Raw genomic sequence first — 512,509 nt, 5'->3', positions numbered from 1 at the left:
AGAAGCAAGAATTTCATTTTGAGAAACATGGGAAATATGATTAGGTATCGGTTATGTATCATTAGGAATCAATATCAGTGTCAGATCAGAAGACAATACCACATCCCAACACTGGAAAACACTTAAGTGTAAATACATCCTCTACATTTTTATTACCCATTATCTACCAGAGGGCCAAACACATAATGCCTGATCCAGACACTAAGATTTGAGATAGACCCTTTAGGGGGATACCTTGAAAGATCTGGTAATAATGTATCCAGATTATTTATATAATCCAATGGAGATGAATAATGGAAAATAAGAAAATTGGATTAGTCCAACAATAAAAGGAAAAGGATAATGTACGCTAGCTTGGTGACTGAGATGTCAGCATTATTCTTAGCAATATTCTGGCATGAACAAAAAAGAATTAAGGAAGACAGGGCAAACAAAGATTAAACAGCAAGATCCAAGGTTAGGAGAAGTTGCTGAGAAAAATATTTCAGAATGTCATGTTCCTATAAAGCAGGCAACAGTATCTCTTATAGTAATAAAGATTGTTTTGTGGTAGAGAAAAATAGAAATGTTGATAACAAGCCCTGGAAACACACTATGACCTGAGGGACTAATAAGGAAATGTTACTTAATAGGTAACCCAAAACGTGGGGGGTTGAGCACTGATGGAAAATCCGATGGGGAGGAGCATTGGAGAGCAATGGAGAACATACTACTATTACATTGCATGAGGTTTTGGAGTCAGAACTGGGTCCCCATCCTGTCTGGATTAAAAAACCAGCTCTACCTTTATTAAGGTAAGTTACTGGCAAGTTTCTTAACCTCTCTCTACAGCATGGTCTCCCCATCTCTAATATGGAGGCAATAATAGTTTCCCTTCTTAGAGTTGTGAGGATTAAGTAAGTTTATACTTGTAAAGCAGAGCAATGCCTGGCATACAGTAATGGCTGTATTGTTTGACGAAATATTGGTTTCAGTTTCTCCATCTGTGTCCTGGGATTATAATGCTGGATTTACTATAAGGATTCAAATGATGTGTATAAAATGTTGAAGAGGAGATGCCCAATAGATATTATTTCTCTTCCCCTCCACTACCCCCAACCCCCAGCCTATTACCTTCGAATCCCTTTCTGATTACCAATAGCTGCTGCCATCAAGGGGCTATTGCTCAACCCGGTCTATGCAAGGATAAAATATGTTTTCTTGATTTCCCTTGGCTCAGATGAGAAGCTCAAAGTGCGTTTACCAGAAGGCAGGAGAAAATAAAAGGGAAACAACTCCAGAGAACAAGCTGAGGTGAAGCCTACCCCCATGGTACATCTCTTGGTACTTCAGGCAGAAAAAAATGATGTCAGGAGATTCTGGCTTCCTAATACTTCAGTTCTCCCCCTTCTCACTCCTTCTAGGAACCTACAGAACACCAACTGGCCAAGTTCTTCATTGTCTTCAGAAGATGGGAGAGGGAGGCAGGAGTATTTACTGACAAGAGACAGTAAGTAATCAGAAACAAGAAAACTCAACAGTACAATCTCTATGGGAGCCAAGACTTACTCATTTTACTAAGGTCTAGGTCAGAGGTCAGCAAACTATGGTCCTTGGACCAAATCAACCAACTGCCCATTTTTTGTGAATAGTTTTATTTGAACACAGCTATACTCAACAGTCACACTCACTTGTTTGTGTATTGTCCCTGGTTGCTGTTGTACTACAATGGCAGGGTTGAGTGGTGGTAACAGAGACTGTTTGGCCCTCAAAGCTAAAACTATTTATTACCTAGCTCTGTACAGGAAAATAAAAATTGCTAACCTCTGATTTAGAAAATTTTGTTAGAAGCATCTTTTCAGTATCCTCAGTGTAAAAATTTTCACTTTCATCAAATCCTCTAACCCATTGTTTCTTAGACCTTAATATACATACAGATCACCTGGGGATTTTGTTAAAAGGCAGATTCTGATTCAGTAGATCCACAGTGAGTCCTGAGATTCTGCATTTCTAACAAACTCTAGGGGATACCAGTTGTCTCTAGATCAATTTGATTTCATCAGGTTTTTTCTTTTTTTTTCATTATTGAAACTTAATTGACAAATAATATTGTATTACTTTCAGGTGTACAACATAATGCTTCAAAATTATGTATTCAATATGTATATATTGTGAAATGATCACCACAATAAGTCTAGTTAACATCCGTCAACACACATCGTTACAAATTTTTTTTCTTGTGATGAGACTTTTTAATTTCTTAAGATTTACTCTCTAGCAGTGCACCTGGGTGCGTCAGTTAAGCATCCGACGCTTGATTTCTACTTAGGGTCATAGGATGGAGCTCCACACTCAGTGAGAAGTCTGCTTGAGACTCTCTCTCTCCCCCTCTACCTGCCCATCTCGCCCCCACCTTCACTCTCAAGTGAGTGCACATGCGTTCTCTCTTGTATGCACCATTCTCTCTTAAATAAATAAATCTTTAAAAAAAAAAGATTTACTCTCTAAGCAACTTTCAAAAATGTAATACAGTATTTTTTAACAATAGCCATCATACTATACATCCCTAGGATTTGTTTATTTGATAACTGGAAGTTTGTACCTTTTGACGACCTTCACCTATTTCACCCACTCCACACCCCTGAATCTGGTAACCACCAATCTGTTCTATGTGTTTGTTTTTGTTTTTATTTTTATAGATTCGACATATATGTGAGATCACGTGGTATTTGTCTTTCTCTGACTTATTTCACTTTGCATCTTACCTTCAAGATTCATCCACACTGTTGCAAATGGCAGGATTTTTTTTTTTTAAAGATTTTATTTATTCACTTGAGAGAGAAAGAGAGCATGAGCAGAGTGAGTGAAGACACAGACACCCCGCTCATCCCCACTGAGCAGGGAGCCTGATATGGGGCTCAACCCCAGGACTCCAGAATCATGACTTGAGCTGAAGGCAGATGCTTAACTGACCGAGCCACCCAGGTGCCCCTGGATTTTCTTATTTTTATAGCTAAATAATATTCCATTGCATATAGATACCACAACTTCTTCATCCATTCATCCATCAATAGATACTTATGTTGTTTCCGTGTCTTAGTTATTTTAAGTAATGCTTCAGAGAATATGAAGATGCAGGTAGCTTTACAAGTTAGTGTTTTCATTCCTTGAGATAAATACCCAGTAGCGGAATTGCTAGATTGAATGGTAGTTCTATTTTTAATCTTTTAAGGAACTTCCCTATTATTTCCTCCATATTATTGGTGGATGCACCAATTTACATTCCTACCAACAGTGCACAAGGGAAAAGAGTTCCCTTTTCTCTAAATCCTCTCCTTTTGTTATCTGTCTTTTTGATAATAGCTATTTTTTTTTGATAATAGCTATTTTAACAGGTGTATCAATGAAGTATTCTCTCATTGTGGTTTTGATTTGCATTTCTCTGATGACTAGTAATATTGAGCATTATTTCATGTGTCTGCTGCCCATGTGAATATCTTTTTCAGAAAAATGTCTATTCAGGTCTTTTGCCCATTTTTAAATTGGGTGTTTTTAAAGTAATCTCTGTACCCAGCATGGGACTTGAAGTTATGAGCCTAAGATCAAGAGTTACATGCTCTACCGACTGAGCCAGCCAGGTGCACCTTTTTCTTTTGCTACTGAGGTGTATGAGTTATTTATATATTTGGTTATTAACTCCTTATCAGATATACGATTTGCAAATACTTTCTCTCATTCCATAGATTGCCTTTTCATTTTGTTGATGGGTTTCTTTTGCTGTGCAGAAACTTTTTAGTTTGATGCAGTCTCATTTGTTTATTTTTGTGTTTCTTGCCTTTGTTTTTGGTGTCAATTCCAAAAAGGCATCACTAAGACTGATGTTAAGGAGCTTACGACCTATGTGGAGGTTCTTCTAGGAGTTTTATGTCAGGTTTACATTCATGTTTTAACCTATTTTGAATTGATTTTTGTTTATAAGATAGTGGTCCAGTTTTTCTTTTGCTTGTTGCTGTCCAGTTTTTCCAACACCATTTATTGAAGAATCTGTCCTTTCCTATTGTGCATTCTTGGCCCCTTTGTTGTAAATTAATTATTGGCCATATATGCATGGGCTTATTTCTAAGTCTTCTGCTCCCTTGAGCCATTATGTCTGTTTTAATGCTAATACCATACTGTTTTGATTACTATAGCTTTGTGATATTGTTTGAAATCAGGAAGTGTGAAGCCTCTGGCTTTGTTATTTTTTTTCAAGATTGCCTTGGCTATTTGGGGTCTTTTATGGTTACATATAAATTTTAGGAAAAAAATTTTAGGATTATTTTTTCTATTTCTGTAAAAAAAAAAAAAGCTACTTGAATTTGCATTGAATATGTCAATTGCTTTGGGTTATATGGACATTTTAATAATATTTGTTTTTCCAATCCAGGAGCATGGCATATATTTTAATTTATTTGTGTCTTCTTCAATTTCTTCAATTGATGTCTAAGTTTTCAGTATATAGGCATTTCACCTCCTTGGTTAAATTTATTTTCTGGTATTTTATTATTTTTGGAATGGAATTGTAAATGGTACTGTTTTCTTAATTTTTCTTTCCCATTGGTTTTTATTATCAGTTCTTTCTTGTTATCTCTTTCCTCATTATCTAGCTTAATTTCTCTGGTTCATCAGTAAAATAAGTCCTAGGTAAACATCAACTTCTTTGTCTTTCTTTCCCTGTATTGCTCTCGCCTAAACAAAACAAAACAAAACAAAACAAACAAAAAAACCAAACAAGCAAAAAAAAAAAAAAAAAAAAACAGCCCTGGACAAAACCAAAATATTCCTTTGTCTTATCTCTACCAATGTACTTCTATGTTGCTGGACAAATATCATTAGACCTCTGTCTCTAAATTCATGGTCACCAACCTCAGACAGACCCTAACCACTGCCTAGCAATCCTCCAATATTTCTCTAACATATTCTCTCTTGCACACTTTCGAAGGCCATTCCATACTCCTTGCTCTTTAGACCTTCCATTCTTCCTTCCCTCTTATTTTTACCTGACCCTCATTCAGCTTTGTTGAGAACCACCTTGTACAAGTTAAGGAAATCTTGTTTTAAAGCAGGGTTTCTCAACAGCAGCACTGTTGATACTTTGGGTCAAATATGTTTTGTTGTGGGGGATTATCCAGTGCATTAGAGATGTTACCAAAATCCCCGGTATCTACTACACTCTAGATGCCAAAAATACCCACCCTCAGTTGTGTCAACCAAAAATATCTCCAGACATTGGTAGATATTCTTCAAGGGGCAAAATTTCCCTAGATGAGAACCATTGGTTTATAGCAACAGAAACTAATTCTAGCTAACTTTAAGAAAAGGGGGACTTATTGAGAGGATAAGTGAATAACTTGTAGATAGACTAAGCAGGGAAGCAATCCCAGAGGCAAGAGATCTTGGGCCTTTTTCTAGAAGGGATAATAGATTATCTCCTTTTGCCTTTGGATATTCCTAATTAAGTTGAAAAGTTTCAGCAGAGGGCAGCCCCAGTGGCTCAGTGGTTTAGCGCCACCTTCAGTCCAGGGCGTGATCCTGGAGACCAGGGATCAAGTCCCATGTCAGGCTTCCCGCATGGAGCCTGCTTCGCCCTCTGCCTGTGTCTCTGCCTCTCTCTCTCTCTCTCTCTCTCTCTCTGTCTCTCATGAATAAATAAATAAAATATTTTTTTTTAAAAAAGAAAAGTTTCAGCAGAAAGAATCTAAGTTCTGTTTAAATCAGGTATTTATTCCTGTGACCTGGGAATAGAGTATGTAAACAAGATCAAAGCAGGAAGAGGTGTTCAGGAGAAAAAAGGAGTAGCCACCATACCTCCCTCATATGCTGTATCTATATTCACCTAAAGTGACATAAAACCTGACTACAGGGGCTTCAAAGAATTGGAGTTTATTTTTCTGTGATAAAAATAACTCTGGAGGTAGATAGTTGTTGGCATTGGTTCAGCTGCTAAACAATATCATCATAGCTTCTTGCCTTCTCTCAGCTCTGGCTTTTCATCTTCAATTTTATTGAAGGTTGAAAGATGGCTATCATACCTACTGCATCATGAACTTGACTATGTTCAAAAGCAGGAAAAACATACGAGTTGGGTGAAGGTAGCAAAAGGGCCTTTTATAAGAGAAGTTATCTCTTTCCTCTTTTCTCAGCAAAGGGAAAGCTTCCACTAAAGCCACCTAAGCAAACAACCTTTAAGTTTCATTGACCAGGGGCACCTGGGTGGCTCAGTGGTTGAGCATCTGCCTTTGGCTCAGGTCATGATCCCAGAGTCCTGGAATCAAGTACCACAACAGGCTCCCTGCAGGGAGCCTGCTTCTCCCTCTGCCTGTGTCTCTGCCTCTCTCTGTGTCTCTCATGAATAAAATAAAAATTATTAGAGAGAGAGAGAGAGAGAGAGAGGCAGAGGGAGAAGCAGGCTCCATGCAGGGAGTCCGATGTGGGACTCGATCCCGGGTCTCCAGGACCACGCTCCGGGCTGAAGGCAACCGCAAACCACTAAGCCACTGGGGCTGCCCAAATAAAATCTTAAAAAAAAAAAAAAAAAAAAGTTTCACTGATCAGAAATAGGATCAATGGTCATGCTCTTAGCTGCAAGATATGATGGGAAAGGGGAATGCAATAGTCGTGACTGGCTGAGACCAATCACTATTAATTCCCTGGGTCTGGGCCATTGGTGCCAAATTTTAGGTTCTATTAGCACGAGAAGAGGAGCTAAGCTGTTAGGCAACAGTGTAGTGTCTGCGACATTTTCCTACTGTCAAATCTGCAAACCTACATGATTCTGTAACCATTTCCTCTTTCTTTCCTTCTGTAACAATAAAAATCCATTTACCTGTATTCTGAATCCATTCGTCTCAGTTCTCAAGGACTTCATTTTTCTCACTTGGGTATCCCCCTGTCTTTCCTGTATCATTAATCCCCCCTAGCTATTGAATCACACTACAGGCATACAAAAATGCTTTTCCATCTTTAAAAATCCCTTCCTTATGGATAAATAAAAAGATGTGTGGGGCATTTGGGTGGCTCAGCAGTTTGGCACCTGCCTTCAGCCCAGGGCATGATCCTGGAGACCTGGAATCAAGTTCTGCGTCAGGCTCCCTGCATGGAGCCTGCTTCTCTTGCTCTGCCTCCTTCTCTCTGCCTGTGTCCCTGCCTCTCTATATATATCTTTCATGAATAAATAAATAAATAAATCTATCTTTAAAAAAAAGATGTGATAAACATTTTTATTATAGAATTCAGTGATATTTACCATGAAATTCATTCAGTTTTTCTATATGTTTAAAACTTTCATAATAAAATATTTGAAATAAAATTCTTACCTTGATTCCAAATCACATCTAACTTGTTTCTCTGGTTATTATTTGTGCAAATTCCTTTTAAAATTCCTTTCTTTACTTGCTTCCCTCCCTTTTACTCTCAGTTTATGTCAATCTGACTTCCATCTTCTCCACTTCTCTGAGATTGCTCTTTAAAAAAATAAAAAAAGATTTCATTTATTTTTTTCATGAGAGATACAGAGAGACAGAGACAGAGACACAGGCAGAGGGAGAAGCAGGTTCCTAGGGGGAGCCCAACGTAGGATTTGACCCTGGGCCCCTAGATCAGGCCCTGAGCCAAAGGCAGATGCTCAACCGCTGAGCCAGCCAGGCGTCCCTGAGATTGCTCTTATTAAGCTCACCTTTGAATGGACAATTTTCTATCCTCATCTTATTCAGTAATTAGCAGGATTCTTTGCTGCTAACTTCTCTCTTTGAAACACTTTGTACTCTTGGCATCTGACACCATTCTCTCCTAGTTTTCCATCTTTTTACATACTCCTTTTCAGTCTCCCTTGAGAGATTTTTCTCCATTACACAGCTTCTAAAAGTTGGAATATCCCAATGGTTGGTTCTGGAACCACTTCTCTGTCTACAGTCAATTTTTCCACAGGGGCATTATTGGCATTTTCTGTTAGGCACTTCTTCACTGAGCAGGATTTCCCACGCATTTCAGGATGTTTTACATTCCTGGACCCTACCCCCTTATCCTTCTAGTCAATGTGACAACCCAAATTGCTTTTAAGCAATCTCTAGAAAAATGTTATCTCTCAGGATTAAAAACCATTTTGTCTTTTATTGGGTGATTCCATCCAGTCCATAACCTGAAATATCATACATATGCTAATTCTCAAGTATCTCTAGCCCAAACATCTCTTTTGAAATCTAGACTGCCTGCAACTATGTGCATGGTATTTCTATCAGAATGGCCTATTACAGAAGCCCAGTAAGTATTTGATGAATCAATGATATAATTAACTGACTTTATCCCCCTCTTATCTAAACTAAATTCTTGATCTTTTCCTACCTGTTGTTCCCTGTGGGAGACACAGGGATGTGCTGCTAACGTACCCCAAGCATCCCCCTTCAAGAAAGACCTGGCTGCCCAGCTGTGAGGAGTGTGGTTAACTGACAGCATCTAGCTTTTACTTGCTTTACCTCAGTTTTACAGCCAAAGTTACATTCTTCATAGGGTATAACTGAAAGTATACTCTTCTTGGGGAGGGTGATAGTACAAGGGCCTAGTCCAGTGTAGAACTCCACTAACTCATCTGCTTTGCCCCAGGGCTCCCCATTGGGCCCATAGAGACTGTCATTTTTGCATTACTGCCAGTGACCTCCCCCTTCACAATTCTGCTTCTGCCTTTTACTTTCAGAAGTGTAACTCCCTGATAAGTCTTTATACACCAGCTCTGTCTTGACATCTCCTTCCCAGAGTTATGCATCCAGTTGCTCAAGCCAAAATCCTGTGAGTCATCCCTGATTCTTAATTTTCCTCGACACACTACCTACCTAATCTGTCAACACCTTCTGTTGATTCTACCTGTAAGATACATGACCACTTGTCTCTCTCTCTCGTCCAAGTCATGATCGTTTCTCACTAGAATACCACAAGTAGTCTCAAACTAGTGTCCTAATCCCACTCTGATCCCCTACAATCCATTCTCAACGCAGCAGTTGGGGATGATTTTTAAAATAGCACTGCTCAGGGCACCTGGGTGGTACAGTTGGTTAAGCATCTGACTCTTGATTTTGGCTCAGGTTGTGAAATTGAGCCTCATGTTGGGCTCTGCACTCATGGCAGAGTCTGCTTGGGATTTCTCTCCCTCCCTACCCCCTGCCCCTCTCTCAAATTAATAAATCTTTAAAAAAAATAATAAAACCTAGCACTTCTCTATTTGAAAACAATGGCTTCTCATCCAAACTCCTTTGTCTATCAAGGCTCTTCCTGATACCTCCTGTCTTTCTGTGCAGCCTAATTTCTTACTACCTTCTTCTCAGTCACTATGGCCTCACCATGTTGGTTTCTTTGTTCTTAGAAACCATTTCCAGTTAAGGCTTTTGTCCAAGCTGAACCCACTTCAGTAGACCACTATTTCCCCTGCATTTTTGCATGGATGGATCTTTCTTGTTAAAACTCAAGAGCCACTGCCTCAGAAAAGTGTACTCCAACCATTCAATCTAACGTAACTTCTTCCTTTCCATTATTCTCCCTGATAATATGTGTATGTTATATGTATGCACAAGTTCATTTATATATACAGATATTCACATATATATGCTTCTTTCCTTAATCATGTTTGTCTATCTCTCTCACTAGACCATAAGATCCATGAAGGGATAGACAATATTTGGTTTATCACTGTTTACCCAGAGCTTAACACAGTGTCTGATGCATTTAGTAGGAAATCAATACTTATTTGTTAAATGAATGAAAGGAAAATCACTTAATTATGTTAGGTCATTATGTTGTTAGGGATTTTTTTTCCTCAGTGTTTTGGCAAAGGGATTTTATTTTTATCTTTTTTTCTTTAGAAATAGAATGGAAATTGTATTCTCTGCCCACTGATATGATAGTGACTAACATATAGGAGACAAATACTAATAACAGTAAATCATAATTATCTAGATCCATGTTACAATGACCATAATTTCAAGAGTCTCTTAGTTTAAAAAAATTTTATTTATTTATTTATTCATGAGAGACAGAGAGAGAGAAAGAGAGAGAGAGAGAGGGGCAGAGGGAGAAGCAGCCCACCTATGAGTTGATCCCAGGACCCCAGGATCATGACCTGAGCTAAAGGCAGACACTCAACCACTGAGCCACCTGGGCACTCCAAAAGTCTCTTATTTTAAAAATTAGTCTATCCCTACCCAGAAAGTTTTATAATATCCTTAAAACAATAACCCTCCTCCTACTTAACCATCTTTCAAAAAAAAGAAAGGGTCCCACATTGGGCTCCCCTTGGGGAGTATGCTTTTCCCTCTGCCTATGTCTCTGCCTCTCTGTGTGTGTCTCTCATGAATAAATAAATAAAATCTTTTAAAAATATAAATAAATAAATAAAATCTTTTTAAAAAATAGAAAGAATAAACTATTTCATACAAAGTAGTATGAAGAATCCTGAGGTATATATTCCATGAATTGTAAAAATTCAGTGAGAATAAAATTCAGTCATGCTGCAGTAAGAAACAGTACCAAATAAATATTATATGCTACATTCATAATTGCTTTTCCTTCAGCAAAAAGCCTTAAAATGTGCAATGACCGCAGTTATAGAAATCTTATTCCTAATCTCTGGATTTTCATTCCATGAAGTTAAAAAAAAAGATAAACTTTTCACTCTCCCTAAGTAGTAGACAGTATTTTCTGAGAGCAGAATCTTTTCAAAGATCTCCTATAAAACTTCACTATGATAAAAGTTAACCTGAAATACTTGGAAAACTAACTTTATACTTTTTATTCACTCTAAAGAGATCTAAATCACAGTTTTTAAGCATCCTTCCCTAACTTTTATGATTCTTTTAAAAATCTTTGTTAATGCAGGCATTTTCTTATAACATCATGAACTTTTCCAAACAACTTCATCCTTCTGTGACGCCATAAAGATTGTTATCTTCCCACTCCCTATCCCAAGTTGCAGTCCTGAGATGATATTACTCATCACGACACAGGGGGATGACACAAAGAATATGCAAAGGATTGCAATGGTATGCAGGAGTGAGTTATCATTCCAAGATGGTAGGGCCATTCATTTGTCATAAATGGCATGACCAGGTAAAAGTGGAGGGGAAGACTATTGGCACAGTTCATGATATCACAAGGAGAGGGGTAAAAATTGATGCATGAAGTGATGGGCAAACTCTGAAGTCACTAGAGGGTGGTGCAAAATAGTACTTCACAAGCAGGGGAGAGATGAATCCATATTTGGGAAGTCAGAAGGAGATGGAACAGTCCTTCATTCCTTCAAGTATGATATCACAGAAAACTAGGAAAGTTTCAGACAAAGTCTCACAAACTAGTGCCCAGGAGTAGAATCCGGCCCACAGACATGTTTTGTTGGCCTGCTTAGAGAGTTAGGTTGGGTTTTTTTCCCAATTAGTTGCCAAGTTGAGAGTTTCTATAATAAAACTCAGAATTTCTGGCTTCTCTTGAAAATGTTGGAGTTCTGACAACCCTTAGCCTGCATTCCTACATGGCAGCACTGGCTGGAGCAAAATAACAGCTTCCTTCTTTGGGCGAAGCAGATACTCTTAGTTTACTAGTCCCTACTTAGCCAGCTTTACCCGTATTATCCACCCAGCACTTGTAGGCATTTAAGTTTGTGACACTGGTTTGGAGAAGTCCGTATGACAAAAAGGTGAGTCAATGTTGAAGAAATATATGATAGGAGAGAAAGGTAATCTATGATATAAGAAAGTACAGAGAGCTTGGAAAATTCATTATGACAAGGATAGTAGCAGTAGAATAATTATATCTGACCCTTTTAATCCCAAGAAGATTTTTTCTGATCCTGCCACTCTCAACTCAAGGCATTTTGCCCCCATTATGTATTTGAGAGCCTTGCAATCTATTCGTTAACCAAGAAATTGAACTGGATCAGTAGAATTTAGTTCATAAGATACTTTCTCGAAAAATTCATTAATATTGGCATAATTCTTATGATATGTTTGCTGGCAGATATCCTTAGTGTCAAACATCCTTGGGGGCAGGTTTAGAGGAAATCCCATTATCCTGAAGTGGTATTAACCATTATATCTTCAAAGATTAAGATATTCTATAACAGGGATCCCTGGGTGGCGCAGCGGTTTAGCGCCTGCCTTTGGCCCAGGGTGCGATCCTGGAGACCTGGGATCGAATCCCACGTCGGGCTCCCGGAGCATGGAGCCTGCTTCTCCCTCTGCCTATGTCTCTGCCTCTCTCTCTCTGTCTCTGTGTGTGACTATCGTAAATAAATAAATTAATTAATTAATTAAAGAAAAAAAGATATTCTATAACATCACCAATTATTTGTCCTTAGAGCATCTTATTCTCCTTATTGCCTACATGCCATGGTTCAGATGGAATATCTTTCTTTCTCACTAAACTTGTAGACATTCTTCAAGGAACAGTGGAGAAATCACTTCCCATAACTATGCTCTCCTATCACCAGGAAATAGCTCCTCTATTAGGCTCTTATTGAATTTTAAAGGTACCTTTATTAAAGAAGTTATACCTTTGTTATAGAACTGTAGTAGACTTTTTTTTTTAAATGTATTAATCTCCTTTGGTAGAAATAAAGACAGTTACTTAAAGGCAATATTTTTGTGTCTCCAGGCCTTATTAATATAAAGACATTTATAAATATTTGTTGAATGAATGGTCCCACGAAGATATAAAAATCTACTAGGTCAAAGGTTAGGGTGGGGTCATGATGGGACTTGCTATTACATAAAAAATTGCCATAAGGGGATGAAGCAGTATATGATGTCATGAGAAAATTCTATGAGAACTTATCTGATGACACCAGTAAGGAGGTGTTGACTACAACAGGAAGAAGAGCTAGTCTATGCATTTGGGTGACGAGGGTGATGCAGGCCTCTCAGGAGTCCTCCCATGCCCAGATAAGCACTAATACCTACCACAGTGCCTGGAATCTAGTAAACCTATAATAAACACTTGTTGAGTAAATTAATGAGGGAATGACCCTGCGAATGAGCTAGCATATACGGGGCTCTGGACCATCCTTAAACCAGGCTTTGGTTCTAATCCAGGTTAGTCAAGAGTGGTTTGGTTTCTGTGTCAAGCTGAACTGGCACATAACTATGTTCTGAGTTGGGCTGTTCTCTTAGCTGAGGGCAACGTGGCTGTTTATCTATGTCAATATAAATCTGGGTACCACATTATATTGAGATGGTACTGGCTGGGATTCTGACTGAATTGTAAACAGATTTTTGAACTGGTATGCTTGGACTGGTCTGCAGGTTTGATCTTAGATATGGTTTCCAGTTTGGGTTATAGATTGGTTTGAGATTTTCCTTGGCTATGCAATTAGCCCATAACTGAAATCATGAACTAGGTCAAACCAAAGAATGTGGTCAAAATTCAAAGATAAAAGAAATTAGTAACTTTGGAACACAGTGTTTTGGCATATATACACTTAGGCTAAAGACCAAAAGAACTATAAACAAACATTTTTTCCACTTTTTTGTGCTATTCTATTGAGCCATGATTGACGTATAAAAAACTATACATATTTAACACATTAGGCTAGGTGATTTTGAAGATATGTATACATATGTGAAACCATCACCACCATCAAGGCCACACATATCCATGATTTCCCAGTTTCCTCCCATTCTCTTTACCGTTGTCATTGTTAGTGTGTATGTGTATGTGTGGTAACAACACTTCATGTAAGATCTACTCTGTTAGGAGATTTTAAATATATGATATGGAATTGTTAGCTATAGGCACTATGCTGTATAATAGATCTCCAGTGCTAATTTTCTCACATAACTGGAATTTGACCCTTTGATCATCACCTCCCCTATTTCCCCTCTCTCCGGCCCCTGGTAAACATCACTCTACTCTGCTTCTATGAATTTGATTACCTTAAATTCCATATATTAGTAAGATCATTCAGTGTTTGTATTTTTATATCTGGCTTATTTCACTTTGTGTAATGTCCTCTGGGTCTATCCCATGCTATTGAAAATGGTAGGATTTTTTCTTGTTTAAAGTCAAATAATATTCTATGTTTGTATGTACCATATTTTCTTTAACCATTCATCTACTGGTGAAAATTTTTATTGCTTCTGTACTTTGGCAATTGTAAATAACGCTCCAAAGAACATGGGAATGTAGTTATCCCTTCAAGATCCTTCAATCTCTTTAGATAAATATCCAAAAGTGGGATTGCTGATCATATGATAGCTCTACTTTTAATTTTTTGAGGAATTCCCATGGTATTGTCTATAATGGCTGTACCATTACATTTCCACCAACAGTGCACCAGCGTTTTCCCTTTTCCACACCCTCACCAACACTCATTATCTTCTGTTTTTTAATAATAGCCATCTTAACAATTTGAGAATCCATATGTTGCCTTTTCTTTTTGTTGATAGTTTCTTTTGCTATGCAGCCCAAATGGACACAGGGCAGATAAAATTAACTTTATATGCACTTTAATATTCTGTAATAAACTGATACTTTATAATTTAGGTCACTGGTTCTTTTTCAGATCCATGAAGTCAAAGCTATTTCATAATAATGCTAAGATGTTATTTGTCATATGTTAACATGCAATGGAATCATCATTGCTAACTTTAAATAAATAAATAAAAAAGTCTTTAAATTTTTCTGGTTTGATATCCAATATGATAAGTATGAATAAAAAGGAATCTGAAGACTAAAAAATTTGAGAATTTCTGTTTTAGAACAAAACATATTCTTTTTCCTTGAAAAACAAAAAGACATATGCAATTATATTTCTCTGTCAGTATTGCTCCTAGAATAATCTTAACCATTCATATTGACTAACACTTACCCAAAGTAACTAAATTCTATTGCACAAAGAAAACTGACGAAATGGATATATGAGAACTTTGTACAGGAGTTTGTACAGGAGTTTTCTAACAGACTAGCAAAGCTCATGAATACATGTAATACAACTTTACATATCTTTTCAATTTCTTAAAGTAGCAAAAACAGACATGTTTGTTAATATGCTTATTACAACTTCTCTATAGCATATGAAAATAAGCAAAACTACATACACCTTAAATTATGTGTAGTAATAATCAATGATGCAGTATTCAACATTACTTAGAACCTATCTAGGTATATGATGATTGTCCATTTGTTAACCTAATATCAGTCTCATGTTTTAAGTTTAAAAACTTGGAAATTCACTTTAGGTTACTGCAAATCATGCATATGGCAAAACATAATTATTATTAAAATAAAACATTTGTCAGTTTAATGATTTGATTTAGTCAAACATGATTTTATATTTCATGATCTTAAACATTATTAATGCCCACTAGCCAGAGAACAACAGCAACACTCCTGCAGTTGAACAAGTTTGGTTTATAACTCATTGCAGCAGGAAAAAGCATATATGATAGGCAACCATGGCGTAGCTCAGTAGAAGAGTATTAGAAAGGACTGATAGGACTTGAGATTTGGTTGGGTGATTTTGGAGAAGGTACCAGAAAAGAGGGTTTACTTTAGGTTGGGTGTTGTCAGAAGGTGGGGACAATTCTATGAGTAGCTCAATAAATCTTATTCCTGGAGGACAAAATAAAGCAAGCCTAGAGCGATAATTGGTAAGGCAGCATCAGTCACTCATACCAGCTGGTATAGGAAGATATTTAGTATTTTATGGTTTGGACAATGTTCTTGTTTTATCTGTGTTCAGACATGATTATTGGAATGGACTTATTTTTGTTCTAATCCATCATGGTCACAGGGGCACTTTGATGGCTCAGTGGTTGAGCATCTGCCTTTGGCTCAGGTCTTGATCCCGGGGTTCTGGGATCAAGTCTCACATCAGGCTCCCCACAGGGAGCCTGCTTCTCCCTCTGCCTTCTCTCTTGGCCTCTGTGTGTGTGTCTCTCATGAATAAATAAATAAAATCTTTTTTAAAAATCCATCATGGTCACAGAGTGGCCTTATCTGATGTTGATGTTCTGTGAAATAGCTCATGTTCAGCAGAAGACCATCAAGACCTACCCTGTGAGTGCCAAGCCAGCTCATAGCAACACTGAGGCTCAGCAGCTGATAGCATCAGGCCAGTTCTTGGATGTCAAAGGCTGCTTTCTACATTAACATGATGTAGAAGTAGTGTTAGCTTATTTGGTCAGTAAACCTCCTTATGTTTAGGGAAAACAAATCCAAGTAGAACAAAATATACACTTATATTTTACTTAACACTGATAAATCAGAGAAAAGGGAAAGCAATTTTTTAATCCCAAAATTGTTAAATGAGTCTAGAAGGGATTCAGAAGATGCCACCTCAAAATATGCTGATTTGGCCTACTGATTATTTTGAGCTGAGGGCACTTGAAAAATAATAGATATAAGAAGAGCACTCTGATTTCCCCTTTTCTTCTTGCAAGCAGGAGATAAAAGTCCATGTGAAAGATGCCTTCTCTGTACCTGGAGGAAAAGAATATTCCTATCACCAGAGATAGGAAATTGAGATCAAACAAAATCTGTACAAACTTATTAAAATAACCCTACCTTCCTTGAGCCTCCCATATATTTTTAGTTATTTCTTCACAATTCCTTTTTTTTTCTTTTTTTTTTTTTAAATTTTTTTTAAATTTTTATTTATTTATGATAGTCTCACAGAGAGAGAGAGAGAGGCAGAGACACAGGCAGAGGGAGAAGCAGGCTCCATGCAGGGAGCCCGATGTGGGATTCGATCCCGGGTCTCCAGGATCGCGCCCTGGGCCAAAGGCAGGCGCCAAACCGCTGCGCCACCCAGGGATCCCTCTTCACAATTCCTACTCTTTGTTCAACCTAGTATAAAAGCACTTAGGCCTAATGACTTTTTGGGTCCTTATTTTCCTGTGAAGATTCTCATGCACGTGTAAAAATAAAATTTGTATGCTTTTCTTTCCTTAATCTATATCAACTTAATTCTCAAGCCATCCAGATACCCTAAGAGGGTAGAGGAAAAGTTTTGCTTTATCTACAGTCTCATCTGTCCAAGATTTACCTTAATATGAGAACTTGAGTTCTTTTTTTTTTTTTTTTTTAAAGATTTTATTTATTCATGAGAGACACAGAGAGAGGTAGAGACATAGGCAGAGGGAGAAGCAGGCTCCATGCAGGGAACCTGCCTTGGGATCCAGGATCACGCCCTGGGCTGAAGGCGGCGCTAAACCGCTGAGCCACCCAGGCTACCTGGGAACTTGCATTAAATTGTTTATGAGTTCATTTCTTTTAGAATGTTTTTAGTCTGGCACATTTAAAGTAATAAATGTTTGATTTCCTTATTAAAGGGAATTTTAGGAATAGTTGATTTATATGAATGCTTATTTATCTCTATAAGCCAACTAGAACAGAGCTCTTTTAATTTAGAAGACTTTATAATCTAATTTATGAATATCTTCCAGAGATAGGAAGACATTTCACACTTCTACAAGGAGAAGTAAAGGGCTTTGTAATTACATACAAATGAATATACAGAGATCTAGATTTATGGCTCTAAACCTATAATTTCAACCACAAGTAAAGAGTAAACACAGAAACACAAAAACCTACTACTTTAAATATCAAAGAATTGTTACCCCGCCTGGTGAGAAACTTTTGTCGTCTGTGGTATGCGTGGTCTTAAAGTAGACAGACAAACAAGTAAGACTAACAAGCCAGATCTCTGTTTTCTCTTACCCAACAGAGAAATAGATATGTATCATCCATCTGCCTATTTCACCAAATAGTCAGACCTTAAAACCACATTCCCAGTCATTGCTCTCTAGTTTGGAGAATAACTTATCAGCCATACCAATACAGAAACAAAAAATAAATCACAATATTAGTAGAGGAGATAAGAAAGTAGAGAAACAGAGAGTCAGCCAAGTTAAAGTTCTATTGCCAATTAACATTCAGCTCTACACGCCAAAAAAATAAGTATCTGGGCTTAAACTATCATGAGGTAGACTTCTCTAGTGGTGTAATTTACCTGGCCCTTTCATGTGGATCCATTGAACATCCTGGTAGATAATCTCCAAAATAGTTAAAAGTATGCATTTTTTGAAAAGGTAAAATTATGACTGATACAAATATAAGCATGTATAAAAATTTTTTTGACTTATTAATAAAGGAACCAGTAAGATGTTATAATGGGGTTGAAAGAAGAATAAACAATGCTGAAATAAATTTCACAATTAGATACAAAATTGGTCTATCAACAGAGCAATAATCAGTTGCACTCCACCAGACATAACTTATCTACATTTTTCTGGACAAAAACATCTGCATTATTCTCTTTTTTCTAAAATTTACACAGTTATAAACTAGCTCAAAGACTAGGTTGGGGTAACTGAGAAGGATGTACTAAACAGGCATGAGTAATCTATTTTTTAGTCCATTTAAAATTTTTTCACAATTTTTCCTGACAAACAGATCCCTTTTTAAAAAACATGTATATACATGTATGGATAGATATAAGTAAATAGATTTTTGTAAGATTATACAAATAATAAAATACTTTAAAAGACTAACTTGCTAATGTGGCTTGGCAGGTTTAATATGGGTAGAGGAAGGAAAGGGAAGATAAATAATGGAGGAGTCAAGAAAAAGGAAGGGGCATCTGAGTATCTCAGTTGGTTAAATGTCTGCCTTCAGCTCAGGGTGTGATCCTGGCTGCAGGATGGAGTCCCGCATTGGGCTTCCTGTGAGGAGCCTGCTTCTCCTTCTATGTCTCTACCCCTTTCTGTGTCTCTCATGAATAAATAAATAAAATATTTAAAATAAATAAATAAAATCATTTTTAAAAAGTCAAAGTATGATATTATCATATTTATACATTCCAGTTTTTTCTTCTAGGTGATAACACGTTTGTTACATTTTTTTTCAGAACCGTTCTGTTGGGGGTTTTTCCCCCTAAATAATTTTCTTTTTAAGATTTTATTTATTCTTTTTTTTTTTTGATTTTATTTATTCTTGAGAGACAGAGAGAGGCAGAGACATAGGCAGAGGGAGAAGTAGGCTCCCTGTAAGGAGGGGACTCCATCCCAGATCCCCAGATCCTGCCCTGAGCCAAAGGCTGACACTGAACTGCTGAGCCACCCAGGCGTCCCTCTCCTAAATAAAATTTAAAAGGAAAAAAGAAAGGATCAGACATCAACTCTTAGAGGAACTGGAATGCGGTCTTTGACCAGACTAGCCTGGTCTGGCCTTCGCATCTTGTTCTTAGTTCTCAATGATCCCCCTCTAAAGTGTTTCTAGTGTGTGTTAAATCTGACTTTATCTGGCTTCTTGATTCAGAAACTGAACCCCTCCCAAACTCTTCCCTCTCCCTGTAGTCCCTTCCCTAGGGCAAGGAGAGATACTAGTTTCTGATTTTGGAGGTCAAATAAATTTAGATTCAGTAATCACTTACTGGGCCAGAGAACTGAGTGTGTTTGGCTTCAAGAAGCCAGTCCACCCATGTGAGGAAGATTATGTCCAAATACCCTGAGAAATGTTTACCAAATATAATTTAACCTGTTCACACTGAATAGATTTATCTGCCCACCACAGACTTACCTATTCATTATAATCCAGCCTTACATATCTGTAGCAAGAGCAAAACTACCCTATTCTATTTAACTTTTCATATTTCAAATCACTTGGATTCTATTACCTATTAAGGGATGAATTTTTGAAAATCACGACTCTCATACAAATGAACACATACCAAAGACTTTATTTAGTTCATTTATTATTAATGGAGAAACCAATAAGATTACAACTATGAAACCTAAAGCAGCTCCCTGGCAGCCTTCATACTCAGCTGAACACTGAGAAATCAAGGAACCATATCTTACTTTAATATGACCATATACTATTCCTGTCTTTATTAGCATGAGTTTGTTATTCTCCTGTCTTCACTTAGCATTACTTAATTTCTCTTAGAATCTCTTTGCCAGACAGATGGTTTGATTGTTGACAGGAACTTCCTGAAAGAACCATCAATACTTTAATGGAGAACATAAATAGTTTGCCTCTTAGGATTCTTTGAATCTCTTCCCTCAAATCCCCTTCTTGGCTGTTTCTACCAATCCTTGAACTATTGTATCATGATCCTTAACCTGTTCATAATTAAGTCCTTATTTTGAAAGACTCACCCTAAATCAAACTTCCACTTCTCTGTAAATTCTGTGTTTCCCTTCTTCTTCCAAAATACTGCCAAAGCTTGGTGAAGTGGTATTCTTCATTACCATAGAAAGCAATAAACTCTGTCTGCTTCATCTTATAACAGATTGTGCTGGTGAAATTTGGCAGCTGGTTCAGAGAGACTCCAAGGAGTAGACCCATACAAAACCATCAGGAATACTGAGAAGAGTTTGCTAAATAAATACAAAACTAATTTTTTCCACAGTGGGGGAGGGAAATCAAATGAACCTCTGCCAAATAAAAATCATTTGCACATCTTTAGACAAGAGTCATTGTACTGGTAAAAGCTATCTACAATTTATAGTGTTATAAATAACTCAAGGACAACAAAAGCCTCAGAGACCCCCTAGAATCAAATAACTTGGAGCGTGTGGCAGATAAGACCTATTTTTCATTGAAGACACCAATAATCTTTTTTGGTCTGTTTCAGTCTCTTAAAATTTTTCCTTATATGTTACAGAATTAAACCACACTGATTAAGTATCAGAAAACATTCTCTTCTTGGTATAACTAGTTTGATTCTCATGCCTACATGCTTCAATTTTGCCGTGTCAGTAGTTATTTTCATCTCTGGAATTAGAAACCCAAAATGGTTCTATAGTGATTTCAAAATAGCTATACCCCAAAGCAAATTCTTTTTGAGAGCCTTGAAGATTTTCTAATGACTGCTGTCTCCCTTCTCAATCTTGCCAGTTCCATTGTTTTTCCTATTGTTTCAAGCACATTCCTCTGCTATAAAATCTTTTTTTTTTTTTTTAAAGATTTAGTTTATTTATTCATGAGACATACAGAGAGAGAGAGGTAGAGACATAGGCAGGGGGAGAAGGAAGCTCCATGCAGGGAGCCCGATGTGGGACTCAATCCCGGGACCCCAGGATCATGCCCTGAGCTGAAGGCCGGCACTCAACCACTGAGCCACCCAAGTGTCCCCTCTGCTATGAAATGTACTTATGTGACATTAAAAAGAAACAACAGGTCTCAAAATGAAGTCACTTGTGCTAAGCCCACACCACCAAACCAAGGCTTAGTATCTAACCTAATTATACTTTCAACCGTCTCCAGTAATGTAGTCTTAACCAATCAGTCTGAAATTTTCTAGTCAGCACCAGTGACATAATTTACCTTCCAACCCCCAAAGGAACATGAGGTAATCTGTTCTTTCCTTAACCCTTGCTCCTTCTGTCTATGAAAGCCTTCCATTTTGTACTGCTCCTTGGAGCTCCTTTCTGCTTACTAGATGAGATGCTGCCCAATTCATGAATTGTTGAATAAAGCCAATTAGATCTTCAAGTTTACTCAGTTGAAATTTTGTTATTTGACAATGCCAATCTTGCTTATTCTCCCTTCTGTTTCCTAAAACTTACCTATTTCCCTGAGTTCTCTCTACTCTTCTATTAATTCGTATTCTTTACATTTGTCAAGGTTGAATTAAAAATTAGTCTTGCAGGAAGTTTTCCTTGAATGACTTATCCCAAAACCTTCCTCTTGGTAACCTTTCACTTTGTCAAATCCAGCCTTTGTGCAATTGTTATCCTTCTTGGCCTCTTGGCAGCATTTGATGCTGTTGGGCAGCCTCCTCTTGACACTCTCCTCCTTGACTTCCTTTTTTTTTATTTTTTTTATTTTATTTATTCATCAGAGGCACAGAGAGAGAGGCAGAGACACAGAGACACAGGCAGAGGGAGAAGCAGGCCCCATGCAGGGAGCCCGACGTGGGACTTAATCCTGGGTCTCCAGAGTCACACCCTGGGCGGAAGGGGGTGCCTTCCAGCCGCTGGGCCACCAGGGCTGCCCCTCCTTGACTTCCTTAATAGGGTATTCTTCTGAACGTCTTCCTCTTCCCTGACCTTTTCTCCTGTCCCCTAACCTACCTCCTGTCCCCTAAACATAGGGATTTTCCAGTGATCTCTTTGGGTTGAGCAGACTTATTTATCTGCAGTGCCTCGCACCTGCCTCACTTCCCTTGCAGTATTGGCACTATTTCTGGTGCCACACTTCTCTGGCAAGGAAAGAGGCAGACTAAGGATAAACATGGACTTCCATGTGGGCTCTGAGGCCCACAGGTGTTGAGACCTGCTGCAGTGTGGTGTATGTTGGTCAGTGGGAAAAACACAGCATCTGTAGGGGAGGAAAAAGTTTCCCAGGATCCCTGACTGGGAAAGTTAAACAAAGGCAGATTAATAAGAGAAAAACATACCAATTTATTTAATATAAGGACATCAAGCAGTAGTTTTTAGTCAGAGCTTCTGTCCTGGATTTCAAAGCTCTTACGCGATCCCCAGACAGGTTAGGTAAATAAGTATGTCAAAGATTTTTAAAAGATATGAGCATATATAGGATGCCTGGGTGGCTCAGTGGTTGAGCATCTGCCTTCAGCTCAGGGTGTGATACCAGGGTCCTGGGATCGAGTCCTGCATCAGGCTCCCTGCATAGAGTCTGCTTCTCCCTCTGCCTATGTCTCTGCCTCTCTGTGTGTATCTCTCATGAATAAATAAATAAAATCTTAAAAAGAAGATATGATTACAAAAAAAAAGATATGAGTACATACTATGTTAGATACTATACTAGACACTTGGATATCTGTGAGAGAAAAGTAAGCTAAGACATTACCAATGAATTTTGTTCACTAGTGGGGCTTCGTGTCCTCTTAGGGATGAGCACACCTATATACTCTGCAGACAATAGAAAGTATAAAGCAGTCTGATATGCATAATCTCCAATGCGTATTATCCAAAGAAAAAAGAAAGAATAGGGAACCTGGGTGGCTCAGTCAGTTAAGCAACTGACTCTTGGTTTTGGCTCAGGTCATGACCCCAGGGTCTTGGGATTGAGCCCTATGTGGAGCCCTGTGTGGGCTTCACATGCTGGAGGGGAGTCGGCTGGAGATTCCCTCCCTCTTCTTCTTCCTCTGCCCCTCCCCCCACCCAAGTGTGCATTCTCTCTCTCTCTCTCTCTCTCAAATCTTAAAAAATAAATAGAAAAAAGCAGAAAAGTATATACTGCATGTTCCTATTTGTGAATACACAAACACAGATGATCTATCCAATACCTTAGTTTCTCAGTTTCTTAATTCCTTAAATTATAATTCTCTTGTATGAACATGGCTGGAGAAAAATATCAACTATGGTAATTTTAAAACTTTTCAAAATTTCTGACCACAATCCTCAAGTACCCAGCAAACCTGCTAATTTTCCTAGACAATTTACTGTCCCACTCCCCTAACATATCACTTAATTCTTACTCCTCCTCAGACCTCTACTACTCTTTCCCATTCCCACTCTCAAATGATGACTTGCTTTTAATTTTACTGAGAAAACTGAAGGAACCAAAGAGAATTTCCACATCCTCTCACCAATAAAATCTACTAACTGACCTACCTCTCTGTATGTTTTACTTCCCTATTAACTGTGGATACTTTATCCAAGCTCCCATCTAAGGCCAACTCTTCCATTTGTGTGATGGCTGTCACCTCCTTTTACCTAACTGGTTAGATTTCCGATTCATTAAATGGAATTTGAGATCCAGTAAACTCTAAAAACTGAGAACTATAATAAAATGCATACTACAAATTAAGGAAACTCTGAATTGATTTCCAAGTATAAGGCAAGAGTACAGCCCTCCCCCCCCCCAAAATTTTCGCAAGTATATCAACTGGGCTAAGAATCAGCAGGTCTGTTAAAAGGGTGGTGGAGGTTTTAGTAATGGTCATGCTACCAGCAAGTTACTTAGATTCGTGGACTTGGGAGGAGTGTGGGGAGGCTACAGACAAGGCCAACAAAGCTGCCTTTTGACCTTTGGATCCCTTCTATAACAAGCAGCAAAAATCAACTGAGCAAAGTAGAAAAGAACTTTATTAAAACGGTATTGGTGATTCACAGAATCTCTTGGAGTGCTGGGAAACCAGGATGGGAGGTTCTACAGCCAGGACCCAAGCCCAAAACATACCCTCAAGCTAATCTGGCGGACACTGTAAAAATCTCTTTCCATAGTTTGCTTGGTTCTCCTGAGCATATCCTCCCTTTTAGATCCCCTCTCCCTAGTGCTGCAGATCCACTCCTTTGCCCCAGAGCCCTGCACTGGGGGGAGAATCTCCTAGCTGCAGAGTGCCTGCCTTGCTAACCACAGAGATAGGCCAGGCATGGCCTCTGCCCTCAGGTCACGGAACAAGAGGACCAGTACTGTGTAATCTTGAAATTAGCCATTCTGACTACATATGAGAACTTGATCTGCTCTTAGGTGGTTATCTAGCATAATTTACATTCATACTTCTAACCATAAATAGTTATAACTCATATTAAGCCACCCAGAAAACTAACCCTTTCCACGGAGGAAATAGTATTAAACCAATGTCTTCTGTGGTTTATTCTGGTGCATTTTCATTTTGATAGTGGGAATGATCAACCGTGGAAAGAATTTCAAGTTGCATAATACTGTGGAAAGGGTCCCTAGCTAGAAGTCACACAGCTTGAGGTTTAACCTGACTCTGCCCCATAACACTTTTTCATCTCTCTGGATCCCCACTTACTAAGTGGGAAATGGCAAACATTCTTTGATGCTCACAGTCAAAAGTAGGCTTCTATTAAATCAACGGAACATTAGAACTGAATACCAACTAGTCTAATTCCTCATTTTACAGAGGAGAAATGAGGCTAAGAGTGATCAAAAGGTTGCCAAGGTCAGACATCTAGCTGAGATCAAAGTCAAGATTATGTGATTAAGAATTGTGCGCTTTGTTGTTTGCTAGACCCCAAGCATTGTGTGCCCATTAGTTTTTTTCTGTAGCAGTAAACAATGTTATGCTTAGCTTAATACACAATTTTCTTCCTTTATTTAGAAGTTCCCTTTGAAGGAAATAAAGTCCTTCTATTTATTATGATTTACTTTGAGGGATTACAAGCTTTTATCTTATGTTGTTGGTCATAATAATTAAATTTTGAACAGCTTTAAACACTGTGTAATACAAAAAAAGGTAAGTAAAACTTTCTGATAGATGAAAAATTTCCAGTTTTAAAACTTAATAAGACATTTAGCATGCAGGGAAAAAGGAATATTAAAATGCCTTCAGGGATCCCTGGGTGGCGCAGTGGTTTAGCGCCTGCCTTTGGCCCAGGGTGCGATTCTGGAGACCGGGGATCGAATCCCACATCGGGCTCCCGGTGCATGGAGCCTGCTTCTCCCTCTGCCTATGTCTCTGTCTCTCTCTCTCTCTCACTGTGTGCCTATCATAAATAAATAAAATAAAAATTAAAAATAAAATAAATAAAATAAAATAAAATGCCTTCATTCAGACTCTACAATTATAAAAAGATTTTCCTCATTAGAGAAAAAACACATGGACAAGTTTTTAAGACTTGAAAGTTTTCTGATAATTAACATAGTGGAGTTAATTTTCCTCTGACATGTTGCACTTTATTTTTGTATAATATCATTCATATAAAGATTATAGATGAGTTTTAATTTTGCTTCTAGTTAAGTTTTATATAATCCATTTGTTTCTGTTTCCATGAGCAAATCAACCTTTTTAGAAATAAGATACCCTCACAAGCTCCACATTGTCAGTCCCTTATTTCAGCAAACTCAAGTCTGAATATGGCTTGTAAATGTCCTTTGGTTCAAATTTAGCTTTACCTGTGGCAGGAGTAGTGATACCATCATGCTAGCCACCAGTTCATGCTCTACTAGATACACTGAGGTTCTAGCTCCAAAGCAGTTGCCTGCTACCATCTCTTCACTACCTTCTTGCCTTTTCTTCCCATTTAGCCAACCTGTTCTGCTTCAGTTTTCCCTGTTTTACCTTGGGCTTCCCCAGGACCTGTGATCAAGCATCCTTTTCCCTCTCTCCTAGCTGCAGACTACCTCAGACAGGATACCTAGACTAGAGAGGAGATTTGTCCTATCTCCTTCCCCATCCCTATTTGGGACCCATGATTGTCCCATCCTGCCCTCTGTCTAGGTACAAAGGAAGCAAGTCCAAGGCTTGTTCTAGTCTTCAGGTGAGAGTTCTTGGATAGCTAGCATTAGGTGCTGAATTAGAAACTTGTGACCCCCAAAAGAAGGAGAGGATAATAAATATTGCTGATGAATCCCTGTTGAAAGTAGATGTGTAACTGGAAGTGGTGGTGTGTTATCTGTAGCTTTGTTCCTCAAAGTGTGGTCTGACGGCCAGCAGAATCAGCATCACCTGGGAGCATCTCAGGCCCTACCTGAGACCTTAACAAATCTGAATCTCCATTTTAATAAGACCACTAAGTGATTTTGTGCATACTGTCTAAGGTCATTCTGGCTTGATCTGTCCTTTCCCATGAAAGACCTCAGAGTGACTAGGGCCTGCAAGATAGGCTTGGGCTACCCAAAATGCAAAGGAGCCAAATGCTAATTCAGTAATCCACAGAAAGACATCACTACCACTGGACTTAAATACTTGCCTGTTCATTTCTCCCTGTTAGCAAACTTAACCCAGGCAGCTAGAGCCTCATTAGGCTACAGGTGAACCTGAGATATTTATTCTTTTTCGTTAATGATCCAGTCTATCTCTAGATACATTATTGCCAACCTGAGAACACTTAATTTCCTTTCTCTTCTTCAGAAAGGCAGTCTTACTTTCTTCATTTTCTCTAGTTTGGAGGAAATTTCCTGGTAACTCTCAAATATTTTTTATGATTGTAACTCAGTCACATGATCTCACTTAAGCCTCATAACAACACTATGCAATAGGTACTATTATTCTCATTTTACAAATGCAGAAATCAAGGCTCAGAGGTGTCAAGTAATGTGTTCAAGGTCACACATCTAATAGTAGGGGGTCAGAATTCTTGCTGGCTCCAAAGCCTATGATTTTAGATGCTGCTGTATATATACCACCTCTTTTGGCCTTTTCCTCAGACAAACTCCAAAGCTGCTTTGCAAGCTACTATTTAGACATGTGACTTGTTTACCTGCTCCTTTGTGTGGTTTATATGTCATATGTCAGCCACATCCTTATGATTAATATTATTTCTATCATCATCAGTCAACATTTGTTGAAAACTGTCACAGTGCAGGCACTGTAATCTTAATTCCCTCTGTTTCTGGCTGCATACTCTTCCTTTTTAAATAATCACATTGTTAGGAATATAGTATTTCCTTTTGAAAGTATGATGAACTACAAACAGGTGCAGAGGCATTTCTTTTAGTGCTGGAAGCTGGAGAAAAAACATTAGCTCAATCATTCACCATGCACAAAGTCTGAACGATTGATGCCCTATTTTCACATTTCATGCTTGATGACTTCAAAGACCTTGATGACTTCAAAGATAAGGGGAACCTGTGTGGCTCAGTCAGTTAAATGTCTGCTCAAGTCATGGTCCCAGGGTCCTGGGATCAAGTCCCACATCAGGCTTCCTGCTCCTCGGGGAACCTGCCTCTCCCTCTGCTTCTGCCTCCCTCTCTCCTGCTCTCTGTCTCTCATGCATAAATAAATGAATAAAAAGAGCAAGACAAATCCTTTCAACCAGAGGAAAAAATAAATCTAAAGGAACTTAATCTGTGCTCTAATCCTTCTCAATGTTGAATACCTTTGCTTTTATTCTGTCCTTGATTTTTCCTTCTCAATTTTAAAATGCTAAGATTATTTAAATTTAGAATTTTGATGCTTAACCTTTGTATCATAGATATCTATATCAGTCAGCAAATGGCAATGTAAAAGAAGTCAATCTTATATTTGAATTTTGGTTAATACACTTACCGGTTGGATCACTTTAAGAATGTTACTTAACCTCACTGAGCCTCAGTTAATCTACCTATTAAAAGAGGTAAATAAACTCTTAAGAGAGTTCTTATCTTTTAGAAATACATTCTGAATGAAATGATATTAAGGCTGGGATTTACTTCAAAATAATCCAAGTGTGGGGTAAAGTGGATGAGTTTTGAAAAAGACTGGCCATGTATTGATAATTATTGAAGGTGGGTGCTAGGTATCTAGGGATTCATTATAATGTTCTGTCTACTTTTGTTTATGTTTGGAAATTTTTACACTTGATCTTAGCCAAAAGGCCGAGAAGCGATGTTTGGAAATTTTTAATTAGAATAATGAAAAAAAACTCTACTTCATAGATCTTTGTGTTAGAAAACATATGAAAGCGCTTCAACCTGGAATAATACTGACCTTTCTTCAAGCATTTATTATATGCCAGATGCCATTCAGAACATTTTACATATATTATCTCATGTAATATCACAACAGTTGCATGAATTAGGTATTATTATTATCCTCATTTAGAGATAAGGAAAATGAGGCACAAAGAATCTGAGCAACATTCCCAAGGTCACACAGCTCAATACCAAAACCAGGATTCAAACCTCAGTTGGCGTCCAGAGCTACATCGTCTCTCACCTGATAAGCAGTTTAGCAAGAGCCAATAGTAGCTATCATCTCTTGTGTTCCAAACATATGAGGCATCAACTTAAATCCTCTCCATTATCTCTCATGTGTTCATTTTTTTCCTTTTATTTCTTCTGCCCACCATTTAAAAGTATCAGTCTTAAAAGTTGAAGAAACAAAAGAATCCCCTTAAAGCCATTAGTTCACAATTTGGGGGTATTCATACAAAGCTAGATCCAGAATATGTTTATTTTTAGGGCGCCTGGGTATCCCAGTCAGTTAAGCATGTGCCTTTGGCTCAGGTCATGATCCCAGGGTTCTGAGTAGGCTCCCTGCTGAGGACTCCCTGCTGAGCAGGGAGCCTGCTTCTCCCTCTCCCTCTGCCCCTCTGCTCCACTCCTGCTCTCTCTCGCTATCTCTCTCCCTCAAATAAATAAATAAATAAATAAATAAATAATTAGAGTATGTATATTTGCCAGAGAGTGAAATATCAGTAAGGCTTGAAGGGGTAAGAAAAGCCCTTTTATTATTTTTATTTTATTTTATTATATATATATATATTTTTTTTTTTCAAAGATTTTATTGGGACTCCTGGGTGGCTCAGTGATTGAGCATCTGCCTTTGGCTCAGGGCCTGATCCTGGGATCCGGGATCAAGTTCTGCATCAGGTTCTTTGCAGGGAGCCTGCTTCTCCCTCTGCCTATATCTCTGACTCTCATGAATAAATAAATAAAATCTTTAAAAAAAAATAAAGATTTTATTTATTTATTTCAGAAAGAGAGACAGCACAAGCAGGGGGAGGAGCAGAGGGAGAGGGAGAAGCAGACTCCTGGCTGAGCAGGAAGCCTGACCCAGGGCTGAATCCCAGGACCCTGAGATCATGACCTGAGCTGAAGGCAGTGCTGCTTAACCAACTGAGTCACCCAGCCGTCCCACCCCTGGGAATTTACCTTAAAGAAAAATTCATATAATCATTATTTACAACACTAAAATATTTACATAAAATAATAATAAAATGTCATATACTATAGTAAATAAGAAAATGGAAACAACTTAAAGTTCAATAGAAAAATATTAAACATTAGGGTATTTCAAATTGCTAGATAGTATACAGCCATTAAACATTATAAAGCCTCCTCATAAATATGTGTCTAAAAAAATTGGCCAAGATTTGTAAATAGGCAAAAGAGATTACTGCTGTCCTTTCAGTGGAATGCTAGGCATTGTCTAGCAGACCATCTGGGGATAATTTGATTCTATATGGATGTGCCCCTTGGACTGTCTTTCTTCTAACTGGCTACTTTATAGTTCTTTGGAAAGTTAAATTATAGAAAATTAATGGTAATACAAAAGATTCTTGTTCACAGAAATACACATGAATTTTTTTCTGATAGAAATATAATTAATTTCCAGTTTGAAAAAAAAGATGATCCAAAACATTACCTTTCATTGTCTGATAAGATATTAATAAAAAAAAAGATATTAATCAGATTTACATCTCTTAGCAAATTTCAATGTTGTTAATTGCCTCTCTCTATTCTCAAAATTCTCATTCTAATGGGTCTCAGTATCTTACCAATTCCCCTATTAATTAACTAGTTGAATAAAATCCTTAGCACCTGTATTAGTAATCTATGGCTTCATAACAATCCCAAAACTGGTGACTAAAACAGCAATATTTATTATGTTAAAGTTCTGTGAGCCAGGCATCTGCAAGGTGCAGATGCCTTAGTTAGGTGGTTCTAGGTCAGGGTTTCTCTTGAGGCTGAAGTCTTCCCAAGACTTGGCTGAGGCCAGATGTACTTCCAGGCTCACTCATGTAACTCTTGACAGGCCGCAGAAGATCTGCTCATACACAGACTCATGTGGGCCTCTTCACAAGGCTGTCTGATTACAGAGCAGCTGGCTTCTCCTGGAAGTGAGCAACCTAAGAGAGAGGGAGAAAGAAAGAACACACTGCGTGAAAACCACAATCTTTTTGTAACCTAATACTAGATAAGACATCATCATTTCTGCCATACTCTATTCCACACGAAGGGGTCCGCCATAAAAATTACTCTGAGCTGAAGGTATTTAAAAATGATAGAGGCTCTCCTTCCCCCACCCTCAATCTCCTGTTATCTGCCTAAAAGCAGAGCCTCCTCAAAGAATTCAACTGTCTTAAAGCATCTTCCAAGGAATTTCTTAACCAGGGAAATTTGACCCTTAATACCAGAGACAGAGGTCAGCACCAGGATATGAGATCACCTAAACAGGCATTGTCACAAAACTATTCTGTGTCCCATCTATTTTCCTAAGGACCCATTTATCTTTCCTAAAAGCCATTTGTCTTCCCATAAGTGCCCTTTCTCCATCTTCCCTTTCCCTATTAAAATGATATATAGGCCCCAAATTCTAACTGACTCCATCACATGTTTCTCTGTGCCCCCTGCATATGTACCTGAATTACAACTTTGTCTTTTCTCCTGTTGATCTCTTTTGTCAGTTTAATTCATAGGCTCCCAATTACTATATCTAAGAGTGGAGGAAAAATTTCCCCCTCCTACACTTAGAAGTCAGTCAATAAGGGTAGCCCTGCTCAAGGGAAGGGGATTGCAGGAGGGCAAGGGTGAGAGGAGTAGAAAGCAGGAATCATTGGGGACCTCTTAGAGCCTGCACTGTGATACATTTGCACAAATGCCATGCATGCTTTTAAGTCATTGAAAATTACATTTAACATAAAGAAAAGATTTATGATATTAAACTACACTAAAAGAACAGACTGTAAAAGTGAATATATACCATCATTTCAAATATATAAATAATATTATGTGGACAAATACTACCAGAGAGGAAAAGAAAAAAAGAAATGTCCAAGAATATAATAGCTGTATAGGGATAGAATTTAAAATCTGGGATGGTTCCTTTTCACTCATTCATTTTTTTTATGTTAAAATCATCTCAAATATTGTCTTGTCTTCTTTTTCTTTTCAACAAGAAAGAGAAAAGAAAGAGAGGGCTTGAACTTCGTGGCATACAAAATATGAAGTCCTAAAGTAATCAAATGGAAGCTAATGAGGATGAAAGCTGTTCTGTTTTTTTTTTTTTTTTTTTTTAAGTGGTTAAAAAAAAAGAAATTTTGTATTTCAGGAAAGCAAGCAAAGGGAGTCACTTGAGATTTGCTTTGAATTTGAAAGCAAACTTACTTTAGTCAGAACTCTAAGCAGACTGGCTCAGTTGAGAGTCAGGAGATTCCCTAAAATTTCCTGAAGTGCTGAAGCTGTCAGACCCAGCACCTAACTCTGTGAGTCTCCAACACATTCTCCCACCCAAGCTGCAAGAGAAATCTGAGTGGTAGGGCCAGAAGATGGTGGCAGGGTGCGAGGACCCTAGGCTCGCCTTATCCCAAGAACACAACTAGATAACTAGCAAATCAATCTAAATGCCCCAGAAATTGACCTGAACAAACTTCACAACTAAAGGTAGAGAAGAGACCACAACAAAGAAGGAAGAGCAGAGACACTGGGTGGGAACCAGGCATGGCCAGGGCGGTGGGGAGGGAGCCTTGGTCTCAGAGAAGGGTGAGGGACAGACACACAGGGGACTGCAGGGGGAAGATGAATCGCCTAAAAGTCTGGAGTTTTAAAGATCAGCATGCTTGGCTCTGGTTGAACTTAGAGGACATTGGGTTGCTCTATTTTTTTTTTTAAGATTTTATTTATTTATTCATGAGAGACAGAGAGAGAGAGAGGCAGAGACACAGGCAGAGGGAGAAGCAGGCTCCTTGCAGGGAGCCTGACATCAGACTCTATCCCCCAACTGGACTGTGGGATCACACCCCAGGCCAAAGGCAGGTGCTTAACCACCAAGCCACCCAGGCACATTGGGGTTGCTCTTAAAGAGAAGGGAGGCAAACAGCCCGCAGACAAACAGCAATGAAAAAGCGATCTGAAAAGTGCCTGGGGTGCTCAGTGGAGAGGTTATTTGCTCATCTTGGAGCAAGTGACAGCCTTTGTGGAGAGACTTCTCCAGGAACAAAGGAACTGACAGGTGCCATTTCCCTCCTCAACCTGACACTAGCTACTTCACTTGCTTATACCAGGCTCCGCTTACTCTGGTGCAACCGACCCTCCCCCTCTGGCTAGCCCTGAAGGCCCCCTTCCCCAGAAGACCCACCCAAACCCCTGCCCACACCGAGTCTCCTTCTTCCAATGGTGACAGTGGCCACAGGTCTCAATTCACAAGCAGATCAGAACACATCTAGTTAAAACGTACCACATTCAGGCCAGGGACCAAACACTGCTCTCAAGGGGCAGAGGGCCCCTGTGTACAAATGGCCTGCAGGATAAAGTAGCCAGGATAAAACAGCAGAGTGTATGCAGCACACACTGGAGACACTCCTGGAAGTGCCAGGCCCTGGGGAGCACTTCACTGCAGGGCACTATGGGCACTTCACTGCAGGGCACTACGGGATCTCTTCTTCATAAAACCATCACCCTCAAGAACGGGAGATGTGGCTGACTTTCCTAACATACAGAATCAGGCACAGAGACACAAAATGAGAAGACAGAGGAATTTGTCCCAAATGAAAGAACCGAACAAGGCCATGGCCAAAGATCTAGCAAAAACAGACATAAGTAACATGCCTGATGGAGAATTTAAAGCAATGATCATAAGGATACTCACTGGACTTGAGAAAAGAGTGGAGGACATCAATAAGACCATTAACATACAACATTATATTAGTTTCAGGTGTATAACATTATGATTTAATATTTGTATATTCCAAAGTCCTTTGTGGTTTGTTTGTTTTTAATTGAGGTGTAGTTGACACACTCCAAAGTCAGTTTTGGAGAAAGTAATTAGCTTCAGTCTCAGTTCCATTTTCTCTAAATTAACAAACTGAGGCAAATTTGGAACTAGGCTGACTGAACTCTCTGAATGACTTTGGAAAAAGTGACATGCTCCCTAGCCAACACATCAGCAACAAAAGCAGTGCTAGTTCATGGTTAACAAGTGGCTTTCTGTGAGTGGAAGTGAGAAAAACCCTGATTAGTAGCATTTAATATGCTACTAATATACTTCTAACATGGCCAACTTTGCAGAGATAAATGCTTCTAACATGGCCAATTTTGCAGTGTCACTGAGTGCAGAACGGGAAAAAAATGTGGTTACTACATCTGATTATATAGGATTGCTATCATATAGATACATTAACTGTAAGTGATCTCAAGAACATATATAATAGTAAAGTGTAGCAAAATAGGGAAGTGATAAGTAATGACTTTTTTGCCTTTGTTCTTTTTTTTTAAAGATTTTATTTATTTATTCATGAGAGACACACAGAGAAGTAGAGACACCGGCAGAGGGAGAAGCAGGCTCACTGTGGGGAGCCTGACGTGGGATTCGATCCCAGATCCCGGGATCACACCCCGAGCCTATGCTAGACAATGAAACGACTTTTTATTTTTTTTATTTTTTTAGACTTACTTTTTTTAATAAGTCTTTTTTTTAAAATTTTATTTATTTATGATAGTCACAGAGAGAGAGAGAGAGAGAGGCAGAGACATAGGCAGAGGGAGAAGCAGGCTCCATTGCAGGAAGCCTGACGTGGGATTCGATCCCAGGTCTCCAGGATCGCGCCCTGGGCCAAAGGCAGGTGCTAAACCGCTGCGCCACCCAGGGATCCCTGAAACGACTTTTTAATTCAAGAGCCAATCTCGGGAAAAGAAAGGAGTTAAGTCGGGAGGAGTAGGGTCTGAGTGCCTACAGGGTACCAAGCACCATACCAGCTGTATATATATTACCTCCACTAAGCTGCCCAACATGATGTGTTTTTCATCAGAGGTTAAACTGTAAGCCAATTACTTTATGAAGTAACCATCCTGAATTCCTATGTCAACCCAGAATGGATTTGCCTAATATTAAAGAATATATAGCTAAGTATGCCCCATCTTTCAAACCATGCTTAACTCTTACCTTTCTTGTTGCCCCATCTTTCAAACCATGCTTAACTCTTACCTTTCTTGTTGATACATTCTGCTTCAATAACTTTTCTTTGCAATCCCTGCTCCCAGTTCCTCTGGAGCTCCCGTGTCCCATTGTTCACATGTTTGTTTGTTTGAAGATTTTATTTATATATTCATGAGAGACACAAAGAGAGAGAGAGAGAGGCAGAGACACAGGCAGAGGAAGAAGCAGGCTCCATGCAGGGAGCCTGACATGGGACTCCATCCTGGAACTCCAGGATTAGGCCTGCGTGTAAACTTTTTCAGAAATTGCAGTGCACTGCCTGTGCATCAAGTCTAGTGAGGGCAGCAGTCTCCTGAAAGGCCTGCCCAGTCAAGGCCTTTGCAGTTGCCCACAGTTGGGCCTGGAAAATCACACATAGGAGCTGGAATATATGTATATATAAAGCTCAACAACCCAACAGAAAAATAGACAAAGGTTGTGATCAAACAGTCTACAAAGAAAGAAGTGTTAAATGATTCTTGAACACATAGAATAATGTTCTATCTCACTTATAATAAGGGAAATGCAAATTAAAGCTACACTGAGATAACAGTTTTTCACTTAACACCCTCTGTTGGTGAAGAAATGGGGGGACAAAGGCACTCATATTGCAGGAGAGTGTTTATACCCATACTGCCCCTACAGAGACCAATTTGACAACTTCTGTCAAAATTATAGATTCGGGGGACACCTGGGTGGCTCAGTGGTTGAGCATCTGCCTTTGGCTCAGGATGTGGTCCTAGAGTCCTGGGATCAAGTCCCACATTGAGCTCCCCTCGAGAAGCTTGCTTCTCCCTTTGCCTATGTCTCTGCCTCTCTGTGTGTCTCTCATGAATAAATAAGTAAAATCTTTAAAAAAAAAAGGAAATTAAAAAAATTATAGATTTGGGTATTAAAAAAAACCATTTTATTTATTTATTTGACAGAGAGCGCATAAGCACACAAGCAGGGTGAGTGGCAGGCAGAGGGAGAGGGAGAAGCATGCTCCAGAAAGCCCAATGTGAGAGATGTGGGGATCCATCCCAGAACCCTGGGATCATGACCCAAGCCAAAGGCAGATGCTCAACCGACTGAACCACCCAGGCGTCCCTAGGATCAACCATCAAATACATTCTTTGGAATCTATCCTGCAGCTAGGCTCACACCTGTAGGAAATGACATTTATTCATTGGCCTTCATTTACTGCCATTCATTGTTTCTAACAGCAAAAGACTGTAAACCACCTAACAGACTGGTTAAGCAAGATATAGTACATCCGTACACAGAAATACTGTACAGGCTTTCCAAAGATATTATCACTAGGTTTTAAAGATTTATTTACTTGAGAGAGAGAGAGCAATGGGAGGGGTGGAGGGAGGAAGTAGACTCCTCACTGAGCACAGAGCCCCACGTGGGACTTGAAGGGGGTTCAGTCCTGACTCCAAGACCATGATCTCATCATAAAATCAAGAGTCAGACGCTTAACCCGCTGAACCACCCAGGCGCCCCTATCATTAGGTTTTATTTATTTATTTATTTATTTATTTATTTATTTATTATCATTAGGTTTTAAATGCAAATGCAGAACAGCTTGTGTGATAGGACAGGGGAAATAACATTTTTTTGTGCAGAGAAGGGCATAACGATAGCAAATAGCAAATGGGCATAATGATAGCACAGTGACTTCAGAAAGCTGCTCTTGAGAATTAAAGGAGAGAATGCAGATCCATTATTTAAATCAGGTGCAAACTCTGAAGCTAGGCTGCCAGGGCTCCAAGGCTGGCTCCACCTCTTTCAAGTTGTGTGACCTTGGACAAGTTGTTCAACCTCATTTTCCCTCAGGTTCTTCTTTTGGAAATGATGATAATAAACAGATTGTGTGAGGATTAAATTAGTTAATACTTGTAAAGTGCTTACAACTGCATTTGGAACAGCAAGTAAGTATGGAATATTAGATACCTATTTAACATGAATATTAGTTATTACTAATATTAGCTATTATTACTATTATTGGCTTTTATCCAACATTGTTGAAATAAACCCCACTTAGATTACTTTTCCAGAATTATCTTACCTACCCTTAACCATGCTCCTCCTGTACTATCTGTAATTCTACAAATACACTGCATCTGTTATTTGCTGATATTGCTCCCAGAGTCTGGAGTGCCAATCCAACCATGACAGGCTAAGGAATGCTGACTGTGCTCTAAGATCCAATTCAACGATCTCTTCCTCCCTGAAGGTAGCTGCTCTCTCCTACTTGCTGCCATCACCAGTCACTAGTCTGACCCTTTCCTGCTCTGGCTGTCTCCTCTCCTGCTCCAGACCAGCAGGCAGAGTAAGCAACACTACCTAAATTGGTAAATTTAGTGCCTTGAAAAGAACTCAAAAAAGTGAAAGTTTTTGTTTGTGACATGTTTCAACTTTATTTTTATGCCCTAAGTTCTCAAAGAGGAAAGAAAGAACTGTTTAGAGACACTAAATGAAGGTGGAAATAGAATACTTCGGAAATTAGAAGGTATTTTCTAAGGAATTTTTTTTGGGGGGGGGGGGGGGTGTTTTTAATCAACAAGGATCTGGCTCCCCCTGCTGGATCTAAAGTAAAATGCTGCTTAAAAATCATTTCCTTTATGTAATCAAAACAGTGATACTGGCACAAAAATAGATTCATCAATGGAACAGAGTAGAGGGTCCAGAAATAAAGCCACACTTATATGGTCAATTAATCTAAGACAAAAGATACATGAATACTTACAATGGGAAAAAGACAGTATCTTCATATGCTGGGAAAACTAGACAGCTATATGCAAATAAATGAAACTGGACCATTTTCACCAGACACATAATAAATACAATCTAAAAAAATTTTTAAATATTTTATATATATATATGTATATATATATATATATATATTAAAATGGGCAGAGGACCTGAATAGACATTTTTCTAAAGAAGACATACAGATGGTCAACAGACACATGAAAAGATGCTCAACATCACTCACCATCAAGAACATGAAATTAAAACCACAGTGACATATTTCTTTACACAATGGCTAAAATCAAAACATAAAAAATAATAAGGGTTGGTGAGGATGTGGAGAAAAAGGAACCTTGATCCACTACTGGTGGGAACACAAGCTGGTGCAGCCACTGTGAAAAACAGTGGAAGTTTCCTCAAAAAATTAAAAATAGAACTGCCATATGATCCAGTAATCCCCCTAGGAGATATTTACCCAAAGTAAATGAAAACACAAATTCAAAAAGATATATGCAGCCCTATGTATACTGCAGCATTATTTATAATACCCAAGATATGGAAGCAACCCAAGCATTCATCGACAGATAAATGGATAAAGAATACGTGGTATGTATATATAGATGCAGTATATATATCATAAAATATTACTCAGGTATAAAAAATAATGAAATCTCCCATTTGCAACAACATAGATAGACCTATAGGTTATAATGCTAAGTGAAATAAATCAGTCAGAGAAAGACAAATACTATATGATTTCACTCATATGTGAAATTTATGAGACAAAACAAATGAACAAAGGGAAAAAAGAAACAAAACAAAACAAAAAAAAGATCTTAAATGCAGGAACAAACTGGTGGTTACCAGAGGGGAGGTGAAGGGAGGGGATGAGTAAAATAGAACAAGGGGATTAAAAGTACACTTACTTATCTTGATGAGCACTGAGTGATATATAGAATTGTATAATCATATTGTACACCCAAAACTAATATAACACTGTACATTAATTATCCTTCAATAGGGATGCCTGGGTGGCTCAGTGGGTGAGCCTCTGCCTTTGGCTCAGGGTGTGATCCCAGGGTCCCTGGGAGTCCCACATCGGGCTCCCAGCATGGAACCTGCTTCTCCCTCTGCCTGTGTCTCTGCCTCTCTCTCTCTCTCTCTCTCGCTCTCTCTCTCTCTCTGTATCTCATGAATAAATAAATAAAATCTTTAAAAAGATTATCCTTCAATAAAAAATAATAGAAATAATAGAAAACACTTGTGGAAAAAGGCTTTGAATATGATTTAAAGCAAACTTTAGTAAAAAAGTAAATAAATAAAAATAAAGCAGACTTTATTAGGGGTACCTATTCTATCCCAGGCAAAGTATCCTATTGTATTTATTCACTATTCCTTTGACTTAAAATCAAATGTAGAAGATTTGAAAACACTGATATCCTACCATGTAAAAATAGCCACTATCAATCATAGGATATTTTCCTTCCAGTTTATCCTCCTTATGCAATATGTGTGTGTCCACTGAGTCATTGGTGTCCATACGAGCATGAACCATCTAACAAGTGGAAGTTCATGACAAAGAATGGGCGTGAACATGGACACCCTCTAACCCAACTGTGCAGATTTGCAACAAAGGGATGGACACCATGTTAACATCTGGTTTTACTTTGAATTCCTCTTTACCACTGTTCCTTGGATGTGTGCCTACAGGAGTTGAGCTTTTCTAAGGCTTATGGTAGTATTATCAAATGCAATAAAATATCTCCTTGTTTCTTAAAAAAATTCATTTATGTAAAGGTAGGGGAAACAAAACTTGTGGCATATTTAAAATAGTGTCTAGAGTTTCCATCAAGGTTCTTATTACAGGTGGCATAGTTGTAGCTATAACATTTTAGCATCCCTATAATGACTGGCTTTGTAGCAATTACAGTTACCTCACATATTTGGAAGAAGAGGTATCGCTTTGAAATCTAAGCCAAGGACTAGAGGTTAAGAAGCCCCAAGTATAAATCCAGCTTTGATGACAACTGTAAAAAGTGGCCTCTGGCAAATAATTTAGCTTGTTTTCTTGTGTTATTCTTTTTTTTTTTTTTAAGATTTTATTTTTAAATAATCTCTATAGCCAACATGGGGCTCAAATTTATAATTCCAAGATCAAGAGTCACACGCTCTATTGACTGAGCCAGCCAGAGGCCCCATTTTTTGTATTATTCTTAATTTTTATTTTACCATCTGTGTAATGAGCACAAGAATGCTACTAGCATCTCATTACCACTGAAGAACTTGGATGATATAATAATCAATTGAGTACCAAATGTCTCCTATGTGCACAGCAACACTTGGTGCCCCAGGGAACCCAAGAGCACTACAGTGTTCCTCCCCTCAAGGATCTACAGGTCTTAAGGGACCATGGAGGCTGTGTATGGTGCTTTGAATGGTGCCTGACAAACAGTAAGCCCTCAACAAATGTTCACTCATTTCTGGGGAGCCTGGGTAGCTCTGTTGGTTAAGTGTTTGCCTACAGCTCAGGTCATGATTCCAGGGACCTGGGATCAAGCCCTGCATGGGGCTCCCTGCTTCTGCCTCCCTCTGCTACTCCCCCTGTTTGTGCTGTCTCTGTCAAATAAATCAATTAAATCTTTTTTTAAAAAATGTTCACTCATTTCCTTCTCATACCTCCTGAATCTAGCTTCTGCCCAGGGCCAGAATCCCTGATTCCAGGCCTGATAGAACATTTTCTGAAATAGATTCCTCCCAGCCTCCACTAGACTGTCAATACTGTGAGAACAGGGACCAGGTCTTATTCACACTCCATCTCTAGTGCCCAAGACTATGCCTACCATGTGAAATGTGCTCAATACATTTTGTTAAATGAATCACTCTTCCAAGGAAACTCATTTTTTTTTCCTTTTTTAAAAGATTTATTTGAGAGAGAGTGAGAAAGAGAGAGCCCATGAGCAATGAGGAGGGGCAGAGGGAGAGAGAGAAGCAGGCTCCCCAAAGAGCAGGGAGCCTGATTCCAGGACCCTGGGATCATGACCTCAGCCAGAGGCAGCCCCTTGACCAACTGAGCCACCCAGGTGCCCCAAGGAAACTCATTCTATTCTTGACTTACCTTTATTGTTAAAGAAGTGAGCTGAAATCTGCCTTCCAACCACTTACATTCACTTGTTGTCTTGCCTAATCTAAGCAGTTCTTAATCAATGTAAGCTCCCTTTCTACCTCCCCTTCTTGCCTTTCTGACACCATTGACCTCAGGAATATCATAAGAAACTATTTAAATCCTTTACTGAAATCCATTTACTACTGGCTATATCTTCAGTGTTCCTCTAATCCATTAGTCAAATTATTAAAAACTCACAATGTAATTGAGGAAATACATACTGAAACAGGAAACAAAGAGGAATCAAAGCCTTGAAATGTGATGAGTAATTGCGGTCAGACAGGAGTAAATTCAGTAGTTCAGAAAAAGGAACTATCTTTAGGGTGTAGAAGAGTCAGAAGAGAGTTTCTGCAGTTCTTGGGCTGGATCACTTATTCATTCATTCATCTTAAGACCTAGATGAAGCAAACAACAGTACTTTCTCTCATGAGTTCACAATCTAGTGGAGGAGACAGATAACTAGGAAGTGAATTAATAAAATGAAGACAATGTGATGCTATGAAGAAAAACACAAACACAAGGTACTATGAAGAAGAGCAATGATGTGGGATAGGTAGGGGATAAACCAGCTTTAGAGAGAAGGGGGTTAGGAAGCCTCTCTGAGGAGACATGATGAAGGAGCCCATAACAGAAGAACATTCCAGGGGCACCTGGATGGCTCAGCAGCTGAGCATCTGCCTTTAACTCAGGTCATGATCCTAGGCTCCTAGGATGGAGTCCCACATCAGGCTTCTTGCAGGGAGCCTGCTTCTCTCTTTGCCTATGTCTCTGCCTCTCTCTGTGTGTCTCTCATGAATAAATAAATAAATAAATAAAATCTTAAAAAAACAAAAAAACAGAAGAACATTCCAGACTGAGAGAGCAGCAAGGTCTGAGGCCTCAGAGGAAGATTTGGCAAGGAGGAGCAGAAGAGGTAGGGAAGAGCTTAAGAAAAAGCAAGGGTGGGAGGGTATTGTGGCATGGTTTGGGGGACAAATGTTAGAAACAGTAGAGTTGGGGATCCCTGAGTGGCTCAGTGGTTTAGCGCCTGCCTTTGGCCCAGGGCGCAATACTGGAGTCCCGGGATCGAGTCCTGGAGTCCCGGGATCAAGTCCCGCATCGGGCTCCCGGCGTGGAGCCTGCTTCTCCCTCCGCCTGTGTCTCTGCCTCTCTCTCTCTCTCTATGTCTATCATAAAATAAATAAATAAATAAACAAACAAATAATCTTAAAAAAAAAAAAAGAAAAAAACAGTAGAGTGTTGAGAAAGGAACAAAAATCCTAATCCAAAACTTGTTTTTATGAAAACTATTCGATAATAGTATTTTTTTTTTAATTTTTATTTATTTGTGATAGTCACACACACAGAGAGAGAGAGGGGCAGAGACACAGGCAGAGGGAGAAGCAGGCTCCATGGACCGGGAGCCCGATGTGGGATTCGATCCTGGGTCTCCAGGATTGCGCCCTGGGCCAAAGGCAGGCGCCAAACCGCTGCGCCACCCAGGGATCCCTTGATAATAGTATTTAAGCAAACATTTAGCTCAACATCTTTTGTGTGCTATTCCAAATACTTGAGCATTACTTTATAGACATACACATGTAAATACATTCTCAAATATGTAAATATTTTGTATGTTCCCGAGAGGATTCAAAGCAACTTACAGAAATACAACAGGAAATAAATGAGTTAAATAACTGGAGAGGAGGTGAGGAGTTAAAGGCAAACAGGAGAAGGAAAATATACTGAAGTCAACCTTTACGATTTGATATACAAAAGGTGCAGGTTATACAGTTCTAAACAATAGCTAGATCTGGGCTGAATCTTTGATTCTGAGCTTCCAGGAACAAAGCAATAAGAAAATGTGAACTAGTAAGAAATTCAGTATCCCTATGATAGAAAATGAAGTAGTTCTTTTAGGAAAATATGTAGGTGTAGCTTCCTTGTATTAAGCTCTGAGAAAAATGTTCTTTCATTATGAGTCACTCTATGACATAATGGTCAAAGTCCTCAACAATATACCCACAATAAATACCACAGCAAGAATTCTAGGGTCATCGCTTATAACCAACTTTTGAGTGTGTAAAGCCAAAGTGCAACTCTGTGAAAAGCAATTCTATAAGGGACCAGAGGCAGTTTAGCTATAAACTATTTTGGCAGCTATAAATCAGGGATAACATTTAGAATGTCTGGAGAAATGGATGGATTACTTATCCTTCAATCCTGAATGAGTATTACTTCTTTCACTTGAGTCTTTGATGAATAATGAATAATATACAGTAGAGTTTGAAGTTAGTTCTCTAACTAGAATGGAAATGGTCTTTGCAGCTAATTAATAATTGTTTCAACAATTAATAAAGCTGAAGGCAGGACTGACATTCTTCCAGAGAAATAAGAAGTCTAACAGTATGATAGAGTGAAAGGGAAACTATCCTACTGCCATTTGGAAATAGGTCTAAGACTGTTCTCAAAAGATAGATCTGGACCCACTTAAACACACAAACAGATAATGACTCCGGCCCTAAAGTTCTTTCACATATGTGTGGTCAAGGTCATTCTAGTTTCTATTAGTTAAGAGAATACCTTAGTTAATAAGTTAACTTCCAGATAACTGCATAGTTTATGTATTGTACAATTTTTTTGGCAATAGATCAGTTAAATGTTGGAAGATAGCTACCGAAAACAATATTTGAACGTAAGAGGAGCTGATCTCAAGCCTAATTATACAGAAAGATTCAGAGCCTGCTGAGCGGTAATAACACCATGTCGTCAGTATAGAGGCAGATAATTACCTTTCCCTTAAGAAAAAAACATGCACATATCTCATTTTTAAAAAAGATTTTATTTATTTCCTCATGAGAGACACACACAAAGAGAGAAGCAGAGACATAAGCAGAGGGAGAAGCAGGCTTCCTGCAAGGAGCCCAATGCAGGACTCGATCCCGGATCTCAGGATTAGGACCTGAGCTGAAGGCAGATGCTCAACCACTGGGCCATCCAGGCGTCCCACAAATCTCATTTAAAGTGGTTTTAGTTCATTAATGAGCACATTTTGAAAAATAAAAGGGGAACTTTCTGCTTGAACCAAGAGAGTTATCTGGTTTGTTGGCATGACAGAGACCATATAGCTGGTTACTAAATCGGTTTCCCAATGTATCTCTAGACCCACAGTTCACTACATTTCCTAGCCTCCCTTGCAGTTAAGTGTGGGTAAGTGAATTCTAGCCCATGGGATTGGATATACTTCACTTTAATGTAGTGCAAGAAACCTTGGGTGTGATGTATTGAAGATGGTAGATGTTTCCATCAGTCTAGGTTCCTCAACACCCCACTCAAATTGGACCTATGCAGGGGAAAAATAACTGTCTATTGTGTTAAGCCACCCAGATTTCAAAGTTTATTGTTAGAGCAGCTAGTGTATAGTTAATATGGCATTTAATTAGACTCAAGAATATACTTCTACCTCTCTGTATGTCCATCTCCTCAACTTTAAATGAAGATAATAGCATTTAGCTCATAAGTTTGCTCTAAGAATTTAGCATGTAAGTGTGTATGAAGTGCGTGAAACTGTCCCTGATACATAGTAACCATTGAATTCATTCAGAAATTATTACAAAGCTTCCTAGTAGTGGGAAGTTTCAATATAAGTATAATTTGTATTTCTTCTGACTATTCAAATTATAGTAACAAATGATGTCACATTTATGTTACTGTCCACATTGTGCTGATCATCACTGTAGGTCTTCAGGATACTCCTGGTAACCTTAGGTTGTCCCACACATACTCTGAAATTGTTCTTCTCTGCCCTCCATATTATTGTTTGCTAACCACTTTTGAAGTTCCTGGGGAACTGGGAGAGGCAGAATGAGGAAGGCTTGCTGTCATAGCGCACTGATCAGCCCAAGGCACTCATTTATACCAAAGCTATAGATCCGCAAGATCCCAAAGAAGAGACTCCTATTTGTATCTGATTTTTTTCCCCAAATTTGCTTTAATTTAAAAAATTCAGATAATAATTAACTATATCTCAGGAAATGTTAGAAACGTAATTAAGGAATTATTCTCAGATATCACAGAACAAGTTTTAATTCATTTAATTTTGCATTGTCAATCAACAGGGTTATAGGAAGCGGTGATTAGTCTACATTGCTAAATCCAGAAATTCCTGGTCAGTTGCCCGCCTTCTTCTTTACCCACTTCTTGTCCATACACTGGATTACCACAGCTCCTAATTTTGGCTGACAGTGATTCCTAACCTGAGATCCAGAGACCTCCTCTCCCTTAAGTAACCCCCAAGAAATCCATGGACAGAACTTGGAAAGTCTGTGATCTTGGATGGGGTAAAAATCCAAATCCATCCTGGAGCATCCAGTGAAGACCCTCCTGTGCCTAGCCCATCAGGGTTCACAGACAGCATGGGGTGGTAGCGGCCTGGGTGGTGTCCTTGCACCCACGGAAGCCCAGAGCTCATGGAGGCTACCATTCCGGTCCCCTGCCCCACATCGCACTTGGCAGCAGCGCCCACCCACTCTCCATTGGCCCTCTGACTCCACCTTTGGCTCTGAAGAGCACTGAGTGTTCATACACTGGACCATCCTAGGAAACCTGCCTATGGGCTAGGAAGGGCTGGTTCATGTGCATTTTGTTTAATTACCACACCTCCTGCCTTGTCTTTCTACCACATCTAGTCCCTACCAGCAGCCCCAGTGAGCCCTTAAGAGTCCAAACCTTGGGACCAATCCAAGGGAACCTGCCTGTGGTTTCAGACTTAACAGGAAGAGACTCACCTTGCACATGAATATTATTATTTTACTACCCCAGCAGAAGGAAGAAAACAGCCCAGCAGAACAACCCAGCCAATGAGAGATGGTCACATCCCAGACAATGAAAAGCCACAACACTTAAAACACCCAATTTACACCAGCAGACCTATTGTTTATGACAGCCCTCCCTATTCCTCCCTTTCCTCTATGAAAGAGCAGTCCTCTTTGCCTTTCCAGTCATGCCGATGGTTTTGCTGTAGCTTATCTAGATTTCAAATCTCTATTCCTGAAAAAAAAATTTTACTTATAACACTGTTTTATTTTTAAGCTTGGTATGACGTGGTGATCAAAAGGGATTCAGAGAAGACCCCCAACAACCCTGAAGCTAGTGAGCAAATAGGTGCCAGTACCCACAAAGCAAATTGGGCTCACTGCTCTCTCACCAACCTTGGAGTTTGAGGGTAACTCTTCTCCTGGCTTTCAAGATCCACTCTTTTTGTGCCTTTTTTTTTTTTTCTTTTTGTATTTGAGCTCTCCAGGTTTTATTTGGGATCTGTTTTAAGGCCTTCCTTTCTTTCTTCTTTCTTTCTTCTTTCTTTCCTCCTTTCTTTCTTTCTTTCTTTCTTTCTTTCTTTCTTTCTTTCTTTCTTTCTTTCCTTTCTATCTTCTTTTTCTTTCTTTCTTTCTTCTTTTCTTTCTTTTCTTTCTTCTTTTATTTCTTTCTTTCTTCTTTTTTTCCTGAGAGTACTCATTTGGCATTTATTCTGACTCCTTTACCCAATCTGGCTGTTGCTGTTGGAACTGTGATGGGTTTCTTCACTTCTTATTTGGAGCCAGACCCTTTCTATTTAAACTATGCTACCCTTTGGTCTGATTCTTTCATAGATGGGCTGTTTCTACTGAAACTGTGCTGGCCTTTGGTCTGGTTCCTTCTGGATCCAGACTTTTTGTTGAAACTGTGCTCTTCTGGAATTTTTCTCTTTGCTCTAGAGAAAAACTTCTAGGAATTGGAGTGTTAGCTATCAAAATGCTTTGAGGGTAGCATCTACTTACCAACTGGGACTCTGGCCACTTTTATCTTTAAAAACTATGATCCCTGGGGCATCTGGGTGGCTCAGTTGGCTGAGTGTCCAACTCTTGTTTTCAGCTCAGGTCATGATCTCAGGGTCCTAGGATTGAGTCCCTCATTGGGCTCTTAGCTTGGTGTCTGCTGGAGATTCTCCCTCTCTCTCCCTACTCATGCACTCTCTCTCTAAAATAAATAAGGGATGCCTGGGTGGCTCAGCGGTTGAGCGTCTGCCTTGGGCTCAGGGTGTGATTCTGGGGTCCTGGGATCAAGTCCCACATTGGGCTCCCTGCAGAGAGCCTGCCTCTCTCTCTGTGTCTCTCATGAGTAAATAAATGAAATCTTTAAAAATAAATAAAATAAGTAGATCTTAAAAAAAAAAAAAAAACGATCCCTTAGCATAATACTGGCTAGATTCATCCATGTCATTACAAATGGCAAGATTCCATTCCTTTTTTGGCTGAGTAATATTCCTATATATATATATATATATATATATATATATATATATGTATGTATTTGGACTAATGTTTTTTACATGCAAAGCTAAAGTACTTGGGAACCAAGTACTGGGAGAGGCAGGTTTTATATATATATATAGGCATATATATATGGCATATATATATGCCACATCTTTATCTGTCAGTTGATGGACATTTGGGCTGTTTCCATAGTTTTACTATTGTAGATAATGCTAGTATAAACATTGGAGCTAGAGAGTATTATGCTAAGCAAAATAAGTTAGAGAAAGACATACACCATATAATTTCACTAATATGTGAACTTTAAGAAACAAAACAAATGAGCAAACGGAAAAACAAGAGGGAGATAAACCAAGAAACAGACTCTTAAATATAGAGAACAAACTGATGGTTCCAGGGGTGGGGGTATGCAGGAGGAGGTAGGGAGGATGGGTTAAATAGGTGACTGAGATTAAGGAGTGTGCTTGTTGTGATGAGCCCCCCCCGGGTTGTATGAAAACATGGAATGGAATCACTATATTACACACCTGAAACTAATGTTATACTGTATGTTAACTAACTAGAATTTAAATGAAAACTTAAGAAAAAAATAACATCTTTATTTTTATAAATCTCTAACAGAAATTTATCAATTCCTTCCATCACTAATGTAGGCAACAAGTCACAGTAGTTAATAGTATCTGTGACTTTGTCACCAATAGATATCCCAAGAAATATTTCTATGTCACACTATAGCAGTTAAAAGTATCTTGAAATATCATTTATTCTCATACTACTATGAAATTATGGTAGTCACTAGACCTGGTATTAGATCTTACTTAGTACCTTAATAAGGAAGCATGTATATTATTATAGCTGACTATATATGCTGACTTAATATTTTGAGAACTATATTTCAAAGTACTTGGTTCCCAATTGTACTTTAGCTTTGCAAGTAAAAACATTAGTCCAAAAAAGAGTCTATAGACTTCATCTGACTGCCAAAGGATCCATGGTTCAAAAAAGAAAAGCCTATGGATTATTTGGTTTGACACTTCCCTCCATACTCTCATGTATTTTTCCTTGCCATCCTCCATAATCTTTTTTTTTTTCATCCTCCATAATCTTAAAGAGGATGACAGTGGTGACAGACATTCATGTACATTGAAATGCCATCCCTTAGAAGAGCATGGTAGATGATTAAGAGCTTGGGCACTGGGGTCAGCTTGCCCTGCTCTACCACTTACAGTATGACCCAGGCAAGTTACTTTACTTCTCTGTGCCTCAAATCTGTAAAATGGAATTTTTCCCTCCTCATAGGGTTGTTGTGAAGAATAAATGAGTTAATCCACTAATCCATTAGACTTTGAGAGTCTACCACCCAGTGAGCTCTCAGAAAATGTTAGCTGCTCTCTCAAGTGCCTGTCATAGCTGTTTCTTTATGATATTTATAGGGAGAAGAGAGGAGGAGAGAAAAGAGTAGGTTGTCTATTCCTCTTGTGAGTCATTGCCTACACATATAACTTTTATGATGCACAAAATTGATATTCTTTTTGAAGCACATGAAGGAAACAGTTGATAGTTCTTCCTTGAAAAGTTTCCAACTTAATTTTATGTTTTATATAGTAACTCTCAACTGAATCTTTTTTAAAGCTTCAGTGGCAGTATAAATGTTCTCCTCCCTTGGTTTATAAAGTAAGACTTTCATTTAAATGATATTTTCTTTCATAATTCACATTCACTTCTAGGTCCTTTAAGACATTGGTCTTTTTTTTTTTTTTTTTTTTAAGACATTGGTCTTAACTGTCATTTTAACTGGGAGGGGGGAGATATTAAACATAAATAGAAGTAGATTCATTCATCCATTCAATAATTATTAAATTCCTACTCTGTGCCAGGCACTACTCTAAATGTATAGGAATTTGTGGTGAACAAATCAGTCTCCACTGCCACGGAGCTTACCTTCTAGTGTAGAAGACAAACAGTGAACTAAAATAAAAATTTTAAAGTATCAGGAAGTGGGCAGCCCCGGGGCTCTCTGCATGGAGCCTGCTCCTCCCTCAGCCTGTGTCTCTGCCTCTCTCTCTCTCTCTCTCTCTCTCTCTGTATCTCTCATGAATAAATAAAATCTTTTAAAAAACTGAATTTCTAAAAAAAAAAAAAAAAGTATCAGGAAGTGATTGATGCTTCACAGAGCATTAAAGTAAAGGGATGTTATGTACCTGAGGACCAGGTGACTATTTTAGATTGGACAGTCAGGTTAGTTATCTCTAAGCAGGTGACTTTTTAAAAAAAAGATTTTTAAGAATTTATTTATAAGAGACATACAGAGAGAGACAGAGACATAGGCAGAGGCAGAAGCACACTCCCTGTGGGGAAGGGGATGCAGGACTTGGTCCCAGGACCCTGGGATCACGACCTGATCCAAAGGCAGACACTAAACCACTGAGCCCCTATTTAAAATATATTTACTTATCTTAGAGGGAGAGTGTGTGCAGAAGAAGGGGGAGCGGCTGAGGGAGAGAGAGAGAATCTCAAGCGGATTCCACCCTGGGCATAGGGCCCTATGCAGGGCTGACCCTGAGATCGTGACCTGTGCTGAATGCTTGCTTAACCAATTGAACCATCATGCTGCCCTTAAGCAGGTAACATTTAAGCAGAGATCTGAAAGCAGGTAACATTTAAGCAGAGATCTGAATGACACAAAGGAGCCAGCCAAACCCAAAGGACAGCATTCCAGGCAAAGGGAATAGCTAGTGTAAAGTCATTAGAGCAGGACTGAACTTACCTGTGCTTATCTATGTAGGAATAGAAAGGCCAGTATTGCTGAAACATAGTGAGCAAGGTGCAGAGCCACTCAGGAGAGGTAAACAGGGATCAGATAGTGCAAGGCTTTGTAAGTCAAGGCAAGGTTCATTCTCAGTAAGCTTCTCAATCAGAAGCTACTACAGCTTTAGTCAGGAGTAAGGTGATCTGATTTACCTTTTTTTTTTTTTTTAAATAAATACATCTTTTTGTTTGTTTTTAAAGAATGAGAGACACACACAGAGAGAGGCAGAAACACAGGCGGAGGGAGAAGCAGGCTCCATGCAGGGAGTCTGACGTGGGACTCCATCCTGGGATTCCAGAATCACACTCTGGGCCGAACGCAGGCGCCAAACCACTGAGCCACCCGGGCTGCCCTGATTTACCATTTAAAATCACTCCAATTACTGCTTGGAGAACAAACTTAACAGAGCAAGACTGGATAAGAGAAGGCCCATTAAGACTGGTAGCTTGCAACAAATTGCAGCAGTGAGACAGCAAGGAGGGTCAGTTTAGGCAGTAGGGTATATTTTGGAGGTAGAGCAAGTAGAACTCATTGACTGAAATGTGAGGAAATGAGAGGCATCAAGGATAACTCTTAACTTTTTGGCCTACGTTCCTGGGCTGATGGTGCCAATTATGGAGATGGATGTGGGGGATGAGAGGATGGGGAAGTGGGGAACAGATGTGGAGTAATAATTGAGAGTTCTTAATCTGTGCTTATCTTAATTTTGAATTGTCCATCCAACATCCAAATGGAGATATCGAGTAGATGGCTACACAAATCTACTTCAGGGGAGAAGTCAGGGACTGGATATATTAAGAATCATTGGCCTAAAAAAAAAAAAAAGAATCATTGGCCTAGGGATGCTGGGGTGGCTCAGCGGTTTAGCATCTGCCCTCAGCCCAGGACCGTGATCCTGAGGTCCCGGGATCGAGTCCTGCATTGGGCTCCTTGAGATCACCTCGTTAGTATAAGTGAAGAAAAAAAAAAAGACTTGTAGACTAAGTCTTGGTGCACTGCTACCTTTGGAAATCTGATGAAAAGGAAGGAGCTGATAAGAGACTGAGAAGCAGGCAGGAAGTTTGAAGGAAAACAAAGAGGACCTGGCATCATGAAAGTCTAAAGTGCAAAGTGCTTCTAGGAAGTAGTGATCACTAGGATCAAAAACTTTTGCTGAGTGGTCCAGAAGGATGAGAGTTGACCTGAATTTGGCAAGGTGCAGGAAAACAGTGATTTGATCAGAGACATTTCAGTATATGGAGGGGATTAAAGCCCCGTGGGGTGAGAAAGCCAGCAAGTATAGACAGTTCTGAGTTTTGTTATAGTGGGAAGCAAAGAAATTAGGCAGAAGCTGGAGGGGGTGTAAAGGAAGTTATACATGCAGGGAGTTAAGTGGGAGAGAGGCTGAGTAGGGAAACTATGAGAAGGGAAAACTTTGCTTTCTGCACTCAGGGAGTTTATGATCTTGTCTGGGAGACACTGAGGATGGTAGTGGTAAAAAGTTTAAGCTTTGGACTAAATACAACAGTTTTGGTAATACTGAACACAATGCCTAACAGTAAGAACTCAATAGGTAGAAGGAAGCCATAATTATAAAACAATTTGAAAATACTCTAATACAGGAGATAATTGAGGACTAAACTGAGTAAGTAGTTAGATGTTAGGATTTCAGAAGACAAGGAGATTACTGTCAGCTCAGTGACCATAATTAAAAATCAGGACCCATCATATGGGACAATGGGTTAAAAAAATCTGTTAATATATCCATGTGAAAAATTTATAAAGCTCTACAGATTTAAAAAAATCTTTCAAAAAAAATAAATAAAAAATAAAAATAAAAATCTTTCAGCCACTGACTTGAACAGTTGCCTTTATTGGAAATATTTAAATTCCATGTAATCCCAAATACCCTGAGCCATTTTGAGGTCTCTGTACCAGTGCTCATGCTTCTCCCTCAGCCTCAAGAATCATTTCATACCCTTACCTAATGATGCCTACTCATTCTTGGGAGCACTTCCTCTTCTCTGGTGGGGCTGGGTGCTCCGCCTTTGTCACCAGTGTGCAATTTTACCATAACTTTTACCACAGTGTATTGACAGTTTCTATTTGTGTACCTTTTGTGTGTTTTTTCTTTTCTGCTTTTGGGCCTACTAGACCGTAGGCTTTACAAGGGCAGGGTCATATTGTATTCATCATTGTTTCCCTTGTACACTGCTTGGCTTCCGACTGATCTCAGTTAACATTTATTGAACCCAACTGAGCCAATATTAGGAGTATGCTAGAAAATCCTGGACTAGAAAAATCTTTTTAAGACTGATAACTTAAAAAAAAAAAACCCACAACCTTAAAACAGGTTTATAACATAAGAACTTAAACCGCTGAGACACCCAGGCATCCCTAGTCCATCTTTTTAATGGCTACATAGTATTCCACTTTCCATTTTATGACATACCATAGCCTATTTAACCCATTCCCTATTGTTGGAAATTTAGGTTGCTTTTACTCTTTTCCTGCTATGTAATTATCATGGGTTGAATTGTGTTATCTTCTCCAAAATTCGTATGTTGATATCCGAACCCTTAATATCTCCTAATACAACCTTATTTAGAGATTGGTTCCTTATGATCAAGTTCAAATGAAGTCCTTTAGGTTGGGACTTTTTTTTTTTTTTTTAAGATTTTATTTATTCAAGAGAGACACACAGAGAGATTGGGCAGAGACACAGGCAGAGGGAGAAGTACGCTTCATGCAGGGAGCCTGATGTGGGACTCGATCCCGGGACTCCAGGATCACGCCCTGGGCTGAAGGCAGGCACTAAACCGCTGAGACACCTAGGGATCCCATAGGGTGGGACTTAATACAATCTGACTGGCATCCTTGTGAGAAGAGTAAAATTGGACAGGGATATTTTTAAGAGGAAAGACAAGAAGACACAGGGAGAAAACAGCCACCTATAAGCTGAGGAGAGGGCCTAGAACAGATACTTCCCTTATGCCAACATGTTGATCTCAGACTTCTAGCCTCCAGTACTGTGAGACAATAAATTTATTGTTTAAGCTGCTCAGTTTGTGGTACTTTGTTACGGCAGCCCTAGCAAACTAATATGATAACACTTCAATGAATATCCCTGTATATCTTTTTTTCCACAAAGATGCAAGCATATTGGTAGCAATCATCGAAGTAAATTTATAGAAAGATACCACTGTATATTTCACATACCCTTTTCTTAATGTCCTTTCTCCTGAGATGCCCCTGGGAAACTCCAATATAACCACTTCAAGTGTTACCTCTTCTGGGAAACCTGCTGTAGTAGTCAGCTCCTAGGATGGCTCCCAGTAACCCCCGACCTCCTAGTATTCAAGTCTTTGTATATGCCTCACTTTTGCATATTCCCCGCTTCATGAAGACTGATTGACTCTTTTCTAATGAATAGAGAATGGCAGAAGTGATGGGACCTCACTTTGAAGATTAGGTTAGAGACCATAGCTTCTGTTCAGGGATGTTTTCTCTCACACAATCTTGTACTCTCTTGCTCTTTCTTGGTTATTCATGTTGGAGAAGCCAGCTGCCATGTTGTGAGGTAGCCCTGTGAAGAGACCTATGTTTCAAGAGATTAAGACCTTCTAATAACTACGTAAGTAAAAATGGAAGTGGATCTCTCTTCATTCAAGCCTTTAAATGAGACTGGCAGCTAATAGCTTGACTGTAACTTGATCAGAAACTTTGAGGAAGAATCACTCACCTAAGCCATACCTGGATTCCTGACCAAAGAAACTGTGAGTTAATTTTTGTTGCTTTAAGCTACTGAGTTTTGGGGTAACTTGATATGCAGCAATAGATAACTAATTACTTTCCATCCTCCCCTCTTCTTTCCCGAGCTTTCAAACTTCCAAAATTACTTACATATATCTCTAATAATGCTCACTACATCATACTTGCTTCTAAATCTCTCTCCTCTACTTGACTGTCTCCAAGGACAAAAGCCCTGGCTCAGCTTTATATTTACTGTCTTACGCAAAGTTCAAGCCACCATCATCACTTCCCTAGATTGTTGCAATAACCTCCAAACTGGGCTGTCTAAATCCTCTGTAGCCTCACTCAGATATATGCTCTATCCAACCTTAAGAAATCTTTTTAAGATGCAACTTGGATCATTTGAGAACTGAAACCCCTTCTCCTCATTTTTAAGATAAAGATGTAAATTTTAATATAGTCTCCCAGACATGGCATGATCTGCTTGCCACACTACCAAATCTAAAGCCACTTCCCTCTTATTCCCAGTATAACAGCAACACTGGCCTCTCAGTTCCTTAGCTGAACTATGCTCCTTCCTCCTTCAGTGTCTCTGCACACACTGTCCCTCTGCCTTGGATGCTTTTTACTGCATCCTCACTCATTTCTACTGCATCGTCACTCATTTCTATTCATCCTTTAGGTCTCAGCTCAATGCCACTTCCCAGGGAAGGTCTTTCTGCCTTCCATTATAAAGCAAAGAAGCCTGTGATTTTCCTTCACACTTACCACAATTTAGATAAATAATTAATTAGGGGTTTAATGTTTGTGTCCCCTGTTGGATTTGGACTCTAAGCTCTGTGAGGGCAGGGACACCTCATCTTGTTCTCTACTATATCCCTAGCACAGAGAATAGTGCCTGATATATTGAAAACAAGGACTCAGTACTTTTTTTTTTTGGCTGAATCACAAGGCAAACATTTCCTATTCCTTCTACAAACTTCACATCCTTTCATTATCTACACATTTAATGTTTCTTTTTTTAAAAAATTTAAATTCTAGTTAAACAACACAGTTCTATATTGGTTTCAGATGAAGGGTTCAGTGGTTCCTCATTTACATGTAACACCCAGTGCTCATCATCGCAAGTGCCCTTCTTAATACCCATCCCCCATCTCGCCCATCCCCCACCTACCTCCTTCCATCAACCCTCAGTTTGTTCTGTTAGGCCTCATGATTTGTTTTCCTCTCTCTTTTCCCCACCCCCCAATCCTGTATATTCATCTTTTTTTTTTTAATTTAAATTCAATTTGCCAACATATATTGTTTTTTAAATTCCACACATGAGTAAAGTCATATGGTATTTGTCTTTTTCTCTGACTTATTTCACTTAGCATTATACACTCTAGCTCTATCCATGTCCTTGCAAATGGCAAGATTTCAGTTGTTTTGTTGGCTGAGTAGTATTCCATTATCTATCTATCAACCACATCTTTGTCCATTCATCAATTGATGGACATTTAGACTCTTTATACAGTTTGGCTATTAAACATTTAATGTTCTTAATGTCATTTATGACAGTGTTATCTGCCTTAGATAGTCATCTCTAAGAAGTAGAAACTATAGGTTTTACGTTGTGTGGTATAGGACCCAGCAGAGTTGGGGATTCAGCACTGGAAAAGGAAAGTGAAGACTAGGTTTACTGATAAATGGCCTTTAGTTGCTATTTTTTTGCTGTTAAACTCTGCATGGGCTTTTGGGGAGCAGTGTGAAGGTAAAAAAGTATGGGCCTTATAGTTAGACCTGAGTTTGAATCCCAGTTATACCATTTAGTATCTGTGCGACTATGGGCAAATTTGTTATTCTCTCTGTTCTTCAATTTCTTAGCTACAAAATGAGGATAGAATAATGGCACTTGTTTGAGGTTGTTAGAGGAACTCAATGACTTGTAAAGCACTAAGAGGGCCTGACCTTAGCAAATGCTCTAAATATCACTCTTTTTTTAACCTGTGGTAAAACAAGGTTGCCCAATTCTCATTTGGTACTAGAAGTTTGGGAATATTTGTGGTGCTGTTCTCTGTGGGAGCTTAGGATTGGAACACTTAAAAATATAATGCCTCCTCCTCAATTCTTTTCTCTACCTTCAAATCTTAATATTGAAGCTAGTAGGAGAGTGAGAAATGGCTGCCAGCTATGTTCTCTTTTGGTTCCAAATGAGAGCAGCACCAGTTTGTCCTGGAAATTTGTGTTTCTATTGCTGACACATCCATCTTCATACACCCGTTGCCAGAGAGATGAGCTGCTAAGGGAGGGCTACTCTGATTCTTGACACCTGGCAATTTGTGAATGCTGGTTTTTTAGTATCTGGAAAACTATCAAACTCCCTTTCTTTCTCTTCTTATTGGAACCCTTCTGGTCAATCAGAGCCTACTAAATATAGGCCATTTAGAGGCATAATAAAATAATGAAGTTAGAATTACAACAAGAAATTTACCCAAGCAAGGGCTCTCTGCTGCTGGGACCGAGAAAGAATATTTCTCATAAGAAAAAATACAAAAAAGATTGAAAAAAAGTCAAATAGTTAATCTTCCCTCAAGACACAGTGTTCTCTCAAGGCCTCTTCCTTCTTTCTGAAGGCACACTCAGTTCTGGAGCAGAAGCAAGGAAACCAGCTGAGATAAAATGTTTTCCCCTCCCCCTTTAATCTTGGGTAAGAGCTGCCAATTCTACAAATTCCTCCTTTGATGAGAAGATAAAGCAGAACAATGCTGTGGAACTAAACAGATTCCTAAGGGACATTCTTCTAGGGTGTGTAAAGTCTGCCTGGAAGTGGGGGTGGGGAGGGGAGGAAGGGATGGAAAGCTTGGAGTAGGAAAGGTGGGTGGACAAGAGTCAGTAGCCACCTCAAGGAGTGCAGTTGCTTCCTTGAGCAGTTCCTTCCATAGACTCAGAACTCCATCCAGTCTCATCTCCCGGGAGTTGCAGGCATGTTTATTAGAGTAATTAGAGGGGCTTCATCCACTTCACATCCACTCTACCAAAAAAAAAAAAAAAAAAAAGGGGGGGGGTGGGGGAGAGAGAAGAGAGAAAAAAGATTTCTTTCCCATTATTTGTTGAAAGGAAGTTTCTACTTAGTCTTCTCACAACTTAAAAAAAAAGGTGTTGTTGTTGTTGTGGTTGTTGTTTTACTGAGAATTGCGGCCCAAGTCAGTCTACCACATTAGATTGTAAGCCTTTGGAAGGAGCGTGTCCCCTTCTCTCACTGTTTAAGGGACATATTAACGTGATTTTTTCCTTGTTTGCTTTGGTCTGCGTCCAACATGGAAAGCTTCCAAGAGTTCCCTAACTCCTAAATATGTAAATCGTCATTGTTTGGGGGGAAGAAACCTGTTTTTGTTAGCTTACAATATTATGAAATGTCACTCCAGAAAAATCTGTTGGGCTTCTGTTGCTTTGTTTTCCTCTTTTTTCCTTGTGTTAAGTTGATTTTTTCTTCTTTTACTTGAAAAATAAAAAAAGTGTTTTACTTGAAAAAAAAAGTTTTATTTTGAATCTGGTCCATATTTACAATCGAGTTCAGAGCCAAGCCTTAAATTGTACAGAATTTCCACTGTAATTAAACTATTTAGTGTTCAGCCTTCAAAAAGATATATTCTCCATTACACTGTCAACTGCATCACACAGAGCAGGGTAAATGTATGTTTCTGCATAGCGAAATAAAAATGGTAAATGCAAAAAAATAAAGATTTAAAAAGCTGGAAAATGCTACAGATTGTGGAGTCAGAATTGGAGTTTGAATCCTGCTCCCGGCGTCACCATCTGTGAAATGGGGAGAATTTTCCTATCTGCTCGACATGGTTATGTAATTCTTAAATCGGATACTTAAGGGCTAACCTCTACAAGCATAATCTCAGTCACTGGTCGGGAGGCAGGTATTTTGGAGATTGCCTTGTGAAGACCCTCTGAGGTGCAGACAAGAGCCGTCTCCGCCTAGCCGGGGGCTGTCACCGGGCTATCTTCCTTACCTGACCGCTGAGGACTACGTGAGACACCCGAGTGAAGGAGCTTCACGCAGTCCACGTGACGGGCTGCTAATTAGACTCTCCGCAGCACCTGATCCACCGTGAGCCGCCGCTAAATGCAGCTTGGCCTGCAGGACTCCGTATCTTGCCTGTGCCTTTCAAGTTTTCCAGCCGCAAACTAACCTCACCGCGGCCTGGGGCCCAAACCAGCAATCTGGGAACCACGGCCAGGCTGGAGCAGACTTGCTGAGGTCCCTGGAGAGGGCACGGGAACAAGAGCACTTCGCTGGTTGGCGGACGCCCGGCCGCACAGTGGCCGGCTGGGGTCCCAGGAGGTACATCCCCCGCCCCCCGTCCCTTCCTCACCATCCCCCATCCCCGCCGCGGGCTGGTGCTGCCGGGAGCGACGTCCCGAGCCGACTCGGCATTTCCCAGGGGAAGCCGCAGCCCGGCCCCCACCGCCCGAGCTCCAGCCTCGCGGGACGCGCCCAGGCCCCGCCCACCACCTCAGGTAGGCCGTCGGCGCCAGCCAATCCCGCCGAAGCCTGGGCGCGGAAGGCGGGGCTTCCCTGGCCGGAAGTGACGTGCTGTGCTTGGCTGGCCGCGGAGTCCGCCGAGGCTCTTGGCGGCGGCTGAGGCGGCCGGGAGGGAAATGGCTCGCACCGCGGCTGCTGCGGCGGCTCGGGTTGTGGTGGAGGCAGAGGCTCGGGCGCCGTGAGGTGAGGAGCGGTAGGTGCGGCGGGGGCCGGTGCCGGGGGCCCCGCTGTGCAGGGGCCGCGAGGGGCCCGGGGGCGCCCAGGATGGGAGGGTCCCCTGCCGCGGCCCCCGGTCCCGGGCGCCCGCCTTGACCCTCTCTCTGGTACTCTTGGCGTCGCCTCAGCCCGACTCACCTCCCCCGGGCCCTGCTTCCACCCAGGCCGTGTCCGGCCGCCCCGCCTGAGGGGCGAGGGGCCCGCGCCCCCCGTAGGCCCCTCTTGGCGGGGCGCCTGGGAGTTAGTTTCGCCCGCGGGCGGAGGGCAGAGCCCCCCCTTGTCCTTCGGTACCGGGTCGGAGTCCCTGAGGCCGGTCCTGCCCTCTTGTTGAATCGTTCGCTTCTGGCGAAGTGTGTGGCACGTCTGGGTCGTCTCCCCGCACCCCCTCCGCCTCCTTGTCCCATCTCCAGCTTTGGGGATAATGTCTTTTTGTTTTTGTTTGTTTGTTTTTGTTTTTCTTCTTCACACTTTTTCCCATTTGCTGCCTTTTTTTTTTTTTTTTTTTTTTTTTTTTTTTTTGCCGCGAATCCACTTGCTTCGGGAGAACAGTATTATTTAAGTGTGTGTTTAGTGCATCATCTTTCCGGGAGTGCGGTCAGATGAAAAATATTTGCTTCACTCTTCCTGAGTGACGGAGGAACAATACAGAATCGAAGAAGGGGAGGAAAAAAAAAAAACGCATACTTCTTTTTCCTCACTAAATGGTTTGGCTTTAAAAAGGAGATTGCTCTAGTTGTGGAAATTTCTTCGGGGGGGTGGGGCGGGAGCAGGGCTTCACGAGGGAAATGAGGAAGAAAACTGAGGGAGGAAGAAAGTGTGGGGATAAAGCATGTGGAAGAGAGCGCCTGTGGTAGTTCCTTCCCTTCTGTTAATTAGCCGGATAGAAGTTGAGGTTGTGGTTTTATTTTTAATCTGGACAGTGGGTGCTGTAGGGAAGGAGATCTTCATCTTTGAACAACATTACTTATTATTATTTTTTTGAAGATTTTGTTTATTTATTCATGAGAGACGCACAGAGAGGGAGAGGCAGGCTCCATGCAGGGAGCCCGACGTGGGACTACATCCCGGGTCTCCAGGGTCAGGCCCTGGGCTGAAGGCGGCGCTAAACCGCTGAGCCACCCTGGCTGCCCAACAACATTACCTATTAAAGAGGTACCCTGAAATTGTTCCAGGTGGGTGTCGGACCACCCAAAAGCTCTGCTGGGAAAATTGTTTAATATGTTGTGTCAAAGCCACAGATTATAAGAGAGGCAGAAAAAAGAAAGGTATCAGAAGAGCCGCAGACATTAGTATAGAGGGGGGAAGCCTGTTTGGAGGTCCAGAACACTGATTCCAGAAGAGACTTTGTACCTTTGCCTCCTTGGCTTGTGATTAAGTCTCCACAGGAGACTCCTTTGAGCGTTGTGCCACACTCGGTGTTAGTACCTACTCTTACTCACCATGGCAAATTAGACTGAAGTGCTCTAACTGAGGTCTATGCAGTTGAAGATAGTTGCTTGTTTCATATTAAGACCATTTTTTGAATACCGAAAAGCATTATGACTGAGAATAGAGAGATTTTGTTATTTAGCTCAAATTAATTCAAAAGTAGATATGTAGATATCAAGCATATATATATATATATAACTACTACAAGTAATTTTGCCTGAATTTATTTTTTTTATTTATTTTTTTATTGGTGTTCAATTTGCCAACATACAGAATAACACCCAGTGCTCATCCCATCAAGTGCCCCCCTCAGTGCCCGTCACCCAGTCACTCCCACCCCACCCCCACCCAATATTGCCTGAATTTAAAGATTCTGAAGCATTTTTTTTTCTTACAAAAATCTGTTTTGTATGCATGTTGCTTGCATCGTTCGTTTCTTGGCAAGCAATGTATTTTAATGTTTTCATCCATAGGTTTCACAACCTTTCCTGTTTCATGGAACATAAAAGTTTTCGCGACTGCACTTACAGGAGTTAGTAACTAGAAGTTTAGATAATTAGCTGTGTATTAACCATTTGATTCTGTTTCTCCCTTCTGCCATGAACGGTTCTAAAATTTTCAGTTGAAGATTGTTGCATCAGTTCCATGTCCAGGAATCTTTCTTTAATCTAGCACAATGTTTTTGCACTTGTAAGCACATTGAATAAGTGAACTTACACCTAACGAGGGTGTTGAATTTCTCAAGAGTTCAGAGTTCTTATCAGAGCATCAGACCAAACTATTCAGAGCAGCAGTGCAAAGGACTTTTTTTCTTTTTTTTTTTCAATGCTTTGTAACTTGTTACTTACTTTGAAAATGTAAATTATCCATTTTATTATATTTGCCATGTTAATGCAGGTAAATGATAAAGGTGAATGTTTCAGTACATTTGATTTGTTGTAGGAGGGCTAAGCATTAACCTTCTGAAAGATTTTGTTTTCAGAGGGCCTGCAAGGATGCCTGGCACTGCAGTGGTTTGAGGGATAGAAAAAAATGAGACACACAGATTATGACAGTATGTTTATAAGGGCAGCAGTAGGTCCAAAGTACTGAAAAGAATGTGATCACATGGGCTGGAGAAGGGGAATGAGTGGATCTGAGGAAGGGTGATGCTCAAGTTGAGTCTTAACGGATTAATTTCTTCCTTAATGAGAGTGGAATAAAGGTGATCAGGTTCTGGGGCACCTGGGTGGCTCAGTCAGTTCTGCATCTGCCTTTGGCTTAAGGCAGGATCCTGGGGTAGAACCCTGTGTCAGGCTCCCCACGCAGGGGGGAGTCTGTTTCCCTGTCTACCCCTCCCCTTCACTGGTACTCCCTCTCACTTTCTCTCAAATGAATAAATAGAATCTTAAAAAAAAAAAAAAAAAAAAAGATGACAGAAGTTCCAGACCTTGCTGTGATACTACCAAGCAGTGAGACGCTAACTAAGAGGCTTACTCTGGTATCCATTTTTTTTATTTGAGAGTTTATATCTAAATGCTGTCCAGTAGAAATACTAAATGAGAACCACATATGTTAAGATATTTTACTTTTTTTTTTTTTGATAAGTCTTTGAAATCTGATGTCCATCTTACACTTAAAACATCACACTTTGGACTAGCCACATTTCAAGCACTCAGTAGCTGCTTGTGGTTAGTAGCTAACATATGGAATAATGCAGATAGGCAGTATAAAAGCTCTGCTTTCCTATGGTGGATTCCTGCTTAAAAAGGAAAAGCAACTCCTGTAAGAAATATATTACCAGTAATTTGTAATTTCTCATCATTTTGATAATATTCATACTGAATCTTTTATTGGAATTATTGTCATACTTGGGAATGATATTGTTATGGGATATCTTTCAGGTTGTTCACAGGGTTAAGTTTGAGACTAGAAGAAAATTTGTTTTTCCTGTTCTGCTGGAGTCACAGTTTTGGTAACTCGGTGCATTTATATATGTGTTGTATCCTTTTGTCTACAATCTGTTATTTATAACTGATGGAGCGTGCACATTGATAATTTAGGCAGTTAACAAGGAGGTTTATACAATTTTAAACTACATTTTGGGTTTCTTAAAATTTTTAATTTAGCTATTTGGGTACAAAAGCGAGTGGGATTTTTTTTTTTCCTTCGTCTTTTAAATAAGTTTATGGTCCTCACTTTCCAGATGAAGAATTCTAGTCTCAGGAAGAATAAGTAGCTGGATCATGACTACAGTTAGTGAATGGCAGAACCAGGTTTTGAGCCCTGATATGGTGGGGTTCAAGCCCCTTGTTTTGCTTCCCTGTTCCATCCACACTGGCTGACTGCAAATGGGATTTTTAAACACTCTTGATTTTAATAGATTCAAAAGCAATTATTATTGGCTTAACAATATTTATCTTTTTTTTTTTTTTTCTTCAATTCTTTACACCCAATGTAAGATAATCAAGAGTTGCATGCTTTTCCCCACTGTGCCAACCGGGTGCCCCTTCAGTAAAGAGTTTAGATCTTAAGCTGTTAGTGTAGGAAGAAGGGGATGAGGTTTCAGGGACAGTTATTTCAATGCATAGGGAACAACTTGGGGGAAAAACTTAGAGAAAATAAGATAGAGGTTTATGGAAGGATTTGCAGGTTTGTTTGAAAAGATAAGGACAGACAGGTGAAGTAAGAGATGAGAATAAGTTGACCTCTGCAATAAAGAACTTACAGGCCAGTGGACAGAACTTTTATATTATTTGAGTAATTTAGGAAATCTTAGCACAGACTGTGAACTTGTTGCTTACGTAGTGTGATTAAATTGGCTAATTTGAATTTCTCTACATCCTTATCAACACTTATTTTCCATTTTAAAAATTTTAGCCATTCTAGTAGATATGAAGCGGTATCTCATTGTGGTTTTGGTTTGCATTTCCTTAATGCGTAATGGTATTGAACATCTTTTCATGTGATTATTGGTGATAAGCTGCCTTTTAAAAAAAAAGATTTATTTAGAGAGTAAGTGAGCGTAAGTGGGAGAGTAAAGAGGACTGAAGGAGAAGTTCGTGACTGTAAACGAGCAGCAGAGTAATGCTAGTGAAATGAGTATAGATTTGATAAGGAGTTTGAGTATGAGAAAGGAATAGACAATGATAAGAAAATTGGTTAAAAAATTTGCAGTATGGGAAACTTAGTTGAAACAGGCTATTTAAAAACAGGCTATTTAAAAAAAATTTTTCCTATAAAAACTTTTGAAAATATATCAGTGGAGCCAGGAAGGCATTAAGTATTAAGGTTCTGTTATGGGGGCATAAGACGACAGAGTGTATGACTCTTGATTTTGGGGTTGTGAGTTGCATCCCCATGTTGGATGTGGAACCTACTTTAAAAAAAAAACACTAATAAAGTTCTGTGGCTGTGGAGAGAGAGGGGAAAAGCAAAGACAATAGCCTCTTTCAAGATAAAAGGGTAGGGACAATGAGAGAAGACAATGGAGGGAAATGAGTGCAGATACTTTGCCTTCTGGTGAGGTGGGAAAAGAATGTGGATGTTGGAGTGATAGACACAGAAAAAATACCTGTCTAATTAGGAAACAGGAAAACATTTTTTCAAATATTTTATTTGTAGTTAGGGAATTATGGGAAGCATGTATTTTCCCCCAAGATAAGCTCTGAAGGAGACCTAATTATTATCTATAAACAAAACCATAGTGCTGTGAGTATCCATAACCAGGTTGATTTATGAAGTCACTGTATATGTGTTCATAACATAATTTATAACTGTTCTAACCTTTCTTTTTAGTTCAGGCTAAATACGTTAGACTACAGTGCTGAGTTGGGAAAAGGTGGTCTTTGGCTTCCAGCATGTAGCCTGGATCTCATGACATTTATCAGATAGGAATTCTACTTGTATTGAAATATATAACATGACCCTGTAACTATTTAGAGATTTAAAAAAAAAATCAGATTTATTGAGGTATAATTTACTTATAGTAAAATTCATTTGTTTTAGGTAGCAACCTTCGAAATTAAGAGATAGTGACAGCATTTAACTGCCACCACCACAATTAAGAAACAGAATATTTCCTTTTTTTTTTTTTTTTTGAAACAGAATATTTCTATTGCTCCAAAAAGTATCCTTTCTCCTTTGTAATCAGTCCCTTTCACTTACCTTCTAGACAACTGATATTTTTTTTTAACTTTTTTTTAAAGATTTTATTTATTTATTCATGAGAAACACACACAGAGAGAGAGGGGCAGAGACACAGGCAGAGGGAGAAGCAGGCTCCATGTGGGGAGCCAGACGTGGGACTTGATCCCAGGCCTCCAGGATCATGCCCTGGGCTGAAGGCGGCGCTAAACCCCTGAGCCACCCAGGCTGCCCAACAACTGATATTTTTTATTCCTGTTTATTTTTTGCTTTTGCTGAATGTCCTGTATATATTCAGCCTTTTTAAAAAATGGTCATCTGCAACTCAGAGGAAGTCATCCCTCCCCAAAAATTTCTTTTTAGTTTTAGTTTAGTTTATTTATTTAGTAATCTAAATACCTTGAACTCACGACCCCAAGATCAAGAGTCACACACTTTTCTGACGGAGCCAGCCAGGCACCCCAGCCTTTTGAGTCTGACTTCTTTTACTTGGCATAAAGCTTTTGAGATTCAGTGAAACACCACATTTTGTGTATCCATTTTTGATAGACATTTGCATTGTTGCTAACTTAGCTATTGTGAATACTGCTATGAGCATTAGTGTACACGCTAATAGACACTTTTGGATGTATATTTCTAGGAGTGGAATTGCTGGATCATATGGAAATTCTATGTTTAATTTATTGGGGAAACACTAAAGTGTTTCCAAAGTGGCTGCACCAATTTACATTCCCATCAACAAAGTATGAGGGTTTCAAGTTCTTTGCATCCTTATCAACACTTATTTTCCATTTTTAAAATTTTAGCCATTCTGGTAGATAATGAAGTGGTATCTCATTGTGGTTTTGGTGTGTATTTCCTTAATGAGTGAACATCTTTTCATGTGATTATTGGTGACAAGCTGCCACATTTTTTTTTTTTTAAGATTTATTTATTTTAGAGAGAGAGTGAGCATAAGCAGGAGGGGCACAGGGAGAGGGAGAGAGAATTTTAAGCAGACTCCATGCTCAACATAGGGCTCAATCTTAGGACCCTGAGATCACAGCGTGAGCTGAAACCAGGAATCAGACATTCATTTTTTTTCTTTTATTTTTTTTAATTTTTATTTATTTATGATAGTCACACACACAGAGAGAGAGGCAGAGACACAGGCAGAGGGAGAAGCAGGCTCCATGCACCGGGAGCCCGACGTGGGATTCGATCCCGGATTTCCAGAATCGCACCCTGGGCCAAAGGCAGGCGCTAAACCGCTGCGCCACCCAGGGATCCCAGGAATCAGACATTCAACTACCTGTGCCACTCAAGTGCCCCAATAAGCTGTCTTTTTTTTTTTTTTTTTTAAAGATTTTATTTATTTATTCATGAGAGACACACAGAGAGAGAGGCAGGGACACAGGGAGAGGGAGAAGCAGGCTCCATGCAGGGAGCCCGATGCAGGACTTGACCCCAGGTCTCCAGGATCACGCCCTGGACTGAAGGCGGCGCTAAACCACTGAGCCACTGGGGCTGCCCATAAGCTGCCTTTTTTTTTTAATGGTATGAGTATACTGATTTCCAATAATTGGAAAGATATAATACATATATGTATTATTAGCTGCCTGTTATAAACTAGGCATAAATATATTATTTGGTTTATTATTATTTTTTTAAGATTTATTTATGATTGAGAGAGAGAGAGAGGGGCAGAGACACAGGCAGAGGGAGAAGCAGGCTCCATACCTGGAGCCTGATGTGGGACTTGATCCCGGGACTCCAGGATCTCACCCTGCGCCAAAGGCAGGCGCCAAGCTGCTGAGCCACCCAGGGATCCCCCTATTATTTGGCTTAATCCTGACAACACAAATACGATCTTTTAAGATAAGAAAACTAAGACAAAAAAAAAAAAAAAAACCTAAGACAAAGGGAGATTAAGTAGTTTGCCTAAGATTACACAGTTAAAGAGTTCTGATATTTGAGCCTCAAGTCTTGTTGCTGCATCATTTTCTTTTCCTTATTATCACTGTTCTGTAAAACTACCAGTTTAATGCAGTTAGTGTCATTTGAAAACAAGATTTTCTTAGCCATAGAAATTATGGAATTTTGGAGGGAAATTCTAGAATAATGTCAGTTTTTCATTATTATTACCTGTTTGGGGGTTCTCTGTTGTAATTCAGTTTTATGTTTTCCTGTCTTAAGCTATGTTGGAAATGGAGGCATATACCATAACATTTAGCACAAAAGCTTACTGTTATTTGTCATGTTGGAATTGGGGTAATGTCAGAGTATATTTAATGATTCATGTTAAATGAATGGACAATAAAGTAGTTCAAAGTTCAGTAAATATCTTGACAAAGCAGTACTACTGTTGGGATTTTGAGTTAGATTGAAAACTGCTTTGTCAGTAAAATATCTTTTAACAGGAATCTCATGCTGTAACTGTATTTCCCATTCCATGCCCCCTCCCAAACAATGATACAGATATGCAGATATAGAATGCATTCTTGATGAATGCCCTGTTGAGAATCTTTTATATGAAGATTCTATTTGTAGAATGTTCCTCCTAAGAGCTGAGGGTAATATAATGACTGTCAGGGAGAATCAAGCCCTTTATTAATTGCTTGTAGTACTTGGGCAAAGCATAATTATAAAGTGTGTTATGGAGGTTAAAGGATGTGGGAGCTGGCTAGGCTTATCCATCTTTAAATTTGGGAAGCTTAAGAAGGCTCTTGGCTTTTCCCATGACTCACCCTTTATGTACAGGTTATTCCAATTTCATCTTTTCCTTGACTACACCATTAAAAATAGTATCCCCTCCCCCCAATTAAATCATTCTTTATGACATCACTGTTATTTCCCTCATTTCTTTTACTGTCTAAGCTTAACATCTTTGCTTGTTTAAAGGAAACCATTCTTCATATCTCCATTGCTGCCAACCTCATTCAAGTAATTTCTAGTTGTTTTCTAGATTATTTCAGTTATTTATTAATTGGTCTCCTGGTTTCTGTTTGTGTTTTCCATATGTCTTTTTTCTGCAAAGCAAATGGAAATCTTTGAATGTTGTAAAGCTCACATGAATGTCTCTTACACACCTTTTTTTTTTTTTCCTATCACACCTAATAATTGAGTGTACAGTGTTTTTCCTTCTTGGAAATACAGTGCTTAATTAAAATTCATATCGATAAATGTAGATTTTAGAATATTTTTTGAGAGAATATTTTTTATTTTTGCTAATTGAGTTTGGTGATTTAGCTTATTATTTTTATCATTCCAACCGAAAAGAAAAAAGTTTCACTAAAAATCCAGAGTAGGGATCCCTGGGTGGCGCAGCGGTTTGGCGCCTGCCTTTGGCCCAGGGCGTGATCCTGGAGACCCGGGATCGAATCCCACGTTGGGCTCCCGGTGCATGGAGTCTGCTTCTCCCTCTGCCTGTGTCTCTGCTCCTCTCTCTCTCTCTGTGACTATCATAAATAAATAAAAAAATTAAAAAAAAATAAAATAAAAAAATAAAAATCCAGAGTAAAATTAGGTTTAAATAAAAAAGCTTGATTGTGTCATACCCTAAACTAGAAATACAGGTGTATATCTAACATATCTAAATTTGGAGTAAAGATTTAAATTCTCCTAGTCATTATAGAAACTTACCTGTTTTTTTTTTTTAGAAAAAAATTTTTTTCTGTATATTAGATTGTATTTTTCTGTATATTAGATTGATTTGACCCTAACTCCACAATTACCAGTAAGAACTGAAGCCACTTCTTTCCAAGTAGTCACTTAATCTACATTACTCTGTGATCATTCACTAATATATTTTTATCCTGCTTGGGCTTCACTAAACTTCTTAGATTTGTTTGGTTGATGTCTTTCTTCACTTGCAGAAAGTTCTTCAAATATTCTTCAAATATTTTTTCTGTTTCATTCTTTTTTTTCTCTCCTGGGACTCCAGTTATGTTAGACCATTTGAAATTGTCCCATAGACATGCTGTTTTCTCTCCCCTCTTTTTTTCCTCATAGTTTGGATGTTTCCTCTTGATTCGTCTTCAGGTTTGCCAATCTTTTCTAATGCTGTTCAGTCTAATTCTTCATTTCTGATTTATTTTTCTAGTATTTCTATTTGATTCTTTTTTTTTTTTTTTTGTAATTTGTGTCATTCTGCTGAAACTGCCACCCCCTCCCTTTGTGCATCTTCATTTTTTCTACTACATTTAGTATTTTCATCCTAATTATTTTAAAGTTCCTCTTTGATAATTCCAACATTTGGGCCATCTCTGTATCTGCTTATTTTGACTGTTTCTTTGACCATGGGTCGCATTTTCTTAGTCTCATAATCTTTGATTATATATTAGCACAACTTAAGTTTCTTTTATTCTGGCAGGCCACTAAGTTGAGAAAGTCTGATTTGCAAGTAAGATGGGTCTGTACTTTGTTGTGACTTTGATTCAGTTTACCGCTGGGTTGAAGTACTTTGGATGACACTGATGAATTTCTCTTCAGGAGTATTTGGGATCTGAACACTGATTTGATTCTAGAGATTTGTTTTACAGCCTAGCTGCTAGTTTTTTGTTTGTTTTTAGGTTGCTGGAAAGTCTCTTTGTTCTCTATTTTGTTCTTGGTTTTCTGTGTCTCAGAGATCTCTATCTTGCTGCCCTTAGCGCAGCCTCTGGAGGGCATCTATCTTTCATAAAGAGCTAGAATACTTTGGAGCGCTTTTTTCTCAGCTCTCCTGCCCCATCCCCAGCTATTGGTAGCCAAAAGTTTGGAGTGCCTCTGGTGGATCTTTCCCTCCTTACCTGCCAGTCCTCCTCTGGAGGGTGACTGCCTTATACTTCAGGTAGGCTCACATGCTTCAGGGGGAGCTCTTTCAGCTCTTTTGCCCTGTCTCCATCTTTCAGGGAGGTGCCTGAAAGTTATTGTCATGACTTCAGGTCTTTAGTTTTACATAGGTAACGCCTCAAGATTCATCTTTAGTGAAATTGCTCTGTCGAGCCCAGGGCCCATATTTCTAAGCAATAAGCAGACATGAATTATATTGTCCACAAGTACTTCAAAATAGTAATGTGTTTTGGTCTGACGGAGAGGACCATGTGGCTCTGAAAAACAATTCTGAGAGTAATACATAATTTTATTCCCTCAAAGAAAGAAGTTAATGGTTTATAATTTGGCACATTTAAGATGACTTCCAAATACTTTAAATGAAAATAATGCAGTAAGAGTAGCTTAAAGGGCAGCCCAGGTGGCTCAGCGGTTTAGCGCTGCCTTCGGCCCGGGGCATGATCCTGGAGACCCGGGATCAAGTCCTGAGTTGGGCTCCCTGCATGGAGCCTGCTTCTCCCTCTGCCTGGTCTCTGTGCCTTTCTCTCTCTCTCTCTCTCTCTCTCTCTCTCTCTCTCTCTCATGAATAAATAAATAAATAATTTTTTCTCTCTTTTTTTTTTTCTTAAAAAAAAAGAGTAGCTTAAAAATCTATGGTATTTCTTAGTTTAGAAATACTCATTTTTGGTAAGATATTTTTATGTACTTTTAAGTATCTTACAGAATACTTGAGGCACTCTACAATAAAAAATTGCTTCCTAATCTGGTGCATATTAGATTAAATTTCATTTATTTGTTTAACTAACATTTGAATGAAAGCTTGCTTGTTCTAGGGTTGTTCTAGGTGCTGGGGGGATATAGGATGAGCCTAACAGATAAATCCTACCTTCATAAAATTTATAGCCTAGAGGGGGAAAGCTAGACAATAAAATATATATGTAAAATCTATAGTACATTGGATTGTACTAAATGCTAAGGAGATGGTGAGTAAAGTGCATAGGCAGTGGAGTTAGAAAAAGTTGCAGTTTTAACTTGATTATCAAGGAGGACTTTACTCCAAAGTCACCTTCTCAATGAAGATGTGAAGGTGAGAGTATGCCATTCAGCTATCCAGGGGAAGAAGAGCAGTCCAGAGGGAACAGAAGAGCAAAGGCTCTGAGTGAGAAGTATGTACTTGAGGAACAAGGAGGCTAGTTGGACAGTAGCAGAGAAGAGAGTTATAGGAGAGAAGTAATAGGGGACCAGGTATTAGAGTGCCTGGTGGACTGTTGTAAAGATTTTGCCTTTCCTTTGAGTAAGATAGGGAACTGTTGAAAGTTCTGAGTGGAGGGGTAAGAAGATCTAAGATTTTCAATATCACTCTGGCTGCAGTGTTAAGAGTGGTCTGAGGGTGGAGGGTGGAAGTTTGGCAGAAACAGATTGGATAGCTATTCAGTAATCCAAGCAACAGATAATGGCTGGTCTAGGATAGTAGCAGGAATATAAAGAAAAAATGCTCAGATTCAAGAAATATTTGAAGGTGGAGCCTATAAAATTTTATGTACATATCAATAACTATTTGATAGTTACCATCAAACATTGGCTGCCTTCCTGACAAGCTATAATCGGATTAAGATTTTCTAATCCAATTCAAATAAGATAAATTTGCTGGATATACCATACATTGGTGATAGTGTGCAGTCATCTCTTGCCGATAGAAGTATGTATTTTTAAATGTTGTATTTTATTTTTTTAAAGATTTGTTTATTCATGAGAGACACAGAAAGAGAAGCAGAGACATAGGCAGAGAGAGAGGGAGCTTCAATCCCGGGTCTCTAGGATCGCGCCCTGGGCCAAAGGCAGGTGCTAAACCGCTGCGCCACCCAGGGATCCCAAAGTTGAGCTTTTTATGTTCATATAATTTGCCACATGTGAATTAAAAAAAAAAAACCCCACAGATCTATTAATTGTAGGTGTTGTTAATTTTCACATCCCATGTATAATATAGTTATGAAAATATGTAAAATATTTAAATTTAAAACATAGGGAGTGGATTTTTTTTTTATTGTGAAATAACCCACAGAAAAGTGCATAAAGCATATATGATTATTTAACAAGTAATTGTAAAATAAAGACTTGTGTAGGGATACCTGGGTGGCTCAGCAGTTGAGCATCTGCCTTCGGCCCAGGGCGTGATCCTGGAGTCCCAAGATGAAGTCCCACATCAGGCTCCCTGCATGGAGCCTGCTTCTCCCTCTGCCTGTGTCTGTGTCTCCCTCTCTCTCTCTCTCTCTCTGCCTCTCATGAATAAATAAAAAAAATATTTTTTAAAAAATAGACTTGTAAACAATCAATAGGTTATGAACCAGAACATTGGATTTCATAAGTCCCAATGTACTTATCCTTGATCAGGAATCTCTCTCTCCCTCCATGAATAACCACCATGCTAACTTTTGAGAATCCTTTCCTTTTCTTCACAGTTTTACCATTATGTAAATATTCTTTTTTTCTTTTTTTAAGATTTTATTTATTTATTCATGAGAGACACAGAAAGAGAGGCAGAGACACAGGCAGAGGGAGAAGCAGGCTCCATGCAGGGAGCCTGACGTGGGACTGGATCCTGGGTCTCCAGGATCACACCCTGGGCAGAAGGCAGGCGCTCAACCGCTGAGCCATACAGGCGTCCCTGCTGTTTTTTCCTTAGAGTTCTAGTTTGTTCATTGGCATTACTATATAGAATTCCACTGAATGAACTGTGATGTAAGAAAAAATAAATATTTGGTCTTTGTGCCTGGTTCCTGTCGTGCAACTCCTAAAGCCCTTGGAATTTCCAGAGTTTCTTTTGTATGCTAATGAAATTAATAGTGTTTGGGATCCCTAGATAGCAGGATGTAGCTAGTCGCCAGAAAGACTGAGGCATGTTTAGAGAATTGGAACTTTCAGTTTCATCGTCTGACCTCTGGAGATGAGAGAGGAAGTGGAGCTTGAGCTAATGACCACTTCCAGGTTAGTTCCTATATGGGACTGTTGTGGGCAATGTTATTTGAAGGTTCTTATGATTATCTTTCTTTTTAATTTGTAAAAGTTATTTATCTAGGATTTGAGTCCTTTGGTTATGTGTTAAAGATATCTTTCTGTGGCTTGTTTTTATCTTTGGTGTCTTTTGATAAATAAAAGTTCTTGATTATAGTCAAATTTATTTTTCTCTTATGGTTAGTGCTTTCCATCTTGTTTTAGAAATTTTACCCTTTTCTGATTCTGGGTTTTCTTTTTACAGTTAGACATTTGGTTTGCCTTGAGTTGATTTTTGCTTATGGGGAGAAGTAGGAATCCATTTTGTTTTCCCTCCATTTGTTCTAGCTTCATTTATTGAAAAGGCAGTTCTTTCTCTGTGTTCTGATATGCCACTTGTCTTAAATCAGGTGTCTCTGTACGTGTGTTTCTGTTTTTGACCTCAGCCTGTTACTAGATTTCTCTTCCTGCATAAATATCATATTATCTTAAATAAAATTAGTTTTATAAGTCTCTATTGGGTAGAGCAAATCTTCCTTTGTTCTTTTTTTTTTTTTTTTTAAGATTTTATTTATTTACTCATGAGAGACAGAGAGGCAGAGGCAGAGGGAGAAGCAGGCTCCATATAAGAAGCCCCATGTGGGACCTGATCCCAGGACCACGGTGTCACGCTCTGAGCTGAAGGCAAATGCTCAACTGCTAAGCCACCCAGGCATCCCTACCTTGTTCTTTTTCAAGAGGGTTTAGTTATTTTGGCCCTTTTGGTTACTGAATAAACTTTATTTTTTTTTTTTTTTTTTTTTTTTTTTTTTTCTGAATAAACTTTAGAATCACCTTGTCAATTTCTATTTCAAAAGCCATTGAATTTTGCTTGGGATTTCATTGAGCCTATAGATTTCAGGAGAGGTGACATCTGTATAAAATTAAGTTTTCAAGTTTGTAAACATGGAAAAATATCACTTACATTCAGATACTCCTAGTATTTGTCAGTAAAGTTTTATAATTTCCCCCACAACTTGTTGTTACATGTATTGCTAGTTGGGGGGTTTTATGTGTGTTACTGTAAATACTGTGTTTTTGAACATTGCCTTTTTTTTTTTTTTTATTTTTATTTTTTTTTTTTAATTTATGATAGTCACACACAGAGAGAGAGAGAGAGGCAGAGACACAGGCAGAGGGAGAAGCAGGCTCCATGCACCGGGAGCCCAACGTGGGATTCGATCCCGGGTCTCCAGGATCGCGCCCAGCGCCAAACCGCTGCACCACCCAGGGATCCCCCGAACATTGCCTTTTTTAACCATTTGTTGTAGGTTTATAGAAATACAATTGATTTTTGTATATTGGCATCATTTCCAGTAATTTGCTAAAATCTAGCATTGCTATTATCTATATATTCTTTTGAGTTTTTATCTGCACACAATACTTTATTTCGTCCTATTTAACCCTAAATTTTCTTTTTCTTTTCTGTGCTGTCTAGGAGTCTATAAAAGTGTTGAATAGAAGTGGTGGTGGGCATCCTGGTTTTTGTTCATGGTTAAACAGGGAAGTTTTCAGGATTTTATTATTAGATAAGATTTTTTTGTTGCTACTCATGGTCAAATAAGGAACTTCTGTTCATAATTGGCTAAGCCTATGTATTGAGATCACCATATGCTTTTTCTATTTTAATTCTTTAATTATTTATGTGGTAATTTGCATTTTTAAAAAATATTTTATTCATGAGAGACGCAGAGAGAGAGGCAGAGACATAGGCAGAGGGAGAAGCAGCCTTTTTTTTTTTTTCTGAGAAGCAGCCTTTTAACTAAGGTCTGTCCTAGTATTCTTGGTACATATTTTTAAAGTATGTAATTTCTAATTGTTCTACAATTGGAAAACAATATTTCATAGATAAGTGTGTTTATAATCGGCCAAATAGGATTACAAAATTGCAAAAAGATTAACTATTTAAGTGTAAAAAAAAAAAAGAATCATAAAGCCAAAATAACCCATGGAATTTCTAGTTAACCTCAGCATAAAGGCTATGATTCAAAGCCTTGAAAGAATATTTAAATACATATTCATTAAAAAAAAACCTTTTTGGTAAACAAGCACCACATAATTCCTTCATTTCTTCAATAAATATTTATTATTGGGTGTATACTAGATGCTGAAAAACAAAATAAAAATAACCATTAGGGGTGCCTAGTTGGCTAAGTCAGAGGAGCATATATCTCTTGATCTCATGGTCCTGAGCTTGAACAACAGACTGGGTGTAGAGATTACTTAAATAAACAAACTTAAAAAAAAAATTAACCACTAAAAATGCCAGTGGAAGCACAGTTGGGTTAAGGATATGCCTTCAGCTCAGGTCAGGACTCCCAGGATTGAGTCCACCATCGGGCTCCCCACTCAGTGAAGAGTCAGCTTCTCCCTCTGACCTTCCCCCTCTTGTGCATTCTCTCTAATAAATAAATAAATAAAATCGTTTAAAAAAAATGAATGAAAAAACAATAAACCTACAGGCACATGGGTGGCTCACTTAAGTGTCTAGCTCTTGATCTCAGCTTAGGTCTTGACCTCAGGGTTGTGAGTTTAAGCCCTGAGTTGAGCTCCATGCTGAGAATGGAGCCTATTAAAGGAAAACAATAAATCTAGAAAAAAATGTTTGCTGTGCATTTAACAGATAATTTTACTAATACATAATGATTCATAAAGAAAAATCCTATGAGAAAATGGACAGAGCCCCAGTAGCTCAGTGGTTTAGCGCCACCTTTAGCCCGGGGCCTGATCCTGGGGACCCGGGATCCAGTCCCGCATCAGGCTCCCCGCATCAGGCTCCCTGCATGGAGCCTGCTTCTCCCTCTGCCTGTGTCTCTGCCTCTCTCTGTGTGTGTCTCTCATGAATAAATAAATAAAATCTTAAAAAAAAAAGAAAGCTGTATGTTACCTATGGGACTTAAATTTTTTCTTCCCCATGAGACTCCTGGGTGGCTCAGTGGTTGAGCGGCTGCCTTTGGCATCGGGTGTGATCCTCGGGTCTGGCATCAAATCCCACTTTGGGCTCCCTCCAAGCCAGCTTTTCCCTCTACCTATGTCTGCCTCTCTCTCTGTATGTCTCTTACGAATAAATAAAATCTTAAAGAATTCTTTTTCTTCCCCTACAAATTAACTAATAGACATTGGAAATGTTTTATTTTATTGACTTGAGGGAAAGGATGATTTTCTGGAAGATACATTTTTCTTTATCATCCAGAAATTAATGCTTGTTCACCATGCTTTTTGTTCCTTTCCTTATTAATTCTAGCTGTAAGTTGTCCAATAGCCACCATTGGCTTTTGAACACTTGAAATATGGCTACTCTAAGTTGAAATGTTTAAGTGTGAAATATATACCATGTTTTGAAGACTTAATATAAAAAAAAGAAGGTAAAGTGTCCCATTCATATATTTATATTGGTTACCTAGGCAGCCCGGGTGGCTCAGCGGTTTAGCGCCACCTTCGGCCCAGGGTGTGATCCTGGAGACCCAGGATCAAGTCCTACGTTGGGCTCTCTGCATGGAGCCTGCTTCTCCCTCTGCCTGTGTCTCTGCCTCTCTCTCTCTCTCTCTCTCTCTCACTCTGTGTGTGTGTGTCTTTCATGAATAAGTAAATAAAATCTTTAAAATATATGTGTATATATACATATATATAAATATATATATAGGTTACCTATTGAAGCAACAGTCTTTTGAATATATTGGATTAAAGTATATTGAAGTACATCATTAATGATTTCATCTGTTTCTTTTAATGTAGTTGTAAAAGATTTTAAATTTGGTATGTGACTTACATTCCGTTCCTATTGAATAGTGTTACTTTAACCTATCGTCACTCAACAAACACCTGAACATTCTTTAATTTTTTTCTTTTTGACACAGTTATATAGTGCTTAATATCAAAGTACTTGGTTACTTTTGGCAGATGAATTCTTTCGTTCCATGAATCAGAGATAGGAGAATGTTGTCTACTGGAGTTTTTCCTTTTAGAACAGATGAAGCTACTCTCTCCTATTTTTATTTAAGATTTTTACTTTTTATTTATTTATTTTTTAATCCTTTTTTTTTTTTTAAGTTTTTATTTATTTATTCATGAGAGACTCAGAGAGACACAGGCAGAGGGAGAAGCAGGCTCCATGCAGGGAGTCCCACGTGGGACTTGATCCCAGGACTCCAGGATCACACCCTGGGCCAAAGGCAGGTGCCAAACCACTGAGCCACCCAGGCGTCCCAGATTTTTACTTTTTAAAGTACTCTATACACCCAGTGTGAGGCTCAAACTCACAATCCTGAGATAAAGAGTTGCAAGCTCCACTGGTTGAGCCAGCCAGGCATCCCACCTCTCCTGTTTTTAGTTTTATTTTGCCATCTCCCTCCTAGTTTCCAAGATAATTTTTTCTGCTGCCACTTGTTTATTCTAAACGCAACCACACTGACACCTGGCTGGCTCAGTGGTTGAGCATCTGCCTTCGGCTCAGGGTGTGATCCCAGGGTCCTTGGATGGAGTCCCACATTGGGGTCGCTGTGAGGAGCCTGCATCTCCCTCTGCCTATGTCTCTGCCACTCCTTCTGTGTCTCTCATTAATAAATAAATAAAATCTTTTATTTTTTTTTTTTTTATTTTTTATTTTTTTAAATTTTTTTTTTTTAATTTTTATTTATTTATGATAGTCACAGAGAGAGAGAGAGGCGCAGAGACACAGGCAGAGGGAGAAGCAGGCTCCAGGCACCGGGAGCCCGATGTGGGATTCGATCCCGGGTCTCCAGGATCACGCCCTGGGCCAAAGGCAGGCGCCAAACCTCTGCGCCACCCAGGGATCCCTAAAATCTTTTAAAACATAAACTCAAACGTGATTTTTCTGTTTTAGTTGACTTATTAATAAATAAGCTCCTTTTTTTTTTTTTAAAGATTTTATTAATGTATTCCTGAGAGACACAGAGAGAGGCAGGGACAGGCAGAGGGAGAAGCAGGCTTCATGCAGGGAGCCCAATGTGGGACTCGATCCCGGGACAACAGGATCACACCCTGGGCCGAAGGCAGGGGACAAACCATTGAGCCACCCAGGAATCCCCTAAATAAGCTCTCTTAGTGTGTTTTTTTGTGTTGCAGAATTTGAACTTCTCTTTGGTTTAAAAAAAAAAAAATGTTTTAGGTTCCCTAATTGTTGAGGTATTCAACAACTATAGTAGAAGTTTGAGAGTAGAAGATAAATAAGAATTCATGCCCTTGGGCAGCCCCTGTCGCTCAGCGGTTTAGTGCCGCCTTCAGTCCAGGGTGTAATCTTGGAGACTCTGGGATCGAGCCCCACATTGAGCTCCCTGCGTGGAGCCTGCTTCTCCCTCTGCCTGTGTCTCTGACTCTCTCTCTCTCTGTATCTCTCATGAATAAATAAATAAAATCTTAAAAAAAAAAAAAAAGAATTCATGCCCTTGATGAAACAAATTTGCTAGTCATGTGGTGATAATAAATCAATAAGTTGGCACATGTTATAACCAAATAGCATTAATTGCTTGGATTTAAGTTCTGATCTTGCCACTTGCTAGCTACTGTGAACTTGGGCAGATTATATAATTGTATGAAGTCTTTTTATTTGTATACTAGAGATAATAGTAGCTACTTCATGTAAGTTATAAGGATTAAATTAATACATTGCTTTAAGTTGTGTTTGGCATTTAGTGTCTATATATCTCTACATAAAGTTTATATAGGTGAATGCCTATACGTGTATGTACAAATAAAGATATATAGGTTCTTGCCATAGTTTTACGAGTATTTTCTATGGTTACTACATTGTTAATTTTTTTCTTTTTAAAAATTTTATTTATTTATTCATGAGAAACAGAGAAAGAGAGGTAGAGACACAGGCAGAGGGAGAAGCAGGCTCCATGCAGGGAGCCCAGCGTGAGACTTGATCCTGGGTCTCCAAGATCATGCCCTGGGCCGAAGGCGGCACTAAACTGCTGAGCCACCCCGGCTCCCCCTGTTAATTTATTTTTAATGGTGGCATAGTATTCAGTTCCATGGGGTGCCATTATTTATTTTTCTGAGTTTCATTTTCATTTTAGAGGAGAAATATTTGCATTGTGGAACTCAAGTCATTATTTCTCTATTTTCTTATTTTTAATTTTAATATCTGAAAGTATTTAGATGGGTGGCAGGACTGGCTTGGTTTTTTTCTTTTTTCCCTGAGATTTAAATTTAAATTATAAATGAATGTCTACCACAGAAGGAGCCAAGAGCTTTTAAATTAATTCTTTTGGGTCTGCAAATGGTATCCCAAAGTTTAACTGAATAGTTTAATTGCCCTCTTTTGAAGAATTTAAAGTAGCTACAGCCTTGTGATCATCACTGGGTAGCTCTATGTTGGGAAATTTTGGCAGATGGTATACAGTCATCATTCAAAAACTAGTTATATTGTCTTTTCCAGCTGAATTAGGAGAACATTAGCACTGAAGTTTTGCATTTTGAATGAGCATGTGTGAAATTGTTTCCTGCTAAATGTTTGTCATCAAATGATGTTTTATTTTAAAAAATTAATGGAGCATGTCAGTCAGTGTAGCAGTCTCAGAAAAATAGTTTAAGCACTGGGTTACTTTTGGACAGTCTTTTAAGTCCTTTATTACCATTTGAGTATGCATAATACACTTTTTGGAAAGCTAAAATATGGTAATTCAACTGTTAACCAAGAGCTCACTTTTTACTATATAGAGTTGAATTTTCTTTAGCATATACTGCTTTGGGTTGCTACTAGGGATAGAGCAAACAAACGAATTGATGATGTGAAAAAATGCCACATTCACTGTTAAAATATTTTTCAAACTATTTTATACCTTTGTCAGTGAATAAGAGATAACATTAATTTGAAATATTTGGCGGGGCACCTGGGTGACTCAGTTGGGTCAGCATCTGCCTTTGGTTTGGGTCATGATGCGAATCCCCAGCATCAGGCTTCTTGCTCAGTGAGGAGTCTACCTCTCCCTTTGACCCTCGCTCCTCATGCTCTTTCTCATTCTCTTTCTCTCTCAAATAAATAAATAAAATCTTTTTTTTTTTTAATTCGGAATGTGTTCTCTATTGAATAAACTATCTCAAACTCACTTAAAAAAATCCAGACTTGCCTCTTTTTTTTTTTTTTTTTTTAAGATATTTATTTATTCATGAGAGGCAGAGAGAGAGAGAGAGAATCACAGGCAGAAGGAGAAGCAGGCTCCACGTAGGGAGCCCGACATGGGATTCAATCCCGGGTCTCCAGGATCACTCCCTGGGCTGAAGGCAGGCACTAAACCGCTGAGCTACCCAGGCATCCCCAGATTCCCCTCTTTAAAAACAATGTCGTATCATTACCAAATATGGTAGCCAGGAAAATAAATAAATTGGCATTATGCTTACGGGAAGATGAATTGCAGTTCAGTATCTTCTCTTTGCAAAATGTTTTGTTCTAATCCTTCTGATTTTCTGAAAAATAGACTGTGTTGTGGTGTTCATTAACAGGCAGTTAAACTTAATTTCTCCCATCATATATTCCAGTCATGTGCCATGTGAAATCTCTTCTTCAGAACTGTCCAGTAGCTCTTATTCCCTTTTTGAAAACACATGTTCATTAAATTAAGCTCCATATATATTAAGCAGAGTGCTTTTAAATGTTGTAGGGAAGAAAGAAAGTAGGTGTCTGTACCTAAGAAGTTTATTCTAGTCTGTTGGGTAGACATACAGGTTACAGATTTTGTGTTCAGAGGTTTTTAGTTATTATAGGAGAAAGTAACTTTAAACCAGTTTAAGCAAAGAGAGGAGTTTTTTGGCTTACATAAATGAAAAGACTGTCCTTGGACATGGGTTGGATCCAGACACTTAATGTAATACCCAGAATTGATTTCATTTTATCATAGCTCTGCTCTCTTCTGGCTTGGATCCATTCTCAGCATTTCCTTCAGTGGTGGCAAATCGGCCACAGCAATGCCAGGCTTATATCCCGTCAGTTTTATCACCTTAAGTGATAGGCTTCCTTTCCAAATCGTTTCAGAAGTCTTGGGATTAACTTTTAATTGGCCAGACTTGGATCCTTTGGTGTGGTTGAGGGTGGGAGGATAGAGAGTAAGGATGTTCCAGCCCTATTTGAACTAGATGGAACAAAAGGGAGATGACAGGGATCCAAAAAGGAAGTTACAGATTCTACTACCAGAAAAAAGGATATTGATGAGGCAAAAACAGCATAGTCTATGAAAGTTAAAAGTTTTATTTGAGCTAAAAAGGTAGTTTCTAATAGGAGTTGTTTAAGAAAAGCTTCAGACAGGTGGCTATTTTTGAATTGGGCCCTGAAGGACAATTATAATTTTTCTAAGGCGGAGTGAGTAAAGAAAGGACTTTCTAGGTCACTCATTTGAGAAGTTTGGCAGTGAGCGGAGAATATTAAAATGGAAGCTACTGGAGTCTGAAGAGGAATGCTACGATTTTTTTTTTTTCCACCTCAGTATGGAGAAAATTTGAGCATTTTTATGATAGAGGAGCAGAAGCAAGTTAAGAGAAAATAATGCAGAGGAGGTAGTCACTAAGAAAGAAGTAAGGGAATTCAGTGGGATTAAGGATGTAAGTGGAAGGGGGCAGAATAAGGAAGGAAAAGGGAACTGTTTATTCTCTGAGGACACTTGAAGGAACGTGGTAGTGGTGGCTGTGGAAGTTAAAACAGAAATTTGCTGTTAAATTGGTAAGAGGCTTCAGTTTTGCTTTCTAAAAGTAAGAAGAAAAGATTGATCAGTTATCTACTACTGTGTAACTATTCCTAAATGATTTTGTTGGTTAGCAATTTGGTTTGAACTCAGGCTAAGTGGTTTCTTCTGCTGGTCTTTCTTTGGGTCACTAATGTAGGTGTGGTCATTTGGACTATGGATGAATGAATGGTCTAAGGTGGTGACTTTGCTTGTATTTGGTGGTTGGTGATGACTCTTGGCTGGGCCTTTTTCTTCTTGTGTTCTTTCTTCTTCTATGAGAATTCACATGGCAGTGGCTCTACTCAAAAGAGGAAAAGCTAAAGCAGTCAGGCTCTTAAGAACTTAGAACTCCCCACAGTGTCACTTCTTCCATATTGTATTGGTCAGTGCAAGTCACAAAGCCAGCTCAGATCAAGTGGAGAAATAGACCCCACCTCTTTATGGGAGAAGAAATAAAGTAACTATAAAGAGGAAGTGTGTACTGGAATAGGAGGAATTTGTACCTCTTCTTCCTCATTCAACATTTTGTGAAAATATTCAGTCATGCAGCCAAATTGAAAGGATTTCTTTCTTCTTTCTTTCTTTCTTTCTTTCTTTCTTTCTTTCTTTCTTTCTTTCTTTCTTTCTTTCTTTCTTCTTTAAAGATTTATTTATTCATAATGGATATATATATATATATATATATATAGAGAGAGAGAGAGAGAGAGAGAGAGAGGGGCAGAGACATAGGAGGAGGGAGAAGCAGGCTCCATGCCGGGAGCCTGATGCAGGACTCGATCCCGGGACTCCAGGATCGCGCCCTGGGCCAAAGGCGGGCGCCAAACCGCTGAGCTACCCAGGGATCCCCTGAAAGGATTTATTTCAAAGTGAAAACCACATACCTACCAATTAGATTAGATTGTTTTATTAATATTTTCTTGTACTTTATCATGTTTTATCCATCTATCCCTCTATCAAATAATCAACTTATATTTTTTTTTTATGCATTTCAGAGTAAATTATAGACATCAGTACTTTCCTCTAGGTACTTTGTATATATTTAGTAATAGTCAATATTTGCTTATAGTTTTTTTCTTGAGATGAAATGTTTACATACAATGAAGTATACATATTTTAAGTGTACATTGTGTCTGGTTTTGCAGTCTAGCACAGAAAGGAAAAATTTGGAAAAGCTTTTCATTGAAATGCCTCAGGAGTTCAGCTGTAGTTGTATAAAAGATTTGCAAAGGATGTCTTCCTTGAATATCTCTTCATGTCCTCATCACTAATAATTTTTTTCATTTAGTATTACCTCAACACTTAGGATTTTCATTTGTATTACATTAATTTGAATTCACGTTGGGGTTTCCCTACCTCCTGTCATTAAATTTTTTATTTCACATATACTATAGAAGCTCTCTTGATTTCTAGGTGTTCAAAATAGGTGAATCTCAAATCAGTTTAGGTTAATAATAGATGTCATTTATTTAATGCTTATGCTCAAGGCCAATGTAAGCACTTTTTAGTTGCATTGTTCCACCTAATCCTTGTAATTTAGGAGATAGAGACTTTTTCATTTTAAAAGTTAGGAAACTAAGGCACGTGGAAAAGTTTTCACTTGCCCAAGCTCTTACAGCTTCATAAATCAAGCTGATGTGACTCCAGAACCCAAAATTAATCCCTGTGTCCTATTGATTAGAAGCAAGAAATGTGCCTTGTTACACAGTAGCTAACTAGTCCTTTAATTGGTCATCTCGCTTCATAGGGTAATTTTGATCTGAATTGTGTTTATCTTAAATAAGATTATAAATTTTTATCAACTGATCAATGAGAAAGTTTAATAAACTATTTCTTCTAGTTTACAAATATTTTAGCAATTTAAAAAGGAGAAATTTTAGTATTAGTTCTATTTTCTTAAACTCTGTGCCTAATATGAGCTTCGAACTCATAACCCCAAGATCAAGAGTCAGCTCCACCAACTGAGCCAGTCAGGTACCCCTGACTGGGGGTAGTTAACTAATGATTTAAGTACAAATAATCCAATAGAAGCATGATCAAAACTATATGACAAATTAAGCTGTAGTTTAACTTTTAAGTGGAGTATTGCAGCTTCTTATAGCTTTAACATTCTTATTATTCTAATCTGTTACATTGTACATAAATAGTTGTAGACTATAATAAACCCTTAATCAGTTTTTCATATGATGTTTTGTTAATAGTTTCTTGGTTTTATTAATTAGATATTGAATACTTTTATTGCTAAATTGGCTTAGGAGTAATTTAACAAATAGCAAAAGACTGAAACCATTTTGACTTGCATTTACATAATGGTAAACCCTGTTCAAACTTTTGAAAATATGTGACTAGCCCTTAAGTTGTTCTGTGCCAGGAATCCTGCCAAAAGTGCCATTGGTTAACAGCAGTCATTGTTATATCTACGATGAAAGGTTCTTGAGTTCATTTACAGTGCTAGCTTTCCTCTTAGGGAGTGAAGTAAAGTCATGTATGTCTAAACATATCTCTTAACCCAGCAGTGTGTAAGATTTTTAAAAATAAGCTTCACCCAGATTTCCCCCAACTGTTTATTTGGTTGTTTATTTGTAAGTGGCTTTAAATCCTAAATCATATTAGGTGTGTTACAAACAAAATAAATGTATTTGAGTTTTAAAAATCTAATTGAGTGTTATGTTTATTTTTATGTGTAGGTCTTGCTATTTTGGAAGCTACAAGATTAGGGAAGGTTTGGTCTTGTAAGTGGACATGGCTCAGATATCCAGCAATAATGGATTTAAGCAATGTTCATCACATCTGGAACCAACAAGAACAAAAGAAGTAGACAAAGAAGAAGCATTACAGATGGAAGCAGAGGCTTTAGCAAAACTACAAAAGGATAGACGAGTGACTGATAATCAGAGAGGCTTTGAGTTGTCAAGCAACACCAGACAAAAAGCACAGGTTTATAACAAACAGGATTATGATCTCATGGTGTTTCCTGAATCTGATACCCAAAAAAGAACAGTAGATATTGATGTAGAAAAGCTCACCCAAGCTGAACTTGAGAAACTATTGCTGGATGACAGTTTCGAGACTAAGAAAACACCTGTCTTGCCAGTTACTCCTGTTCTGAGCCCTTCATTTTCAGCACAGGTCTATCTTAGACCTACTATTCAGAGAGGACAGTGGCCACCTGGATTACCTGGGCCTTCCACTTATACTTTACCTTCTATTTATCAGTCAACTTACAGCAGTAAACAGACTGCATTCCAAAATGGCTTCAATCCAAGAATGCCTGCTTTTCCATCCACAGAACCTATATATTTAAGTTTTCCAGGACAGTCTCCATATTTTTCATATCCTTTGACACCTGCCACACCCTTTCTTCCACAAGGAAGCTTACCTATCTATCGTCCAGTAGTCAGTCCTGACATGGCAAAGCTGTTTGACAAAATAGCTAGTACATCAGAATTTTTAAAAAATGGAAAAGCGAGGACTGATTTGGAGATCACAAATTCAAAAGCAACAGTCAGCAATGTACAGGTATCTCCAAAGTCTGAAGATATAAGTAAATTTGACTGGTTAGACTTGGATCCCCTAAGTAAACCTAAAGTGGACAATGTGGAGGTATTAAACCACGAAGAAGAGAAAAATATTCCAGGTTTACTAGCAGAAGATCCTTGGGATGCCGTTCTTCTTGAAGAACGATCACCAGCAAGTTGTCATCTTGAAAGAAAGGTGAATGGAAAATCTCCTTCTGGGGCAACGGTAACAAGAAGCCAGTCTTTAAATATTCGAACAACGCAGTTTACAAAAGCCCAGGGCCAAATATCTCAGGTATAGTCTTTTCTTACCAACTTCTTAATCCTATAATGAAGAATATATGTTTGAGTACATAATTTATTAGGTAAAACAACTAGTTTTCATTTTGAATCTTGTTTTCTTTATTCTTAAATGTGCTGTGAATCTTAGATTGTGTGGTAGGGCATTAAATGTTTAGGTTAAATGAACAATTAGCTGCTGTTAATATTTTTTTTTCTAGGATTATAAATTTGAAAAACTTCTAAGCAAGGATATGCCTGGAGCTGATAGGCATTTAAATAATTTTTTTAAGATAATTTTTATGTGTTTCTCCATGTCTTCTTATTGTATATGGTCCTACTTTCTCTTCATTAGCTCTTTAATTTTTCAGAGTAAACAAGGAATTTTATTTTTTAATTAACCCCATTATGGAAATTTTCCCATATATTGTTTTCTTGTTTTTAACCATGAATGAATGGAAGAAAGGGAAACCCCATAAAAAGCCATTAAAGGACACTCTTTTTAAGACTGGCTGGGAGAGGATGTCTTTCCTTAGAAGAGAGGCAATAGGATTTAGACTTTTCCTTTCCAACTACAGTATATCAATGCAGATTTCCATTTTGCTCTTGTAATAACTGGATCTTGGAAATGTTTAAGCCTCATTCTCCCCTAAATGTGAATTATAGCATTCAGCACTTAGCCACTCTTTAGGCACTGGGAATCAACTAGCCTTTAGGGAATAGAAGCGAATTTTGCCTGATTTTGGATGGGTGTGTCTTGAATTGTGACTTTGAAAAGCCATTTTGGAGAAGAAAGCTGGTAGTAAGAAGGTTTAGAAAAAAAGATGAGGCTTTTTTTGCATGACATCAGAAAAGTGGAAAATCTTAATAGTGTCTTATGTGCATTTTGACTATAGCTTACACTAAGAATGTGTTATTTTAAACTTTTCAATATTTAAAAATTTAGTCACATAATCTCTTAATACATTCAATTTAAAAGTCACAAGTTAAGTATACATTTTAAATTGGAATCCTAAATGTCAAATTATTTTCTCTTAATATCTCTGTCAAAAAAAAAATCTGTCATCTTGTTGTGGTTTTTGTTTTTTTACAAAATAACAATCATTTCCTAAAGTATTTAAAAGGAGAAGGGGAAACTTTAAGCCATGAGTCCTCAAAATACCCCCAAAAAACAAAAAATAAAACCAGGGGTGAGGGAATATACCTAGAAGAGGAATTGCTGGTAATTCTATGGTTAGCTTTTTGAGGCACTACCAAACTGCTTTCCATAGTGGTTGCACCATTTTACATCCCACCAGCAATGTATAAGAGTCCCAGCTTTTCTACATCCTTGCCAGCACTTGTTACTTACTTTCCATTTTTTATAGCCATCCTGATGGGTATGAAGCAGTATTATTGTGGTTTTGATTTACATTTCCTGATGACTAATGATGTTGAGTATCTTTTCATGTGCTTAATTGGCCATTTGTGTGTCTTTTTTGGAGAAATGTCTATTTAAGTCATTTGCTCGTTCTAAAAATTGGATTGTACATAGCAGTTTTTTTCATAATAGACCCAAAGTATAGTGGAATATTACCTACAAAAAACAGTGAAGTCCTGATATATGTTATAACATGGATAAACCTTAAAGACATAAATGAAAGAAGCCAGATACAAAAGACCATGTGTTGTATGAGTCATTTTATCTCATATGTCCAGAAAAGGCAAATCCATAGACAAAGAAAGCAGATCAGTATTTTCCAAGGGTGGGAGAAGGTAGGAATAGGGATGATTGCTTAACGGGTACAGGTTTTTTTGGGGGGGCGGGTGTAATGAAAATGTTCTAGAATTAGACCATTTCAGTGTTCTTACCATAGTGGTGATGACCACACAACATTGCGAATATACTGAAATCCAGTGAATTATAAAATTTTTAAATGGTTAAAACAGGGATGCCTGGGCGGCTCAGCGGTTGAGCACCTGTTCTGCCCAGGGTGTGATCCTGGAGTCCCCAGATCCACTCCCACATTGGGCTCCCCACAGGGAGCCTGCTTCTCCCTCTGTCTCTGCCTCTCACTCTCTGTCGCTCATGAATAAATAAAATCTTAAAAAAAAAAAAACAGCAAGTTTTATGTTCTGTGAATTGTACCTCAATTTAAAAAAAATTAAAGGTGGGAACCCTGGGTGGTGCAGCGGTTTAGCACCTGCCTTTGGCCTGGGGCGCGATCCTGGAGACCCGGGATCGAATCCCATGTCGGGCTCCCAGTGCATGGAGCCTGCTTCTCCCTCTGCCTGTGTCTCTGCCTCTCTCTCTCTCTCTGTGTGACTATCATAAATAAATAAAAATAAAAATTAAAAAAAATAAAAATAAAAAAAATTAAAGGCACTAGTCCGCCTAACCCTCCTATCCAGTGCAGGTCAGGTCACTGCTGGATTCCTATTTGGGTCACTGTTCCAGTGGAGCAATCCGTCCCCAACTGTGGGTCTCCTCTTCATGGGTGAAGCGTGACAGCATAAAGGCATGGTGCCTGACACCATGTAGTCTGGTTTAGGAATATCAGCTATTTTCAGGAGTTGTTTGGGAAGAGTAGCTGCCTGAAATTTGGAGATTTCAATAATTTTGGAAAGTTGCAGTCTCTGCAATCAGAGAAAAGGAAGTCCTGGTCCTGTAGGGAGCTAAGTGTAGGCTCAGTCCTCCCATTGCCCTGGTTGTTCATGCAACTCAGAATGAGCATCCGGGTCACTTTCAAATAATCCTGTTCCTTGCATCACCTCTTTGTATGTATGTATTCACATCTCTACAATATATGCATTGTGACTGCAATACATAGATTATCTTGAATTTAATAAAATATTTATAAATGGTTATTTCATTATCTGTGTCTCAAATTCTAACTTTCTCAGGATTGGAAAGTCATTTATCTATTCAGGGAGACATTCCAGGTAAGCTGAGTTTACCATTCTAGGTGAATTGTGGTTATCATCTTAAATTAAGGTTTCTGGATCACAGGAATTCTTTACTGTCCAGTGATCCAAGATCAGAACTCAGAATCCAAGAGCTACATTCTTTATGTGTAGATGTTCACGCTACACTTTTTAAATTTTTATTTATTATTTATAATATAAGGATTTTATTTTTTTTAAAGATTTATTTATTTATTTATTCATGAGAGATACACAGAGAGATAGAGAGAGAGAGAGAGGGAGAGAGAATGAGGCAGAGACCTAGGCAGAGGGAGAAGCACGCTCTACACAGGGAGACTAGCCTGATGGTAGGACTTGATCCTGGGACTCCGGGATCACGCTCTGAGCCAAAGGCAGACACTAAACCACTGAGCCACCCAGGTGTCCCTACACTTTTTTTTGTTTCTTTGTTAATAGCTGCAGAGACAGTAGAGAGTTCCTAAGAATCCAATGGGGACAGAGAGCAATTTTTAAAAACCTGTTTTACAATTGAAGAAATGTAAAGACATTGAGGAATTACTAATTTTTTCATGAAATAATGTTATTGTAGTCAAATGAGCTCTTATATTTTAGAGCTGTATATTGAATAATTTGCAAATGAAATGTAATAAATTCCTTTATAGTTTTAATAGAATAAGAAATTAGGAATAGGGTGCTTATAGATGCAACAGGATTGGCTATATGTAGATAATTATTGAAGCTGGTGATGGATATGTGAGTGTTTATTCTCTCTTTTGTATGTCTGAAAATTTCCATAATACATTAGAGATTAAGAAGAAGGCCATAGGACTATTTGTAAGAAGAAAGAAAAGCTGCTTTTCTGACCCATGTAACTCTAAAATCACATCCCCACCCTTTATTGATAGAACATGCTATTTTGGAAGTAATAAGTTCCCTGTTACAGGAGATAGTCAAACATGAGTCAGTTAGCTTCCTAAATTTGTATGTCACAATGCCTTCCAGAGGGGTTTAGGCTTACTTATTCCTGATTTTGTGTTAGTGGGTGAGAGGAGGAGGTGAGATTTTGGAATTTGAGGGGGAAGATCATGATTTTTTCAAAAAGTTCCTTCCCTAAGTGATTCTGTTGCAGCTAACCTATTCCTTTGGACTGGCATTTGGAGCCTGTTGATTAGGTAACTTTAGTTTCTTCATGCCTCAGGAGCCTATGAAATTGGGAAGATGACAAATAGCAAAACATAAAAAACAAAGTACCCTGGAAATGGTTTCTTTGCAACTTAAATTGTTAATGCTTTTGCTACAAAATCTTGCTTCCTTTCCCTTTTTCCCTCTTCAGTCTAGACTGTTCTCTTATAATTCAACTCCTGTTTTCTTTACCCTTTCCTTTGGTGGGGACAAGGCTATGATACCCATGTACCTTTCATTGTCTCCCTGGATACATCTTTTCCTCCTTATTTTTAATATTTGTCATAGTACCATCTTGATATTTTCCACATTTGGGGTGCTTTCAGAAAATATCTTGCAGGAATAATGAGGATAGGTAGTTTCCTAAAGATAGAAGTTTTCCTCGTAAGATCTGGGAAATCTGATCACATGCAAGTTGCAGTGAAGTGCTAGTTGCTCAGACTCTAGGAATTGACTAGGCTTCTAGGCATCAGTTTTAGATGTTAGATTTTGCTTTTTAAGTATGGCGGGGGTGGGGGCACCTGGGCGGCTCAGTCAGTTGAGCTTCTTACCCTTGATCTAAGCTTAGGTCTTGATCTCAGGGCTGTTTGAGTTTGAGCCCTGCATTGAGTTCCATACTGGGTTTGGAGCTAAAAGAAAAAGGGGCAGCCCGGGTAGCTCAGCAATTTAGCGCCACCTTCAGCCCAGGGCGTGATCCTGGAGACCTGGGATTGAGTCCCACGTCAGGCTCCCTGCATGGAGCCTGCTTCTCCCTCTGCCTGTGTCTCTGCCTCTCTCTCTCTCTCTCTCTCTCTGTCTCTCATGAATAAATAAATAAAATCTTTAAAAAAAAAGTTTAAATATGGGGGGGACAAGGATTAAAGAGTAAGCAAATTGTTTATGAGAAACATGAGTATGCAAAGCTAGGTAAGCAAGAATAACATGACTGCGTCAGCTGATTGGACAGATTGGAGCTTGATTACATCAACAGCTGTACTAAATGGCACAATTTCTGAATTTAGGTGGCTTAGGCTACCTGCCCAGTCTTAAAAGAGTCCAACTGCAGCCTGGCTGAGGAATGCAGTGGTTAATCATTCCATTATACTCTGCTCTATTAAAATCCCATCTAATAATTTTGTCTGAGCACCACATTCTTTTTTAAAGGTTTTATTTATTCTTTTGAGGCAGAGATACAGAGAGAGCGAGCCCGGGAACATGAGCAGGGGGAGAGGCAGAGGGATAGGGAGAAGCAGACTCTTCGCTGAGCTGGGAGCGAACATGGGGGCTCGATCCCAGGACCCGGAGATCATGACCTTAGCTGAGGGCAGACACTTAACTATCTGAGCCACCCAGGTGCGTCTGAGCACCACATTCTAAGAGGGGTCACTGGCAAACTAGTGTGTGTCTTGATGAGATGACTACATAGTTTTCAGGATCTAGAAGCTATGTCATTTAAGAAACTGTTGAAAAGATTAGAAATGTTTTGCCTGAAGAGAATTTTTTTTTAAGAGACTATTATTGGAAATAAGTCCCTCCCTGGATCTGAGTTTCTTTATGAAACAAAGATGGTTATGTTGTGGGATCATTGAGTTTAACAGTCAAGAAAGAATTCCTGATGTTTTACAGTGCAACTTTAATTTATTAACTTTATTTAATTAGCACGGGGACAGGACCCACAGGCAAAAAGAGCTTAACTTCTTGTTAATGAAACTGCTGGTTATATGCTTAATGTTCAAGGGGGAGGAGATGTGCAGGGGTATTAGATCATGAATGCCTTTAAATTTCTCATAAAACTACTTTGCAAGATTTCTCTGGTGCTTATCATTCAGTTTTATATTAATTATAGGTGAGATTTATAGGCAGTCATGAGACTTTTAAGAATGTAGCAATTAGCACATATTTGATCCTTATTGAATTTATGCAGACTCCTAGCCTTCTGGGCTAAAGGTGAACATTTTTTGCTTTTATTCATCGTCATTTTCTCTTTACCAATTTTTGGTCTTTAAATCTTCAAGATTGTTGAAGGGCAAAGGGCATATCTTCTGTAACTTCTTCACACTGACAGGGGGCATAGAGATATCCTTACCTGTGGACTGAAACTGGTAACTATGTGTTGGTACAAGTAACTGTTATGGAAGGCCATTGCTGAACATTGAGGTGAATTTGTTTCCAGTAGTAAGGACCATCTGTCTACTTGGTGAAGGAGTCAGGAACTGCTTGTGTGTGTCTTGAAGATAGGAGAGAACAAAGCAAGAGACAACACATTAGGATTATTAGAATAAAAATAAGAGCAATGAGAAGACCCTTTAGGGACACCTGGGTGGCTCAATTGGTTAAGTGTCTGACTCTTGATTTCAGCTCAGGTCATGTTTTTGGGGGTCCTGAGAGCGAACTCCACATTGAACTCTGCAATCAACACAGAGACTACTTGTCCCTCACCCTCCTACCTGCTATCACTCTCTCTCAAATAAGGAAAATCTTAAAAAAAAAAAAAAAAAAAAGGAGACGATGACACTTTAGCACAGACCACAGTCCACCTCCTGACCAGGAATGTAACCAATCATTAAGTGAAGTATAGAGTCTTTAAGAGCACAATTTGATTATTCATATCAGTAAGTAATCCTGTTATATTTTTGTTATGATTTGGGGTGTAGACACAGCATTTTGCCTTAACAATGGTACATGTTCCTTCTTGTGCTAAGACAACTGAAGCTGTTCTGTTTTGTAGGGCTGCTTTAACATTCATGTCATTTCAGTGTTTAATGATGTAATATTTTGAGAGTCACTTAAGGCGTTAATTGTGTATTTATCAAGGGCCTCCATGTGCCATATAACATTTTTTGCCCTACTGATGGAAGAAAAATCAAGTCAGATGGTAATATCCATGGAACATGGATCTTATCCATGGTTGTTTTAAATATGGAAGACTAGCTGGACTTGTGATAGTCTTAGCGCTACAGCTGTGCATCTAGGCATAATCTATAGTACATCTTTCTCTCCAGCCTGGTGGAAGCCATGACCATAAATTGGGCCCACCTAACCATTGTGTTCCATTAGGTGCTAGCCATCTGATATCAGGTCACCTTGTCTAGTCAAAAACAAACCAATTGATTGCCTATAACATAATGGTATGGTCACAGGCTTCTAGGGGGAACCATTCTTTAAAGTTTTATTTATTTAAGTAATCTCTACACTCAGTGTGGGGCTTGAATTCAGAACTCTGAGATCAAGAGTTGCATGCTCTTCCAACTGAGCCAGCCAGGTGCCCTGAAACATTCTTTTTAGTAACAGAAATATCCCTATATGTGCTGGTATTGGGGTGATGTTATCATATCAGCTATGTATTGATGTAAATAATGCCAGTCTGTACCTTGTAATGGAGAAAACCAGCAAGGGAGGCCTTGTGTGCTTGATGTGGGTAGTAAGCCACAAAGCCAACAGAAAGATTGGTTTTGTAGCTCAGTGTAATGTACTCATAAAAAAAAAATTATATCAAAGGTGCCTTGGGTGACTTAGTTAAGTGTCTGCCTTTAGCTCAGGCCATGACATCAGGGTCCTGGGATCAAGCCTAGCGTTGGGCTCCCTGCAGGAAGCCCCACCCTTGACCCCCTCTAGCTTGTGCTCTCTCTCTTAAATAAATAAGATCTTTATAATAAAAAAATATAAAGTTACCATTTAGGTATGGTGGGTAGATGGCAAGTAAAAGTGAAAAAAAAGGGCCTTCATTTTTTCCTATCTCATTGTTTGAAGAGAAATTTGAGATCTTCTGTTGGTTCATTGGAATATGAGGGCATGTTGTACAGTTTGTCGTCATCCTGTGTTAAAGGGGGTGTAGGTTTAATTCTAGAAATATGAGTCTATGTTGAGTGGCCTTCTAATTTTTACCAATTTGGGAGTGCTTAATATAACCCTGTAAGGTCCTTTCTATTTAGGAATTAGTTCTCCAGAGTTGTTTGCTTTCCAGTCTTCTAAATAGACTAGTTTTCCAGGGTTTACTTGCAAAGAATTTTGAGTTTCATTAGGATCTGGTTTTGGCAGTGGAGTTATGGATTAATCCATAAAACTCATTGAGAGTTTTATGGATTAATCCAGCTTCTGATGAAAAGTGTAATACTTTGGGGTACCTGGGTGGTTCACTGGTTGAGCGTCTGTCTCTCTTTGGCTCGGGTCATGATTCCTGGGTCCGGGGATCAAGTCCCACATCAGGCTCCCTGTGGGAAGCCCGCTTCTTCCTCTGCCTGTGTCTCTACCTCTCTCTCTGTGCCTCATGAATAAATCTTTAAATAAAAGAAAAGGAAGGGAAAGAAAAGAAAGAAAAGTAGAACACTTTGTTATAATCTGGGTCCAAGGATAAGTCCATGGTAAGGAAAAATCTATCATATATTAATGCAAAAGGGCTTAACCCCAATTTTCCCATGGGATGGTTCTTATTCTTAAAAGACCTGTTGGTAAAAGAGTTAATCCAGTTTTCTTGCCATTCTATGCTCATCTTAGTGAAGTGTCTTTTTAAATTATAGTTAGCCTTTTCAATTTTGCCTGATGATTAAAGATGCTAGGCGGTATGTAAAACATATTTAATTTTAAGGGCTTGGGCTGATTTCTCTTAAAAACAGTCTTTGTTACTTCAGTAGCCTTTCTGCCTTACATGGGAAGGCTTCCGATTATCCAGTAACAGCATCTATATAGACTAATAACTATTTATATCCCTTACAAAGTGACACTTGTGTGAAATCAGTTTGCCAACCTTCCCTGGGATATATATGCTCCATGTCTTTGGACAGGTGTTAAAGGGTAGCGATGGCTATAGTGCACCTCTGGGTTAACTTGGGCACATACTGCACAAGATTTGTATACCTTTTGTAAGATGTCTCTTAATCCTATTCCCATCAAGCAAGGGTTAGGTGAAATTCCATAGAGCTTCTTTTCCCTTATGAATAGCCTGGTGCAGGCCTGTTGCCAATTTCCATTGTTTTCCTTGATGAAGATTTTTCCTTTATCATTCTTTTTTTTTTTTTTTAAGATTTTATTTATTTATTCATGAGAGACACACAGAGAGAGGGAGGCAGAGATACAGGAAGAGGGAGGAGAGACAGGCTCCCTGCAAGGAGCCCGATGTGGGACTTGATCCCAGGACCCCAGGATCACGACCCGAGTCAAAGGCAGACGCTCAACTACTGAGCCACCCAGGCACCCCTCCTTTATCATTCTTATCCCATCCCTCGGCAGTTTTAGTTTATCCTTCTTCAAATGCTCCATTCTCTTCTATAGTATAAGTGGTAACAACAGTGCTTAAGGGATTAGAGACTGATATAGGACTCATAACTAGTTTAGTTTGAGCTGCCAGTTTGACTGTCTGATTGGCTAAATTATTTCCTTTAGATTCTAAATTTTTTTCCCTTTTGCTGTCCTCTAAATAGTACTACAGCAACTTCTTTAGGATGAACTGCCTTTTATGGAGTTACAATTTTGAGTCCATATTTCATAGGGCAATTATGACTAGTTAATAATCCCCTCTCCTTCCAGCATGGCGTATTTTGAATCTGTATATATATTGACTCTTAGGCCTTTAGCTACCTGAAGAACTCCAGTGAGAGCTATCAATTCTGCCTTTTGAGCTAAGTTTTTTTTTTTTAAGGTTTTATTTAATTTATTGAGAGAGAGTGCGTGAGACAGAGAGCACGAGCAAGGGGGGAGGGGAGGGGTAGAGGGAGAAGCAGACTCCCTGCTGAGCAGAGAGCCCAATGTGGGACTTGATCCCAGGATCCTGGGGTTATGACCTGAGCTGAAGGTAGAGGCTTAACCGACTAAGCCACCCAAGAGTCTTTGAGCTGAAGTATTGATTGGTAATAGCCTCAATAGTTTGTGTTAAACTAACAGTTCCGTTTCCAGCCTTTTTTTGTCTTTGTTCTATAAAACTACTGTATGTAAACCAACTATCACGAGCATTACTACAGCTTGTTGTTTTAGATCTGGATGCCTGGAATAGATTTGTTCTATTTATTACTGTCATTCAGACATAATAGTAGCATGGTCTGGTCCATGCATGAAGGATGCTGGATTTAGGGTTTGACACATTTTGAGAACAATATCAGGAGAGTTTAAAAGTCTAAAAGCTTGGGGATCCCTGGGTGGCTCAGCGGTTTGGCACCTGTCTTCACCCCAGGGCGTGATCCTGGAGTCCCGGGATTGTCGGACCCCCTGCATGGATGGAGCCTGCTTCTCCCTCTGCCTGTGTCTCTGCCCCCCCTTTCTATGTCTCTCAGGAATAAATAAATAAAATCTTTTTAAAAATTAAAGTATAGCTTGATATTTACTTAGTCATCCCCCTGTCATCCATTGATGTCCTTTAGTTTCCAAAACTGCTTGAACCTGATGAGTGTCAGAGTCAATGGCTTTCCCATTGAAAGTTTAAATGCTTCTTCTGCTAGTAGTGCACCAGCTGCTACTGCTCATAGAGGCATGCTGGCCATCTTGGGCTACACTGTCAATGGCTTGGAAAAATATCTTACAGGTTTCAATTAATACCCTAGTTTTTCTGTTAGTACTCCTAAGGCTTGGGCCTGTTTTTCAGCAAGGAACAGTTTTTTTCTAAGTTTCATAGAGCTAGAGCCAGGCAGAAGACAGTTTGTTTTAGTTGTTGAAAGGCCCCCTGTTTTCTTTATCTTATTTTGAAGTCTTTTTATCTGTCCTTCCAGTGGCCTCATATAGAGGTTTGGTAAGATTCTAAACCCTGGAATCCATAGGTATCAAAATCTAGCCATTCCTTAAAAGATTCAGAGTTCATTTTTTTTGTGGCAGGAGGTCCCAATTCTATTAAAGTTCTTTTTCTCTTGTCAGGGAATGATGTCTAATCATTAATTTATATCCTAGTATTGCACCTTCTGTTTAGAAAGTTGACCCTTTTTGTTTGTGGGACTTGTAGCCCAATGCTGGGCTTGAACTCACAATGCTAAGATCAAGAGTCAGACACTCAACTCAACTGACTGAAGTAGTCAGGTGCCCTGAAATTTGAGCCTTTTTAGATGATCTTTGTTATCTCTCTCTCCAAGAAAGTGTAGTACAACAGTAGAATTATACTCTGAGGCCTCTTTTGTGGGACTACCAATCACATATTGTACTATTGTTCACTGAGGCAACGTAAGGTCTGTCTCTAAGTTCTACCCAGTATATTGCCAAACAAATGGAAACTATCTCAATCCCTGTGGTAGGACTGTCCACGTAAACTGGCATGATAGGACTGTTCACATAAGCTGGCGTACTTGATGTTCTCCTCATGAAGTCCATTCAAAGGTAAGTAGAGCCTAGGCCTCTTCATCTACGGGAATACAAAAGAAGGCCTCCTTTAAACCAAGCACTGTAAACCGTTCTGTATTGCCTAGAATTTGAGTTGGTACAGTATAAGGATCTGGCACTGTAGGGTAAATGGGGACAATAGCTTCATTTATTAGTCTAAGATCTTGTACCATTCTGTACTCTCCATTAGGCTTCTTCTTTTTTTAAGATTTTATTTTTAAGTAATCTCTTTACCCAACATGGGGCTCATACTTTAAAACTCCAAGACCAAGAGTCGCACACTCCACTGTCTGAACCAGCCAGATACTCTTCTCCATTAGGCTTGTTAACAGGCAAAATGGGAATGCTATAAGGGGATGGGCAAGGTTATTTATTTATTTATTATTTATTTATTTGAGACACACACACATACACACACACGGGCGGTGGGGAGCAGAGACACAGGCAGAGGGAGAAGCATGCTCCCTGCAGGGAGCCTGACGTGGGACTCCATCCCAGGTCTCCAGGATCACGCCCTGAGCTAAAGGCAGACGCTTAACAAACTGAGCCACCCAGGCACCCCAAGAGGATATTGTTTTTTGTGTGAAATAATAACAAGATCCCTTAGAGCTATTTTGATGGGATAGGCTCATATTACCTTCTCTGGGATAGAAGAGTTCCAAACTTGTGGTTCTACTTATTATACCCAAATGTTCGGGGATAGATTTCTAGTTTTTCTCAACCCTTAGAGAGGAAACCATCCTCTTGTCTGGCTTCCCAACTTAAACATGAGGTCCCTTTCCAGTAGGGGAGTGGAACAGGAAGGGAGAACCAGAAAGCAATGGGTAATTAGTTGGTCTCTATATTTACAGGGTAAAGGAAAAGATAATTTAGGATCTCCTTCTGTTCCAATAATTTTATGTTTAGAAAGACAGGTTGGACAGGAGTGCTAAACAAAGACAGAGTTCATGGTTGTTGTGCTAATAAGAAAATAAATGAACTTTCCTCCCACATCTAGGGTAACTTAGGCTTGGCCATCTTGACATTCAGAAGAGCTGGACCAGCCTGAGGGTCTGTCATGCAACAACTACCCTCTCTTCAAGTTGTTGCTCCACTGGGTTGAAGTTTGAGTGCCTAGGGCCATTTTTGCCAACTTGAGGTGAATGTCTGGTGCTGGCTGCCCCATAAAATTTGTTTTTAAGATAGCCATCCCTCTGATGTGGTTGGGTCTAAATTGTATATTTATAAGTTGTTTCTATTAAACACCCATGAAATAAGGCTGGGTTTTTCTCATTTGCCTGAGTTACTTCCTTAATTTTTCCAAAATTGACAGATTTTGAAAATCTTCTTTTCATTGCCTTCAATAAACACATATGGTCATATGGTCTAATCTTTCTCTGTCAGGTCTGTCCTATTGGTGGTTCCAGTGAGGCGTGGCATTAAGAACAGCGTCTCCTCCTACTGAATAATGATTTCTATCCCTAGTTGCCAACTCATCTGCAAATTCTTGTGCCCTGGCCCAAATTTGAGCCTTTTCTTCTGGAGTACAACAGTATATTAGAATAATACAGGTATCTTGCCCAGTTAAATCACACATCAGAGACACCTGGTGAAATCCATCTACAAACTTGGATGGATCCTCTGAGTATCATCCTAGTTGCTTTATTTGAGCCAGATCTGACATGGAAAATGGGGCAGGGACTTTAATTGTGCCCATTTCCCCATTTGCTACTTCCTGAAGTGGATATAAACCCGCTCTAGTCTAAATGATAGATATGGTATGATAGATATGGTATGATAGGTATGATGTTCCATTTTTAGTATGTCCTTCGAGATCAAGAGCAGAAGGCTCCAAAAATTCATATGGATAGGGTGTTACTAAGGGACCTGGGCTCCCTTGTGCGCTTATTTTGATTTTTTTCTTCTGCTGATTGATTTGTCTGACTCAGCTGGTTTCTTCTATTGGAGTTGTCTATTTAAACAATCATAGGTTGTTTAAACACCTATGGGTTGGCGGGCAGGGTGGGGTTGGGGGGTGGGTGGGTAGTGTGCCTGGAATCTTACCAGACATATGCTACAGGTCTCTCTTAGATTAATATCCTGACTCAGTGCCATAAAGAACTGGATGTAGGGCTCTTTGGTCCATTTTCCATGATGCCCGCAAAAAAGGTCTAATTGATAAATAGTATTGAAGATTAAGGGCCTGTTTATGGGCGATTTTTCATCATCCTCCAGAGAATATTATCCTCCAGAGAATATTGAGGCCAGGTATTATTTCAGAAGAAGATGAGGTGCTTCTTTAAATCCTTTTGTCCATATTGACTCCAGTGTGCTAGGAGACAGCCCAAAGGGGAATCCTTTGGGATTAAAGAAGTTGATCCCATAGTTAATTCCTATGAAATGAAGAAAGTATATTAACTAACTAGAAGTGCATTACCAAAATCTCCCTTGGCTTCCGAATTGCATCCCATCAGGAATATTGCCAAAGGCAGGAAGTGTCCCTCATTCTCAACCACTCTTGACACCTTTGTGTCACTTGAGAAGGGTTGTCGGACCTCCCTTCTCTTCCCTGCTGCATCCTAGGGTACAGTAGGTGATGCTGAATGGACTGAAGTGCTACAGAGATTGGGGCTGCCTCTTTCCATTTTGAGGGAATTGATGTATTTGGCAACCAGTAATAATACCCTTTGTTAGCCTCTAGGTCTAGTATCAACAGATAGGATAGGGGTCCTGGCATTTGTTAAGAAAGAGCAGCTATTTTATATCGCAGTATGTGTCCTATATCTAACCTAGAAGCTTTCAATCTGAAGGCAGCTCCGAGAACACCAAACAGCCCACGAGGAAGGACAAATGTGTGATGTGAGAAAATGAAAGTATGGAACTCCTATTTAATCCAGGAAACTTTCTTGTGAACTTTATCCATGATCCATTCCCAAGGGAGTGGTCCCCATTGGATGGGTAACCAAACTGGGTAAAACCTCTGACTGATCCCTTTCTAGAAGAACAGTCAGACCTATCTTGGATTTTACGCTTATTGGGAGATTGCAGCAAGTTATTTATGAGGATTCTTTACATGGCAGTCTTGAGATGAGCAGCTGTTTTAATGGTATGACTGTCCCATGCCTAAGAAGAATATAAGTATTAAAAGAACAGATAAAACAGAGAGAGCCTGATATTTGAGCCCAATGGCAGCCAATATACTGGTGTCTAGCTGAGTGGCAGGAGTTTGTCCTTTCCCATTAGTGTAGCCACAGGCAAGAGATTCTCCCCTGAACACTTCGGCAAGACACGTTCTGAAGGCTCATACTCTTCAGGACATTTCTGAAAAAGAACAGGTAAGAAATAAAGACTGGAGGTGAAGACTTCCCAGGTCACACTCATGCTCTTGGATTTACTCTGTTGTCCTTGTACAGGCCACCAAAATGTTGGAAGATCCTTGTACATAGCAAAGAATTCATGAGATGTTTCATGATGTAACTTAGTTTATTTAATTGGTGTGAGGACAGGACCCATGGGTAGGAAAAGCTGCACTTTTTGTGGTGTGAACCTGATGATTATATGCTTAGTGCTCAAGGAGGAGGGGATGTGCAGGGAGTGTTAGAATCAGATGTGTGAATTTCTACTCATAAAACTACTTTGACAAGATTTCTCAAGTGCTTATCATTTGGTTTGATACTAGTTATGGGTGAGATTTATGGGCAGTCATGAGACCCTTTAAGAATGTAACAACGAGCACATATTTGATCCTTATCGAAACTGTGCAGGCTATATAGGTCAGCTTTCTGGGCTAAAGGTGAACATTTTTCTGCTTCCATCCCTTATCAGACTGGATAATTTCTGGGATCCCTTTCAGGAGTAATATTTAAAGTTTGGAAAGTTTCCATGTAAGAAGAAGTGAACTTTTTTTTTTGTTTTAAAGTTTCAAATTTTGGACATAGTTTCTCAAACCAATTCCGGGAGTAGAAAACTGAAAATCATGGTATTCTTGTAAAAAATAAAATAGTGATGTGTTGAATTTCACAACATACTAAGTATGTTACCTTTGTGCTACAGTAAGTACCATTTTGTGCTGGATTATAAGAGACAAGTGGTAGAAGGTGCTGATAGTTTTAAAGAAAGGTTTTATAGAGGGACACCTGGGTGGCTTAGTGGTTGAGCTCCTGCCTTCAGCTCAGGGCATTGTCCTGGAGTACCAGTACTGCATTGGGCTCCCCACAGGGAGCCTGCTTCTCCCTCTGCCTATGTCTCCGCCTCTCTATCTCTGCATCTCTCATGAATAAAATCTTTAAAAACAAGAAAAAAGGGATCCCTGGGTGGCGCAGCGGTTTAGCGCCTGCCTTTGGCCCAGGGCGCGATCCTGGAGACCCAGGATCGAATCCCACGTCAGGCTCCCGGTGCATGGAGCCTGCTTCTCCCTCTGCCTGTGTCTCTGCCTCTCTCTCTCACTGTGTGCCTATCATAAAAATAAAATAATTAAAAAAATTAATTAAAAAAAAAAGAAAAAAGAAAAAAAGAAAGGTTTTATAGAAAGGTTAAAATTAGGCAAAACCTGTTTATATTTTTCTTTTTTTTTTTTTTTAAGATTTTATTTATTTATTATTGAGAGAGAGAGAGAGAGAGAGAGGCAGAGACACAGGCAGAGGGGAGGAGCAGGCTCCCTGCATGGAGCCTGACATGGGACTGGATCCCAGGTCTCCAGGATCAGGCCCTGGGCTGAAGGCAGGCGCTAAACCGCTGAGGCACCCAGGCTGCCCCCTGTTTATATTTTTCAATGTGAATTGAGAAATTCAATTTAGTAACTTAATTTTAAAATATGTTCCAGAAAGTAGAACAGGAACCAAAGAGGAAGAAAATTCAAGGAGGCAGATATTATAGATTTAACTTGTCAATATTTAAATTGACAGTGGAACTTACAAATAGTTGTTTAATAATGATGATTCCTGTCAGGTTCTCAATTTAGTGCACTGTTATTTGAAGTCTTTGATCAGAGGTTTGGTGTGCACTTGTTACGAGTAAGGATTTTTTGTTCAAAAGAAAGTTCTAAGCCTATTTATTAATACTAAGATTTCATCATTTTGTTTGTGTACATGAAAATTTGATTTGATTTAGGCCAAAAAGGGGCAGATAAACACAGCACTAATAATAGGCTTACTTTGGTATAAAATGGTCTGTGGTACAAATAGGCATGGAGCTTTTAATTTTTCACACACCATTCATCCTTATTTAAAAACTTTTCCCTGAGAGTCATATTTTTTGTTGGGAAATAAGATTGCAGTGCCTATTTATAATTACATGCTTAAGTATTCATTTCCTGTAGGAATTTTATGCTTTGTGGTAAAATCTCAAAAGAGTGTTTTTCTTCTCACTCAGCAAACTTACTTCCTGTTTCCTAGTGTCTTTTGTTAATAATAATCTAAAAGCTTTAGTTCAAATTTTTGGAACCAATACCAGGAAAAGGAAGCATAGAACTTAAAACTCTCTTAATGGCAACTTAAGTTTAAATCAGACTTTTAATTAATAGCTATAAGTTGAGTTACTTTGAGCAGGTTGCATAGATTTTAGTAATGAATCAAATTATATTCATAGAGTTGGTTTTACAAAGTTCTGTGGGTAATCGTTCTTTCTAAAAGTTAGCTGTATTAACATTATATCCCCCATTGTCAGAATGTCTATCATTAATTTTAAATGAGGGAATTGGGTGGCTTTTTTTTTTTTTTTAAGATTTTATTTATTGAGGGGGGAGGGGCAGAAGAAGAGGAAAATCCCAAAAAGACTCCATGCTGAGCTTGGAGCATGTCTTGGGGCTTGAGATCATGACCTAACCCAAAATCAAGAATCAGATGCTCAACTGACTGAGCCATCCAGGCACCCCTAAACAAGAGGGAATCTTAAACAAAATGATTTTCATTGTCTAGCTAAACATAATACACTATTTGAATAGCTTACTGAAGTCTCTTTGTAAAACTGTTTAAAAAATCAAATAAGGAAGTGATTAACTTTGCTCCAAGTAGTAACTGATATATACGTGTGTGTGTGTGTCCGTGTGTGTATATATCTTAACACTTAAAGTACATTTATTGAAAACTTGGTGTTGTGTTCAGTCTAATTTCTGGGACAATATGGCATGAATCTTGCATTGGTGTAGGTGTAAAGCTGTCCCATATTCTTAAAGCTGCTTTACAACGTATGTACTGATAGAGTTTTGTGCATTATTTCACACTTTCATCACTTTGCTTAATCCACCCTTTCCACCTCCTCTGATAGATGACTTTCCCACCTTTTTTTCATACTGAGATTAAGACCACTTTTTGTATGCACTTGTCCACCTCAGATTTGCTTCTTTCGGGTTTTGATGGAAGAGCTATTCCTTCCTTTTTCTGAAACTTAACTCTGTCACCTCTTTTCTTGTTGCTATCTCCCCAGAGTACTTTCTACCATTATTTTTTTTTAAGATTTTATTTATTTATTTGACAGAGAGAGAGAAAGAGAGCACAAGCAGTGGGAGGGAGCCAATAAAGGGAGAGGGAGAAGCATACTCCCCACTGGGCGGGGAGCCCAATATCAGGCTCAATCCCATGGTCCTGGGACCATGATCTGAGCAAAGGCAGATGTTTAAGCGACTGAGCCCAGGTGCCCCCTACCATTACTCTTTAAAGAATTTATAGTTACTACCTTTCCCAGTCTCTCATCATCCTCTCTTGTTTTCATCGTGTTGCAGAAACTCATTTCTGGTAATATGAATATTAATTGCCAATCTAATGACCATATTCACTGTCCAGCACTTTTGCTTCATTTGCAACAGATGACTACATCCTTTCCTTGAAACTTTTCTTCTCTTGCCCTTGTTAAGTCTACTTCCTAGTTTTCCTCCTATAATCTTTGACTCCTTTTCCTTTGTCTAGCTTATAAACATAGGTAGTTCTCCAAGGTTTTGCTCTAGTTGTCTTTAATATCTCTTACCTATACTCTCTTGGTCGGTGCTTAATTTTATGGCTCCAAGATAGTTTGAAAGCTACTGATCTGTGCTCTTGGATTGTTGGGACTCCTTGATTCTCTGTGGTTGAGATGCTGTGATGGTTAATTTTTTTTTTTAATTTTTATTTATTTATGATAGGCACACAGTGAGAGAGAGAGAGGCAGAGGGAGAAGCAGGCTCCATGCACCGGGAGCCCGACATGGGATTTGATCCTGGGTCTCCAGGATCGTGCCCTGGGCCAAAGGCAGGTGCTAAACCGCTGTGCCACCCGGGGATCCCGATGGTTAATTTTATGTGTCCATTTGATTGGGCCATGGGGTGGCCAGACATTTGGTCAAACATTGATCTATGTTTGTCTATAAGAGTGTTTCTGGATGAGATTAATATTTGAATCAATAGACTGAGTAAAGGCAGATTGCCCACCCTAATGTGGGTGGACCTCATCCAACCAGTTAAAGGCCTGAATAGAACAAAGCAGCTGACCCTACTGCTAATGAGGTGAAATTCCTCCAGCCTGACTGTGTTTGAGCTGGAACATAGGTTTTTTCCTGCCTTTGGACTCCAACTGAAACATCAGCTCTTCCTGGGTCTTGAGCCTCCTGGACTAAGATGGGAACTATACCATTGTCTATGGGGTCTCCAGCTTGCCAATTGTAGATCTTGATACCTGTCAGCCTCTGTAATCACAGAAACCAGTCTTTTTTTTTTTTTTTTTTTTTAAGATTTTTATTAATTTATTCATGAGAGACAGAGAGAGGCAGAGATGTAGGCAGAGGGAGAGACAGGCTCCCTGCAGGGAGCCTCATGTGGGACTTGATCCCCAGGACTCCAGGGATCACTCCTTGAGCCAAAGGCAGATTCTCAACCACTGAGCCACCCAGGCATCCCTACAGTAACCAATGTTTTATAGTAAATTGCTTTACATATGTATATATGGATATTGTTCTCTCATTGATCTGGATGGATGCCTACAGCCGTTAGCAGAGAGAAATTTCCCAGTAGAAAATTGCAGGAATTAAATGATCCTCTAATCTATGCCTTTAGCTCTGGAATAGAATACTTCTAGATGGTAACCAAACAACTATACGAATTTACAAACCTAGCATATTTTACTAGAGAACTCCTTATCTTCCCACACACAGACCTTTTCTTTGTTCTATGTATTAGATAATAGCACTAGCAATGTTTTCTTATATTTGAGAATGCAGTGTTTGGGTTACAGACTAATCATTCACAGACCTAATCCTTAAAGAACTTGGTTTAGAAAGGAGAGACAATGTGTGTGAATATAACTGCAGTACAAAATAAAAATCCTTGAATGCTACATAAAAGTTTGTGCGAGACCCATGGAGAAAAGAGATGATTTGATGGCTAGGTTGTTTGAATGGAGTTTAGGGGAGGGATTAGGGACAAGAGTTGAGGGAATAGGTGTAAAATGTAAGAATAATTTTTGTTCCAGAAAGAATGGAGAAAAACAAAAAAAAAATTTGATGTTGATGTAATAGACAAAGTAAAAACAGAACATTTTGAATTAACTTTTCAGGTGTTGTTTTTATCTTGATGTATGACTAGAGAGTTAATTATAGTCTGTTTCTGTCACTGTCCGTTGAAATTTGTAACCTTCTTGAAAGACCTAATTCAAAAAAAAAAAGAAAGAAAGAAAGAAAGAAAGAAAGAAAGAAAGAAAGACCTAATTCATGAAAGGCACTCTAAATAATACAGGTTTTTTTTTTTTTTTTTTTGGTTAAAAAATTATAAATGCCACTAAGGAGATTTAAAATATGTTAATAAGTAAAACATGAAAAAGAATTAAAGGAGCAAAGATGATTATTGGGTCAAGCAAAATACAGATTTTCTATAGCATTGCTCCTGCAAAAGGTCATAATGTTCCTTTTTTTAATTGTGTTTCTTAAGGGTTTTTTAGGGAGAATTTTTGGAGAGGTAGAATGACAGAGTGATTAAGCATGTGATTCTGAAGCTAGGCTGCCTGGTTTGAAATCATAACTCTGATTATATTAGCTGTATGACCTTGTATTAGTTAATTAACTTTTTTGTGCCTCATTTTTAAATCTGTAAAATGGGGATTATAGTATTGCCCACCTACTAGAGCTTTGTGAGAAATAAATAAAACATACATACTTGTAAATTTTTTATAGAAAGACTTGACATGTAATAAATGCTCAGTAATTGCTAGATTTTTTTTGTGGTAAAATACACATAACCAAATTTATCATCTTAACCATTTTTAAGTGTACAGTTCAGTGGTATTAAATACACTCACATTCTTGTACAACCATCCATCCCCAAAACTCTTTTCATCCTATAAAACTGAAACTAATTAAACAATAGCTCTCTATTTTCCCTTTCCCAAATTGAACCAATGGTTCAGTGCCTTCTGAACTGGATATAAAGTCCTACAAGGTTATAGCATTCAATAAATTTAGATTTTTATCTTCAAAGTGCTTTCACATTATGGGCAAATATAAAATAGGATGTGATGATATGATGTTTGGTTCAGACTAAGTACTTTGAAGTGGTAGGAAGGGAGAATTGTTTCATGTTGAGTAATCATAAAGGGCACTGTAGATGAAGTAGCATTTTGTTGGGCCTTAAAAAGATAATAGATTTTGACTTGGATTGTGAGGGCAGGTTAGGAGGAAGGCATTGAAGACTAAAACAGAAAGATTGAGAGGCAGGATAGTTCCGTTTGTGTTTTATAGGAACAGGATATGATTCAAGCTAATTGGAACATAGAAATCATTTGGGAAGTTCTGGGAAATACGATTGAATTAGATTATGGCAAACTTGATCTATCAGACCAGAAGATTTATGGAAATTTCAAATCCCATTTTCAGGGTTGTATGGTTTATTTGCTACAATGCTTACTTGTCTCATACTAACTTATTGGTAAATATCGGCTTGATGTTAGTAAAGTGGGGAGGTGGCTTTAGTTCAAACCCAATCTTTCCAGCATGTTAACATTTGAAAACATAAGAACAAACTTTCTTATGATTAAGAGAAAGCTTTAGTAATATGAGAAAATATGAAGGGAAACATTGAAACTCCTGTAGAAGTGTTGGCTTCTGAATGGTTCTGTATTCCACCATACTCTGGTGAAGCAGTAAGTACAGAAAAAGAAGCTATGAAGACCTTTCTCTTTGCATAAGAACTTTCATGAGGATGTCTACATCCTAAATTTTATTTTTAACTTCACTGAAATTGGTCTTGACTGAAGCAATGCCCTCAAGAATCCATATCACAAACGAGAAAGCAGGAGTTCAGGGCTTAAGGCTTTAAAGGATCAAAGACCATAAATGCTAGGTGCAAATTCAAGTGGAGATTTAACTGCACACATTTTTATAAGGACTTGTTATTTTAGTTAAGGCTTTGATTACAAAGTTAAACTGATTTTGAATAGTTTGCCTTCATTCTGTTTTTCCCACAAGCTGTGTTATTTTTAGTTGTGATTTTCTAGCACTCAGGGCTTATTTTGTTTGTTTGTTTTTCCCGTTAAATGTGCATACCACATTCTAGGAGAAAGGGCTCTTACACATTTTAAAAGAAAGAAGTTCATTGGGCAGCCTGGGTGGCTCAGCGGTTTAGCGCTGCCTTCTGCCCAGGGTATGATCCTGGAGACCCAGGATCGAGTCCCACGTCGGGCTCCCTGCATGGAGCCTGCTCCTCCCTCAGCCTGTGTCTCTGCCTCTCTCTCTCTCTCTCTCTCTGTGTGTCTCTCATGAATAAATAAATAAAATATATTTTTTTAAAAGAAAGAAGTTCATAAAGGAGTTGGTTGCCCTAAATTTTCAGTAATTTTTCTGACAAGGTCTTTTTGTATGCCATGGTCATTGAACTCCATTACAATTCATAAAATGTATGTACAGTATTCTCATTCACTTAATTTTGGATTGAGGATATTCCAATTTTAACTAATTTCAATTAAAAATTTTTAAAAGATTTTATTTATTCAATCCCAGGACCCCAGGATCATGCCCTGAGTCAAAGGCGCACGCTTAACCACTGAGCCAGCCAGGTCTCCCCCAAATTAAATATTTTTATGTAGTAAGTCAAAACACCTCCAAATGGTGCCTACATGGCTCAGTCCATTAAGCATTTATTTGACTCTTGGTTTTACCTTGAGTCATGGTCTTGGGGTCATGAGACTGAGCCCTGGTTGGACTCTGCTCAGCATGGAGTCTGTTAAACATTCTTTTCCCTCCCTCTCCTCTGCTCCTCCCTCCCATGCGTACTCTCTCAAATAAATAAATAAATAAATAAATAAATAAATAAATAAATAAATAAATAAATAAATAAATAAAATCTTAAACACACACATTTCTAAATGGACTCGATTGTTTGGCTGTGCTTGGGTAGTGAATTTATCTCATTAAAATATTGCACACAAAGTTTGTTCACACATAAACTTAACTTTTGAAGGTCTGTTAGGATGTTTGCATAAGTTTGTCAACATAGGGACGCCTGGGTGGCTCAGCATTTTGAGCATCTGCCTTCAGCCCAGGGCATGATCCTGGAGTCCTGGGATCGAGTCCCACGTCAGGCTCCCTGCATGGAGCCTGCTTCTCCCTCTGCTTGTGTCTCTGCCTCTCTGTGTGTGCCTCTCTAAATAAAATCTTTTTTAAAAAGTTTATTAACATGGAAAATACCTGCTAACTCCTAACACTCATTCTCTTACATGAAGAACCAGCTGCTTCCTTGGAATTTGGGGTCAAAGTTGAAAACGTAATATTCCTGGTTACTAGAGGAGTCCCAAATGGGCTTGATATCCTCACTTTTTTATTTTTATTTATTTTATTTATTTTTAAAGATTTTATTTACTTATTCCTGAGAGACACAGAGAGAGAGGCAGAGACACAGGCAGAGGGAGAAGCAGGCTCCATGCAGGGAACCTGATATGGGACTCAATCCCAGGTCTCCAGGATCACACCCGGGCTGAAGGCGGCGCTAAACCATTGAGCCACCAGGGCTGCCCTCTTCTTCACTTTTTTAAAAACAGAGAGTAGTCCTTTAATTTTATTTGGCTGTTAACTTTCCAAAGTTTTTGTGATTTCTTTTTTCTTCTTTTCCAAAGTTTTTGTGATTTCCAAAATCACAAAGATTTTGAATGGAAATATCTTTAGCATTCTGTTCTTATTGATTGATGCAAATTACAGCCTATTTTTGAGCAAGTAAAACTAATGAACTTCAAGGCTTAGCTTGTATTACTTTCACAGAGATAGAAATCTGTAATTTAGAACTTTGTTACTGATATGATTTATTTTCCCTCCATATCTTTGTACATACTTTTGTAAAAATGTGTTTGTACTGTGCAGCTATTTAACATTTGGAGATCTTTTACTTTTAAAATAAAAACATTTTTTTGATTACAGAAAGACCCAAATGGGACCAGTAGTTTGTCAACTGGAAGTTCTCTTCTACAAGAAATTGAAGTACAGAATGAGGAGGTGGCAGCTTTTTGTCAGTCCATTACAAAGTAAGGAATTTTTCTTTATAAATTAAAGATTATTTTTTATTAAATACTTGCCTTTAAAAAGTTAACTTGAAAACAAGCTTAGTACTAATAATTCTAAAAATTTTTAAATTTTAGTGATTTTTCTCCCTGTGGCTAATATTTCGAGACTTAACTAGTGCATTAACGCCATCTGCAGTTGAACTTGTATTCCTGTTTAGTTTGTGAGTATTTAGAAGAAAAAAATGAAGTCAGACAGTTAATTTCCCTGTTAACCATTAAAAATATGGCTTAAACATATATAAGTTTTGGTTTACTTAGAAAATACCTGTTTTTGTTTTAGGGAGACTTAATATGTTGTAAACTTTCTGGCATTCAAAATACTGTCTTTGTTATTTAAGAGATGCTATTAAAACAAGCAAGATTACAGGGCAAATATATTTTTAGAAATATTAGAAATATTCTTTTAAAATATTTGAAATAGAAATATTTTTTATCTTAAATGTGTCTAATACTCTTTTTTTTTTTTTAAGATTTTATTTATTTATTCATGAGAGAGGCAGAGACATCGGCAGAAAAGCAGATTCCCCGTGGGGAGCCCAGTGCGGGACCCCAGGATCATGACCTGAGCCAAAGGCAGATGCCCAACCGCTGAGCCACCGAAGTGCCCTAATATTTCTTATAGATGAATGAATAGAGGGGATGCCTGAGTGGCTCAATGGTTGAGCGTCTACCTTCAGCTCAGGGTGTGATCCCAGGGTCCTGGGATGGAGTCCCACATTGGGCTCCCCAATGAGCCTGCTTCTCCCTCTACCTATGTGACTCCCTCTCTGTCTCTCATGAATAAGTAAATAAAATCTTTAGTTAGGGGGGAACTGAGAGAAGTTATCTACTAAAATTTACTTAGCCAACAGCAGAGCCAGGTCTCCTTTGCTTCTGATTCAGTGTGTTTTCTCTTCATTATATCACTGTATTCATTCAGGACTTCTGTTGTGAGTGCTAGAAACCCATTTTAAACTAGCTTAAATTAAGAATAGTTATGTTTTGACTCTCAAACCCCTATAGCCAAAAGAGGAAGGATGGAGCAGAACTCAGTGACAGCAAGATCTAGGAATTCACATATTTTAGTTGACCTCTCCTCCCTTTAGACTTCCCTTTCCCATTTTCATCCTTTCCTTCTTCCTGCCCTTTCTCCATGCATGTTGGCTTCATTTTTTATTACTGCAGATGGGGTTTCGAAGGCAGAGAATATAGCCACTGATAGCTTAGACTTCATATTCTAATGGTCTAGGTCAGTTTCTCTACTGTAGTGGTTATCACATTCGCCTCACATATTTTAATCGTCTTGCTATCGGAGAGGAAAGGGAGTCCTCTTGGCCAGCACCAGATAGGAAAATACCACGGAAAGAAAGAGTAGAACAACCATTGTGGCCAAGGGATTGAAGTCTGTTCTCAAAAGAAAGTATATCACCACTGAGGGATTTATTCTGAATTCAGTATTTTCCCCAGTGTTGTCTGCTTTAATCAAAGCAGAGTTTGGAGTTCTCAGATCATTTTTAAAGTATATATGTCATTTTTATATATAAGGGGCTTATTAACTAGGTTTTCTAGACTCTTGGTAATATTTCATTAAAATTCTTTGTTACCTTTTTTAAAAAATATTTTATTTATTCATGAGAGACACAGAGAGAGAGAGAGAGCACAGACAGAGGGAGAGGGAGAGGCAGGCCCCATGCAGGGAGCCTGATGTGGGACTCCATCCCGGGCCTCCAGGATCACACCCTGGGCTGAAGGTGGCGCTAAACCGCTGAGCCACTGGGGCTGCCCTGTTACCGGTTTTTTTTTTTTTTTTATAAGATTTTATTTATTTATTCATGAGACACACACACACACACACACACACACACACACACACACACACACAGAGGCAGAGACACAGGCAGAGGGAGAAGCAGGCTCCATGCAGAGAGCCCCATGTGGGATTCCATCCCGGGTCTCCAGGATCACACCCTGGGCTGAAGGCAGCGCTAAACTGCTGAGCCACCCCGGCTGCCCTCTTTGTTACCTTTTAGCCAGCATTTCTTTTCTTCAGAATGCCTTAGGGGAGAAAAAGGAGAAAAATGTCAGTAGATCACTTTTCTTTCCTGCAAAGGTTACTCTTAATTGTTTTTTTTTTTTAAGATTTTATTTATTTATTTATTTGTACATGACAGATATGGGGGGTGGGGGGGTGCAGAGACACAGGCAGAGGGAGAAGCAGGCTCCATGCAGGGAGCTGGGCTGAAGGTGGGCCAAACCGCTGAGCCACCCAGGCTGCCCTTAACTGGATTTTTAAGATCTGTATTTCAGTAGTCATTTAAGATAGAAGAGACATTTAGATGTCTTAGTATGCAAATTACATGTATTAGAAATTACTGATGCCTTTATGTCATTATACCATATGTGTGTGTGGAAAATAATTTGCCATATGTTTATCTAGTTCCTTCAGTTTTCTCTCTAAACAAGCCCTGTATGCTTTCTCTTAGACTGTGTTGAGTGACTATTGCATTTAAGCTTTGCAAGTTGAGAAATTAAGCTAAGATCTACCTTTTCTCCCCCATTTGAGTCGTAGAGTTATTTACATGGATTCTGCCACTAAGCTAAAATGATTATTTTTAGTTATGTACATTTGTGCATGCACACATACACACAAAATAGTTTATGCAATCTGAAACCCCAGATGAACTAAAGAGAGAAATGACTTCTTTTTATAATTTTATTTCCATTAGTAGAGGGTGATTGCAACAAATATTTCAGAGAAGTGAAAAGCAGAGCTGTTTTTGAAGCCATATATATATATTTTTTTTTTTTTTTGAAGCCATATTTTAGACTCCTCTCCTTTCTCTGTGACTTTGGAGATTGGGGTCAGGAGATGTCCCTTGAAGAAATTAATGGCTCTGTTTTTTCCAGTATGTTCATTTCTGCACTGGAGTTTTTTTTTTTAAAGATTTTATTTATTTATTCATGAGAGACACAGAGAGAGAAGCATACTTCCCGGGGGAACCCAATGTGGGACTCGATCCCAGGACCCTGGGATCATGCCGTGCACTGAAGGCAGATGCTCAACCACTGAGCCACCCAGGCGTCCCTCTGCACTGGAATTTTTATTTTTTTATTTTTTTTTATATATTTTTTTAATTTTTATTTATTTATGATAGTCACAGAGAGAGAGAGAGAGAGGCAGAGACACAGGCAGAGGGAGAAGCAGGCTCCATGCACCGGGAGCCCGACGTGGGATTCGATCCCGGGTCTCCAGGATCGCACCCTGGGCCAAAGGCAGGCGCTAAACCGCTGCGCCACCCAGGGATCCCATTGCACTGGAATTTTTAAACAAGTATTTATGCTCTTAGATAGCCAACTCTTTACTTTTTGAAATCTCCTGAGGTGATTCTTTTAATCATTTTAACTCCGTCTTGAAAGATTTGCCAGGATATTTGTTTACAATTAAAATTACTTGTATAACAGACTGATACATGGCTGATTCTAAGCCTTTTTTGTTTGTGAAATTAGGGAGTTGGACTAGTGATATCAAGAGTCTCTTTTAGTTTAAAGGACTATAATGCTGTGATTCAGGACATTTCTTTATGACTGCATTTTAATTCTTATTTTCTTTCCGTTCCCACTTACCATAATTGACAAAGCTTGCTCTATCTGCTAGTTAATATAGTTCCAGAGGAAGTTCTTAGAAGAATATTAGTTGCCAACATTTTTGCTGGTTTCTTAGGAGGATAGGATGACAAACTATACTTTACCCTAGCTGTTCTAAATAGCCTTCTAGTTTCTTTTTTTCCTATATAGTTCAGTTCTACTATTTATATGCTACAATAGTGTCATTTTTTTTAAGATTTTATTTTTTTATTCATGAGAGACACAGAGAGAGAGGCAAAGACATAGGCAGAGGGAGAAGCAGGCTCCATGTAGGAAGCCTGATGTGGGACTGGATCCCAGGACTCTGGGATCACACCCTGAGCCAAAGGCAGTCAACTGCTGAGCCACCCAGGCGTCCCTACAGTAGTGTCTTGACCCCTAGGACTCTATGTAAGTTTTCAAGGATTTCACCTCTGCATTTAGTTAATTTTGTTCTAAACAATACTGACTTCTCTAATTTTTATTTTTACCTTTTAAAACTCTCATTTTTGTCTCTTTTCCAGTCCTTCTGACTCTATCTGTACCTAACTTTAGCTATATTGAACACACAGGCGGAAAACCAACTGTGAAGGATTTAAATTTCCTGAACTGTAGAGTCACATTAAACAAGCAAACAAAGGGACGTCTGATTAGGTCAGGCATTGACTGTCTGACTCTTGATTTGGCATTAGGTAATGATCTGATGGGTTTTGGGATTTGCCCTGCCTAAGGCTATGTGCTCAGCTGGGAGTCTGCTTGGGATTCTCTCTTCCGCCCTTCCCCTACTCATGTAGTTCTCTAAATAAATAAATAAATAAATAAATAGGAAAAAGAAAAAAACCAAGCAAACAAAGCCTTTCTTTGTGATGACAGGAAAGTGGAAATTTTAAAGAAAATGAATTAGAGTTAAAAAAAATCTTTATAGGTAATTACTTAAGAACATCAAGCTCCACTGTATAACTTGGAGTGTCCATAAAAATACCTCATATGGTCTGTTATGTTTAAAATAAATAATTTAGCAATTTTCAATTTAGTAACTTAATTTACTTTTATATGTTTAAAAGTTTAGTTATGAACAAAACAAAAAAAAAACTTTAAAGAATCTATTACTATCTTAGTTTTTCCCCAATTTTGATAAAGTAAACAAAACCATAAGAATAAAGAGATGTCAGTTTTATAGAAACAAATTACTGGATGTTTTTTTCCTGGATTATCATCTGTTCTGTCAAGCAGAGATAGAACTCATTTAAAAATTTTTTTTATTTGATAAAACATACAAAATGTGAAATTTACTATTTGAACCAGTTTTACATGTATAATCTGTGATACTAAGTACATTCACATTGCTGTATAAAAAAAGGGACTCATTTTCTTAAAGTTTTAATTTAAATTCCAGTTAGTTGGGATCCCTGGGTGGCGCAGCGGTTTGGCGCCTGCCTTTGGCCCAGGGCGCAATCCTGGAGACCCGGGATCGAATCCCACGTCGGGCTCCCGGTGCATGGAGCCTGCTTCTCTCTCTGTCTGTGTCTCTGCCTCTCTCTCTCTCTCTCTCTCTCTCTCTCTGACTATAATAAATAAATAAAAATTTAAAAATATATATATTTAAAAAAATAAAAATAAATTCCAGTTAGTTAACCTACAGTATATTAGTTGCAGGTGTAGAATATAGTGATTCAGTACTTCCATATATCACCCAGTAAGAAGACTCACTTTAAGGAAAGGAAATGAAGGATTCCCCACCTCTCCCCCAAGTCAAGTTCATTGAATACAACTTTTATCACTGGCAATGTTGTCTAATAAATTCCTGTTTTCTGAGCTATTAGGAATTTGATTGTCCTTTCATCATTCTTTTTTTGTTTTGTTTTAAAGATTTTATCTATCTTAGAGAGAGACAAAGAGCATGAGCAGGGAGGAAGGGGAGAAGGAGAGGGAGAAGCAGACTCCACAGTAACCCCAGGATTATAACCTGAGCTGAAGGCAGATGCTTAACTGACTGAACCACCCAGGCGTGCCTCCTTTCATCATGCTTAAGGATTTCTGAAACTCGAAGTCTTGCTTGGTTATAGACAAAATTCTATACTATTTCATGTATTAGTTAATACATGATTTTCTGTGAGCATCTATTTTAGAATACCTAGTAAATAAGTGAGAAGCAAGAATCTTAGGCAAAGTCCTATGAAGGTCTTGGCATTATATTGTGGAGGGGTAAGCTTGACAACAGTCAAATATCTGAAGATATAATGGTGCATTTCTAATATCGATAGAAGTTTAATAATTGTACTAGTTTTTATTGTTTTTATTTTTTAAATATTTTTTAATTTTTTTTTAAATTTTTATTTATTTATGATAGTTACAGAGAGAGAGAGGCAGAGACACAGGCAGAGGGAGAAGCAGGCTCCATGCACCGGGAGCCCGATGTCAGATTCGATCCCGGGTCTCCAGGATCGCGCCCTGGGCCAAAGGCAGGCGCCAAACCGCTGCGCCACCCAGGGATCCTTGTACTAGTTTTTAAAAATTACCTTTCTTCCTTTTTTTTTTTTTAAGATTTTATTTATTTGAGAGAGGGACAGGGGAAGAGAGGCAGAGACATAGGCAGAGGGAGAAGCAGGCTCCATGCAGGGAACCCGATGCAGGTCTCAATCCCAGGACTCCAGGATCATGCCCTGAGCCAAAGTCAGAGGCCCAACCGCTGAGCCACCCAGGTGTCCCTTTCATTTCTTCTTTTTAATATTGGATCTTTTGTGGTACTTAAGACCACAGTACAGAACTCAGGTTTTTTAATTCATTTATTCATTTATTTGACAAGATGCTTATAACACCTCTGTTACTAGGCACTACTCTGAAGGCTTTGTAAAGTTAGTTCACATAATTCTTACAACAACCCTATGAAGTCAGTAGTGGTAGTATCCTCAATTTATAGAAGAGGAAGCTGGAAGCAACAAGGAGATTCAATAACTTGCCTACAGTCACAAGGCTAGTAAGTAGTAAAATTAGGATTTAAATTTAGGTTGTCTGACTCTTTGTGCACAGTTATATTTGCTGCCTCTCCTGAACAACAACCCCCCCCCTTTCTTTCTTTCGTTCTCTTTCTTTCTTTCTCTTTCTTTCTTTCTTTCTTTCTTTCTTTCTTTCTTTCTTTCTTTCTTTCTTTTCTTTTCTTTCTTCTTTCTTTCTTTCTTTTCTCTCTTTCTCTCTTTCTCTCTTTCTCTCTTTCTCTCTCTTTCTCTCTTTCTCTCAAGATTTTGTTTATTTTAGAAAGAGAGCACAAGCAAGCAGGGAGAAGGGTAGAAGGGGAGGGAGAGGAAGAGGGGCAGAATCTCAAGCAGACTCCATGCTGGATGTGGAGTCAGTCAGTTAGGGGGCTCAGTCTTAGGACCCTGAGATCAGGACCTGAGCCAAAACCAATAATTAGACACTTAAGCAGCTGAGTCCTCCAGGGAGCCCTTCTCCCGAATCTTTTCTTTTTGTCAATTCAAACTATTTTATTCTATTCCTATGACTTGATGATTTTAATGTCTACAGAAGCAAATACACAATACTTAAAGTGTTCATTCCATTCATGTTCTTATGAAAATCAGACAGGTGGATTGCGTCTTGTTTTCTAACCTCCAGAAAAACTCAGTTAATGGAAGGCTACAAGTTTAAGGCATCAAATTTTCCTTTGTCTTCTTTTTTTTAAGATTTTATTTATTTATTCATGAGAGACACAGAGGGAAGCAGAAACATGGGCAGAGTGAGAAGCAGGCTCCATGCAGGGAGCCCGATGCAGGACTCGATCTCAGGACCCCAGGATCACGACCTGAGCCAAAGGCAGACACTCAACCACTGAGCCACCCAGGCGTCCTCCCTTTGTCTTCTGATAACAAAAGTGCTGTCTGAAGAAGAGCCATGTATACCATACTCATGTATTTCAGTTTAAACTATGTTATTCAGACTGCCCGGGTGGCTTAATAGGTTGAGCATCTACCTTCAGCTTGGGTCATGCTCCTGGAGTCCTGTGTCAGGTTCCCTGCTCAGTGGGGAGCCTACTTCTCCATCTCTCTGCCCCTCCCCCTACTAATGTTTGCTCTTTCGCTCGCACGGTCTCTTTCTCTCTCTCTCTCAAATACATAAATTTAAAAATAAATAAACTATGTTGTTCTGGGGATTCCTGGGTGGCTCAGTGGTTTTAGTGCCCATCTTCGGCCCAGGGCATGAGCCTGGAGACCCAGGATCGAGTCCCACGTCGGGCTCCCTGCATGGAGCCTGCTTCTCCCTCTGTCTATATCTCTGCCGCCCTCCTCTCTCTCTGTCTCTCATGAATGAATAAATAAAATCTTAAAAAACAAACAAACAAACAAACAAAAAACTATGTTGTTCCTGTGAATACCTTCACAGGGAATTCTTGTCATTCCCTAAGCTTTAGAATCACTGAGAGAATAAAGGCCCATAGCACTGTAAAAATTGATAATGGTTCTTTTTTAAATTGTTGTCTAACAACCCTCCCCCCTAAATATAGGAAAAAGGCTCTAAGAAAAAGATTTTTATTTTTTAATTTTTTATATTTATTTGAAATCAATTTGCCAACATATAGCATAATACCCAGCAGAAAAAGGTCTTTAAAAGACAACAAACTTTTTAGCCCTCTGGCAATTGCGGGTTACTTTCCCTGTATTCTCAGTGGATTTATTAGAAGTGTACATTTTGTATAATTATGTTGTATAGCAAAAAAAAAATCTGATGCAGGAAACCTCATTTAATGCCATGTATTCAGTGTGTGCCTGGCTAATGTTGATAATGTTACCAAAGATATCCTGGCAGTACTTAATCTCTTTTCTTGGATTCCTTTTATCTAAGAGGCAAATGCTGGTGTTTGGAGTTTAACTGGGCTCCATTCATTATGGTTCTCATGAGCTGCTCTAGAATTGAACAAAGACACAGAATTGAATGGTTGTAAGCATGCAAAGCTTTGTTTAGGGCTCTCAAATGCAGCTTTTAAAACAAAAATTTGATTTCTTCTTTCTTGTGAACAGATTGAAGACCAAGTTTCCATATACCAATCACTGCACAAATCCAGGCTATTTGTTAAGTCCAGTTACAGTACAAAGAAACATATGTGGAGAAAATGCTAGCGTGAAGGTCTCCATTGAAATTGAAGGATTTCAACTACCAGTTACTTTTACATGTGATGGTAGGTTTATAGTCCCCCAACCATCTTGTTTTGCTCTGATTAGGGAGAAATGCTTCATATGTTAATTTTAATCATTCTTGACCCTGTTATCATTAGATATTCTTTAAAAATTTTTTTTCTGTGTGTGTAGTAAAATACTTAACATTCATTAGTTATCCTTTTCAAAAAATTGGCATTCATTTGGATAAATTTCTGGTTAGGACTAGTGGGAAAACAGTTTACATTTATTACTACATATTTCTTTGAAAATGCTGAGTAATTTTGGTTAATTGGTGGCTCTTGGCCAAGGTCCCAAAGCATGAGATTGAAAGGCTAATTATAGTCCAATTCTTTTTTTTATTCTTCTTTTCATTTTATGGCAAGAAGAATGCTTATTTATAAAGAGCTGTCAGTGAAACTGAAATTGAAGGTATCTTGCTAATAAGCTCCTCTAAAGAGAAGATAATTCTCCATTGGTTCTAACTCTGTCTTCCAAATTTGATGCGGATATCCTTTCTAGAAATGTATCTTAATGTCTACAGGAAATTTTTTGTCATAGTTCATTGATTCTCTTAATGTATATTGTTTTAATGGGATTCCAAAAGTAGAATAAGAGCCTATATTTCTATAATAGTTTGACCTAAAAATGATGCCCTTTTTTTCCCATAATGGTTATAATTAGGAATATGTCTAGTATTTGGATACTTTTCTTTGTCTGTTTGCACTTTTCAGTTCTCTTTGAAAAAATATAAATCTGAAACAAAACTGTTAGCCAACTATAACAATCATTCTTTTAGTTTCTAAAGGAAGAACTGTTCTTTATTCTTATGAAACATACTTTAAATTTTTATCTGGGGAATTATTTAAAACCCACACACTTTGAGAATTAATATTAAAACTGAAGGACAGAAAGGTCAGTAGGCTCCTTGATAGAACTAGTAAACATCGATATGTGGCAAATGTTTTAATTGGTATTAAATTTTGACTTATTATATCAAGATATGATTACTTTTTGAGAAAATATCTCAAATGCTTATCCTTTGGTTCTTCATAAATGTGCACATTTATAATATACATCTCTGTTAATAAACTTAACCATTTTATGGTAGATATGTGTCCAAATGATGAATGTTACCATATATTTGGGTATTCAGAAATTTACCCATTGCATTAGATATTTTATTGCCTTTTCTACCAAGCTGTTGATTTTTGTGAAGTCTGAACTGAATAATTGTCTTCTGAATGGAACATTGGAGCTCTTAGAAGTAGATTACTTTAAAAGTTTATTTTAATTTTTAATCTGTTATAATCTTAGTATCTAGCTGTTTTCAAGAACAGTAATTGAACAATACTTCCTACTTGTTATATTTTTATTCATCATTGGAAAATATTTTTTTTTAATTTTTTTTTTTGTAAATTTTTATTTATTTATGATAGTCACACAGAGAGAGAGAGAGAGAGAGAGAGAGAGAGAGGCAGAGACACAGGCAGAGGGAGAAGCAGGCTCCATGCACCGGGAGCCCGATGTGGGATTCGATCCCGGGTCTCCAGGACCGCACCCTGGGCCAAAGGCAGGCGCTAAACCGCTGCGCCACCCAGGGATCCCCATCATTGGAAAATATTTACCGGGAACATGTCAAACATTTAAAATGATGATACATATTTTTTTCCTTATGATTTAAGTCATTGTCTGTTAGACACTGCTACATATCATCCTTTTTGGAGAAGTCTGTAATAGGGAAGTGACTTTCTTGGGTTACATCTACCCTATCTAATATAGTAACCCTTAGCCCCATGTGGCTATTGAATACTTGAAATGTGGCTAATACAGAATGAGATGTGCTATAGGTGTAAAATACATTGTGGATTTCAAAGACCCAGTTTGAAAAGAAATAAGATGTCTCATTTGTAATTTTAAAATGCTGGTTATAGGTTACAATGATATTCTGGATTTGTTAGGATAAATAAAACATGTAGAAATTAGCTTCACCTGTTTCTTTTTACTTTTTTCAATCTGACTAGTAGAAAATCATAAATTCTGTATATGACCTACATTATATTTCTATTGTATAGTGCTTTCTTAGATGATAAGAATTACATTCTCAATAACTATATAGAGTGAAATGAGCAAAATTAAATGTTGTCTCTTTACAGTGAGTTCTACTGTAGAAATCATTATAATGCAAGCCCTTTGCTGGGTACATGATGACTTGAATCAAGTAGATGTTGGCAGCTATGTTCTGAAAGTTTGTGGACAAGAGGAAGTGCTGCAAAAGTAAGTATTCATTTAACTATTGGGCAACATCTTTGGAAATTTCATTTTTAAGGGGTTAAATTGGAAAAATCTCAAGTTAAGTTTGTAATCCAAGAATACATTAGGTCCTACTTAATTGATTCATTGGATCAATAAGCTTATATTGAGATATACTCTGTCTTAAGACATGTCTAAGACAGTGGAGGTTTTCAGAGTTAAGCTTGCCCATAAGCTTATAGTCTTAAATGGGAAAATGGTGGGTAATTGGTTGATAAGTGAATTTAATGGGTTTTTCTTTCTGCTAAGAGTCAATAGTCACATCATTATAGACTCCATTTTCCTTTTGTAGCGTGCAGTATTTTCACACAGTGGTCAGCTGTGACTTCCTTTTAATTGTCTGAAATAATCATTATAATGAATTTTTTTTCTGAACCAGGTAATTTTTGTCTAGCTTTTAGTCTAGTTATTTTATAGATTTTTGTTATTTTAGGCTACTTGAAATGCCCTGTCCTTCTTATTCTTATTCTTTTTCTTTTTTCATCTTCATCTTCTTTGCTGTGACTCTTCTCACATAGAATATATTCTTTTATTTAAATGCCCAACTTAGTTAAAAAACCGTCTCTACATTTTACCATTCTCTTCATTTTTGAAGCAGATACAAGTTATATTTTACTCTTACCTCTATAATTTCTTGTTTGAGAATAGCACTGATTGATAATTAATATATTTTAATAGTAATCATTGCCTTGGAAGTCATGAACATATTCAAAACTGCCGAAAATGGGACACGGAGATTAAACTACAACTTTTGACCTTCAGCGCAATGTGCCAAAATTTGGCCCGAACAGTAAGTATGTACCTTATAACTGAATTGCATTTAGTTGAATCTGAGTAATTCTGCTAATTAGCCAATTTGCAGTTTGTACATTCTCCAAGATTTCTGGGTTGGACTGGTGAATGGATTAATGATTAGAATGAACTAATTCTATTCACAAGGGTTTTCAGCAGATGGGAGGAGCTTTTCAATCATGGAATCTTAGGTAGCATACTCCTCAGAGCTGGAAGCATATTTGAAAATCAAAGTGGAGGAAATAAAAATTTGATTTGTAATGGTTTTACACAAGAATGAAAATATTACAGTCAGTCAAAGAGAAATGAAGGAGGAAAGATCTTGAATAATAAGTATGGCTTGGGGGAAAAAAGATCCATACTGACTTTTACATTAAACTGAGAAAAATACATTATTCTGCACCAAATGTATTTTTTGATTCATTAGAAGCACAGAGAGAGAGAGAGGCAGAGACACAGGCAGAGGGAGAAAAGCAGGCTCCATGCAGGGAGCCCATTGTGGGACTCCATCTCAGGACTCCAGGATCACACCCTCGGCCGAAGGCAGGCACTCAACCACTGGGCCACCCAGGCATCCCAAATTTTAATCTTTAAAGAAAATTATTCTTTATTTGATAGAACTTTGGATGGAAAAGTCATTTCTTTCTCTTTATTTTTTTAGGTTTTGCTCTTAGGTTTCATAGAATTTATTTCACTTGGGTGAAAACTATTTCACAAAATTCAGTACATTTTAGCAATCAGTAGTAACTTCTCTTTTCAGTTTCTTAAGAAATGATGTTTTCGAGTATATTTGCATAGTAAAGACTTAAAGTAGAAGAGACCGGTACCTTGTTTTTTGAGGGTAAGGTTGGGGGAAATTTGATTATCATTAGAAAAATAATGCAGACATTGAGATGATCTCTTTGCTATCTGATCCAATCCCACCTTCATTTTTTTTTTAAGATTTTTTATTTATATATTTGAGAGTGAGGAGGAGGGAGAACACAAGTGGGCAGAGTGGCAGAGAGAGAGGGAGAAGCAGGTTCCCTGCTGAGTAAGGAGCCCAATGTGGGGCTCAGTCCTGGGACCATGGGATCGTGATCTGAGCTGAAGGCAGATGCTTAACTGACTGAGCCACCCAGGTGCCTCCCACCTTCATTTTCATATGGTTATCAGCCATCTTTTTTTTTTTTTTTTAAGATTTTATTTATTTATTCATGAGAGTCACAGAGAGAGAGAGAGGCAGAGACACAGGCAGAAGGAGAAGCAGGCTCCACGCAGGGAGCCCGACATGGGACTCAATCCCGGGCTGCCCGGTTATCAGCCATCTTTAAAAGTGTTTTGTAGGCTGCCCAGGTGGCTCAGCAGTTTAGCGCCACCTTCAGCCCAGGGCGTGATCCTCCCTGCATGGAGCCTGCTTCTCCCTCTGCCTCTGTCTCTGCTCCCTCCCTCTCTCCATGTTTCTCATGAATAAATAAATAAAGTCTTTAAAAAAAATAGTGTTTTGTTTTGGGGTGCCTGATGTCTCAGTCAAGCATCTGTGTCTGGCTTAGTCATGATCTTGGGAGTCCTGGGATCAAGCCCTGAGTTGGCTCCCTGCTTAGCAGGGAGTCTGCTTCTCCCTCTCCCTCTGCCTCTCTCCTCATTTGTGCTTGCTCTGTCTCTCTCTTTCTTGCACATTCTCTCTCAAATAAATAAACAAAATCTTAAAATATAAAAAGTTGTTTTGTATTTTAAAGTTCTCTATTCTTTCCTTATAGAACAGAAATAACTACACTTAAAAACATTTATGTTTTGGGGAGCCTGGGTGGCTCAGTTGGTTAAGTGTCTGCATTTGGCTCAGATCATGATCCCAAAATCCTGGGATCAAGCTCTATGTCAGGTTCCCTGCTCAGTGGGGAGCCTGCTTCTTCCTCTCCCTTTGACCTTCTCCCTGCTCCTTCTCTCTCTCTGACTCACTTTCTCTCTCAAATAAAAAAATATTTTAAAAAGGGAAAAAAAGCATTATTTTTTTATTTATAAAACAAAATTTTCAGAATATTGATTTACTTTTTTCTTGACTCAGTTATAAATAGTATTTAATTCCAATAATATATTAGCCTCTATTTTGAAAATCACTTTAGTTTCAAGAATTTATCATACACTTAACTCATATGAAAGACCAAAAAGTGGGGGCACCTGGGTGGCTCAGTTGGTCATCTGCCTTCAGCTCAGGTCATGATCCTAGGGTCCTGGGATCAAGCCCTGAGTCAGGCTTTCTGCTTGGCAGGGAGCCTGCTTCTCCCTCTCCCTCTGCCTGCCGCTCCAATCTGCTTTGCTCACTCCCTCTCTCATTCTCTGTCAAATAAACAAATTTTTTAAGATTTTAAAAAATTTATTCATGAGAGACCCAGAGGCAGAGAGATATAGGCAGAGGGAGAAGGAGACTCCCTGTGGGGAGCTTGATGGGGGACTTTATCCCAGGACCCCGGAATCATGACCTGAGCCAAAGGCAGATGCTCAACCACTGAGCCACCCAAGTGCCCCAATAAATGAAATCTTAAAAAAAAAAAAAAAAAGACTGACCAAAGAATGGATTTTTTTGGTAAATGTGTGTATATATATATATATATTTTTTAGGCAGAAGATGATAAAACAGCTGTGGATTTAAACAAACACCTGCATCAAATGGAAAAACCTTATAAAGAAGTCATAACAAGGTGTGGCATCTAAAGTATTAATTCCAGGTTTTCAAACTTTGCTTTTGGATGTGAATACCTTTATTTTGGTGAACAAAACAGTCATTTTTGTGTAGTATCCTTCAGTCACAGTAACTGCTCTTTATTTCAGATACCCTGTTGAAGAACTTTTAGATTCTTATCACAACCAAGTGGAACTGGCTCTTCAAATTGAAGTAAGTCTTAATTCACATTTTTGCATGATGACTTAAGGCTTCTTGTCTTGTTCTATCTTAAATATTAGTGTGGTGTTGGATGAAATATTTTAGGACAATTTAAACTATATTCTTTTTTTTTTTAACTATATTCTTGATGTTGATGTTTGATGACTTGTTTTCTGACCCATCTTGTTAACAAAAATTCTCAATATTCCATGAATCAGTGCTTCACCTCACTTCTGCTTTATTAGTAAGAGGAGCCTTCAGTTCATTTAAAAAAGCATTAATTGAATGTTAATGATATGCTAGATGTTGGAGTTATGAAATGAATGACCTAGTGCCCACCTACAAGAAACTTAAAACTAGTGATGGATTTAAACAAAATTTCGATATAATGTATAGTAAATGTAGTATAGTGGTATGCATTGGGTTCTTTGGAAGATCAAAGAAGAGTACCTCTTCCAACTTTGGAGTTCATGGAAACCTCTAAGAAGGGAGGTTGCCTGAGCAAAGTCAACAGTATGGGTTAGCTAGAAGATAGTTGGGAAGGGTATGTGGAGAAAAGTACACAGGTGTGATACATATATGGAAATATATGTACTTCTGTAATAGAGTACAGAGTATGACCGGAAGGTTGAAAAAGGGCACTAGAGATACCCAGACATAAGTTACCACCTTTTGTTTTCTTTTTTTTTTTTTTTAAGATTTTATTTATTTATTCATAGAGACAGAGAGGCAGAGACACAGGCAGAGAGAGAACAGGCATCATACAGAGAGCCTGACGTGGGACTCTATCAAGGGTCTCCAGGATCACGCCCTGAGCCGCAGGCAGCGCTAAACCACTGCGCCACCAGGGCTGCCCAAGTTACCACCTTTTAATCCATGTTAAATTTTACCCTGTCCTCCAGATTAGAGGACCAACCAAGAATGAGTAAAAGTAATGTTAGCATGCAGATTTCTGCTGAAACTGGGGAATGTTGAATCTGTATAGTTTTGAGATTTTCTTTAAAGGTATTTAGCTACCTGGTAGAAGAGAGAACAGAAGTCTGTGAGCTCAAAAATTTAGTTTTAGTCAGAATGAATGTGTGAGAGTAAAGGAGATTGTGACCACAGTATGATATTGTAGTTAAGATTCTGATAGGTTATAGTTTTGCGGTTGAAGATGCTTCGAATTTTCCACATGAACATTTGTATAACTGAGGCTTATTATAAGATATAGGGTAGAAAGTCAAGTGAATATCCAGAATAAAAATATGGCATACAGTGGGGGAAATGACCACATGTCAATTGCAAGGCAGATCGGGCCATCAGAGGCCAAGTTAGAAGACAGAAAATATAGTAGTTATTTGGAGAGGGAAATTTAAAGAATCATTAATTAGTAAAAGGTAGTTAATTATTATAAAATATAAAAGAGGATTCTAAAACAAGGTTTGACATATTATGGCTTGCGTGCTAAATCTTAAATCTGGCCTATTGCCTAATAGTTTTATTGGAACACTGCCAAACTCATTTATTCATCTATTATCTGTATCTGTTTTCACACCATAATAGCGGAGTTAAATTGTGACAGAGACTGTATGGTCCACAAAGCCTAACACATGTACTTTCTGGCCTTTAAAAAGTTTGCCAGTCATGCTGTAAGGGATCCAGAAGTAATAAGTGTAAAAAAGCAGCTGTCAACTCTAGGTTGAGGAATAATATATAGAAAGAATTCTAAGGACTTAAGATAGAACCTTCTGTCCAACCTTAGGCTGAAATCCAGCCTCTTCTAAGAAGGTTTGGCTATCACAGGAACACATAGGTAGCTTACAGTGAAGAAACTTGGTAGAATTGTCAGATTGGGAGACCATGCCCTGGGGATATAGGTCAACTGCTCAACTGCTTTTTGAGGACCACTGGGATGCCTTGCTGAAGTAAAAAATGGAGGACTAGAACCCTGAGAAAGGGTCTTCATTCTGCTGTTGTGAGTGTCCCTTTAGTGCCCTCTGTTGACAAAACTTAACATTGTATTGGCTGGCAAAGAAGAAATGTTTATAGGTCCATCTTCAGTATCACAGAGTAGGGCAAAGAAGTGTAGTTTTGGAGCTGATAGACAATAATTTGATAACTGGCACATAAATGATGGGAAATAGTATAGGAGAATGACTCGAGCCTCAAAATTGGAAAATTTTTTGCACGAAGGTGTAGGAGTAAAAGCAGAGATATGAGTTATGTAAGCAGAAATGGGGAGCTGGAAAACAGACTCTCAGGCCCTGAAGACTGGAGGGTCCTGGGGTGTTTGAGAAGATGAGGTGGTTTCATTTAAGCATGAAGGTAGAAAGACCATTTAGTTTATGGTTGCCAGGCCTCAAGGGTGGAAAAATTTAAATTTTTTTTTTTTTTTTTTTTTTTTTTTTTTTTTTTTTTTTTTTTTTTTTTAAAAATTTAAATTTTTAAGGGATGGTACAGTACTAAGTTTCAGCCCATTCTAACGGTAGTTGGCATGTAAATCTGGCATAAATGTTTAATGAGTTAATTCATTATGTAAGAATGTTTCTTAATGAGATATGTACTTTAAAATGATGTTGGAGAGGGAGTTTTAAATAATTCTATCAGGTAAATGATTTTATAATCATTTGTGCATGTATACTTGTGAATCATGATGAAATCAACTGTGGTTGAATACTATGGAGGGATTGTCCTCAAGGAAGTTTTTTCATCAGACAAAACTTAAAAAGTGATGGTCGTACAGATGTAAATGATGCTTAAAAGTTGACTCAGATCTCATAACTATTGCCCAATGGTGTTAATATGTGGCCAACCTCTGAAGAACTTGGTTTTGGATACCAGATTTTTGGCAGGCAGGATTGGTATTTTTAATGTGGAGCTTAATCCCAAATCAGAATAAAAAATAACTCCAGTTTTTTAAATGACTTAGTAATTTGTTAGTAGTTTATTAGTTATTTTAATATGAAATTAATGGCATTTGTATATGAATAATTTTGTCTCAAGCAAAGTGAAAATCAGACCCAATCTTTCCTATTCAAAATAAACTAGAGCAAAGGATATGTGTTCTTTTATTTATTAATTTTTTTTAAAGGTTTTATTTATTTATTCATGAGAGACACAGAGAGAGAGAAAGAGAGACAGAGACACAGGCAGAGAGTGGGATCATACCCTGAGCTGAAGGCAGGCGCTAAACTGCTGAGCCACCCGGGGATCCCCAAGGATATCTGTTCTTAAGCAAATCTAAAATGTCTAAGTTTCTGACTTCATCTCTGAAACAGATCCTTTAGATTCTTCATACTTATGTGTGTTTTACTTTTTATTTTAAAGAACCAGCACCGAGCAGTTGATCAAGTGATTAAAGCTGTAAGAAAAATCTGTAGCGCTTTAGATGGTGTAGAGACTCTTGCTATTACAGAATCCGTAAAGAAGCTAAAGAGAGCAGTTAATCTTCCGAGGAGTAACAGTGCTGATGTGAGTATTTTTTTAGTAGTTAGCATCTTATTAAATATAAATATGTATTTAGATGAGTATCTTATCACTTAAGCTGGGAGATTTTTGCTTCTTCTCAACAAAGTGTTATAATTTTAACCTTGGCTATCACTTTTGAGTTGATTTGATAACTTACTTGGTAAAGTTGGGAATTCTTTTTTTTAAGATTTTATTTATTTATTAATGAGAGACTCAGAGAGAAGCAGAGACAGGCAGAGGGAGAAGCAGGGCTTCTCACAGGGAGCCTGATGTGGGATGTGGGACTCAATCCCCAGACCGGGATCACACCCTGAGCCAAAGGCAGATGCTCAACCGCTAAGCCACCCAGCATCCCTAAAGTTGGGAATTCTTAAGAGGGGCTGCCTTGGAAAAGCTTCATGAGAGTTGATATTGAAAACATGGATGTCAAACTTTTATGTGTGGAAGAGGAATTGTGGCATAAACAAGTTGGTTGGAGGGTTCAGGGTGGATACTGAGCTTCAGAACCTGGGTGGTAGTAGTTACCATTTGTCCTTCTGATGGACATCTCCATGATTGCCCAGAGGGGAAGCTCTACTTTGGTGATACCTCTTCCTATTGAAAATATTCAGAAGCCTCATCATAGTGACTTATTACCTCAGGAACAATCAAGTGACTTATTACCTCAGAAACAATCAAGTTGGGAGTCCTTTCTTGATGTCATACTGTTGCTTTTAGTAAAAGCTCTCTCTGTATTTCCATGGGGATTTTTGTTTTTGTTTGTTTTAAAGATTTTATTCATGGGAGACACAGAAAGAGAGAGAGAGGCAGAGACACAGGCAGAGGGAGAAGCAGACTCCATGCAGGGAGCCCAGTGTGGGACTCCATCCCGGGACTCCAGGATCACGCCTGGGCTGAAGGCAGACGCCAAACTGCCGAGCCACCCAGGGATCCCTCTTTCTTTCTTTTCTTTACTTACTTTACTTACTTATAGGCAGAGGAGGGACAGAGGCAGACAGGATTCCAGCAGACTGCACTGAGTGCAGAGCCCGACTTGGGGTTTGGTCTCACGACCCTAAGATCACAACATGAGCCGAAACCAAGAGTTGGATACTCAACCAGCTGCACCCCCCAGGCACTCCACATTAAGGATATTCTTTATTATACCAATAATAAAGCAACTAAATGGAATATAAAGTATCATAATAGTGTATTTTCAAATCTTAATTACTAGATTGATTTAATGAGGCAGATTTTGTTGAGTTTCTGTATTTTGCACTAATTTTCAGTTATTCTGATCTTCTTGATACTAAAAATCATGTGTTTATTTGGTTTGGGGTTTTCACTTTTTGCATTTTATTTTTTTTTTGGATTTATTAATTCTGCAGAAACTTTTGGGAGGTTTCCTGATACAGCATTTAATTTAGTTTTTACCTTTAATTTCTATACATCATGGGGTTTTTCTGACTAATTTGTATGTATGTATGCAGGTGACTTCACTGTCTGGAGAAGACGACATGAGTAAGAGTTCATCTAGGGGTAGGTCTTTAAGTTCTATAAGTTTTTAGCAATAAATGTTGGATTTTCAGAGTTATATTAACAATTTCTTTAAATCTAGGATCACTGAATTTGGAAAATCCTGTTCAAGTAAGCCTGGACCAATTAACTGCAGCAATTTATGATCTTCTCAGACTCCATGCAAATTCTGGTAGGAGTTTTGCAAACTGTGCCCAAAGTAATAGGAACATCAAGGAAGCGTGGACGACAACAGAACAGCTCCAGTTTACAATTTTTGCTGCACATGGAATTTCAAGTAATTGGGTATCAAAGTAAGTAACTCTTTAAAACAAAACATACAACTTTACCCAGAAGTTGTTATAATCCTATAAGATGCCAGCCAGCCACTGTTCTTTTAATATTTAAATGGGTAATACAAGAATCACCAGATACCTGCGGTTTTCATAAAAATTAGAGATACCTGAAGTTCCAATAAAAAATATCATTCCCACTATATGCAAAAAAAGGCAGGAAAATATATGTTTAAACCTAAAAAGGCAAATATTAATTAATAAATTAGTCAATTTATGACTACTGTTTTTTAGCCTTTCCTTTAGAACCAGAGTAATTTGAAACAGTGTGATGGGAATAGGCTTTAAGCACATTTTTTTCTTCAATAGCAGTTTATAGTTTAGTGATTGCTAGGCTTTGAAGTCTATAAGAATGTATTTCTTCTATTGAATTTTTAATATGGGGTTTTCCTTTTTGATTTTTTTTTGCAAATGTCATAAGTTTGCCCACTTTCATTTACGAAATGACTATGTAAACTGAAAAGTCTGAATTGAATATTTTTAATGAAACAGTTTCATAGTGAAGAGATACCAAACATAAATCATGCTTAAATTGAGTAATTGAGCTTCATATATATATATATATATTTTTTTTTTTTTTTTAAGATTTTATTTATTTATTCATGAGAGACCGAGAGAGAGAGGGGCAGAGACACAGGCAGAGGGAGAAGGAGGCTCCATGCAGGCACCCTGATGTGGGACTCAGTCCCGGGACTTCAGGATCATGCCCTGAGGCAAAGGTGGACGCTTAACCACTGAGCCACCCAGGCATCCCGTTAAATTGAGCTTTAGATTAATGTAATATAATACATAATTACTTAAAAGTGTTACATTAACTCATTCAATAAATATTTACTAAGAACCATCTTTGGGCAATGTTCATCATACTAGGGATTCAGCAGTAAACAAGGCAACAAAAAAATGTCTGCCCTCTTGGAACTTGCCTTTAAAGGGGTACTACTGCTATGTGAAGGTGTTTGATTCTTTTAAATGTCACAGGGTAATACCTTCCACATCTTCCAAACAGATTCATACATACAAATTTGGAGATACTAATGAGGAGAACAAATACTCAGTAGAAGACACAGAAAACTGCAGTGATAATAAGGATGGAAAGAAAGTAAAATGCTGAAGAAAAGAGAAACAAATAGACTGAGGTTGAGAAAAGTAGTCAAGAGTAGTCAAGTTGTTAGATAGAAGTGTTTTGTTAACACATAAGATTAGATTTGAAGTATATTTTGAATGATTAATAGATTGTATATATGAACAGAGTGTTTAATGAATAAGCCTAGCAGTAAGTGAGAATCTAGGAGAGTACAGTTTTATTGAGCCTAAGGTTCCTAGTCTGTAAGATTGCCTGATAGTATCTAAGCAGCTCTGTACTTGCAGCTATTAGGGGCTAAATCATTGCTTTCTAATGAGACTACAACAGCGTGTATTCCGTGGATGGATGGAAGCCTTCTAATAGGTTAGAAAGACTGGTGCAGTGCAAGTCAGGCCCATGTACCATTAATATGCTTAACTGATTCTAGTTCAGTTACTTAGCAAAGCAAAATAGCACCTAGGGAAGGTAATGTTTGTACTTTTTCTTCTAAGAATTTGCCTAGAAATAAATAAATATTCAATGCCATTCAACTAAAATCTAAACCTAGTAACTAACTGAGTATAAAACTGTGATAGAAAAAAAAAAACTAAAAAAAAAAAAAAACTGTGATAGAGTGGCCCCTCAGACTGGCACCTAGGGATATACGTTTCCTTTTGTACTCCCTTTGCTATACTTTTTCTTTATTTTTGTAGAATTTGCAATAGTTTGGTTTCAGATGTTTTCCAAAAATTCAAATGAATAGTGACCAAAAAATTTCAGATAATAGTCCCTTTTAGAGAACAATGGCTAATGATATGTATTTGTATTAGTTAACAAATTCGTATTATCAAATTAAAAATCTTTCTTTTCTCAGTTACGAAAAATACTACTTGATATGTTCCCTGTCTCACAATGGAAAGGATCTTTTTAAACCTATTCAATCAAAGAAGGTTGGCACTTATAAGAATTTCTTCTATCTTATTAAATGGGATGAACTGTAAGTGAAAGTTTTGGCTTTTTATTTTTTCAGTTTGCCCTCTTTACTTTTTTCCATGTATGCATCCTAATTTTCATTTTTACCACAATTTCCATTTAAATCCATTAAATTCTTACATCTTAAGGTCTCTTCTAGATATTATTCTATAGAAGAGACAAATTCTCATTTAAAAATCTGAAATACTGTTCTGAAAAATTCTGTTGAATTACAGAAGTATTCCATTAATTGTTCTTAGACTTTTGTCAAGTTAAAACTAAATTTACATATAATTATACATATAAACCATAAAAATGTGGTTTTCATAGTATTCCTTAGTTTAGTATTTATTCTGTAATACTATATATATGAAGCCTACTTGTTGGTTAACATTAAAAAATTAATTTAAATCCATGTACAAGATATTTTGCACTGTTAATGTTATTAAAATTCTTAAGTAGGCAGTTGCAGAACTTTTCATTCTGCATTTATTAATGGCTTCTTATTTTTCTTTTATTTTAAAATTCTTAAGCAAGTAGGCAGTTGCAGAACTTTTCATTCTGCATTTATTAATGGCTTCTTATTTTTCTTTTATTTTAAAATTCTTAAGCAAGTAGGCAGTTGCAGAACTTTTCATTCTGCATTTATTTATGGCTTCTTATTTTTCTTTTATTTTTTTAAATTACAAAAATAACACATGTTTGAAAACCTTAAACAAAAATATGTATTAGTAAAAAGCATCATTTTATTTCTAACACCATCTTATGGCTCCTCAGAGTGACCATTTTTTTACCTAATGTAGTCTTTCAGACTTAAAAAAATAAATGTAAAAGGGTTAACATATGTCTGCTTGTGTGTATATATGTACACATATATCTGAATCAGAAATACTCATAAATATTCATCTAGTTTTTCCTAAAGGAAATAAAAATGACTACTATTATTTTGCCTAGAAATTGACATTAGCAAGTCTTGAGTAAAGGCATTAAGAAATTTTTAAAGAAATGTTACATATTTGAAATTTTAATGAAATTTATTTAAGATTTTTTTATAGTACATATTGACCAAGCTTGTACTTAAGTAAAAGTTACTCAGGGTTAAAAATTTTTTGATAAGTCAAATAAAATACCTAAAATTGTCATTCTCATTAAATGGTTAAATTTCATATTTGATCTAATTTGTTTTTTCTGTTAATACATTTTTCCCCCCCTTAGAATTATTTTTCCCATCCAGATATCACAATTGCCATTAGAATCACTTCTTCACCTTACTCTTTTTGGAATTTTAAATCAGAGCAGTGGAAGTTCCCCTGATTCTAATAAGCAGAGAAAAGGGCCAGAAGCTTTGGGCAAAGTCTCTTTACCTCTTTTTGACTTTAAACGGTAAGTGTTACTGAGTTATGATGGTGAGTTACTGTGGACACATCTGCAGCATCAGAATTGGCTAGAGAATAGGTTGGGGGAACAATAGTATATATGAGATAATGAGCTACCTCAGTTTTTCCAGTGTGATAAAAGGAGGTTATTTTAGAGACATAGATCAGAAGAAACCATAAAGTTTTTCTGCTATAGTTTGAATGTATCTATCTGGGTATTTAGAGGATTGTTTGCCATTCACTATTCCAGGAGAAAAGCAAGCAGTCATTTCATACTCTGTCATTTATGCAAAGCATCGTGTTATTGATATAATAGCCATGGTCTTAGACGTTTCCTTGATACTGATAAAACAGCTTCCATTTTTCCTCTTCCATACTTTTCCCATTCTCCAGTTTCAGAGAGTCTACAACTGCACATTATTCCCATCTCTTTACCTGTCTGATCTGCCCTTACTGCTGTGAGCCCCTGGCCTTTAAAAAGACCAAAAGTCTCACATATGTCCAAAAACTTATAGGTCCTTAGGGGTAAGGAATTCCTTTTGATCCTTGTGTCTAATAGCCACTGAGGTAGTGTAATCTATCTGGCCTTTTTTTTTTTTTTTTTTAAGATTCTATTTATTTATTTGACAGAGCACAAGCAGAGGGAGCAGCAGGCAGAGGGTGCAGGAGAAGGGAGAAGGACCCTGGGATCATGACCTGAGCCGAAGGCAGATGCACAACCAACTGAGCCACCCAGGGGCCCCTCTATCTGGCCTTTCAACTATTTTAATTATGTTTTAAGTAGTAGTATGAGACTATCAAGTGTCTATCTAAATGGGAAGAAAAAAATTAATTGAATAAGCTCCAGATATGTTTCATATAGTACATGGTAACATTTTGGCAAGTGATAGCACATTAGCATATTAAAATATCTAAAGTTCTGCCTATTGTGTTTATTTTTATTTTTAAAAGATGTTATTTATTTATTCATGAGAGACACAGGAAGAGGGAGAAGCCAGCTCCTGGCAAGGAGCCTGATATGGGTCTCAATCCCAGATCCTGGGATCACACCCTGAGCTGAAGGCGGTAGATGCTTAATCGCTGAGCCACCCAGGCATCCTTGCCTATTGTGTTTAATAACAGTATTACTGTAATTACAAACATTTATCATTTACTATGATAGGTATTAGTATGAGTGCTGTATATATATCCTGAGATTACACCAGCCCTATGAAGGGAGGTGTTACTATTCTTTTTTGCAGAAGGGGGAATCAAAGTACAGTGAGCTTAAGTGACTTGCCCTAGGGCATTTAGCTAAATGGTAGAATTGGGATTTGAATCTAGGCAGCCTGGCCTCTGGGTCTGTGTGCTTAACTATTATCCTTAAATTGCCATTCTCAAATTTATTTGATACCATGGTAATTTTTTTTGTTCTGGAATATATGTTTTGAAACCGTGTATTCTGTGGGACAGTTAGAGAAGTGATTTAATAACTGACCTATTTATGCTACAGTAAAAAAAAAATTAAGAATGAAAAAAATTCTAATCTGTTCTACTTTTTTCCTTTTTTTTTTAAAGATTTTATTTATTTATGATGAGAGACACAGAGAGAGAGAGGCAGAGACACAGGCAGATGGGGAAGCAGGCTCCAAGCAGGGAGCCCAATGTGCGACTTGATCCTAGGACCCCAAGATCACGACCTGAGCCAAAAGCAGATGCTTTAACTGCTGAGCCACCCAGGCATCCCTCTACTTTTTCCCTCTTAAATGGCAAATACACTTTGGTTTTCTAGTAATCATTTATTAAAATCATATTATATTTAAAACACTGGCTTCACAAATTTTGTTCTTGAAATGTTTTTTCTTATGTATTTAAACATAGCATTTATTCCTTTATTTTTCTCTTTTACTTTCCTCACATTTGATGAGGCACTATAAGATTTTTAAATTTTCTACCTTTTGATAGGCTCATTTTATTAGATATCTGAAATAATTCTGAACCACCAAAGGCTAGAGAAAAGCAGTTGAACTTATTGCTATTAAGGATGAGTATTTAGAACCGTTTTTGCTAAACATAATCCATAATTACTCTAAAACAGAATATTGGCCACATGAAGGAAGAAAATTCTGTTCTCAATTGTAATAAGTTAGTGTCCAGGAACAGTTACAAATTAAATGTAATTGCATCATTATCATTATTTTTTATAAATCAGTTCGTGAGCGCCTGGGTGGCTCAGTTAATTGTCTATCTTCAGGGGCGCCTGGGTGGCTCAGTGGTTTAGCACCTGTTTTCAGCTCAGGGCATGATCCTGGAGACCCCAGATCGACTCCCATATCGGACTCCCTGTGTGGAGCCTGCTCTTTCTCCCTGTGTCTCTGCCTCTCTATGTGTGTTTCTCATGAATAAATAAATAGAATCTTTTAAACAAACAAAAAGTCTACCTTCAGCTCAGGTCATGATCCCAGAGTCCTGGGATCAAACCTCACGTCTGGCTCCCTGCTCAACAGGGAGTCTACTTCTCCCTCTCCCTCTGCTCCTCTTCCTGTTCTTTCTCTCTCTCTCTTGCTCACTCTCTCTCAAATAAATAATTAAAATATCTCAAAAAATAAATAAGTCAGTCCTGAAAACCTTGCTCTTGAAAGCACCAGGGATTTTTGCTTCATTAGCAAAGTACCATCACTTTCTGCTGCTTTTATTGAATAGTAATAAGTGATTTGTTTTTTTCTTTAGACGAATGCTATAACATTCTTTAAAAATTCAAGACAGTAAGGTGAAGATCAGTTGACTTTTGTTAGACAATTAAATAATTTGTATCCAGCCCTCTGCTGTTACAACAGTGAGCAGAAGGCATTGAGCTTGAGACTTAGCCAAACAGTGCAGTTGATCCAGGTAGGTAATATTAGGTCTTAGCATTCAAGAAATACTCAAAGAGAAGATGATATATACATTAATACAAAGCGTTAATGAATTTAATTTCAGTTAACTTACAGTACTGTAGTGATCAGAAATCCTAGTCTTGAAATTCTTTTGAAAAATAATTAATGTTTAAGGTACAGCCTACATACAACCTGATGAAGTCAGGGAAGCCAAAAAACATAGAAACATTTCATTCAGCCTCAATAACAAATGAGTTCTTAACTCATTTTTAAATAAACAGAATCAAGCATTTAACCTGCCTTTCCTTTACAGTTGTATTTCAGAGCTATCAGATAATTAATGTGAGAAAGTTAATAGAAAAATTCCAGCTAATAGATGCTCAAGAAATGATAGAATATCATGATTTTGTAATCCCTACTGAAATAATAGACTTAGGCTAGGGTTTCTCAGTCTTAGCACTATTGATATTCTGGGCCAGATCATTTTTTGCTGTGGGAGATTGTCCTGTGCACCGTACGTTTGGCAGCATCCCTGTCTTCTGCCCACTGTTTGTCAATAATACGCCCTAGTTACCAACCAAAAATGTCTCCAGACCTTGCCACGTGTCCACTGGGGGCAAAATCACTCTCACTCTTGTTGGAAACCATTGAGTTAAGTAAGCCATGATTACCAATGCTTGCTAAACCATTAAGTGATTAACTTTTCTGGAACTTTATAATAGGTAGTTTAGACTAACTGGGCCCAAACAAACTGATTAGCTTAAGTTCACAGAAATGAAGAGAGAGAGAGACACACACACACACACACAAACCAAACAGTGCACCTCTTTATTTGATATAATAGGAAGTAGTATTCAATTCTACCCTTATTAAGTATTCCTGCCAGATAACTAGACCTGAATCAGATCAAGCTTCTACATCTAAGTACTACTTTATGAAAATATAGGAGATAAAGGGACATCCTAAATGACACCAGATAAATGCAATCAGTAAAATCCAGAATATAGAAAATTCTCAGAACAAAAGACCTGGTTTCTTCATCAAATGGCGGGGGATAAAAAAAGAGAATGTATAAATAAAAAGAGAACGCAAACTTTTACTCTAAAGAGGACCAGATAGAAGTAGTTTAGGCTTTGCAAGTCATAATACAGTTGGTGCTTGAACAATGTGGGGGTTAGCAGTGCCCTCCCTCTGCCCCCATGTGGTCAAAAGCCTGCATAAAAACTTTGACTCCCCAAAAAGTCAACTAGTAGCCTGCTGTTGACCAGAAGCCTTACTGATAACAAATAGTTGACTAACATATTTTATATAGTATTATGTATTACAAGTATTTTCTTATAATAAAGTGAGATAGAGAAAAGAAAATGAAAATACATTTATAGTACTATATGTATTAGAAAAATCCTTGTATAAGTGGACCTGCCTAGTTCAAGGGTGTTATTCAAGAGTTAACTGTAATCTCTGTTACAAAATTCAAAAGCAAAGGCAGAAAGCAATAGTTCGTATGTAAATGAATGAATGTGGGTTTGTTCTGATAAAAGTTTATAAAACCAGGTGACAGGCCTGGAGTTAGACTTTTAAATTAAAATATACTGGGCAGCCCCAGTGGCGCAGCGGTTTGGCGCCGCCTACAGCCCAGGGCGTGATCCTGGAGACCCTGGATCGAGTCCCACGTCAGGCTCTCTGCGTGGAGCCTGCTTCTCCCTCTGCCTGTGTCTCTGCCTCTCATTCTCTCTGTTTCTATGAATAAATAAAAAATCTTTAAAAAAAATAAAATATACTTACAAAGACATCAACCAAATGCAATGTTGGACCTTGCTTGGATCCTTATTTGAACAACAAACTAAAAACTTGTGAGACAATCAGGGAAATTTGAATACTGACTAGATAGCTGACGATTTTAAGTAAGTGTTGTTCATTCTTTTAGGAGTGATAATGGTGGTGTACTTTTTTTTTTTTAAAGGTTTTATTCATTTATTCATGAGAGACAGAGAGAGAAAGAGGCAGAGGGAGAAGCAGGCTCCATGCAGGGAGCCTGATGTGGGAGTCGATCCCGGGACCCCAGGATCATGCCCTGGGCCGAAAGCAGGCGCTAAAGTGCTGAGCCACCTAGGGATTCCTGTGTTGTACTTATTTTAAAATAAAACAGTGTTTATTGTTTGAAGAGACATAAAAGTATTTACAGGTGAAATAATATGATCAGCATTTGCCTTAATATAATCTAGTTGGGGATGAAGGTGGATCTAAAAAAGAATGTAATGTGTTAAGGATTTAAAGGCTAACATGCAAGAGAAAATGTTAAGACTAGAGTCTAGTTTTGAAAAGGATATTTGTTTTTTGAATAAAATGAATAAAGTTTGAAATTTATAGTTTCCTGCTTTTATATATCTCATGTTATTTTTCAGAAATTCATTCTGTGTAAAGACATATCAATGTCTTATTGATAAATGTTTTTAATTTAAATAGGCCATAAATTGGTAGTCTAGGGTAAGGGTCAGCATACTCCAGTGCACTGCCTGGTTTTTATTTAAAAAATAGAACACAGCACACATCTATTTATATATCATTCATAGCTACTTTTTGTAGTATAACAGCAGAGTTCATGGGACGCCCAGGTGGTGCAGTCTGCTAAATGTCTGACTCTTGTTTCGGCTCAGGTCGTGATCTCAGGCTCATGGGATCAAGCCTCCCATCCAGCTCTGTACTCAGTGTGGAGTCTGCTTTAGATTCTGTCTCCCTCTACCCCTCCCACTCGTGCTCTCTCTCAAATACATAGATAAATCTAAAAAACTAAAAACCAGCAGAGTTAAATTTGCAACAGAGATTATATGACCCAAAAAGCCCAAAATATTTGCCATCTGACCCTTTACAGAAAGGTTTGCTGACTCCTGGTCTAAAGCATAGATCATCTGAAATTATTATTGTTTTTGCTACAAAGTAGATATTGGTTCTCTTGGCATGTGGTTTGTTCTTTTTTTTTTCATGTGGTTTGTTTTTAAGGTGAAAGTGAACAGTTGTGTAATCCAAACTATTACCTTGAGATATATTCCATTATTATTATTTTTTAAGATTTTATGTATTTATTCATGAGAGACACAGGCAGAGGGAGAAGCAGGCTTCCTGCAGGGAGCCCGATGCGGGACTCAATCCCAGGACTCTGGGATCATGCCCTGGGCCAAAGGCAGGCGCTAAACTGCTGAGCCATCCAGGCGTCTCAAAAGATATATTCCATTATAGATGATCTTCAAAGACTGTTCTCCTTTCTGTTTATAAACGTTGCTTTGAGGGGAGTGCCTGGCTGGCTCAGTCAGAAGAGCATTCTTGATCTTGGGATTGTGAGTTCAAGCCCCATGTTGAGTGTAGAGATTTCTTAAATAAATAAATTTTTTTAAAAGTTGCTTTGGAGGGACGCCTGGGTGGCTCAATGGTTGAGTGAGCACTCCAGGGCGTGATCCTGGAGTCCTGGGATCGAGTCCCACCTTGGGCTCCCTGCATGGAGCCTGCTTCTCCCTCTGCCTGTGTCTCTGCCTCTCTCTCTCTGTGTCTCATAAATAAATAAAATCTTTAAAAACAAAAAAAAAAAGGTGCTTTGGGGACAAATGACTGAGTCTTTACCCTTTTGTGTTCTATCCTCAACCCCTTTCCTCCAGGATACATTGTTTTATTCTCCTCTCCTTTTGTTCCAACCCCCCACTCTTCAATACATTTACCTAAAGTATTCATACACTATGGAGAGTGACTCTGGTATGTTCTTAAGGATGATCTTCTTTTTATCTAATGGATGCTTAAATAATGTTTGGATGCTAACATTTCAAATTCATTACCATGTGATGTGAGTTTTTTTGTTGTGTGTATGTGATGTGAGTTTTGAAGCAGTTTTTAAAATGAAAACTACAAAAATAAAGCTACAGTATTCTTCTGTCTCCATTCATAAAGGTTTTTAACATGTGGAACTAAGCTTCTGTATCTTTGGACTTCCTCACATACAAATCCTGTTCCTGGAACAGTACCCAGAAAAGGGTATGTGATGGAAAGAATAGTGTTACAGGTAATGTTACTTCTTGATACATGGAAAGGTTGAAATTTCTTATTAAGATGTATATGCATCCCATGATTTGGATTGTTAACTAAAGAAGCCTAATTGATCTTGTTTGATCATAGGACCTGTCTTCAATTTAAATGTTAATAAACCATGTCCTATGTCTGAGAAACATTAAAAAAAAAAAAAAAACACACTTTTCCCCATTCCAAGCAATGTATACTTTTGAGAATTACCAATGATGATAATCACTTTTTGCTAAAGTTTAGAAGACTTTTGGTAAATCTCAAAAGTACCAATGATGATAATCACTTTTAGCAAAAGGGTAAGAAGCATTAATTCAGTATTCAGTCTAATAATAACCCTGATGGCTAAGAACCAGTTTTCTCAAAGACAAGTTAATGTGACAGATATGTGGACTATTTAGCTGCAATCTGATCAACTTCTGTTACATTTTTAAGGTTGATTTTCCTTCTTCTACATTTGATGTTGTTTATACTACTCCTCAACTTGACAAAAGCATTATACAGCAACACAATTTAGAAACATTGGAGAATGATACAAAAGGAAAACTTCTTGATATTCTTCATAGAGACTCATCACTGGGGTAAGCTACTTTGATTTATGTTTTGCCTGGGTATTTCTTAGATTTGTAAATCTCAAGTTAATGGTTTATTAAATGCTGTTATTTAGTTCCTGATTCAGTATCCTTGGTATAGGAAGTTTTCTATTTGTTTTTAATTCTGTAAAAAGACGATGTGACTACATAAAGCTTTAGAAATTTGTACAAGTCAAACTTTTACATGATCAGAAGGCAAACAACATTGAAAACTAAATTTACAATTAATATCAATAGATTAATTTTTTAAGAATGCCTCAGTCGGTTAAGCATCTGCCTTTGGCTCAGTTATGATCTTGGGGTCCTGCACCGCGTCAGGCTCCCTGCTCGGCAGGGAGTCTGCATCTCCCCCTGTCCCTCCCCGTGCTTGTGTGTGCACGCATGCATGCTCTCTCTCTCTCTCTCTTTCAAATAATACAGTTGTTTAAAAAATAGACTAATTTTTGGGATGCCTGGGTGGCTCAGCGGTTAAGTGCCTGCCTTCGGCTCAGGGCGTGATCCTGGAGTCCCAGGATCGAGTCCCACATCGGGCTCTCTGCATGGAGCCTGCTTCTCCCTCTGCCTATGTCTCTGCCTCTCTCTCTCTCTCTCTCTCTCTGTGTGTCTGTCATGAATAAATAAATAAAATCTTTAAAAAAAATAGACTAATTCTTAGAAATACACAAAGAATCTTGTTATATCAATAGAAAAACCAATAACTTAGTAAATAGATAAAGAATATGACTAGAAAAAAAATATGACTAGATAATTTTTTGGAAAAGAAATACAATGACTTTGAAATATTTGAAAAGATATTTGACCCCTCAGTAATCAAGAAAAGGAAAATTAATACAAGATAACACTGTACATACATGACTTAGTTGAAAATTAAAATGTCTCATCATATAAAGTGTTGATGAGGATATAAAAAATGGGAATTATACTGGTTTTTTTGGGGGAATTATACTGTTAAAGAGATTTTTGGAGAGCAATTTGGCAAAATATATCAAGGTCACGATGTACATAGTCTATAATCTAGTAATATTTCTAGTTAACTATCTTAGAGAAAACTTTATATTTGCTTATGGAGTCAAGAATATTCATTGCAGTATTTGTATTATAAAAGTGACAGAATGTCCATCAATAAAGGTTAAATTATGGTACATTTATCCGATGGAGTATTATATAATGATTATGAATGAACTTATAGCTATTATTTACTAATATTAAGATGTCAAATGAAGAAGGCAAGGAGAGAGTAGTGTATATGGTGTGCTACTATTTACATAAAGAAAAAAAAGAATCTGCTTATATCCATGTCTCTGCTTCTATACAAATACACTATCTCTGAAAGGATATGCCAGCTTACTAGGCAGTTGTCACTGAAAAGGGAACTGAAAGGAGTGACTTCATTGTGCACCTTTTTGCAATATTTGAATTTTTTTCAGTACTTCACATAACACAAATACATTAGTGCACATGTTATATACACAAAAATGGTTGGGTAGTAAAATAGTGAATATTTCATTCACATAAACATTTGTTATTAAGACTAAATTAGAATATCTAAAACAAGTACTTCTTATTTTGAATGTTCCTCATTTGAGCTATATAATCATCTTCTAAAATCATCTTCTAAAATGTAATAGCATTTTTTTTTTCATGACATTTGATTTTGCTTGTATAAAATGGATGAAATCCTGGCTATCTCATAGGGTGGGTTCTGCTTATTCAACTCTGATTTCTAGTGCTTGGCATCTGGTTAGAGCTCAATAAATTTTTATTATACTGAATTATCCTTCATTTTCATAACTAAGACTCTTATCAAGGCAAAATGATTTCTTTCTATCCCTCAAATTAGAGTGAATTAGTAGTGTTTTCTGTACATTGCATTTTTCTATTCCAAATTAGTATTAATGATTGTACCAAGAAGTGGCTGTCCTAAAATGAATAAATTTCTTCTTTGTATTTTTAATCATTGAGATTATAGCTATCATTATATCATTTAGAAGTAATTTAATTCTGTTATATATGCAGACTTTCTAAAGAAGATAAAGCCTTTTTGTGGGAAAAACGTTATTATTGCCTCAAATACCCAAATTGTCTTCCTAAAGTACTAGCAAGTGCCCCAAACTGGAAATGGGTTAATCTTGCCAAAACTTACTCACTGCTTCAGCAGTGGCCTCCATTGCACCCACTGACTGCGCTGGAACTACTTGATTCAAAGTAAGTTAACCATGACTGAGTATACTTGCTCTATTTTATTGTTTGTTTGTTTTTTTTTTCCCCTCTATTTTATTGTTGTCAGTTTTTCCAGTCAGATGTATTATGTTGCAGGAGAACTTCCCTTTGTTTTAACATGAAAGCAATTTAGTGCAATAGAAATGTATAAACATATATTTTTGCAAACATACTTTTTGTGCTAAGTTTATGAAAAAGAGATGTCTATGGCTGAGTCCATAGAACATGGGACTCTTGATCTCGAGGATGTCATGAGTTTAAGCCCCACGTTGGTGTAGAGTTTACTTTTAAAAACAAATTAGAGGGATCCCTGGGTGGCTCAGCGGTTTGGCACCTGCCTTTGGCCCAGGGCGCGATCCTGGAGTCCCAGGATCGAGTTCCGCGTCGGGCTCCTGGCATGGGGCCTGCTTCTCCCTCTGCCTGTGTCTGCCTCTCTCTCTCTCCCTATCATGAATAAATTAATAAATAAATCTTAAAAAATAAATAAGTAAATAAAAACAAATTAGAAAAAGAATAGAGATGTCATACCATCTAAAGCTAACCAGAAGAGAGAATTAAATTCTAAATTTTGAATGATTTGTTATTTTATGATGTGTGTCAAAATTTTCATAAGCTCAAGGTTTCTGAACAGTCCTGAAGTTGAATTTGTATAGTATAGCAAGATTTTCTTCCTGGAAAAAAAAAAAAAAGAAGAAACACATTGCTTTTGAATAAAGAGCTATTTAAATATTCATTGTTAGGTAAAATTAAGATTGTGTTTTCAGGAAATATAACTTCGCTAGTAAGAAATCACCATCAAATCTTGATTTTTGTGGTACTTCTCTAGATTTGCTGATCAAGAAGTGAGGTCCATAGCTGTGACCTGGATTGAGGCTATAAGTGATGATGAGCTAACTGATCTTCTTCCACAGTTTGTACAGGTGAGTTTTTTACTGTTACCCCTTCATCTTACTCTGCACCTATTTCTTATGGGTAGGGAACTTGCTAAAGAAAGGATCCTCTGTTTGTTTTGATTAAAAGTATTTTTATGGAAATGTTGAGGGTACATTATATTTGGATATAGTATAAATTTTTTGCCACTATTGTTAGCTGCCCCACTTGAATATCATATATGTGTACCTGGATTTTTAATTCTCATATTTTTAGATTCTCAGAACAAACCGGACTTGAGCTTTTCTTTGATTTTTCTTTGCTAGCTACATAAACATAACTAATGAATATTATTCCAAAATCTACACTTTTCTGCTTGATTTCATTAATTTAGCCTAAATTAACTCTTCTGTTTCATTTTTATCAGTGTTAACTTACATTTTGCTTTATATAGTTTCTCTATTGATAATTTTATCATAATAATGAAGTATGGGTTTGACCACTGTAATTCTTATTTTCTTTCGTGTGTAGGCTTTGAAATATGAAATTTACTTGAACAGTTCATTAGTGCACTTCCTTCTGTCCAGAGCATTAGGAAATATACACATTGCACACAACTTATATTGGTAAGATTTAAATTTTTTAATTTATTTCCATTCCTAGTATTTATAGAGACGATATGCTCTGGAAGTCTAAATAGTATGCTCAGGCTACTTATTGTCAATACCAGATGTTTTATTAAGGGCATTATTATAAAGAGGCTGGATTTTTATGTCCTTAGAAATAAAACCAAAAATAACAAAACTCTTTATTACAAAGATATTTGCCATGTTAGAGCTCCATAATAATGAATGAGTTTTCACTTGCTTTATATAGCTTCATTAAATTCCTGGATACCAAAAAATGAACCTAAGTTGAAATTCAGGAGACATTCATCCAGTTCTCAGAAGTGGCTGACATAAATATTTTACTGTATTAGGCTCCTCAAGGATGCTCTGCATGATGCACAGTTTGGTGCTCGATATGAACATGTTTTGGGTGCTCTCCTCTCAGTAGGAGGAAAAGGACTCAGAGAAGAACTTTTGAAGCAGACAAAACTTGTACAGCTTTTAGGAGGAGTAGCAGAAAAAGTAAGGCAGGCTAGTGGATCAGCCAGACAGGTATGTATCCAAAAGAAAAAACATAAATATTTTGATGTTAAAGGATCTCTATAGTTCTGATGAGTTATTCTTTATCAATAGACATCCAATATAATCTAACTATACATACTATGCTGTTTTGAGCAGATGGATTCAAAGGTTGTTTCAAACCATAGGAAAAGATTTTACAACCTAACTCTTAAAGGTATTTTTTTTTTTTCTTAAAGGTATTTTAATTCCAGTGCTTATGAATTCCTTTCTGGCCACAATTGTTCTCTTGAGTTTCTTTTTTATTATTTTGTTTTTTAACTTTTTTTGTAACTTTAAAAGTAATGCAAGTATGAGTTGATACTAACGTTTAAAAGGGATCCTGGGTGGCTCAGTGGTTTAACGCCTGCCTTTGGCTCAGTGTGATCCTGGAGACCTGGGATCAAGTCCCACGTCAGGCTCCCTGCATGGAGCCTGCTTCTCCCTCTGCCTGTGTCTCTGCCTTTCTCTCTCTCAGTGTCTCTCATGAATAAATACAATCTTTTAAAAAAAAAAATCTAAATAATAAGGAAATTTATAGAAAAAAATTTTAATTACACTTTTAAAGATTTATTTATTCATGAGAGATACAGCGAAAGAGGCAGAAACATAGGCAGAGGGAGGAGCAGGTTCCCTGTGAGGAGCCTGATGTGGGACTCCAATCCCAGGATCCCCACTGGGGCACCTGGGTGCCTCAGTGCTGAGGGTCTGCCTTTGGCACAGGTCTTGATCCCAGGGTCCTGGGATCGAGCCCTGAGTCGGGCTACCTGCTCAGAGGGGAGCCTGCTTCTCCCTTTCCCTCTACTGCTCCCCCTGCTTGTACTTGCTCTCTCTGTCAAATAAATAAATAAAATCTTGGGGCAGCCTGGGTGGCTCAGCGGTTTACCACTGCCTTCAACCCAGGGCCTGATCCTGGAGTCCCGGGATCGAGTCCCACATCAGGATCCTTGTATGGAGCTTCTCCCTCTGCCTGTGTCTCTGCGCCTCTCTCTCTCTGTCTCTCTCATGAATAAAGAAATAAAATCTTAAATAAATAAATAATCTCTTTAAAAAATAAAATTTTAGATTAATTTAAAAATTAAAAATTTTCCAGTTTTCATTTCTCCCTGTTATGTATCTATTATTCATGGTTTGCTTTATGTCTTTTCTGGTCTTTTATATGACTTTATACATATTTACACTTAAGTATATATACAAATGTTTGGAATTTAAAAAAAATATGTAGAAATGCAGATAGACACACACATACATATATATTGTTGTTGAGATAAAATTCACCTATTTAATTCATTGTCTTTTAGTATATTCACAATATTATGCAGCCACCACCATTAATTCCAGAACATTTTCATCACACCAAAAAGAAAGCCTGTACCCACTAACTTTTCCTTATTCCCTCCTTCTCTCAGGCCCTGGTAAGCATTAATTTGCTTTCTATTCTGTGGATGTATCTCTTCTAGACATTTAAATGGAATTATGCAATATGTGGCCTCCCTATCTGGTTTCTTTCACTTTACCTAACAATTTCAAAGTTCATCCATATTCTAACATGTATGAGTACGTCACTCCTTTTTATGGCTGAATAATGCTCCATTGTGTGGATAATACCACAGTTTGTTTATCCATTCATCCGTTGATGGACCTTTGGCTTGTTTCCACTATTTGGCTATTATGAATGATGCTGCTATAAACATTTGTGTGTAAATTTTTGTTTGAACACCTCTTTTCACTTTACCTAGGAGTGGAATTACTAGGTCATAAAGCAAGCCTAAGTTTAACTTTTTGAGGAACCACCAAATTATTATCTAAAGCAGCTTCATCATTTTATATTCCTACTAGAAATGTATGAGGATTCCAACTTCTCCACATCCTCACCAGCATTTGTTTTTTTCTACCTTAAAAAAAAAATTATAGTCATCTTAGTGGGTATGAAGTAGTATCTCATTGTGGTTTTGACTTGCATTTCCCTAATGAGTAATGATTTTTTTAAAAGATTTTATTTATTCATCAGAGGCACAGAGAGGGAAAACAGGCCCTACACTGGGAGCCTCATGTGGGACTCAATCCCAGGACCCCAGGATCAGTCCCTGAGCCAAAGGCAGACACTCAACCACTGAGCCACCCAGGTGTTGCTGATTAATGATTTTGAACACATTTTTATGTTTTTGTTACTGCCTTTTGTATATTTTCTTTGGAGAAGTTTCTAAGTTTTTTTGGGTTTTTTGTTTGTTTTTTGTTTTTTTGATTGGTTTTTTATTGTTGAATTGTTCTTTATATATTTGGAATATTAGACCCTTATCAAAGATACTATTTGTATTTTCTCCCATTCTTTGAATTATCTTTTTATTTCCTCAAGTGTCCTTTGATGCACAAATTACTAATTTTTTGAAGTTTATTTTTCCTTTTGTTGCTTGTGCATTTGATGTCTAAGAATTTATTGTCAAATCCAAGGTCACAAAGATAAACACCTATGTTTTCTTTTAGGAGTTTTATAGTTTTGCTCTTATATAAGTCTTTGATCCATTTTGAGTATTTTTTTTAATATGCTTTGAGGTAAGGATTCAGCTTCATTCTTTTACATATGATTATAAAGTTGTCTTAGCACCATTTGTTGTTTTGCCAGTTTTTCATACAATTTCCTCCCTTCATAATGATAAAGTAGCCAAAATTTATCTTAACTGGAGGATCTGTAAACACAAGGCTTATCTAGCCCACTTACAGGCAAGGCAAATGCTGCTTCATGAAATGGTCCCACTGTGGAACCTCTGGTCCTCCAACCCAAGTCACCCCCTTGCCTGGCTTTATCTTCACTATAATGTGCAGCCACTGTATTTAATCTCATTCTATACTTTAACTTCTCCATAGCTTCCATGATTTTCCCATATTTTTCATACAGAATGTATCTGCCACCACTTTTGGAACCCTGAGACTTCTTGTCAGAACTGTCACTCCCAGAGGCAACTCCACACTTTCCCCCTCCTTTACCGGAACTGCTTTTTCCTTTGAGCAGCATCTTCAAAACATCTCAGCACTATTTTTTGAAGAGACTATTCTTTCCCATGAATGATCTTGGCACCTTTGATGAAAATCAGTTGATCATAGACATGTAGGTTTATTTTTGGACTTTGAATTCTCTTCCATTGATTTATAAGATTAGGTAAGCCATATTGTTTTCATTATTGTAGTTTTGTATTAAGTTTTGAAATCAAAGTATGAGTTCTCCAACTTTGTTCTTTTTCAAGAGGTTTTTTTGGGCTATTCAAAAGTCCTTTGCAATTTCGTGTGAGTTTTAGGACCATCTTACACATTTCTGCAAAAAGGAAGTTGGAACTTTGATAAGAATTATGTTTAAAAAAAAAAAAAGAATTATGTTGAGTCTGTGGGGTGCCTGGGTGGGATGGCTCAGGGCAGGGATGACTCAGGTACTAGGATCAAGCCCCGAGTTGGGCTCCCTGCTCAGTGGGGATCCTGCTTCTCTCTCTCCCTCTGCCGCTCTCCCTGCTTGTGCGCTCCCACACTCTCTCTCTCTCTCTCTCTCTCTCTCTCTGTCAAACAAACAAACAAATAAATAAATAAGTAAATAAGATCTTAAAAAAAAAAAGAAATTGCATTGAACCTGTAGATAAATTTGGAAAATACTGCAATCTTAATAATATTAAGTCTTCTAATTCATTGGACATGGTGTCTTTTCATCTAGATCTTTAATTTCTTTCAGCAATTTTATTTATATTTATATTTTTTTATATATAAAATTTTTACTTCATCTTAGAGAATTTGTATCAAGACATACAATTACACTCCATATTTCTTTTTTTTTTTTTGGCATTTTAATTTATTTTTTTATTGGTGTTCAATTTACCAGCATACAGAATAACCGCCAGTGTCCATCACCCATTCACTCCCACCCCCCGCCCTCCTCCCCTTCTACCACCCCTAGTTCGTTTCCCAGAGTTAGCAGTCTTTACGTTCTGTCTCCCTTTCTGATATTTCCCACACATTTCTTCTCCCTTCCCTTATATTCCCTTTCACTATTATTTATATTCCCCAAATGAATGAGAACATATAATGTTTGTCCTTCTCCGACTGACTTCCTTCACTCAGCATAAGACCCTCCAGTTCCATCCACGTTGAAGCAAATGGTGGGTATTTGTCATTTCTAATAGCTGAGTAATATTCCATTATATACATAAACCACATCTTCTTTATCCATTCATCTTTCGATGGACACTGAGGCTCCTTCCACAGTTTGGCTATTGTGGACATTGCTGCTATAAACATCGGGGTGCAGGTATCCCAGCATTTCATTGCATCTGTATCTTTGGGGTAAATCCCCAACAGTGCAATTGCTGGGTCGTAGGGCAGGTCTATTTTTAACTCTTTGAGGAACCTCCACACAGTTTTCCAGAGTGGCTGCACCCGTTCACATTCCCACCAACAGTGCAGGAGGGTTCCCTTTTTTCCGCATCCTCTCCAACATTTGTGGTTTCCTGCTTTGTTAATTTTCCCCATTCTCACTGGTGTGAGGTGGTATCTCATTGTGGTTTTGATTTGTATTTCCCTGGTGGCAAGTGATGTGGAGCATTTTCTCATGTGCTTGTTGGCCATGTCTATGTCTTCCTCTGTGAGATTTCTCTTCATGTCTTTTGCCCATTTCATGATTGCATTGTTTATTTCTTTGGTGTTGAGTTTAAGAAGTTCTTTATAGATCTTGGAAACTAGCCCTTTATCTGATAGGTCATTTGCAAATATCTTCTCCCATTCTGTAGGTTGTCTTTTAGTTTTGTTGACTGTATCCTTTGCTGTGCAAAAGCTTCTTATCTTGATGAAGTCCCAATAGTTCATTTTTGCTTTTGTTTCTTTTGCCTTCGTGGATGTATCTTGCAAGAAGTTACTGTGGCCGAGTTCAAAAAGGGTGTTGCCTGTGTTCTTCTCTAGGATTTTGATGGAATCTTGTCTCACAATTAGATCTTTCATCCATTTTGAGTTTATCTTTGTGTATGGTGAAAGAGAGTGGTCTAGTTTCATTCTTCTGCATGTGGATGTCCAATTTTCCCAGCACCATTTATTGAAGAGACTGTCTTTCTTCCAATGGATAGTCTTTCCTCCTTTATCGAGTATTAGTTGACCATAAAGTTCAGGGTCCACTTCTGGGTTCTCTATTCTGTTCCATTGATCTATGTGTCTGTTTTTGTGCCAGTACCACACTGTCTTGATGACCACAGCTTTGTAGTACAACCGGAAATCTGGCATTGTGATACCCCCAGATATGGTTTTCTTTTTTAAAATTCCCCTGGCTATTCGGGGTCTTTTCTGATTCCACACAAATCTTAAAATAATTTGTTCTAACTCTCTGAAGAAAGTCCATGGTATTTCTTAATGGGTACATAATATTACCACGTATTGTAGAATAAATTGTGAACCATTACCTCCGTGTAGGTTGTTTAGACAGTTTTTTTTTTCCAGTCCTACAGTGAACTATAGTGTATAAGTTTTGGCCCCTTTGCTAGTATTTCCTCATAGGATATTCGTATAGGTGAAATAGCTGAGTCAAGAACTGTATGTATTTTTAGTTATATCTTTTTCTCCACCAATAGGTTATGAAAGTATTTTTTCCTGCCCTGTTGCTAGGACTGGGTGTTACCTTTAATTTTTAATCTGTTAGATGAAAAATTGCATCTCCTTTCTGTTTAATTTCTATTTATTTGACTATTAGAGAGTTTTGTTTTTTTATTTGACTATTAGAGAGTTTTAAATATGTTAAGTAGGCCATATGCACTCACCCTCCCATGTGTGTAAGCCTTTGCCCATTCTAATTCTATTTTTATAGTAAAAATTAACTGTTTAGCAACAACTTGTTTTTATTTTATTTAAAAAATTTGTTACATTTTAAAAATTGCGTTGGTCCACATCATAATTTTTTTGTCTTAAAAACAGGTCTTCGTTTTCATTATGTACCCACAGTATCACTCTCTTTTCCTAGGTCGTCCTCCAAAGAAGTATGGAACGAGTACAGTCGTTTTTTCTGAGAAATAAATGCCGTCTTCCTCTCAATCCAAGTCTTGTTGCAAAAGAATTAAATATTAAGGTGACATATAAAATACTAATAAATTCATATTACATTTCAAAATAATTTGTAGGAAAAATTTGTAGGAAGAAAGGAGATGAGCTGATACACCTACGGCAGATGAGGATAACATCTGCATAGGTTGGTTATAAGTATTTATGGATGTCTGTGTAAGATCCATATTTACCTCAGTATATTTTTACTTAATCATAGTTTCTGAAAGAGAAAGCAATATAAAGTTATTTGGTGTCTCAAAATAAATTATTTTTTACCATGGTTATAATAGCTACCTTGGTGGCTTATGTTGTGATTCCAGGCACAGATAGCATTTTCTTTTCTCCTATGCGAACAACTGGAGAGATTCTTTTTTTTTTTTTTTTTTTTTAAGATTTTATTTATTCATGATAGTCACAGAGAGAGAGAGAGGCAGAGACATAGGCAGAGGGAGAAGCAGGCTCCATGCAGGGAGCCCGATGTGGGATTCGATCCCGGGTCTCCAGGATCGCGCCTGGGCCAAAGGCAGGCGCCAAACCGTTGCACCACCCAGGGATCCCGGAGAGATTCTTTATAGGTTTATAACACTTTCTAGAGCATCAAAAAAGAGTTGAATAATCATCAGCACTGAGTAATTATACTTCAAACTGGGCCAGTAGTTATACATAGTGGATTTTCTCTTAATGAATTCAGATAAAGCAACCAATTAATTCATGCATTAGTGTTCGTGGTTTTTAAAGGGTAGGATACAAGTATCCATAAAGGAGTCTCAGGTTTGATCTCTTTTGAAGTTGACATATGGCTACTCTTCACTGAAATTTAACAGTGGGTACCTGAGTTATGGGTCATTGGCAGGGGCCGGGGCCGTCACATTTTCTCCTTGGATTTGTTTGTTGTTTCCCTTTATTGGTCTGTCTGAAATTAGTTTTTTGAACTAGTTTCACTTTAAAATAAGATCTTTGCTAATGAAATTTTAAAATTTAGTGTCACTATGTTATTGCATGGCTAATTATTAATTATAAGAGTATCATAAAGTACTCTTATAAGTAGAGATCTCATCCTAGATCATACTCCTTTAGAGGAAAGGTAAGATTATACGAAGTTTTGTGCTGTGACGAGGAATTATAGTAACACTTTTAAAGCTCAAACTTTTAATAATTTTTGTCTCAAGTTTTTAAGGATTTGCTTCTGTCTAGAGAGTAATAGATGATATTTTACTCATGCTATGTTTAAGTTTCAAAAAGTATTTTTAAATATCTTTTATCTGCTAGATGATCTAAAAAGCAGTTCACACATGTTATTTCATTTGCCATAATTCAGATGAACAAGTGATAGAAGAAATACTTAGGACAGAAAAGTCTTAAAGCCATTTTTATTCCAATATTATCTTTCTAATGCATAACATGTTGTATTTGTAGTCCTGTTCCTTCTTCAGTTCTAATGCTGTGCCCCTAAAAGTAACAATGGTGAATGCTGATCCAATGGGGGAAGAAATTAATGTCATGTTTAAGGTGAGCAAAATAAGGTTACTTTCTTTTTATTTATTTTTTAAGATTTTATTTATTTGAGGAAGAGAAGGTATGGAGAGAGCATGAGTGGGATGTGGAGGTAGAGGGAGAGACAGAGGATGAGGGACAAGTGGACTCTCTGCTGAGCAGGGAGCCCAATGTGGGGCTCGATTCCTGGGATTATGACCTGAGCTGAAGGCAGACACTTCACTGACTGAGCCACCCAGTCATCCCAAGATTACTTTGCTTTTAAAGGGTAATTCAAAAATTCTTTCTTTCGGGACACCTGGGTGTCTCAGGGCGTGATCCCAGGGTCCGGGATTGAGTCCCACATCAGGCTCCTTGCAGGGAGCCTGCTTCTCCTTCTTCCTATGTCTCTGCCCCTCTCTGTGTGTCTCTCATGAATAAATAAATAAAATCTTTTTTAAAAAATTCTTTTCTCAAATTGCAAATATAATTTTATTTAATATTTAATTAAATTCAATAATTATGTGGAAAATTATTGCTGACATAAATTATTGCCAAACAGATATTGGAACAAATGCATTTCTGGGCTAGGGCTACTACATATGGCCATGCTGATTACGCATATCATAACTGCAGGCAGTGTGCCTTTCATATAGATTATGATGTGAATGGTACCCCCTAGAGTTGTGCAGTGTGACATAGCAAAACCATGGGCAATGGCACTGGTTTTTTGGAAACATAGAACTTACCTGTGGGAAGCAGCAGGCATGGAGTACTACAGAGTAATCTATTACCAAAGTTCTGTGTGTGGTGTCATGATTTGTGTATTTTGAAGAAAGAATGGAGAGTTTTAGTTAATTCAATGAGTTCAATTAGTGGAGGTTCACATATATATGTATATAAAAGACGGCTCAAGAGAAGCTATCTTTATGAACATATTTATATGTGTGTGTATATATATATATAAAGTTCTCATAATTCAAATCTGGTTTAGGACTTTATTTTACTAATGTATTTGCCTTTTCCTATAGCAGTACCATCTGCTTGAATACAGAAATTTTATTTTATTTATTTTTTTAAAGGATTTATTCATGAGAGACACAGAAAAAAGGCAGAGGCATAGGCAGTGGGAGAAGCAGGCTCCTCGCAGGATGCCTGATATGAGACTCAATCCCAGAACCCCGGCATCACGCCCTGAGCTGAAGGCAGACGCTCAACTGCTTAGTTACCAAGGCATCCCGAATATAGAAATTTTATATATGTTAAGTTTTAATATTTGTTAAGGCTAATCTCCCCTAATTCTTTGGGTAATTTTCTTGACTAATCTCAAAAAATGTACTCATCATTGTGAGTTTTAAAGTTATTTTATCCAATTTAAAAAAATAAAATGAAAACTACATATGATTCCAGTTAGAATTAATTTATTTTGGGAGGACTAACTTTTTAATTTTTATTTTTTGGGATCCCTGGGTGGCTCAGCGGTTTAGCGCCTGCCTTTGGCCCAGGGCGTGATCCCGGAGTCCCAGGATCAAGTCCCGCATCAGGCTCCTTGCATGGATCCTGCTTCTCCCTCTGCCTTTGTCTGTGCTTCTCTCTCTCTCTCTCTCTCTCTCTCTCTCTGTGTGTGTGTGTGTCATGAATAAATAAATAAAATCTTAAAAAAATTTTTTTTTTAATTTTTTAAGTAAATTTTTAGTTTGATATAATTGTAGATTCATAGTCTGTTGCAAGAAATTAAACAGAGATCCTGGGTATCCTTTACCCAGTTTCCCTCAATGTAACATCTTGCAAAACTAGCAAACAACATCATAATCAGTGTATTGGCATCAATATAGTCAAGGTATGGAATATTTTGATCATGACAAAGATCCTCCATTTTGCCCCTTTGAAAAATAGAATATGATTCACAAACCATTAAATCTAACCTTTTAAAAAGCATATAGTTCAAGAAACTGAGACATGAATAAGTTAAATCATTTCCTCTGGAATGCTACAGAAAAATAAAAGGCACTTGTGTTTCATCTTACTCTTCACTCTTTTCCATTTCCCCCGCCCCCTGCCTTTTACAATATGTAATGTAGTAAATATTTTGGAAAGGTACAGGTTCCATTTTGTTTCCTTAATTTCAAGGTTGGTGAAGATCTTCGGCAAGATATGTTAGCTTTACAGATGATAAAGATTATGGACAAGATCTGGCTTAAAGAAGGACTAGATCTGAGGATGGTAATTTTCAAATGCCTCTCTACTGGCAGAGATCGAGGTAAGTCTGTCAGTTCTGTCTTGGTGTCTTATTATTTCTTTTCTGTGAACTTAGCTCAGAGTATACCTCTCCTGAGTGAGTCCTGATGCTGGTACACTGTCATCTCAGTTGTTTCTTACTTTAATTTAGTGTGACTTTATTGATTTATTCACAATTAAATAACTCATTGAGTAGCCCTAATAAATGCTTTGCAGTAACCAGAGGTGCCCATTAATTGACTGAATGAGGACTTTATGGTCTTTAGCTTTTGATTTAAAATTAAGGCCATGTCTAAGTTAAACCAACTTTGCTTTTATTTCTGCAATATAAAATAATGGTTTAAAATTTTTTTTCTACTTTAGCACAGGCTCATCTTACTGTTTTATCAAATTTTCTTCCTTACCACATATGTTTAGTGTGAATAATAAAAGCAGTACATCCGGAAATATTGTGATAATTAGAGGTAATGAATGTAAAATATCCCAGTATATGGTATGTATTAGGTGCTCAATAAATTGTAACCTTTATCATTACTTTATTCAACAAATGTTTGTAGTTGATCTACCATCTACAAAATGTTAATAACAGTAGTGTTTATATTTAGAGGGAAGCAATTAAAGACATATGAAGTAATTTGAAAATGCTTTAATAAGCTAAAAGCTCTAAGAGAATTAAGAAGACAGTGCTGTATGGTTTTAAAGTTATAGTTGGTGGAAATGAGAAATGCTTTCAGATTCTAATTAGATACTAGAAAGTCATCTGAAAAATTACCTAATTACCTAAAATTACCTAATCAGGGCAGCCCCGGTGGCGCAGCGGTTTGGCACTGCCTGCAGCCCGGGGCGTGATCCTGGAGACCCGGGATCGAGCCCCATGTCGGGCTACCTGCATGGAGCCTGCTTCTCCCTCTGCCTGTGTCTCTGCCTCTCTCTGTCTCTCTCTCTGTGTTGCTCATGAATAAATAAAATATTTAAAAAATGTTTTTTTAAAAAAAATTACCTAATCATCCTTCCAATATTTGGCATTCACTTCATGCCTCAATGCCTGTGCTAAAGGAAAGGTAGTCTGTCCTATCTTACATAGCTCTGATGGTTGTAGAGTTTTTTCTTGTATTCTGGTGAATTGGAACTGACTCCTAGTGTCTTCTACCCATCGGTTCCAGTTCAGTTTATAGACTATCATATAATTAAGTCAAATCTTTCTTTGTGATGATGAATATTGTGGCTTCAGATCCTGAACAGGGATCCCTGTTTAAGATTTTATTTATTGGAGAGGCAGAGGGAGAGAGAATCTGAAGCAGACTCTGCACTGAGCCCAGAGCCCAATGTACTGCGAGATCATGATGTGAGATAAAACCAAGTAAGAGTCAGTTAACTGACTGAGCCACTCAGGCATCCCTTCTCTTGTTTTTTATGTTGTTTCTAACTAATGGTTGAATGCTTGCTTTGTGTCTTGCCCTGGCCTAAGTTTTTCATTTGTGTTATCTCACAAGTATCCTTATTTTTCAAATGAAATCATATCCATATCCTATGTTAAGTTTTTAACTAGCATTTCAGTGTTTCTAGTAATCCCTCACTTTTTCAGACTCAACAATTGTCTTTAAATATTCACCAGACATTTACTGGTATATCATCCCCCGGATTGATTTTAAGTTCCCTCAAGGCACAGACCATATCTTAAATATCTAGTAGGACATTGTATATTTTATGAACTTTGCTCCACTGTTTTAGCAACTAATAATTTGTACATATGTATATTTGATTATAAAATTAGAAATTGGGATCCCTGGGTGGCGCAGCAGTTTGGCGCCTGCCTTTGGCCCAGGGCTCAATCCTGGAGACCCAGGATCTAATCCCACGTCGGGCTCCCGGTGCATGGAGCCTGCTTCTCCCTCTGCCTCTGTCTCTGCCCCCCTCTCTCTCTCTCTGTGTGTGACTATCATAAATAAAATAAAAAAAAACCTAGAAATTTGTATGTATATTAGAAATTTGATTAAATATAGTCATAGAATCAAGGTACCAGTACTCATTGAAGAAGGATATCACTGAGAACTATAAACTAGATGATGCAGCCAAAACAACATAAAAGATCCAAATGAATTCATTGTTCATTGTGTGACCAAACTACTAGAATTACTACCTAGCTCTGTGTACTTTCTTTTGGGGTGGCCCAAAGGCTTTGACCAGCTTTGTTTCTTCTAGTCTTTTGTCTGAAGCAGATCTCTATGTCCATATCTTTTATTTTAACACCAGTGCATCTCCTTGATTTTGAAAGTACATAAAAATATTTTTTTAATTATAGAAATAATATATGTGCATAGTAAATGTAGCATGTAATAGAATAAATTGATAGGTAAAAATCTTAGGGGCACCTGGGTGGCTTAGTTGGTTGATTGTCTCCTTCAGCTCAGGTCATGGTCCTGGGATCCTGGGATTGAGCCCCACATCAGGCTTCCTGCTCAGCGGGGAACCTGCTTCTCCCTCTCCTGCTCTCCTGCATTTGTGCTCTCTCTGTCAAATAAATAAATAAAATCTTTTTTAAAAAAGAAAAAAAGACAAGTATAAATCTTTGTTTCTCCCACACCTTCATTTTTAATCTAAGGCCTCCTACTTCCAAAATATAACTAAATCACATAGCCTTCTGGGAATGTTTTGTGTATATTCTAATATTATATAATAGTCTTTTTTTTAAAAGATTTTATTTATTTGAGTGAGAGAGAGAGCGACTATGAAAGGGGGCTGGGGAGGGTGGGGCAAGGGGTAGAGGGAGAGGGAGAAGCAGACTCCCATTGATCGAGGATCCAGGCTCAGGGCTCGATCCCAGGACCCCAAGATCATGACCTGAGCCAAAGGCAGACACTTAACTTATTGAGCCACCCAGGCACCCTAGTCTTTCTTTTAAACACAAAAGGACAGTTTTCCATATGGATTTCATATTTAAAACATAAATTTGAGCATTAGCACATAAAGATCTAATTCATTATATTCTTTTTTTTTAAAGATTTTATTTATTTGTTTATTCATGAGAGACAGAGAGAGAGAGAGAATGGCAGAGATACAGGCAGAGGGAGAAGCAGGTTCCATGCAGGAAGCCCAATGTGAGACTCGATCCCAGGACTCCAGGATCACGCCCTGGACCAAGGGCAGGCGCTAAACCGCTGAGCCACCCAGGTATCCCTAATTCATTATATTCTTATATAGATGTCCCATAATTTATTTGTTTGATACTTGTTTTAAAAGTAGGGAAAATAGGGTCGCCTGGGTGGCTCAGCAGTTGAGCATCTGCCTTTGACTCAGGGTGTGATCCTGGAGTCCCGGGATGGAGTCCCACATCGGGCTTCCTGCTTGGAGCCTGCTTCTCACTCTGCTTCTCTCTCTGCCTCCCTCTCTCTCTGTGAGTCTCTCATGAATAAATGAATAAAATCTTTAAAAAAAAAATAGGGAAAATAAAAAATGATTTGCACAGCCAGGCGTTTACAAAACACATACTTTCGATATACACATATTACAAGGACAGTCTTAATTCGTTCTTCCGTTTGAAAGAGCTTAGTGTACTTTGAAACACTCCATAATTGCCCAAATACATGATCAGAGTAAGTTTGTTGACTAAGCATCATCTAGTTTGTAATTAAAATTGTTATTCTTTGGGGGTGTATAGCACATGGTTGTACAGACTATGGAACCTCAAAGTCAAATTCAGCTGTTAGATTTTGGGTACTTCTGAAAATAAATAATTTTGATTGCTCAAATTTTCTAGCATGGGCTGCCAGACTTGGTTTTTTAAAAATAATTCCTAAATGGTGTCTTATGTCAAAGGTTGAAAAGTATAAATTTTTTTAAGGGCTTAACTTCTAGGGAGATATTTTCGCATAGCTTAATGTTTTGTTGTTAAAGGTATGGTGGAGCTAGTTCCTGCTTCGGATACCCTCAGGAAAATCCAAGTGGAATATGGTGTGACTGGATCCTTTAAAGATAAACCACTTGCAGAGTGGTTGAGGAAATACAATCCTTCTGAAGAAGAATATGAAAAGGTGATTAGCAAGTCTCCTTATTCTAGATAACTTTGTCAAAAATGTATTACCTAAGTCATAAGTGCTTTCACTTTCCAACTCTGGTGACTAGCCATGTAACCTAAGTTGTGAAAACTGTCTTTCTCTAACTAAAGTAAGTAAATAAAATAAAATAAAAATTCTGTCTGTCTGTCTGTCTATCTATCTATCTATCTATCTATCTATCTATCTATCTAAACAGTGCATTTAATGACAGGAATCTGAGTGAAACCAATGCTAAACTACCCCTCAAATATTCCAAACATGAATTTAGAGGCCAGCAAAACAGGTATTTTTATGACCCAGAATATTTCACAAAGATCTTGGAAAAAGTTATGGAAATGGGTGAGAGTGGTGCATTGTGTGGAGTTGAAAAGATTATGAGCCAGACAGAGCATGAACTTAGGTTCCAAGTCAGCAGCTATTGAGCTTTGGGCAAATTATTAACCTCTTTTGTGCCTCAGTGACCTATAATATAAAATAGTATACATTATGGTATTGTAGTACATAATATCGCTGTAAAACATAATAGTGCCATAAGGTTATCGTGAGAATTAGAGGAGTTCATATTAGAAAACCCGACACAGAGTAAATTCTGTGGTTAGTAGCTGTTACTATTAGAGGTGTCCATTTTTTTGTTTTGGCATACTTTTGAATTCTATGATAGGAAAGGGAAATTTTGGGATACCTGGGTGGCTCAGTTGGTTATGTGTGACTCTTTTTATTTTTTTAAGATTTACTTATTTTAGAGAGAGAGTGCATGTGAGGGAAGGGGCAGAGAGAGAATCTTCAAGCATACTCCCCACTGAGCACGAAGCTCAATGCAGGGCTCCATCCCACCCACCACCCATGAGATCATGACCTATACCACCCATGAGATCATGACCTAAGACAAAAACAAGAGTTAGATGCTTAACCAACTGAGCCAGTCAGGTGCCCCATGACCTTGGGATTGTGAATTTGAGCCCCATGTGAGGGGGAGGAGAGTAGAGCTTACTTAAGGAAAAGAAAATAGGAAGAAAAAGGAAAAGAGAAATCTCTTATGCTATATGTTGGCAAATCGAACTTTAATAAAAAAAATATACAAAAAAAAAAAGAAATCTCTTAGGATGTAAGGCCTCTAATGATCTGAAAGTGGCCTAAGAAATACTTAAGAACAGTTTTTTTTTACAAGAACACTTTTAAAATAGCACTGTAAAGAGATCTCAGTTTTAATATCATTTGCCTGCTCATTTTATGTCAAGTCATTAATGTATCACATTTATAGATACATACAAATGCTATCTGTTGACCTAAAAAGGTAGAAGAATTTTGTCCTTTGTTGATCTTTTAAACTATTTAAGATCACTCCCTTTTCTTCCTTGTGGTGTGGGGGTAAAGCAAGAAGCCAATACTTGTTTAAGGTCATGTTGGCTCTTTTGTGGTTCTGGGAAAGTGGTTTGTCACAAAATAATTGTTGAATATCATAGATTGAGTGCCTTTTGTGCTTTTGACTCTTAATGTCCTTCACTAAGAAAGAGAGTAACATAGAGGAGTCCCATTGCTTGGGGGTGAATCTTGGGTCTGCCACTTAACAATTGTGTGATCCTGGGCAAAGAACTTCTATGTTTCAGTTTCCCTCAAACATAAAATGACAATCATAATAATATCTATGTCATAAAGTGTGTGTGTGTGTGTGTGTGTATAGAAAGAGTAATGTAGTGCCTGGTTTGTGTTAAGTGCTGTGTAAACGTATGCTCTAATCATTAGTAATGATTTCTGGGGAGTTATGAAATAACCACATGGACATGCAGAGCCATATGACTGCTCCATTCAGAAATGTAGTATCTTGAAAATAAACTAAATGCACATGCTTTAGATAAAAATATTCATTATATAAGTCTTGCTGTTTCCGTCTATATGATACTATGTTAGTAATTTAATCCCCAGGGCAGGCAAGACTAAAGTGAAAGAAGATCTCTAGCTTTGAGAAACTTGCAAACGACACATAAAGAGTCAACAAAACACATTAATTATTGTATGTTTAAAGATATAAGCTGACTTTCTTCATACATACCCTCCCTATAAGTAAAAAAAAATCTTTGTCACCATGGGACCACTTGTACTAAAGAGCAGAGTCTGTGAGGAGTAGAGTTCCACCAAGATGATTCTTAAAAGATGTTGAAAAGCAGCAGGTACCCTAAGTAGGGAACAGCAGGATCTCTGCCTGTTAGAAGACAAAAGCTAGCGAGATGGGGCAGGAACCACCCTTAGAAAGATGTTTTTATTTTTTAAATACAAAAGACTGGCTTTTGTTACAATAGTCTAGTTTATAAGCCTTTGAAAACTGGATTACAATAGTGTCTTCAAAGGGTGATGAATTACTTTAATCTTTATAACCTGCCTCCTTTGAAACTAATTTTTTTCCTAAAATAATTTTATATCTTTATTATAGGCGTCTGAAAATTTTATTTATTCTTGTGCTGGATGCTGTGTAGCCACGTATGTTCTAGGCATCTGTGATCGACACAATGATAATATAATGCTTCGAAGCACAGGACACATGTTTCACATTGACTTTGGAAAGTTTTTGGGCCATGCACAGATGTTTGGTAGCTTCAAAAGGTACTAATATTGTTACTGTTGTTGCTAGAGAGGAGAGGCACTTTTTTTTTTTTTTTTTTTTTAACTGAAGTACCCCGGGGGCACCTGGCTAGCTCAATCAGTAGGGCATGCAACTCTTGATCTCAGGATTGTGAGTTCAAGCCCCACTTTGCCATGGAGCTTACTTCTAAAACACAAAAAGAAGTACTTCAAGTAATTCTGAAGCAGATTTCCACACGGAATCACTTTCCAAAAGGTATTAATAAGATTATCTGTATCTATCCATCTATCATGTGTGTGTATATCTGGAAGAGTTTCCACAATAATTTTTACTTGAAAAAGAAATTGACCTCCTTTACCACATAATGGTTAAGTTTTTGACGATTTTAATGTCAGCTTTTTACAAGCTTAGCATCCCTCCTCTGTCCATTTTTTTCTTCCCAAGAAAGCTGAAACTCTGGTTTGCTTAATTCAGATTATTTCAAGAGGTCATTGATTTTGAGTTCAGTCATTTCAAACATGCTAAAAATGTCTTTATTTTGATAGGATCAGAATGTTATGTGTATATTGATGAACCTTTCTTTGACAGATTTAGGCATAACATTGATTTTAATTAGTGTACACAATTTATTTTAAAAGAAAGCCTTTTTTTTTAACAAATTAATGTCCCAGATCTTGTCTCTTTTCCTCTTGTTCATTGCCTTATAGCTCCCATTAAGCATGACTAGGGATAAAAAAAGACCCTAAGAGATGACTACCATTTGGTAGATAAGAACAGGTAATGTGTGTGGGTAGTAACCTCTGTTGAAATGAATTAAGGTATATTTTATCCAGCTAATGGTACCTATTAGAAATTTTCCCATTGGTATAATGGCAATGAGTACAAAATTTTTCTCTGCATAACTACTGTTTGATCTCTACTTGAGTGTATAGATGTATAAATACCATCTTGGAAAAAAATTTGTAAATATATTTTATCTAAATAGTGAGATTGATTAAATGATGGCTTTCCTGAAAATGCAAATTTATAAGTTTTAATGCAGATTCAAGCCTGCCCGATACTAAATTTCCCAGTTGGAAATTGCTATGGCTTAGACAGCTTAGTTCAGTAACCATGTGATAACAGCACTGTTTGAATATCTTCTGTAAATAATACTTTGTGTTGTGTACTTTTTTTTAAAATAGGGATCGGGCTCCTTTTGTGCTGACCTCGGATATGGCATATGTCATTAATGGGGGTGAAAAGCCTACCATTCGTTTCCAGTTGTTTGTGGACCTCTGCTGTCAGGCCTACAACTTAATAAGAAAGCAAACAAACCTCTTTCTTAACCTCCTTTCACTGGTAACTGTGTTTTTACAAGCCTTTAATTAATTTACATTAATGCTCTGTCTTTCAATATCTAAAGAAGGATATTTTGGAATAAAATTTACTGTAGTTTCAAATGTCAGAAATATTACCAAAATATTCAAAAATAGCTGCTATGTAAAATACGCCAGACACCGTTTATCTAAAATACAAAAAATAAGTCACATCTGCCTTGGGGTTGAGAAGTAAAAGTAACTGAAAAGGATCCTGAGAGAGTGATCTGGGATGCTAGAACATATTTTGTTAATATATACACATCCACATAATTTGGATGTGTTCAGGGACGCCTAGATGGCTCAGCAGTTGAGAGTCTGCCTTCAGCTCAGGGCGTGATCCTGGGGTCTAGGGTTCATGTTCTGCCCGCAATCGAGTTCCCTGCAGGGAGCCAGCTTCTCCCTCAGCCTGTGTCTCCTGAATAAATAAATAAAACCTTTAAAAAATAATTATAATAATTTGATTGTGTTCAGGTTTCTGTACTTTTCTGGATGTGGAATAAGTTAAAAGTAAACCTCCACTATGATTATTGTGACTAAACTTGACATAAAAACAGGACTAAAGGTCTGGATTTCACAGCTTTTATTCAATAAACTGGCTTTGAGACTTCTAACAATTGACTTCCTTGACCTCAGTTTTTCTCATTTATAACTGAATCACTTAGGTCCCTAGAACACAAATACAAACTCCTCAAAACTGTGATTATTTTGTTTGCTTTAGTTGTAATTACTTGGCCAGCTTTTAAGGGACAGGTAGGGAACAGACTTTTTAAAAAGTTTAACTCCCAAACTCTTTTTCCCTTTCTATAGATGATTCCTTCAGGGTTACCAGAACTTACAAGTATTCAAGACTTGAAATATGTTAGAGATGCTCTTCAACCCCAAACTACAGATGCAGAAGCTACAATTTTCTTTACTAGGTAAGGTATATTTAAGTATTTTAGAGAAGGCGCTGAGCTTTGGCTTGTTTTCCTTAGTTTAAACTAATGGTATATATCAAAAATCTGATTTTCAGGAAATAATTGACAGTATTAGCAAATAGTAGCTTTATCAAAAGTATATTTTATGTCAGAGTTTATATGTACTGAATAAATGTAAAGGATTTGCAACAACACTTTTAAAAATAAATTTATTTCTCTTGAAATAGCTCAAGTTGTATTCAGTATATAACTTCAATTATAAACATCTTTATGAACTATTTCTGCAAAACACATGTTCTATAGTGCCAAGTATAAGGTGGTGTTTTTTTTTTTTTTTTTCTAAAATAATATCTGTGCTAATAAGTATAGTACTTTTCAGGATTTTGCCATAACAATTTTCATTGATACCATAAATATCTAAAACCTTGAACTCTGGGACACTGCTATAGTAAATTGTTACTATATGAACATAGTACTTAAAACAAATATACTAATTATTAGCATTTGAACTTGTCATACTTGCTTTATAAGCAGATCTTCCTGGCAAATATGTTCTAAAAGTTTAGTGACCAGGTTGATCACTATCTAGAGGTACCACCTTATTATCATGCCACACAACAAGGAGGGACCCATGAGCTCATGTTCTTTTCTCTCTTTTTTCTCTTGCCTTCTTCCTCTTAGTGGGAAAGAGATAGAAAATCGTACTGGACTCCCCTAGTCTCAAGAGTCTGGGCTGAATTGAATTGAAGGAAGCTGACTTTTGTGTAGCCTTCTAAACTAATCCTGATAATTTAGGTATTGATGGATTTTGTATTGTTTTTCAAAAGAGATTCATTGGCTCCTCTGGGCAAAACTATAAAGCAGGCATGTATTAGTCTGCTTGAGCTGCCATAACAAAATACCATAGATGACATGGCCTAAACAATAGACACTTTTAGTTCTAGAGGTGGGGAAGTCCAAGATCAAGGTGCCAGCTGATTCACTTCCTGGTGAGGACTCTAGCTTACAGACATTTGCCTTCTTGTTTCCTCATATGAAGGAAGGAGATAAAGAGCAAGAAAGCTTAGGCTTTCTTCTTCTCATAAGAACACTGATCCTATTGGATCAGAGTTTTACCCTTATGACCTCATCTAATCTTGATTACTGACTCCATAAAGATCCTATGGGGTTCGGGCTCAACGTATGAATTTTGGAGGATACAAATATTCAGTCCATAGCAGGGCAAGAACCTTTGTGTAAGGTTCACAAAGAGCACAAAGGTTCTTGCCTTTTCTTTTGAATCTCTTTCCTCTTTCTGGATTTCTTTATCCTGTTTCTGAGACTTCTTGTTTCCTTTGCATGCCTAAAATGTTTTATCCAAGCCTGCTTTCCAGATTTATCCTCACCAAATTCCCTATCCTTTCAAAACCTCTTTTTTCAACTGAAGGAAATTATGATTATCTGAAGAAGGAATCTGATACCAGAATCTACTATTTGATAGAAGAGATTTTATTTGGACTACTTTCAATACTTCTTTTTATACCTGTTTAGCGTCACCATCCCTGTTTATTAAAAGGAATTAAATAACGATCATCTTTTTTGGCACTTTTGGCATTCTACCAATCATCCTCTATCCCTAATAGTTTTTTGGTTAGTGTTGGATCCCACAGAGCTCAAGAAATACACCATCATTTCTTGGAGACAGAGGAATGGGATGAAATGGAGACTTTCTTGTGGTAAAATGTTTTGTTCTGATGGAATATCTTTTTTTTTTTCCCCTGAAGAATAAAAGAAATCCTTGGCAAAGTGAGAATCTGCTTAATACTTAAAAGGAATCAAAATTGGGGAGGATCCCTGGGTGGCTCAGCGGTTGAGCACCTGTCTTCAGCCCAGGGCGTGATCCTGGAGTCCTGGGATCAAGTCCCACATCGGGCTCCCTCCATGGAGCCTGCTTCTCCCTCTGCCTGTGTCTTTACCTCCCCCCCCCCCCGCCCCCCCATCTCTCATAAACAAATAAATAAATAAAATCTTAAAAAAATTAGGGCACCTGACTGGCCCAGTTAGTAGAGCATGTGACTCTTGATCTTTGGGTTATGAGTTCAAGCTCCATGTTGAGCTCCAAGCCTAGAGCTTTATGTATGTATGTATATATGGATGGATAGATGGATGGATGGATGGATGGATGGATGGATGGATGAGGCAGACGGAGAAGGAGAGAGAGAGAATCTTAAGCAGGCTCCATGCCCAGCTCGGAGCTCAACATGGGGCTTGATCTCACAACCCTGAGATCATAACCTGAATGGAAATCAAGAGTCTTACACTTAACCAACTGAGCCATCCAGGAGCCCCAAGGGCCTAGAGCTTACTTTAAAAGAAGGTGTATATATTTTGATAGGATAGATAGATAGATAGATAGATAGATAGATAGATAGATAGATAGATAGATAGATAGATAAAAAAGAAAAGAGGTGCCTGGCTGGCTCAGTTGATGGAGCATGCAACTCTTGATTTCAGGGTTATAAGTTTGAACCCCACGTTGGGTGTAGAAATTAAAAATAAAATCTTAAAAAATTTTAACAAAAAGAATGAAAATATTTTTCATCCTTTATTATATCCAAAGAACTGAACATGTTTTCTCATGAACATTTACTATTAACATATTTTTCTGATTATTTTGTAGGCTTATTGAATCAAGTTTGGGAAGCATTGCCACAAAGTTTAACTTCTTCATTCACAATCTTGCTCAGTTGCGTTTTTCTGGTCTTCCTTCCAATGATGAGCCCATTCTTTCATTTTCACCCAAAACATACTCGTTTAGACAAGATGGTCGAATCAAGGAAGTCTCTGTTTTCACTTACCATAAGAAATACAATCCAGATAAACATTATGTAAGTTTGGTTTTAGTATTTGTAGAGACTAATGCATGCATTACTGTTGTCTTTTCCTGGTTCCCTCACTGACTTTGCTAAATTTCCAAACATTTGTTGTTTTCAGACTTCTTTCCTCCATGGATGGTCCAAAAATAAATAAATATTTGAGGAATCCCTAATTGTTTTTTGGTATTTACTTCTTGGTAAATTTGCTCCCAAACCATGGGAGACAAATGATAATCTTCCTTTCAGAGACAAGACTTAAAGGGTAGTGCTATTTTGCTTTTTCTCTTTCCTTCAATTTGTTCTTAAAGGTAAAGCTTGCTCATTGTAACATTCAGCCTATGTAAAAGTGCATAAAGTCTTCAGTTCTCATTCCACTTTCTAGGAATGAAATATTATTAAACACACATACATATATAAAGTTCATCTTTGAACAAAAACAAGATGTTTAGTATTTCACACCACCCCTCATAGGGTAGCATTATGTTTTTCATACTTGTGCTAATATTTTTTTGGGGGAAATACTTTGCAGCACAGTCTTTAAATTTTAGACAAATTGATATTTTAGAAAGCAACTTTTTATTATTTTAATTTTCACCTATTCTGTTGTTAGTAAATTTTTGTAAGTTTATTTAGTATTTTATTGAGTATTCCATTCTTTCCCCCAATGATTTATAATAGTATATAACATTATAATATAGGTATTATAATGCTGGTATATTTTAAATATACTAAATTTATATATATCTTTGAATTTATTTTTGGTCTTATGTAGATAAATATGACTTTTTTCTACAACAGTATTTTACTTTGTAAAGTACTGTGACTTTATAATAATTTAAATATGCAGTAAGACAAGTTTTCCCTCATCCTCCTGCTACCATAAATTTTTCCTTTCTCACTTACTCTCTTAAGTGAACTTAGTAATATGTTCATCGGAAATGTACTAAATTTATACATTTATAAATTTATACATTTCAGGATACATTTATTATATTTAAACCTGGAAATAGAAGACTTTCACTTTTTAGTTTTGTATCCATATATAAAGATATAAAGTTTTTATATCTTTACAGTGATTAATATCCTTTTAGATATAGTTAGATGTGCTATAAATACATTGACTTATGTTTGCTGTTTCCTCTCAGTGACATATATATTATGAAGTTAAAAGCACTTGGACTACACATAGAATGGTCAAGCTATAAATTTTCTGTTAGGAAAGGTGATTTTTTTTTTTGTTTTTAAATCTAATGTGTTTGGGATGTGATTTCTTTTCAGATTTATGTAGTCCGAATTTTGAGGGAAGGACAGCTTGAGCCATCATTTGTGTTCCGGACTTTTGATGAATTTCAGGAACTTCACAATAAGCTCAGTATTATTTTTCCACTTTGGAAGTTACCAGGGTATGTTCCCATTTTTTCCCGGGAGATAATTTCTTACCAAGTATAGGTCAAAAGCTTTGTGTAAACATTTACTAAGTTACAATGGGCCATGTGTGACTGATTTTCCTTTGTATCACAAGGGCCTGATACCTAGACAAGGAAGAAGGCTTTGTTGGATGAATAAACAGTGAATAAATGATCAAGATCCTAAACTTAATTAAAATAGGGGATTTTCAGGTAGCCACGGTGGCGCAGCGGTTTAGCGCCGCCCGCAGCCCAGGGTGTGATCCTGGAGACCCGGGATTGAGTCCCACGTCAGGCTCTCTGCATGGAGTCTGCTTCTCCCTCTGCCTGTGTCTCTGTCTCTCTCTTTCTGTCTCTCATGATTAAATAAATAAAATCTTTAAAAAAAAAAAAAAAAAGGAATCCCTGGGTGGTGCAGCGGTTTAGCGCCTGCCTTTGGCCGAGGGCGCGATCCTGGAGACCCGGGATCGAATCCCACGTCGGGCTTCCGGTGCATGGAGCCTGCTTCTCCCTCTGCCTGCGTCTCTGCCTCTCTCTCTCTCTCTCTCTCTGTGTGACTATCATTTAAAAAAAAAAAAAAAAGACTTCAGTATAAAATAAATGAATGAATGAATGAATGAATGAATGAATAAATAAATAAATAAATAAATAAATAATAAATGAATAGAATAGGGGATTTTCTAGCTTTCTATTTCAATTATGCTTTTTTTTTTTTTTAAATCATATCAGGTTAGTCAAATCATTACTTTAACTATCTTTACAATGAGATCAAGAAACTTAGCTGAAGCTTTTAATTTCTTGTCTCTATCATAGTAAGTAACATGAGATAATGGGGATCCCTGGGTGGCTCAGCGGTTTAGCGCCTGCCTTTGGCCCAGGGCACAATCCTGGAGTCCCAGGATCGAGTCCCGCGTCAGGCTCCCAGCATGGAGCCTGCTTCTCCCTCCTCATGTGTCTCTGCCTCTCTCTCTCTATGTCTATCATAAATAAATAAATAAATCTTAAAAAAAAAAACCACAGATAAATAATTTGGGATCTCGGTTTTAGAAAAGTCATATTTTAAATCACTGCAGAAATAATTATGGCCACTCCTCTAAAAAATAATAAGCTGAGGCATTGAGACTGTTGGTCACAATCTTAGGACTTAGTTTTGTATCTGTTACCCTTTCAAAACCCTCCAGTTTTAATGTAGTTAATGACCAATAGATTTCCTATGTCAAGTTGCTCATATATTCAGACTAGATCTCAGGAGTAGAGTCAACAAAGTGGGCATCAGAGTTTATTTGCACATCAGTCTCATTTTTCATTGCCAGCAAAATAAGCAGGTTAAGTTTACCTTGATTTGGGCCCTATGTCATTTGTGGACAGGGTATCGACATGGTGTATAGGACTAATAACAGTAGAGTAATGATTATTTTGGAGGATACACTACGTATAAAATATTTGTGAATGGAGTAATCTTTAGAAAAAATAGTAGAAAATAAGTAATAAGTAGCAAAATAGCAAAACAGTATCTCTTTTGTACCAAGATTTATAAAAGGCTAACAGGTACTTGAACTGTTTTATCTCCAGTACTTTGAGAAGAAATTACAAACATTTACTTTCTGGATTAAAATTCCACTTTGAATTTAAGCACATATTTTTTTAAACATAATGTATTTCTAAATAAATATTGTGCTTAATTCTATAAATATTTTCAGGTGAAATAATTTAAATCCCATTTGTTTGTGTTTTCTTTTGTAGCTTTCCTAATAGGATGGTTCTCGGCAGAACACACATAAAAGATGTAGCAGCCAAAAGGAAAATTGAGTTAAACAGTTATTTACAGAATTTGATGAGTGCTTCAACAGATGTAGCAGAGGTAACTGTCCTAATTGAAAAAAGAACATACTATTTTTTGTGATACATGATATTTTAATTTTTTTTTTCTCTTCTATCTTAGTGTGATCTTGTTTGTACTTTTTTCCACCCTTTACTTCGTGATGAAAAAGCTGAAGGACTAGCTAGGTCCGCAGGTATGATTATCTTTTTTTTTTTTTAATTAATAATTCATGGCTTCCCTATGACTTGCAAGTATATAATTTCTCATTGAATGTGATAGACTGACAGTGGAGTTACTGGCTATATTCCAGTGAGAATGAGAGGAGGGTATTCCTTTTAAGCCCCTCAATTTCTGGATAAATATAATTTTCCTAATAGAATGTGATTTTTAAAGAACCATAAATCAGGGATGCCTGGGTGGCTCAGCGGTTTAGCACCTGCCTTCGGCCAGGGTGTGATCCTGGAGTCCCAAGATCGAGTCCCATGTGGGGCTCCTTGCATGGAGCATGCTTATCCCTCTGCCTGTGTCTCTGCCTCTCTCTCTCTCTCTATGTCTCTCATGAATAAATAAAATATTAAAAAAAAAAAAAAAAACAATAAATCAGTGGCCTACTAGGTTATTTACCTTGTTCTTTCCCCACATATGATCTTGGAATTCAAGCAAAATTTTTTAGAGGGGGCACTTGAATGGCTCAGTTGGTTAATTGTCTGCCTTCAGCTCAAGTCATCATCTCAGGGTCCTGGGATTGAGCCCCACATCAGGCTCCCTGCTCACTGGGGAGTCTGCTTCTCCTTCTTCCTCTGCCCCTCCCCCTGCTTGTGTCTCACACTCTCTCAAATAATATTTTTTTTATTTTTTAAAGATTTATTTATTTATTCATGAGAGACACACAGAGACAGGGAGACAAAGGGAGAGGCAGGCTCTGTGCAAGGAGCCCAATGTGGGACTCGATCCCGGGACTCCAGGATCACACCCTGGGCCGAAGGCAGTTGCTAAACCGCTGAGCCACCCAGGGATCCCCTCAAATATTTAAAAAAAATTTTTTTAATGCCATAGTTTGTACCACTGTAAGCAAGATAAACATATTTATATTTTCAGATGCAGGTCCATTCAGTCCTACTCCAGGCCAAATTGGAGGAGCAGTGAAATTATCTGTCTCTTACCGAAATGGTACTCTTTTTATCATGGTGATGCACATCAAAGATCTTGTGAGTGATTATAAATAATGATGATTGTAGAGAAAACCTATACCTTGGTAGGAAGCATTACTGTTAAGGAAATGCTTTTCTTTATAGGTTACTGAGGATGGAGCTGACCCAAATCCATATGTCAAAACATACCTACTTCCAGATACCCATAAAACATCCAAACGGAAAACCAAAATTTCACGAAAAACTAGGAATCCAACATTCAATGAGATGGTAAGTTAAAATTGTTTCTAAAAATGTCCTAGATTTGTTCTTTTGAGCTTTTAAGTTTTAAACACTTTAACATTTATAGGTACCAGTTGCAGAACTATTTTCTGTAGTAATAGAGCTGATCAGTAGCAGTCTAGTGGTATTTAACAAAATGTTGTAGAATTAAGCCCACCATCTTTGAACCTCCCCCCTAACAATATTTTCAAAAGGTGGATGTCCAGTCTGTGCTGAAATACTTCTAGGCCATCCACTTTGTTTTGGGCCGTTCCACTCTTAGGTTGTTTTTTATACTGTACTATAATCTTCACTCCCTGTAGTTTGCACCTGTAGGTCTGAGTTGTACTGCTTGGAACCACACGGAACTTGCTCTTTCTCCTATGTGGCAGCCCTTCAGATGACTGAAGTTCTCAAATGCCCTTCCTATTTATCCTTTTAACATCTTCACTACCTTTCCTTTTGTTTGATAAGATGTAGTTTCAAAATCATCCTCCTTCTGATTCATTTTAACCTTTCAGTAACCCATGTCAGAGTATTCTAAACTGATAGCAGTAAGCAAAGCATCAACTGAACAGGATAAAGCAAAACTGTTGACTTTGCTGAGCTACTCATGGTCAACTTACAGACTTACTCATCTGTTAAAACCTGCTAACACCTAGCTACTTTTTTAGGATAAACATTATTTGAGTATATCAACATTACATCCACACAAAAAATGTCGGGATAGAGATTTGGAAGAAAATAAATGTGGATTTTCATCAGGGTTATTTGTTAAAACCGGAGAATAGCCTTTCAGCTCTTTAAAAGCATATACAGGGATCCCTGGGTGGCGCAGCGGTTTAGCGCCTGCCTTTGGCCCAGGGCGTGATCGTGGAAACCTGGGATCGAGTCCCAAGTCAGGCTCCCGGTGCATGGAGCCTGCTTCTCCCTCTGCCTGTGTCTCTGCCTCTCTCTCTCTCTCTCTCTCTCTCTGTGACTATCATAAATAAATAAAAATTTAAAAAAATAAAAATAAATAAAAGCATATACACTGTTTGGTGAAGACCAGTTGGTGTTATTCTCAAAAAGTAGTGTTGGCTTTTTTCCTAGTTAATAGTGTTGTACTTTCAAGAAATAAAATGTAGTTGGTTTTTTAATTTTTATTAGTCAAACAGAAGGACTAGATTAGAGAGATTTTTCTCAGAAGTATGATAAGGCTTTGTTAAAAAAAAATCTAAGTGTCGAATGTGGTGTTTCAAAGAGCCTTTTAGAATTCCAGATTTGTTGTAAACTGTATCTGTAGTTGGTAAATTTGCATTGGAGTATGGATAATCATTTCATGATATATAAAATCTAACAAAAAAAGACAACAACAAAAAAACTCTAATCCTTCATTATTTGTAAAATGATAGTTATCCCCACTTGCTTCCTTCCATTCTCCTACCCAGGTCCAAGATCATCTGAAGGCATGCCGCCTCCTAATTGCTTTTCCCTTCCCCATACTTCCATCTCAGAAAATCCATGTTTTTAGTTTTTAGCCAATAATAATTTTCTAGTTTGTGCATTTCTATGTCAGACACTCAGAGGAATGATAAACCAAGACTCTTGAAATACAAAATGCACATCTAAAGTAGGAAACAAATTCCATCAGATGTGTTTGTAATCAATGTCATTAATTGTAGACTTTGACTACTGATCTCCCTTCTCCTTTTACTTGAAATAATCCAAGAAGCCAGCCAAACAAAAAATTTGTAACTTACTGTTTTCTTTTTGCCTTTGCTGTAGCTTGTGTACAGTGGATATAGCAAGGAAACCTTAAGACAGAGACAGCTTCAACTGAGTGTTCTTAGTGCAGAATCTCTGCGGGAGAATTTTTTCCTGGGTGGAGTGACCCTGCCTTTAAAGGATTTCAACTTGAGCAAAGAGACGGTTAAGTGGTATCAGCTGACGGCAGCAACCTATTTGTAAGCTAGTGAATTTCTGAGCTTTGGAAGCAAGAACAGTTATAAACGTGTATACACACATACATACTTGGGGATTTTGTATAGTATTTTTATACTTGGACAGAAATAATAAAGGTAAATGTACTTATTGCATTTCAATACATCTGTTGGACCAGTCACATAATTAACTTTTTTGAACATGTTGAAGCCATTGATGTTTTAGAGTCATTATATAGAATGCTATAAACCCTAAACTTAATATATAATAAGTCCCGACAAAGACTTTGAGTTGGTAAAGGATTTAATCCTCTCTTGATTAATTCAGAGTAATAGCTTTATAGTTTGGTCTGATAGTACTATGTCAGTTCAGCCATCTATTTTGCATTGTTTCTTACACAGACACAGCACATTTGTTTTCCTGTTTTGCACCTTTTACAGCCTTTACCACTGTGTGTGTTCACAAACACCAAAGGAAAGGAAAGGTGCAGGATATTACCAGAAAATGCAGCTGCTATTCACAGGGCCGAAAGCAAAGCACAAATAATAGATAGTTATGTTCAGAACTACTATGTAGTTTATAGAAGTAGGGGAAAATAATACTGCTTTTTTTTATCACCCATGTCTTTAAAACCTTTTTCAGAATAAGTGCCAATCACTGAAGTTGTAAATAGTGGTGCCTTAACTTCATATGCTTCCCTGGCACTTCATTCTGATCTTTTCCTGACTTGATAAATAATGAGTAAGTAGTTTTCACTCATTTTCAATTTCAAGTAACTAAAGAATTATGTACATTTACTAATGTTTTTCCCATTGAAAGATCATTTTTTCTACTTCTCATGTTTTTGTTGCCCCGTAACTGAATGAGAGTCATCGATGTAACTGTATGCTAAATGCCATCATTCCATTATAATCCTCCATTTACTTCCAGGAGTGTGACTTGAACTTTGGTAATCCACCTCCATGTATCTGTACTCCACTTTCTCATTAAGCAAGTGAAAATTGTTCACTCGTGTACCCATTCCTATTTGGTAGAAGAACTCCATGAATAGGGCAGACTCTTCACAGGAGGCCCAGGACAAGAATTCTAGGGTCCAGACTGAATTTTATTGTAGACTTTCATAGCAAAGTTTGTCTTGTAAGCCGTCTTACTTATATTTGTAAACATTATACATTGACATGAATTAATTTCCTTAATATAATGGAATTTAGAATCATAAGAGACATGATTGAAATTATTCTACAGTAACCATTAAGGATAAGATTCATTTTTATTCTTCGTTCCACTGCACACATACATAATTTTGTGTTTAGTTTGAATAAATGTTTATATATTCTCTTGCCTAGAATATAATTTAAGACACTTTTGTAAATGGTAATAGAGATTGTAGTAATCTAGTTGCTATGAGGTAACTGACACAATATGCAATGAAGAATACCAACAGAGAAAGGACAATCTCTAATTCAGTTGACCATAACATAATTTTTATGAACTGTGCAGATATTTAATGTAAATGGTAAAACCTACAGAGCAGAAATAGAATAGTTGAGGATGTATCAGTGGGATAGGTTTAAAACACACACACACACACACACACACACACACACACACACACACACTTGAAATTTTTGGTGCCTAACACTAATGGTCCATTTGTAGGAAACCCCGTTAGTATGATATATGAATGTCTTTTTTTTTTAACGTTAAAATGTGTTGTCTATTTAATAATTTAATTAAAATGCAAATCAAGCACCACCATTTATTTACTTTTTCCACATCCAGTTAACATTTCCTTAAAGTGTATAAGTACTTTTCAGATATAAATAAGTGCTAGATATTACCACTTAAGTTTTTGAGATCTAATTCCATTCCATGAGTTGTCATTTAGCCATTGGGGGAAAAAAAAGAAAAAAGTAAAAAAGGCAAAAAAAAAAAACCTTGTCTTGGCAAAAGGTTATTGTTATTTGGTCACAGTGTGTACTGCCTATTTGCAGTCTGTTAACAGCAGTGTGTCTTTTAGCACATATAATAGAACTAGAAAATGTGATGTCACTTTTTCAATTATAAGAAATCTGGATTTCTTACCTAAAAATGTATATTATGACTAATACTGTACAGTTAATCAGTCAGGACAAGTGGTAATGTTTTTCTTAATTTAACTCATTTTGTGCCTTCTTTGGTCATTAAAAAAATACACACATATTTTACATATATTTTAATATAAGTTATTTCTTTGTAAAACGCTAATATTCTGCCCTTACCAAAAAAAAAAAAAAAAAAAAAAGAAAAGAAAAAGGGACAGAGGCGCCTCTTTGCACTACTACTTTAAGTAGACTTTAAATCAGTTTTTTTTAAACATTTTTTTTAAAGCTTGCATTAGAGTAAATCTGAAGCAAAAGTTTGAACAAACTGGCCAAGACACTAATTTTTATGTATAATCACAATGTTTTATACCTGTCTTTACTGAGAAAAAATAATTATGCTACATACAAGTCCTGCCCTAGAATTCTTTCCTCTTGCAGTGTTTTGGGATTTGAAAATAATGGTTTATTCCGAGAACCTATTATTCTCTCTACTGAGGAACCCAATGTAGAACTTGCACTGACATTTTATTGCTGCCTTTATAAAAATCTATAGGTAGTTAACTGTTAAGGCATGTATGATCTTTGATAAAGTATTCTTTTATCTTTTCAGATTAAAGTTGTATAAAAGTTTCAATATCTTGCCTTAAATTGGTTAACTATTCTTTCTAGGATTCAAGTATTGTGGCATTTTAAAAAATATATCCAATTTTGATACTTAGACTTCAGGTCAAAATGGACTAAAAGCCCCACTACCATAATCCATGGATTTACTTACATACCGTTTGATTAGCAGTGCAAATAGGAATGAATATGGCAAGTAGTCTCATCTATAAGAACCAAATACTTTAATTATATTAAGGTAGTGAGTAAAGATGTATAATATTTTTATTAATACCTTGAATATATTCAGTGGATTGAATGTGACTTCATAACTGTACTACGATTGTATTAAAATATTTCTGGAATAAAGGAATTCTGCTGTCATTTCTTTCTTCATCAACGTATTAACATTTTTATTTCTAAACTTTGATATGAGCTCAGGGAGCCTGCTGGCTCAGTAGAGCATGCAACTCTTGATCTTGGGGTCGTACATTCGAGCCCCTCATTGGGCATAGAGTTTACTTAAATTTTAAAAATTTAAAAAATAAACTTTGGGGATCCCTGTGTGGCGCAGCGGTTTAGCGCCTGCCTTTGGCCCAGGGCGCGATCCTGGAGACCCAGGATCAAATCCCACGTCAGACTCCCGGTGTATGGAGCCTGCTTCTCCCTCTGCCTGTGTCTCTGCCTCTCTCTCTCTCTCACTGTTTGCCTATCATAAATAATAAATAAATAAATAAATAAATAAATAAATAAATAAATAAATAAATAAATAAAAATAAACTTTGATATGAGCTCACTGCGTATCTCACCCAGGAGGTTTTTTTTTTTTTTTTTAATTTTTATTTATTTATGATAGTCACAGAGAGAGAGGCAGAGACACAGGCAGAGGGAGAAGCAGGCTCCATGCACCGGGAGCCCATGTGGGATTCGATCCCGGGTCTCCAGGATCGCGCCCTGGGCCAAAGGCAGGCGCTAAACTGCTGCGCCACCCAGGGATCCCCCAGGAGTTTATTAGGTTCAAAAATCCTGAATTTCAAAACTGGCCTATCAGTTGCTCCTAACAATGATAAATCTGACTTCTATCCTGTGATTCTTTGAAACCAAGCCATAGTTCTGGATTGCCACTTTGCCCCATCACCATTTCATATGGTTGGATGCAATATTTCCAGACTTCTGTAAGTATGGTCCCTCGCCCTGGTGGTTTATTTAAATATTAAATAGGGGATCCCTGGGTGGCGCAGCGGTTTGGCGCCTGCCTTTGGCCCAGGGCGCGATCCTGGAGACCCGGGATCGAATCCCACATGGGCTCCCGGTGCATGGAGCCTGCTTCTCCCTCTGCCTATGTCTCTGCCCCTCTCTCTCTCTCTCTCTCTCTCTCTCTGTGACTATCATAAATAAATAAAAATTAAAAAAAAAAAGACATTTCTTCAAAATGACCATCACATGAGAAGATGCTCAACATTATTAGTCATTAGGGAAATGCAAATCAAGATGAAGTGATACCAGGACACCTGGGTGGCTCAGCGGTTGAGCGTCTGCCTTAGGCTCAGGGCATGATCCTGGAGTCCCAGGATCGAGTCCCACATCGAGCTCTGCGTGGAGCCTGCTTCTCACTCTGCCTATGTCTCTGCCTCTCTCATGAATAAGTGAATAAAATCTTAAAAACTATAAGATACCAATTTATACACACTAGGACAGCTAGAAATTTTAAAAAGTGGAGTGTTCGCTTTGGCAGCACATACACTAAAAAAAAGTGTGGAGAATCTCAAGCCCTCCTCCCTACATTTCTGATGGGAATGTAAAGTGCAGCTGATATACAAAACATCTGGCAGTTGTCAGAAAAGTTACCCTATGACCTGGCAATTCATTATATATATATAGATATAGATATAGATAATTTGCAAGAGAACTGAAAACAGGTACTCTGATACTTGTACCCAAGTGTTCATAGCATTATTCATAATGGCCAAATAGTCGAAATAGGCCAAATGTGCATCAACTGATGAATGAGTAATTAAAATGTGGTATAGCCATACAGTGGAATACTATTTGGCCATATAAAGTTCTGAAGCACTGGGGCATTTGGCTGGCTCAGTCATTGGAGCATGTGACTCTTGATCTCAAGGTTGTGAGTTCAAGCCCCACACTGGGCATGGAGCCTACTTGAAAAACAAAAAACACGGGCAGCCCCGGTGGTGCAGCGGTTTAGCGCCGCCTGCAGCCCAGGGCGTGATCCCGGGTCAGATCCTGGATGGAGTCCCACATCAGGCTCCCTGCATGGTGCCTGCCTCTCTCTCTCTCTCTGTGTCTCTATGAATAAATAAATAAAGTCTTTAAAAAAAAAAAAAAAAAAAAACACTGATAGATGGGCAGCCCCGGTGGCCCAGAGGTTTAGCACCGCCTTTGGCCCAGGGTGTGATCCAGGATGGAGTCCCACATCAGGCTCCCTGTATGGAGCCTGCTTCTTCCTGCCTGTGTCTCTGCCTCTCTGTGTCTGTCATGAATAAATAAGTAAAATCTTTTTTTTTTTTAAGATTTATTTATTTATTCATGAGACACAGGCAGAGACACAGGCAGAGGGAGAAGCAGGCTCCATGCAGGGAGCCCGATATGGGACTTGATCCCAGGACTCCAGGATCATGCCCTGGGTGGAAGGCAGGTGCTAAACCACTGAGCCACCCAGGGATCCCCAATAAATAAAATCTTAAAAAAAAAAAAAAAACACTGGTAAATGCTACAATATGGATGAACCTTGAAAAATACTATGATAGGAAACCACACACAAAAGGCCACATATTGTATGATTCAATTTATATGGAATCTCCAGGACAGGCAAACCCATAGAGACAATACAAAATAGTCCTTGTCAAGGCCTGTGGGGAGACTGGAGAGTAATTGCTTAGAGAGTACAAGGCTTTTGGGGGTGATGAAGACTGGAATTAGTGGTGATGGTTGCAGCATGCTGTGAAAATAAAACCACTTTAAAATGGTGAAAATAACAAACTTTAGGGCATGTGAATTTTACCTCAAAGAAAGATGTCTTAGAATCCTGGGGCAGGGACACATTGGATGGCTCAGCGGTTGAGCGGCAGCCTTTGGCTCAGCTTGTGATCCTGGAGACTAGGGATCGAGTCCCACATCGGGCTCCCTGCAAGGAGCCTGTTTCTCCCTCTGCCTGTGTCTCTGCCTCTCTGTGTGTCTCATGAATAAATAAAGAAAATCTTAAAAAAAAAAAAAAAAAAGAATCCTGGGGCACCTGGGTAGCTTAGTTAAGCATCTGCATTTGGCTCAAGTCATGATTCCAGGGGCCTGGTATGAGCTCCACATTGGACTCCCTGCTTCTCAGGGAGCCTGCTTCTTTCCCTGCTGTTCCTCTTGCGTGTGCTCTCTCTCAAATAAAATCTTTTTCTTTTTTAAAGATGTATTTTTTTTATTTATTTATGATAGACCTAGAGAGAGAGAGAAAGAGGCAGAAGACACAGGCAGAGGGAGAAGCAGGCTCCATGCCGGGAGCCCGACGCGGGACTCGATCCCGGGACTCCAGGATCCCGCTCTGGGCCAAAGGCAGGTGCGAAACCGCTGAGCCACCCAGGGATCCCTAAAATCTTAAAAATAAATAAAGTTTAAACCTGCAGGAGGAGTGCTAGGAAAATGTCACAGATTTGTATATTGTGAAGATAATAGGATGTTATGTCGGAAAGGAGGATAACTTTAGATGGTCTTCAGGGAAGGCTCTTTCTTTTCTTTCATAAGAAAAAGAAGGGGGTGCCTGGGTGGCTCAGCGGTGGAACATCTGTCTTTGGCTCAGATCGTGATCCCCGAGTCCCGGGGTCCGGTCCAGTCCGGCATTGGGCTTCCTGCATGGAGCCTGTTTCTTCCTCTGCTTATGTCTCTGCCTTTTTCTGTATCTCTCATGAATAAATCTAAAAATCTTAAAAAAAAAAAAAAAAAAAGTGCAACCAGGGGGAGAGGGAGAAGCAGGCTCCTCACTGAGCAAGGAGTCCAATGTGGGCCTCAATCCCAGGACCCTGGGGATGCCAGGGTGGCTCAGGGTGTGATCCTGGAGTCCGGGGATTGAGTCCTGCATGGGGCTCCCTGCTTGGAGCCTGCTTCTCCCTCGGCCTGTGTCTTTGCCTGTCTTTCATGAATAAATAAAATATTTTTTTAATTTTTATTTATTTATGATAATCAGAGAGAGAGAGAGAGAGGCAGAGACACAGGCCGAGGGAGAAGGAGGCTCCCTGCGGGGAGCCCGATACGGGGCTCGATCCCAGGACCGGGGGATCACGACCTGAGCCAGAGGCAGACGCTCCACCCCTGAGCCACGCGGGCGCCCCTTGAATGGAATTCCTGATGCTTTAGAAGAAAATCGCTCATCAGTGATTGGCTGAAGGAGTAACAGCAGAGGTGGCTGTTTTGGTCCGTGGGAGTTCTCTACGTCTCCGCGGTTATTTTGAACACTGATACCCTGATTTCCCTGCGTCCCCCTTCCCGGGGCCAGCTGCGCTTTGAGCAAAGCCCTTCACTGCCGCGTCTCCCAGCTCCTCGCACGCACGGGCGCCGAGTCCGCGTGGTAAGGAGTTTCAGCCGCAGCTCAGCCTTGCCGGGCCGGACGCACGTGCTTCTGCGGTCTCCTCCCCCACAGCCCTCCCCCCGCACAGCCGGCCGGGCCCTCGCTGCCCGGCTTTGCGAGCTCCGCGCTGGGGCCCGCGGCTCCCGGAGGAGCCGCCCCATACAGCGCCCGGCGCAGCCCAGCGCCTCCCCGCCCGCTGCAGGGGAAAGGTGAAAGCTTCCCAGGTGGAGGGGGAGGTCCTCCAGGGCCTGGCTCAAAATCCTGGGTTCTTCTCTGGGGCCAAAGAGCTTAAATCAGGAGCGGAAATAAGAGGTGGTCGCGGTGGCCGGCGGTAAGGACCACGACTTCCAGTGCAGCGCCTGTCACCGCGGGATTGCACCTGTGCATCCACGACCTGCAGGCGCGGCCTCTGCGGTGGCCAGTGCCACCACCAGGCCTGGCGCTGCTGCACGAATGAACACCTGTGCATGGCTGAGCTTCAGGCGCTCAAATTCGCTGAGCGGCGGCGGCGCACGCTGGGACCAAATTGCCCACGCTCCCTCCCAGGTCGGGACTCGAACCTGCACGAATATAAGCGCAGGCAGCTCCTCCCGAAAGTGCGCGGGCAGCGGGCTTAACCTCGCGCGCCGGCCCCGAGGCTCCTCGAAGCCCTGATGCATGCCGGGATGTGTAGTCCTGGGCACCGAGGGATCTTGCGGGGCGACGCCGAAATGCATCTCGGGATGTGCGGCCCCCGTTCGCCCGGGGGGCCGCGCGGCGTAGCTCCGCCCCCTGCGCGCGAGGAGCGCGGACGTGTGTGAGGTCACTTCCTGCGTGGCGGGTGGCTTCCGGCGGCGTCCCGACCCTCGCTCTCTTTTCCGCCGCCATCATGGGTCGCATGCACGCTCCCGGGTGAGCTCGGGTTTCTGAGCGGGTTGCAGGGCTGGGCCGCGGGGCGCGGGGTGTGGGGGGAAGGAGGGCGTGTGGGCGGCGAGCGGAGAGGAGGCTGTTCTAGGCCGTGGTGGCACTGAGCAGCGCCTCATCCCGAGACCGTTTCCCTTCCCAGGAAGGGCCTGTCCCAGTCGGCTCTGCCCTACCGCCGCAGCGTCCCCACCGTAAGTAGCGTGCGGGACCCGGGAGGCGGCGGGGCGGGGGGGGCTGCCCTCCGGCCGTCGGGAGGACGGGTGCCGGGCCCCTCACGTGTGCCTGGGGGGCGCCGCTGGGCGCCGGGGCCGTCCGCGCTGTCCCGGCCTAAGGCCAGGTTCTCTTGCGTCCACAGTGGCTGAAGCTGACGTCCGACGACGTGAAGGAGCAGATCTACAAACTGGCCAAGAAGGGTCTGACTCCCTCGCAGATCGGTGGGTGTGTGCGCGCGTCACGCGGCCCCTCGCGCCTGCCCTCGTGTAACCTGCGGGGGAAGCCGCTGGCGGTGAAGGTGCCGCGGCCGTGCTGAGAGAGCCTTTCGGTCGTGTCCCTGGCGTTCCCGCTGCTGGCCCAGGCCTGCCGTTCATTTATGGGACTCTCGAGTTCCTTATTTGGCATTGGGGAAAATTACTAAAAAATGGTCGCAAAGAAATTTTTTTTTAAGCGTCTTCTTTATTCATGAGAAACACAGAGTCAGGCTCCATGCGGGGACCCCGATGTGGGACTCGATCCCGGGTCTCCAGGATCACGCCCTGAGCCAAAGGCAGACACTGAGCCGCTGAGCTACCCGGGCTGCCCTGGACGCCAAAATTAAAGGGGTATTTGCTGTGGGCTAGGCGCTCTCCCTGCTGAATGGTCCTACCCATTTTACCGCTCTCCTTTAGTTCGGACAGCTGCACGTCCAAGTAACTGAAGTTCTGTCCATCTTACAGTTGGGGAGGTTGAGGCACGGTGCAGCTCTACACAACTAGACCCAGAGCACGCAGCTGTTGGGTGGAGGAGTTGGGATTGGCAACTCAGTGCTTGTCACGCCCTCACGTTGCGATTTGAACCTCAGTTGTGGGTAGTTTTGTGCACGTGGTTTCATTCAGCAGACGTTTGCCTGCTGTGTGGTTCTGGACCCTGAGAATACCCTGGTCAGGAGAAGGGCAAAACGTGTGGTCTCTTTGAGCTTATGTAATCTAGCGGAGGCATCACGCGCTGTAGGAAATCCTAGACTGTCAAGTATTCAGAAAGTGCTGTTTCGAGGTTAAAATACCACACTTAAAAAAAGTTTTTACAAGAACGTCTGATAGAATTTCTCCATTCATTCATTCATTCATTCATGGGAGACAGGCAGAGGGAGAGGCAGGCTCCCCACAGGGAGCCCCATGTGGAACTTGATTCTGGACCCCAGGATCACACCTTGAGCCAAAGGCAGATGCTCAACCGCTGAGCCACCCAGGCGTCTCCTGATGGAATTTCTAAATGTTATGGTTTTGAATTATTGAGCAAATATATATAGAGGAATCGCATTGATTTCTTTGGTGGCCTATCATCCAGCAAGTTCGCTATGATGATGTTCTTCCAACATTTGAGGTTTTCTTCGTAAGGGTTTTTCTTTCTTTCTTTTTTTAAGATTTTATTTATTCATGAGAGACCCAGGGGGCGCAGGTGGGGGCAGAGACACAGGCAGAGGGAGAAGCAGGCTCCCTGCAGGGACCCCAGGATCACGCCCTGGGCTGAATGCAGATGCTTAACCGCCAAGCCACCCAGGCATCCCAAGGGTTTTTCTTAGTATTCGGTAAACCAGCCTTGGGTATCTGAGTGAACCTTGCACCCATTTTCATGTTTGTTTCTGTGACATATAAGTAATCCCATTATACGGAGGAAAACTTGGGAGAATGACCTGGTCTCAGAACCTTGACATTGCATGTTTCAGTTGTGTGTTTGGTAGAGGACTTTAAATTACTCCTTTTTCAGGTGTGATCCTGAGAGACTCCCATGGTGTTGCACAAGTACGTTTTGTGACAGGCAATAAAATCTTGAGAATTCTTAAGTCCAAGGGACTTGCACCTGATCTCCCTGAGGATCTGTACCATTTGATTAAGAAAGCTGTTGCTGTTCGAAAGCATCTTGAGAGGAACAGAAAGGTAAGAGACTAGAACCGCTTATATGAACTTATTTCAGTAAGGTGTAATGCATCTAATGTGAACTACTTAAAGAGGCCTTAAAGCACAAACTTGTTACACTTAGGTTGCTTTGAAATAAAAATTATAACAGAAGAAATTGGGGTTGGGGCCTGCTTTGGCTATGCTATGTGCTGTATATTCAGTTGGTTGAAAATGTGTTTATTTGCAGAATTTGTACCTCATTCATGTTGGGGTTTCTGGAAGCCTTAAATTCCCTTAGGGACTCGCTCTAGCCTCATGAACCGTAGTCTGTGATTCTATTACAGGGCATTGGGTATTTTCATTAGAGTGCATGGTATTTGCATTCTTTTGTTAAAATAATATTTGGTAATGTTGTAAGTTTTAATTCCATCAATTTTTATTTTTAGGATAAGGATGCCAAATTCCGACTGATTCTGATTGAGAGCCGTATTCACCGATTGGCTCGATATTATAAGACCAAAAGAGTCCTCCCTCCCAATTGGAAATAGTAAGTATTAACCTTTTTGGTTAATAAGAACAGATGTTAGCCATATAGTAAATACAGTAGCAACTATAGTAAAAGGCCTGTTGGTAAATGTTTTAGCCCCTGCTCTGCAGTTAGCTACTCTTTTAACTCTGCCATTGAAGGAGGAATACATCCGTAAACAATGCATAAACAGGCATGGCTGTGGTCCATTGAAACTTTATTTACAAAGACAAGCAAAGGGTCCTATTTTGCAGAGCCCTGATTTAAAACATGAATAAGCCCTTTGAATCATTCTAGACCGTAAAGTTTCAGTTCATACCTCTGCTCCCTGTGTTATGTTGTCTTCAGTTTTGCATAGATTACTCGCTATAATGATTAATTTCCAAATATTAATTTTTCACCAGTTTTTCCTTAATGTTTGGTCAGTTCTTCCTTAGATGAGTGAGGATCTTCATGTCTTATGCTTCAACACAATAAGCTAATTCAGGAACTTAGTGCATTTTACATATTTGTGGTTTATTTTAGCTGTTTGGAAATAGCTCCATAGGTGTGAGAGTCTTAATGAATATGGAGGACCTATTTTAATCCAGCTCTTCCCCCTTTTTTCCTTTTCAGCGAGTCATCCACAGCCTCTGCCCTGGTCGCATAAATTTGGCTATGTACTCAAGCAATAAAATCATTGTCTACTAGAAGCATATGTTGTATTTCTTTACGGAAAAAAACATGCCGATTCATGTATGTTGATCTTTTTTGATGTGGAAGTGTTTTAGCACAGTAAGTGTGTGATTCTACAGAAAGCAATACCTTTTTTAAGATTTTATTTATTTATTTGGAGAGCATAGCATGAGCAGACAGGGAGAAGCAAGGCTCCTCAGTGAGTGGGGAGCCCAACATTGGGCTCAACCCCATGACCTTGAGATCATGACCTGAACTGAAGGCAGACCCCTAACCAGCTGAGCCACTTGGCTACTCCATTTCTAAGAATTCTTTTTTTTTTTTTTTTTAATTTTTTAAACTTTTTTAAGAGATTTTATTTATTCATGAGAGAGAGGCAGAGACACAGGCAGAGGGAGAAGTAGGCTCCATACAGGGAGCCTGACGTGGGACTCGATCCTGGGTCTCCAGGATCAGGCCCTGGGCTGAAGGCGGTGCTAAACCCCTGAGCCACCGGGGCTGCCCCTTTTCTAAGAATTCTTTCTTTCTTTTGTTTTTTTTTTTTTTTTTTTTTTTAAGATTTTATTTATTTTTTTCATGAGAGACAGAGACACAGGCAGAGGGAGAAGCAAGCTCCACACAGGGAGCCCGATGCAGGACTCGATCCCAGGACTCCAGGATCACACCCTGGGCTGAAGGCTGGCGCCAAACCGCTGAGCCACCCAGGGATCCCCTCTAAGAATTCTTAATACATTTAATGTTAATCCTAAGGTAGGCCTGTGGTCAATGTCGTCCAGGTAGTGTATGCCGTCAGAAAGTTCCTCTGCAGAAGGAGCATCTTTAGTATGGAGGGACCTCAGGAGGAACTGATATTTAACCCCACTCTTGCTGTTGATGCTTAAAGATGAAGAAGGAATTTAGGTAACAGCAAGCACAGTTCCATCTGGAGCAGAGGAAAGCAGAAGAACTGTCAGATGAACTCAGGTCGCTGAGCCTCACAACACAACTCTTGGATGGCTTAAAACAAAATGGATTCACGTGGATTCTTAAAGAATACTTAATTCTTAAAACAACCTAATGAGGTATGTAGGTATCCCTGTTTAAAAGAGGAAGGTGTTGGGACACCTGGGTGGCTCAGCCGTTGAGCGTCTGCCTTTGACTTGGCGTGATCCCAGGGTCTGGGATCGAGTCCCCACATCAGGCGCCTGCGTGGAGCCTGTTTCTCCCTCTGCCTGTGTCTTTGCCTCTCTCTCTCTCTCGGTCTATCTCATGAATAAATAAAATCATTTAAAAAGGGGGGGGGAGGTCTTGAACAATAAGTAAGTTGTTGATGAGTATGAGACCATAAGCTGGAAGGCTAGCTGGTTTACAGAAGCCACACATTTCCTTCAGACTTGAGTAAAAAAACAGGCTATTTTTATGTACTGCCTGTTTTCCAAGTGTATCAGTTGAATAAACACATTTAATAAGCTTTTTACTTAAGCTTTACCCTAAGCAATAATCAAAGTTGTGTTTGAAATCACCATGAGGCAAAGTCCCTTGTTTTAAGAGAACAGGATTAACTAGCATTGATGGCCTTTTGAGTGCTTTTCTCTTGGTGTACAGACACCAAGTGACTTAACCTTATTCCTTAGAGCACTTCATATCTTCACCTGCCCAGCACTGTGGGTATACAAGCTGACTCCGTCCCCTTCCTAATGAGCTCACAAACAGTGGGAAACCATGTTTCCATATTCTACCCCATCCTTACCTGGGGTTAGATTTTTTTAATCCCTGTGTTTTTGTCTTTAAAGATTTCGTTTATTTATTCATGAGAGACATAGGCAGAGGGAGAAGCAGGCCCCATGCAGGATCCCAGCGTGGGACCGATGGCAGCACCCCAGGATCATGCCCTGAGCCAAAGGCCAATGCGTTTAACCACTGAGCCACCCAGGCGTCCCTGTATTCATGTTTTAATCAAAATATTTAATCAAATATCAAAATATTTAATCAAATATCATCAGCTATCATAAACCAAGAAACTGATAATAGGACAAACATCTCTAAGGGTAATGGACAAGTAAGACAAGCTAACTCAGCCTGGTTTTTTGCAATCACTAGGTAGCTAGGTAAATGTTAAGTATTGATGGTTCTGGACCAAAAACTAGTGAATAGTTCGTGGGGTGCAGCCCCGGTGGCACAGCAGTTTAGTGCTGCCCGCAGCCCAGGGTGTGATCCTGGAGACCCAGGGATCGAGTCCCACATCGGGCTTCCTGCATGGAGCCTGCTTCTCCCTCTGCCTGTGTCTCTGCCTCTCGCTCTCTCTGAATGAATAAATAAATAAATCTTAAAAAAAAAAGTTCATGGGGCATTTGTTGTTTCAAAGCGTTATCTAGGGTTTTTTTTTTTTTTTAAGATTTTTATTTGAGAGAGCAGGAGGACGGGCAGAGGGAGAAGCAGACTTCTGGCTGAGCAGGGAGCCCAAAGTGTGGGAGGGGGGGAATCCAATGTGGGGCTCAGTCCCAGGACCTTGAGATCATGACCTGCGCTGAAAGCAGCTGCTTAAACTGATCCAGCCCCTCAGGTTTGATCTCAGGGTTGTGAGTTCAAGCCCCAACATGGGGCTTGCATATTTGTGGTCCTTGCCATCAAGGAAACTTACTGTGAATATTGAATATGACCACATGTAGGAGGTTTTTAATACCTTAAAAAACTAGTATGCTTGATAGTAAATAAAACTTAAAAACATTTCCAATCCTTAAGTAGTGGGGAGAGAGGGGTCAACTTGGTTTTCAGCAACAGTCCTGTCACTTAAAGGCTGTGGGGGTAAAATCTCAAGAATCTAAGTTATTGTGAGGAGTACTTAATGAGGTACTTAATACATGGTGGTAGTTAAATCATTTCAGCGAGCAACTTTGGTGAACCTCCCTCCAGGTAACTACCCGTTGGGATATTTTTGTACGTGGGCATCATACTACATATGTCATTCCGTTGTTCTTTACTGGTTCTGTCCAGGTTTTGGTATTACAGGTGTCACCAACTGTACTTTGCCTTGTAGTTGTCTGGAGATCAACTCACAGGAGTGGGAACTTTGGCACATGTATTTTATATTTTTGTATATATATTGTGAAAAATGGCATTTCAACAGTATAAAGTTAGCAAGAAGTACATGAGAATGTCATTTCTTCACATCCTTTCAAAATTGGTTTTAAGAGAATGATACTGTTTTTATTTTTATTGTTTTACTTATTTGAGTAAAGAGTGTCTTATGTTTCCTTTTTGTGAGCTGCCTGTTCATGGCTTATACCAGTTTTTCTCAGAACATTGTTATTCTTAACCCTTTATCATGTTACAAATATTTTTCCCATTTTTTTCTCTTTTCATCTTTAGAAGTTTTAAGAATTTTATTGATGCTGTCCCTAATGATTTTTCTTATGTTTTTAAAAAATGGATCAGTCTAATTGTTTTTTTTTTCTGCTTCCCCTTCTGTGAATATGGTCTTCATCTGTCTTTTACACTTAGACATTTATTCTTTCTTCATAAACAAAAGTTTCCATATGCTTTTTCTTTGTAACAGTTTTTCTGACACAGTTGGAATCAGCATATGCATGTTATTTGTCCAAATCTACCCATATGTGAACAGCTAGGGTTTGAAGGTTTCCTTCAACAACTGTTCTCTTCATTTAAAACTCATCTTTGTGATGCTTGGCTGGTTCAGTCGGCAAAGCATGCAACCCTTGATATCAGGGTTCTCAGGTTGAGCCCCATAGAGTTTGCTTAAAAAGGAAGGTGAGGGCAGCCCTGGTGGCGCAGCGGTTTGGCGCCGCCTGCAGCCTGGGTTGTGATCCTGGGGACCCGGGATTGAGTCCCACATCGGGCTCCCTGCATGGAGCCTGCTTCTCCCTCTCCCTGTGTCTCTGCCTCTCTCCCTCTGTGTCTATGAATAAATAAATAAAATATATATAAAAAAAAAAGGAAGGTGAACACCTGTCGCTTGAAGGGAAAAGGACTTTTAAGTTTTTTTTTTTAAACGTGCCCCCCCTTAACTATTCTTTAATCAAATTTATGCATATATGTGGTTTTAGAAGTATCATTTTACAAGACAGCTAAAAATAGTCTCTCCCCTTTCACAGTCTGAAGTCTAGGGCAGACTTTTTAAAGATTTTATTTGTGAGAGAGGCAGAGACACAAGGCAGAGGGAGAAGCAGGCTCCCTGTGGGGAGCCCAATGCCTCACTTGATTCCAGGACCCGGGGGTCACCCTGAACCAAAGGCAGCAGCTCAACCACTGAGCCACCCAGGTGCCCCTAGGGCAACCACTTTAAACTCCTAGCTGTTTTTCTGACCTACATTATGCCTTCTTGTTTAACATTCCTTTTTTTGTTTAAATTGAGGTAAAATTCACAATGTAAAATTCATCATTTTATTATTTTTTTTTTTTTATAATTTTTTTTTTTTTTTTTTAATTTATGATAGTCAGAGAGAGAGAGAGAGAGGCAGAGACACAGGCAGAGGGAGAAGCAGGCCCCATGCACCGGGAGCCCGACGTGGGATTCGATCCCGGGTCTCCAGGATCGCGCCCTGGGCCAAAGGCAGGCGCCAAACCGCTGCGCCACCCAGGGATCCCAAAATTCATCATTTTAAAGTGAAAAGTTCAGTGGCAATACATTTTTAAAAATACCGTACAACCACCACCTCGTCTAGTTCCAAAATGTTTATATCACCCCAAAATAAAACCATACTCAAAAAGGCAGTTACTGGGGAGCCTGGGTGGCTCAGTTGCTTAAGCATCAGCCTTTAGCTCAGGTCATGATCCCTGGGTCCTGGGATTGGGCCCCACATCGGGCTCCCTGCTCTGGGGGGAGCCTGTTTCTCTCTCCCTCTGCCTACCTCTGCCCCTACTTGCTTGCTCAGTCTGTCAAATAAGTAAAATCTTAAAAAAAAAAAAAAAAAAAAGGCAGTTCCTTATTCTCCTCCTCACCTTGCCCCTGGCAACCACTAGTCTGCTTTCTGTTCCCATGGATTTACCTATTCTGGATATTTCATATAAATGGAATCATGTAATATGTGACCTTTTATGTCTGGCTTTCACTTAGTATGATGTGAGTAGCATGTCAGTACTTTTTAGCTAAATAATATCCCACTGCATATAAGCATAATTTATGCATTTACTTGTTTGGATTTCTACCTTTTGGTTATTTCAAATGGTGCTGCAATAAACATTTATGGTCATTCACTTGTTTGAATCCCTGTTTTCAGTTCTTTGGGATACACACTTAAAAAGTGGAGTTGTGGGCAGCCCCAGTGGCTCAGCAGTCTAGCACCTGCCTTCGGCCCAGGATGTGATCCTGGAGACCGGGGATTGAGTCCCACGTCAGGCTCCGTGCACAGAGCCTGCTTCTCCCTCTGCCTGTGTCTCTGCCTCTCTTTGTCTTTCATGAATAAATAAATAAAATCTTCAAAAAGTGGAGTTGGTTTATTTTTTATTTATTTTTTATGATAGTCACACAGAGAGAGAGAGAGACAGAGGCAGAGGGAGAAGCTGGCCCCATGCAGGGAGCCCGACGCGGAACTCAATCCCAGGCCTCCAGGATCACACCCTGGGCTGCAGGCGGCGCTAAACCGCTGTGCCACCAGGGCTGCCCCTAGACAGATTATTCTTGAGACTTACAGTTCAGGGATCTAGTGTCAGATTTCTATTTCTACATAATGTTTTCCTCTCTCTTGGTTCCTCCTTCCTTTTGGTGAAACATTCTCTGGTAGCTCCCAAAGAAAAGGCTCAATCCTTGGATTTCTTTGTTTATACCAACCCCTAGGTAATTTCATCTGGTCTGTGGCTTTAAATGCTACCTTAGGGGTTACTACTTTAAAACTCATACCTCCAGTGCAGACCTTCCCTGAACTGCAGCCTTACATGTACATCTGCCTATTAAATATCCCCACCTAGATCTCTAATAAATACCTAGGCTTAAAAAAAAATTTTTTTTAATTTTTTAAAATTCCAAACAGAACTCTTGATTTTGGCAATCCAAACCTGCTCTCTCCCCAGATATCTCCATCTCAGTAAATAGCAACTCATCCTTGGACCAAAATCCTAAGTCCTTGACTTTTTTTTTTCTCTAAATGCCACATACGTACTTGATCACCAAAACCCCTTAGCTCTACCTTTACAACATATGCCCACATTTAAGCACTTATGACCTTTACTACAACCACCCTAGCTGAAGTCACTTTCTACCCTTACTACTGTAAAAGCAACTGTTCTCTTTCCACCTGTGAGCCCCACTGAAATCTTTTCTATATCCAGCATTGAAGAGTGATTTTTAAAATGTGAATCGTTGGGGTGCCTGGGTGGCTCAGTCAGTTAGGGTCTGACTCTTGATTTCCACTCCAGTCATGATCTCAAGGTTGTGAGATTGGAGCCTTACATTGGGCTTCACACTGAGCATGGAGTCTGCTTAAGATTCTTCCCTCTTTCCCACCCCCTTTACAGGTATATACATGCTCCCTCTCTCCAAAAAGAAAAAAGAAGTTGTAAGTCACATGATGTCCCACAGGTTCAAAAACCTCCAGTGGTTTCCCATCTCACTCAGAATAAAATCTAAAATCCTCCTCTTGCCCTCTAAGGCAGTGTTAGGATCTTGGTGGAAAACAGATGGATGTCATACTCACATTGAGGAATTTGGAGAGAATCTTCTAAAGGAATGTTTTATTTTATTATTATTTTTTTAAGATTTTATTTATGAGAGACAGAGAGAGAGGCAGAGACACAGGCAGAGGGAGAAGCAGGCTCCAGGCAGGGAGCCTGATGCAGGACTTGATGCTGGACTCCAGGATCACGCCCTGGGCTGAAGGCAGACGCTTAACTGCTGAGTCTACCCAGGCATCCCTAAAAGAACGTTTAATAAAGATGTGAGTGGGGTTTAGGGAAGCCACAGGGCATACTGCCTATGATTCCCTGGAGCTAGCAACTGTGGGGAGACATTAGGCATTTCCACCCCTAGTCTGAAGAGTGCAAGGGAACTCAGAGCTGGGGAGGGTCACCTGACAGAGCTGTGACCCTCTGTAAAGATTCCGGCCTTCTGATTTATTGCAGGTGCCTTCCATTGGCCAAACCTCACAGGAAGCCAGAGGTCAAGGGAGCCTGTTGATATGGTCCCTGAATATCAGGCTCCCAGGCAGCAGAGAAGGGTGGAGAGTGGGACTGGAGGGACAAGCGGAAAGCATCCAGTACAAAGGGCCCTGTGATCTGGCCTTGTCCAGCTACCTGTGTTCATCTCCTACCACCCTTTCCAGTCCTGGTGGCCTGGTTCCACAGACACTCTTCCCAGAGTCATTGCCCCTCTAATTCCTCTACCCGGAAGGCTCTTGGCCCAGCTATCCACGTGGCTTGTTCCTTCCTTCCTGAAAGGCCCTATCTAAAAGAGGGCCCCCTCCCACCCTTCGGGCCTGCTGTTGTTCAGAGGACGGATCACTACCTGACACGTCATGTTGATATTTTCAGATTATAAGATCCAAACAAGGACCTTGTTTGTTCACTGCTGTATCCCTAGCATTTAGAATAATGTCTGGTACATGGTAGGTTCTCAATACTAATGTATAAAATGTTAAAGGAATGCACATAAGAGTAGAAAAAAAGTTTTGGAGATCTTGGAAAGTCTTTTATCAACCATCACTGATAACTAATAAAGAATTTGACTTGGGGGACGCCTGGGTGGCTCAGCAGTTTAGCACCTGCCTTTGGCTCAGGGCATGATCCCGGGGTCCTGGGATCGAGTCCCATGTTGGGCTCCCTGCATGGAGCCTGCTTCTCCCTCTGCCTGTGCCTCTTGTGAATAAATAAATAAAATCTTTAAAAAACAAAAAACTGTGGTTGTAAAGTCAGGTGTCATTCTGACTTCCATTGCTTTGTTAGTAACCTATGTTTTGTTTTCCTTTTTTTTTTTTTTTCTTTTTTTACTTGCTTTTAGGATCATCTCATCTCTTTATTGGTTAGTTTTCTCAGTTTTGTGATAATACCTTGGGTTTTCCTTTTTTTTTTTTTTTTTTTTCATTTGTTCCATGAGATACTCAGTAAGCTATTTTAGTCTCAAAATTGTCTTGCAGTTTGGGGAGATTTTCTTGAGTTATTTATTCCTTTAATGTTTCACACTATTTTCCGTGTTCTTTTTCTGGAACTAATTATTTGCTTACGCTTTCTGGACTGATGCTTTAATTTTTTTCATCTTTTACTAGCTATTGTCCATCTCTTTTCCTGCTTTCTGGGAGGTTTCAACTTTATCTTCCAATTTTACTTAGAGTTTCATTTCTACCTTCATATTTTAAATTTCCCAGAGTCGGTGATATGTTGGTAACTGTTCTATGTATATTGTTGGATGTGTATTTACATATGTGTGTATATACATGTATGTTGTGGATACACATATGTATATTATACACATGCATGTGTGTTGTGTGTTGGCATGTTGGTGAATGTTTAACTCTTGTGAGGGAAATGACAACACTGATTTGTAGTGTTTACCTATTTCTGTGGTGTAAAAATTCCCACTATGGCCTATTTCAAACTACCAGCAGGATGTCACGATGTGGTGTTAGGAAGAGATGCTCAGTAGTAGCCATTATATAAGATTTCCCCTATACAGAAACAATTAACATAAGTGATTTCAAAACCATGAATAGGGCAGCCCCAGTGGCTCAGGGTTGAGCGCCGCCTTCAGCCCAGGGCATGATCCTGGAGACCTGGATCGAGTCCCATGGCGGGCTTCCTGCATGGAGCCTGCTTCTCCCTCTGCCTGTGTCTCTGCTTCTTTCTCTCTCTCTCTCTCTCTCTCTCTCTGTGCCTCTCATGAATAAATAAATTTAATAAAAAAACCATGAATAATAGTAAAACTATAAAACAATCAGGAAATGGTGAGTTTTGAGTATTTATTACTATTGTTTTGAATACAGTTTATTTACCTTTGAGTTCATTTATTTTATTTTTAAATAATGTCTGTGTTTAACTGGCTTGCAGAATTCCTGAAAATTTAACAGTCAGCTCTTGTGAGCCCTTATGAACCAGATCCAGTTCGCCACTGCTCAGAGCTCATTTTTGTTCCTTTAATTTTTTTAAAGGTTTTTTTATTTATTTGAAGGGGACAGCACATGAGAGAGCGCAAGAGCAGGAGGAGGGGCAAAGAGAGAGGGAACCAGTGGCTCCCACGAAGCAGGGAGAATGTGGGGTTCTATCCCAGGACCTGAGATCATGACCTGAGCTGAGAGTAGATGCTTAACCGACTGAACCACCCAGGCGCTTCTAATTTTTTTTTAAATTTTTATTTATTTATGATAGTCACAGAGAGGGAGAGAGAGAGAGAGGCAGAGACATAGGCAGAGGGAAAAGCAGGCTCCATGCACCGGGAGCCCGATGTGGGATTCGATCCTGCGTCTCCAGGATCGCACCCTGGGCCAAAGGCAGGCGCTAAACCGCTGCACCACCCAGGGATCCCTAATTTTTTTTTTTTTTTAAAGATTTGATTTATTTATTCACAAGAGACACAGAAAGGGGGTTGGGCAGAGACACAGGCAGAGGGAGAAGCAGGCTCCATGCAGGGAGCCCGACGTGGGACTCGATCCCGGGTCTCCAGGATCACGCCCTGGGCCGAAGGCAGGCACTAAATCGCTGAGCCACCCAGGCAGGGATCCCATAATTTTTTTTTTTAATAGAAAACTGTTGTTTCATAGCTGTCTTCTCATCTTAGCTCTTTCTGCCTCCACACTGTCTGGTTTTGCTGAGCTCCTTTGATGCTTGTTTGTCATTTATGTTAGGAGACTTTGCTCAAATACCCAGTCGTCCTTGCAAGAATTTGAATTGTGATGCCCACCGTACTGTATAGTGAATTGTATCCCGATGCAGTTACTCTTCTTCGCTACTAGGTGGCGTATATTGTGCTGTTGCTGGTGTAAATGCTACCATATAACCAGCAGCTTTGTGTAATTTAAATGTACTTTGACATTTATTATTTCTTTGATTTTCACAACTTCCCAAAAGTTAACTCCAGATATCCTTGGAAGGAGACTTGGAATGAATTCAAACATATATGTCCTATTTTAAAGATGGGGAGGGAGGGGCGCCTAGGTGGCTCAGTCTGTTGGTAGCCTGACACTTGGTCTCAGCTCAGGTCTTGATCTCAGGGTTGTGAGTGCAAGCCGCATGGTGGGCTTTGCACTGGGTGTGGAGCTTCTTAAAAAAAGAAAATGATGCAGAAATTGAGGTTTAGAAAAGGTAACTCAAACCAAGATCATTAGGATATCTAGTGTTCCATCAGTATATCTTGGCGATAGACTTTTACAATAGTTTTTTCCAAGTTTTTGTTTTTTTTTAATGAGGAGTACAAATAATAAAGACCCATGTTCAAGGCACCTGGCTGGCTCAGTCAGTAAAGCATGTAGCTCTTCATATGGGGGTCATGAGTTCAAGCCCCACGTTGGACATAGAGATATTTAAATAAACTAACATATATGTAGGTTTAAAAAAAGGACCCGTGAGGCAACCCGGGTGGCTCAGTGGTTTAGCGCCGCCTTCAGCCCAGGGCATGATCCTGGAGACCCGGGATCAAGTCCCATGGTGGGCTCCCTGCATGGAGCCTGTTTCTCCCTCTGCCTGTGTCTCTGCCTCTGCCTCAAAGGCAGGCACCAAACCGCTGAGCCACCCAGGGATCCCCAATTTTGTTTAGTTTTTTATGTTGGCTCCACGCCTAACGTGGAGCCTAATGTGGGGCTTGAACTCACAACCGTGAGATGAAGACCTGAGCTGACATCAAGAGTTGGATGCTTAACTGACTGAGCCACCCAGATGCCCCAAGGAATCAAATTTTAAAATCTCCAGACATCTAAGTGAACTTAGGCACTGCTCTCTTTTATATTGTTTCTCCCTAATTTTGTTACCTATCAGTAAAAACTCAAATTCTCCCAAGCTAAGGATAGGAGTTGCCTTTCAGCTGCAAGCGAGTGCTGTTGCCAGCATCCCAGCCTCACCTGCAGTCATAGTGCTGCTTACACTCCTACGTGTTGTGTGGCTACAAACACAATGATGTATGTACTAGTAGCTGGGGAATGACAGTCCCCATATCAGGGTAGCGGCACCCCTCTAGCGGGAGGAACTGAGCAGGATTGGGCAGGACCACACAGACATCTTCACCTGTGTCTGTAATGCTTTCTTTTTAAACCTAGGTTTAGGTTCAAGGGGCTTTTGTTATAGTTTCTGTGTCTTTTTGTATGTCCAGCATAAAAAGTCTCTGTGAGGTCTACAATTGTAGAAGCAGTTTGCTCACTCAGCAGATATTTACTGAGCACTTCTGGGACAAATCCTCTTCTATACAGTAATGAACAGCAGTCTAGGGTCTGGATTCATTGCTAATTCATTCAACACACATGCACGGAGCTCCTGCTCTGGGTACCGTGCTATGCCAGATGCTCATAAGATGAGGCACTCGTGCTTGGTCCTGCACTCTGACAGGCTTGCCCACTAGTGTGGGGTGGGGCACATTATCCATGAAGTGTGCAGCCCTTGCAAGACAGGACTTAGCTTCAGAAGAGAGATAAAGTGTTAAGGAAAAATCATAGAATTCGGAGGGCTTCACAGAGGAGATGACAGTTAAGCTGGATCAGGAAGGACAAGCAGGGAGGGGGTGCACTGCAGGCAAAGAGCCTCCTAAGAAGAAGGAACAGCATGAGCAGAGTGTGGAGGTGGAGAGTGTGCAGGGTGAAGGTCTAGCGAGCATTTTAGTTTGATTGGTGAACTTAGTAAAGTCCGGGAAAGGAGTTAGGTCAACTGGGGAGGGCCCAGGTCCAGGTAGGTCTCCTACTTAGAGCCACTGGCTGTTAGTCAGGGCCAAGAGGGCCGGGGAACGGCAGCTGGGTGGGCAGAGAGAGGACCTGCCCAGACAGGGGCGGGGGGAGATGGATCTGAGTAGAATCCACAGGACCTGGCAGCTGTTTGAGCTTGGGTTGGGAGTGCTTTTCACAGGAGGTTACTCAGTGTCTCCTTGAACCCCTCCAGGGAGGGAAGGTCACCATGTAAAAGGTTTGGGCTTTTCCTGCTGGATGGTAGTTCCTCATTTGTGTACTGGATCTCACATGGAACTCCCCTGCACAGGAGTGCGCTGAGGGGGAAGGACGTGGAAGAGGAGGAGCTTGGAAAAGTCGGGAGCATGCAATTTCTGCAAGAGTCTGTGCGCTGGGGTCCTGGTAGTCAGGGCGCCTGAGGGCAAGCCCAGCTGGAGGTTATCAAAGGGGAGAGGCTGCCGTGGGGCTGCTGGATTGCCTCCGTGGTGTCCGTGTGGAGATGTGCTGAGACTGGTATGCCCTCCCTACTGGGGGAACTTGGGATGGAGACACCATCTAGGGCTGGAGGTGTGGGGGCAGTCTGTGTCATCCAGGAGATCCTGCTCTGCTGGCATTTCCTCTTCCAGTTTCAACTGATCTGAGGTCCTCTCAGCATGAGCCATCACATTGGCCCTCACACTCCAACAGCATGGCTTTAGGTTCAAAGATGGGGCCAAGACTGGTCTAAGGAAGACTGATAGGTACACTTCGAAGGTCACTAGAACAGAACCCCTCCCCGTTGCCCTAGATCTCTCCAGCTAACCTGTTGCAGTGCCTGAAATCCATCGCTGGAGAAGCACATACATTTCCTGGAGGGCCCGGCACATTATTCGAGAGCTTACTATAATACAGTTATTAACAAGTTCACCAAGATTTCAGAGGGTTTGGTTTTGTAAATTGTCAAACCCTACTCTTTTTTTTTTTTTTTAAGATTTTATTTATTTATTCATGAGAGACGCACAGAGAGAGGCAGAGACACAGGCAGAGGGAGAAGCAGGCTCCTCACAGGGAGCCCAATGCAGGACTCAATCCCTGGACCCAGGATCGCACCCTGAGCCGAAGGCAAAAGCTCAACCGCTGAGCCATCCAGGCGTCCCAACCCTACTCTTAAGTAAAGTGTCATCATTTATACAAATCATCCCTAAGCACTAACTAGTTTGAACTCAGGATCAGGGAATTATGGGTTAGAAACCCTTTGCCTCCATAATCTCACTGGAGCTTTACAGCAACCTCGTGCTGCAGAAATTATTCAAATTCTCTTTGCCTCAGTGTCCTCCTGTAAACTGGATGTAAAATCCCTTGTCCAAGGTCACATGACCCATATGAGGCCACAGAGACCGAGTATTAGATTTAGAAACGGGGCTTATTTCTTCCTACTTTCTCAAAGCAGTCTGGGGTGTGACACTCTCTACGTAGTGGAAGGGCAGTTCTCTGACCTTTGCAAGCGGGGTGAAGAACGGGTGGGGGCTAGAGAGGGAGTCATAGTCCCCATGGGTGGGTGGGTGAAGGCATCCAGAATCTGTGGCAGGAGGTCACTGAGGAAGTCGAACTGGGATTTTGGGTTGTGGTCTATTAGCCATTCAGGTGGTGAGACATTGGTCCTACTACCTCGGGGTGAAGAGCCTGGGATGGAGAATTTGAATTACTCCCTCAGGATGGACCCCCGACCCGTCAGTGCCTAAGCCCTGTTTCTCCAACCCCGCACTGCTTCCCAGTGGTGGCCAAGTCTCACTGCCTGGTTGAGTCTTACCTGGAAAAGGAGGTTGACCAGGCAGGCATGCTAAGTTCTGGAAGCAGCTAAAACTATTCCAGTCTCCAACACCTCCAAAAGCTAGGCCCTGGGGCAGGGAGGATGAGTGTTTCCAGTCCTAATGGAATCACTTTTTCCTACATCCTAGCAGATTTATTTCTGCCCTCGTGCCTCCTTTCCAAGATTGGAAAATCAGGTGTATTGGGAGTCATCTTCTGGGCTCTGCCCAACCTGCCCATTTCTTCATTCAGCAACGTTCTCTAAATGCCTACGATGGTCCTGGCCCCCTCCTCCCCTCTCTTATCTGTCTGTCCATCCATCCATCCATTTATCCATTCATCCATCCAGTCAACAAATATATATTGAACTATGTGTCAGGTGCTGTTTTAGGGCTCGTGATACAAGAGTGAGCAAAACCAGACATGGTCCCTATCCTCATGGAGCCCGCGGGGTTTGGGAAGAGAGAGATATTCAAATAATCACTATACAACTGTAGATGGCATCTGTAACAAGTACTACAAAGGAGACTGCCTGGTGCTACAGGAGCCTCCAAGGTTGGGTGGGTGAATGGCACTAGGTAGGCCATGAAGGCTTCTCTGAGGAGGTGACACTTGAGGCCTTATCTGCAGGAAGGAGGAGCGAAGGAGGAGGGGGTGTGGGCATTGCTGGCGCAGGAATATAAAGGCCTTCTGGCAGAAGGGAGCACAGTAAGCGTTGGGGGAGGCCGAGTGGGGCCAACAGGAGGGAGGGAGGCAGGCCCTTGTAGGCATTTTGAAAGATCTGCCTTTGCTTCAAAGCAACAGGGATAGAGGGTTTTCATCGGAGGGAGTGACGTGATCAGCTTTGCATTTTGAAAATGCTCTGTCAGCTTGCTGTGTGAAGGATGGAAGTGGGTGGATAGAAGGGCCTAGTGAATTTGTAAGAGCAGACCAGTAAGGAGGCCAGAGTCCAAAGGAGAGTTGACTGTAAGCTGGGACTAGGGGTTAGGGTAGAGATGGAGAAGAGTTGAAAAGTAAGAGAAACATCTAGAAAGTAAATTTGACAAGACTTGGGATTGGGTTGGTTATGGAGAAGGAGAGAGAGAGAGAGATAGGAAAGGTGACTGCCAGGTCTGGGACATGGGCAAGAGGAGGGATGGCGGTCCATTCCTGCAGGTGGGGGACACTGAGGACGGGGCAGGCAGGGGCAGCACGTTATGAGTGCAGTGTTGGAGATGCTGGGTTTGAACCGTCTTTAAGATATCCACACAGAAGGGTGCCTGCGTGGCTCAGTCAGTGTGGCTTGGGTCATGATCCTGGAGTCCCAGGATCGCGCCCTGTGAGTCTGCTTCCCCTCTCCCTCTGCTCCTCCCCCTGCTTGTGCTCTCTTGCTTGCTCACTCTCTCAAGTAAATAATAAAATCTTAAAAAAAAAAAAAAAAAAAGATATCCACACAGAGATGCCAAATAATAACCACCACTTACCGGGCACTTACATGTGTTAGGCACGAGGTGGAGAGTATCAGCGCCACCGCTGTCGACAAGGACACGCTAAGGCTCTGAAAGGTAAAGTAGGTGGGAAGGTGACATACAGATCGGAAGCTCGGAAGCAAGCTCTGGGCCTGAGAGTAGGGTCCTCAGGGAGGAGTGGAAATGAAGCCATGGTCAGCCCCCGGAGAGGAGTCCAGCTTCTTCCCCCTCTTACCTCCACCCCACCGCCAGCTGGGCCCCCCTCACGCACTGGGCAGTAAATGGGGTGCCTGGACCTACCCCGCGTGTGGCCAACGGTGTCAAAGGCGGCCGCAGTGAGGCCTCCTGCCCACTTGTCTCCTCGGAACCTTACTTTCTCCAGTCAGGGCATCCCCAGCAATCCGGCAGGCCTGTGGCCTGGTAACTAATAGGGCTCCGAGCCCTGAGGCGCCAGCACCTGTGCGGTGGGCGCGGGGAGGGCCTTGTTGCTGGACACTGCGTGGGCCTGAGCCTGCTGCTGCCTCCCTGGAGCGCTGCGCGGGGGTGAACCAGGCATCGGGCAGTACTAGGCCTGGGGCACCCGGGGGGCTTCCTCGGTGACTGCCCCCAGTCACCCCAGCCACTGATCTCCCCAGCCGAGGCCCAGACATTTAGAGCGGGGCCATTCCTGCCATGCCCTCTGACTTCTTGACCCACAGAATCCCGAGCAAAATAAAATAGTTGTTTTGAGGCACAGAACATTGGGATCCCGTGTTTCACGGCAAAAGGAACCGGACAGCTTCCTGGAGGGGCGCGGGCTGAGCGTCCCCGGCCTCCTGGCTGCGGGGGACAGGGCAGTGGCTTCTCTCCACCTGCCGTGACTTCCCGTTCTCGCCTCCTCTCACCGACGGGAATTACACGTGGACGTGTGTGTCTGTCTGTCCTGTCCACTGGCGGGGAGCCCCTGTGGGGAGAGGAGGGCACGGCTGTCCCCGTCGCCACATAGCCCAGGCTCAGAGCCCGGCAAGAGGAGAACCAGAAAATGCTTGCTGGTCCATGCATGCTGCACGCCTGCACGCTGCCTGACGCTATTCCCCCGGGGGCACCCCCACTTCTTCCGGGCTCACAGGGGCGCTGGGCGGGAGCTCTTGCTGGCTGCCTCACAAAGATGTATGATTGGCCTGAAAGCACTTTTGCTGAAAGCATTCTCATAATACAACAGTTTGACCGAAACACTGGTTTGATTGAAAATAAATATTCCCATTTGCTCAGGTTATTTTTTTTCCCTATAGTGTCAGCTATTTTCATGCTTCACAGGGCAATTTTTAGCCAAGAGTTTTTTAAGCATTTTTGTCCATTTTCAGAATTTTTCAGAGTTTTCCCTCCTAACTATTCGTAATTTGCTTTAGCCTACTTTTCTGCTTTTTAGTATTTGTAGTGATTGAAAGTTGGAACAGCTTAAGAGTCTAATGGATGTGGGGTCCTGCTTGGGACCACTGACTTAGAGTCTCAGAGGAGGAAAACCAGATGGGGCACTTCATTGGGGTACTCATTTTTTTGTGTGTGATACATTGCAGCTTCAAGAAGGAAGGGGCTTCCCAGGGTCACGCAGTGAGGGGACAGTGAGGACCAGCATCCAGTGTCCTGGCTCCTGGCCTAGTACCCCTTCCCCTCTGTTCCTGCTCCAGGTAGGAGAAGAAATGGTCTCGAGGTGAAATTAAATCTTTCTTATGTCTCTATTTTCTGATGTTTCTGAAGGAATATAAATTGCCTTTGGACAAAAAGAAAAAAGAGTAAAAGAAAGAATAAAAAAATTCTATTACAGGGGATCCCTGGGTGGCTCAGTGGTTTAGCACCCGCCTTTGGCCCAGGGTGTGATCCTGGAGTCCCGGGATTGGGTCCCACATTGGGCTCCGTGCATGGAGCCTGCTTCTCCCTCTACCTGTGTCTCTGCCTCTCTCTCGTGTGTGTCTCTCATGAATGAATGGAGAAAATCTTTAAAAAAATTCTATTACAGACATTTCGACCTGAGTACCCTCACCCCCTCCACTGCACTGTGTATAGACAGGGTAGGAAGGCTGCCCGCCCACACAGCTTTGCCTCTTTTAAGACAGTGGCCTTTAGGGACATTCTGGCTTAGACTTATGATCACACAGGTCCCGGCTTTGAGCCACAGGGTCCAGGAAAAGCCAGTATATTCTGGGGGCACATATCCCTGGACCTACCCACCCAAGACGGAGGAGATGCCAAGTGGGGGGCGGTAGGCCCTGCAGAAGGCCACAAGCCCCAGGAAGTGCCACCAGAGGGCAGCAGGAAGCTGGCCCGAATCTCTTAGGAGTGTGGGGGGCCGCGGGCTCCTGGGAGGAGCATTTTGGTCAGGTTCAGAGGGAAGGGAGTGGAAAAGCTAGGTTTGTGTTTGGGGATGGCCCGTGTAAGCTTGGGGAGACAGGAATTAAGAAGTCAAAATTGCCAGAGGTGAGGATGGGAACTAAAAGCTCTGGGCGGGCTGGGAGGGGCTGTGTCTGTTTTCTGGAAGCAGCTATATCCTTTTTTCTTTTTTTTTTTTTTTTAATATTTTATTTATTTATTCATGAGAGACACAGAGAGAAAGGCAGAGACACAGGCAGAGAGAGAAGCAGGCTCCATGCAGGGAGCCCGATGTGGGACTCGATCCCAGGACCCCAGGATCATGCCCTGGGCCAAAGGCAGACGCTCAACCGCTGAGCCACCCAGGCGTCCCTGGAAGCAGCTATATTCTTAGAACAGTGCCTGGAATACAATATATATTAAATTAGTGTTTGGTAATTGAATGTACAAATGGAGATACTGCTGGGCGGGGCAAGGTGGGGAAGAGAGGGATGGCGGGTGTTTGAGTGGAAGACAAAACACAAAGAAATTTTACCTGTTTGTTGGGCAACATGCCAATAATCTCTTTAAATTCATGATCCCTCTTTTCTTTCTTTTTTTAAAATATTTTATTTATTTGTTCATGAGAGACACAGAGAGAGAGAGAGAGAGAGAGAGAGAGAGGCAGAGACACAGGCAGAGGGAGAAGCAGGCTCCATGCAGGGAGCCCCATGTGGGACTTGATCCCAGATCCTGCGATCACGTCCTGGGCCGAAGGCAAGCACTCAACCGCTGAGCCACCCGGGCGTCCCATGGTCCCTTTTTTCAAGTTAGCTTTTAAATTGAAAAATAGTACATTCTTATGATTAAAAAATATGTAACAGGAATGCCTTGGGTGGCTCAGTTGGTTAGGCGTCTGCTTTTGGCTCAGGTCATGATCCTGGCTGGGGGGGTGTCCTGAGATTGAGCCCCATGTGGGGTTCCCTGCTCAGTGGGGAGCCTGCTTATCCCTCTGTCTCCCCTCACCCTGCCCCCCTCACGTGCTTTCTCTCCCTCTTAGATAAATAAATAAATAAATAAAATATATATTTTTAGATTTTATTTATTTATTCATGAGAGACACACAGAGAGAGAGAGAGAGAGACAGAGAGAGAGGCAGAGACACAGGCAGAGGGAGAAGCAGGCTCCATGCAGGGAGCCCGACGTGGGACTCGATGCGGGGTCTCCAGGATCACACCCTGGGCTGAAGGCAGTGCTAAACCTCTGAGCCACCCGGACTGCCCAATAAATAAAATCTTTAAATAAATAAAATAAAAAATAGGAAACAAAAATTTAAAAATAAATCTCCCAGGACACCTGGGTGGCTCAGTGGCTGATCATCTGCCTTTGGTTCAGGGCATGATTCCGAGATCCAGGATCAAGTAGCACATCGGGCTCCTTACAGGGAGCCTGCTTGTCCCTCTGCCTGTGTCTCTGCCTCTCTGTGTCTCTCATGAATAAATAAATAAAATCTCTAAATCAATCAATCAATCAATCAATCAATCAATCAATCCTCCCTCTCAAGCCAGCCCCTCAGGCTTTCTCAGAGGCTGACAATGTTTATTGCATATCTTTGTAGAAATTTCATATGCATGTCCTTTGTGGGTCCCCTGCTCCCTGCCTCATCTCTCTGAACCTCCAGGCTGAGATCAGAGTGGCATTTCTCCAAGTGCATCCTGGAACCACCTACAACAGAATCACCTGGTGGAGATATCACATATTAAAATGCAGATTTTGAGGCTTCACATGGATCACCATAATCAGGGTCAGGAATCCCTGATTTTAACAAACTACTCTGGGCATTCTTTTTTTTTTCTTTTTTCTCAGTATATATATATATATATATATATATATATATATATATATATATATATATATATATTAGTAATCTCTACACCCAACATGGGGCTCAAACTCAAAACCCTGAGATCAAGATCATGAACTGGATGCTCTTCCGACTGAGCCCGCCAGACATCCCCTTGGGCATTTCCGAAACCCGCTAACCTTTGAGAAGCACTGACCTGACTCACACCATCACTACATGGGGGGAGGGTCCAAAGAGTTCTGGGGCAAATCTAGGTTCTACTATGCCCTCACCTTGTGACCTTGATCTTGGAAACAGACCTTGGAAGCAGGCCTGTCTCAGGCTGCTGTGACAAAGTACCTCAGGCTGGGCAGCTTAAATAATAGAAATGTATTCCCTCGCAGTCTGGAGGCTAGAAGCCCAAGATCCAGGTGCCAGCAGGGTAAGGCCTCTCCTCCTGGTTTGCAGATGTCTGTGTTCTCCAAGAGTTTTCACAATCTTTCCTCTGTGCCTGTGAAAAGGTAGAGAGAGGGAGATGACGGGGGAGGAATGGGGAGGGGGTCAGTGCTCTGGTCTCTCTTCTTCTTCTTCTTTTTTTTAATTTTATTTACTTATTTGAGAGAGAAAGAGAGCAGGGGTGGGGGGGGTGACAGAGGAAGAAGCAGACTACTGAGATGCAGGGCTCCATGTGGGGCTGGATTTGGGGGTCTATCCCAGGGGCCCTGGATCATGACCTGAGCCAAAGGCAGACACTTAATAGACTGAGCCACCTCTCTTCCTTTTCTTATAAGGACATCAGTCCTAATAGATTAGGGCTCCACCCTTATGACCTCATATGATCTTAATTACTTTTTTAAAGGCCCTATTTCTAAATAATCACATTAGGGATTATGGTTTCAATGTATGAATTTTGTGGGTACTTAATTCCATAATATCTTTTTCATGTCCTCCCCCCAATTTAATGTCTTCTGCCTCAAGGCATGTCTCTTCCACTTATTCAGGTTTTATAAACTTTGTAGTAACCACTATTTTAATAACCACAACATTTAAATAATAAAACCACCATTTTAATAATATATTTAATTATATGCATATAATTATATATTGAACTTTCACACATTGAATTTTTACATTTCTCATAAACTTATTGCTAGTTTAATATTTAATGTTTTTTTGCTTTTTTACCCCCACATTTTTATTTGTTAAACGTTCTAATCTATAAAACAGTTGTAAGATATGCAATGAATATCGATAGTCCTAGATTCACCAGTTGTTAACCTTTTGCCATATTTCCTTTATCTTTCTCTATGTATCTCTATTTTTTTTGTCCTGAACCGTTCTCTCTCTTCAAGCTCCTGTGATGCTCCCCTAGCTGCTCCAGAGCACCTCTGGGCTTTTGACATTTAAAGGACCTACTTCTTGCATATACTGAGAATGCTTCAGAGGAGGGACCATGGTGTGTGTTCCACTGAAGCTCTAGGATTTTGTAGTATCTATTGCCAATGGATGTTCAATAAATAAGAGAAGTGGGGCACCCAAGGTCACACAGCTTAGTGAGGGCCCACACCTGGATTTACATGCAGGTTCAACAGGCCCAAAGTCCATCCTCTTCCATCATGCCATACTGTCTCCTTGATAGTAAAGCAGACTTTTCACAGGAGAATAATGCATTATTGGTTACCTGGAAGCTGAAAATATGGGGGCACATATTTGATCGACTGAATCGCATTTTGATCTATCCTTTTTTTTTTTAAGATTTTATTTATTTATTTGACGGAGAGAGAGAGCACAAGCAGGGGGAGTGACACACAGAGGGAGAGGGAGATGCAGACTCCCCGCTGAGCAGGGAGCCTGATGTGGGGCTTGATCCCAGGACCCTTGAATCATGACCTGAGCCAAAGGCAGATGCTTAACCACATGAGCCACTCAGGCGCCCCTGATTCATCTTTGAGCATAAACTACTTTGCATTTAAGTTGCTGGCTCAGTGCCATGCACATCAGCAGGAATAGCTACCATGAACTGAAGTCCTTCACTATGGCTGATCAAGGGAAAGCGCCTCCGGATGAAGCTCCTTTTATCATAGGTGGTAGTGATTTGTCCTGAGACAAATTGGTTGGAAAGGGAGGGCCTTGGACAGGTGTGGAAACGTGCGTTCTGGTCTAGGCTGTGTTATGTAACTAGTCACACAATCTGTGGCAGCCCACTTGCCCTCTGTGGCCTTCAGTGTCTTCATCTAAAAAATGAGGATAAAAACTTGCCTTGCCCATCTCCTAGAATTGCTGTGATCAGAGAAGGGAGAAAGCATATAAACCTTTGTGGGTTTTGTTTTGTTAAGATTTTATTTATTTATTCATGAGAGACACACAGAGAGATGAAAAGACACAGGCAGAGGGAGAAGCAGGCTCCCTGCAGTAAACCTGAGGCGGGACTCGATCCAAGGACCCTGGGATCACACCCTGAGCAGAAGCTCAACCACTGAGCCACCCAGGCGTCCCAAACTTTTGTGCTTAAAATCCATTATATAGGGACGCCTGGGTGGCTCAGTGGCTGAGGGTCGGCCTTCGGCTCAGGGCATGATCCTGGTCCCCAAATCGAGTTCCACATTGGGCTCCCTGCGAGGAGCCTGCTTCTCCCTCTGCCTGTCTCTGCCTCTCTCTGTGTCTCTCATGAATAAATAAATACAATCTTTAAAAAAAAAAAAAAAAAGAATCCATCATATACTCCATCCAATCAGAATCAGCTCAAATATTAGTAATTGTGCTCGGAGAATCATGTAAAACTTAAAAAGAAAAGGAATCAGGGATTCCTGGGTGGCGCAGTGGTTTGGCGCCTGCCTTTGGCCCAGGGCGCGATCCTGGAGACCCGGGATCGAATCCCACGTCGGGCTCCCGGTGCATGGAGCCTGCTTCTCCCTCTGCCTGTGTCTCTGCCTCTCTCTCTCTCTCTCTCTCTCTCTCTGTGTTACTATCATAAATAAAGAAAAAAAATATTTAAAAAAAAAGAGAAAAGGAATCAATTATTTTGTTTTTATTAACTGAAAATTTTGCTAGGATCAGGCCATAGGCTGGGAAAAATTCATGTCTTGTTTTCATCAATCACAGGAGATATCTACCCAGAATGGAACTGGCACCACATCTGAGCTCTCAGATTCAAATGCTACTTCTTACCCTGTTGAGTACTTTTCCTTAATTGTACAAAATGATATATGTGAAAAAGAATTCTTTAATGCTTGATAGATTGAGGTCAATAATGGTAGTTATTAACCTCAGGAGCACATTAGAATTACCGAGGGAGATTTAAGATCACACCAATGCATTTCTTGGGGTAGGGCCCAGGCTTTTTTCTTTTCCTTTATTTTCTAGATTGATTGATTGATTGATTGATTGATTGATGAGAGAGAGAGAGAGAGAGAAACCATGAGCAGGAGGGGCAGAGGGAGAGGGGATCTCAGACTACACTGAGCACAGAGCCTGACATGGGGCTCCATCCCAGGACCCTGAGATCATGACCTGTGCTGAAAGCAAGAGTCTGATGCTTAACCAACTGTGCCACCCAGATGCCCTTGGGCTTTTTTCTTTTTAAAGCAACTTGGTAATTTTAATGGGCATAAGGTCTATAGGTACATGAAAGTATGAAATGAAAAAGCTGTAACAGTGCTAATTGATATATAATGTGAACCACAAAGGTGAGCAAATATATGTAACAAAATTTTGTAGTAACCACTATTTTGATAATATATTTGACAAAACTCAATGGCTCAGCAGTTGAGCGTCTGCCTTCAGCTCAGGGCATGATCCTGGAATCTGGGATGGAGTCCCACATCGGGCTCCCTGTGAGAAGCCTGCTTCTCCTTCTGCCTCTCTCTCTGTGTCTCTCAAGAATAAATAAAATCTTAAAAAAACCCCAATACATCCAAAATATTATTTCAACATATAATTAGTACAATTATGAATGAGATATTTTATATGTTTTATAGTAAATCTTCAAAATCTGTTGTATATTTTATACTTAGAACATATATCAATTCAGATAATGCAGTCTAGCCATAGTTCATGGGGCCAATGGCTATTGTTTAGGGTAGTGCAGAGCTGGAATATATAACATAAATATTTTTGCTTATAATTCATTGGATGATGCAGTTGCAAGAATTTCTAAATCTTACCAAGACCCTTAGATGCATGCATTGCTTTCCTTGTTTTTTTTTTTCATTTACAGGCTCAAATTTGAAATAAAGTTGTTATAACATTCACTACCTCTCAGTAAAGCTGTTCAGTTTTTATTATATAGGTTTTATACATACCCATTTTGCATATATTGTTTCATTAAGATTATTCCTTACTTGTTTGTATATTTGCTACTATTATAAGGGAGAAGAGTTCAGTAACTGATTATTGAGCTATTGATTTGTGATATTATCTTGGTCCCAGACTCCCTTATTAATTTTAAGCATTTGGGGTTGTTTTCCACATTTAAAGTATCATGCCATATTATCTGCAAATAAATTAAAATGTTTTATGTCTTTCCCAATACTTAAATGTCTTATTTCTGTTTCAGGTCTTATCGTATTGGCAAAAATTTCTAAAACAGCATTAAATAATAGAATTGCTATAGGTATGCTTGTTTTCCTTTTAATGTTTTCTTATTTTAATGAAAATGTCTTTAAATGTTTCATCGTTAAAGAATGTTTCTTTTTCTTTTTTTCTTAAAGATTTTATTTATTTACTTGAGAAAGAGAATCTGGGAGCACAAGCAGCGGAGAGGGGCAGAGGAGGAGGAGAAGCAAATTCCTCACTGAGGGAGGAGCTCCTGAGATCATGACCTGAGCTGCAGGCAGATGCTTAACAGACTAAGCCACCCAGGGGCGCCCCTGTTGAAGAATGTTTCTATCTGTCTGAGAGAGATGCTCTCAAAAGAAACATTTGGTTACCTGTAATTTTCTACTTCTTTTTAAAAGCTTTTTATTTTGAGATAAATATAGATTCGCAGAATTTTGTAAAGACAGTAGAGAGGTGTCTGTTTACTCTCTACCCAATTCCCCAATGGTTATATCTTATATAATTGCAGGACAATAGCAAAACAGAAAATTGATGTTAGTACAATGTATACTTCTATAGTCATTTTATCCATTTGTGTAGCCACCTCTGCAATCGAGATACAGAACTGTTTGATCACTACAAAGACCTCCCGCATGCCATTCCTTTATGGTCACATCTTTTCTCGCCCCACCACCATCCTTAACCCCTGGCAACCACTAATCAGTTCATCATCCCTATAATTTTTCTTTTAAATTTTGAGAATGTATGGTATCCAAATAATATGTAAATATTTCAAATTGGCTTTTTGAGCATAATGCTTAGAGGTCTATTTAAGTTGTTATAGCAATAGTTTGTTCCTTTTTATTACCAAGAAGTATTCCATGGTACAGATGTACCACAGTTTTATGGATTTTTTTGTTTTGTTTTTTAATACAGAACACTTTAGGAATTTGCATGTCATCCTTGTGCAGGGATCATGCTCATCTCTTTATTGTTGCAATTTTAGTATATGTGCTGTTAAAATGAGCACTGTACCACGGGTTTATTTTTTTTTATTATTTTTTATTTTTATGATACTCACACACACAGAGAGAGAGAGAGAGAGAGAGAGGCAGAGACACAGGCAGAGGGAGAAGCAGGCTCCATGCACCGGGAGCCCGACGTGGGACCCGATCCCGGGTCTCCAGGATCGCGCCCTGGGCCAAAGGCAGGCGCTAAACCGCTGCGCCACCCAGGGATCCCCTGTACCACGGTTTTTTAAACCATTCACCTATTATAGGACATTTTGCTTATTTCCATTTTTTTTTCTATTACAAAAAGCTACTGTGACCAATCATGAGAAAGTATTTATGTGAGCATAGGTTTCATTTCTCTGAGATAAATGTCCAGGAGTAGGATTGCTTGGTCATATGGTAAGTGAATATTTATTTTTTAAATAAACTGCCACAACTATTTCCCAGGATGGCTATAAGATTTCACATCCCCACTAGCAAAGTATGAGAGATATAGTTTCCCTGCATATTCACCAGCATTTGATATTGTCACGATTTTTTATTTTAGATTCATTTTTAAAAAGATTTTATATATTTATTCATGAGAGACAGAGAGAGAGAGAGAGAGAGAGGCAGAGACACAGGCAGAGGGAGAAGCAGGCTCCACACAGGGAGCCTGATGTGGGACTTGATCCCGGGGCTCCAAGATCAGGCCCTGGGCTGAAGGCCACACTAAACCACTGGGCCACTGGGGCTGCCTTTAACTTTGGATTCTAACATAATTTTAAAAATTAGGATGGTTTCATCAAATACATCTTTGGCATTTATTGAGATAATTTCATGGTATCCCTTACTGGCTCTCTTGATGAATTGCATTAATTAATTAATTAATTTAAAAAAGATTTTATTTATTTATTTCAGAGATAGAGCCCAAGCATGAGCAGGGGAAGGGCAGAAGGAGTGGGAGAAGCTGAGCAGGGAGCCCAGTGTGGGGCTGGATCCCAGCACCCCAGGATCACAACCTGATCCAAGGGCTGATGCTTAATCAACTGAGCCATTCAGGGACCCCGATGAATTGCATTATTTTATCCTTAAGTATACATATATTTCGGGATGCCTGGGTGGCTTAGTGATTGAGCATCTGCCTTTGGCTGAGGGAGTGATCCTGGAGTCCCGGGATCGAGTCCCGCATCAGGTTCCCCACAGGGAGCCTGCTTCTCCCTCTGCCTATATCTCTGTCGTTCTCTCTGTGTCTTTCATGAATAAATAAATAAAATCTTTAAAAAAAGTATACATATATATTTTTTTCTTCAATGCTACATTTTACTTTTTGGGGGGAGAGGACAGGAGAGGGGGGAAATGGTCTCACGGGAATCTCCCAGGTGTATGAGATTGGTAATAGAAAGATGGCCAGGCAGATTGGATGGAAGGCCTCCAAGATTCTTTCTTCTGATTTCTATACTCTAATTAAAAATGATATGACATATATGTAAGTGTCTAAAACATGGTATTCAGTAAATGTCTGTTGCCTTTCCTAGCAGGGTTCTCCACAGGTTGTACCTAGGCATCATCGTCCTTCTCCTTTTCAAGAATGAAGCTCACCTGGAAAACTAGAGCATTAAAAGTACAGTAGTTTGGATGATGCATTTGGCTAGCTGGCTCAGTGCAGGGTCTCCCTGTCTCCCTGTCCTCCCCACTCCACTCCGCCAGGAATGGGCTGGAGTAGTTGCCCAAAGCTCCCTAGGCAGCTTTCCCTGGCAGATTCCAAGTGTAGGGCTGTGGGCTGCAATTCTCAGGGCACAATCCTCTCCTTTTGGTGCTGATACTTGTTCAGAGAGACGCAGACATGTGTGCTGATATTGCAGGCTGCCTTCAGGATCTCAACAGCCCTGCTGTGTTCAATCTCTTGGAAACCCACATCATTCACACCTAGGGTTTGGTCTCTATCCTGGAGTCCTGTTCAACGTGAGTCGGAGTTGGGAATCACCTTGGAAATGAAGATACCTTGCTGTTAAATCCCAGCTAAGCTCCACGGGGCTACTTTAGTGTGATGACTGGGGGCAGAAACTGGGTTGACTCATTGGTGTAGTCTTCGTGGCTCCTCTCCTGAGGAGCATCCGTGCCTGGGGATTCTCACAGGCTGGTAGGAAAACTGCCAGGTAGTCATCATAAAGAATCTGGCTGTCCATCTCCAAGGCCATGCAGCAGGCCTCAGACACCTCAGGCTCTGCTCACTGCCAATTCTACATATATGTTTTATTTTTTTATTATTTTTTAAAAATATTGTATTTACTTATTCATTAAATTCACACAGAGGGCAGCCCGGTGGCTCAGCAGTTTAGCGCCGCCTTCAGCCCAGGGTGTGGTCCTGGAGTCCCCGGATCAAGTCCCCTATCAGGCTCCCTGCATGGAGCCTGCTTCTCCCTCTACCTGTGTCTCTGCCTCTCTCTCTCTCTCTCTCTGTGTGTGTGTCTCTCATGAATAAATAAATAAGTAAATAAATCTAAAAAAGAGAGAGAGAGAGAGAGAGAGAGAGAGGCAGAGACATAGGCAGAGGGAGAACCAGGCCCCATGCAAGGAGCCTGATGTGGGACTCGATCCTGGGACTCTGGGATCATGACCTGAGCCAAAGGCAGACGCTCAACCACTGAGCCCCCCAGGTGTCCCAAATTCTACATATATGTTTTAAATAGTAAAAATGTCAAACAGTACAAAAAGGAACACAAGGAAAAGTAAATCACTTCCTATCATTATCATGAAACAATCACTTTACCTGTCTCTTGTGTTCTCATCAAGGGACTATATATATTTATGTTTTTATTTATTTATATATTAGTTTCATTGAGATAAAATCGACATATAGTATTGCATGAGTTTAACAAGTACAGTGTGTTGATTTGATACTTAAATATTGTGAAGTGATTACCACAGTAGCATTAGCTAACACCTTCATCACCTCACATAATTACTTGTGTGTGTGTGTGTGTGTGTGTGTGTGTGTGTGTGTGTGTGTGGTGAGAACATTTAAGATCTAGTCTCTTAGCAATTTTCAAGTATATAATACAGTTTTGTTACCTGTAATCACCATGCTGTATATTAGATCCCCAGAACTTAAAACCAGATGTTTGTACACTTAGAAAACATCTCCCCATATCTGCTACCCTCTGGCATCCACCGTTCTATTCTCTGTTTCTAGGAGTTTAGCTATGAATTTAGATTCTGCATATAAGTGACATCACACAGTATTTATTTTCCTCTGACTTATTTCAGCATAATGCTCTCAAGGTCTATCCATGTTGTCACAAGTGGCAGAATTTCCTTCTTCAGCATAGCTGAATAATATTCCTCTATATATACATTAGAGTATAGATATATATGTATATTCTATATATTGTATTTATTCTATCTATCTATCTAATCTATCATCTATCTAATCTATCAATCTTCTCATATACAAATGCCTATATCTATATCTATCTATCTATCTATCTATCTATATGTCTCACGACTTTTTTACCCAGTCATCTGTTGACAAATACTTAGGTTGTTTCCATATCTACGGTAAATAATGCTGCAGTGAACGTGGGAGTGCAGATAGCTCTTTCCTTTGTTATAATTTCCTTTGGACATATACCCAGAAGTGGGATTGCTGGATAATATGGCAGTTCTATTTTTAATTTTTAAAAAAGTTATTTGAGAGAGAGAGTACAAATGGTGGGGGAGGATGGGCAGAGGGAGAGGAAGAGAGTCCCAAACAGATTCCCCACTGAGCACAGAGCCCAACATGGGGTTCAATCTCACGGTCCCAAGATCAGGACTTGAGTTGAAACCAGGAGTTGGATGCCTAACCGAATGCACCATCTAGGTGTCCCTATTTTTAATTTTTTGTGGAAATACTCTACTACTTTCCATAGAAAGGCTGTAGAAATTTACATTCCCCCCCACAGTGTACAGGGTTTCCCTTTTCTCCACATCCTTGCTAATACTGATTAGTTCTTGTCTTTTTGATGACAGTCATTCTGTGTGTGAGGTGATATTTCATGGTGGGTTTGATTTGCATTTTCCTCATGATTAGTGATGTTGAGCATCTTTTTATGTATCTGTTGGCTATTTGTAGAAAAATATCTATTCAGGTCTTTATATATACACACACATATATAATATTCAGGTCTGCTCATTTTTTATTGGATTGTTTTTGGCTATTGACTTGTATGAGTTCCTTATATAGTTGGGATATTAACTGTTTATCAGATATATGACTTAAAAATATTTTCCTTCCATTCTGTAGATTGCCTTTTCATTTTGTTGATTGCTTCTTTTGCTGTGTAGAAGCTTTTAGGTTGATGTAGTCCCACATACTTATTTTTGCTTCTGATGCTTATCCATTTGGTAGCCTTTCTGAAATATCATTGTCAAGACCAATGTCAAGGAGCTTTTTCTCTATGTTCTTTTATCAGAGTTTAGTGGTTTGGGGATTTAAGTCTTTAATCCATTTTAAGTTAATTTTTGTGAGTGGCGTAAAATAGGCATCCAATTTCCTTTTTTCTGGATGTGATTATCCAGTTTCCCAACATCATTCATTGAATAAACTATCCTTTCCCCATTGAATATTCTTGGCTTGGGACCACTGGGTGGCTCAATGGTTGAGCGTCTGCCTTTGGTTCAGGATGTGATCCCGGGGTCTTGGGATTGAGTCCCCCATCAGGCTCCCTGTGGGGACTCTGCTTCTCCCTCTGCCTATGTCTCTGCCTCTGTGTGTCTCTCATGAATAAATAAAATATTTTTAAAAGATTTATTTATTTATTTATTCATGAGAGAGAGAGAGAGAGAGAGAGAGAGAGAGGCAGAGACACAGGCAGAGGGAGAAGCAGGCTCCATGCAGGGAGCCTGACGTGGGACTCAATCCCGGGACTCCAGGATTGCGCCCTGGGCCAAAGGCAGGCGCTAAACCGCTGAGCCACCCAGGGATCCCCTTTAAAAAATATTCTTGGCTTATTTTGTCAAATATTAGTTGGCCACATATGTGAGGTTGATTTCTGGGCACTCTATTCTGTTGCATTGGTCTATTTTTATGCAAGTACCCTAATGTTTTGATGAATATAGCTTTGTAGTATAGCTTACAATCTGGGACTCTGCCAGCTTTGTTCTTTTTTCTCAAGATTGCTTTGGCTATTCAGAGTCTTTTGTGGTCTTATATGAATTTTAGGATTGTTTTTACAGTTTCTGTGAAAAATGCCATTGGAACTTCAGTAGGGATTGTACTGAATCTCTAGATGGCCTAGGGTTGTATGGACATTTTAATGACATTAATTCTGATCCATAAACATGGGATATCTTTCCATTTATTTGTGTCTTCTTCAACTTATTTCATTGAAGCCTTATAATTTTCAATGCACAGATCTTTCATCTCCTTGGTATTTCATTGCTTTTGATGCTACTGGAAAATGGAGTTGTTTTCTTTGTTTCTTTAGCAGATATTTTGTTGTTATTTTATAGAAATGCAACTGATTTTGTATGTTGATTTTGTATCCTGTAACTGTACTGATTTTATTGATTAGTTCTAATAGGTTTTCTTTGTGGAATCTTTAGGATTTTCTTTTTTTAAAAGGTTTTATTTATTCATTCATGAGAAACACACACACACACACACACACACACACAGAGGCAGAGACACAGGCAGAGGGAGAAGCAGGCTCCATGCAGGGAGTCCAACGTGGGACTCGATCCCGGGTCTCCAGGATCACGCCCTGGGCTGAAGGCGGCACTAAACCACTGAGCCACCAGGGCTGCCCTCTTTAGGATTTTCTATGTATAAGACATGTCATCTGCAAAAAAAGAAAATTTTACTTCTTCTTTCCCAATTTGGATGTCTTTTATTTCTTTTTCTTGCCTAGTTGCTCTGGCTAGGACTTCCAGTATTTTATTGAATAGGAGTGGTGAGAGTGCCTACCACTTGTGGGAACCCTTGTCTTGTTTTTGATCTTAGAGGAAAAGCTTTCAACCTTTCACAGTAAAGTATGGTTGTAGCCATAAGTTTGTTGTATATGGTATTTATTTTTTTTTTAAGATTTTATTTATTCGCAAGAGACACAATGAGAGAGAGGCAGAGACACAGGCAGAGGGAGGAGAAGCAGGCTCCATGCGGAGAGCCCCACACAGGACTCGATTCCAGGACTCCAGGATCACACCCTGAGCCAAAGGCAGACGCTCAACCACTGAGCCACCCAGACATCCCATATATGGTCTTTATAATGTGGAGGTATATTCCTGCCGTTCCCAGTTGTTGAGAGTCTTTAATCATGAAAGATGTACTTTGTCAAATGATTTTTATCTTTTGAGATATGGTGTTTATTGTTTTTTCCGTGTCCATTTTATAATTGAGGGAAAATAAAAGTACGCACACACCACATACACACAGAAAATAAGAATTTTCATGTTACGCAAAGATAAATGCTTTGTCAAGATTTTGGTATAGGACTTTCAGTCTTTCCCCCAATATTTCCAGACCTCACCTAGGATCCAACAACTAAGGTCTCCAGAACCTTACTCTCGGACTATGGGTGACATTCCTTCTGTTTCTTTACTACCTATGTCTTTCTATTTTTTAAAAAGATTTTATTTAAGCCATCTCTACACCCAACATGAGGCTTGGACTCAAAATCCCAAGATCATGAGTCACATGTTCCACTGACTGAGCCAGCCAGGTGACCCTTTTAATTTAAAAACATTTTTTAAAAAAATTTGAGTGTAGTTGACACACAAACTTACATTGGTTTCAAACATATAAAATAGTGATTCAATAAGTGTATACATTATGCTATGCTCACCATAAGTGCTATGCTCACCACATGTGTAGCTATCATTTGTCACCATACAATGCTATTAAAATATCTTTGGGTCACCTTAAATATCTTTAGGTGCCACCTAAAGTATCTTTGGGTGGCACAGTTGGTTAAGTGTCTGACTCTTGGTTTTGGCTCAGGTGGAGATCTCAGGGTTGTGGGATCAAGCCCCATGTCAGGCTCTGCAGAGTCTGCCTGAGACTCTCTTTCCCTTTCCCCTTGTCCCTTCCACTCTGCTCTCTCTTAAATGAACAAACAAACAAACAAACAAACATCTTTGACTGTATTCCCTATGCTGTGACTTTTATTCCCATAACTGGAAGCTAGATCTCCCACTCCCCGTAACCCATTTGCACATCCTCCCATCACCCTCCCCTCTGCCAACCATCAGTTTGTTTGCTGTATTTATAGTTCTGATTCTGCTTTTTGTTTATTCATTTGTTTTGCTTTTTAGATTCCACAAACAAGTGAAATTATATGGTATCTGTCTTTCTCAGCCTGATTTATTTCACTTACAATACCCCCTAGGTCCATCCATGTTGTTGCAAATGGCGTGACCTCATCCCTTTTATGGCTGTGTAATATTCCATGCTATGTGTGTCTGTAATCTCTTCAATGTTTATCTTTTATTCTTTTTATTTATATATACAAATAAATATATATAACATATATATTTATCTTTCATTCTATTAATGTGGCATATCACATTTATTGATTTGCATATATTGAGCCACCCTTGTATCCCATAGATAAATCCCACTCAATCATGATATATGATCCTGAATTAGGCTTGCTAATATTTTGCTGAGAAATTTTGCATTTATATTCACCAGGCTATTGGCCTGTGGCTTTCTTATAGTGTTCTTATCTGGCTTTGGTACCAGGGTAATGCTGGCATCTTAAAATGAATTTGGGAGTATTCTCTTCTATCAATCTTTTTTTTTTTCTTTTTGAAGAGTTTGACAAGGACTGGTGTTAACTCTTCTTTAAAAGTTTAGTAGAGGGGGGATCCCTGGGTGGCGCAGTGGTTTGGCGCCTGCCTTTGGCCCAGGGCGCGATCCTGGAGACCCGGGATGGAATCCCACATCGGACTCCCGGTGCATGGAGCCTGCTTCTCCCTCTGCCTGTGTCTCTGCCTCTCTCTCTCTCTCTCTGTGACTATCATAAATAAATAAACATTTATAAAAAAATAAAAACAAAAGTTTAGTAGAGGGATGCCTTGGTGGCTCAGTGGTTGAGCATCTGCCTTCAGCCCAGGGAGTGATCCTGGAGTCCTCGGATCCAGTCCCACATCAGGGTCTCTGCATGGAGCCTGCTTCTCCCTCTGCCTCTCTCTCACTCTTTCTGTCTCTCATGAATTAACAAATAAAAATAAAAATAAATAAAAGTTTAGTAGAGGGGCAGCCCAGGTGGTTCAGCGGTTTAGTGCCATCTTCAGCCGAGGGCATGATCCTGGAGATCCGGGATCAAGTCCCATGTCAGGCTCCCTGCATGGAGTCTGCTTCTCCCTCTGCCTGTGTCTGTGCTTCTGTCTCTGTGTCTCTCATGAATAAATAAATAAAATCTTTAAAAGTTTAGTAGAATTCACCATCATGGAAACCTTCTGGTCCTAGGCCTTTCATAGTTGGGAGATTTTTGATTACTGATTCAATCTTATTACTTGCTATTAGTCTATTCAGATTTTCTATTTCTTCATGCTTAAGTCTTGGTAGATTGTATGTTTCTAGGAATTTATCATTTCTTCTGGATTATCCAATTTGTTGCCATATAGTTCATAATAGTCTCTTAAGATTTATTGTTTTGTAGAGTTGTAGTGTCCTCTTTTTCATTTCTAAATTTGAGCCTTTTTTACCTTAGTCTAGGTAAAGATTTGTCAATTTTGTTTATCTTTTCAAAAAAGTAGCTCTTAGTTTCAATGATCTTTTTTTTATTGTTTTTTTTTTTTTGGCCTTTATTTCATTTATTTCTGCTTTGATCTTTGTTATTTCCTTCCTCTGCTAAATTTGAACTTAGTTTGCTATTTTGATTTGTTTTTTGACCCATATTTGTTCAGGAGTATATTATCTATTTATTAAAAAATTTTTTTTAATTGAATAAAGTCTATCCCCAGCATGGGGCTCAGACTCATGACCTGGAGATCAAGAGCTACATGCTCTACTAACAGCCAGCCTGGTGCTCCAGGAGTTTTTGTTTTGTTTTAAGATTTATTTATTTGAGAGAGAGAGAGAGAGAGAGAGAGAGAGAGAGAAGGGAAGGGCAGATGGGGAAGGAAAGAGAGAATCTCAAGCAGACTCCCCACTGGTGTGGGGCTCAATCTCATGACCTTGAGATCATGACCATAGCTGAAATCGACCTTTAACTGACTGAGCCACCTAGGCACATCAGGAGTATTTTATTTAATTTCCATATATTTACTAATTTTTCAGCTTTTCTCCTCTTATTGATTTCTAGTTTCACATCATTGGGGTCAGAAAAGATACTTGATATGATTTGAATCTTCTTAAATTTGCTACAACCTGTTTTGTGACTTACCACATGATCTCTTCTGGAGAAGGATCTGTGTGCACTTGACATGAATGTGTGTTCTGCTGCTGTTAGATGGAATGTTCTATAAATATTAGGTCCATTTGGTCTAAAGTATCATTCAAGCTCATAGTTTCATTATTGATTTCCTGTCTGGGTTATCTATCCATTGTTCAAAGCGTGGTATTGAAGTTCCCTGCTATTATTATATTGTCTATTTCTCCCTTCGGATCTGTATTTGCTTAATATACTGAGGTGGTCTAATGTTGGGTGCATATATATTTATAATTATTTTCTTGATAAATTGCCCCTTTATCATTATATAATGATCTTCTTTGTCTCTTGTTGCTGTTTTGGGTTTAAGATCTATTCTACCCCTGTTCTCTTTCAGTTTCCACCTACACGGAATTATCTTTCTCCAATCCTTCACTGTGAGCCTACGTGTGTCCTTACAGCTGAAATAAGTTTCTTGTAGGCACCATATAGTTGGGTCTTGTTTTTTTATTTTAATTTTTAAAATTAAAAAAACTGTAATTTATTTTTAAAAGATTTTATTTATTCATGAGACACACACACACACACACACAGAGGAAGAGACACAGGCAGAGGGAGAAGCAGGCTCCATGCAGGGAGCCCAACGTGGGACTCAATCCCGGGGCTCCAGGATCATGCCCTGAGCCAAAGGCAGATGCTCAATCATTGATCCACCCAGGCATCCCAAATTTTTTGAAAAGATTTTATTTATTCATGAGATATACATAGAAAAAGGCAGAGACATAGGCAGAGGGAGAATCAGGTTCCCTGCGGGGAGCCTGATGTGGGACTTGATCCTGGATCCCTGGGATCATGCTCTGAGTTGAAGGCAGATGCTCAACCACTGAGCCACCCAGGGCACCCCTATTTAATTTATTTTTTAAAAAGATTTAATTCTCAAAAAAATAAAATAAAAAATAAAAAAAGATTATTTATTTTAGAGAGAGTGAGGGGAGGAGCAGAGGGAGAGAATCTTTAGGCAGACTTCCTGCTGAGCATGGAGCTGGACTTGGGGCTTGATCTCACAACCCATGAGATCACGACCTGAGCCAAAACCAAGAGTCAGATGCTCAACTACTGAGTCATTCAGGCACCCAGGGATCACACCCTGAGCCGAAGGCAGATGCTCAACCACTGAGCCACCCAGGTGTCCCCCATTATTTCTTTAAATAAGCTTTCTTCCCCCTTCTCTCTCTGGAACTGCATAATTCATAAATTATTTCTTTTGATGTTATGCCATAATTTCATGTAGGTTGTCTTCACTCTTTTTTTGTTCTCCTCTGACTGGATAATTTCAAAGTTCCTATCTTTTTTGTTTTCTTTAAAGATTTAATTTATTTATTTATGAGAAACACTGAGAGAGGGAGGCAGAGACACAGGCCGAGGAAGAAGCCGACTCCTCGTGGGGAGCCCAATGCAGGACTTGACCAGGGGACCAGGGGATCACGCCTTGAGCCAAAGGCAAATGCTCAACTGTTGAGTCACCCAGGCATCCCTCAAAGTTCCTATCTTCTAACTCACAGATTCTTTCTTCTTGATCCATCCTGATGTTGATATATTTTTTAAAGATTTATTTATTTGAGAGAGAGGTGGGGGAGGGCAGAGGGAGAGGGAGAGAGAGTCCCAAGCAGACTGTGCTGAGCAGAGAGCTCAACACTTGACCCAGAGATTATGACCTGGGTGGAAACTAAGAGTCTGTGGCTTAATTGACTGTGCCACTCAGGCACCCCCTGTGGATGGTTTCTTTTCTCTCTTTCTCTTTTTTTAAGATTTTATTAATTTATTCATGAGAGACAGAGAAAGAGAGAGACATAGGCAGAGGGAGAAGCAGGCTTCCCACAGGGAGCCCGATGCTGGACTCGATCCCAGGACCCCGGGATCACACACTGGGCTGAAGGCAGACGCTCAACTGCTGAGCCACCCAGACATCCATGTTGATGGTTTCTATTTCATTCATTGTATCTTCAGCTCCAGAATTTTTTTTTTTATGATTTCTACCTGTTAAACTCATTTTGTTCATGTATTGTTTTCCTGATTTCATTGAATTATCTGTGTTTTCCTTTAGTTCAATGAGTTTCCTTAAAACAGGTATTTCAAATTATCTATTGAGTAAATTGTAGGTCTCCATATTGAGGTTGATTACTGAAAGATTATTGTGATCTCAAGTTTTGTATTGCTGTTTCTGTGTTTGAAATGGCAGTGACCTCCTCTAGTCTTTAGTAACTGCCATCTTTTTTTTTTAAAGATTTTATTTATTTATTCATGAGAGACAGAGAGAGAGAGAGAGGCAGAGACACAGGCAGAGGGAGAAGCAGGCTCCACGCAGGGAGCCCGATGTGGGACTCGATCCCAGATCCCAGGATCATGCCCTGAGCCAAAGGCAGGCACTCAAATGCTGAGCCACCCAGGTGTCCCAGTAGCTGCCTTCTTCAATGCACCTAAACTTGTGTTTTTCCTCCAGCTCCGTGCTGGAACTTCTTCATTCGAAACCGGGACTTCTGCAAAGACTCTCTCATCGGTAAGTGATTATCCAAGACAGTGCTTTCCAGGGGCTCCTGGACCATGGCTGAGAGGGGTTGGGGTTGGTTCATGGGCCACTGCAGGGTCCACAGTGGGACCAAGGTATGTATGCCTATTGCCCAATGCAACATGTAGGTGAGACTCTGCCTAGGTCCCTTGACATATGGTGCTGGATTCCACGTCCTCCAGAAAAGTACTTTTGTCCATACATGGATGCCAAATTATTGTTGTTGGGGGTGGGTGGGGACACAAACAGGGGTATCTTATTCAGCCATGATGCTCCCTATACATTTTTAAAAAAAATATTTCATTTATTTATTCATGAGGCGGAGACATAGAGAGAGAAGTAGGCTCCATGCAGGGAGCCTGATACGGGACTTGATCCCGGGACTTCAGGATCATGTTCTGGGCCGAAGGCAGACACTCAACTGCTGAGCCACCCAGGCATCCCTGCTCCCTATGCATTGATAGTAGTATACCAGGGCAGCCTGAGTGGCTCAGGGAGAAGCAGGCTCTATGTAGGGAGCCCGACGTGGGACTCGATCCTGGGACTCTAGGATCACACCCCGGGCTGAAGGCGGCGCTAAACCACTGAGCCACCAGGGCTGCCCAGCTCATTGTTTCTAACAGTAGCATAGCCTCCCATTGTAGGAGTATGACATAATATAATTAACCTTTTCTTTTCTATTTAATTGAAGCATAATTGACACATGACATTATATTAGTTTCAGGCGTACAACATAATGACATATATTATGTCAATTTGTGTTTTTCCTCCATATAATGACATATCATTATATGATAATCACAATATATTAATTTTAGGTGTACAACAATATATACAAATGATATTGCAAAATATCACAATAAGTCTAGTTAACATCCATCACCATACAAACCTATTCTTTTTTGATAGATATTTAGGTTGTGTGGAATCCTTTATTAACTATTGACTGTGCTGCAGCGAATACACTGGTACACAGGTCTTTGTGTCTCTGTGTGAGCACCAATGTAAGATAAATTTCTAGTAGTGGAATAGGTAGGTCAACAAGTATATGCATTTAAGTTGTAATAGCTGTTGCCAAATTACCTTCAAAGAGGCAACCATTTTATAATCCCACCAACAAAGAATGTCTTTCTCTACAATGCACATTTTTTTTTGCCAATATGATATCTAAGAACTAGTATCTTAACCTTAACTTTAATCTGCATTTCTCCTATTAGGAGGTGGTTGAGTATCCTTTCATTTGTTTAGAATCCACTGGTATTACTTTTCTATGAACTATGTTCATATCCTTTGCCATTTCATTATTTTAAATTAATATTAAGAATAAAAACACAACTTTCTCATTGTCATTTGCTGAAGAACCTCCTCAAAGGCAGGAGGCCCCCTCAAACAAGTATTCAGTGGTCAAGTGGTCAGTGGTCTCCACAATCACACCAACTCCCCCTTTTTTTTTTTTTAACTCGTAACAGTCTCCTTCCCCAACACCACTGTCTTCTCAAGGATGGGCACCTTTATGATCTCTTCAACATCCCATACCCTTCTCATGAGCCTGTGTTTGCTCTCCCATCCTTTCCCTCTGGGGTGCTCTCTTCTCATTCAAACCTGACCATTCTTTCTGGGCACAACTGGTTTCCACCTGCCTGGGGTGCTTTTCTGAATAACAGTGCCTAGGCTACCTAGAGTCTCCTGGGAGCCTCTCCCCACCAACTGCAGCCTATACCTCTGGAAGGTTGGGCTTGACATCTCCCAGAGTCTAGCTTCCCCTCTGTCCGCGCTCAGCATACAGGGGTGCCAGTGTGGAGTGTGTCTTAGGCACTTTTTCAACATTTATTGAACGTGTACACGAGTCAGGCACTGCTCTAAGCACCGGGAATGTGGCAGTATATGAGACAGAACTAGGTCCCTCCTCTCCGCCCTCTGACATTTTAGCCTGTTGCTGGTAGCTCAGCCTACAACATAGACAATAAGCACACACACGCACAAGGATGCCAACTAAGTGTATACACGTAATGGAATAGACAGTGGAGGGAGGAGGGAAGAGGTCCCCTTTGGATCAAAGGGGTCAGGGGAGGGATCCCCCAGGAGCTGAGATTCCAGCATAGGCCTGACTGTGAGAAGGCTCCAGCCATGTAAAGAACTTTCCAGAGGCCCCAGAGAGGCCCAGTCTGGCGCTTCTGCTCTTCTAAAGATAGAGGAGATGCAGCCGGTCCACAGCGTCTGTCACTTGACAGGAACTAAAGGCAGACAGAAGCCTAGGATCCCAGCAACTTCGGGGCTGTGTGTGTGTGTGTGGGGGGGGGGGGGGGGGAGGACCCTGCACCCTCCTTCTTCGTCTCCCAGCTGCAAACCTGGGGAAATAAAATCTCGCTTGGCCGGTATTCATGGGCCACCTGCCGGGGGCCAGGGGCCAGTTAAGCACTTTCCAGCTTTGTGACTTCACATACTCTACACGACAATCCCTCGTGATACTTACTATAAACTTTATTTTACAGCGGAAGGAAAAAAACAAAAAACAACCACCGAGGCTGCCCAATATGGATGCAACCTGTTCCGATCTGCGCGGGCCAGAAAGCGGAGTTCGGTTTCCTGGAGGCGGGAGGTCCGCGGTGGGGGTCGGGTGTGTGTGGGTTCGGGGCGCACCTGCTCCCCGGAGTTTGCCCGCCGCGCCCCGGCAGCGGCCCTGGGCCCCGCCCGGGTCTCGGCGGGGCCTCCGGGCAAGGGGCGCGCGGCGGGGCGGGGGCGGGGACGGGGACGGGGACCGGGACGGGGACAAAGGCCGCGGCCGCCGCGCTCGGGTCGGGCCGAGTCCCGCGGCCGTGCAGGCGCTCGGGGCTCCCGGGACCAAGCCGCGCGCCGCGATGGAGCGCCCCGGGGCGCCGCGGGGGCCCGCGCAGGCCGAGCCCGCCGCCCCGCCCCCTCCCCCCCCGCCCCCGCCCCCGCCCCCTCCCCCTCTCCCGGCGGCGGCGGCGGCGGCTCCGCGCTCGGCGAACATGGCGGCGGCGGTCGGGCGGGACACTTTACCTGAGCACTGGTCCTACGGCGTGTGCCGGGACGGCCGCGTCTTCTTCATCGAGTGCGGCGCGGGGGCGCGGGCGGGGGCGCGGGCGGGGGCGGGGGCGCGGCGGGGGCGCGGCGGCGGCGCTAACAGGTGCACCTCTCTCCGCAGCGACGAGCTCCGCCGCACCACCTGGCTGCACCCGCGCACCGGGGAGCCCGTCAACTCGGGCCACATGATCCGCTCAGGTGGGGGCCGGGCCGGCGGGGGCTGGGGGCTGGGGGCTGGGGGCGCCCGGGGGCTCCAGGTTGACCCGGCTCTCTTGCTTCCCGCAGACCTGCCCCGCGGCTGGGAGGAGGGCTTCACGGAGGAGGGCGCCAGCTACTTCATCGAGTGAGTGGCCCGCGCGCCGCGCCGCTTCCCGCCCGCACCTGTGCTGTGCGCGGGGTCCCCGCCGTCCCCGCCCGCGCGGCCCGAGAGGCTGGGCGCGCACAGAGCCGCGGCCGCGCCCCGCTGGGGTCCTGGGCGCGGGGTCCGGGCGGGGCCGCCGGCTGCCCCCCCCCCCCCAGCACCCCGGGTCCTGCACCCGGGCGGGATTCGGGCGCGGGGTTAGGGCCCCGGCGGCGGCGGCGCGGGCTGGGCCCGTGGAGCTAGGACTTGCGCCCGGGGTCCCGGACGGAGCGCGGCGGGGAGAGGCGCAGGGAACCCCCGGGAGAGGCCTCGGGCGTCCACCTGGTTCCTGGGGCGACGGTGCAGCGTCGGGACCGCGCCCCCTCCCCGCCTGGAGCGCGGGGTGCGGGGTGCGGGGTGCGGTGGGGGCGGGGAGGGAGCCCCTCAGCCCGAGGTGCTGCTCGGACCCCCGCGGCGCCCGGCGGGACGGTCACTCCTGCCCCCTGGAGCCGAGCGGCACTCGTTCAGGCAAAGCCCGCGGGCGTCGCGCCCCGCCGGTGGCCGCGGACCCGGGCGTGCGGAGCTGCGGCCCCGGGGCTAGGTTAGGGCCCCGCCCCGCCGCCCCCGCGCTCCGGCCCGAACTTTCCCGCGCGCGGCGGGTACCTGTTGTCTCGCTGGAGCACCCGGCCGGCGTGCTCGCCAGTCGACCCCCGGCAGTCGGAAGCTGCGCTTGGTCCTCAGCCCGGGGCCTGGCACAGAGTAGGCCCTCGGGAAATCCTCGTGTGCGGAATGAATGAACTAGCCAAGGGCTGCGGCTGGACGGTGGTCTGACAAGTAGCGTCACTTGGGGGGGAAGGGGGGGCTGCGAGTCCACCAGCTCGAAGCGCTGCTCGTCAGTAGTAGAGCAGCATAGTCGGAGCTTGATGGTCTCGGAAGATCCTGGATCCCCCCTCCCTACTTTGGGCTCTTGCAGGATGTTTGAAATCCTGGTGGATGAGATGTGTACAACTGAACACTAGGGCTCTGGCTGGGGTCCTGCCTCATGTCTGTGTTTGAGAGAGAAGTTGGGGAGCTGGTGAAGACCTCAGAGCCCCTCAGTCATGGGCCTGGCTGGTCATAACTGCATTTATTAATATTTATTAGATTTCTCCTCGTGTGCCACACATTATTCTAAGCATTGGAACCACAGAAGTGAGTAAGGCAGACAAGGTCTGGATGCTCAGGGGGCTTGCAGTCTAGTGGGGAGAGGGAGCAGAAAATAAGTTAAAAACCAAGAATAGGATCCCTGCGTGGCGCAGCGGTTTGGCTCCTGCCTTTGGCCCGGGGCGCGATCCTGGAGACTCAGAATCGAATCCCACGTCGGGCTCCCGGTGCATGGAGCCTGCTTCTCCCTCTGCCTGTGTCTCTGCCTCTCTCTCTCTCTGTGTGTGTGACTATCATAAATAAATAAAAATTTATTTAAAACAAAACAAAACAAGAATAGGGCAGCCCCATGGCTCAGCGGTTTAGCGCCGCCTTTAGCCCAGGGCGTGATCCTGGAGACCCAGGATCCAGTCCCACGTCCAGCTTCCTGCATGGAGTCTGCTTCTCCCTTTGCCTGTGTCTGTGCCTCTCTTCTCTCTCTCTCTGTGTCTCTCGTAAATAAATAAATAAAATCTTAAAAAAAAAAAAGAATAATGTCAATGGTGACTACTGTGCAGAAAATTAAAATAACGTAGTGTGATATCAAGTGACTGAGTAGTGGTGTTGGATTGAGAGGTCAGTAGTGGTGTTTCTCAATAGGTGACATTTATGGTAAAATTTGAATGACAGGGAAGAGCCATCTTTGTGTTGATGAGACGGCAAAGCATTTCTGGAGGAGACCAGCCAGGGCAAGGGCTTCAAGGCAGAAAGAGCTTCAAGTTCAAAGAACCGAGAGGCCAGTGTGGCTGGAATGTGGTGAGCAAGGGAGAAAGTAGCAAGAGAAGAGGTTACAGATAGGAGAGAGCAAATGGTGTAGAACTTTATGAGCCAGGGCAGGGAGTTTTTAAACTTTATTCTAAGCCCAGTGGGAAATCACTAGGGGAGGGGGGTGTTAAGCAGAGGAGCAATGTGATTTGATATGCATTTTTAGAAAGATCATGCTACCTGCTGTATAGTGGACTCTATGTAGGTGGGTAACTGTAGCGGGCAGGGTAGTAGTAGCGGGTTGTTGCTGTAGTCCAGGCAAGAGTACATGATGACTTGACTGAGAGTGTGGCCCTGCAGATGAAGGGAAGTGGTCATATTCAGGCTTGTTGATTTGGATGCAGTCTGTGAGAGGAAGAGAAAAGACGACTCCCAGAGGCTTGAGCACCTGAGTGGATGGTACTCATATCACTCAGATGGGAGGGCTGGGGGGAGGAGCAGCTTTGGAGTGAGGGAGCGCATAAGATCTTGTCTTGACATTTGAGATATGAGTATGTCAGGTAGTCGGATGGATGTATCTGAAGCTCAGGAGAGAGAGAGAGAGGACTGCAGAGGTGTATTTGAGTATTATAGGTGGTATTCAAGGCCACAGGATTGGTTGAACTCACCTTGGAAGAGAGTGTAGACAGGAAAGATGACCTAAGCCTTGAGACATAGCAGTGTTTAGAGGTTGGGAAAAGAGGTGGATCTAGCAAAGGAGATTGAGAAGTTAGGAGAAACCCCAGTAGAATGAGGGGTTCATAGAAGCTTAAAGGACAGAACCTGACTGGAGTAGGTGGATGGGAAAATATGGGGTGCAGAGTTGGGGTCATAAGTACAGGTGAACCTTTTGGGTAATTTTCTTATGAAGAGGGTTTGAGACATTCACTGAGGATTGGGGAGGTTGTGGGTTTGAGGTGGGGGAGGTGTCCTGTTTATTTAGTGGGGAGATGAGAGAGCATGTTTTGTTCCTTGGGAATGATCCAGTAGAGAGAGAGAGAAATGGATGATGCAGGAAGGAGATAGGGCAGTTCCTGGAGCAGTGTCTCTGACAAGGTGAGAGGGGGGATCCAGGGCTTAGGTTTCAGTGGTCCCAGCTGGGAACAGGGCCTTTTTTTTTTTTTTTTTTAAAGATTTTATTTATTTATTCATGAAAGACAGAGAGAGGCGGAGACACAGGCAGAGGGAGAAGCAGGCTCCTCGGAGGCAGCTCGATGCGGGATCCCAGGACCCTGGGATCACACCCTGAGCTGAAGGCGGATGCCCAACCACTGAGCCACCCAGGCATCCTGGGAACAGGGCCTTTCATCTGCATGACAGGAGGGAGGGATGCCCATGCCAGAGCCCATGCTAGGAGGTTGGCAGGTTTGGTGAGGGGAGATGTGGGTATTTCTGTCTGATGGTATCTGTCTTTTCCATGAAGTACTAGGCTGGGGGAGTACTAAGTCTTGAGCTGGGGGGCTTGAGGGCTGGGTAGAACTCTGTCAGCCATTGCCACAGCCCCCTGACCTTCTCTCTTTTGCTGACTCTTCTGTGGTGACTCCGTGAAGTTCCTAGTGATTATCCTATAGCAAGCCCTGGCTCCCCACTCCCCAGGGTCATCCCAGGCCTAGGGAAAGCAGCGTGTGACAGGTCCCCGACCTTCAAAGGCCAGCCATACAGGGGGGCTGGGACACTGTGGCAGCCAACTGTGTTTTCTTGCTCCTTCTGAGACAACTTTTGTTTTTTTTTTAAAGATTTTATTTATTTATTCATGAGACACACACACAGAGGCAGAGACATAGGCAGAGGGAGAAGCAGGGTCCTTATAGGGAGCCTGATGTGGGACTCTATCCTGGGACCCCAGGATCACGACCTGAGCCGAAGGTGCCCCCTGAGACAACTTCTTGAGAGACTGAGGGTTTGGGAGTAATTGTTCTCCTTTTCCTTACATAAAAAAATCAGTCAGTCAGCTTTCTTAGATTTGCTGTGATAATTTCAGAATGTTCTATTTTTGGGGGTTCTTCTTCTAATGTGGCTCAGTTAGAGGGACAAAGCATTGGGACAGCTGGTTTTATTTTCCCCAGTGGGTCCTTGGTCTGGAAAGTTGTGTAAGGTTTTCAGGATGTATCACTTGCTCCTGATATTTAGTGGATGTTTGGTACTCTTCAGTGTACATTTCTTTCTTTATTTTTTATAGTTTCTTTTAATACAAGATTCTTTAACTCTGCTGTACTTAAGAAAATCCAGTCTCATGACCCTGAGCTCAAGAGCCTCATGCTTTACCAACTGAGCCAGCCGCCCCGGAGTACATTTTTAAGCAGAAAAACTTGAGCTAAGGCAGGTGCATTTTAATTTTGATTTCTGCACTTGAGTTCAATTTTGGATTAGGGGCAAAACATAAAAGGAGTTTACTCCTGGTTCCCCTAATTCTAGACTTGGTGATGCTGATATCCTCTTTAAGAAGACTTATACTCTAGGAGCACCTGGGTGACTCAGTTGGTTAAGCCTCTGCCTTTGGCTCAGGCCATGATCCTGGGGTCTTGGGATTGATCCCCACATGAGGCTCACTGCTCAGTGGGAGTCTACTTCTCCCCCTGCCCCTCTCTCTTTCTTGCTTTCTCTCTCTCTCTCTCAAATAAATAAATAAAATCTTTTAAAAATATATGTATTTATTCATGAGAGAGAGAGAGAGAGAGAGAAAGAGAGAGAGGCAGAGACACAGGCGGAGGGAGAAGCAGGCTCCATGCAGGGAGCCTGATGTGGGACTCGATCCCGGGTCTCCAGGACCACACCCTGGGCCGAAGGCGACGCTAAACCGCTGAGCCACCTGGGCTGCCCAAGACATTAATTATTAATTAGTAAAAGAAATTTGGCAGAGGAGCCTTTTCAAATATGAGATCCATGAGGGTAAAGTTCTAGAACAGGCCTTGTGAGGAAGAGTGTTAGCACTGGGCTGGTTTTCGGGGGTTTTGTGGCACTCTGTGGGTTGGGTTCTCCTTACAGCAGGCTTTGTATAGGTCCTGAGTCAATAAAGAGGATGAATGGAGAGAAGAGGGGGTGTTGGCCACCCTGTCTGGACCAAGGTTGTCGCTTGAAGACTGGTACCCTGTTCTACATCTCTGAGACTTGGTGCTGGGCTCTGAATAGGGTCTTGGTATTTATTGAAGCAGTAGTGTTTTAAGGGACTCAGTGAGTTTAGTAGTTATTCCAGGTTTTAGAAAACTTGCTGGAGAGATCAGGGGTTAGGAGAGGCTGGGTAAGGTGACAGAAGCAAAGCAACTAGGAACCATGCCTGTCAAGGCTGGTTCTTGGATCCCAGCCCTCCTAGAGATAGTTGCTTGCTGCCAAGAACAGCATTTGAAGGAAGAACCTGGCCTCCTGTGGCTCCTTCACCTCATAACCTCATGCTCTGCATCTGGGGAATGGGACATCTGTTGGCATTCCCTCCCTAATTCTCTCCCTCCCTGGTTGCCAGGCCCTGGAGTCCTCTGTGAGTTGGCTCTAGGGTTTGGGCAGAAAGCAGCTGATTACACAAGGTCTCTTCTAACTTTAAGTCCCTTGGTTTTAGCTTTGGAGATTTACAGGGGCATCCTATGTAGGTGTCATTCTCCTTGTGGGTGTCCAGCCCCAAGTGAGGCCAGTGAGGCTCTTGGGAAAGACTTTTCTGAGGCTTAGACCAAGACTGACTTTTCCCTCTCTAGTTCTTTGGACCACAGCAGGTCCTGTGTGGCTACATGATTTGCAGGACTCAGTGAAAAAAGAAAGTGCAAGGCTACTTGTTCTAAAAACCTGGAAAAAGGTGCCCACTAAAGATATTAAAGTGTAAACCTTTTCCCTTTCTTCTGTAGTTTCCCCCCCCCAGTTTTTCATGGTGTTTTTTAATTTGCTATTCAAAGTCAAAAAATCAAATTATTAGCATGACTCTCAGGTTCATCTCTGTTTTGTGGAATATTTTGAATGCAAACATCTGGGTGATGACCTTGTGTGCTGAGCCACCACCAGCACCACCATGCTCACTCCAAGATAGCACAAGGTAAGAGTACTGGTTCTCAGTCTCTCCTGGACAGGCATGAGGAGCAGGGAGGCTGTGTGGGGCTTGGGGTTCTAGGTACCTGGGAATAGGTAGTTAAGACCTTGTCCCATAGAGGCAGGGAGTTGGGACCACTCTTGAGCCAAGGCTTTAAGCCTCCTTCAGAAGAGTTACTTTTCTAGAGATAATGCTAAGTATGTACAGTGTGTTTTTGTATTCAGCAAACCCATTTTCTCTGAAATTAAAAGGAAAGAGGAATTGGGGAATGAAGGCTAAACCAGGGAAGACAGAAGGTCCAGAGGGGTACCCCAATGGGGCGTAGGCACCAAGTACAGAAGGCCCTTTGGAAAAGTCTGTGAATACTGGAAGGCCCAGGAAGGTGCCCTCCTGAGATTTAATTATGCCATCATCCAAGGGACAGTTTTCCAGGCCCCCCCTTTATTTCCTGTCTGCCACATTTTTCTCCCCAGAGAAATGTTAAACTTCATGTTAGTGGAATTCGTCTTGTAGAGTGCCAAACTTTTGGTTCATTTATTTGCCCTCTTTCTCATTTGTCATCTTTCTCATTGCCTGGAACAGCAGTTCCAGAAACTTGATTTCAAACCAGAAAGCAACAATTCTGCAAAGAATTTCTGGGAAATGGCGGCTCACATCTATTTAAAATGGAAATGCTGAAACCTCTTGTTGAAGGTTAAGAAAAGCTTCCCCCAGCTTGGCCAGTTTTGGCATAATCCCACACTTTACGTTTCATTTCCTGGTTGTTTTATCAAGAGTGAAAACTGGCTCAGGGATTGAAGTGTTAGGTCCTGTACAAAAGGAACAACAGCGGTGTTGTGCAGAAAGCAGAAGGAAGGATTAGGAGCCGTGATTTGTACCACGCTCTCAAAACCATCCCAGAAAAGATCTGGGAAAACCTCTTTAGGAGAAACGGTTGCAAGTTGCTCTTAAGGCTGTTTACCCCTGAGCCGGGTGTGCTTCAGAGAAAGGACAGGGGAGGGTGGTGAGGAGAGGTGCTATGCCCAATTTCCAATGCTGTGTGTATGGAGAGGGTGTGTGGAGGTTTCACGTGCATTGGTGGAACTCTATTCTCATGATATTTATGGGAGGAAACTTTGGGCTTCTTAAAATAGGGCTTCAGGGGGATCCCTGGGTGGTGCAGCGGTTTAGCGCCTACCTTTGGCCCAGGGCACGATCCTGGAGACCCGGGATCGAATCCCACGTTGGGCTCCCGATTGCATGGAGCCTGCTTCTCCCTCTGCCTGTGTCTCTGCCTCTCTCTCTCCCTCTCTTTGTGACTATCATAAATAAATAAAAATTAAAAAAAATAAAATAAACTAGGGCTTCGGGAAAATGGAGTCTACTTGAGAAAGCACATCAGAATGTGGACTGTTTGGTGATTTAATGAGGTGCTTGCTCCAGTTTTCCCATCTCTTCGGAAGACAGCATGGGTTAGAATCTCTGCTCAGTAAACTGGCATGGTGTCTTAGGTAAATATTGGCAGAGGGAGAAACACGGAGGAATATGGTTTTATTTGCCTGTTGCTTTTAAATGGCTGTCAAAACATTTGTTCCCAATTTTCTGAAATGACAAGTGTTTGGGGTTAATGTTTTATTGTTTACAGAGTGCTTCACGAACATTATCTGGTTGGAGGCTCACAGTTATTGCATTTTTTAGTGCAGAAAAGTGGGCTCAGAGCGATTAAGTGACTTCGTAAAGCCTCACGCTGTGTTAGTTCAGCCTCTTCAGAGTGCGGAGAAGAGGTGGACATGTGTTGTCTCAGTCCCAGGATTCTCAGACTTTGCAACCACAGCTGAGTGTCAGAAGAGGATGAAGGCGAACTTGCCTGGGAGATTGGATGGTAGGAAACGTCATCAAAATGTGGGTACTACCCAAAAATTTATGTAGACTTATTATAAAATCTCTTTCCATATCTTCCATTAAGATCAGTGCTTTGGCAGGATGTATCATGTTCATTGTATGGCTTTGTGTTTTCCTGAACAGAAATATGTATTCCCGGGACACCAATTCCCCTGTTCATTTTTTTTTTAAAGGTTTTATTTATTCATGAGAGACACAGAGAGAGAGAGAGAGAGAGAGAAAGGCAGAGACACAGGCAGAGGGAGAAGCAGGTTCCACTCAGGGAGCCTGATGTGGGATTCGATCCTGGGACTCCAGAATCATGCCCTGGGCTGAGCCACCCAGGGATCCCTCCCCTGTTCATTTTAAGGGACAGGGGAGTGTGGGGACTGCTCATTGGCCTTCCAGCCTCTCTGGGCCATACATCTCCAAAGGGGGACGTATAGGCCCTGAGGAAGACATTAGCAGCTGTTGTGACCTCGGGTCATTTTTTGCCTGGACTGAGTTGTGTCAGACCTCCTCTCTGTCTCCCATCCAGCCTACTCTGGGTCACTTGGATGCTGGCTGGGTTTTTCTAGAAGCCAGAGCATAGCCAGGCAGCTTTATCATGCAGAAAAATGTATAGGTACTGTGTATGTGGTGGTTGTGTGTGTGTGTGTGGAGGTGGTGTAGGAGCATTGGCTCTGGATTTCCAGCTTCTGACTCCAGTTCCACCAGTTAAAGCTCCTTGTCCTTGGTAGGTTACCTACTCCCTTTAAGCCTTGCATCCTCACCAATGAAATGGGGATCAATGTGGGGATTACATGAATTATTTAATGGAAAATGTGCCAAGCAAGTGCTAGTACAAATGCCCAGTAAATGTGAGTTTCTTTTTGTACAACCACACAACTATGAGATGGGGTGGAAATGTGAATTCTGAATCCCAATTGCGTTCAACTGCTGCTGGAGAAATCTGGTACCCTCGAACTGGGGTTGCCTGGGTCAGGAGCATGCAAACTGTAGGACTCAACTCAGGATTTGGACCAATAAAAACTATAACCATTATGGTTATTAGAAGGATGTCCTCATTCTTGGGAGATACGGAAGTATCAGCTCCAAAAGGTTGAGAGAAAACTGTGTGTGTGTGTGTGTGTGTGTGTGTGTGTGTGTGTTTGTTTTGAGGGGAGCAGATGATAGAGCAGATGGAGCAACGTGTTAACCATGAGTGAGGCTGGGTGAGGGGTGCTGTTCTTGCACTTTTTCACTAAGTTTAAAATGATTTCCAAATTAAAAATTAAAAAAACAACACTAACCTTGACCATCAGGGCTATGCTGTCCCAAGGCCACAGTACCTTGTCCAGGCTGCAGGGACCTAGGGACCAAGAGCCCAGGGTAATGAGGTGTGAAAACGCTCCTGAGTTGGCTGTTTCCTGGGCATTTAGAAGGCTGCACAGATGTCTGCTCTTTAATCTGGGTAGCCACCTGGTTATCGGCTCTGACTGCTGAAGGACAGACTTATGGTCTGGTACTGCCTGGGCCACAGATGTCAACAGTAATAATCTTCATGGTACTCTATAGTTGAAAAACACATACATTCCTTTTAGAGGCAGGTATTCTTATTATCTTTTTAGCTTCATTTTACAGATCAAGCAGTGGAGGCTGGGGGAGGGACAGGGGTTAAAAGATCTAACTGATGCCAGAGCATCAGTAGGGGAGCTGCAACTTAGAACCTGAGTCATCTTGGCTCCACATTTGTGTACTGTTTCTACCATGGTGTCTTCTGACTCCCATTGCCACTCCCTCTATACTGAATCCTCCCCCCAAATTGGTCTTCTGTACTTTCCCTCACGACCCTTTGGGCCTCATTCAGAAAGTCTCCTGCAGGGTAGATGAGTGATGGGTGGATTGGATGGTCCCTAGGCAGGACAGGGGGCAGGTCCCTGGTGCTCTGGGAGAGTGCCCCCCCCCCCCCCCCCCGTACCATGTCAGCTGACCACAGCTTAGGGGCTGATGAGCCTCTTAAGCCTGCTTATAGCCAGGCCGTCTCTTTCAGCTTCTGCCAGAAGAGTGTTTCCAGCGTCACGGCCAGTGTTCTCAGGGTTTCTCAGGGGCTTTTTCTGCCAAGGTTGAGCCCTGACCCTCTCGAGGTCTGACAGCTTGGAGTTAGCATGCAGTCTCTTTTAGAGGCTGCTGGCTGCCTCTTGTGCTTCCCTGGAACAGTCAACAGTGCAGGTGGGGTGCAGTGCGCTCAGGGGTGGAGGAGGCAGAGGGCCCATTCAAGCCCTCTACCCAGGCCCCTGGCTACACAACCTCCAGTGTTCTCTCCCCCTGGGTAAAGTGGGAGGTGAGACAGTCTCCTTCCCAGGAGGAGTAGAGCCAGAGCAATGTTGTAGGTTAGTGCAGTCACCTTTGCAACGATCATATCCTCTTTACTTACAAACTGTGTTGTCTGTGGATGTCCACAGATGGAACCAGTGGGCCACCTTGAAGAGTGGTGAACACCTTATTGGAGGGACAGTTAAATGAGAGGCTTTTGTTCCAGGATTCATCTGTTGGGTCACCAGACTCTGATGAAGCATGTGCTATATGCCAGTTTCCACACTGGGTGCTGTGAAGAGAAATAGCTAACATCATCTCTGCCCTTCAGCCGTGCCCAGTCCAGGAGGAGAGAGGGACACTAGACAATTTCAGTATAGGTGACTGGGGGTGGGGGCCCTGAGGACAGGCCCTAGGGAGCTTCAGAGGTTGAATGTGAGAAAGGCCAGGCAGCCATGGGGCAGAGCAATGGGCAGCCCAAGGCAAGAGAGGCCATTGGAGGAAATTAGGAACTAGGGGCTGTGGGCGAAGGTAAAGTATGTGTGTGCTTGTCTGTGTCTTGAAGAGCCCGGTGCTGAGTTGAGGCATAGGGATTGGGTCTGGATAATACTCTTCACTAGTAGCTGGGCTTCAGGAGAGTGGTGTAATTGGGGATATTGTCCTAGGGGTTCCCCGACTCCAGTGTCTGAGGGGTGATGCTGCTTGGGGGTTATAAAACATGAATTCTGGAGTCTGAGTACCAGGGTCTCTGCAGCCGGCTTAGACAGGTCACTTAAGCCTCTTCAGAGGTTTCTTCATCTGTAGAATGGGGACAACGACTCTACTGTTGACTTAAGGATAGTGCCTGGCAAATTGCACTTGCTGTGTAAGAATGAACTATTATTATTACTACTCCTAGAAAGGAAGCCTGTTTCTGTGGTGAAGTGTGGCACAGTCAGGAGAGAGCTGTGGTTCATTGTTTTGGGGGAAATCTCCTATGATAAGGCTAGCAGGAGAGAGAAGTGTGTTTTCTTGTTGAGACTTGTCTTCAAAAAGAAGCTGAGCACTAAATCGTTGGTGCCTAAATATGAAAGAAATGATTCTTCATCTTTGAAGCCCTGTGTGGATGTGTCCAACTAGCGAGAAAATGAATAGGTGTCTTGGGCTTATGATCAACACATTTTCCAAATGGGCAGTTTTGATCTATTCCTCTTTCATCCTCCAGCCCCACCTCCTGGTGAGACGGTTCCATGGTGTTAGTATTAGTGTTTGCATTGCCTGGCAAGGCATCTAGCTTTTTCTTTGGAGGTAATGAACCCTGGTACCTATGCCAGAGCACTTGACGAAGGAGTAGTGAGGCAGACATGAAGTAGTGACTGTTCTGAAATGCTGAGTCAAAACTTTCAGGGGTTGGGACAGGGAATCAGCATTATTACAAGTTCCACGAGTGATTCTATGGACACGGGAAGTGAAAACATCTCAGAGCTTCAGCTTCCCCACAATAATGATATCGTGTGATAATAATAATGCTACTTTCCTTCCTGGTGTTGTTGAGAATTTATTGAGAATCTGATATGGTGGCCTGTCTGCAGCTCCTTTCGGCACATGGTAGGTGCTCAGGCATTTGCGAGCCTTTTCATTTACAGGAGGCCCTCTGTTGGAACTGATTGGATTGAAGCAGTGGGAAGGGCCTTGAGAAAGTGTCAGTAGGCACTGCTGTCCGTTAATGCCCACCCTGTTAGCCAGAGTAGATCCCGGGCCCCTGGTGGGCCTCTGGTTTCCCCCATGGAGGTTGGGAATGTGCTGCTGTTCCCTCTGCCCGGATGATGCTGGCAGTCCTAGAGGTAGGTAGTAAGGCTGGTCTTGTGGGTGACCACTTTGTAGGGACTACCATCTGCTTAGGTCTCAGAACCCCATGACCACTTAGAGATCCTTCTGAGGGCAGAGGAAGGCCTGGAGTAAGGGGTGTGTTGTTCTGAGTGATTGACATTGAAAGCCAGAGCCGGCAAGGAGGCTGCAATTAAATTGAGAAATTGGAATGTTACCCTGCGTGGGAGAATAGATGCTCCAGCAGACAGTGGTGATGATGAGGAAGTCGTAGAGATGTCTGGTGTTGCAGTCTTCCCTGAGCTGGTCCTGGGGGAGATGGAGCAGGGGCAGGATGGTGACTCAGTGCCGGGAATAGCTCGCCAGCATCCCTGGGAACAGTGTCAGGCACAGAGCCAATCCTCAGCCAAATTGGTGTGGGTTAGTTGATCTGACATTTGGCATAACCTCTTTGACACTGGCCGACGTACAAAGAGAGAGTTGATTGGCACTGAGAGCAAATTGAGGTTGTAAGTTGACCACAAAGTCTGTGGTCAGGGTTCCTACCAGGGGAAAAGGTTTTCTTCCTTGCTCATGAAATTGTTGGGAGAGATTTTTTTTTTTTTTTTCTCAACACATTCTGACCTGGGCATTTAAAGAAATAGATGAATGCTGTGAGGCTAAATATCTATAATCACTGCACCCATTAATGCATTTCTAAATGGAATTGGTGGTACCTGAAATTACATCCATTTACCAAGGCTTGAATAATTACATTTTTTTAGCCCCGGTGTGTGGGTGGGAGCTGGAGAGTGCTCAGTTGGCTTCTCTCAGCCCTCCTCACCTGAAAATGCATAGATGTGTTTGTGTGTTTGGTACCAGATGGTTTATAAAACTCAGTGGGGGTATTAATTCTTTGGGGGAGAGGAAAGTAATTGGCTTCCTATTCTGTGAATAGATAGATATTTAAATTAGAATCCAAAGAACATGCTTTTTATTTCAAAAGCTCCATGTGTCTGAGGAGCCCACTGATTTAAGATGTAATAACTGTGTTGTGTGATGATCTTGCTGGGCCTTTTGAGGCTGCTCCTTGAGGCTGGGAGGACTGGTTGGTGCTGATTGTCTTCTTGAGTCCCTGGAAAGGTTTGAGAATTTGCTTTTTTCTTTAAGGTCTGTATTGGATTTGGCTTGGTTTTGGGGTTCAGTAAGATGAGCGCTAGGGCAGAGGGACTGTCACACTGAGAAGCCAGTTGCTTTTGTTGCATCTATATTTGCTTGTTTTACAAATGTTTTTTTTTTATTTTATTTTTTACAAATGTTTATCTAGTGCTCACCATATGCATTGTTTTAAGGGCTTAATAGACAGGGGTTCATTTAATACTACTACCAATCCTATGAGGTAGGTACTTATTTGATTCTCATTTTTACATATGAGGAAGATGAGGCACAGGCAAATTAGGGAGCTCGCAGTACAGGTGTAAGGTGGCAGGGCAGGGGTCATCCCCAGCTGTCCTTTTTTTTTTTTTTCCCAGCTGTCCTTAATTGGGGGGTCCTCCCATGGTCCCTTTAAGCCCTGCTTGCTTGTTTCACCATGCTCCATGGTAGGTAGGGAAACTATAGGGTTGTGATTGAGCACACAGGTTTGGCAGCCCAACTTTGTGGCTGTGGAACTCAGGCAAGTCATTTAACCTCTGAACAAAATGGGGCAAATGCTGGTATCTGCCCCATGGGTCTTTTGTAGTGGTTAAATGAGAGTAATACAGACATTCCCTGACTTACAGTGGTTCAACTTATGATTTTTTGACATTCCCATTATGGGAAAGAGATTTGCATATCATAGATAGATACCATACTTTGAATTTTGAGTTTTGCTCTTTTCCCAGGCTAGCAATAGGTGTTGCGACACTGGCAATGCTGGGCAGCAGCAGTGAACACAGCTCCGAGTCAGCCATGAGATCATGAGGGTAAACAACTGATAGACTTACAACCATTCTGTACTCATACAATTATTGTGGGGTGTTTTTTTTTTCCTTTCGGTACATTATCCAATATATTACATGAGATTTCCAACATTTTATTATAGGCTTTGTGTCAGATGATTTTGCCCAATTGTAGGCTCACCTAAGTGTTCTGAGTACATGTAAGGTAGGCTCCCTAAGTTATGGCATTGGATAGGTGAGGTATATTTTTGTTTTTTGAAGAATTTGTTTATTTATTCATAAGAGACACACACAGAGAGGCAGAGACATAGGCGGAGGGAGAAGCGGGCTACATGCAGGGAGCCCAATGTGGGACTTGATCCCAGGATCCAGGAATCACGCCCTGAGCTAGAGGCAGACCCTCAGCCACTGAGCCACCCAGGCATCTCTGACTTCAATATTTTCAATTTACAATGAGTTTGTCAGGATATAAACCACATTGTAGATTGAGGAAGTATGGACATGTAAAATACTCAGTCCCCAGGGCATAGTATATTTAGTAAATTTTAGCAAATATTTCCATGAATGTTTTTTTTCCGTAATAGCTGATTGGTCCAAGCATATTTGGGTAATTCCTTGACTTATATCCCACAGTGACTCTTATCTTCTGATATATACAGAGGGTACTTGTGTGTACTGTCCAGCTCAGATTCTCAGTTACGGGCATTTTGTGATACAAGGCATTGAACATCCTGATGCATTTTGCGGAGGGTTAAAAATGTCCAACTGTACTTGCTGTTTTTAACCACAGCTGTACCCTAATTATGACCTTGGCTGTTACAGCTGAAAGGGTTAGGCAGTTTGAATATAGTAAACATATCTGACCCAAGCTCTGGCTTGCCTTCCCTGGGTGAGGGGAGAAATAGCTCTGGTGATAATGGAAAAGTAAAAAGGGGAGGCCGGATTCAGTTTAGCATTTGTGTATCCATTTTTGCCATGTACTGGCACCATATTTGTTGCACTCTGTGGGATGTCAGGGAGCCCAGGGATCTGGTGAAGCAAGATGTCTGCACAGCTGCAGGTGACAGGATGGTCAAATAGTGTGTGACCAAGTGGTAGGTAAGTAGTATAGGTGCAGCACGGAGAGGAATGTCCAGGAGGAAACAATTCAGGGGTTGGAGGAGTCAGGGAAGACTTGGGGGCTTTATGAATTGGGATTGAGTGGGGACAAGACATGGAGCAGATGTTTCAGAGGGACTAGCATTCATCATTCAGGGGTCTCTTCATTTAGCAGACTTTACCTGAGCACCCTGTGTGTACCAAGCATTGTCCTGGGCACTGGATAGCAAAATGAGTAGGGCAGAGTGGAGAACATAATACCGAGAGGCAGAATGACCCAGTGTCGGGAGCATGGTGTGGCACGGGATTGCCTGGGTTTGAATCCCTGTCCTGCCACTTACTAGCTTGTGAATTCTGAGCAGGTTAGATAATCTGGAGCATCGGTTTCCTCATCTGTAAGATGGAGGTAATAATAATTGTGCCGGAGATGAAATGAGTTCATATAAAGTACTCAGAATAGCCTTGAATACATCCTGTGTGTTGGTCATTATTATCTCTAGAAGGTGACCTCCATGAGGGCAGGATTTTCTCTCTCTTTTGTGTTTCCTGCTAGGTTGCTGGCTCCCAGAAGGTATCTGGTACATAGTAAGCACTCAGTGAATCAGAGTGCCATGGCTGTCCTTCAGGAACCTGGGAGCCTGATCTCCGGTGGGGACACAGACAAGGAACAACTAGATGATACTGTGCGAATGATTTGATAAGGAGAGCTTGGGGATTGGAAGGGCACAGAGGAGAGCTGGCCAGGGATGGCTTTCTGGTGGGCGAGGGGAGGCTGAACTGTATCTTGAAAAGCAGGGATTTGTTGGATGACAAGAGGAAATTTGACTTTTCAAGGGAGGGGGAGCAGCCTGGGCAGAGCTGTAAGAACACAACACTTTCAAGATGTTGTGAGAAGAGGAAGGAGGTGCAGAAAAGCGCTGCTCCGAGGAGCTGGGGCTCGGTCCTGGGGGCAGTGCAGATCCAGGGCATGAGGAGGGGTGTGGCCAGGGCCCCACCAGGGTTGTGGGGGAGGAGGAGAGGATATACTGAGGTGCTGGGCATCTGCAGGGCTGGAGCCTGATGAGGGATCCCACCCAGCAGGTGAGGGGTTGGCCTCTAAAGGAGGAGAAGCTGGGTAACCCATACCGCTGCTTGGCAGCACTCCTGCCTTAAAATAGAAAGAGATGGAGATAAAGAGTGGGTGGTGTGAGTGTCCAAGGGGTGACCTAGTTAAAACCTGACCCCCTGGAAGGGCAAGAGCCGTCCTTACTGTCGCCCTGCTTACCTGGTCTCTCCTCGGCTCTGGGCGATGCACACAAGTCCTGTGGCAGGTGACCTTGGCCCTACCCCGCTTACAGGAAGTCTGGTTTCCAGGCTGTGTACTCAGTGCCTCTAGGGGAAAGGGGGTGCGTGAATAAGGGAGAAGTGGGGGGGGAGAAGTCAAGTTAATGGAACCTATGTATTTAGCAATTCCAATTGAAGGAGATTTTGAGGAAAAACTCTTTATATTTAGGTATCAGTTCCCCACCGAGTATCCTAATTCCTTAAGGGCTTAATTATCGACAGATAGTAACACCCTTCCCCTCCCTTGTTACCCCACCCTGGCTTCTGACTTCCTTAAATACCCCCAGAGATAGTAGGGAAGAGTAAAAGTGGAGGCTTTCACTTTCTCAGGCCCTCTCCCTCATTTTCCTTTGGACTGTCTGATTTCTCTGAGGCCTTCAGGAATTATTTCTATAGCTGGTCATTTCCATGCAGGATCTGCCAAAGGTCCTCATGCAGGACTTTATAAACTTTACCTGGGGTTGTGAGTCTGACACACTGTGAAGATGGCATGTACAGGCATGTGAAGTGGAGTCCTCTGACCATTGTGCCTGGGGATGTTTTTCTGGCTTGCAATCTAGTGTTGGCGAGGGTGCCCTGTGCTTGTTTCTATAATCCCTATCCACCACGTATTCAGCACCTACTGTGTGCTTGCTAGGCCTTCACGATGGCTCTGTGAATCTGGTGTCACCAGCAGGGAGAGCCCCTGGGAATGAGAGAGCAGAAGCTGCCACAGAGGACCCATGGGTGATGATTGTTTCTAGTGAGCTCGAGCCGTGTTTAAGAGGGCCAGGAAGTTTTGCTTGTCTGTGGGAATGGGCTCCTGGTACTGGGCCTGACAGGAGGGAAGAGTGTAAGCTGAGTGTAATGCCTTGGCTTCCTCTCATAGTGGGCAGGTGGGAAAGGTGGACAGAGTTGGTGATGGCATAGAAGAGATTCAATAGGATCAGCTCAAATAGGGCCACCTGGGTGGCTCAGTGGTTGAGTATCTGCCTTTGGCTCAGGTCGTGATCCTGGGGTAGAGTCCTGCATCAGGCTCCCCACAAGGAGCCTGCTTCTCCCTCTGCTTGTGTCTCTGTCTGTCTCTCATGAATAAATAAAAAGTCTTTAAAAAAAAAAAATCAGGGATCCCTGGGTGGCTCAGCAGTTTGGCGCCTGTGTTCAGCCCAGGGCGTGATCCTGGAGTCCCAGGATCGAGTCCCACATCAGGCTCCCTGCATGGAGCCTGCTTCTCCCTCTGCCTGTGTCTCTGCCTCTCCTCTCTCTCTCTCTCTCTCTCTCTCTGTCTCTCATGAATAAATAAATAAAATATTTAAATAAAATATTTAAAAAAATAAAAATAAAAAAATATCAGATCAAACATCACCACATTTTTCACACATCATTTGCTTTAACCTTCATGGTATCCCTAAAAGGTATTCTTCCTCCCATTTTATAGATGAGGATGCAGAGGCCCAGGGAAATTATACATCCAAGGTCACACACCTAGGAGTGGTTGGTGTATTCTGATTCACTTGTAGGCCACCTCAGGTAGTATGTTAAGATTCTCATTTGCACACATGGCTCTGAGACCCAGGCTCAAATGACTTACCCAGAGTCACACAGTGGAAGGTAGTGGCACTAGGCCTGGGACTCAGATCACCGAGCTCCCTCACTGGCTTCCTTGTAAAGGAGCTCTTCCACCTTTCAAAGGCAGGAGCAGTTTGCCCATGAGCCACCCAACCCTTCAGAGGTGGGGGGAGAAGGATGGTGAGTCCTGCAGGGAGAGGCCCCTCCTGGCTTCTGCTCTCTCTTCACACCCAAACCCAGAGTCACATGGCATCCTGCCTGCAGCTCTGCAGTGATGCACTTTCCACGCTTGTATGTCTGGCTGGGGCTCTGGAGACCAAATTCAGCTTGTCTTTTGGTTTACTCAGTACAAGCAGCCAGTAATGCCTACTACTTAGCATCAGGCACGTTTCCAGGGAACTTTTAAAACCCTGCCATCTCTCCTTTGAAATATATCTGGAATCAGATTGTACCTATGACCTGCGACCACCTTAGCCCACGCTATTGTCATCTGTTGCCGGACTGTTGCAATACCTTCCTAACTAGTCCCTGAGCTTCTCTTCCCTTCCCCCAGGACAACAGCTGGAGATTGTTCTACAGTGGAATTTGGATTATGTCACCTCTCTCAAACCACCTAAGGGTCCCATCTCACACACAGCAGAATCCTAGGTCCTCATAGCAGCCCTTGAGGCTCTGTGTCGTCTGTTCCCACCCCCGTTACCCCTCCGACCTCATTTCTTCTCTCTCTGCCTGCCGCTCTGCTCTAGCCACGTTGGCCTCCTTGCCGTTCTTCCAACACGTGAATACAACAAGCCTTTGGGCCTTTGCACTCACTGTGCTCTTTATCTGGAATGGCCCACTGCTTCCTCACTTCCTTCAGGTCTCTGCTCACATGTCACCTTTTTAGGGTGGCCTTTCCGGACTCCTCTTCCCCAGCACTTTCTCCTCCTTTAACTTTCCTCTCTTTTTCTTTAGAGTTCTCAGCCAATCCAGATACAGTAGGCTTTATTTTTATTTTTATTAATTTTATATTATTTTTTTAAAGATTTTATTTATTCATGAGAGACACACAGAGAGAGGTAGAGGAGACATAGGCAGAAAGAGAAGCAGACACCACACAGGGAGCCTGATGTGGGACTCGATCCGGGAGCCAAAGGCAGATGCTCAAGCGCCGAGCCACCCAGGTGTCCCCAGATACATTATATTTTAATTTGTTTGTCTCTCCCACTAGAATTTAATGTCTGTGAAGACACAGAGAGTGCCTGTTGCTCAAGACGGTACCTCTAGTGTCTAAAATAGTGGTTGCAACAAGTAGCTGTTTAGAAAATAATTTTTTAGCTTTATTTAGATATGATTCACAAAGGTTCTTGAATATATTTAAGATGTACCACCTGATGTTTTGAGATATATATAAAATAGCAATTGAGATAGTTAACACATGCGTAACTTCTTGTGGTTACTTTTTCTGTGTAGTGGTGAGAGAAGATAATTGTTGAATGAATTTATTAAATGGTTCGGTGAACCCTGTGCTATTCTGTCTTGGGACTCTGGCCGAGAAGCTTTTTAGCCACTGAGCGGTGCCTCTATACCCAAGGGAACTGTAGCCCGAGAGGTAGAGGGATGGGCCTTGGGTACCCTGGCTTCGGTGTCCCCAAAGTCTACTCTCTAGTTTGGGAAATCATATGGTATTCTTATTTATCTCCATACTGGCCTCCAGTCACTCCTTCTGGGGAATTTTTTTTTTTAAGATTTTATTTATTCATAGAGACAGAGACACACACACACAGAGAGAGAGAGAGAGAGAGAGAGAGGCAGAGACACAGGCAGAGGGAGAAGCAGGTTCCATGCAGGGAGACCGATGTGGGACTTGATCCTGGGTCTCCAGGATCACGCCCCGGGCTGCAGGCGGCGCTAAACCACTGTGCCACCGGGGCTGCCCGAATTTTTGAAAATCAATATATTCTATCATGCTTATCTACAGTGACCACAGCAAATTAAAACGTGTTGGCTTACCGGCTAACCCTCAGAAGCATTTAAATGCCAACTGAGTTCTCAAAGCCATACAGATCCTCTTGGTGGCCAGAGAGATACCATCCCATACCTCGAGGTTCTCCCTGTAGAGTTGGATTTGAGCCGTGCCCAGGGCAACAGTGTGGTTCAGAGCTGAGGGTGTAATAAACTGGAAGGAAAGAAATCAAGGTTGAGTGGACACCTATTGTGCACCATACACAGGCATGATAGTTATGTAGTTATCTCACTGAACCTTGAGGTTCACAATTCCATGCTCATTTGACGGGATGAGGAAATTAAGGCTCAGAAGTGATGCGACCAAGACTCTCACTGACTTCAGAGCCTTAGGAGTAATTGGGAAAATCTCTAAAGGGAAAATCACAACCAGACTGTGAAGGACCATTAGTATTTGGGTCATGGGGACAGTGTGGCATCAGCAGTGGCACAGATGATGAGACAAGAGTGCTCTATTGGGTGTGGCTTGGATGGTTTTGAGGCAGCCTTCTGAATATGAATATGTGTCTTTCTTTTTCTTATTATTAATTACCTGGGAACTGGGAGAGAATATTTTTAATGAAGCCCCCAGAGAGCTGGGGCTAGGGAAACCTGGCATCAGCTCTTCCCCACATAGGACCTATGCATCTTGGGGTCCCCAGGGACCATCCCAGACAATGCTCACCTGACTACGTGCAGCTCAGCCTGGCTCCTAAAGGAGATTGGAGCAAACCCCACCAGTGCTGGAGGTCTTGTGGTTGGGGAAGGTAGGACACTGCCATGTCCTGGGTGGGGACTCCCCAAAAAAAGAATTGGGGACTGTGACACGAGCTTTCCTGTCTGGGTGTGGGGGGTAGTGCTGATTCAGAATAGTAAGCCCTTCTGAAGTAAATGCTTCTTGCCACCCAGCTTGTGCTGGTGGGGTTGGAGCTGCTAAGAGGGCAAAAGAGGTGCCTGTCTTGATATCAGTTTAATTAACTTGTTCATACAGTTGTTTGCTTATCAGCATTTATTAGCTCCTACTCTGTACCAGATGGCACCATACCAGATTCTGAGGCTACAAGACAAGGATGTCTTCAAGGAATTCATAGTCTAGCATAGGAAGAAACAGGCCAAAGATAATGTTCAGTGGGTAAGGGCTGTGGGACAAGAAAACAGCCTGGGGCTGTTGCATGGTGCCTGAGGCCACAAGGCTTTGGGTTGGCCGACTTGGGTTTGACTCTTAAACCACTTACCATCTTTGACCTTGGCCTGTTCTTGGTCTGGGCTGGGTGCTTACATACTTTGTCTCATTTATTCCTCAACTCAGCCTAGTGAGAAAAATTTTTTCCCCATTTTGTATTTGAGGAAATTAAAACTTGGAGAGAACGAATACTTTGTTAGAGTCACTCGGTAAATAAATAGCAGGACTAAGATTCCAACCCAAGTCTGACTCCAAAGTTCCTGTACTTTCTGCTCTAACCGGCTGAGGAGAATGAGTTTTGTTCATGCTCCTGCATGGCTGGTGCCCTCTAGGAGATGCAGCTCTGGGAAAAAGTTGTTTACTGACCATAAACTCCGTAGTTGTTGACAGAATGATGTGACCATCCAGAATGCTAGTTTTGTTTTAGGCCACTTTAATGAAAAGTATAGTGCTCACAACATGGGAGGTGATGGTGCTGCTCTGCCCTTGGAGATCTAGGATCAACTTTTTAAGAGGGATATGACTCCTTGAAGTCCTTCTGAGGGAATGACTGTAATGGGCACTGGAAACGTCATCTCCTGAGGAACAGCTGAGGAAACTGTGGGGATTTCATGCGCGGAAGAGGAGACACACAAGGAGATGAGGGCTGGTCGCAAATATCTGAAGGGCTGTCACATAGAAGAATCTTATTATCTGGGAGAGCAATAGGGAGAAAGTTTTTTTTTTTTTTTTTGTAAAGATTTTATTTATTCATTCATGAGAGAGAGAGAAAGAGGGGGGCAGGAGACACAGGCAGAGGGAGAAGCAGGCTCCATGCAGGGCGCCTGATGCGGGACTCGATCCCAGGACCCTGGGATCACACCCTGAGCGAAAGGCAGACGCTCAACTGCTGAGCCACCCAGGTGTTCCAGGAGAAAGGTTTTTGGCTCTGGGTTTACAATAGAATCTTCTAAAATATTTCAGTATATAGTGAGTGAACTGTCACCAAGGAGCTTGGCCTTCCAAATAATGTCTAGGAAACTTCACCCAGTGGTATTGAGGACTTCTTAGGTGCAGATGCATTAGAGAGTTGACTCCAGGTTTGTGCAGAGCCCTTTGAAATATTTGTGATAAAATAAGCTCCCCATTGCTAGCAATAAGTGGGAGTCCACTACCCATGAGACCTATTGAGTGGAGGAGGCAGGAGAGAATGGAACAGGTGGTAAGAAGGGAGGGATCCAGGAGGCCTTCATGGAAGAGGTGACATTGGAGTAGGGCCTAGACAATACTTCATTATGTGGGGAGAGGGGCAAAGTCTTAGAGGAGGCACATATAAGTGAGTACAAATGACGTGCAGGGAGAGAGCCAGATGCGCTGGTGGGGTATTTCCTGCCAGTTGGAAGACTCTTCCCTTCCTGACAGTAGAGCTTGAAGTTCTCTGGTAGTTGAAGGAGATCCAGATTTACTGCAGTTTGCTGGTAACACTTGGGTCATGAAGAGGCAGGGAGAGATGTTCCTGTGAGGCTTTTTCTATTTCTCAGAGGAAGGTGAGGCCTGAGATGAGAGAGGGTTTCCTGGCCAGCAGAGGGTGAGCTGAGGCTAGAACCCACTGCCCAATCCCAATACCTCATCTGGGGGCTGTTTTCAGTGTGCCGCATGGATGACTCTGTCCAGACTCCATTTTTCCTGGTTCCGCCTCCTGGCAGGCTGTTATCCTTAAGAGAGAAAAGGAGGAGAGAACAAAGTTGTATTTACCAAAGGGGCTGGTTGGGCAGGTCTTCTTGCTGAAGCTGGAGTCTAGGCCAAGGTCAACTGGGCTGGCTCCTAGTGGGTGGAGGTGGGTGGGGTCAGGCCCTGGAGGGCCATAAACTGAGGGCTTTTGGTTGGGGGTGACTACTGGTAGGAATGGAGGTTTGTCCAGGGTATTGCCCCTGAGCACAGCAGGCTGGAAAGATTACAGCTCATACATTCTTTCTCAGATTAGGGCCATGGGAGATTATGGGATACACAGGAGGCTGTAGGAGGCCTGTAAATTTCCCATTTGGGGCAATTAATTTGATGGATTGTAAAACAGCTCACCACTTCCTCTCCCCCTGCCTGGGCTGGGCAGTCAGACTGGCCGGAGAATGTCCCAGAATGCTTTCCCCAGAGTCCTGCACTGCCTTCCAGGGTCCCTTGTTAAAGCGTTCACCGGGGGCAGGGGCTGAGCATGTCCTTTTGTTGCCACCCCTCTGGGATAAGGAAGAGCACATAGTAGGTGCTTTAGAGAACCATGCAGAGCTGGTACCTATCTGATTGGAACTCTTCCAGAATGCTATTAGGGGTGGGACGGAGTGGGGCTCGTGGTGGCAGCTCTGGTTTGTAGATGGGGAAGTTGAGCCCCAGAGTGGCGGTGGGGGGGGGGGGCGGTGAGGTAACCTGCCCAAGGTCACTCAGATCGTTGGTGCTAGCTGGGACGCTAGCCAGATCTCTTCTCTACTGGGCCAGGGTGTGTTCTTCCCAGTTGTGGTATGCTCAAAGTGAAAGTGAAATAAATAGCACTTCTGGTTCTTTCCCCTGACTTCCTCCTTGCCTTCAGCCAGTTACTGCTTTGATGATTGTGTACAAGGCGGACAGGGTTCTCCTCTCATCTCCTCCAAGCAGTTTTGCAGCATGTACTTCTCCTGCATGCTCACTAGTGTACCGTGGCTCATCTCGGTGTCTCTCTTCTCGGTGAGGTCTGGCACCTGTGATCGGTAAAGGGTTCCTGCACATCACCTTTCTCTGGTGCCTCCTGAAGGCCCTGACCTCACCAGCACACACTGAGGCTGGTGCAGTTGGTCCTGACAGTTGTCAAGCTTTGGTCCTGTCTTCCTTCCAGGGACCCAGAGTCCACATCCTAATGTGCATCCTGATGAGGGCCTTCCCAGATGTTCCTAACTTGGGGCTTCTCTTTGTGCGGTCTGCATCCCATCAGATCACACTGTTCACCTTGGCCTGAACACAGCTCAGCAACATCCTATTACTTCTACACTCTCCTGCTTCTATGTAGTTTCCATTCCACCCAGGAATGTCCCTATGCATCAGACATTACCTCAGGAAGTCTTCCCTGACCACTCTCCACCAAGGCTTTGTGATATCCCTTCATTGGTGCTTTTGTTCATTTATTCAGCAACGATGTAATGAGAAACTGTTCTGCACCCACAGTGTTATAAGTGCATGTGAATGAAACACTAAGGCACCTGTGCTCATGGAGCTTACAGCCTAGCTCCTCTCTTGCCACTTATCTCCTTAGTTTATACTAATGTTTCCGTCTCTCCCACATTAACCTATGAATTCTCCCCATGTTTTATGCACTCCTCTCTCGATCTCTAGCACTCAGCACAGTGTCTGGCAAAGAAAACCGTAAAAGTTGGGCCCTGGGTGGCTCAGTGGTTGAATGATTGCCTTGGGCTCAGGGCATGATCCCGGGGTCCTGGAATCAAGTCCCGCATCAGGCTCCCTGTGGGGAGCCTGCTTCTCCCTCTGCCTATGTCTCTGCCTCTCTCTCTATGTGTCTCTCATGAATAAATAAATAAAGTTAAAAAAAAATAGAAAGCCTTAAAAGTTAGCATTGGATGAACGAATGAACAGGTTTCCCACCTTCTTGTCTCCCCAACCCACTTGTAGAGTGTACATGTCTCGCTGCTTGTGTGCAGCACCCCTGCCTTCCCCATGCACTGCTGGCACCGTCCTGCTCACATGACTGTCTTGCTTCACATTACACCTTTTTGAGTCTAAAATCTTTTCTTTCTCTCTCACCTGGTTGTACATTTCTTCAAGGTGGGTCTGTTTCTAGTTCCATTTTGTGTGCTTGGAGTTTCTGCCCCTCTTCATCTTCAGTAAAACAAAGGGCAATATGTGAAGTGCTGCAGAAAGAAATAAACATGTAAGGAGAGACTGAGTGCCTTAGAGGTATGATGATTTACTCAGAAATCTGGTGGACACCTGCTGTGTACCAGCCCTGAGCCAGGTGCTGGGCATTTTTGATGAAGGAAGCAAAAACATCTGTCTTTGAGCAGCCCAGATGGAGGAATGTGAGGACAGGTGGGTGTAGGATGCCAGACCCTTCCCTTTGGTGGCACCACCAAGAGGGGTGTCACACAGGCCTGGAGTTCAATCCCATCTCTGTCCCTTGGTATCTGGCTGACCTTGGACAAATGAGTCAACTTTTCTTGAGCTTCGGTTTTCTCATTCACAATAAGGGGCTGGGACGAACATCCCCTTTGTGGAGCTGTTCATTCATTCATTGAGTTCCTGCTCTGTGCCAGGCATCGTTCTAGATGCCGGTGAGGGAATTGTGAACAAAGTCATTAAAAGTCTCTGCCCTCATGCAGTATGCATCTCAATAGGAGAAAGACTGGAAACAAAATGGTTTAAATACATAGAATCAGGGGATGGTAAGCAATGTGGAGGGAAAGAAGTCAGGAAAGGAGGGAGGAACACCGGAAGAGCAGGCTTGGTGGGGAAGCAGATGGTTAGAGGAAGCCTCTGCAGAGAGGGCATTGGCGAAGAGATGTGAGCCTGCAGGCAGACATCTGGGGGCAAGACATTCCGTGAAGGGTAGCAGCAAATGCAGAAGTCCTGAGGCCGGAGTATGCTTGGCTTGTTGAGAGAAGAGCAAGGAGGCCACTGTGGCCAAGACTAAAGGAGTAAGAGCTGAGGTTAGAGAGAGAGAGAGAGAGAGAGAGAGAATAGAGTGGTTTGCAGACCTTAGAAGGGACTTTGGCTTTAACCGGAGTTAGGTGATAGTCCTCACTTGGAGGGCTTTGAACAAAGGAGTGTCATGATGTGCCTTTTGATTTAGAAAAAGGATAATTCTGGTTGTTGTGTGGAGAAGAGACAGATCAGAGACAATGTAAGTAGTGTGCTTAGCACAGGGTCTGGCAAGGACGCCTTCATGAAGTGGTAATGTTCATCTTGATGATAATGTTATTAAAGATTGACCTGGATGCCTGCTGGTCCTGTCCTGGGCCCTCATCCTGTCTACCTTCTGCCCTCACAGGAGCTGTAGCATCCAGGTTGCCTTCACCTTGAGAAAAGCAACGAGTCTAGGCAGGGGAATGAGGAGGGAGAAGGTGGCTGAGTCTTTGGCTGTTTTTTTTTTTTTTTTTTTTTCTTGATCTTCTGTTTAGTAGTCATGGGAAGAGGGTGGTGGCAGTGGTGAGGGTGGCAATGGTGCCGGAGAGGGGGCAGGAGAAAAGCCCTGGCCTCTGTAAACCTAGACTGGAGAGCTCGACCTGGCCTTCAGGAGCTGCCAGTCAGTCGCATGGCCCACTCCAGGTAATGCCAAGCCAGCTGCTCCTAGAATGTCTGTCCTCTTCCTCTTTGCTCCTTCCTTCCACTGGTGGTCTAGGATTCTCAGGAGGGGCTGGAGCTCTGCACACAGAGCTGCTCCCCTGCTCCTAGGACTTCACCGTGAGCATCTCCTCATTGCCTCCACCCCTAGAATCTCAGGCCTTTATGGAAAGGTCTGGGTCCCTGATGTCTCCGATGTGGTTTACCTGTTTGCCCCGTATCGAAATGCCTCCAGCAGCACTGCTGATCAGGCTCCGTCCGCTGGATTACTTTGGATAGCAGGAGGGGTGCACAAGGCAGCCCCTCCTGGAGTCTTCATATCCCCATTGTTAGGAGGCTCCATTTTGAAGTTGAAACCTCTTCTGCTCTGACTTCCTTCTTTGCTTTTAGTTCTGAAAATACAGGGAGTGAGTTCTGGTTCCTCTTATCCCTGCTTCTGTCCTGTACCCACCCTCTATTAGGTAGAAGGTTGTTAGTTTCCTAAGAGACTCCTTGCAGAACAGTTCTGGCTCTGTTACTCAGGGATCGACTGGTTGAGGAGTCAAGGAAAGCTTTGTAGAGTAGGGTACATGGTGCTTGAGTGGGGTCCTCTAGCAGGTTAGCTAGATCAAGAAAGGAAGAAAAGCCTTTGAGGCAGAAGGTAGGATGATGTCTTTAAATAGTATGTAGAGTTGAGGATTTCTAGATTCTAGGTAGTTCAGTATCACTGGAATAGTAGGGGATGGGGGAAAGAGAGAGAAAGGGAAAGAAGAGGGAGGGAGGGAAAGGCAGGGAGGGAGGGAGAGAGAGAGAGAAAGAGAGAGAGAGTGTGTGTGTGTAGAATACTGGGTACTGTGAAGAAGGTGAAGCTGAGAGGTCAGGTCAGAGTCAGAGCATGAAGGGCCACCTGGGACCTACCAAGGATTGTGGACCTGACGTCAGAGGACCGCCTAGGAGAATGGGTTTCTGGGTACCCATAGGTTTCATGTTCTCCTCAAACTGATAAATGGGTTTTTGAGTACCTCTGACTCTTCATTCTGCTGGGGTCTGGGTTCACCAATTAAATCTGTCCTTCGGACTTTTGCAGAGTGGATTTGGGTACAAGTCAGTACCCTGAAGTGCCCGTCGCCTTAGACATCCTGTTTCTGAGTTTAGTGTACCGGGTGCGCCTGGTTCTGGGCTCCTGCCTCTTGATTACCTGTTTCATGGGTTGAGGTGGGGGAGGGTGCTATCCCATGGCCGGTCAGCCTCAGTTTGTCTCTGCCTCATAGTTGGCTGGACACACAGGCCTGCATTTGCCTTGTAGGGTGTCTCATTTATGCGGGCATGAACAGTGTCTGGACTCCAAGCCCTTGGCCAAACATTCCAGATTCTTTGGCCATAAACTTTTCTAAAGGGGCCTGGGACCCTTCCAGGGCTTGGCAGTTTTTGTTTATGCCCCACACAGATAGCTATTTGTATCTGATTTTTGTATATTCCCAAAAGTACATTTCCAGCATCCTGGGGGAGGCCTGTATCTCCCAGCCTGGCCGGCTCTTTGGGAATCTTCTGGCAGACTCACCTCACACCGCTGGCATATGGAGCGTCCTCCCACCACTGTCTGTCCTTCTCTGGTGTCTTGGATGCTGAAGTGCTGATGGTGGAGTGAGGCTTTTTGTTTTGTTTTTAAATAGGGGCAACGTGGGTAAACAGAGCGGCGTTTCTGGTGCTGTCGGGAGGGCCAGGACCCTACATTCCGGTTCCATGACGACAGCCTGTTTCGTTGCTGCTTGCCGGGCTGTGGGCAGCAGCAGTTTAGACGGAGACAATGGTGGCTCTGTTGAAATGCTGCTGAACTCCAGCAGAATGCATTTTAATTGAACACTTTCCACCCTGAAGTCTGCGGGGATCTGGTGGCCCACTCCTCCTCGTTCGCTCCTTTTCTCTTTGCAGCTCAAGAGCCAGGTTGTTACTGCAGCTCCTTTTTCCCCTCTGATATTAGCAGCCTCTTGGGGGTGGGGGGGATGGTTTCCAGCCTGGGGGTGGGGCTAGCCCTGGGCAGACATGGCAATGGGAAGAGAGAGGAGGGCTGGCAGTGGCTGGGAGACATACCTGTAACCCGGTCTGGGTGTCAGCACAGGGCAGGGATCAGTGGGTGCCTTGGGAAGCTCTCCTTCCCGGGACCAGGGACCTGCAGGTGCTTGGGAGCCCTGGGCCTAATGTCAGGCTGCCTGGGTTGCAACCCCAGGATCTCACTTCCCAGCATAACCTCTCTGGACCTCAGATCCCTCACCTGCAAATTGGGGGGATAGGAATAGTGTCTGCTTCTTAGGACAATTGTGAGAATTAAATTAATTCAATCATATCCAGTGTTATGGGTACCTGGCACCTAATAAATACTCAGTAAGTACATTTATCATTATATTATATCATTTTAATATTATGTCCTGATCATCATTAATATTACATTTTACCCTGCAAGGGTTCCATCTGAGACTGCAAGAGGGACAGAGCAATATTCTCTCTAAAATGCAAATTTGCTCTCATCACTCCTTGGCTGAGAAAGCCTCAGTGAGTCCCCATTAACTTCTCTGCATAAAGAGGAAGGAATTTCTGCTTATTGAAGGCCTACTCTGTGCTAAGTAACGGGCCCCTGGTGACCGCTGCTCGTTTAGCCTGATGGGTAAGACCTTTATCCGTTGGCCCTATTTTTATTTTAGTAATTTATTTATTTATTGAAGAATAATTGACAGGCAATATCGTGTTAGTTTCAGGTTATGACATAGTGATTTTCTATTTATATACATTATGAAATAGTCACCACAATAAATCTAGTTACCATCTGTTGCCATACAAAATATCACAGTATTATTAACTATATTCCCTATGCTGTATGTTACATCCCTGTGTGATATTTATTTTATAACTGGGAGATTGTTCCTTTTATTGCCCCTTATCTTGCTTATCTTTTCTCCCCTACTCTGCCAAGCAAACAAACAAACAAAAAAAACCCAAACCCACAACTCTACCTCAAAGGATGGCTTGTTCTTTGATGTCTCATTGCCCTTTTCTCCTCAGTGCCTTTGTACTTGTTCTGCCTTCTGCCAAGGATGCCCTGTGGGTGGTGGCTGTGGATCTGGAGAAGTAGATGGGACCGGGGAGAGTTTGGGGATTCCCATAGGGGGTGGTGGACACAGCCTGCGTGAGAGCCCACTGGCCAGTCTGACTACAGGGGGCTGACTTTGGTGGAATTCTGCTCCACCACTAGCTGTGTGGTCCTAGATATGCTCTATAATAGCTACCCCATAGGTTTGTTGTGTGGAGTTAATGTCTGACCTACTGTGAGTGTCAACAGATGTTAGCTGTTCTTGCTTTTGCAGTCTTTCCAAAGATCTGATATAATTTTTCCTGTTTGGAGTTCTCTTACCAGACTCAACACTGGACTGGCTTTCTTTGCAAGGAAAGAGGAATTGGAGAAGTTCAATGCATCAGGGAGGTCCAAGCAGGGGTTCCTTGTCCTGCCTAGCAATTCCTGCAGCCTCTGGCCAATACTGTGGGCCAAGGACGGTTTCCCTCTCTCTTGTCTGTCCATGGCAGGGACCCTGTCCTCAGTTAGTGACTATGCTCCTTGATGTGGCTATTCCTTGTGGTGACAGCTAGGTAACAGACACAGGGTAGACTCACGAGACATGGAGACTATGTGTACACAGACCTGCTTGCTTATGGATGGATTTACCTGTCGGTGGATGGGCCACTTGGTAACCAAATGAGAAGTCTTTTTTTTTTTTTTAATATTTTATTTATTTATTCATGAGAGAGAGAGAGAGAGAGGCAGAGACACAGGCAGAGGGAGAAGCAGGCTCCATGCAGGGAGCCTGACGTGGGACTCGATCCCAGGTCTCCAGGATCAGGCCCTGGGTGGAAGGCGGTGCTAAACTGCTGAGCCACCCGGGCTGCCCTCAAATGAGAAGTCTTTATGGACCAAAGTGAATTGCTGATTTGACATTAGTGAGTAATCCATTTCTGCTCAAGAAAGGTGGCATATGTGTTTTTTCATCTTGCTGGCTTCACAGGGCCAGGTTCTCAGAGACTGATAGGTTGCAGGTACCTCTCACTGAAACAGTGAAACTGATGAAGTGCCTTAGAAAGAGCAAGGGTAACAAAGAATGGGGGATTTAATTCAGGAAGCTATGCTGATGTGCAGTTCATGTCCTCTTGGCTCTCTGATTACTGGGCTCAACATTCAGGAGAGCTGGGGCTTTATCCTGGTTCTGTAGCTCACTATGTGACCTTGAGCCATTGGGCCTCAGATTCCATATCTGTAAAGTGGGAATAACCATCTAACTTTGCCTGCCTCCCAGAGTTATTTTCAAGGTCTTGTGTTCCTGTGTATTCATATTTGTTCACTCATTCAATTACCTTTGCTAGACCTACTGTGTCCCAGAGCCAGGCGTCTAAGGATGGACAGGATATGATCTCCTCCCTTCTGGAGCCCAGAGAGGGAGGTGAAGGTAGGGAAAATGTGTGAGTGGATAGCCATCATGAACATGACTGGCAAGTGCTTTGCTAGAAGCACGAAGAAGGTATGTTGGTTCTTAACTCTGAGAGGTCAGGGGTGACTTTCCAGAAGAGGTAACACTTGAGTGGGGTAGAGATAAGAAGGGAAGGGGGCATGAGGTGGAGGCAAACATGGCCTGGCACTGTAGAAATGTGCCTAGGGTTGAAGATGGGGTTGTGGGCATGTGGGGAAGAGGCCACCTGCAGATCAGGCTGGAGATGGGCTAAGGGTTGAGTCTTTGTCAGGGGGTGGGGGCAGAATGACTTCAGGCACTGGAGTGCAGGATCAGGTTGGCATTTTGCAAATCTCATTCTGGTGGTCCTGTGCAGGGAGACGTGCTGGCTGCCTTGACCATAATCTCCTATGACCATTTATTTATTTTTTATTTTTTTATTTTTTTCCTATGACCATTTAAGTGAGAGATGATCCAGGCCTGAACTGAGGCAGGGCTGTGGGCATGGAGGAGGACACAAGGCACATTTGTGTATGTTTGTGTGTATGCGTATTTATATGTGTGTGTTCTGGGAAAGGGCAGTTTCATTGCTTATTGAGATCATCAGAAGTACAGACACCTAGCATTTTCAGTGCTATGGCTCCATCCTTCCAGGGGATATGGAGACAAATTACAGAGGTTTATGTACAGGGATGGTCATTTGCAGTCTTGTGTATATTACTAAGAAATTGAAAACAGCCTTGTCCATCGGTTAGGAGTCAGATAACTAAATTATGGAGACCATAAAATGCAACCATTAAATGTTGTTTGCCGGCCTGTTTTTCTGAACACAGCAAGATAAACATACATGTATAGCACTTAGCCTGCTACCCCTTTGTTATTTTCTATGATTCAGAAAACCTACTGAGGTCAGGTTTGCTCCTTTCCCCTATGTATGACTTTCTATCTTATGTTACTTGATAACTATTTCATGTCCGGGTCTCTATGAACAAGGACCATTCCTCATTCTTGCTGCCTTGCTTCCCTCAAGCAACAGGAGTAGGTGGCCGCTAATTATTGCAGAATTTAACTGAGGGATGTGAACAAAAGGCCTTGTTATCACCATTAAGTGATATTAAGCTGTAGGCTGATTCTTCCTCTTGTAAAAAGAAACAGTGTGTCTGGCTCATAAAGAAGCTTTTAAACTAAAGTTGTGTTAACAAAGACCTCTTCCAGAGACCTCCCTGCTTGGGGGGAGCCAGAGTACATTCAGGCTTTGTTTCCTCTGTCTTAGGGAGCCAGCTGGAGGTGAGGGGAGATGAGGTGTGCTTGCTGTCCAACCGGTTTTCACGCACAACATCTGAGCTGATGTGTTTTTGTTGGGGTGGCAAAGGGGCGGGGGAAGCTTTGCCTTACATCTACTGGGTGTTAGCACCTATGTTACCTTGTTTCATCCTCACTGCAGCCTGAAGATGAAGGAAAGACTCTGCTTCTTTTTGTAGACAAGGATACCAAGGCTCAGAGGTTGAGTATCTTGCTTAGGTTGCCCAGCTAGGATTTGGTAGAGCCAGGATTTGATCCCAGGTCTGTCTCAAACCTTGCTTTTCGTTAGCTGCTAATGATTCTCGAGTTGGGGCTGGCACCGGGCAGGTAGGCATTCTTGCTGTGTGGTTTGGCTTTGGTGATGGGTAAGGGGTGGGAACGTCTGAGTTGGGGCAGGATGAGAGTTAACCAGTTAGTACTTATTTCATATCTGCTGTGTATGCAACACGATGCTCGGTACTAAGGGACACAGAGAAGAGGCCAGGATGACGCTGTCCTTGTCTAGTTAGCCATCTGGCTGAAGTCACTCGTTCTTATCTGGGGAGATAAAGTTGGAGGTGGTGAGGGATGAATAGGAATGGCGGAAAACAAGAGGTGGAGGGAATCTGAAGAGGAACCGCCAGTGGAATAGAGGTGGCCTGCAAGAGGGTGGTGGGTTGTGAGCAATGGTGTAGGGATGGCAGGTCTGGGCTGAAGTGGTGGTTCTTGGAGATGAGGAGTGGAATCTTGATTGGGAGGCCTTGGACACCGGGCTGAGGAGTTTTGCTTGATTCTTTAAGTGATCGGGAGCTAGTAAAGGCTTTTAAATTGAGACATAACTGACATACATTATATTAGTTTCAGGTGTACAATGTAACAACTCTATTTGTATACACTGTGAAACGATCACGTGTCTAGTTAGCATCCATCACCACACATACTTAATAGATTTTTTCTTTGATGAGAACTTTTAAGATCTATTCCTTTAGCAACTTTCATATATGTAATACAGTGTTATTAAATATAGTTGTCATGCTGTACATTATATCCCTAGGACTTATTTAATTTATAACTGGAAGTTTGTAGCTTTTGACTTTGTTCACCTGTTTTATCTACCCTCCCCCTCCACCCCCCCCACCTCTGGCAACCACCTTTCTGTTCTCTGTACTTATGAGCTGGTTGTTATTGTTATTTTTAGATTCCACATATAGGTGAGATCATAAAGTGTTTGTCTTTCTCTTTTTTACTTATTTCAGTTAGCATAATGCCCTCAGGGACATTATGAGAATATTGCAAATGGGAAAATTTCTTTCTTTCTTTCTTTTTTTTCATGGCTGAATGATATTCCTCTGTGTGTGTGTATGTGTGTGTGTGTGTGTGTGTGTGTGTGTGTGTGTACACGTACCACAATTTATTCATTTATCTATCAATGAACACTTAGGTTGTTTCTAGATTTTGGCTAGTGTAAATGATGCTGCAGTGAACATGGAAGGGCAGCTGAGTTAGTGTTTTTGCTTTCTTTGGATAAATACTCAGAAGTGAAATTGCTGGATCATCTGGTAGTTTTTTTTTTTTTAAGATTTTATTTATTCATGAGAGACACAGAGAGAGGCAGAGACAGGCAGAGGGAGAAACAGGTTCCCTGTGGGGAGCCCAATGCAGTACTTGATCCCAGGACCCTGAGATAATGACCTGAGCCAAAGGTAGGCACTCAAGCACTGTGCCCCTGGTAGTTCTATTTTTAATTTCTGGAGGAATATCCGTACTGTTTGCCAGAATAGTTGTACCAATTTATAATTTCTACCAAGTATACAATGGCTCCCTTTTCTCCACATCCTTGCCAACACTTGTTATTTCTTGTCTTTTTGATATTAACCATTCCAACAGGTGTGAGATTACCTCATTGTGGTTTTGATTTCCACTTCCCTGGTGATGACCGATGTTGAGCATCTTTTCATGTGTCTGTTGACTTTCTGTATATTACTGAAGGCTTTTGAACAGATTGTTGATATGGTGGGAACAGTTCTAGGGTAGTTCATCCAGCCATGGTATAAAATGTGGAGTGATGGAGGGAGAGGAGAGCTGCCTCACCTCTCTAGAATGTTTTACTCATCTGCGAGAATAATGGTAGGAGGGGTAGGGATGTCCTGGCTGAGGTGGACTGGGTATGTTAGATCTACTTTGACTTGGGTATGTGATGGTCCTAACAGTAAACAAAACAGGTAGCTATGTGTGCTAGTCCTGGGATATGTGTGACCACACTTAGAGAAGGGTTAGATTAAAGAAAAGTTGGCATGCATGTGTGCAGGCCTGCATTTATTGAAGTTATTCACTGAGTGTCTACCATTGCACTTAAGCTAGGTGTATGGTAGTGAGCAAAATAGACATGATTCCCTCCTCAGGTCTGGCTTTGAAAGTAAATGTCAGGTGAGAAAAAAAAAAAAGGGACAGAAAAAAACATCTGAGGTGCTTTAAGAAAACAATTTACTCTATAGCCCGGTTGTTCCACTAGAGTGAAAACATTGCTTCTCACTACAGATAAGATCTTATAGAGGAAACTCTGGGACAGAGCTTTACTGGAGGGGTGGGGTTTTAGACAGAATCTAGTCCAACCCCCTTAACTTAGAGGTGAGTTAAACAATGGGCCCGTCTGGAGGTTGGGGGAATTCCTATGAGCTCTACAGCACATTCCAATAAATCTCTGTGCTTCTCAGCACTCCTGCCCTGTACCATGCTGGCTCTTCTTCCTGGATGAGCCCATCTTTCCAGCCTGGTTTTTGCCCTTAGGTGGGAAAAAGGGCTGGAAGAGAAAAAGGGGGATAGAGTGGGCATTAAAAATGGAACAGTGAGGGGCACCTGGGTGGCTCAGTTGGTTAAGCATCTGACTCTTGATTTTGGCTCAAGTCATGATCTCAGGGTGGTGAGATCAGGCTCCATGCTGGGTGTGGACTCTGCTTGTGATTCTCTCTTTCCCTCTGTCCCTCCCCGCTTTTGTTCTCTCTCTCTCAAAAAAAATAAAAAGTACAAAAAAGAAATGAAACATGGAAAGTGTTTCAAACAGGGCAACCCACAGAGTAGCAGCCTCCCTTCCTCTGTGGGTCAGTGAGGCCTCAGTTTAGAAGTTTATTATTTATTTATTTATTTTTAAAAAAGATTTTATTTATTCATGAGAGAGAGAGAGAGAGGGAGAGGCAGAGACACAGGCAGAGGGAGAAGCAGGCTCCATGCAGGGAGCCGGATGTGGGACTCCATCCCGGGTCCCCAAGATCATGTCCTGGGCTGAAGGTGGCGCTAAACCGCTGAGCCACCCGGGCTGCCCTGTTTAGAAGTTTAAAGAGGCTTTGGCTGGACTCATGTTCTTGTCAGTTGCCCAAGGTTTGATAGATAGCTCATTCCCAGGGCTTGTTTCTGAAGGGCTAGATGGTATGGACCAAGATGTCAGTCACTTCAGAAGACCACATACCCTAAGAAAGTCCAATGTCTTTCCTTTGAGTCTTGGGGCTCTGGCCAAACAGCTCCTGGTATGGCTACAGCTCAGGTCTCTCAAGTACCCCTGTCTCAGAGGTTCAGGACCTCTGGCTCAGCGAGGGTAAGTAACTTCTTGGAGTCTGACAGTAAAGGGTGCAGCCAGTGCTGGAACTCATTCTGTATGCTTCACTCTGTGTGCTTGTGGGCCAGCTGGAGGCTGCACTGCCTGCCTTCCTGGGTCTGGGTGGCCCAACCCTGTGGAGGTCCTTTCCCAGATGACCAAAGCCTGGCTTGTTTGATACTCACAGTGGTTGGGGAGGAAGACTCTGGTTGAGTAACTAGAGGGGAGAGCACCACCATGAGAGGGCTTGGACTTTGGAGGCATAGAGTGTGGGGTGTAGCCCCATCTGCCCCCTTTACTGGCTGTGAGATTCCCATGAAGTCACTTACCCTTACTGAACCTCAAGTCCTGTACCTGTAAGATGGGGTGAGGGAATATTAACACCACAGGATCATTGGAAGGTGGAAATGTGAGTGTGCTCAATGCATAAGGCACAGAGCCTGACATAAGAGGCAGGTGCTCAGTCTAAGTTCCAGGATGAATGTGCCCGTTAGTCCAGCATGCAGGCTATATGGCTATATTCTAGTATGCTTCCAATCAGAGGGGAACCCCTCTTTTTTCACTACTAGTCCTCTTTTCCCCCACAAATCCATCTAGGTTCACGGATTTGCTAGAGGCCTTGCAGTCCATGCTTCTTTGGGGAACCCTTTGGTTTATTATAGCAGGCCATATGGTTATTGACCAGAAGGTTTCAGATTTTTCAGGCATTTACGAAAATTAGCTGCTCGGTGACACCACATGTGTCTTGGTATGTTGGTGTCTATTCATCATAATGTGTGTGGAGGCATTTAGAAAACAAGGAGGCCAGGGGCTCCTGGGTGAGTTGGTTGAGCATCGGACTCTTGGTTTCAGCTCAGGTCATGATTTCGGGGTTGTAAGATCAAGCCCCGCATTGGGCTCTGTGCTGAACATGGAGCCTGCTTGGGATTCTCTCCCTCCCTGCTTGTGTTCTCTCTCTCTCTAAATAAATTAATAAAATCTTAAAAACAAAAGGCAAAGAGGCCAGATTCTAAAATATCCACATATCTGCATTTTTCCTGACTTTCAGAGAAACATTTTCAAAAGCCTAAAATATTAGATTGAACTTGGATAGCTCACTAGAACCTGAGTAGTAATAGTAATAGTGGCTAATACGGCAGTAATAATAGCTTACATTTATTGAGTATGTTCTGTACTTGGAACATCTAAGCTCAAAGAGTTGCTGAGAAGATTAACTATTTCCATATCAGAGATCAAACCAAGCCAAAAACTCCTATCACTCACTGGTGATAATAGTCATACAGTGGATTACTATGCATCCATTTAAAGTGGTGCTGTAAAATATTAACTAATGATATGGAAAATGTTCCCTGTACCTTAGTAGATAAAAGAAAATTATGAAACAGGCTGGCATTTAGAAGTTCTCAGTGTATGTTTAAACCTATACTCACACAAAGCAATACTGTCACCTTCCTCATTTTATTGGTAAGGAAATTGACTTGCCTAAAGGTCACATAGGATTTTGTTTTGGAGTCTTTCTTTCGTAAGAATCCAGCATTGTCCTCATTGTCTTCATTTGTTTCTATTTTAAAAAAAATAGACATTCTATAATCAAGAATTGCTGAATTCAAAGCAAAAAAGACAAATGAGGCAGGGATACCTATTTAAGAACCACATTGTTTTGTTTTCATAGTTCTTACAGTTGGCAAGATACTTTATAGCATTTATAGTATATACATTCTATTCCTAGTTTAAAAAAATACATGTTTATTGTATAATTAGGAAAATAGAGACCCGTCTAAAGAAGGAAAAAAATATTTATAACCTCTCAAGGATAATCATTGTTAACATTTTTTTCTTCCTTTTTCTTTGCAAATGTATTGTAAATTTTATAAACTTGGGATTGTGTTGTACATATGGTTTTGGTTCTTGTTTGTTTCACTAATCTATTGTAGACATTTCTCCCCATCATTAATTGTTCTTCTAGTCTCTAGGTTTTTTTTTTTTTTAAGATTTTATTTATTTATTTGACAGAGAGAGAATGTACAAGTACGGGGAGCAGGAGACGGAGAAGCAGGCTTCCCAGTGAGCAGGGAGCCCCATGCGGGACTCGATCCAGGACCCTGGGATCATGCCCTGAGCCAAAGGCAGATACTTAACCAACTGAGCCACCCAGGTGCTCCTACAGGTTTATGAGTAAACCTCAAATTTTGGACATTAGGTTATTTCCACTTTTTTTCATTATTATGAATGATGCTGTTATAAACACTCTTGCCTTTATGAACATTTCTGGTCACTTCCTTAGGATAATATCTTGGAAGAATCATTATTGGGTCATAGGACATCAGCCTCTGATAATTCACTCTTTGTTTACATTTTCTCTTTTGTAAAGAGAAAATAACCTTTGAAGCTGGTTTGGGAGGGATTATTATCTCCATTGTACAGATTGGAAGCTGAAGTTTATAGAAGTTGCAGTTTCTCAAGATAAACTACTTTGCAATGATAAAAGGAATCGCTTTAATCTGATGAGTTAGAATAGTGTAGGAGGTGGGTTCAGATTTATCAGTTTTGTCATACTATTCAGACTTTCCAGAAATTCCACTTTCTGTAACTTCCATCCATGTCGTGGATCTGCCCCCTGGCCCCACAAAGAACCAGTTTCTTCCTTAAGGATTCACAGAGGCTCCCATGTGGCCATATGCATGCCATTTTCTGAGTTAAATCTTCCTTGTTTTCTCATGAAGCATGGCTTTTTATTTATTTACTGTCTTTGGTACTAGTCTGGGCATATTGTACTTTATCAGTAATCTTCTTAAAGTGTGTATTAATCAGCACCTCAGTTTGGAAGTGACAGAAACCCAACTCAAACTAGCTTAAACAGAAAAGCCAAGTGTTATCAGTTCCAGTACCAGGGAATGCCAGGGGTAGATCTGACCTGGTCTTGGTGCTCACTCTCCCAGGATCTGTGTATCACATCTTAGAGAAGATTTCAGGTTGGCCCTGCTTGGATCCTGGGCTCACCCCTTGAACGAGTACCCCTTGAGTAGCCAACGGTTGCAACCTGACAGCATGGGGAGGTGGTCTTCACTGAAGAAGAGGGTGTGAGCAATGCATGTCTATTATATTGTGATATGCAGGATTGAGCACTGTGCGCCTGGTGGTGTCTGACCAGCTCAGAAGAGAATGGAGTCATCATCTCTCTTTCTCTCAGCATTTTACTTCTATTAAGACAACCTAAAATCAAAAGAGGTTCCCTACTAATGTGTAGTCATATTACATCAGGTGCTAATGCTCAGCCTCTCTCTCCCCACTTGTACTGTTTTGTACTATTTTTGCCGGGACTCAAATTTAGGTTTTTAAGCTTATCCCTGTTAGGTTTCATATGGCTATTGGGTCCAGAGAATCAACCTGTTGAGACCCTTTAGCCCTAATTCTGTCATGTGGCTTACTGGTCTCCCTCTAGCTCAGTGTACTCTGTAGTCAGGTGATAGATGTGATTGACATTTAGTGGGGGAAGGGGGGGAGGGGGGATGAGGGAATGAAGTAGCTCCAGGCAATCAGCTGCATTAAAAGAGCCAGAATCTTCTCCTACCTCTCCCTACTCCCCAAACCTGTACAGTTTGTGTGTGTGTGTGTGTGTGTGTGTGTGTGTGTGTGTGTGTGTTGTTTTATTTTTTTTTGTGGCCCATGAGGTCAGCTTTCTGGTTCATAGTATGTCAGAGCTTGCCAGGAAGGACATCAGGCAATCTGATTTCCTACTGAGGCCCAGGATGGACTTAAGTTGAAGTAGGAAGGATCCAGGTTAGATATTAAGAACTTGTTGGTATGGATGGGTGTGGGAGGTATGCTGGAGGAAGCGTAGGTCCATTTCCAGAGACTGCAGGCACTTGCAAGTACCTGAGAATTTTTCAGTGGTATAGGGTGGCAAGCAGTGGATTGGAAGTGCCCGTGAGCCTCATTGAGGGTTTAGGTTGATTGTGTCTAGGCTCCTGCATGCAGGCAGTCTTGGTGGTGAGGGGTAGCACTGGTGTTGCTCTGCTGAAGACTCCAAACTGTGTTGTTCAGCTGCAAAAACAGTTTTCTTCCTTTGCAAGCAAGAAACACAAAGCAGCCCTTCAGAGAGGACAGCTGGACGTGCAGCAGTCCTGGCAGGATGTTGTGCTATCTGATGCAGCATAGGGTGAACCACCCCGGATGGCTTGGCAGAAGCAGCGTTGGGCAGCAGCCTCCGGAGGGCTGCCTGGAGATCAGGGAGCTGTGGGGGGAGCCTTGCCCTAGAAGGGCCTGAGTCCACGTAGAGGGACAGGCAGGAGGCCTCATCTAGGCACTGGCTTGCCTTGAGTGGAGCAAGAATGACACCAGAGAATGGCCTTTTCTGTGTGGCCCAGTGGGTCCAGTGGAGCCTTGTATGCCGAATGTGTGTCTTTGTGTCTAGAGTTGAGCCTGCAAGCAGTTCCCTTTTAGTGGTCTGGGAGGAAGAGGGAGGCAGTTCCCTCTGAATGTGGCCGCCTCAGGGGCACCTGGGTCTCTCACCTCGAGTGGGCCTGCCAAACTACTCAATGCTTTGGCAGTCTGTCCTGCTGCCATCTAGGTGACTTCTCGTGACTTCCTAGTAACTCTCTGTCCCCCTGTCCACACCAGATCCCAGTTAGATTTTGGGTTTTGGCTTGGGCTGAATGTGGTTTTATCTGCTCATCCTCGCTCTTGTATTCTGTCTCCCTTCCTCTCTCTCCTTCATTGTTTGTGTCACTTCTTTCCCCTTTGCTACATGCTCCGAGCTCCCCATTCCACCCCAAGGAAGGTCAGTGGCGGTTGGTTAGACCAGGACCAACTTCCTCATATTTAGATGAGCTCCTCTTTCAGGGCAGCAGGGTAAATGAATTGGGTCTAGAGTCCAAGGCTGAGTTTGGCTGCAGAGGAGGAGGTTGAGGCAGCCAGCTGCCAAGTTTGTGTGTCTAATGGGGGTGTCTAAATCACTCTGGTACCTGGAGGATGCAGGACAAGTGCTTAGTGCTTGTCTGGGGCTCGTTATGGGCTCCTGGGCTGTCAAAGAGGAAACTGGTTTGCAGGGCACTTTTGCATTGGAGAAGGGGAGCAAGACAGCTGCTGGGCTATTCTTTTCTGGATCCTGGGTCCAGTGGGACCCTGGGCTCCCTGGCAGGAGGTGACTTGTGGGCGGACCTCAGGAATGGAGAAGGGTCTTGTGGCATCAAGCAGAGCTGTTTTCTCCCTTCCCTTTCCTCAGCCTGGTGGAGAACTATAGCATTTGTCTTTGATGGGGTGTCTCTTTAGCATTTGTCTTTGATCGGCACTGCCCAGACCTCACATACCCAGCTGAGGGGCTATTTGAATTTTGCTTATCTCTGCTTCAGGAGGAAAGAAGCCAGTTTGGGAAAATGTGAGTGGGGGGAGGGGGAGTTGCTAGTTGAGGTTTGCCCTGGTGAAATGCTCTCTGGGCTGTTCCTGGAGTTGCTGGAGAAATTATATGTTAATGGGAATGTTCTTTTCTAAACGTTAACTAGCAAACCGAAGAAGTGTTTGCCTGTTAATAATGTACCTGGTAAGCTGTTGAGCTGAACTTTCACAGCCAATTTAAAAAACAAGGTAGGGAATTAAAAAAAAATAGGACATCCAAAGCGCGCGTGTCCTGGAATGATTTCCATGCTTCTGTTGAATAAGTGGTTTTGTCAGCACAAAAAGACTTGGAGGCTTTCAGTGGCCCTGTTCTTGTTGGTGGCCTTTCCAGGAGGTGCTGATGGTTGGCTTCCTGCCCCTGAAAAGTAATTTAATGTGTAGCCCATTCGTAGATGAACCAGGAAGCCATTTCACCACTTTGTGAAGCCATAAAGTTGGGGCAGCTTTTCCTATGGTGGGAAAGGCCCGTCAAAGTGGCTGAGGCAGAGCAGGGAGCTCCCCAAACCCTGTGCAGGCAGACGATGCAGGCATAAGAGAGCCATAAAACCCTTCTGGCCCAGGGGGGTGGGGCTGGCTGAAGGAATAAAGCAGGGAGTGGAGTTTCTGCTCTGGTATCTGAGATGACAAAGTCCTTCTGCAGAGTTTGCTTTGGAAAAGAGAAGAAGTTAAAACAAAACAACCCAAATCTCTGAATGGAAAATTTAGGGAAATTGAAACAAAGACTCCTCTTGGATTCTGAGTGGTGTGTGTTACTGCAGGAGATTGGTGCCTTTTGTTAGAGTCCCTGGATCTCAGTCAGGCCCCCTCTAAGCTTAAGCTCCTAACTTCACTTTCACAGTCTGGCTACTGACTCCAGATGTCCTTGTACCTTGCCGGCTCTGCTGGTGCCTGGTGGGCTTGTGGTTCAGAGCGTGGCACCTGGAAATGAGCTCAGAGAGTGGACTTTGCCTGGCTTGTGCCTACATCCCTCAAAGTGCCTGACACTAGGGGTTGCTTAGAGGATGTTTGGGGAATGCATGGGTGGTTACTTACAACTGTGTGCAGCACGTACACACACACACACACATACACACACACACACACACACTCCATGCCTCTGGTCCTGCCCCTGCACCTGTCCTGTCTTCCCAGCCTCATCCAGAGTTCTCCTCTTGCCTCTTGTGTGTCCTCACCCCTACCTGTGTCATTAGAAGACCTAGTCCACGCTGAGCAGACATTTGCACTAGTGTTTTATGTCCACTGCCTCATTTACTCCCCACAGCCACCCTGGGAAGTAGGTGCTAGTGTTATTATGTGGTCATCTTACAGATGAAAAAATCAAGGTGAAGAGGGATTAACTAATTTGCTCCAGAAGTTAATGGTGATACCATGGCTTACCCACAAATATCTCTGATTCAAAAGCTGAGTTCTAAATTTCTAGGCTGCAAATCTCCCTTTTTCCAGGCTTTCATCTGGAATAGAGAAAAAATGCTTCCGTTCTCCCCTCCCTACTATTCCACTGTTTACAGGCAGCTGTTTCTCACTTCCCGCTGGCATAGGAGCCCCCTAAAGATGAGTTGACAGTAGAGAAGTGTCAGGCTCTGAAGGGTTTGCGGTGGTGGGTTTTGTGAGTTTCTTTCTCCCCGTTATAATCATGGCTGTCGGTATAGTATATAAAAATCAGAAGAAAAAATCAGAAGGAGAAAATGGCAACAAAGGAGGGGTCGGTCTAAGATAGGAGTCTTCAAACTTTTTTGATCATGTGTATCCCATTAATAAATTAGCATGTGCCCTAATATATGTAGACTCATTTATAAATTTTATACACAAACTGCTGTGCTAATGTACCTATAAGACACCCACACACACACTTAAAAGGATGATATAAAAATAAACGTGAATAGGTGTTCTAATATTTTCTTTCTGAACTGCAGTAGGCCATCTTGAGTACCTCAAGGTTGAGAATGCCCCACTTTGGAGTCCCCTTTTCCCCCCCCCTGCCCCCCCCCCCCCATTATCTGATCAATGCTCTGTGACTATAGAGCCCTGTGAGAGAGGGCACCTATGGCTGGACCTTCCATTTTTAGGTGCTCTGATTCTCAGAAGCATGTAAGTCCTGGCCTAGCAGCCTCATGATTTTTGCTTAGAGTTTTACCAAATGGACTGGAACCAAGGGGGAAGCTCTCCTAGCCACTGGTCTGGGTGCAGTCCTTTGCTGAGCCCTTCTGTCGGTCCCAGTAGTTTGTGAGTCATCCTAGGGATGACAAGGGAAAGGCTGTTTCCTGGGGCTTGGGTAGAGCCCAAGGATTGGCGAGGATGTGGAGAAATTGGGACCCTTGGGCTTTGTGGACGGGGATATAAATGGTGCAGCCACTATGGAAAACAGTTTGGTGATTCCTCAACCATCTAGATAGAATTAACTGCATGATCTAGCAATTCAACTTCCAGGTATATACTCAAAGGAATTGAAAGCAGAGATTTTACAATAGCCAAAAGGTGGAAATAACCCAACTATCCATCAACAGATGAATAGATAAACAAGATATAGTATACACATGAAATGGAATAGTGTTTGGCCATAAAAAGGAAGGAAATTGTATAACATGGATGAACCTCAAAGACATGCTAAGTGAAAGAAGCCAGACAGAGAAGGACAAATGTTGTATGATTCCACTCATAGGAGGTACATAGTCAAATACATAAAAAACCAGAAAGATTAGGAGTTACCAGGGGCTTGGGGGGGTCCGGTGGAGGGGAGGGGGGCTGAGGAGGGGGAGGGAGGAATCAGTGTTTTTGCTACTAATGGTTATAGTGTTTCTGTTTGGGGTAATGAAAAAGTTTTAGGGGCACCTGGGTGGCTCAGTGGTTGTGCCTATGTCTTTGCCTTTCTCATGAATAAATAAATCTTTCTTTTTTAAAAAAATTAAATCTTTAAAAGAAAAATAAAAAGTTTTAGAAATAAATAGTGAGGAGGGTTGCACAACATTGTGAATATAATAAAATAAGAAAAAACATTTATTTAAGATTTTCTTTATTTATTCATGAGATACACAGAGAGAGGGGCAGAGACTTAGGAAGAGGGAGAAGCAGACTCCCTGTGGGAAGCCTGATGCGGGACTCGATCCCAGGATCCCGGGATCATGACCCGAGCTGAAGGCAGATGCTCAACCACTGAGCTACCCAGGTGCCCAAGAAAAAACTTTTAAAAACGGAGAAGGAAGTGAGGACAAGAGGCTGGGGGTTGGGGTAGAAGGACAGGTGGTTGGTTACTTCTTTTGTCTGAATGTGGTGCAACTGTGGATCAGATGCCAGGCTGTCCCCATCCCTGTGGGTACCTGGTGCCAGGCATTAGGGCTGCTAGAATGGGACACCTGTGGCCACACCCTGGCCATTCTGACTGGATATACAGATAGCTGTCCAGGGCCCCAGGGGATTGGTCATCAAGATTTAGGCCATGAAGTAGGTCTATTTGTCCCCCTTCTTGTCCCCTCTCCCCAGTCAGCTGATGACAGCTCTGGTCCTGCAGCCCAGCACCCTGTAATCGAGGACACACCTCTCTGGCTGCTCCATTGTCAGAGCTCTCTGATTTTCAGAAGCGGGTAATGGTTTTCCTCGGAGGGTTAGGATCATGAAGTAGGGCAGACAGGCTTCTTTGGAGTTAAATTTAGGGCTTAGAATCCAGGGGTGGCTGAGAGAAGCTGTATTTAACTGCTACCCTACCACCAAAAAAAAAAAAAAAAAAAAAAAATTGTCCTAAATTAAGCTCGGTACATGGAACCTGAAGATACCTCAACCAAATTGGAACACACGCCTCTAAAAATAAAAGATGCTGAAATCTGGAAAACACCACGTATGGCTTTTTGGTCAGGTGCTTGTTTCTCTGCTTTTCTATTTTTGCCACCCCCTGGTCCCAGGACTGGAGTGGCACAGGGACAGCGTCACCCTCCTCCCGAAGAGTAAGGCCTTGTCTTCCATGATCCATGGTCCCTGGGATGGGGAGTAGAGGCTTCCTGTTCTATAGATAAGGAGGCTGAAGCCAAGAAGTGCCATGACGACTGTCTCATGGGTCACAGTGGCCACTCCTGCTTCTCATTCCTCACTTTCCCAAAATTGGTTAGCCCTTGGTTCTCTTGGGGATGGGTACCTACCTTCTCTCAGAAGCCCCCTTAGTACCACCTACTTCCCAAGGCTCCAGTAGCCAAGCCCAATATGTTTGTTGGGCACTGTGATTTTTCCTGTTGCTCCTGGGTGCTGGCTAGATCGGAGTGCAGAGGGGATTCTCAGAAACACAAGTACGAGGGCCACATCCAGGTGCTGGTGTGCACAGTCAGAAACTGAGCTCTCCGGAGAGAAGACTGGGGGTGGTTTTAGGAAGTGAGTGTTGCATGGAGAAGACAGGAACCATAGTGAAAGAGGGGCACTTACTGCATATTGGGCCTGTCTCTGAGGGTCTTCATACAGACAGGCCTCACGACAACCCTGAGAGGTGCATATTTTGATCATGCCCAGTTAGAGTGAGAAAATTGAGTATCCTGCCCAGGGCCACCCAGGTAGGCAAGGGATAAAGATGGGATCCAACCCCAGGCTGCCTGTCTCCAGGGCCTGTGCACCTAGCTGTGTGTAAGCCAGTCATTTCTGCCAAAGCCACAGGGCTGCCTCCAGGTCTGAGGCACAGAGTTGGGACTCAGGGCCCCGGTGCTCCTCCTATGACCTCCTGATTTGGGAAAAAGGTTATAATAAAGGTTGCCCTGCTCTCTTCCCCCACTTATTCCTCTTCTGGAGTGGTGGTTGTGTCAGCCTGACTTTGGCATGCAGGCTCCTGCTTTCCATCGGGGGCATTTTGGTGGGGCCCACCATGACTACCTACCTACCTTTGATAAGTGTTCACTCATATTGTCTCACAACTGCCAAGGAGGTAGGTATTACTGCTCCCAATTTACAGGTGAGAAAACCGAGTCTCAGAGAGGTGAACGTCTGGGCCACGTTAAATAGCTAATTAATGGCAGAACCTTAATATGATCTCAAGACTGTCTGGCTCAAAGTCTGTGGCCTTTAACCCTCTTCCCCACGCAGTGCAGTGGGGCTGCCGTGACCTCCCTCACCCTTGGCTCTGCCAAAATCCTATCTCTGGCTTTGATGATGACAGGGTGGGTCTGAGGGCTAAGGTGAAAATAACATTGCCCTTTCCAGGGAAGATGCTGGGGGCAGAGACGGGGGAGGAGGGTCCCCATGACCTCCCCCCATGTGTCCTGATGCTCCTGTCCTGGAAAAGTAACTGCTAGAGTCCCCCCCACCCCTTTGGGTGTGGCTGGGGTGTGTGTGCAAGGTGGAGGGCCTCTTTTCTGGGCCACTTCTCCAGGTTGCCTGTGGCCCGTAACTGTAAACTCTCCGGAGTTCTCGGCCAAGGGAAGCAGAGGGAGGATCAGCGCCCTTGAGGGGCTGAGGCAGGTGTGAGAAGCAAGTGCTCTTCCCTCTCTGAGACTTGTCCTCTGATGAGGCGCATGGAAGCTGGTATCAGGATCACCTGGGGCTGGGAGCCCTTCTGCAGCCCTTCCTGGCTGAGTTGCTGAGACACTGTCCTTTCTTTAGGAGCCTTGGTCTTCCTGGTGAGTGGCAGAGAAATAAGCTTGGGGCGGGGGTAGTTTGGGAGACTCACTGAGGAAACTGCTGGATGCCCTGATTTTTCTAAAACTTGAGGGCTTTGTGTTTTGGGAGAAAGCTGTAGCCAGAAAACAAGGAGGGATATGTCTCAGAGGATCAGGCTTTTCAGCCAGAGACCCCCACGGGCTCGGTTGGTAGTGGGCTTCCTGAAAGGGCGCAAGGGGGAGTTGCTGGCTGGGTCTGTTTTTGGGGAACACAGACTGGAGATGTGGAGGGTGGGGACAGAGGTGATGAGAGGAAGCCCAAAGTTTGAGGGCAAGTTTGGGTTCAAGGAGCTCGCCCATAACTAGAGTGAGAGCTTCTTGCCCACCCTGGGCTGGCTCCCTGTGTGCCTCTGTGCCCCCATCTGTACGTTGGGGGTGAAATTCTCTCTTGGCAGCTTTCCTGCTCTGTGGCTTTAGAGGTCTCAGCTGCCAGGGTGTAGCTGTTACTGTTTGTTGTTGTCATTATTTATTATTTAAGCACCTCTCTTGTGGCCGAGCAGGGGCCTATGGGTAGAGTATCACCCTAGATCGTGGGTTCCCTTTCTCCACTGGACTCTACAATCACCTGTTTATAGTTAGCATCTCCTACTTGCCACCGGGGTCTGCACCAGGTGTTCCCTGTGGGCTAGTCAGGGGAGCCAAGGAGCCTTTCTGGAAGTGGGCCCCCACAGCGCTTGTGTCTGTTGATGTGGTGTGCATGTCCTTCTCTCCCCACTCTGTTCCACCCTTCTCCCCCCCTCACTCTCATAGTGCCTGGCACACAGCTCTCGGCAACCAGGTAGTCAATCCAGCGGGGTGTGTGGAATCTAGATCTGTGGCTTCTCATCTCACTCTTGTTTCCTGGCCCAGCTCAGGCCCCGGGTGCTGTATCTCCTGCTCAGGGTGCCAGACGCTTGGGGGGCTGTACTGGCCTCTCCTGGGGCGGGGACGTTTGGAGTTGCCCAAGCAAGAGGCTGCCAGTGCTTGGGCATTCAGGACAAAAAAAGAATAGGAGTCGTCATCCGGGAGATAAGAGGTCGTGGGAACTGAAAGGACACATGGCTCAAGGTGGACAGAAAGGCCAGTTCACAGCAAGGAGTATGGTTGGTAGAGCCGTGGGAGGATGTGAAGGTGTGTGTGTGCATGCATCTGATCTTAGTGGCAGTGTGGAGGGCTGGGTGTGGCGTGCACAGGAGTCGGGGCCAGCACTCATCCTTGGGTCTTCCGTGGGTCCCTTGGGGTCCGTTGGTTTCGGCTCTGAAAATCCATAGGTGTTATCTGGGCTCTTTCCCCTGGGTTTGACCTGGGGTAAGCCATTTGGAGGCGCTGACCTTTGAGGGAACCCTCAGCCCCTTCCAACTTGGAGCCACATTTTATGGGCAAGCTCAAACCAGGAACAGCACACCGATAAAGAAGTGTTTTCATTCTCAGGGACGTTAATTACTACAGATTAGATTTCTACTGAGTGGGCCTTTTGTTGCAAGACCCTTTCTAACCAAGGTGGTTTCAATACTACTGTGGGTTCAGTGAGCCCATTCAGGTTCATTACTTAGGTCTGTTACCACCTGGAGGATTCAGCCCTGGATGTCATTACTTATGGCCCCACTGGGTCTGTTTTTTTTGTTTTTTGTTTTTTTAAGATTTTATTTATTTATTCATGAGTGATATATAGAGAGAAACAGAGACAACAGGCAGAGGGAGAAGGAGAAGCAGGCTCCATGCAGGGAGCCCGATGTGGGACCCAATCCCGGGTCCCCAGGGTCACGCCCTGGGCCGAAGGCAGGCGCTAAACCGCTGAGCCACCCTGGGATCCCCTGGGTCTGGTTTTTCAAACTTGGTTTAACTCCTGGCCTGGCATCTTCCTGAGACATCACTCTCGTGGGGTGCTGAGCCTGGAAAAAGATAACCCAAGCATGTAGACACATTTTCTCGGCTCTGAATTTTATTAAACATTTACAAATGTGTTTTCTTCAGTTTCCGGAGGTAATCTGGCACAAACAAGATGGGCTTTGAGTGTTTTTTCTAGTTGTCATGTGTATTTATAATTCCATCAGTTCCCAATCTATGGAAGAGACTGGAAATGAATCAGGCAGTGGTGGTAGGGAATCCAGGCAGAAAATGGGCAGTTGGTGGCCCGTCCACAAATGTGAAGACACGTAGTTTCTGGCTTGGGTAGGGTCTGGACTCTCACCCACCCGCAGCCTTGACACTTCCACTCTTGCGATGGGCACTGCTTGTGCTTCACACTTTTCCTTTTTGATATTCTTTCTCTGGTTGCAGCTGCTGTGTCACTAGGGAATTAGCAAAGAAGAAAATAAGTCACCCATAATCCTACCACCCTAAGATAATAGATAATGAAAGTCAAGATCTTACCATATTTCCTTATAGATTTTTTGGGGCATTTAAAAATAATATTGAGGTGTTACACTCTCTTCTATATGACTATATCTTGCATTTGCAGAACAGTTATTTCTTATTGCAGAAACAATGCACATTTGATTATAGAAAACTTGGAGAATACAGAGAGAAAGCACAGAATGAAAAGTAAAAATTACACTGATTATTCCTCCATCTAGAGCCAAGCATTTTTTTGGACTGTTTGTTTGCATACATTGCCAGTCTTTTTTTCTCAAGGATATACAGCACATTATCTCTCCCCACAAATCATGCATATACAGACATCCTTTTTTTCCCCCCCTTTTTACTTAAAAATATCCAATAAATGTGTGTCATGACATGCAGTTTTCTGAGACATGGTTTTTGAAAAATAATTTAGGTGAAATTTATGTAATGTGAAATTAACCATTTAATACATTCACAGTGTTGTGCAACTACCACCTCCATCTCCTTCCAAAACATTTTCTTCACTGGAGAGTAAAACTCCTTACCCATTAAGCAGTTTCTCGCCATTTCCCCCAGCCTCTCGCAACCAACCAATATTTGTAGATTTATCTATCCTGGATATTTCATGTAAATGGAATCCTACATAAGATGTATGTGTGTGTATGTTTGAGACATGGTTTTTGATGGCTGCATGGTATGCATTTTATCTTTTTGAATAGGCCCCAGGTCTTCAGTGTGGGGTCTCACCATCCAGGATCTGGGTTACCATAATTTATCTAATCCCTTGCTTTTGGACACTGAGGTGGTTTGCAGGTTTTTAATACCTACAAGGTAATAATGTGTTGAACATCTTTGTGCATAAATTTCTTTTTGTATTTCAGATTAGCAAGGACATGTATTCTTTAGTATGTCTATGCAGTTTAATTTGAAGTCATTATGAAGTAAAATCTTTTTTTTTTCCCCTTGGGATCATCTGGGCCTGCCCCCCCCCCCCCCCCCCCCCCGCCAAATCTTTCTGTTCTCCAAGGGCAGCATAACTTTTGCAGAGACTGGTTAAACTGCTTTAGATGGAATTGACAGGGCTGGCCAGTGCTTGCGGAACATGTAACCACCAGAGACTTCAGGTAAAAGTGATGGTGCTGCTTCTCATCTCTCATCCAGGTGCAGGAAGTGCCAGAGTAAAGCTGGCTGTGAGATGTCCCATGTAGACATTGTGGTGAGGGCACAGCCAGGAACAAGCTTCCTGGAGAGGCTTCAGACCTCCTGCAAAATTTAAGGTTGGCACGATTTCCTTTATCCTTGTCAAAGACCTGGATCAGGGATTATTAAAATAGGAGCTACCTTTGACTACTACTGTGGCCAGGTGAGCCTAGGATCATTGAAGGACGGTTAGCTGGTTCTGTGGATTGGGAGAGAGAGCCACAAAACCAGCTGATGGAAGGAACACTGAAGTGAAGTCTTTTTTTATTTTTTATTTTTTATTTTTTATTTTTTTTATTTATTTATGATAGTCACAGAGAGAGAGAGGCAGAGACACAGGCAGAAGGAGAAGCAGGCTCCATGCACCGGGAGCCCGACATGGGATTCGATCCTGGGTCTCCAGGATTGCGCCCTGGGCCAAAGGCAGGTGCCAAACCGCTGCGCCACCCGGGGATCCCCTGAAGTGAAGTGTTATCTTTGCTGTGCCATTAATTTATCTATGCGATTTTGAGCAAGGCACTGCTCCTCTCTAGGAATCAGGTTGTCTGTACTTCAGTGAGTGTTGACTGGCCCTGGGCACTCATGCCCCCTTCAGAATTGCACTAGCTGGGCCATCAATGATGACTGTTTGCTCCAAGCCTAGCACAATGCCTGGTACAGAGTGAACATTCAACATGCATATGTGTGGGCATGCATGCACACACGTACACACTCCTCTGAGCTGCTCTATTTTGACCATAGGATGTACCTGTTGCCTGGTCCCTCTTTTTGTGTATACAAAAAGAACATGTTCCTACAAACTGGATCACTGGGTGTGGTTTCACTCACAATGATTTCTAAGTTGCTGTGTATGGTCTCTAAAATCTCCTTTTTTCTAGGTGGCTGGGTCTCTAACCATGTCTCCAGTCATTATAATCTCTTGTTTGGGTTCACTAAGCCTGTCTTCATTTTAGATAACCAGAAATAGTCCTTAAAATTCCATCCTTTCCCCCACCCCCTGCCATTGTAGAATTTCTTGGGGATAAGAGTCTTTACTATTCTTTATGGACATTATGAATTGCTGGCTCCTGTTTGACATGGCCTAGAGAAAACAAAACAAAACAAAACAAAACCCTTTAGAATTCTATCCAGATCAGTTGAGGTTAAGTGTGTGTGTGTGTGTGTGTGTGTGTGTATATATATATATATATACACTATCTTCTCTATTAGTCTGTAACCAAACTGACTTATTCAATTAATTCAGTTAATGCTAGGGAATCAAAATCATGGCCCGTCAAGATGCCATAGTCCAGTAGGGAAAAATAGATACACAAACAACTGTAATGTAACAAGTGTCCTCAGGAGGATTGTATAGAATGCAACAGGAATGCAATGGGGGATATGGGGCATGGATCCATCCCATGGGATATGCTCAGTAGGAAGCAACTTTGAACCAGGCCTTGAAGGATGGATGGGTAGGAAGTTGTCTTATTGATGGGTATGAGAAGAGTATTCTGGGAAAAACCTTTCATTCCATTCATTCATCATTCATTCATTCAGCAAGTCCTGTGTTTACCTGCTGCAGCCTAGGCTCTTGGTTTGTTAGGAGTTTAGGTTTTCTTAGTATTCCCTAGGGGTGCTTCGCATAGTGCATATACCAATTATTTGGGAAATATTTGAATAAATAAAAAGTTTCACCTAATAAGTAAGGAAAAGTAAAAATTATTCTGATATTTGTAGAAACTAACTTTCAAATGAAATAATGTATATGAAAATAAAGCATTAAGCAACTCTAAGGTATGCAATTAATATTTAACTCTTTTTTTTTCAAAGAAATTTATTTGGAGGATTTTTGTGGTCTTTCAAATAACTTCAGCATCCTACATTATTATTTTATTCTTACAAGCTTCAATAGTGCTGGATAAGAGAATATTTATGATGATGTTTTAATTTTATTTCATGATTTTATTTCATGATTTGTTATTAACATATAGGGGAATAAATCCTACAAATCTTTTTTTTAATAAATTTATTTTTTATTGGTGTTCAATTTGTCAACGTACAGAATAACACCCAGTGCTCATCCCGTCAAGTGTCCACCTCAGTGCCCGCCACCCAGTCACCCCCACCCCCCACCCACCTCCCCTTCCACCACCCCTAGTTCGTTTCCCAGAGTTAGGAGTCTCTCATGTTCTGTCTCCCTTTCTGATATTTCCCACTTCATTTTTTCTCCCTTTCCCCTCATTCCCTTTCACTATTTTTTATATTCCCCAAATGAATGAGACTATATAATGTTTGTCCTTCTCCGATTGACTTATTTCCCTCAGCATAATACCCTCCAGTTCCATCCACGTCGAAGCAAATGGTGGGTATTTGTTGTTTCTAATGGCTGAGGAATATCCCATTGTATACATAGACCACATCTTCTTCTTTTTTTTTTAATTTTGTTTTATTTATTTATTTTATTTTTAACGTTTTTTCTTTCTTTTTTTTTTTTTTTAAGATCTTATTTATTCATAGAGACAGAGAGAGGGGCAGAGACACAGGCAGAGGGAGAAACAGGCTCCATGCAGGAAGCCCGATGTGGGACTCGATCCCGGGTCTCCAGGATCACACCCCCCAGGCTGCAGGCGGCGCTAAACCGCTACGCCACCAGGGCTGCCCGACCACATCTTCTTTATCCATCATCTTTCGATGGACACCGAGGCTCCTTCCACAGTTTGGCTATTGTGGACATTGCTGCTATAAACATCGGGGTGCAGGTGTCCCGGCGTTTCATTGCATCTGTATCTTAGGGGTAAATCCCCAGCAGTGCAATTGCTGGGTCGTAGGGCAGGTCTATTTTTAACTCTTTGAGGAACCTCCACACAGTTTTCCAGAGTGGCTGTACCAGTTCACATTCCTACCAACAGTGCAAGAGGGTTCCCTTTTCTCCGCATCCTCTCCAACATTTGTGTTTTCCTGCCTTGTTAATTTTCCCCATTCTCACTGGTGTGAGGTGGTATCTCATTGTGGTTTTGATTTGTATTTCCCTGATGGCAAGTGATGCAGAGCATTTTCTCATGTGCATGTTGGCCATGTCTATGTCTTCCTCTGTGAGATTTCTGTTCATGTCTTTTGCCCATTTCATGATTGGATTGTTTGTTTCTTTGGTGTTGAGTTTAAGAAGTTCTTTATAGATCTTGGAAACTAGCCCTTTATCTGATACATCATTTGCAAATATCTTCTCCCATCTGTAGGTTGTCTTTTAGTTTTGTTGACTGTATCCTTTGCTGTGCAAAAGCTTCTTATCTTGATGAAGTCCCAATAGCCTTCGTGGATGTATCTTGCAAGAAGTTACTGTGGCCGAGTTCAAAAAGGGTGTTGCCTGTGTTCTCCTCTAGGATTTTGATGGAATCTTGTCTCACATTTAGATCTTTCATCCATTTTGAGTTTATCTTTGTGTCTGGTGCAAGAGAGTGGTCTAGTTTCATTCTTCTGCATGTGGATGTCCAATTTTCCCAGCACCATTTATTAAGAGACTGTCTTTCTTCCAATGGATAGTCTTTCCCCAGTGGATAAGCTTTCCTCCTTTGTCGAATATTAGTTGACCATAAAGTTGAGGGTCCACTTCTGGATTCTCTATTCTGTTCCACTGATCTATGTGTCTGTTTTTGTGCCAGTACCACACTGTCTTGATGATCCACAGCTTTGTAGTACAACCTGAAATCTGGTATTGTGATGCCCCCAGCTATGGTTTTCTTTTTTAAAATTCCCCTGGCTATTTGGGGTCTTTTCTGATTCCACACAAATCTTAAAATAATTTGTTCTAACTCTCTGAAGAAAGTCCACGTCCACAGTATTTTGATAGGGATTGCATTAAACATGTAAATTACACTGGGTAACATTGACATTTTCACAATATTAATTCTGCCAATCCATGAGCATGGAATATTTTTCCATCTCTTTGTGTCCTCCTCAATTTCTTTCAGAAGTGTTCTATAGTTTTTAGGGTATAGATCCTTTACCTCTTTGGTTAGGTTTATTCCTAGGTATCTTATGCTTTGGGGTGCAATTGTAAATGGGATTGACTCCTTAATTTCTCTTTCTTCAGTCTCATTGTTAGTGTATAGAAATGCCACTGACTTCTGGGCATTGATTTTGTATCCTGCTACACTATCCTAAATGCTGTATGAGTTATAGCAATCTTGTAGTGGAGTCTTTTGGGTTTTCTATGTAGAGTATCATGTCATCGGCAAGAGGGAGAGTTTGACTTCTTTGCCAATTTGAATGCCTTTTATTTCTTTTTGTTGCCTGATTGCTGAGGCTAGGACTTCTAGTACTATGTTGAATAGCAGTGGTGAGAGTGGACATCCCTGTCTTGTTCCTGATCTTAGGGGAAAGGCTCCCAGTGCTTCCCCATGAGAATGCAAATCTTTCTTAACTTGTGGAGTTTCCTTTGTGTTAAGTCTGCTTCTTACCCAGTGAAGTCCTGAACTTCCATTCTGACTCCATGATTCAGTTTAGCTTCCCTTGGGCCTGAAGGTCAGTTTCTGAACTTTCTATAAGTTTAGTGAGTCAACTTTCTAATCATGATAAAGAGCAAATTATTCTTTTAGAAACCTGGTGCAGGGACACCTGGGTAGCTCAGCTGTTAAGTGTCTGCCTTGGTTCAGGGCATGGTCCTGGAGTCTGGGGATTGATTCCCACATCAGGGTCCCCATGAGGAGCCTGCTTCTCCCTCTGCCTATGTCTCTGCCTCTCTCTCTGTCTCTTATGAATAAATAAATCTCAAAAAAAAAAAAAAAACCTGGTGCAACTTGGCACGTTCCTGTCTTACTAGTTTGTTGAGGGGGAAGGGAAGGAAAAAACATAAGCACCCTATAAATCTGCTTTACATTTTCCTGCAGAGTAAATAGTAGACTTTTATTTATTTGAACAACAAAGATAAATACAAACTAGAAAAACATTGTCCAACTAGGTCAATTTTCCTTTAGCAGGTAGCTTAAAATGTGCCTCTAAATGCAGTACTATTTATTCAAACATTCAAAGTTAATTAGTAGGGACACCTGGGTGGCTCAGCTGGTTAAGCATCCAACTCTTAATTTCAGCTCAGATTATGATCTCAGGGTCATGAGATCAAGCCCTGCATTGACTCCACGCTAGGCATGGAGCCTGCTTAAGATTCTTTCTTGTCCTTTCCCTCTGCCCCTCCCTGGCTTCTCTCTCTAAAAAGCAAACAAACAAAAGAAAAGCTAATTAGTAAAGAGCTCTGATGTAAACTTTGTTAGTCAAAGTTTGTTTTTTTTTTTCTTTTTAAGATTTTATTTATTCATGAGAGAGACACAGAGAGAGGTAGAGACACAGGCAGAGGGAGAAGCAAGCTCCATGCAGAAAGCCTGACGTGGGACTCGATCCTGGGTCTCCAGGATCACGCCCCAGGCTGAAGGCGGCACTAAATTGCTGAGCCACCAGGGCTGCCCATAGTTTTTCAATTTCAGTATAAAAATGCATAGAGCATAAAATGAAGTCTTATATTTCAAACCTGTGATCAAGGTTCTTAATGTATTACCGTTTTGAAAAGCCCTGGTGCTTAACCATTTTGTCTAGCTTATTTTAAAAATCGGGATCATGTACATAATTGTTCTTAGTTTTTATTTTTTTTTGCACAGAATCTTAGAACTTTAAGACTTCTTATAGATTATAGTCACATTAGCACTCACAAAAGAACTTCCTTAACTTTTTCTAGTTTCTTGACTTTTTCATCTAGTCAATAAAGTAATGTAAGGTGATTAGCTGATTACTGTGAAGAGCAAAGTTTAAGACTTGTCTATGAGAATATATAATCCAGTGGAATCTAGGTGTGTCATCTCCATGCCTTTATATTCACCTTCAGTGCTCTTTCTTTGTCCCTCTTATACATCTGGCACCCTAATCCTTAGCCTTCAAGGCATAGCCAAAGCCTCCATGAAGCTTTCCCTCACCTCCCTGTGCCTTTTAGGGTAGTGGTTCTCCAACCTTGGGCACTCAGTGAATGTTCTTTAAAATGGTAATGAAAGGGGGGCCTGGGGTGGCTCATGGTTGAGCATCTGCCTTTGGCTTAGGTCATGATCCCAGGATCCTGGGATCGAGTCCCACATCAGGCTTCCCGCAGGGAGCCTCCTGTTCCCTCTGCCTATGTCTCTACCTCTCTCTGTGTGTGTCTCATGAATAAATAAATCTTTAAAAAAAATAAAATAGTAATGGAAGGATGCTGAGGAATGTAGGTAAGAATGATTCCCTGTCCCTAGGTTGCTCACAGATGATTAATACCCAGTGTAATGAGTCCCAGAATGGAAGGATTCTCTGGGTATTGTGGAAACTCAGGGGAGGGAGGAGTTGGGGAAATGTGAACAGGGAGGTGGGGTAAGGGGTATATAGGAGACATTTGACAAGAGGTTTAAAAACCTGGGAGTTAGGCAGGGGTACCTGAGTCAGGTAAAGATATTTGGAAGAAGGTGTTCCATGCAGAGCAGCCCTGTGTGCATTGCCCTGGAGGTGTGAAAGGCTCAGGCTGAGGGAAGGGTTAGATGATGTGTGGGGCCAAGGTGGACGAGGCTAAGCCACTTGTGGGGACACAGTGGCAGGTCAGGCCAAGTAGGTACTTGCACCTTGGAATACAGTCACTTGGACCTTGCAGACCATGCTTAAGAGTTGGGACTTTGTTCTGTATTCGGTAGAGGGTTTTTTTTTTTTTTTTAAAGAAAAATCGATCTGATCTTCCCAAGGGTCAGGAAAGTAGAGAAATCGCTTCTTTCTGGATATGCACAGCCTTTTTGACCCCCTGATGGCCGGAATGAGTTGCTCTTCACATCCTTTCCTGTCCAGCTCCCTGGAACATCAGGGAAGGCATTGTGCCAGGGAGCAGTGGCTCCCTGGAAGCTTCTCCACAGGGGGCATCTCTTCCCATCACTGGTGTGGGAGCTCTTCTTTTCTATTCCTTTGAGGGCTCCTCTGCCTTTACCTGAGACTTCACCTGTAGTGGTAGTTATGGTCATGCCCATCACTTCTCACCTCACAGAATCTAGAGCATGGTCTATAATGAGGAGGGAACCGTTCTCAGCTCTCTGCTGGCCCTCCAGCTCTGACTTCTCCCTTCTCTGTGTCCCTCCTCTGCCTCCACACACTCACTCTCTCTTCAACCATCCTCACTGTTTAGTTTGCACCCCTCCTCCACCCTGAGATTTGCCTGGCTTCCTGCTCACCAAGCCCAAATGCTGCTGTCAGGCCTGGTTCCTCTCATTCTTTGACTTTATTGACAAGTTTCTTTTTCTTTTTTAAAAAATATTTTATTTATTTATTCATGAGAGAGACAGAGAGTGAGAGGCAGAGACACAGGCAGAGGGAGAAGCAGACTCCATGCTTAAAAACAAAAACAAAACAAAAACCCCCACAGGTTTCAGGGCCCTATCCATTTGAGAGAGAGAAAGAGAAAGGGAGAAAGTCAGTAGGGAGGGGCAGAGGGAGAGGGAGAAAGAATCTGGAGCAGACTCTGCACTGAGTGCAGAGCCCATCCCGGGACTCAGTCCTGCAACCTCAATCAAGACCATGACCTGAGCTGAAACTAAGAGTCTGGATGCTTAACTCAGCCACACAGATACCCCTGGAGTCTGCATTTTAAACAAGCATCTTCCCCCTCAAGTGATCATATTCTCATTGAAATCTGAATGTCTGGTTTAAAGGTCAAGGTTATAAATGCATTTTATCTGCTGAGCATCAAGTGTCTTCTAGATGAGGCCTGGGAGGTGAGCTGGATTGCTGTCCATCCCTTCTCACCTGCAGGGCAGATGGGACATGGATGGAGGCCATGGCTTTTGTGACGTGATTGCGAGGGGAGCATAGAGGAGGTGGGGCCGGTCACAGTGAAATGGGTGGACAGATAGATAAAGCTTGCTAAGTAGAGATGGGCAGAGCATTAAGAGAGGGACATTGGGAGGCTCTCAGGGAGGGGGAGCCAATGTGAGCAAGGCACGGAGGTGAGAAATCCAGAGTGGGGAATGACAAGGAGTCTGGGTTGCTGGATGGAAATACATGAGGGGAAGCAGAAGATAACAGACTCTGGTCATGAGGGTTTGAATGCCATGCCGAGGAATGCTGACTTCCTGCCTTAGAGATGCTTCTGAGGAGACTGGAGTGTGGGCCTCTGTGTGCACCTGTCACCTGCAGGGCTTGCTGTTCCCTCTCTGTGTTGAGGATGTCTCTCAGGAGTGGAGGTGATGGGAAGGGCTTCCTGGGGAGGGCTCTGGGAACCCTGGTGCTCAGGATCAAGCTCTAAAACCCTTCCGTCCATGTTTGATGTGGGAGGGTATCTTCTTGTTTCAAAGTTCTGTGCTTTTTTAAAATTTTTTTTAAAGATTTTATTTATCCACGAGAGAGACACACACACACACAGAGGTAAAGACACAGGCAGAGGGAGAAGCAGGCTCCATGCAGGGAGCCTGACGTGGACTCGATCCCAGGTCTCCAGGATCACGCCCTGGGCTGAAGGTGGCGCTAAACCGCTGAGCCACCCGGGCTGCCCCAAAGTTCTGTGCTTTTAAAAATATTTTCATGCTCCTGTGAGTTTGCTGGAGAACCTGGGATGGTGTGTGTATGTGTCCCCCCCTTCATCTTGCCTCACAGTTTCCCCAGTTGTGTGTGTGTGTGTGTGTGTGTGTGTGTGTGTGTGTACACCTCGGTAATTGTGCAGATACTGTTTTACCTATCCTTTCTTCCTCATTGCTACCACTGCTGTCACCTTCCTAGTGTGAGGGAAATGGAGGGGGAGGTAATGCAGGACATTCGGATACATTTGGATGTGCTTTTACAACCCACTAGCTGAGAAAACAGTAGCCTGCTTAATAACCCTGCACCTCCCCAGGTTGGGTGGGGCCTCGGCACCTGTATTCTCCACATGCTCCCAGGGGCACTTGCTGATGTTGATGTGGCTATTAATTTGGAACCATCTGCCCAGATAACCCAATCACTTTGTTCTTTCACCCAGGGATTAGGGGCCCATGAATTCCTCAGCAGGAGTGGGGGTTTTCGAACTTGAGAATGACGACTCCTTCCTCCACTTTGATCAGTAGAGAGGAGACTACCGTACAGAGAAGAGAGTTGGCTGAGGGATGTTCCCCTAGGTCTGCAGTGTGTGGTGGGTGTGCGTTGCCAGAGCCTGAGTCTAACAGAATGCTCATTAAGACCCACAGCAAGTTAGGGCCTGTCAGTAGTGAGTACTCTTTGCTGTTTTCTACAGAAAATTCACTTTAAAACCTGATTTGCCTTCAAATACCCTGATTTGCCATTCTAATTAGGCCCTGGAGTTGGGCTTTGTGGGCAGGCTGGTGGCACCCTCTGTGCATCCCGATTCCGTGAACCTCTAGGGAGACACTTGAAGTGAAATTCTTTGAACACATCAAAAGAAAGCCAATACAAACAAACAAAAATCCCAGTGATTCCCAAACCCAAAAAATTTGGCGTGTCCAATTTCAAAGTTCCTACCCCCAATTCACTTTAAGGTTGGTATAATCCTGCCTTGTGATACGAAGTGAGGAAAGAGGATTTCACACTTTAAGAGGGGAGGATATCAGGGTTGGGGGCTCTGGCAGGTGAGGGTGTCCAGCCCTCTTCAGAGTTGGTAATTCAGAGACCAGACTGTTTGGGAGAAGGCACTGGGTGGAAGCCTGGAAGCCTCAGCCCCAGGCTGACTGGACTCCGGCTCTCCTGGGTGCTGGCGTCTCTGATCAACGTTGCCCACCTTTCCTGTCTGGCAGCCCGAGGGCTGTGGGAGACAATAGTAGCAGTGTCCCGTGTGGAGAGTGAGGGTGGCACCGCCAAGGGTTCCTGCTGCCCCCATGAGGAGGACGGGGGAAAGGGAGGAACTTCCCCACAGTGGAGGTCTAGCTCCCCCTAAATGAGTATAGGGAACCTGGCTGGCTCCTGTCTGAGGCTTGCTCAGTGAGCAGACTGGGATTGCCAGTCAGGGAATGCTTTTTTTTCCTTAAAAATAAAACCAAAAGTACCAGTGACCTAAATGAGAGAGCAAGGCAGTGATGTCCTTTGAGGCCAGAGAGTGAAAGTAGGAGACTTTGTAGGACTTTTGTTCCCAGTCAGGTCCTTACTGGGCCGATGGTCCAGCCTTTTCCTACACCTAGATCCCCGATTCCTTTGAAATTGCCTCTTAGTAATAGCCTTTTTATTCTGGTACTATGTCTTCTTCCCTTCAGATCTGCTATCTGTAGGGCCCCCAGCCCCTTTCCCTCTGTCCCCTCGCAGCCCTTCACCTCCAGAGAGTGCCAGATACTCCTGACCAAAGATTTTATTCTGTTCCCTGCTTAGTAACCTTATGGAGATTCCATTTATTTAGCTGATAAAGTCCAATGACCTATCAGGCTTATAGCCATCCATCTAACACTTACCCTGTACTACAGGACTCTGTGAAGTTCCTGGGTACAGAAATATAGTGACAGAAAGAGGTACAAATCTTAAAGAACCCCCAGGTTGCTGGAGAAAGCAGGTAACAGTCAAGTACAGGAGCAAGTATGGTGGGCTGTGGGATAAGAGGGGAGGGGCATCTGGGCTGGATCTGTTAATGGTCATTCATAGTGTAAGATGGGAACACATTAGGTGCTGGAATGAAACCTACTGATTTTGAGTAGGAGGAGGGATAATGATAGTGATGCTTTTAAAACAGACCTACTTCAAATTAAGCTTGTTTAAAAGTATTAACTCTTATTTCAGTACCTGGGTGGCACAGTCAGTTAAGTGTCTGACTCTTGATTTTATTTTATTTTATTTTATTTTATTTTTTTATTTTTTAAAAAAATTTTATTTATTTATGAGAGACAGAGAGAGAGAGAGAGGCAGAGACACAGGCAGATAGAGAAGCAGGCTCCATGCAGGGAGCCCGATGTGGGACGCGATCCCGGATCCCAGGATCATACCCTGGGTGGAAGGCAGATGCCCAACCACTGAGCCACCAGGTATCCCCATGATTCTTGGTTTTAGCTCAGGTCATGATCACAGGGTTGGGAGATCCAGTTCCCCCCATGTTGGGCTCTACACTATGCAGAGTCAGCTTGAGATTCTCTCTCCCCCTGTCCTTCTGCCCCTTCCTCCCATGTGCTCACTTGCTCTCTCTAAAATAAATCTTAAAAAAAAAAAATTATTAACTCTTCTGAGTCTCAGCTTCCTCATCTGTAAATTGGATAAGGCATAATAATAGCACCAGCCTCATAGGATCATTGTTAAGGATTAGATGAGATAACGAATATTTGTGGAACATAGTAACTGTTCAATAAATATTGGCTATTGTAATTATTATCAAAGTCAGAGAAAAAACTTTCTCCGGGATCCCTGGAGCGGAAGTCACTGAAAATACAGAGAAAAACATCTCCAACAATTTGCTCAGCATGAATTCTCCAGGTCTTATAAGCCTGTCTGTTGCAACATGCTTCAGCATCAGTGAAAGGAATAACACCAGGAGTGCAATTTGGTGAAAGATGTCTGCTGGATGAAGAGTAACACAGTTTGTCAAGTGTGGGTTTTGCATGTTGGATTTTTTTTTTTTAAAGAAGAGACATTTTAATACTTGCAAGATAGGTTGGTACAGCCATTCCCTAAGTGAGGCCATATCAGAATTGCCTGGGAAATGTCTTAAAAATACAGATCCTGGGGTCCTGCTTTTCTCCCTTCCCCTAAACTCATCCAGTATATCTGGACAGGGCCTGGAAATCTGTATTTTAAATAAGTGCCTTCAGACAATTCTGTTTTGCAGCTCAGTTAGGGAACCTAGGACAGGGCTCTGAGGCCAAGTACTGGGCTTAGCTTCTCCAGGTACTGTCTATGTCTGCCTAAGTGACCTGCTGGTTACTAGGCCTTCTGAGCCCCAGGCTTGTCAGATGTGCATATCTGACAAGATGAAGAATGAGAGCACTTGTATGTGGGCTCTGTAAATGTAAAAGATTATCATTTCTACTAATTCATTACGACAGTCTCTTCCTCTCAATCCCACTTCTTCCCCTAACAATTTAATCAGAGTTACCACTGCACACATTTATCTGTTAAGCCTATGGTTGCTTTTCTCATAAGATTTAATGTTGTAAAATAAGGAGCAAGAGCCTGTGCTTTGACCCAACAGCAAATTTCTTTTTTTCCTGTTAACGGCCTCTGATTCTGAGCTCGGGTCTGTCTGCAAATATTCTTCAATCAAGTGGTTGGAGAGACTATGCCAGGCGTTTATGATTAAGGATTTGAAAGCTTGAGGTCTCTGCTGTGCTGAAAGGTAGCTGCTAGCTACATGTGGCTATTGAGCACTTGAAGTTCGGCTAGTCTGGCTTGAGATGTGCTTCCAATTTGACATCTCAGATCTGAAAGACTTAATGAAAAGAATGTAAAATATATCAACGATTTTTATACTGGTTCATTTTGAAAATGATAATATTTTGGAAATATTGAGTTAAAGTATATTATCTCTAAAAACAATTTCACTAGTTTTTTACCTTTATTATTAAATTATTAAATTATTATTATATATATTATATAATATATACATATATATTATATAATATATAAATTATTAAAAATTTTTATTTATTAGTGAACACGAAAACAGGGGAGGAGAAGGGGGGAGAGGGAGAGAGAGAGACAGAGAGAGAGAGAGAGACACTCCCCACTGAGCAGGAAGCCCAGCTAAAGCAGGGCTTGATCCTGGAACTGAGCAGAAGGCAGGCAGTTAACTGACTGAGCCACCCAGGTGACCCTGTTTTTACCTTTTTTAATGTGGCTACTAGAAAGTTTTAAATTGTGTATGCGGCTTGTGTTGTATTTCACCAGGCAGTACTGCTTTCCAGTTTAAGTCAATTTTGGGGACCAGTTCAAAAAGTTTGCAGTGTTTCCTCTGTTTGCAAATTCAAAACGTGAGTTTTACATTCAAAATGGACATATAGAGCAGTTATTCCAAATCATTTAACTTGACCTTGAATGTTTTGAAGTGTTGTTTTTGCTTTTTTTTTTTTTTTTTTGAATTGGAGATTTCATGAAATTGGGTCCAAAGGGCATTTGTGGCTCATCTACTCTATTTTAAGAGTCTTCTAACATCTCTAGGAGGGGCAAGAAGAAAGCCTAAGTAGAGAAATGGCTTTGCTCAGATTATATTTTTATTGTGGAACTGCAAAGCCCAGAAGACAGCAGTGTATAGTGGACGCTGCCGTTCGTTTTTTAACTGTGGGCTTGGAAACTGCTGTGATACAGCCACGAAAGCACTGCTTACCCTTTTTCTAATCATTTTTGGCCTCCCCCTGGCCCTCTGCTTTCTCTCTCTCTTCCCCTGATGTGGTTTTGTGATTACAGTGTGTGAGACTCAGCCAGGCACTCAGTGGTGAGGTTGAGAAAAACACATTTAGTAACAGCCAAATTGGCATGGGCACTGGTCACTGACTTCTCTCTCTAAATGGCAGCATTCCTGGGAATTCAGAGCATTTTCTTCATCTCTGAAGTGGCAATGCTAAAAGCTCTTGTGTCTACCTCATGGTGGAATTATGAGAAATAAAAAGGCAAAATAAAAAGGACATTAGGTGCAGAAATAGTTGATAGTAAAAGTCTAGCTTCTCTGCCATTAACTGTTTCTGTGACAAACAGTCTCTCTTCTGTAAGTCTCAGATCTTTCTCCTGCTATAAACTAAGGAAATAGAATGGCTCAATATAGTTAAAAGGGTACAAATCTGACCCCAGATTGATTTCTAGTTCTGCTGTCTATGGGCTGTGTGACCTTAGGAAACATACTTGACCTCTCTGTGCTTCATTTTCCTCATCTGTAAAATGGGTAATAGAACCTCTTGTGAGGTTAATCGAGCTAATAGAACCTGTAAGATTCTTAGAAAAGCACCTAGAAGATAGTAAACACTCACTGAACATTGGATTCATTCAGTCTGCAATATATTCCGAGTGTCTTTTATGTGCTAGGTGCTGTTCTAAGCACTGGGCACAGCAGTAAAAAAAGCACTTAAAATCCCTGTGAGAGAGGTACTTTTAGAGGAGGAATTCCAAGTGTATTTATTAATTATAATTACCAGAGTAAACCACTGTCTTAGGAGCCTTCACAGACTGTGCTGCTTCATTTTATTTACTGGATTTTGACACTAAGATTTTTTTCTTAAGAGTTCTATTGGTGAAACAAAACAAAGCAAATGCAAAACCTTGGGTTTTATTCCTAGCTTACCTGATACCATGTGACCTTGGGCAAGTTATATTAATTTCTGAGGCTTCGGGATCCCTGGGTGGCTCAGCGGCTTGGCGCCTGCCTTTGGCCCAGGGCGCGATCCCGGGATCGAGTCCCGCATCGGGCTCCCTGCATGGAGTCTGCTTCTCCCTCTGCCTGTGTCTCTGCCTCTCTCTCTATGTCTATCATAAATAAATAAATAAAATCTTAAAAATAAATAAACTATGCAAAAAAAAATTTCTTTTTTTTTTTTTTTAAATTTTTTTTTTTTTTAATTTTATTTATGATAGTCACACACAGAGAGAGAGAGAGGCAGAGACATAGGCAGAAGGAGAAGCAGGCTCCATGCACTGGGAGCCCGACGTGGGATTCGATCCCGGGTCTCCAGGATCGCGCCCTGGGCCAAAGGCAGGCGCCAAACCGCTGCGCCACCCAGGGATCCCAAAAAAAAAAAATTTCTGAGGCTTCATTTTCTCACGTAGAAAAAAAGTTAACAAGTATTATCTTACTCAAAGGAGAGTATGAGCTTTCAATGTATTTTTTTTGAGCTTTCAATGTATTAAGTGAGATAATACCTGTAAAGCTTTTAGCATATGCTTGACTCCTAGTAAGTGTTCTATAAAGGTTAAATATTATTGCTATTGCTTCCAGTTGTAGAGATTCTGGATATCAGTGGTTCTAAATGAAAAGATCCTCAGGCTGGTGGAAGGTAAATTGACTCTTGTTCTCCTGTGGTGCCCACTCTGTAAGTGAGGTTGTTCAGGATGCCTTGGAAACTGTATTCTTTTTCAGAGAAAAACAACAGATCCAGAATTTCAGTAGAGCTGCCCAAAGATGCAGTAAAGCGTCTTTGAGCAGTAGTGAGTCACTCATCATTGGTGATGTCTAAGCTGGGCCACCAGTAGGCAGGGATGGGCCTTGTCGTCATGAGCTCTGAGGTTTGGAGGGTTGGTTTGGTTGTCAACATATGATCCAACTGTGTAAGGAAGCCCTAGGGAGGGTCACCTGATTATCCCAACACCTTGCAGTGCTCATTTCTAAAGGGCAACTGGTGAGCTCGGAGGCATTCTGACCCACCCAGCCAGGTGGGGCATTTGCTGGGACAGACTTCGCTCTAGTACTTTCCTTCTCCTGAGTATAGTTATTTCTTGGAGGCAGGTGCTAGGGTTGAGTTGGAGAGAGGCGGGTCATGCTACTGTTTATCCAGAGAGTAGAGGGCACCTGGTCTTGGTGCCACAACTGTCCTTCAACTCCCTTCTCTGGGGATGGAGTGAACGGAGATGACTTCAGAGCCAGGTGGCCAGTGGAGGGGCATGCCTGTGTCTGGACCACTCAGCCAGCCCTGGGGAGCCGCAACCAGCTTTTAATTTTGGTCTCAATCACTCCTCCACCCTAAACTTACCTACAGGGAGTGAAAAAACAAAGGCAGGCACTTGTTTGCTGGATTCACTTACTCTTCTCTTTAAAAAAAAAAAAAAGAAAAAGATAATTATTAAAAAAAAAAAAACCAGAACAAAACGCTTGTTATATCAGGCAGTTTATTTGGTGGTTTTTTTTTTTTTTTTGGTTTATTTGGTTTTATTTTATTTTATTTTATAAATTTTTTATTGGTGTTCAATTTGCCAACATATAGAATAACACCCAGTGCTCATCCCATCAAGTGCCCCCCTCAGTGCCCGTCACCCAGTCACCCCCACCCCCCGCCCACCTCCCCTTCCACCACTTCTAGTTCGTTTCCCAGAGTTAGGAGTCTTTCATGTTCTGTCTCCCTTTCTGACACTTCCCACTCATTTTTTCTCCTTTCCCCTTTATTCCCTTTCACTATTTTTTATATTCCCCAAATGAATGAAACCATACAATGTTTGTCCTTCTCCAATTGACTTATTTCCCTCAGCATAATACCCTCCAGTTCCATCCACGTCGAAGCAAGTGGTGGGTATTTGTCGTTTCTAATAACTGAATAATATTCCATTGTATACATAAACCACATCTTCTTTATCCATTCATCTTTCGATGGACACCGAGGCGCCTTCCACAGTTTGGCTATTGTGGACATTGCTGATATAAACATCGGGGTGCAGGTGTCCCGGCGTTTCATTGCATCTGTATCTTAGGGGTAAATCCCCAGCAGTGCAATTGCTGGGTTGTAGGGCAGGTCTATTTTTAACTCTTTGAGGAACCTCCACACAGTTTTCCAGAGTGGCTGCACCCGTTCACATTCCCACCAACAGTGCAGGAGGGTTCCCTTTTTTCCGCATCCTCTCCAACATTTGTGGTTTCCTGCTTTGTTAATTTTCCCCATTCTCACTGGTGTGAGGTGGTATCTCGTTGTGGTTTTGATTTATATTTCCCTGATGGCAAGTGATGTGGAGCATTTTCTCATGTGCTTGTTGGCCATGTCTATGTCTTCCTCTGTGAGATTTCTGTTCATGTCTTTTGCCCATTTCATGATTGGATTGTTTGTTTCTTTGCTGTTGAGCTTAATAAGTTCAACTAATATTCGACAAAGGAGGAAAGACTATCCACTGGAAAAAAAACAGTCTCTTCAATAAATGGTGCTGGGAAAATTGGACTTCACATGCAGAAGAATGAAACTAGAACATTCTCCTACACCCTACACAAAGATAAATTCAAAATGGATGAAAGATCTTAATGTGAGACAAGAGTCCATCAAAATCCTAGAGGAGAACACACGCAACACCCTTTTTGAACTTGGCCACAGTAACTTCTTGCAAGATTCATCCATGAAGGCAAGAGAAACAAAAGCAAAAATGAACTATTGGGACTTCATCAAGATAAGAAGCTTTTGCACAGCAAAAGAAACAGTCAACAAAACTAAAAGACAACCTACAGAATGGGAGAAGATATTTGCAAATGATGTATCAGATAAAGGGCTAGTTTCCAAGATCTGTAAAGAACTTATTAAACTCAACGGTTTATTTGGTTTTAAAAGATGTTTCCTGAACATCTGCTGGTACAAAGCACCTGCTAGCCACCAGAGGGCGGAAGAGAAAAGATATCCTTTTCCGTGCATCTTTCCCAAAAGTAACCCAGTTCTTCCAGTTTGCTGTGTGCCAGGTACTGTGCTAGGACCCGGAGATACAAAGCTCAGAAGACACAGTGGTCCTTCTCTTCGAAGCTCTAGCACAGCAGGGGAGACAAGCTTTGAGTCAATAATTTTAAGGTCCTGGTTGTTCATCAGGGGTGAGGGGTGGTGACAGACCCAGTCAGTCTGAATGGTGGCTCTTCCCTAGCTTTCTTGTTCCAGGTCCTGGTGGCCCTGGCTTGGGTTTGGCCAACCTGAGACAATTGTCTGCTCTCCTGGGTTGCTGACTCGCTCCCTGTGGTGATGTCTGGGTTTCACTATATCCTAGGTGTCAGTGAAATGTAACTGGTTTTTGTCACTCCCCCCTGGTCAGATACCTATGTCCAGGCAACTCAGGGAAATCCCCTGGGCCCCACACACCTTGGCTATGCCGGCGCAGCCTTTCCTCCTTCGTAATCTTTGCTGCAAACCAGGAATCCTCTGGCTCGTAATAGAAGAAAGGCCTGGAGGGATAAGAGGGACATGGGGATGTGTGTTGCCAAGCTAGCTGTTCTGGAGAAATATGAGAAGAGAAAAAAAGGGGGGGGGGGAGTGGCTTTGAATGAACTGCTTTATGAGAGGGACTTAAAAAAATAGACTTTACTTTTTTGAGCAGTTTTGGGTTCTCAGCAAAATTGAGCAGAATTCACCCTTCCATACATACCCTGTATCCCCCGTGTATCCACAGCCTCCCCCCAATATCAGCACCCCCTACCAGAGTGGCACATTTGTTACAATTGATGAGCCTACACTGACACGTCATTACGACCCCAAGTCCATGGTTTACATTAGGATTTACTCTTGGTGTGAATTCTGTGGGGTTGGACACATGTATAGTGACTTTTAAATTGCATCTGTAGGGATCCCTGGGTGGCGCAGTGGTTTGGCACCTGCCTTTGACCCAGGGCGCGATCCTGGAGACCTGGGATCGAATCCTACATCGGGCTCCTGATGCATGGAGCCTGCTTCTCCCTCTGCCTGTGTCTCTGCTCTCTCTCTCTTTCTCTGTGTGACTATCATAAAATAAATAAAAAAAAATTTTAAAAAAAATTGCATCTGTAGACCTAGATTTTGTTTAGTGCTTAGTGTTCCCTAAACTTCAGGCATTGCCAGCTTTAGGCATTCTTGTCCACCTCTGCATTTTTGCAATAGCCATGTATTTTTCTTTAAATGGACACACTTAAAACCACTAAAGTGAATTTAAAGAAATAATTTCATATTCATTTTTTATTAACCTTCATAACTCTTATTGATGTCATGTATGACTATTATTTATAGTATTTATGTATTTTTTCAAATGTTCTTGCCACACGCTGCCTTGGGCACCCTTGGGTATCTGCTCCATTCTTAGGGAGAGTACCCAAGAAGTTAATGAGTGGACTTTCAGGAGTCCTTGAGTCTCCTCAAACTGCCCAAAATTGTATTTATGTATTTCTGTTCTGAGTGAGATAGTTCGAAGTTTTCATTGTATAAAAGGACCCAATAAGAACAACAGCATCTCAATCGGCAGTTCTTGGAATTATGTCTAATTATCCACAAAGATTTTATCTTCCCAGGAAGAGGAATGGAGTTTTCTATGAGAAACGGGCCTTTTACTCACAAAACATCCTACTTTTCTAATAGTGCAGATAAATGGCACATTGAGAATCAGTAACAGCTCATCTCACCTCTCCTCATCTCTGTTCTGTTTTCAACCTTCAGCATGTGAACATTAGTTCATTGCAAGAGGAGAATGACTGTTTTCTGATCCAAAAATCATGAAGGATGGCCTGATGAGGGATTTGTATGTGTATACCATGCCTTTCAGAGGTATTAGGGGAATACTTCAGTTATATATTTAATGAGTTGTCTTTATTAAACAGAGAAAATTGTTTAAAAAAAAAGTGGGGGTAGGGAGAGAAGGGAGCTCCTATGCTGAAATATCCAGAATATAGGTTCACTGTAAATATAGGTCAGTGAATGTTTCAGGGAAAAAAATGAGCTAAGGGAAAGCTGCTTGTTAGGACAGAAATATAACATGATAAAGTGGCTCTGGGAAAAAGCACCACTGTGCTAGATCACACTATCACAAGGAACGCACTGCTTGTACAAAAGTGCACCAAGCCACATGTCTTCTTCTGCCTCTGGGGTAACATACCAGGCAGGGATACAGAGGGCACTCTGTTAGTTCTTTCCAGCTCAACCCCTTAGCCTTAGAAAGAGTATTAATAAGTCTTTGTGTCCTGCTTCTACCCAAGATCCATGAACACTAGATGCAATGATAAAATAGAAATAAGATTTTGAAATCAGGATCAGGGAAAATGTAAGAGGAAGAAGACAAACTGAGGGGGTTGGGGAGAATATAAATATTCATGCAATAAGGGTTTGGATTAGTGTTGAGCTTCACATTTGACCTAGAGCTTCCCGGCAGCCAAAACAAGAAGGGAACAGTAGGTTTTCTGGATTTCACTGTTGGGAAGAACATCCTACTCATTAAGAGGAAGCCAAGAGCATCCTAGTTTGTCCCTTTAAGTTAAATATCTTATGTAGAGCCCACCGTGGGTGTGGAGAACAAGATCCTCTTCAGCTTTCCTCTTTGTCTTTACTAAGCTCTCATTATCTTGCAGCTCCTCAGACTGGGCCAATTTCCTCATTTTAGGTGGCCGTCTTACAGATGGCCATGCACCTCTCCTGTATGTACTCATCACAGATGTACATTTACATCCACTCATGTGTTTAATAAGAAGACGAGCTTTCAAAATAGGCTCTAAGCCTCATGATGCCAGGGCCATATTATCCTCATTCTTGGCATAATCTTGGCACACTGTAAGATCTCAGTAAATGCTTTTTGAACAAATGAATAAGGCAAAAGCAGTCAGGGATTTTATTTTAATTAATTAATTTATTCTAAGATTTTATTTATTCATGAGAGACAGAGAGAGAGAGAGAGAGGTGCAGAGACACAGGCAGAGGGAGAAGCAGGCTCATGCAGGGAGTCTGATGTGGGACTCGATCCCGGGTCTTCAGGATCAGGCCCTGGGCTGAAGGAGGCACTAAACCGCTGAGCCACCCGAGCTGCCCGCAGTCAGGGATTTTATGTGGCTGATTCTTGTACCTCTCACAGAAAATTGAGGCCCTTTCAAGGTTGCAAACTATCTTTTGTCCAGAGAGCTTGATCACCATGGTGCCCCAGACGTCCTCAAGTTCTTTTTACTCCACGGTGCCCTTCAGGGATTATTAATAATACAACTCCAGTGTATTGTGCACCTGCTGTAAGTCCAGTCTTATACTAGGCACTTGATACATGTTGCTTGCAGTCCTACCAAGTGAGGGAAACCGAGGTTTGGGGAAGGAATCAAACTAGCCCAAGGTCAGAGAGCTGGTAAAAGTCGGGATGTTGGTCTGACTTCAGAGGCACGCTCTTTCCTTTCTGTCTGCTGCGTCTGAGCCTGAGCCACAAGTGTCTGTGTGAGTTACGGGTTCTTATCTCTTGGCAATTAGAGCTGCACAGCCAGGGTATTTCTGGCATAGGCCATTGCTGCTTTCTGACAGCTGTTACATTCCAGTCTCTCTTGAGTTTGGGGAAGGAAGGCCCACACCTGGGGTTGGCAAAGGCAGCCTCAGATCTCATTTTCCCTGGTTTTCACACACAGAGAATATGTTTACTGCTCTTGTCACATAGTCTCCTGAAGTACAGGTGAATTAAGGTTGAATATTATTTTCATAAAAGTCATTAGGGAGAAGGGGAGAGGAGATGCACAGTTCTGTTGTCTCAAGGAATAATTGGATTTGCCCAATGATTGGTAGAGTGCAGGTGGGAAATGACAACATGCCAGGAAGTACATTTGACAGTGCATTTGATTCCAGATTTGTCAGGCATGTATTTTTAAAGACTTTGTGCCTGTTGTCATTATTTTAATAGAGACCTAATTTTTAGAATGGAGTTCATTATTACATTAAACTTTCTCTATTCACCAGGGTTGGCAAATTGAATAGTCTCATGGCTCAGTGTTGCCACCTACCGTGTTCTGCATGGAGTGTCAATCTTCAAAAACCAGGAAGGCAATAAAACACATTTCAAACTACAACAAGGCATAATTTGATCTGTCTGTTCTTCTACAAGGTTGCAAGTCCTCAGGGTGAACATTATAAGCATCTGTCATCACTGCATGCTCTCGAGTGCCAAGACACTGGTTCCAGTGACTTCTGGTGATAAAAAATGTTAGTCAAAAATACCACTTTTCCTTTGCTCCCTTGAGAATGAGCCCCCTCAAAAACATTTGCTGCCTGCACATGGGGATCTGAATAATTGCTACATTCAGGTTTATGTTAGAAGGAGTGTTCCCAAAGAAGGCACTTAAGGGGATGTTTGTAATGCGATGAGGCTTTTGGTTCTATCTTTGGCCCACTAGTCTCAGTAAGGATTTTGGCTCATGTCAGTGATTTGGAAAACCTAATAATTTTTATGTCTCCAAAGTTGTGTTCCCAGGCTGCTGGCTATTTCATATTCTTAAGCTTGTTCCTGCATTTTAGGAGGACACCAGAGAATAGCAGTAGGCACTGTTCATGCCTTTACCTCCCCCATGTCAAGAAAGCATTGAGATTCCAACTTTGTAGATAGATTTAGATTGAGTCTTATTCCGATTTCCTTCAGTGGCTTTGACAGTTTCTTGTTTGGAAGATAAAGCATCACAGTATTGAACTGGCATCCTGTTGTTCCCAGTTTTAATGGTAAGAGCCACAAAATCATCTGTACCTATATACAGGATATAAGATTTCACCCCCTTCCCCCCATATATTATTGTTTAGACAATTAGGGACAGAAAAATATGAAAAATGCAGGTGTTAATTTTTACTAGACTATTTTTTAGCATAAGGAGATCAGATATTTTAAGTGTTTTACTTATTAATTCAGATATTTTTCCCCCTAACCTCCAATTGATATCCACAATAAACAGACTTTATGAAATTTGTAGATCTGTAAGTTTAATATCCAAGAATGTCAAGACTGTGCACTGTTTGTCTGTTTATCTATTGCTTTATCCGGTTCCACAGTGGATTCAAGGCTGCTTATGGCAAAGGGATAAAATACAAATAAAAATATAAAATAATCAGCAGAAGCCAGAGTTGAGTATAAATTATGTTAGGATATTTAAGCCTAAGGAGAAAGAACACCCTGGGTCTATTTCTGTTAAACTAAAAAGCCATTTCATTGGACAAGTTGATGTAGCCATTTTTTTTTTTTTAAAGCTACTTGGAAGTGGGTCTCAGTTTGGAAAGCTCTGTGTAAACATGGGCTGCCTTATGTTTCTGACATTTCAGCTGAACTTTAAAAGTTGCCATTTTTTTTCTTTCTTCCAACCTCTACCTGACCTCTAATGCACACACCCATTTCCTCTGAGCCAAGGAGGTGTGAATACCGAAGGTATTTTATCAAACGAGGTTGCTGTTTTTCTGGAAATGCTGTAGCCAGGACGCCAGCCAGCCAGCCGGGAATTTGGGAAGCCTGAATGTGGGAGGCTTATTTTGGAAACTCTTTCATTATCATCACACTCAGGCCCTTGTGAGCAGTTGCAGGGACTCACTCACACCCGGATGGGCTTCAGTGATAGGAGGGCTGGAAAAAAAATGTTGCAGTGGAAGGGAGGGGGTCAGGAGTCCCCTTCTCACAAGCCAGCAGGATGCCCCATAACCTTCCCTCCACAGCTCCTATTTCCAGCCTGTCCTCCTGGACCTCCAGGCTCTGTGGGTTACTTGGAGGAGTCTGGCTCCCAGGGAGCTGGTTCAGAGAATAGGGCTGGGATGCAGACTTTCCTGGACCACAGAAGGGCTGGGCAGGCTGCTTTCTGCCTCAGAGCAAGTTGTAAGCTTGTGTTGAGATACCAGCTGTGCTCTTGCTTGTTACAACCAACCAGAAAGGTCTGTAGCTGAGAGAGCCCTCTTCCCCCACCCATACAAACACACAGGCACTAAGGAGTCATGTTGTGATGGGATTCCCAAGTGGAGACTGCCATACCTCACTGCCTTTGGGATTTCTCCCTTGGATGTCTAATAGACTCGTTGGACCTAAGGTGTCCAAAATAGAGTTCTCAATCCGTTTTCCTGTTTCCTCTCCCTTTGGATTTGATCCCCCCCACCCCCCGCCCCCGGGCTTAATCATCTCAGGAAATTGCACTGGCATCCACTCTAGCTCATACCAAAAACTTGGGAGTCTTCTTTGCTTTTCTCTTTCCTTCACCTCTGTCATAAATCCTGTCACTGGTGGAATTGGCTATTGCCACCAAGACATTTTGCACAGCTGATTCCCCCTCAGCATTTACACCATTGTTGTCTTGTCAGCTACCACCCTCTCTTGCTTGTAAGGTTGAAAGACTCCTGCAGTGGTCTTTTTACCTAGCCTTTCTGGTTTTCCTCACTTCTTTTCAAGGCATACGAGTGGCATTGGAATCAGATCATCTGGGTTTGTATATTGGATCCTCCACTTACTGGGATGGGCAAGTCAGTCTCCTGTACCTGTCATCTGTAAAATTGGGATAATAATGATACGAGTTTTCATGAGGGTTAAAGATCATACATATAAAGTTCTTTGGGTAGTTCAGAGCACATTGTTTAAACACTAAGGAAATGTTAGGTTTTTATTTATTATTCTCAATCCCCAGGCCATTCTCTTTATAAATGCTACAGAAGTCTTTTTGGAAAGCAAATTAGATCATACCTCTTCCATGGTCCAGTCTTTTAACCCCTTCCATGGCTTTCTGTTGCTTTTGGAAGAGAATCCAAATTCCTAGCAGGTATTACATAGCCCTCCTTCATCTTTGCTATCTGATTCCTCAGTTTCTTCTCTTATTGTCCTTCCCATTGGTCACTGATGTCCAGCCTCACTATTCACCTTCTGTCCCAGGAATAAACTTTGTTGCCGCCTATTCTTATGCCTAAAATGCTCTTCCCCTAGATCTTAGGCATTTTACTTTTACATACCCCGAACCCCTATATCATTCCATCGTATCACTGTTTCATTTATTTAAAAGACATTTATTTATTTATTTATTTATTGCTCACATATGAGCAAGGGAAGCAGAGAGGGAGAGAATCTCAGGCAGACTCTGCACTGAGTGTGGAGCCAATGTGGGGCTTTATTTCACCACCCTGAAATCATGACCTGAGCTAAAATCAAGAGTTGGTCACTTAAGTGACTGAGCCACCCAGGCACTCCTATTTCCTTTTCTTAATAATATGCATCCATCTCTGAAATTATCTATTTAATATCTATATTTTTGTCCCCCTGTCTCTTTCATCACTACTGTGTCTTCTGTGCCTGCAATGCCTTATTTATAAAAGGCCCTAATAAATGTTTAGCCATTGAATGAGTGATGGCCACTATTTATTTAGTATCTACTATATCCCATTCATTTACACAATTATTGTAATTATTTCATCCTCATTACAATAGTATGGGGGTGGGGATTTTTAATCCCATTTTAGGGCTGAAGAAATAGTGGCTCAGGGAAGAAAATAGTTGGTAAGTGGGTGAGCCGACATTTTAACTGAGTTCATGGTGTTTTTAGGTGATAACACTAGTGAATTCAGAGAGTTCATTCCCGGCTTACGAGTACAAAGTGAGACCTGACAGGTATCAAGAGTACACTATACTCATCCTTTTAAAAGATAACAGTTTTAGAGTGTTTCCTATGTGCTAAGTGCTTCTGTGTATTTTCCTTGTTGTGGCATTCTTTTTTGAAAAAAAAAAATTATTTATTCATGAGAGACACAGAGGGAGAGAGAGAGGCAGAGACGTAGGCAGAGGGAGAAGCAGGTTCCATGCAGGAAGCCCAATGTGGGACTCCATCCCAGGACCCTGGGATCACGCCCTGAGCCAAAAGCTCAACTGCTGAGCTACCCAGGCGTCCCACTGTTGTGGCATTCTTTATCATGCCCTAATTTTGTTGTAATTTTGTTGAGGCTTCACAAGAGGTATTAATTGGATTCATTCAGATTAAATTTTGAATTGATTCAAGTCTGCTTGGGTGATGCCTGCTGGAAGTCGAGGGGAGACAGGTATTAGGCACTCCTAGCTTTTTAGCATCAGGTATCTCAAAGTGTGGCCTCCAGAATACACATAGCCAGATCACCTGGGGTGCTTCTCCTGGAATCTGTTTTTAAACAATCACTTAGAGGTTTTTCTGATTAAAATGGATATATGGAGAAGATCTCAGGTTATAGAGATGAGTTCTAGCTAATTAGATGTTTTGTAATTTGGTTTTCCTGATTTAACAAAATCTATAAAGCTGTACATTTAGTTATTCATTTTATCAAACTCCTTTGGGTGGCTTATTTAGGTCTCTGACTAAGGAGCAAGTGGTCCTCCTCCCCCAACTTTCCCCTGCATCTTAATGGTCCTTAGGCTCCCAAATCTCGAGTCCAAGTTGGCTTCCTTGGTCAGGATTTTCAAAATGTCCTGCTTAGGTGAAATAGAGTGCCTTATTTCTGTCCCTGAGATTTTGGCTGTGGGGGGCTGGTCTGTTCTCGAGGGGACTGAGTAGTTGTACAATGGTGAACCTTCTGATATGTCTGTCTTTGTTAAAAGTTATTTTTTAAAATTGGGTTTGTTTTTATTCCTTCCCAGAAACAATTCTGGAATGATCAAAATTCCTAGTCCTTAATGTCTGATCTTTCCTCCCCTCCACTCACTCTCTAAACAAAGGCCTTGTGTTTAATAGACACCATAACAGTAAAATTAGCTTTATTAGACTCTAGGTGAACTTAAAATGTAACCTAATGGCAGCTCTCTCTGACTTGTCATGTATTTTATTTTGAGCAGACACCATGGGTAGTGGCCCTGACTGGTAGGCGATTAAATGATTATTGCTCATTGAAGTGGCTAAATAACATAGGCATCCTTCATCTTTAGATCCTGCCCTGGTGGCTTTTGCCCATTGTGTTTGGAGAAACCTGGCCCCCACCTTGGAGTTTTTATCTCAGCTGCCTTCTGTCTTTGACTTCAGAGCTCCCTGTGCCCCTGGAGAAGTCAGCATCTTTGTCTTTCCCACCTCCACTCCCACATCTGATGTGTGTGCGTGCGTCCCAGCTTCTTGGAAAGCATGAAAGGTGAGGCAGGTTGCAGTTTACCAGCCTTGTGTCACAGGACCCACAACTAGCCAGCTCCCTCCTTCCCTAAAAGTCCCAGAATATATTTCATTAAGTAATAACACCCTACACTGACAGTGCTGTTCACTTTGTCTCTTTATTAGGCTATTTCGTAGAGGTGAATCTGAGGCACAGATCACCCAACTAGTTACTGGCTGAAAGCAGTCTGACTTATGGCCTGTTCTTTTTCTACTGGTCCTTACCGGTGTTCTTGGGGGCACCACCAGGTCTTTGAAAAGCAGACTCAACAGTTTTTAGTCCTGAGGACCAAGGGTATGTGCTTTACATGTTCTCAGCTTATTTATTTGATAGAATTTCCTGGGTAGAGGACAGCTCCATTAGCGGTCATGGCTGCTTCACTTCAGACCCTTTAGTCTAAGCTTCTAAGCATCATTATAAGCGCAGCCTAGGAGGTAAATGTAAAAATAATCTTCTTGCCAGGTTTTCTTGCATGGTATCCTAGCGACGATGTACTGTCTGTCCTTGCGTGTTGGGGCACCGACTGGGGCAGAATCAGCGCTTGCAGAGGAGAGAGATGTAAAGGGCATGGTCAGTCACCCTCTTAAAGTCAAAGCCTAGATTCTTGTTATCTTTTGGAGAGTTTTTAACTCACTTATTTTTAGGCAACATTTTATTTTCTGATTAAAAATATGTTTCTTGTCAGACAACTTGGAAAACAGAAAATCCTAAGGAAGGAAATAAAAATCAACTGTAATTCTAATGTTGTTAATATTTTGGTAAATATCCTCCCAGTCATCGTTTTTGCTTTCATACAGTGATTAGGTTCTAAATTCAGAATGTAAGGGGAAAAAAATCTCATAAAGTCAGAATTACTCTAAACCACCCTGGACAGTAATTTTTATGCTCTCTAAAGTTTGGAAACCACTGATCTAGACTCAAGGACAACTGAAAAATCTATATGAAATGAAAAATCTGGGAGAAAAAAAAAACCCATCTACCTTTGTAAGTTTATTATCAAATCCTTAATGGTGAGTAGATGGTAGTGGAGAACTGAATTGTGTTCCTGCCTGCCTGTAAGGTTTATTTCATTCTGTTTTAATATTAAACTTTTGTAAGTTATGGGTTAATAGATTTACTTGTGAGGAGATATGCTATAGTGGCATCACATCTTGCTCCGGGTGTTAGGTTCTGAGTCAATCAGTGAAGAAAACATAGTGCAGCTCCACCATAGGTACTTAACCACCCTGCTCCCAAACTCACACACATGTGCACACACACACACACACACACACAAATTGGGATCATTTGTTTTATAACATTTGTTTAATTCAACAGTAAATATTCCATATAGCATTTTAAAGTTGCATGTGTATATGCAATTGTAAAGATGCTTATTAACCAATCTCTTGTACAGTTTATTTCCAATTATTTGTTCTAAAAATGGTGAAGTGAACATCCTTGTGGATAAATCTTTGTGTTCATCCATAATTATGTCTTGAGGATAAATTCTTAGCTGTGGAATTGATGGTTCAAAGGATATGAACATTTTTAAGTCTTTTAATTCATCGCTCAGTTGTCCCCAGGAACATTGTATGCTTCCATCAAAGTGTCTGTTTCCCAGTATCACTGGAGATTATCATTCAGAAGAGTTTTCTACAGCACGCCTTTCTTTTCTTTTCTTTTCTTTTCTTTTCTTTTCTTTTCTTTTCTTTTCTTTTCTTTTCTTTTCTTTTCTTTCTTTTTTCTTTTTTGGATGACCCAGGGCTTCTCTTCATTGCGTGGTCAATTTATCCTGGAAAGAATAAACAAAATGAGGCTACAGATGATAAGTGCTGGTGGGCAGGTTCATGCAAGGGAGGGAAAGGGACAGATAACTGGGAAAGGGTGAGCTTGGAGACCATTTCTTTACTCTTGCCTCCAAGTCTTCAGTAGATATCTAAGGAGAGAATTTTAATATTTAAAGGGCATATATAGTTTTAAAAATTTTTAATTAACATATAGTGTATTATTAGTTTCAGAGGTAGTTCAGTGATTCATCAGTTGCATAGAACGCCCAGTGCTCATTAAATCACGTGCCCTCCTTAATGCCCATCACCCAGTTATCCCATCCTCCTACATCCCCCTCCCCTCCTGCAACCCTTTGTTTGCTATGATTAAGGATCTCTTATTGTTTGTCTCCCTGTCTGATTTCAACTTATTTTATTTTTCCCTCCTTTCCCCTATGATCCTCTTTTATTTCTTAAATCCCACATGAGTGAAATTATATAATTGGCTTTCTCTGATTGACTTATTTAGCTTAGCATAATCCCCTCCAGTTCCATCCATGTTGTTGCAAATGGTAAGATTTCATTTTTTGATGGCTGAGTAATATTCCATTGTGTGTGTGTGTGTGTGTGTGTGTGTACCCCATCTTCTTTATCCATTCATCTGTCAATGGACATCTGTACTCTTTCCATATTTTGGCTATTGCAGAAGGACATATGTAGTTTTAAAAGCATATTTAATATCTTAATTTTTGATTTGGAAAATGATTTGATGTCTTGTCATTATAGATGCTACAGGACAGTAATGATATTTATAAATTTATCCAAAAGGGAATATGGTTTTTAAAAGATAAATGGAGGGACTCCTGGTGGCTCAGCGGTTGAGCGTCTGCCTTCTATGATCCTGGGGTCTGGATCAAGTCCTCATCGGGCTCCCCGCAGGGAGCCTGCTTCTCCCTCTGCCTACATCTCTGCCTTTTTCTCTGAGTCTCTTGTGAATTCGTAAATAAAATCTTTAAAAAAAAATGGAGAAACACTGTCTTAATCTAGCACTTCACCTTACAGAAACTGAAACCAGAGAGTAAAAAGGATTTCTGTAGAGCTGCACAGCAAATTGATGATAGAGTTGAAGCTAGACGTAAAGGCTCTCGACTGCCTATTCAGAGTTCTTTTGTTGAGTTTGGTCATCATGGTCTAGGAGACGAAAAGCAGTTATAGGGTCCTCTTTGGATAGGTGGCCAGGCTTTCTTCCAGAGCCTATGAGCTGCCCCATACCCCTCCTGGGCGAAGATCCAGGTGTTTCCAGCATGGCAGTTCACTTCTGCTTGAACATCTCCACCTGTGACTAGAGTGAACTTGCACTTTGATAACCAAGGTTTTTGCCTGAACTTTCCTTCTTCCCCTTCCATAACTTCTAACTTCTCTTCATGCCTCAGTGTCTCAAATGCCACTTCCTCAGGGAAGTCTTTCTTGACTGCCAAGATAGTTTAGGGTCCCTGTGTGCATTCCCATAGCACCTCTTACCTTTAATACCCTTGTCACAATTATAATTTGCGCTGTACTTAATATCTCTCTCCCTGACTGGGCTATATGTTCTGTGACTGTTGAATGTTGTTTATGTTCTGTTGCTCCTGGCCCAAGCATTAGTAAATGCTTGAATGTTTGATTATTTGGATGGATGCTAATGTGTGAAGTGGAAGTGTGTGTGGTTGCTGGGCGGTGCTGCTTCTGATTGCCTGCAGAATCAGAACTGTCCCTTATGGCCAAGGGCATTGAGACTTGAAGAGAAAAAGGAGACTCCTTGTTAGGCTGCTAGTATAGAGACAAGCCAGAGGGTATGGATTGCTTTGCTGGGTTCCCTATAGAAGCCTCCGGATGATGGGGTCAGTAACCTAATCCAACCGAGCATTCATTCCTGGCTTGTCAGAATCAGTCCCAGCAATTTAGGTAGGGGTGGTTGGAGAGAAGCCTCCTTGAGTCATTCTGGGGAAGATACTTCAAGGTCAGGGCTCTCCTTGGCGGGGAGGAAACAGCAACTCGGGTCACCTGCAGCCTGGTCTTCACAGTCGATGGGCACTTGCAGCAGCGGCTGTGAGGTCTGCTGGGGGCTGGCTGGGCGCCAGAGCAGCGCCGCTGTTAGGCGGCAGGTCCTGCCCCTCCGCCGCTTTCCCTCCCCCGCCTCCGTCTCCCTCCCCGCTCGCGCTTGCAGCATCCTCTGCAAGGAGGGGATGTGCTGCGCTCGGACGCGCCGTCCTGGCGGCGCGGCGGCACTCGGGGCGCGCTCGGGACCGCCGGGGTCCGCCGTCTGGCGCTGCGCCACGTGCCTGGATCCGCGCTGATGTCAAGTGGGTGTGGGCGCTCGGGGAAGGCCCAGGCGAGGACGAGGAGGGCGCGCGATGCGCTGCTGACCGGTGGCCGGCCCCGGCTGGAGGAGCGGGCGCATGGAGCGGGGGCGCTGCCCGCCCGGGGACGCACCCCCCGCCGCCCTGGGGGGCTGGCGGGGACCAACGCGGGGGGCCTGCAGGTGTGTCCGCGCGCCACAACTTTCGGGGGGCTGCGGGCTGTGGGGCCGGCAGGGCGCGGGGGGCTGCGCGGGGGGTGCATGGGGGCTGCATGGGAGTGCATGGGGGCTGCATGGGGGGGTGCGTGGGGGCTGCATGGGGGGTGCATGGGGGGTGCTTGGGGGGTGCTTCCGTGCCTGGGCGCTGCTGGCGTGATGAGAGCGGGTTCGTCCCGGCCGGCCCTCCGCGTGGGAGCTGCAGCTCGCCGCGGGAGTTTCAGGGAGAGAATTTCTGGGGCGGGCACCCGGCTGGGGGTTACTCATCGGGAAGGGCATCGAGGGAGCTGCCTTGTTTTGAGAATTGGGTCTCCAAGTACAGCCTCCGTTCATGGTAACAGGATGATTAGCCCTCAGCAGAGAGCTCGGCTTCCTGGCTTCCAGAAATCGGCGGTGGTTGGGGGCACCCATCGGTCGGGGGTGCGGGAGGGGGGAGTGGGCAGAGGCGATTTTTTCCTCCTCCTTTCTAACCGCCCCCCCCCCCCCCAACTCCCGTTGCTGGGAGCCAGCTAAGGGGGAGGCAAGGGGTCAGCTCCTCAGCGTTTGACAGGTCTGGTTTCAGACACACCTTCCCAGAGGAATGCGGAGGCTTTGTTCCAGGCGCCCGTCCCAGCCCCGAGCCCAGAAGCTTGCGGGCTTGGGGCCGGGGCTCCGGTGCCATTACTCATCTTTTATGGCAACGCCGGCAAGCTCCCGGGTAGGCAAGTTAATTATTAATGTGTCTATGCTGGAAATGAGATTTGGTGGGTTGCAGGTTTTTCTTTCCCTTTTTTGGCATTGGCACTGAGGTTTAAGCCCAAGGAATTGCAGCCAGTTTGCAGAGAAGGATGCTGGTATTTCCCCAGTGATCTACACTTGGGAGGAAGGGATCCCCTTCCCTGCCAGTGGGACAGCACCATCACCCTTCTAGAGCAGAGAGGGAGCAGCTGTTTTTTTTTTTTTTCCCCCCTTCCTACTTTGGAACCAGCCTCTACCTTTCCTCCTTTGCTTTCTGAAACCAACCACACGCCCACCCCTTGTCCCAGGGCAGCTTCCTGATGAAGCTTCCAGGCTAGGTGTGTGAGACATGGGTCCTCTGCTGACCACCTGAAGTTTTCTGGAAAGGCCTGCCTTACCCCAGCCCTAGTACCTGAAAATCTGCACTTGCTCAACAAGTGCCTCTGGGTGTCTTTTCAGGCCCCTGATCTGTAGGACTATGGATGGAGGCAAGAGGGTCCACCCGGTGGTCACCTGACCTGTCTCTCCCAGTGCCCTCCGTGCCTACTGGAAGGAGGAGGTCAAGGTGGGGAAGAGCTGAGGGCGGGATGTGGTTCCTCTCTCAAGAGGGTTTCAGTTTCTCTCCTCCTTGGCTAGGGAAAGGTGGATTCTAAGACTGGTTAGTCTCGCAAGGTATTTCGGGTGGGCCCCTACTGAGTGGGAATGGAAGAGCCCAGGCTTAAATCAAGGGCTGTGGATGGGGCTTGGCTTTGGGGGAGGTAGGTTGGAGGGGGCTGGTTGGAGGCAAGCCTGAAGAGATTTTGCCCCATCTGGGGCCTATGGAGAGTTGCCAAACTCAGCCCTCCTGGCAGCATTGTGCTTTAAAGACCTGGGAAACCGTTTTTTTTCTTGTCAGCTGAGGCTGGAGTACTTAGCCTTATAAACTGAGGGGTTGATGGATCTGTAGTTAGTGTGATGAGAAGATAAGCATATCTTGGCAGTTGATGCTCTTAGGAGTGTAAGAGGGGCTGGGCTTTCTGGGGCTAGGTGTAGGGAGGGGGATGGGCTTAGGGGGTTGAAAAGTGAGTAAAGGGAGTGGGTTTATTGGGGGCATGGAGTGCAGGGAAGGAGATCTTAGCTCTGATTGTAGGCTGTGCATTGTGTCAGAGGTTCTCTGAGACAGGCTGCCGGAGTACCCCACATTCCTCTCCTCAATTTTCTGTTCCCTGCTTCAGTGACTTGGCTTGCTGGATTCACCTTCCTTGTGGTTCTGATCTCCAGGGCTGGATTCTTCTTCTTTCTTCTTTCTTCCTTCTTCTTCTTCTTTTTTTTTTTTTTCTAAAGATTTTACTTATTTGTCATGAGAGAGACACAGAGAGAGGCAGAGACACAGGCAGAGGGAGAAGCAGGCTCCCTGCAGGGAGCCTGATGTGGGACTCGATCCCAGCACTCCAGGATCACGACCTGAGCCAAAGGCAGACGGTCAACCACTGAGCCACCCAGGTGCCACCGGGGCTGGACTGTTCTGATGGCTGCCCAGGGACACATAGTTCCCATCTCACTCCAGCCTTCCAGGGAGGAAATGAGTGACAGGGCTTGGCTTTAGGGAGGCAGCTGACCCTGGTACCCGGGTTACTGGGGAGTCCATGCCACCTGTCTTCCCACCTAGGGAGGGTGGTTATGTATACCCGGTGGCAGGCTTTCAGACTTCCACCTTCTCCAGCAGGGCCCTGTTGCTGATCTGCTGGCACTCTGCAAGTTGAGGATTTGGAGATAGCCCTGATTAGGAGCAAGTTTTTTCTATTATGGGAAGTGTGCCCATGGCTGCCTTCTAATGTCTGCTCACCTCCTGGCCGATTGGTTGTGGCTGAATATTCATTGATAATGGCCTGGCCACTCCCTGGGGAAACTACTCAAGGTGAGGCTATAAAGAGTAGGTGGGTAGTAGCGTCCCTGGGAGTGTTGTGAGGCAAGTAGGAGGTCAAGGGGTTGTGAGGAAAGTGAGGCAATTATCAGAAAGGCTCTGGGATTGTGGGGTTAGCAGACAGGGTCAGAGGACTGAGCAGGGTTGGTTTGGACTCCCCCCGCCACACACACATGTGTCCTATTCCTGCTGTCTGTGCTGGACACAGGCTGAGGTGAGTCCAGCAGCAGCAGAGGCCTCTGTCCTGGGATCTGACTGCCCCTGCGACCTGGGAAAAGGACCAGTCTGTTTATATATGCCAGCTCCTAGGTTTGTCGTCTTCTTTCCCTCTTAAGGGAGGCACTAGGGTTGATGGTGGCTGTGACTGTGTTCCTCAACACCAGCTGTAGCAGGGAGCCTTTTCCTGGGATGGACAGCAGGATAGAGTACCCAGGCTAAGAGAGAGGTGCCCTGAAGGTTTGTTCTGAATCTGATAATATCAAGACAAAAGACACAATAAAGACCCTGGCAGCCTTTGTGGTCTTGGTTTGCAAAAACACAAAATTCCTCCCTAGGTTTTTTACTGTCTCTGAAGAGAAAAGAGGCCAGTATTTTAGGCCTAGGCCCTGTGGGTATCCAGGAGCAAGGGGAAAGAAAATGAGGGTTAATTGAGGCAGATGGTGTTTGGTTTCCTTGCCTGTTAAAGAGAGGTAAGGATACCTCTGTTCAATACTCCTTGCCCCCCAAGGATAATTGTGAGGATTATGAGATGTTTGTAAAAGGTTTAATATAGTGCTTGTTAATTGGTAGCTATTATTTTTTATTAATTAAAGATAACTGGAGGATCCTTGGAGCAACAGCTGGGAGAGTTTTTTATAGAAAATGTGAATGTCAGAAATGCCATTGTTTTTTTGCTAACTCCAGAGACCATTCATACCTGGGCTCCTACCTAGTGTCAGATGTGAGAACTGCCCTGGAAGAGTTTCTTCTGACCTTCACATCAAACCTCTTTTCTGGCTTCAGATCATTCAAGGAGGCTTTGGAGACCTGTGAATTCCTGACTATAGGCACATAGCACAGTTGAACTAGAAAGGCATGCTGAAACTCTTGCTATACCATCTCTGGTCTAGCCATGATTAATGGAATGTTAGTCCAAAGAGCAACCAGATACCTGGCACTTTTAGCTGTGTAACTCTAGACACATTATCTCTTTGAGCCAATGTCCTATGAGAATAATAAAACCTGCCTCTCATAGTTCTTATGATCAAATGGGATCATGTATGTTAAACTGTGATGTGGCGTGCAAATGGTAATTTACTGTGTATCAGACACTGTTCTAAGTGCTTTCATGTGTTATTTAATTTTTGCAATAATATATGATGCAGTTTTCAATTAGGAATTAAAAAAATATATTTTATTTATTTATTCATGAGAGACACAGGCAGGGGGAAAGCAGGCTCCTTGCAGGGAGCCCAACACAGGACTGGATCCTGGGTCTTCAGGATCAGGCCCTGGGCTGAAGGTGGTGCTAAATCCCTGAGCCACCTGGGCTGCCTGTCAATTAGGAAGTTGATGAAGAAGTTGAGCTGTTAGGAATTGTAATTATCATTGGCTAACCCACCCCCCTCTGGAAGTCATACATCTGAAGACTTATCTTCCACAGTAAGGAATAACCAAAGTTTCAGCAAATGTTTGCACATTGCTTTTTCCCCATTGATCTATTCTAACATCCTAGGCTAATTCTTGATGTGTTTGCAAAATGAGTATAAAAGAGGTCCTTTTTGGTCAGTTTGTTTTTTTGGTGTCCTTTCTTCTCTGCTCCTCATCCATAGGCTGTATGGGGCTTAGAGACACAGCGCTTTCTTGGCTGTGACTTTTAAATGTCATTGTGTGGGATGATAACCCTCTTGTGCTCACTCACCTAATGGTCCCTTTTAAGAATGAGGTTGCTAGGGCAGCCCTGGTGGCTCAGCGGTTTAGTGCCACCTTCAGCCCAGGGCCTGATCCTGGGGACCTGGGATCGAGTTCCGCATTGGGCTCACTGCATGGAGCCTGCTTCTCCCTCTGCATGTGTCTCTGCCTCTCTCTCTCTCTCAGGAATAAATAAAATATTAAAAAAAAAAAAAAGAATGAGGTTGCTAGTGGACCAGTGTTGACATTAGGGTGGTAATGCAAGGTGTATTAAGGGGATTGTACATTAGCATGCCTCAATGCTGGCTGACACTTAGATGCGCACAGTGTTATAGTTTTATCTCCTGATTTGAGTGTAATAAAAACAAACTGAATGTGGAAAAAGAAGGAAAGGGATTGTTGGTTTTTTTAATTTTTTATTTAATTTTTATTTTTTATTTTATTTAATTTTATTTTTTGTTTTTAAAAGATTGTATTTATTTATTAGAGAGAGAGTGAGAATAAGAGAGATCACAAAGGGAGAGGAAGAGGCAGAAGCAGACTCACCGCTGAGCAGGGAGCCTGATGTGGGGCTTGATCCCAGGACCCTGAGATCATGACCTGAATCGATCCCAGGCACCCCGAGGGATTGCTAGTTTGCTTTGACTTTAGGCAAGGGAAATGTTTGGTTTAGAGCCAACTATTAGGCTCCAAGTTTTCAAGTTCCCATCCTTTCTGTTGGTTCTAGTTAGCTGTTTTGCCTCCTTCCCTCTGCTCCAAACTGTATCTGCCAGTGAGTAAAGTCTCAAGTTTTAAATGTGTTAGGAAAAAAAAAAAGAAAGGAAGAAAGAAACACCCTCTGAAAATAGGGGCTCACGGCTGGTGGTGTTCCCAGCATGGGTGGTACTCATTAACAGAGACTTATCACAGCCTCAAGATTCATCCTCATTACTTTTGTAGCACATTTATAGGATAAGGAAAAGGCTCCAGCTTTGTGGGTTATTCTCTTTTTATGACAAGAATAACATTTATGAGGGTATGACACAAATAAAGGAATAAAGATCTGGTGAGGAGTGAAAAGTGAAAAACCAACTGATAAGGGTTCCAGGCATGCTCAGGAGGTTTTAGAGCTCTGGTTGGCAGAGGTAGGGTTTTCGTGGCATGGACCTGACCTGGGTGTCCTGGTTCCCACAGCAGCATGGTGATGTTGTCAGAGGAGGTATTGTTATTGTCATTAGGAAAGTAGAGTGACTTGCCTGAGGTCAGATAGCTAGATACTAGATATGTAATGTCGGATACTGGGACCCCCCCCCCCCCCCCCCGACTCCAAGGGACACAGTCTCATTTATCCTTGTAAGAATTTAAAGTTTTTTCCTATTATGTATATATTTTGGAATATTTAGAATATTACAAAGGAAGATTGAAGAAGGGGGTGGGAATGATGATTCAAGCACTGAAGACAGCACTGTTTACATTTCAGTGGATTTCTCAATTTCTTCTTTTTTTTTTTTTTTTGAAGAGGGAACATTTGTTTTTATCAGGGAAGTTTTGCTTGTTATCTGTACAGCTCTGGGAATATTCAGTTTCCTGTCTTGGAGCAGGAACTCTGTCTGTAAGAGTGGTTTCCTTACATATTCAAGTCAAGTTCTTTTGTGTGAACCGCTGCTGGGCACTGTGGGGGAGAGGAAGATGAACAGGGTGTTCCTGCCTTCAGAGGGCTTATAATTCAGTAGAGAGGCAGATGTACACCAAACCAGGTAGTCCAGGCCTAATAGTAATAGCAAACAGTGATAACTCCAGCTTTGTTCCAGGTACTCAGACGTTACTCACACTTAATCCCCAAACAGCCTCGTGGAGGAGGTATTACCCATTTTACAACCGTAGAAACTACAAGGTGAAATGGCTTGCCTAAGGTGATAAAACTAATAACCACCAAAGCTGAGATTACAAGACCAAGTGCCCTCTCTCATGAAGAACTGATGTAAAAAGTCCCATGAAGGAGATGCACAGTCTTTCATCCTTTTCTTCTCTCAGATTTTAAGACAGATAATTCTAATTATATTGGATGATATTCATTACCTTTTCAAAAAGATCCCTGCCCAGATTCTTTTGCTTATTCAGACCATTTGATAATAACTCTCAGAATCTTGGAACTGGAAGGAAATGGAAAGGTAGTCTAGTCCATTCTCTTTAGTTTCTTGTTTTGGAGAAACTGAGTCTCAGAAGGGAAATCACCTGAGCACATATAATAGTGTTTAGTTGATAAACACTCTTAGTATCAATAGTGTAATAATGTTTAGTTTTTCCATCAGTTTCCCAAACCGTGAAAGCGTATCGGATAATATAGGGGTGAGATTTTTTTTAAAGATTTTATTTCCCTATTGGAGAGACAGAGAGTGAGCATGGGGAGGGGGAGAGGTGGAGGGAGAAGCAGACCCCCTGCTGAGAGGGAGCCTGCTACAAGGCTTGATCCCAGAATTGTGACCTGAGGCGAAAGCAGACACTTAACTGACTGAATCACCCAGGTGCCCCCAAGGAGGTGAGTGTTTTTAATTTTAATACCTTTATACATGGGTATATAATTTCTCGTGTGTATTTGAAGAGAAGTATAGCTAGAGCATCAAATTATTTGGCAGCTATTATTGTCTATGTAGTCTATTTAAAGGAAAAAAGTGGAAGTACAGGTTGGACAGGGAAGTGGTAGGAATCATGGAGGTGGTGTGTGGGTGATGTGTGGAGAACATTAAGGAAACCGTGCATATACACCAATTTGCACTCTCCTGGAGGGTTATCTTGCCCTGCTAGCTTTATTAGTTAAGGGGTAGGAAAAGGGAAGACCATCCCCTCATGGAAATATACTACCTGTAAGCATTATACTTGGGCTCAGTGTGCGGATGTTGAGAAAGCTCAGAGAGGTTGATTAACAAACCCAGGTAACACAGGATAGATCAAAGAGTTAGGATTCAGATCCCAGCTTGGGATTCTTCCATTGCCAGCTCCTAGCACCTGTCATATTTTGTAAGGTGAGTGAACCCTGGGCCCGGCCTGCTCCTCTTCTCAGGGGTTCCAACATCTTGTTCAGGTACCAGGCTCAAGCAGAAATGCATGTGGTTGGGTTGCTAGGTTGCTTACTGTTAGTCTGCTAATTTAAAGCTTGATTTTGATAGAATTTCAAAGAGTGTGCCGTATTTATAATATGTGGTATTTATCGAATCTGATTCATGCTGTTAAGTGATAGAACTCTTATCTATCTGCCTTTTGGCTTCTGTCCACATTGTGATGCTGCCATGTGGGTTGTGAGCTCCAGGAAGATATAGACTGTGCCTGTCAGTCTATGCGAAGGGTAATTACCAAATGCTTTTTCTAGCCATCTAGCCATACATTCAGCCATACATTCAGAGTTCAGAGCATTAACCAGTAGATTTTTACCTAGAGTGGAGGTATGGAGATGTAAGTATGGTTCATCTAGCCATACATTCAGAGTTCAGAGCATTAACTAGTAGATTTTTACCTAGAGTGGAGGTATGGAGATGTAAGCATGGCCTGCTTCCAGGTTAGCTGAAGAAATCTGGAGTTGCAGATTATGGAGAGAGGGCCCCTTTAGGATATTTTCACTACCATGGGTGGGGGAAATGTTTAGGCTTTGGGACTTTCCTCAACCAGCTGAGAGGATTCTACTTCTCACATGGAACATGGCCTCTTGCATGAAGTAGGCAGTTATTGCCCATTTGCTGTGTACTAGCTGCTGTGATAGTGGGGTGGGCTGAATGATTCCTCCCACCCCCCCAATTAAGATGTCCATGTTCTAATTCCCAGAACCTGGGAATATGTTACCTTATATGGTAAAAGGGACTTTGCAGGTATAATGAAGTGAAGGATCCTGCAATAAGATGATTCTGGTTTCTCTGGGTTGGCCCAGTGTAATCAGAGGGGTCCTTATAAGAGAGTCAGAGTATGGGCAGCCTGGGTGGGTCAGCGGTTTAGCGCTGCCTTCAGCCCAAAGCCTGATCCTGGAGACCCGGGATCAAGTCCCGTGTTGGGCTCCCAGCATGGAGCCTGCTTCTCCCTCTGCCTGTGTCTCAGCCTCTCTCTCTCTCTCTCTCTCTCTCTCTCTCTCTCTCTGTGTCTCTCATGAGTAAATAACTAAAATATATATATATATATTTTTTAAAAAAGAAGGTCAGAGTGAAAGAAGGAAATATGGATTTAACAGGTTGGAGTGATACACGGCCATGAACCAAGTAATGTGGGTAGCCTTTGGGAACTGAAAAAGGCAATGGATGGATTCTCCCTTGGTAGCCTGCTGACACTGGTTTTTGCCCAATGAAGCTGATTTTGGACTTCTGACCTCCAGAAGTATAAGACCATAAATTTCTTAAGCCATTAAGTTTAAGCCACTAAATTTCCTGTCATTTATTAGAGTTGCAATAGGAAACCCGTACAGATAGGTACTGAAGATTGAAGAACGAATGTAGTCATATTCTCTGCCTTCAAGTGGGGCTCAGTCTAGTGGAGGGGGCAGGCAAGTACACAGATGATTTGGATAATAGTGGTGAGCCTCTGATAGGACTGTAAATCCAGGAATCTATAGGACCTAAGCCAATATGGGCAGATAAGGGAAGACTTATCTGGATAAGCTGAACTCAGGTGCCAGTGATGGAGGGTTGGAATTAGGTCATGAAGTGGGGCAGAGAAGGGCCTTTTTGGAGAGAGAGAAGCATGTTCAAAGTTATTTCAGTAAGATCTGAAAACTAGGTGCAGGCTATTGGCCAGGCCTTGTAAAGCAGAAAGCTGGTTCCATCTAAACTGGTGTGGGCTCTGATAACCCTGTTTCTGGGCCTTGCGTAGTGGAGCGGTAAGATGGAAGTGCTATACCTTCAGGGTCTGTGAACACCCATTAGCTCTTTTTACATGTATTATCCCATTTAATCCTCATAGTAACTGTGCAAAGAGGAGACTGTAATTTCTTCATGTTGCAATGGAGCGAAATGAGACTTAGGTTGGGGGGGGGGCAGAGGGAGAGGAAGAGAGAGAATTCTTTTTTTTTTTTTTTTTTTTTAAGAGAGAGAATTCTAAGCAGGCTCCATGTCAGTGGAGACTCTGAGATGGTGACATGAGCTGAAATTAAGAATTGGATGCTTAACAACTGAGCCACCCAGGTGCCCCAGAGACTTAGGATTTAAGTAATGGGCCTAGGGTGACACAGTTTGTAGGTAGCAGGGCTGAGATTCGAATCTTAGGCCTTCAGGTTTCAGAGCCCAAATTCTTAGCATCCTCCTCTGTGATAGAAAGATCACTGGGCCAGAAATCAGAGGACTAGAGTTCTAGTGCTACCTCTGCTGCTTATTAGACTTAGGGCAGGTCAGCCTGTTCCCATCTGCAGAAGGGGACAATAGGCCTGCCTTCTTCAGAGATGTGAGTGTGTAGGAGATTGTCCTTTATGAATATATTCATTTTCACAAATATTCTCATCAGAGTTTCAGACACCCCCAGAGAGGGTCATGTTAGTGAGCCTCATCTTGCAGTATTGGGTCATTCTTAAGGGTCATGCGACAGGTTAGGGAATTTGACCAGAGTAGGTGGTCACTGAGGTGTTCACATGAGGTTAGAATGTTTGTATCCATGAGCAGTGGTGGAGACAGAAAGTGGGCAAAAAATGGTGGGTGGCCTGTCTCAGGTGCCAAGGGTGAGAGAATAAGTCTAGAAGGAAGCAGTGTGCTCTGCATCTTGTTTCCTGCAAATATGCTGATGTTGGAGGCGACTGGGGAAGAAACCTTTCCTGACTTGGAGTTGGGCGGTTAGCTTTTACTCCCAGCCCTACCGCGTACTGTTGCTGAGCAGGGAGCCCAATGCGGGGCTCATCCCTGGCTCCTGGGATCGTGGCCTGAGCCAAAGGTAAATGCTTAACTGACCAAGCCACCAGGTGCCACCAAGGGCTAATGATTCGTACTTGGCAGAGTATGTGAAAGCATCCTGTCCAGTTCCTGGCATTTAGTGGACATTGAGTAAATAGTGGCCATCTCTGAATCTGGCAGTTCAAGGCTTCTCAGGGTTAATCCAATAAATCCCTGTTCTTTGCAGGAGTCCACCTTTTCCCCTCGCCTTTCAGACTCACTTAGGCATGTTGTAATTGGATGCGAAGGGAGACTCTGGCCACAGAAGGAGAGCCCTATGAATCTTTGAGAGGGGAAGACCCTTTGAGGGGGGAAGACCTTTCCAGTGGGAAATGGTGACGAGTGGTTTTCAGGTGGCTGCAGTGGGTACGCCGAGCCATTTTGGAAGTGAGAATATGTTTGTCTTGCCAAGTATAAGATTGAATGTCACCGTTTTTGCTTTCTGGGAATAATGGCCGTGCAGATGAAGTGGATTTATGGCGCGGAGGCATGTCAGAGAACAGACTTTTTTTTTTTTTTTAATGTCTACATTTTCTGATTATTGAGGTAATGTGCTGATTTTATAATATCTGGAGAATACCGGTAGGGAAAATAAAAACGTTTAGTTCCACACTCAGAGATGATTACTGTTAACATTCTGGTGTATTTCCCACCATTCGTTTTCAAAATGCACATAACCTTTTTGTGTGTGTGTGTAAAATGCACACTTTAATGTTTTATTCACTTAACATTAAATCATGTCACGTGCATTTCCCAGATTATTACCTATTCCTTAAAAACATTTTTATTTGCTACATAATAGTCTGTACTATTATGTATATGTTCCATAATTTACTTAATCATTCCCCATTCAATAGTTGGGCATTTAGATTGTGTCCATCACAATACATAAATGCGTATTTCCCCTAAAATACATAAAAATATTTGAGGGTTTTTTTTTTTAATGCACTTTCTTAGATTCTCCAAACTGGAATTCCCAGAATGAAGAATAAGTACATTTCAAAGTGCATTTTGGTGAGGATTATCAGACTGTTCTATTTATCTCATACTAAAAAGCAGGAAAGTCATGGCATGTTAGATGGCTGTGGTCAACCCAGTGAGGTCCATACCCTTGATCATTGTGCAAAGAAGGCTGCCTCCCCGCGGCTCACTTGCTTCCTGGCAGACAGTACAATCAGCCTCTTGTGGCTCCCAGTGAAACTTAAGTAATGGGTCAGCCTTTCCAGTGCTTCCCTTTCTGTCAGGAAGTTCATCTGTGAATCTAACCTAAATCTCAACCGCTGCATTTTAAATCGTCACCCTCTGCTGGCTCCCCTCAGTGGAGCGGAGCAGAGCAGAGCTGTGCACGATCCGCAGGCTGCCCACTCGTGTCTCCCCCACCGCCTGACCGCCGTGGCTCTGCCCACCAGCCTTATGTTACCCTGGAGGAAACTCGAGGGTCTCTGGCTACTGCTGTCTCGACTGGGAGGGCGGCCCTTGCATCGAGTTGCTGCCGATAACGCCAGGTAGGGTTTCCAAACCTGAGCGTGCCCACGCTGTGAGGGCCAGCCTCCTGGCCTCTCCCGTGCCCTCTGCAGAACTTGTGGGGGCAATTAGCATTCAGAGCAGTGCTCCCTTATTGACACTGCAGGTCTATCAGATTCATTCTCTGGGAAAAAAGAAATGTGGCTAGAGCGGGGATTAATTATGTTTCAGTCCCAGGCGCATTGGCCAAGTGGTAACTGCAGTGAGGCCGGACAGCCAGGCAGGGAGGGGGCATCTGAGTGCATTCTGGTGATGGGAAAGCCAACTGTCAGTGGAGGGGTAGGGTCTTACCCTGGGCCTCCCACCCTTGGCATCAAGTAGCTGCTGCGCCCTCTGCCCAAACAGCCTTGGCCACCTTTCTTAGCCAGCATCCTTTGTTGGGAGCTGACAGCTTTATTACAGGGCAGTAGGATGTTAATTTGGAGGGAAATGAATATAGCTGCAACTTCACGGGCAGTAAGAGGCCCCTTGTGTCCCTTGCTTAGACATTTTAGAGCTGGCTGGCAATAGGCCAGCAGGGTGGACCAGATCATACAGGAAACAGACTGGGAATTGAGTCCTGCAGCACCTGTGGGAGTATCTGAGCGTGGCTGGAAGCCCAGAGGAGGCTGGAGCCCGAAGCCCAAAGCATCCCTGGGGCCAAGCCCAGGCTGGCTAAGCTTCTCCGGCTCCTTGCCCTCCCCTGCAAGTCAGCACCAGGGGATCCTGCCTTAACATGAACAGCTTCATGCTTCTAGTTTTCCCTCCTCAGGAGGTCTATGCTCACAAACAAGATGCCTGGTTTCATACTTTGCTGTTTCTTCTTTCAGTGCCTGGTACAGGTCTAGCACTTGATTGAAATAAACATTTAGGAGGCAAAACCCAGTGGTTTTATGCACTTGGTAAGGAAGCTGCTTCTCTGCTCTTCAGTCCCCATTTAAAATTTCCGTGTCCGATCATTTTTTTTTTCCTTTGAAGAGGGTAAGCTTTTTCTTCTGGCCCCTGTTATTGTTATCCCAAATCTACTTTGGGGCTAAACGTCACTGGTACTTTTGGTTGGCAAGTTGGAGCCCAGTGTCCCCACTGTGAGACCTTAGCCTGGTGGATGCCATCCCTGGCTGCACTTTAGAATTCTCTTTGGAGCTTTTAAGAAATATTGATGTCTGGGACTCAGTGCCAGAGATTCTGATGTGTTTGGTCTGAGTTGAGGCTTTGGCATCATTTTAAAAACATTCCACAGGTGATTCTATGTTATTTATTAATGTCCAGTGACTTTCCTAGAATAAGGAGTAAGATATGCCTGCCATGTCCTATCAGCAATTTCCCTTTTTGAGAAGACATGTGTGAGAAGCCTTGTGATATCTACCATAGTGGGTCGCTCCAAATCCTTTATGGAAGCAGAAATGGTGAAATGACAAATGAAAGGATTGTGTTAGTCCTTTCCTGTGTGGTACTGGCTTGCTGAGAAGTCCCCGTGGATGCACCTAGCATCTCTATTACCAGGGTGTGCTCTGGCTGTGCTGCTCTGCCTGGTAATTAAGTAGGGAACCTGGACAGGATGAGGATGCTTTAGCGAAGGTTAAAGATAAAAAAAGGTACAAACAGGGCATGAATCTGTTTATATTTGGTTCATTAGCCAGGGCCTGGATTCACTTTTCTCAAACTTGTGGAGCATGGGCACAGGAAGGAAGGATGGGGAACAGGGCTGTGAGTGTCTGGCTTTCATTTCAGGTCTAGAGGACAAACAGGGCAAAGTAGCAGGTGCTTGCAGTGACCATTCAACCTTTTGTAGGCTGGGATCCCTAAGGCCTCACTTCTGGCAATGTCCTCTTGAATGTTGTAGAGGTGTCTTCCCAGAAGGGTTCATAAGGGACTGAATTATTGCTGTGAGTGAATGAGCCCTTTCTCTAACTGCATTTGGATTTGCCTGTGGGTTCCTCTACGTGATTTGAGAATGGTTATGCTCCTAGTTTGCTAATGTATTTGTCTGGCTGCCCTAAGTCCTATTACCTTCCCTACTCTCTCTGGAGTGTGTGAGGCTGGGGCTTGCTCCATGAACAGCTTCTCAGATTGAGGGGCTGTTCTTGTAGTTTCTGCTGCTCCTTAGCTTGTCTTATGGTGAGGAGGGCTTCTCCCAGGCTCTGGGCCTTAGAGAAGCTGGAGCTCCAGAGAGAGAGAGCCCCCATACTTGTCCTACAGGTAAGGAGGCCTCTAGATTAACCCCTGGGATGCTGGTGGCCTCATTTCTCAGACTCACAAATCCTGCTTAGAAAAAGCTACGAGCATTTTATTTCATTTTTAAAAATAGTTCTCATGCTATTCAAACTGTACTTGACTAACTATAAGAGATTCCCCTGGGATGCTTGTTAAAAACGAAGACTCTCTGGGAATGAAATCTAGGAATTTTGCCTATTAGCTGGAATCCCAGGCCATTATCCGGTATAGAAATGTTTGAGAATAATTTTGTTAAAAAATATTCCTCTCCCACCTCCTGCCTTGTTTTACAAGGGAAATATGACACAGATTGGTCAAGTGACTTGCCTGGGATCACACAGTGAATTAGGTCTGGAGCTAAGTTTGGAAGAACCTGAAGCCAAGTCCAGAATGTTAATACCTCCTAATAGGTGTGAAGAGCTTTATTCTTTGAAAGTGTAGTTTATCTTTCTGTTCCTCTCGTTTGCTAAGATGGAGAGTGTCATCCATCCATCTGTTGAACCAGATTATTCTTTGTTGTGGGGCTATCCTATACATTATAGAATGTTCAGCAACATCTTGCTTCTACAACCCTTGGATGCTGGTAACATCCCCCAGTTATGATAATCAAAAACGTCTCTAGACATTGCCACATGTCCCTTGGGGGCAAAATCACCCCAGTTGAGACCACTGCTTTAGCTGTAGAAGCTGTGTGTCAGGGACGTTCCCAAATAGCATCCTACGACATTTATGTTTGGGGACTTCACTTTTAAAATATGCATTGTTGGCTTCTCCCCAACTTGGCTACTGTACTGGGCTACACACATAAATGAAAATCACGCTGGATATAGGCTGTCTCCTCCTCTCCATTTTGGCTTGCAGAAGGAAGGCATAAATAAACCTGGAAAGACCACTGAATTTGGACACCAGGCCATGGTTTGCCAGCCAGCCCTGAACTTCCTAGCTGTGGGATCTTGGGCAAGTCTCTTAAACTTATTATAAGCCCCTTCCCTCATCTGATTATGATAGAAAGAAATGTTTGTTGTGAGAATTAAGTGACACCTTGAATGTGTTAGTGTTTTTAAAACAGTACTCTTATATTAAGTGGCGATGATAAGATCCAAGGCTAATTACCAACACTTGAAGGTTTTCTCAAATTCAGAAGTGCAGAACTCAGCACAGCAAATTGAGACTTGTATTTGGCCAAGTATATATGACCCTTGTCCTCTTTCTGCCCGTCATGTTAATTTTTCCCTGTTTTCACTTTAAATTTCACCTTCTCTTTCTTGGTGGCCATTGTGATACCTCTTTTGGGTCATTGTCTCTGCAAGATTTGTTAGCTTATTATCTGTGCTCTGTGAGATAGTTTCTTTTTATGGTGAGATTTCTTTTTTTTTTTTTTTTATGGTGAGATTTCTGAAGGGCTGACAGATATTTTATGAAAATCTCAAAACCAGTACCATCTTCTTTTCTTTCCTCACCAGCACCCAGAGAAGTGCATGGTGATGGGTACATGAGCCTTGATTTCGGGCTGCGAAGCCTGCACCCGTCTGCAGAGATGCATGCAGATGAGCTTGGAGATTAAAGGTCTCTGGGTTCTGGGCACAACAAAGCTCAGCTAGTTCAGCACTTATTTGCAGTCAAGGAAACTGAGCCCAGAGGGGGAACGTGTGGGGGTGTCAAGGTGGCGGAGTTTGCTGCTTTTGGTGCGGTACTCACGCATGCTCCCCGCTGCCGCCTGGGCTGGTGTGGTGGGGAGCAGGCCCCACTCCATATCCACGGGGCTCTGGCTGACTTCTCTTTGACTGTAGATGTTGCCTTGTAGGTCTTGTGAAATCATCTCTTTCTGCTCAGTAATTTATGGATGGAAATTCATCAGAATTCTCACAGTACATGACATGATTTTCACTGATTCTTTATAGCAGGACATCTTGAGAGGAAAAGGCACCGAACGTGAAGGCGCTTCAGTGTCTTTGTGAAGAGGAAAAAGATTGAGAAACCGAAGGTCCTTTTGTTTCTTCAGTAACCTTGAACGCTGTCTCTTGGCTATACATTTTCTCCCACTGTGATGTGCTCTAATACCATCATCACTGCTGATATTAATTGTTAGTATTATACTTGCTGCTGTCTGGTGAGTGCATGTGAAGTGTTTGCCACAATGAACATACCACAGTTGATCTGCCTAAAATCTCTACAAAGAGGGCGCTATAACCATCTCTATTTTGTAAACAAGGAAAGTAGTTAAGTAACTTATTCGCGGTCATGGAGTAGGAGAGGGAGCTGAGATCTAAACCCCTCCCGTGTGTAAATCCTGACTAGGCTTGTTCCTGGTCTGTAGTTCCTGACTCCGGTGCAGGTGGTTATTGTGAACCGCAGCAGCTGATCCTCCTCTCCAGCCCAAGTCCGATGCCTTCAAGGACCTGCTGTTTGTCACATGACCTGTTTGGCCCTCTAGGGCTATCCCCCGCACTGGGTGGCATCCAGCCCGCTAAGCCAACACCTCCCCAGACACGTCCTCTCAGGCTGTGCCAAAAGCCTGGATGAGAAGAACTGTCCCTGACTTTGGAACCTAGAGATCTGCTGTCAAGGGAGGCATAGCCTTTAGAGATGAAAACCTGGGTTCCACCGCCTGGAGCCCTTCACCTTCCAGAGCCTCATCTTCCTCAACTAGAAAGTGGAGGGATTCCTGTCTCACAATTTTTTTTTTTTTTGGGGGGGGGGGGGAGAGTGTTAAATGAAACACTTCATTTTGAAATGAAGTGTTTTTAAACTTTAGGTTTAGGTGGGGTTGTGAGACTAATGACAGTAGATTCCAGAGGAGGGGGAGTGGGAGCCTGGGGAAGACTAGGGAAGAATGTTCAAGGGGACGAAATACAGGGACAGTTAGGGGGAAAAGAAACAAAGGAATCTCCCTTGCCAGTCATTTCAAAGGCCTTCTTGCCCAGCCTTAACTGAGGTACCATCACGTATGGATGTGTTTCTACTTCCCTGCCCTCCTCTGGAGAAGTGCTCACAGGCTTGGAGTGGGGCTGGGGGTTCCTGCAAGGCCCTCCCTGCAGATATTCACCTGAAGGCTCCGTCCTGCTGTTCTCTGGGGCTCTGCAGCAAAGAAGGCTGCCTGGAGGGGACTTGACTGTTTTAAAGGAAAGTTGCTAATAGATACTTTAGATTATGGTGACTGAGGAAAACACAGAATATTTAAAATTATTTTTTTTGCCATTAAGGTAGTGTAACTACTTCCAAAATTGGATGATAGAGGAGGAAAAAAGCATTCATTTCACCTTACTGTATTTTTTCCAGATGTTTGGGGGAGGTGGGAGAAAAGTTCGTTTGTTTTAATTAAGGTATACATAACACGGCACAAATTTGACAGTTTCACAAAGCAGTGAAAGTCTTTACAGAACATGCTTTTAGTCATTTTGTACATACGATTTTGACTTTTCCAGTTAACTTATTCGTATGTCTGAGCATTTCTTCCTCCTTCCCATTTTAAAGATTTAAAAAATTTTTGCAAGCAGCATATGTAAACTGTATTTGTGAATTTTTAGTCTGACAGCAAAATACCAAATTGGTAACAGTGGTGACATGTTACAGATGACTTATTTTTATTTTTTGTGCTTTTATTTTCTAAATTTTCTACAGTGAGCAAGAGTATTCAGAGAAGTATACTGAGAAGATATTGTTCATAATCTTGGAATTAACATTTTGGCCTATTTTTATTCTTACTTATCCTTTGCATTTCTTAAACATAGTTGAGGTTATATTTTGTATCAGTGTGTGGGTTCTGCTTGGTTTTCATTTAACATAAACAGTTACTAAGCTTAGATTCTTCATAAATGCTGCTTTTAATGGCCGGGCAGTATTCTATCAAGTAGAAACACCATATTTTGTTTAGCCATTCCCTTATGGTACTATAGTTGGGTGATTACCAGTTTTTGTTTGTTTGTTTTATACTGTTAAAATAATACCATAATGAACAACTTAGGAAACAAAGCATTTAGAAGTGTTGACCCTGAAACAATCAGTCTGGTGTTTGGAGCAGCTGTAGGCCTGATGGATGAGTATACAGCAGGCATTCAACAGTTGTTTGTGCTTAGTGAATCAGGAGACATGAGTGAAGGAGTTCTGCAGATGACTTGAATAGTGATAATGTGGAGGAGTAAAGAATGTTCTATGGCAGTGCAGGCCTGTAAAGAGGGCCCCCCAAAATGGACCGCAAAATCCAAACCTGTCATGCTCTGATAGCTTCCAGGTCTTTGAGAGGGTTCTGCAGTTTGGGCCATGAAGGATATTGGGGGAAGATAGTGACTTGCAAAACCGTATAGCAGGAATGTGGGGCTTTCTCTGTCTTTGCGCCATGTTGGAGAACCCAGTGCCAGTGGTCCTTCTCCTGTCTGAAAGAGGGAAACATGGCCAGGACAGAAGCCTAAGGGGCGGATTGTTGTCTGAATGTGTGCTGCCCCAAACAGCTGCTGAAACCAAATCAATTTGTGGAAGGCTGTGAGGGTTTTCTTGGCTTGGCTCTCTCTTTTGGAATTGAATAGGAAAATAGAATTTCTCTGAAAAGTGTCTCTCTGTGTTTGTGCCTGGAGCGCTCTGTAATTTGGACCTTGTCAGAACAGCCTGTCTTTATTTTGAATTTGGAACCACTGACTCCCCTTTTCTTTACACTGTGAGCTATTTATATGCCCAAAAAGCATAAATGGAGGCCTTTTCACCTTCTCCTTCATGACTTCAAGAAATAAATAAAGGAAAGCAGCATTCTCTAGAATCTGTAATCCCTGAGGGCTGGTGGTAAAGAGCTGAAAAATATTCCAGTGTAGACATCTGTGCTGTGTGGTGGGCTGTCGATGGGCAGTGAGGAGCTTGGCTGCTGTCTGAGGTGCTGCTTCTCAGCCTTTTCTAGAACCTTTTGGGGAAGGGAGTCCTCAGTCACCTAGCTGAGCATATATCCCAAACACATTCTCTGTCCATTTATTCATGTACTCCTCCTGTTTGATTCACTTTGGTTATCGATCACCTAATGTACTGTCCTGCAGTGTGCAAGGCCATAGAGAGATAGAGCCATGACTAAGCCTGCCTTCCTGTATTCAGTCAGGACTCGATGGCAGTAATGGGAAACTTGCTATTCTAAACAGAAATGGGTTTTGTACCATGCATTAGGTGTTATATCATTATGGGAAGGGTGGGAAAACAGGATCGAAGCGGGCCTTTGGTAGTGACTCCTAAAACAGGAATCTGAAAGTGGTCCACTGGTAATGGTTTTCTTTTCCCTTTTTACTCCCTCTTTTGAACCCCTCTTGCCTCCTGTTCCTAGGCTCTCTGTCCTAGATGTTAGTCTCTCACATTATGAGAAAAACTGCTTCCAAGAGTTAATGGAATGTGAAGTGTTAATGATCACGTCTGTTGTTCATAATACTTGATGTCACTTGCTGATCCTTTACTAAGTGCCCAGCTGTGTGCTAAGTCCTTTACGTGCATCATCTCAGTTCTCACAACTTCTGTTAGGTACTGAGTAGTAATACAGGTAAGGAACCTGAAGCTGGTAAAAGTGACTTACTTACCATTGCTCAGCTAATAAGTAACACTTGAATTCAAACAGTACCCCTGTCCGGAGGTGATTGCAGCTTGAAAGAAAAGCTGGGCCAAAGGAGATACTCAAACAAATGGCCAATAAACATGTGAAAAGATGCTCAACATCAAGGAAGTGCAAATCAAAATCATTGTGAGGTACAGCTTCTCTCTCTCTCTCTCTCTCTCTCTCTCTCATACACACACACACTTAAAAAGATAATTAAAAAGTGCTGGTAAGAGGCGTCCTGGTGGCTCAGTTGGTTGAGCATCTATCTGACTATTGGTTTTGGCTCAGGTCATGATATCAGGGGTGTGGGATGGAGCCTTATCGGGGCATCCGCTTCAGATTCTTTTCCTCTCTCTCCCTCTGCCCCTCCCCCACTCTCTTTCTTTCTGTCTTTAAAACAAACAAATAAATAATCTTTTAAAAAAGAGTGCTGGTAAGACCGTGGAAGAATTGGAACACTAATACACAGCTGTATTATGCAGTCATGTTGGAAAGCAGTCTGCAGGTCCTCAAAAGGCTAAACATAGAGTTACCATATGATTCACAAATTTCATTCCTAGGTACATATCTAAGAGAAATGAAAACCACGTCCACATGAAAACTCCTACATGAATGTTCAAAGCAGCATTATTCATAATATCTCCTAAGTGGAAATAACCCAAATGTCCACCAGCTGATAGTGGATAAATGAAATGTGGTACATCCATATAATGGAATATTTATTATTTGGCAATGAAAAAGTGAGGTACATGCAATAAGGATGAACTTTGCAAACATGATGCTAGAGGAAACAAGCCAGTTAAAAAAGATGACAGTGTTATGATTCCATTTCTATGAACAGAATAGAGAAACCTATAGAGATAGAAAATAGAGCTGGAAGGGGAATGACAGCTAAAGGGTATGAAGTTTCTTTTTAGGGTGAGGAAAATATTCGGAAATTGATTGGGGTTATGGTTGCACAACTCTGGCTATATAAAAGCGATTGCATTGTACACTTTAAATGGATGAATTGAAAAAAAAATTGAAAAAAAAAATAAATGGATGAATTTTTTTTTTTTTAAAGATTTTATTTATTTATTCAAGAAACAGAGACAGAGGCAGAGACACAGGCAGAGGGACAAGCAGGTTCCATGCAGGAAGCCTGATGTGGAACTCGGTCCGAGTCTCCAGGATCACGTCCCTGGCCGAAGGCAGCGCTAAACTGCTGAGCCACCGGGGCTGCCCTGGATGAATTGTTTGACATGTGAATTATGTTTCAAGTTGTTATCAAACCAAAAAGAAGAAAAGCTAGAAAGGACAACACTTATCCAAATAAATTGCTAGTGGTGGAATTTAAGGAATAGTATATAAATCCCATCTAAATCTCTGAAACTTTTGGGTCATATTAATTTGTCCTCACTAGAATCTGGTCAGTGGACTTAGAGGTGATTTCTTTTCCTTAGTTGTCTTTTTTTTTTTTTTTTTTTTTTAGTTTTTTTTGAGTTTTCCCTATGCAAAAGGAACATCATGACTTCTACATGTTGTATCACTTGAACTAGTTTGAGAATTTTTGTCCTAGAATAGAGATTTTTTTTGGGGGGTGGCGGTGGAGGTAGCGAGGTATCACAGGTGTTCTTCCCTGCATCGAGCAGGTGTCAGAATCTAATCACTTCTGCCTGGAAAGCTGCCTGCCTTTTACCCTCTTGTTTCTTACTTACCTTCTGTCTCTCCAGAGACCACCAAGTTGTGTATAATTTTGTGCATAACTTTTTTTTTTTTTTTTTTTAACAAGGAAAAGAACATGGGAGGATGGTGGTGGTGGTGATGGGTAGTCATCTCAAATTGAATACTGGTAAAAGGAAGAAATGTAGTGGGGTGTCTATGCCCTTAAGTAGTTTGTTCCATTTAATTTATCCAAGTATAATTGCTGATGCCAGCATTTCAGAGTCTACTTCTTGTAACTCAGTAAAATACCTCATAAAAGTTATAAGGCCTGCACAGAAGGGGAATTCACTGTAGCCCCGTCCTTGCCACCTCAGCTAAGGGCCAGCTGGACCATACATATGCTTGTTTTTTTTTTTTTTTTTTTTTTTGTTATTTTTTTTTAACAGGAGTTATGGATCAGTGAAGTGTAATTTATTGAGATCCAACTGTATGTTTGAGGACAGAATATTCTATTGGGCAGTCAGAGTATAACTGGGGATTTACAACCCATAAGGGGCTTAAAATTTGGAGAGTTCTTTACCCATTACACAGTAAGTTGGCACCTTGGAGCATGACCTGGATTTCTCCGGCTCTGAGGCCTTCTCGTTTATTGTGTGCACATGTGTTTTTCTGTAAGTAAGGCCCAGGTGCCTTCCAGGTAAAAGGGGAAGTGAGAATTGGAGTATGTCTACTAGATGCCTCTCCCCTCACGTTGTCCCATGAGTCTGCAAGCACTTTCCTGTGCTCTTCTGGCATCTGGGCTCTCTATGTCCCTACTGATACCTGGGATTGCTAAGAACAGGCCTGGAACAGCTCACAAGTGTGGTAGAAAGAGAAATCCCAGAGAGCTAGGTTTGGGTCCTCACCCTACCACTCACAAGAGGTCTTTGCCTTTGGGCACATCACTTACTTTTCTTAAGGTTTTCCTAATCTTCAGTAGAAATAATGCTATATACCTTACATGCTCATGATGAATATGAAATGGAAATCATAGGGAAAACACAAAGCATGGTGCTGGAAACCCATTAGGCCTTTGATAAAGATCATTACCTCTTTCTCAATCTGCTTTTCTTCTTTGCCTCCCCTTTTCCTGGCTTGATTCCTACACGGGGTTGGCAGAGAAAGCTACCCAGTTTTCTCCACCTCCAGTCAGAGGCCACCTGTCAGTGCTTTTATTAACATATTTTCTCTCTGCCTCCCTGTTTTTGTGCTAAATTTATCTATATCAAACACATTTCTCCAAAATAAACCCCATTGAAAAAAATTGTTTACTCTAGAATAACGCTGCCCAGTAGAACTTTCTACGGTGATGAAATGTTCTTGGTGATTCTTGTCCTTTTGCTCTTTAACTTAGATTTAAGATGGGTTGGTGAAGATTCATAAAAAACCCCTGAGACCTCGATTGGTGTCACACTGAATTTATAGATTGATTTAGGGAAGAGTCAAATATTTTTACAACATTGGGATTTCCTAGTTCTCCTTTCAGTTAGGCCTTTAAAAATATTTTTCAGTAAAGCTATATTTTTCTCCATGAAAGTTCTGTCAGAGGTCCATCCAGAGCCAAGTGACTAGCACAGTTCTGGATTTTTGAATATTGGCTAGGTGGCCATAAGTACAGTGGACTAGAGAGAGCAGTGTCTGGAAGCAGAGGCCACTGAGGATGCTGTTGCAGTAGTCCGGGGGGAGAGAAGATGAACATCTGGATTTAGGCCTGTGAGGAGGGAGAGGAGCCACATATACTAGAGACGTTTCCTAGAGGAAAAAGAACAGCACCTTTTTAATTCTTCCAGGGCAAAATAAGGCAGAGTCATGATGATACTTGCTGCCATTTACTGATAGCCCACTGTGTACTGGGCCACATGCCGGTATATTATGGTCGCCATTGCTTTTCTTGATGCTCTCAGGTAGCCAGTGTTATTTCTGTCCTCCAGACCAGGAAACTAAACCTCAGAGAGGTTAAGTAATGAACCCAAAGAAACCCAGGGGAACAAAGTAAATGCTTGAATCTAGATCTAACTCCTGCCCAAAGGCCACTGAACACTTGTCTAATCTTGGGTCCTCTCAGAGTTTATTGGAAGTACTTTATGGCAATATGCCAGACCTTTCGAATTTTATGACTGAAATAAAAATGACTAAAATCCTGCCCTCAATCATAGTCAGAAAATTAAATTGGAGTGTTTACCTAGTTTTATAATGTTTGATAAAAGATCTAGACATGTCTGGATTTATGAGATCTATAAAATTTGAGTTGTTGAAGGGGCAGGAGGGAGGGCTTTAGAGATATAGATCATGTGACTCAGTGGAAAGCCTCAGAAGTATTTTTGAATTCTGACAGTGTTCCTGGTCATGTATTTCTGGGTAACATTTTGTTGATGTTTTTCTTCCATTGGTCAGACAAAAAAAATGAATAGCCTTAATTAAAATTTCTATTGTCTTTGCCACAGAGGAAGGAAGCCTTTCCGTGGTTGTCATGGTGATGTCTGAATGACACCGTTGAAGTGGGTAGTGATTGCCATCCAGAGCCCTGAAATGAGCATTTATCATTTTCCTTGCCCCCTGAGAGGCTTGCAGAACCAAACTGCACATTTCCTTAATCGTCTTTTAAATTCACATTTGAGCCAAGTGTGTGTGTGTGTGTGTGTGTGTGTGTGTGCATGCGCGCGCGCACTAGGGAATATACTGTGCTGCAGCCATGGTTAGAATCAAGTCTGAAATCCCATTCTGTTTGCTTTGTGTTCCTGAAGCAAAATGCCATGTGTGTGGTGCTCATGAAAAGTCTGAGAAAGTAATTAGGAACTAGCAGCCTTTTGCGTGGCACAACGGGATAGCTCAGGAAGGAGGCCTCCTCCCTGTCCCAGCTCTCTTGCCCCACTCCCAGGCACTCAACAGCCTTGCCTGACACACCTCTGTACGCAGCCTGTTTAGAGGGGCTTGCACTTAATACCTGGCAACTTTAAATGCTGCCACTTAACTACCCATCCTCCGCTGTCCCTCCCTGCACCTAGCAGGCTCACTGGAGCCGTCATGCTGCATGCAGGCACAGTGCAGCTGTTTCTGACACTAAAACTAGGCTCTTTGCTGGCTTTGGGATTTCTGCATGGTGTGATTGGGGTGAGGGAAAGGGAATGGGAAAGAGTGATGTTGTACAGCTGGAGAATCTGGATGGGTTTTCTGATTCTGTCTGCACGTGAGGCTACCCTCCACCCAGGCCTGTGAGGACAGGACAATGACACTTCTCCTTCCCAGTGGTGCTGTGCAGCTGCATAATATAGATGGATTTTTCCAGAGCTCTGTCTGCAGGTGAGATTACTCGCAGGTCTAAAGAAGACAGGCTATGACACCTCCCACTCCCAACTGGATTTCACGTGACAAAAAGCAAAGAATTTGCCTTCAAGTCTTGGCTCCACTTCCTAGCTAGCCATGTGAACCTGGACAAGAACTCAACCTCTCAGAGCCTTAGTTTCCTCTGTAAAATGTAAAATGGTAATAATGACAGTAACTGTCTCTCCAGGTCATTCATTGTATCTCATTAGATGATGCTTTGTCAGCTATAAGTGTCAGATGTAAGCTGTAAATTCTAATTCATAAAGCTGATATTCTATCCTAGGCTGAGTGCTGGAGAATCAGAGCCAACTGAGAGCCACTTAACTCTGCCTGGTGTTAGGGAGGGCTTCTAGAAGAAGGTGGTGACCCTTGCACTGACCCTTGAAGAATAGATAGAAGTTAGCCAGAAAGACAGGGAGACAGCCTTCAAGAAGAGGGAATGGTGTGTGTAAAGGCACTGAGGTACCACCGAAACATAGGCATCCTCATAGGAATGGGAAACCATAAGTCAGGGAACAGGTGAAGGGTGGGATTTGCCTTTATCCAGAAGGTCAGGGGAAGCGCTGGATGATTTGAGGGCAAGGAGTGACATAATCTGTAGGTTTAGAGATATTACAGGTGGCTATGTGGAAGACTGTTAAACGTTCCACTGTGAGGAACAGGTGGGCGAGTGCAGAGATAGAATGATGACCTTAGAGGCTACTCAGTCATCCCAGTGAGAGTGCTGTGGGGATGGAGAAGATGGACTGGTTGGTGATATGGAAGTAGAGTTGACTAGTCTCTGATAGGGAATGAGGGAAAGGGGTAGAATAATTTCCAGCATTTCTATATGGTATTCCCATTGGCCTTTGGAGAGGGACAAATTTTCATTGTGCAGGACAGTGTAATTTAGCAATCTGGGCCCCCTGCCCACACAATGTCACTTAATTGCTATGACAACAAAAATGTCACTGCCGTTTTTCCAAATGCCCCTGCTTGAAAACCACAAAATAGTGGTTTACCATCATGGGGAATGAAAGATGAGAAATATGGTGGGAAGGACTCCATTTTGAAATATGTTGATTTAATGGTGCACAGGAGACACCTTGGTAGAAGTGTCCTGTAAGTGTTTGAATCTAGGGATCGAGAGAATGGACAGCCCTGGATATAGAGCTTCAGGAATCCTACCCATGGCAGTGACTGAGCTTTCCCAGGAAGAGATAGCATGAGGAGGGGGAGGTGGATAGCAGAACCTTGGGGACTGTCATGTGTCTTGTTTGATCTTGCAAGCTGAGGAGGAGTGATCGTATTCCAGGACCCATAGTGAAGAAGAAACTGAAGCTCAGGGAGAGCAGATGACTTTTCCTAGTTTCTCTTTTATTCAGTTTTGGCCGGGTCACTGTCCAGATGAGACTGAGGAGAAATGGATTTTACCCCTTCAGTGAAGGTTCTTTTAACGTCTAGTTTGTAGCCAATTGGCCCAAGTGTCTCGATGACTGAGCTGTCCCTATCTCTTCCTCACCTTGGGTTTTAGAAGTCTCTGTGCGTTAGTAAGGAGGCTTCTCAAGGTTTGCTTTTTTTCCCTGGCAATGGCGGATTTTTCCTTGGTGCCCTCTGTGTTCTTGGTTCACTGATTCATAGACACTTGAGGAATTGCAGGGAGGCATTTAACATGCATCAGATACCATCACTAGCAGAGAAAGTGATTCACGGGCGCTCTCTCCACCTTCTGCATTCCTCCCCACCGACAGAGTTTGACGTTGGGGAATTGAGTCTGGACCTGGAAGAGCACAGTGAAATTGTGTGATTTAGCGATGGCAGTGTACAGCTGCAGCCAAAGTGGGGGTGCTCAGGAGCAGGGGATGGTGAGGAGGCTTTCACTCCCATGTCCTTCACAGCACCCTCTTCTTTTTTTTTTTTTTTCCAGTGTACAGCACCCTCTTCAAAGTTAGCAGTTGTTCTGGGTTGAAGAGCACCAACAAGTTCTACCAACAAGTTCTGGGCTCTGACCTTCAGGCTTTCTACCAGTTTCCATATATGTATATTTCTTTTTTTAAGATTAATTAATTAATTAATTATTATTTATTTATGATTGGGGGGGGGCGCTCAGAGATACAGGAGGAGGGAGAAGCAGGCTCCGTGCCGGGAGCCCGATATGGGACTCGATCCCGGGACTCCAGGATCGTGCCCTGTGCCAAAGGCAGGTGCTAAACCGCTGAGCCACCCAGGGATCCCCCCAGTTTCCATATTTTCAGCCAGAGTGTTGGGACTTTCCGCCAGGGACAGGAAACTCTGGAGGTTTATTTCCAGAGTGTGGTTAGTCTAATAAGCATGGCTTCCTTTACTAAGCCCTTATCCAGTAGCAAAGTTTTCTTCTTGCCATGAGAAAGTGAGAGCTGGTTTTGCTGTGTTTGTCTTCATGGGAAATGGTCCAGCCTTTGACTCCAGCTCTGGAGTTAAAGGCTTAGGTTTGAATTCAGGCTCTGTCCCTACTTAGTTGTGTAATCTTGCATAAACCCCTTACGTTTTCTAATCTGTAGAATAGAGATAATAGTACCCACCTTCTAGGATTATACTCAAGAATGATATAATGACTGCAGAGTGCCTAGAATATGATACGATACACTTATGGAAATTACAGTTTGGAATATCTCTTTTATTTGGTTCTTTATCCACTATCCTGCCTTCCTCACACAATTTGGCTCTCTGTAGAAATCTGTCACTTCAGTGTGTAGCCGGCCCACTATTTAGGGATGTGGAGAGCTAGTAGGTTTTCTTTAGGGAGAGAGATCTTGATAAGACCAGCTACCCTTATTGTTTGTCTACTTAATTCTAGGCACCATTTAGAAGGTCTTTCACAAAGCCTGCACTCGCAGTGTGGGGTTGCAACTGGAACCCAGTTGTCGCTCCAAACCCACACTCTCTTGCTATCTCCCCTGCTCTGTCTTCTCTCCGTCCTGCTTTGCCCCCTGCCCTAAAAAAAAAAAAAAAAAAAAAAAAAAAAAAATCAAAAAGAAATACCAGAATTAAGCCAAAGAAGTCTGTCAGGATATTCTCTCTGGGCTCATTGGTTTGCTCACTGGAAAGTCTGGGTACTCTGAGTCCTCTGGGTCAGGCACCTTCTTCCTGCTGTGTTTCTTGACATGAGGCTCCCTTCCTGAATGGGCATCACTAGGAAATTAAGAAGGAAACTGGTTTGGGTGGGGGGTTTCCGAAATCATCCCCATTTTGCCCATTTCTAGAAGTGAGATAGGCCAAAAGAGCCCCTCCCTGACCAGATGTCTGGAGTCATTTTTTCCTTCCTCTACCAACCCTGAACTGAAGGTGGAATGGTCCCTTTTCCCCGAGTCATGGAGAGATGCTGCGTGATTGGGCTTCTGGCGTCCCTTTGCTCTGACACCACTGTGAGAGACTCTTAAACAGGTGGGCTGAGGACGTCTTGAGCAAGCAGAGCAGCACGTGGGAAAGTAGCCCTGGAGGCTGGAAGGGAGCCCTTACTGGGACAGCTACGAGAGGCTCCTCCCACTGGAATGTGGCTGGACTACTTTACCTCTCACAACCTACTGACAGCTTTATCTTTTCTAAACAAAGACCCTGTGCTTTAATTCCTCATGAACATCCCTTGGGCTCTGGGCACAGCTAGCCTTCAGATCTGTGTGCTGATACTTTACAGCTCAACCCCAGTTTATGGAGTAAAGTGCTAAATGTCAAGATTTATGTGGGTCATTCTACACTGCACACCTGCGAGTGAGCTCATATGGCCAACTTTGTGCCTGTTCTTGGTCTTCTCCTTCCATTACTGCCCTGACCTCAAGGTAGAATGGGAAAAGTTTCTAGGTGTGTCCCCCTTGTGTTGAGTATCAGAGAATTACCACTTCCCCTGTCACCACTTGCTCAGCCCTGCCAATGTGGAGGTGACAAAGAGAAAAGGAATTTGGTAGAGCAGCATCATGTTAATCAACTCCAGCCCTTTCCCATTTTATAGATAAGGGAACTGTGGACCAGACAGAGAAAGTCATCTGTTTCCTTCCCAAATGGCTGGTAGGTAATGTTATTTACCTTTAACAAATTAAATGCCCAAAGTAGAGTGCAAAGGACACATCATGATGCAGGGAAAGAGTTTGGCTTCTGGACTTGGACTCCGATGGGAATCCTAAATCCTTCTGAAATGTATGGCCTTGGACAAATGACAACCCCTCTTAACCTCAGTTCCCTAGAATGGTAATACCATGCCGTGTTGAAGTGACTGGTAGAGGTAACATATGCAAGCATCTTAAGCAATTACTCACAATGATAGGTTTTCAGAAAACAGTGACTGTTGCTTTTAATATAGTCTAAGTGGCCTGTTAATGGATACTGGCCACATTGGACTCTTAAAGCTGTGTATCTAAAAGAAAAAGCTTGACACAGGTACTGCCAGTCTCAGAGTAAGTTTCCCATGAGAAGGGGCGTAAGGAACCCAGCTTCTACTATTAGGCTATGACCACCTGCTCCTGTAACCAGTTTCCTGGAAGTAGGCATAGGTTCTCAGCCACAGATCCTTGTATCTTTGTTTACCCGCCAAAATATCTCCTAATGCACAAGATCTCTTCATCCTCCCATATACTTCAGATTTCACATCATTCCTAAATGGTATGTTTCATGGGTTAACAGATTCATAGAGCTGGAAAGGAGCATACGAGCATTGTGACAGATACAGACCTAGGGTTTGTGTTTTTTTTTTTTTTTTAAATATTTTTTTCTTTATTTATTTATGATAGTCACACACACACAGAGAGAGAGAGAGAGAGAGAGGCAGAGGGAGAAGCAGGCTCCATGCACCGGGAGCCCGACGTGGGATTCGATCCCGGGTCTCCAGGATCGCGCCCTGGGCCAAAGGCAGGCGCCAAACCGCTGCGCCACCCAGGGATCCCTGGTTTGTGTTTTTTCTATAGCAGCATTTTGCCAAGTGGTTTTTGACATGGGCTTGAAAACTTCCACCAACAGGAGGCAGCCAGCCAGATGTTCAGAAGCCACTCTGACTTTGACATTGGTAGACACACAATTCCTTGAAAAATATGCTTCCCAGGGACTCCACCTACTGATCTAGTTCTACCATGTTGGCCTTCAGGGAACAAATCAAATTACTCTTCTTTATGATAGCCCTGCAGAGATGATGAGAGTGGTCCTGTGCCCTGAATCCTCCCAGACCATAAAACTCCTGTTCCTTTAGCGATGTGTTTTTTTTTTTTTTTAGTGATGTGTTTTTGACCCATTGGTTGCCCTTTCCAGTCCTGGCTTGTCTCTCTTCCAGCTTTTCACTCTCTGATTAGTTTTTTCTTCCCTTATTTTTTCTTTTATTTTTAAAAAGATTTTATTTATTTATTCATGATAGTCACACACACAGAGAGAGAGAGGCAGAGACATAGGCAGAGGAAGAAGCAGGCTCCATGCAGGGATCCCAACGTGGGACTCGATCCTGGGTCTCTAGGATCATGCCCCGGGCCGAAGGCAGGCGCCAAACCGCTAAGCCACCCAGGGATCCCCCTCTTCCCTTATTTTGGACTAGTAAGTGAGTTCCAAGGCCCTACTAGCTTTGCGACAGCTTTTCCATACTGTTGACTAGTTGGTTTTGTAGTTAATCAAAGCCATTAAACAAATACAGATTCTGCATTATTTCCTAAAGCGGCCATAACAAGTTATACAGACTTGATGGCTTAAAACATCAGAAGCTTATCCTTATAGCTCTGGAGGCCAGAAGCCTGAAATCAAAGCAGCAGCAGTATTGGTTCCTTCTGAAGGCTCTGAGGGAGAATCTGTTCCATACTTCTCTCTCTGCTTTTGGCGGCTGCTGACAATTCTTGACATTCCTTGGCTTGTAGATGTTTCACTTTAGTCTTTGCCTCTGTCTGCACATGGCCTTCTCTCCTGTGCATACTTTATATACCGCTTGAATCCAGACAATGGCTCTGGACTTCTGTGCAAGGTCTTTTGACCAGATACAAGGATTCCCAGCTCTAAAATGTAGCTTTCAGGGTGCCTGGGTGGCTCAGTCAGTTGGGTGTCGGCCTTTGGCTCAGGTCATGATCCCAGGGTTCTGGGATGGAGCCCTGCATCAGGCTCCTTGCTCAGAGGGGAGTCTGCTTTTCCCTCTCCTCTGCTGCTCCCCCTTTTTGTGCTCTTTCTCTCTGTCAAATAAATAAAATGTTTTTTTTAAAAAATCTATTTTTCATATTTGTTAGTGGATAGTAGTCACTGAAAGATGATTTTGTTTAAGGCGGGAAATTAATTTTAGAACAGGGTATGATGTTTTTTCATAATTCTTGTTTTCAGGAAGCTAGTGTTAATTTACAGTAAGTAATCATGATGACCTTGAGCAATTCTCTAGCCTTCTCAGACCTCCATTTCCTCGTTTGTAAAACAGATTGGATGAGGCAAGCTCTGTGTCATTTTTAGCTCTAAAGCTCTTAATACTGTGATTTCTGGAAAGCATCACCCTTTGTGATAAAATGTTTCAAGTTGGCTTAATAAACTAACTGAAAATGAATAACTCTTGACTAAGAAGACAGATTATGATTCATGAATCTGAAAATCTGAAAAACTCTACCCTTTTGTTCACCTTTGACAGGATGTAGAGACTAAGCTGCTTGTTACACATTCCTACCCTCTTCTTGGTTACTCATGTAGTATAATATACTATGGGATTTGCATCTATTTGGTTCCCAAATATTTGTTACATGAATGAATGAATATACTTATGTTACATACCATTATTGGGAGCAAGTAATGCAGTATCATTCTAGTCTTATCATCTAGTAAGTTTGGGCTTTTTAAGATTCCTCCTGAAAATAATAATAATTATAATATTAAAGGCTCCACGCCCTCCATGAGACTTGAACTCACAGCCCTGAGAGCAAGAGTCGCATGTTCCGCTAAGCCAGGCAACCCCGCCCTCGAATATTATTTTTAGAAGATGGTGGCAATGTTTCATTGTTGGTTTCTGTAGCAGTTTCCTTATCTGTGATGTGGGTGACTGTTGAGGACTGGACTCCAGGCCCTGTGCTCTAAACACCACAGCAAAATGTGTATTTTTTTTTTCAGATTGGGGGAGGTCTGTGGCCGTGTCCCAGGCAGCACTTGGTAAGATGCTTTTCTGTTGCGGGAGCCCTACCTGCTGTTAGTGGCCTTGTGGGTGTCCATAATGGGCTGCAGCCACTGGCAGCTCTCTTCCTTTGGATTCTCTAGGGACCTTTGTTGGCAATGCCTCTCTGGGCTTTTCACTTTGTGGAAGAAACAGTCGGCTGGCTGTCCTGGGTCTTACCTTTTTAGGAGTCCCTTCAGGGAAGGCTAAGGATGAGTCCATTTGCCATTATTATTAGGAAGATTCTTCTCAGTTTTGTTGTTGTTGTTGTTGTTGTTGTTGTTGTTTGTGTGTGTGTAGAGAGAGAGAGAAACATTTTGTGGCCTATTTTTGCCATTTTCTTTTAGTTATATTTTAGAATATATTTTACTTAAACTCAATTTGCCAACATATAGTATAACACCCAATGAGTTCTTACTCTTATACAAGAAATCCATATTCTTTAAAACCAAGCTCCTCACTGGGTGTTATACTACATGTTGGCAAATCGAACTTCAGTAAAAACAAGGAAAAAAATAAAACAGGGCTCCTTCTTTAAAGGAAGATCTTCAAAAATAAATAAATAAATAAATGAATGAATGAATGAATGAATGAAGATCTTCTCCACAATCAGTGGTGGTGGTACAAAACTGGTTGCAAACTCAGTGTTTATAGAGGCTTAATGGATAACAAAAAAAGCAGACTGTGTTTATGCTCTCCAATTTGTTTTTGGAATACTTGGCCTACTCTGTTTATCTTTGATTTCTCCCATTCTGATTGAGCTACGGTTATAAAGAAGTTGCTTTCCTGTAGGAAAATTAGAAATATAGGTGTGATGATAAATAGCACTAAGTGTACATTCTCAACATTGGGAAGCACTAGGGAGTGATGACTGCAGTGAACTAGAAGGACTATTCCACCTCTTGTGGGGGCCCAGTGCTGCCCCCACTTTGGTTTTTCCAAAGCAAGCTAGATTTTTATATGAAATGTTCCTGATTTCAAACTTTGGTTCAATTTAAAAACTCTGTGTGGCTCAAATAAAACTCATTTTGGGAACAGATTGGTTTGCATGTCATTAATTTTAAACCTCTCATATGTGTTTGGGCAGATTGACCAGGCTCCCACATCATCTCTGTCTATAGATTGGTCTGGTTTAGGGCTTCTAAGGAAGCTGTGATGTGGAGACATTGCTATGCCCATCCTTGCATATGGATATGTGGGAATCCAAGATATGTAAAGTCAAAAGAAAGTTATAGGATAATATGTACAGGGCAGCCCAGGTGGCTCAGCAGTTTAGTGCTGCCTTCAGCCCAGGGCGTGACCCTGGAGACCCAGGATCGAGTCCCACATCGGGTTCCCTGTGAGGAGCCTGCTTCTCCCTCTGCCTGGGTCTCTGCCTCTCTTTCTCTCTGTATCTCCCATGAATAAATAAATAAAATTAAAAAAAAAGAATAATATGTACAGTTTTATTCTAGTTATGTATTTTTTCTAAAAAAAGATGTATATATAAAATTTAAAATACATGAAAGCTTCATAAAGCCAAAAAAAAAAAAAAAAAGATACTTAAGAAACTGGTAGGGGCACTTGGGTGGCTAAGTGGTTGAAGGACTTCCTTTGGCTCAGGTCATGATCCCAGGACGGGTTCTGGGATCGAGTCCCATATCAGGTTCCCTACAGGGAACCTGCTGTGTCTCTTCCTCTCTCCCTCTGTCATGAATAAATAAATAAAATCTTAAAAAAAAAAAAGCTGGTAAAGGTATTGCTTCTGAGATTGACACTGAATTGGTGGCAAGAAAGGGAACTTCTGCATTTTTACTCTCTGTAATACAGAGTAATTTTTGAAAGGTAAAATGAAAAGAGTCATTGGGATGTATAATTGCTGCATAAAGAATGTGAACCTTCAGTGCTGATAGTGTTGAGGAAGGATGGAAACAGTGTGGCCCAGAGTGATCAGGAAGGGATGTTGGAAAGAGAAGGGGCCTTGATGGTTGGGCGGAATCTATTAGGGAAGAGGACAGCAGCAGCTGAAGCTTCCTACCCCTCAGGAGTAGGAAAGCATGTGTCTTGGGGACTGGGGGGGACAGGTACATTTGCAGGAGCTGTGGGTAGGGGGAAGTGCTGAGAAGGACGCTTTAGCAGTGAAGGAGGGTGGTGTATGGCAGGAAGTAATGGAATGTTTGCTGTGCTCCAGCATGATCCATCTGGCAACAAGGACAAGGGAGCTTGTAGGCAGAGCCAGAGGGTAGGAGCCTTTCATGTGGCCTCTTCTGGCTTCCTTGGTAGCTGCCACGGGTCCCTGCTAGGGTGTTGCCTGGCAAATGGGGTTTATATCTATATACCTGATGAATAAGCTCATGGCACTTTCTATTCCTTCACTCCCAAGAGTGTGGGCTTTGGAAGCTTGCCCACCTCTGCTGCTGCTTGTTGTGGTTCCTATACCTCTGAAGTCAGCATGTCCCTCCCGACATTTTGGAGGTTCTGTAGAATGACTGGCCATTGACTAAAGTGTAGCCGCTAAGAACAGTTCCATACTTTGGAATCAGGTAGTAGTTCAGGGCTTGAATTCTGACCTTGCCACTTACTGGTTATGTGGTCATGGGATGGCACTTGACCCCTTTGGGCTTTGACACCCTCTGTGCAAAATGGAGATGGTACAATTTACCTTCTAGGATTGTTGTATCTGGCAGATTGATACCTAAAACATAGATGTGCCTGCCTTTACTTTTATATTATGGTCTCCACTCTGGCTTGTAGTTATGTATCTATATTATTTATGTTTAACATATGAAATATATACTTATCTGTAATTGTTTATGACTATATCAGTCTATGTTGTTGGATTGTAAGCTCCTATGCAGTGGGGATAATATGTTCTAATCGTTGTTTTACTTCAAAGCACTCAGAGTGCTAAGGACATAGTAGGGCTAAATAAATGTTGGATGAGTGGAGTCTGTGTTCTTTAACCTACTCCAATCTTTACACAATCGACTTGTGATTGATTAGGATGTGTCTATAACTGTGGGCGTATCTCCTATGCAATAGTTAAAACAAGTTTTGTCAAGCTGAATGCCTTTATTAGGGTGATTATCAGGATGGCTCATGAGTCACTTATTATTTAATTCCACTGTGGTACATCTATAGTTTGTGGGCCTTGATGTTCCTACAATTTAGGAGGTCTTTAAAATCATATAAGATTGTGGAAGGCATGTATACACAGTACTAGGGCCTTAGAAGGTGCTTTTGTTTTGTTTTGTTTTTTAATTGTTTAACTTTTACTTTTTTTTAATTTATTTTTTATTGGTGTTCAATTTACCAACATACAGAATAACCCCCAGTGCCCGTCACCCATTCACTCCCACCCCCCGCCCTCCTCCCCTTCTACCACCCCTAGTTCGTTTCCCAGAGTTAGCAGTCTTTACGTTCTGTCTCCCTTTCTGATATTTCCCACACATTTCTTCTCCCTTCCCTTATATTCCCTTTCACTATTATTTATATTCCCCAAATGAATGGGAACATACAATGTTTGTCCTTCTCCGACTGACTTACTTCACTCAGCATAATACCCTCCAGTTCCATCCACATTGAAGCAAATGGTGGGTATTTGTCATTTCTAATAGCTGAGTAATATTCCATTGTATACATAAACCACATCTTCTTTATCCATTCATCTTTCGATGGACACCGAGGCTCCTTCCACAGTTTGGCTATTGTGGACATTGCTGCTAGAAACATCGGGGTGCAGGTGTCCCAGCGTTTCATTGCATCTGTATCTTTGGGGTAAATCCCCAACAGTGCAATTGCTGGGTCGTAGGGCAGGTCTATTTTTAACTCTTTGAGGAACCTCCACACGGTTTTCCAGAGTGGCTGCACCAGTTCACATTCCCACCAACAGTGTAAGAGGGTTCCCTTTTCTCCACATCCTCTCCAACATTTGTGGTTTCGTGCCTTGTTAATTTGCCCCATTCTCACTAGTGTGAGGTGGTATCTCATTGTGGTTTTGATTTGTATTTCCCTGATGGCAAGTGATGTGGAGCATTTTCTCATGTGCTTGTTGGCCATGTCTATGTCTTCCTCTGTGAGATTTCTCTTCATGTCTTTTGCCCATTTCATGATTGGATTGTTTGTTTCTTTGGTGTTGAGTTTAATACGTTCTTTATAGATCTTGGAAACTAGCCCTTTATCTGATAAGTCATTTGCAAATATCTTCTCCCATTCTGTAGGTTGTCTTTTAGTTTTGTTGACTGTATCCTTTGCTGTGCAAAAGCTTCTTATCTTGATGAAGTCCCAATAGTTCATTTTTGCTTTTGTTTCTTTTGCCTTCGTGGATGTATCTTGCAAGAAGTTACTGTGGCCGAGTTCAAAAAGGGTGTTGCCTGTGTTCTTCTCTAGGATTTTGATGGAATCTTGTCTCACATTTAGATCTTTCATCCATTTTGAGTTTATCTTTGTGTCTGGTGAAAGAGAGTGGTCTAGTTTCATTCTTCTGCATGTGGATGTCCAATTTTCCCAGCACCATTTATTGAAGAGACTGTCTTTCTTCCAATGGATAGTCTTTCCTTCTTTATCGAGTATTAGTTGACCATAAAGTTGAGGGTCCACTTCTGGGTTCTCTATTCTGTTCCATTGATCTATGTGTCTGTTTTTGTGCCAGTACCACACTGTCTTGATGACCACAGCTTTGTAGTACAACCTGAAATCTGGCATTGTGATGCCCCCAGATATGGTTTTCTTTTTTAAAATTCCCCTGGCTATTCAGGGTTTTTTCTGATTCCACACAAATCTTAAAATAATTTGTTCTAATTCTCTGAAGAAAGTCCATGGTATTTTGATAGGGATTGCATTAAACGTGTATATTGCCCTGGGTAACATTGACATTTTCACAATATTAATTCTGCCAATCCATGAGCATGGAATATTTTTCCATCTCTTTGTGTCTTCCTCATTTTCTTTCAGAAGTGTTCTATTGTTTTTAGGGTATAGATTTCTTACATCTTTGGTTAGGTTTATTCCTAGGTATCTTATGCTTTGGGGTGCAATTGTAAATGGGATTGACTCCTTAATTTCTCTTTCTTCAGTCTCATTGTTAGTGTATAGAAATGCCACTGATTTCTGGGCATTGATTTTGTATCCTGCCACGCTACCAAATTGCTGTATGAGTTCTAGCAATCTTGGGGTGGAGACTTTTGGGTTTTTTTGGAAGTGAGAGGTACTAATGCTTGAGCTTCATTAGTTTCAAGTAAACCATGTCTGTGTTTAAAGATTTGCAGAACACTCACTATAGGCAGTAATAGGAGTTATGAAGAATAAGGAGATTTTTTAAAAAGTGTTATATATTTATTTGAGAGATAGCAAGTGAGCACAATCTGGGACAAGCAGACTCCTCACTGAGCAGGGAGCCTGACTCGGGGGCTTAATCCCAGGATCCTGAGATCATGACCTGAGCTGAAGGCAGACACTTAACTGACTGAGCCACTCAGGTGCCCTGGATAAGATTTCTAAAGTGGAAAAAATGGTGGTAATCAATACAGGTTTTAGTAAAACCATCATTCCAAGAAGACTCAGAGGAAAATCCTCTGTATGTTTTTTTTCGTTAAACAAATATATATTGAGCACCTACTGTGTGCCAGGCACTATGTATACATTGGAACATAGCTTTGAAAACCCAAGTCCTTGTCCCGTGGAGCTTATATTTCAAGTGGCCGCCTGTGTCATGACTTATAGACCTACTTAGATTGTAGTAAAGAGCCACAGTGCTGATCTGAGGCTGTGGCAATAAAGGCACGTTGATGCCTTAGTTTCCCTTTCTGATTCCTCTTCCTTCTCCTCTCCAGGTCTGTTCTTTTTTTTTTTTTTTTTCTTTTTAAAGATTTTATGTATTCATGAGAGACGCAGAGAGAGGGGCAGAGATATAGGCAGAGGGAGAAGCAGGCTCCCTGTGGGGAGCTTGATGGGGGACTCAATCCCAGGACCTCAGGATCACCCCCTGAGCCAAAGGCAGATGCTCAGCCACTGAGCCACCCAGGTGCCCCTCCAGGCCTGTTCTGAGAGGGAGAGCCACATGATTAAATCTATGCTAAGAGGACCTAAGCCATCCCAAGCAGTGATGAAAGAATCATAGCCGTGTTCCCTGAGGTTGTGGGGATGGTGGCTTGGGACTGCTCAGGCACTTCCTTGCCTTTGCCCATGGGACAAGCGTGATAAAGAAGCTATCACTTTCCCACTGAAGGCTCTGTTTTAGGGCCAATTTCAGCCACGAAGGTAGCACAGCAAAACTGAGGGAGCAATTCATTCAGACTCCAGAGCCAGTAAATGGAGGTGTTTCCTATGTCCTGCTTCCAGAGGAGTAGCCAGGCCCACAGTCTCCCAAGAAGAACAGCAGGATCAGGAGACGTGAAGCGCCTGCCTCACTGTTTACCACCAGCCAGTGCTCTGCTTGGCCGCAGCAGCAGGGCAATGACTCAGAGCTGGAGCCCTGTTCCTTGTGTTGTTGCCAGATTTTGGGGGGGGGGGCGGGGGGGTGCGTGTTGGGGAAGAGGGAGAATGAATGAGTAGGAGCAAGTGGCTGCTGGATTCGTAACACCTTCAGAAGCAGCTGCTAGAGAACCGAAATTGAGAGTAGGCGGGCTGTGAGCCTCCGCCTCACCTCTGCAGGCAGCTGGGGCCTCCTTCCCTGTCTGACCGGAACCCGAGCTTTCATAAGGGCTGGGTCTGGGGAAGAAGACACAGTCCTTCTGAACATGGAGCTCACAGAGAGAGTGAACGTGTCTGCCGCCTTTCCCTGTGAGATTGGGAGAGCAGGTTAGTCCTGTACGGGTTTCACCGGGACTCCGTTCACTGCGATGGATTTTGATTCATGAAAGTCAGGTAATGACCAGAGGGAGTTTTCGATGGCTTGGTTGGGAGTGCCTGCAGTTAAAAAATAAAACCAAAAAAAAAAAACCCAACACCAGATGATCCAATTTAATTGAGAATAAATAGGACAAAAGTATCATTAACTTCACCTCCCCGATGTCATTACAAAGGATTTTCTGTTGGCTAGCGAGATTGGGGAGGACAGCATTCTGTCCTGTTCCTTTGTGTTTCAGTTATGTGTAGTGTTGTTTTGGTTCAGTCTGCGGCTCGGGCAGTAGTCAGAGATGAACCTCAGCGTCTCGGGATGTTGTGGTTGGAGGATCCCTACAATATCACCTGGTCTGCACGTCTCATCTTACACTTGAACCCAACTTACTGAAGAGTATTAAACAGAAGTACAGAACCAGGTACTCTCTGAGGTCGACAATGTTTCCTGGGAAGTTTTAAAACTTACATAGAGTGTGCATCCCCAACTCAGCGCAGCTTGCTAGGGAGGCTGTTTTTCTTGGGCTGTGCTTTCTGAACATTGGGGCTTGATCTGGTGAGGGACCGAAGTGGGGCTGAAGGCAGGCGCCTACTGATCTGAAGTACTTTGCCTGGCAGGCAAGTTCTTTAAATAGAAGTTTAAACTGGAGGCTGAGTGTAGTGCCTCAATTCAAACAGAAAAAACTGTGTTCTTGAGCCGCTGTCCTACAGCGTTTGCAACATGGAGAAAGGCAAAGCAACTGGATTAGTGTGGAGTTTTAGAGCTAGCAAAAGAAAAACTATAACAGACGCTAAATGTGGAGTGCCTCGCGCTAGGCCCGTTATCAGTACTTTCAAAAACAATCTGGCAGGATTGGAATTGTATTCTCTTTTTTCAGATAAAGACACCATTCAAGGGTCAGTAACTCCTTCAAGGTTGTGCACCACCAAGTGTGCAGCAGAGCTGGGGTTTGGACTGTGATCTGTAATGTCTCTGAACAACAGCTTGGGGTTCATGCTTGGCAGGCTTCATGTGGCCTCTGCATTGGACAGATGAGGAAACCAAGACCCAGAGAGGCTGAGTGTTTGCCTGGGGGGTGTGGAACTGGCAGTAACAATGCTGGTACGTTGGCTCCTAGTACATTGCTTCTCAGCCAACTTTCTTAAAAAAAAAAAAAAAAAAAAAGCAGGAGGCTATTAGTTTTGGTTCCCTCATTGTATCAGGGGTTTGGCTTTAATCTTTTCATGGTTCTTGACGTCCTGTGAAGTCAAAATTAAAACTCCCTATTAACCATGTAGGAATCCTAAGTGCTGGGACCCCATGTGGGAGCTCAGGAAGAAAGCAATTCTTTCCTATGGGTTACTGGGTCAGAAGAAGTAATTTATGAAATGAGTTGGCCACTGAGTAGGTCTGCAAACATCTGGAATACCTAATGAAATATAGAGCTTTTCAAATCATGCTGGAAGACTTTAGTCCATTAAATCCAGAGTTTGGACCTTGAGTACTTGTTTGGAAGTTCTAGCAGGGGAGTGCAGCTACTCATATACCCTTGACTGAAGAATGGTCCTCCTCCAACGGGGGGTGGTCGTCCTCTTTGAGTGCGCAGCTTTGGGACGCACATGGAATGGTGAGGGAGGAAGGGGACACCCGCCTAGCCAGCCAGATCAGCCGAATCAACCCTGGAGATCACTGGGGTGACAGATGTCACAGCCAGATCCCCCTCACATCCAAATCCAGAGTTTGGAAAGAACGGTTCTCTTTGTAAGATATGCAAGCTTTGAGTTTGCTTGGTTAATTTTGTGACTCCTTTATGCCCAGCTCTGTCTCTGCCAGGCTCTGCCCCTTTAGCACCTTTGGATGAGGATAACAACAGGTACTGACTGACCCTTCAAGTGGTAGGTCTGGGGTGTGGCTGGATTTCAGTGTGTCTGCTTAGTTGGGTGTGTGAGTGAAAGCCAGGGGTGGACAATGTGGGCATGGGGAAGGCCATTCCTTGGTCTGTGCCATGCTCCTCAGGGCTGCTAAGTCTCCAGCCTGCATGGAGGAACCTTTAGTAGGCCTACAGACCCCTCTCTCCCCCACATTCTCTGGGGGAGGCATGGCAGGTTGGGTTGCTGTGATCAGAAAATGAGGTGGGTTCTGCACAGCCTGTCTCTGAAAGTGATGTGTTTGTGAACTCAGGCTATTGAGATAAAGGAGTTCAAGTGCCTGCTCCATGGGTATCACTGTTCTGTGTCGCAGGAGATACATGAGAAATAAGTGAATGACGGCTCCCAGCCCTCCAGGAACTTAGGCTCTCACTGGAGGGAGAGAGAGAGGGGGAGGAGAACAAACACACATGAAATAAATAGAGAGCAATATAACAGCATATAATCAGTCACCAAATTGTAGGTTTCATACCAAATATTTTCCTAGTTCACAAAAGGGAGATACAGGTGATGTTTGTATTATCCTCCTGTGTGTTTTTAATCACTCAGTAATTTCCTCTTGGGTGTTTGCATTCCATTCTTTGATTCTCTCTGTTGCGTGTATTAACCTCCTTTGCGGGGGTGGGGGGGTTTGCAGGGAGGGCTAATTTCTCCAAATTATATTGTAACACAGTTGGGAGAGAGCCAATGATGAAGTGTTCTTGGCAGGTTGGTGTCTCATCCTTCTTTCCTTTGTCACTAAGAGCAGAAGCCACTGCCCCCTGATGGCTTATGACCCTTTAGATGATCTGTTACTTTTGCCCAGACTTCTGTAGGGTTAGCTAGCCTATTTGGAGGCATGGCCTCACTTTAAGGTAGGACTTGCCATAGTCATTTCTCGTTCATTCATTCAGCAAATGTAATAGTGCCAGACACTGGTATAGGCCAATGAGGGCAGCGAAAAGACAGACACGGTCCATGCTCTCCTGCAATACACATATTAGGGAGACTGACAGTAGTCAAAACACATAAGTAAGAGAAATTATAGTAATAAATAAAATAGGGTGTCATGATATCAAGTGACTGAAGCCTATCTCAGTGGGTGATTGGGAAGGGCTCTGAGATGGTCATAATTGTGCCAAGGTCTGATTGATAAGGAGCCAGTTATGAGAGTATGAGGAAAAGAGTTTCCAGGCAGAAAGGCTAGCTAGTACAAAGGTTGTTAAGTGGGGAAGACCTTGGTGTTCAAAGGAGTAGGAAGGAGGCCATGTGGCTGGGATGAGAAAGGAGGAGAGAAGACGTCCATTGTACGAGAAGGCGATGCAGCTGGTCAGGGGTTAAGTTACCTAGGGTCAAGCCAAGGTAAAGAGCTTGCATTTTACTCTGTGATGTGGAAGTGTTGTTGGGTTTAAAGGAAGAACATGACATGATTTAACATCCATTTGAAGAGACCCATCAGGGTTCCAGTGAGGCGAGTGGGTGGTACAAAGGCCGGGGTAGAAGCAGAAAGAGCAGTTAGGCTGTTGCAGTATCTTATCTAGAGATGATAGGGTGCTGGCTGTAGAACTGGAGAGAAGTGAGCACATTCAGAGATGTCTTGTAGATAGAGGCACCAGGACTTGTTAACACAGTGTGTGTGTAGGTTAAGGTAGAGCAAGGAATGGAGAGCGACTCCCAGGTTGCTGGATAGTGATGCTGTTAATGAATAGGGAAGACTGGAGAAGGAATATTGGGTGTGTGGGAGTGGGGGGAAGAGGCTTATCCTATTTTTTGCTCTGTTAAAATGTGGATTCCTGTTAGTCATTGCCGTGCTCAAGGCATGTGTTCAGGTTCAGCAAATGTCACCTGAGTACCTTCAATATACCAGGCGTTGTGCGAGGTTCTGTGTGTCTCTCATTTATCCTCACAGCAACTTGTTGGAAGGTTATTATTACTCTTCCCTGTTTGCAAATGGGAGAACTGAGACTCTGAGAGGTGAGGTGGCTTGCTCTGGTTTGAACACAGGTCTTCTGACCATGGGGCTCATGGGCAGGCATTGAAGGAGGCTGGTTAGTGCAGTGTTGATGGGTTTCACTTGGAGAGAGGATGGGGACCCTATGTTGGCTCATCAAGGCCCAATTCCCATGATTTCTGAAGAAGGGCCTATCAGAGTAATGCCCACGTGCAATGAGCTGTTGAAAATCTTGAAATTTTCAAAATAGTGCAAGCTCTAAAGACCATTTCAGTAAGATTCTCAGTCCCTTTAGGAAATGCCACATGAACAACAGTGGCACTTTGTACTAAACGAGCAATTTTATAAAAGTTTTGAATAAAATAAAGGGACCTTGGAAATGTTGAAAGAATGTAACGATGCTGCTTCCACCTTTGGTTGTCACTTCTTTACTCTGTGGCCCAAGTAGGAACTGAAGAAGAGAGGGAAGCAATTTCCTGTGTTCTTGGAGTTACCAATTTGGGGACCTAAGTAGGAACATTATTAGGTTACCCACAGTCCTTGGTTTTCTTGAGACACTGGGATTTAGAACAAAGACAGTAAGTGCCTTAACAAGCCTGGAGGCAGTACTGAATGTTCATCAGGCCTGCAAGGTGACACTCTTACGGTATTCGAGGAGCCACACTGAGGAGCCAGAGGGGCCAGGGTGGCAGCTGCTGCTGAGCATACCAATGAGAAGAGCCTTGATAGAGTCCCTCCTTAGGCTTTCAGGCTGGATACTTTTCTTACATTTTAAGTGGTTTCTTCTCTTTATAGCTGGGCCAGATAAGAACTCATGCTGACTGCGCGGATTTGTCTAACACTCCGCATACCAATACCACCACTGTCAGAAAAACCAGATTTATCAGGGTGCTGTGACCTCCACTCTTGAGCACCATTCACATAACTGCAGAACTTCTTGCTATACCAAAAGAAATTGCCATGTTAAGTAATTGGAACCTTTATGTTTAACCGACCAGAGTCTCACTGCTCACATTATGGTCAAAATCTATAGGAATGGAAGATTAATCTTGCAAAAATGCTGTTTACATTTTGACCAGTCTTGTCAGTGGTTGTAGGTGGGCTCTTCCTTCTATTGAGGTCAAATCGATTTCCACTTCTCCCTAGTACTCACTCTGTCCTCCTGTCACATCTCTCGTGTTTGCTGTTGGATGTCTTTAGGGCCTAACTCAAGTCCTCCCAGGCTCAGGGCTTGTGAAGACGTGCTTATTTATGTGAATGGTTACCTATGGCCTGCCTTCCTTGGGTGATCCTTCCCTGAAACCTTCTGCACGTCCTTCTCCTCTCCCAGGTGAGACTGGCTGCCATTCAACTTAGAGGGGCTGCTCTTAGGAGGAAGAGCAGGATCTGAGAATAAAGCCTTGCTTGTGTTTTACCTCATTTAGCAAGTTACTTTCTCAGTAGCCTGGAGAGAGACAGAAGCTCTAGTATAGAGGAAAGAAAGTTTCTGTGCTCCCTTGGAACCGGCCACCTGGCTCTCAGCCGGGCCATCTCCATCACTACCAAGGAGCAAGGTGGCAATTCAGGTTTAAGAACAGGTATTTCAGGGGATTTGTCTGTGCCTGCTAAATGTGCCTTGAGACAGGGTGATAGGACATGAGATTCTTCATGGATTTTAGAAAATCAGGAAATGGAGCAGGGTGGGGGCTTTGGGACTGAGGTCAGGGACAGCAGGTAAAGTCAGAGGACTTTGCAATCTCCAGATGGGTGTGGGGATCCAGCATTTACTATGCAGCCTTTGTTTGGTGTGAGGATGAGCTTAGCTTAATGGTAGGAGACCAGAAGGGTGGTGGTGTGCAGGAATGCAGGACCTGACTGTCCTTGTCGGCAAGTCATCTACCCTTCTTGGATCTCACTTTCCTCACCTGTGGTCTGGTATGATGAAACACAGCCTGCCATACTGGGTATTTGGCAAGACTGAATTAAATAACTCAAGCACCTAACATTTCTTTTGCTCAAAAAGTGCTGAACCAGAAACTCTGCAAGTTGGGCAAGTTTGATCAGAAATGATCATATTTTAAGACCTCAGTGTTCAGGAGGTATTATTCTGGTTTCTATCTTTTCTCAATGTATGAGTCCTTTTTTCCCCCCTTTAATTTAGTGTTCCAGTAACATATAACCCAGATCATCAGTTTTCTTATGTGTAACACGGGAATAAAAATATCAGCTCTCCCTACCTCAGAGGATACTTGGGAGGTTAAGATATGATGATGAATATGACCATACTTAAAGCTTCATGGAAATTCAGGAAATGGTAGTGGTAATACTGTGGTTGATAACTTTTTTTGGCAAGGAGGACAGCATCTATATTAGGGAAGAAAGGTTAGGGAGCTGCCTCTAGATCTGATCGAATGACAGCTATATTTTTATCCACTTAAAAAAATCTGTTTTTTAATGTTAGAATGTAAACCTCATCTTAGTGTCTAAACCTTTCAGGTCAGGATTCATTTACCCAAAACTCTGGACTTATTTAAGCTGATACATGTTGGGTATGGGGAGCCCAGGAGTACCTCTCAAGGTCATGCAATGTATATGAAGTGGTTGCTGGATGCTGGATGCTACTGCTCCAGGCATAGAGAAGATTCGCTTTTTGTACATATCAGAGATTCTCCTGGCTGACCTTGGATTAGGATCAAAGGCTTTTTGGGGGTGCTGCTGAGTGCTACACAGGTGTTGTCATTCAGAGCTTTGGTTCTGGGCACAACTGAAGGAGGGGGAGGTGTAGAGGGAGAGAGGGAGTAGCAGTGGATGATGGTGCTGTTTTTTTTTTTTTTTTTTTTTTTTTTTTTTTATGCTTTGTCTTTAGGGATTTCGGGTCATAGCCAGGAACCTGTCAGCCCTGTAGACTCCTGAGGAAAGGGGACAGCAGGTTATCATGCAAAGAGCATCTAATCTAGAAATAGAAGACCAGAATTTATGTCCCAGTCTTATCATTTATTGATGAATTTATCTTAAGTCACTTAACCTCTCTGAGCCATTTCCTCATTGATAAAATGGGGGGTCGATGGTGGTTAATAGCTAAGACGTATAAGGAAAGGTTATAGAGTCCTTGAGAGGTAACAGTGGATGGTGGTATCGTTGCTTTGTTGTTATTCTCATTATGAGCAGGGCATTTTTTTTTTCCTCCAGGTGGAAAAGAGGCAGGCTTAGAATTTGTGTTTTCAAGATTCCCTGGTGAATGGAAGTGACTCTCTAAAAGGAGCTGGGTATTAGAGAAAAGAGAAAGAAAGAAAGAAAAAAAGAAGCTGGGTATAAATAAAGCCAACCCCTTGGACATGGGGCAGAGATTTCTGGACCAGATGTTGCCAGGCCCTGCTTTTCATCCTTATCTAGATGCCTATGCCTTAACTCTGCTTTCTTGTGAAGACCAGGCTGCTGTCTGCCAGATGGAGTCCTGGGATTCCAAGGGCTTGCTTCAAACCTGGAGCTGGGGATTTGGAAGCTAGAGTGGTTGGGAGGGGGTGAAAGGGTGATGGGGGTGGTGCACAATCACAGAACCATCAGCAACCTGGTCTGATGGCTCTGACGGCTTCACATGTGGCTTATTAGCAGTCAGGCTGCTCCAAACTCAATGCCAGCTCACCCCAGACACCAGAACACAGGACACTCTGGCCAGGCCCCAGGGCAAGTAAGATAAACTTAGTAGATATAGAGAGTTTTTTCTTTTTTAACCTTTGTTACTATGCTCATTAAACATACTAATCTCTGGGAGTAGCCCCATGCTCAGTTTGGAGATGGGCTAATACTTTAGCAAAATGAGATGATATATTGACTCTGACAGTGAAAGCATGTTAGCCATCTGTAGTAGGAGCCTTAGAAATGAGTATGCCCTTTGATTAAGTAATTTTACCTTTGGGACCTTAACCCAAGGAAATAATTTGAATTGCGGGAGCAGTCTGTACTAAAAGATGTATAGTGCACCCAAAAATGTCCAGCATTAGAAGAATGTAAATCTTTCTAGAATCTAAGCAAGGGGAAAGAACTTTTTGTTCATTCTGTATCTCTAGCATCTAAAGTAGGACCTGGCACACTGAATGGCCAATGAATGTTTTTTAAATAGTTGCAGTTTTATCCATAGGATAAAACGATTACAAGTTTCACTGGCTATCTGGAAATAGAGCATTCCAGTGAAACTTGTAAGACAGAATGATGTAAGGAAACAGCGATGACCATAATTTATATGGAAAAAATTTGGAGCATGCCAAGAACCCCCAAAATAACCTCTTAGGCTTTTCTGATTAATCTTAGGACATGTTTTGTTAATAGATGCACAAAATAAATCGAGATGAAACACAGTTGCTCACAGACCCAGTTCAAAGCTAAGACAGCTTGATGCTGAGATGCTGGTGTAGTTCCCAGGTAGGGAGCTTGGCGGTGCCACTCACTGCTCCGGAGTGCACTGCCTCTAAGAGGACTCCCTAGGATGCAAATGCTTTTCAACCTTTTTTTTTTGTAAAAGTGAAAATTCTCTTCACATTTCTTTCAGTTAGTGAAAACAGGTGCTAGTGTAGGTCTTTCCTAAAAATGTAGCGGCTTAACTTGAACTTCCAAAAGGTGGGAGACACCTGGATTCAGCTATTGCAAATGAAGAAGTCTTAGAGACAGGAAATTTTCCATGTGAATAGGATGTGAAAAAGGCAGGAGACAGATTTATAAATGCAGGAAAATCATAATTTTTTAGTAGAAGGAAATAAAAACTAGGGAAGGAGAAGATACTCAGGTATAGGTGGTGAGATCATGGGTGACATTTTTTCTTCTTATATTTTCAAAAATTTCTAAAAGAACTAATTTTTGAATGGGGAAAACACTTTAATATAAATCATACTCTTGGGGAAAAAAGGACATTAAGTTTGTTTATTCCTCAAGCAAACCAGCAGCCTCCAGAGCCTTCTCCTCCTTCCTTTCAAAGAACCCAGGCATGCAGCCTTTGTGAATACACAAAACACCTACACACTTTGGTTGTGTCTGTCAGCTTGGCCTGGAAGCTGATCCCTCCTAACTTCAAAAGGGTGATAGAAACTCCACGGTGTTGAAATTGTGCAGGTCATGTTGCAGAGACATGCCCATACATTTACATCCCATCATTGAAGTGAAGGCATATTGTAGTAGGGAGAAGAATTTTAAGAAGATAGATTTTTCTGGGTGGGTGGTTAATTCTTGGAATTCTTTCCCTGGTTCATGGTTTTGGGAAGCTGTTGAAAGTGCTGTCTGCTTTCCTTCATTCTTGTTTTAGCTCGTGCCATCTTAAGGTAGCTTGTTATTGAGCCATTGGGTTTGTTGGAGTAAGTACTTCATGGAATGTCTCTCTCAGATGCAGTGGTCTCTTGCAGCCATTCTTTCCTAGAATTAAAATCCTTTCATCTTAGGTTGGCTGTGGCACCTGAGCTGAAAGTTCTTGTTTTTTTAAATGCAGCTGGGGCCTGACAGATTAAATGTGTCTCCGAAGAAAGGCCCACTCTCTCACTCTGGGAGGAATCTGTGATGATCAGGGGTCCTCAGACATTACTGACCTGTTGTTGTGTCTGCAAGCCTTTCCATTCACATGACTTCTCATTCATTATCTCTCTCTCTTTCTCTTTAGCCATAACCAACAGACCACAGCATTCAGGCATCCTGTGAGTGGGCAGTTTTCTCCGGAAAATAGTGAATTTATTCTTCAAGAAGAGTAAGTACTTCTGTATATTCTCCTTTTCCAAGCAGAGTTTTGGAGCTTAAAGGCATTTGGTCACAACAAAGCTTGTTAGACTGTTTTCTCTCCCAGATAGAGAGACTTGGAGTGGGTTGGTTGATCCAAAGTGGAATGCAAGAATTTTGTTTTTCAATCTCTGGACTTCTCTCAGTGGGAAGATGTGGAAGTGTGGAGATGATACAGGTTTGTGCTGTGATTGATACTGTCAGAGCCTCTTACAAACTCCTTTTCCCCTGAATGAAACTCCCCCTCCGTGGCCCCCAGTATCATCTAACACACTAGCTGTGCTCTAAGAGGACCCACTCATTTGGAGTGAAAGTGCCTTAAATACAGTCTCACATCAAGCTGAACCAGCCTTCCTCAAGTTAAGAGTCCAAGCCCAGGGCTTTGAAGGGAGGAGGGCTGTGGCGCCCATTGTCCCTGAACATCTGGAGTTCTTTCTACTTGTTTTTACCAATGTGGGGACTTTCTTGCTCCTCATTCCTATTTCAGCAGAGCCCCTGGGCTGCTAAGACTAAGTTATACCACCTAGGGCTTGTCTACTTAAAAATGCAGGTACAGCCCAAGCAGGGTGTGGTGTTCTGCAGGAATGAAGGCAGAGAAGTGTATGCAAGTGGCTCTGTTTCTTTCTGCTCATCTGAGACAGTTCTGTTTAAGAAAATAATTCTGTTTGAGACATTAATAGAGACGTTGGCTTTTTCTCCCCCTTCATATCATTCTTAGACCATCTAGACCAAATATCTGAAAATAATCAATATTTATATTTTCACAGCATTTCCCTCCCTAATGCACTTTAAATTTTCTATTATGGAAAATTTCAAACCTGTACAAAAGGAGAAAGATAAGGCAATAAGTCTAATGTATTCATCTCCCATCTTCAACAATTTCTAAAACATGGATGATTTTATTTCACCTATAGCTTCCCTCTCACCACATAGATTATTTTGAAGCAAATTCCAAACGTCATTTTGTTCCTACAGTATTTTCACCTTAGAATCATTATTATCTTACAAAACTTTTAAAACTGGAAATCTATAATTATGACACTAACATTCCTTGCATGTTTTTTTCTGTGCTGGGGGTTTTTACGTGCATATCTCATTTAACACGACAATCCCAAGAAGCAGACCATCACCATTTTAGAGATGAAGATATTGAGACTCAAAGAAGTAAGGTCACTTGCTCAAAGTTGCATGGCTAGAAGTAGAAAAAGCCAAGATATCCCCCTGCTTGATCTCTTCAGGCAGGGGTAACCCTTGCCCCTAGTCAGAGGCTACTTGCTAAATTATTTTTGATGTGGTGGTCCCATGGGTCATGATGCCAGACTAGGGTTGGGGTCTGACTTTGAAAGCATTAGTACTATTAGAAAGTGGATGGAAGGTAAAGATTGTTTTGTCTTCTACATAGAGACAGAACTGCTATGTAAAGACAGAGCCAGAATGTGGATTCTCTACATTCCAACTTGAAATGAGCTTGTTTATAGAATCCTGAAGGTCAGAAGCTCTTGGGAGGTCAGCGAGTTCAGCCCCCTTCCTTACACATCCTAAAGACATGGCTGCCTGTCATTTATAAAGGTCTGGGTAGAGAATCCATTAGAACACCTATCTTGGGAAGTTACCAACTTTAATAAAAGCTTCTAGAGAAATGTAGACTTCCCATCACTAAACACCATTGTCTTTACACACTTCCTTTCTCTCACTGTTAAGACTTTGTTCCTGGCCACTTCTGAGAAGACAGCCTCTTTTATCCTCCCAAAATATCTTTGTAGGTAATCTCAATACCATCCAGTGTCCAAGAAAAAGATATTCCTTTATTTTTTCAAGGGTCACTTTTCCCCCTCTACATTTTCTGGATGTCATAAGGACTGCTTGCTTGTCTCCGGTGGTGGGTGCAATGTCTGGGTGACCAGAAATTCCTTGAAGCAGGCGGGATGTGCTTTAGGCATTGAGAGGAAGGGAAGATTCCTATGAGCTGATGTGGTGATCCCTGCATTCACTCATTAAGTATTAAGTGCCTATATTGTGTCAGGGGCTGTGTTGCACCCTGCAGTGACAGCAGCAAGCAAGACGAATGTAGTCCTGTCTGTGAAAAGCTTATAGTTGAGTAGAGAAGATAAATAAACAAGAGCTCACAAATGGGATAAATGTTCTTGGTAAAAAACAAAAACAAAAACATAGGGTTCAATGGGAGTTGATAAAAGAGAGTTCTAACCTGGCTTAGGGAATCAAGGGATGCCTCTCTGTCCTGGGAAAGGATCTTGTTTAAATTGAGATCTGTCTAGTCAAAGTGTCCCAATCTGGGCAAAGGTCTAGAGGGGAAAGAGGGTAGAGCATGGGGGATCTATACCAGTTGAGTCAGAATGAAAAATGAGGCACACCAGATGGACTCTGGAGATATTTGGGAGGTAGAATTGACAGGACTAGGTGATTGATTGGCTGTGATGGGGATGAAAGAGAGGGAAGACTTTCTTGAAGTGTCTGGCTCTAAATTGGAGGAAGGGGGGATTTAGATAAGTGAAGATAAGTGCACGTGTGTGCGTGGGTTGTAGCTGAGAGAAGTGTGACCAGCCTTGGTGGGGTCAGAGAGCAAGAGGGACTGACTTACGGAGGAGGTTTGTGAAGGGGGGAGTAAGGAGATAAGGTTGGAAAGGGAGATACAGCCAGTTATCTAAATTGCTTCCTCCTGAAATACACCCAGATTTACCCCTGGTGGAGCTCTGGATGGTGAGTGAGGCATGATTTCACCTCATAGAAACCCAGTTTTAAAAAATGTGCCAACAAGTACTTGGTTTGTTCCTTTAGAGGAGCTTAATTTTTTTGTGTAGTGTGTTACATGGTGAGGAAAAAAGACTGAGATGGCCATTCCTGTGTCCTTTACACATCAGTTCTCAGGTTAATGTGGTGAGTGAGAAACTCGCTCTTTTCTTTTTCTTCTCTAAGGAGTATCTTTTAAGACCACATTGACTTCTCTTGCTAGAGCCTCCACTCTAGGTTCTTGAAGTGAATAGTTCGATAGCAGTGGTCTTCAGGGTGGTCTCTGAACCAGCATCACCTGGGAGTCTGTTAGAGATGCAATTCTTTTTTTAAAAACATTATTTTAAAAAGATTTTATTTATTTATTCATGAGAGAGACAGAGAGAGAGAGAGGGTGGGGGTGGGGTAGAGACATAGGTGAGGGAGAAGCAGGCTCCATTCAGGAAGCCTGATGTGAGACTCAATCCCGGAACTCTGGGATCAGGCCCCGAGCCAAAGGCAGACACTCAACCGCTGAGCCACCCAGGCATCCCCCTAGAGATGCAATTCTTGAGCCCCACCCCAGACTTACTAAATCAGCCACTCTGGAGGTATAACCTGTATTTTAACAAGCCTTCGGGTGGTTCTAATTCAGGTAAAATAACAACCACTGATTTAGACAACTTGCTGTTTTCATCCCTCTTAAATTACTCCTAGATTCTTCCTTTCATCCTTAAATCTTCTATAGATACCCATCATTCTCTGGGCTGTGGTGACAATCTTAGATGGATTTTAGTGGAATAATCTTGGGCTCCTTCTTGTGTGGGAAAAAACCCAAACCAGTCTCCATGGTGACTTCCTTTAGAGCATTGCTGTGTGAACAGATAATACATCTATCCCACTGTTGGCAGGTGGGGCTTACCTGAGCTGCTTGGTAGAACAGGTGCATGCCTACCAAAAGACTTCCCACCTTACAGATTGGAAGCATGGGGAAGAGAAATAATGTGAAAGCTATGATCAGTGGGTCCAGAGGACATGAGCTCTGAGTATTCTAGTTTCTGTGTCAGTAATACAGAATCAGCCAGGATAGGCTAGGGTCTGCCGTGGTAACAACAACAAATGAAATCTCAGTGAAATAAAAAAATTAAGTTTGTTTTTCACTTAAAAAGATTTATTTATTTTTTAAAATTTACTTATTTGAAAGACAGAGTGCACAGAGAAGGGCAGGGTAAGGGAGAGAAGCAGACTCTGCTAAGCGCGGAGCCTAATTTGGGGCTGGACCCTAAGATCATGACTTGAGCCAAAATCAAGAGTTAGATGCTTGATCAACTGAGCCACCCAGGTGCCTCTATTTCTGCCTTTTGCTCCATGACCATCACAGGTCACCTCAGGGATTCTGCTTTGTCATTTTTATTGAGGGATGGTCCATCTCTGTGCTTCCATGATTGCCATAGCTAAGACCAAGGGAACTTGGTGAATAAACCAAGTCATATGACTTTCCCTAACTTCATGGGGCCAGGGAAGTGCATTTCTACTATGCACCTGGGAAGACCATCCAAAATATTTGTTGGCCGGTACTAATGACTATACTTAATAATCCACAGTCCTGATTTATTAAGGGAAGTAGGACTTTTTTTTTATTTTTAAAGATTTTATTTATTTATTCATGAAAGACAGAGACGTAGGCAGAGGGATAAGCAGGCTCCCTGTGGAGACCTGGGGGATTTGGTCCCAGGACCCTGGGATCATGGCCTGAGCCAAAGGCAGATGCGCAACCACTGAGCCACTCAGGTGCCCTGGGAAGTAGGATCTTTTGAGTCTATCACTGACAAGCATCTTCTGCTGCATGATTAGAGGGTTTGATTTCTCATTTCACCTTTTCTGTTACATTATCTAGTTTTTTGACGAAATTATCAATACAGGTGGATATCAGTCAACATGTTCTACAGTCTTGTTTCCCACGGGACACTTCTGTATACCCAAGCCAACAGGCCTATGAGACTCCCACTTGCAAGAGTTAATATAAGTTCAGGCTGCATTAGTAAAAATCCAATATATGGAGAAAGGAGGACAATAGTTCTGGTATATCATGGTGTGTGTGGACCACTTCATTCATTCCAAGTTTATGGAGCATCAAGGACATGCTAAGCCCCAAACACTTTGATGTGGGTACTAAGTTTGAAGAGGGATATTGAGCAATTGAGATTGCTCATTGGCTTGTGATCTTTCATGTTTAGTCTGCAGGAGAGAAGATGAAGGAGGATGTGCTATAAGTCTTTGAGAAGGATTGGCAGGTGGGAGTGGGAGTGGGGTACATTTATTGTATGGCTGCCAAGGCAAGCAGTGAGGAAGAGTTCTAGGCAGGCAAATTTTAGCTCAGTTCATAATTTTCTGGGAAAACAATTTCCCGACATCCCTTGTTTCAGGATCTAGAATTTCAACTTTAACATTAAATGAAGTAATCTACCTCCTAGATTAAAAGTTGGCTTTTTCCATTAATAATGTTATTATTTTTATAGTGAACACTTAGAGCCCCTACTATGTATTACTGGGTATTTTTCTAAGTGGTTTATACTTATTAATTTCTACAACCATCTTATGAGGAAGATGCCTATATAGTCCTGGATACTGAGGCCCAGAGAGGTTAAGAGTCTTGCCAAAAGCCACACAGCTTGTAAGTGGCAATTAGGATTTGAATTGAGATAGTCGGGCCCCAGATGCTGTACCTCCAACCACTCCAGTACTGTCTCACGTTAGAGTGGTCTTAAGGAGACAATCTTCTTCCTTGGCTGTCCTTAAATGTTAATGTGCCAACTAAGCAGGCTAGAGATGTTGATTCTATCTGCAGTAATGAAATTCGATCTAATAACTTCATCCTTGCATGAAAGATGCCAAGTCTCCTTAGTAGTCTTTTCTCCAGAAGATATTCTCAGGCTTTTCTACAGAGCTTCATTTCCAGTGACTGATATTTGAGTTCCTCCTCTTCAGCCTCTTTCTGATTCCCCATGATGTTCTTGAACTGGGAGCTTGTAGTTTCCTTTGTGGCTTAACAGGCCACACATAGGGAGCCCTCCTGAAGAGATGACCCGGCACAAGGGACTTCCAGGCTGTGGTTCTGGTGGGAGGGAGGGGGGCTATGCACAGGAGCACTTTCTCCTCTGAGCCGGGCTGTCCAGGAAGCCGCTGACAGCCGCCTCCGCAGCTCTCTCAGAAGAGGAGAGAAGCATTCCGTAACTGTGACGCCGGCAGCTGATTGACAGCAGGCTGTGTACACTGATCCCCAGGCTCTGTCAAGCATTTGATGTTGAGGTGGGGCCTACTTGAGAGAGAGTATGTGCTCTGGAAGTTCAGAAGCCTGCTGCTGTGCTCAGAAGCCAGCTGTAAGGCACCACAAATCTCCTAGATTCATAAACCTGGAGGAGACCCTTGCCTGGCTTGCCTCTCCTAGCATCCTCTTGAGGTTAGCTTAGTTCCTTCCATTGAAGTCTGAGTGGCCCCCTTTTTTCTCATTGGATTGTTTGGAAAAGAACTGTAAATTGGAATTGCCTGGAATGTTATGAATGGTGTTTGGAGGATACCCCTTAAAAAGATATCTTGCTGAAGGTAAGAATTACCTTCCTGACCTTTGACTTCAGGGGTTCATTTTGTAGTAGCAGAGCAGGACTCTCCAAGGCATATGCAGATTATAGGCCTTGGGGGTGGGCTATCTCCTGCTTCTAGGAGAGAGGGAGGCTGACTCCTGTTTCTCCTGCAGTTACAAGTTGGTAAAAATTTGCAGTGAGAGATGAAGAGCACAGGGTGGGGGTGGGGGCGGGCGGGGGTACACTGCAGCTCTGTGCCTGGAGGATTCTGTCCTGTAGTTCATCTGCTGCACCCTGGACTGTGTGGCTGATATAACCAGCACCTTGTCTCTCCAGCCTGGCAGTCTGGGGCTAGCTTTGCCTGTTGCATTTGGTTGCCATGGCAGCAGAAAAATGAAGAAAAATGGAAACATCTGGCAAGCAGATGCAGAAACTTGACTGTTCAGTTTTCCTTCCTGGTCTAGGAGACAGCATTTGTGACAGTCACAGGTAGGGAAGAGGTGGTGCTGTTGTCTGCAGTTCATTCAAACCCCTGGGTGTTGACTTGGCATTGGCGTTATGTCTCCAAGGACACTGGCATTGGAGATGCGACCATTGCCACGCGGCAGTCTGTGTGGGGTGAAGATGCTGCAGTAGTGGCTCTGCTGTGTGTGGAAGGGAAGCTGCTGCTTGCAAACAGTCATTTTATTTTTTTTCCTGTGACTTCTCCCTCTCCTCCTCCTCTTCAACCTCCCTGGTCTGGGAAGCACTGAGCTCTCCATTAGAAAGTGAGGGGAGTGGCTACCTGGTAAGCCTGGGAGAGCTGAGAGGCTAGAGGAGGGCTTGCAGATGGCTCCAGTTAGCATTGTAGCATCTCTGAAATAGCAAAGCAGAGGCGGAAGGAACAGGAGAGGTCAAGGTTTGGTTCTTCCCCAGCACAGACTGAGGCATGGGGCGTGGATAGGGGACAGTGGAAGAGACCGGTCCAAGGTCATATGACTGAGCACATAGGAGCATCTGAGTTCAGAGCAATGCTGAGATTGGGGGCAGGGAGCTCATGGGGCTCACTGGACTATTTTCATGCCAGGTGAGGGGTGCTCTTTGGGTGCTCTTTGGGCTGCTTTCCAGCTCCTGAGGGATGGGGTGGGGTGGGGCACTGGAGCCTTTATTCTAGAGAGGAGTTGGGGTGGGGGAGGAGCAGGAACACAGAAAGCCATAGTTGAGTAACAAGGCCACACTCGTTGAATGAAAACCCCTGTCAGACAGCCTCCTCCCAGGTATTGGGAGTATACAGTGAGCGTCGGCTGTCTGTCTGTCTCTTAGAGGAGGGGATGTGGAGGTGTCTGCCTGCTTGGGACAAGAACTTTCTTTTATTCCTGCTTTTCATTGTGCATTGCTTTTCCCAAACTCCTTAGGTGGTGAGTGTGAGCACTTTAAAAAATCTGGTTGTTATCGAGTGTGCCTCTTCTCATATACCCTCCTCCTATGATATTAATTCTGGATGAACTCTTGTGTAGAATCCTTGAGGAGAGAGCATGAATTTGGGGGCCTGTGTTTTCCAAGAATTGATAGGACACAAGCAACATCTAATAATGATGTCTTCTCAATAAGGGATTCCCAAGTCCCCATAGCTTTCTGTCCTCCTGTGGAAAGAATCTGAGCCTGGTCCCCCAGCCACAGGTTTATTACATTTCGAAGGAGCCCCACCAGACACGGCGCTTATAGGGGCATTTCTAGGAAATGATCGTTTATATGTTAGTTGTTTGGCATCTTGAACTTTCTGGAGAGAAGTGCCTTGGAAATAAAAATAGAGTGTACCTGAGATTTAAATTCTGGGGTCTCCACTTGTAATAGTCGTAACAATGCTTTTCATTTAGTGCAGTGCCATGGTTTTCAAAATGTCGTTTGAATCCACACAATCATCTTGTGAGGTGAGAGTAGTTTTCACCCACTTTGCAAAAATGTTGACTGAGGCCCAGAGAAATGTGATTTGTGAAGAAGTGGCTAAACTGCAGAGTTTTGTTGAGACCCAGTTATCCCGGGCTCCTGGTCTTTCCACCACCCTAGGATCCTCTTGGTTTGGGGCTGGGTCTTGGGGCTGAGAAGAGCAGGAAAAGCCTGCTTCTGTCACACCCTGGGACTTGCCATGAGATGGTGTCTCTGTGGCAAAACCCAGGTTTTGGAGTCCAGCTTCTGTCTCGGGCAAATTATTAATCTCAGTCTCAGTTTTCTCATTTACAAAATGGATACGGTAAAACTGGCGTTTTAGGGGTAAGTGAAACAATGAATGCTAAGTGCCTGGCACGCAGTAGGTGCTGGACAAGTCCTGCCCAGTCCCTCTGGTTGCTTGACCTTGTGTACTGACCCTAAGGGTTACTAATTCTTGGCTTGGTGACCTACCTATTAAGACAGTGATAGGGTAGGGTCTTGCTGTGATCCCACTTCAGCTTGCTTCTGTTCCTGATGTTGACCAAGAGGCAGCTGAGCATCCCATTAGCCAAACTCCTCTACATTCAGACCCAACTGAAAAAATGACTTCTGAATTTATAACCTCCCTCTTACTACCTCTGTCAATGTTATACGCATTTGCTCTTGGGTATGTAGGTAGCAGAAGCAGTTCCTTCTATAGAGGGGGAAATTGAGGGACAGAGAAAGTGATTTCCTGTCCAGGCTCACTTGACACATCCTTCAGGAAGTTTAGAGTAGGATGAAGTCACTTTCCTACTAGGCTTCTCCAGACTGATTTTTGTCTAGTCCTAACTTCTTTTGTTCATTTCAGCTGGGAGGCAGTTAAGTTAAAACTCTAGCTCACTGTTTTGAACTTCAGCCCACACCCCTCCAGCAAAATAATCAGCATTCATGTAGCCCAAGCCAAGGAAAGAGACGTCTTTGTTCAAATCATCCCACTGTACTTTGGGAATCCAGAAACCTGGCAAACAGGCTTTTAAGTTAATAGATTTTATTTAATGACACCAAGAGTCTGCCTTCCCATAGCGTGTGCAGGTGTTTTGGTGTCTCTCCTGGGAGTCTGTGACTCATGTGCCTCAGGGCATGCTGTTGACTGAACCACCTTTCACAGCGGCTCAGCTCAGGAGCACAGGCTCTTCTCTGGGGGAGAGGATGGATCATGAGTGAAACCTGTCAGGAGTATACTTCAGTCTGAGGAGTGGAGGCTAAGTCAGTGTCCACCCCACCAGGCCCTTAGGGAGGGAACATGTCTGTTAGATGATTCTTTCAGTATCGTCTGTCTTCAGGAAGCTATACCCATAACACTGGTGATAGTCCCATTGTTCAGAACAGTGTGGTAAACGACCTCCAGAACTTTCCAGAGCCAGCTTTTTAGCCAAGTGAGAAAATTGGTTTCCAGATTTTGTTTTGTTTTATTTGGGTTTCTTTTTTAGGGGGGCGGGGTGGGCAGGTAGGTAGAGGGGCAGATGGAGAGAGAGAGAGAGAGACAGACAGACAGACAGACAGATAGAGATTCTTAAGCAGGCTCTATGCGCAGTACAGAGCGTGACGTGGGGCTTGATCTCAGGACTCTGAGATGATGACCTGAGCCAAAATCAAGACACTTGATTGGACACTTAACTGACTGAGCCACCCAGGTACCCTGAGAATTTTTTTATATTCTTATTTTTGGGTACCCAAAATGGTCTCCCAAGCATGACCACTACTTTTTTTTTTAAACTAGTTGTAATTCCAGATAACTAGTTATTTCCCAAAGTCATATTTACCCTTGGGAGACCTAGGAGATCATTACTCATTGAGGAGATTCAGAGGAACATCCTCTGAAGACCAATCTTGTTATGTGGCTGAGTGGGCACCTTGTTCTTTCAAAGAGCCAGGTCAGGGACTACCAGGTAGAGGTTGAGACTGTTGCTTGAGTTGGGAGCTGTCCTTGCCCAGGGGGGACCTCCGATGAAGATATATTCACTGTTTATAGAGACAACATGGTCCCCTCTCTGGGGCAGATATAGTTTGAGCTTTAGTCATATCTCCTGATAAGCCAGCTGTCTCTGGGTGTGGCTGAGCAGAGGTCTCTGCAGAATGAAGAATGGAATTATCTTGATGTTTTTCTTTCTTCTTTTCTTGTACTCACCTGCCAACCCCTGTGTTCCGCTGTCCATCCCTGTTGTTCAGTATTAGGACCACAATCAGTCCTCCTCCAGCTAAAATCTTTTCATAATTGGCTCCCTCGGTGGTGATTGTACCTTCTTTCCTCAACCTCCAAGGCTGTAGGACAATACTGTTGTCTGGAGGAGCTCCTTGGCCAGCCAGCATCCCTGAATGGGATGGTGACATAGAACTAGAAAGCGGGAGGTGATGAAAGTCAGAGTTCAAGGATGTAAAGATACAGAAATGGTGCAAGTGGCCATCTATCCTGGATCTTCTCCCAGTCACACCTCCAAATAATTTTTTCTTTGTCCCATAGAGGAGGAACAGTATCTAGTTGATGGAATGTGATGTCATTTAAAATGATGTGGGGATCCCTGGGTGGCGCAGCGGTTTAGCGCCTGCCTTTGGCCCAGGGCGCGATCCTGGAGACCCGGGATCGAATCCCATGTCAGGCTCCCGGTGCATGGAGCCTGCTTCTCCCTCTGCCTGTGTCTCTGCCTCTCTCTCTCTCTGTGTGACTATTATAAATAAATAAAAATTAAAAAATAAATAAATAAAATGATGTGGATGTGGATGCTGGCTGGCTCAGTCGGTAGAGAATGTGACTTTTGATCTCAGGGTTGTGAGTTCAAGCCCCATATTGGACATAGAGCTTACTTAAAAGGAAAAAATTAAAAAAAAAAAAAAGAAAAAGAAAAAAATAAAGAAACAAAATGACATGGATGTGTTTAAAATAATGGAGAAAATGTTTGACTTATAATAGGTTTTGAAAAAATCAAAATGCAAAAATCATAAACACGGTATGATCACAATTATGTAAAAACACAAAAGTGCTCTTCCCCACTCCTGCACAAACCAGACCTATAAAAAGAATGGGAGTATATAGGGCTATGATGATTTTTTTTTCCTTTCCTTTTAGCTTTTTAAAAAATATTTCCCAAATATTCTATAATAATCCTCTGTGTCTTAAATGGGAGCAAATTAAACTGGATAAAATCCCAAACAAATCTATTGTCAGACTTTGTGTCTTGAGTTTTGGCTTAGAGCTACAGCTGCCATAACCGAAAACTCATCTTTGTCTCAACCTCTGGAAATCTGAACGTCAGGCAAGGCTAGGTTCCAGGCAGATGTTTTGGGCATAGTTCTGCCTGGAGGCAGGGGCTGGACAAGGCAGCCTCTGAGGGCCCTTCCTCTGAGAGCCCTTTTCACCCCCGGCTGGTGATTATCTCTCTGCAGCATGCAGCCTTTGGCAGCAGTGAGTGGGGCTGAGCTTGGTGACATTCTCTGAGTGGGGAGCAGTAACAAAAGTCTGGCTGGGATGGAGGCCGGGGGCGGGGAATCTGGAGTGAGTGCCTGAGCTGATAAGGAGCCAGTGATCTTTCTGCTTGGTGGGACTTGCACCTCCAGCTGCCAAGCATCCAGTAGAGCTCAGCCCCTTGGAAAGCTGGTGCCACTGCAGTGGTCCTGCTGTTGGCACAGCTCAGAAAGCACAGTGGTAACGGCTACTACTTCTGCGAAGAAGTAATGGTGCACGGTGCGGGGACCCTGTCTTTCGGGGCAGGAAGGATCACTTATCCTTTGAGGAGCAGTGGTTTTGAAGGAAGCAGCCTATCTCCAAGGTGGAAACTAGGATTTTCCCTCGTAGCACCTCTGTAAAAGTTAGTCTGGCGAACGGACATCTGGAGTGCTGCTTCTTTGCTGTGTCTTGTTTGGATCCTCCATCTCTTCAGGCACCTGGCCCAAGCCTCCAAATCAGATTTCCTCCACTCCTCAGGCAGAGAGCCTCAGTTTACTGCACGCAGCTGCCTGGATCGTGTTGCCTGTCAGAGAACCCAGCCACAGAACAATGAGACTTACACTTTGAGGAAGGCTGACTGATCTTGGAGTTAGTAGAGTCTGGGAAGCAGGCATCAAGCTGTTCCAGGACAGGCACTGAATTTGTTGGAGGCATTTGCCACGACCCGGGCTTTGAAAGACTGGCGAATGTTGGGGCTGTGTGGAGGCAGGTGAGAAGGGTTCTCTGTAGTGTCTCTTGAGTGTCAGACTGAGATGTTCCCAGAGTTCTGGCTATCCCAAGGCAAGCAGAGCTGTTTGACGGGAAGCGTGGTGACACTGTTGGGGACACATGGAGGGGGATCTTCATTGGGGGCCCAGGTGGCTTTCATTGCTTCTTGCTCCCAGGCATGGCACAAGGGGTTAATATCTCTGATGGTTCTATTTTGGGGCAAAGGAGTGTTCCTAGAATAGGGCTCTTTGTTGAGTAATCTATTTTGGGAGGCAAGCCCCACTGGCGTTTATGTAAGTGATTCTCTGTGTGTATCTGGGGGTGTGGATGTGTGCGCTAGTGATTTTTTATTACTAATTATAAACAGCTTCTTTTGGGAGCCAGGGAAATGGAGGTGTGTGTGAGAGTGTGTGTGTGTGTGTGTGTGTGTGTGTAAGGAGTATGTGTTGCTCTTGTGTGAAGAGTGTTACAACTGTTTGTGCCCATCTGATTGGGCAGTTGCCACAGACACCCCAGTAAGAGAGTAAATGTGGGGACCTTAGGACAGCAGGTAGGAATGATGGCCTTGGCTCCTTTGTGGGGTGTCAGGCTAGGAAAATGTGCCCATCTATTCTTTTGATTCCCTGAAACACATGGCCATTGTGGCTCTTGCTGTATACTCTGGAGTCAGGTGGTCTCCAACAGATTGATCATGGCACATCAACCAGTTCTAGTCTGGAATAAACCTCAGATTCCACTTGCGCTGCAGCCTGGTACTTACTGGACTCTGCTATGTCTTTCCACAGGCCACACCCACATATGTCGAAGCAAGAGAAAAACCAAAGACCGTCCAGCATGGTCAGTGAAACATCCACAGCTGGTACCACGTCCACTGTGGAGGCCAAGCCTGGCCCCAAGGTGAGCTCCTGGCCACTCACTTCTTTCTTCCATTCTTTAATATTTGCAGATGCTCATCAACCCCCACCATAGCTTTGTGAGGGAAGCATGTAAGAAGTATCTTCCCCAAATAACAGATCAGGAAATTAAGACCACTTGGGGTTTTGTCACTTGTCTAAGAAAGAAGGTGATTGCTGGCAGATCCAGAACCGACATCTAGGTCCTTAGATGCCTTCTTCATTTTCCCAGCTTGCTTGGGAGGGTCACACCACTGTTCACAGGTGTATTACGAGACTGCCCGGTGAGCTTTGTGACAGGTGGGCCTGAGGAAAAGTGAGATGTGGGATCAGTGACTGAGGAGCAGGGGCAAGAACCAGCATTTCAGAGAAGGGGTGAGTGCTAAGGACCGAACACAGATAGGAGGGGTAAATCTGGACATTGGCAAAATCTGTGACTGAAAAGTAGTTTTGCTCCAGAAAGATTAGGACATCTTAGGACCAACAGCTGTTGGTGAAAGTTGATTGAAGAATCCCTTTAAAGTTGTTTTTTTTTTTCTTTTCCTCTGTGACCCAGACGGGAAGCTTCCTAGGTCTTGGATTTGTGTTTTCATTAAAATGCTGTGGCCAGGTGCCCACCTGTTCTGGTCTCCTTACTGTTCATTTGATCAAAGGGCATGGCCACTTAGAGTAAGGCAGAGGAGGCTCCTGCTTTTTGTGACTCCCCAAATCCCCCCTGCTGCTAGAATTCGAGTCTGCTTTTTCCTAGATGATCAAGTCCAGCAATAAAGTCCACAGCTTTGGGAAGAGGGACCAGGCCATTCGGAGGAACCCCAATGTTCCGGTGGTGGTGAGGGGGTGGCTGCACAAGCAGGTGAGAAGACTAGGACGTGAGAGTGGGGGAGGGGGATGTGTCTTGCTGATCTCATTCCTTAACCTGGAAATGGGGACAGACTCAGAATAAGCTCTCTGTTCCTGAGTTTGTCTGAGTTTGTTCCTGAGTTTGTCTACGCTGTCCATTTTTGAGTGGACCATCTGCTCAATGGCTGCAGCTTCCCTCCCCAAGCCCACTTGACCAATTGGGCCCCCAGAGCTATTGGCTGCCCTGGGACCAGGCACTAGTGCGGGTAGGTCAGCATGAATCCAGCCTTACCACCAATCCCCTGTCCGCGCTCTCCTCTTGATGTGAAAGAGCCTTTGTTATCATTTGGCTGACAGATCCCATCTTTTCCTCTCCCGTGGTCTGGCACACGTATCTAGCTCCCGTAGCCACCTCAGATTCCAAATCAGCCAAACTCAGCTCATTGCCTCCTCACCCTTTACCTCTCTTTTTTTCCCCAACCTACTTTTTCTGGACCTTGGTGATTATACCAACATTTTCCTAGATACCCTGGTTAGAACCAGCTTTTTCTTCTCCTTCACTCCCCTTCACTCAGGAAGCCCTGTCAGCTCCCCTGAGGCTATCCTGCATCCCTGAACTCACCACTAACTGCTCTGTCTCTTGTTAGGCTGTGCGCTCTCAGGGCCAGAGATCATGTCCTTTTGTCTCCTTCCTTCTCTCCTTGCCATCCACCCATGTGTTCGTCTATCTGTCCATCTGTTTACCAAGTGCCTGCCAGGTTCTATTTTTTTTTAAAGATTTATTTATTTATTTTAGAGAGGAGAGAGAGGGTGCGTGCACGAGCAGTGTAGGGGAACAGAGGGAGACAGAATCTTAAGCAGACTCTGCACTGAATGTGAAGCTGGATGTGGGGCTTGATCCCACAACCCTGAGATCATGATCTGAGCAGAAACCAAGAGTTGGACACTGCCTGCCCCTGACTGCCCCTGCCTGCCCTGTTCTAGGTGCTCTCATAGCAAGTGTAAGGAGATGAATAACATGTGGTTCCCGCTGTGGAGGCACTCAGTCTGCTGGGGAAACAGACACATCTCGGACATGCCCTGTTGTTACCCTCGTGGTCTCTCACTTATCATACCATCCAAAAAAGTCACAAATTGCAAGAGCTATGATGTTAATTTTTACCAAAGGCTTTATGGGAAGACAGAGCAGGGCATTAGGCTGCCCACCACACAGAAATCCCTAGAAGTCCCCTTGAGGTCTCTCTCCCCTCAGACTCACCATGGCGGCTCCCATAGCTCTCCAGCCTCCTCCGTCAGACACTGTGCTGGCCCTCTCTCAATGATTCCCTCTTCCCTCACAGCTGTGTCTCTTTCCTTGCCTCTCTGCCCATCTCTTTTCCCAGAATAACCTTCTGACTTTTCCTTTTGCATCCCTGTCCCCATTAAGCAAAAGTATGCTCCTATGATATGTGGAGGGAAGAGAAAAGAAGGTATAAGTAATTCTTCTCCCCAGCACCACTGCCTAGCCTGGACCCCATGGCTCTGCTGTAACTGTAAGAGGCCTGCATCGAGTGCTGTGGACACACATCACAGAGAGTGTAGCTGTGCTTGCAGTCTTGAAAGGCTTCCCAGAGGAAGTGACATTTGCGCTAGGGTGGAAGGATGGAAAGGAGTTTTCCAAACAAAGCAATATGCCAAGATCTTAGAGATCATCTGGTCAGTGCAGAAGATAAAACCAAGAAATAACATTAACTCAACAAATTAAATTTGTTTTTAGCACTTTAGTAAGGGGAGAATGAACAAACTTCATGTTGTGCTTAGGTTTAGAAACTGACATAACTGTTATTTTAAATTTAAACTTGTAGAAAACTTGCAGAAGGAAAACAGTTTTAACAGCTAAGAGCAGCTCTGGAGTTTTCCTAGGTTTAGGGGGTTAAAATGACTCTATAGCACTACTATTTCCCTACCCTGACCATGTTTTTTTAGAATTTTCACAATCACCTAAAATGTTTTTAATAAATGTGTTGATTTACGTTTTAGATGTGTAAAGACAAATTCATGTTATAAGGCAGTTTGATAGCAAGATAACCAAGTCCCTTTCATTGAGTGGAAGGAAAATCCATGGCAAAATTAGCCCCTTATCATAGAGAATGGAACTTGGTCAAATGAGAACTTTGCTTCATTGATTAATTAACTAACTTAAATTTCTTGTTCCATACTATGTAAATCAGTTTTCTCATCAACATAAGTGAAGGTATTTATAGAATAGTACCTAAATAAATAAATAGCTTCCTTTTTGTTAAAAGCTGATTTCTTTCTTAATGGAAGAACTGTATTTCTTAAATTCACATTTTCCTTTCTAAAAGAAAGATACTTATATTAATCTGTTTCCAGAACACACACAAAATTTCCTTGGGATAAACCATCATTGAATCTAAATTTCAATGTCCTTTTCAGAAATGGCCTTGCAATAAGAATTCATTAATTTATTGTAAGAAAGAGTGGATATGGGCAAGTCTTGTTTCTAGCATCACATGATGCATGATTGGAAAGGGGAGGGAAGAGTATACTCAGATATGGTCTGATTAGTTTTCTTTGCTTTGCAGGACAGTTCTGGGATGAGACTGTGGAAAAGGAGGTGGTTTGTGCTTGCTGATTATTGCTTATTTTACTATAAAGGTGAGCTGAGGCTCAGGCCACCAAGGGATCTTTATGTTGGAATGGGTGGTAAGGTGATACAGGTGATTATATTTTCAAATCCAGTGAGTGGACCAGTGGCCTGAGATAATATATAACCTATTTATTTGCCAAAGTGTTCACTTTTACATATGTGGGTTGGTGACTTTTTAGCAATCCCTGCACTCGAAGTGCCATTTGTTGAGTTAAAGTAAGGAGAATCCAGTTTATCTGCTGCTTACGTTCTCCAAATCTGTTGTTGTCTGTGATTCTACCCCATTTGGAACACAGGCATACTTTCAACACAATCTGGAGAAGTGGGAACTATGGATAAATCATTATTTCATCATATGTTGTAACTTGTTGTCTGGATCTATCCCCTATTATATTGGATGGATAACTGGTGAGTTGAGTTGGCCGCATGTACGTTTATGGAGCCCCACTCCATAGAATTAGGGGCTGTGCAATAGGAAGAAGTTAAGACTCAAAATATGAAGGAAGAGAGAGTTTACTTGTAAGACAAGACTAGGCTGTGTTAGGTGCTTTATAAGGCATTCAGTGTGCTTAAGCAATTCAGGGAGTGTTGGAAGTTAATTCCTTGGAGAATTCCAAATTGGAGAATTTGGGAGGACTTTCAGAATAAATGGGATTTGAGTTGGGCTTGTAAAGATGGGTAGAGCTTTGCCTGTGTATGGGGGCAGATGGACATTTCAAGCAGAGGAAACCACTTGAATAAAGTTCCAGAAGCAGAAGAAAGTGGAATGACAGACCTGTGAGGCCTGAGTGGGTCTTGCATGTAGAACATACTTGAAAAGAAGGCTCAGGAGGTGGGCTAGGGCCAAAACGCAAGAGGGCTATGACCCCAGGTAGAGTAAGTTGGGCTTCGTTTTGCATCCAGTAGGCCGTCAGCAAGTGCCTTTGAGTAAGGGAGTGACAGGACCAACTCTGTCATTAGGAAGTTAGCTCGGTAATGAAGATGGATTAGAGGAGGAAGAGAATAGATGTAGAAGGTAGGATATTTCACAAATGCTCTAACTTTGCCTATGGGGTTTGCTCTTCCCAGAATGCCCTTCTCCAATCCTTTAAAACACATTAGATATCACCTTCTGAAGCCTTCTCCATTTCTCCAGACTGTGCCACCTTCTGCCTCTGTGCTCCCACAGCACTTGGTATACAGCTGAGTTATAGAAATTCACAGGTTGCACTGAGCATGTTTCCATGCCTGTCTCTGCCCCCATCTGATTAACCTGTGTCATTCCTGTGTTAGCACAAAGTTCCCCAGGGAGCACCTGAAGGGCTGAAGGGATGATCAGTGATTACAGTAGTCCTAGGGAGCTGTAAAGAGCCCTGAACTGGGGCAGTGGGATGGACCAACTCAGGGAAGCTGCCACAGAGGTTATTCTGATGTGTTTTTTCCATTCAAAGACAGTCGAGAAGAAGCGGTCCTTGGGAGCATCCCTCTGCCCAGCTACGTGATCTCGCCTGTGGCCCCTGAGGACCGCATAAGTCGCAAGTATTCCTTTAAGGTACTGCCCTTTCCCCCTCAGGGCAGCTATTCTACCCTAAGAAACCTTGGGTTCCCAAAAATGGCTTCGTAAAAGCAGTTGTTTGTTGTGGGGGATGGGGAAGAAGTTAAGAAGTTCAGATGCATGATAACAAGATTATAAATTCTTTGTTTTTTCAAATAAATTCTTTAAATGAGAATAATACCACATCAAAAGTTATTTCATTTGTATCTGAGCTTCTGAATCCACCAGCTTTGCTCAAGTATTCAGACCCCTCTTTCCTATTGCCATCAGTCCTGTGTTTACTAGTCCCCCTCATGGAGGTGCTTGGATGGCTCAGTCAGTTAAGCATCTACCTTCAGCTCAGGCCCTGATCCCAGGGTCCTGGGATGGAGCTCCGCACCGGGCTCTCTACTCACCAACACACAGCTTCCCCCTCTCTCATTCATTCATCCTCTCTCTCTGACATAAATAAATAAAACATTAAAAAAAAAAAACAACTAGTCCCCCTCATGCCTTCCCTTCATTGCAGTCAGCTAGTCTAACTAGTGTCCAGCCACTCAGTATAAGTGATGGTCCCTCAGAGTGGATTTCTGTCAATTATATTATGAAAACATACACTGAGGGTTAGAATCTCACCATCAAGACATTTTCAGGTTTGTCTACTTTGTTCATCTTGTTGAAAAGCAAATAGAATCAAATTTGTTTTTTTGGCTTTTTTTCCTGGATCACTGAAGATTCATAGGGAAATCCCTTCAACAGTAAAACCTCCTTTCTCCTTTCTACTCTTCTACTTGGTCATATGTCATACGGAGTGAGCGTGGCCATGATAATTGACGGCAGGCCTTTGATGCCCTCTGGCATCTTCAGGGCCAGATGTGGAGGGTCCAGGAAGGTGGTGGTCAGGCCCAAACTTGGGGAATCCTGAGGCCATCTCCTTTGGTGACCTCCACACATTTCCTGCACTGCTGCTATTTCTTGGGCCTCCTAGGGTTGGTAAGGATAGGGTAGGTTGAAGATCTACTTTGCTGGCAGTTGAGTAGAAGTCCCAGCACTGAAACAAGTGGCCTTTGGTGCCAGTAGCCACGGGGAAACACCCTCTCACACTGCTCAGGGTACAAGGCAACCCACTACTCATGCAGCTTAGCTATTCCCATGTTTAGGGTGTAAGATGGGTACTGGAATTAGGTACTAAAGCAGAAGATGAACAGATGTCAAGTTTGCCAACCATAGGATAGTTAAAGGATCATGGAAAAGCACAAGATAGGGCACACACCGTTCTCTGTAAGGGTTAAGGAGAGCATTGGTATGTGTTATCCACGGTGTCACTGGAAAGTGATAGTCTGCATCAGCATCTTGATCTGGAGTCTGTTGTGGGGGCGGTGGTTGGAAAGTCAGTCTCATCTTCTACCTTTCCTTCCTGGGCTGATGCTTTAGCTTTGTTTATTGCCAGATTGGAGCTGTCCCTCTCTCCCCTGACTGTCACTGTTCCCGATGACTGCAGAGTTGCTATGGGTTAAAGATTCTGGGATCCTTCCCTATTTCTTGTTGCATGACATACTATTGCTTTATATTTGTAAAACCTTTTATGACTAGAGACCTACTTCTCTCCACATAAGCTCATTTAAGGTTGTAGAGAACCAATATTGTGCAGTCAGTATTTATATCTTAATCTTTATAGATTAAGAACACAAGGATTAGAGTACTTCAAAGTCGCAAAGCTGATGATGGTGACAGAACTTGAACATGAACTCTATCCTCTTACAATTATATTCTAGGGAGGAAGGATGGTTTCTTTCTCTTCTCATTTTGGTCATCTCCTGCAAGCACGTTGTAGGAGATGGGAAGTGATTTGAATTAATGTTTATTATTATCATTTTAGGAAGACTCTTGTATTTAATCGTTCAGAAGCCTCTCCTGCTGATTGCTGGCTCTGAGAACATTGTGTTCAGTGGGTTTCACCCTGGTCTTTTGCAGCCTAAAGGTCTTCCTCAGAAAACCTTCCTTTCTGGGGTTCAGCGTTGTTACTGGGCAAACAGTTGGGATACTGTTCTATGTAATTCTTGGGGACAGCATTTGAAATATGGTCAAAGTAACTGATTGTAACTATATATATTGCATCTTAACACTTCACTGGGAGGTGTGAAAACAGATTTAGAAAAACATCTTTTATGTGTCATAGATTCTTTCCTTTTTGAAAAAAATTTTTCTTAGAAGGACTTTACTAAGAGTGTTCCTTAGCTAAATCTTTTGTCTGAGAGACAAGGCGTACTTGTGTTTGGGGGATCCCTGTGGGGGATCCTCAGGGTCTGAGAATAGAGAAAAACTGCTGCAAGCAGGTCTAGTGGTGTTCAGCTGGTTTTCCACAGAGGGTTGTGGTTTCCTTTGTGATAGAGTTCTCTTTCCCTTTGATTGCAGCATTGTTTTTTTAGGGGCCAGAAAGTGGGACCCTTGGGCAGTTCAGGATCCATGTTCTTGGGGACCCTGAGGAAGGCACAGTGTTTAGTATCCTGGCCCTTATTCCTGCTTCTGATGTCAGCTCTTCATTATTTCCAGAGCTGAAATTCTCTGACTGTTGCTAGGGTACCTTGCTTGAGATTGTCAAGAGTATCTGTGGTTGTAGATAGGCACAACCTGAAAGGTTATATGGTCCTTCCTTGTCTCCCTCCCTCCCTCTTTCCCTCCCTCCCTCCCTCCCTCCCTCTTTCCCTCCCTCTTTCCCTCCCTCCCTCCCTCCCTCCCTCCCTTTCCTTCCTTCCTTCCTTCCTTCCTTCCTTCCTTCCTTCCTTCCTTCCTTCCTTCCTTCCTTCCTTCCTTCCTTCCTTCCAGAGCTCAAGCATGAGCAGAGGGAGAGGGAGAAGCGGACTCCCTGCTGAGCAAGGAGCCCATGACACGGGGCTTGATCCCAGGACCCTGGGATCATGCCCTGAGCTGAATGCAGCTGCTTAACTGACTGAGCTACCCAGGTGCCCTTTCCTTGTCTTTCTTTTTCAATAGTGCCTGAATCTTGGCAGCCCCTATGTATTACCAGGGACTCTGGTGCTGGATAGACCCTGAGACACAGGCAGCTCTGTAGGAGAGCCAAGCAGGGCTCTTGGTGGCATCTAGGAGATATTCTGTAATGCCCTGACCTTTTGTGCTCTGGTGGCTCATCTGGGTGCCTCCCCAAAGAGCTCCTATTAGATGCACAGCCAACCTTGGCTTGCTCACCTTGGCTTGGTCACCTCAGAATAAGTTTGCCCCTCAGGTCCAGGATCTGGAGCAAAAAAACATTTCCATGCAGCAAAGGATCCAAGGATCCTCAATGGGGAAAAAGCCTTATTAGTCTCTTTTGAGCTGTTCTTCTTCTCTCAAGACCAAGGTTTCCTGACCTGAGCTCTACAGATCCCCAAGTATCAGTGGATAAATCACATCTTTACTTTTTTTAACCTATAATGTTTCCTTTGATTAAGAAAGCAGGCAACAGCAGGTATCTGTAGCACCTCTGCCTTGATCACCAATAGAAACCAGAAAGCTCTTTATATCCCATCATGACTGTTGTAAATATCTTGAAATAGCATTATGCTCATTGCCACTTTGAAATTATAATAATTGTTACATTTCTTAATGAATTATTAAAGAAGTACCTCTATTATACCACATTTAAGAAAATTTTAGTAACTGTATTTCAGTATAATGAACTTCCTTTCTTTTTTATTTTTATTTTTTTACTTCCTTTCTTTTATTTGCATACTTAGAAACCTTCTGAGAAGAGTTCTTAGGATTTATGAAACTATCCAAAGGATTCATGCTGCCCAAAAGGTTAAGACCTCTGCTTTAGATTCTGGCTAACGGCCAGGCGAAACGTGATTTTTCACTTATTTATATTCAGCAAACTTTGATTGTGCTCCATTGTTCTACTTGGTAGGATGTGGATGCTGGGGATACAACAATGAGAAAGATAAGGTCCTTGCCTTCAGGGGGTTCTGTTCTAGAGTCCCCAGCACTGTGGAGGGTTATTAGGTGTTAAGAGAACAGGGAGGAGCTGCTCTTTCCCTCTCCCATTTCCGTTTTGCCCTCCATCTACTTTTTTCCACTGCCCTGTCACTATTCTGTCTTGACCGTTGTTCCTCCTATTGGTAACTAACTTTCTGCTGAGCACATGGTGAGTGCTCCGTAGATGTTGGTTTTACCACAGCTTCTGCCCTCAGACTCTGCAGCCTCCAGTCCATCTTGCACACTTTCTGAACGGCACATCTGTTCAGGCTGTGCTCTCACGACAAACCCTCCCATGGTTCCCCATTGCCTGCAGTATAAAGCCCAGTCTTGGTTTGCCAGCCCCAGCTTCTCTCTCCAGCCCCATCTTTAGCCACTCCCATCTTAGATTTTCCCTCCAGCCGTGTACAGTTGCCTGGGGCCCCAGGACATTTCTTGCCCACAGGCCTTTGCCTGAGCTTCCGCCATAGCTCAGAATGCCCTTTCCCCAACTCTTAATAAGTCCTTCAGGTCCCTGCCTGGGGGTCACCTTCTTCAGGAAGCCTTCCTTGAGTTCCCCGGACAGGTTAAGTGCCCTTCTTCTGTACATCTACAACTCTTGCCACTGCCCTGCAAGTGGTTGGTTTAGTTATCCAGAGCTTTCACCTGGAAAACTAGCCCATCAGCTGGTTCTGCCTGGGTAGATGGGGCTAGTCCCAATCTTCAGGCAGAGACCACACAAAGCAGTCATTTTAAGAAGGAGCTGTGGTCAGTGACACTGCTTATACGTCCCGAGTTCAGGCTTTCTTGTAATTCGTGTTTAGTCCTTTGTACATTAGCAATGGGGAGGGGCAGAAGAGAGTCTTTCAAAGTTTCTAGAAAGTTCAGTCAATCAGCTTAGATTACTCAAGTGACTGTTCCTATAATAACATCAACTAACATAGCTTTTGAGCCTTGAATAACAGCCTTAAAAATGCTTTCAGTTCCATATGTGCATTATCTCATTGAGTGCTCACGTAGCCTTAAATGGTAAATACCACCATCACCCACAGTCCCATTTTGAAGATGGGGAATCAGAGGCCTGGGGAGGTTGAGCAGCTTGTCCAGGTTGCCCTGAGGTAAGAGGCAGGGTCACCAGGGCCTTGAGTTCTTACGCAGTTCACTGTGCTGCTCGGAGTCAGCCTGAAGGTTGGGCACAAGGAGCTCCTTCTTAATGTCAACACATGGGCAGTCTTTGTAAGTCATAAACCTGACAGTTTTATCCTTGAGAATGGTAATTTTCAAAAATTACCATTCTCAGCTCTCATGCCCAATCTATCCCCAGGTCCTGCTAACATTACCTCCTAGTTTTGTGCAGACTCAAGGCGATCCTCTTCTTTTCAGCCCCTCCCACCATCTCTTACCTATAGAGGTGCTTCTATAGAGATCTCCTGCTCCCACTCCCTCATCTGCCCCAGCCCTGCTCTAACCTCTTCACATTGAAGTCAGAGTCGTTTTTCCAGACAAAAATCTGATCTCACCACTCCCCAGCTCAAACCCTTTACTAGCTTCTCCTTGTTCTTGTAAATGCGACAAAACCCTAACATGACCACAAGGCCCTGGTGACCTGGCCCTGCCAACTCCAGTAGCCTCATTTCATCCTGCTCTTTCCTTTTTTCTATGCCAGGCATGCTGGCTTCTTCCTTGAACATATCATATTCTCATCCATCTTGGGGTTCCACACATTCCTCTATGCTACTCCTACTAAAATATCTGCTTACTCTGTAGAAGGCAGCTTAAATGTCACTTCTGTAGGTGAGTCCTTCTCCAGGCAGGCCAGGTTCCCCTGCTGTCCTCCCTTATAGCATCCTGAAGTTCTTCATGATACTTCTTACAATTGTAGTTTTTTGTCCATGGTCTTTCTCTTCTATGTGACTGTAAACTGTCTTGGCCTTGATTAAGACTGTCCCCTCAATTTCTGGTATAGCGCTTTCCTATAAACAAAACAATTATTGTTGAATGAATGAGTTAGAGAATGAGTCAGTTGATGGGCCCTGACCTAGGCTTCTATGTTCTAAAGACTGATGCTGAGGGCATGAGGTGTGAGCATTCCAGCTTCTTTCCCTAGTACTGGATCTAGACCAGAGTCTTAAGGACCAGGAGAGCAATCATATCCTAGGGCCATTAAGTTTTTGAGGTAAAATCTTCCTTGCTTGCTTGCATCCTCATTTCCTTTAGGCATAACCTAAAGTTTTCTCTTCAGTTGTGCAAATTTGCCTAGTGTTAGGCAAAATTGGTGGTGTTAATTGGAAAGCAAAGAGCAGAGGATAGGCAGCATCTTTGAGATGAGATGAGGGAAGGGGTGAGAAGACTTCTGATTACCTTGGCTCTGGCATCTTCCTAGGCCTCAGGGCACTTTGGATTGGGGTCACGTGGCCAATTGTACTTCTCACTTTCACAGTTAATACATCTTTTATGTCCAAGCACAGACAAGAGTGTAGTTAGGAACCTGTTCTTCAGAACCAAGGGCAGCTGGACACAGCACATATTGGCAATTTGATTAGTGACTGAGGTTGTTTGTGATCATGAGTAGCTCCTCTTTTTTGATGGATCTAACTCCCAAGGCCCATTTGCAGACATGTCAACTCTCCATGTTTGAAGTGTCCCTGGACAAGGCTTGCTGCACAAATGTTAGTATAGTAGGAAACTTCTCTATCACACCCTTGAGGGTGGCCTATTCTTGTGGGTGGCTTTGTGTCTGGTGGGGCAAGTGCCTGTCCCAGAACTCTGTAACTGTGCAGAAGGTCTGGGAGGAGGTATCAGAGATGTTATGGGGTCACTGTCCAGGGAAACTTCTCTATTTTATTCACTACAGTATACCCAGGAATAATGGCTGGCACATAGTCAGTGCTCAATAAATGTTTGTTGAATAAATGAAGAGTTTATTAATGAATAAGTGAAGTCCCTGCTCTCATGGAGTTTGTATTTTGGAGGGAAGAGACAGATGATAAGCAAACTTGTGTGTAAAATAAATAATACCAGGTAATGTTAAATGCTGTGAAGAATCCATTACTGGGCATGGAGATCAGGAAAAGTTACTTAATGTCTTAGACCTTCATTTGCCACATTTGTAAAATAGAGACTCTGTCCCTACCTCTCAGAGCTGTTGGAATTAAAATGAGGTTAAAGTCATGGAAGTACCCAGGGGACACATACTATGCATTGATCAGATTTGTTGATCTTCCTCATACCATCTTCCTATGTAGACTTGGTGGGGTTTTTCATTACAAATTTAAGACAGGCCCCTGCCTATTAGAACATAGGGTGGAACTGGGGTTGCCTCTTGTTTGCACCCATCCTGGTTGCTTTTCAACAGTCATTTCCAATACCTCTTCATGGGCTTTTTGCAAAGATACATGTGAAAGCACCTTGAGGCTTCCTGACACATAGTAGGTATGCAAGAATTTTCAAATGTCAACCTTTTTAGTGCCTCTTTGGAGAGACAGAAGAGCAGCAGCTTTGATGGGCACACGTCACATTTCATGCCCAAGCTCTGAGGCACAGTGAATCCCTGCACCAAGCCACATGCTCTGACTGCTGATATTTGGCTTAATTCCAACAGTCGCATGCTGTGGAAGCACCACAACAGAGATTCCAGAGAGTTTGCTTCTACAGAATGAGCGTTTTGAAAAACTCTCACATAAGCCTTGCCTGGGTGCCCCTCCCTAAGCAGGAGTAAGATGAATAGGAACAGGTACAGCTGCAGGGCTTTTACCATGGGGACCAGACACAGCTGTCACTGGGACTGACTGCACCAGGAATGGGGAAATCCAGCCATGATGGTTTCCGGGTGTGGGAACAAGTTGGCTGGTGCTCAGGCTTTTAATCTGGAAGAGGGGACAACGTGGCCGCAGCATTGTCCGCTTGTTACTTCCGGAAGTAAAATGTGTGCTGACCTCCCTGACCTGGGTTTCCGCCTCGTGTTTACAGGCTGTGCACACGGGGATGCGAGCACTCATCTCTAATAGCTCCATGGGGGGCTCTCAGGCTGAGCAGTCAGGCATGAGGACCTACTACTTCAGTGCCGACACCCAGGAGGACATGAACGCGTGGGTCCGGGCCATGAACCAGGCTGCACAGGTGCTGTCTCGATCATCGCTTAAGAGGTGAGTCCCAGTGCAGAGTCTCTGTCAGAGCACTTCCCACACTAGGATGGGGACCCAGATAAGAACACTTGGGTGCCCCGAATTCCACTATTCATTCACTTGTATTAAGCACTGCCCTTTCTTTGAAAGTCCTATTTAATGATGAATTCTTCTGGGAGGAGAATGCATGCACAGTAAGATCCCCCAGAAATTACTTGATCCTCTTTTCATTGGCCAGAGAAATGCAAAGACCTGGAAGGGTGAAGTAACTGCCTGAAGTACAGAGCCTTGGAACCTGGTGTGTGTGTGTTTCTCATTTGTCCTCCTCTGATGTGTGGTGGGAGAGACAACCTTGGGGCACCAGATGGGGGAAGAAGAAGAGACAGGCAAGAAAGATCTTGCAAAGTGAAAAACGTGCCTCAGACTGCCCACCACATTGCTGGGGCTAGCCAGGGAGCTGCCTCTTCCCTCAAACGGGCAAACCAAGGGTATAGTCAGGGATGTTGAAATTCCTGAGTCTGTTGGCTGTGGGTGATTCCCTGAGAGATAGTGCAGGAGGACGATGAGTGGAGTCAGAGGCTCTGAGAAGGTAGGGTAGCCCTGGAAAAATCAGGGTGTGCCTTGGACCAGTCCTCTTCTGACATGGGCCTATTTTTCCACTCTCTGGACACCTTGCTCAGCTGAGAGGCCTCTTTGACTGTGGTCTTTTAGTGAGGCCTCAAAATAAAAGGTTCTCTAGTAACCTAAAGGCAGGATTTTTCGGTGACTACAAATGGATTTCACATGGTGTGTTTTATTTAGCTTATCAGCCTCTTCCAGTATATGTGTATTCTGGGATTAGTGGTACTACCTAGTTTCATGCTATCTTTCTTGAAACAGACCTTTGGTGTAGAGTGACATCCTTCAAGGGGCCAGGTTGGGGTCTAGTCCTCCCCTTGGAGTTTCCGTAATACCTCAGTCAAGCATTTTCCATGCTGTTTTTTCTTTCACCTTCTGTCTGCTTTTCAGTATCCTAGACTTCAGGGAGGGATTGTCTTTGTATCTTCTGCACACCTGCCACAGAGTAAGCTGTCAAATGTCTGGTGAGTGAGTGAGTGAGCGAGCTACTACTGGATGAGTGAATATGTTAGGACAAGACTAATGATAGTCTTGGAAGTTCCCACGTGGACTCTGAATCAGTAACTGCAGGTGTTCAGTCAAATCTGACTCTGCCTCCTAGCATTGTCATCCAGCCTGCATTTTTCTTTTTCTTTCTTTTTTTTTAAAGATTTTATTTATTCATGGCGAGGGTGGGGTGGGCAAAGACACAGGCAGAGGGAGAAGCAGGCCCCATGCAGGGAGCCTGATGCGAGACTTGATCCCAGGACCCCAGGATCATGCCCTGGGCCAAAAGCAGGCACCAAACCGCTGAGCCACCCAGGGATCCCCCAGTTTGCATTTTTCTATTGTGTCCACAATGATGATGTGAAAGCCTCTGCCATTAGCCCTGTGGGCACTCTGTTCATAGCGACATTGTCATTTCCTTCATCATCCCAGGAGAAGGAAACTGGGTGCATTTGGCATGTCTTGCTTCTAATGCACATGCTGGTCCCTAATGCTCACTCTTTCCTAGTCTTTGCTTTTCATCCTTCAAAAAATAAAATGCAAAATGGCAAAGATATGCTTAATCACCTTTCTGGGGTAATCTTCACTTTTTTAAAAAAGATTTTATTTATTTATTTATTTTATTTATTTATTCATTCATTCATTCATTCATTCATTCATTCATTCATGAGAGAGAGAGAGACAGAGAGAAAGAGAGAGAGGCAGAGACACACACAGGCAGAGGGAGAAGCAGGCTCCATGCAAGAGGCCTGACATGGAACTCGATCCCGGGACTCCAGAGTCACGCCCTGGGCCAGAGACAGGCGCCAAACCGTTGAGCCACTCAGAGATCCCCTTCATTTATATACATATATACACTTATATAGAAATATGTAAGTTTCTTTTGTGTGTTTTCAAAGCATGAATGATAACATCTTAATCCTTTATTTTTTATTTTTAAAAATATTTATTCATGAGAGAGAGAGAGAGAGAGAGAGAGAAAGAGAGAGAGAGAGAAGGGCCGAGACACAGGCAGAGGAAAAAGCAGGCTCCATGCAGGGAGCCCGATGCAGGACTTGATTCCCGGTCTCCAGGATCAGGCCCTAGGCGGAAGGCGGCCCTAAACCGCTGAGCCACCCGGGCTGCCCTTAATCCTTTTTTTTTTTTTTTTTTTTTTTTTTAAAGACTTTATGTGAGAGAGAAAGCACAAGCAGGGAGAGGAGCAAATGGAGACAGAGAAGCAGACTCCCCACTGAGCAGGGAGCCTGACTTGGGGCTCAGTCCCAGGACCCCGAGATCATGACCTGAGCCAGAGGCAAACTTAACTGACCGAGCCACCCAGGGGCCCCCCAAAATCCTTCTTTATCAGTGTATGTGGATCAACTTTATTTTGGACTGTTGTATTGGTATTGTATAAGGACCATAATGCTCCAAACCTTGGATGGTTTATCTTTCCTCATCTTTTACTATTATGAATAGTCCTGTAATGAAAAACCTCTACAAGCCTCTGCATATGTCTTTCAAATTGCTGTATCAAAATATAACGCATTTTAAATTTTAATCAGTATGCCAAATTGCCCTTTAAAGGAAGCTGTGGAATCTACTAGTGAGAGTCCTCATCTCCCACATCTTTGCCAGTAGTTGATATTATCAAGCTTTAAAATTTTTTGTTGAGCTGCTGTGTGGATGAATAGTATCTGGTTATTTCAATGTGTATGTCCATGATGATAGGGATCTTTTCTGTTTGTTGGCTACTTGTTTCCTCCCCAGTGAACTGCCTGTATGTGTCCTCTGCCTGTTTTTTTTTTTTTTTTTTTTCCTGAGTTGTTTGCCTTTTCTTGGTGCTTTCTTTCCTGTGTGCTGTGAAATCTGCCCATTGTAGGATGCAGCTTAGCCTCTTGGTTGATGGAAGTCTGTCCAGCCTTGTGGCTAATGGAATCTGATGTTCCCTTCTTTTGAAATTCAGGATGCTGTTTGCCAGTCTCTAATATTCTGGCCTTTTTCCTGTTCTCTTTGATTCCTCAGAGATCACCTGAGGGGTTTCTTGAACCCATTCCCGAGTTCCTTTATGGCCCTGAGGAATTAACTCCTGGGCCTTTCCCATCTTCCTCCTTGTCCTGGACTTTCTCTCATCTTTCTTCTTGATTAAGGTGTGGAACTAAATCCAGAAGTTAAAGAATTCAGTTTTATTTATGTGAATCATCTTCCCCAAGCAGAGATACCTACATCTCATTCTTTTAAAGCTGTCCCCTCCTTAATTTTAATTTTTAGAAAAATAGAAAGTTTGTTTTTTGCTTTGCTTTGCTTCAAAAAAACCAAGCTTAGCTCCTTCTAGACTCTTCCCTTTCTGCCACATTCCTGTGGGCCCATTCCACTGTGCATCTGTGCTTGATTTTGTGTCCCACCTTCCATTTCTTGTGCGTGTCCTTTTATAACTTGAGCTCTGAGAGCTGCCTGTGTTATCAAACTGGCTTCTTTGGACCAGCAGTGGCAAATGGGTTCTTTCTTGTGTCCGATTTCTACTCAGTTCATCATAATGACCAGGATACTGGGTCAAAGGTAGCCTGAGAATGAAATCAGGATTATGGGGAAGAAGTATTGTGATTGGCAAGTGATGCCTGCCTTGAATTGTTCAGGATTAATTTGCCTAGCTGAAATTTGGCTATTTTTGTAACTTTTTTCTACTTGAAGATTTTTGAATTAACCATCAGATTCTGTTCTGGAGGGGCTCCATCCCTTATCTGTTGGGCTGCTTTCCTTCCCTTTTAGGGTCTCGGGCTATTGTCCCTAGATTTTCTCTGAACTTTTAACATTTGTTCTTATGCCCTTAATAAATTCTTAAAATCCCATAATCGTGTTTGCCGTAGGTTCCTTCCTTAAAAAACAAAACAAAAACCCAACTTGTTTTACCGTTTGAGTCAGAATAAAGGCAGGATAGCATTTCCCTTTAACTTTCTGAGAAATAGAATAGTCAGCTAAGCAAATCCAGACTTATTAAATGTTCTATTTCCCCAGAATAAGATGTTCAGACATTTGGTTAGTTAGAATTATTCATCAGGCAGTACTAAATCTTCCCTCTCCTCCAGTTTGGTGATCTGCATTGGAAAACCATCTGTGTTAAGTGGAGGGCCCCAGTGGTCGCATATCTGTGTGTCCCCAACTCGGTTCTTACCAGATGCTTCTATTCTTAATTCACATGGGCGGATGCTTTGTGTATGTGGTATATATAGTATGACTCCTGATTGCAGGTAGCAGAAAATGCAGGCAAATTTTTCTTAAGAAGGGAGGAATTCATTGGTTCCCTTGACTGAAAAGTTCAGGATACGTTTAGCTTTAGAAACAGGTGGGTTTGGGCAGCCCGGGTGGCTCAGCAGTTTAGTGCTGCCTTCAGCCCAGGGCCTGATCCTGGAGACCTGGGATCGAGTCCCACGTCGGGCTCCCTGCAGGGAGCCTGCCTCTCTCTCTGCCTGCGTCTCTGCCTCTCTCTCTCTCTCTCTCTCTCTCTGTGTCTCTCATGAATAAATAAATAAAATCTTAAAAAAAAAAAAAAAGAAACAGGTGGGTTCAAGGCTCAGACAATATTAGAAGTCATTGTCTCCAGCTACCTCTGGTTTGGATTCATTCTTCAACTCCATGTAGAGGTCCCTGACCAATCTAAGATCTGGTGGCAAGGTAGCTGCGGTAGCCCTAGACTCTTCTGATGAAAGTCTAGCAGGAAAAGAGCCAGTCGTGCTCAGAAGCTCTTGTCCAGAGCCATTCTGATTGGACAGGCTTAGATCACATTTAAACCCTAAACTGTGAACTGTTGCCAGGGAATGCACTGACTGGCATAAGCCCAGGATACATGTTTCACTTCTGAGAACTGAGGGTGAGGTAGGGGTGAATGCCCAAGTAAATGTTGGGGCTGTGGGCAGAGGAAGGAGAAATGACTCATTGGCATGGGATAAAGGAAGCACAAATGACAAATGTCCAGGCCAGCTGATTCACCCCTCACTTCGTATTGTCTTGGTTTCTTTTACCTTAAACTTCTCTTCCCAGAACTTAGTGTCAGAAGTCAGATGGATGTGGGTTCAAATCTCAGCTCTACTACTTTCTAGGTGAGTCACTTGTACAGATTCGGTATACTTTTCTTAGTCCATAGGGCTATTACAAGTGTTAAGTTAAATAAGTGAATGTATCAAGTGCTTACTTAATAGAATGCCTAAGATACTTTATATCAGATATGCCACCTCCGGTAACAATGTCATTGGCTTTTTTTTTCTTTACACCCTTCCAGTTTCATCATTCATCCTCTGGATCACATTGATGATGAGTCTTCTATGAACAAATTGTACTCTCTCCCTTATCAGGATGTGCTCATCCCCTAGCAGTGAGAATTGTGGTTCTGTTCTACCCAGGCTCCTGCAGCACCACCCCTCCTTCTGCCCTTCACTTCCTTCTTCTTCCAGCCTTTTCCCACAACATTCCTCTGACCTAGGAGCAGAGCTGAGCTCCCTTGCTACAACTCCCAACTTTATCCCCTCATTTCTTATACAGGCTTAGGAGTCTCTTGATGGAAATGCATTTATGTATTCTTGAGATCCCACCCCATACTCTGTAAAGGGGCACTGAGCAGTGGTGCCAAAGCCTGCTCTCTAGCTCCATCTGTTCATAATTTCTTCCCCCCATTTCCATGTTCTTCCACTTGCCAGATTTTGGACTGTCTTGAAATCTGTCTTCCCAACTCCCTCACATTGGACTTCTTTTTATCTTTTGTCTAAGGATATCTTCTCCAACAAGTTAAAGCACTAAGCAAGGAGGTCAGCTTGCCTTTACAGCTCACAAAACTGCCAAGCAGCTCAGATAGGAGGGCCTATCAGAAGACAACTTATCTTTTTTTTTTTTTTAAAGATTTTATTTATTTATTCATGAGAGAGAGAGAGCAAGAGAGAGAGAGAGAGTGAGAGAAGCAGAGATACAGATAGAGGGTGAAGCAAGCTCCACGCAGGGAGCCTGACATGGGACTCGATCCCAGGTCTCCAGGATAACTCCCTGGGCTGAAGGCAGGCACTAAGCCGCTGAGCCACCCAGGGATCCCCAACAACTTACCTTTTTTTCTAAGCCTCTCTGGTCTCTCTGTAATTGAAGTCCTATCTTTGGACTGAAGGAACTTACAGTCTAATCACCTTTGGAGTAAAAACCAATTTCCTCAGGGATTTTGAGCACTGCATGGGTCTGGTCCCTATGACACTTTTCATGTCTTGCCATTCCCTATTCTCTGTGTCCTAACCATACTGTACTTCTTGAATTGAGTGCATTTGTACATGCATTCATCTGTTTAGTCTTTTATTCTACAAATATTTATTGAGGGTATATTGTGCATCAGACACTGTTAAAGATGCTGAGAAATACAGCAGTGTTCAAACAAAGAGGCAAAGTCTCATGCATTGTTGGGTAGGGATGGTGGAGACAGACCATAAATAGGTAAACAACAAGATGATAATCTATCATAATCCATGCATGAAGGCAGTAAAATTGGGTGATGGGATGGGAGGGACAAGGGGGCAGGGAAGATATGGAGGTGAGGCCTGATTGATATATGAATGTTACAGATGCAAAACTGAGGCAGAGTGCTTTAAGCCAAAGGAACGGCATTTACAAACACCCTGAGACACGAATGAGCTTGGTTTATTCAAGAAACAGAAAGCGGAGGAGTGTGGCTGCATCTAAGAGAACAAGGAGGAGAATAGAGTATGATGGGATCTGGGTAAGAGATGGAGGTCCATCTCATTAGGCACCAGGATCCATCGGGGCCTTGCTCATCTGCTCCCCCAGCCTTCACCCTTATCAGGAAAATAGAGTGCATCCTTTAGGCCTTACCCTCGATGTTATTCCCTCTTTCCCTGACACTTCAGTGTGTTAGATTGCCCCAGCCAGTCATTCCTTTTGCACAGGACTTTCACATTCTGTTGGCCTGCTTTCTCACTGTCACCCCTACTAGTCTATAAACTCCTTGAAAATGGAACAGTGTTTGACACATAGTAAGCAGTCAGTTAATGGATGTGTGGATGGATGGTTGGCTGGCTGGCCGGGTTAGTGGATGGATGGATGAACAAAACAGCTATAAAACTTCTACCTATAAGAAATTCAAATAAGGATTTGGGGGGCATCTGGGTGGCTTAGTGGTTGAGCATCTGCCTTTGGTCCTGGGATTGAGTTCCGTGTCAGGCTCCCCATGGGGAGCTTCTCCCTCTTCCTATGTCTGTGCCTCTTTCTGTCTCTCACGAATAAATAAAATATTTTTTAAAAATAATGATTTGGGACATCTCAGAACAAGCTAATCAGTGTTGTGGGATCAGTACGTGGGGAATCATCCTGCTCAGAAATGGCCCATACATTGCTGGCTATCTGCACTGTCTTCAGAGAACTAAATATTTGGTCTTCCAAACCCAGAGCATTTTGAGTAAAGTGTAGCAGGAACACCTGAGGTTGGACAAGCCCCTTGGGCCCTGAGCAGAAATAATTTATGGAGATGTTTTCAACCAGGTGCAGGGCTTTGGAATCAAATCAGATGGAGTTTGAATTCTGCTTATGTCACTGGTTGCAGGATTCAGGCATGTTGGATAACCTCTTGGAGCTTCACTTTTATTGCCTGTAATTAAGGATTAATAATATCACTAGCCTTGGAGGATTATATATGATAAGAGGAGAAAATAGGGACACCTGGGTGGCTCAGTGGTTTGGCGCCTGCCTTCGGCCCAGGGCATGGTCCCGGGGTTCTGGGATCGAGTCCCACATCAGGCTCCCAGCACAGAGCCTGCTTCTCCCTCTACCTGTGTCTCTGCATCTCTCTCTCTCTCTCTCTCTCTCTGTGTGTGTGTGTGTCTCATGAATAAATAAATAAAATCTTTAAAAAAAAAGAGAGATAATATATTTTACTTGCTTATTAGCTCAGGGTTTTGCATTTAGTGAGTGCTCAGTGATGACTGTTGCTTCCACAGTTTCTAGTCTTCAATAGAGACAATTTATTGTAGGTAATCTGGTACTTACCAGTACCCTCAGCCTCTTTGGGTTTAACACTACTGATCTTGCAGGATTGTTATAGGGATTAGAGAGGATCTGTGTCAAGTTCCTGGCACATAGTAGGACCCAGCATATGGTAATAACAACTAAGCATTGGCCACAAAAAAAATGAATGACCCAGAACCGTGACTGCCATACAGAGATGGGAAGTAAGCACACTTGGCCAGAACTCCAGACTGGGTTGAGATGAACTGTGACAGTTGAGCTTGACTTACCTGATAGAAAGAAGAGGGAAGGATTCTCTAGGCAGGTAATGAACAAGACCTGGAGTGACCAGACCTCCTTTATTTGGTTTGTCAGTCCTTAAAACTTCACAAGGGACTTTGCCAGTAGCTATTCTCTGAGGCAGGAGGGACCTCAGCCTGGCCATCTGGTGTTTCGTTTATTCTTTAGCCTCACTCTTCTTTGGAGGAGGACAGTCTGGAGAACTGGAGAGTGTGTTGTCAGAGCAGTCAGCCCCTCTATTGTTAATTTAGAGCAGAGCATGAAAGGGAGCCAGATACCTGCCCCACTCCCAGGAGGACTGCCCTATTTAACTCTGGGGGAAAGAAGAAACAAACTCCTGTCTCTATTTCTCTCCAACCATTTCCTTCCTCAAATGCTAGGAACTAATTCAAGTGAGCAAGTGTGCCATAGGCTCCCAAGATACTTCAGGGCTCTTTTCAACCTTTTGTACAAGTCTACGGACTGTGCTTAGGGTCAATTCTGACTTTGGAGGCCACCGTCCTCCTGAGCCTGGGGTCAGTGCTCAGGACTCAGTGTCTATCAACATAGGCTGAGCTGGTTACCTGATCTGCTTCAGACTACACTCTCTAAGAATCTCGGTGGGCTGGCCCTTGTTCCTGGGTTCCTAGTTTGGTGGTTTAGGTGTGGAGAGTAGGGAGGGATCCTCTAGTAGGATTGTAATAGGAGGGCCGTATCTACTGCTGGACCAAAGTCCAACCAAAGCCCTACAAGAATTATTCCTCTCCCCACCCAAATCTTTGAATGAGATTTAATGTGTATGGTGTGTTCATGTGTTTAGCATTAAGACAGAGGGAAATAGTGGTTCTTATTTCCTGGTGAGATCAAGGATTTAGACACAGAATAAAAACATAATCAGTGCTTGGTATGATCTGTTAACTTCCAAGTTCTTGTGAGGAAAAGGAAGAAGAGAGAAATATCTCCGGTGTGAGGTGAGTGCTTTTCCCACTTGCAGGAGGAAGCCAGACTTTGCTCTAAGCAGATGCAGAGCATTGCTGTGATGTGCTAAAAATGGAGGGACCCAATCCCTGCTAATAATGCTTAGCCCCTTGTAACAGGGATTGTGTTTGGTTGCTAGTAAAAGAACAGTGCAACTTAGGGTTGCATCATCAAATTGAGTTTTAATTTTCTCACAGAAGAGGAATCCAGGAATCCATAGTTAGTCCAGTCTGGTATAGCAGCTCCATCAGGGGATCTGGGTTCTTGCTCATTTTCTACCCAGTTTTAAGCAGGTGGCTTTAATCCTTATTTTTGTTTCCTTACAATCCGGAGTGAAATCTAAATTCCAGGCAGGAATAAAGGAAGGGTTAGCTAAGCCAGCTAAGTGTGACTTCTTTTTTTTTTTTTTCTTTTTAAGATTTATTTATTTATTCATGAGAGACACACAGAGAGACAGACAGAGGCAGAGGGAGAAGCAGGCTCCATGCAGGGAGCCCGATGTGGGACTCGATTCTGGCACCCAGGGATCACGCCCTGAGCCAAAGGCAGATGCTCCACTGCTGAGCCACTCCGGCGTCCCAGTGTGACTTCTTTTAAAGACTTCCCTGGAAGACCCACCTAGCAATTTCTGTGTACATCTTAACATTTTATTGGCCAAATCTAAGTCACATGATCACCTTTAGCTCCAAGGGAGATTGGAAATGTGACTTTTTGCTGGATACATTGTTACTTAGAAAAAATTGGGTCAAGGGAGAGGGAGAGAATAGATATTGGGTAGTCAATGCATCTGTATTTGAGGGCACACAGTGTGCCAGGTACTGTGCTGTGCTTTTTTCTGTGCACTGTCTCCTTTAGTCCTCACAACAGCCTAATAAAGCGAGGGGTCCTGTCCCCATTTTGCAGATAAGAAACCTGAAACCAGAGAAGTCAGAGACATGCTCAAGGTCACTCAGCTTGTATTGGGTGGAACTATCCCTTGAATCCAGGTCTGACTGGCTTTAAACCCTATGCCCACTGGGTTTGACACATTTGGCCAAAATGGTCATCAAATGCCAGGAATGCCCTGTGATTTTTTTTTAAAGATGTATTTATTTATTTCTGAGAGACAGAGAGAGGCAGAGACATAGGTAGAGGGAGAAACAGGCTCCCTGTGGGGAGCCTGATTCTGGGCTCTATCCCAGGACCCTGAGATCACTACGTGAGCCAAAGACAGATGCTCAACCACTGAGCCACCCAGGTGCCCCCATTCCCTGTGATTTTGAACAGTCACTAAGTCCAGCTCCTCACAATGATAGTAGTGACTTGCACTGGAAAGACTTGTGTCATCTTAACTAAACATGTGTGCCTTGCATGGCCAACTTCTCTGAATGACAAAGTCATTGAGAGCTGAAGTGTGCTTTATTCTTTCCCACCATTGTGCTAAATCGAGCATTGCAAATCTATTTTGTGACAGGTTCCTGATTTGGGAAGTTGTGTGTTAAGTTGTAAGGAATGCAGGGAGATGGGGAAGACCAGAAAACATTGTTGCCTTAAATCCTGTATCTTAGTAAGTTAACTGTTTATGTCAATTAAGGTGGGTGAGTAGAGGACATCATCTTTATCTTTCTTACCTACAGCCATAGCCTGAGTATTTTGGGCACAAAGGCATCTTATAGAAGTCCCAGCAGTCAGAGACCAAGAGCTGTTTATAATCCCAAGTTTGAGGGCCTAGAAGGCTGCCAGCTGGCAAACAGACTGCCATTCTTTTAGCCACCTCTTAAGGTTTATTTTGCAGTAAATGGTGGTAATCTGAGAAAAGCATTGGTCATTTTCTATCAACTTTATTGTCATGATGTACCAGCATATGTGAAGGTGTGTACATCCTATGTACACACATAGTAAAGACTAAGATTTATAGTTATAAGCTCCATGGTTAGAAAAGCTTGGAATCCTCCACTTTTTTGGGGGTCAGTTAATGAGAACAGTATTAAATGTGGTAACTGTGATTACATCGGGCTTTAGGGTTATCTGGCTTTGAAGTCAGAGACTGTTTTCTCTGCTACTTTCTTATACCTCCAAATATCTGCCCCAGTGGGGATAGATGGTTGTTCACTAAATACATGGAGGTTGATTGGTAAAGAAAGGAAAATCCCCATTACAGTTGGTTGGGCTGAGGCATCTTATGAACACACACTCCTTGGTTTCTGGAGTTGAGGAAACTCCCTTTTCCTTTTAGTTCTAATGTCATATATGTAGGTGGCATGTTTGTTTCATAACCTGGTTTTGTGACCAAGCGCTATTTATCTTTGGGGTGGGAATAAAAAAGGAAGTACAGTCACTTAGGTCTCACAATTGGAGTATAAACCAGGTTATCAAGCTTTGGTGACTTGGCTGGGGTGTGACCCAGAGGACAGCCAGAGCTCTAGACCTGTAGGTAGCAGCCTTAGCACAGCCCCCATGGGTGGTTTCCTGAGTTTGAGAAACATTAAGGAAGATAAAGGCCAAGTCAGAGAACCTGAAGGCTACCAGTTGAGGTTATACTGATGCAGTTATGGAGGATTAAAGGAAGAAAGGACAAAGTTAAAACCTATAATGTACTCTATGGAAAAAGAGTTGTCCCTTAATGAACATATAGTAAAAAATGGTTTTTGTTAAAGTGTAGCCCCTGAATATTTCCTATATATTCCCACTACTGGAGCTTACAGACCAACTGAACATTAGGAATGAAAGGGCTCTCAGAAATAATAATCTAAATATGTCATTATAAAATGATATGATAGGACTCCTTCCACAAAGACTTAGACCAAACTCAAACTAGCTTAAGTGAGAAAGAAAGTTTATTGGTTCACAACCAAAAAGTCCAGGGATATATTTGGTTTAGATATGGCTAAATCTCAGAGCTCAGGCCAAGTGTTAAGGATTCTGTGTTTCTCCATCTGCTTTTCTTGGTGTTGACTTTTTTGCTTTTTTTTAAGATTTCATTTATTTATTTGAGAGAAAGAGCAGGAGGGAAGGGCAGAGGGAGAAGCAACTCCTCATTGAGCAGAGAGCCCAATCGGGGCTCAATTCCAGGACCCCAGGATCATGACCCGAGCTGAAGGCAGATGCTTAACCAACTGAGCCACCCAGGTGCCTCGGTTGTTGGTTTCATTCTCAGATAGCTGATTCCCATATAGTTACAGCAGTTCAAGACCAGCTCTAACCAAAGCCTGGTTGGTCTAGCCAGCTCTAACCAACTGACTTACTTGGAATAGGTGATGTGTCAACTCTCAAAGTAATCACTGAAACTTGGAGCCTCAGATGGACAGGGACTAGGGTCCAAACAGCAGCATCCAAACCATATGGATTGGGAGTAGGGAGAGGTGGTCCCTAATGAAAATTGAAATGCTAAAATTGATTTTTTTTTTTTTAATAAAGCTTTGGGTCTTCAGGGAAAAGTCAGGAGAGTACATTGACAGTGAGGTGCGAGATTGCTTTTCTTAGTTACAGGTTAGATTGCTTTTCTTAGTTACGGGTTAGATTGCTACTTTACATTGACATTTTAACTATCTCTCAGACTGGATTGATCCTGCCTGCCCTAAGTCTGTACTGACTGTTGGTAGCTGAGGTTTTTAGGTTGTTGCAAAGGCGGCTTGGGGTCTGGGGTCTGGCCACCAAGATGTAAAATGCAGCAGCATTTCCATTGTATGCTTTTATGTTGAAATGGAGAGCCCTCTGGCTTGGCCATTTGAGGAATGATGGATCTCAAGGCCAGGACCTTTTACCAAGGAGACTGGCTGCTCCAGCCAAGCATCCTTAGTAATTTTCTGGTCTTTCTAGACTGGGCTACAGTGTGTTCTTTTCTTCCCCAATCTATTTTTGCAAAGCCTGTGGAGCTGCTGCTTTGTCTCTGGCACCAAGTCCTGGGGATATAGACATAACTAGATCCTGCCCCATGGAAGAGGGGTAGAAGGGCAGCTTACAATAGGAGACAGGCCATGAAAGAGGAGTCCTTCTTGATGCTCACAGAAGTTCATCCTCTAGCCTCTGTTCACATCCTGAACTATGGTCCCCATCCCATTCTTCTTCACAGTTTCTAGGTCTGCATGTGTGGAGGCCATGGGCACACATATGGAGAGGCAGTGGGGAGCACGTGGGAGTGCTGGCTGGTATTAGCCCTGGCTCTGCTCTTTCCTAGCACTATGGTCTTGGGCAAATCATTTATCTTCTCTGTGCCTTAGTTTCTTTATCTCTAAAATCCGACTAGTGATACCTCAGAGGATTGTTGTTAGGCCATTGTTCTTGTGGGTTCCTGTTTGAGCACTAGGTAAGAGGTCATATGAAGAGGTTACTGTGCCTGTTCTCTACTCATCATCTTCAGAGAATGTTAATTATGCGCCAGTTGTCCTTTGGGCTGTGTTTGATGCCAGTGGGAGAGACCCTGGGTTTGGGAGCCTTCTATCTAAGCTGGGTTGTCTCAGACAGACAGATGGACAAAGAGCAAAAGAGAAAAACATGAGATTGTCACATATATCATTTATTCATTCAGTAGTATTTATAAAGCACCTACTCTACACCAGTCATTGTATGGAAGTTATTTAATAGGCCTATTGTAATTGGCCAGATGGGTCTCTGGCCTGAGGGAACTTATAGTCTACTTGTGTGTCAGATGAATAAACATACAATTATGGTCCAGTGTGGTTAGTGTGACGGTGGAGTCAGCTAAAGTCCCAGTCTAGGCTGGGAATAGGTGACTGGAATGGCTTCCTAGAGGAGGTGACATGTAGGCCAGGTCCTCAATGAGTAGAAGTCAGGCAGGTAGAATGAGGGACTAGCTATGAAAGATATTCCAGGCAGAGGGAGCAGCCCTTACAAAGGCCTGGAAGAAATTTGAGCATACAGTATGTTCTTCGGGGAGTCTTGGCTGCCAGCGGTGCTGTCTGGAATGGGCTGAATATGCCTCTGTTGTTGCAGAGACGTGGAGAAGGTGGAGCGGCAGGCCGTCCCTCAGGCCAATCATGCAGAATCCTGTCGAGAGTGTGGCCGCGTGGGATCTGGACATACGAGGGACTGTTCTCATCGCAGTCACGAGGATTCCTTTGGCTTTGAGAGGCGAGAGCAAGAGGAAGAACGGTACCGGTCCCAGAGGGAACCACTGGAGGGCAAGCGGGACAGGAGCAAGGCCAGGTCCCCTTACTCGCCAACTGAGGAGGATGCCTTGTTCGTGGATTTACCTGGTGGCCTGAGAGGCCAACAAGCACAGCCCCAGCGGGCAGAGAAGAATGGGGTGCTGCCCACCACATATGGCCCAGTAGAGCAGAACGGGACCGGCGGGTATCAACGGGCCTTTCCTCCCAGGAACAACCTTGAAAAGCACAGCCAGAGGAAAAGCAGCCTGGCCCAGGTGGAGCACTGGGCAAAAACCCAGAAGGGGGACGGCAGGAGGTCAGTAATAGACTCGGAATGGCTGCTACTAATGAGCATAGTAATGTAATAATAGTCACTATCATTTCCCCAGCACGTGCTGGGGAAATGCTGGCTTTACACTCTCCACCTCCATTAGCCCTGTAAATTCCTGTAACAACCCTGCAAGGAGGGGGTGATATCCCCAATTTAGAGACAAAGAGACAGGGGTGTGGAGACGTGAAGGAACCTGGCCAGGGCACACAGTCGTGGTGAAGCCAGAGTGTGGACCCGGGACTGTGAACCCGCCAAGCCTGTAGGAGATTACATCAGGGGGTTCCTGGGTCCCCAGTGACTGCACCTTCAGACAGTCAGTATATAGAGAGTAACTGATCTTCTCTTCTTACTCTGCTACTTCCCTGCATCCAGGAAATATTTGTGGAAACTAGAGTAAATACAGATCCATTTTCAATTCCAGGCACACAGAGAAGTGCTTAGGCGCTGTTGACAGTAAGCTTTATCATACCTATTCCTTCAAGAAGCAGTTTTTAATTATTTTAGAGGGCATGCAGTTTTGGCTATTTGCAAAGCACTGTTTGTATTTTATTGTAATTTTAGATTAATAAAGGCGCTTTTCTGAATGTGAAAAATTCAGGGTCACCGGCTTCCCCATTTTCTCCAGAAGCCGCTGTGTTTTGTCCTCCTTAGGAAGACAGTATATCGTTTCATCATCCTCGGGCTTCTAAAACAAACCCCACTGACTGAAGAAGCAATAGCGAAGGCCCTGGTGCTTTCAGAAAGTTCCCTGGGGACTTGAGGGGCTGCTGTGGTTGTGCCAGAGCTCAGGCCAAGTCTGCCACAGACTTACTTGCCTGATCAACATGTTCTAAAGAGCCACGTATCATCTCCGTGTTGGTGGGGCCCAGACTTTCTCCCTGTGGGCTGTGGAGGCAGCAGTGCTCCTAAGGGAATAGCCTCAGCCTCTTTCTAGGTGTGTGGTTATGCTGTGCATGTGTAGGTTGTGTAACCTCTTTAATCTGGTCTTGGTTGGGCACTTGTGATGGTAGATGGTGGAGAAATTACAATGAAAATCCTCCAAGGAATTGGTAGACATTGTTATGGGACAGACTGGGCAAAGGAAAGCCTTTGGTGTCATAGCTAAGATAACTTCCCATTCCCATCTAGGACTGACCAGGTGTCAATTCCATTTGTTCAAATTTTGTGTCTTACTGAAAACAGAAAGCTACACAGAGGAGGAAAGTTTCTATTCTTGGTGCTGGGCTAGGTAGATCCCCCTGGGAGGTGATTCTAAGTGCCTTCAGTGCTGAATGAGGTTGGAAAGCTGGCAGGCATTAAATCATGCAGGTCTCCTACTCCAAGGTAAAACAATTTAGATATTATTTGAAAAAGCAACAGGGGAAACCACTGGAAGGTTTTAAGCAAGTAGGGGAGGTTATCTGGTTAATAATTGAGGAAGAAGAGCCCAGAGAAGATACTGCTACAATAGTCCAGGATGTAACAGTGGACATAGAAAGATTTGAGGTACATTTTGGAGGTGGAAACAGCAAAGCTTGTCAATGAGTTGGACGCTCTGGATGAGAGAAAGGGAGGAACAGGGATGATCCCTAAGAGTTTTGACTTGAACAACCAGGTAGTTGCTGAGACAGGGAACACCTAGGGGCAAGATGGGACAGGGGCATCTGGGGAGGGGGTGGTGCAGGGCGGGGGTGGAAACAGTGTTCCCGTTTTGCACAGTAAGTTTGAGAAGCTTATTAGTTATCCAAGGGGAGATGTCAGGTAGACAGTTGGATATAGGTTATGGTGTAGAGGTTTGAGGTCTGGTTGGGACCAGTCAGCACATAAATGGTACCTCAACACTTAGAAGATAGTCTAGTCGAAGAGGGATCCCGCAGAGGAGACAGCATGGTCAGAGAGAAACTACTCATGGTAAGTTAGCTATTTTCTCTTATATGCCACAGCTCCTAGGAACTGAAGTCAATACGGGCAGGCTAGGGGAGGTAAAAGCAGGAAAAAGCAGAAATAGGGGAGGCTAGGAAAGCTAAGGGTTTAGCCCAGATGAGCCTGTATTTCTTGCTAAAAGAGTTTGGATTTAATCTTGGAGGCCTGTGAAAGCCATCAATGGTTTGGAGGGTATTGGCAGGAAAGAGGCATCAGGACCACCTGGGGAGATTTTGTATAGCCTGGATAGTCCCTACTACATCCCTATTCCAATACAGCAGGTCCGTGTGTGTGAAGAAGTCTGTCAGGCACTTCTGATGTGCCCTGCCCAAAAATGAGAATGGTAGTTTTAGTAAACCCCTTATTCTTAAAGGTGTTTTTTTTTTAATTAATATATGCACATAGTTTAAGGATTTAAGTATGATTCCCATCCATCCCTAGTCCTGGTTTCTGTCTCTTTGAGGCAGCTACTTTCAATTCTTTCAGTGGTTTTCCCAATTTATTTCTGTATTTCCAAATAAGATACACCGCTCTTGACTTTTAGCTATGTATAGGCATTCTACTGTGGAAAATAAGGATTGAAGTCTCTTGCTCCCCACTGTGCCTTTCCAATAGACATACACTTACCCTTACCCTAGCTTCACAGGATAGCATAATTTTTGTATAGATCACTAGTCAGTTTTTATATTACTATGACAATATAAATACTCATAGCTGGGCCATATGGTATGCTAAATTTAAATTTCAGTTCAACAATTTTTTGTTTTCTGGTGTTGATAATTTTCACACTGGTGGCTTGGTTTTCTTTGTACCAATTAATTTCATCACCAAATTCTTAGCTACATGTGTAAATCTGCTTTTGCTCAGTACCCTCAAATAATCATTAATCCACTCACAAAGTAAAAAAAAGATCCAAATACCAAAGGATAAATATTGAAAAATAAGTGTCCTTCTACTTTATTTTGGAAACCTACTTTCACTCCCTAAAGACCAACCACCATGTTAAGAAAAATAAACCCTACCCTTCACTTTACTTTTTTCACTTAATGTTTCTGTGTATATGCAAGTCTATATGTAGATATTTGAATGTATCTTGATGAATGAATCTATCTTTCCATATCAGCACATATAGACTCATATCATTAAATTGAAATAAGCAGAGTACCCCATTGTGTGGATCTACAGTGGTATTTATACCATTCCCTATTGATGGACAGTGAGGTCGGTTACAAACATTTGCTATTACAAATTATGCTGGAACGAACATCCCTGCCTCATTATCTCTACGTGCAAGTACTTGTATATTTAAAGAATAGATTGCTTGAAGTGGAGTGACTAGGTCAGAGGATCTATGCCATTTTAATTATGATAGTTATTACAGAATTGCCCTCCAAAAATACTGTTTCAGTTTATACACCACCCAAAGTGTCCTTGTTTGTCAACCCACATCAGCACTGAGAACTACTGTTTCAGTTTCTTGCTCCAGTAATGGAAGATGGTTTAGATGGAGAAGAGCCTGGAAAGAGAAAATGATCAAGTATAAAGTGGTCATAGCTTGGATAGGAGACCCAAACCAAAGCAGTGAAGATGGTGAGGATTTTGAGGAGGGTGGGTAAGATTCACAGATGTTGAGGTTGGGTAGGTATAAGACTTGGTAAACTGCTTCATCAAGGCTGGGAATGTGTGGAGGGACACAGGTGGTACTGACATTAACAGGTTTGGCTTGGTTAATAGGTAGATGTGGTACAGTCCGGATGTTAGGAGTTTTAACAACACTCCCCTCCCTGCCCCCCATGTGATTCTAATGTGCAGCCAGGCTTGAGAATCCCTAGCTTAGAGTGAGCCATAGCAGAGGGCCAAAGGCAGGATGCTGAGGACCTCCAACCCAAGGGGTGGACAAAAGCCATCTCTGTGAAGGAGATGAGCAGGATATGGGGCTGGCAGGGTGGGGGGAGGACAAGTGGAGTACAAAAGAAGGAGTTTCATTTAGAAGGAGTCCAGTTTGTACTTGGAATGAGGACTTCTCCTTGGAGCTGGTGCCCTCTGAGGAAGTTGGGAGCCACTGAGATTATCTGGAACTTGCTGGGACTTTTGGTTCCACTGAGGCTTTAAAAAAAATATATTTTATTTATTTGACAGAGCAAGCACACACAAGCAGGGGGGTGGCAGGCAGAGGGAGAGGGAGAAGCAGCTTCCCACTGAGCAAGGAACCCAATGCAGGACTCTATCCCAGGACCCTGAGATCATGACCTGAGCTGGAGACAGAGGCTTAACCAACACTGAGCCACCCAGATGCCCCTCCATTGAGCTTCTTGATGGGCTTACATGGGCAGACCTGACCCTCCGTTCTTAGAGCTAGGATTTTTAAGTAATTAGGTCAGGGAGGCACACAGTACTAGGAGAGGAAGACAGGAAGAAACCAGAAAAGGTTGCATGGCCAGTGAGAAACTCTTTGTGGAAGGGGCACAGAAAGGAGTTTCAAAAGCTGTGTGACTGCTCTGCGGTTATAAGTTGTTGGTTGAAATGTCTCTACATAACTGCTTCTGGCAGCCCGCAGCCCACAGACCTGGGTCATTCTGCTACACACAAGGACCTGTTCTTGGGGCCATATAAGGGAGATAAAGGATGATAAGTCAGTTGCAAGAAGATGACAGGATTGGGGAAAGTGTTGGACTTTCCTTGCATGTGAGCTGGAAGTTTGAGCCTTTCTTATCTAAGGGGCAAGGTGACATGAAGCCTGTAGATGAAAACAGTTCATTGGCCTTGGAGGTCACTGAGCACACAGCGAGAGGAGCTTCAGTCTAGTGATGGAAGCAGATCTCAATGGACTGAAAGGGAAAAGTGGGGAATTGACACCGTTTCGAGAAGAAAGCGGTCTGTCTGAGTAAGTGAGGTTGACAGTATGATCGTTCACTTGTATCTGGAAAGGATTGCATCTTGCATTCTCAGAAGTGTTGTTTTCCTTAAAGGTATATTTGTAATATCTTATAGTCAAGGAATAAGTAGATCTGGCTGCTTAATGAAGGAGCCTCCAACATTTGAAAATAGAGAAGAGAGATGTATTTCTGTGCTTTGTATGATTAAGACTGTGCTAATCTCATTAGATTGGACACATTAGAAATTGGAAGGAGGGTTATTTGCTCTGTAGTATGATCTCATATTTGTGGGTCTAGGCCACACAAGAAATTATTTCTAATTGTTCTTTTAGTACTCGGAGATACATATTATGTTTCACATCATTAAACTACATTAGAATGATGTTCTGTGAGGACAGGCTGACATATCCTTAGAATTTTACATTCTAAGAGATTGTTTTGAAATTCTAGCCTTCCATCCCCCCACCCACCCCCGTATTTAAAGCAATTTACATACTTGTAAAATAAAAAGGCAGGAGTGGGGATGGATTCAAGCACTCGGCTATTACAATGAGGAACAGAGTAGACAGTGAAAGTCCTGCACAATTGATGTGGAGGTTAGGGTGAGGATATCTGCTGCATAAGTAATTGGTTATCAAAATTGATTTTGCATTTTGATATGATCAGTTTGTAGGAGCTGTATCTGAATATCCTGTTTAGTGCCTTTTGGGACAGGGAGGCCCCATGGCACAGAGCAGGATATGAGGGTGGGAGACCTGGAACTTTCTTTTTGGGTAAGGATGGGTTTGGGGGCCAGCAAATGGATCTGCTTTCAGGGGCAAAGCCACTATGGGTGCTCCTATCTGTTTCAGTGGGATCTTTACCTCTTCTTACAAACTTACCCTCCTTGTGTCCCCTCACTCCACCGTTGGTCAGTTATCTTGGTTTGGCCTCTGGAGCTCACCATTGCACTGGGTTTTTTAGGCTTGCCCCAGGATGGCCAGCAGTGCGGGTTTGGAGTATGGCAGACAGTGTTTAAGCAGAGGGCACAAGTGATAGGATGAGCTGAGGGCTTTGGGGCCCCTGTGCTGGGACTCTGACTGTCAAGGTGACACAGGCACTGAGAGCAGGCTGCAGAACCAGACCACAGGGGTATGGGAGCACAGGTAGGACATACTTTGCATGGTCTGAATTTTGCTGCAGCCAGAGTGAACAATAGTTGGGCGTCCCCAGGGGAGGCCCCCAACCTGGTTTCTGCGCTGCAACCTGCCATTGCTACTGCTTGACGATTCAGCCACTGCCCCTTCCTCAGAGACACCTGCCCTCCTGACTTTGGGAAATCAGTAGCAAACCCTGCCACCTAGTGGCAGACGGCCACGCTAGACGGACACACTAGGACACGTCTGGCTGAAGCGATCTTAAAATTACCTCCCGTAATTGCAAAGATAACAATAAAAAGAGAAGAAGGCTACCATTTTGGAATGACAACTGTTTCTAATCCCCACAACAGTCTGTTGGGTTCTTAGTACAGAGGTCATAAGTGAGGAAGTGGTTAAATGAGATGAATTTAAGAACAATTAAAACAGCACTTCTCAAACTTTGGCCACCTGGGGGGCTTGTTCTGACTTGGCAGGTCTGGGGTGGGGCCTGATAACCTGCATTTCTAACAAGTTTGCAGGTGGTGCTGATGCTGCCCATCTATAACCATACTTGGGGTGGCACTGACTTAGAACAGTGGCTGGGTGGTTATGCATCAAGACTTTTTCAGACTGTGGACAATACTAGAGAATGTGAGAGAGTTCCTGCCCTTGGAGGATTTACAGCTTGGCTAGGGAAGAGGTGTCTTGCAAGGATGAAAAAGTTACATCAACAAAAGACCTTGGACAAGCTTCCTACAACACAGTAACTAGGTCAGAGCAGAGTGGGAGTCCTGAGGGCTGCAGAAGACTTCTGTGGAAGGGGCCTGAGACGGTGTCATGGAAGATGAGTGAGATTTGGGTGAATAGGACAAGGGGAGCCCTTACAGGTAGGGGAATGAAGAACAATATTATGAGGATAGGAAGAGGTGGAAAGGAAGAACCCATTGAGAAGTAGATGCTGTGAATCAGGCATAGAGCCTGCGTTTTCTTACTTGTCTCATTTACTCTTCAGAACAGCCTGATGAGGGAGATAATCCTGTCCTCCTGTTACAGGGGAGGAAGCTGAAGCTCAGAGCAGTCCAATCAGCTGCCTTGGGTCACATAGCCCGTGGTGGTAGAGCTAGCATTCAAACCCCGGTCAAGCTGTCTGCGTTTCTCCACTTTGAGAAGTTGCCAAGCTTTGTAGGAGTCTAGGGTGAGGCTCTCATTCTTAGAGTCCAGCAAGGACAGGGGTTGCCTAGTTGCCTAGCTTGCCCCAGCCCAGTCCTTGGCCCTGGTTGGAGAAGCAGGGAGAAAACAGCAGGACTGCAAAGTGGGTTGGGATCAGGTGCTAGAGAGGGGTAAGTACCAGGCTAAAGGGGTTCAATTTTATTTCCTAAGCAGTGGGGAGTCACTGAAATTTTTGGAGCAAGGGAGTGATTGGATCCAAGTAGTTGACTGTAGTTGACTGTGTACAGGGTGAACACTGGTTAGGAAGGGCTCAGAGTGGTGTAGGGAGAGATGATTAATCAGTATCTGGACTAGAGTAGTAGAAAAAGAAAAGAGCTGGTGCCAGCCACTTCCTTTAAGAACCTCCAGAATTTGGTATTGAGGCTACCGGCAGAGGGCAAGTCTTGGTGACCTGGGGCATTATGAGGCATTTCCTAGAAATAGGCACACCTTTTTGGAAGAGCTGACTGAAGGAGAGGGAGAGGAGAAGGCAGGTTTCCTCACCTTTCACTTGAAGTGATGGATGTGGGGCAGCCAGCCTGCCTGGTAGGGAGGTTGATACCCCAAAGATTGCTAGAGAACAATGGTTGTGGAGTCCTCTGCATAGGGAAGGGAGTGACCGAGGTCCTGGGCATCTGCTTTGATTGTTCTCTGGGGTTCTTACAGAGCTGTCTCATGTACCTGACATTGTGGATTTACTTAGCTATGTTTCCAAAAAACCGGCAGATCCCATGCTGGTTGTCTTACCCATCTTTCTCCTTTGTCCTCAGCCTGCCCCTGGACCAGACCCTTCCTCGCCAGGGTCCTAGCCAGTCACTATCATTCCCAGAAAACTACCAGACTCTTCCTAGGAGCACCCGACATCCCTCAGGGGGCTCCTCGCCCCCTCCCCGCAACCTGCCAAGTGACTACAAGTATGCGCAGGACCGAGCCAGTCACCTGAAGATGTCGAGCGAGGAGCGCCGGGCACACCGGAACGGCACCGTGTGGCAGCTCTACGAATGGCAGCAGCGCCAGCAGTTCCGGCACGGCAGCCCCACGGCACCCATCTGTGCTGGCTCCCCAGAGTTCACTGACCAGGGCCGGAGCAGGAGCATGCTAGAGGTGCCCCGCTCCATCTCTGTGCCTCCATCTCCCTCAGACATCCCTCCTCCAGGCCCCCCGAGGGTCTTCCCACCCCGGCGGCCACACACGCCAGCGGAGAGGGTCACCGTGAAGCCACCGGACCAGCGGAGGAGCGTGGACATCTCCCTGGGGAGTTCTCCCAGGAAGGCACGGGGCCATGCCACCAAGGTAAGACCCTGGAGGGTTGCCAGGCAGCTGGGGTTCAGCATTCGGGCACCAGGACCCTCACATGGTTTGAATACAAATTTGAGCAGTTTGGAAATAATGATAGGTGACACCTACGCGGTACTCTTAGGTGCCAGGTGCTATGCTAAAGGCTTTTCTTTAATGCTTACAACAGCCCTATGAGGTAGGTGCTATTATCATGCCCATTTCACAGATGAGGACTGAGGTATTAAGAGATGAAGGATCATACAACTAGAAGTCTGCTTCCTCGCAGACTGGAAGGCAGGAAAAAGTATCTGTGGTCAATCGTTTCAATAACTTATAATAACCCAACCTCAGCTTTCCCTCTCCAACGGGCTTTGCCAGTTTACCGTTGTTATAACCTGGTAAGAAAGACCTGGAGCCCCATTTCCCAGATGAAGAGGGGTAGTGCCTTGTGGCAGGAGGCCCCGGCAGAGAGGGGCAGAGGTTCTCGGCTGCAGGGTGACTTCCTGTCTCCCCACTTACAGAACTCCTCTCACGTGGACCGACGCTCCATGCCCTCCATGGGCTACATGACCCACACGGTCAGCGCCCCGAGTCTACACGGAAAATCGGTAAGCCGCCCCTCCTCCGCCCCACCCCCCATGAATGCGGCACCTCCTGCAAAGTGCCGTCTTAGCTGGTTTCCCCCCACCCCCAGCCAGCCCCGTGCAATCTGCAGGGCAGCTGTCAACCCCCACTTTAGACAAGCTTTAGCAGAAGCTAAGGCTCAGAGAAGCCCAGGGACTTGCTCTGTGTCCTCCAGCTGACATGGGGTTCCCCCCAGATCAGAGGGGGAGCTTGGGGGAGGTTAAGGAGAATGCAGGCTTTTCTTCTCAGGCAACATTTTGCCCAAAGCCTTTCCCCAGCCACCTGCCTTTCTGCTGCTCGCTCTTCTCCTCTTGTCCTTGCGTTGGTTAGTTCACTTCGTCTTCAAAGCTCAAGTCGGGGTGAGGCTGCACTGGTGGTTGCCGTTTCCTGAAACAAAGTGTTTCCTGCAGCCCCTTTTCTGCCAGCGCCTTTATTTGTTCTGATGACACAATTAATGCAATAATTACTTAATGGTGTCACGTCAGTGCTGTCCCGGCCCCGGGGTGAAGAGTAATTATAGCGTCGTGCTCCTGTGGTGGCTAATTTCCTCGTGATGTGTCTACACACCTGCAGCTGGAGGAGCTCTCACTGCTTCTCGCCCGGTTACGGCGGCACCAGGCCAGGTTGGCCAGTGTGCGAAATCTCGCCGTCGGCCAGTTACTGCAGCACCAGCTGACCTTTCCCGCCTGCCAGGTCAGCGCTGGTGGGCTCGCTCAGGGCCGGGGCCACCCTGGGGGCAATGGAGTGACGTGCTGGCCCGTGTTTTCCTGTGCCCACGCTCTAGTCCGTATTTGCTGTCTGGCTCGCTCCCTGCCTGTTTGCTTCTGGTTGCTGTCGCCAGACACTGCGCAGTGGTGTGGGGCCCCCGCCTCTGCTCCTGGGGAGGAGACTGCATGTGGTGTGAGGGACCTGAACTGTGGCTTCTCCAGCTGTGAGTCGTGACTGCCAGGCTGGCGTGTGGTCATGTCTGAAGGGCTGTGCTGGCTGTCATCCTTGTTGCCACCGTGGCTACTCCTTGGGATGCTGAAAGGTGTGTTTCATTGGTGTCAACCTGGAGGAAAAAGGCAGGGTGCCCTCTCTCATCTGGAGGGTGCCCTGGGATTGACAAAGCATCCTCACATCCCTTATCCTAGTGAACCTCACTGTACCTGGGAGAGGTTAGGCAGAACAGAAGTTACTACCACACCCAAGGCACTGGATCCAGAAGGGGAAGTGACTTACCTGGGATCCCTCAGCCAGTGGCATGCGGGCTGGAGCCAAAATTCAGGTCCTTTCTGGCATAGTTTATAAACCTAATGAATGGGACATGGAGGTTTGCAGGCAAAACCTGCAAAGGTCGGCAGAGGACAGAAGAAGGAGGATGACAGGAGTGTCACCTCCCTTGATAGTCCTGTTCTAATGAGACCTGAGAGACTCAGGAAATATAGTTGGAAAAATGAATGTAAGTGAACACAGCAAAACCCCTAAGCTGTGAATTTGGGTGATTTTTTTTAAAGATTTTATTTATTCATGAGAAACACAGAGAGAGAGAGAGAGAGAGAGAGAGAGAGAGAGAGAGGCAGAGATACAGGCAGAGGCAGAAGCAGGCTCCATGCAGGGAGCACAATGTGGGACTCGATCCCTGGTCTTCAGGATCAAGCCCTGGGCTGAAGGTGGCACTAAACCGCTGAGCCTGCTGGGCTGCCCTGGGTGATTTTTAATAATATTCCTCTGCTTATTCCTCCTTACTGCCATTGAAAGTATATAGGGACCGGGCTGATTAGGGAAGTAGCGATGGATAAGGGGACACTTTAGGGATAGAAATAGCATCTTGGAAGTCACCAGTGTCCCTGTCAGTGGTCCTTCAGGTCTTCTCATGCTTAAAAGCAGGCTGAACATCTCACATTGTTTACTTGTTTTATATCAGATATGTAAACAGGGCCCTCTCCCCCAGCTCTGGCTTGCCTTGGTTTGCTGGGAGACCTCTTAGCTTGTTGGGAAAGTGGTCCCTGGGGCATTTTTCTTAAGCTTTTGCCACCCCTCTGCCTAATAGTTAGCTTATGTGGACTGTTACATGGGAAACACAGGTCCTAGAAAATGAAAGAGTCATTTGCTTATTCTCTACTGTTTCTGGTAATTACACTGAAGGACTCAGCAGACTGTCAGAGACCGTGTAGGCAGACAGGTCCGACATTGAAACGACCTCAGCCAGCTCCTGACATGGCTTCATGCTGAGCGAAGGGAGCTGAAACTTCCAGTAACTGCTGGTGCTGAGCATCCTAGAACCAAAGGTTGTGTCAGGACCTACCTGGGTCCCCATGTCATCTCCCTGCCCCTTCAAGGCATTTAGCCACACTAATCAGAGGGTCATTTTGCTTCATGCATACGAAGTGGGCCAGTGCAAAGGTTTGACAACAAGGATCGGAGCATTGGTGATTGACAGATGCCTAGCGCAGGTGTTGTGTGCCCTCTTCCAGCCAGACCCCTCTAGTTCTGTCTCAGGAGCTCACCACTGGCCTCAGTTCATCTGCGCTGCTGCCCTAGCCCTGTGGTGGTATGTGTGCTGTCTCCCTCCTCCCCACCAAACTGTCCCCCGCAGCCAACTGGGGACTAGCTGGCTTTCCCCACAGTGACCTGCAAGATCCGCCATGCAGAAAGAAGGCTCTAAGCTACACTGACACATTGGCGCTTCCTCTGTGGCCCCAGATGTGTTAGCCTGCTGTGGTTCCTTGAGCCCAAAGCTGTGCAATGTTGTTGATTCACACACGGAGCCCCAAATTTTGGAAACCCTTGGTGTTCATAACTGGCTTTTTTCTCTCTGTGCTTCATTTGAAGGCTGATGATACCTACCTCCAGCTGAAGAAAGACCTGGAGTACCTGGACCTAAAGGTGAGGGATGTCAGGGGTCTTGCCTCCCTTGGACACACATCTTTCTGAACATGTCGGCCTCATTGGAGCTAAGCCCAAAGCCAAAGGCTGCACAGGTCTTACCAAATCTGGATCCCAAATGAAGACATGTCCTGTCTATATCAGAAGAGATTTGTCTCTTACTGCCTCTAACTCAGGGCTCAGTTCCTTGTGAGTTCTGCTGTAAGATTTCTGGCTTATGGAATGAAGGCATGGGATCCTCATCTCTTCCTGTTCTTGGTTGGGACCCAAAGGCTCTTCCAAATAGTAACTAGTTCCTTCCTCAGAGCTGATGGTGGGGTTAGGTTTGGCTCATAGGGTGCTACTGATGTACGTTTCCAGCTACGAGTATTTTGGTGGATTTTTGGTTTTGTGCTGGAGAAGCAGGTTCCAACTGGAATTCTATAGGCCCACCATGGTCTCCCATATGGGAGTCTCCCATATAGATTGTCTCCCATCTGCATTTAGGAGGTGAGCATTGGGCTCCTCTCTGTAGGTGATAAAGCTTCAGGCTTGAAATCAGCCTTCAGAGCACAGAGAGTTGAGAAAGCTGGTGGAGAAGTGTGAGAGGCATTCTGTGTGAAAGAACTGCTATTGTTTCCTTACCACAGCTCTCTGAAAGCTCCCACTGTGAAAAACACTTCTGATGCCTAAACCATGAAATAGACTGAAGGAATGTGACCTTTAATTAACTGTGGATGTGGAAGAGTGGGAGGGCCTGTGGGAGGACACCCAGGCGATTGCCACGGGACACGCCTCCCTCAGTACCCCTGTGTACCTGGCTTGAGGTATTTTTAACATGAGGATTGTCATCCAGCCTTGTAGAAGCAAGAGGGTTAACATTAGGCCCTGCAGCAGCAGATGGGGGCCCTCCGCACACTGAGACAAGATCAGAGCCTTTGATTAGGAGCCAACTAGTTAACTTCCGTATCTGATGAGCACTTGCTGTGTAACCAACTCTGGAGAAGCCTAAGGGACATGGAAGAGAAAATTGAGATTCTCTGGCCCTGAGAAACTCCCAAATATCCTGGATTAGAAAAAGAAAATCTCCCAAGATAACATAGACTTGTTTGCAATGAGCTTACAAAGATCTGTGTGGCTTAGTGCTCAGAGTGGAGATAGTGAAGATCACCATGGGCTGTAATGCTGGGAAGCCTTCTGGAGGAAGTGGCATGTATGTGGAGCCTTGAAGAGACAGAGGGTCTGAGTTGGTTGAAATTAAAGGGAAGAGAACAGTGAGAGGTGAGGTTGGTGTGGCTAGGGCTGGAGGAGGTGGACCCCACAGAAACTTCTTTAGGAAGGAGGAGTACAGTGAACAAAAGTCAGACTTGACTTTCTGACATGAGCAAAACAAGGATGGTTCTCTTAAAACCAGGACATTTCCTAGCTTATGTGGCAATCAGATCACACAGAACATGAGTGAGTATTGTAAGTATGGTAGCACTGCCTCAGGATGCAAAATGTGCAGCCCAGCCTATCCCGCTGTGCCCTGATTCTGGGCAGGGTCCTTCCACCATCCCACCCCTCAACTGACGTAGAGAGAGATCCACCCACCTTCACCTGCCCTATGTTACCACCTCATCTCCATCCCCTAGCCTCCCCAGTAGCCAGTCACTATGCCACCTCTTTATTCTTCTCACCCCCCTTCAGGGCCGTGCAGTCAACCAGAAGTATTTATGGAACATTCACAATGTACCTAGGCTGGTAAGAGAGGTTTGTTTGGCTCCCCATCAGCATGGGTGTACCTTGAAACAGTCCTCAGAGCGCTTGGTGCATGATACAAGAGAGACCTTAAAGAGCCTGAGCTGGAGTACTAGGAAACCTCTGTCTTCTGATTCTTATTTTTGTAGGATAGCAGACACTCACAGCTGGTCCTGGAGGGAAGATTCTGTTCAGGTCCGTTTTATTTCAAGATCATAGAAATTGAGTTAAAAGGGATTTGAAGAGAGAAACTGAGGCATAGGATAGCAGAGCCAGGAGTCCTTGGATGTCCTGACTCCCGATAGGAGCTTAATAGCAATGGAGGGTATAATGTGTGATGGTTACTGTGTTTTGCTAAATTATCTAACTTCACAGTAGCCCTGAAAGGAAAGTGCTGGTATCTTTTTTTTTTTTTTTTTTTTCCCACTGACTAAGGTTCAGAGAAGTAAAAGGCTTTCCCAAGGCCACGTATGTGGTTACTGGGGAATTAATATTTAGGTATATCTCTGACTCTGAAACGTGTTCTTGAGTCACCTTGCCTCCCAGCCTTTCTTAAAATGGTGTTTCTGCTACTGTAGACCCAAAGGCATTTCAGTTTTTGGTGGAGCTGAACTGGAGCCGTTATCCCAGGAAGTGTGTTTAATGTGATAGAGGCAAGGTGCATCCTTGGGGTGTTTCACTAGCTAGGAGCTGTCTGCACCCAGAGCATTAACTGGTGACTTTCTGGAAGTTGTCACTCATATAGAAAACAGATGTGGTGATACCAGAGTTTCCCCAGTCTTTGTTATTCCAGTTGCTAAGCTCCTCTCAGAGAACTTTTCCCCCAAATGAACTACACTAGTAGCGGGGAGATGCTGGGGTTTGTGCTGTGTGTGAGTTGTCTGTCTGGTGTGGCTGACAGAAAGATTGGCACCGCCTTGGCCTCTCTCCAAGGTACAGGGTGCCCACATCAGGGAGGCAGTGAACCTGCTCTGCTCTGCTCTGCTCAAGCCCAGCTGGGGTATAGGGTTCCCAGATGGTGTCTCACTTTAGGACCCAGATGAGGAAAGGCCTGGAAGCAAAGCAGAGGTGTTGTGGGCCTATAGAACCATGGCTGAGGATGTATTAGGCAGGATGCTTTTGTTTGCAGGTATCTGAAACCCAAATCAACCTGTTAAGAAGCCAAAGAGGGAATATACTGCTTCTTTTAGCTAAGGGCTACATCTCAGGGGCTCAGGCCATTTCATCACTGTTCTAGTTTCCCTGGTGTGTGGACTGCCTCCACATGGCAGAGAAGGTGGCCACCTGCACACCCAGGTTCCCTTCCAGCTCAGCCTAGCATCACCATGGGTGGCCACTTGCAAACCCAGACTCCCTGTGGAGTGAGGGAGGGGTTCCCTGATGGGAAAGCATGCTGGGCAGAAACAAGAAAACTCAGCAGCAGTTAGCACAGCTGCACTGCAGAGTGGTGGAGACAGCTCTGGGTAATTCAAGAGACATATAGACAGTCTGCAAAGTTCTGAAATGTTGCCATGTGTCTTCTGTGGCTGCAAGGGGGAATGAAGACAAATGCATAGCATGCGTCAGCTATACTGCAATGTAAAACAATGGGTAGCAGCTACAAGTAGAGGGGTTTCTAAAAGGACTTGCTCAGGTTGTGCGGTACCCCCCATCTCAGGGTGCAAGTGAAGCTAGATGACACTGTGGGGCAAGGGGTGTGTGTGTGACTATATCAGGAAAACCCTGAGGCCCATTGGCTCTTGAGATTGCAACATGCTCAACAAAATAAGCTGATGCTGAGCTCAGTTGGGGTCCCTGAGATGAGGGCCTCTGTGGATACAGTTGAATGGGCCTTGAAGCCCAGCCTCGGTGTGGAGTAGCAGTGACATAGCCTCACCATGACCAGCTGCTCATGAAAAGTTCCTCTGGGTTCTTGGGGGCGAGGTGGGGCACAGGTGGAGAGGAAAGAGGGAAGATTTTTCTGGGGGAAAAATAGCTTCCCTATCCCCACTTGGTTGGCCTAGGCTCCCCTATGTCCCTGCTTCAAAGGCCACAGATTTAAGGATCCAACCGCCCCCCTCCCCCCACCACCAATCAGCTGATGCTCAGCTTCCAGAATCAGTTGGTGGTGTTTGCCTCCCCACATGTTGTAAAGCTTTTTCTCCCCAAAAATGAGTATTTGTGTTGTGCTGCCAAGTGCCTAAAGGCGTATTCCACTCTTTTAGAAGACACTCTATATTAATGCTCTTTTTGGAAAATATTTACTTGGTGGTGCCAGGGTGGAAAGGACTCCACCTTGATTAAGCATCTGTTCCTGCCTGGCAATGTTTGGGCATGTGTTGTTCATTATTGCACTTGATCTTCTCAGCAGCTTCAAGCAATAGGAATTACTATCCCTACCATCCTAAGAGTCCAAATATCAAGAGAGGTCACTTCCACTGTAATAGGTCTGGAATTTAAACCCAGTGTCTAGGGCATCTCGGGTGGCTCAGTGGTTTAGTGCCGCTTTCAGCCCGGGTTGTGATCCTGGAGACCCGGGATTGAGTCCCATGTCGGGCTCCCTGCATGGAGCCTGCTTCTCCCTCTGCCTCTCTCTCTCTCTCTCTCTCTCTCTGTCTCTCATGAATAAATAAATAAAATCTTTAAAAAATACATAAATCTAGTGTCTAACTTTACACCTGCCTTCTTTCTTCCATATACCATGTACTTTGCCCACCCTAAAGTTGTATTCACTGAATTGTGTTTCTGGTGTCATAGTTCTGCTCTTCAGAACGATATACCCTGGCTAGGTCTGAAGAAGCGGGTGTTGGGGTCACTGTTGTTGACAGCCTAGATTGCTTTTATGCATCTGTGAAGCACAGCTGGGAAGGGGAGGTGGAGGAGAGGGTGTCTGCTGCTGCTCAGGTGGTGCCTTTAGGGGTAGAAGAGGTTGCAGTTAACCCCACAGAGGCTGTTGTTCCTGACTGAGGGATGTGTCATCAGTGACTCTGGTTGCTTGGCCTCTTCCTGACTGAACCTGAGATCAGGGCTACTCTGTTCAGGGTCTGTTTCCAAACTTAGCCTTTAGAACAAAGTTTCTTAGGTTGTGGTCTGGAACACCACCTATTTCAAGATCACTTGGGAGCTGATATTTTTTTGAAGTACAGAACCCAGGGGTTCTGTTGAATTAGAACCTCTGGGAATGTTGCCCAGAATTCTGCAGGGGTTTTTTGTTTGTTTTATTTTTAAATCAAGCTCTGGGATGATTCTTGTGCACAAAGAAGTTTGAGATCTGTTGTTCTGGAGCAGGGAGTATTATTGTTTTTTTTTAAGATTTTATTTATTTATTCATGAGAGAGACACAGAGAGAGGCAGAGGCAGAGGGAGAAGCAGGCTCCCTGCAGGGAGCCTGATGTGGGGACTCGATCCCAGGACCCCAGGATCACGCCTTGAGCCAAAGGCAGATGCTCAACCACTGAGCCACCCAGGTGCCCCTGGAGCAGAGATTATTAACCCTGGTCATGAACTAGGACAACCAGGGGAACTTTTAAAATGAGTATCAGTGCTTTGATCCTACCCCTTAGAGACTCTGGTCTAATTGGTAATAGTCAGGTATTATTCTTTAAAAACAAACAGGGACATCTGAGTGGATCAGTCAGTTGAGCATCTGGCTCTTGATTTTGCTTAGGTCATGATCTCATGGGTTGTGGGATCAATCCCTACATTGGCTTGCATGCTCAGCATGGAGTCTGCTTGAGAGTCTTTCCCTCTCCGTCTATCCCTCATCCCCACTTGTGTGTGTATTCTTTCTCTCTCTCTCTCTCAAATCTTAAAAAAAAAAAAAAAAAAAGGCAAACTCTCTAGGTGTTTCTAATGTATGGCCAGGGTTGAGAATCATTGTTTCAAAGCAGTGGTTCTCAAAATATCCCAGATCAACAGCATCAGCAATACTTGGGAATTTGTTAGAAATGCAATGTCTTGGGTCCCACCCCAGATCTGCCCAGCAAATCTGTATACGGTTGACCCTTGACCAGTGTATGGGTTAGAGGCACGAACTTCTTGCATTGTTGTAAATCCAGAAATAACTTGACTCCCCAGAACTTGACTATTAGTAGCCTATTGTTGACAGGAAGCTTTACTGATAACTAAATCAATCAACACATAGTATAGATATTATATGTATTACATACTGTATTCTTATAATAAAGTAAGCTAGAGAAAATATAAGAAAATCATAGATGAGAAAATTTATAAGACCTACTGCATTTATTGTAAAAAATCTGCATATAAATGAGCCCTCACAATTTAAACTCACATTTTCAAGCTATATTCACTAGCTGTATTAACAAGTCCTCCAGGTGATTCTGAAGCATGCTGAAGTTTGAGAACCGCTTCTTTATAGTAGTAGTGGTTCCCAGTCTTGGCTGCACATCAGTATCATCCAGGGGTGCTTTTAAGGATCTGGATGCTCAGGCTCTACCCCAAACTGGTTATATCCAAGTCTCTTAGAGTAGGACTCAGGCATCATCTATCTATCTATCTTTCTTTCTTTCCTTCCTTCTTTCCTTTCCCTTTCCCTTTCCTTTCCCTTCCTTCCCTTCCCCTTCCCCTTCCCCTTCCCCACCTAAGTGAGTCCATTGTTCAGCCAGGATTGAGATCCACTGTTTTAGCCGGTAGGGACAGTGTTCCCTCAAAGGAGCTGTAAGCATTTGGGATCACTGGTAAGATATCATTATTTAGATGAACATAGTTGTGAAGGCTAGGGTCTAGGGGACTGAAGGTGGAAAACATGGGGCAGGGATTAGACTGATGCATGGCACCATCCTAGTGATTCAGAGTCTTACAGTGTAGGGTAAAAGAGGACAAAGAAAGAAGCAAAGTCCCCTCTTGCCTTCTGCAGAAGAAACCAGAAGGAAGCAGGCACTGATAATGGCCCTCTCACATAAACTAGCCTGCACAAAGATCCTTCAGGCAGAGCTTCTTGTCGTCTATTTTATAGGTGAGGGAATGGAAGTCTGGACAGGCCAGCAGCCGGGAAGCAGCACAACCAGACTGAGAGGTGATCATTTGATTGCCTAGCACACATCCTCCTTAAGGTTTCCCCTGGCCAGTTCCCCCAAATTCTGGCTCCTTCAAGTGTCTTTTGATGTCTCACCTGTTACGTTTTGTTATATTTGCTTTTTGTTTGGAACAGATAAAAAATAATGAACCTTTGATCAACGTGCTTTACAAAGTGCTGAAGAAGTCAGCACGGGGCTGTCGGCCCAGGAGAAGCGTAAGATGATCTGATCTGTGTCTCCGAGCGGGGCCATTCCATTGCTTCTGGCTCAGTGCCGACCTCATCACTTGCTTACCCAGGGGCTCTCCTGACTGCCCCCAGGCTTCCTGCAAGTCATTTTGGTTTATTTTTTTCTCCCGTTGAAACTCCCCTCCTCATTTTGGCCGGTGCACCAGGCTGAACCTTTCATCTGCGGTGTTCTGTGCCTCCATCTTTTGTGCTGCCACGGGGGTGGGGAGGGCGTGCCTGGCTTGCCACCAGCTTGTGTTGTGTTCCCATTCTCTCTCATCTGCCTCCATGGTGAGGACTGACGTCGACCGTGACCAGTGTGGTCTGTGTAGTCAAGCGTGAGTTCCCCGGGAAGGGACGCAGTTCCTGGTCACCTTGGAACAGCTGGAGTACCCTGAGATTTCACCATGGCCCTGGGATCAGGGTGGCTTTTCTCTGGGGTGGAACGTTGACATTTGAAAACAGTCAAGGGTGGGACTGGAACAAAATGGACTCTCCCAGATACCCCCTTTGACTGATGCTGAAGTAGCCCCTGAGATGTGGCCAGCTTTTATAGCTTTCCGAGAGGCTGCAGGATAGGAAGCAAGTGCTATGTCCAGTCATCCTGAGTCCTGAGAGAAGGTGTGTTGGGATGTGGTGGAGGGGAGGTGAAATACGTGGGTGACCTTCAGTTCCTTTCTGGGGCACATACTCTTTCAAATGGGAGGATGCCCAATGACTTTCATTTTTTTGTTTTGTTTTGATGACAGAGATACCTGAGACCCATAGTGACATTTTAAATGGATCTAAACATTGCTATCACAAAGCAAAGTTTTAAAAGGAAAATTAGATGTAATAAACTACTTGTGGATACTCGTAGTAGCCTTGACTCTCTGGAGCAAAGGCAAATTCAGAAGTTTAAGGGGCCTCTGAGCTGGGTAAACACTTTCATGAAGCCCATGCTCTGAAGCCTGTGCCTGTTATTGTATAGGAGTAGGCCCAACTCACTCTATTTTGTTACATTCACAGGTTCACTAAACAAACATTTCCCAAATATCCTCAGTATGCTGGGCCCTGACTTTAAGGATACAGAGAAAATATGTCACAGTCCCCACAGTCACCCCTAATCAGAGTTACTGATGACTGAGGAGGAGACAGCGTATCATCTGATGTGTACTGGGAGACACAAGATGTGGGAGGATCTTCCCTGAAGGGCAGGGGACCCAGTTGGAGGGAGGGAGTTAGGGAAAAGCAGCAAGTGTCACCTCTGTGGAGTCTCTAGTCCTAACAGACTCAGCCATCTGAATTCCTAACTCACAGCACCTTAAATGCAGCCATTAAAAGGGGACAAGAGAGACGGCCCCTGGGTGGCTTAGTTAGTTGAGCAACTGCCTTCGGCTCAGGTCATGATCCCAGCGTCCTGGGATTGAGCCTCACATTGGGCTCCCTGATCAGTGGGGAGCCTGATTCTCCCTCTAATGTTCCCTCTGCTTGTGTACTCACTGTCTCCCTCTCTCTGTGTCAAATAAGTAAAATGAGACAAGGGAGAGTTACCTCTTAGAAAAAGAAGGTGTACTAATATTCTGAGGGAGAAACATTATGTGTCAAAATGAAAGCACAGAGACTTAGGAGCATTTAATCAAAGGGCAAGTAGTCCTAAAACACTAACTTCTAAGAAATTCCATATTACTGACATGGAATATCAGTTTATAATGACTCTGATTCATCCCTGAAAGGTTGAACTTATTTGCAGTTCTATGAAAGCAGCGTAGGACTTACTTTTAGAAACCTTCCCATCAAACAGTTTCAAAGGTTCAGCTTTCTCAAAATGCCCTTTTTGTGTGGAATACGTCATTCCTTTCCTGATGGTGCTGGATAAATGAGGCATTGCTCAATTAGATTCTCTGCCTTGCTATTTCAGTATCAAAAAGATAGCGTCTATTAAAAGCTCCAGTGAAATAAGGGAAAGAGTTTTGCTAGGAGGAAAAATTCCCACAGCATATCTCAATTTGAAAATGATTTCTTCTTAGGAAGTGAGCCAAGGGTCAGCCCCTTGGAGAGCAGACAAGCTCCTTGTCCTCTGCTCTGATAAAGGACTGTGACACAGAGTGACCTCCTTACCTTTACCTGCTGGGTTCCCCTGAGTTTAAAGGACCAAGTCCTGCCTGCGAGGTCCAGCTGTTGGTGGTTCACCAGGATTAATTCCACCCCTCCCCACCTTTCCCACTCCTCTGTCCTTGCAGGAGCCAGCAGTTTGTCTGTGGATTGTGGCAGTAGTCCATGTGTTCTGTGACTCTGTGTATTTGTATGTACACGTAATTTGCCAGTCTGAAGAGCAGAATTTGGCTGGAGTTCTACTTTTTTCCAGGAATTCTACAGCATTGACCCACACGTGCTTCCCCTTTGACCTACCTACAGTGCAATAAGCATTTGCTAAGTGCCTTCCATTGTGCCAGGCTTTATGTTCAGGGCTGGCTTTACCAAGATAAAGAAGACGGTGGTCCCTGCCCTCTACTGTGGAGCTTGGGAATGGGTGGGGGGGTGTGTCTGCAGCTAGACTCCATCCTCAGCCCAAGGCATGGAGAGGGCATCATTCCTTGACCTTGACCTTCACGTTTGCTGCTGATGATAGAGAAGGAGGAAAGCAGGACAGTTGGGCACATGAGTAGCTTGAGTTCTGAGAGGAATGTTTGCCAATATATTTCTGCTGCTTATTCAAACAAACTTACTGGAGCTTTCAGATGGAGTAGGGAGAAAGAGAGGGCTATCTTTCCAGCAGCTGTCTGTCCATCCACACTGGGACCCTCTGCGTGGTATATCTCGGTCATGATGGGTTCCACCCTCTGTTTCCCTGGTCACATCTGTAAAATGGAACTTAGCAAGTTGGCCTTCCCTGCATGGGACATGCTCGACCTGGCCCTCTCCAACCATGGCTTGGCTGTGGGGGTGCATCTCTGGAACAGTCCCTCCACCTCCGCCCCACACAGCTTTTGGCAAGAAGGAGATCAGGGGAAGTGAAAACATGGGCTAAAGGATTGGGTTTAGCTTTGTAGGGGTCAGTAGGAGATGCCAGCCTGGTGCCCACATGTGATCAAGGGAAGGATGGACAATGTTGTGAATGCCTGCTGACCCATAAGTTTGGGTGATTTTTGTCTACTGCTTTTTGGCTTCCTTCCCTGAGAGATTTTCTTCCCTGAGAGGATTGAGTAACTTGTGACTTATACAAATATGACCTAGCCTCAGTTATTCAGAGATCAATGGAAAACCCCAACCAGGATTTATCCAGGTTCCTTCATCCCTTGACCTGATTCTCTTCCCAAATGGTGTAGGGTAAGAAAGGCTCACCTTGCTTGTGGGGAGGTAAGAGCCTCAGAGGCTTCCTTTAACTGAGGCTTGGTGATGCCCCAGGGACTCGCTGGTTCCTCCTCCTCCACCTGCCTGCCCTGGGTTGGGTGTCACTTCTGTAACTTGGATATGACGCCAGGTTCAGTAGCAAAACTATGTCTTTTAAGTCTTCCAGGATTCATACTGAACTTGTTTGGGGAAAATTTAAGCTTCCATAGTTAATGATACTATAATTCGAACGTCTACTTTTTCTTTAAATTTGAGAAATTTACAAGTGCTTCTTGGATCACCAAAAGGTCTTGGTTTTTCCGTAAAATGAAGTAGGCATAAAAATCAGGTTTCGCCTGAGTTTTTGCTCCTTTCATGCCATGACCCTACCCACCAAGACCTTCACACTCTTCCATTGTGGGGCTAACTCTCCTTCTCAAGATCTAATCCTTGAACCTCATGGTTAATCTCATTTAAATTGTTCGCCTCCCAGATGACGGGCCGGGACCTTGTCAAGGATCGAAGTCTGAAACCAGTGAAGATTGCGGAGAGTGACATTGACGTGAGTGAGCAGGGCAACAGGCTGACCACCCCCCCTGCCCCGCCCCACCACCCCCGGCTGCCTGCCTCCCCCTAGATTGGAGGCCGGCAGCTTCAAGCAGGGCTCCATGGTTCTGTAGCCAAGACTTTCTGATCACTCTTCAAGATCATGCCCTTTTCTCATCACCCCAGGCTCTTTCCAACCTGTTCTTGCTCACAGGTCAAACTGAGCATCTTCTGTGAACAAGACCGGATCCTCCAGGACTTGGAAGACAAGATCCGAGCCCTCAAGGAGAACAAAGTATGCACCGGTTTTGCATAATCTTGGGCTGGGTGTAGGGGGGTTTTGTCATGCTGTCTTTCCTCAAATATAGATTGAATTCTCATGTCACAGGTATTCATTTATCCAGAACAGGTGTTAGTTTATTCAGAACAATGTGTTCGCTTCCAGGGGCATTTGTATCTAAACCTGGAGGAAATCTTATGGGGAGACTTCGGCTCTGCTTATTCCAAGTGCCACCTACCCCTCCTCCACCTGAATTGTGCTCTGGCTTATCTCTCCTCGGGACCCCCGTGAAGTCAGCCAGGGAGAGAAGGGCTCTGCTGGCTGAAACATGGTGACCCCAAGCCCCTGAACTGCATGGAGGAGGGCTGCCTTGGAGAACGTAGCCATGTTGCTAACAGGACAGAGGCTGTCATTTCCTAAAGCTCATTTCCTCCCAGGATCTGGGCTATGGAGGAAGCAAGCCTGGATGGGAGGGGAGGAATAGGCCAGGAGCTGCCAATGTTTGGTTTCTTAGATCCTTAGTGTGATTTTTTTTTTTTTTCCTTTTTGAACTTCAGTAAATCACTATATTTGTGATGGTAAAGATTCATAACATGCCCTTTTCACCAAGAAAACTTAAGAGAATTTTCCATCTACTCTTTGATGTATCCTCATAGTTTATCCCATAAAGAGTGGATGACCTTATGCCCACTTCACAAATGAAGAAACTGAGGCACAGAGCTGTTAGGTGTCTTGTCCCAGGAGGCCACTCGGTGGGCAGTGGGCCCTTCAGCCTCAGTTAGAGCCAGCAGGTTTGTTTGTATCTTGGCATGGGATGGGGAGGCCTCTGGGGACTGTCCTGCTATCCTCTTGTTCTTTGACCCTTGCTCCGTGTAGGACCAGCTGGAGTCTGTGCTGGAGGTATTGCACAGACAGATGGAGCAGTACCGAGACCAGCCCCAGCACCTGGAGAAGATTGCTCACCAGCAGAGGTTGCTGCAGGAGGACCTTGTCCACATCCGGGCAGAGATCTCCAGAGAGTCCACTGTGTGTAGAGGGTGTGGAGGGTGGAAGACACTCCCCTCCCCTCCCCACTCCCCCAAGATGGGCTGGGCAGGGGGCTGCTTCTCCTGTTTCACAAGCTGCAGTTGAGTTGGTGACCAGGGACGTGAGTCTTGGAGCAGCAGAACTTCTCTAGGCTGCCTCCTGAGAGTAGTTCACCTTGTTTGAGGGTGACACGTCTGTCTCTGCTGGTACCTCAGGATGCTTTCCATCAGTGACTCCTGTATGGCTACAGGGGCACCCAAGGGACTAGATTTCTCAGAACAGGCTCTTCTCCTGATCTGTGTGCAGTTAATTCCCAGATGTCAGAATTTCTACTTTTTAAATTTATCCATCTGATGTGGTGCAGGCCCTTTCTTCCAGGGCTGGGAACCAAAGCATCTCCAATGGTGGGAGAGGGGACAAACAGTTCAGGTGGCCAGGGTCAGAGCAGGAATGAGAAGACAAGCCCTGTCTCTCTCCTGCCATGCCTGGCTGAGACCTGCTGGGCTCCCCTTTCCTCCTGCCCTGGCTGGGTTAGCAATGGTCAGGCGTAGAGGTGCTCAAGGGGCTATCTGGGGGACAGGGGATAACTAAGACTCAGGAGCATTCCCTTGGCCAACAGGAGATGGAAAATGCCTGGAACGAATACCTGAAGCTGGAGAGTGATGTGGAGCAGCTGAAGCAGACTCTGCAGGAGCAACATAGAAGAGCCTTTTTTTTCCAGGTGACCCATGGACTCTTCATCCCTTCTGATCTCTGTTCCTTCTGAGAGCCTTCACCTGTGGGGCTGTGAGCCCTGTGAAGTGGCCTTTTTTTCTTCCACTGGGATTCAGCCTGCTTGCCCCTCAAGCTCTCCCTCAGGGATCCCTTCCCCCTGCCAGGCTGTGATGAGAAAACTCACCTTAGCACCCCCCTACCTCTCTCCTCTGGAAGACAAGTTCTTGGTGTTTTTGTGACTGTTTTACTATGAATCATTTGGGGCAAACAGCCCTGAGAGGAAAGAAATACCAACCTGAGAACCTTACAGAGACTTGAGAATGAGCTATGTTTCTGTAATTCTCCACCCCATCTTGGCACTACTCACTTAGCAGCAGGAAGCCCTGCCTCCATCCTGCCTGCCTGCCTTTGGTTCCTGAAGTTAGATGTTATTAGTCCTTCACGGAGGAGGTAGTGTGAATCTAGGTGCATTTCAATACCTCTGGGCTCTGGGCAGTCAGTGCATTTCTTTCTTTCTTTCTTTCTTTTTTTTTTTTTAATTTTTTTTTTGGCCACTGCCCAGTGATGGCTTTTGTTCTCCCCAGTTGGGTCTTCCAATTGTCCAGTGTTTCCCCATTTTGGTGCCTGATTAGGTTTCTGCCCCACCCTCAAATTTTTTAAACATGGAAAATAACCTTTTAATGAACCCAGCTTCAGTGCTACCATAGCTCCTCTGTCAGAGTCCTGACATGAATTCGATTTATGTGAAATCAGTAAGCATTAATTGAGAGACTTCTTGTACATGAGGCATCATGCTAGGCTAATTTTGGTACTGAGCTTGCTAATCTATGAACTAGTTCTAGCCAAGGCTCTTCCTTCAAGTGATTTCATGAATATAATGATCTGAATGTCAGCCTGCCCAGAGAGCAAAGGAATTCAGGGGAGGGATTAGGTATTTGGCCTGGGAAAAAAGCCTGCTGTCTCACCATTGGGAGCTGATTCCCAGAAAGCCTGGTCCAAAGCCATGTGGAAAAGACTCTTGCTTGCCTGTGGCTCAGGGCTGACCTGCTGGTTCCCCCAGAAGTTGTCTGTCTCCTGCTGCTATTGTCTTTTTTTTTTTTCCCCTATAATTTCCATGTATCCAAGCTAACATTTTCTTATTTTTGTTTTTTGGTACCCTAGCACTTAGCATAGTGCCTTGAAAATATCAGGTGAATTTTGTTGACAGTGTCCTCCTTCAAATGATTATTTCTAGTTACTAGTTTCTTAAACTGTTCTATCCCATTATTACTCATCTTCTTGGATCTTCTTTAATTAATTTTAGCAGTGATTTTTTTCTTTTTTTTAAGCTTTTTATTCATTGTTTTTCTATAACTATAAAAATAACACATGAATGCATCTCTCTGAAAAGGCCAAACAGTAAGAAGGAAAAGCAAAAAATGAAATAAAAACTCCTCTGCCTCTCTTCCTTCTCTGCCCCAGTCCTGTCACCTGCCCCATATGTAATCAGTGTGTGGTTTTGCCTTCCACACCATTTTTGTGTGTTTTTAATCATATACCCATCCATAGAATCATATAATTTATTTGGGGGCAGGAGTTGGGTTTACTTAAAGAGGAATCATACTTACACATTGTTTGGTAACTTGCTTTTTTGTGACAACTTTATGTTGCGGAAATCTTTCTGGGAAAGATCTCTCCAAGTTTATGTTGCCTGATACAGTGGCTATTTAAATAAATGTAAATATAAATTAATTGAAATTAACTAAAATTAAAAATATATTCCTCAGTCACACCAGGATCATTTCAATTGCTCAGTAGCCACGTGTGGCTGCTGATTGGACAGTACAGATTATAGAAGATTTCCATCATCTCAGAAAGCTGTGTAAAGTAAAAGAAATTAGTTCTTAGCTGCTGAATAGTATTTCATGCACAGTATTTCATAGTACTTTAGCCAGTCTTTTCTGATGGGCATTTAAGTTATTTGCAGTGTTTTGCTTTTATAAATGGTACCACAATAAGCATTTATGTAACTGCCTTTTCAAGCTCGTTTATAAGCACTTGGCTAAGATAGACTCCTAGGGTGGACTTGCTAGACTGAAATGAGTGTACATCTTAAATGTTGCTGGAGGCTGCCCAGTCACTCTCGAAAAGGCTGCACACGTTTGCCCTCCCACCCTCAGTGAATGAGGGTGTTGAACTTGTTTATCCACATCCTCTTCAGTATTTGATATTATCAGTCTTTTTGGTTTTTGCCAGTCTGCTGGCTGAAAAAGGGCATCTTGTTTCACTTTGCATTTATTTAATTACAAGTAGGTTAAACATCTTTTTATATGATCATTGCCATTGTGTTTCTATTATGCCTTATTTCATGATGATTTAACATACAGCAGTCCCAGAATCCCTTTTTCTGCTCCAGAAAACAAATGGGTACAATGTACAAGTCTCATCAAAGACTCCCTGAAGAACTTAACCATGTAAGTTATGAGGAGCAAGGCTAGTTTGAAGCCTAGCCCCTGCAACGTGATTTCCACCTCGCCTGGTGCGAGCATGGCGTTGCTCATGCTTTCCCTGACTCCCTGATCTGGAAAGTGCACCTGGCCCTTCTTTGAATAGGCTTTGTGCTAACTTCTTTAGTGTAATTCTAGGCCAGGCAAGCTGTTGGAGTCCTGAATAAATCATTAACAGTGGAGATATGCGTGCAGCCCCATATATAAATTCTCAGGAACAGGTCTTGGAAACATGCCTCCCTTTAGCCAGGTCTGGCTGTGAGAAAATTCACAGGCTTTTCTTTATAAAGATCCTTATGACTACCTGCACAGGGAAGCGAAAGGATAAAAGGACATTGAGGTAACTGTGGGAGGCAGTGACAGATGAGGCTGCCTGTATGTGGCCCTGCTGTATGTGGTGCCTGACATTAAGTTTAGGCGTTTGCTGAATGCAGTACATAGGAGCCTCTCTGCCCAGCATGGTGTGAGGATCCAGGGATAAAACACCACCCCCTGCTCCCCAAAAGCTTCCTTCACCTTGTCATTAAGTTCTGAAATTCCATTGTCCTTGGAGAACCTTAGATGTTCACTGGCTTTTGCTTGTCCTTGCTCTTCTCTTCTCTTACATGTGGGCGTGACAGAAAGGCAAAATGGGGGCAGGACAATGAACTGACAGGTAACAGTATGCCAAGTAGACTGCTGGAAGAGAGGGGAGAAAGTTGATTTTAATCCAATGCTCCTACTTTACCTGTTCCCAGCACTCTGCTCAGGGGCCTCCACTCCTGAGATAATCCTGTTAGCTCGCATGCTCTCTCTCTCTCCTCTCTCTCTCTCTCTCTCTCTCACTCACTCCCTCTCTCTCTCCCTGGGTTCAGTACCATGTCTGTTTTGGAACACTCGTGCTTTGGTGTGAAGCTGAGCATCAAGCCTGTTCCTTGGGTATTGGCTCTGAGGATGTGTTTTGCTGTTGGAAGGGTGGAAAGAGTATGAGAATGTGAGCTCCCTTAGGAGGGAGGCTTCGGACATCTGTTATCACAGCTGTTGGACAGCATTTGATCAGGGAATTTTATGTTATTGGTCCTTTTTGCACTCACCATACATGTACTGAGAACCTGCTGGGTACCCAGGCCTGTGGCGATATACCGAGGGTATATAGTCTACTTGCAGGATCAGGCAAGTCCATAAGTATCACACATACAAGAATTCTTCTACTTGAGAGTACTTGGGTGCCTTGAGAGGAGATAGGGTGTGAAGCCTTTGTGTTTAAGTCCATTGGGAGTGATCAAGGCTGAGTTCTCTCATGACAATTTAAAAAATAAAAGAATATTTGATGTTTAAACAACTCTATTAAAAGGTGCCCATAGGTTAATATCCAAAATAGGACTTATACAAGTCAACACCAAAACAAAACAAAACAAACCTCCCCCCCCGCCCAGGGAACAAAAGACATTTAAAAATGGGCAGAGGATCTTAATAGATATTTTTCCAAAGAAGATATACAGATGGCAACAGACACATGAAAAGATGGTCAACATCACTAACCGTCAGGGCAATGCAAATTAAAACCACAATGAGATCACCTCATACCTGTCAGAATGGCTAAAATAAAAAAGACAAGAAATAAATGTTAATGAGGATGTGGAGAAAAAGGAACCCTCATGTACTATGGGTGAGAATGTAAATTGATGCAGCCACTCTGGAAAACAGCATGGAGGTTCCTCAAAAAATTAGTAATACCATATGACTATTCCAACAATTTCTGTACTGCGTATTTAGGCAAAGGAAATAAAAACACTAATTTGGAAAGATATATGCACCCTATGTTTATTGCAACATTATTTATAATAGCCAAGATATGGAAGCAACCTAAATGTCCATGGATAGACAACTTTCTCAAGAAGGTGTGTTATACACCACAATGGAATGTTACACAGTTCTAAAAAACATCAGCTCATGCCATTTGCAACAACATGGATGGATCTAGAGGATATTATGGTAAGTGAAATAAGTCAGACTAAGAAAGACAAATAACACATGATTGCAGTCATGTGGAATCTAAAAAACAAAAGACTAAAAAAAAAGCAGAATCAGACCCATAACACAGAAAACAAACTGATAATTGCCAGAGGGAAGGGGGTTGGGGGCGATGCACAAACAGGTGAAGGAGAGGGGGAGGTACAGGCTTCCAGTTATGGAATGAATGAATTGTGGGAATAAAAGGCACAGCATAAGGAATATAGTCAATAATATTGTAAATGCGTCGTATCGTGACAGATGGTAGCTACCTTGTGGTGAGCATGGTGTAAGGTTTAGAGAAGTTGAATCAATATGTTGTACACCTGAAACTAATGGAACATTGTGTGTCAACTATACACAGTAAAATGCCCACAGTCCCTTAATCATGATAAAACCTGCTCACCTCTTTCTAGGACCTCTCCCCATCTGATTTCGTTTGTGACTTGTCGGAGTGTGCATATGCTCATGTAGGCTGGCTCTTTTCCCATTGTACTTTTTTTTTTTAAAAAATAACAGTTTTATCACATAATTCAGATACCATAAAATTCACCTTTTTAAGGTTTACAATTCAGTGGTTTTTAGAATAGAGTTGTGCAGCTATCACCGCAATCAATTTTATAACATTTCATCCTGAAAAGAAAACCCTCTGTCTATTAACAGTCACTTCCCATCCACATCCCCAGCTCCCCAGCCCTGCTCCAGCCAACTGCTATTCTGCTTTGTGTCTCTATGGATTTACCTATTCTGGACATTTTGTGTAAGTGAAATCATATAAAATGTGGCCTTTGTGTAGCTTTTTTCATGTGGCATAAACATTTTCAAGGTAGATCTGCATTGTAACACATATCAATACTTTATTTCTTTTTATTGCCAAACGTTCACTGCCCATTATGCTCTCAAATGAACCTCAAGTCCCAGGATTCAGCTTTGTCTTTTAAAAGATGTTCTTTATATTCTGGAGATAGTGTAACCTCTAGTCTTTGCCTTCTTTTCCCTTTTGCCCTGATTGTCTAAAAAAGTATTTTTAAAAAAATTATGATAAAATATGCATAACGTAAAGTTTATGACCTTAGCCATTTTTAGCTTATAGTTGAGTAAAGTACATTCACATTGTGCAGCCAATGTGCAGAACTCTCTTCATCTTGCAAAACTGTGACTCTACCCATTAAACAACAGTCCTCATTCCCCTCTCCATCCTGGCCTCTGGTAACTACTCCTCTGTCTCTGACTTTGATTGCTCTAGATACTTTATAAGTAGAAGCATATAGCATTTAAGGCAGTCTATTTTTAAATTAGGGGGAGCTAGCCAAGGCGACTTGGAAAACTCCTCTGAATTTTTCCCCTTGGATCTTGAGGATCTTCTATATGTGTGCTTCCCTATGAAGCTCCAAGGCAGGCTTGGCTCTAGGCCTGGTGGGGTTTCCAATGGGGTTGCTGCCCCCTAGGGTGAGGAGCTATGTCTGAAATGACAGCATAAGTCCTAATGAGAAACTTCTGGTAGGTGCTAAGAAGTGAATGAACCACCATCTTATCTTTCTCAGGAGAAATCGCAGATACAGAAGGATCTCTGGAGGATTGAAGATGTCATTGCAGGCCTGAGTGCAAATAAAGAGAACTTTAGAATCCTGGTAGAATCAGTCAAAAATCCAGGTGAGTGGGCCACCTTCCTGGGGGCAGGGAGTTGGAGGTCAGCACCCATATATATGGGCTGGCCCTTGGGGAGGTCAGGTCTTTATGGCGTAAGTCCTCCAGGGAAGAGAGTCTTTGTTCCATCCCATCCTTTGTTTCTGTCCATGACCCTTAGAGAGAAAAACGGTGCCTTTGTTTCCTCACCCGCCTGTGCCTTCACTCTCGACTCCTGAGAGCAAGCCACCCCCACAGCCCAGCCCTCCCACCAGTCCTGTGCGGACCCCTCTGGAGGTTCGACTCTTCCCCCAGCTGCAAACCTATGTGCCGTACCGACCTCATCCACCCCAGCTGAGGAAAGTGACATCCCCTCTTCAGTCACCAACCAAGACGAAGCCCAAAGTCGTAAGTATAGATGACCAGGAGCTCAGTGCTGTTGTCTTCTCTCTGGGAGATGATTGTCTCTCTGTGTCCGCAGGTCAGCTTCTTTTGGAAGAGAAGCTTTTGGAGAAACCCGGGGAGACAGAACCAGCCAGAGTCCTGAGCTATGAAATGTTAAGGAGTGGTAGAGCCAACTGTTGTACTTTAGACTCCCAGAACTGGAAGAGCCCCTGGAGAGGGTCTAGCCCAGTCTTCCCATTTTGCAGTTGGAAAAACTGAGGCCCAGCAGGAAGAAGTTACTGTGCTAAGTAGGATGGAATTTGTGATCTGCATCATGCAGAGACAGGTGGCTGCCCCATGCAGGACTCAAACCTGCAAACCTGCAGTTACACAAGCCTGTGGGTGATGGAGTCCTCTCAGCAAAAGAGTATCTTTGTCTTCACCGGCAGTTGAGCACTCTGCTGGGTTATAGGATACAGTTGATCTTCACAATGACCTCATGGAGTTTAGACAGGAAGGTCTGTATCCCATCCCACACCTAAGAGAACTGAGGCTCAAAGGTGTTCACATTTGCTTAAGGTCTCCATATTAGTAGGTCCAATCCACACGTCCTGTTCTTTGTGTCATCCACCATCTAATTGGATGTTTTGCCCAGCTCCTCAGATCGAGTCTGTGGCCCATATGCTTGCCTGAGTCAGCACCTTGGCTTGCCTATCAGAAAGAAGGGCCAAGCTTTTGACAGAGTCTGGGAGCACAGGAAACTTTAAAGAGATAGAAAATGTGGACAGGTACTGTGATGGCTCACATCTCCAGCACCAGGCCAGCCTTGGCTGTAGAATACGAGGGATCTGGTCCAAGTGACAAGGAAGCCATAGTGGAGGGGACCTTGGAACGAGGACCTTCAGGTTTTGCCAGCAGAGGCTTAGAGGAGCTTTGTCTGGGGACAGGGTATGCCTAGGACATCTGACAAGGTTGGTATCCAGTGCTGGCCAAAACACACAAGTTCCCATACCCTGGATCTTGCTGACCACCTGCTTCCAGCCATAGCCCAGGGCCCATAGCTGGAAGACAGGTGCTGGGACTGAGTCGTCATGAATTTCTTCACATTGAGGTCTCCTTCCCAATTTTATATCTAAGAGGCAGTGGGGTACCAGCCACCAAACAGGAGGTGGGAAATACAGCAGGAATGGCTAGGGCACACAGCCTCTGACTTAAGGCAGGATGCCTGCTAGCAGGGATGAGGAGCAGAGGGAAAAGATGGTAGCTTAGGAGCTGGATGGCCTGGATTCCAGTTCTTGTCTCACTGGATCCTTGGTCAAGTCTCATCCCTTCTCTGGGCTTCCTCAGTTTTCCCTCGTGCACAACAAGCAGCTTAGAATAGATGGTCACAGAGGCTCTTCACAGTTGAGTCCTCTGTGGCCCACAGGCAGGGCTTTTCAACTTGGCTGAGCATCAGAGTCACCGGGTGGGGGGCATCTTCTTTCCCTTTGTTCACCAGGTTTACCATTTGTTATTATTGTTTGTTTTATATTTGTACTTGTGACATAGTGATATCCTGAGATTGATATTAAACATGAATATATAATTTAACAAATAATAAAGAGACCACCCATTTATACCAACACCTAAACCAAGAAACAACTTTGTCAGCAACTAGACACCTCAGGCCCATGAGTCCTTTTCTGCCTGAAGTAACCATTATCACTATCTTGACTTTTTGGATAATTTCTTTGCCTTTTTTTTTTTTTTTAAATTTTGCTTACCTATGTCTAAACACTTGAGTTGTTGTGCCTGTATGTGGTACTGTATTCTTTTGTATCTTGCATCTTGTCTTCAACGTTATATATGTGAGACTTGTCCACTTTGTTGCATGTAGCTATAGTTCTTTCATTTTTATTTGGCTTATTCTCTTGAATTTAATGTTACTTTTTTAAAAAGGTTTTTATTTATGTATTTGAGAGAGAGAAACAGTGCCAGTGAGAGAGAGGACAAGTGTGTGTGTGGGGGGGAGGGTAAAGGGAGAAGCGGACTCCCTGCCAGGACTCTGGGATCATGACTGAGCCAAAGGCAGATGCTTAACAGACTGAGCCACCCAGACACCCCTGTCACTTTTCTATTAGATAATATTCTCAAAGGGTACAAAATAAAAAGATACAGAAAAGTATATAATAAAATGTCTCTTCCCACCCTCCATCTCCAGACATTCTATTCCCTTTAGTCAAAGGCAGTTTTGTGTTTGCGTCAATGTTTTGTGTTTATCTTTCTGGGGAGCTTTTTAGAAATTGGTGATTCCAAGACCTTGTCAGAGTTGGAAACCGCTGATGCTCAGAGAGCCTGTGGGTATCTGGGACAGGAGGCTTAGCTTTCAAACAGTAGTGAATTGTGTCATTTTGCTAGAATGCTGATAAACCTCCATAGAGCAAGCTTCAGCATCCTTTCCTGACCTCTCCAAAATTCTGAAAAACAAAGAGAAACTAAGGAAGGAGGGAGGGTGATTAGGAAGGGGTGCCAATGGTCCCTGGTTCCAGGAGTGGGTGTTCACGGCAGTCAGGGGCCAGGCTGTCGGTCTGTGCAGAAACCACAGCCCTCAGAGAGCATTTATTAGGGGGCGAGGAGTCAGTTTCAAGGAAAATAGTTACATTCATCACCACCCAGGGAGTGGGCTGCCAGGAAGGCAGTGAGTCACCCGCACTGACTGCTTATCCAGTCCCTGAGTCAGGAAGGAGGAAATATTTTGTAACCACGCACATTTCTGATAGAAAGGGCAGGGGATGTAGACTGTCCTTGCTCAGATCCCAACCTGTTGAAGGATCCAGAGACCATACAGGGACAGTGAACCAGCTCGGTCTGAGAACTTTGGAGTGGGGTAGATGTTTGTCCTCCAGGTGGTGTGGAGGGCTAGGGGTGCTGCTGTCATAGAGATAGGACTAAGTAGACTTACCGGCCCGCTCCCCCCATGGGACACTTCAAGGAGTGGAGTACAACCTTGGACACAGGAGAGCGGAGTTCTGGGTTTTGTATAGGTAATGCAAAACGGAAAGTGAGTGAATTGAAGAGAAGAATAGGATTAGAGCAGAGGCATCCCCCTTCCTCACAGCTCATCCAGGGGAAATGCTGGCATCGCTGGGCTGAAGTGGTCGTGCTCTGCAGGCCCGAGGTGGCCTACTATGGCCTTTTGGGTCACCCCTGTGGTGGTGCCACTAGGCATCCTCCCTCTAGCTGCCTCTCGCTGGGCACTGATTCTAGTTCTTTTTCTGAGCAGGAAGATGAGGCGCCTCCCAGGCCCCCACTCCCGGAGCTCTACAGTCCAGAGGACCAGCCCCCGGCAGTACCACCTCTCCCGAAGGAGGCCACCATCATCCGGCACACCTCAGTGAGAGGTCTTAAACGGCAGTCGGACGAGAGGAAGCGAGACCGGGAGCAGGGGCAGTGTGTGAATGGGGACTCACGGGTGAGCGGAGAGCGAGCCCGGGTGGCCCCGCTGCGCAAGGGAGGGAAGGTGGCGGGACACTGGGCAGGTACGACAGCCTCAGACTCTGCCCGCAGGTGGAGCTTCGGTCATACGTTAGTGAGCCCGAGCTGGCGACTTTCAGTGGGGACATGGCCCAGCCCTCCCTGGGACTAGTGGGCCCCGACAGCAGGTACCAGACACTGCCAGGCAGAGGTAAGGCAAAGCTGTCCGCGGAGGCTTTCTGGGAACCCCTGCTCCTACCACACCACTGCTCCCCAGTCTCTGACCCGGTCCCTTGCACCCTTCCGCTTGGGGCTTTGGGCCTCAGTGTGGGCAGCAGCTGTCAGGGAGACTCTGGGCTGCAGGGAGGGCCCGTCCTTCCGTCCTCTGGCCTACATCCTGATTCTCTTCCTCTTTTATTACATCTGCCCCTGGAAATAATAATAATAGCAATTACTTCAAAGCCCATCGCTATGTTATGCTCTATATTCACCTAGCTAATCTCTATAATAATCCTGTGAAGGAAGTACTATTATTATTCCCATTTTAGAGATAAGAAAACTAAGACTCAGAGAAATTAACTAACTTGCCAAATGGCTAACAGGTGATGGAGTCAGAACACAACCCCAGTGTTCTGTCCCAGAACCACGGCACCCTGCAGGTTGGGCTGTTAGGTGACTGCCATCAATTTGGTGGTCTCTGGCTTTCCAGTAGGTTTGTGCTCTCCTGTGTCACTCTGAGACTCCAGGAGTCCTTTCTCCAGACACACCTTTCTCAGTTGGGTTCCTCCTCACTGCCCTCCCCTATCCCTTCAAGATGGGGGTGAGAACAGACTTAGGCCCTTAGGCTCACCTATACCTCCTTTGTCCCCACAGCCAGACTATCTCCTCAGAAATCCCATTGCAAGGAGGTCTCCTGACCTTTTTGCATTTGGGTCTGCTGGAATCTCTGAGCAGGCTGACTATCTCCTTCATTTGTTCCTCACCTGATCCTCCTGTCTGCTCCCCAAAGTGGGTGGTCAAGTGCTCTGCTCATTGGTCAGGTGCAGAAGCAGGAGGAGCCACAGCTATAGTTCTGGCACCTGCAGGGTTATGGGACTCCAGCCCACCACACTGCCTAGGCATGCTATGGCCTGAGCTGGTCCCTGGAGGGTGCAGGCTCTGGATTTTGCTGAAGCACTGTGCACAGGGATGCTGTTCCCTTAATTCATTATGGCCTAGAGGTGTTTATTAACAGTGGTATTAGTGGCATTTGGAGCAGGACAGTTCTTTGTTTCTCAGGATTCTCTTTGCATTGCAGGGCAGTTATCATTCTTTTCCCTACACGCTAAATGGTAATGGTGTCCTCAGCCAGTGTGATGTCCATTTCTAGATGTCAGGGACTGCCCCTGATAAGAATTGGTGTTAGTGGAGAAAGCACAGGTGGTGGCACCAGCCAGCCAGGGTGAGATGATTTCTCTAAGCTATCTCACATCTAAGGACCCAGACATGGAATGTACATGGTCGACGATATTCCTACCATGTGACCTTGGGCAAGTTCCTTGACCTCTCTGAGCCTTAGACTATAATTCTCTACAATGGTTGGGTAATGAATGCTTACGTGGTAAGGCCAGTGGAACAAAATCTATATAAAACACCTAGCACAGTGCCTTCCCGTTAGATAGTTAAGTGATCAGTAAATACTTGGTGCTGCTGCTTTCCTTTCATTCATTTATTCATTCAGCCAGGCAGGCAGGCAGGCAGGCATCACTGAATTTGCAGGCTAGTTGGACAGGTACATTGGCACTGTGGTCAATGCAGTAACCAGTGCATATATTGAAGGATATGCAGGACAATAGATTCTGCTTGGGCATTTAAGAAGGCTTCACACAGGCAGGGCATCCAGGTTGGGTCCTGAAGGACGCATAGGAGTGCATCAGGATGAAAGGATGAAGGGCATTCCTTCCCCTCCATCCTTTCTAGCTGCCAAGCAGCCCAGGTCTTCTGCATATGAAGGAAGACTAGGGTGGTCTACACATCTTCAGAGATGCTATTTCCCATTGGGGACAGGGAGCACCCCTGGGCTGGCCCCTCATCCTCTACCTGGGGGCTTGCTCTTCCAGGCTCTGGGGAGGAAAAAGAATGGGTTATTGGCCAGGTCCTCACAGTCCCCTCTCAGGAGTGGGAGGTGATTCGGAGGGGGGGGTGGTGCTGGTAGCCTGTCCACCCCATCACAAATACACTTGCACTTCTCTTTCCTCACTAAGGGCTCTCGGGGTCCACGTCAAGGCTCCAGCAGTCGTCCACCATTGCTCCCTACGTCACACTCCGGAGGGGTCTAAATGCCGAGAGCAACAAGGTGACCTTCCCTGTGAGTGGCCTTGAGAAGTTCTCAAGGAGTGCTCTGCTCCCTCACCCACAGAGGGAAGGGCTCAGAGGTGGATGATGACTAGCAATCCTGTGAGCCCCAGGGATGGCCTCTGAGGTGACTTCAGCCTCTCCTGAGTGCAGGGTCCCTGTCACCATGTACTCAGTGGATACCTTTCCCATGGCCCACCTAAAAGGGGCCAAAATATATTATGTTCTGTATTCAGAGGGCCTCTCTGCAGCTGTTAGCACAGACACCAAAGGGGTAGGACCCAGGACACTCATATCCTGAAAAGCTGCAAAACCAGTAACTTTTAAACTTTATAAGCAAATGTCATTTGGGGTAACACTGACCTTTTACAGGCATCATACAGCTCTCCCCATTTCTTCAGGCTCACATGAGGGTATCCAGAAAGTCTGCACCCTGAGTTCTGGCTGCATCACATGCTGCATGTGTGCCCAGCTGGACAGTCCTGGGCCTCAGTATCTGCATCTGCAGAATGGGATGCTCTCCCGAGAGCCTGTGAGGGTCAAGGGTGTTGTGTTCATGAGTGTGTTTAGAGGAGCTAGAGTGAGTGAGTGAGTGTGTGTGTGTGTATGTGAGAGAGTGAGAGGGAGAGAGTGGGAAGATGGGAATGGAGCTGCAGGGTGGCTGCCCTGTGTCCTAGCCCAGCTGCCTTGTCTCTCACTCTCCTGCTCCTCAGAGACCCAAGAGTGCCTTGGAGCGCCTGTACTCAGGGGACCACCAGCGGGGCAAGATGAGTGCGGAGGAGCAGCTGGAGCGCATGAAGCGACACCAGAAGGCCCTGGTCCGGGAGCGCAAGAGGACACTGAGCCAAGGAGAGAGGACGGGTCTGCCCTCGTCCCGCTACCTCAGCCAGCCTCTCCCTGGAGATCTCGGCTCAGTATGTTAGGAGGGTCCAGGCAGGTGGGGCTGGGACGGGGAGCAGAGCTTCCCTGAGTTCCCCAAACACAAGGACATCACACCCCCGAGAGAGTAGGCCTTCGACCAGAAAGGTTCAGAGAACACCCCACAGGCTGTTTTTGTCCACAACCCAGGCCACATGTGTGACCTGGTCAGAGGGTGATCCGGAATTGGAGGAGGAGTGAGGATGTCACGGCAGGAGCCTAGGAGCCAGAGAAAATGTCCCAAGTTTGTTCTCCAAGCTGAACTTGCGAGAGGACTTTGTAGCATTTGGAGTCTCAGCTGGATCAAGGACTTGGGAGTACAGAGTTCAGGAATGGAAGAGGAAGATGGTGATAAGATTGGATGAGGAGGAGCGAAAGCCAGCTAGCCTCCCAAACCTCTAAGCGATGCTCTGTGGAGCAACTGGGCACAGGGTCGTCCGTGCAGCCCTGAGGGCGGGCGGTCTCCCCCAGCTTGTGGTGCCGGCAGGCCTCATGGTGCCCCCGGAGAGCGGGGGGGATCTGTGCTGCCCCCCGGCGTGCTTCCAGGCACTGCACCCTGCCCACAGTCCCCTCCTGTCCCTTTTGGAAACATTCCATTTGACTTCTCCCTGTTGTTTGAAATCACTGTTTCCCTAGCCCTCTAGCCAGACTGCTCTTTCCCTAATTCATTGCACAAGCTCTTTTGCTTTTAGTGTTACCGCTCATTGCCTCTCTAATCCTGCCTGATTGTGTTTACGGAAGCTTCTAATTTGCATTGAACATTCTTTAACTGGCCTGTGCTCTTTATTACCAGGCTTGTAATAGCAGCTCTTGTCTCCATAGCCTAGCCAGCACTCCCATGTGTGACTCACCTTTCTGCTGCCCCCTTTATGCAGGCCTACTGACTCATAATTCACTTAACCCAAAAGCCTCCCCACAAGGCTGAGCCAACCTGCTGCCTGAGGGCCGTGATCATGGGCAGAGGTCTGGGCATTATGAATTGATCAAAGTCCATGCCTTACACCCGGATGGTAGACACAGACTTCAGAGATCGCACGTTTAAATAAATCCTACCAAGTCTAAAGTGGTTCAGTTTTGATTCCTCCAGTCCTAGCACACAATTTCTTATGGAAAACTTTTTGTGTTTCTAGTATTTAATAATTTGAACGGATGCCAAGATATATTATGTTCTGTATTCAGAGGGCCTCTCTGCAGCTGTTAGCACAGACACCAAAGGGGTAAGACCCAGGACACTCATATCCTGAAAAGCTGCAAAACTGGTAACTTTTAAACTTTATAAGCAAATGTCATTTGGGGTAACACTGACCTTTTACAACCTGATGTCTCAAATGTAGAAAGATTATCTAAAATCGTAACTTGAGTATCTTGTAATTTTTCTCTTAAAAAAGACTTGTGTAAGTCTCTGCATCAACGCCAATAAACGTGTTGCTTAATGACAATGGATTGGCGTGGTTCTTCCCCAGGATACATCCCAGAGTCTAGTGAACTTTTCCTGTTTGTGCAAACAATCAGGCTGGGTTTAAATGAGGATTTGTCTCTACTTGGGGCACTTGTGAGCGTGTAAGAAAATGTGCATTTTCTTTGTGAATCATTAAATTAATTTTTCATCTTTGAAACTTCAAATGCCTAATCCTTTCATACTATAATTGGAAATCACCACCTAAGAGCAATTACATTGGCTTGGAGTCAGTATGGAGAGCTTGTGCATGAATGGGTGAAATGTGCTGATACAGCTATGGGTTTGGGGCTTTGGGGGGGGGACTTAAGGGAGTATCAAAGACAATCATGACCACTGAGGGCTCCGTGAAATGTATGGGGTGGGATGGAGGAGGTCTGCTGGGATGGAGACGCATCTGCTTGGTTTCTGCTCAAGAAAAGAGAAGCTTTGAGCCTGTTTCCTTCTCTCAACACCCTGCTCAGTTTCAAAAGCCTGTGAGGACATAGGCCATAGAGATTTGAAAGGCGACTGTGGAGTTGCAGAGTTGTGTTTGGATCTTACAATGGCCAGTTTAGTTTTTCCCTCTGTGAAGAGATGCTTGTTTCATAGCTGGTACTAAGGAATAGCCTGGGAAATATTGCATTTGATTTAGCATTTCAATTTTACATGGTTTCATTTTTTTTCTAACTTCAAGTATCTGCCCTCAAATAGATGCCTGGGTAAACAGCAGCTTAGCTACCTCCCTAGGCCCAACCTATTCCTGCCTAGACCTTCACTTCCCTCTATGGGTACAATATCCCCCACCCCTAAATGTATCCTCTTGGGAGTACCTAGTAGAGAGGGTCTTGGCTATTGGTATGTGCTTACCAGAGCCTCAAAGGGCTTATTTTTTTCTCACCATTTCTGAGCTGAGACGTATGGCTCCTGAACCCGGAAGGCTTCCACAAGCTATGAAGCAGATTTTTCTGGATCTCTGTCCCAGGTTCTGTTTTGAGGTCACCCTCTTGGATTTGGAAACCTCCTGTATCTCTGGGGACCAACATGAGTCTAAAGTCATGGGTCTTAGAACTAGGCCCTAGAGGTACATGTGTGAATCCTCTGGGTGCCCAGATGAGAAAGAAATCAGCAGTCTGGCATCAGAACATGTAAAAGGGGCAGAGGCCTCATTCTCCATTTCTCTTACTTGGCCTTCCAGCACCCACAGGGACCGACCATGTCTCACCACTGCTGTCTTGTTTTAGAGGTGAGGTTGAGATGCTCATGGTCACACAGCTTTTCCCTCATGGGTCACAGGCCCCCTTCCCAAGGACCCCAGTGCCTGCAGGCCCCATCCCAAAGGGGACAAGCATGGTTTTCTGAGCAGTCAGGAAGTGACTACATTTAACCTTCTCGTTCTGTTGCCAGTGGAAGCGCGAGCAGGACTTTGACCTGCAGTTGCTGGAACGGGCGATGCAAGGGGAAAGAAAGGACAAGGAGGACAATGGCTGGTTGAAAGTGCAGGCCATGCCTGTCACTGAGTTGGACCTGGAACCTCAAGACTATGACTTGGACATCAGCAGAGAGGTGAGGGCAGGGGCTTCCTTCATGTCCCCCCGGGAGGAGCAGCCTTTATCCGGCTCAGGCTGGCGACCGACCTGACCGGCCCTCCCAGTGGCACTTGGGGGAGGGGGTGCTGTCCAGAATGGGGACAAGTCTCAGTTTCTGTGTGGCCAGGAGGATGGATGCATAGCAGCTCAAGGCAATAAAAGGAGCCAAGGCATTTTGATGCAGATTTAGATCTATTTCTCTCCATAATTGAGGGCAAGTCATTTAACTTCTCTGAGCCTCAATTTCCTCTACAGTAAAGTGGGTTGTGGTGAGGATTACGTGATTCAGCACGTTGCTTGCAGGATTAGCAGTGGTCAGAAAATCAGGAGCACAGGGCCTGGCACATAGTAGGCATGTGATGAGGTAGTTGTTATTGGCAAATGCTCCCCAGAAAACTAGGTGTTGGCCTTGCAACTGGCCAGTCAGGCCAACTTGGGCAATTAGACTTGGGCAAGGCTGGGAGAAGGCGAGCGGGTTTGAAAATCACAGGTGAAATTTCCAGCCCCTGCTGAGACCTGCGCAGTTCTGGTCTGAGTTCTTCTGGTGCCCTCTGGTGGCACCAATGCATCATGGCTGGCCAAGCCCAGGAAAGCGAGTAAACCCTGGGTCGTCTTTCATTCAGGAATATGTCTTACCCACAGGAAGAGCAAGAAATTAGAGGGTGGCAGACTCAGGGTCTTCAGGACACGGGGAGGTCTCCTGAGGCCTATATTGTGCCGTTTGTAAGCTCTGTAGAACGGTCTATGGCTGTTTGGTTCACCGTGCACTTAGCACCTGGCACAGGGCCTGGCACATAGTAGGTGCTCTGTAAGTACTTCCGGAGTGACAACTCTGTTGGATGAAGCTCACAGTGACGCATAGATACCCCACAAATATTTGTGTAGGACTTGTCGTGCTCTGAAACTACACGACAGGAAACGTTCATACCACTGGAAGGATGAGCAAATTCACACCTGGGGAGTTGCTGAGTTCTGGGGTCAGCTGGGCCTCCAGGGGTTAAGGAAGCCTGTCCTCACCCTCAGACCTTTTCCCTTTGGCACCTCTGAAACAGCTAAAGGTCTGCGTTTTCTCAGATTCACACAAGAAGCTTCTACTTGCTGCCTTGGCAGTGGAAGTGTGCTTCATGGTGTCCTAATTGGCCTCCCAGCCAGGGGAAAAAAGTCCTTTCTTATCTCTAACCTAAATCCCCTCTGCTACAATGCAATCTACTTCCTTCCTCTGGATCTGCCCTCATTGGACATAACAGACAAGAGCTTATTTCTTGCCATCTTTCACCAGAATAAAAGGTCTGCATGGGTTTAAATTCAAGTCCAGATTTGCCCTGGGATTGGATTTAGCTTGTTTTTAGAAGCTTCAACCAACCTCATTTTAACGTGCTTTTGCAGATCAAGGAGGAAGAAATTCCCTGGGGTGTGCAAAAGTTGCCTTTAGCATTCTTAGCCTGAGCCAGGTTTCAGCAGGCTGGAGTTACTGCTGGGCGCGTGTAGTAGGAGACTGGTGGGAGGGAGTTGGGGCATCTTCCTCTGCAGCCAGTAGATACTGCATGGCTGCTTCCTGTCTAGATCAGAAGAGCTTTTGTAGGGGACAGGACGCATTATCACTTCCTTTCATCCCACCCACCCAGCCACTATCCCTCTATCTAACCACCTGCACATTCAGCCACCCATCCAAGGAGTATTTGCTGAGTGTCAGGTCCCTGCAGCAGACAGTGGAGAGACAAAACAGGAGGGGATGCCAGGGACGGGGTGGGGAGGGGTGGGAAGACTTCTGAAGTGTGGTCCAGAGCGTCAGAAAGAGTAGTGTGAACGGAAGAGCATCCCATGCAGAGGAAAGAGCAGGGGCAGAGGCCACACGGTGGGTCAGTGGAGGTTGGCAGGGGTCAGCTCATATCGAAGGCGGCATTAAGGATTATCATTGTATCCTGAAGGCTTCCAGTCTCGCGGTCTTGCCTTTCCTCTTCCTTTCCACTGGCCTGTAGGAGGTTGTCTGGTGTGGTGGAAAGAACACGGGCTTCGGAGTCAGACCCAGGTCCAGATCCTGACTCCACAGTGGACTTGCTGTTGATCTTAGCAAGTTACTTAACTCTGTGGGCTCCGTTTGCTTCCTTGTGCTGGGGGACAGGGCGAGGAGTGAGTCCTAAACCCCATATCTGAGCCCCCTTGCTACCACCGCCCGGTCCTTTCCTCAGCTGTCCAAACCTGAGAAGGTCTCCATCCCTGAGCGTTACGTGGAGCTGGACCCTGAGGAACCGCCCAGCCTTGAGGAGCTGCAGGCGCGGTATCGCAAAGCCGAGAAGATCCGCAACATCCTTGCTCGTTCCAGGTCAGCTCTTACGGTGCTCGAGTCTTGACAGCCTGCTAGGCTGACCCCGGGGGTGTCTCAGCTGCCTGGGCCCTGGGCCAGGCTGACTAGGGTGCATGTTTGTCCAGGTCTCTGACTCAGGTAAGCCGTGTTTATATATATATATAAGGAGCAGGCTGGCTCTCAGAATGGCACCAGCACATCTGTGAGGAAGTTTGCTAGGTCATCTGCAAGTCCTAAAATATGCAATAGTGGGCCATCCTGGTCCTCTGCCCCCAGATCTGTGTCTTGTGATGCTGGCAGATATAGGGAGTGGAGTCAAGTGTGACGATGAGGTGGACACAGTTGGAGATCAGCCCCAAGGCTGGTCCTCCCGGTGTCAGGGCACAGATCCCTAGATCAGAGCCAGGAGCTTAGCCTGGTCCCGGGGTGCCAGAGGCCTTGCCCACTTCCCTGGAGGCCAGGATGGGAGGCTTTCCTATCTCCTCAGCCCCTGGAGCTTCAGAAACATAAGCCCTGATATCTGAGGGCCTCTCTTTCAGAGTTAGGTTAGCTTTCTCATTTCAGGATTTAATAGGAACCCAGAGCTGGAACTCTTTTTTTTTAAAGCCATGATGCCCCAGAGGAGGAACAAAGCTATGACTGGGTGTTCGAGAGAAAGTGCACTAGAGCAGCCCTCCTCTCCTGAGGCAGATGCGAGGGTGCTGGGGGGTGGAGAGGCCCATCGCCTGCTTTCTGGCCCTCCTGCAGCATGTGCAACCTGCAGCCGACCTCAGGCCAGGACCGGAACAGCGTGGCCGACCTGGACTCGCAGCTGCAGGAGCAGGAGCGCATCATCAACATCTCCTACGCTCTGGCCTCCGAGGCCTCCCAGCGCAGCAAGCAGGTGGCAGGTGAGGCCACGGATGCCAGCCTCCAAGTCTGGCTCCCACTCGCTGCTTGGGCTCAGAGCCCAGCATGGCCTGTCAGGGAGTCTGCAGAAAACTAGGTGTCAGCCTTGGTAGTTTGAGGGCCAGCGGTTCGTTCTCCTGTCCCGTGAACACCACAGGGCTTGGGAGGTAAGATGGGGCAGGGCAGGTTGTGGGAGAACTGAAGCCCAGGAGCGTCTGAGGAAAGAGGTCCGGGAGAGGGTATTTCTAGCTCATTCTTAAATCTAGGAGTGGTGCTGCTGTTCAGCTTTCTCCAAGAACGTGGGTTAAGAACAGATTTTTCAGGCCTCTGAAAGAGGGGGCCCAGAGTAAGATTTCTGGCTTCACGAGAAAGGGGGCAGGAAAACACTGGTGTTTGGATTTCTTGCTGGGGCAAGGCAAGTGGGTTCCTCTAGCTCTCCCTGGAACTCCTGCTTTTGTTCCCAGATCAAAACCACTGTCCATTTTAGCAGAGTGGTCTGTCTCAGTAAACAGGTCTTGGGAAGTGGGACTTTGCTGGCCAGTGGGATGGGAAAGTGTATTTTGTGTGTGCGTGTGCGTGCGCGCGTGCGTGTGTGTGAAAGGCTTTCTCTCTCAGACAGGAAGGAGACTCGTGGCTCCCCCTCCCTCCACATCCCTGCTCCCTGTACATACCCCCAGTCCCTCTAGTATTGTTTGTCCCCAGATGCAGAGGCCACTGTGTGTCTGGGTGGTGCCCTTGGCCAAGGGTGTTGTAGGCCTTCCAGAGAGGGAGTGATCACAGAGCCTGAAGTGGTGTCACAGCCCCCCAGCCCTCCAATCCTGGCCGGAGGGTCTAGAAGTGATGACCGGTGGGGCTTGCTGGGCCCTGAGGTGACTTGCCCTGGAAGTTTGGTCTGGGGAGCAGAGCTTTAACATCACCTCAAGGAGCCAGGGGAGTGACCTTAGGCAAGGGGAAGGCTGTTCGCTGTCCACCCCCACACCACCCCCGTGCTTTGATCCTGCACAGAAACCCTGAAATCCCTACTGTCCTCACTCCCTTGAAGACAAGCTACATGGGGTGAGAGGTGGTTCGGGCAGCTGGGGAGACAGTGGAAGACTCACCCTGGCCCCTCCTCCAAATGATCCTGGGCGGTTCCTGTGGCTCATCTTGATTCCTCTCCATGTTGAGGGGTCTAGCAGGGATACTCCGCCACCACCAAAAGGTGCCCTCCTGTCTGGCCTGTCCTTGCTCTACCCTCGTGGGCCTCAGCTCCCTTACTGCAGGCAGTTCGCAAGGCCTCCCTCACCTCCCCACGGAGTGTCCACCTTTGCCACAGCCTTTCCTTACTCTCGCTCCCTCCCTCCAGCTCAGAGGCATATCTGGGACCCGCAGGCCAGTCCCAACCGGGCCCCCACCAGGCCCCATGGGCATGCTGCCCAGGCCCACAGCACTCCAGCCCTGCCAGGTGGGGGCATCTGGTGCTGCAGGAGCAGATGAGGAGCCTAACGCCCCGCTTAATTCCTGTGTGCCCGTCTAGCGCAGCAGCTGGCCCTCCTCCCGCCTAAAGCCCCCCTGTCCTCCAGGACGGTGCCACCTTACCCCCCCTTAAGCAACGGACTCCACTACACCTTTGTCTAACACCTTCCAAGTAAGAGCCCTGCCTGGCCTGCCCTTCCCCTAGCGCCGAGCATGCCTCCCCACCCCCTCTGCCGCGGAGATGATTGCAGTGCCGCCTGCTGAGCTTCCTTCCTTCACCCGCAAAGCGGCTGCTGGGGAGGCCGCCCTGGACTGGTGGGTGGGTAGGGATGGATGGTTGTTAGGAACCCCCTCTCAGTGGCTTTGCTACAGTAGGGGCTGGGTGAGCCAAGCCCCTGCCTCCCTGAAGTAGAAGATAGAACTATACCCCTTCTACCCAGCTCTCTTTCCTGCAGGGAGCCCTGTGCTCCAAGGGACCAGCGCTGGCAGCCTGGGGTTGGGGGGTTGGAAAGGAAAAGTTAGTGTCGGCTGGCCTCTCAGGCTGTGGCTAGAGAATTTGAAGAACTGGAAGACTAGAAAAATCCAGGAAACTGGGGCCCAGTGAGGAGTGGAAGCCCACAGCAGGCCAAGTGGAATTGGTGTCAGGGCAAGGACTAGGACTGCCCTTTACAGCACTTGAGCACCTCAGGAGGGGAGAGGAAGGGAAGCTTCAGGGGGAGGCCACCCAGGGCAATGTGAAGTTGGCCCTCAGCCATTCAGAATCTTCTGGCACCACCCCTTGTGGGGCCTCCCCATGAGAGCATTTAGTGATGAGAGCAGAGAGGGGTCAGGGCAGGAGCAGAAGAGGCAGAGCCCGGAGGCCTGGCATCCGGTCCAGTCTTGTGGTGAGTTCGTGGCCTGACAGTTGCCTCACCTGGACAAGGGAGGGTCAGACCAGAAGTCTCAGCAGTCCTCTCCCTGACATTCCATCTTGCTTTCATCTTGTAGGGTTTCCCTTTCTTTGCTTTGTACATACTTACGGTTAGCATCATTGAGTACCTGCCATGTGCCAGGCATTGTGCTAAGCATCTCCTTCAACCCACACAACCATCCTATGCAGATACTTAACCCACTTTATAAATGAGGAAATGAAGCTCAGAGACCTTGAGGGACTTGCCCAAGGAGTTGAAGCTGTAAGCATCAGACCAGGGTTTGAACCCCTACAGTGCAAGCTCAGAGACTTTGTTCTCTGTCACCACCATGGACTCATCTGGGCCACCCCCAGGAGCTCTAGGTGTCTGGAGAAGGGAGGGACAGAGTGTGTGTGCACTGGGGGTGGGATTCGTGATTTTTCATCAGGTGTCCCCCAACCTGGTGCCCTGCCCACCTGAGGGTGGACGGAAAGGATTGGCCTGCTTAGGCCGGGCTCTTGGAAAGTATGCCTTAGAGACCCCGTAACTGAAGAACCACAGAGAGATGCTCCAGCCGCGTCCTTCGTCAAGGCCACAGGGACGTGTTGGGGCCACAGTAGGGGTGTGGATTTCTCCCGGAGATCTGAGTGTGGTAACACCAGCCCAGGCCACAGAGACGCAGGCCAGAGGCCCCCCGGTCCTCCCAGCTTTGGACACCCCCATAGTTGCGAGATAGGCCTTGAATGCTTTTTTCCGGAGTGCATCCACATTTCCATTTGTCCTCTTGTTAGGGTAAATCTTCACTAGGAGGTGGGTGTGACCATTCTGTTTTTAAAAAATGAGACTCATGGAGGCTGAGAGCGTTACCGAGTCACTTAGTGAGTGAAGGGCAGGGCCAGAACTGGACCCCAGAGTCCTCTTTGCTCAGGCCGTTTGCCCTGTCAGGGCAGAGACCCAATCTAGGGGCCAGTGTCTATCTGGCAAAACTTTCTAGAAGTGGTGGGGGTGAAGAGAGGGTGGGGCCAAGTGCCCATGAGTCCTAGAAGCTGAGGGCCCCCAGCAGCGGCCGCATTGCCCCAGCCCCCTGCTCTGCTGCTCTGTCTTGTCAGCCTGCTGTCCCCTGTCCCCTATTGTGTGTGTACAGACATGCCCCCTGCCTGCTCCCCAGATGTGGTGTGAGATCCTGCACTTCTCACTGTGTCCTGTGCTTTTTGCCAGCCCAGGCAGTGACTGACCCGTGACCCAGCGTGCAGAGGAGAAGTCTGGAGCCAGGGGCCCAGTGGAACCACTTCCCTCCCAGAAGATTGATCTTCCTTCCCCTCAAGGAAATCCCTTCCAGCTCAGCAGGGGTTCTGGCTGGAGGAAGGAGCAGCCCAGCAACTGTGGGGTGTTCACCATAGGCCTAGGTCCTAACACCCCCACCCTGACTTGTTTTAGTCCAGACTCCTTTTTACATATGACAAAGGCACTTTTGATACACACTGTAAAATACTGACGCTGTATTTTAGAATCAGAATATATTTTATAACGTTCACCTCAAGGGCTGATTGGCTGGAAAGGTGAGGATGCAGGATTTTGGAGCTGCACAATACAGATTCAGGTACTGTTTGGGTGGTAGGTGTGGGTGGGGGAGAAGGGCAGGGCGGGCGGAGGCCAGTCCAACATCCAGTGAACTCAGGTGAAGGTTGAACTTGATCTGTGCTTCCAGGGGAGCCCGGTGTTGGGTTCATTGGTGGGCTATCTGGGGAAAGAGGGGGTCCTTAGCTGTAGAGGTCAGCTGTCCCTGACCTGGCCAAATGACCAGCCTGGAGGGGGAAACTCCACCAGGGTGGCATGGGGAGCCCAGGTCTGTGCCTTGGCCCTTGGGTTTGGTTTAGGGGCAGTAGTGTGTTCAAGACATTTGGCTCCCAAACTGTTCATGAGCTTCTCTCAACAAAAGGCTCTTCTCGAGAAAAACAGAACAGTTTGCTTTAATTAAACAAACAAACAAACAAACAAAATATATGTATACATACACACTCTGAAACACAGAAAAGGTGAGAGGAAGCACCTTTTATTGTATCATAAGCAATAAACTTCACACTGGGTGGTGTCCACCTAAAACTCCCTGACTCCACACTAGGCTGTGATCGGGCTTTGCTGCCTGCCCTGGAGAACCTAGGTCAGCTTCCCCAGGACATGGTCTGGCGGCCGGAGGTCAGGCAGCGTGCCCCCAACATCCCTGATGGCCAGCAGCAGGCCTTTGACTCCACTTCCAGGCCCAGGTGAGGAGCGGACTGCCAAGCCAGGCGCAGTGTTTGTGGCCCTTTATTTAAGTCATGAGCTCACAATATTCTGCATACAGAAAATGATGTCTTAGGGGAAAGACACACACACACACACACACACACACACAAACAAACAAAAAACCTCCATTGGGTGGGGCCACACTTTAAATGAAAATTTGTCTTTGACTATGGTTGGAAAAAAAAAATCTTAACTATATTTAGAAACTGCTGTCTATTTTTAACTAACTCCATATGCTGCCAGTATCAACTTCATGACATTTGCCAAAATAAGATTTTATTTTTGCCTTTATAAGATTTTGTTGGAAAAATGAAATGAATATTTTGCAAGAAAAAGTTAATTTAAATAAAAGTGTAATGGTTTGCAAAAAAAAAATTGTGATGTACAGATTAAAATATTAACCTGATATGCTTCCTGCTTCTTGCTGGCTGTATTCTCATGAGCGGCCTGTGTTGGTTTTTTTCCAATTCTTTGGAAAATCCCCAGTGTCAGCTCTCGGTCTTGCTTGTGTTCACCTATGAAAAGTTTCTCCTGCTGACAGTTCCTTGACACTTGATTGACTCTAGAGGTCCAGGGGAAGAAGGCTTTTGGGCCCTTGGTGGGGCTTCAGCGGCTGCTCGCGGTGGCCCCCCACCCACCCCAGCCCGGCTGAGCGGCTGCCAGGCTGCGGACTCCTGCGTGGGGTTGGTTTGGCAGGCAGACTGCAATCCAGGAGAGCAGAAGGGACGCCACGGGACCTCTTCCAACCCACACGCGGCTGGCTCGTTCCAGTGAGGCGGGTTAGTGACGGACCATTGTAAACTGGATTTGTATTTGATTCGTTTTGACTTGTGATGTAGGCTTAAAACAGAAGCCAGGAGGCCAGTTGAGTTTGGGGATGTGTATATTTCCAACTTTGTTATTATGGCAGTTTTTCTCTATTACCAAGGAGAGCACCCAGGGTGTAGGGTGACTTTCCAACTCTTTAAACTGGGGAGGATAGATTACAAAGTATTCTGAACAGGGAACACTGCTGCTTTTTAGCTACTGATCTCTCTTTCAATTTTAAAATAAAAAAACACTCTGGTTTCAAGCATCACTTGGAGATATCTCCATAACAGATGAAAGAGGTTGGGCGGGGGGGGGGGGGGGGGGGGGGGGGCAAAGGGAGAGGGCAGAAATTCCTCAATAACCGAGTGCAAAAGTTAAAGAAAAAAAAAGATACAGAAACCAATACCCCCTACACACAGGGTGGCCGTCTGTAGACATAGACATTTGTTCAGCGAAAACACGTCCACAGTTTTCTTACTGTTGGTCTCAGTTTCTGTTTCACACGTACAATCCTGTGTAGGAGGCAGCGTGGCAACTCTGTTCTCTCCAGCCCCAGCCAGGAGAAGGGATAGCCTCTTCTATAACAATCGTCACCCAAACTTCAGTCTACAGAGAGCATGACAGGCCTCCATGAAGAGCACGTGTGGTGTGGAAAAGGCATGCTCCAGCCACATCATGTAGAAGCAGGCAGCATGGCCTGCCACCCCCACCCCACCCCCCACAACCCCCACAAGAGGATTCGTGACTTGAGGTAAGACAGGGCCATCTGTGAAAGTACGTGCTCGCTGGGGACCCTCCAGGTGAGGACCGCTCCGAAAACCAACCCCACGTGGCTTGACCCTTCCAGCTTTGCTTCTTAACCAGGACCACAGGGTCTGAGCGGAGTTTATTTATTAGCTTACTTATTTTAACTTATTTTGGTTTTTTCTCTGAGCAGAGTTTGGAACAATGGGATCATGGTGGACAAATGGGAGCGAGCTGCTCCTGCATCCGTTTGCAGCATCCCCTCCCGGGTCGTAACTTTAACCTGGGCTCCTGTTGAGCCCAGGATGTCGGTCTCATTTTAGCAGGAACCAATGGGAACACTGTAGGATCTCGTCTGAAATGGGGGTTGGGAATAATCCCCACTTTAGCTTCCTGAACTGCCCAGATTCGCAACACATCCAGGGCATTGTTTCAGTGATTAAAGCCGAGGCGTACGGACACTTACGAGTGCTCGTGAAGTGGAGGTACCCAGACTAGTGCAGATGCTGAAAACCTTTTGTTTGCTCCCCATCATTCTTCTGCCTGCCTTTGTGTCTGGCTGTGAGAGTAGAAACTTCCCTTAGCCTGTTTGCCTCCCTCTACCCCCTCTGCTATGGTCTTCAGTTAAACTGGGTTCTCTAGAATTGTCCTGGCCATTACAGGTTGCAGGCCAAGGCCAGGGAAGCCTCCACCGGCCCAAAGTCAATTTGGGGATGGCAGGGGTGGGAGTGGTTTTGAACGTTGGCTCAGCTAGACAGGGGCCCATTGTGGTCTTTAGGATTTTCCTCCACCCGTGGTTACTGTACTCCGTGGCAAGTCCTTTTGTGTTCGCACCAAGGGTGGGAAAGAAGCAGCAAATTATTTGTCTAATCCACAAATCACATTTCTGAGACATGGTAGGTAAGTTCTGGGAGCCCCCTGCTTCTGATTCCGCATCAGACGCCGGGGTGCGCAGGGGACTTGGCTCACGTGGGCTTCGTGCCGTTATGAAAAGAACAAAGGGACCAGGCCGGGCCGGGGGTGGCTGGGAGAAATGGCAGCTCTCCGGGCCCGTAAACACGCCGTTGCTTTGCCGCCTCCACTCCAAAGGCTATCACTTTCATTGCTCTCCGAGCAAAGAAACCTTTCTTCAGAGCGAGTGGCGGGGTACAAAGGCAGAGTACAAAATGTGTGCACATCACAGTCCCTGCAATTCTGTTTGAACAAGCATATTGATTGGGTCTGACCCTGTTACATTTTTTCCCTATTATTTGAAAAGGTGCATCTAAGTGTAGTGAATTGAACCCGCGGAGCTGAACTTTCCATGAAAACTTCTCGAGATATTTCTTTAGTTCAAAGCTTTTGAATTTTAAAGGGCATTTTTAATATGAGTCTGTGGAGTATTCTCTGCCACAGCCCAACAAGGGGTGTTAAATGCAGATGAGGCTGGAGCTGGGGTGCGGGTGGGGGTGGACCTGCCTGCACAGTGAGGGGTGCGGGTCGTGCGTGGTTGGAGGGTGCGGACCAGCCCAGGAAGGGCTGTGTTTTGGAGCAGCCCCTAAAAAGGACCTCTCTGAGCTCACTGGGTACAGCTTAGGGGTCAGAGAAGAGGCTTCCCAGCTGAGCTCCTCAAAGGCTTTTTACTTTTTATGTGGAGAGCCAGCAAGCACTTGCTAAGGGCTCCTCCCGATAAACATGGGTTTTGGCCTGGTGAGTAAGGGGCTCCTGACTGCTCAGCTGCCAGCTTTCTCCCACACGCTGCCTTAGAACCGAGGGGGAATGAGACACAGTCCCTCAGCTGAGGTCACAGAGTCAGACATGAAGCTTCCATTGTCCTCAGCCCTTGGGTTGACATCACTAATCAGTCGCAGATGCTTTCCCAGAGCCCTGAGCCGCATCTCTATCCTTAACTGACTCGACGTCTTGGGGCGTTTTGCTAGTTGTGTGGGCTGTAGCAGTGGTTCCTCTCACCATCCTGGCCCCGGGCCCTGGAAGCTTCCACAGAGTCTCATTTTCCCCACACATAGCAGGGGCTCTCCTGTCCCCGTGAAGACACGCAGCCTCCTTTGACTGAGTCCCTGGCTCACTGTTGGTCCAAATCCCTGTTTGCCTCTGGAAGCCTCTGGGATCTAGAAAGCATCTCCTTCCTAGGTCTCGAATCCAGGTTCAGAGGCAGAATTGTCCCTGGGAGGAGCTGGAAAATTGGGTCCTATGCCGAGAGAATGTAGTCTCTGGGCATCTCAGCAAAACCCTTCTAGGGTCCTTGCCAAACCCCCAGCCTTAGAAGACTATGGCCCGTGGAGGTCAAAAAAGGGTCAGAATCACATTAATAAGCAGTTCTTTGGGTACCTTCTCTGCCCACAATTGTGGGAAGACCAGCCCTCCTCAGATTCCCCCTGCCTAGTTGTGGGAGCCTGCAAGGGGGTTTCACATACACGCCATCATTTTCTGTCACTTTCAGGCCTTCTTGCTCTTCCTGTGTTTCCTGGGACTGTGTTTCCTAGACAGGTGGGCATATATGAGGTCCCAATGACAGTAGCAGCGCAGCTTTCATGGCCTCTGCCCCCTTCTGCCCACAGTGCGGGTCCTCTGCCCAGGTCTTCTCTGGTCATTTCAGGGAGTCCCCAGGCATATCTCACATCAGTTCACAATAGTCTTGTCGAGTTGGAGCACTTCCACTTGCAGCTTCTTGATGCTTTCTGGCCATGAGGCCACTGCCCCTATGCTCCAGGAGAGATGCCTAGCTTGCAGCCCCCGCCCCAGGCTGCAGACCCCAGAAGTGCTGGATGAGGGACTGTCTCTGTGGAGCTCACCCTGGCCAACCCCAGACTGCATCTATACATGAATGGGAGATCTTTCGCTCCCTAATTTTGTGTCTCATGGGCCCCAAAACAGGCTTGTGTGTGCTCTGGTTTACTCTGGGGAGAAGCTGCCTAGAGCTCCTACTCAGGTCCTCCCTATGGGGCTCAGACACATTCTCTAGGTCTCCTCCCCCTGCCTCAGGCACACACCCCTCTTTCTGTTGATGTAAACTGACCCCAGACCATGTCTTATTTCTCATGATCTGCAGTCTGGACTGGGCTCAGCTGGGCAGATTTTCTCTGTGTAGTGATTGCAGACATGGGATGTTCAAGTAGGGGCTCTTCACTCACGTGTCTGGCACCCCAGGTAGGAGCTGGCTGGGCATCTCCATCTTTCCACATGGTCTGTCCAGGTGGCTGCTTGGTCTTTGTTACAGCAGGAAGGTCTCAGGGTGGTTGGACTTTGGATCTGAGCTGGCAGGTCTGGAATTGGCATAGAGTCACTTTCTCCCCATTCTCTTGAACAAGGCAAGGATATTAAAGGAGAGGGAATAGACTCTGCCTCCCAAAGGGTGGAGTGGCATGCACGTACTGGAATGGAAGGAATGGACAGTGGCCATCTTTGGAGACTGTCTACTGCAAGATCCTCTCCTCGTTCTCCTTCAGCCACACTGAAGCACTTGAGAGCTTGTGCACTCTCTCCAGCTTTCTCTTCCCTGCAGTGGCCATCAGGAGACACATATTCTAAATAGTGCAGCCATAAGATGCAAGATAACTGTAACTGGACCTAAGTCTCCACTTGGGAGGGACTCCCCAGGAGAGGCCCCCAAGGTCTGCAGCTAACTTTGCAGGAGTGAGAAATAAATGTTGGTTTATCCATCCACTGGGATTTTAGGCTTTCTTTGATCCTGTTACATAGTCTAGCCTATCCAGGTGGTAGGTATTCTTATTCCCATATTCCCATATTACACACGAGAAGACTGAGGCACAGTGGCTCCATGACTAGTAAGCAACTGGGTAGAAGTTTGAGTTTGTATCTGACTCCAGAGAGCTTTTAACCATTACATGGGCTACTATTACCTTGGAAAGAGGAAGTGCCCTGTGGCCCTGGATTCTGGGTCACTTGAAATAGAATTGCTTCTGGTGAGAGCCGTGAGCTCATGGATAGCCTGCAGAGAGGCCTATGGGAGAGTGCCTAGTGAGTAATGTGTGCTCAGCACATGGAAGCTGCCATCATGGCTATGATTTGACTGTGAGCGTCTCCTGGAGATCCCACAGGAGAGGGGTTACCATGGCATGCTTGACCCAGGCCATCTGTCCCTGGACTTTGGGGCTTGGAAACCAGATTTGATAGCACCAAGAGTAGGGCTGTTTCTCAGGGCTATACTCACTGGGCTCAGAAGACAGAGAAAATTGGGTAAGAACCCAACTGCCAGGCCACTAGTGTTCACTGACACACACACACCCTTCCCCAGGCCAAGTCTTCGTTGGAAGGTTGCCTGGCAGTCTTGAGACCAGGGCAATCTTGGATAGTCCTGGTATCACTGAGCTGCATCAGCTGAGGTCCTATTTCCACTGTAGGGTGCTCCATTCCGAGACCCAGTGCTCATGTTTCTGGACCCAGGGCTTCCTCTCTCGGGATGAACAAGATGCATCACCACTCAGGTGCTCTCTCCTGTGTGACTGTGGCTGGCAGTCTCCTATTAGCAGGTTGACACCATGGAAAGGAGGCAGCCAGGAGGCAGAGGTAACAAGCACAGGCTTTGGAGACACGTTGCCTGGAATCTAACCTTGGTTGCTCCATTTGGCCAGCCGTGACCTTGGACTTTGAGGCATGAACCTCTTCATGCCTCAGTTTTCTCACCTATAAACGATTTAGATTAGCAACTACCTCAGTAGAGTTGTTGTGAGGATCGAACGTTATTACACAGAAAAGACTAAGCACAGATTCGACCCCATGGGAAGCGCTAGAAAAAAAATGTATGTTATTTACCTGCATTAAAGTTATGATCATTTAATACATATCACATTCTTATTCTTTGTTTACTTATTGCCTGTCTCCCTCACAAGAATATATGCTTCATGAGAGCAAGGGTATTGTCTTGTTTAAATTACCCCTAGGGCCCAGAGTGGTGTCTGCCACAAGAAGGGGCTAAGCAATGTGTTGAATGAATGAGAGAAAGTCAAGGCTTGTTGGCCAGGGAGCCTCTTCTTTTCTTCAGATAACTTTGCCCTGCTCTGCTCTGCTCTGTTGGGTGTTTTCTACGCTAGCCCCCAGAGAGCACCCCCAGCGCCCTCTTTATAAGTTCCTCGAGTAGTAGGTAAGAGCAGGGAGTGTGGGATTCAAAGCCACCCTTACTAACTCTGACCTTGGGCAAGTTACTGAACTTTCCTAAGCTGCTGTTTCTTCCTCTGAAAGGTGGGAATAAGTACCTCCCTTACTGGGTGATCCTGGGGACTGAATGAGATCATCCTCAGTCTCTGCTGCAGGTGTGGGAGCACTCCTGTGGGAGCACCCCGCCGAAGTTCAGGTTTGCCCTCATGTATAGTCCTTACTGGGAGCAGCAGGGCTCCAGGTGGTTCTCCCACATTTCTACCATCCTCTTTCCCTCATTCCACAGGATAAACAGGTTTGGGGTCATCCATTATCCCCAGTCTGCTGCCCTCCACTGTCGGCCTGCCGTTTTATTTTTTTAAAAAAATATTTATTTGAGAGCGAGTGAGCAGGTGGGGGGGGGCAGGCAGAGGGGGAGAGGATCCAAGCAGACTCCTGCTGAGCCCGACGTGGGGCTTGACCTTACAACCCATGAGACCAGGACCTGAGCTGAAGGCAAGCTCCACCCAGGAGCCCCTGTCTGCCATTTTAGACAGGTGCTTGTGGCAGGTAAAAATGGTCCAGGGCTTTTGAAGTGGGGTTCACAAGGCCGTGCCACTGCCGGCTGCCTCCCTGAGCCCTCCAGGGGCCAGGCCCCGCGATCCTCCGAGGCCCCCCTGCAGCCCCGCGGCTGTCCACCTGACATCAGATCAACCTGTGCCTGCCCCTTTGATGTGACTCCCAAACTGGAGCCTCGTGCCCTGCTCTGAGGACCTGGGCTTTGAAGTTGGCCTATAAACTGCGCTTTCAGGAAGAAAGTTGTCTGTTGGGCCTCAGAGCACGGCTGGGCCCCGTAAAGGCGCCCCGAGTGCCATGAACACCTGATAAATAATTCTTTCTGGGCCCAAGAAAGATTCATTCCATTTAAAGAGGACGAGAATTCCCTTGACCTTTTCGTTGAAGTTCTGGGGTGGTGGGGGTGGGTGGGTGGACCGAGGGTGTTTGCAGCTGCTCACTGCAGCCACGTGGGGCAGGCAGGCTGTCTGGGAGCTGAGCCCTGTGACTGCTCCCTGTCCCTGACCCCTGACCCGAGGTCCCCTCGGCCGCCGCTCCCCCTCCCGGTCGCTGCCTCCTGCTCGAACCGTCCTCCGGCTTCGTTTTGTCCGTGTTCTGAAGCGTGCACGCACGCACGGCCGGGCCAAGAATGCAGCCTTTTGTGTCTGGCTCTGTTTTCACTAAACGTCGTGTTTGTGATGGTCCCCCTATTTCAGTCGTTGGGCTGTTCAGCCTTCATGCTCGGCATGTTGGGGAGTTAGTTATCCACGCTGGCGCCCAGGGACCTTGGGCATCCCCCGGGGCGCTGGCACAAGTGCTACTGCCGCGAGCGTCTCGTGTGTAGCTCTTGGTGCACACGCGTTCACGGGCCTCTGGGTATATCCCTGGTGTAGAGGTGCCAGGTGCTAAGCGGGTCTTCAACACCTAGAAAATGCCAATCCATTTTCCAAAGCAGGAGTGTTAACGCATAGCCCGGGAGTTGTGGCACGTGGTCGCCGTGGCGGCGGCCCCTGGGCAGGCCCCGTGATCTCTGCCTCCTGCTGTGTGCACCCTGCGGGAGCGCCTCCCTCTGCTCGTGGGCTGGAGTCGGCAATTCCCGTCTAATAAAAAGATAATGACGGAACAGGAGGTCCCTTCCAGCACGAGGTTACGCGAAGACTAGCTTCGTCTGGGCATCCCCTCGTGCTTTCTCGCCCGCTGCGGGGAGCGAAGCCATGTGGTGAGCTTAGCTCCCAGAGGCCCGAAGGCCCAAAGCCTGGACGACCCCAGCAGCCACGGAAGTGAGCTGGGAAGTGGGTCCTCTCTCCAGGCAGGCCTGGGGAGGTCACATCCAGATGACTTCTGAGAGGCACCCAGCTCACCAGAAACCATGAGATCAATGTTTCTTGTTTCTTGCCATTAAGTTTGGGGGTAACTTCTACAATAACAGATAATCTACACAACAGAACTTTTTTTTTTTTTTACTTTTTTTACTTTAGCCATTTTGATGTGTATGAAGTAGATTTCTTAGTTTCTCCCTGATTGTTAATGATGTTGAACATTTTTTTTTTTTCTCAAGTACCAGTCAACTTTTATTGGATACTAATTGTGAATTAGGCAATGGAAGGATTCAAGGATGCCAGGCAAAAGTCACGGTCAGGAATGCCAAACGTGCTTCCACACTGGGCCCTCTTCAGTGGTACTTGTGTAGCCGTTCACGTTTGAGGTTCTCGTAAGAACTACAATAGCTGAAAAACACATAAGCAGCCAGCACCACAGAAATCCCAGTGACACCCCCTTTCTTCACATTGATATACTTGTAATACCAGCAGTGACCTCTGAAATGTTGAGCATCTTTTCAAATGTTCATTGACCGTTTTTTTTTTTTTGTAAAGTACCTGTCAGGACTTTTGTCATTCTGTGGGGTTGCATATCTTTCCTTCCCTGGTCGGTTTGTAGGGTTTCTGAATATGAAGCCTGTTTTAGCTTGGATTACTCCAAAGAAAGCAGAGCCTAAGGCAAGGGCTTGAAAGAAGATAGTTTACTTGAAAAATGATCCTATGGAGCAGAGTGGAAAGAAAGAGAAGAAACCAATAGAAGAGGGCCTTTTCAACCTGTGACTGCGGTGGGAAAACTTGGGCTCAATCTCACTGGGGCCTTCGAAGAGCCATGTAAAATGCACCTCCAAATTATTTGAGGTATGAACGAGAAGACCAGTTTTCTACTAGCTCAGGGCCCCCACTGACCAGAGGTTCCCCCCATAGAGTATCCCCCATATTTCCAGATCCCACATATGTGTCTCCCATATGAACCCCGTATTAGGACAGCCAAGAAGCCATAGGGCATCAAACAAGAGGTGAGGCTGAGATCCCAGAGCAGTAATAGCTAGGGTAAAATGGAGGCCTAGAGGATGTGCCCTGGAGCATGGGAAGTATCTGACACAGAGCCTTGTATTGATCATAACGAATTGCTAACAACTTCTCATACTCTGTAGCCTCTGCACAGTGCCTTTTAATAAATAGATAAATAAATGTTGATACCCAGAAAAGCAAGTGTCTGTCTTATTCTTCACAATTGTCTTGCCTATTTTTGTCTTCTGCATTTCCTTACAAATTTCAGAATCAACTTGGCAAGTTTCACCCCTCACCCTCATATGGGTTTTTTTCCTATTGAGACTGTATTACATATAGATTACTTTGGAGAGAATTGTGTCGTCTCAATATTGAGTGTCCTAATCCATGAACATGACATATTCCTTCATTTATTTAGGCCTTTAACATTTTCTTTTCCAAAATATTTTATAGAAAGAATTCTGCTTCTAGCAATGGTGGACAAGGTGGCTTTGAATCAACTTTCCCTCTGAGGACAAATAAAAAAGGAGGCTGAAGTGAAAAAAAAAATTGTTTTTGAAGGTACTGGAGAGTTTTCAAAACTCTGTAGGGAGCCAAGATTCAGAGAAAAGGTAGGAAGTATGAGGTCAGCATTTGGTACCATTTTCCCCTCAAAATGCATCCCCCATGGACCGTGGCAGTCAGCCAAGGACCCATGGGAGTGCCTTTGTATAGATTTGGGGTTTGACAGCTTCCCCATCTCCAGTACTCTTCCTCAGATCCTAATCTCCTTGACAACCTTGCATGCTGGTCTCTGTTTCTTCTAGTGAATCTGCTGTTTACATGACTTTCCTTTACTTGTGGTTGGAAAATGACCTCAGGGAGAAAGGAGAGCTGAATGTGGAAATCTCTGTGTGCTTCCTTTCTCTTAATGATCAGAAGCCCTGAGTGGTTTGGCCAACACAACTTTCTTTATCTTTACTCTTGAAGGATATTTTCACCGGGGATAGGATTCTAAATTGGTGGTTTGTTTTTTCCCCACTGTTTTGAACATATCATTACATTGTGTTCTGGCTTCTTTTGTTTATGTTGAAAAGTCAACTGTCTTATTTTTACACCCTTAAAGAGAATGTGTCTTTTCTTCTCTGCACTTACTTATCTTTGGTTCACAGCACTTTTACTAGAATGAGTCTGTATGAGTTTGTCTTTATTCACTTTAGAATTTAGATACCTCAAATTTGTGAGTGGATATCTTTTGTTTGGGGAGATTCTTTTATCTCTTTAAAAATTGATTTTCCTCATATTCTATTTTATCTCTTTAAGGGATGTGTAATTGTATAAATGCTACTAGCTCCTTTTACTCTTTCTCCTTGCTAGGAAACAATACTACATTATGCAAGAATTACATGTGTTTGAGAAGGATTTGACAAATAAATTAGTTTTTCTCTCACTGACATGCCTTTGCCACTCAAATTCTCCCATACTTTGAAGCGTGTCTGTCTTTGACATTAGCAGTGGCAAAACACACAAATCATCATGGAATTTGGACATAGTCACTTTTTGTTTCAAGGACAAAGAGCAAAGTGTGTGGAGGATTTTCCTGGTCACAATGTTAAATATTTAAGGTTTTAGAGGCTGTACTATCCCAGCCCTGACTGGCAGGTGCTGAGTGATAAAGGCACCTACATGCTCTTTGATAAATATGTATTTGTGGTATGCAGGGCCCTTTAAGGCACGAGCCCTAAGAGGAGCCCATCTTACCTGATAGCATTTCTCAGTCTCAACACTGACATTTTGAGCCAGATAATTCTTTTTTGTGGGGTCTGACCTGTGCATTATACATTATAGAATGTGTAGCAGAATCCCTAGTCTCTACCCACTAAATACTAGTAGCACTCCCAGTAGCAAGAAACAAAAATATCTTCAGACGTTGCCAAATGTTCCTTGGGAGACAAAATCCCTCCTGGTTGAGAACCACTGGTCTAATACTCCAGACAAGAGAGACACACATGGTTAAGTTCCATGTGGAACTTAATACTAGTAGCCTGCTTTGTAAAAGCAAGCACATAACCAGTTTAACTAGAGACCATGTGGTATTATGAGTTGTGTTTTCCTTTGGCTTTGAAAGGAAAAGCTTCCTGTTTGGAAGCTCAAAGCTAAGTTTCAGGTTATATTAACTGTCAGCCTCAGTTTTCAGGACTGATCTTTTATTTCTAATATAACAATCCTTTTAGAAATGGCTTCACATAATGTGAAGAGTGGCAAACAGAATGTCTCTGTTTGAATTCAGACTGAGGGCAACATCTCAGTGCTGGTCAAAGGCATGGAGGCACTGTGCTCAGTAGAGTGAGTTTGGCTCCTTGAAGCAGCTTTTTTTTTTTTTTTCCTTTGAAGCAGCTTTGAGACAGTGAGCATTTTGGGGAGATGAAGAGAAGACCAAGGCAGTTTGTGTCTGTAGGGGGCGTACCTTGTAGGGGGCATGCAGGTGTTCTTTTGGTTTATCCTGTGCATGAAGTAATTGTGGAATGCTTTCTGAGAGGGGGCTGGGGGGCTGAAGTTCTAAGCAGTGATAATTTGCGTGTGATAAGTTAGTGTGTAGTTACTTCCAGTTTGGAGACAGAAGAGTGAAGTCACTTCTCTCTTCTTTTGGAAATCACCTAAAAGTGGGTGCCTGGGTGGCTCAGCGGTTGAGCGTCTGCCTTCAGCTCAAGGTGTGATCCTGGAGTCCTGGGATCCAGTCCCACATTGGGCTCCCTGCAGGGAGCCTGCTTCTCCCTCTGCCTGTGTCTCTGCCTCTCTCTCTCATGAATAAATAAAATCTTTAAAAAAAAAAAAATCACCCAAAAGCAATAAGGAGAATGAGAAAAGGAACTGCAAACTCCAGCTTCGACAAATCTAGGAGACATCTGAAACTTGTAACTCTCAAACAGGTAAAAGAGTTGAAAAACTAAGGAATATCAAATGAAGAGTACAGAGAATGCTTGCTTCTGCAGAATCTGAGACCTGGTGTCTTCTCCAAGGTGAGGCTATTTGCAGGACCAGTCTGAGTGGCAGGGAAGAGAGGAAGCCCCTGCATGTGAAGAGCCCTCTACTATAGCATATGATCTTCATTGGCAGAGCTAGATGGGTTCACACACATCATTCGATCTGGTTAAAAAAAGTAATTTGTTCCCTCTTCAATATGAAAATCCTGCAAATACCTGGGGAGAGCTTAATTTAAAGATGAGTCATCAGTTTTCCTCATGTAGGTAAATGGAAACTCAGGGTCTCCTGTCTCACATGCTACATCCAGTCCTCTGGTAAAACTGGAGGCTCTACCTTCAGAATACATCCAGTATCAAGTTCTCATTACTTCCACTGTTATATCCTAATCTACATTCCTGTGCTCATCTGGAATATTGTGGTAATCTCACAACTGTGCTCTTCATTTTGACATGCGACTCTATAGTATTTCTTTCAAACACAGCTGCCTAAGCTCTATTATATCAGGTCCTTCTAATCAAAACTCTCTCCAATATCTCTTTGAACTCATCTCACAACTTTTTAAAAAAAAGATTTATTAATGAGAGACACAGAGAGAGACATAGGCAGAGGGAGAAGCAGGCTCCTAACAGGGAGCTCGATGTGGGACTCTATCCCCAGACCTGGGATCACAACCTGAACCTAACACTCAACCGCTGAGCCACTCAGGCGTCCCTCATCTCATAACTCTTTTTGGCATCGAAGCCAAACATATAGTCTTCATCAAAATGTATCCCTAATAAATTAGCTTTAGAGAAAGCTCTACCAATTTTATTCACCACATATAACTAGAAACTGGGGGCGCCTGGGTGGCTCAGTTGGTTAAACGTCTGCCTTTGGCTCAGGTCATGATCCTGGGATCGAGCCCCCATGTCAGGCTCCCTGCTCAGCGGTGAGCCTGCTTCTCCCTCTCCCTCAGCCTGCCACTCTACTTGTGCTCTCACTTGTTCACTCTGTCAAATTAATTAAAAAAAAAAAAAAGACCCCCAAACTGGAAAGAGATTTGCATTCAGGCCTCAGTATCAACATTTTAAATTGTCCCTTTTCGGAAACTTGAAGGACTTTTCCCACTGGGAAGATAAAACCTCGTGAGGTTTAGGATGGTGAAGAGGTATTGCCTTTTTCTTTTACTGATAAAGTCTACCCTGAAAGGAGAGGTAATTTTCAGAGATCAATTTAGGAAGAACATGTGGATGTAAAGAAAATGATTCTGTTGAATTCCTTCATGTACCCCAAGAGTGGATATTATCTGAAGACTGCTGGTTAACAATGCCAAGAACTGCTAACAGGTCAAAGAATTAATGTTTTAGGAAAATTAGAATCATTGATTTGATCAAAGTATTTTTCAAAGCAGTTGTGTCAAGGTTGGGTAGAAAACATACTAAAATGAAGGAGGGGATGACCATGATGAAGGCAGTGATAGAAGCACGTTATTAAAATTGGATGTAGAAGGCATAAGGTAGGATTACAACAGCTTAAATATTATCTAGGAACAATTATTTTTAAAATGTGAAATAAAAAATAAAACGTGAAATACTAGGGGTACAAGTGTTGACAGAAAAGGGGTCAATAGACCCCTTTTAATCAACAGATTAAGCAAGAGGTTGAAGACTCAAAGGAAGATATCAAAAGCACTAGATTCACAAGAAGATGCAAAGGATTTATTGAGCAATGAAGATCTACCAATATGAAAAGCTTTTAACCTGCTTTATCGAATTCTCAGTGACCATACAAGGTATTTGCTATTGCCATCCTCATTTTGCAGACAGGAAGAGACCCACGGAGATCTAGTTATGTCCAAGGTCACTCAGCTTCTTCACTATGTTGGTAGAGCTGGGCTGTGACCTAAAACAGTGGAACTTCTCTATGGTTGTGAATTTATAAGGCAGAAGCTGAAGGAATTTCTGATAAAATCTATTTATGTAAGCTAGAAGGCAAGGCCATGTTAAGATCAAGGAGTGGGGGGCACCTGGGTGGCTCACTGGGTTAAGTGTCTGCCTTCGGCTCAGGTCATTATCTAGGGTCCTGGGATTGAGCCCTGCATTGAACTTCCCGTGCAGTGCGGAGTCTGCTGCTGCTTCTCCCCCTACCCCTCCCTCCCTGCTCATGCTTGCTAATAAAGGAATAAAATCTTAAATAAAAATGGAGGGTAACAAGTCTATAAAGAGTGTTTAGACAATCGCTAAGAAGATGGGAGGAGTGGACTAGACAAAACAGTATTGACAACATGCAGTGTTAACATTAATTTTTAGTAATAATGGGTCTTCTCCAGACGTAATCTGTAGAGGACTGGATGGGATGGGATTTTCCAGGAAGGTATGACTGGAGAGGATTATTTAGGATACTTATAACGGTGATACTAGATTGATAGACCAATTAATAATCTAACAGGGATTGTGAAGCAGGTGAAAACTAACAATGACCTAATTTGAACATGTATAAAAGAATAGAAAGGTAATGGTCAGAGGTAATTTTTAAATTAGTGATTTCAGAGGTAACGTTTTTGGATATTGGAAGTATCCAGGGATATGGTTGTCGTGGAAACCAAATCATGAAATCAAAGCCCTTTGAGAAGTGGTCATTGAAACCAGGCAGTTGAAAAATTTTCCTCAAAATTTACTTGATGAATGCGACCTTTCTGATCTCAAACTGCTGTTTAATCAGAAAAACAAACATTTTAAACTTTCTTCTGTAACTTCATTTTCTCCCAGGCTTAAACAAAATTAGATTTGAGGATTTTTACCTATTACATACAAAGTTGGAAATTGTGGTCCTGTAAAGCTTTTCAATAAAAAGACTGGTAAATCGTTGGCATAGGTAAACACTTGGGAGAAGTGTATTTCAGGTAAGAAACTGTCAATGATAGGGCAAATTTGCCATAAAACTTTTGACTAAATAGTCTTTCAACTGCACAAAAATAATGTGTATTTTCCCACCTGATTCTTTAATAGGGATATCAAGATGGTAAAGCATCTTCCTGTTTTTTTTCTCTAAATTTGATAAGGAAAAAAAACCCCACAACCCTGATGTTCATGCTTAAAAGATAGCCATGATGTTTAATGTGGTGCTGGGACAGTAGGCCACCAAATGGACCAACAGACCTAAATTTACTCCAACCCTGAATTACATAAATGGTCCAATAATATATCAATTAGTTGGAATAAGAATGTCTCTATTTGGACATGAAGAAAAAGGTCTTCCAGTTGTTTTAGAAGAAGGATCTTCAATTTACATATTAAGAACCAAGACTTATAAACAACCCAGCACATTTAAACAATAAACTAATGAAAATACTTTTTAAAACATAATACTGATCTCACCCACTTCCATTCTTAAACATAAATCAGCCTTCATTTACTACTTAAATTTTCATTGTAATAACTGTAGAAATTAGGTATCTAAAAATGTGTGGGCAACTGAAATTTGAATAAAGCCAAATATGTTCAAACTGAGTACCTATTAAATGATATATATCCTGTCTACTACCCGCTGACTTGATATTCTATTATGTAGGGTAGCACCTATTTTAAAACAATCTAAGAAAGATCAAAAGCCAAATATTGGGGGTCTAATCTATGAATGGATTGCGTCAACAGATATCACCTGTTCTAGTTTCTGTACTTGTAACATTTTAAATTTCAAAGTGACTTAGGAATTTCTTTTTTAAATCCGACACATCAAACACATACTTAAGTTTCTAGATATATAAAAATTCAGCAAACATGTTTGACTCACACCTTTGAATATGTTACTTAGAAACATTTTGGACCCAAATATTTAAGGATCATGGATTAGCCACTAGCCCATAATGCAGTTTGTTAATCTGCTGTACAAGTCAACCACTTAACACCAAAGGATTCTAACCTCACTCCCACAGAAGCAGCAATAAAATCAGAAAGCAATACTACTTTCTAGTAATTTGATAATCAAGATAACAAACAGCATTGGGATAAAAGGAAGAAAATTTGTTTCAGCTTCTTCAATAAGCCTATTCCTCATCTTAGATAATGAGGATAAAGGTATCACAGACCAAATATGGGAAACTGCTTTTTCTTTATTTAGGCCTTAGGAAGAAAATTAACTTTGGTCACATATTACCTTAAAAAAAAAAAAAATCCAGTTTTACATATTCCTAAATAGATAGGACCAAATGATCAGAGAAATAATTTCTTCTGTAAAAATTGGCCAAATTTTATCAAAAACCTAACATACAATGTAATTCAAATTATATAAAGACTGCTTGGGATCATAACATTCCAAATGTATGACAGTTGCAACTCCATCCTAACAGGTGTGAAAGTATTTGCTCTCATGTTGCTTTGGTCCAAAAGAGTAGAGCTGATCAGTAAGAATAAACTAAGTACCTAATTTTTTGCAAACAATTTAGTTATTGGCAGCAGAAATATCCATGATGAATAGTTCTACTACAGCAAAGTATAATAACTGAATATATTTCATGAACACATCACAATATCAGATAAACTTATAAGAGAAAAATATGAAGGAACAAAAAAGATGAAACAGCTACCACAAAAGAGTCTCCTCCATAACTATCTGAAGGGTAAAAAGGTGAGATTAGAATTTGATGATGCTAATATGAAAGGAAATTGAGTATTGTATTTATTTCTTATTTTATACAACTCTTACTCTTTACAAAAATGGTTATAGTCATGCCCATAAAAGTGTAATCCATGGCATCTGAAAGCAAACACTCTTTGTAATTATTTAAAAGGGCCTTTTTAAAAATTATAATACAAAGGTCTGTGCTCTATAAGCAGTCCTCCACTGTGCATTATAACAATAAGGCTTACTTTTAATACAAAGACTAAGTGTTTGGGAGTTATGAACCACTGGATTTAACAAACATCATTTTATAGTTGCTTTTTGCATCTTTTTTGTTTTTGGGATCCTCCACTTCATCAGGGTGCTCAGTAGCTTGGAGTTCTTCAGCAGACTCTTCTTTCTCTGACTCTGAATCACTTTCAGAGTCATCTGGACTTTCAGGATCAGGTGAATCATCATCATCATCATCATCTCCAGCCACATCACCTTCTCCATCATGATCTTCTACCTACGAACATCAACCAACAGGCTCTTCTTAAATACAAGTACCCCAGTAAAAAAACTGGGAAAGACACTAATTTTTGTCACCGTCTCAACGCTCACTCCCTAGCCATTCAAAGTTTTGAGACGATTATGATCAGAGTCGGCCAAGGGAAGACCTGAGGACTCAGGAATCTCTGTGTATTTTACCCATTAATATTTAAGTAGAATTTCAAGAAACAGCTCTGAAGACCACTCACCCGAGTCCCTTCCCCCCAGTTCGAAAACTACATCTTCCTGAAAGAAATAGTATTTTTTTAAAAGTAAATAAGGCAAATTAATCACTGACCCTTGGAAATGTGGAAAAGTTATCAATGTTTTACATATTATACTACTTTGTAATTAACCAGCACGTATAGTATGAAGAGAGAGCACTGAGAAAACTGAGAAAGATCCTAAATTAGTACTTACATGAAATATTTCCTGTTTTTATGCTATTAAAGATGTGCCATCATGATCATCTAAGCAGAATTTATGTTAAGCTTTTATCAGAAAACATTTGTAAAACTCAAAAATATCTCATTCTCTACAAAGACCTATTTGGGCACACAGAAAGTTAAAGAACTAAAAAGAAAGCTTTCTACATAGGATTCTTGATTGCTAGAGTAATCTAACAGAAATAAAGGATATCAGTTTAGAAATTATCTTCCCCTTTAGTGAAAATGTTAATTACTACCTCACTGAAGCCAAGTCCACAATGTCGTCGATATCTTCCTGATAATTTACTGTCCATACTTTGCTGATATTGAGACTCCAGTTCTTCATTAATTTTCTTGTCTTCTTCCCCTGCATGTCCAGTGTACTTTGGTTATGTTTCAGTCAAATTAATAAAAACATTTGATTACACAAAAAAACCCATATTACAAATGCTATTATATTTAGGGCTGATTTCTCTAACTTTACAATGAATTTTGTGGATGGGTTACCTAATAGATATAATTTAAGGAGGTATTTATGATTACTTCTTAGTAGCCAACCCTCTGAACTACAAAAGTATTTATAAAAGATGAAGAACCTATATTTTTCTATGTGATAAGTTAAACTAGACATAAGTCTCAGAACTGCCTATAGTTCAGATATTATAAATATTAATCACTAAGAACTTTGGGCTTTAAATACTGCTTATTTATAGTCTAATGAATAACTGTTAACCTGAAAGTGAGTTTTCTCCTACATTCAAAAAAACCAGCAACAAACAAAAGTTTCTGTTTCTGAGCAAGATATATAATGAAAAGGCAGGCAATTCTGTTCAGAAAATGGTCAAATAAATAATGGCTCTAATTCATACCTTTCTTACTATCAATTTACTGAAACAACATAACTTATTTAGAACTAGAACATTACTAATACCATCAAAGCTTTCTGAGGGGTTGTCTGGGTGGCTCAATCCAGTGAGCATCCAACTCTTGATTTCGGCTCAGGTCATGACCATGATCCCAAGATGGAGCCCCACATTGGGTTCCCCTCTTAGTGGGGAGTCTATTGAAATTCTCTCTCTCCCTCTCCCTGCTTGCAAGTGCTCTCACACTCTCTACATAAAACTTTAAAAAGCTGAATATGCCATTTTATTTTGTAAATATAAAAGAAATTTCATTTTAATCACAAAATAATGCTTGCATTATTTTTATTCATAAAGTCCACAGTTTAAAAGAATAAATGCAGTTAAATATTTTTCCATTCTGCAAAGCTCAGGGATTCCTTTTGCCTTTTCTTTTTCTTTTTTAAAGATTTTATTTATTTATTCATGAGACCGACAGAGAGGCAGAGACATAGACAGAGGGAGAAACAGGCTCCATGCAGGGAGCCTGATGCAGGACTGGATCCCAGGACCCCGGGGATCACACCCTGAGCTAAAGGCAGATGCTCAACCACTGAGCCACCCAGGCATCCCCCTTCTGCCTTTTCTAACAATGCAAATAAATTTGAAATAATTGTCTTGAAAAATAAAAGACCTATTAATTTCTAAAATGTGCTACATATTCTAGGTTAGTATAAAGTTAATTTAAATAATTTAATTAAAAGATTTGTTCAATACGATCCAGGTCATTATGTCCTGTTTTTATTAAGTCCAAGATTAGAATCAATTTTATATAGAAGAAAATTTCATTTTTCAGTAGCCTGAATTCAAATCTAATCTCTTTCATTTTTAGTTTTTATTTTAAAAATTTTTCCTTTAAGATTACGTTAATTTCTTCAGGCTTTGTAATAAGTTTGTATTCTTTATTAAGGATTTAAAAAAAAAAACCTTAGTGAATAAATTCAAAACCAATGTCAAGAATAACACTGTATGTTAATCTATAATGTAAAAAGTACATAAATACATATTACATAACAGTTGGCAAGATAAGGCATAAAGCTCACTACAATTAAATATATGTTCTGAAGACAGAAAAAGGACAGTTTCTTAGTTAGAATATCTTTGATATATATACTCCATAATCTTTAAAAATTACAGTACATGCTAATTGTTACATATACATGTTTACATATACATTTCTAGTTCTAGGATTTTCATCATTAGCAACTATACAGAGAGGGACACCCGGGTGGCTCAGCAGTTGAGCATTTGCCTTTGGCTCATGATGTGATCCTGGAGTCCTGGGATCAAGTCCCACACTGGGCTCCCTGCATGGAGCCTGCTTCTCCCTCTGCCTCTGTGTCTCTCATGAATAAATAATCTTAAAAATATATATACAGATAACATCCCAAAATATATATAAATATTTCATATTCCAAATCTAACACCACCTCTTAAATTATGTTTTACTTTCTTACCTGTTCGGAAGTGAGATGTTGATTTGTGGTCTCCTATAACAAGACGGCCAGTATGTTCTTTCTAGAAGAAAGCAGAAAATGTATTAGAATTTGAGATCACTAATTTAAAATAATTACAGAGTGTCTCCTAATGTGCCCAATATTATTCCAGGCTTTTGGATACAGTGAAGAAAAACAATTAAATTGACATCGTTGTCTTTATGGAACTTACATTCTAGCAAAGGTAGAGATAAGGAGGGGAACTGAAATCAGTAAGTAAATTATACTGTGTTAGAAAGTTCTAAGTACCATTAAAACAAATACATACCTTTTTTAAAAATTTTTATTTATTTATGACAGTCGAGAGAGAGAGAGAGAGAGAGAGAGAGAGAGAGGCAGAGACACAGGCCGAGGGAGAAGCAGGCTCCATGCACCAGGAGCCCGATGTGGGATTCGATCCCGGGTCTCCAGGATCACGCCCTGGGCCAAAGGCTGGCGCCAAACCGCTGCGCCACCCAGGGATCCCCAAAACAAATATATAAATAGAGCAGAAAACAGGAGTGGAGAGTATGTAGACATCAGGCTAGAATCTTAAGTGGGATAGATAAATAAAAAATTGAGTTGATACAAACATTTTCTTTTCTAAAAGGCAAATGAGTTGCTTTAGTTTTCCCACCTCCTCTTTCTGATGCCTCAGGCACATTTCATACAAAGAAAGCAAATGAAAATTATTTAGGTAGATAAAAATGAAGAAATTAATAGGCTTATAATGAACAAAGTGATAGATCTTTATTTTTTTTTATTATTTTTTTTAGATCTTTAAACAAATAGCCAGCTGTTATCTGACTACAATACCCATCTTAAACTGTCAAAAAGAACAGAATTTAAAACAATCTAATTCTTCTAAAATATACAAATAAATCCTGATTCAATGTCACTAATTGATCAAGGTACATAATTACTCTCAATTATCAGTTGTAATCCACTCTTTATGGTTCATACTTAGTTTTATAAGGTAAAGAAATTCTTCACTAAAATAGTGAAGGTGAGATTAAATGTGACTTTGCAAAGTAATCTTAACTAATCACCTGTGAAGATGTGGTACATAACAAATCTTCCTATTATGAAAGGATGACAGACACATTTTCCACACCCAAATATACTACTGAAAGGCTTCAAGCATTAATACTTAACTGCCTCACATGCCATTATCAGCAAATCAAGGACTCAATATGCCACTTTAGACTGCAGAATATATTCTACTATTAAAATCTGAAAATGTATAATGCACTAAGTTATCTGAGGATGATGATAGTAATGCACTGGTCTATTCACTTTCTCTTAGCTGGTTCTCCCTGTAACCAATAAAATATTCACAGTAGTTGGCTAGGGCTAGGAATATACTTCACAGCCACAAAACAGAATAAATCTAAACAGCCTACATATAAGATCAAAGCTACAATGCTGGCCTTGCTAAGAAAGAATTTAATGTATGTAAACAGCTAATATATAGGTAGTCAATTTTATTTTAAATTGTTTAATCTGGGGCAGCCCCAGTGGTGCAACAGTTTGGCACCGCCTGCAGCCCAGGGCGTGATCCTGGAGACCCAGGATCCAGTCCCACGTTGGGCTCTCTGCATGGAGCCTGCTTTTCCCTCTGCCTGTGTCTCTGCCCCTCTCTCTTTCTGTCGCTCATAAATAAATAAGTAAAATCTTCAAAAAATAAATAAATAAATAGGGATCCCTGGGTGGCTCAGCGGTTTGGTGCCTGCCTTTGGTCCAGGGCGCGATCCTGGAGTCCCAGGATCGAGTCCCGCGTCGGGTTCCCAGCATGGAGCCTGCTTCTCCCTCCTCCTGTGTCTCTGCCTGTCTCTCTATCATAAATAAATAAATAATTCTTTAAAATAAATAAAATAAAATAAAATAAAATAAAAAGTTTAATCTGTTCTTTCTTCCCCACAGTTTTAATGAGATACATTTGACTACTGGTAACTAAATTTCATACACTTTATTTGTTTAGAGTATTTTTCCTAAGTACTCAAAGAGTATTCATTCTACTAGGTTGAGCATGTCTCCTAAATTATTACTTACTTCATATAGTCTTAGTAAATATTTTATTTGCATGAATCAAGACAAACTTCAGACTTTCTATGATAGATCACAAAATTATTGGGAAATCTGGATTAACAAGATATTATAAAAATGCATTCTTGTACAGGTCTTACTGTAGTTATATGATCTTTCCCAATCCTAAACCCCATTGTTCTAGTCTGGCTAATTCTTTGTTTCACCAATTCTATTTCTGGGACGCTTTCTTGTACCACTAACACAGAATTAGCTACCCCTGTCTGTTGATTCCACAGCAGTAGGTGCACAGTTCTTTCATAGCAATTATAATTCTAAATTATCTGGTTTCCCTACTACACGATGGCTCCAAACATGTATAATGATTTATGTGACCCCTAGAACCTAGCATGGTACCTGGCTCGTTTTAAACACTCAATAATTGTTGGTAAAATCCATGAATGACTCCCATATGAATAACAAAGGGCTGAATTTAATTGTGAGGAGCTTAAAAGAGAAAAAAAAAGTTTTCTTATTTTAGTAAAGTAAGTATCTAGAGATAACTGTATTTGCATGTAAAAATTATTGCTAGGAACAAGAAGGGTTTTTCCCCAATAGGTGATGTTTTCCTGGCATCTGTATTTTGTATATCCTAATACATTAATCAAACTGAAAGGGATTTCAAAATATACTGAACATCTTAAAAATTAAGTTTTTGTAAAAAAGATTTATTTATTCATGAGACACACAGAGACAGAGACAGAGAGGCAGAGACACAGGCAGAGGGAGAAGCAGGCTCCATGCAGAGAGCCCGATGTGGGACTCGATTCTGGGTCTCCAGGATCTCCTTTAGCGCTTGGGCTGAAGGCGACACTAAACCGCTGAGCCACCCGGGCTGCCCCTAAAATTAAGTTTTTGATAAAGGCTTGTCTTCTACTTCAAGGGCTAGAGGGAGCTATAAAATATGAAAGGCCTACCAACTGGTCTTTCCAGAAATGACTTCTACTAAATCATTAGGCTAAACAAATAGCAATCATAAACTTTTCTTCCTAAGGAGTCCCCTCAAACCAAGATTATTTTCTATTCAGTCTCTAAATCTTACTGCCCCAGTAGCCCTGAGAATCCTAGAAGTGGTTCAGAAATAGTATACTTTGGGGCACCTGGGTGGCTTAGTGGTTGAGCATCTGCCTTTGCCTCAGGTCACATAGAGCCCCACATCAGGGTCCCTGCAGGAAGCCGGCTTCTCCCTTTGCCTAGGTCTCTGCCTCTCTTAGTTCTCTCATGAATACATAAAATCTCAAAAAAAAAAAAAAAAAAAAAAAAAGAGAAAAAAAAGAGAAAAAAAAGAGAAAAAAAAGAAGTACTATACATTTTAAGAGTGCTTGGTTAGGTCACCTGTATTTCCCAAGCGGAGCAGGAAGATGGGATCAAAGTATATTCATTCAGTCTGGCTCACTCAACAAACAAAATAAGGATTTTATTTTCACAGGAAAGATTAACGTACATACTATTTGATGCTTACCTTTCCTGCACCCATAAGTCTCAAGAACTTCTGTTTTCTTTCTTCATTACCTAAGTCTGCTGCTTCCCAATTGCTAGATCCAAGCTGCAAAATTAGCCAATTAGTTTTTTGCATAGTAATATTGAAAGATTTCAAGTCTAACTCCCAAGGTCCCCCTCCCCCACCATCATTTTTAACTATAAATAGTGCACACTGATTTTGTTGAGGTAGTTAAGTATATGCATCATACTCAATATATACTCCTTTTCTGTTACTTCAAGGCCAAATCCTTTAGTTCTTTTGCAGCCAGAGTTCTAATTCTCAAGTTTGCACTTAACAGAATCACCTGGAGGGTGTGTTAAAACCCAAACTTCAAGGCTACACCACAAGAGTTTCAGATCCAGTAAGTCTTGGATGGGGCTCAAGGATTTCATTTCTAACAAATTCCTAAGGTAGGACGATATTGTTGATGTGGGGACCACATTTTGAGACCTATTCTAGAGCCTTGAAAGGCCCTAGAGTACCTAGGATTTATAACCCAGAGGCTGCCACCATGGTTATTTAAAGTTAGTCTGGCTTTAGTGATATTCTAAAGGACCATGGAACAACAGTCTAATAGGACCAAATTTTAGGTTTTCAATTTCTTTTTTATGCAGTTCTAGTTATTTGTAAAGATTAATATGTTAAGATTTTTATTCTTTCTTAAAGGTCTTCCAAAGAACAAACAGAAAACTATTTCCAAAAAGAGTAAAACTCCTTCTACCTTGTAATTATTACATGGTCAGTTGAGCCCTTTTACAAATCTTAGAAATATTATGGAGTCCTAGTGATATTTTTCCTTACATCTTGAAACAGACATAGGAATTATCTCATTGATTCATTAGTTATTGCCAACTATGCTAAAAATGACTAAAATAAGGAAACAGAAAAATGGTGGAAGAGTTTTCTCATCCTACTTGTCCAAGGTAGTGCATCGTCCTTCAAGAAGATTATCACTCCTCCACTGTATGCTTCCAGTTTTCATGGACACAGTTGAGAGTCCAGAATTTTTCATCTCTACCCATAATGGCGACTGGGTAAAAACTGGAAACTGACAGAAGTCATTTCACAATTATTAGATAAATCAGGTGAATGCATAATGATAGGTAGTGTACCCTAAACTAATGGTAATGGCAAAATTAACTGTATATGCAAAAATCAGATTGTGAATTTTTGGATGATGAAACACTACATGATTTTTCTCCAACTCAGGAATCAACAAGAGACAAAGAAGAAAAAGATAAGAAAAAAAATATGGTACTCTTGTCTAGAGTCTTTAACAGGGAGGACTTGATCTCAACTGCACCTTAAGAGCTCGGACTATCCTGTTTTTCTTAAAAATAAATAAATAAATAAAAGTGTGACTGCTTCATCTTTTATGGTATCTTTACACCAAAATTTACTTGATAGGATCTGAAGCTGGATAAGTGCTAAAGAAAGATGTATATACAAAGGTGACTGGGAGGAATATAGAAAGAAAACATTCATTGGATTGATCATTCTAATTGAGTTTATATCTAAAAATGAAAACGTTTTGCAGTTATGGAGTAAAGATGATGACCCTCTTTTCAACAGAAAATTATGAGCACAAAGGTTTAAATTCTTCAAGTATTATATTTTGATGATGCAAATGCTAGAATTACAAATAATGATAAAGCTAAAATATTAGAAATTATTTGAAATCTGAAATTATATGTTCCAGTTTTACACACAACTGACAAGCAGTTAGCTGTATTCAGAGGATGCTAACCATTCTGGGTAAAGGTCATGAAAATCAGGAAAATGTATAATAAAAATTTGGGTTTGCTAGGGTTATATGCATATTAAAATTTTCATTAAAATTGTTTTTCACTATCTTTCTTCTTCCAGAATTTATTTGTAGAAGACTTAGAAAATATAAAAGAAACAGTGGTGACCATTTCTCTTGGGATATGAGTGTTAAAGTATTTGTACATGGAATATTAGCCATCAAAAAAATGAAATCTTGCCAATGGCAATGACATGGATGGAACTAGAGGGCATTATGCTAAGTGAAATAAGTCAGAGAAAGATAATTATCATATGATTTCACTTATATGTGGAATTTAAGAAACAAAACAGAGGATCATAGGGGAAAACAGGGAAAAATAAGATAAAATCAGAGAGACAGACAAACCATGAGACTCTTAACTATAGGAAACAAATGGAGGGTTGCTGTAGGGGAGGGGACTGAGGGGATGGGGTAATTGGGTGATAGGCATTAAGGAGGACACTTGATGTAATGAGCACTGGTGTTATACACAACTGATGAATCACTGAACTCTACCTCTGAAACTAATAATACACTATATCTTATCAATTGAATTTAAATAAAAGTTAAAAAAATATTTGTACAACACAGACACGCACTTGTGGTTGAACTAAATTCCTTTTGGTGGGGAGCTTATATGCTTTCATGATTTTGTCTACCTAATTTCCAAATCTACTACTTTCCACCTGAAAACTCGTATCTTTTTATAAGCCAGTTAGTTCTTAACTATTTCTGGCTGAACATAGTTAAGAAATAAAAAAAAAAAAGTACTAGTGAAACTTAAGTTCTGATTCTCACTGAATCACTTGCGCTCCGTGAGCCTGGACCTGGCATTTAACTTCGTTTTCATTCTTTATCTACCTAGAATAGCTTCTTTAAAAGACTGTCTTAAGAATAACACCTAAGAATTGCATAGTGTTTTACAACTTACAAATGACTGTTCATTTATGTTCTCAAGAGTCCAATAAATAAGAATAAAGAGACAAAGTGACTTAAAAGTTTGAGTTACTCTGACCTTCTTGCCTTAATAAGTTCTCTGCTCTTTCCACATCATACTATACATGACCAAATGAGAGAATATGTGAAAGTAGTTTATGAACTACAGTTATAAAACTTATGGAATCAAGTTAAAAAAAAATGTCTAAAAGCCAAAGCTTTTCCAAACTATTTCTATTACAAGAGCAAGTATCTTCAATGTCTTTACATAAATAATCCTATCACTTAACATATCTAATCCTAATTTTTCCCCCCAATCAAGTCCTTCTGGTTCTTCCTGTCAAAGACCTTAGTGAATAAGAGCAAGCACCCTGTCCAAGTGCTGCATTCTCAAAAGCACATGGGTGCATGATAGAGGGTCTCTACGGTTACTAAAATTAACCTCTCTCCTACACTCTGAAAAAGAGCTTTCATTTCTTCACTTCAAACAAACCAATGAGGCAATTTATAAGTTATCACTAATACCTTTTACTATAGAATTGTAGTCAATCTACCTACCCCCCAATACATACTTAGTAACTCTTAGAATTTACTTCTAATATTGTCCGCATTCTCTTAGACTCCGTGTTAATATCTACTTTTAATATCTTTCAAAATGTTTTGTTATCTCCATTTGATATGTGAAGTCAGTAGGCAAAAAAAAAAATGATTATCTTTTACCTGCAGTCAATGTTCATTAGAAATTGATGACCAACTACAACTTCAATTATAATTAGCTGATCTTCTAAAATTTAGATGTATATTTCAAAAATATATTTTTAAGTTTTGCATATAGTATTTAAACATGTCTTTAAAACAAGTAAAGATAACTCCCAATTACCAGTAAAAGTAATATTCACATGAAAGAAAGGGACTTAAAAAAACACCATCAAAAGACAAGTTATTCTATTTGCACTTTAAATTAGCAACATAGTCATTTTTAGAGTGTATTAAAGTTGCAGGACCTAATCTTGATTTGCAACTATAACCTTTCAAAAGAGAATGCTTATAAGACTGGAAAAGGTCTTAAAGGTCATCTTAAACTGATCCCAACAGAAGCTGTAGAGTTAATGACTTAATCCCTTTAACTTTCTGTTGAATTACCTAACATCAAGAGTTTTCTGCGAGGCTAAAGGATATTTCTTTGAGTCCAGCAAAACAGGTGCCTGACGTTCTACAAATCGAGTCACAGTTAACTACTAGGAGGAAAACAATGTAATAGCTTTTAAAATGGCACCCAGGTTACTCAAATGCCTTAGATAAACGCCTGGCAAGTACTGGATTACCATATTAACAAGAAAAGACCTAAAAGCCGGTAGCAGGGAGGAACACAGGGCACGGATACATCTCACTGTGTAATTATGCATCCCCAGATCCTTACTGGTTACTAGTCTTTCTGCAGAGTTAGGTTCAACTTAAGAGCCTTGGCATTGTGGTCCTAAACCCACCACCCGTCCAAAGAAGGGTGGATCTTATCACCTCATTTTGCTACAACTCAGGCACTAGTAGTCTTTAGTGAGCTTTTAACGGTTCACAGAGTAAGGTTATTACGAAAGGCACTGAACCGCACTATAAAAATGACTCTACGTCTCCAGCAATTAATAGTGCTTTAAACAGCAACTGAAAACGAGATGCCGTTCTTTTATCATCCTTAAAAGATGACCTCTCCATGCCCCCACCTCCTCGTCCCCCAAATTTCTCCATCAACGTTCCCCATGGCGTTTACCCATTGTATGAAGGACCTAGTTTTCCGTTTACTGCAGGTCTCCATGACACTGCGCTAAGAGCTAGGACAAACACACAGAACAGACCTAGGCTAATAAGCACCGTGCTTGGTTCATTTTTGGATTCCCAACACCTGGCATGGCAGTAAATATTTAATGGGCTACTCTAAGGAATGAGTGGTTTGCTATTGAAGCAGACAAGCTTAGGGTGGGGAGGAAAAAAAGAGGAAGGGAGCTGAAATCAAAATGGGCTTCTAAGGTCTCAACATCCTAGACCTACCTCACCACCCTGCGTCAGTACGAAATTACTCCCCCTGGGGCAATTTTTTTCGGTCCAATACCATCATCGGCTTACTCTTTTAACAGGACACTGCAAAAAACGATTCCGGCCGGAAAAATCTGTCCAGACGTGTACCAACATCTTGACATTGTCACGGACGCATTTTAAACCTCGAACGCGAAGGATCCCGCCATCCCTATCCCAAGCAGAAGAGCCCGACAAAGAAGCTTCATCATACGGTGCCAGACCCCCTCAGGACGTCCTTCCTCGACAACCCCCCCTCCCGCCTCCCCTTCCTACGCAGGTCTCTAGCTCTTAGGATATGGACCTCGACCTCTTCAAACCTTCCAACCCTAATCAAGGAAAGGAGACGTTTCCCAGGTTCCTACCCCTCGGCCCTCCGCCTTAGGGCCACCCCAGACGCTTCCTCCTTCCTAAACCACCCTTCCCGGCCTACCCCAGCCTTTAGTAGGCCTCAACCCTTATCCACTCCGCCATTGTTATTTACATCGTCGTCTGGGGAGGCCGAACGCTTCACCCCGTGCGGATGGGACTCCCTGGCAGCGCTCATCGTTGCTGGGACCCCCGGCGGGAAACGCCGAACCCCCTCGCCGTTCTCTCTTCAGCAGCGGCGCCAGCAGCCTGCAACCTGCCCCCGGCCCGAGCAGCGCCACTCCAGAACGCAGAGCCCCTCCAGGCCTTCTCCGCCACAGTCGTCACCGCCGCGGCTACTCGCCACCCACGGAGCATTCGTGTAGTTGTAGTTTTCGGGCTCACCTCATACCGATCTGCACAAGAGGGATGAGCCGGGGAACGGAAACTACAATTCCCAGGAGGCTCAGCGGCGCAGATCGCGCTGCGTGGCGGGAGTGCCCTCTAAAGCTCCGCCTTCTTCGGCCGGTGGAGGGAGCTTTCCCGCGGATGGTTATGGCGGTGAGCGTTCGTGTAGAGCTTCGTCGCCACAGAAAGCGGCTTAGAGGCTTCGTCGCCACAGAAACGGGCATTTCGCTGTGAGATGCTGCGCGACTGATAGAGGCGTCTGTCGTAGTTAAGCACCTAGTTTTAAATGTAATGGTTGAAGATTATTGAATCCTCCCTGGTACCGTTTCACCCCCCCCCCCCCCCCGCGACAAAAACCTTAAAAAAAAAAAATATGGCTTCTACTGTTTCCCACCCTCCTGTTCTCTATTATTCTTCAGGGGTTTTTAGATGACCGGCAATGCGGCTTTCTAGAAGATTAATGAATATTTTGCCGCTTTCTCGTTCTCACCGAAATGAGTTCAATATGGTTCCGGTTAATTGGCTGTTATTAAAACCAGGGTCCACCTGAGGGAAATCTGTAAATTGTTGACACAGCTTTTTGTGAAGTGGGAGTGACCCTAACCGACCTCCCTGCTGGTATATGGGCAATGGTACTTTCGGGGCCTCCACCAAGAGGAGTCCGTTTCAGCCAGAAGGCTCTGTATCTTTTAATTTTCCTCAAAAGTTTTTGTTGAATTGAGGTGAAATCCACATAAAGTAAAATTAACGGTATTACGGTGTATGATTAAGTGGCATCCGGTACATTGACAATGCTGTGCAACCATCACCTCTATTTCCAAGACCTTTTCGTCACCTCAAAGGAAGGTCAGTTACCCATCGAGGAGTCCTTCCCCATTCTCTTCACTCCACCCCCCCGGCAGCCGCTACTCTACTCAGAAAGTGCTGTGTCTAAAGGTTGTACTCCGATGTTAGAGATTCATTCATGCAACATCAAGATCGGTGATTTTTTAAACCAGTCCTGAACCTGTGTTCCTTCAGCCCTAACATTCTGTCAGGATTCTTGTCCTTATGTATTCTGAAGTTTCTGACTGACTTTGATCACACAAAAAAATAAAAAAAAAATAAATTTTTGCGCAAAAATCAGAAAATGGTATGACAGGATAGATTTAGTGTACATTTTGGTGAGGAGAGCAGCCTGCCTGTGAAGCTGTTTCACTATCAGCTTCTGAATGTAGCAATTTCTGTAGTTTTGACTGCCTGTGTAGAGATACTTTTACTGCGCTAGATTTCAGATGATCTTGGTACCATTTACAGAACTGACTAGTGGAAGACTGGTCTTTATTTAATGTATACGGTCATATATTCAAATTCTCCTTAAGTTTGGAAGCAAAGGAATAACAATGCTGATTACGATCATATGAAAAAAAAAATCTCAGAGTTGTATTTTATGACCAAACAAGGGCACCTTAATCAATTAGTTCTGTGGTAAGAATAAAATCAAGGAGAAGAAGAAATCCATGAGGAGAAGTATTTTGGGGGAATGGTTACTTGCTGATTACTATGAATTAAAATGTTTTGTGTATTGATTCTACAAAGATTCTGTAGATGTAATTACAATGAAGTTACAGTTACGTTACAGAATCTTCTAGGATTGACTATGGTTCACATCCAAAGGGTTTGACAGACTATAAAAACATACAATTTAGAACTTGGCTTTATTAAGAAATAAATGAGGTGACTGAATAGATAATTTTGAATTGCTGAAAGAATTCAGGAATAAAAAAGGACTATCAATAAGGTTAGTAGTTACTAAATAGTACTAACTTAAATTAACTAATGTTCAGATGAGTTTAATGAGCTAGCAACCTTTTATTTCTTTACCAGAATTGTTGGCACCTGGATGATTAAATCTTCAAGTTATCGTAAATCAAGATCACAAGCCAAAAAGTAACATAGGAAATAAAAAAGACTGGATCATTCTAAGAAATTTTACTCAGTTTCGTTACAGAAGGCTGTATAGGTAAGGGTGAAATTATAGTGCAATAGAAATTCATAAATGGCACAGAAACTCAGTAATACCCTTCCTCCTTGTTCTGTAAAAACAAGAAGATACTCTGTACACCTGTTCCATTTAGGGGTGGGGTGTGTGTGTGTGTGTGTGTGTGTGTGTGTGTGTGTGTGGCAGTGGGAGAATCTGAAGCAGGCTCCATGCCCAGTGTGCAGCCCCATGTGGGGGCTTGATCTCACAACCCTGAGATCATGACCTGAGCTGAAATCAAGAGACACTTAACTGCTTAACCAACTGAGCCACCAAGGCACTCCAACAACTGTTCATCTGAATTTTTTGTTTCTGTATCTTCCAGCACAATAGGTGCCACAGAGTAGTAACTTTTTTTAGTACTTCAATTAATGAAGTATGAAATTATATAATGTAACAGAGTGGTACCTCCTATACATCCTAGAAACTTAGCAATGTTCTTTTTATTTTTTATTTATTTATTATTATTTTTTAAGCAATATTCTTCTTTATTAGATAGTAAAGACAATGAGAGGAGGCTCTGTTCCTCATAGGACTTGGAAATACTTTCCTGACCATGCCTTCTTCATTTTTTATGTACCCAGTACTTTAGCATGTAATAGGCATTCATAAATGTTTGTTTCCCTTCAGCCAAGAGAATCATAACAATGTAGTTAACAAACCTAAAGAAGACATAAAAGCTCTGATAAATATGCTCTGTACAAAAAACTTGCTACTGCTTTATCTGAGGCTGAAAAAAAATTCCTGGAGCCAAAGTTCTAACTACTATTTATTGAATATCCACTATGCATCATGTGTGTTGCTAGGTGCTTCACAACAATTTGCAAGGATTTTTATTTTATACATGATGAAGTTTTAAGAAAAGTTAAATGCTTGCTCATGATCATATAGCTAATGAGTGAATGGCTAATCTGGGATTTGGTCCTTAAATGTGTCTAACACCAAAACCTGTGCACTTTCCACTGTGCCAGTATAACTCAACACTTATATTGGCAGCTTAGTATGCGTCAGTGTGCTAAATTTGAAGAAAACTAAAAATAAGTATGTATAATCTCTTACCTTGAGGAATTTATAGCTTGGTGGGGGAGGGATGACTAAGTGGCACAAGAAAGTTACAGATGAAATGCTGTGAAAGCAGTTCATGTATTCAGGAATGGTTAGTGTCCTGTGAAACTGAAACCCGACAAGCACAGAAGGATATTCTGAGACAGAACTCTATAGGCTGATCAAAGCCATCAGTTTGAAACTATGTGTGTTCACGTTCAAATCCTTTCATAGATTTATAGTAACCTTTTCCCATGCCTAATAGTTTTCCACTTAAATCCATTTTATGTATCATAGCCAGACTCATCATCTGAAAATGGAATAGAGACTCCTGCTCAAAAACTGCCCAGAGCTCCCATTTTGTACAGAATTAAGTTGATATAATTAGCCTATAATTAAGGGTCTATATTTTGATTCTCTGTTCTTATTTTCCGTGCTACCTTTTGTTTATCTTGGTTAGTCTGTCATTGCTAGTTAAATAAAAATATATGTGCTATAATAGAAGTATGAACAAAAATACAAGTCTTACTGGGTATTCTAGACTGTCAAAGCATCTTTTGAGTAGAATCTAAGATTAGCATCATAACTTGTATATAAACCGTGACTCAGTAAATTTTCATTGTATTATATGAATGGATATGGTCAGAGAGGAGCAAGTTTACATGGTAAGATAATGAATTTTTTTATTTTAGACATATTATATTTAAGGTATTAGTGGGTCACCAAATAGACCTGTCTAGTAGGCAATTAGAAATAAGGACTTCAAAGTTAGGAAAGGCCATAAATTTGGAAATCTCCAATCTAGAGATGATGGTAGTGACTGAACTTACTCAGTGATCACATAGAAGAGAGGTCCTTGGAAAAGGAATAAAAAGAAAACAGTTAAAGGTAGGCAGAGCCTGAGATCAAAAGATTGATGAAGAACAAGGTGAGTTGCATATCATTGAAGCCAAAGGAAAATTATTTGAAGAATGTGTTGTTTAATTGGGAGTGAAACTTATCTTAAACCTGATTTTAAAGGCATCATATAGGGATGCTTTGGTGGCTCAGTGGTTGAGCTTCTGCCTTTGGCTCAGGTCGTGATCTGGGATCCTAGGATCGAGTCCTGCATCAGGCTCCCCATGGGGAGCCTGCCTCTCTCTGTGTGTCTCTCATGAATGAATAAAATCTTAAAAAAAAAAAAATAAAGGCATCATATTAAGAGAACTGAAGGGCCTAACATACAATCCTGAAGGCAGGGTATAAAAAATATTTGTGATTGATGATGGTTGATGATGATGGGATGAATTCCCATTCTGGCCATGGGATGTGCACATTTGCCATGTTGTTACTGTAAATATTTACTGTGATGTAAATATTGACTTGATTACACATACTTAGAAAATTTAAAGAATGGAGAATAAAAAGGAAAAGGAAAATGTATTTGCTTCTAAAATTGCTTCAGTAAAGTTGTTGATATGTTTCTCTAATTTGCAAAAAGCAGCCATATTCCAATAGTTGTCAAAGGGAATTTCTGACTTTAGATGCAAAAAGCAGCCATATTCCAGTAGTTGTCAAAGGGAATTTCTGACTTTAAATCAACGGTGATACCTTTTTTGGGGGCAGGGGAGAAATTTGAGAACATTTTAGTTAATTCTCCAAAATTACTTTGTTGTTTTTGCCAAATATAAAAATGATCTGTCAATATGAGACTGGCTAAATAAATTATGGTAAATAGATCACCATGTAGCCATTTAAAGGACAGGAAACTCTCAAAAATTAAAAATAGAACTACCCTATTATCCAGTAATTGCACAACTGAATCCCAAAAATACAACAACAATAATTCAAAGGTATTCACGAATCTTATGTTTATTGCAGGATTACTTACAACAGCCAAACTATGGAAGCAACCCAAGTGTCCATTGATGGATGAATGTCCATTGATGGATGGATGAATGAATAAAGAAGATATGGGATGTGTGTGTGTATTTGTATTTATATTTATATTTATATATAATAGCCCTTTGCGACAAGATGAATACATCTAGAGAGTATAATGCTAAGCAAAATAAATTAGCCAGAGAAAGACAAGTACTATTTGATGTCACTCATATATGGATTTTAAGAAACAAAATAAAGGAGCAAAGAAAAAAAGATAATCCAAAAAACAGACTCTTTTTAAAATTTAAGTTCAAGGGCAACCCTGGTGGCATAGCGGTTTAGCGCTGCCTGCAGCCCAGGGTGTGATCCTGGAGACCCGGGATCGAGTCCCATGTCAGGCTCCCTGCATGGAGCCTGATTCTCCCTCTGCCTGTGTCTCTGCCTCTCTTTCTCTCTGTGTCTCTCATGAATAGATAAATAAAATCTTTAAAAAAAAAAGTTTAAATTCAGTTTGCCAACATATAGTATAACACACAGTGCTCATCATATCACATGCCATACTTAATGCCTGTCACCCAGTTACCCTGTCTCCTGACTCATCTCCCCTCCTCCAACCCTTTATTTGTTTTCCAGAGTTAGGAGTTTCTCATGGTTTGTCTTCCTCTCTAATTTTTCTTCACTCAGTTCTCCCCCTTCCCTTATGGTCCCTTTTACTATTTTTTATATTCCACATAGGAGTGAAACCATTTGATAATTGTTTTTCTCTGAACTTACTTCACTCAGCATTATACCCTCCAGTTCCATCCACATTGATGTAAATGGTAAGTATTCATCCTTTGTGATGGCTGAGTAATATTCCATTGCATGTATATTTTTTAAAATTTTTTAAAATTTATTTATGATAGTCACACACACAGAGAGAGAGAGAGGCAGAGACATAGGCAGAGGGAGAAGCAGGCTCCATGCACCGGGAGCCCAATGTGGGATTCGATCCCGGGTCTCCAGGATCGCGCCCTGGGCCAAAGGCAGGCGCTAAACCGCTGCACCACCCAGGGATCCCTGTATGTGTATATATATATGTATATATATATGTATATATATAACATCTTCTTTATCCATTCATCTGTTGATGGACACCAAGGCTCCTTCCATAGTTGGGTGTTGTGGACATTGTTGCTGTGAACGTTGGGGTGCAGGTGTCCCATTGTTTCATTACATCTATTATATCTTTGAGGCAGTAGTGCAATTGTTGGATTGTAGGGTAGCTCTATTTTTAACTACTTCAGGAGCTTCCACACTGTTTTCCAGAGTGGCTGCACCAGCTTGCATTCCCACCAGCAATGAAGAGGGTTCCCCTTTGTCCACATTCTTACCCACATTTGTTGAGAAACAGAATCTAACTATGGAGAACAAACTGATAGTTACCAAAGGAGAAGTTGTTGGTGGTGAGGATGGGTGAAATAGGTGATGGGGATTAAGGAGTATACTTATCATGATGAAAAAAAATAAAGTAAAATAAAACAGCAAAAAAAAAAAAAAAAAGGAAATTTTTAAAGTACTTATGAGAGACATATTGTTGAATAAAAAAAGCGAAGTGCAGAACAGTGTACTATTACACTGTATTTGTATTAAAAAGATGGATAAGAGTCAATATATATGCATAAAATATTTCCACAAATATACCCAAGAAACTGATAATATTTATAGATTCCATGCTTGGAGTGGTGGTGGCTGGGGACCTGAGGTACAACGGTGAGAGGGAGTCTTTTCACCATACTTTATCTTTTGAATTTTAAGTTGTCGGACTTACTAGCCTATTAAGAAGTTAACCATAAATGAATGCATAAGTAAATTAAATTGGGTTTGAAAAAATCCAGAGTCACAGGTAAGCAGACTCATACAAAGATAAAATAAACCCATTGTAAAAATGTGGAAAAGCAAGTATAAAGAAGAAATAATAAAAATCATACTGTCCTAGTACTGAGGTGAGCACTGTTAACTTGTAAGTGTAATTCCTTCTAATTTATTTTTTCTAGTGATTTGGAGGATATATATTTTGTTTTGTTTTAATGTTATTAATGGCCATGTTTTAGTTTTTACCCTAACCAAGAGTAAAACAATATCTCAATGTCTCATGACTCCCTACCTGTGGGAGGAATTTCACTCCTCTCCTTTTGTTCTATTCTTCCCTCAATTCCGGGATAGTATCATTTATGGTTTAGGTGCAGATTATGGTTATTGCATCAGTTTTTATATCACATATATTTTCCAACAATAATGTTTGGGGGACGCCTAGGTGGTTCAGCTGTTGAGCGTCTGCCTTAGGCTTAGGGCATGATCCCAGAGTCTGGGAACAAGTCCCACATTGGGCTTCCTGCATGGAGCCTGCTTCTCCCTCTGCCCATGTCTTTGCCTCTCTCTCTCTGTGTCTCTCATGAATAAATAAATAAAATCTTAAAAACAAAACAACAATAATGTTTGGGCATATGCCTTCAGCCTTTTAAAATAACAGCTTTATTGAGATATAATTCATGTACTACATAGTTCACCTACTTAAAATACACAAATAAATATGTGTTGTTATTTTTAAGTAGGCTCCATGTCCAATGTGGGGCTTAAAATCACTACCCTGAGATGAAGACTCACATGTTCTACCGACTGAGCCAGCCAGGTGCCCCAAATGTTTTTTTTAAATATAGTCTCAGAGTTGTGCAGTCATTACTACCATCAATTTTATAGCATTTTTATCACCCCAAAAAGGAACACTGTATCCATAAGCACTCTATTTTCCTCCCATTGACCCCAGCCCTAGACAACCACTAATCTACTTTCTGTCCATATAGATTTGCTTATTCTAGCCATTTCATGTAAATGATATACAACACGTGATCTTTTGTGACTGATTTCTTTCACCTATACTATTTTCAGGGTTCGTCCATGTTGTAGCACATATCAGTACTTTATTCCTTTTTATGGCTGAATAAGATTCTATTATATGGATATACCACATTTTGTTTATGCATTCATCACTTCTTGGATATTTGGGTTGTTTCCACATTTTGTCTATTATGAATAATGCTGCTATGAACATTTGTGTATAGGTTTTTGTGTGAACATGTTTTAAGTTCTCATGGGTATATGCTGGGTCATATGATTACTCTATGGTTAACTTTTTGAGGAACCATCAGACTGTTCTCCAAAGTGGCTGTATCATTTTACATTCTCACTAGCAATGTATGAAGGGGCCGATTTCTCCATACTCTGGCCAACAGTTGTTACCTATCTTTTTGGTTATTACCATCCTAGTGGTTTCAGTTTTGAAACCAAATCTTTTGAGTGGTTTTGTGACAGAAGATGAAGTGTGTAAACTATCAAGGATACTAATGGCTATATATACTAAAGGCTTTATATAAGTCCAGAAAGATCACATATCTGGAATTAGGTCTGGCTGTAGTATTTGTGCTCTTAATCACTATGTGTTGGTGCTACACATAAAGTTAACTCACATGGTATAATCTTTAATCTTTATTTAGTGAAAACTTGACAATAATACATTTCTTGCAAATTGGAGATGCTTAGTTCCAAGAAAGAGTTCTTTTCTTTTCTTTTTTTTTTAAGATTTTATTTATTCATGAGAGAAAGGAGAGGGAGGCAGAGACATAGGCAAAGGGAGAAGCAATCTAAAAAAAATCAAGGACTTCCTCAATGTGCTTGTGTCTACTAATTCAGTCATTCATTACTGTGTCCAGTAATTCTCAAAGTACTTTTGTGTTTATGATTCAGTTTTATATAACATAAGGACTACTGTGAACTATAATTTTTATGTTAACAAGTGTTGTTGAATAAGTAATTGTGTGAAGATGGAGAGTCACTGAAGTTCTTTGGACCTCAGTTTCTTCATCAAACTATGCTTCTATGATTTGGATTTAGTTCAATTATAAAATTCAGATGATGACAATCATTTCTTAGTTCTCTGAGAGGGAAATTTAGTTTAGTAGATGGAATTTTCTGTTTTAAGATATTTTTTCCCTTGAGATTTTCTCAACTTCGGAAGTTACTGATAGAAAAGCTCAGAGTTGATCATGCTTTCTTTTGACAGCTTTTTTTTTAAATGGACATTTATGGTTGCAATTCTGATTTTATATTCTTTAATTTATATTCCTATAAATTACTCATAATTTCTTGCACAGGTTTTCCTATTTTGTAGTAGTATTTCATGATTTTTTTATAATTTACTAATGTGCAATCATTTAAGCTGGTCTGAAGTTTTTGTTCTGTTTTGTTTTAAAGATTTTATTTATTCAGGGGCACCTGGGTGGCTCAGTGGTTGAGCACTTGTCTTTGGCTCAGGTCATGATCCTGGGTTCCCAGGATCAAGTCCCACATCAGGCTCCCTGCAGGGAGCCTCCTTCTCCCTCTGCTTATTTCTTGCCTCTCTGTCTTTGTCTCTCATGAATAAATAAATAAAATCTTTAAAACAAATAAGAATAAGAGATTTTATTTATTCATTTGACACACACAAAGAGAAAGAGAGTGAGCGCATAAGCAGGGGGAGCCGGAGAGAAGGCAAGCTTCCTGCTGATCAGGGAGCTCAATGCGGGACTCCATCCCAGGACCCTGGGATTATGACCGAGCTAAGGCAGATGCTTAACCTGCTGAGTCACCCAGGTGCCCCTAGTTTGAAGTTTCTAAAGTTTGTACTACCTCAAATACTTTGTGATATACCTTGATTATATATATATTAAGTTTAGAACACTTTACTAAACGTTTCTAGGGCATAAGTAGGAAAGAGACACTATTTTTCTGCCTTCAAAGAATTTACATTTTAATTGTAACAGTTTTAATTCAGTTTACTAATTCATAAAATATATCTGGAAAATTTGCCAGACTTGGGCATGGATGAAAGTGATTAATGGGTTTCCTTCAAGGGAATGCTGAATGTCTAGGGACTCTGAAAGGTTTATCTGGTTCTAAATGAGTGTACAGTTTGGATCATCTTTGATTGACAAGGCTATTTTACAACTCTGTAGGGATAAAAGTTAAATTGTAAATAACTGAGAACATTGCAAACATTTTTTAACCTATAAAACTGCAAATGATTCCTATTCTCAGCAATACAAATGGATTTTGTCCAGGAGAAAATATAAATCTTTATAAGTCAAATTCTATTATGAATTGATTTTCACTTCTTTCTGATTTCCTCATTAATTAATAAGGAAATCAAATCTGACACTTAACATTTTGATTCATGTTCTTTTTATATTTACATAAGAATCATGATTTTATCATTTTGGAAATTATACTTTAGAATTTTTATCTACTTATATAACGCAGATAGAGTTAAATATAAATACATACAAATTTTTAAGAAGTACCCATATATATACTGAAAAGTAATAAAACAGCACTTATTTTTTTAGACTAAGAATAATATTTTCACAAACAATGAATGTACATATAAGGTGAATTAAAATATATTCATAAGGGGACGCCTGGGTGGCTCAGTGGTTGATTGTCTGCCTTCTGCTCAGGGTGTGATCCTGGGGTCCCAGGACTGAGTCCCACATTGGGCTCCCTGCAGGGTGCCTGCTTCTCCCTCTGCCTATGTCTCTGCCTCTCTCTTTGTGTCTCTCATGAATAAATAAAATCTTTAAAATAATACAAAAATAATAAAATATATTCATAAGCAAGAAGAAAAATTATAAATAAAAGCATTTTATGGTCCCACCATCCAGAAATAATCACCGTTAAGACCTTGGAATACAGTGTTTCAGACTTATTTTTGGTATGTATGTAATTTTTTTTCTAAAATAGGCTAATAGTATATATTGATTTACGCCTTTTTAGTTTTAACTTAAAAGTATATAAGTGAGCACCTTTTTGACATTTCGTTTTTATAGATTGTATTTCAGCATTTCTAAGGAGAGGGGGTTCTTGTTAGCTATCAACTGCAATTACTTAGTAGGTGACATGTCATTATTTTTAACATGACAACATGTTAAATAGATATACAAAATTACCAAGTGTAGAAGAAATTAAAGCAAAAATGTGAATACTTTATAAAAGGTAGCCACTCTGGAATCTTGGAAGTCTGCCTATATACACTTCATGGTGAAATCTCTTGTTTGGTTTTGTTTTGTTTTTAAAAAAGAAGCTGATAGGGGCACCTGGGTGGTTCAGTGGATTAGGCATCTGACTCAATCTCAGCTCAGGTCTTGATCTCAGGGTTGTGAGTTCAAGCCCTGTGTTGGGCTCCACATCCAGGGTGGAGCCTACTTTAAAAAAGAAGAAGAAGCTGGCATGTAGGTTATTGGGGAATTAAGGGTGGGGGGAAGAATCCAAGACTACAAAGGAAAGGAAGCCTGGGATATCGGTATAGGAAAGCAGTCCTATCCTAGCTGTTAACATTTAAAAAGCCTTTTCAAGGACTGAAGAAATAAAGGCTACAAATGTCTGGAGCTTGAAATGGCTTTATACTTTTGAACTTGTTATGAAAGCTTTTCTTAGATCTCTCTTTCCTCCCCTCCTCCAAAACAAAATAGTTTTTAAAAAAGAAATTAAACAGGAAAAGACCAGATAAAAAGGATATTGCTGCATAGTCTATTTTAAATTTCTGCACCAGAAGAATATAGCTTCTTAAAATTAAAGAGAAGAATTGCCATGTTTGAAAGTCTGAGGAAACAGAATAAGTTGTTACATTCTTCAATCTTGTGAATTGCTAGCAACTGAATTGCTAGCAACTCAAATGTAGGTGCACTTCCCGCAGGGATCAACACCTCTTGATTTTGTTGCTCTTACACTTATTTACAAACATGTTAGAAAAAAGAAAAGAGAAGCAATATACACCAAGACTATTCTGTTTTTAATACAGTATTTGGTTGAACACAAATGTTTTATATCTGTCTTCATAAATAGTAAGTTTTTAAAAAATGTTAAAAGGACATGGATTGCCAATTCTTATAAAATTCTTCACCAAAACGCTAGCTATGACTTTACTCTCGTTTTATGATTTATTTATTATTATAAATGAAATGGAAAAATAAGTAACTGACATTCAGTGACTTGTAGATTTTGTCCTTTTAGCATTATAGACCATAGAGATTGTAGAGGGATTCCAAATCTCTCTACTGGAGTCTAACCCTACTGAAAAAATTTAAAAGTCCTGCAATGTAATACAGAAGTTCTGAAATTTAGTCCCATCACTTCTATTAATTTAGTCATGGCATAGTCACTCAACCTCTCTCAGAGCCAAAATAGTTTATTCTGTTTCTTCCATCTCTAAAGCTCTGTAATTCTGTGAATTTAAAAAACGTGAACGTAATGTTAAAGATAAAATTTTCTTTAAAAAGTAATCTCAACAAATATTTTAAAATTCCAAATGATGTCTTTATTTAATTACTAATGTAAAACAAAGGATACTACAGAATTCTTTTTTGACCACAGAATTTTTTCTTGAGCTTAATTTCTTTGTTTTTTAATATTATAGCATCTGCTGCTTCTACATTTGACATTTTTTTTTCATTTTAGTTTTAGGTGTACAATATAGTGATTCAACAATTCCCTATATATTATAAAATGCTCACCACAGTTATTACAATATTATTGACTATATTCCCTATTAGGTACATTTCAGCCCTGTGACTTATTTATAACTGGAAGTTTGTACCGATTAACCCCCTTCATCGACTTTTTAATTGAAATATAATGGGCATCTAGAAAAGTCCACAAAGCATAATTGTATAGTTCATTGTCACAAAATGAGTATATCTATATAACCACTGCCCAGGTAAAGAAATGAAATATATTTAGTTCCCTTAATATATTCTTTCCCCCCCAGTGACTACATTCTCTTTTTCCCCAAACATAGCTATCTTAATTTTTTTTTTTTAAGATTTTATTTATTTATTCATGAGAGACGCACAGAGAGAGAGAGGCAGAGACACAGGCAGAGGGAGAAGCAGGCTCCATGCAGGGAGCCCGACATAGGACTCCATCCCGGGTCTCCAGGATCAGGCCCTGGGCCGAAGGCAGCGCTAAACCGCTGAGCTACCTGGGCTGCCCCACTATCTTAATTTCTAAGAACATGCATTGATTTTCCCTATTTTGTTAAAATATAAATTAAGGCATTAAAAATTGTAAGACTTTGAGTAAAAGTCGATTTGAATCAGGCAACATCCAATCTAGTGGATACAATGGAGCTTCAAGAAGCTGTAAAAAATGAAAGACTTCTATACTATAGGCTGAAGGGAACAGGAACAAGGATATTTTATCAGCAAAAGCTGGATTGCTTGTGGCAGGGTCACTTTCTTTTAGGCTATGGCAGAGGTCTAACATTACCTCACTAGTGCTGACCAGTTGATTCTTGATTAGCTGGTGTAAGATTCCATTTCTGAGAGAAGTCAAAACTATAATTAACTCAGGGCACCTAGGTGGCTCAGTTGGTTAAGCATCTGACTTCAGCTCAGGTCATGATCTCCGGGTCCTGGGATCAAGCCCTGCGTCAGGCTCCCCACTTAACAGGGAGTCTGCTTGTTCTTCTGCCGCTCCCCCCACAGTACTCTGTCTCTCAAATAAATAAAATCTTTTGTAAAAAATTTATCAAAAGGGATCCCTGGGTGGCGCAGTGGTTTGGCGCCTGCCTTTGGCCCACGTCGGGCTCCCGGTGCATGGAGCCTGCTTCTCCCTCTGCCTGTGTCTCTGCCTCTCTCTTTCTCTCTCTCTGTGTGACTATCATAAATTAAAAAAATAATAATAAAAAAAATAAAAAAAACAAAAATTTATCAAAAATATTTATTCATTTTAAAGAGAGAAAGGAGTGGGGTGGGGATGGGCAGACAAGAGAATATCAAGCAGACTCCCCACTGAGCCTGACAATCCCATAATCCAGGAGATCGTGACCTGAGCTGAAACCAGGGGTCAGTTGCTCAACTGATTGGGCCACCCACGCGCCCCAATAAAATCTTTATAAAACCCTGTAATTAAGTCTTGGTTTAGTGATGTGGGGGGTTAGCATCAGAGACTCCATTTGGGTTTGTTGTCTTGTTTTTAACATGAGCTTTATTTAAATAGAACCAGACAGTATGTATTCTTTTACATCTAGTTTTTTTTTTTTTTTTACACAATGTTATTGTGAGAATCGTCACTGTCATTATGTAAGAGCTTGGTTCATTTTATTTCTGTATAGTATTTCACTGTATGAATTCACCTGTTGTTGAGCCTGTGGGTTTCCAGTTTGGGGCTACTATGAATAATGCTGCTTTAAGATTTTGTGTGTGTCTTTTGAAAAAAATGTGCATACATTACTGTTAGGTATATGCTTAGGAGTAGAAAATAATATGAAAAGCTTTTCCAAGGTATGTGTACAAATGTATATTTCCATTTGCTCAGACCATAGAATTTAATGGTTCCTTTATGATTATCAGAATGAATTGATCTCTAATATGGAGAATTTGAATTTTCCCAGGAGAAAATTGGTATGTAAACACTGATTAGGCTTATTCATGCTTATTTTGAAAATATCATAGCCCTACTCTTTGGTGACTAGGACTCTGGAATTTCTCACTACTCATTATTTGATATAGGAAAAAGCAATTGAGTTTTTGCTAATTTTTGTTTCTTCAGAGAACTGAGAGTGGTGGGAAAAAGTAAAACTTCAAAATCATCGAGCTGTTGTTTTCATTTTCTTTTTTTACTTGCTTGGCTAAACTAAGCAGTGTTCTAATAATAAACTCCTTTAGCTGTCATAACATTCTTGAATAATATAGTACTTTCTGCTTTGAGCAGAGAGATTAGTATTTATTATCTATTCCTATGATGTTTCTCCTTCCTCCCCCCCCCTTTTTTTTTTTGCTAATTCTCATTGAAAGCATACATTTTCACTTAAGGACCTTGCTGTGGGCTATCCACCCACCACAACACATTAATAAAAAGCTATTTCTTTTGGGAAAGACAAACACCAAAAACTAAGTTCACTGTAGAAACCTAGATGTCCTCAAAGGCTTTATCTACTAGTGTCATGATATTTTTGTTCTATTTTTAATTCAATTCTGGAAAATAGATTTTCCCTAATCAAAATATCACAAAAATTCAGTGATTCTAGATTGATGATGGTTTGAGTTGATGTAGAGAGAGATACTAAATCAAAGTAGATCAAGAGGATCAAACGAGGTCATATATTTGAGAGTACTTGGTAAAATTTAAGGTGTTGACATCGTCATCATTATCATCATGAGAAGAATTTAGTCCTTTGTAAGAGGAGGAGAAATAAACAGTCTAGATATAATAGAACTCTATTAACTGCAACGGGATCAGTGCTATCCTATAGAAATATACCGAGCCACAAATCTGAGTCATGTATGTAACTTAAGATTTTTTAATAGTCATGCTAAAAAAAAGAAAAAAATAGATGAAATTAATTTTAATAATGTATTTTTACAGTATATCAATATAGTATCATTTCAATATGTAACCAAGATAAAAATTATTGAGATATTTTACTTTATCTATTTTTACCAAGTGTAAAAAAATCCAGTGTTTATATTCTAGCACATCTCACTTGGGGGTGATCACATTTCCAGCGCCCAATAAACCACAGATTGCTATTGGCTACCATACTGGACAACACAGATTTGGGGCTTTCCATGATAGAATGGGAGGGTGCTCCATGCTGTACCAAGTGGATATGATTCACTCATGCTTTTAGCGGTATTTCACTGTAATGCATACTAATAGTGAGTTGTTAGTCTATGTTTTGAGATATAGTAGGATTTCAAGTTTCTAAAGGAAGAAAGAGCCCTGAACTCTATTACTGAAATTCATTTTCTGAAATTTTTCCAACAGGACTATTTTGCTAGATTCTAAATGATAAAACATAGAGCCTTGAAGCCCATAGAAGTCCAGTATATTCTGAGGTAAATTGCCTATTAATGAACAGCAGCAAGAGATATAACTGATGGATGAAAATTAAATGATACAACATTCGGAACAACTGGTAGGTGAATAAAAAAGGAAATATATTAACTGTAAAATTTTTATGAGGGAAAAACAATGAGCATGATTGATTATATGAAAAGGACTTTGCTATAGACTGAATGTTTATGTCCCTGAAATTCATATGTTGAAACTTAATCTCTAACATGATAGTATTTGGAAGTGGGGACTTTGTGAAATTTTTAATTGTCCTTTTAAAAGAGAACGGAAGAGTTCCCTTTCCCCTTTCCACCATGTGAAGATACAGCAAAAAGACAGCCATCTATGAAGTAGGAAATTAGTGGTTCTCACTAGACACTGAATCTACCAGGGCCTTGATCTTGGATTTCTTAGTCTCCAGAACTGAAAAATAATGTTGTTTAAACCACCCAGTCTATGGTATTTTTGTTAGAGCAGTCTGAATGAACTAAGACAAACTTTGAAAGTTTAGCAGAGGGTTCCCTGGGTGGGTCAGTGGTTTAGTGCCTGCCTTTGGCTCAGGGTGTGATCCTGGAATCCCAGGATCAAGTCCTGCATTGGGCTCTCTGCATGGAGCCTGCTTCTCCCCCTGCCTGTGTCTCTGCCTCTTTCTCTCTGTGTCTCTCATGAATAAATAAATCTTTTTTTTTTTTAAATGAAAAGTTTAGCAGAGTAACTTTAGGGAAGTTGGAAATCAAGCAAAAAGTTCCAAGGAAGTAGACTCTTTTTTTTCAATAGAACAATGCTGTATAATGTCTCATTCACTAGGAGAGTCCATATAAACCTATTTGAACTACAATATACCTGAAATATTTGTCCTTTGCAGTAATTACTATTCTAAAACTAAAAGTAAAAAAATTAAAATATTTTATTATTCCTTTTTTTTAAATTTATTTTTTATTGGTGTTCAATTTACTAACATACAGAATAACCCCCAGTGCCCGTCACCCATTCACTCCCACCCCCCGCCCTCCTCCCCTTCTACCACCCCTAGTTCGTTTCCCAGAGTTGGCAGTCTTTACGTTCTGTCTCCCTTTCTGATATTTCCCACACATTTCTTCTCCCTTCCCTTATATTCCCTTTCACTATTATTTATATTCCCCAAATGAATGAGAACGTATAATGTTTGTCCTTCTCCGACTGACTTACTTCACTCAGCATAATACCCTCCAGTTCCATCCACGTTGAAGCAAATGGTGGGTATTTGTCATTTCTAATAGCTGAGTAATATTCCATTGTATACATAAACCACATCTTCTTTATCCATTCATCTTTCGTTGGACACCGAGGCTCCTTCCACAGTTTGGCTATCGTGGCCATTGCTGCTATAAACATTGGGGTGCAGGTGTCCCGGCATTTCACTGCATCTGTATCTTTCCTAATACTTTTGAAAAATTAGGTAGAATTTTTTAGATGATGAGATGGATGGAAACACAGGTATTTTTAAGGACTAAATGGTTAATGACAGAGCTTTTTTTCCCTAACCTTTTATTATGAAAATTAAAAACATATACACAAGTAGATGGAATAGTGAGTGTGGATACCTTGTGCTTAATAGAGAAGTAAAAAGTTGGTAAAGAAAAGTTGGATCAAAGTTTCCTCTATCAGTCACCAGGTGTTGACAAGAGCAGCTTGAGATGGTTTTGTAGTTTATCAGATTTGAGTTCTGAAGGAACAAAAGGAGCTGGAGAATGCACTGATTCATGACTGAGTAAATAGATAACATGGCAAGTTCTTTGCTGACCAGTGATTAGATTCTGGAAGTCGGCAGCCTAGGATTCCTGGGTTTGATTGTTTCTTCTTTCATCAGTGGTAATTATTAATTATTGGTATTTTGCTTGTTTCAAAATTATGAGTTTCATATTTTATGTGAATCTTAGAGAATTATTAGCTATTGAGAAAGCAGTGAATTTTTAGGAACAAAGTCGATTTCCCTAAGAAAGTTTATTCTAAATGTGTTATCCATATTAAATATTTTTTTGTTTATATTGTAAATGGTTTATGTAATGTCAAACAGAAAACAATTTATCTATATTTTCAAATATTTCATTTATAAATAGTAATAATTATGTAAAAGATTTCGACAACCAAAGGCTTTGTTTTGTATATGGTTGCAAAAGTTTGTACTGGTATTTTGGTCACTGTGTGGGAAAGTTGTTAGGTGAATTTTCGGTTAGGGCTATCAGCATAAGACAATGTAATATGTAAGAAAAAGCCTGAATCACAAATCAGAAAACCTGGAGACATTGTGGGTGTGTCACTTATTATTGTGTGTCCTTGGGCAAATCACTTCTCTTTCTGTATCTCAGTTTTGATATTTGTCAAATGAGAGGTTTGGAATTAGACACACCTGGTTTTTGTTCATGCAGCAAATATTTATTGAGAGCTATTTTGTGCCAGGCACTGAAAATATTAATTAACAACATAAATAAGTTAATTGGCCTCAACCTTTATGGAACTTATGTTCTATTTTGGTAGATGACAACAAAAGATAGAATGCATAAAACAATTACAAAATATAATAAGTACCATAAGGAAACAAGGGACTCTTGACAGTGTAGCTTGGGATTATCTCTTTGAGTTAGTGACTCAAGGATGAGAAATTGCTGGCTAGGTAACTAATGGGAATGTGTTTCAGGTAAAGGGAACAGCATATGAAAAGGGCTTGAAGCTGGAAAAAGCTTGGTGTGTTCTGGATGCTGAAAGGAGACCAGTGTGAATTAGATTGTAGTGAAAGAGAAGAGAGTAGCATAAGATGAGATTGGAAAGATAGGCAGAGTTTTATAGATCATGGTAATGGACTTTTGATTTTATCCGAAGTGCAATGGTGATTGATTTAATGTTTTAAGAAGCCCCCTTTTATTACAGTCTGGGGAAGTGATTAGAGGAGGTTTAAGATTAGAAGTAAACCTGTTGCATAGTCTAGGTGAGAAATAATGAGGACTTGGGTTAAAGTGGTAGTGATGGAGACGGAGAGATGTGGAGTAATTTAAGATATATTTTATGAGAGGAAACAACTGGATTTGCTGATGGATTGGATATTGAGGATGATGGAAAGGAAGGAATAAAAGATGGCTCTTAGGTTTCTGGCTTGAACAACTTTGGACAGAATTTCTATTTACTTGGTGGGGAAAGATGGACAGATTTGGGTGGGTAGGTATCATGATTTCTTTTTTGGATTCTTCTTTGGACACATTAAGTTTATAATGTCTTTGACTTGTTCAGGTGGTGATTTAAAGAAATTAGACAATTAGGTATTTAAACCTGAAATTCATGTATGTCAGGGATAGAGGTACATGCTTGGGAGTCATGAACATAAGGATAGTATTTAAATTCAAGGGAATGAATGAAATGATCCAAGAGAAGAGACAAATTTCAAAGGTCTGGCTTGAGTTCTGAGGAAATCTAGAACTTACAAGTCAGGTAGAAGAAGTAGATTAAAGAGTGGAGGCTAAAAGGAAGTAGTAGTGAGAATGGAATAAACCAGGAGAGTATAGTTTTTGGAAGCCAAGAGAGATCAGTGTTTCAAGGAGGGAGTTGTTGATTTTGTTCAGTGCTTATGAGAAATGAAATTAAGATGAACACAAAGAAATGACCATTGGGTTTTGTAACATTTAATTTTAATTCTGACTCTGCTACTTACTAGTTGTGTGAATTTTGAACACTTCATTTTACATTAAGTCTCAGTTTTCTCATCTTCAGAAAAGAGAATAACAATACTTGTATCATATGGTTATTGAAAGGGTTGATGAACTAACTAACGTATGTTTACCAGGAACAGTACCTGATAAATTTGGGATGCTCAGTTGATATTAATTAATTCCTTTCTTCTCTAGGTCTGTGATACCTTTTGAAACTTTGAATAAAGTACACCTATCCCATGCTTAAAGATGTTAATTTGTTTCTGAAAATTCTGTTGCTTAGTGAAAATCTATAAAATAAAAAATTAATTTAGTGGTAAAAATTATATTTCATCTTAATGCAAAATACCCAAATATTTTCCCAGATAGAAAAATGTATCATTTAAGGAACAATGAAAAAAATTTATATAAATAATAGATGACATTTAGAAGTAAATAGATTATACATAATCTATTAAGTAATAAAGGTTTACTGTGCTTGCCAAAGGAAGAAAAGAATTGACAATGGTTGGTGGAGGAGGAGTGTAAGGTATTCATTTTTTGGAAAATATGTTATTCTTTCTGCACCACTTTCCCCATCAATGTTTTTAGCCTTTTAGGGGTTCCTGATTATCTTGCCTTCACATTAACTTAATATGAAATTACAGCACATTTTAAAAGTCGTACAAGGGGGATCCCTGGGTGGCTCAGCAGTTTAGCGCCTGCCTTTGGCCCAGGGCGCGATCCTGGAGTCCTGGGATCGAGTCCCATGTCGGGCTCCCTGCATGGGGCCTGCTTCTCCCTCCTCCTGTGTCTCTGCCTCTCTCTCTCTATGTCTATCACGAATAAATAAATAAGTAAATAAATCTTTAAAAAAAAATAAAAGTCGTACAAGATGCTACCTTTTCATTCTTTACTAGCAATGCAGAACTTTTGAGTCCTCTAAACGTGGTATACAATGCAAATTTTCCCGCATGATATTCTCTGACAAGGAGTTATTATGTTGTTGCATAAACTGATGACTATTTTTGCCTGGAAGTGTAACATCAAAATATCATATAGTGTATTTATTTAGTGTGTTTTTGGGTAAAAAAAATATTTTGGAAAAAAAGATGTCATCTGAAAGTGATAAACTTTTCATAGCCATTTTAAACTAATAAGTTGCTATCTAAGGTAAGTTTTTATTTACTGATCATATACTCCATGCATGACTATGTTAGGCTCTTTGGAAATAGGTAATACATTTACAATTTAATGAGTAGCTTTTAGCAAGCAGAATTTTAGGTGATTTTTAATTTTAAGGAAAAATATTGAAAAGGCAAAAGCCATTAATTGCATCTTTAATAATGTGAAATACTCTCTCAATTGAGTAAAATATGAAAACCTAATTTATGTTAACTGGAAATAAGAAAATATGATTATAAAAATGTAGTTACACTTTTAAACTATGTATTTTAAAAAATACATTTTTTAAATTGGCACCTATACCCCCAAACTGGCAAACCATCTTGTGGGGAATCATAAAGCCCCTCTGGCAGATGGGTAGGAGTATGGATGCACCAGAGAACCACTGTCCAGGCAGGTTGGATTTCCATTTCATGCCGAGCTTATACATCTAAGGCACATGTATTTCTTGGCAAAAATCTGAATTTCCTGCTGAAAATCTTGGCATAGATAAACATAAGATCAATGAGTTCCAAGATAGGGTTTTTGCCCTAAGTATCCCTGTGTATCTTCTATTGGCATGATGCTTTTAAAGGAAATATAATTGGTAAGTCACTCATTTCCCCCACTAAAGTTGCTATATGGTAGTTTTAATAATATACTGTACAACTGTTGTTACTAGTTGGTGTTGTATATATCTTGGTCCCAGAGCAATAGCATGTGCAGATTGAAAATCAACCCGAAAGATTTCCTTGAGTGATTATTGCAAACTGAAACTTAATTTTATTTCTCTCTGATCATCTTCCTTTTGTACTGATATTAGATTCAGTATCCACTCTAGTAGCCCATCCAATGATGAGGTTTGTAGGCATCCCTAAACCTGAAAAAATGGCTGAGATGAACTCAGGGGCATTCTTTATTTTTCTGAAAGTAATTCTGTATGGCTTATTTCAATTTATTTACTTTTTTCTCCAGAATTACTGTAAAGGTTTTCTATTTCACTCATTACAGCACAGTGTTTTTCACATTTGAATAGACTGCATCAACATGAATTCTTTATAAGGACCTTAAAAACAAACTTTGCCAAGTCCCCGAATACAGAAGTGAATTCACATCCCAATACTCAGCTGCCTCATGAATAAAGGAGAGCCTGTGCCTGACACTTTGAAGCTGTAGCTGTTAAACCATACAGAATATTTACCTCAATAAATCATTATAAGAAACTAAGGTACAATTATACCCACAGAGAAAAAGAATTCAAAACACTGATTTATGTGTTTCAGTGCCTATTCCCTCTCCCACTATGTTTTGAATTTTATGCATGTTTGTCATCTTTGGCTGCTCCTATGTATCTTTAAACTAATGGGTTCTGATTTTTTTGTAACATTCCTCATTAAGTTTGTTATTTTTCTTAGACACACAGACATGATTTGCATAGTACAAAGTTTTACATTTAAAATGAACTATATCTCATTTCTTAGGGCTGAAGCAAAAAAATGGAAAAAGTGACTTATTTTAAATGAAACACTGACTTTGCTTAATTTGTGGGTATTTAAGCATAAGTTCCATATAAAGGATTTCATTCGGCATTTATTTTGGAGTACTGGGAAACAGTAAAGACCTGGGATATAAACAGGAAGTAGACTACTGACCTAAAGAACTACCTTCTACTAAACTATTTTGCTTATTTAAAGTGATAATAGTATTATGGAAAGAAATGTTTGTTCACCAGTGTGTGTTTTGTCCTTCTGAAAGTAAAAAAGCCCAAAAGCAAAAGTAAACCAGTAACGTGGAGAAAGGAATGGCAATGAACTTGACAAAGGGTCAATGTACAGATAGGAATATTTTTGCCTCGAATAATTTACAATGTCATCTAGATGTGATAGGAAAAAAGGCTTTCTAATGATATGTTATAAATTGACATAAAAAGTATTTTAAAACAGCAAAATAACTTACCAGCAAGGATAAAAATGTTATATCTTACTGGTTTAATTTAAAATGATTTAATTTTTATAAGTTTAGAAAATCAAAATACGTACAATTCCTGAACTTTATCATAGAAATCAGGGACTGAAATTTAATTTAATTAGTTATGTGATTGGTTTGGCTCATAGGGTTGTACTTTTAAACAATGTAATGTTATCTAGATGTTATCCCCTTTTTCAATCAGTGTGAAATTGTGGATATTAGTTGGGTTAAAGTCAGACCTTTAATGAATTCCTTATTACTCAAGCAATAAGACTTCTCTTATTGTTTCTTATACTTTTCTAATGGGAGGAATATAAGGATATATATAGATTGTAGGTTATTTGGGATTCTGAGATCTTCCCTTCCCCTACTTCTCTAATATTACAACCTGTTTATTTCCTTCCAATTACTAATTACTGTCTATAATTATTTTATTTATTGTGTACTTTGTTTATTGTTATCTTCCCAGTAAAAGCTCCATATAGCAAGATCTTGTTTATGTTATTAATAATATATTCCCACTGCCCAGATAGATGTTCCTGGTGCATAGCATGTGCCTAGTAAGTATTTATAGAATGAATGAATGAAGGGAGCCAGTGTAGTGGGCACTCTTGTTTACTTTCATGCTTTTTACTATGAGTACAGGGTGGCTAAGGTAAGTGGAGTTCGATCTTGAGGGGAATGAGAAAGTCAAAGAAAACCAGGATAAGACAAGAGAGAATCCAAATGGAGAAAAGAAAATTAAACCCAGTTATTGAAGAGCAAATATTCAAAATTCATTGACTTTTCATGTAGAAAGTGACTCACAATAAGAAGTCATTTGAGAAGAGTAAGATCAACAAGTCAGAAAGGAAAAACTAAAAGAGAAGCTACAGTGAAAAAATAACCCCATCTATTTATTTATTTTGATTACATTTTTATCAGGCGCCTACTCTGTAAGGAACAGCATTAGGCATTAGGCACTGAGCATACTTTGCCTTCAAGGAGCTTAAGTCTAGGAGAAGGATAAAAACATACATTAGTAATAAGGAAGAAAAAATAAGAGGCAAAAGAAAAGTATAAGCAAAATTCTTGAGAGTTCAAGCTAGTCACAAAAGACTACATATTGTATAATTCCATTTATATGAATGTCCAGAATAGGCAAATCTGTAGAGACTAAAATTAGATCAGTGGTTGCTTAGGGAATGGGGCAAGTAGGAGCAAATGGGGAGTGATTGCTAATAGGTATGTTTTTTTTTTTTTAAGGGGTGATAAATCTGTTTTAAAACTGATTCTGGGGATGGCTGTATATCTCTGAATATACTAAACACTGACTTTAGCATTTTAAATGGGTGAATTGTGTGATGTGTGAATTATATCTCTGTAAAACTGTTACATGAATGTTTTCAAAGAATTCAATGAGAGTTCTGGAAAGCTATGGTCAGAAGGAGTGAAGAAGGGGGGATTAGAGGAGATTTTGAGATGAGGGAAGATGTAAATGAAGAAACCATGGGTTATGAGGTGGCAGGTAAGTGGGACAATTTAGGGGTGCTTAAGCAGGATTTTCCTTTCTTACTTTTGAATAGGAAATTTCTGAGAATGGGAGAGATAAATTATTAGGACTGGCAATAAGAAGACATCAAGTGCTTAAAGGAAGAGTGAAAAATGTATAGAGAAATTTCACTTTGGAGATAATCCTCTGTGTGGGTGAATGAAAGAGAAAGGGGGTGAGAGCTAAAAACTAGAGCACAAATAGAAAAATGCATGTGTCATAGTACAGGAGGTGAGGGAAAAAGAAAAATAAGTGTAAGAGAATTTAGCTAGAAGAGAACGACAGGAATGGAAGAGGTAAGTGGGAAGAGAAAGTGATGTTAACGACCTATTCCTTTGTTTTCAGTTGTTCAGGCACTCATGATGGTCCCTTTTCTGATTCTTTTTCTTCTGTCAGCAACCCTATCCTTTCAGATACCCAGTCCTTTCCTATTGGTTATTCTGAAATCTGAGCAACTCATTTACTCTTAAGAGGTAAGGATGTCAGGCTATTCCTACTTTCAAGATCTTTTATTTTTTAAAGAGGACTATAAGGAGAAGGCAGTGTTTAACACAAAGATATTAATGATGGAATTTAGACATCTGATTAGAAAGCTTGACTTTTTCCTTAAAGAGGTAGAAGGGAATGTTTTTATCATACAATATAAACAAATGCCTATTTACGAATATGAGCAGAAGTGATGGAAATCTGGATGATCTCTAGTGTCTTTCATATTGCTTCATGTCAAAGAGATTTTTTGCTATTAAGTAATGTTTCAATGTTTTTAAAAGTTGCTAAGAGCGGGTTCCCTGGGTGGCTCAGCAGTTGAGCGCCTGCCTTCAGCCCAGGGTGTGATCCTGGGGACCTGGGATCGAGTCCCTCGTTGGGCTCCCTGCATGGAGCCTGCTTCTCCCTCTGCCTGTGTCTCTGCCTCTCTCTCTCTCTCTCTCTCTCTATCATGAATAAATAAAATCTAAAAAATAAAAATAAAAAATAAAAAAAAATAAAAGTTGCCAAGAGAGTATTTGAATATTCTCACCGGAAAATTCTTTAAATCTTTACCTTCCAAAAAATTCCCTATGATTTTGCACCCTAGTTTAATTATCCAGAAGAATTGAGTCCTGAACTATGTTATATAAAGTCCACTTTTAAATTTGGGAGAACCCAATCTAGATTAATGGGAAGTGAGAATTTGGGTATTTTGTAGGAAACTCAAGGTAAATATAATGTTCTACTCAATTCTTAGCTGTGTAGCTGAGGAACTTCACTAGACTTTTATTCATTCAACAAATTATTTATTGAATACCTACTGTATGCCTTGTCCTGTGCTAAGAGTCTCAGTTTCTTCACTTTAATACAAGCCTAATAATACGTTTTGCAGGATTATTGTGGTGGTTATGTAAAATCTACCAAAGTGCTTGATACAATGATGTTTAATAAATGGTTACTTTTTTTTTTTTAAGGTTGCTATTGCTTGCTTAGCTTATCACTCTACTACGCATTTGGTCTTTTATATTTATTTGCCTTACAATTAACAAAAAAATGTAAATGGGAGAGTAGGGACCATGTCTTATTTATTATAGTACTTTGCAAATAGTAGATTTCCACATACTTCCAGAAAGAAAACCCATTATAATTCCTGAAGCAAAGTAAGTTATTTTCAACTAAAGAGGTAGAGAAGATAATTTTAGCCAAATTGACTATAACATTTGGGTTCAGGCTTCTTGGCAATCCAGAATAAATGAAAATCATAGTACTGTTAGCCAATAAAAAAGGAAGTATACTTATTTCTTAAATAATACAAACTTTTATCTCACGTTCAATTCTAAGAGGAATTTGATGTTTATGTAACTGATTCTGAGTGCATTTGCAACTGACAGTGCCTTCAATAGCAGATTAGATTTGATAGTTTGACAATAGGAACTGTTCAAAGGTGAGAGATCAAGTTGGAGATTGTATAATTGGTAAGAAAAGTTAGGTCATTTCATTGAGCTTTATTCATTTATTTGACAAGTATTTATTGAATACTTGCTGGTAAGAGAAAAATAGAAGAAATATACGTGTATTAAAGCGATCTGCAAGGTGTATTAAAGTGATACTGTTGAGAGAAATAAAAATTTTCTGTGTTGTAACTCACAAGTGATGTTCCATGGGTAAACTTTTAAAACATAAGGTATCAGTTTAAGCATGTTGTAAAAAAGATGAAATAAATAAACACAAAATAAAATTTTTAAGTTAGTTTGTTTTTGATGGGGAGGGAAATAAAAGCCAAAGATAAATCATTTATTTTATAGCACTCAAGCTTTCCATTAGCATTCCCCTCTACTTTCCAGATTATATTTCTAGTTTATATTATTATGAAACACTTTGAGAAACTCAAAAGTGACAAAGGTCTTTGTAATTTAAATAAGTCTTTGTAATTAAAAATTCCTCTGGACTAGAACTTGGCACTGAGGTCTCTTTTTATCTTGAATAGTCTTTTTCATAAAAAATATTCACCAGCCATTTTTTTAATCAAATGAAAATTTAAAATAATGCTTCTGGCAGTCATGAGACATTATACATTCATAAAAATAATAAAATGTTTTCATTACCAGGTGTTCTGAGAATTTTACATTAACCAATTTACAAGTGTAATTTGATCATTTACCATTAGCATATGAAATATTTTGTGATACCCTCATGGTCATTAATCCATATTTGTGAACTGTATATTTTCCATGTATTGTATCACACTGATTAGTGTGATTTGATCATGTAGTAAAACACATTCAATGCACATATTATGTAACTTATTAAAGTTCAAACATATGTACATTTTTAATGCTGCAGGAAAATAGATTCAAATCTGATGCCACTTATGACCTTATAATAATTGTTTTATTTATTATTTGCTAAATGTTCAAGGGAAAACTATCCCTTAAAGAGGTGCGTGGAGAAGAATTTTATATATATGTTTATTGCATAGGTAGTTTCTTTGACATGGACTATTTCAGTTGAGATGTAAAATACAATATTCAGGATTTTTTTCCTTGTTCATAAAATATTACAGTACAACACAGGCTTTCTGAAGGTGTCTGGGACATCAAACACCTTTAGAAGATTGGGACTCAGGAAAACAAGAAGGCTGGCCAGTGGGTTTGGAATAGGGAACCTTCCAAATTCTCCATGCCCAGGGGGAATAAAGGATACTAATGGAAAAAAAAGTGACTGAACTTCAGAGCTAGCCAGTGTCCTTGGATGGGAAAAAGGTCTGTAAGAGGAAGGTTCTGATGTTTGTAAAAGTGCCTTCCAGTGGTCTGACTCAGGAAATCATATGTAGTAAACTAATTTAACAATTTATATAGTCATTGTGTTTTCCCCAAGCAGTGTCTTTATTTCTTGCGAGCACACAAACACATGCTTTTATTTCATAGAAGGGTTAAAACAATTCAGAGAAGTTACCTCTTCTAATAAAGACCAGCGTAGCATTTAAAAAAATACACAGAAACTTTCCTATAAAGTCTTAAATGAGAAGGGTTCAGGAGTTTGAGTATATATAGCGGCTAGCAAAATTGCATGAATATTAGTGTATATAATTGATACGGTGTATATAATTAATAGTGTGTATAAATGAGATAATATCAGTTTAGGCTTTTGTTAGTTTGTAAATCATTTTTGAATTATCTCAAATTATTAATAAAATATTTCCTTCGGGTTTCAAAAATACTTTAAAGTAATTAAATAACGTTATTTAAATATTTACATTTAGACTAACTCCAGAAACCAGATAATGAATTGTGTTTAGAAAACTTTCCACTGAGACACCTGGGTGGCTCAGCGGTTAAGCGTCTACCTTCGGCCTGCGGTGTGATTCTAGGGTCCACGGATGGAGTCCCAGGTTGGGCTCCCCAAGCAGGGAGCCTGCTTCTCCCTCTGCCTGTGTCTCTGCCTCTCTCTCTGTGTCTGTCATGAATGAATAAATACAAATCTTAAAAAAAAAAGAAAACTTTCAACCAATATCTTTCTTTTCCCACACATAGTATTTGATCTTAGGTTAGGTAGAATGGCATGCTCATGTTATTGAATGTTAATGCGTTACTTTGTTTTCCTGAGCCAGATTTCTGAGGTTTTCAGAAGCCATAAAATCCTTGTTAAAATCAGAGTAACCCTGGGTGACACAGCGGTTTAGCGCCTGCCTTTGGCCCAGGGCCAGATCCTGGAGACCCAGGATCGAATCCCACATCGGGCTCTTGGTGCATGGAACCTGCTTCTCCCTCTGCCTATATCTCTGCCTCTCTCTTTCTCTCTCTCTCTCTGTGTGACTATCATAAATAAAAATAAATAAAAATTAAAAAAAAAGAAAAAATCTTACTAAAAAAAAAAATAAAATAAAATCAGAGTAAAAGTCAATAATAGGGGAAACAAGTGTATATCACATTTGAAAAGGTTATTCTCTGTTTATAACGTAGGAAGTGATACAGAGTGTGACATAGTTTAAAGTATACTGGAATTAATAATAGGAGACCTAGGTTTTAGTCCTTGATCTGCATTAGGGGAAGCAACTCACCAGGTCTCAGTGTTAGTTGTTTTTTTTTTGATTAATCATTAACAATGATTAATGTTTTTAAAGTGAACTTGCTTTGTTTTATCGTTGTTTTAAAAGCTATGTTTTTAAAGTAAACTTCAACAGTAAAGCCTATAGCATATTAAGTATATAATTGAAAGTAAATCATAGTATGCAGAATTAGAAAGCTCACAAGCAAGTTTATCAAATAATCAAAGTATATCTCAAGGAAAGTGAAACATCTAGGTATGTGCTACCTGATATGCTTGCCACTGAACACATGTGACTATTTAAATTTAGATTTAAATTAGTAAACATTAAACAAAAATCAACATTTAGTTTTATAGTTTTACTTAGCCATGTTTTAAATTTTCAGTAGTCACGTGTAGCTAGTGACCTGACCGAGAACATTTCCATCAAGGCAGAAAGTTCTATTGTATAGCACTGACCTAGGTGCTCAGTCAAATGATCTTGATTTCTGTAGTAGTCACAGGAGCATTATAGGTATAACCTATAATTCAGATACTTACCAGGTACCATTCTATCATAGGCACATAGGTTGATACCTACTTGGGCCAGATGGATTGGTTTTGGACTTGGGGCTAATGCTGCTTGTCTAGAGAACCTCCAATATTTATTAGTCTGGGGGAAATCCCTTTCTTTCTCCTAGGCTAAGGAAGGCTGTGGAATAGAACTGAGAAATTCAGATCAAATTAGACTTCCTTTTGGGAAGCATATATGTAATAAATATATTCATGTATGTATTTTATTATATTTTTAAGTTTATGCATACTTCTACCTTCTAATAATGGTTTAGGACAATTTCTCCTTGGAAAATTTTTCTATTATTTTCCCCAAAGTTACTCATTCAGATCTATTCAAAATATATTTATTAAACACCAATGCCCAGCTAGATAGAAAAACTAGGAAATATTCAGATCTTTGAAGAACAATTCCTGCCATTAAGGAGTTTGTAATAGGAAAGGGGAAAAATATTTTTACATGAAAAGTTTAAAAATGCAGGATAAGCTGGGTTAAATGTGTAATAAATGGTATAGCACCATATTTACTATAGAAGGAGAGCTCTGTGAGCTTGAGTGATTGAAGAAGTTAAGAAAGAGACTTGAATTGAGATTGAGTATGTTAGGAAGAACTTTCAGCAGAAAAGAGCCACAGATCATATGTAAGAATCAGCAAGGTATGTTAGATACTACATTGAGCTTAGATTGTCTGTGGTAACAAATAGCACACACAGTCATACATTCCTCTGAAGTCTAGTCTTCCTCTTTTGCCTCCTTTTCTCGACCACCTTTGAATCCTCCCTTTTCCTTACTACCCTTAGCTAATTAATCAGTGTATTCTATAGAGTCTTTCTTTCTAGGGGGTTACGAATCATTGCCTTTATTTCTAAAAATTTCTTATGTCTCAAGCACACTTATTTTTCATGTAACAGTCTAAGTCCTGGTCGGTTGGTCGTGGTCAGTGAGTGGCTCTCTTTCATATAGTGATTCAGGAGTGCAGGCTCTTTTGTGGCTCAACAGTCTCTTAAATCAGGCAGGAGAGTGTGTAATTAAAGTCTTATATTTACCACTTCTGCTTACATTTCATTGGCTAGAATTCAGTTACATATTCCAAACAATGAAGGAGACTAGGAAGTGTATTCTAACTGTGCTCAGGAAGGAGAAGATATTTGGTGATCATCTAGCAGCCTTAGCCACACGCAGGAAGCCAATAAATCTGGTTTAGCTAATAATACGGAAGGTTAGTATGGGAAAGCAATGAGAAATAAGATTGGAAATTTAGCATAGGGTCATATTGTGGGAAATTTTGACTGATAGTCTAAGTATTATGAACTTTATTTTGTAATCATTTGGATCTTTTTGTACAAAAGAAAGAGGTGAAAATGGCGTTTTATAAGCATTAGTCCAGTATACAGAATGCGTTGGAAGAAGAAAGATTTTTAAGAGAAAAGGTAATCCAGGTTTGAGATGACAGGGTCTTGGCCTAAGGCAGTAGGAGTGGAAATGAAAACATTGATTTATAACCCACTAGAAAGAAACTATAAAATATAATGATTGATTAGTTTGGGTCCTATGAAGAGGGAGGAATTAAAATGGTGGGGAGAAGGGAGAGAAATTTTCTTTCTGCTCTAAATATTCAAAGGAGTTTATGTGTATGTGGAATTTGCCTTATTATTTCTGATTTACCTTAAAGAATTCATTTTCAGTCTTTTAGAGTGCTTAAGAATCTCCTAGAGCATATGTTAAAGGGGGGAGATTCTGGGCCTTCCAGAGATTCTGATTTAGCGGTGTGTATTTTTATAAGCAAGCTGAATGATTATGAAGCAGGTGGTCTACAGACTACACTTTGAAAAACATTGCCTTAAAGATATTGGCTCATGGTAAGTGATGCTTTACTTTTTTTATAGTGAATGTTTGGAAATTACTTACTCTTATTTTTTTTAAAGATTTTTTATTTATTCATTCATGAGAAACACACACACACACACACACACACACACACACACACAGAGGCAGAGACACAGGCAGAGGGAGAAGCAGGCTCCATGCAGGGAGCCCGACGTGGGACTCGATTCTGGGTCTCCAGGATCACACCCTGGGCTGAAGGCGGCGCTAAACAGCTGAGCCACCAGGGCTGCCCTTACTTACTCTTATAGGCTGATAAAAGATACTTGCGTCTTTAGGTTCTGAGTAGAATGATCGGAACCATTCTTAACAGTGTGTTTTCCTTATTGTCTCAGTACTTTTGGAACATTCAGCTTTGTCTCCACTTCTTTCCGTTCCCTGAAATGCTGGTATCAAGAATCAGAAGTATTTCCTATCCTGTCCTAAATTAGCCCAAGTGATTCCCTAGCCAGAGAAATAGAAATAACAATCTGCTCACTCTGTTTTCAAAAGTGTACTTTTTTGTGTATGGCATTGGTATTAGGGTGGTATCTGAATTTTGTGGGATTGCTGTGATGCACACACACCTCTGAATATCTCAATCAGAAAGGAGAGGAGTGCCAATTCTTCCCCTTCCCAACATGTGTGATTCCATCTTCATTCTTCAAGTGCAGTGTATATGTGTAGAAAATGTCTGTAAAGATATATAGCCAACTTTTAACAGCAGCATTCAGAGGTAGAATTGGGAGGTGAAAGAAAGAAATGGGGCTTTTCTTTTTATAGTTTATATTTTTCTCTATTATTTTTAAAAATCATGAATATATGTTAAGTTTAAGAATGTGTCTTTTCCTTTTCATCCTAGATTAAATAGATGTAATAGTAATAATAGCTACCACTTATTAAGTGCCTTCTTTCTACCAGCCCTTCACTTTATTTAACATTCACAAGAATCCTGAAAGGTAAGTATTAACATTCCCATTTTACATAGGAAACAGGGATTCAGAGAGTAAAACGTGCCTAAGGGCATATGACTATTAGGTGGCAGAGCAAAGAACTAAATCCAGGTTTCTCTGATTCAAGTTCATGTTTTTTATGACTACATTACAAAGACCTTGTTCACCCGAATTCCTTTGGATGGCTGGAACCTGTGTGTATGAATGATAATGGTTTTTTAGTCCTTCAAGAATCTTTTAGTAATTAAGAAGACCAGCTATTAAAAATAAAATAATCAGTGGAAATAAGAAGCAAAGAAAATTCCATGGAGTGTCCTGGGACTGGAGTTAAGTTAGTCTGGTCTTTTGGTCACCAGATATTTATTGTGAGTCACTTTGTATGGAACTTTTTACTTGGCCTCTGAACACCTCACTTGTTACATACTGGCAGGAAACCATTCCATTCAGAGGAAAAGGCTTTAAATAAAGGACTACCTTCAAAGATGTGGGCAGAGTTAAGAAAACCAACAAGAAGGAGGAAGCCATTACCACCCTCAGGCCTGAGGGGACAAAAGGATGGGGTTGGCAGCCCTGGAGGAGGGCCTACTGGACAGGAGCCTTTGTTCATTATGCAACTGCTACTAGCTCTAAGACCCCAAAAGAGGCTGAGAGTAGAGAAGAAATACTCTTTTCTTTCTTCCTTGCCACTCTTCTGCAGGTGCTTCCCCTTGGCTAAATACAAACAGAAGCCATCTGATAATGAGCCCAGGTGATGTAATCTGAGGTTTTAGCCACTCAGGGCTCTACGTGGAGGAGTCTGGCGGTGGGGCAGAGCAAATGGAGAATAAGCAGTATATCCCTTCATTGCTTTCCTCTTGTTTCAAGATAAAGACAAAATTCTTCACATGGCCTATAATGCCTTAATATTGTTTGACCTCTGGTGACTTCGTTTTTTTGTTTTTTGTTTTTTTAAGATTTTATTTATTCATGAGAGAGAGAGAGAGAGAGAGAGGCAGAGAGACACAGGCAGAGGGAGAAGCAGGCTCCACGCAGGAAGCCCGATGTGGGACTCCATCCCAGGACTCCAGGACCATGCCCTGGGCCGAAGGCAGGTGCCAAACCACTGAGCCACCCAGGGATCCCCATCTCTGGTGACTTCTTAAGCATTTTTTCATTCTATCCACTCTGATTTTCTTTGTTATATCAATCCTTTGTTCTTGCCATGTATTCATCTTCTACAAATGCCTGTTCACATGCCCTTTTCTTAGATACTTCCTTCTCTTTCCTCCCCTTTCCCCTAATTAGTGTTTACATATCTCTCAGTTCTTAATTCAAAAGTTACTTCCTTGGGGAAGTCAGATTTCTCTGACCCGATAAAATTTCTTTTTTTGTAAGCTTTTTTAGTGGAGTATAATTTTTCTTTATATTATGCATTATAGTAGCAATTTACATTTACTACATTTATCTGATTGTGTTTACATTTTTCTGATTTTTTCATTAATGGATTTCTTCATGCTAGATCAAAAGCTCCCTGAAAGAACTGAGTCTGAATTCTGCATACCAGCATAGTTCCAGTGTCCACAATGTTTGGCACTAAGTAGGTACTTAATAATATTTGCAAGAACAAATGTAAATAAAAGATGAATAGAAGCCTCCAAAGGATTCACATTCTATTCGACGAAGATAATATGTGCATAAGTATAACAATATAACAGCAAATACAGAGCAGCAATTATAGCAGTTAAGGCAAGATCTCAAAGATTCCACAAATGTTCTGCACTGGAGGTTATTTGTATGTGTCTTATTATCATGTCCCTTGCTTGTAGTCTAACAAAAATTCTCATACAAATGTACTTAACACAGCACCTAGTATGGTGTTACTTGTACATAGTGGTCATTCATTAACTATTTAATTAGTGAATGTAGACAAATTATGAACCATATAGTGGGCTTGAGAATTAGTGTGCATAAGAATCATCTGAGCAGAATCACTTACTTAAAATATAGACTCCACTCATCTATTGGTGGGCTCTAGGGTTGCCTCTATATCTTGGCTATTGTAAATAATGCTTTGATAAACAGAGATACATATATCTTTTTAAATTTGTGTTTTTATTTTCTTTGGGTAAATACCCAGTAGTGGAATTACTAGATCTTATGGTAATTATATTTTTAATTTTTTGAGGAACCTCCATACTGTTTTCCACAGTGACTGTACCAATTTGCATTCTATACCTGAAACTAATATAACACTGCATGTTAATTATACTTCAATTTTAAAAAAGGAAAAAATAAAATAATAGACTCCACTCCATAGATACTTGTTTCAGTAGAACTTAAGTAAAGTCTGAATATCTGCATTCTAAATAAGTACCCCAATTAATTATGATGCAGGTGATTCGAGGACTACATTTTGAGAAATACTGGACCATAAGCTCCTTGGTGGCAGCATGATATTCTGGTTAAACATGGGCTTGGGAGTCAGAGACTCCTGGGTTTGAGTCTTGGCTCTTATACTAACTAGCTATTATTTTAAACTCTCTAGATTTCAGTTTTTGGCTATAATATAGGCTATGATAGCACCTACTTCCTAAGACTATTATGGAGATCAAAATAAATGAGAATGTATTTGTAAAACATTTACCACAGTGCCTGTCATATAAATGTTCAATAAGTGGTAGAATTGGTTTTAATAATCAACATTTAGCCTAATGCCTAGAACATAATTGATGTTCAGTGAATGTTTGACAAGTGAATAGAGTATAGTTATAAGATTATCACATTTATAGCTAGAAGGTCATTTAAAATCATCTAATCCAATATCCTCATGTTATATATTGGGAAATCCAAAGCTTACACAGTTTAGATGACTCATTCAAGGTTACATATCTAATGATATAATTAGTGGCAGAGCTGAGATCAGAACTAAAGGATGAAAGAAAAGATCTGATCATTACTATTTGTCTAGTATTTATGGTTGGAGTTACATTTAGATTGTAAATAGGTAGACTGACATATGTTTCTGTTCATAATCAATGATGCCTTCCGAATGTTTCTTTTTTTAAAAAAAGTAGGCTCCACGCCCAGCATGGAGCCCAACACGGGGCTCAAACTCATGACCCTGAGATCAAGACCTGAGCTGAGATCAAGAGTTGGAGGAGATCAACCAACTGAGCCATCCTGGGCCCCCCCAAATGTTTCTTAAATATTAAAACAACAAACAGAAAACTAGTAAGTAAAACTAAATTACTGCGTAGCTGTTGTTGGATTCTATTTTCTTTCTAAATATTACCTCAGAGACTACACTATTTCCCGAATAGAATACAGATGTCACTTGTGGGCTTAGAGCAGTAGAGCCATAAGCTACTTGAAGAGCTAAGTTTATCTCTTGCCTTTGGGCAATAATGGTGTCCTAATATTTCCTGTCTCTTTCTGAAGCTCTTATAATAGTTAAATATTAAATTGCTATGAAATATTTGCAACAGATATGATAAATGAAGGGTTAGGATACTTATTTTGAAAATCATACTAATCTGGGTAAAGATGAATTAGACGGATTATACACACAACTAATACTATATATGGTAAATTAAAATGAAAAACTGGTCATTCTCACCAGCAATTAAATTGCTGTAAAGATAAACAGTAATGAAACACTATTTGTTGAGTCTCTGTTTTTTAGTAGCAGTAATGCTGTCCTGGGTATGGTAAGATGGAGATACTCTTGAACTATTAGTGGGAATCAGAATTGATACCACCTTTATGGAAAGAGATTACTTTATTATTATTATTTATACAATTTGACCTAGTATGATCTCACTTCTAGGAAAGGAACTTAAAATCCTAGCCAGAGGTAACATCAAAGATTTGTGTATAATAATGCTCATAATAGCATTATTATTATAGGAAAAGAGAAAAACATTCTAAATGTCCAATGGTAAGGGATTAGTTACAAGAATGAACCATAGGAAAATGCTAATATTTCACAGTTATTGACATAGAAAAACATTAATTTTATATGATACAATGGTTTATTTTATGTAGCTATATAATAGAGTTTATAAAGACTGTAATAAAGTGGAAAATGTTCACTGTATCAAGTAGACTGTAAAGTAGAATACAAAAAAAAAAAGTAGAATACAAAACTCTGTAAACAGGATAGTGTTAATTTTGTAAAAGAAGAAAGAATGCAAGTATAAGTATGTATATATCTAATAATATGGAGAAAATATTATTTACCAAATGCCTTTTGGGGAGAATCTTGTACTTATTTAGAGAGAATACCTTAATAAACTACTTGAAGTAAGGTTTAAGACTCCAAGCTGGATATTCAATTTCAGAAGTTGGTAAATTGTCCTCTATTTTATTGATCTCCATGATGAATTTATGTATGTGAGTTTGAATGTAAAGGCTAGAGAAGAGCTCTACAGGGAGGAGAGAGTGGTAACAGAGCTAGGAAGGGGGAGCTAACTTAGCAGGTTGGGGCTGGCTGCATTGAGCAGGAGTTTAGGAGAATAAAAATATCTAAGGCAGATTCTAAATTTGTTGGCTGTGGAGACAGCCCACTAAAAAATCTTCAGTGAAGTCTAATTGCTTACTAAAGCCTTTTTTCTTTACTCCTTTCTATACCCCCCCCCCTTTTTTATTTTGAGAGAGAGAGAATTTACAGAGAGAAATAAATGGGGGAAATAGTCTCTAGGATTTTGGAGCCAGCTAATAAGGGAGTAGATGTATCTGGCTTACAAATGGCATAAAAAAACTAGAGAGGTGTAATCTAAAACATTACTAATGGTTATCTTGGGTGATGGTATTTTGTTTTGTTTTTTTCTTCTTCTGTTTTATGTTTTGTTTTTAAAGTTTTTATTTAAATTCCAGTTAGTTAGCATACAATGTAATATTAGTTTCAGGTGTACCATATAGTGACTTACCACTTCCATTTAACACCTTATCATAAATACACTCCCTATTACCTATTTATACATGTTTTATTTATTTGTTTTTATTTTTAAAAAGATTTTATTTATTTATTTGACAGCACAAGAGAATACTAGCAGGGGGAGGAGCAGAGGGAGAGGAAGACGCAGGCTCCCCACTGAGCAGGGAGCCCCCAGTGGGCTTGATCCCAGAACCCTGGGATGATGACCTGAGCAGAAGGCAGACACTTAACCAACTAAGATACTCAGGCACCCCCCTCTGTTTTATTTCTTAAATTTATTACTTTTGTAACCATATATATATATATAGCTCAGATCAAGAATAAAGTGGTCTGTTTTCTTCATGTTTTACTTTAGTTGCCTCTATCTTGACTATCAGTGAATTCTCATTAACACAACAGGAAATTTCTCTTTCTAATGTCCCTACTTCCTTTTATAAAAGTCCTAAGACACACATGACCACACATTTTTAGTTTCTCCCTTGCTTTCTATCTTAACCTCTTTTTCTTTCTTTTTGCTACCTATCTCCCCTGCCCGATGAACTTGACATAGCTTGCAAAACCAGTTCTGTGATGCTATTCTGATGGCTGTTAGGATTGCGCCAACTAATTCCAAACAGGAGCATGAAAACAGGAATGACCCTCAATCTTGAGTTTTAGTTAAAATAAAAACAAGCAAACAACAAAAAAACCCTGTTTCCTAAGCCAAAACTGCAAGGACCCATACTTTCCATATCCTGTAAAAATTTTGACCCTGAAGGAGTCAGTTGATCTTCAGGTGTTACCTGATGTACAGCAGCCAAATAAAACAAAATAAAACCTTTAATATATATATATATATATATATATTTTAAAGGTTTTATTTAATATATATATATACTATATATATAGTATATATATATATAATATCATGTATCATATCATATATCATATATAAATATATATCACAGATAAAAATAATTTGTTTATACATATAGTGTGTATATTTATAAATAATTTATATATATATAAATTATTTATTTGTTTGTTTGTATTAAGTAAGTCCCATGCCCAGTGTGGAGCCCAATATGGGGCTTGAACTCATGGTTGGGCTGGCTGAGAGGGGCACCCAAAATGGTGGACATCTCAAATTGGGTCAGAATGGCTAAGGCAGCGTGACCGCCACTCATCTCTAGTAAATCGAAACCTAGAGAGGAAAACAAAACTTTCCATCCGGGACTTTCCAGCCAGGGACCACCCCCCTTCATCTGTACTACCTCCACCCCAGCCAATCACTTAGGGACACGGTGTTCCCTTGCCTAATTTGGCGAGGGACCCCCCCGGATCCAGACTGGAACCAATAAGGCTTAAAAACTCGGGCCACCTCTCCAAGTCACGGAACCTCGCCAGGGAGCGCCCCCCATTAAAGCACTCTCGGACCTACTGCCTGGCTCTGCCGTTTTTTTTTTATTTCTCTGTCGTTCATTTGGAAAAAACCTAACACTCATGACCCTGAGATCAAGACCTGAGCCAAAATCAAGATGCTTAACCAACTGAGCCCACCCAAGCACCCCAAAACCTTAAGCCTATATTTAAGCCACTTTCATTTAAAGACTTTCTTTGACACTGCAAAAATATTTCCTTATTGAAGGCTAACACTTTTTAAGGTGCTATTACATATCCTGTATAATGGCAGGCACTTTGCACATAATAACTCATTTAATCCTCATAGGATTATGAAAATTACTGTTATTCTCATTTTACAAATGAGGTAATGGAGAGTTTTCAGTAACTTTTCCCAGCTAACCAATCTTGGAAGTGGCCAGCAGTGATAATACTTTTACACTCCAATGACAGTGTTTCCCTGTATTGCATGAAAAGCCAAGGAATTAAGCCATGTAATGAGAAGAAGCAGGAAGAGGAAGAGGAGAAGAGGACCAGGAGGAAGACAGGGAAAAGGATGGAGAAGAGGAAGAAAAAGAAGGGAAAGAAGAAGAGGAGAAGAGAGAGGGGAAGGGGAGGAGGAAGAATTATTACCCAAACATGTAATGTGATATTATTTTGAAATATTATAGAAAACTTCCCTTCTTGGCAGTTCTTTTTTTATCTTGCAGCCCTTATGCTATAAAAACTAGACTCCAAGACTGAGATTTTTTTTGCCTCAGTGAAGGGAAGCCAGAAAAGACCCCAGCAAGAATGAAGAGCCAAATTCTTTGCTTTGAATTTCAAAACAAGCCCTATAAAGCTGATAAAAGAGATAAAAACCTGGAGAACAGGATTTCAAGCCCTACCAGGCTAAGAGCCCTGGAGATTCAGAGCTTTGAGTTTATACCATAAGCCACAGACTGAGGAATGGTGCATTTTCTAAGCACAAAAAGATAAAAAACACTTATGGAGACAAGAACAACCCTAAAGGGTTAGAAGGAATAATATCCAGTGATCAAATAGGGATGGGTATAGTTCCAATTTTCCCTAGCCAACGTGAAAAATCTCATAATTCACAGGAAACTCAGAAAATGTTTGCCTCAGTAGCAGAGCAAACTTAGTCTTAGACAATATACTGCTTTAGTTCTACCTTGCAAAGCTTAAAAGCAAGACCAAAAGATCCAACTATTTTCAAATGATTTAACTATTATAACAAAGCTCAGGGATATTTATAGGAATACAGAAATATCCAATAGTTGTCAAGGGAAACTTTACAATATCTGACATTCATTAAAAATTTAACAGGGATGGAAAACAGCAGGAAAATACAACCCAAGAAGAGGAGAAAAATAAATCAATTGAAGTTGACTAAAAAATGACACCAATGAATGAATTAGTAGAAAAGAACATTAAAAAGTTCATATGGTATTCCATATGTTTCAAGAAGTTAGAGGAAAGATTGAACAGAGGCATGGAAAATATTTTGAAAAAGACGCAAATCCAACTAGTAGAGATATAAACCATGATGTCTGAGATTAAAAAAAAACACACAGGGTGTGATTAACTATGACATCTGAGATTTTAAAAAAAATACACAGGGTGTGACTACAGTATAGTAGTCATTGCTGAAGAAAAGATTAATGAACTTGATGACAGTGTTAGAAACATTGCAAAATGAAATAGAGAAAAAAGATGGGGAAAAAAATGGAGAATCATTTAGCTGTGGAACAACTTCAAATAATCTAGTATATGTATAATTGGAGTCCCTGAAAGAGAAGTGGAGAAGGGAAAGAAAAATATTTAAATGAATAATGGCCAATATTTTTTCAAATTTGTTGAAAACTATAAACCCCAAGCACAAGAAACACTTATAATCAAAATTTATTAAAACCAGTGATAGAGAAAAGAAAGCCAGGGAAAAAAAGACATTCTATATAGAGATACAAAGATGGTTTTAATGAAACCAGACTTCAAATTGGAGATGATGCACATGACAACATGATGGAGCAAAAACTTTAAAGTACTGTAATAATAATGCTGTCAACCGAAAATTATATTCTCAGCAAAAATATCCTTCAAAAAAAAAGCTGTAAGAGACTTTTTCATATACATAGAAGCTGAAAACTCATTACTAGCAGGCATGTACTACAAGAAATGTTGAAGGAATTTTCTTTAGGCAGAAGGAAAATGATAACAGATGGAAATCTGAATATAACAAGAGAAATAGTTACTGTATGAGTTAGTATAAAATCCTTTATTCTTATTATTGAAATCTCTTTCAAAGGTAAAAGCAAAAATAAGAACAATGCATTGTGAGATTTATAACATGTAGAAGTAAAATATAACATGAAGGTGGGATGGAACAGGTGAATGGGATAGTACTTGGAAGTAGTCTCATAAGTTAAAATGTACACTATAACTTTAAAATAATGAGCAAAAGAATATAATAATTTTTAGTTAATAAGCCAACATTGAAGATAAAATGGATTCATAAAAGATTCTATTCAGAATAAGTGATGAAATAGGAAAAGGGGAACAAAGAATAAAGGAGACAAAAATAGCAAAATGGTAAATTTAAACCTGATCATATCAATAATCTCATTACATGTAAATGGCACAAGCATTGCAATTAGAAAGAAGAGATTGTCAGATTGGCTAAAAAGGCAAGAGACGACTATATATTGCCTACCAGAAACCAAACTCACTTTAATAGGTTAAAAGTAAAAGGTTGGGAAAAATAAACTATGCTCACATGAGTCAAAAGAAAGCTAGAATTGCTATTTTAATATCAGGCAAAGTAGGTTTCAGAGCAAAGAATATTTTAGGAATAAAGACTGTCAATTCATCAAAAAGACTTAACAATCCTGTTTATACATCTGGCAATAGCTTCAAAATACATAAATAAAATGAAAGTAGCTATGAAAATACACAAGTTAGAGTTGGAGATTTCAACAAGTGTTCTCTCAATAACTGATAGAACAAGAATGTAGGAAATCAGGAATGATATAAAAGTTTTAACAATTCTATCAACCAACTTGACCTAATTGACATTTATAGACTACTATACTCAACAACAGCGGGATAAACACATTGTTTTCAAGTGCACAGGGGATATTTACCAAGATAGCATTATTCTTGACCAGAAAAATAATTCTCAAATTTAAAATGATTCAAATAATGCATATATATTCTCTGCTTACAATGGAATTAACTTAGAAACTAGTAACAGAAAAGACATAAAATCTCATATATTTATTTTTTTTAAAGATTTTAT

General features: G+C 42.0%; 5 protein-coding genes, 3 long non-coding RNA genes and 1 other non-coding gene across 28 annotated transcripts; 4 read left to right on the top strand and 5 right to left on the bottom strand.

The window, feature by feature from the left end:
* Positions 1–57,866: 57,866 nt before the first annotated feature.
* PIK3C2A (phosphatidylinositol-4-phosphate 3-kinase catalytic subunit type 2 alpha) lies at positions 57,867–174,073 on the top strand. Of its 4 annotated transcripts, none has more exons than XM_038569171.1 (33): positions 57,867–58,002; positions 82,772–83,897; positions 107,582–107,685; positions 116,340–116,497; positions 118,631–118,751; positions 119,466–119,577; positions 122,178–122,257; positions 122,388–122,451; positions 125,749–125,892; positions 127,359–127,407; positions 127,487–127,697; positions 129,674–129,749; positions 131,066–131,154; positions 137,939–138,050; positions 138,503–138,648; positions 140,677–140,865; positions 141,707–141,800; positions 142,282–142,376; positions 142,730–142,910; positions 148,897–149,001; positions 150,393–150,485; positions 152,580–152,709; positions 156,582–156,718; positions 159,171–159,340; positions 160,505–160,661; positions 161,489–161,598; positions 164,258–164,465; positions 165,732–165,856; positions 167,603–167,720; positions 167,802–167,874; positions 168,780–168,889; positions 168,977–169,102; positions 170,861–174,073. In XM_038569171.1, the coding sequence occupies exons 2-33, from the start codon at positions 82,827–82,829 to the stop codon at positions 171,041–171,043; spliced, it is 4,941 nt and encodes a 1,646-aa protein (XP_038425099.1). In that variant the 5' UTR covers positions 57,867–58,002; positions 82,772–82,826; the 3' UTR covers positions 171,044–174,073. The 4 variants fall into 4 exon arrangements, with proteins under 4 accessions (XP_038425099.1, XP_038425096.1, XP_038425098.1 ...); XM_038569168.1 differs by having other exon boundaries at positions 129,674–129,796; positions 130,987–131,154; XM_038569170.1 differs by having other exon boundaries at positions 57,899–58,012; positions 129,674–129,796; positions 130,987–131,154.
* Positions 145,591–145,929, bottom strand: LOC119865020 (peptidyl-prolyl cis-trans isomerase NIMA-interacting 4-like). The gene has a single exon (XM_038569174.1). The coding sequence runs from the start codon at positions 145,927–145,929 to the stop codon at positions 145,591–145,593; it is 339 nt and encodes a 112-aa protein (XP_038425102.1).
* Positions 174,074–179,057: 4,984 nt separating the features above from the next.
* RPS13 (ribosomal protein S13) lies at positions 179,058–182,487 on the top strand. The gene is made up of 6 exons (XM_038569167.1): positions 179,058–179,164; positions 179,319–179,367; positions 179,532–179,610; positions 181,139–181,308; positions 181,716–181,816; positions 182,411–182,487. Exons 1-6 carry the CDS (start codon positions 179,142–179,144, stop codon positions 182,442–182,444), a joined length of 456 nt encoding a protein of 151 aa, XP_038425095.1. The 5' UTR covers positions 179,058–179,141; the 3' UTR covers positions 182,445–182,487.
* Positions 182,488–197,495: 15,008 nt separating this feature from the next.
* LOC102154441 lies at positions 197,496–222,213 on the bottom strand. Its single transcript, XR_005375794.1, has 4 exons — positions 222,132–222,213; positions 203,225–203,345; positions 201,951–202,168; positions 197,496–197,578 (listed from the first exon to the last, which is right to left on the bottom strand). It is a non-coding gene; the product is annotated as an uncharacterized LOC102154441 (long non-coding RNA).
* Positions 207,120–207,223, bottom strand: LOC119865088. The gene has a single exon (XR_005375950.1). It is a non-coding gene; the product is annotated as a U6 spliceosomal RNA (small nuclear RNA).
* On the top strand, positions 222,048–441,743 carry PLEKHA7 (pleckstrin homology domain containing A7). Of its 13 annotated transcripts, none has more exons than XM_038569155.1 (30): positions 222,048–222,183; positions 222,277–222,353; positions 222,441–222,498; positions 351,343–351,426; positions 364,649–364,760; positions 365,505–365,609; positions 368,182–368,254; positions 369,677–369,777; positions 377,680–377,855; positions 392,094–392,564; positions 400,455–400,977; positions 401,484–401,570; positions 402,160–402,279; positions 404,401–404,454; positions 411,326–411,406; positions 415,224–415,292; positions 415,491–415,571; positions 416,433–416,582; positions 417,202–417,303; positions 423,319–423,427; positions 423,582–423,808; positions 427,047–427,235; positions 427,331–427,448; positions 429,481–429,572; positions 430,285–430,485; positions 433,332–433,490; positions 435,703–435,836; positions 436,566–436,708; positions 438,223–438,333; positions 440,270–441,743. In XM_038569155.1, exons 1-29 carry the CDS (start codon positions 222,101–222,103, stop codon positions 438,321–438,323), a joined length of 4,080 nt encoding a protein of 1,359 aa, XP_038425083.1. In that variant the 5' UTR covers positions 222,048–222,100; the 3' UTR covers positions 438,324–438,333; positions 440,270–441,743. The 13 variants fall into 13 exon arrangements, with proteins under 13 accessions (XP_038425083.1, XP_038425082.1, XP_038425087.1 ...); XM_038569154.1 differs by having other exon boundaries at positions 429,481–429,584; XM_038569159.1 differs by lacking the exon at positions 402,160–402,279 and having other exon boundaries at positions 429,481–429,584.
* Positions 244,300–250,638, bottom strand: LOC102154263. Its single transcript, XR_005375793.1, has 4 exons — positions 250,281–250,638; positions 248,947–249,132; positions 247,205–247,311; positions 244,300–245,139 (listed from the first exon to the last, which is right to left on the bottom strand). It is a non-coding gene; the product is annotated as an uncharacterized LOC102154263 (long non-coding RNA).
* Positions 441,744–457,904: 16,161 nt separating the features above from the next.
* C21H11orf58 (chromosome 21 C11orf58 homolog) lies at positions 457,905–470,835 on the bottom strand. The gene is made up of 5 exons (XM_038569153.1): positions 470,608–470,835; positions 465,314–465,397; positions 461,749–461,809; positions 459,650–459,759; positions 457,905–458,941 (listed from the first exon to the last, which is right to left on the bottom strand). The coding sequence occupies exons 1-5, from the start codon at positions 470,668–470,670 to the stop codon at positions 458,711–458,713; spliced, it is 549 nt and encodes a 182-aa protein (XP_038425081.1). The 5' UTR covers positions 470,671–470,835; the 3' UTR covers positions 457,905–458,710.
* Positions 470,407–504,933, top strand: LOC119877365. Of its 5 annotated transcripts, XR_005375786.1 has the most exons (5): positions 470,407–471,167; positions 472,746–472,881; positions 486,646–486,796; positions 495,433–495,509; positions 504,418–504,933. It is a non-coding gene; the product is annotated as an uncharacterized LOC119877365 (long non-coding RNA). The 5 variants fall into 5 exon arrangements; XR_005375789.1 differs by lacking the exon at positions 495,433–495,509 and having other exon boundaries at positions 470,417–471,167; positions 504,418–504,931; XR_005375787.1 differs by lacking the exons at positions 495,433–495,509; positions 504,418–504,933 and adding an exon at positions 503,873–503,932 and having other exon boundaries at positions 470,417–471,167.
* The last annotated feature ends 7,576 nt before the right edge of the window (positions 504,934–512,509 follow it).

This window comes from Canis lupus, chromosome 21 (genome assembly GCF_011100685.1).
Source record: "Canis lupus familiaris isolate Mischka breed German Shepherd chromosome 21, alternate assembly UU_Cfam_GSD_1.0, whole genome shotgun sequence".
NCBI classification, from domain to species: domain Eukaryota; kingdom Metazoa; phylum Chordata; class Mammalia; order Carnivora; family Canidae; genus Canis; species Canis lupus.
Note: the sequence above shows the minus strand (reverse complement) of the source record. Positions and strands in the feature narration are given on the sequence as shown.

Coding starts and splice junctions, on each gene's coding strand:
- RPS13 (XM_038569167.1), top strand. CDS start 179,142: ATGGGTCGCATGCACGCTCCCGG. Junction 179,165..179,318: donor GGTCGCATGCACGCTCCCGG/GTGAGCTCGGGT, acceptor TTCCCTTCCCAG/GAAGGGCCTGTCCCAGTCGG. Junction 179,611..181,138: donor TCTGACTCCCTCGCAGATCG/GTGGGTGTGTGC, acceptor CTCCTTTTTCAG/GTGTGATCCTGAGAGACTCC.
- PIK3C2A (XM_038569168.1), top strand. CDS start 82,827: ATGGCTCAGATATCCAGCAATAATGGATTTAAGCAATGTTCATCACAT. Junction 152,710..156,581: donor CTCTACTGGCAGAGATCGAG/GTAAGTCTGTCA, acceptor TTGTTGTTAAAG/GTATGGTGGAGCTAGTTCCT. Junction 159,341..160,504: donor ATGTTTGGTAGCTTCAAAAG/GTACTAATATTG, acceptor TTTTTAAAATAG/GGATCGGGCTCCTTTTGTGC.
- PLEKHA7 (XM_038569154.1), top strand. CDS start 222,101: ATGGCGGCGGCGGTCGGGCGGGACACTTTACCTGAGCACTGGTCCTAC. Junction 423,428..423,581: donor AGAATCAGTCAAAAATCCAG/GTGAGTGGGCCA, acceptor CATGACCCTTAG/AGAGAAAAACGGTGCCTTTG. Junction 433,491..435,702: donor ACTTGGACATCAGCAGAGAG/GTGAGGGCAGGG, acceptor TCCTTTCCTCAG/CTGTCCAAACCTGAGAAGGT.
- C21H11orf58 (XM_038569153.1), bottom strand. CDS start 470,670: ATGAGCGCTGCCAGGGAGTCCCATCCGCACGGGGTGAAGCGTTCGGCC. Junction 465,398..470,607: donor CGGCCTCCCCAGACGACGAT/GTAAATAACAAT, acceptor CTAATTTTGCAG/CTTGGATCTAGCAATTGGGA. Junction 459,760..461,748: donor AACATCTCACTTCCGAACAG/GTAAGAAAGTAA, acceptor CTGGACATGCAG/GGGAAGAAGACAAGAAAATT.
- LOC119865020 (XM_038569174.1), bottom strand. CDS start 145,929: ATGCTGCTCAAAGGAAAAAGCAGTTCCGGTAAAGGAGGGGGAAAGTGT.